Source organism: Heterodontus francisci, chromosome 32 (assembly GCF_036365525.1).
Source record: "Heterodontus francisci isolate sHetFra1 chromosome 32, sHetFra1.hap1, whole genome shotgun sequence".
NCBI lineage: Eukaryota > Metazoa > Chordata > Chondrichthyes > Heterodontiformes > Heterodontidae > Heterodontus > Heterodontus francisci.
The window spans coordinates 16,575,120-17,073,676 of record NC_090402.1 but is presented as its reverse complement, the minus strand read 5'-3'; the positions used below and the strand labels follow the sequence as shown (position 1 = coordinate 17,073,676).

General features: G+C 42.3%; 9 protein-coding genes across 16 annotated transcripts in view; 4 read left to right on the top strand and 5 right to left on the bottom strand.

The window, feature by feature from the left end:
* Positions 1 to 3,957, bottom strand: part of stom (stomatin) — a 60,044-nt gene extending 56,087 nt beyond the window's left edge. The window contains exon 1 of the mRNA XM_068012347.1: positions 3,805 to 3,957. Within this exon, the coding sequence (XP_067868448.1) occupies positions 3,805 to 3,931 (127 nt within the window). The 5' untranslated portion in view covers positions 3,932 to 3,957. The remainder of the gene's footprint in view (positions 1 to 3,804) is intronic.
* A 10,698-nt stretch (positions 3,958 to 14,655) lies between these two features.
* LOC137347669 (torsin-2A-like) lies at positions 14,656 to 34,401 on the top strand. 2 transcript variants are annotated; one of them, XM_068012345.1, is made up of 5 exons: positions 14,656 to 14,874; positions 21,550 to 21,815; positions 25,357 to 25,532; positions 27,648 to 27,775; positions 31,200 to 34,401. In XM_068012345.1, the coding sequence occupies exons 1-5, from the start codon at positions 14,724 to 14,726 to the stop codon at positions 31,442 to 31,444; spliced, it is 966 nt and encodes a 321-aa protein (XP_067868446.1). In that variant the 5' UTR covers positions 14,656 to 14,723; the 3' UTR covers positions 31,445 to 34,401. The 2 variants fall into 2 exon arrangements, with proteins under 2 accessions (XP_067868446.1, XP_067868447.1); XM_068012346.1 differs by lacking the exon at positions 14,656 to 14,874 and adding an exon at positions 23,219 to 23,287 and having other exon boundaries at positions 21,727 to 21,815.
* Positions 34,402 to 35,725: 1,324 nt separating this feature from the next.
* LOC137347668 (tetratricopeptide repeat protein 16-like) lies at positions 35,726 to 84,538 on the bottom strand. Its single transcript, XM_068012343.1, has 14 exons — positions 84,445 to 84,538; positions 82,597 to 82,737; positions 80,899 to 81,080; positions 75,477 to 75,567; positions 67,449 to 67,592; positions 66,184 to 66,284; positions 62,224 to 62,353; positions 57,497 to 57,711; positions 53,899 to 54,146; positions 47,419 to 47,560; positions 44,149 to 44,314; positions 43,244 to 43,386; positions 37,533 to 37,674; positions 35,726 to 36,304 (listed from the first exon to the last, which is right to left on the bottom strand). Exons 2-14 carry the CDS (start codon positions 82,672 to 82,674, stop codon positions 36,128 to 36,130), a joined length of 1,959 nt encoding a protein of 652 aa, XP_067868444.1. The 5' UTR covers positions 82,675 to 82,737; positions 84,445 to 84,538; the 3' UTR covers positions 35,726 to 36,127.
* Positions 83,674 to 116,709, top strand: LOC137347462 (carboxypeptidase M-like). The gene is made up of 11 exons (XM_068011906.1): positions 83,674 to 83,751; positions 84,409 to 84,603; positions 86,273 to 86,442; positions 86,919 to 87,028; positions 87,466 to 87,563; positions 93,508 to 93,680; positions 94,851 to 95,035; positions 104,811 to 104,966; positions 107,791 to 107,943; positions 114,424 to 114,572; positions 116,602 to 116,709. The coding sequence occupies exons 1-11, from the start codon at positions 83,674 to 83,676 to the stop codon at positions 116,707 to 116,709; spliced, it is 1,575 nt and encodes a 524-aa protein (XP_067868007.1).
* Positions 116,710 to 119,412: 2,703 nt separating this feature from the next.
* Positions 119,413 to 153,916, bottom strand: spaca9 (sperm acrosome associated 9). Its single transcript, XM_068011865.1, has 5 exons — positions 153,779 to 153,916; positions 146,707 to 146,852; positions 144,630 to 144,832; positions 127,506 to 127,658; positions 119,413 to 119,800 (listed from the first exon to the last, which is right to left on the bottom strand). The coding sequence occupies exons 2-5, from the start codon at positions 146,848 to 146,850 to the stop codon at positions 119,767 to 119,769; spliced, it is 534 nt and encodes a 177-aa protein (XP_067867966.1). The 5' UTR covers positions 146,851 to 146,852; positions 153,779 to 153,916; the 3' UTR covers positions 119,413 to 119,766.
* Positions 153,917 to 170,218: 16,302 nt separating this feature from the next.
* Positions 170,219 to 318,607, top strand: ak8 (adenylate kinase 8). Of its 4 annotated transcripts, XM_068011862.1 has the most exons (14): positions 170,659 to 170,741; positions 176,537 to 176,663; positions 178,123 to 178,207; positions 181,013 to 181,062; positions 193,300 to 193,413; positions 196,292 to 196,360; positions 226,456 to 226,537; positions 237,725 to 237,796; positions 240,449 to 240,649; positions 242,337 to 242,468; positions 246,668 to 246,757; positions 262,649 to 262,790; positions 297,760 to 297,840; positions 317,451 to 318,606. In XM_068011862.1, the coding sequence occupies exons 3-14, from the start codon at positions 178,126 to 178,128 to the stop codon at positions 317,695 to 317,697; spliced, it is 1,362 nt and encodes a 453-aa protein (XP_067867963.1). In that variant the 5' UTR covers positions 170,659 to 170,741; positions 176,537 to 176,663; positions 178,123 to 178,125; the 3' UTR covers positions 317,698 to 318,606. The 4 variants fall into 4 exon arrangements, with proteins under 4 accessions (XP_067867964.1, XP_067867965.1, XP_067867962.1 ...); XM_068011861.1 differs by lacking the exon at positions 176,537 to 176,663 and having other exon boundaries at positions 170,227 to 170,741; XM_068011863.1 differs by lacking the exons at positions 176,537 to 176,663; positions 240,449 to 240,649 and having other exon boundaries at positions 170,219 to 170,741; positions 317,451 to 318,607.
* Positions 318,608 to 337,488: 18,881 nt separating this feature from the next.
* On the bottom strand, positions 337,489 to 357,346 carry gtf3c4 (general transcription factor IIIC, polypeptide 4). 2 transcript variants are annotated; one of them, XM_068012342.1, is made up of 5 exons: positions 357,048 to 357,346; positions 353,275 to 355,089; positions 343,342 to 343,472; positions 341,255 to 341,343; positions 337,489 to 338,722 (listed from the first exon to the last, which is right to left on the bottom strand). In XM_068012342.1, exons 1-5 carry the CDS (start codon positions 357,324 to 357,326, stop codon positions 338,658 to 338,660), a joined length of 2,379 nt encoding a protein of 792 aa, XP_067868443.1. In that variant the 5' UTR covers positions 357,327 to 357,346; the 3' UTR covers positions 337,489 to 338,657. The 2 variants fall into 2 exon arrangements, 1 of the variants encoding a protein (XP_067868443.1); XR_010968988.1 differs by lacking the exons at positions 337,489 to 338,722; positions 341,255 to 341,343 and adding an exon at positions 350,843 to 351,101 and having other exon boundaries at positions 343,391 to 343,472.
* Positions 357,347 to 357,426: 80 nt separating this feature from the next.
* On the top strand, positions 357,427 to 469,476 carry ddx31 (DEAD (Asp-Glu-Ala-Asp) box polypeptide 31). Of its 3 annotated transcripts, XM_068012338.1 has the most exons (21): positions 357,427 to 357,885; positions 365,999 to 366,264; positions 367,063 to 367,138; positions 367,685 to 367,728; positions 371,271 to 371,341; positions 372,363 to 372,427; positions 379,653 to 379,697; positions 380,244 to 380,285; positions 384,475 to 384,539; positions 386,923 to 387,042; positions 388,141 to 388,247; positions 389,671 to 389,903; positions 390,264 to 390,440; positions 392,087 to 392,146; positions 398,042 to 398,092; positions 403,695 to 403,834; positions 413,330 to 413,407; positions 413,495 to 413,573; positions 427,181 to 427,295; positions 437,722 to 437,905; positions 467,769 to 469,476. In XM_068012338.1, the coding sequence occupies exons 1-21, from the start codon at positions 357,763 to 357,765 to the stop codon at positions 467,917 to 467,919; spliced, it is 2,292 nt and encodes a 763-aa protein (XP_067868439.1). In that variant the 5' UTR covers positions 357,427 to 357,762; the 3' UTR covers positions 467,920 to 469,476. The 3 variants fall into 3 exon arrangements, with proteins under 3 accessions (XP_067868439.1, XP_067868441.1, XP_067868442.1); XM_068012340.1 differs by lacking the exon at positions 413,330 to 413,407; XM_068012341.1 differs by lacking the exon at positions 467,769 to 469,476 and having other exon boundaries at positions 436,759 to 437,808.
* Positions 469,477 to 476,282: 6,806 nt separating this feature from the next.
* On the bottom strand, positions 476,283 to 486,515 carry LOC137347424 (barH-like 1 homeobox protein). The gene is made up of 3 exons (XM_068011860.1): positions 486,056 to 486,515; positions 481,506 to 481,725; positions 476,283 to 476,574 (listed from the first exon to the last, which is right to left on the bottom strand). Exons 1-3 carry the CDS (start codon positions 486,513 to 486,515, stop codon positions 476,283 to 476,285), a joined length of 972 nt encoding a protein of 323 aa, XP_067867961.1.
* Between the last annotated feature and the right edge of the window lie 12,042 nt (positions 486,516 to 498,557).

The following is a 498,557-nucleotide window of genomic DNA, read 5'->3' as shown; positions in this document are numbered from 1 at the left end:
CTCTCTCTCTCTCTTCCCCCCCTCCCACTCCTCTCTCTCTCTCCTTCCCCCTCCCACTCCTCTCTCTCTCTCTTTCCCCCCTCCCACTCCTCTCTCTCTCTCTTCCCCCCTCACCACTCCTCTCTCTCTCTTCCCCCTCTCCACTCCTCTCTCTCTCTCTTCCCCCCCTCCCTCTCCTCTCTCTCTCTCTCTTCCCCCCCTCCCACTCCTCTCTCTCTCTCTTCCCCCCTCCCACTCTCTCTCTCTCTCTTCCCCCCTCCCACTCCTCTCTCTCTCTTCCCCCCCTCCCACTCTCTCTCTCTCTCTTCCCCCCCTCCCACTCCTCTCTCTCTCTCTTCCCCCCCTCCACTCCTCTCTCTGCTTCTCCCCCCTCCCACTCCTCTCTCTCTCTCTTCCCCCCCTCCCACTCCTCTCTCTCTCTCTTCCCCCCCTCCCACTCCTCTCTCCTCTCTTCCCCCCCTCCCACTCCTCTCTCTCTCTTCCCCCCCTCCCACCTCCTCTCTCTCTCTCTTCCCCCCCTCCCACTCCTCTCTCTCTCTTCCCCCTCCACTCACTCTCTCTCTCTTCCCCCCCTCCCCCTCTCTCTCTCTCTCTCACTTCCCCCCCTCCCACTCCTCTCTCTTCTCTCTTCCCCCCCTCCCACTCCTCTCTCTCTCTCTTCCCCCCTCACTCTCTCTCTCACTCCTCTCTCTCTCCTTCCCCCCCTCCCACTCCTCTCTCTCTCGTCCCCCCCTCCCACTCTTCTCTCTCTCCTTCCCCCCCTCCCACTCCTCTCTCTCTCATCCCCCCCTCCCACTCCTCTCTCTCTCTTCCCCCCTCCCACTCCTCTCTCTCTCTCTCCCCCCTCCCACCTCTCCCGCCTCCCTCTCTCTCTCGTCCCCCCTCCCACTCCTCTCTCTCTCTCTTCCCCACCCACTCCTCTCTCTCTCCCCCCTCCCACTCTCTCTCTCCCTCTCCCCCCCCACTCCTCTCTCTCTCCCCCCTCCCACTCCTCTCTCTCTCTCATCCCCCCCCACCCACTCCTCACTCTCTCTTCCCCCCCCACTCTCTCTACTCAACTCTCCATCTCTCTCTCCAACCCCCCCTCCACTCCTCACACTCTCTCTCCCCCCCCTCCCACTCCTCTCTCTCTCCCCCCACACCACTCCCTCTCTCCCACCCACACTCTTTCACACCCCCCCCCTCCCACTCACACTCTCTCACTCTTCCCACCCCCTCCCACTCACACTCTCACACTCTCTCCCCCTCCCACTCCTCTCTCTCTCTCTTCCCCCCCTCCCACTCCTCTCTCCTCACTTCCCCCCCCCCACTCCTCTCTCTCACTCTTCCCCCCCACCCACACCTCTCTCCTCTCTCTCCCCCCCTCCCACTCCTCTCTCTCTCTCTCCCCCCTCCCACTCCTCTCTCTCTCTCTCCCCTCCCCACCCCTCCTCTCTCACTCTTCCCCCCTCCCACTCCTCTCTCTCATCACTCTTCCCCCCCCCCACCCTCCTCTCTCTCTCTCTCTTACCCCCCCCTCTCCACTCACTCTCTCTCTCTTCCCCCCCCACCCCTCTCTCTCTCTTCCCCCCCTCCACTCCTCTCTCTCTCTTCCCCCCCTCCCACTCCTCTCTCTCTCTCTTCCCCCCTCCCACTCCTCTCTCTCTCTCTTCCCCCCCTCCCACTCCTCTCTCTCTCACTTCCCCCCTCCCACTCCTCTCTCTCTCTCTTCCCCCCCTCCACTCCTCTCTCTCTCTCTTCCCCCCTCCCCACTCCTCTCTCTCTCTCTTCCCCCCCTCCCACTACCTCTCTCTCTCTCTTCCCCCCCTCCCACTCCTCTCTCTCTCTCTTCCCCCCCTCCCACTCCTCTCTCTCTCTCTTCCCCCCCACCCACTCCTCTCTCACTCTCTTCCCCCCTCCCCACTCCTCTCTCACTCTTCCCCCCCTCCCACTCCTCTCTCTCTCTCTTCCCCCCCTCCACTCCTCTCATCCTCTCATCCCCCCTCCACTCCTCTCTCTCTCTCCCCCCTCCCACTCCTCTCTCTCTCTCTTCCCCCCCTCCCACTCCTCTCTCTCTCACTTCCCCCCCTCCCACTCCTCTCTCCTTCTCTTCCCCCCCATCCCACTTCACTCTCTCTCTCTCTTCCCCCCCTCCCACTCCTCTCTCTCTCTCTTCCCCCCCTCCCACTCTCTCTCTCTCTCTTCCCCCCCCTCCCACTCCTCTCTCTCTCTCTTCCCCCCCCTCCCACTCCTCTCTCTCACTCTCCCCCCTCATCCCTCTTCTCTCCCCCCTCCACTCCTCTCTCTCTCTCTTCCCCCCCTCCCACTCCTCTCTCTCTCTCTTCCCCCCTCCCACTCCTCTCTCTCTCTCTTCCCCCCCCTCCACTCCTCTCTCTCTCTCTTCCCCCCCTCCCACTCCTCTCTCTCTCTCTTCCCCCCCTCCCACTCCTCTCTCTCTCTCTTCCCCCCCTCCCACTCCTCTCTCTCTCTCTTCCTCCCCCCCTCCACTCCTTCTCTCTCTCTCTTCCCCCCCTCCCACTCCTCTCTCCTCTCTTCCCCCCCCTCCTCTCCCACTCCTCTCTCTCTCTCCCCCCCTCCCACTCTCTCTCTCTCTTCCCCCTCCCCTCCTCTCTCTCTCTCTCCCCCCTCCACTCCCCTTCTCTCTTCCCCCCTCCCACTCCTCTCTCTCTCTTCCCCCCTCCCACTCCTCTCTCTCTCTTCCCCCCCTCCCACTCCTCTCTCTCTCTTCCCCCCCTCCCCACTCCTCTCTCTCTCTTCCCCCCCTCCCACTCCTCTCTCTCTCTTCCCCCCCTCCCACTCCTCTCTCTCTCTTCCCCCCCTCACTCCTCTCTCTCTCTTCCCCCCCTCCCACTCCTCTCTCTCTCTTCCCCCCCTCCCACTCTCTCTCTCTCTTCCCCCCCTCCCACTCCTCTCTCTCTCTTCCCCCCCCTCCCACTCTCTCTCTCTTCTCTCTTCCCCCCTCCCACTCCTCTCTCTCTCTTCCCCCCCTCCCACTCCTCTCTCTCTCTTCCCCCCCTCCCACTCCTCTCTCTCTCTTCCCCCCCTCCCACTCCTCTCTCTCTCTTCCCCCCCTCCCACTCCTCTCTCTCTCTTCCCCCCTCCCACTCCTCTCTCTCTCTTCCCCCCCCCTCCCTCTCCTCTCTCTCTCTTCCCCCCTCCCACTCCTCTCTCTCTTTCCCCCCCTCCCACTCCTCTCTCTCTTCCCCCCCCTCCACTCCTCTCTCTCTTCCCCCCCCCTCCTCTCTCTTCCCCCCCCCTCCCCCTCCTCTCTCTTCCCCCCCCCCTCCCCCTCCTCTCTCTTCCCCCCCCCTCCCCCTCCCTCTCTCTCTCCCCCCCCCCCTCCCCTCCTCTCTCTTCCCCCCCCCTCCCCCTCCTCTCTCTTCCCCCCCCCCTCCCCCTCCTCTCTCTTCCCCCCCCCCCCTCCCCCTCCCTCCTCTCTCCTCCCCCCCTCCCCCTCCTCTCTCTTCCCCCCCCCCTCCCCCTCCTCTCTCTTCCCCCCCCCCCCTCCCCCTCCCTCTCTCTTCCCCCCCCCCTCCCCCTCCTCTCTCTTCCCCCCCCCTCCCCCTCCTCTCTCTTCCCCACCCCCCTCCCCTCCTCTCTCTTCCCCCCCCCCCTCCCCCTCCTCTCTCTCTCTGTCTTCCCCCCTCCCACTCCTCTCTCTCTAGCGCTGTTCAGTATTCATGGCAAGACAGACTCCAAGAAAAGCCGCACCGTTAATCCAGAACCCGCCGTCTCCGCGAACAACAAGAATACAAACACATCAATGCAGCCCCGGCTGCACACAAGTTACAATCTCTCTGTAACCTTTATCATCGATGCGCCGAACTTTGAGCTGATTCACCGTATCCGCATCCATTGCCGCTGGATGATTCTGTTCGAGCTGAATACCAAAGACCGACTCCCTTTCGCCTGCTTTCTCCACAACTAACATTTACAGTCCAGCCCCGGAGCTTGGCCTCACGTCACAGTTTGTCCCTCCCCTCCTGGGCTGGCCTCATCCTGTCCCATTTATGAACACGGATTAAAGGGACTTTAGACACAGTGGCTCAATGCATCATCATTGTGTCATCTCCCATTTTATTTTGCTATATTCTGCAATCAGTTGATATTAATTACATTATCATTGTTCCTAAATATGTGTTTAATGACTAATAAAATTAATCTGGGGTTGAGTTCTCCCCACCCACACCCCTCCAAATTGGCTTGAAGTTGTTTTCCCTCCTCTGCCAAGACATTGTTTTTGGGGACTGCACCAAGGCTGAACAAAACCGACTTGATCCGCCGGTCGGTATTTTCCTCCTGGTTAAAGAACAGCAAATGTTGGGCGTAGACAGCAGATCAGGGAGAAAGTTAGGTTGACATTTCAGATGATGGGGCGCTGTATTAGAACAAGATGATCCCCCCCCGAGTTTGGATAGACATTGACTATACAGTCCCAGGTCTTACATTTTACTTCGTTTTGACTGTAGTTGTTCTCTTTATTAATAGTCCAGTGAATTTAAGGGAGTAATCCAGTCTTTGATGTAGAAATTTAAAAAACTGCAAATGGTGGACAAACCTGACAAACCACAAAATGCTACAATTACACAGCAGGTCAACCAGCATCCAGTAAAACAAAAGCCAGGTTAATACCGTGCGTTTGTAACCTTCTGAAGAAGGGGGTGCACCTGAAACATTGAATGCAGCCTTTGGTTTCTGTTGATGCTCATGAAAAAGAACTCAAGCCAATCATTGCATATATAGATTATAATATCATAAAACCTCTGAATTTAAATTACTGTTTGGGGATTTACTGCTCCCATATGTAACAAAAAATCACATTAAACTTTGTCAGTGATTAGTAATTGCTTTGCTATCTACTTTTCTGTTAATAGTACAAGTTCTGCCACCTATTCCTATATCCCACATAGGTCGCTTTCTTAAAATCAGTAATATTATTTGTTGCACATCACATTTGCATCAATAATTTCTTCTTTAAATGTTGCAGAGCCTCGAGATAACAAAGGGACTGCAAAAACAAGAATATCAACTTAATAAACATATACAGTATTTCTAACAATTGCTTTGTGCAAATCATGGTATTCATTATCAGTTTTGAATAACCTATTCATCAAGGGGACAGAGGTACTGTGCATCTCCTCCAGCACTTCTTGGTACCCTGGCATTCATTTATGGAACCAGATTATTGTATAGCCCAGAAAACACTGTTGGCAATGTTAGCAGGTACTATCCATTGTTTTAGTAGAGGCACTTATGAAAGAAAGATTTATATTTATATAACACATTTCACAACCTCAGGACATTCAAAGTTTTTTTACAGCCAATTAAGTATTTTTGAAGTGTAGTCACCGTTGGAATGTAGGAAACACGGCAGCCAATTGCGCACAGCAAGCTCCCACAAACAGCAACATGATAATGAGCAGCTAATCTCTTATTTCAGTGCTGTTGGTTGAGGGATAAATATTGGCCAGGAAATCAGGGAGAATTCCCCTGCTCTTCTTTGAAGTCATGCCATGGGATCTTTTACGTCCATTGAGGGGGCAGACAGGGTTTAATGTTTCATTGGACAGATAGCACCTCCAACAATGCAGCACTCCCTCAGCACTGCACTGGAGTGCCAGCCTAGATTTTGTGCTCAAGTCTAATCTGTTTATTTTGAATGGATTAATGCTGTGTTAAAATAGAAGAGGAAAGCCAGACAAATATGTGAAGCTTTCATCTACTAATGTCACCAACAGTACTTCTAGTCTTATTTAAAGTGAGGGTTTGTGAATTGACATCGTTGTAGTTGGGTGTAGATTGTTATTTTAAAAGCTGCTTTACAGCTCTGCTGGGAAAACTCCATCTAGTTCAATTCCCCTCTATACAGCTGTGATTGGGCCGGAATTCACCACATCGATCGACAAAATATGTTGTGAGATAGGGATATCAAAAGATCCGCTGCATTGTTGGCAGAAAAGAGGAAATCTAGTGGCGAATGTGACTCTGCTAGACTGTCTACAGAAAAATCTCCTCCCTCCAATCCAAGAGAGAATTTCCTGCGATTAGATTGCCCCATATTTCAGAACTAGAGAGATCCTTTTTGAGGGATTTACAGCACCAAGAGATAATCTCTCCATCCTCCCCCATCAAGAGGTGTATGGTTGCTCCAGAAAGGGAGAAGGCTGATAAATCTGAAAGCATACAACAATAATGGCAAACAGCCAACAAGGGGGGAGACTAGGCTGCCTAAGGAACTGCTGCTGCACACGAAGAGGAAGATGTGAAGGGGCAACATTGATTTTCTAACCAAGCCCAAGAATGATGCTCCTCTCCCATGTATTTCCATTCAATAATAGGACATGGTTGAACTGGCCTGTAGTGAACAAAAATATTTAGGGAATGCTACAATTTTAGCTTAATTGCAAAGTAATTTCTGCTTCATAGCGGCACTGAGATTGCAGTATAAATTTGGGATATGTGGCCAATCTGACTCAGGAGAGAGGTGCTGTGAGACACCCCAGAAGGGACAGAATTTCATCCATTTGGGTTTTAGCACTGCACTACCAGGTTTTTAAAATATTCAAGTGACCTCCTGGTTTAAAAATCTATTTGGAGTTGGTTTAAACGTTTAGACAGTGTGGAAGCTCTAAACATTATAAGCACAATATTGTCTAGCTGGAACAAATAATTTAGATACGAGTCTCAGACTAGTGGTTGCAGTATAATTGCAGCAATACAGGACAATACTTGGGAGGTCCTCAAGATGTATCATTTGAGTATTAAGGAGTTAAAACAGCAGGACCAGATGAACTGTTTCTGTGCTCGAAATCCTATATGATTCCACGTAACTGATATGAGTGCTGTGTTGCCTAGACTCAAATAATAATTGATAGTTATATAACATCCTTAATGTAGCAAAATGCCCAAAGGGTGGGTCAGACCCAGGCAGAACTGGGATAGTGGTTAGAGGAGGTGACTGAAGGCACTGTTTAAAAGGTAGAGTTTCCTTTTTGAATGTGGAGAGAGACATAGCAATGGGGAAGGGGTTTAGGGAGTGGGGGGGGGGGGGTTTCACCTTTTGGAGACAAGATGATTTAAGAATGTGGGTGGAGAAGGAGGTAGGGTTGTAGGAGATAGTAGAGGCCATGGATGGATTTGAGGTTAAGGATCAGCATTTGAAATCGATGTGCTGAGGAATGAAGAGTCAATTGAGGTTGGCAAGGATACAAGAATTAGATGAGTGGGACTTTGTGTGGGATAGGATACAGATGGCAAAGTGCTGGATGAGGCGTTTATATAGGGTGGAGCTCAGCAGGTCAGTGGGAATGGCATTGAGGAAGCCATGGCTGGAAGTGATAAAGACATAGCTGGGAGTATCGGCAGCAGTGGTGCTGTGGGTTAGGGATAGAGGCAGGCAATGTTTCGGAGATGGAAGTAGTCAATCTGTGTAATCTTGATGATGGATTGTATTGGTGATTTGAAGCTAAATAGGGATGAGCAGACCCCCAAGGTTGTGCCGTGTCGAGTTGAGTTCGATACAGAGTTTCTGGCAAGGGTCAGACAGATAGTTTTGTTCTTATCAATGTTGAGCTTCCACAAGTTCTGGCTCATTCACAGCTTGATGTCAGGCAGGCAGTCATACTGCATGAGGTTAGCCATGGAATCAAGAAAGATCGTAGAGAGGTAATCTTTGGTATATCTGTGTAAGCTGACCCACCATGCTTATGGATAATGTTGCTAAGGGGTAATGTATAGATGACCAAGAATAGAGCCTTGGCAAACACTGACAATAGCCATGCAGGCAGGGAAGGAGAAGTTATTGTAGGAGATGTATTAGCTACACTGGGATAAGTAAGGCTGAACCATAACAGGCCAAAGCCACAGAGGACAGGCAATGTGATCAACAGTGTGAAAAACTGCAGGATGAAAAGGAGGGATAATGATTCACAGTCACACGGAATGTGATGTTTGATTTTGACCAGGATGTCCTCAAGTGCCATGGATAGGATAAGAGCCAAACTGAACTGGTTCAAACAATGCATGGTTGGAGATGTCGGCACAGAGCAGGATGATGACGACACATTCTAGAAACCGAGAGAGGAAACGAAGGTTGGAGATGGAGCGGGACTTGGAGAGAATAGTGGGGCCAAGTGTGTGCTTTTTAACAGATATAGGATGAATAAAGCAGTAGTTTTACATGAAATAACATAAAAAGCACTATAGTCCACCTTCACTTCAATGCAAAGGTCTCTAGACAGGAGACAAACAAGCATTTATATAGCACCTTTAAAATGGAAAAATGGCCCTAACTGCTTCACAGAGGCAAAAAAAATACACTCAAATACATTGTGTATATATAGCTAGAGTCAAATTGGATCAATTGAATAAAAGACTTTTTAACCGTTTACTATTTCCATCTAGTGACCATAGCTGATAACTGCAACAAATAATCCAGGCATGTAGAATATTTTATGTACAGAGCAGGTTGTTAATGGTTACTCTCAGCGGTTTACGTGACTTAAAAATAATCTGTCAGTACTGTCTATTTTTTTCTGTAAACCACCTGCTGCCCAAGTGTCCTGTTTATCTGATTGCAAAATCTTACTAATTTCTGACTGTTGCAATTGACATGATCACTGGAGTCACTCTGTTCCCTCTCACCAAATCCATGCTGGCAAATCTGCCTGAAATCAATGAAAATTAAGTTAGGAAATACATATGACATGTGTTATCTGAGTAGATTGACTGCTAGGTGAAGCCAAATAATCCCTTTGTGTCATGGCTGCCATTTTCACTTGTGCCTATTTGCATTCAGGAGTTATACGGTTGGTACAATTTGATGATTTATTTTGTATACACCACCAATCCCCAGCATGCATCATCTATTTCTTTTGTAATTAGTTTGCTGAATATTTAACTGTCCAATTGAGAGAGTCCAGAACTAGGGGACATAGTCTCACTATAAGGGACCAGCCATTTTTTTGTATTCATTCATGGGATGTGGGCATCACTGGCAAGGCCAGCATTTATTTCCCATCCCTAATTGCCCTTGAGAAGGTGGTGGTGAGCTGCCCTCTTGAACCACTGCAGTCCATGTGAGATAGACACACCCACAGCACTGTTAGGAAGGGAGTTCCAGGATTTTGACCCAGCGACAGTGAAGGAACAGCAATATAGTTCCAAGTCAGGATGGTGTGTGGCTTGGAGGGGAACATGCAGGTGGTGGTGTTCCCATGCATCTGCTGCCCTTGTCCTTCTAGATGGTAGAGGTCATAGGTTTGGAAGGTGTTGTCGAAGGAGCCTTGGTGTGTTGCTGCAGTGCATCTTGTAGACGGTACACACTGCTGCCACTGTGCGTCAGTGGTGGAGGGAGTGAATGTTGGTGGTGGATGGGGTGGCAATCAAGCAGACTGCTTTCTCCTGAATGGTGTCAACCTTCTTGAGTGTTGTTGGAGTTGCACCCATCCAGGTAAGTGGAGAGTATTCCATCACATTCCTGACTTATGCCTTGTCGATGGTGGACAAATATTGAGGAGTCAGGAGGTGAGTTACTCGCCGCAGAATTCCCAGCCTCTGACCTGCTCTTGTAGCCACAGTATTTATATGGCTGATCCAGTTCAGTTTAGGTCAATGGTAACCCCCAGGATGTTGATACTCGGGGATTCAGCAATGGTAATGCCGTTGAATGTCAAGGGGAGATGGTTAGATTTTTTCTTGTTTGAGATAGTCATTGCCTGGCACTTGTGTTGCGCAATGTTACTTGCCACTTATCAGCCCAAGCCTGGATATTGTGCAGATCTTGCTGTATATGGACACGGACTGCTTCAGTATCTGAGGAGTTGCGATTGGTGCAGAACATTATGCAATCATCAGCGAACATCCCCACTTCTGACCTTATGATGGAGAGTAGGTCATTGATGAAGCAGCTGAAGATGGTTGAGCCTAGGACACTACCCTGAGGAACTCCTGCAGTGATGTTCTGGGACTGAGATGATTGACCTCCAGCAACCAAAACCATCTTCCTTTGTGCTCGGTATAACTCCAACCAGTGGAGAGTTTTCCCCCTGATTCCCACTGGCTCCAGTTTTGCTAGGGCTCCTTGATGCCATACTCAGTCAAATGCTACCTTGATATCAAGGGCAGCCACTCTCACCTCACCTCACCTCACCTCTGGAGTTCAGCTCTTTTGTCTATGCGTGGACAAGGGCTGTAATGAGGTCAGGAGCTGACTGGCCATGGCAGAACCCAAACGGAGCGTCAGTGAGCATATTATTGGTGAGCAAGTGCTGCTTGATAGCACTGTTGTCGACCCCTTCCATCACTTTGCTGATGATCGAGTGTGGACTGATAGGACAGTATTTGACCGGATTGGATTTGTCCTGCTTTTTGTGTACAGGACACACTTGGGCAATTTTCCACATTGCCGGGTAGATGCCAGTGTTGTAGCTGTACTGGAACAGCTTAGCTTGAGGCTATAATAAAAACAAGAAATGCTGGAAATACTCAGCAGGTCTGGCAGCATCTGTGGAAACACCTTTTATTTCAGACTTCCAGCGTCCGCAGTATTTTACTTTTATTTTAGCTAGGGGCTAGTTCTGGAGCACAAGTCTTCAGTACTATTGCTGGAATATTGTCAGGGCCCATAGCCTTTGCAGTATCCAGTGCCTTCAGCCGTTTCTTGATATTATGTGGAGTGAATCGGATTGGCTGAAGACCGGCATCTGTGATGCTGGGGACCTCAGGAGGAGGCCAAGATGGATCATCCACCCAGCACTTCTGGCTGAAGATGGATGCAAATGCTTCAGCCTTGTCTTTTGCACTGAACTGCTGGACTCCCACATCGTTGAGGATGGGGATATCTGTGGAGCCTCTTCCTCCTGTTAGTTGTTTAATTGTCCACCGCCATTCACAACTGGATGTGGCAGGACTGCAGAGCTTCGATCTGATCCGTTGGTTGTGGGATCGCTTAGCCATGTCTATTGCATGCTGCTTTCGCTGTTTGGCATGCAGGTAGGACTGAGTCGAGGAGAAATTTCTTCACTCAGAGGGTTGTGAATCTTTGGAATTCTCTACCCCAGAGTGCTGTGGATGCTCAATCGTTGAGTATATTCAAGACTGAGATTGATAAATTTTAGGGATCAAGGAATTTGGGGGTAGGGCTTGAAAGTGGAGTTCAGAAGATCAGCCATGATCTTATTGAATGGTGGAGCAGGCTTGAGGGGCCGAATGGCCTACTATTATATCTTATGCTCTGCTACCACAAGAAAAGTTGCATAAATATTATTCAACAGACCAAATCAAGCTGGTTAAAATGACAGACGTACTTAAGGATATAGATCTGAGGAACAATTGAAGTCAGTGAAATAAACAACTGTCTTGTCTAGGTCAGAGGCTTATTATTCCATGTTAGACTATGATTCTGTACTGCTGGGAGCAGGGAATGTCATCCGTGGAAGATGTTTGAATAATGGATATATATAGATATTCTGGAGTTTTTCTTGATTATCTTTGGGCGTTTGAGAGAAAATATGCAGAAGTATCCTTCCATGTTTCCTGTTTATGCTACTTTGCAACATAAAAGCAGATATAATCCAGCTTTCAGCTCACTTGTACAATTAAAAAGGGTGGTCTGGCCAAGAGCAATCACACATACAGGGGCCTGAAAGATGACAGAGGATAATGGCCTTCATGTTAAACTGCAAGAACCTACTTCTAAATCAGTCTTAAACTCCTTACTGGGGTGATGTTTACTTAGACAGCTATAATCTCTTGGGATATTACTTGTTTGTCAAGCCAGAAAAACATATAACTGGAGCCAAAATAATTCCCTTCTTTGCCTATGCATCTTATTAAGGAAATGTAGTTTTCTATTTTCCTTTTCTCCATAGTTCCTGTTCGGGTTGTACACTATAGTGTAGCAACCACTTAAAACCAGGTTCATACTTAGCGCTGATAATTTCTCCACAAAATTGAATTGGAAAATTGTGCAAGGAGAACAAACAGGATGGTAATGAATCTAATGCAGCAGACCGATATCTGCTCATCTTGAATAAAAACAAAATACTGCAGATGCTGGAAATCTGAAACAAAACAAAAAGTGCTGGAAATACTGAGCAGTTCTGGCAGCATCTGTGAAGAGAGAAGCAAAGTTAAAGTTTCAGGTCTGTGACCTTCCATCAGAACTGGCAAAGGTTAGAAAAAAATTAGGTTTTAAGCAAGTGAAGGGGAGGGGAGTGGGGGAAGAGAACAAAGGGAAAGGTGTTTGATAGGGCAGAGGGAGACTAAATAACAAATCTTTCACCACACGCATTAACACACGCTTCGCCTTTGTCCCATCGTGCCATTCCACACCATTCACAAATTCAGTGTTAATCCATTAATTAAATCTCTATAAACAATACTGTAGTTATTGCTAAAATAAAAGCAAAATACTGCAGATGCTGGAATTCTGAAATAAAAACAGCAAGTGTTGGAAATACTCAGCAGGTCTGGCAGCATCTGTGGAAAGAGAAACAGAGTTAACATTTCCACGACAGATATGACTCTTCAGAGCTGAAACTTTAACACTTTTTCTCTCTCCACAGATGCAGCCAAACCTGCTGAGTATTTCCAGAACTTTCTTTTTTATTTCTGTGGTTATTGCTATTGGCACACTTCCAGATTTGAAATTATCAACTGGGTCTAACATTTTCAACGAAGTTAAAGATAACATAAGCATCCTTAGAGGTAGCAAGGAGAAAGAAATTTCAACGACCCCCCCTTCCATTTAAAACATTCCATCCAGAACAAAATTAATCCATCATCCACACAAAGAAAGTGATTGAACTGCAATTTCTCAGCACTTTTGCTTGAAGTTGGTATTATTTACTGATTTAAATAATCTCTGAGAGACGCCACCATTTTTCATAATGTGCTTTGGATCAATGAAATTGCTGGATTAGGTGAAGTTAGTACTTACTGAAATTAATTGTGTGCAACAACTAAACACAGGAACAGCTCAACTGCCTAATCAACACATGCTGCAGGCTACATACACTGTGAACCCCCAATCCCAACCATGCAATCTCCTGGGAGAGGAGAAAAAAAATAATTCAGGGAAACCCCCCCCAGAAAATTCCTCTCTGCCTCCATGCAAATCATACAATGATAGAACATAGAAGGAGATCCTTCAGCCCATCATGCTCTTTGGTAGAACTAGCCAATTAATCCCATTCCCCATTGTCCTGCTCTTTCCCCGTAGCCCTATAAATATTTTTCCTTTAAATATTTATCCAATTCTTTTGCTTCTAATTGAACCTGCTTCCATCCCCTTTCAGGCAGTGCATTCCAGATTACTCGGTGTGTAAAAAAAAATTCCTCATGTCACACCTGGTTCATTTACCAATCACATGAAATCAGTGGCCTCTGGTTACTGACCCTTCTGCCACTGGAAATGTTTTTGAATGTGATGATTTCTGTAATTATGTCCAATTGAAAAGATGAATTTATTATCTAAAAATTTAGTATTTTGTCTTCGTAGTAAATCACAATTGAAACCCTCATAATTTTGAACATCGCGATTAAATTTCCCCTTAACTTTTTCCAGCTTCTCTAGTCTCTCCCTATAATCATAGAATGTGACAGCACAGAAGGAGGCTATTCGTCCCATTGTGTCTATGCCAACTCTCTGTAAGAGCAACTCAGCTAGTCCCATCCCAAGCCTTTCCCCCTGAGCCCTGCACGTTTTCTCTTCAATTCCCTTTTGAAAGGCACCATTGAATCTGCCTGCACCAAACTCTCAGGCAGTGCATTCCAGATCCTAACCACACACTGTGTAAAAAAAAAATCCTCATGTCACCTTTGCTATTCCCCTAATATAACTATGGTTGTTCATCCCTGATATCATTCTGGTAAATCTCTGCTGCACCCTATCCAAGGCCTTGATTAACCTTCCTGCAGTGTGGTGCCCAGAAAAGGACATAATACACTAGTTGAGGTTTCGCCAGTTATTTATGAAGCTTTAGTGTAAACTTACTTGCTTTTGGATGTATTCCTGGATGTTTTATCACATGACCTCTACTCTCCAACTGTCCTGCCCAAACAGCCACTTCCCTCTATCTCCAATATTTTCATTACTAATAAACTAATGTTCAAAGAAAATTTTTAAAACGCACAACTTTTTAACGCCTCGTCATTTTTTCCAGGGTTGCTTTGAGCTTTGTCCAGGAGATTAATCGTTAATTGCTGGAGATCCAGGACAATCTTAGGGGAGGGGGCTGAAACCCTGTATTATTTATCATCAGGCTGAATCAAATCGATTTCAAAAGGTAATGGAAGCGACCAGGACTCTTTGATTGTAAATAACTTTTAAAACCAGCGGCAAACATTTTTATTGTCGTAATCTTGCAATTTTTTTTTCTAACAAAAATAATCTTTGCATTTCTTGAGGAGGACGTTGCACACGGATCCCAATCTTTGACCGAGGTCAAAATCCAGAGAACCTAGCGTAAATCGAAACGTTGTTGTTTCAATTACTCGGGATAACTCGACTATTCAATCGGTTGTGGGATTTATAAGGAGATACTGAGATGAATGGATGATCTCCACAAGCCCTGTACTAAGGTCAATGTAACACACGGAGTTGGAGGGAATTCTGTATCATTTTCACATTGTTACATTTCCTTTGTGACGTCACAGAAAAAGGTCATGCCCGGGAAGCGCATGCGTACCAGGCCGTGCGGAAGTGAGAAGATTGTAAAGCTATGGAGCTGTTGAAATGGGAGCCTCGGGTGTGGTTCCTTTGTTTTTCTTTTTTCCCCAGTTTTTTGTGCTGGGAGGTCGCTTTCCCTTTCCGATCTATGTACTGTCAGCTATCAGACTCTTGCGGTTGCGCCTTCCAGTCTAAGGTTGATAGTAAGTAATCTTTCAAGGTAAAAGGATTTGTGTCTAGGGAGACCGTTTCACCCAATGACAGATGTGAGACTTATTTTGTGGAATAAAATGTCTGTAAATACTTTTAGTTCTTTGACCTGCAACATAATCATAACTTTCCGTTCGTTTTATGCAGTTTTTCATTTTATTATTGCGACCAGTAACAATTTTTGGGGATGGATTTTGAAAACGGGTTGTAAAATTGTCAGATTGAGATTTTACACCTGTCTTTGGCAAATTCCAAGAATTACTCTGCTGCTCAAGAACAACGATTTTAGATGCCTACAGTAACTATATTTGAGGTTTTGTTTTTCCAGCAACTCCTTTACAGATTTCCTCCTCCAAACATCCAGGGAGAGGGGACCTATTTACATTTGATTCGAGCCATGCAGTCCTGAGCTGAACTTCAGACCCTACATCCTATCTATTATCATCACTGCATATTTAAACCTACACAACATTGCCCATTTCCACTAATACCTCAACCCTGCTGCTCTGAAAGCCTTACTCATTCTTTTGTTACCTCTCGTTGCTTTTTCCGCAATGTCCTCCAGGGACCCGGGTTCGATTCTGGGTACTGCCTGTGTGGAGTTTGCAAGTTCTCCCTGTGTCTGTGTGGGTTTTTGCCGGGTGCTCCGGTTTCCTCCCACATCCAAAGACTTGCAGGTGATAGGTAAATTTGCTGTTGTAAATTGCCCCTAGTGTAGGGAGGTGATAGGGAATGTGGGATTACTGTAGGGTTAGTATAAATGGGTGGCTGTTGGTCGGCACAGACTCGGTGGGCCGAAGGGCCTGTTTCAGTGCTGTATCTCTAAATAAAAAAAATAAGAGGCCATTCGGTCCATGATGCCAATGCTGGCTCTTTAAAAGAGCAGTCGTGCTTAGTCCCACAACCCTGCTTTTTGTTTGTAACCCTGCTAGTTCCTCATCCTTAAGTATCTGTTCAATTCCCTTTTAAGATTATATATGTCCAACTCTCTTTTTAAAATTATTTATGGAATCAGCTTCTGCCACATTTTCAAGTCCAGCATTCCAGATCCTTGCCAACGCTCTGAGCAAAACAATTTCTCTTCATCTCTGCTCAAAATCACTTGCCAATGATTTTAAATCTATGACATCTGGTTATTGACCTACTTGCTAGAGGGAATAGTTTTTCTCTACCTACTTTATAAAAGCCTTTGTTGTCTTGAAAGCATCTCGATTAAGTCACGCCATAACCCTCTTTTGTTCCGAGGAGAACACTCCTAACCTTTCCAATCTCTCCTCATAACTGAAGTGTCTCATCCCTGGTAACATTCTGGTAAACCTCCTTTGTACCCGTTCGAAGGACTTTTGACCTTTCCAGAATTGTCCACAATACTCCAGCTGAGGTCTAACCAGTGATTTATAAAGTTCTAGCATGATCTCAGCTTTTATATATTTTTTTTATAAACCCAAGTAACTCATACGCTTTTTTTAACCACCATAAACTTGCTCAGCCACCTTTAAGGATGTGTGTATATGGAGAGTGGGGAGCCTGTGGAATTCACTACCATAGAAAGCAGTTGAGGCCAAAACATTGTATGTTTTCAAGAAGGAGTTAGAGATGGCTCTTGAGGCGAAAGGGATCAAAGGATATGGGGCGAAAGCAGGAACAGGTTACTCAGTTGGATGATCATAATGAATGACGGAGCAGGCTCGAAGGACTGAATGGCCTACTCCTGCTCCTATTTTTCTCTGTTTCTATGACACAAAGGGGTCTCTGCTGATCTACACTTTTCAAAAGCGTGCCATTTATAGTACACTATCTTTCCATGTTAGTCGTCCCAAAGTGCATCACTTCACACTTCTTCGCTTTAAACTCCATCTGCCATACTTCTGCCCATTTCACCATGCTGTCTGTCACGCTGAAGCCTAAAACTACCCTCATCATTCTCTACTGCTTTGGCAAGATTCATATTATCTGCAGACTTTATAATGCTGATCCCTACACTTGTGCCTAGGTCGAATATAAAAATGGAAAAGAGTAATGGACCACAACTAACTGTTGGGGCACACCACTGCAAACCACTTCCCAGGCTGAAAAAATCCATCCACCACCACCACCATCCTGTACTTCTTGTCATTGAGCCAATTTTGTATCCATATTGTTACTTTCTCCTTAATTTTATGAGCTTTCATCTTAATAAGCCTCTTGTGTGAGAGGTCAAATGCCTTCTGAAAGTTTGTATATTCAATATCTACTGCAGTAGCTTCTTCAACCTTTCCTGCAACCCCACCAAAGAATTCGATCAAGTTAGACACGTTTTGCCTTTGACAAATCCATGCTGGCTTTTCTCAATTAACCCATGCCCAAATGAAAGTTTATTTTATCCCTGATCATATTTTTCAATAACTTTCCCACCACTGATATTAGGCTGACTAGCCTGCAGTTTCCTGGCTTATCCCTCTGCCCTTTAGTGGTACAACATTAACAATTCTCCTGTCCTCCGGCACTACTCCTGTATCCAACTGAATATTGACCTTGGTGACAATGAAGGAATGACAATATATGTCCATCTCAGAATGGTCTGCAACTTGAAGAGGAGCTTAGAGGTGATTGTTTCCAAACTATTGTTTCTGTTGTCCTTTTCAATGGTAGCAGTCAGAGGGTAGGAAGGTGCTTTTGAAGTAACCATGGTGAGTTGCTCTAGTGCTTCCTGTAGATCATATATACTGTCCCCACAGTGCAGCAGTGGTGAAGGCATAGATCAAGGGGTTGGAGTACCAATCAAGCCAACTGGATGATGTCCAGTTTTTGGAATGCTGTTGTGGTTGCATCTATGCAAGCAAGTGGTGAATATTGCACCATGTTCTTGACTTAAGCCGTAGATGATGGATTGGCTTTAAGGGGTCAGAATGATGTGGCTGGTCCAGTTAAGCTGTTTGTCAATGCCTACCCCCAAGACATCAATGGTGAGGAGCTCAGTAATGCTAGTGCCATTTAAGGTCAGGAAGAGTCGACTCGACTTGCCGTCGTTTAAAATAGTTATTGTTTTGCAGATAAAATTTGCCCCTTCTCAGCCCAAGCCTGGATGTTGTCCAGGGTCTGCTGTAAATTGGCATGGGCTACTTCATTGTCGGAGGAGTTGCAAATGGAGCTAAACAGTTCGGAATTGTCAGCAAACATCTTCTGATGAAGGACCGATCATGGATGAATTGTACTGAAAACACTTTCCTGAGGAACTTCTTTGGCAGTGTCTTAGAGCTGCGATGACTGGCATTGGATGAGCACAACTTTGTCAGGCATGAATCCAGCTACTGGGAGGTTTTCCCTTTAACTCCAATTATCCTCAGGGTACCTATGGTTTACTGATGACTTAATGGTCAAAAACTGTCTTGACGTCGAGGGTTTCCACTCTCAACTCTCTTCTAGCTTTCAGCCCTTGCATCTTTGTCTGGATCAAGGCTGTGATGAATTCTGGAGAACTCAAACTCAGTCAGCGATTGGTGAGTAGGTGTTCTTTGATGGCAGTATTGATGACTATTTCCACCACTTTACTGATGATTGAGAGAAGGTTGGTGGAGTGGTAATTGGCCGAGTTAATTTTATGGCATCCTGTTTATGTGGGTGATGGAAGGAGTCCAAATAGTATTGTCCACTTAACAATTCTGGCTGAGGACACTTGAAAACAGGCTTATTTCTTGGATTTCACCATGGTCAAGGATGGGGATATTCACAGAGCTTCTTCCTCCTGTTAGTTTCTTGGTTGGCACACAATTCTTGACTGGATATTGCAGAGCTACCGAGCTTTGATCTGATTGATTGGTGTGGCTTATCTTTGTCTTTAGCCTGATGCTTTCAATATTTAGCTTGCTGGTACCCCTGCCTGTGTAGTAGTTTCTCTACCTTGATACATCATTCTAAGATATGTCTGGTGCTATTTTGCATGCACTTTACACCAAGGTTGATCTCTTGGCTTGATGACCAAGGAGTGAGGAATATGCTGGATAATAATGACACATTAAGGTAGTGGAATATAATTCTGCTGCTGATGGGCCATTATGCCTCATGGATGCCTTATTTCGGGCTGCTAGACCTGCCCTTAGTCTGTTTCATTTATCACCGTGTAGGACCATAATATGTGATTGAGGGTATCCTCACTGGAGATGAGACTTTGCCTTTTCAAGGAGGACAATCACTCCTATCCATGTTATCCTGATAGATGTATCTGTGACAGGTTGCTGAGGAAGAGGTCAAGTAGGTTTCTTCCTCAAGTTGATTCCCTCACTACCTGATGCAAACTCAATCTGGCAGCTATCTACTTTAGCACTCAGCCATCTCGGTTAGTGGTAATAGTATTGAGCCAGTCTTGGTGGTGGGCATTCATTGCCCTTACTTCTATCTGAGCATTATAAATTATGTTCAACATGGAGTTGTATTGATTCATCAGTTGAGGGCGGATAGTAGGTATTGATCAATGGGAGATTACTGACCTTGTTTATCCGATGAGGCCCGTGTCTGCCAAACCAGTTCCTTTCCCACTGTAGCTGGACAATTTTTAAATGTTAGACTCTAGATGGCCACAGGTAAAGCCAATCTACCCTCAGCTGATCGTTACATGGCATACTTTCAGCTTTGTGTCAACTGTGGCACTCACACCTCTGAGTCAGAAGGTTGCAGGTTCAAGTCCCACTCCAGAGACTTGAGCACAAAAATATAGGTTGATACTATAGTAGAGTGCTGCACTGTCGAATTGCTGTCTTTTGGATGAAACGTTAAACCGAGGCCCCGTCTGCTCTCTAAGGTAAAAGATCCCATGGCACTGTTTAAAGAAAAGCAGGGAGGTTGTTCCTGGTGTCCTGGTCAATACTTATCCCTCAATTCACATCAGAAAAACAGATTATCTGGTCATTATCAAATTGCTGTTTATGGAGCTTGCTGTGTGCAAATTGGTAACCACATTTCCTACATTACAACAGTGACTGCGCTTCATAAGTATTTCATAGGCTGCAAACTGCTTTGTAACGTCCTGAGGTCATGAAAGATGTTATGTAAATGCAAATCTGTCTTTTTAGGTCACTGCGCAGTGATTAGGAGCAAGAATCCTGCCACCACACCCCACCCCCAATCCCAAAGGCACTGAAGCTGATTGCTGAGAAATTCTTTGTCACTGGTTTGAATTAAACCAAGGACATTCCAAACCTGAGCCACTTGTGGAGCTGATCCCCTTACTTATAATAGTCCTGCACCTGTAAATTACACATTTTATAAATTCTGAACCTGTGATGCTTGTGTTTTTAGCAATTGTGATATCATATAGACACTCTTCCCTGTGTCCTTTGATATCTTTAACATTTAAATTGTATCTGGATGCCTCTGAGCAGAGCTCAGTGCAAGTGTGTGTAACTGTACACGTGCAGAACTCTGCTTGCCCAACCAGGGAATGGGATGCAGCCAGCAGTATAACTCAGAACTGCTGTAAAGCAGATATCCATCTCAAACAGTGTACCTGCAACATAACTGCACCATTAACAGTATTAATCCTCATTGTAACAGACCCTGAAAATCTCAACATACCACAGATAATCTTCATGTATGTAAAAAATGGGAAAAAAACACCTTTTAATATGTTATATACAAAATAGTGACTAGTCATAAGATGAATTAGATGTGTGTTTTGGGGGTTTTTTTGGTTTGGAATCTTGTATGCTCACCCATGACTCATCTGGTTGAACATAAACTGGTCCCAAAGCATTCAGGGACTGCATGAATTGTAAATTCACTCTTAATCCTGTGCTATTCTCATTACTTTAATACAAGAATCTATTAATGGTGACCTTTGTGATGGAACCTGTGGTTGCAAAGCTTGTTTTTTCTAGACCCTGAGAGGGAAATTAGAATTGAAACAGAAACTAGAACTGAAACAGAAGCTGGAAAAACAACTTCAGGTTTCCGGGGAAGCTGACACTGGTTAGAACCAGATAAAAGAAAACAGAGTCCTCTGCTGATCCGGCAGGAGTCGAGCATCAGCAAGCAGAAGAAAGTGAAGACTGAAGCCAGGAGCTGTTTCTGTTACTTAAAGTAGCCGACTAACCACACCCGGCTATGCAGTGCACAGGTCATCACTGAAGGACTCGGATAAAGGGAAGACTGGTAAATCCACGCTATCAAGACTGTCACGAGCAGAGCTGAGGAGGTTCTGGAGAAGTGCGTCTTTTGGTGAAGACTATACCTGTGGGGTTTGGATTTTGAGAGTGAACTGCTGTCAGAAGAAGGAAAGTGGCTAAATCCTTGAAGAAAGGAGCTGAAAATCTACCTGAGGAATGCCAGAGTTGTGAAGAATTGTGTTGGTAATTGTTACCATATATGTCAGGTGGACTGCCCAGTGAAACTGTAAAACCCATCTCTGTTGTATCTGATAGCTAAGGTGTAATTTGTAATATATGTTTATGTAGAGACACCGTAATCTATCTGTTGCTTCATGTTGATTTTGGTTGGAGTGTTAAAAGTAAAATTTATAAAAGTGAAACCTTGTCCGTTTGGTTTGGTTTCCTAAATTGGAGTCAGTTAGTGGATTTGATTCTTTTTGTTTGTTGGTGGTCTGCAAGGGGATCCTAACACGTTGACTAGAAAAATACAAAACATGAGTCAGTGAACTGATGATTTAATATTCCATTTGTACTCTACCCCTCTAGATCTGGAACTGGATCTGTGCCGCCATGTGTATGGACAGCATGTGGCCAAAGAAGTGATCGTCAATGCCATTAAACAGTTTACAGAAAACGGCTCTCCAGTGAAGCCCCTTGTATTATCGTTCCATGGATGGTCAGGGACTGGGAAAAGCTACGTTACCTCATTGTTAATCAGAAACATGTACCGGGATGGGATGAAAAGCTCTTATGTGCACCAGTTTGTACCTACCTTGCACTTTCCCCATGCTGGCCAAATCGAGACATACAAGGTAAGGGGTTTCTTTTGTGAGAGGGAGAAACAATCCCTTTACCTTCAACTGATCATCTTTTTAGTAAGAAAACCTTCAGCTACTATTTCATAACTTGGGTAGATTGTTAGATTTTAAGGCTTTTAACTTGTGGAACTCTTTTGATTTAAAACAAAAAGTTTTGCAGTTTGGTCTTTTTAAAAAAAAAAAAGTTAGCTATTCATTGATCTGCAAGTGGAAAATCCAAGTGAATGTACACACACGCAGTAGAGCCAGCACAGGGCTTGCGATTTTCAGAGGATTGATACAGTTTAATGGTGATATTGTGTTGCAGGTACACTGTTTGAAAGTGATAAATGCTTTCAAGCAATTTTGAGTTCCACTGCTGGCTCCACTCCATGCTCTGGCCAGACAAGCAGAGCTCTGCTCATGTGCAGTTACACACATGCACAGAACTGAATTCAGAGGCATCCAAATGCAAGATAAATTTTAATGATACCAAGGGACGGCTGGGCTAGTCTGTGGTCTGGCTGCATCAGGGCGTAAGGCAGAAGCTGTTTGAGACTACCTGTTTGAGGTGGTCTTTCCTGGCTTGCTAAAATGCAGTGTGCTGTCATTTTGGCAACGCCTCTCCCCTATGAATTGCAAACTACGTTGCATCGAAGCAAAAGCTGCTGCATGCCTGGGCCACTGGAGAAAAGATCTGTCACTGCTGACTACACTTTTCCCTTATTGACTTGTTACTGTGGCAGAATGTGTACTTAAAGGAATTTAGAAAATATTTTTATACATAATACTGTCTATATAAATAACTGAGACTCCATTTACATGTTACACCCATTATTGGACTGCAGTAAGGAGTGTAAAAGTAAATGAAGCCTCCAGCAAAGCTCCACTCCATGTTAGCCAGAGTTCAACACTAGTGAGTTCCCATGTGCTCTGTCATTTCCAGACAGCCACATATTCCCATTATGCACAATAACATCACATTTAAAAATCATTGTTTGCTCCCTTTCCAACTTTGACTTTCCAGCTTGACTCTGGTCAAGGCGTTGCCCTGAGGAATGAACCCGCGAACCCTTTGGGGCCTTGTTCTTGGCAGACAGAAAGAACATGTACACACGTTGCGCCTGCTTCAGCTAAACAAAATAAATGACAGCCATTCGCTTGTTCATTGCTCAGGGCAATCAGAGTCCAGCTGCCTGGTTTAAATTTCAAACAAAGCTTGGCAGTTAACTGTCAGTCACCATAAACTGGTGCATTCTCCATGACAATGCCCCTACCAATCAGAGTCCACTAGCCAACCAATCAGCACTGTCTTCTCCTACAGTATAAATTTGTTGCTTTCCCTTCCATTGGTATTCTTGAGAATTGTCCTCATGAGTGTAAGACGAAAAGCTTTGACAAAATGTCTCTGTTTTCAGCAACACTGAAGTATTACTCTTGCCCACCCATTTCAAATAATTGGCCCATCACTAAGAGAGCACATGCAGGTAAGAATGACCTTCTCCAGAGCTCCTCAAATTCTTTGAGACCATCCATTCAGCTGCCTCTGCCACTTCTCTCCCTTACCTTAGCTCACAGGGCCAAACTTCCTCTAAGGATCCCCCCTGCCTTAGCCCTGAACTCACATCTTTCTCTGGTTTCTCTCATCACTCCTCATGCCCTTTCCAAGCTTGTCTTGTCTATGAGACCCACGTTCTGCTCCCTCAGCCCTATTACCACTAAACTGCTGACCACCAAAGTTCTGTTCCTGGGCCCCATGTTAGCTCATGATGTTAACGATTCTCTATTCTCTGGTTCCCCCTCCCATCAAGTCTACTGTCATCGCTCGTTTCCTAAAAAAAAATCATTGCAAACTACCTCCAACCTCCCGTTCCTCTCCAAAGTCCATGAATGTGGTGTTGCGTCCCAAATCTGCACTCATCTTTCCCGCAACTCCATGCTTGAATCCCTCCAATCAGGTTTCCACCCCAACAAAATACCAAAACAGCTCTTACCAAAGTTACGATGACATCCGATGTGACTGTGACCATGGTAAAGGATCCCTCCCCATCCTTCTCAACCTGCCTGCAGCATTTGACACGGTTGACCACACCATCCTCCTCTGACACCTCTGTCATCCAGCTGGGTGGGACTGTACTTGCCTGGTTCTGTTCTTATCTATCTAATCATTGCCAGAGAATCACCTGCAATAACTCACTTCCTGCTCCTGCACCTTACTTCTGGTGTCCCCTAAGCATTTATCCTTGACCCCCTCCTAATTCTCATGCACACAATGTCTCTTGGCGACATTATCCGAAAACACATCAGCTTCCACATGTAGGCTGATGACACCCATCTCTACCTCATCACCACCTCTTTTTAAATCCCTCCACTGTCTCTAAATTGTTAGACTGGATGTCGGACATCCAGTACTGGATGAGCAGAAATTTTCTCCGACTAATTATTGGGAAGAGCAAAGCCATTGTCTTCAGTGCACGCCACAAACTCCAAACCCCAGCTGCTAATTCTATTCCTTTCCCTGGCGACTGTCTGAGGCTGAATCAGACTGTTTGCAACCTCAGTGTCACATTTGACTCCGAGATTCCAACCACATATCCGTGCCGTCACTAAGACCATCGACTTACACCTCTGTAACGCTGCCTGACTCCTCTGCTGCTGAAACCCTCATCCATTCCTTTGTTACCTCTAGACTTGACTATTTCAATGCACTCCTGGCCGACCTCCCATCTTCCATCCTCTGTAAACTTAAGCTCATCTAAAAATCTGCTGCCAGTATCTTAACTCACACCAAGTACCATTCACACCTCACCCCCATGATCGCTAACCTACGTTGGCTTCCAGTTGAGGAATGCCTCAATTTTAAAATTCTCATCTTTGCTTTCAGATCCCTCCATGCCTCACTCCTCCCTATCTCTCTAAACTCTTCCAGTCCGCAGCCCTCCAAGATATCCGCTTCTTCAATTCTAGCCTCTTGAACATTCCTGATTATAATCACTGCAACATTGGCTTTCAGCTACTTAGGCCCTAAGCTCTGGAATTCCCTCGCTAAACCTCTCCACCTCTCTTCTTCTCTTTCCGCTTCTAAGACACTCCTTAAAACTAACCTGTTTGACCAAGATTTTGGCCATCTGCCTTAATGTCTCCTTAGGTGGCTGAGTGCCAAATTTTGTTTGATAACGCTCCTGTGAAATGCCTTGGAACATTTTACTTTGTTAAAGGCACTATATAAATGTAAGTTGTTGTTGTTGTTGAATTGGATTTCATTTTGAGCAGCACGGGGTGTCGCCTTCAACATGCTGCCGATCACAAACTCCAGTGGTTTTGAATGTTGACGTCTTTTTTAGATGGCTCAACTCGGTTGCTATCATTTGAATGTCAACCTTGAATGTATGTAACTTTGTCCTTGTAAAGTTCAGTAATTAAGTCTCTTAATTGACTATTCAACCCTTCCTGTACATGAAGGTATTTTATGTTTCTGTTGCAATGTAAGTGAAACACAGGTGTGACAGCTTGGTGTTACACCTGCAATTTCTTTATATCGTTCTTGTCTTTTCAGCAACAATTGAGAAGTTGGATCAGTGGTAACCTGAGTGACTGCAGCAGATCAGTGTTCATATTTGATGAAATGGATAAAATGCACCCAGGCTTAATTGATGCTATCAAGCCCTTCTTAGGACAATCACACATTATGTATGGAACAAATTATCGAAAATCGATATTTATTTTTGTTAGGTAAGTGATGGGAGATTACTACGTATGCTGTCACTGGGCCTATGTTGAGAATATTCTAATGCACATACTCAGGCAACACATTAGTTCATGTTATGATGTTGGATTTGCAACTGGGAAGCAGAGTTCAGACTCTCACATTTGTACTGTAGCTTTGAGTTCAAGTTGTTGCTTTGTTGTCTGTTGGAGAGTCTGTATCTTGGCAGGTTCATCAAGGAATTGTTCATTCTCCTGATATAGTAGAAGTAAATGGTTGGAGGAAGGAAAAGTTCATTACTAGCCATACGCCTGAAATGTGTGGTTAGGAAATTCTTTCTGAGACTAGTTTCAAATTATGATTCATTTTAAAAATGCCCCTTTAATGCACGTTTATCAGTTTGTATGAGACTGGATGGAGCTCCTTCCCAGTGTGTCTGAATCCTCATCTCCAAAAATCACTATCGATGTTAATAAAAATTGTCGCCACATTTATCTTTAAAGTCACCAGACTTAAAGTGAGGCACAGTTTCAGATGTGAGTGCAATGTCCTTTGGTGACTAGAAGATCACTCACTGCCTGTGCTAACACCTAAATTGATGAGATTTCTTCCTGTCTGTCTTGGCTGATTTTTAAGCACAGAACCACCAGTTAAAATATGAATAGGATGTTTTCAAGTCAATCTTCATCTTCCCCTTCTGCTCCTTTTAATAGTTTTAACTTCCATCTGATTATTTTACTTACTTGTCCATCCTCACTAGAGAATGTTGCTATGTAACAAGTTCATTCAAGTAAGTCTACAGTACAGAAACAGGCCATTCAGCCCAACTGATCCATGCTGGCGTTTATGCTCCACACAAACCTCTTCCCACCCATCATCTAACCCATCTGCATATTCTTCAATCCCTTCTCCCTCCATGTGCTTATCTAGCTTCCCCTTAAATGCATGTATACTATTAGCCTCAACTACTCCTTGTGGTAGCGAGTTCCACACACTAAACAAACTTTGGGTAAAGAAGTTTCTTCAGAATTACTTTATTGGATTTATTAATCATTACCTTATATTCATCACCTCTAGTTTTGGACTCCCCCACAATGAATGATGATGAGTGGATAGAATTAGCGGGATTTCAAAAAATTACAGCAATGATTAAGAAATTAATGATTGCTATCCTATTTCAAACTTTAGTCTTCCATACATACTGAATGCATTTGGAAACTGCGGTGCAAGATATAAAAAATATTCCTTTAAAAGTTAAAGATGAGTTATGATCCTGGTTTCAGCCTAACTGATCCATGCTGGTGTTTATGCTCCACACAAACCTCTTCCCACCCACCATCATCAGGCATCATTTATACTAAAAGCATCATTGTACTAAAGAATGCTTTTATGATCTGTAGCAGATCTTCTTTAGCACTCTGAATGTTCAGTGTATGTTTAGTTCTTGGTCTCCAGTCTCTTGATACATTAGGGTCATATGATAACAACAACATATTTATATAGCGCCTTTAAAATAATAAAATGCCCTTGGGTGGTTTACAGAAGCATTATAAAACAAAATTTAACACCAAGCCCTCTTAACTTACTGAATACCTTCAAAAGCAGTACCAGGCTTCACTATTCCACATCCATATAACACAAGTATGGAGTTTGTATCAAATATTGTCTAAATAATATTACTTTGTCTTGTTTTGCCCTTTATAAATTATTTGTTTATTTTCAATTAACATAAGTGAATTAGATACAGATTTTTAAACGATTCTGCAAGTCATAGTGTCACCTGACTCTGATCTTGTATTAATATCACTAATTTTAGTGTAATGTCTTACTCCTGATTGTAATCCTCAATTGCTGTCCATTGTGAAAACTGTTTAGAGTACCGTAGATCAATAGAAAAGAAATTTTAAAATCTCTAGAAATACAGTAAAGATTGTTGAATAACTTTATGCAGAATCATGAAGAAACTGTTATGATGAGATGTGAATGTAGTATCTGGGGAAGTGTAACTTGACAGTCAACTAGCAACAAACTGCCAAGTGGTTTTACCATAAATAGCTCATAGCTATGTAGTATGTAGGTGTTGATAGCAAAGTTCACCCATCGCGCTGTCTCATATGTCCATGATTATGTCTCATAACCAGCAATGCCGGAGGTGATCAGATAAACCAGTTGGTGCTGGATTTTTGGAGGAATCGAAAGGACAGGGAGGATATTCAATTGGAAGATTTGGAGTCCAAAATATCCAGGGCAGTTTTCAATAACAAACACAGTAAGTCTTAATTATGTCCTAAGAAGGGTGTTCAAATAAGCAATCAGTATTGTTAATATATCTTCAGTTGGTAGTATATGTCCTCACTGAGCTCTATCATTATAGAACTAGGCCTGTAAAAGCAGTGTGCAAAGGGCTTGACACTGCAGTTACGATATTATAACAAAACCAATGAAAAGTAAGGTTGCTGGTGCAGTCATTATGCTCTGACAACATGTGTCTTGCCAGTGATCCCCAGAACGTTTCCATCTCTGCTTTCAGCAACCGAAGAATGCAAATTCGGAGATACCTGCCCTTGTCCCAGTGGTCTTTGGCCGCATAATGTTTTAAAGTCACCTAGATACACATGAGGAAAAGAAAACCTTTGTGACCTTGTGTTTATCGTGCACGCAATGTTTTTTTAGAATTTTTTTTTTTAGAACATTACAGCGCAGTACAGGCCCTTCGGCCCTCGATGTTGCGCCGACCTGTGAAACCATCTGACCTACACTATTCCATTTTCATCCATATGTCTATCCAATGACCACTTAAATGCCCTTAAAGTTGGCGAGTCTACTACTGTTGCAGGCAGGGCGTTCCACGCCCCTACTACTCTCTGAGTAAAGAAACTACCTCTGACATCTGTCCTATATCTATCACCCCTCAACTTAAAGCTATGTCCCCTCGTGTTTGCCATCACCATCTGAGGAAAAAGACTCTCACTATCCACCCTATCTAACCCTCTGATTTTCTTATATGTCTCTATTAAGTCACCTCTCCTCCTCCTCTCCAACGAAAACAACCTCAAGTCCCTCAGCCTTTCCTCGTAAGACCTTCCCTCCATACCAGGCAACATCCTAGTAAATCTCCTCTGCACCCTTTCCAAAGCTTCCACATCCTTCCTATAATGCGGTGACCAGAACTGCACGCAATACTCCAGGTGCGGCCTCACCAGAGTTTTGTACAGCTGCAGCATGACCTCGTGGCTCCGAAACTCGATCCCCCTACTAATAAAAGCTAACACACCATATGCCTGCTTAACAGCCCTATTAACAGTACCTGGACACCAAGATCTCTCTGCTCATCTACATTACCAAGAATCTTCCCATTAGCCCAGTACTCTGCATTGCTGTTACTCCTTCCAAAGTGAATCACCTCACACTTTTCCTCATTAAATTCCATTTGCCATCTCTCAGCCCAGCTCTGCAGCCTATCTATGTCCCTCTGTACCCTACAACATCCTTCGGCACTATCCACAACTCCACCGACCTTCGTGTCATCCGCAAATTTACTAACCCACCCTTCTACACCCTCATCCAGGTCATTTATAAAAATGACAAACAGCAGTGGCCCCAAAACAGATCCTTGCGGTACACCGCTAGTAACTAAACTCCAGGATGAACATTTGCCATCAACCACCACCCTCTGTCTTCTTTCAGCTAGCCAATTTCTGATCCAAAGCACGAAATCACCTTCAATCCCATACTTCCGTATTTTCTGCAATAGCCTACCGTGGGGAACCTTATCAAACGCCTTACTGAAATCCATACACACCACATCCACTGCTTTACCCTCATCCACCTGTTTGGTCACCTTCTCGAAAAACTCAATAAGGTTCATGAGGCACGACCTACCCTTCACAAAACCGTGCTGACTATCGCTAATGAACTTATTCTTTTCAAGATGATTATAAATCCTATCTCTTATAACCTTTTCCAACATTTTACCCACTTTTCCAGTTAAGAACATGACACAGTGCCATTGTTTTCATTGTAGAATTCCCATTCATATTTGTTGTGTGTTAGGTGATGGTCACAGTTACAGAACTCTCATGAAGTACGGTACGAATGTTGTTGCTTTCTGCTTGGACAGCATTGACGTTTCCTGGACTCTGTAACTATGGATGTAGACTAGTCCCTTCTCTAATGCACTTATAATTTATATCATCAGAATGGGTTTAATGCAAAGGAGACATGAAATGCAGATCATCACCATGGAGAAGCAGGGCTGCAAGTTGTGTCTGCGTAGATGGTGATGATGGTGGAGGGCATTTACTTCATACTGAAAGCGTTTCTTTAATGAGCCTCAAGATTTGTTTTTAATGCAAAAATATTTGACAACAGCAATGTGATAACCACCATTTTGTGAAATGAAATTATCTTTGCAGTATTTTTCAAACTTGTAATTAGGATCAGTATAACTGCATAGGTTCAAGTGCGAAATCCCACACTGATAGCTAAACAGGATCTGTATCACTTTGCAACACTGGCACTGCACAAGGATGTGTGCAGTAGGGTGGAAATGGAGGGTTTCATAATTGTTGAACTGAATGTGACCGACTGAATTTCAAGAACTCTGATACCTGGGCTTTCCAGTTTTTGATGAAACAAAATACCCAATTTAACCCCCACCTGATTGGAGAAGTAAACAGTTTGTCTTTATTCCAAAACACCTAAGCATGCTTACCACCTCCACAAGCTTTTGGAAATAACCATCAGGTGAAGTTTGTTCATGCAAAAAAAAAAATGTTGAGAAGGCTTTTTAAAAAAGCATATGGGTTTCTTGGATTTATTAACCGAGGCATAAAGTACAAAAGCAAGGAAGGTATGCTAAACATTTATAAACCACTGGCTTGACTTCAGCTGGAGTATTGTGTTCAATTCTGGGCACTACACTTTAGAAAGGATGTCAAAGCCTTGGAGAGGATGCAGAAGAGATTTACTAGAATATTAACAGGGATGAAGGTCTCAAGTTATGTGAAGAGTCTGGAGAAGCTGAGATTGTTATCCTTATAGCATAGAAGGTTAAGAGGAGATTTGATAGAGTAAATAAGGAGAAACTGTTTCCAGTGGCAGGAGGATTGGTAACCAGAAGACACAGATTTAAGGTGATTCTCAAAAGAACCAGAGGTGACTTGAGGACTTTTTTCTAACGCAGTGAGTTGTTGTGATCGGAATGCAGTGTCTGAAAGGGTAGTGGAAACAGATTCAATAGCAGCTTTCAAAAGGGAATCGGAAGGGAATGAATTTGCAGGACGGTGGGGAAGTGAGACTAATTGGATGGCTTTTACAAGACGTTGAAATGGGCCTGATGGGCCTGATAGCCTGCTGTTGTGCTGTTATTCCATGATTCCACTGCCATGTCCTATTTCTCTTACTGGACATACTGCTCATGTGAATAACTGATGCCACTGACCAACATTCTGTGAGAGACATTCAAAAACCTCAAGGTCACTAATTATTCCTACAAACTCCTGGTTATTTAAGATACTCGTGCAGCTACACTGCAGGGTGTTACTTTTTGTGGAAAGCACTGATATCGTGCAGATTCTGGTCAACCAAAAATTTGTTTCAAAAGATCCTACAATTGGCCAAATGGATTTTTTTTGTGATCTTGCAAGTCTTGTTTGCCCCACTTTAACCTGCGTTCCTCTGTTTGTTTACAGGTGGGTTCTGGAATTCCGACATTATAAATGAAGAGCTTGTTGATTATTTTGTACCGTTTTTGCCCTTAAAATTCAAGCATGTCAAGGAGTGTGTGAGAAGTGAGATGTTGTCCAGAGGCATAAAACCTCGAGATGATATAATCGCAGAAGTGGCCAATTCCATGAACTTTATCCCTGAGGATGCGAAATTATTTTCTCAAACAGGCTGTAAAACTGTGTCTGCGAAGTTGGACTTTTGCTTGTAACTTCAAGGGAATCTTGTTTAAATGTTAGTGTTAGAAAGTGCAATTGTATATCAGCAAGTACCATTGTCTCTTGGGGAGAATGGTGATCTGATTGGTATTGCTAGCTTAAGTAATTTGATGATATACAATTAGCTTTCAGATTAGTGTCCTGTTTTAGGGACAAATTATTGGACCAGAAGAAGAAAATAATTTAACTTGCTGGACTTTTTTTAAAAAAAGAGTATTTAATATATCCAATGTTTAATTATTTTAGGAAAGTGTTGAAAATCAGAATATTCTTATGTCATTAGGAGTCTGGGAATAACACAGGAGCCACTTTGAATCTGTTATGATATCTGTTCAAAAAGAGTTTATACAAACTTCTCGGAGGTGAAAGATGGATATCCACTTGTGTCCCCAGGATGTACTAATGTGTTATACAACCAATTGATTCATTTTAAAGTGCTGAGAGTTGTTATTCAGGCAAACATGGCAAACAGTTTGTGGGGGTACAGCCGTGTTTGCCTGCATACAAAAAATTGGCTGCACTTCACAAACAGCAAATGAATAGATGGCCAGATAAAAAGTTTTCTTCAAAAAAAAAATTGTAAATGCTGGAAACCTGAAACGAAAACAGAAAGTGCTGGAAACGAGCAGCATCTGTAGAAGCAACAGACGAGTTAATTTTGTGTGTAACCCTGACCAAATAATCTGTTTTTGATGATAAGTGAAAGGTGGGACGTTGGTCACAAGACCGCAAGTTATTGGCCTTTTATGTCCAATTGAGCAGGCAGAGGTGGACTCTGTTTAATGCCTCATCTAAATGAGATGGTTGAATGCAAAGGCCTATCCCTACTAGTTATTTTATAAAATCCCACAGATGGACACTTGACTTCCAAGCCCAGTTGCAAAATTGTGCCTTGGGGCTGCCTGTAATACAGTTACTTATGAAAATGCCAGGCAGGATCAAACCAGCTGGTCCATTAAGCCTGCCCCACATTCATGATGCCTGGAGCAGTCTTGTCATTTCTAAAGTTGCTGGAAATGAGATATTTTCTCATGGAGGATGGACTGGAGTGGTGGAAGGATTGTGTTTGATTTGGCATGTTTAAAAATTGAGAATTCAGCTGCCAAATTATTTGACACTGACCATATAAAAATCTACAGCCTGCAAAGAGACCACGTTTGAAATACATAAATTAAAGTGACCTCATTTTTTGTTGCCCAGGTCTGGGAGATAACATGTTTGAGCACTTCACTTGGTGTAAGGTGTAAATTTAATGAACAGTCTAATTTCTCTATTATCAGGGTTGATTTTTCAAATTTAACTTTGCACACCCACATGAACTCAAAGTGGATTCTGAACAGGAAAGATTTCTGTATTGTTAAACTGTTCAATAGAGAAAGTGGATACTTGTCAGTGGTTACAGTGGTTTCTAAGCTGTGCACAATCTGAAATTTGCACGCTGGCTGTGCAAACATCAGCTCCTTTAAGTTACAGTGCATGCGCAGCCACATCAAAACATTTAAGGGGCCCATGCACTTAAATGAATCGGCTGTGCTCAACAAAAAAAATTAGAGGGTTTGTTGCTTACAGGACAGTAAGGTTTTTAATTACCCAAATAGATTCTAACTACCATCTGAACCAGTGAGATGAAGTTACTTCCTTGAAATCATTCCCACGTACCATTTTTCAAAATATAGACTGAGGAGGGCAGTATTATTTTATTTCCTTTGACCAGTGTTGGATGTGATGACAGAGATTGGTTAAGGTACAAGGCACAATGACCTCCACCATATAATGATAAGATGGAATTATTGGGAATTAAATAACAACTTCCACCTTCTATGCACTTTTTATACAAGCAGAACTTCTCGGGTGCTTCAAAATGGGGATTGGACAATGTGCAGGAGTTAGGGAAGTGGTGGCACAGCTAGGTTTTGAGGCTATTTGAAGGTAGGAAGAGATGCAGCAAAGGGTTGAGCGTGCTAATCCACAATGCATCCTCCTATTCCAGGGCACTGAGCAGTAAGTTACCTTGAGATTTCTTTTCCCTCCAATAGGCCAGCCAAGATGGGGAAATTGCAACTACGAGTTTGCACCTGCTCACTCTGTGGCAGGAATCCCTCTGGTGCTTTGTCTTCAATCAATCTTAACACGCATCATCTGTGGTTTTTCCCACCAAAAAAGTCCCAGGCGTTAGTCCTCAGTCAGGTGGATTTTTCCACTTCCACAGCTACAAAACTCATCTTATCATCCAGTATTGGAACTCTACAGATCAGATTAGTATTGCAAATTATTTCAAAATGTTTGTTCTAAAAATGCAGTTCCATTGAAATTTTGCCCTTTAGATGTATTTATGTGCTGGTGAAACTACAGTCACCGTAATCTTTTGCTTTGGATACCTCTCGGTGCTCTGCTGAAGTCGGGCTGATGTGAAATCCTTCATCCATTCCTCTTTTGGCTTCTTATTGAAGTGAATCTGTCACCTTTCAGTATACAGGGCAGACAGAAATGAACTGCCTCTTTTCCAATCCAAGCCAGTCTGGCTGATCCTCCTTATAATGGTGAAGGAGCCACTCAGTGTTATTTTGTGGTTTGACCGGGGGGTAGTGGGTTGTGTAATAATCACATAGCAAACATTTCAAAGCTTGAGCTGGTTTGCATTTCAGAATCTTCCAAATTTCAAATTTGGATTTCTGCTTTTCTGTGAATTGATTTTTTCTTTGACACAAAACAATATAAACTTGAGCACAGTTTCTGACTGATGTATATTGTTTGTTTGCTGATTTCCATCACTTTTTTAATACTTTAATGCTCAAAGCTATTTTTGATTTTGACTGGGTGCATATCAAAAGGCGAAATCAGTAACAACTGAAGTATTTTCTGTCCTTGTAATATCAATTTTGAAACATATTACGAAGTAATTTGTAAATTGTGAACATGCTGCAGTTTTATAAAAATGTTTAAATGGGAATATGTCTTTTTTAAAAAAGAAAATTATGGCATGTGTTTGTACAGTTCCTTATCTCTTTGTAACTAGAAAAAGAATCTGGATTGGCATATATGGAATCACCAGTTCCTACTTCTGTTTGTGCTCATAGACATGAGGTGGAACGATGTGAAAACAACAGAAAAAGTCTGTCTGCCTTCTGAGGGTTGGTGCACGGGACTTCATAAATTGCCATCCTACTTCAACAATATTCTACATTAGAGAGGAGAGAGAAGCATTACTGAAAATAAGTATTACTAAAACAGCTGGGTGGGAAATTGTGAGAACTGGTGGTTTTATCAGAGTTGGAATTTTTTTGGGCGATAAGAATATGGCAAAATCTATAGAGCCTGAAATTTCGCATTTTAAGGCTATTCAGAATATTAATGACTTGTCGATGATCTGAAGCGCGTGTAAGATTTAGCCACTAACCTGGCCTGTTTCTTTTAAGGCCATGATTAATTTATTTTCATGGGATGTGGGCATCACTGGCAATGCCAGCATTTGTTGCCCATTCATAATTGCCCTTGTGAAGGTGGTGGTGAGGTAACTTCTTTAACTGCTGCAGTCCTTTGTGTAGCGGTTTTGTACAATTGAGTGTCTTGCTGGGCCATTTCAGGGGGCAGTTAAGATTCAGCCACATTGCTGTGGGTCTGGAGTCACATGTAGGCCAGACCAGGTAAGGACGGCAGATTTCCTTCCCTAAAGGACATTAATGAACCAGATGGGTTTTTACGATAATCGATGGTGGTTTCACGGTCACCATTCTTGAGACTAGCTCTCAATTCCAGATTTGTATTAATTAATCGAATTTATTAATTGTATTTAAATTCCACCAGCTGCTGGTGGTGGGATTTGAACCCATGTCCCCAGAGTATTAGCCTGGGTATCTAGATTAATAGTCCAGTGACTTTACCACTACCCTACCATCTCCCATTAATAGGAGCATTTAGGTAATTGTAGCTACTTGTAAAACAACTGAGGTTTAGGCTCCAGGTCAATGGCTCTCATTTTAAAAATTGTTTCATCGCTAACTGTGATGGCTGCTATGTGCCAGATGTGTCCCAGCTGCAAAACCTGTGTTAAGAATACACTAAATTTACAATGTTTACAATCCAACAGCTCTTTTTTCCCCTCAATTACCAGAGAGAGCGGTTTATTAGTTATCTGCATCCTCTATGGTGTTGGTGCACCAAGTTAATTGGGTATCGTATTTTAAGGTCAGATGGGAGGGGCACTGGAAGAATCTGAAGTATTAAAAAAGACAGTTGTGAAAGTTAAGCAGCAACAACAACAACAATTTGCATTTCTATAGCTCCTTTAATAAAAATAAGTTAGGAAATATACAATTATTTATCCAGCTCACACTGCACACCAGCCTGACAATGGAGATGCATTTAAACAGCTCTAGGTTTCACTGAATTATATTTGTGGATGATATTTGCGGATGTTTTTAAATGATATGAGTGCATATAAATCCTGGTCGGTAAAAACATCTCTCATTCAAGCAACTGTAATGGTGCTTTTTTAATACAATAGACTATATAAGCATTTCATCACAATTCTAATTCTGTGCACATTTAGTACCAGCACAATTGAGGTTTAAATATCTATTTGATCTGTAGTTATTAGCAAATGTTAATGTACTGTTTGTTAAATGGTTTAATGGAATTGACTGACAGAAGAAGCAGTGAAAGGTAACTTGCATTTCTCAAGTCCCACCTGTAAAAAGAGAGTTAAACTTTTTCCAGTTGTGCGGCTTGCTTAATGATGCAGCTTCTGAACAGTGGGAAGCATTATCTGAAGGCTTTAAAATCATTCTAATCCTTGGTCTGTCAACGAGCAGGGGTTTCCTATTGTGAAGAGACTTTTTGATTTCTAGAGTTATCTGCATCAATGTAGAAAAATGCATCATCTGTTAGGCATAGTTACAGGTCACAGCGAATGCACATTAAACAACAAGCTCGACTAGTGGAAAAAACCTGTTCTGAAACAACTTGACCTTCATTCAAAAAAGGAAGTGCTCCTGTAAGTCTAACCATAAACACGTTTTCTAAGGGGTAGGTGCCTCTCCATGAGCTCTCAAGCCAGCCTGAAGTCATCGTTCCCAATATTGGTTTCAATGGAGCTGTTTCTAGGAACTCCCCATTGGGGGGATATCACTGAGCAAAACTGCAGGAAGAATCAGGCCTAATCCAGAAGATCACGTGCAGGTAGATATTGATAGACAAGCTACCAACTGTGGAGATTATCACAGCCAACACTGGTCCTGTTCTCCTGCCATCCATGCTCTTTTCAGAGAGGGGTTCAGTGGATGGTGATCAAGAGGAGATACCATGACTAATTTTTCCCATCTGTAACCCAGCAGAAGACCCAATTATACCTTGGCTGAGATGTTGTAGCTCAGGCTAGACCAGGAATTGAACCAGGTACCTTGCAATATGTGTGGCTTAAAATCATAGACTGATACAGCCCATCAAGTCTACAACAGCTCTTTCAAAGAGCAATCCCACTCCACCATTATTTTCCGATGTCCCTGCAATTTTTTCTTCTTAGAGTATTTATCTAATTCCCTTTTGAAGTTTACAATTGAATCTGTATCCACCATCCTATGTGCATTCCAAATCCTAACCACTTGTTGCATAAAGAAGTTTTTCCTCCTATTGCCTCTGGTCTGATTATCTTAAATCTGTGCTGTCTGGTTATCAACCCTTCAGCCATTGGCAACAGTATCTCTTTAATAGCTCAGCCTATACGTTTCATGATTTTAAACACCTTTATCAAATCTCCTTTTAGCCTTTTCTACTCTACGAAAACACTCCCAGCTTCTCCAGTCTTTCCACATAACTGTAATCCCTCATCCCTGCAACCATTATAGCAAATCTCTTCAGGATCCTCTCCAAAGCCTTCACATCCTTCTGAAAGTCTGGTGCTCAGAATTGTACACAATACTCCAGCTGTTCTACACTTGCATTGTTCTCACTCATGAGGCCACAGAGGGAAGTATGAATAGCACTATAAAGGATAATGACTTTTTTTTTGGCCAATTGGCAGCTATTTCCACAATTGCTAAGACTGGTTCTCTCTTAAATAGTGACTGTTCAAATTGTCCTTACCATTTTCTTTCTTGCTATAATTTCTTTATACAGGTCTGTTTCCTTTATACAAGGTGCGAAATCACTTTCTGCTTTATGCGCATCTTTCTTTGTGTCAGAGATCTCTCTGGTTGGATGCTTTGGTTGCATTGGAAGGGCCTGTCTGCAAGGAACACAGAGTAAAGTGCCAAAGCTCAAATTAATTTTTAAATTTTTTTTATTTAGAGATACAGCACTGAAACAGGCCCTTCGGCCCACCGAGTCTGTTTACTTCCTCATTTCTGACTTAAGAAGAAATTAGGTCAGCATATTTTAAACAATACCCTGTCAGAACTTGCTGTTAATTTGCCTTTTTTTTGCTTTTACCTGTTTGTTGGAAATAGGATTTAAAATTCACGAATTACAGAAAAAAACAAGTTTAAAAACAAAAGTTCAAATTTCAGTCAATTCTAAATGAGAGAAGTAAAATTAAAATAGTGCTTAAAAAGTGTTTTTCTTCATTATGATGTAATGGCCATTGTGCATTAAATTTTAAAAGTATCCTAATTTGCATACAAGGAATGAGGAAAATATATAGTCCATCACACCAAATATTTTTGAAGACTTTACAAATGCTTGACTGGGGTGGGGGCTACTTAATTTTTAATCCTCTGACAGAAGGTAATCACAGTTGAATTTTCAGAAAGCTTTATTTTTCTATAAAGTTTGTCTAATCCCCAAAGTTACCTGCTCACAAACTACAGAATATCAACTTGGCATTACAGCATATAACTTCTTCAGAACTAGCACAGCTACTTAACTAACTTTGAGAATGACCTAAGATAGCTATTAAAAACAAATTATTGATTATAGCACTTGCTTTTTAAGTGCCGTTCCTATTGTTATGTAAGCAAAGAAAGAACCCATTCTTCACCTGAAATATCCTACAAACAGCAAATACATGTTTACAAGAGCAAAATTATGTGGATGCTGGAAATCTAAATTAAAAACAGAAAATGCTGGAAATACTCAGATCAGTCAGCATCGGTGCAGAGAGAAACAGAGATGTACAGAGGTAGGGAAAGGGAGCAGGGGGAAAAAGAAGAAATGGGAAGGCCTGTGATGTGGGAGGTCACGAGAGATTAAATGACAAAAGGAATGGTGGGGCAAATAAAGAAACGAAATATGGGTCTTGAGGTGGTTAACTGGGAATAGCAGAATCATTATCCACAGTTGCTCTCCAAAACAAATTGGGGCAGGGGTTACGGTCTGAAATTGTTGAATTCAATGTTGAGTTAGGAAGGCTATAAAGTCCCTAATGAAAAGATGAGGTGCTGTTCTTTGAGCTTACATTGAGTTTTACTAGAACAGTGTCGGAGTCTGAGGACAGGGAGGTCACAATGGGAGTGGGGCGGAGAATTAAAATGACAGGCGAGCAGAAGGTGAACTGAGTGGAGATGTTCCACAAAGCGGTCACCCAGTCTGCATTTGCTGTCTCCAATGTAGAAGAGACAGCTTCGTAAGGTTGAATGATTGTTTGATTTTTTATTTGTGGGACCATTTGAGAGAGGAATGTTGGTCAGGACATTGGACGAACTCCCTGTGTATGATGTAATGGGATCACCAAAATTGACAGTTAAGACCTAATTTTTAAAGTATCATCTAAAGGACAGTATCTTTAATAATACAACACTCCTTCAAATCTGCATTGAGGTGTCCACTTAGATTGAGCTCAAACCCTGATATGGAGCTTGACCCACATCTTGTAACCCAGAGGTATGAGAAATATTAAATTTTCCTGTTACGCTTTCAAGGGATGTGGCCATCATTGACAGATCAACATTTGTTACCCATCCCTACTTGCCCTTGAATGGAGTGCTTGCTAGGTCATTACAGAGGGCAGTTAAGATTCAACCACATTGCTGTGGGTCTGGAGTCACATGTAGGCCAGACCAGGTAAGGACAGCAGATTTCCTTCCCGAAAGGACATCAGTGAACGAGATGGGTTTTTTTTGACAATCATGCCACCATTGCTGAGAATAGCTTTCAATTCCAGATTTTTATTAGTTACATTTAAATTCCCCCACTGCTGTGGTGGGATTTGACCCATGTCTGCAGAGCATTAGCCTGTACAAGTGGATTACTAGCCTCGTGACATTACCACTATGCCATCATTTACCCTTAAACAAGGTAGCATACCTTCAGAAGCCTTTAATAGTTTTGCTGGGAGTTCAATACCCAGAGGAATAAAAGAAATTCTTTGTATTTCCAATGCTCCCTAAACCTTGAGAAGTTTGTACTCATTTAGTTCTATAATGGGACATGATGCAATAAAGAAGCAGTGATAATGTGGACCACTATCTTACAAATGTGGTCCATGTAGTTAACATAAATTGAAAAGAAAGACATGCATTCATTCACACACCACCCTTCACATCGGCAACGTGGCCCAAGGTGCATCACAGACTGATTACTATTGAAATGTAGTCACAGTTGTTACATAAGCAAATGTGGCAGCCAATTTGTGCACAACCTGGTTCCAGAAACAGCACATGAGATAAATGACTGATTTATTAGTTTATGGTGGTGGTATTGAGGAATAAATATTGGCCAGGACACCTCAACAGCTCTTGTTCAAACAGTGTCGTGAGATGTTTTTGTCCACCTGAACAGACAGCTGGGCCTCAGTTTAGTGCCTCATCTCAAAATCAGCATCCCTGACAGTGCAGCACTCCACCGAATTATCAGTCTAAATCATGTGCTCAAGTCTTTTGTGAAACTTGAACCCACAGCCTTCTGACTTGGGCAATAGTGCAGACACTGAGCCAAGCCAATGGAATCGAACATAACATTTTAAACAAATTTTCCTGAAATGCCAAAGGGCAAGACGGATTCTCCAATGGCCTTATATATGTTACAATTGTCCTGTGAAAAAGAATGAAACAGACACTGTTCTGTGGACTTGCATCACTGTTACTATTTATTACTGACTCTGTTCTATGTAAATAATTATAGTTGCTGCTTTGTCTGGCAGAAGTTGAAGACCCTGTTATCAGGTGCTCACACTGACCTTCACTATTAGCATCTGGACATAAGTGCCTTTGGATTGGTGGGGACAAGTAGAGAACCCACTGGCAAGTTAGGTCTGGCCCCATGATTTAGGAAAGAAGTATTTTATTAATATGAGAAGTCAATGCAAGATTATCCTTATGTATAGTCTCTTCAGAATGATGATATTGTACCTTTCATATGAAATGAAGAATTTTTATTTCTCTTTTTTAAAAAAAGGGGCAAACATCTGTTGGATTTGTGAAGCCTTAGCTCCATAATAGTGTTCATGAAAATATTAAGTCACTGCAGGCTTAAAATTTGCAGTTGGTTAATTAGACATTGTAACATGTGTGTACGTTCTGTACAAAACATTGTTATACCCAATAAAGTTAACCAGTACATGGGAGTAATGTTTCAAATCTTAGCTGTTCAAATTTATATTGAATACTTTGTAGGAGTGGCTTCAGTGTCAATGCACATGGCTGGAGCTGAAAATGTATACTTGTTTTAAGTTCAAACTTTGTGTAAAGTTAAACTCGATAGACGTATTTCATCTGTGTTTTATTATTCTGTAAAGCTGGGTGACTGGTATGGTGGGAAGGGGTTACAAATTGCAATGAGAGATCTGACATTGGTCACTACACCCAAAGTAAAACATGTAAACCTGTAATATCAGAATCTGGTGACTTCAGGGTGACTGTACACTCTATACTGAATTCGGGGACACAGACCAATACTCAACCACACTATTCAAGGCTGCGGAGCATGCTCTGAGCTGGTTGCAGGGATAGCCACAAGGCCCAGCTCCAGCCGCCACTCATTAATCTGGTTACCAGTGGCCCCCACTATGTGGACATTTTGGCTCCAGGGCCACTTTCTCTTCAACCAATTTCCACAGGAAAACTGCACACTATTTGGGGACTATCCAGGGATTTGCTGCGGAGGGGGGAATGGTTGGAGGGTGGAGGCGGAGCATGCACATTGTGGCCATAGTGTGCAATCTCTTCATAAGTTAAAGTCCCTCAGTTAGTCCACCTCCTACTGGGTGAAAACAGGAGATTGACATCCCCTCCCACCAATCAGAACCCGCCCTGCCGCACAGCCTCACTCACTTTATTGACTGACCGCAGGGCAGCTCGGGGTCACATGACTCCTGATTTGAGCCCAAATGTTGTTAATAGTTAGGGTATTCATTTGGGGACGAGTTTCGTGAACCGTGGACATTGTTCGCTTGGGGACACAGTATCTCATCCCGGGACTGTGCCCCGGAAATGGGGAAATATAACCACCCTTGTCTAGAAAGAGTTAGGGTAACCATGTGATGAGTACCCACTAGGAAGTCATGGAGCAGGAAGGGTCCAATTTGATACACTTGGTGCTATCAACCCCAATAGAAACAGGAATTGCCAGTGCAATCATTTCAGCTCAGTTTGATGTAAGTATCGAAAAGGCTAAGAAACACAATACATTGAACAATGAATGGAACACTGTCTTCAAGTGACTGGCAGAATCTAATATCTGCATGTAAGGAAAGGGAAGGGAAGAGTGATGCCTTGTTAATTTTCCAAATCCCTTATCAGGCAGGAGAGTAATATCAGTTGTTTGCAGTTTGCCAAAAGGAAATTAGAACATGAGAGGAATTCTCTGAATTTTTCAAACCAGCATTCTTAGTCTCATCATGAAGACCTTATCCTGCAGGAAACCTTGCTAGAGAGCAACAGCCTGTACACTTACTATCCATGAAATATAATTATTAAAGCATCTCTGGGCAGTGTAATGGCTATGGTCTTGAATTAGCAACCCAGAGGTTATGAGTTCAAAATCCCATCACAAGAAGTTAAAGCTGATAATCTGTGGGATAGCACAAGAAAATGACTGTGAAAACTGCTGGATTGTTGTTAAAAACCCAACTGGTTCACTAGGCCTTCAGAGATGGGAACCTGATCTCTACATGTGAGTCCACTCCCATATTTTGTGCATGACTCTGAATGCTCCCAGGGAAGTAAATACCACTCCAAGAACAAATTAATAAAAAAAAATCTTCACACATCACAGAATCACAGAATTGTTACAGCATAGAAGGAGGCCATTCAGCCCATCGTGTCTGCGCCAGTTCTCCGATGGAGCAATTTACCTAGTGCCACTCCCTGACCTTCTCCCCGTAGCCCTGCACATTCTTCCTTTTCAGATAACAATCCAATTCCCTCGAATTCCTCGAATGAAGCTTCCCCCACCACACACTCGGGCAGTGCTTGATTAGGGATCACATTACTTCACAGGCTGACACTAAGCTCTTAATAAAGATCTATACAAATGATCAATTTCAATCAACTACAAAGATTTATAAAAGATGTCATTTGACATTGCTCCCATCGCATGGCCTAACTGAGCTGACAGTCGGGAATAAGTGACTAACATCAATGAAAAGTCTTTCATTGAGAACCGTGTACCAAGGTAAATCAAGTAGTGACTAGGTGACACCAAGCTTGGATTTCAAAAGCCTAAAGATTATAGGGTAAATGGGAGATTGAGAGAGATGAGGAGTTCCATAATTTTGAGATACGAAGATTGATCTTGAGTAGGAAATACTGTAATAATTCTAACACAATGGTGAAGCAGGGAAGAGACTCAAAGAACAGTGTATTTCGAACTTTAGAATAACTTCAATCTACTTGTAACCATGATGGAACCCAGTGTTGTACCTTTGTTGAAGCATTTTCATGGCACAAGGTGCACGGGCAAGGAGACTCGCGTTTAACTTTGCTCTTGCAGATTCTACAATTTTACTGGTCAAAATCTCATCTCTGGATTTTCCAGGGAAGAGGTGCGTTAGAAGTGGAATAATCTAAACAGAAGAGAATATAGAGACAAATTAACCCATTTAGTACCATGAATTTGTATGGGTAGATTCAAACAAAGGGACCAGGATTTAACTTTATATATCTGCCTTACTGCAGTCAATGCAATTTTCTAATGTGAATGAAGAACACATTTAACATACTCAGTTCAAGAAGGAATTTACTATAATTATTTTAAATATCCAGAATCAGAATTGTGATCTGTCCAGTTTTGAATATTAAAGAATCTCCATATTACATTTTTTAAAAATCCCCAGGCAAGACGTCACTCCCTATGAACCAAAACATGACCCTATGTATCTAATACCTTATTGCTCAAAAGTGTTTTTTTCTGGACAGTTATCTAAAAGCAGCCTTACCTCTGTGAGAGGGTGGAATTGATTTATGATCTGGTGTGATATATAGCTGCTACTTCGAAGGGAGTGCTTGACATAGGTACAAGAGTAGGCCATTCAGCCCAATGTGCCTGCTTCATCATTGGTTTGATATGGCAGCTTTGTCTTTTTAAATTATATTTCCTCCCATCCTTTAATAGCATTATTTCCCAAATAAATATCAAACCCCCCTTAAAATACCTCAGGTGCAAAACTCCTTGGAATATCCTGAGGTCACGAAAGGCTCTATATAAATGAAAGTCTTTCTTTTTACCAGCTAAGTCAAACTACTGAATTATGTGGTTCCTAAAATTGTAATTTCATCACAATCAGCTAATGCTACTATGCTGTATCAGATTTGACCTGAATTATTACCTGTTTATTTCTTATATCCAACAACAATGACATGACTGCATCTTCCTGGGAACCAGTCACATGCTGCAGAATCGCTCGTGTTTTAGCCCTGTGCAGGTAGTACTGGGACACATGTGGATTGCTGTCAATGGCACTGGTAAATTGCTTTTCAGCCTGCTGATAGTTTCTGGTTCCAAAAGAAAATGAAGGGAAATTTAATCAGTTTAAAACAAAATGCCTTATCCGGGCGTCTTTAATCGTGTTCCAATATGCAAAGAAACGTTAATCAACACGAGAAATGGGGAAATGGAACATTGTTTTGCCTTCACACAGTGGCAGCGAGCAACATCCAATTTTAAACAATGCTATGTTCTTTTTGCAGTTTCTCAATGATGTGAATCCTAACTGTTGCATCAGTGTGACATTCATGATTTTCTATTGTGAGTAAGATCACTGAATTAATACCAATTCACAGCACAATTTGAAGCAGTTCATATTGTAATTCTGCAGACAGGACTGCAACTCTTAAGAAGTCCTATTACTGTTATTCCCTATAGCTAAACTTCCACATATTTAAAAAAAAGATAAGCCCTAACAATTTACTCAAACCTATCTGGTATTTTGCTACCATCAAATGCTGATTCCTTCTGGTGAAATTTGTAGTACATGGATATTTTTTACTCCAGCTCCAGGTGTGTCCAGGAAGGTTTCCTGACTCAATATGTAGATAGGCCGACTAGAGGAGAGGCTATGTTGGGTTTGGTGCTTGGCAATGAACCAGGCCAGGTGGCAGATCTATCGGTGGGAGAGCATTTCGGTGATAGTGATCACAACTCCCTGACCTTTACTATAGTCATGGAGAGGGACAGGAGCAGATGGGATGGGAAAATATTTAATTGGGGGAGGGGGAATTACAATGCTATTAGGCAGGAACTGGGGAGCATAAATTGGAAACAGATGTTCTCAGGGAAATGCACGACAGAAATGTGGAGGTTGTTGAGGGAGCACCTGCTGCGACTGCTGGATAGGTTTGTCCCGATGAGGCAGGGAAGGGATGGTAGGGTGAAGGAACCTTGGATGACAAGAGATGTGGAACAGCTAGTCAAGAGGAAGAAGGAAGCTTACTTAAGGTTGAGGAAGCAAGGATCAGACAGGCTCTAGAGGGTCACAAGGTAGCCAGGAAGGAACTGAAGAATGGACTTAGGAGAGCTAGAAGGGGACATGAAAAAGTCTTGGCAGGTAGGATTAAGGAAAATCGCAAGGCGTTCTACACTTATGTGAGGAACAAGAGGATGGCCAGAGTGAGGGTAGGGCCGATCAGGGATAGTGGAGGGAACTTGTGCCTGGAGTTGGAGGAGGTAGGGGAGGTCCTAAATGAATACTTTGCTTCAGTATTCACTAGTGAGAGGGACCTGGTCGTTTGTGAGGACAGCGTGGAACAGGCTGATATGCTCGAACAGGTTGAGGTTAAGAGGGAGGATGTGCTGGAAATTTTGAATGGTATGAGGACAGATAAGTCCCCGGGGCCAGACGGGATATACCCAAGCATATTACGGGAAGCGAGGGAAGAGATTGCTGTGCCTTTGGCGATGATCTTTGCGTCTTCACTGTCCACTGGAGTAGTACCGGATGATTGGAGGGTGGCAAATGTTGTTCCCTTGTTCAAGAAAGGGAATAGGGATAACCCTGGGAATTATAGATCAGTCAGTCTTACGTCGGTAGTGGGCAAATTATTGGAGAGGATTCTGAGAGACAGGATTTATGATTATTTGGAAAAGCATGGTTTGATTAGAAACAGTCAGCATGGCTTTGTAAGGGGCAGGTCATGCCTCACAAGCCTTATTGAATTCTTTGAAGATGTGACAAAACACATTGATGAAGGAAGAGCAGTAGATATGGTGTATATGGATTTTAGCAAGGCGTTTGATAAGGTTCCCCATGGTAGGCTCATTCAGAAAGTAAGGAGGCATGGGATACAGGGGAAGTTGGCTGTCTGGTAGCAGATGGAAAGTTTTCAGCATGGAGCTCGGTGACCAGTGGTGTTCCACAAGGATCTGTTCTGGGACCTCTGCTCTTTGTGATTTTTATAAATGACTTGGATGAGGAAGTGGAAGGCTGGGTTAGCAAGTTTGCCGATGACATGAAGGTTGCTGGAGTTGTGGATAGTGTGGAAGGCTGTTGTAGGTTGCAACGGGACATTGACAGGATGCAGAGCTGGGCTGAGAAGTGGCAGATGGAGTTCAACCTGGAAAAGTGTGAAGTGATTCATTTTGGAAGGTCGAATTTGAATGCAGAATACAGACTTAAAGACAGGATTCTTGGTAGTGTGGAGGAACAGAGGGATCTTGGGGTCCATGTCCATAGATTGCTCAAAGTTGCCATCCAAGTTGATAGGGTTGTTAAGAAGGCGTATGGTGTGTTGGCTTTCATTAACAGGGGGATTGAGTTTAAGAGCCGCGAGGTTATGCTGCAGCTCTATAAGGCCCTGGTTCAACCACACTTGGAATATTGTGTTCAGTTCTGGTCGCCTCATTATAGGAAGGATGTGGAAGCTTTAGAGAGGGTGCAGAGGAGATTTACCAGGATGCTGCCTGGACTGGAGGGCATGTCCTATGAAGAAAGATTGAGGGAGCTAGGGCTTTTCTCATTGGAGCGAAGAAGGATGAGAGGTGACTTGATAGAGGGGTACAAGATGATGAGAAGCATAGATAGAGTGGATAGCCAGAGACTTTTTCCCAGGGTGGAAAGGGCTATCACCAGGGGGCATAATTTTAAGGTGATTGGAGGAAGGTTTAGGGGAGATGTCAGAGGTAGGTTCTTTACACAGAGAGTGGTGGGTGCGTGGAATGCGCTGCCAGCGGTGGTAGTAGAAGCAGATACATTAGGGGAATTTAAGCGACTCTTGGATAGGTACATGGATGATAGTAGAATGAAGGGTAGGTAGTTAGTTTGATCTTAGAGTAGGTTAAAGGTTTGGCTCAACATCGTGGGCCGAAGGGCCTGTACTGTGCTGTACTGTTCTATGTTGTTCTATCCATGCAAAAACGGACTCTGAAATTTGGTACTAATATGCTAATCTCACTGGGTAAGGCAAAAAAAAACAATAAGCTTGTAAAAGAGACCAATTGTATTCCTGAGGTAACGTATGACTGATGGATTTACATTGCAAGTAGCTTGAGATTGCACCTTGCTGTCACTAACTACAAAGTGGAAAACATTTCATCTTGCAGCCTGATCATTACATGCACAGAAGGGACATTCATCATATTAGTGAAGGGAAAATATCGTTACCTGTTCTCATGTTCCATAAGTCCTTTCTCATTGTTTATCGCAGCGATACGGATCTGTATCCGCCAGTCCTCAGGATCCAGCTCCTGAGCTTGCTCATAGTCTAATAATGCAAAGTCCAGGTTACACTGCTTGAGGAAACAATCTGAATGAAAAGTAAACCAGACATTTTGTCAAGAAAAATAGCTCAACGTAATTAAATGACATTCACATTGATATCTATAGGTATATAACTATAAGTATTCTACTTCCTGTTCAAGGTTAAATATGAAAAGTATGTATTTACCATATTATTTTTTATTTATTTACATATATTTCCATTCATCTGGCAGTGCAATACATTTTGATTAATTTTATAGTTAATGGGAAGAAAACATTGAATCTCCTCCCAATTTATGGTACAATCAGTGGAGACCTCAGTAACATATTTCCAAAGAGAGGTGCTGGGTGATGTAATTTTGCCATTCATGGTTACGAGAGACTTAGGACTAGCAGTTACCATGGACCAATAACAGATGTGATTTATCAGTCACACTGTTTCACTGGCTCAGTTACCATGGAAATGGTTGCATGGTTATCAGAGCCCCATGAGCAGCAGTTACCATGGACAAATTATCGGAGACGCTTCAATTGTTTTTGTTCCCACAAACCAATCACAGCTCTCAAAACATTGCCATTCTTCAAAAACATCACTTACAAAAGTCATTTTTGTCCATTCAGATTGCTAGAGGGCGACATTGAACACTTGAAATTGTCATTTTTTTACCCTTTCAGGGGTTGTTAGCATTTTTGGCAAGGCCAGCATTTGTTGCCCATCCCTAATTGTCCTCGAGAAGGTGGTAGTGAGCCGCCTTCTTGAACCGCTGCAGTCCATTTGATGTAGATACACCCACAGTGATGTTAGGAAGGGGGTTCCTGGTTTTTACCCAGCGACAGTGAAGGAACGGCAAAATAGTTCCAAGTCAGGATGGTGTGTGACTTGAAGGGGAACTTGCAGGTGATGGTGTTCCCATGCATCAGCTGCCCTGATCCTTCTAGGTAGTAGAGGTTGCGGGTTTGGAAGGTGCTGTCAAAGGAGCCTTGATAAGTAGCTGCCGTCCAGCTTGTAGATGGTACACACTGCTGCCACTATGTGCCATTGGTGGAGGGAGTGAATGTTGAAGGTGGTGGATGGGGTGATCAAGTGGGCTGCTTTGTCCTGAATGGTGTTGAGCTTCTTGAGTGTTGTTGGAGCTACACACATCCAGGCAAGTGGAGAGTATTCCATCGCACTCTTGACTTGTGCCTTGTAGCTGGTGGACAGTCTTTGGGGAGTCAGGAGGTGAGTTACCCGCTGTAGAATTCCTAGCCTCTGAACTGCACTTGTAGCCATGGTATTGATATGGCTGTTCCAGTTAAATTTCTGGTCAATCGTAACCCCCAGGATATTGATAGTTTTAGAATTATAGAATTTTGCAGCACAGGATGAGGCTATTCAGCTTATCACATTTGTGCTAGACATTGAAGGAACAGTCCACTTAATTACGTTGCCCCATAGCCTTTTCAATTTCTCTTCTTCAAATAGCCAAACAAGTTTGTCCTGCTTATCTTGGAAAAACCCTTCATAATTTTGAACACCTCCATCTGATCTCTCCAAACCTTGTCCATGCTAATGAAAAGAACCCCAGCTGCCTCATAATTAAAGATTCTCATCCCCAGTTACCAACTTAGTGAATCTCCTGCTGTACTTTCTCCAAGGATTTGATATTCTTCATACAGAAAGGCAACCAAAACTATAGCGTAGCCAGTGATTTGTATAGAATTATTACCTTTTTGCTTTTGTAATCTACATGCCTATTTATAAAACATAGGATCCCATATGCTTTTGTTTAGTTTTACCAATGTGTCCTTCCACTTTTAAAGAACTGTTATCTGAACCCTTAAGTCTCCTCTGCTACTTTTAATGTTTTACCATTTAGTGTATATTTATTTTCTCTCCTTATTCCTCCTTCCAAAATGTAACAGCTCACATTTCTCTGCATTAAATGTAATCTAATATCTATCTCCCCAATCTACTATCTTGTCACCTTCCTCCTGGTCCACTTCAGAGGGTGAAAGACATGAGATAGCTAGGGGACAGGAGCAAAAGATGATCATGGAGGGGAAGGAGGGAGAAATTGCAGAGAAACTATCTCAGAGTGTAGGCAAGTAAATTCTCACCTCGTGGGGAGGGTCCTATAATTAATATGGGTGGGGTATTGGGAGCTCCACCAATCTCACTAAGTGTGTGGGAGGGTTCTAGGAACATGTTAAACTCATTTGTGGGTAGGTGGACTGGCAGGTAAGGGTCTGGTAGACAATAATTTAGTTAATGGAGAGGGCCGGAGCTGGGGCTCAATGTTATGACAAGAAGTTAAAGGGTGACATGCACAAATAGGGCAAGAATAAGGCTAGGCTTTTATAGGAAAGACTATCTTCTATTTTTGTTTCCAAGTAGCAAGTTAATAAATCTCTTTACAGTATGAAAGAACATGCTCTCTGTATAAAACATGTATCACATACACATTATTATTATGTGAAACTGCTAAAAGTATATCTGTGAGAACAATTTAAATCTGTAATCTAAGCTTGGGATACAGATGCTTAGAATTCACTCATGCTTCACATTTACATTTGTATCATCCAGATCTCTTGGTTGGATTTGCTGTTATCCTCAGGACTCCATTATTTTGTGTTTAATCACTGCCTTGAAATCATGATATGCTGTCTGAGCAAATACACATGAAATCTCCAAACATATTCTAAAAATGCAAGGCTACAGAAATTCAATATATTGGTAGTTACTTGGGTCAAATGTAAAGAATTGTTATGAGTATCATGAACATGGCCTGGTGGACTTTTAATTGATGAAAGGAAATTCAACAAATACTTAGTGCCCTAGAAACATAGAAAGTAGGAGCAGGAGTAGGCCATTCGGCCCTTTGAGCCTGCTCCGCTATTCATTATGATCATGGCTGATCATCCAAGTCAGTAGCCTGTTCCCGCTTTCGCCCCATACCCTTTGATCCCTTTGGACCCAAGAGCTATATCTAACTCCTTCTTGAAAACATACAATGTTTTGGCCTCAACTGCTTTCTGTGGTAGCGAATTCCATACGCTCACCACTCCCTGGGTGAATAGATTTCTCCTCATCTCAGTCCTGAAAGGTTTACCCCGTATCCTTAGACTATGACCCCTGGTTCTGGACTCCCCCACCATCGGGAACATCTTTCCTGCATCTACCCTGTCAAGTCCTGTTAGAATTTTATAGGTTTCTATGAGATCCCCCCTCACTCTTCTGAACTCCAGCAAATATAATCCTAACCGACTCAATCTCTCCTCATACGTCAGTCCCACCATCCCAGTAATCAGTCTGGTAAACTTTCACTGCACTCCCTCTATAACAAGAACATCCTTCCTCAGATAAGGAGACCAAAACTGCACACAATATTCCAAGTGTGGCCTCACCAAGGCCCTGTATAACTGCAGCAAGACATCCTTGCTCCTGTACTCGAATCCTCTCGCTATGAAGGCCAACATACCATTTGCCTTTTTTACCGCCTGTTGCACCTGCATGCTTACCTTCAGTGACTGGTGTACAAGAACACCCAGGTCTCGCTGCATATTCCCCTCTCTCAGTTTATAGCTGTTCAGATAATAATCTGCCTTCCTGTTTTTGCTACCAAAGGGGATAACCTCACATTTATCCACATTATACTGCATCTGCCATGCATTAGCCCACTCACTCAACTTGTCCAAATCACCCTGAAGCCGCTCTGCATCCTCCTCACAACTCACCCTCCACCCAGTTTTGTGTCATCTGCAAATTTGGAGAGATTACATTTAGTTCCCTCATCCAAATCATTAATGTATATTGCGAATAGCTGGGGTCCTAGCACCGATCCCTGTGGTACCCCACTAGTCACTGCCTGCCATTCGGAAAAAGACCCATTTATCCCTACTCTTTGTTTCCTGTCCGCCAACCAGTTTTCTATCCATCGCAATACACTACCCCCAATCCCATGCGCTTTAATTTTACATGCTAATCTCTTATGTGGGATTTTGTTGAAAGCCTTCTGAAAGCCCAAATAAACCACATTCACTGGCTCCCCGTCATCAACTCTACTAGTTACATCCTCGAAGAATTCGAGTAGATTTGTCAAGCATGATTTCCCTTTCGTAAATCCATGCTGACTCTGCCCGATTCTACCACTGTTGGCTAAGTGCTCTGCTATAAAATCTTTGATAATGGACTCTAGAATTTTCCCCACTACCGACGTCAGGCTGACTGGTCTATAATTCCCTGTTTTCTCTCTATCTCCCCTGTTCATTGTAGGTCCTCTATTACTTAGAGAGTAATTGTGTGATAGGACGAGGAAGCAGTACCACAGGACATGCGCGATGCCAATATCATCACCCTCTATAAGAACAAAGGTGACCGCGGTGACTGCAACAACTACCGTGGAATCTCCCTGCTCAGCATAGTGGGGAAAGTCTTTGCTCGAGTCGCTTTAAACAGGCTCCAGAAGCTGGCCGAGCGTGTCTACCCTCAGGCACAGTGGGGCTTTCGAGCAGAGAGATCGACCATTGACATGCTGTTCTCCCTTCGTCAGCTACAGGAGAAATGCCGTGAACAACAGATGCCCCTCTATGTTGCTTTCATTAATCTCACAAAAGCCTTTGACCTCGTCAGCAGACATGGTCTCTTCAAACTACTAGAAAAGATTGGATGTCCACCAAAGCTACTAAATATCATCACCTCATTCCATGACAATATGAAAGGCACAATTCAGCATAGCGGTGCCTCATCAGACTCCTTTCCTATCCTGAGTGGCGTGAAACAGGGTTGTGTTTTCGCACCCACACTGTTTGGGATCGTCTTCTCCCTGCTGCTCTCACATACGTTCAAGTCTTCAGAAGAAGGAATTTTCCTCCACACAAGATCAGGTTTCAGGTTGTTCAACCTTGCCCGTCGAAGAGTGAAGACCAAAGTATGGAAAATCCTCATCAGGGAACTCCTCTTTGCTGACAATGCTGCATTAACATCTCACACTGAAGAGTGTCTGCAGAGTCTCATCGACAGGTTTGCGGCTGCCTGCAACGAATTTTACCTAACCATCAGCCTCAAGAAAACGAACATCATGGGACAGGATGTCAGAAATGCTCCATCCATCAATATCGGCGACCACGCTCTGTAAGTGGTTCAAGAGTTCACCTACCTAGGCTCAACTATCACCAGTAACCTGTCTCTCAATGCAGAAATCAACAAGCGCATGGGAAAGGCTTCCACTGCTATGTCCAGACTGGCCAAGAGAGTGTGGGAAAATGGTGTACTGACACAGAACACAAAAGTCCGAGTGTATCAAGCCTGTGTCTTCAGTACCTTGTTCTACGGCAGCGAGGCCTGGACAACGTATGTCAGCCAAGAGCGACGTCTCAATTCATTCCATCTTCGCTGCCTCCGGAGAATCCTTGACATCAGGTGGCAGGACCGTATCTCCATCACAGAAGTCCTCGAGGCGGCCAACATCCCCAGCTTATACACCCTACTGAGCCAGTGGCACTTGAGATGGCTTGGCCATGTGAGCCGCATGGAAGATGGCAGGATCCCCAAGGACACATTGTACAGCGAGCTCGACACTGGTATCAGACCCACCGGCCGTCCATGTCTCCGCTTTAAAGACGTTTGCAAACGTGACATGAAGTCCTGTGACATTGATCACAAGTCGTGGGAGTCAGTTGCCAGTGATCGCCAGAGCTGGCGGGCAGCCATAAAGACGGGGCTAAAGTTTGGCGAGTCAAAGAGACTTAGCAGTTGGCATGAAAAAAGACGGAAGCGCAAGAGGAGAGCCAACTGTGTAACAGCCCTGACAACCAATTTTATCTGCAGCACCTGTGGAAGAGTCTGTCACTCTAGAATTGGCCTTTATAGCCACTCCAGGCGCTGCTCCACAAACCACTGACCACCTCCAGGCGCTTACCCATTGTCTCTCGCGACAAGGAGGCCAAAGAAGAAGAAGAAGAATTGTGTGATAGTCAATATATTTTATTTAAATTTTTGTGTATGCTAGTTATATTGTAGATGTTGTTGCATTTTCACAAATCAAACCATACTAGCTAAATTGTTTACATCTGTGTCGTAGCAGCCTTTCAAATGAAGCCAACTGACGTTCTCTGTCTTCAGAAGATGCTAAAATAGTTGAAAGCGACAAACTGACATTTTGACAGAAGTGTTGTTTGGTTTCTGTTATTTCCAGAAACTGCTAGAATCACAAACAGGAATAGCAAGCTCCTTACAATAGGATGACAAACAAGAGTTTGCTTTGTCACCTAACTCTGTTTCTTGATTGGAAGGTCTGGTATATTCTGAAGCAGTTAATGGAAGCTCTGCAAACATAGATCCCTGTGAACCATACTCTCCCTTAGCACAAGTGTCATCTGGAATGCAACAGAAATAATCCTTACCCCCTCGATTAATGTACAATCCCTTTTGCTGCTTCTCTCCCCTAATGCTCAGGTTCAAGAGAAGAATTGCCTCCTCGATAAACCCTTTGTGGTAGCAGTGCACTGCAAAGTCATTGTACGTCAGAAGGAGTTGCTTCTGAGTCTCCAGGTAGGCGTCACTCTGCTCTGCATTGCTTATTATGTCCAAGGCGAAGAGGTAGTCATCAATGGCAGCATTAAAATTCTTCAGTCTTCTATACAGGGTCCCCCTGATGATTGAAAGTGGAATAAAATTAAGAACAGTGCAGTGCCAGGATGGAATTTAAGACAAATAATAATCTAGAACCAGACTGTTGATTTAGTATGGGCATGTGAGATGAAATCTTACTCTCAATGTTCTAAGTATAAAGAGTTTGAGTTATAGTCCAGTTCCCAATTGATATCAGCACAAAACTTACCATAAATCTGCACTCCAATAATTTCCACTAAGTTGGGGTGATCCAAAGGGTAGATACCATGTGAAATTGCTGTGAGGTTAGTGGAGTAGGGACTGGTGTACTAAAGCTTGGATTGCAACCAAGAACTGGTGAAAATTGTGACTAAGGCCATCAAGCATCACCACTAGGCAGCCCAAGTTACAACACTGCTAGAAACAAGATAAAGAGACGCAGACGGATACAGAGAATTAAGGATATTGACTTCTGAATTGTAATTTTTACATGCAATACTTGAAAAAGTATTAGGGAGGCGGTGGCGTAGTGGTATTGTCACTGGACTAGTAACCAAGAAACGCAGTGTATTGCATCTGGGGACATGGGTTCGAATCCCACCACAGCAGAAGGTGAATTTGAATTCAATTAATTCAATTCAATTAATAAAAATCTGGAATGATGACCATGAAACCATTGTCAATTGCTGTAAAAACCCATCTGGTTCACTCATGCCCTTTAGGGAAGGAAACCTGGTCTGGCCTACATGTGACTCCAGACCCACAGCAATATGGTTGACTCTTAAATGCCCTCCGAAATGGCCTAGCAAGCCACTCAGTTGTACAAAACTGCTATAAAGCCGATAAGGAATGAAACCAGATGGACCACCCAGCATCGACCTAGGCATTGGAAACGACAATAGCAAACCCAGCCCTGTCAACCCCGCAAAGTCCTCCTTACTAACATCTGGGGGCTTGTGCCAAAATTGGGAGAGCTGTCCCACAGACTAGTCAAGCAACAGCCTGACATGGTCATACTCATGGAATCATACCTTACAGACAATGTTCCAGACACTGCCATTACCATCCCCGGGTATGTCCTGTCCCACCGGAAGGACAGACCCACCAGAGGTGGCAGCACAGTGGTATACAGTCGGGAGGAGTTACCCTGGGAGTCCTCAACATCGACTCCAGACCCCATGACGACTCATGGCATCAGGCCAAACACGGGCAAGGAAACCTCTTGCTGATTACCACCTACCGCCCTCCCTCAGCTGATGAATCAGTCCTTCTCCATGTTGAACACCACTTGGAGGAAGCACTGAGGGGGCAAGGGCGCAAAATGTACTCTGGGTGGGGGATTTCAATGTCCATGAGTGGCTCAGTAGTACCACTACTGACCGAGCTGGCCGTGTCCTAAAGGACATAGTTGCTAGACTGGGACTGCAGCAGGTAGTGAAGGAATGAACAAGAGGGAAAAACCTACTTGACCTCATCCTCATTACAGCCTTGGTCCTAGAACAGTTTGGCTGGGGGCGTGGCAAGTTCTGGAGCACAAGTCTTCAGTACTATTGTTGGAATATTGTCAGGGCCCATAGCCTTAGCAGTATCCAGTGTCTTCAGCCATTTCCTGATATCAGGTGGAGTGAATCGGATTGGCTGAAGACTGGCATCTGTGATGCTGGTGACCTCAGGAGGAGGCCGAGAAGGGTCATCGACTCAGCACTTCCGGCTGAAGATGGATGCAAATGCTTCAGCCTTGTCTTTAGCACTGATGTGCTGGGCTCCCCCATTGTTGAGGATGGGAATGTTTGTGGAGCCACCTCCTCCTGTCAGTTGTTTAATTGTCCACCACCATTCATAACGAGATGTGGCAGGACTGCAGAGCTTAGATCTGATCCGTTGGTTGTGAGATTCTTAGCCCTTTCTATTGTATGCTGCTTCTACTGTTTGGCATGCAAGTAGTCCTGTGTTGTAGCTTCACCAGACTGACATCTTATTTTTAGGTATGCCTGGTGCTGCACCTGGCATGCTCTCCTGCACTCTTCATTGAACCAGAATTGGTCTCCTGGCTTGATGATAACAGTAGAGTGGGGATATACAGGGCCATGAGGTTACAGATTGTGGTTGAATACAATTATGCTGCTGCTGATGGTCCACAGCGTCTCATGGATGCCCAGTTTTGAGTTGCTAGATCTGTTCGAAATCTATCCCATTTAGCACAATGGTAGTGCCACACAACATGATGGTGAGTATCCTCAATGTGAAGACGGGACTTCGTCTCCACAAGGACTGTGCAGTGGTCACTCCTACCAATACTGTCTTGGACAGATGCATCTACGACAGGTAGATTGATGGGGATGAGGTCAAGTAGGTTGTACCCTCTTATTGGTTCCCTTACCACATGCCACAGACCCAGTCTAACAGCGATGTCCTTTAGGACTCGGCCAGCTCAGTCAGTAGTGGTACTACCAAGTCACTGTTGGTGATGGACATTGAAGTCCCACACCAGAGTACATTATGTGCCCTTGCTACCCTCAGTGCTTCTGCCAACTGGTGTTCAACATGGAGAAGCACTGATTCATCAGCCCGAGGCCGGGGGGTGGTGGGGTGCTGTGCGGCAGGTGGTAATCAGTTGGAGGTTTCCTTGCCTATGTTTGACCTGATGCCATGAGATGGCATGGGGTCCGGAATCAACATTGAGGACTCCCAGGGCAACTCCCTCCCGACTATATAACACTGTTCCACCACCTCTGGTGGGTCTGTCCTGTCGGTGGGACAGGACATAGCCAGGGGTGGTGATTGTGTGTCTGGGACATTGTCTGCAAAGAATGATTCCATGAGTATGACTATGTCAGGCTGTTGCTTGACTAGTCTGTGGGACAGCTCTCCCAATTTTGGCACAAGCCCCCAGATGTTAGTAAGGAGGACTTTGCAGGGTCGACAGGGCTGGGTTTACCATTGTCGTTTCCAGTGCCTCGGTCGATGCTGGGTGGTCCATCTGGTTTCATTCCTTTTCTTAGACTTTGTAGCGGTTTGATACAACTGAGTGGCTTGCTAGGCCATTTTGGAGTCTACCACATTGCTGTGGGTCTGGAGTCACATGTGGGCCAGACCAGGTAAGGATGGCAGATTTTCTTCTCTCAAGGACATCCAGACAAGTAATCAATGAAATATGAGGAAATATATCAATACATACTTTATGTTTGTCATGGCAAATTACAATAGATTAAATAATAAACATTCCTATTCAAGCCATTGCAACACATTTACTCTTCTAAATTTGCTATTCTGTCTTATTGATCTATTATGATGGATGTATAATTTATAGTCTGAACTTATTCTAACACATGATTGAACAGATAAACTCAGTGCTTTAACTAATTCCCTGTTTACTATTGTTGGTTGTACCTGAAGACATAATAGTCTACTTCATTGGGATTATTGTCTATAGCGTCATTTATGCTGTCCAGTGCACCATTCATGTTGCCAATCAAAGCCTTATTTACTGCTCGTGCCTTTGCCTCTTCAGCTCTGTCCGCCAGTGTAGCCATTAGTGATAATGCCTCCTGATTGAATGGATCCAAAGCCAGGGCACTACTGACATCTTGATAACAATTAGCTATCTGTCGACGGGAGAAAAAAAATCACATCACATAAATGACACAATAAACACAATCCAATACTAGTGAGTACATCAATTTCTATATTCAGGCTGGATACATGGGGTTACATTAAAACAGGAGTAAGCTATTCAGCCCCTTGAGCTTGTTCCCCCTTTCAATGTGATCTGGATCTTAACTTCATCCATCCACCATTGCTAGCAAAAATTTATTGATCTCAGATTTAAAATGATTAGTTGACCTAGCATCTACTTTTTTGTGGGAGAGAGATCATCACTCCTACCACCCTTTGTGTGAAGAAGTGGTTTCTAACCTGTGGGATACACAGGTGGAAACATGATAATTTTAAGGACAAGGCTATGCAATTAAAGAATGAATCCCATACATCTGCCTTCTCATCAAATCACAATCGCCTGATTCTCTAATGCTACAGAATTTTAGAAACCAGCAAGTCATTAGGATTATCCCACAAGCAAACAAGTAATTGTGCTCCATGGTGGTTACTACGATCTTACAAATGTGATACACCGCTTTTCCTACTTGATTTTCTGTCAGTACCAGAAAATTCTAAATAATTTAATCTTTATTGTTGTTAACACTAAAGTTGATACATCTTAAATATTACAACGGAAGATATCCAATCATCTGCTGGTGTCTCTGCTTCTCTTTTAAGGCAAAGATAATAAATCTTTCTGCTTTCTCCACTGTGATCATTCTGTGTTATGTAGTACCTGTAGCTCAGAAGACAAACAAGTGACCTGCTGATAGGCTTCCACCATTGTCACCCTGTCCCAGCTGCTGAAAAACACTCAAGAGGCAACCTTTCTCTAATTAACTCCATCTTATTTGGAGGTCATCCTGAACCCTTCTCAGCAATGCAACTGTGGCCAACTCAAGGAAGTGGGAGTAAATTTGCAACCTTCTCCCCACGGCCATGTTGGAATAAAGCACACGTTGATGCTGCAGACCTGACCATCTCCTTCTATTCCATGATTTAGGACAGCTGGTCAGAGGCTTTGAGGAGGTGCTTCTTGCAGCAGCCCCATCTGAATTTTCTGCAGACGGCAGATATCCTGCTGCTGGGGCTGAAAGCGGGAGGCGACCCTCTAAGAGCTGCCGGCCCAATCAGAGGGCTAGTAGTGACCAGAGCTGAGGTTGCGGTTGCAGGGAGAGAGCTGGGCACCCTTGGAGACAGGTAAGTTGGGTTGGGGGTAGAGGGTGGTGGGGCGGAGGGGTAGTGGCCATTGTCACCGGGCGGACCCTCCGTGGGCCATGATTTCACTGGGCAGTCTTCCCATGTGGTGGTGGACCCTCCCGATGCTAATGCCCACAAATGTGTGAAATGGTCCTTAATTGGCCACTTAAGTGGCTCAATTGGTCTTGCGAGGGGGCGTCCGAGCCAGCAACTTTCCTGCTGGTGGCAAAATTGAATGGCGGCAGTAAGACATAGTGCAACCACCACCCCTCAACCCACTAATATGGTTTCCTGAGCCAATTTGCCAGCCTTCCTGCGTCCCAGCTGTCCCCAAAGGGCCCAGAAAATTCCAGCCCCCATTTCAGCATCATCATGAATCGGGGTAAAACAATAACTAGAGGGTACAGATTTAAGGTGACTGGCAAAAGAAACAGAGGTGATACAAGGAAAACTTCTTAGCGCAATGAGTGGTTAGAATTTGGAATGCATTGCCTGATGGGTTGGTGGATTCAGATTCAATAGTAACTTTCAAAAGGGAATTGGAGAAATACTTGACGGAGAAAAACATTGCAGGATATGGAAAAGAGTAGGGAGTGGAACTAACTGAATTGCTCAGCACAGACATGATGGGCCAAATGGCCTCCTTCTGTGCTGTACTATTCAATGATTTCATATAACTCAATTTTAACTCTTTTTCAAAGCTACACACTTTTTTTGGTCATAGACTCATGGAGTCATAGGGCTGGATTTTATGGGTCCCCTCTGAGGCAGGGCTGGAGGAGGGGCGCATGGAAAATTGCAATGGGTGGGGTGGGTGGGGGGGCAGGCCCTGTCGCCTAGTGATCTTATCAGGGGCACGATAGGCCAATGACGGCCTTCCAGCCCAGAGGCCAATAGAGCCATTTAGTGGCTTATTAATGGCCAATTAAGGGCCTCTTCCAGCCGCTGCCGGGATCTTACCAACAGCAGAGCGGGAAGGGGCTCTGCCATGTGGGGAGGGCACCTTGTAAAATGAGATGTCCTCCCTGCAGGCTTGGGGGGTGGTCCCTCCTCCATCCCCACTGTAATATATGAGCACCCCCTCACCCACCCCGCCTCACTGGAGCCTTCTGGACTGGCCCCTGCGACCCTGCCTCACCTACCTCTGGTCTGGGGATCCAGCGCTGCGCCTGGGCCTCTGCAATACCGGCAGTGGCTACCGCTCCCAATGGTGCTGCCGATACTGCCGAGCTGCCAGCCCTCTGATTGGTGACAGCTCTTGGAGGCGCGATCCTTGTCTTTAAAGGCACGGGGATCCTGGCTCGTGAAACATTGATAGAAAAATACTGGAGGATCGCTCCGGGGGTGGCAGGGAAAAGCAGAGGCGAGGTTTCCCCTGCCTTTTTGTTTTGGTGCCGGCCCCCCCCCACTCCCCCCACCCCCCTGCCTCCTACACAAATTCCAGCTCATAGAGTCATTATGGCACAGAAAGAGGCCATTCAGCCCATCAATTCCATGCTGGCTCTCTGTAGAGCAATCCAGTCAGTCCCATTTCCCTGCTCTGTCCCCATAACCCTGCAAGTTTACTTCCTCAAGTGCCCATCCAATTTCCACCACCCTTGTGGGTAGCGAGTTCCAGGTCATTACCACTCACTGCATAAAAAAGTTTTTCCTCACATGCCCCCTGCATCTCTTGCCCAAAACCTTAAAACCTCTAGTCCTTGTACTATCAGCTAATGAGAACAGCTTGTCTTTGTCTACCTTATCTAAACCTGTCATAATCTTATACACTTCTATCAAATCCCCCCTCAATCTCCTTTGCTCCAAGGAGAACAACCTCAGCTTCTCCAACCTAACCTTGTAACTAAAATCCTTGATCCCTGGAACTATTCTGGTAAATCTCCTCTGCACCCTCTCAAGGACCCTCACATCTTTCCTAAAGTGTGGTGACCAGAACGGGACGCAATACTCTAGTTGTGGCCTAATCACAGTGTTATAAAGTTTCAGCATAACTTCCCTGCTTTTGTACTCAATACCTTGATTTGTGAAGCCCAAGATCCCATCTGCTATGCTAACTACCCTCCCAATATGTCCTGCCACCTTCAAGGATCTGTGCACATAAACCCCCAAGGTCCCTCTGTCCCTACACCCTCTTTAGAACTGTGCCAATAAGTCTACATGGCTTCTCCCTATACCTTCTGCCACATGCATCAGCACACACTTCTCTGTATTAAATTCCATCTGGCACTTGTCGGCCCACTCTGCTAGCCAATCCATGTCCTGTTGCTGTTGATTGGTATCAACTTCACTGTTTGCCACACCTGCAAGTTCAGTATCACCAGCAAATTTTGAAATTTTACTCTGTATTCCAATATCCAAGTCGTTTATATAGATCAAAAAATCACTGGAACTTGCACTGACCCTTGGGAAACACCAGTGTCTACCATTCTCCAATCCGAAAAATAACCATTTACCACGACTTGCTGTTTTCTGTCCTTAAGTCAATTTTTTTATCCAAGCTGACACTGACCCTCCTATTCCATGAGACTCAATTTTGTTAATCAACCTTTTATGTGGTACTTTGTCAAACGCACTTTCTTATTTTCCATGTCGACAACATCAATTGCATTCCCTTCATCAACCTTTTCTGTTACTTCATCAAAAAATTCAATTAGGTTAGTCAAGCATGATCTGCCTTTTACAAATCAGTGCTGGCTATTCTTAATTAACTCAAACCTCTCCAAGTGTCTGTTGATTTTTCCCCCTGATTATTGTTTCTAAAACCTTACCCACCATTTATGTTAAACTGACTGACCTGTAGTTACTAGGAATGTCCTTACACCCTTTCTTGAATAAGGGTGTCACATTTGCCACTTTCCAATCCTCTGGGACCTGCCCTATATCTAGGGACAATCGGAAGCTTATGGCAAGCCCTTTGCTATCTCCACTCTCACTTTGCTTAGTGAGCTGGGATGCAAGTCATCTGGACCAGAAGACTTATCCACTCTAAGCAAAGCCAGCCTTCCAGTAGATCCTGCCTATCAATTTTCACCCCATCCGTTATCTCCTAGGACTGCCAACTGGAAGGTGTGGTAGGATCCCAGAGTGGCAGTATCAGCCCTTCTTTTAATTTGCTCATTGTGCATTGAACATGTTTGGGTGAAGAAATGGAAAGAACACAAACAAAATCTAAATAGGTTTGTAAGCACAAATGTTTGTTTACTATAATGGTTCAGGTTCAGATCTTTAATGCAAAGCTGCTTTGTATGTAATAAACAGAATAAACCCCTGCAACTTCGACTAATAACATAAAACAGTAAAAAGTTGTACAGCACACTTACTTGTAAAAAGTAGTCATGCAGTCTTGCCCTAAGGACGTAGAGTTCTGGATTGGACTTCACAATCTCAAGTTGATTGTCGACCAATTGGAGAGAATCTTCAAGTCTTCCCAATGCAACCAGGACTGCAACACTGGCAAACAAAGGACATAAATTTTTACTTTGCTCAATGTGGCACAGTGGCGCAGTGGTTAGCACCGCAGCCTCACAGCTCCAGGGACCCGGGTTTGATTCTGGGTACTGCCTGTGCGGAGTTTGCAAGTTCTCCCTGTGACCGCGTGGGTTTTCGCCCGGTGCTCTGGTTTCCTCCCACAGCCAAAGACTTGCAGGTTGATAGGTAAATTGGCCATTATAAATTCCCCCTAGTGTAGGTAGGGAATATGGGATTACTGCAGGGTTAGTATAAATGGGTGGTTGTTGGTCGGCACAGACTTGGTGGGCCGAAGGGCCTGTTTCAGTGCTGTATCTCTAAATAAATAACATTTATGTGCATGTGTTTACAATGGGTGAGGACAGGACATGGCATACTTGTATTATCCCAACAGGCAACTATCTTGCTAACTATCACTGATGTCTGGACTCACACTTGAGCAGTATCCACTTCTGTGAGATGCCAGTGCCCATGAAACTGTACCTTGGCTTGAGTCAGTGCCTGAGGAAGGGTAAGGGGAATAAGGAAGAAGGAAAAAAAACAAATAATAGTGCAGAGTTGGCATACCTCCAACTCAAAAAAAAGTTATAACATTGTGTGTATTGATCTGTATCTTAACATGTTGTATATGCTTTCATATAAAAATAGAAATTTATCCCTCTACTCAAAGCAAAAAAATAGAGGGATCGTTTGATGCGCAGGTCAATTTTCCCTAAGGTTTCCCTCCTAGCAAAGAACTATTGGACCCAGCAATTGCACCACTCTAGTGCATTACTCTAAACTATTGTTGTTAGCTGTTGCTCCTCTCCTTCTGTACAGTGGTATTTCAGTGAATACTACCCCGCCTAATTCCCATCCAGACTGCCACTCATTTCAAATTGAAGACCACCCTGCAGGATAGATTTTGGGAGAGGAGATTTAAAATCACCAGTAGGAGTCACGCTTGCAACTGGAGTAAGAATTCCCATATAAATAGTACAGTTATGGTGGATCAGAGCAAAAGAAGATAGGAATGTCCTGAGAAAGAACGGAGTGCATGTACATCTGTGGATACTGTCCAACATAAAATTGGGAGGCGAGGTGGGAGAAGCTTTACAACAATATGAGGATCAATGTTTTTATGGGTAGAATTTATTTTGGGGGGACGAATGGCTATGGAGGTTGTATATATGTGGGTCTCCACTATTTAATTAATTGAAGTCCAGAGAATGGACATAGCCAAATGGTTTCTTACCTGAAATGCTGTGAAGTATCTGAAATGTTTCAACTTAAGTGTACATCTGTTATGTACCTTCCCCATTCTCACCTAAATCTATTATTGTGAAATTTAGACACAAAAAAGCATATTAAACTCCATTTATATTACGAAGCTGCTTTCAGTGTTATGTCTAATTCACCCTGTGAGACATATTGGAATCTGTTCTATTTAATGTTAGGGGAATCTTTATTTCACATTATCATCAGCAGTGGACTGCCTAAGGTAGATTCGGGCTCAATTCGCCAAACCACTCCATCTTGTGATTCTCTCTTCAATTCTCCACTCCATCTCCTATACTTCACATGGTCCAGAAGCATCCTTCTAATCCTCCCTGACATTTTCCTTCTATCCATCTTTCTAACACCTCTTTCGATATCCCACCCTCTCTAATCACATGCCCAGTATAAATCATTTGCCTTTTCCTGATAACTTCAATCAAACTATGTTTCTCTTGTATCATTGCCAACACCTCCTCATTACTTTTCTCAACTATCCATTTGCTTCTTCCATATGTCTCCAAACCCATATCTCAAAGCTCTCTAAGAGCCTGACCTCCTCTGTCCTCAGCATCCATCTTCATAAACAGCACTGTAAACTGAAAAGTAACGGAACAGGTTTATGAAGGTAGTGTGGTTGATGCTGTGTACATGGACTTTCAAAAGGCATTTGATAAAGTACCACATAATAGACTTGTTAGAAAAATTTGAAACCCATGGGATTAAAGAGGCAGTGACAGCATCTATACAAAATTGGTTAAAGGCAACAAACCACAGAGTAGTAGTCAACAGATGTTTTTCAGACTGGAGGGTGTAGATTAGGCACTAAAATATGTAAGAACGTGCTACAAAATGTTAATAAACTCTTTATTCTCACTGTGCCCAGCAGTTGTCGTTGTTTGGGAAGTTATTCACTAAGGCTCTTAGTGTGAATTGTCAGCCCGCCTGGGGGATGTGTTGTTGCAGGCATGTCAGCCAGACTCATCTGATTGTGCTGGGTAACCACTCCATACACAGAAATGTATTCAGCAGCTTCTGGCCAGTTCAATTCAATTTCAGTTATTACAAGAGTTAGTGAAGTGCCAGGTCTTTTATTATTTTGTTGACCAAGGAATTGAAAATTAATCTAGTCAAATGTGCTGTGTTAATTTTTTCCATTATTTAATTATTACTCTTGATAAAGCTGGGGCAGGATTTTTAGGTCCCGATGGGGTTGGGAATGGCGGTGGCAGGTGCTAAAAATAGCGTCGCTGGCCTGCTTCCCGTAAATGTTCCTGCCGGCAGCAGTTTTCCTCATGACGAGGTAAGGCGGGATCCGGCCACTTGCCCAATTTGGGAATGAGGCCAATTAATATTTATTATTTATTTAGAGATACAGCACTGAAACAGGCCCTTCGGCCCACCGGGTCTGTGCCGACCATCAACCACCCATTGATACTAATCCTACATTAATCCCATTACCCTCTCACATCCCCACAATTCTCCTACCACCTACCTGTACTAGGATCAATTTATAATGGCCAATTTACCTATCAACCTGCAAGTCTTTGGCTGTGGGAGGAAAACGGAGCACCCGGCGAAAACCCACGCGGTCACAGGGAGAACTTGCAAACTCCGCACGGGCAGTACCCAGAATCGAACCCGGGCCGCTGGAGCTATGAGGCTGCGGTGCTATCCACTGCGCCCCTGTGCCGCCCCATGTTGTTAAGAAGCTCATTATCAGTTCATTGAGGGCCAGATTGGGATTTTGGTGGGCTGCACAGGTTGCACACTGGATCAGAGATAGACCAGGTGCATGGAGACGGCAACATCATAAAAGGGAGCATGGCTGAGAGGGGCACTCAACCATTGGCACTCAGGTGCCATCGGGTGCTTACAGGGGACAGTGGTCTGTACACGTTCGGGCAGTGCAGGGGGTCATGATCCTCCTGGCATCAAGGGGGCATAAGAGGAGGGGGTTAGGGTTCCAGAGATTATTGTGAGTCCAGCAGAACACAGGAAAGGCAGCAGCTGGTAATGGGAGCACGATTTTCAGATATTGGACATCCTCAGCAGCAGAGGCAGAGCCCCAGGCATGAGGAGGGCAGAGGAGAGGGACGAGGGGCAGGAAGGCAATGGAGGCCATACCCTCAGCATAGGATCTACTGTCGAAGATGGAGCTACCTGGACATGTCAGAGGACCAGTGCCACAGGAGACTGCGGCTATCCAAGCAAGATTTGTGCTCTCATTGTGGAAGACCTCACACCTTGCACCATATTTCTCTACATGCTTAACTGTTCTACTGAACATATGAAACAGTATTTTTCTCAATACAATGATGTGCCATGACATACTTCATATTTAGCAACAGTTAACTGTATTTAAAACTGTGACAAAACAATTCACTATGTTAGGCTTATGCTAATAAAGACATTAAGGTGGTCAGTTTTTTGTGTCATGTCCATACGACTATGGAAGTATTATCATTTTGTCTTAGATTTTGGCATACTGCCAGCTTGCAATGAAGCATAGACACCTTGAATATGATTACTGGAGCAGAATGCAGATGATGAATCACCTTCGCATGCGGTAATGATGATTTTCAGGCATCATCTCTGAAGCTTGTGCAAAAACCTCTAAAGCATCCACATACAATTTCATTTCGAATAGACACTGACCCTGCAGAAAAAAAATACTATTAGAACTAGGTAATGCTGACAGAACAAAACTCCAATAGTGAACCTCATACAATAAAATGGACAGAAAGTCCTAAATTTAGTTTCATATTTAATTCTTACAATCAATGATGGTACAGTTCACATGTCTACGTCCGACTGTTATGCTGGTCATAATAACATATGCAAGGTAAAGTGAATAGGTTCATAAGCTATGTAATATCATTCCATCAGCCATGTAAATGTTGATTTTATTATGTCTTAAAGACTGAGATCATTTATTTAATGATATTATTCATAATTTGACAACAGAGGGATTTGACACAGCTCCTAGGTCAGTAAACTATGTTGAATAAAATTTATTAAAAATTAGATTAGTATCGACATTGCAGAAACAGGCCATTCGGAGCAATTGGTCTACACCGGTGTTTATGAGTTTCCTCCCACCCTACTTCATCTAACCCTATCAGCATATCCTTCTATTCCTTTCTCCTTCATGGACTTATCTAGCTTCCCCTTAAATGCATCTACGCTATTTGCCTCAACCACTCAATGCGGCAGCGAGTTCCAAATTCTAACTGCTCTCTGAGCAATGATGTTTCTCCTGAAATAAAAACAAGAAATGCTGGAAATACTCAGCAGGTCTGGCAGCATCTGTGGAGAGAGAAGCAGAGTTTCAGGTCAGTGACCCTTCATCAGAACTGGCAAATATTAGAAATGTGAAAGGTTATAAGTAAGTAAAGCGGGGGTGGGGCAAGAGATAACAAAGGAGAAGGTGTAGATCGGACAAGGTCACAGAATAGCTGACCAGAAGGTCATGGAGCAAAGGCAAACAATATGTTAATGGTGTGTTGAAAGACAAAGCATTAGTACAGATAGGGTGTTAACGGACTGAAAACTGAACAGCCGCAAGTACAAACACATGAAAAAAAGCAGTGGGTAAGCAAACTGAACAAACTAAGATAAAATAAAATAAACACAAAAAACCCCATAAATAAATATATAAAAAAGAAAAAAATAACTAAATTATTTCAGATTTCCAGCGTCTGCAGTATTTTGCTTTTATTTTGATGTTTCTCCTGAGTTCTTTATTAGAATTTGTACTGATAGGATTAAAAAAATTGAATGAGCATGCAAATGAAATAAGACATAAGATAGATATACTCACTTGGATGTATAAGGTGTTCGCTATCTGTGACAAGAGGTCATGATCTGAGGGATCCAAAGTGCTGGCCATTCTGTAGTTGACGAGGGAAGATTGGAAATCTCCAATCAAGAGATATGCCTCAGCCCTTCTCAAATAAAACTCTTTCTGCAATGAGCAAGGGGTTTTAAAAATTAGATTCCAAACTACAAGCAGTAAGTAGCATTCCGTAGACTTAAGACAAATATTTTTCAGTTACTCCTTTAAGTGGTAAATATTTTTATTAAAAATTCACAATAAAACCCACATGTGTTGGTACATCCAATTGAATTGGTCAAAAAATAGGGCAAATGCAGACAAACATACCTGTGGAGAAATATCACTCGTCTATTTTACTCTGTGTAAGTCGTATTATCACAATGAAATTTGCATTGCAATATTTGTTGGTCTCCATTGGAAGATTCTGTATCTTCCCTTATTATAGGACAATTCCAGAAAAAGTGGATCTGGATTATATACTTGTTAATCCAGTTATGCCAAAACAGTGCACGACTGGTTCATACAGGTGTTGGAAAGAGCTGTACATGACCTAATTCTGTAAGTGTTTGTTTATCATTGCCATTCTCTTCAAGGTTGATTCCAGCCATAGTTTGAACAGCAGAGTAATAGGCCTTGGCCAGTATGGGCCTTGCACCTTCTCAACACTTCTAGGAGCTTTGTGGTCAACTTCGTTTTACTGGATTTATAACATTTTTACAACTAATCGTAGAGGGAGAACACAAGCCAGTGAAATTAGTTAATGCAGCTAATGCAGACATTATTGATCGAATTGCCTCCTTCTGTGCTGTAAATCTCTAAGCAGATGTATCTTGGTGCTTCAATGTGCTGTGCCACTATACCTAATGTTATTAGTCAAATCTCTAAAATATTATTGTTTTGGCAGTCTTGTGGATTTTCATACATTATGACAAAGAATGAGAGAGAAGTGTGAAATAAGAATAGGCCAACTATTGCACCAAAACCAAACCTTTGTACAGACTGGGCTGAATTTTGTTGAGCTCCCGATGTCGGGCCCTGTGGCGGGAGCGGGGTGGGGTGCAGGAACGGAAGATTTCAGAGGCAGCGGTCCACCACGAAGCCCAACGCCGGGATTGCCGGGCCCGATTTTCCCAGTGGCGGCGAAGCTCCGTGGTGGCCCCCCCACACTGCTCGGCGACGGGACCCAACTTTACCAATGCAAACATCCTCTCTACATACATTATTATACATCCTGGTCCAATTCAACCATCAGTTTACAATCTTCAGCTGGACATGCGGCACTCACATGTCTTCACGTCCGCGTCCCAGAAAGCCCGGCACCACCCAGGCCAAAGTCCTCGGAGCCTGTGAAGATCGGTAAGTACTGTCCTACTTTCCTGTTCTTTGCGAAGCCGAGTTAATTCACCTGATAGGGGTCTGAACTCTGCATCCATGAATGGCTGGGTGGGAGTAAGGGGCTGATCCTGCTTTCAGGCAACGGTTTGGGGGAGGGGCGGAAACAATGGAAGTGGATGAGCCCTTTATGTGTGGTGGAGGACACAAATGTAAAATGGTATCAGCTCCTGTTGCCGGTGCTTCAATGCAGGCAACATGGAATGATATTATGGTGATCAGGCTGGCTCACTGTTATATAAAGCTAAGACGGGCAATGTCATGCCATACCATACAACTCATACCAAAACACAGCTGAAGCATGAATTTACTCTCTGCCCAGATAGGTGCCATTGACCTTGTGAAGGAACTGAGTTGAGCTCGAGCATAGAGATGGGAATGGTTCACCCAGTCTTTCTGGATCCTCATGCCGTGATGAGACATATCCGCCAAGGCAGAGCCAAGAGGCAGGCGAAGCCCATGTGGAAGTTCCCAGACATGAGCAGCAGCAGTCACCAAGGTACAGAATAGCCCAGAGACGCCAGCTGGTCTATAGGACGCGGATGACTCACCTGCAGATGTTGGAGCGCCAGTGTCAGAGATGACTGCGGATGTCCAGAGAGGTGGTGACACATCTCTGCACACTGCTGAATAATGACGTGCAACCACTGGGCATGGGTGGACACCCTATGCCTGTGGCCCTCAAAGTGACAGTGGCATAAAACTTTTATACCTCCGCATCATTCCAGGGATCCACCGGCGACTTGTGTGGGGTTTCGCAATCAGCAGTACACCACTGTATCAGGGAGGTCACCAATGACTTGTACAGGAGGACTGGTGACTATGTGCACTTCAGGATGGACCCTGAGAGTCAGGCCGAGAGGGTCATTGGATTTGGGGCCATTGTGGGATTCCCACAGGTGCAAGGGGTTATCGACTGCACGTGTGGTCATCAAGGTTCCAACAGACCAACCAGCCATATACCTCATTAGAAAGGGTTCTACTCGCTCATCATGCAGCTAGTATGCAACTGCAGGAAGAGCTTTCTGCAAGTGTCTGCCCACTTCCCAGGCAGCTGCCATGACTCTTTCATCCTATGCCAGTCCCAGGTGCCACTGCTGTTCACTGCACTGGCTCAGATTCAGGGGTAGATTCTTGGAGACAAGAGCTACCGCTTGCCAACACCGGTGAGGAACCCCAGCAACAATGCTGAAGAGCGCTACAACGCCTGCTATGGCTCCACCCGAACTACCACCAAGCAGACCATCGGCATTCTGAAGATGCGCTTCTGCTGCCTTGATAGATCAGGTGAAGCCCTACATTACGCACCAGACAGGGTTGGGCGCATTGTTGCTGTATGCTACCTTCTGCACAACATTGCAGTAAAGAGGGGGCAGGCCTTACAGGATGATGAGGGATGGGAAAAGGAGCCATCCATGAACGATGAGGACACAGAGGGCATCCAGCATGGCTGCGCATGGGAGCATGGACAGCATTGATGGAGGGTGTACATGGTGAGTGGAGAACAAGGGATGCAAGACAGCACCTGATCATTGAGCGTTTCCACAATACCATCATACTTCTTCCGTCTGCATCTTCTGCATCCGTGACATCTGTCTCTCCACCATTACCAGCAGCAGCTAACTGAGCCATTGCCCATGTGACTGCATCCGTGCAGTGGCACATTATGCATATTGGCATGGCAATGATGTTATTCCTCACATTGGCAGTACTGTTAGGCCAATGATGTAATGGGAGAACACATAATTAGTACATGGTGGCATGAGTTATTCACACAGGAAAGGCTACACTTGTCAGAAAAGGACATTTACTGATATTGCATATGACATAGCTGTCTCACCTGTGAATACCCATATGCGTCTTTTTAAAATGTTTGTGCGTGCTCCTTTGCGATGTGACCTCTGCACCAGCAGCTTGACTGGAAGCAGGCTGCTGATCAAGATGCCCTTTGGCCTGGGATGACTTTGGCGGTCATCCTCTGCGTGCCTGAGGCCTGGAGGGCCCCGAATGCCTGAGGGCCTCCAGCATCTGTGCAGGGCTGTCCTCAAGCATTGTGGCTGCTGGAGATGGACTCACCAGCGGAGGGGCTGAGGATCCGTTGTCCACATTGGAATCACCCTGAAGGGGAACCCCAGACGTGGGGTGCACCCTTCCCTCCTCCCTCTCAAGGCTCGTAGGAATCTCGCTGCTCTCCAGAGAAGGACCAGGAGCAGAAACACTCTCCAGGCTCCTGGTCCCTCTCTTGCCCTGCCACTGCTGCGTTGAGCTTAAGGCCGAGGCGAGGGTTTGCAGGTTTGCGTGTATCGGTGGGTCGCCAACCTCTCCATGGATGAAGCCGTGCGCTCACATGCCTGGGACATGGCAGCCATCATGGCCTGGATGGACTCCACCACTGTCCGCTCATGACTGCGCCTGGCCTTTGGCATCTCCGCCAGTTGTTGCCTTACCTTTCCCTGCAGCTCCAGCATGCCCTGTGCTGCTGACACCAGAGGCTTGTCATCAGCCTGGGGCTCAGCATAGGCCTGGCCACCCACAGTCCTGCGACTGTCAGAGGCCTCGGCTGTCTCAGCCTCAGCCAGCTGTTCTGGTGTGTGTGTGTGTGGTGCTCTCACCAGCTTGCGACCCAGAATCTAATACTGGTCGATTACCCATCGAGGTGAGTGTATCTGCGCTGGTGGAAGGTGCAGGAATGTCATGGGACGGTGCATCCTCTGAGGTTGTTTCTTCCTCAGAGGTGATCGATGTTTCCAGGGCCTCCAAGGAGTGTTGCCCTGCAAGATACAATGTGAAGAACCGACATTTAGGTTTTATGGTATAAATATCGCAATGATGACAACATAGTATATGCATATGAAAGGCAATTAGGAATCATTATGAATCATCAGGAATCACTCTGTTCACCTGGGACCTCAGGCTCCACGCCCGAAACAGCACGTGTTCCCTGGCTCCCGGCTAGCTCCAGCGCCTCTTCTTCAGCTTGCGCGCAGGCCTGGGACCAACCCACCGGTCCTGGACGGCTCCCGTGGGCCCTCTTTGCCTGGAAGAGCAAGGATACAGATATTGAACATTGCCAAACATCAACATCACGGTTGTAAGAACATGGGCGCTTCAACAACAGTTGGGAGATGCTTTGTCTGGTATACAGACTCACCCTGTCATGGGTGTGACATGCTCTGAGGTACAAACGAAGGTGACTTGATGCACATATGCAGCCAGTCATGTGGCATCAATCTTCCCCGACCTCCCTGTCTTTGACATGGCAGTGGCACCCATGTGGACAACCATGTAGGGACACTCAGGTCAAACCACACAGTTCTGCAATGTGTGCCACTTAACTTTGTCAAGCGCGTGAGATCATTGACCCTCTTCCTGCACTGGTCCCAGTCTCGTAGGATGACCCCACAACAGCTGACCTCCTCTGCGATCTCCATTCAGGCTTGCTTGGTCAGGCGGGAGGACCTCTTCTTGCCAACGCTGAAAAGGACCTCCCACTGTTTGCTTGCAGCATGGAGGAGAATGAGTAGGACGACATTGCTAAACCGTGGGGGGGTCATCCTTCCTCGGATGTCCGCCAGGGGTTCCAAGTAAAGGCCTGCTACCCGACCCGAACCTTACGGGACCCGACGACATACGTCGTGTTCGGGTCGGGTAGGGTCGCTCTTCTGGGTCTGGCAGTCGGGTTCGGGTCGGTCGGGCCGGGTCCAGATCGGACACACACTGTATTAACGTTTGCTCTGCTGGGAGGAAAAGGGAAGTTGAGTTTAGGAAGTGTCAAAATTTGAAAAGCCTGCCTGAGCTGGGAGTCCGGGATGTCAAGGAGGGAAACTCTGAGTCTGCGTAATGAGTGAGTGAGCATCTCTATGACATCATCACGCGCATGCTGCAGCTTCCTTCCAAAAGTGGTAAGTACAGTGAGTGCACTATGGTCGGGTTGGGCCCGGGTCTCATGTGGTTCTGTCGGGTTCAGGTCGGGTTTTTTTTTCCTGACCTGAGCAGGTCTTTAATTCCAAGGGGTGCTGCTTGAAGGCTGGTGCAGTGTTGCAGACACACCTAGCCTTTCTGCTCCTGCACGACAGCAGCAATGAAGAAGAGCTTACATGCAGGACTGGCTGCCTTTTAAAGATGGTGCCAGCTGACGGCAGGAGATTAAAATTCAGCCCACTATGTGTAATCTACTAAACCATAGACACTACCCCAACTATTTAATCTCTTGAGGGAAAATTATGGCTAAATAATTGCTGAACAGAAAAGGTAATAAAGCAAAGTTTCAGAATGTTCATCCATCTTTATTTCCACCATTAAACCCTGGGTTACTGCCCTCCATGAACAACATTTTGCCCGCTCCTTCTCCCTGCCTTCCTTTAACCTTTGACCCCAATCCCAGCAGAGAACCATTGTGCCATATGGAGTGTTTGATCCTTTGAGTCTATTCCCTTCAATATTAACCTTTTTTTAATTCTTCATGGGATGTGGGCATCGCTGGCAGGGCCAGCATTTGTTGCCCATCCCTAATTGCCCTTGATAACCGAATGGCTTATTTGGCCATTTCAGTTGCAAGTTAAGAGTCAACCACATTGCTGTGGGTCTGGAGTCACATGTAGGCCAGACCAGGTAAGGACGGCAGATTTCTTTCGGAGTGTCTCCTGACAATGCAGATCATGTGCAGACCGATTGCCGACATCATCAGTGTGTCCGAACATTTTTCAGTTTGCCAGTATGGGTGTGCACATGCGCGCGTCAACGTCACCGTGTAATGACGTCTGACGTAGGGCTGCATTTTAAGGAGCCCTCGACGTCGGGATCTGTGGTGAGGGGGGGCCTGAAGATGGCCTTGGATGAGGCCCGCCATGGACCTCGACGCTGGCAGAGCCTGGCCCGATCCTCCTGACGGTGGCGAGGCACTGTGGCACCTCCCCACCGCTGGGCGACGGGACCACAATTTGAATAATTAAATCAATTTAAATAATTAATTTAAATAAACTTACATCACCTCCTGATGTCCCATTGCGGTCTTCGGCCTGGCAGCCAGCACTCCCACACCTTCGGATCCCCATCTGGGGAAATGAGGCACAAGACTGGTGGGGAGGGGGGAGAAGGTAAGTTTATCAGTCTGGGGGGAGGGTGGTGGGGGGAATGGGGTCAAATTAATGTCATGGGTGTAGGGGATGGTGGGAAGGAAAGGTCAGATGGTAAAGGTATGTGTTCTTTGGGGGGGGGAAGGGAAAATAATTAAGTTAATTGTTATTTGGGGGTGGGAGAGGGGAAAGATAAATGTTTTTACTTAGTTCAATTTATTCTATCTTTAAATATCTAAATAAGCCGTTAGGGCTAACAGCCCTTTAAAAATGGCATCAGTGCCTGTGCACAGGCAGCTGACACCATTGCCGAGGATGGACAGCCCGCCCCCTCCACGTAATCGGGGAGGTGGGGGAGCGGCCTGCCCCGGCTATTTAAATGAGCCACCGCGCTTGGAATTTAGCGAGTGGCCCGCCCATTTTTGAGGTCAGTGGCGAGACATCCATAGTGACATCCAAGTGTTGCTTTACCCCTCAAGGGCCACGATCGCCATGTCCATCCCCTCCAACTGCTCCCTCCCGCAATTGGCGCCTCAATCACTGCTTCTCTTCCCCTCCTGCCATTCTGTCCCGCGCCCGCTTGCTTAAGACTGCACCCGACTCTTCGCCACTCCATCCTGCCGCTCACTTTCCACTTCGCTGCAGCTTCTCCAGGCGGCAAGGCGGGGAGCAAGTGGCGGGAGGGAATGGTGAGCAGACGGGCGGGGAGAGAATGGCGGTATGGAGCGGCGGGAGGGAGCGTCAAGAAGGCGGGCAGGGAAGAAGCAGAGAAGGGAAGCGGCGATCGCAGGAAAGAGTGGGGTACTGGTTTGGGGGGGTTGTGGGGGGAGTGCGGTGGAGACAGTGATCCCGGCCATTGAAGGGTGAGGGGATTTGGGTTCAATTTGTTTTTTTGTGTCAAATTGAACAGTGCCATCTTTATTACTGGCAGCTTCCTAAGACATTGCAGACAGTGACATTTCAGTGGATGAGGCTGCATTTGCACATGTGCCAATACTGCGCCACCTAGTGGTTGTGTTGTCAGCAAACGCAGCCAATTTCTTTCCCTAAAGAACATTAATGAACCAGATGGGTTTTTACGACAATCAATGATAGATTCATGGCACCATTACTGAGACTAGCTTTCAATTGCAGATTTTTATTTACTAATTGAATTTATTAATTAACTGAATTGAAATTCCACCAGCTGCCATAGTAGGATTTGTACCCATATCCCCAGGGCATTAACCTGGGTCTCTGGATTACAATCACATCCCCAATCAGATACTATCAGATTCTATTCCTCTTTTAAGCAACCAAGAAATACAGTCTCAACTGCTTTGTCTGGGAGTTTGTTCCTTATTTTCACTACTCCTTAGCCGACAAAAAAATGTTTCTTCTAATCTCTGGTTTCAATTGAAGTCTGTTAAATTTAAACCTTATTTATCTGGTTCGTTTTCATGAGTTGTTTCAAACAGCCACTTAGATCAACATCATCTTTGCTTCTGAGCATATTTAAGACCTGCATCATGCTCTCATACTCATAGGCCCTCAAAAATATTCTTACCATCTGAGGATTAAGAGTGATAGCTTTACTAAACAAAACCACAGCTTCCTCCAATAGCCCCAGGGTAAGTAGCTTATTTCCTTTCTCATAGCTGTAAAAACAAGATACATGTTGAATGGATGTCCAAGATACAGGATCTTATCTATTCAGCATAACCATCGATTTCTTGCCATTTGCAAATAATAAAACCTTCCATTTACAAAGTGCCTTTCACACCCTCAGAATATCCAACCAAGTCCTTTGAAGGGTAGTGACTGTTGTTAAATAACCAAATTTGTGTACAGAAAGATCTCACAAACAGTAAAGGAGATGAATAATTAATCTGTTTTTGGTAATGTTAGTTGATGCTTCCATGACCCAGGAAAAAACAGTTCTTTCAAATAGTGCCATGAAATCATTTAAATCCACCTGGTCAGGCAGAGAGAGCTTTTATTAAATATCTAAAAGAGAAGCACCTCCAACAATGCAGCATTGCTTCAGTACTGCAATGAATGTGCTCAAGTTCAGGTATGTGCTCAAGTTCAGAATGGAAGACTCAAAGACAAGAGTGCTACCACTGAGACAAGCTTTAGACTTTTAAAATATTTTAATGATATGCATTGGTCACATCAGCAGTTTTAGATCTGACATTATTCTTCATAGTTTGCCTGTACATGATCAGCGCTGTCTCAGTGTCACTTGAATTAGAATACTGGACTGGTGTATTACACATTCCTTTGTTAGTTGTATATCAGTTGTGTTCAATTACATGTGGGTGGAGGGCATTCATTAGGGTTTCACTTGAGCATATATAAAGAGACACTTACTGAAACTTAGTATGTCTGAGTTAGGAGGTATATGCTTGTAATGTTTCACTCTGTAAATAAATGCTAGACTAAGTAAAGATTGGCTGCAGTACTATCCTTCACCAACTGGCTTTCTGGAAAATAATATGGTAGCAAAAGGATGGTTGCCTAAAGGTGAAGGTGGGAAAAAACATTTTCAGACAGAGACTACAATCCTAGTAATCATTGTGATAGATGGCAGAAAGCAAGTGTAAATTATTAGCGTATGATTAGGTTCCAATGTTCTCAGAATCTGAACCATATGACCAGTGGAAGAACGAAATGGGTATGTGGATATGGGTTACGTCCCTACTAAAGAGGAAACAAGTTATGGCCTTGGCGTTGTTGCATCCTACAAGAAGTAAAATCAGAAATAAAGTATTTTGTGAACTACGTGCCCGTCAGTAGGATACTGATGAAGATTTGGATCTGCTATGAGAGTTCCTGGATGAATTAAATGCCTATGAGGCATGGTCAGACTTTGATAGATTTCGGAAAACAGATGGTTATTCAACGGAAGAATATATCATGGACTTTAACAGACTATATAAAAGATTGAGGAAATTCAATTTAGAGATCCCTGGTTTAGTGCTAGCATTTAATTGCTGGATTATGCTAAAGTGTCACATATGTATAGGCTTGTTGTTCTAACTGGTGTTCGGTTCCCGGAGAGAGACTCCCTGTTGGATCAGATGTCTGTTGCCTTGAAAAAATTCTTGGGAAAACTGTCATTTCCTGCAGCCTTGGTGGAACAAATGGGATATTCCACGGTGACACAAAGAATTGAGGACTCAATAATTTCTGGATGTCAAAATGGTCCAGATACTGGATGCAGGCGTCAGTACCATGGAAGAGTTATAGACAGGCGGAATAGAGATGAAAGCCCCTTTAGCAGATCTGGATATTACAGCAGAAGACAGAATTGTAACAGCAATAATAGGTGAATGAATCCCAGGAATGCCCAAGGAACACTTAATAGGTGCTTCAGGTGTGGCTCAAAGCTTCATTATGTGATGAATTGCCCAAAGCAGCGAGGCAGGGCCCGCGAAATGATACTTGACACAGAGTTTCTGAGGTATCAGATAAGGGGCAGCCAATCTTGTCACATACATGGATTTGTACTGAAAAAGTCCTTGCAAATGCAGCTTATAAGGCTAAAGCGAGGCTAGCTGGTCGGGGTTTTGAAGAACGACTGAGCTATACAAATGTTAGATTGGACTCTCCCACAGTTGGAAAAGTAATCTTGAAAATCTTTTTAGCTCTTTTGGTCACGTATTCATGGGAGTGTAGATCAATCGACATAAAAATTGCATTTCTGCAGGGCAATACTTTTCAGAGAGAAGTGTTTCTGCCCAACAAGGCAGCAGACGCAGAGGAAAACTATGGAAACTAAACAAATGCATCTATGATGCTTCCAGGGTGTGGTATTTTTCAGTGAGCTCTGGTTTACTGAAAATATTTTGTGTTCACGAAAAGCAGATCTCGCAATGTTTTATTAGCATTGTAAAGGGAAACTTTTAGGCGTCTTCATGATGCACATTGATGATTTCTTATGGGGTGGTGTCACGGACCTGTAATGATTTTTCTCCTTGGATTAAAAACAATGTGTGTGCCTTTAAGACTCTGTTAAAACAATGCACCTTTAAGGGAGAGAAAGTTCTGGAGACACAGTGTGCCACAGCTGCATTTTTGTTACCCTGGGCAAAAGCAGGAGAGAGAGAGGTTGCATGGTAATGTTTCCCCTTGGCTGTGTGTAGAACTGGCAGAAACTGGCTGAAACCAGTTAGGTTTTTTGAGAGACTTTCCAGCGAAGCGTACTGAAGAGAAAAAAGCTGTCTATTTCCTCTCAGCAAAAATTCTACAAGGAGCTAAAAGCCAAGTTAATTCCACAAGTAAAGAAGAAAAGCCTTCTTTTTCAAGAAACTGTTTGTATTGCTGTGCTCATCATTCAAAGAACTGTTTAATGTTTGCTGCAGCCAAAGAATTGAATGCCTGTCTACTGAAGAACTATTTTCATCAAATCCACGTGAAGACTTTGAGTGACCTTTGATGGAAACCTCATCCATCAGGAACATAACCTACAAAAACTTACTTATTTTATTTATTCTTAAGAGACAGATAATTTAATTTAATAATTTAAAAACTCCACTTTTAAAACCAGTTAACTGTTAGTTTTTGAGTATATGTGTGTGAATGCGGGAGTTAAGTTAAAATAAGAAGCTATAAGGTCTTTAGATATAGGTTTATCTTAATAGTGTTTAAGATTTAGTTTTTTTTATTAAATAGTTAATTTGTTGTTGTCTAAAGATACTTGGTTTGTCTGTTTCATTCTAGGGTTACTAGAGTGTTTAATGTGGCTGTTTTCCGAATGGGTGTGAAAGCTTAATAATATGCTGCGACCTGTGCAGTGATGGGACTGAATTGACAGTGCGTATCTCCCGCCGTGGTTGTAACAGTGGTACCGCGGAATTTGAGAAATGTGTTATTAACAAGATTAGAGTAGAATTTAAAATTGGGAGTCAGGCTTCTGAAGCTTTTAAATATATTGGTTTAGATATTAAGCAGAGTAAGTCTGGAATAACTTTAAAACAACAATCCTCTTTTGAAAGTGTTACTCCCATCCCAGTTAACTGCGCTAGGTTCTTGCAGAAAGATGATGTTATATCTAAAGAAGAGACAGAGCAATTGTGAAGCTTCATTAGTCAGTTGAACTTGTTGAGCGCTCAGAATAGACCAGATGCTAGTTTTGATTTGTTAGAGTTAAGCACTACAATGAAACACCCAAAAGTCGAGAATGTTTTAAGGGCAAATAAAACATTGAAAAAAATTAAATTTGGGGAAATGTATACTTAAGTTCTCATCCTTAGGTGACCCAAAGAACATGTAATTTTTAGTGATGTTTCACATGCTGATCTTACTGATGGGTATTCAAGTGCAGCTGGTTTCATAATATTTCTGATAAGTGAAAATAGGAAATATTTCCTTTAGCTTGGGAAGCTAAGAAAATAAAAAGGGTTGTTAAAAGTACTTTAGCTGCTGAAACATTGGCTCTTGTGGAGGCAGTGGATATGGGATTCTATTTGTCATATCTTAAGTGAGATTCTATATAAAGGGCGTACTGAAGATAGCATACCCATTGAATGTTATGTAGATAATTGTTCATTGTGGGATAATGTACACTACACAAAAAGTGTGAGTGAGAAAAGATTACGATTGACCTTGCTGGCTTGAAACAAATTGAAATCTCTAAAACTAAATGGGTTGATACAAGTCTGATTGTTTTACAAAAAGAAATGCTTGTATGAAGAAATTGTTAAGAGTCCTACAAGAGGGGTTTGTATAGAATATGGAAGCTTTTCTGATTTGCTTTGAAAGATTGTTTGTGCATATTAACTCTGTTTTATTTGAAGAGGAAGGAGGGAATCTGTTAATTGCATGTCAATTGTGTTTAATTATATGCAGGTGGAGGGCATTAATTAGGGTTTCACTTGAGCACATATAAAGAGACACCAACTGAAACTATGGTGTGGTTGAGTTAAGATGTGCAATGTTTCACTCTGTAAATAAGTGTCAGACTGAGTAAAGATTGGCTCCAATACTATCCTTCACCAACTGACTTTCTGGAATATAACATCCTTTACATCCAATCCTCTCCTTATACTGTCAGTTCCACTCACTGGAAATTGTTCCCATATTTTGTATGGCATCATGACCATAGAATGGAGGATTCAGCTTTGATCCTGCCATCCACTTCCTGATCTCAGCTATACTCTGATGTTGCCAAATGCCTCCACATGGAGTGGGAAATACCAGAGAAAAGAGGAGAGGGAGATTTAGGAAGGTATATTGGGGATGTAAAGCTCATTAAGGAAGGCATCTCATCACTCCATCAAAGGCCCTGAATTTTATTCAATCACGTACTAAGGAAATGAATGTGGATGCCAAAGAAATGAAAAAAAAAACAAGTCTGTTGGGCTTGAGCTATATCTAATTTGAGTTCTTCTAGGAGGGATTTCAGGACAACATGAACATTGATTTGCTGTAATTTGGAGAACTGGCATTGAGGGAGATCCTGTGTATAATGTATCTGTGTGCAAAAGGTAGGTGTGATGCTAGGTGATGAGTCTTGAGTTCACTGTGGTCTCTAGGAACTAGCTTTTGATTGCCTTTGGTGGTTGGAAAGGAATTTCCCAGAATATTTCCCTCCTGAATTGGCCTAGTGTTTTTATCTAAGGTTTTTATTTGCCTCTCCCAAGAGATTACATGGCTGTTGATGGGTGAGGAGTGTTTGGCATCACAATGTTCAGCTACAACATGACTGAACAGGACAGGCTCAATTGACCAGCTGGTCTTTTACTGTCTATCAATTTTGTAAGTTTGAATGATCACTTGAACATGTTAGCTTTTTATAAAAGTCATAAATGGAGCCCTTCCTTCTAAAATGACAACTGTCTCTAAGTTGTGAGTGACATAAATGTGAATTTCCTCTAAGCAGTCCAGCAATTTGCTTTCACTGAACTATTATATCACTAAGCAGAGAAGTGTAAAAACAAACCATGGTCTTCATTAGGGATGACCATGCCTTCCACTGTACTCACTGTTCTTTAGCCTGATCATTTATTATGACCGAAATGACATAATTTTTCTCAACTATGTCATCCAGATGAAAAATACCACTGGATCCAAAGAGATTTTGTCGTGCTTTCTCTGTTGCTGCTTCCAGTTGTTCCTCAGATAAAGCTGTGGGGAACACACCAGTTTCTAACATGGAGTCATCAATCTGTGGAATGAGAATATTTCACTGTCAAGAGACTTGGGCCAGCCTGGTTAAATAGAACATTGAAAGGGTATGATTGTACCAGTCTTTGGTTATTGAAACAATTGATGTGGCATTTGCTCAAACAATGAGTGAAGGGCTCTCCAAGAGCTACCTATTATGTAGAATGCTGCTAAGACACACAGACCAGGGAAATCTCAGGATTGATTACTAATCTCAACCAAGATGGTAATCACAGAATTCTTAATGGACTATTAGAATTGGCTTCAGTGCCCATGGGCTAGGAAAAGGAAAGATAAAATCAGATGGGCTTTCTGTTCCTCATCACTTTCTAGTGAATGTGCTGGAAAATGTGTCTGTGAAGAAGTTGAGACACATTCACAATCAGTTGTGATGTTGCCAAAAGGTAAATAGCTTGTCAGAACTCATTGTCCAGACTCACATGAAAATGGCAACTTAGCAACATAACAGAAGGCTGTTGGCACCTACAGAACATTACCCAATTGCCAATTATGGGTGTTGCTTCCTTCAGGAGAGATGTAAAAATGAAATGAGCGGTATGCCTGGGCTGCTGTTAAGTGCCTTCTTGCAGTTATTTCAGGAATTGGTGAAAGCAAGTTATCTACTGCTTCTGACCAACAGATGGTGCACACCACTGGTAGAAATTCAGTGGATGCATAGCTTTACAAATACAATCATATTACGAAACCTCAACTCCATTTACCTGTCTTTAACCCATATCCCTTGATACCCTTAAATAATAAAAAGCTAGTGATCTTAATCTTAAGTTTCAATTGATCCCCAGAATCCACAGCCTTTTGGGGCAGAGAGTTTTAGATTGCCATTACCCTTTGTGTGAATAGGTGTTTCTTGATTTCATTCCTAAATGGCCTAGCTCTAATTTTAAGATTATACCCTCTTGTCCTGGATTACCCCACCAGTGGAAACAGTCTCTTTATCTACCTTATTGAATCCATTTATCATTTGAAAGAGCTCAATTAGCTCACCCCTCAACCTTCCAAACTCAAGGGAAAATAAACCAAGTTTAAGCAACCTTCCCGAATAATTTAACCCTTTAAGCCCTGGTATCATTCGACTGAATCTGCAATGTACCCCCTCTGATGAGTGATGGCTAAGATCTGAGGAATTAAGTGTGATGCTGACAGCATTGTGGGCTATATGAAAAACGTTCAATATGTTATAGATTAGTTGCTGGGCTAATTAGACCTATTTGTAGATCTATTATAATCAAATAACTGTAAACAAAATCTCAGGTATATACAACGCTCACAATAATTTCTGTCTTGATTAGAAGCAGTGATGAACCAAGTATAATTTAAAAGTTGTCATTTAACAAATTTCAGGCAGCTGCAAGTCACACATCATGTCAGTGATTCAAACTTTAAGAGGTGACCATCTTGTAGAGCCAATCACTGCTGTACTATTTGGTTCATGTCCTTTTACATAGATTGTTGGGTACAATTTAATTTGCTAAACAGTTAGAAGCTATTTTTCTTACCTTATTCAAGATCTGGGACTGATTTTCTTCCTTCTGTTTTGGCTCCTCAGCTTGTTCCATTGTTGTATTAGTCTCCATTAGATGTTCTGTAACTTGCACTTTGTTAGAAAGGAGTTGTACAGGAATCAGCTACTGCCTAACCTGTAATAAAAACTCAGCTACTGAAGAACTGTTGTTTAAAAAGAAAAGTTCCAGAAAGTGCTTCCTGATTTCAATCCAAAATGGCCTAAGTTCAATTTTAAGATTATATCCTCTCGTTCTGGATTCCCCCACCAGAGGAAAAAGCCTCCCAGTGGTGGAACTGGTAGCTCCGTGGGTTGGGATCTACTCAAAGGGCACTGTCCGCTCTGATCCAGAGGTCCACATTGCTATTCTCTACTTGGTGCAGTTAATTACAAGATTTCATTAATTTGTCTGTAATATTGACCATTTAAATTCAGCATTAGTTAGAAGTTTATACTTTAAAAAAATTACATTGTCAAATTTCATTTTCAAAATTAAAACTTCTGTACTTCTAACTTACAGTAGTAAGACAGATAGCGGAAATACATGAAAACACTTAACATGTTTAAAAGGTTGTGATGGTTTATAAATACAATGAAATTAGTCATTTAATCACAATATTTTCTCCAGTCCCAATATATGTAACAGGAATTGTTATTATGGTTGCTGCATAAACAAAACTTTTTAAAATTTCTTTTTCTATCTGTTGAACATTTTGCCACTGTGGTTGGTATTGGGGCCAAAGAGGAGTGGGAGTGGAACCCACAGCTACTAAGACTGGTCCATCAAACCAGGTTCCTTGAAGATTGATATCGCCATTTCTCCCCAAGTCAACATCATGGTAAATTCATTCACTGCAAGTTTGAAATCTGAGAAAAATCTAACTTGTTTTGAAGATGCATTCAATACATTTTCTGATTATATAAACTGAGTGCAGTATATGCTGGTATACTTTAATCAATCTATACCTCATTTTATTAAAGAACAAACTCTTTTTAGTAATTCATTGATGCAAACATTTATTGCCCATCCCTAATTGCCCCTTGAGAAGCTGGTAGTGAGCCACCTTTTTGAATGCAACTGAGTGACTTGCTAAAACAGTTAAAAGTCAACTACATTGCTGTGGATCTGGAGCCACAAATAGATCAGACTGTAAGAATGGCAGATTTCCTTCCCTGAATTACACTAGTAAATGGGTTTTCATGATAATCTGGTCCTTTCATGATCATCATTACTGATACTAGCTTTATGTAATTAAATTTAAATTCCTCACATCTCCATATTGTAAATCCAAGCCTCTGGATTACTAGTCCCGTAATATAACCAAGCTATTGCACCCCACAACATTACAAAATCTCAGAACATCCCAAAGTGCTTTACAGCCAATGAAGAAATTTTGAGATGTAGTCACTTTTTTAATGTTGGAAATACAGCAGCCAATTTGTGTAACGCAAAGTCCCACAAACAGCAATACGATAATGACCAGATAATCTGTTTTAGTGATGTTGGTTGCAGGACTGGTCAGGACCCCCGTGGGAGAACCCCCTACTCTTCTTCAAATGATGTCATGGAACCTTTTACACACACCTGAGAGGACAAACAGGTTTCAGTTTAATGTCTCATCTGAAAGACAGAACCTTTGACCAATGCAGTTCTGAGCTCTGCACTAAAGTGTCAGCCTAGATAGTTGTGCTGGGGTCTTTGGAGTCGAAACTTGATCCTACAACTTTCTGACTCAGAGACCATAGCTACTCACTGAGCCACAGCGAGTGTATCATAGATGAATCAAACTATTTTTGTTTTCAATAGATGGAGGGCGGGATAAATCAACAGACTGAATGTTACTTTGGATCACTTGTCTCCCGCATGACTTTGAAGCTCCGGCTGTTGCGAGTTGCAGTTACATTGTTGCAGTTGTTGTGGTTACATTGTGTCCACTCGCTCCGGCGTCTTGTTGCTATAGGTAACCAGGATCCGGGGAGGCCAATAGAAGCCTGTGCAGAGGTAAACATTGATCCTTAAAAATGCTGCAAACATTAAGCAGGTCAAGGCAGCATCTGCGGCGCCAATTGTCCACCTGGGGTTCGCTCCACAGATGCTGCCTTCACCTCCTGAGACTTTCCAGCATTTATTTTTTGTATTTGGTTCAGATTTCCATTATTTGTTGTATTTTGCCTTGAATTGTTCACAATGTTGACTCTATTTGCTACTGTGGCCACAAGTTGTTTTGAAATTGCAATTATATTCGTAGCAAATCAATCAACATTTTAGATGATAACGAATGTTAAAACTAACAAAAGAGCAGAATGCTTTATAGCGGTTTTGCTGCGGTATTTCACACGATATGTTAAATGGTTTGTTGTTTGACCTGGAAACAAACATTAATCACCTTTTGCAGCATAAATAAACTCTGCGATTGATCACAGTCGCTCGTTTTCTAGTCTGGAAATGGTCCGAATCCGATTGGTCCGCTTGACCACAAAGGCGTCACCTTCCCTTCCCTAATTGGTGAGGAACGTTATCAATCATAAAGTGATCCCGCCCATCCGGTCTGCTACAAACACAAAGCTGTGATTGGTTAGATTGACCACCCACTTGGCCAATCGTTAAACAGGCTTGGCATCATTGTGACGCAGTATGATCGCCCAATGGGCTGCTGAACTGGACAGATATTGTCAATTGGCAGACGAGCGCGCAAGTTTGAAAATCTTTAGCATGTGTATGATGTTGACCAGTATGGGATGTACCTGAAGTCCACAAATTGGGCATGTCATTGCCTTTGGATTAAAATAAAGTATATTTTTAATAGCATCTCACTTGAAAAAATAGACATAACTTAATTCTGCAATAGACCTTCCAGTTCCCAAAATTCTCCCACAAACCAAGACTCCCATCCCAACACTACCATACGGCACCACCCCTCTGATCCTGATACCTCCTTTCTAGTGACCTCAAACACCAGCACAAACCTTCTCATTTCTGCCCACAAGTCAGGAGTGTAATGGAATACTCTCCACTTGCCTGGATGGGTGCAGCTCCAACAACATTCAAGAAGCTCAATGCCATTCAGGACAAAGCAGCCCGCTTGATTGGCATCCCATCCACAAACATTCACTCCCTCCACCACCTACGCACAGTGACAGCAGTGTGTACCATCTACGAGATGCACTGCAGCAACACACCAATGCTGCTTAGACAGCACCGTCCAAACCCACAACCTCTACCACCTAGGACATGGGCAGCAGTTGCATGGGTACACCAGTACCTGCAAGTGCCCCTCCAGGCCACACACCATCCCGACTTGAAACTATATTGCCGTTTGGTGTACCTACCCCAATGGACTGCAGCCGTTCAAGAAGGTGGCTTACTACCACCTCCTCAAGGCCAATTAGGGATCGGCAATAAATGCTTTCCTAGACTGCGATGCCCACATCCCACGAATGAGTAAAAAAAATCTCCCAGATTTTTGCCTCCCGTCAAATGTCTCCATACTTCATGATATCTATTTCCAAACCCTAGGACCACTTTCCCAACGCTACTCAACCCACAAGGCCCCAACAGTTTTATTGGGGAGATATAGGCCTTTGTTCTTATCCAGACTAATAGATAAGAGGTTCCACTAATGCTAATATTCCCTTCTTTTTTTCTTTTTCCTGGTATATTCTGCTTTAAGTGTGATGGTCAGAGATGGCCTTTTGTGAAGAATCTTCCCATCAGGGACATTGTGAGGTTCTGCTTTAGTGACATCATGAATGTGGTCAATGTACTGCGGATTATTACAGGTTTAGAGTGTCACAATGCTCTCCACACACAAGCTGAGAAACCTGAAGCTTTGCTGAAGAGGTAGAGGATAATGTTTATTTTAAATAAATATATATATATATATATGCATACATACAAATATATCAATGTCTAGAAAGATTTTAATGAGGGTAAGATTCTGCGCCGAATATTTGTAGCCAGACAGCTGCTGACCATTTTTAAAGCATAAAACATAGGAACAAAGAAGAACTATGTGACATCAATATGAGCACAACTATTTATTTCCATTGTTGATGGGGATAATGTGGCAATTCAGATGCATACAGTTCCCATTTAAATTACAGACAGCAGGAGTCCTAGAACTTTCAAAAAGTATTTTAGAAAGATGCAAAAGAAACATGAAGTGGGAAAATAATTTTGAAGCAGAAACTTTTTCCTTGTATCTTACAGGCTGGTTTTCCTTCTGGCCCCGCATTTATGACAGCCAGACCAGGAGCATACTGGATGTACACAGTGTGTTTTGTTTTATTTATGCTCCACCAATATTCTTATGCTAGTTTGGACTTTAAGTACCATCACACGTCTTCTCTGGAGTCTTTCCTTCATGATGTGCAAACAAATTATTCAACTATTACCCATGTTTACAGCATTGGACAGTCAGTGGAAGGTGGAGTATTAATAAACATAGCAAGATGTATAGTTTTTCTTTAAATATATACAATATTGAATTGTGAGATTCTGATTTGAAAAAGTAATCTTAGTGACTAATAGGTGGGTTCACACTGGAAATCTTCCACTTGCCATGTTATCACATTGGACAATTGATAAGTGGAAAATGGGTTTCCAATACTTTATTTACAGTAGCAAGTCAGTGATGAATGATGCATTCAATAGCTCCAGATTCTTACTATAAGTAAAATATACAGTCACCAGTCATATTATACTCAATTTAAAGGGTAAAATGTAATTTGGGATTCAAATTATAGTTATTAATCACTCAAGCTTTACTCTTGCAGTTCACAATGTCATTTAAAGTCCTCTGATCAGAGCACTGCTATATAATCACTCCTCTGTTACTTGTCTGTATAACTTACTGCACATTAGGACGGGATCTTTGGGTTATTGCAATTGGAGAAAGCCCGATGGAACATCGCATTGGCATTCCTGAGGTTAAATACATTGGAAATATCCATGGAAATGAGGTAAACTATAACTCATAATGAACGGGAGGGTATGTTTACTGATGATTGTTGAACCATGGGGTTAGACTAAGAATAAGATGCTATTGTGACTGACAGTAATATCCTTATCTCAAAATAATAAGTCATGCTTGACATTTCTTGCTTTAAATAGAAGCAAAGTTATTCTGTACAGCAGCTAATCTGTCCAAACAACAGAAATTTGCTGAATGTTATCACTTTTTTATGGTGGGACTCCTTGGGGTCAATGTTCATTGTCTTCACCTGGTGTTAACAGGATGATAAGGGTCTCAAAATTGGCTTGCTGGCAATACAACTCTTGTTAACACTGGTGATGCAGCCATTTTGAAAGGGACCTACCACCAGGTGTCCAATATGGAAATCGAGGTCCCATGACATAAATAGAACATTGATTATCATTTTATCATTTTACATCGGAACTGTCTCACTTACCAGTTCTATGTACGGTGCTATCAAAGAGGTCTAGCCAAAGGTAAGCATTGAATCATTTTTGTGGAGGAGCAGAGCCTACAAAAATAATCAAGGCAGCTGCCGTCCCAGGACCCCCAACCTCCATAATTGTAACAACAGCGTACCTCCGCCCCCACCATCAATCCTGCAACTTACCTTGCTATTAGCTGCCCATCCCAATCATAAGGCTAAAATCCATCAAGTTGCATCAAGATGCCTGTTTGGAGCTCTGTAGCTCACCTGCCAAATTTAAATGGTGCAGGAGCCTCAAAATCACCAGGGATTCTTTGCTCACCTGCTAGAACGGGCAGCTGACCAGCGCATTCTGCCAGTCCATCGCCTAAAAGACAAGATCAAGCTCCTTTTTGGTTAAAACTAAGTTATGTTTTCTCTTCCATCTTCTTCCTCACTGTCACATGATAAAATGCTACACACTATTCACACTCAGAGACATACATCTTATGTAATAGGTGACAATAAATAGGCTTATAGTACTGACCACGTTATCAAGTATTAGTTGACCTGACATAAAGTATTTTGTTACTGTCAAGGCCAATTGAATGAAATCTGACTTCCAGAAAACTAACTTAGAGTCATAGCACAGAAACAGGCCTTTCGGCCCATCATGTCTGTGCCGGCCATCAAGCACCTAACTATTCTAATCCCATTTTCCAGCACTTGGCCCGTAGCCTTATATGCTATGGCGTTTCAAGTGCTCATCTAAATACTTCTTAAATGTTGTGAGGGTTCCTGCCTCTACCACCTCTTCAGGCAGGGCGTTCCAGATTCCAACCACCCTCTGAGTGAAATTTTTTTCCTCAAATCCCCTCTAAACCTCCTGCCCCTTACCTTAAATCTATGCCTTCTGGTTATTGACCCCTCCGCTAAGGGAAAAAGTTTCTTCCTATCAATGTCCCTCATAATTTTGTATACCTCAATCATGTCCTCCCTCAGCCTTCTCTACTCTAAGGAAAACACCCTAGCCTTTTCAGTCTCTCTTCATAGCTGAAATGCTCCAGCCCAGGCAACATCCTGGTCAATCTCCTCTGCATCCTCTCCAGTGCAATCACATCCCTCCTATAGTGTGGTGACCAGAACTGTACACAGTACTCCAGCTGTGGCCTAGCTAGCGTTTTTACAGCTCCATCATAACCTCCCTGCTCTTACATTCTATGCTTCAGCTAATAGAGGCAAGTATCCCATATGCCTTCCTAACCACCTTATCTACCTGCGCTGCTGCTTTCAGTGAGCTATGGACAAGTACACCAAGGTCCCTCTGACCCCTCTGTACTTCCTAGGGTCCTACCATCCATTGTATATTCCCTTGCCTTGTTAGTCCTCTGAAAATACATCACCTCACACTTCTCAGGATTAAATTCCATTTGTCACAGCTCTGCCCATCTTACCAGCCCATCTATATCTTCCTGTAATCTAAGGCTTTCCTCCTCACTATTTATGACACCACCAATTTTCATGTCATCTGCGAACTTACTGATCATACCTCCTATATTCACGTCTAAATCATTAATGTACACTGCAAAGAGCAAGGGTCCCAGCACCAATTCCTGCGGTACACCACTGGTCACAGGCTTCCCCTCGCAAAAACAACCCTCGACCATCACCCTCTGCCTCCTGCCACTTAGCCAATTTTGGATCCAATTTGCCAAATTGCCCTGGATCCCATGGGCTCTTACCTTCTTAACCAATCTCCCATGCGGGACCTTATCAAAAGCCTTACTGAAGTCCATGTAGACTAATCCAACTGCTTTACCCTCATCTACACATCTCGTCACCACCTCGAAAAATTCAATCAAATTAGTTAGACACGATCTCCCCCTGACAAAGCCATGCTGACTATCCCTGATTAATTCCTACCTCTCCAAGTGGAGATTAATCCTGTCCCTCAGAATTTTTTCCAATAGTTTCCCTACCACTGATGTTAGACTCACTGGCATGTAATTACCTGGTTAATCCCTGCTACCCTTCTTGAATAATGGTACCACATTCGCTGTCCTTCAATCCTCTGGTACCTCTCCTGTGGCCAGAGAGGATTTGAAAATTTGTGTCAGAGCCCCTGCAATCTCCTCCCTTGCCTCACATAACAGCCTGGGATACATCTCATCTGGGCCTGGGGATTTATCTACTTTTAAGCCCGCTAAAACAACTAATACTTCCTCCCTTTCAATGCTAATATGTTCAAGTATATCACAGTCCCCCTACCTGATCTTTGCACCTACATCGTCCTTCTCCATCGTGAACACAGATGAAAAGTAATCATTTAAAACCTCACCTATGTCCTCCGGCTCCACACACAGATTGCCACTTTGGTCCCTAATGGGCCCTTCTCTTTCCCCGGTTATCCTCTTGCCCTTAATATACTTATAAAATGTCTTAGGATTTTCCTTTATCTTGCCCGCCAGTGTTTTTTCATGTCCCCTCTTTGCTCTCCTAATTACTTTTTTAAGTAACCCCCTACACTTTCTAGACTCCTCTCATGCCTCCGTTGTTTTCAGCACTCTGAATCTGCTATAAGCCTCCTTTTTTTTCCTGATCCAATCCTCTATATCCCTTGACATCCAGGGTTCCCTGGACTTGTTGGTCCTACCCTTCACCTTAATGGGTACATGTTGACTCTGAACTCTCACTATTTCCTCTTTGAATGCCTCCCACTGGTTTGATATAGACTTTCCTACAAGTAGCTGCTCCCAGTCCACTTTGGCCAGATCCTGTTTTATCATATTGAAATCAGCCTTCCCCCAATTCAATACTTTTATTTCCGGTCCATCTTTGTCCTTTTCCGTAACTACCTTAAATCCTACAGTTATGGTCACTATCCCCGAAATGCTCCCCCACTGACACTTCTACCACTCATCCGGCCTCATTCCCTAGGATTAGGTCCAGTACTGCCCCTTCTCTTGTAGGATTTTCTACGTGTTGGCTCAAAAAGCTCTCCTGTATGCATTTTAAGAATTCTGCCCCCTTTAAACCTTTTGCACTAACACTATCCCCCAATTGATATTGGGGAAGATTAGATTAGATTAGATTAGAGATACAGCACTGAAACAGGCCCTTCGGCCCACCGAGTTTGTGCCGAACATCAACCACCCATTTATACTAATCCTACACTAATCCCATATTCCTACCAAACATCCCCACCTGTCCCGATATTTCCCTACCACCTACCTATACTAGTGACAATTTATAATGGCCAATTTACCTATCAACCTGCAAGTCTTTTGGCTTGTGGGAGGAAACCGGAGCACCCGGAGAAAACCCACGCAGACACAGGGAGAACTTGCAAACTCCACACAGGCAGTACCTGGAATCGAACCCGGGTCCCTGGAGCTGTGAGGCTGCGGTGCTAACCACTGCGCCACTGTGCCGCCCGTGAAATTGGAAGTTGAAATCCCCTACTATTATTACCTATTATTTTTGCACCTCTCTGGGATTTGCCTACATATCTGCTCCTCTATCTCTCTCTGACTGTTTGGAGGTCTGTAGTACACTCCCAGCCAAGTGATTGCCCCCTTTTTGTTTTTAAGTTCTGACCATGTGGCCTCATTTGAGGAACCTTCTAAGATATCATCCCTCCTTACTGCAGTAATTGACTCCTTGATCAACAGTGCAATGCCACCTCCTCTTTTATCCCCCTCCCCTGTTTTGCCTGTAGATTCTATACCCTGGAATATTGAGCTGCCAGTCCTGCCCCTCCCTCAACCATGTTTCTGTGATAGTAATAATATCATAATCCCATGTGCTAATCATCGCCCTCAATTCATCTGCCTTACTAGTAAGACTCCTTGCATTAAAATAGATGCAATCCAGCCTTGCATTTTTCACTTGTGCCTTAACAGGTCTATATTTGCTCTGCCTTCCAGACTGACTCATTTTCTCTTCTATATTTGACTGTGCATCACCCCGTACTGTAACTCCACTCTGTATCCCATCCCCCTGCCAAATTAGTTTAAACCACCAACCCTCCGCTCCCCCCAACAGCACTAGCAAACCTCCCAGCAAGGATGCTGGTCCCATTCTGGTTCAGGTGCAATCCGTCCAACTTGTACAGGTCCCACCTTTGCCAGAAACAGACCCAAGAAACTAAAGCCCTCCCTCCTGCACCATCTCCTCAGCCATGCATTCATCTGCTCTATCCTCCTATTCCTATACTCACTAGCACGTGGCACCGGGAGTATTCCAGAGAATACAAACTTACAACTTACACGTAGAATTGACTATCTTTCTCCAATTTCATTGCACCGCCCTGGCTTTTATATTCTCCTTTGGCTTCTTGGGTTATTTTATGAGGACAGTTTGCATGAAGTTGACTTGCATTCTCCTGAGACTGAGGGTTGATTTAATTGAGGTGTTTAACATGATAATTGGATTCAATATTGTAGATGCAGAGGAAATATTTCATCCTGTGAAGAATCCAGAACAAGGAGGCACAATGAGATCATGTCCAATCTGTGCCTCAACTCCATTTACCCATCTTTACTCCATAACATTCGATACCAATACCTAACAAAAAATCCATCAGTTCCAATCTTGAAAATTCCAATTGACCCAACATCCACAGCTTTTTTGGGGAGAGAGTTCTCGATTTCCAGTACACTCTGAGTGGAAAAAGTGCATCCTGATTTCACTTCTTTAACTGGCATAGCTCTAACATTAAGAATATGCTACTTTATTCTGGATTTACCCCATCAGTGGAAATAATTTCACTCTATCCACCCTATTGAAATCCCTTATCATTTTCGATCACCCCTGTACCTTCTAAACTCAAGGAAAAATAAACCATGTTTACACAACCTATCCTCACAATGTAACCCTTTTGACTCCGGTATCATTCTGTTTCGTGTTATGACACAGCAAATCTCATTCAAGCTCTGTAAATTTCACAGATTTTGCATTGATTTTGAAAAATCAGATCAGAAACATCAAAAACCCTACTGATCCCTCGATTGCAGATTATCTTTACACTTGGGCATGCAGCCAAGTTATACTTTTGCACATTCTATCTCCCGTAAAATGTGGCAAATTCACTGTGAGAACAACTTACAATGAAGAATGTAAAAAATGTATTTCAACTTTTTTGTTTGCGATGGGGAAAACTGAGGAGATGAGTTTTGGCAGTCACCTTACTTTAATCAATGAAATGAGCAAGTTGCCTACATTGATGTAAAAACAGAAAGTGCTGGGAATACACAGCAGGTCTGGCAGCATCTGTGGAGAGAGAAATAGAGTTAACCTTGTCACCTTGAAAAGTCACAGAGCTGAAACGTTAACTCTGTTTCTCTCTCCACAGATGCTGCCAGACCTGCTGTGTATTCCCAGCACTTTCTGCTTTTATTTCAGATTTCCAGTATCCGCAGTTTCTTGCTTTTATTGCCTACAATGAAACTATGTGCCATTCTGGAAAGCTTGAATGGAGGAGAACAGTTGGCTTTTCTAGTGCTTAATGCTGTGATTTGTGCAGCCTGTTGGCAGGGAGCTTCTGCTCCATTTAATCGATTTCCTGGTTACAAGTTATGGACAAGACAAGAACATCACCAAACTGATTGGGAGCATGAGAATTCACATTCTACCCTCGATGAATCCCGACGGGTTTGAAAAATCGATTGTTGGAAGGTGCACAGGGACCCATGGACGGTAAAGCTTTATTTTTAGTTCCAGGATGTATGTTTCTTCATCTTGTTTTTTTCTTCCCCTCTTGTGACTATATGGCATAGATTTTCAGATTGGAGTCCTCTTTGGTATCAGACCATATGTCAATGTGTTTTTTTTCTGCATTTTTGATTCAGTAGCACGTAATTTACTCCATACTAATTAAAAAGGTTCTCTGCAATGATATTATGGTTTTCTTTTGAACGACTGATAGTGTATTTTGGAAGTGTCAATATCTTTAGGTACCACCCCTCAGCCCCACACAGAGAAATATTTGAATCCCATTGCGCTATGGTTAAGTGGACATGCCCATAACTAAATAAAATAGTTAAAGCATCATGTGACAGAGTGATAGAGGTATGTGCATAGAATATAACATTTAGTTTTACAATCAGACCTTTCAAATTCATGTTCCGCTGCTTTGTATGTCTAGGGATCTATTGGATCTTTCTCCCTCATCAGCCAATGCCATTGCTTTTTATATGATTAAAATGTTTGCCTCCACTTCCAAATCCAGGTTGACAGAGATAAATAATAAATATCAGATTTGCATTGTTTTTGATTCTTTATTATGGAAAGTCCACTTTTCACCTGTACATCATCACTGGATGGTGCTAACAGATTAATTGGCACTCTTGAAGCACTGTTTAGCTGTGCAAAGTCCTTATGTGCTTCTCCAATGAATGAACTGAACTGCCAGTAAGAAAAGAGCTCTGCACTTAAAAACAAAAGGCCTGATGCACTGCTGAACTGAGTGTGCAATGCACAGTAACCAGCTGGTGTTACATGCAACAATGTATGCTCTGCTCTGAGTCACGAGTGAGCTTCTCTGCAGTGTAAAATGTTAGTAAGAGATGAGGTGGTCAGTGTCCACACGGTAAAAGATGGAGTTACTATAACAGATAGGATAAGTGAATAAATATTAACATCATGAATTGATGACTCATTAATTAGTTGATTTTTACTTTGCAAAAAAATTATGCTTTCTCTTGGATTAACCAGGTCTGCCTGTAGAAACAGTTCAGTTTTCCTTTAGGAAACATTCTTCTAAAAGACTCTTGTTAGCATAAGAATTGATACATATTTTATAAAATCCTGCTGACCACCATTGGGAAGCATTGCTACAACCTCCCTGTACTTTATATATATTTACAGATATAACAGTAATATGATGGATTTAAACAGAAATTTTCCTGATCCTTTTGGAAAAAGAATTTCACCTCTCGAGCCAGAAACCGAGGCAGTGATACAGTGGATTCACAGTGTGCCATTTGTGTTGTCTGCTAGTCTTCATGGAGGAGCCATAGTGGCTGCTTATCCATATGATAATAACAACCAAGGTGAGGTTTTCATGTTAGGACTTTAAACAGTATGAGTTGGATTAAAATCAGTCTCTATCCCCCAATGCATACATTGGTCTCAGATTCATGACTTGATTTTCATTTAGGGCCTTGATTAATGGCGTTTTTACTCTGAAGTCCTGATGGCTTGGGGGAAAACATTGAGATTGATTGATGTGTTGGATATGCCTGATCTCAATGAACACGACCAAACTTTGTGTTTGATCACTGTTATGAAGCTTGTAAATTTCTACTTGACTACAAGTTTTAATTTCCTACTTTTTTAAATGATGAATGATGCCCATGATAACTTTGTTTGAATTGGTGAGATGCCATGTGAGATGTTATGTCCCTCATACGACATTGACAGGGCTTGACTGTTTCAAATGCTGATTTAAACAGTTAAATTTGGACACTTTCCCCTAGTGGGAGAATCTAGAGCCGTCACTGTTTAAAAATAAGGGGTCGCCCATTTAAGATAGAGATGAGGAGAAATGTTTTTCTCTCAGAGGGTCGTGAGTCTTTGGAATTCTCTTCCTCAAAAGGCGGCGGAAGCAGAGTCTTTGAATATGTTTAAGGCAGAGGTGGATAGATTCTTGATAAGCAAAGGGGGTGAAAGGTTGTTGGGGGTAGATGGAAATGTGGAGTAACCAGTTCAGCCGTGAACTTATTGAATGGCGGAGCAGGCTCGAGCGGCCGAGTGGCCTACTCCTGCTCCTAATTCGTATGTTCTTATATATACTCTGCTGATGAGTGTACTACATAGACCAAGGATTTTCAGTTACCAGCAGCAATTCAGTTGAGGATGTTCTCAAAGGTGAAAAAAACAATGATTAAAGTCACCAGGGAGTTTTTTTCAGAAAGCAACTGACAAGATTTATCTCATTCCAGTCGCATGTATTACTTGCAACTGCTACGGTGATGCATTTTGATGCGATTTCCATCATCGCATCATATATTCGCAAACAATTGAGCAAAAGGCAAACACTTAATCCTGAAAATAATACCCTTTAATATGCTTGACACAGTTTTAACATGCCAAAGAAGAGCAGAACTTAAGAAAGCTTCACATGGGTATCTAAAAACATATTTAATGAGCAGAAATAAGGGCCTGGTCTAGATGTTTGAAATGAAAGAGGAACTTGCATTTATACAGCACTTTTCACATCTCAAAGTGCTTCACAGCAGATGAAATATTTCTGGTGGAGTCACTGTTGTACTGTAGGCAAATACAGCAGCCAATTTATGCACAGCAAGGTCCCACAAAGATTAATCTGTTTTGGCGCTGTCAGTTAAGGGTTAATGTTGGCCAATCTACCAGGAGAACTACCTTTCTTCAAATAGTACTGGTGGGATCCTTTACACCCACCTGGGAGGGTTGACAGGCCTCGATCTGTTCAGCATCCCATCTGAAAGACAGCAGGCTCGATTTTAATTCTGTGAAAGTAGATGGGTTTTGAATGGAGTAAAATCAGACCAATCTTTGACAATGTTATACGTCTTTAATACTGCACTGATTTGGCAGTCTAAATCCTGCACTGAAGGCTCTGAATTGGAGCTTGAACCCATGGGGCTGGATTTTATAAGCTCGCTGCCGAGATCTGTGACGAGCTTCAAAAGTGGCGGTCCACGTTGCGGAGCCACTGCGATATTAAAGGCAGCGGCTCATTTAAATGGCTGGGGCAGACCACCCACCCCCCCCACCCCCCGATGACGTGCATGGGGCAGGCGCCATTTTTAAAGAGCTGCGAGCCCTTCCATTTCAGTTAAACTTTTAATGATATAGTTAATGAAAATTGATTCAACAAAATGAAATAAATTTTTTTAGCCCCTCTCTCGCCCCCCCCCAATAACCATACTATTCATCCCTTGCCCTCTCCCACCCCGCCAAAATATATACCTTGTGCACCTGACCTCCCCCCCCACCCAACAGTTCGTAAACTATGCATTTTAACCCTTCCCACCATCCCCCACCACCAATTGGAGGGTTTGACCCCGCTCCCCCCACCCCCTGCACTGAGATACTCACCTGCTCCCCCCTCCCCAACAGTGTCCCGCATCAGATCTCCAGATGGGTATCCAAAGGCGCGTGAATGCCGGCCATCGGCACCAATATGGCACCGGAACGCACAGCAGGAGCGAGTAAGTACTTAATTCATTGATTTAAATAAATTAACATATTCAAATTTGCTTTGCCGCTGGTAATATCGGGCCAGGTCTTCCCGGCAATGAGGCCTGTGGCAGGCCTCTGCCAGAGGCATTTTTTGGTCTCCCCCCCCCCACCCCCCGCCATGACCCCGGATGTCGGGGGGTTGTAAAATCCAGCCCAAGGGTGTTACCACTGAGCCAAGATCAACACTGAAAGAATACTCCATCTATAGCTTCTAAAAAAGCATCATCTCAGTAAAATGATTTCATTCAATGTAAGTGGCTGCAAGATAAATACTGACAAAAAATGTAATTAATTTCTTTATTTTTATGGCATTTTTTAGGGTACAGAGTGAAGCAGACTCTATTTTAATATATAAATCATAGCGGTTTACAGCACAGAAGGAGGTCGCTATATTTATGCTGACTCTTTGCTAATGCCACTACTTAATACTTTCCACATAGCACCCTCTGCTTCAAATATTTATCCAATTAGACCTTAAAAGATGCTAAGGTCTCAACTAGTCCTCGTGGCAACACATTCCTGATCAATGGCAGCTAAAACACAAAGAAAGGGATCCTGGTGAACCAATACATGTGACATTGTTTAAGATCCATCAAATATATGATGTTTCCACCCTTGGTGGGAGCAGGAAGGCTTCAAATAACTGCAGATCTCTAAAGCCCATGAGTACGAAAATCACCTCTTCTGTTGTAACCAGATTAAATGACTCAATCATTGAGTCAGAACGAGCCATTCGGCCCATCATGCCTGTGCTGGCTCTCTGAAAAAGCTACCATTAGCTTTTGTAGAATCGATCATTAAGTAGTTGGTAGAACATCAGCCTAATTAGAAATCTTGGAGTTTAACTGATTGTGTTCAAAATATTCCACTTCATTTTGTTGATTTTGAACAAAAAAGTTGCAAGTAACGACAAAGAACTACCAAAGACAAGCAATGACTTCAAGAGGAAGTTGGATGGCTACCTGAGCGAAATAGAATTGCAGGGCTAAGGGGATCGAGCTGGGGAGTGGGACTGACTGCAGAGCTCTGTGAAGAGACGGCTTTGCCTCAATGGGCTGAATAGCCTTCTTCTATGCCATAAATGCCTCTATGACAAGCTACATCATTGCATCAACAGGTATTTTTTGAAGGCTGCATGCCTTCGATAGTAAAGGCAAAAGTTTTAGGGAAATTTCCACATTTTGGTTTAACCTTTTTGCATCAAATACCAGCTGGAAAAAGTAATTTACGCCCCCTTCAGTGGATGTAGTTACGAATTCAAAAAAACGGAATTGTTGCTGGAGCAACATAAGTCTTTAGGTACATGTTCTTACTTTTTAGTGATGAATACTAGACAAGATATTGTAGCCAAAGCCCCAAAAATCTGACCAGATATGTGATTAACCTTTTCATTTTGGACACAGGCAGAAACTGCTGGTTGGAAATCAGCCACCTGGTATGCACTCTTCCCCCTATTCACAATATATTAGTCATTGCCATGCATTGCCTACAAGCTGTTCCAGTACAGCTACAACACTGACATCTACCCAACAATATGGAAAATTGCTCAGGTATGTCCTGTCCGCAAAAAGCAGGACAAATCCAATCCAACCAATTACTGTCCCATTAGTCAACTCTCAATCATCCGCAAAATAATGGAAGGTATCATTGACAGTGCTATCAAGCGGCACTTATTCAGCAATAACCTACTCACCGATGATCAGTCTGGGTTCTGCCAGGGGCACTCGGCTCCAGACTGCATTACAGCCTTGTTCCAAGGACAGAAGAGCTGAATCCCAGAGGTGAGGTGAGAGTTACTGTCCTGGATATCAAGGCAGTGTTTGACCGAGTGTGGCATCAAGGAGCGCTGACAAAATTGACGTCAATGGGAATCAGGGGAAAAACTTGCCACTGGTTGGAGTCATACCTAGCACAAAGGAAAATGGTTATGGTTGATGGAGGTCAATCATCTCAGCTCCAGGACATCGCTGCAGGAGTTCCTCAGGGTAGTGTCCTAAGCCCAACTATCTTCAGCTGCTTCATCAATGACCTTTCTTCCATCATAAGGTCAGAAGTGGGGATGTTTGTTAATGATTGCAGAGTGTTCAGTACCATTCGCAACTCTTCAGATATCGAAGCAGTCTGTCCCTGCATGCAGCAAGACCTGTACAACATTCAGGCTTGGGCTGATAAGTGGCAAGTAACATTCACTCCACGTAAATGCCAAGCAATGACCATTTCCAGCAAGAGAGAATCCAACCATATGCCTTGACGTTCAATGGCATTACCATCACTGAATCCCCCACCATCAACATCCTGGCGGTTACAATTGACCGGAAACATAACTGGAACAGCCTTATAAATTCTGTGGCTACAAGAGCAAGTCAGAGGCTGGGGATGCTGCAGCAAGTAACTCACCTCTTGATTCTGTAAAGCCTATCCACCATCTACAGGGCACAAGTCAGGAGTGTGATGGAATACTCTCCACTTGCCTGGATGAGTGCAGCTCCAACAGCTCTCAAGAAGCTCAACACCATCCAGGATGAAGCAGCCTGCTTGATTGGCAACCCATCCACCACCTTAAACATGCAATCCCTCTACCACTGCTGCACAGTGGCAGCAGTGTGTACCATCTACAAGATGCACTGTAGCAACTCACCAAGGCTACATCGACAGCACCTTCCAAACCCGCGATGTCGACCAACTAGAAGGACAAGGGCAGTAGAAACATGGGAACACCACCACCTGAAAGTTTTCCTCCAAGACACACACCATCCTGATTTGGAATGATGATGCTGTTCCTTCACTGACACTGGGTCAAAAATCTGGAACTTCCTTCATAACAGCACTGTGGACGGCAGTGGTTCATGAAGGCTCTCTCTAGTATTCCAGGTGTGGTCTCACCAAAGCCCTATATAATTGCAGCAAGACTTCCTTACTCTTATACTCCAAAGCCCTTGCAATCAAGGCTAACATCAATTTGCCTTCCTAATTGCTTGCTATATCGGCATTTTAACTTTCTGTGATTCATTTACAAGGACAACCAAATCCTCGGAATAACAGCATTTATTAGTCTCTCGTTTTTTTTAAACTGCTTTTCCATTCTTGCCACCAAAATGGATAATTTTACACTTTCCCACATTATACCCCATCTGTCACCTTTTTGTCCAATCAATTAACTGTTCTATATCCCTTTGCAGCCTCTTTTGCTTCCTGTTCTGATGTCTGGCTAACTGACCTATCGTTCCCCGTTTTCTCTCTCCTGCCTTTCCTGAACAGCGGGTTTACATTTGCTACCTTCCAATCCCATGGGGACTGCTCTAAGATTGAGGAAATTCTGGAAGATCAAAACCAAAGCATCCACTCTCTGCAACCACCTCTTTTAAAACTCTAGAATGTAGGCCATCTGGTCCAGGGGATTTGTCAGCTTTTAGTCCCATTAATTTCACCAGTACTTTTTATTTACTCATAATTAATTACTTTAAGTTCCTCACCCTCCTTAGGCCTTGGTTCCCGACTATTTCTGGTATGTTCTTTGTGTCTTCCACAGCGAAGACAGATACAAAATATTTGTTTACCATCTTTGCCATTTCTTTATTTCCGATTATAACTTCTGTCCCTGCTTCGAAGGGACCTACATTTACTTTTGCTACTTTCTTCCTTTTTACATACTGGTAAGAGCTCTTGCAATCTGTTTTTCTATTTCTTGTTAGTTTACTCATTCTATTTTCTTCCTCTTAATCAATTTCTTGGTCATTTTTAAAACCAGGCTTAGTTTTTATGGCAAAATTTTAAGTCTCTTTTAATCTTATACAATCCTCAACTTTTCTAGTTAGCCATGGTTGTACCACTTTTCCAATGGAGTTTTTGTTCCTCAAGGGAATGTGTGTTTCATTCTGTGCAAGTTTCTGGAAGCCAAGGACTATAATGGGCTGGTATCACCACCAGCTTCTCAAGGGCAATTAGGATGGGCAACAAATACTGGCTATGCCACAATGCTTGCATCCCTTGAACAGATATATAAAAAAGTAGGTTTAAGCCCAATACGATGCTGTAAGTTGTGGATAAGACAATAAGAGTAGCATCGAAATATCACTACTCCATTGCTGCATACAAGGCTGGTCCACAAGCTGACTTGAAGAGTTTGAATGATAAAGCAAAATAAAACAACTCTTGCACCTGAGGTGCGTTAATCATGAGCAGTTCTGAGAACTATGGGGATGGTACGGGTACTGTGGGTAAGGGAAAATATTTAAACACTAGCCCACAGCCCAGGGTCCTTTGACAAAGCTGAAGACTTTAACATGAGCATTTGAGAAGGAGCCTGTCAGTTTGTCTGATGTTGAAGCCATGCATATCTTGGCAGAGAGCTGGTCGCAGACGGCGATGACTCACCACGGGAGACCTAGCAGAATGGCAGCAGAAGAAGCCAGAAATAACAACCTTCTGTACTCTGAAGGAAAATCTGACAGTGCCAAGAGATGATTGTAACGGTTTGTGGATGAGCTGATCGGCAGTCTGAATGAAAGGCTTGAACGTGTGTCAATTCTGAACAGTTTGGATAATTTTGAATTTCTGTTTGGAAGGCATCACACATGCTGCTTCACATCTAAGCCTAGACCCTTGTGATCCACACAGCAGAATGGTCCAAAATTAATGCCATGTTTGTTCGTAGCAGACATTCTATTGATCCCAATATAGCTGGCGTTGCACGACATGGAGCTGGCAGTCTCTGAAATTCCTATTATAGGTGGCAAAGTGTGTTGAAAAAATATATTCTTATGTTAACAATGTAGTAAGAGACAAGTGAAAACAAGCAGCAGCGCTGACTGTTAACACTGCAGTGGCACTACACAAGAGAGAAATGCTAGCCACAAGAGGAGGCCGAGGGGAAATTTAATTGAGGTGCATAAAATTATGAGGGGCCTAGATAGAGTGGATAGGAAGGCCCTATCTCCATTTAGCATAGATTTAAAGTAATTGTTCAGATTAGAGGGGAGTTGAGGAGTAATCTTTTCACCCAGGTGGAGGTCTGCCTGAAAGGGTGGTAGAGGCAGAAACTCCCTGCATTTAAAAAAAACACTTGGATATGCACTTGAGGTGCTGTAAACTACAAGGCTACAGACCAAGAGCTGGAAGGTGGGATTAGGCTGGATAGCTCTTTGTTTGGCTAGCATGGACATAATGGACCAAATGGCCTCCTTCTGTGCCATAAATCTATGTTTCCATGTAAGATGACTAAAAACAAGCATGCAGAAGGTTTGTCCAGGCATGAATAGGTACTGGTTTGTGCATAACTTTGGGACTTGCAGACCTTGGTAATAGATGTTCAAATTTCTTCATCAATGGCATCCCTAAATTAGAATAGAATCATAGAATGACACGGTGTAGAGGATACCAGTCGGCTCATCGTGCCTGCGTCACCTCTTTAGTAGCATTATCCAATTAATCCAACCCCCCTGTCCTTCCCCCACAACCCTGTTAATTTTTCCCTTCAGGTATTTATCCAATTCTCTTTCGAAAGTTATTATAAAATTTGCTCCCCACCCCCCCCCCACCCCGCAGTAACGTTGTTAATGTTATTTCCTTTACAAATTTAAAACATTTATTCTCCCTTTTGACATGAAGATTGCCACCCCTCATTGGTCTCCTCATGATGCCTGTAACAAAGGTGGAGATTTTGTCCCATGAGAAGTAGATTCAGACGTGCCATGCCATTACTCATGGGAACGCTCAATCTCAAACTTGGCTGTGGCAGTTAGCTGCTAATCCGCCCTGGGCCTTTTAAGGTACTGCTCTAAATAGACAAATCTAGGTAATAAGGTAACTTATAAATTGCTTAGATCAATTAGAGGCTGTAGCTGCTTATAAATTTTAGGTCAATGACTGGAGTATAGGAATAGGAGTAGGTCATTCAGCCCCTCAGGCCTGCTCCACCATTCACTTAGACTCTGATCTTCACTTCAACTCCATTTACCCACCTTAGCTCTATATCTTAAACTGCAACAACTCCTCAATCAGCTGCATCTGAGTCCCAGATCCCTACCACATGTGATCCAATGCAAGTGCACACTGACCACATCTCTAAAGTGTAAATATATTTCTTTAAGCTATAATCCCCCTAAATTGGTTCCTAACCACAGCATGAAGAAAGAGAAAATGAACATGCACTTGACTTCCCATCTAGATGAACTAACAGTCAACCCAGTGTAGCATAAGCAGTTACATCAGCCACTTACTGACCAAACATTTCTTATATACCATATGTCTAGATGGGAAGGTCATAGGTTTAAGCTCCACTCCAGTGCTCATAATCCAGACTTGACCAGTGCGATACAGAGGGGGTGCTGTACTGTTGCAGGCATTTTTTTGGATGAAGTACTAAACTTAGGCCCCACCTGCCATCTCAGGTGGACGTAAAAGATCCCAAGGAAGGACAGGCAGTTCTCTTGGGGATCTGGCCAACATTTATTCCTTAGCCAACACAACTAAAACAGATTATCTGATCACTTATCTCATTATTTGTGGGACATTGCTGTGCACAAGTTGGCTGCTGCATCAAGCTAACTTACAACAGTGAATGTGTTTCAAAAGTACTTCATTGGCTGCGAAGCATTCTGGATTATCCTGAGTACATGAAAGGCACTATAAAAATGCAAGTTCTTCCTTTCTTGTTATGTGAGCCTACAGTGGAATGTTGGCAAGCTTCTTAATTCTTGTGAGAGAATGGCATCTGAATCTGATTTGATCTTCAGCCGTTGTTCACAAACTCGCATTTTCCATTGGCTTCGCTGAATGGGGTTTGGGAGCTGGAACCTCAGCAGATTTTACCTAGCTGTCATAATGCAGCAACTTTAGGTTAGGGTGGAGAAGCTGGGTTTGTTCGCCTTGGAGCAAAGGAGATTGAGGGGAGATCTGATAAAGGTGTACAAAATGATGACAGCTTTAGGCAAGGTAGACAAAGAAAAACTATTCCCATTAGCTGATGGTACAAGGACTAGGGGGCACAGATTGAAGGACTTGGGCAAGAGATACAGGGGGAATGTGAGGAAGAACTTTTTTCAGAGCAAGTGATAATGACCTGGAACTCACTGCCTACGAGGGTGGTGGAAGCAGAGACGATGAATGATTTCAAAAAGAAATTGGATGAGCACTCTTGAGGGAAATAAACTTGCAGAGCTACGGGGATAGAGTGGGGGAAATGGGACTGACTGGATTGCTCTAGAGAGAGCCAGCATGGAGTTGATGGGCCGAATGGCCCCCTTCTGTTGCCATTACGGGTCGATGAATTCAATTCTTGACTATAATGCTCCAACTGCTGCCTGATTGAAATGAGCTTACTAATCGAAAACTAGACCTGACATATTCCTAATCTATTTGTATTGGTATCACACTGGTTGATGCTATTATCAGTGATGCCATTGGGTGAGCTCAAGTAATTTATAATTATTTTTGACTGTCCTGTGAATTTATGTATTTCAGATGAGTTTCTGCATATGATGCCCTTTTGTCAAAATAGGATCAGTTTCCATTCTGAAGAATTTCTGTGCAAAGTTTTATTTCTGCCAAACAAAAGTTCTGAAGTGCATATTATTGAACAATCACTTTTGTTGTCCTTCACAGGTAGCAGCAACTACAGTCGGAGTCCCGATGATGATGTGTTTAAATACTTGGCAAAAATATATTCCTTTAACCATAAAACCATGTACAAAGGGAATTTATGTAAGATGAAATTCCTGAATGGTGTGACGAACGGAGCTAAATGGTACAGCATTGCAGGCAAGCCACTAATATAGGGGACTGGCTCATATCACAGATTATGGAACACTCCTGTTCCCTCTTTGGACCTTTCTGACTATCTTCAGTCTTCACATTTGAAGTTTCACAGTTAATGTTGTTAAAATGGCATAAAATACTCACACCACACAATGTTAATGTTAGCTAATCTCATGGTGCTCAAGAGCATAGGGATTATAATCAACAAAACCCACAACACAAGATGCAGAATCTCGTGTGTTTATTTTATTCTGAGTTTTCTTTATCTTTTATATATTTTCCCTATTTTTTATACTGATTTGTTCTCCTCTCCCTGGTTTTGCACCAACCAGACACCATTGACTATTTCCAAGCCAAGCAGAGTGGACATATAACTACCTATCAAGCTTCTAACTGTACTGCTGAAAGCTGGTTGCTGAGAGGTTCTGCAAGGTGACTTATCTACTGTTTTACATACTTTTTTTTCCTGCCCTCAGAGAGAATACTTGGCCAAGATCTGAACTCACGATGTGAGTGGCTGTGATGTTAACCAGTATTCTTCCACTCAGCATTTGATACCAGCCCATTATAGTCCTTGGCTTCCAGAAACTTGCACAGAATGAAACACACATTCCCTTGAGGAACAAAAACTCCATTGGAAAAGTGGTACAACCATGGCTAACTAGAAAAGTTGAGGATTGTATAAGATTAAAAGAGACTTAAAATGTTACCCAAAAAACTAAGCCTGGTTTTAAAAATGACCAAGAAATTGATTAAGAGGAAGAAAATAGAATGAGTAAACTAACAAGAAATAGAAAAACAGATTGCAAGAGCTCTTACCAGTATGTAAAAAGGAAGAAAGTAGCAAAAGTAAATGTAGGTCCCTTCGAAGCAGGGACAGAAGTTATAATCGGAAATAAAGAAATGGCAAAGATGGTAAACAAATATTTGGTATCTGTCTTCGCTGTGGAAGACACAAAGAACATACCAGAAATAGTCGGGAACCAAGGCCTAAGGAGGGTGAGGAACTTAAAGTAATTAATTATGAGTAAATAAAAAGTACTGGTGAAATTAATGGGACTAAAAGCTGACAAATCCCCTGGACCAGATGGCCTACATTCTAGAGTTTTAAAAGAGGTGGTTGCAGAGAGTAGATGCTTTGGTTTTGATCTTCCAGAATTCCCTCAATCTGAGAGCAGTCCGCATGGGATTGGAAGGTAGCAAATGTAAACCCGCTGTTCAGGAAAGGCAGGAGAGAGAAAATGGAGAACTATAGGTCAGTTAGCCAGACATCAGAACAGGAAGCAAAAGAGGCTGCAAAGGGATATAGAACAGTTAATTGATTGGACAAAAAGGTGACAGATGGGGTATAATGTGGGAAAGTGTAAAATTATCCATTTTGGTGGCAAGAATGGAAAAGCAGTTTAAAAAAAATGAGAGACTAATAAATGCTGGTATTCCGTGGATTTGGATGTCCTTGTAAATGAATCACAGAAAGTTAAAATGCAGATATAGCAAGCAATTAGGAAGGCAAATTGATGTTAGCCTTTATTGCAAGGGATCTGGAGTATAAGAGTAAGGAAGTCTTACTGCAATTATATAGGGCTTTGGTGAGACCACACCTGGAATACTGTGTACAGTTTAGGTCTCCTTACTTCAGAAGGATACAATTGCTTTAGATGGGGTGCAACAGAGGTTCACCAGATTGATTCCTGGGATGAGAGGACTGTGCTATGAGGAGAGATTGAATAGAATGGGCCTATGTTCTCCGGAAGTTAGAACAATGAGAGGTGATCTCATTTGAAACATATAAAATTCTTAAGCGGGTTTGACAGAGTTGAGACTGTGAGGCTGTTTCCCCCTGGCTGGGGAGTCTAGATCTAGGGGTCATTGTCGCAGAACAAGGCATCAACCATTTACAACTGAGATGAGGAGAAACTTCTTCACTCAGATCATTGTGAATTTTAGGAATTCTATGTCCCAGAAAGCGGTGGATGCTCAGTTAGTGAGTATATGCAAGTCTAATATCGATAGATTTTTGGGCACGAAGAGAATCAAAGGGCTATGGGGATAGGGCAGGAAAGTGGAATCGATGTAGATGTTCAGCAGTGATGTCATTGAATGGCAGAGCAGGCTTGAGGGGCTGTATGGTCTTCCCCTGCTCTTAGTTCTTTTGTTCTTACAGCTAAACAATTTAGAAGTTTCGTGCTATCAAGTTAGTGTTTGAAACTTGTACAAGGATTATAAATGAATTGATAATTCAGGTTTCACTGAATAACAATGATGGGGTGATATGAAGTAAAGTGGGAGGAGGCTTGCATGGAGCATAAATGGGCTCAATGGCCTGTTACTGTGCTGTAATTCCTGTGATGTAATACTATGTAGTTGCAGGAACATTTTCTCTGCTAAAACCTTCCCAAGCCGACAACTCAGGATTCTTACACAAGCCCAAAATAATGTAGAAAATGGAAGTACGGGTACAGTGAAAAGGTGGAAAGTGTAAGGTAATATCTCTATATTGTATATCTGTACTAAATGTAACCTGGGAGTGGTTGATGCTGACAGTCAGTCTAAAGTGAGAAAATGAAGATCCTTCACTTCAATGGGCATAACAAAAATACAAAAAATCCCAAAACATCACTCGAAGCTCAATATCTCTTGATGTTTTAATATTATCAGTTGCTCTGTAGCTATCACGTCTTATATCACTCTTGCACAGCTGAATCAGATATGACTATGTGTGCAGAACATATGTGGAAAGCCTGTGCAAAGCAATTTGCATATGATATTTCGCACATGTCTTGGCTTCAGATACATCTGTCTGACAGTTTTCAATATCTCTCACTAGGTGGTATGCAAGACTACAATTATGTGTGGGGCCAGTGCTACGATCTGACGTTAGAGCTGTCTTGTTGCAAGTACCCAATCGCAGCACAACTGTCACATTTCTGGGAACAGAACAAAGTTTCACTCATCCTCTTTATCAAGCAAGTCCATTTAGGTACATATATATACATTGCTATGCATCTTAGAACTTGTATGGGCAGTTTCCTGAATATGGCCTTTCGCTAGTGTCCCCCGTTGGAAAATTCTCATGATTTTTCATCCACGGTGGGAGAAAACCTGTGGCTAACATGCCCACAATCGGGAATGCACTGCCCTCATATGGCGGGGGTGGGGGGGGTGATATTGTACATGGCCGGGGATGGAAGCAACTACATCTTGCATTAATTATAGTGCTTTTATCATAGTAAGATTTCCCAAGGCACTTCACATAAGGACATATTAGGATAGTTGACTTGGCCAAAGAGGTAAGTTTTAAGGAGCATCTCACTGGATGAGAGAAAGGTAAAGAGGCAGAGAGGTTTAGGGAGGGAATTCCAGAGCTTAAGGCCAAGGCAGCTGAAGGCACAGCCATCAATCCTGGAATAATTAAAATTGAGGATGCACAAGAGGCCAAAATTGGAGGATTGCAGGTGGTTTTGAATTGGGCAGATAGTATCACATCGGTCATTCATTATATACCCCACCTGATAATGTTTCATTAGCTTCAAAAGCACTGAATATCAGCGTGTCGTATAACATTTGGAAAATGCAATTCAGTCTGTTTTGCGGTCCTGCCCAAGTCCAATTTCACCCCATGGTCTCCCACTATTGGTGCAGTATTCAGCAAATAAAATGGACTCACCACAGAAGGAAAATCAGTAATGGGCTTGCGAGTGACCCTGCCTGAGTTTCTGATGTGTGCAGGCAATACTTTGTACGCAGGTGGTGATGACAAAAATCTACCTCAATACCTCTGATTCCAATTCGGAGCAACCAGCACTAACGTGGAATTTGATGCATCAAATGTAAATTAACACTGTTCTGCGTTAAGAGTTATTGACCAGCCAATATTTTGCATTTTGGCAGTTGCACTTAGAGTAAGACCAACACAGTAGAACGAATAAGACCTTCTTATTAACAGGGCAGAGAACAGCACAAAATCTTCCAGTAGAGGCGACTATCTTTCCATCTGCTTTAACTCCAACCTCTATTGGCTCCAGTAGTGAAAGACGTAGCCACCGGTTTCCAGTTTCCTTAACTTTTTGTATTACTGGAAATTGGTGTTACATATGAATTTAGGACAGTTGAACTGAGAGCTCTGTAATGCAGACCTATTAAAGGGCACTGCCACCTGATGAAGTTTGTTGCAGTAAGCTCATAAAGATCTTACAATAATCCACCTTAATGTTTTAATTATATTGTCATGCCGGCCCCCCACCTGCCAAGCTTGAGGCACACATTAATTTCACCACATGGACATTAAACTTCAGATTGTTGCTGGGAAGAAAAGAGGGCCTATTACAAGGAATTGCCAGGCCCCTAGCCGGAAAGACATTTTTGCATACTAGAAGACAGTGTGGGATCAGAGGAACCAGTCCCTGCTCCAAATACACAGGACGGACGTGGTCAGACCAGTTTAGTCACATGACTAACTGGCTGTTGCAGTGTTTTGAACTGAGAGTTTAGATTGGAGAAACAGTGTTTGAAGACAGAAAGGTCCTGGCTTCTGGATTGAGAACATCTCTCTCCTGTCTGCTCCCATCTCTTTCTCACCAGTTTTGGAATCCACTGAAGACACATGAACCCCAAGAGAGAAAAGTCTCCTACAGTGAACAAGGTTTAAGAAGAATACTGGGCCCCAACGAAAAGCAAGAATTACGTACAGGCAAGAACAACCTACAAAAGGACTCTACAGTGAGCTCAAAGCACAGTAACAAGAAACTCTTCAGATATTGCCTCAAACCTCTCCACTTTATTTTTCTTCTGCTCTTTTCTGTCCCTATCTGCATGTGTGTATCACGTATGCATGCTAGTGTGGGCGCGTCGTGTATCCGTAAGCAATAACCGAATTAGAGTTTAAGTTTAATAAATTTCACTTTTCTTCTTTAAACCTAAGAAAGCCTGTTTGTGCTCATTACTTTGCCTTATAATTGGAAAGCGGTGAACAAGGATTCACCAAGGGGGAGCTGAAAACTAAAATTTTAGTTTAAAATTAAACCCGGTTACAGTAAGACCTGGTGAAGGCTGAAAGGGACCCCTGGGCACCTTTCTCACCTGATCTTAACAATATACACAAAGTGGTTTCAGGGGTTGGTCGATGGTTTCTACCAATATGGGATCTTTTATAATTTTTCTTTGTCAGAAAATAAAGACTTGCATTTATGTAGCACCTTTCATGACCACTGGATGTCGCAAAGTGCTTTACAGCCAATGAAGTACCAAGTCAGGACCAAATGGTTTTGTTTATATTTTGTTAAAGTTTCATTTTTTATAGATTGTTAATTCTAGTGGTCAAATTGTTTTTAACCAGGTTAATTCCAACAAATGCGTGTTTGGAAATTCGGGTTGTTAATATCAAATTCCCTTCTTGCCTATTTTAGTAGAGACATTAGCCCTGTTTTTGATAGATTAATGCCTTTGTTAAAATTGTAGAGAGAGAATTTTTTTATGAGTAAAAGCATAACATCACCAACTGTAATTTATAATCTCCATTGTTGGATATTATAATGCTTTTACATAGATTTTTATTTGTTATTTTCAAAGCATTTTTAGTAACAAATACAATGGGTGGATTTTAACTTGGTGATGTGCTGAGAGAGGTCGGGGAGTTAGGGAGTCCGCTAGTGCATGGGGAACCCAGAAGTAAATGGAGGGTGTCTGTCAGTGCCTTTTTAAACCAGCCACTGCTTAGAGTCATAGAGTAATTTAAGGCACAGAAGGAGGCCATTTGGCCCATCAAGTCCATGCCAGCTCTCCACTGAACTATGCTTCCAGTCCTTCTCAAGCCTACTCCAGCATGTCACTCCTCACACCAATTTTCCTTGTCGGTACATCCATCCTTCTCTGTCTATGAATTCCTCACATTTCCATCTGTCGATCCACCACTGACACTCACCCTTCATTCTTATGTAATGTCATGCCTCTCCCTCATAGCCACCCTCAACAAGTGTTGTCCATCCACTCATTCAACACATGCCATTACTCTCACTAATAGCTCCTCCTTTCCTCCCTTGCAGAAGAAGAGAGTACAAAATATGAGGGAGAGGCAGAAAACCGGAGGTCGCCCTCCAACCATTTCGCAACTGACAGCTGCAGAGGAGGAGTTGCAGTGGAGTCTCAGTATGCCTGGCTGTTGGAGATGGGGAGATGGAGCCTCTTAGCTCCCTGGTAACAGAATTAAGTATCACACAGCCACATGTCTTGCAATACTCACTCTTGTTGTCTTAATGACAGCAGTGAGTGAAATATGACCATGTGTATAATGATCACTTAAACATTCTTCCCTTGACAGTTCTAATTCATGTCTTTAATCTCCAACAGGGTCTTCAAATGTCCCACAGGATGTGATCCAGGAAGAAAACAAAGACTCCTCAGAGGAGGTCACTCCCTCTCAGGGTACACCATCGTAGGACTTGTGCAGAACACGCATCAGCTCAGATAATCACACTTCAGTGAGACCGATAAGGCAGATAATTGGGTTTTTACCTGATAATTCATACATCACAAGTGAACAAGAACAAATGATGGAGGCCGGGACAGCAGTGGAGCATCCACGTTGGAGGCTGCTCGGCTGGACATAGATTCTGAGCCTCGTGGTCCATCAATGAAGAGAATACTTCTGGAGCAGCAGCAAAGAATGTGCGATGTACTGGCAGGCGTTCCAGCTGCATTGTGCACACTTGCAAAGAGATTTAAGGAGTCCATCTTTGAGCATGAGTGGCATGACGTTGCAGGTCTTTGCGATGATGTCTTCGTCCATGAAAAGATTGGCCATTTGCATGGAGCAATAAATGCGCCAATCAAGCACATGCAGGCCTTCACCAATGGCTTGCATTCTATGAAAGCCACTTTAAATAGGATGAATGACACCTAGTTTTGGCCGTTCATTACCCACTGAGCAGCAACAAAGTGTTTCCCAGCTCATGGGGAACGAATGTGGACTGGTGAAACGTTAGCTTGCATTAGTGAGGGCATCCTGGACAGCAGTGAGAGCTGCTGCTGGTTCATTGGTTGCATCATGTTCCACTTCCTCCTCCTCCTCCTTGGAATCATCTGAAGGGACTCTGTGCTCTGCACAATATTCCTCCTGTAGGTCCAAACCTTGCTGCTGCACAATGTTGTGGAGACCCTGGCTGCTGCCTACTGAAGGATGCCCCCAGATCTGTCCCGGTACCTGAGGCGCATCTTCAGCATGCCGATGGCTTGCTCAGTGAAAACTCTGCTTATCATATGGCATTCATTGTATCGCTTCTGGGCCTCATTGTTTGAGTTCCTTATGGGTGTCATCTGCCATGTTTTAAATGGATATCTTTTGTCTATGAGCAGCCTGTAAGTCTGCTTTGAGGTGTGAAGAGATCAGAGAGAGTGGATGCTGCAGGATAAAAGCATTATGGCAACTGCCCGGAAATCTTTCACACACCTGCATAAAGATCTTTTTGAGGTTGCACACCAGCAGCACATTGACATAGTGGAAGCTCTTGTGGTTGATGAATACTCCCGGATGATCTAGGCGTGCCTTAATTGCCACATGCGTGCAGCCAATGACACCCTGCACCTATGGGAAGCCAGCCAGAGCCGCAAACCCAAGGGCCCACTCATTCTGACTGGTGTCATCACAGACAGAGTTGACATAATTGCTGGCCCTGGTAAACAAGTAATCAGTTGCCTGTCTTATGCATTTGTCAATCACCGACTGCGAGATCCTGAAAATGTCTCTGATATAACTCTGGAAGCATCCAGAGGGAATGAAGCTGAGGGTGGTATTGACTTTGACAGCCCAAAGTGTGGCCACCTGGTCCACTGGTTCCAGCAGGATGGAAATATCTGCCACCCTGAGCCTCCTGAGACACCTGTTGAGGAAGCTGATCCTCTGCCTGTAGACCCTGTGTACTAGATATAGCCTCCTGTGATCTTTGCTGATCTCCTCTCTCCTGTGAAGCTACAGGTCTGTGAATAGCAGACTGCTGGTGCTGCTCCTGCTGCTGGTGTTGGTCATCTTGGCCCTCCTCTGAGGTCCAAAGTAACACTGCATAAGTGGCACCTATTCTGATCTGACAGGTCAGAGCTCCAAAGTACAGATCAGACATTCAAATTTCCAAAGTGTAGATTACAGCTCCTAAGTTGTAAAAGCAACCCCTCAGCACAACTACTGTGAACAGAGCCTTTCTCACACGCAGCTGTCAAGTGTCAGTATTTATTGACATATTGCCCTGTCATGTCTTCAGCCCCTTCAATTACCACTGTGTTCTCACCTTGCTTTCACTGGCGAATTCCAGAAAGGCTGGAATACCTGTGAATCCACAGTTAACTTGCAAAATCCATGTTAATATCGCTGTAAATGAGTGATTAACATATTAAAATTGACAAGCCATCTCTCCTGAGGGAATTGTGTGCACGCAGCTTAACTTGTTGGGGTTAAATGCGGAAGTCAGCAGGTTGGAGCCGCCTTCCTGATGCGCTCACATTTTCCATGCCTTAACCCCCATTATCTGTATCCAAACCCACACACTCATCCATGTTAAAGCTCGCCCCACTTTTCCACTCACAACATGATCAACTTTTCAGAAATGTGGAAGCTGTGGTTTAGAAAATGAGTCTGAATGTTGAGACCTCTCTCTGTATGTTTAGCTCAGGGGTCTGCAACCTGCGGCTCTGGAGCCACAAGTGACTCTTTGCTTCTCATTTGCAGCTCCCAACCTTTTCCAGTTGGATCACATGAACATTAAAAAGGCCTAAAAATTTAAGTCAAGGAAAGTAAGAGGCGTGTTTTTATTGTGGGGATAAAAGGCTAATCATTATGCTGTACTTGACAGTTTCAAATGATTATTTTAATGAAAAACATCACGGTGCTCGAAATAAACCTGTTGGAGTGGTATTGCTACACCATGGTTTTAGATAATGCCTTTGGTTCGAGGAACAGGTTTTAGGGTTGTGACCATTATTGTTTCTAATATAGCCGAGTTGATAAATTATTCTGAATGTGCTATTAGAGGCTTTTTTAAATCACAAGAATCAACAGCCAGAGGAATTATCTTAATACTATGCATCTTAAATTATAGCTTGTTTTAAAGATCGCTTTGCTGACAAACTTACAGTAAAAAAAGTCAAAAAAGGCGATAATTCAGAGTTCGGTTTATTTTTATTTTAATTTTTTTCCCATTGATATATAAATGCAACAAATGTATTTTATTTATTTTACATACAAATTATGCATTCTACCCGAGACACTTGGCAATTTGCCAAGCATTTGGTTTAGAAATGCCAAAATTTCGTCTTGCAGCTCCCAATGGTTTTTATTTTCGGCAAATTTTTTGAAAAAGGCTCTTCAGGTAAAAAAAAAGTCCCCTGGCTTAGCTGTTTGACTTGCGGTTTACAGAACAATTGACTAGATTGGAGCAATTTATAAACAGTAATTCACTTCATCTTTCCCTTCCAGGATTAAAGGGCAGAGTTCTGGATGAAAAGGGAAATCCTATTTCCAAAGCAATTGTACACATTTTTGGCAGGACTAATCTTGTCCCATTCCAAACCAATTATCTGGGAGAATACTACAGGCTTCTAATACCTGGGGAGTATGTACTTAAGGTAAGGCAGGAGGGGAGGTGTTGGTGTTAGATTTCCGACATATTGACTATGAATGGGCTGGGAAACTACATATATTTCAAAATTTGTCACTGCCTTGATTCTGTAAAATCACAGCTTTCTTAAATGTGTTTTGTTTGTGGCTGTGAATGTGGGTATCTATAATTGTCAAGATGGAGGAGGACTGAGATGCTGAGAATAGATGGATTCATCAAACACCTGAAGGTACAGCCATTCTCATTCTTCAAATGAAACTCTCCTCTACATATCCTGCATAAGTACCAGTCTGCATGTTCCTTTCGGAAATGCTGAGCTGTTTCCTTCCTATGATCAGGAAAGACGTGTGGTTGGGGAAAAGAAGAACCCTCCTGACATTTTTGGAGCTTTCTTTTGTTTGGTTTTGCTGATGAGAGGTGAACCACTGATATAATAGCAGGAAGACATTTAAAATTTTAAGCATTAGGAGCCAATAATAATGAGTAAGTAAAGACACTCAAAAACTAGAGAGAAATCCATCTAAATTCACAGCTAAAAAACTGAAGCAAAAAAGGGAGGAGAGTGAGAAATAGGGCATATGTACATAGGGCACCAGAATGCAAATGAGGACTACAAGACGTTACTCAGTTGAGTACTGTGGCATTTTTCTGCATTATTCTCCCAATACATCAATTATATAACACTCTCAAGTTTAATATAAGCCTCCTTACTTCATATAGTAATTCAATGGATTACTCCACAGACCATGTGGTCATGTTCGTTACCACATAAAAGTTTTGAGTGACTTACTTGCAGTAAGTCAGATAATCTTGATGATCAAAGCATCTCTGCTAGAAAGGACAAAGATATAGGGCTGGATTTTGTTGAGCTCCCGATGTTGGGCTCCGTGGCATGACAACATTTGTTAAATAATCCACAGTGTGCTAAGAATTACGCTGACAACCAATTTAAGATTGTAAGTAGGGCTCGCAGTGTGGTGCATTTGTGCGTACTGGAAGCTCCATATATTAATACACAGGCCCTGTTCTTTGCAGACAGAAAGAATATGTACAAACATTGCACCTGTTTCAGCTGAACAAGGTAAGTGACAGCCATTCACTGGTTCATTCCTCAGGGCAATGCCTTGACCAATCAGATTCAAGCGGCCTGATTTAAATTTCAAACAAAGCTTGGCAGTTAACTGTCAGTCACTGTAACTGATGCATTCTCCATGGCAACGCCTCTACCAATCAGAGTTCACTTGCCAACCAATCAGCACTCTCTTCTCATGCAGTATAAGTTATTGTTTTCCCTTACTTAGGGCGGCACAGTGGCGCAGTGGTTAGCACCGCAGCCTCACAGCTCCAGGGACCCGGGTTCGATTCCGGGTACTGCCTGTGTGGAGTTTGCAAGTTCTCCCTGTGTCTGCGTGGGTTTTCTCCTGGTGCTCCGGTTTCCTCCCACAAGCCAAAAGACTTGCAGGTTAATAGGTAAATTGGCCATTATAAATTGTCACTAGTATAGGTAGGTGGTAGGGAAATATAGGGACAGGTGGGGATATTTGGTAGGAATATGGGATTAGTGTAGGATTAGTATAAATGGGTGTTTGATGTTCGGCACAGACTCGGTGGGCCGAAGGGCCTGTTTCAGTGCTGTATCTCTAATCTAATCTAATCTACTTTGGTTATTCTTCCCGATGAGTGCAAGTTGAACAGCTTTGACGACATGCCTTTATTTTCAGCAATACTTTTCTCTTCATCGATATCAAACCACTGACTGTTTTATGCTGTAGCCAGACGAGAAAAGTTCTCTTTTCCAGTGCTAACATTCCTAACTTGGATGATCACAAAAAATGGAGGGGCTTTAGAATCGTTAATTTAGTTTGCCATTCAAATTTAGCAAGACTTTCTATTCTTAGATAGCTGTAGTTCGTGAGCTCACACATTGAGATTGGCAACCACAGAATTAGCTCTATTAAGACTGATGAAACTACCTTACTGAACAATCTTGTTTTAGTAATTCACAGTGAGTTATTGTAATTCCTATCTTCCTACAGGTTGAAGCAGATGGATTTAATCCTTTCCACAAGACAGTGGACGTGTTTGACACTGTAAACCTCTATTCTGCTGCAGTTTATGACTTTGTTCTTCAGAGATCAAAGTGAAGCACTTGAAAATAGGACAAACTTTGATCTAGTATGGAACATGGATTTGTATTAGGACTGACTGATTTTAAAAGCTCCAATGCTCCATAAATGCTGAAATTAGAACTGGGGTACAGCAATAAGAAAGGAGCAGGGAAAAGAATTAGGAACAGTACACTAAGCCTAGCAAATCTCACTTAGTATAAATGTAGGCAGCATATCTCCCCACAGAAATACACCTATTTGTGTAAACAAGCATGTGGAAAATTGTATGATCATATAGGTAAATGTAAAAATGTTTTGTGGATCTGGCTTCTCATTAACTTGGAACGGAATGAAAATTCCAATAAAAAGATGTTCAGAAAATGTTTTTAAATTACTCACCTTTTTAATATCACAAAACTTTAAGAAGTCAGATGCTTGAATCGTTTTGCTTAATTAACCAGTACTTTGTAATCTATGGCATCGTAGCCACTCATGACTCCACCTTTATCATAGTTATCACCGAATAAACTACCAACGATTTCTTGTGTAAGGCACACTGATCCTTACTTTTTCTTTAATATTTGGGATCAGCTAACTCATCTATAGATTTTGAGAACATCCTAACTCATTTCTGGGCTAGAACTCTAGAATAGTTTGGTCTCCGAAGTGAGCTGAGGAAACAAAAAAAAACTCCATTAAAATATCACTAGATTCATATGACAGAATGATCCTTACCAAGCTACATGTGACTACTGTTAATTTTGGGAATTCCCAAGGTATCATCGGAACATTAGGAATGGGAATAGGCCATTCAGCCCCTCCAGCCTGCTCTGCCATTCAGTTAGATTATGGCTGCGCTATACCTCAACTTCATTTACTGACCTTTGCTCCCTATCCCTTAGGTGGAATAGTAGCATAGTGGTTATGTTACTAGACTCAGAGTCCAGGCCTAATAATATAGTGTCGTGAGTTCAGATCCCACTGTAGCAGTTGGGAAATTTAATTTCAGTTTATTAAATAAATCTGGAATAAAATATTAGCATTAGTAGCTAGCTTTGACCCTACTAATCACTATCAATAATGGTGATCGTGAAGCTACTGGATTGCCGTAAAAACCTATTAGGTTCACTAATGTTCTTTAGGGAAGGAAATCTGCTGTCCTTACCCTGTCTGGCTTACATGTGACTCCAGACCCACAGCAACGTGGTTGACTCTTATCTGCCTTCTGAAATGAGCTACAAAGCTGCTCAGTTAGTATGCAAGAAGGTGGATCACCACCATCTTCTCAAGGGCAGAAAGGGGTGGGCAATAAATGCCAGCCTTGCCAGTGACACCCACATCCTTAGAATGAAAATAAAACCCTTATCTCACTGAAATCTATCTATGTCAATCTTGAAAAATCTCATTGTTCTTGCATCCACAGCCTTTTGGGGAGGGAGTTCCAAATTTCTACCACCCTTTGTGCATAAAAGTGCTTCCCGATTTCACTTCTGAATGGCCTAGCTCTAATTTTAAGATTGTGTCCTGTTGTTGATTCCTCCGTTAGAGATTTTTCGTATTTTATCCCATAAAATCCTTAAGCCTAAATCAGATCACCCCTTAATGTCCTACACTCAGGGGAATACAAGGCAAGTTTATACAACCTGTCCTCACAATTTAACCCTCTAAGCCCCGGTATCATTCAGTTGCCTAGTAGTATCCTGAACCAAGAGAAGAGCTGCATTTCACTCTCCCAAACCATTCCCATGAATAGGAACATCAACATTTCAATGAAAAAGTACCCATCTCTGTCTAACAGGACTGTTCTGAGCAACAAATTTCAGAGATGATTTGAAGAAGAAAATCAAAATCTACAATTCAAAAATGAGGGACCTGGTACAGTAGTGATGAGAGCCAAGGGGAGTGCTAAAAAGTTGTAACTACAAAAACAGAATACTAGATTAGAAAATCCAGATGCAAGTTCTTTAAGTAGGGTTACCAACTGTATCAAAACAATGGACGAATTCCCCAATCATTGGAAGAATTAACTGCAGGAGCCTAACGTGGCACCTCAAACAATTTTATGGACATGTCAGATATGTTGCACTTCCAATAGTGTACAAACAATACAAAGTTATTCAATGGACCACAGTCTCCCATGTGTGAGTGGGAGAGACAAGAGACAGCTGAATATGCCAATTAGTGGAAGCAGTAGAGCCAACAGTGGCATCCATCTAAAGGAAATTCTCCATGTAAATTCTGCTTAAATAAAACATTTGAGCCCTAGCCCCCAAACACAGAATCAGAGCACTCCCTGAGCTCCAGCTTGCATCTGGACTATTCCTTTGATTCTTAATTTTTTTGGGTCAATTTTTGCTCTCTGCCTGCTGACATTTCAGGAATAATGCAACAGAATTGTGTGTGAAGGAGCATTTAAATTAAGATTGGAGTATTAATTTGGCAGCACAAAACTTCACCTGCAGAGCAAGTAGAATTTTAGCTTTATAGGGTGAAGGTTAAAAAAAACACTTCAAATTGCCAGAATATCATGTTGTCTCGGATGTTTTTTTAGAATACTCATTGTTGAACAGGAATGTTCTGTCAACAGCAATGGATATGGAATTCACAAAAGAATTGTGCACAAAAATGGTTGAGAATTTGTGGATAGGGCATTCAGAGAGAAAAGTGCTGTGTGATATTAGTAACAAACATGTTAATGCCTCCATATGAAATTGCTTGTCCACTATTTAAAAAAAGACACAAACTCTTTACGAGTTACCAGTTTTGTCAAAATTGTGGTCATTGACAATTTATACCAAAGTGTTAACTAATACGCTTGTTACAAATCATGTATCACAATTTCAAGATGTAAGTTATTCAAATACAGACTATGCTCTACCGATTCATATTTTAGTAAGTTTGTTCTATGTCAGATATTATAGCAATATCAATTTACAAAATGAGACATACACTGTTGCCTTTTACATGTTTATTAGGGTCGCCAAACAAACTAGTTAATGTCAGAGTACTAAATTCCTGCAACACTTTCCTTGAAATGACAGTGGAAGAGATGGTGACACTCAGATTTCTGGGAATGGAAATTGGACACGCCCATCATTTAGAAAAAGCGGCTTTTTGCATTTCACATCTGCAACAGAGTGAAGGAGCTTTAGGTTAAGATATTGTACAGGTTCTGCTATACATCTAACACTGTCCACAGGATGAATACTTAATTAATGTATGCATATGGAGGACTGTATTGATATATTTTATGAATATATCCAAATCTCTTTCTGGGAAAAGAATTAAAGGTGCTAAACCCAAGCGAGAAGACAGAATTTATATTAATATGTTGACTCACGCTTTCTTTGATGCTCTGACATCCTTTTGCCAGCTATTATTTACTGTGCTTGATGCCACTGAGTACTGCGTTGAACTCATCCTCCATTGAGATTACCTTGGGATTTATGTCATGGAGGATGAGTTCTACACAGGAAATACCAGACCTCATAGATGTTTGTGATTTTCAGTAAGAAATTTCTTTTGTCAGCCCAGGATGCCTAAATATAAAGTGTTCTGCTCAAAGGACTTGTACATATTAGATAAAAATAATGAAATGAATGCTAATTTCATCTCTTGGGTGCAGTTTCCTTTAAAGTTTTCTACTTAAAACTTAAGTTGGTTTGGCTGTACCTGAAAGGAACATATATTCCTGCAGGAATGAGCAGCATCAGAGAAAAGATCTCAATACAAAAGGAAGAAAAGAAATGAATATAATGAAAGTACTGATTTCCCCAAATTGGTTGAGCTTCTCTTTTGCACAAAAGCAAAATACTGTGGATGCTGGAAGCCTAAAATATAAACAGAAAATGCTGGAAATATTCAGCAGGTTTGGCAGCGCCTGTGGAGAGAGAAAGAGTTAACGTTTCAGGTCACAGACCCTTCATCAGAACTCTGATGGAAGATCGTCAACCTGAAACGATAACTCTATTTTTCTCTCCACAGATGCTGCCTGACCTGCTGAGATTTTCCAGAGTTTTCTGAGTCTCTCTTTAGACCTGAATAACTACCTGGAAAAATAGTCCCCATAAATTCTTTTTCAGTGCAGCAGCTTTTTCGGGAGCAGCGTGTGAGCGAGTGAGCAGCTGGGAAAGTCAGTTTGAAAGTAAATTTAATTTCCTTTTGTTTTTCGGCGGAGGCCAGGGGGCTGCTGGGTAAGTAAAACACTATATATTTGGGCGGTTTCTGAACCCGAGACACCACACTTGTAGTGTCTCCCACCCGCCCTCCTCCTCTAACCAAAAAAAAAAGGACTCGGTGGGGTGTTTATAAGGTGAGGCTTTTTCGATTTCTCTGGTTTATTGTGATTGGTAAAAACTTTTCGTTCCTTTTTCATTTAACTAAGTTTAAACTTAAGATTAAAAATGGCAGGAGATCTCAGACCCGTATCATGCTCCTCTTGCTCAATGTGGGAGCTCAGGGACATGGCTGATGACCCTGACTCCTTCACGTGCAGGAAGTGTGTCCAGCTGCAGCTCTTGTTAGACCGCATGACGGCTCTCGAGCTGCGGATGGACTCACTTTGGAGCATGCGCGATGCTGAGGAGGTCGTGGATAGCACGTTTAGTGAATTGGTCACACCGCAGATTAGGATTGCTGAGGGAGAAAGGGAATGGGTGACCAAAAGGCAGAGAAAGAGCAGGAAGGCAGCGCAGGAGTCCCCTGCGGTCATCTCCCTCCAAAACAAGTATACCGTTTTGGATACTGTTGAGGGAGATGGCTCACCAGGGGAAGGCAGCAGTAGCCAGGTCCATGGCACCGTGGCTGGCTCTGCTGCTCAGAAGGGCGGGAAAAAGAGTGGAAGGGCTATAGTCGTAGGGGATTCGATTGTAAGGGGAGTAGATAGGCGGTTCTGTGGTCGAAAACGAGGCTCCCGAATGGTATGTTGCCTCCCAGGTGCACGGGTCAGGGACGTCTCAGATCGGCTGCAGAACATTCTAAAGGGGGAGGGTGAACAGCCAGTTGTCATTGTGCACATAGGCACTAATGATATAGGTAAAAAGCGGGATGAGGTCCTACAAGCAGAGTTTAGGGAGTTAGGAGCCAAGTTAAAAAGTAGGACCTCAGAGGTAGTAATCTCAGGATTACTACCAGTGCCACGTGATAGTCAGAGTAAAAATGAAAGAATAGTCAGGATGAATGCGTGGCTTGAGAGATGGTGCAGGAAGGAGGGGTTCAGATTTTTGGGACATTGGGACCGGTTCTGGGGGAGGTGGGACTATTACAAATTGGACGGTCTACACCTGGGCCGGACTGGAACCAATGTCCTTGGAGGTGCTTTTGCTAACGCTGTTGGGGAGGGTTTAAACTAATGTGGCAGGGGGATGGGAACCAATTGAGGTCAGTTGACAGTGAGGAGGTAGTAACAAAAGCCTGTAAGAAACTAGATAATGAAGTCAGTGTGACTAAGGGGAAGAGCAGGCAGGGAGCAGATGATGAATATAAAGGGACTGGTGGTCTGAGGTGCATTTGTTTTAATGCAAGAAGTGTAGTTGGTAAGGCAGATGAACTTAGGGCTTGGATTAGTACCTGGGAGTATGATGTTATTGCTATTACTGAGACTTGGTTGAGGGAAGGGCATGATTGGCAACTAAATATCCCAGGATATCGATGCTTCAGGCGGGATAGAGAGGGAGGTAAAAGGGGTGGAGGAGTTGCATTACTGGTCAAAGAGGATATCACAGCTGTGCTGAAGGAGGGCACTATGGAGGACTCGAGCAGTGAGGCAATATGGACAGAACTCAGAAATAGGAAGGGTGCGGTAACAATGTTGGGGCTGTACTACAGGCCTCCCAACAGCGAGCGTGAGATAGAGGTACAAATATGTAAACAGATTATGGAAAGATGTAGGAGCAACAGGGCGGTGGTGATAGGAGATTTTAATTTTCCCAACATTGACTGGGATTCGCTTAATGTTAGAGGTCCAGATGGAGCAGAATTTGTAAGGAGCATCCAGGAGGGTTTTCTAGAGCAGTATGTAAATAGTCCAACTCGGGAAGGGGCCATACTGGACCTGGTGTTGGGGAATGAGCCCGGCCAGGTTGTTGAAGTTTCAGTAGGGGACTACTTTGGGAATAGTGATCACAATTCCGTAAGCTTTAAAATACTCATGGACAAAGACGAGAGTGGTCCTAAAGGAAGAGTGCTAAATTGGGGGAAGGCCAACTATACCAAAATTCGGCAGGAGCTGGGAAATGTAGATAGGGAGCAGCTGTTTGAAGGTAAATCCACATGTGATATGTGGGAGGCTTTTAAAGAGAGGTTGATTAGCGTGCAGGAGAGACATGTTCCTGTGAAAATGAGGGATAGAAATGGCAAGATTAGGGAACCATGGATGACAGGTGAAATTGTGAAACTAGCTAAGAGGAAAAAGGAAGCATACATAAGGTCTAGGCGGCTGATGAAAGACGAAGCTTTGAAAGAATATCGGGAATGTAGGACCAATCTGAAACGAGGAATTAAGAGGGCTAAAAGGGGTCATGAAATATCTTTAGCAAACAGGGTTAAGGAAAATCCCAAAGCCTTTTATTCATATATAAGGAGAAAGAGGGTATCTAGAGAAAGGATTGGCCCACTAAAGGACAAAGGAGGAATGTTATGCTTGGACTCAGAGAAAATGGGTGAGATTCTAAACGAGTACTTTGCATCGGTATTCACCGAGGAGAGGGACATGACGGATGTTGAGGTTAGGAACAGGTGTTTGATTACTCTAGGTCAAGTCGGCATAAGGAGGGAGGAAGTGTTGGGTATTCTAAAGGGCATTAAGGTGGACAAGTCCCCAGGTCCGGATGGGATCTATCCCAGGTTACTGAGGGAAGCGAGAGAGGAAATAGCTGGGGCCTTAACAGATATCTTTGCAGCATCCTTAAACACGGGTGAGGTCCCGGAGGACTGGAAAATTGCTAATGTTGTCCCCTTGTTTAAGAAGGGTAGCAGGGATAATCCAGGTAATTATAGACCGGTGAGCCTGACGTCAGTGGTAGGGAAGCTGCTGGAGAAGATACTGAGGGATAGGATCTATTCCCATTTGGAAGAAAATGGGCTCATCAGTGATAGGCAACATGGTTTTGTGCAGGGAAGGTCATGTCTTACCAACTTAATAGAATTCTTTGAGGAAGTGACAAAGTTGATTGATGACGGAAGGGCTGTCGATGTCATATACATGGACTTCAGTAAGGCGTTTGATAAGGTTCCCCATGGCAGGCTGATGGAGAAAGTGAAGGCGCTTGGGGTCCAAGGTGTACTAGCTAGATGGATAAAGAACTGGCTGGGCAACAGGAGACAGAGAGTAGCAGTAGAAGGGAGTTTCTCAAAATGGAGACGTGTGACCAGTGGTGTTCCACAGGGATCCGTGCTGGGACCACTGTTGTTTGTGATATACATTAATGATTTGGAGGAAAGTATAGGTGGACTGATTAGCAAATTTGCAGACGACACTAAGATTGGTGGAGTAGCAGATAGTGAAGAGGACTGTCAGAGAATACAGCAGAATATAGATAGATTGGAGAGTTGGGCAGAGAAATGGCAGATGGAGTTCAATCAGGGCAAATGCGAGGTGATGCATTTTGGAAGATCCAATTCAAGAGTGAACTATACAGTAAATGGAAAAGTCCTGGGGAAAATTGATGTCCAGAGAGATTTGGGTGTTCAGGTCCACTGTTCCCTGAAGGTGGCAACGCAGGTAAATAGAGTGGTCAAGAAGACATACGGCATGCTTTCCTTCATCGGACGGGGCATTGAGTACAAGAGTTGGCAGGTCATGTTACAGTTGTATAGGACTTTGGTTCGGCCACATTTGGAATACTGCGTACAGTTCTGGTCGCCACATTATCAAAAGGATGTGGATGCTTTGGAGAGGGTGCAGAGGAGGTTCACCAGGATGTTGCCTGGTATGGAGGGCGCTAGCTATGAAGAGAGGTTGAGTAGATTAGGATTATTTTCATTAGAAAGACGGAGGTTGAGGGGGGACCTGATTGAGGTGTACAAAATCATGAGAGGTATAGACAGGGTGGATAGCAAGAAGCTTTTTCCCAGAGTGGGGGTTTCAATTACTAGAGGACACGAGTTCAAAGTGAAAGGGGAAAAGTTTAGGGGGGATATGCGTGGAAAGTTCTTTACGCAGAGGGTGGTGGGCACCTGGAACGCATTGCCAGCGGAGGTGGTAGATGCGGGCACGATGGAGTCTTTTAAGATGTATCTAGACAGATACATGAATGGGCAGGAAGAAAAGAGATACAGAAGCTGAGAAAATAGGCGACATGTTTAGAGAGAGGCTCTGGATCGGCGCAGGCTTGGAGGGCCGAAGGGCCTGTTCCTGTGCTGTAATTATCTTTGTTCTTTGTTCTTTGTTCTGTTGTTGGGCCTCCCATTTGATATAATATTGATTTCAAATTTGATCAGGTTGATAGACTCTTTAATTTACTGTTTCACTGTGAAACCTGCCTTACACTGTTAGACAAGCTCACTTCTGTTCTAAAATTTAAGAATATATGATCTTTCTTCAAGTTATTGAAGTGCCAAGGTTGTGGTTGTGCACTCTATTCAGTTTTTAATCAACTAATTCTATTACACACAATCAGATTCAGGCAAACTGCCAATGAGAGCATCAAGTCATGTTGCTCCCAAAATGAATAAGATTTTTCCTCCAATAAATTGGAAGGGCTTGTACAAAAGCTCCATTTGGCATTATTTTTAAAATATTAACGTCATACATCTTGTATCACAAAACACATGATTTTGGAATAAACCAGCCACTGAATATAGCTACTATTCAGACAGACCTTCATTTAGAATCAATGAGGAAAGATCTTGTGTGACGGATATGGAGGATGAAGGATGTGATTGGCTTCTACTATTCAAAGATGAGCTACCATTGGCATCGAGCAGGTAGAGACTCACAATAATGCACAATGATCTATCTTAGTTAAGGATATCTGCCCACGCCAATGCGAGGTGAGTCATCCACTTTTTGCTGCATATATAAGAACATCTATACTCATTGCTTACAAAGTATGATAGAGAGGTAGACCCAGATATCTCCCCTTTTTATTGATCTGAAAGATCATCTATATTTTAGAATCACAGCTATCGCCACCCCCAGCACCTAAAAATGCTATAATATTCCACAGTAATTTATGTTGTTTTAATCATTGCAATTGTGCATGCCTAATATATGGACATAAATGAAACATTTACAAGCCAGAAATGCCAAGTGGATGATCCATCTCGGCCTCCAACTGAGGTCCCCAACATCACGGATGTCTGTCTTCAGTCAATTTGATTAATTCCATGTGATATCAAGAAATCTTGTTTCAATTTACTAATAAATTAATTGAAATTAATGCAGACTACCTTCAAGGAGAGAGGCCTTTGGTCTCACTCCATCATAGTTGTACCTTGGCTAATCAAGTACTATCATCATTTTGCTCATATTTTGGACCACTAAGTTGAACTGAAATAATTAAATACAGTTTGAAGAAAGGGAAATGTGTTTAGTTGTTTCTATCAGATTGAAATTGAGGAAAAACCAAAAAAATTTTAAGTGCAAAAGTTGGTATCATTAGCAAATCTCTAAACAATAGTTTTCATCCCTAATTTTCTTCCTATCTTTCCTGAAAGTGAGGGATCTGCTGAACAGTGTTGGCAGCCTTCTAGTGCCTCACACTCAAATGGCCAGGCATGAACTCAGAAAGTGAGTGTTCGTAGGATATTAAAACATAGGGGCCAGCACAGCAGAACTCAATCCTGACCTCATCCAATGTTTACGGATTGCCCTTTCCATCAGGGCTCACTGAATAGCAAGCAGAAGCAGGGACACTGGCTAATAGCTCTTCTACTAAACCTGGTGCGGCTGACGACAATTGTAATAGCCCATCATCAGTATTCTGCTTGAGCTAACTTAGCAGAGGTCAAGGATCTCCTTGGTCTGTAGAGCTCAGCATCAATGCAGCACTACATCTGGCCACTAAGGCACTCTGATGGAACTGGGGGCAGCTGTGGCTCAGTGGGAGCACTCTTGCTCCTGAATCAGGAACGTTTTGGGTTCAAGTCTCACTCGAGGAACTTGAGCACAAAATCTAGGCAGACACACCACTGTAGTATTGCGGAGGTGCTACCTTTCAGATGAGACCTGAGTCTGCCCACTTGGGTTGATCATAAAAGATCCCTGGTGTCCTGGCTAATATTAATCCCTCAGCCAACATCACAAAAAGAAAAACTGGTCATTATCACATGTGCTATGTGTAAACTGGCAGACACATTTCCTACATTACAACAGTGACTACACTGCAAAAGTACTTCATTGGCTGTAACAGACTTTGGGAAATCCTAAGGACGTGAAAGGTGCTATATAAATGCAAGTTTTTTTTCTATTTTAGGTAGTGACAAAAAAAGAGAAACATAAGATTACAAAGAACCTCTTTTGAAAAAAAAAAATTGGAAAATATGTTCTGCAGAAATCCAGTAACAACTCATTCAGTTTATTTCTGATGAACTGTTTTTCTCCAGGTTGGAAGGGTGTAACTAATTAATAGCAGCTACTGAAGGCAATCGAAACAACATGCCAGCTCTAACGATGGTGCTGAGTGGGAAGTTTGTGTATTGCAAGGGCTCAGAGACCATTGGTTTTACCAGGTGGTACCCATGGTGGTTTGGACATTAACAATTTACTTTTCTGTTTGGTGGATATTTTCCATTTCATGGATTTGATTTCACAATCCTCCCTCTGCATTGGAACAGTTTGTGCGCTGCTGTCTTTGTTCTCTGGTGGTTTCTCCTTCTTGCACTGAGCATACCTGTTATTTCTTGCAGCTTCATACTGGGCTGCTTCGATGACGCCAATACCATCCCTTAACAAATCTAGAGCGACTGGCAAGATGCTGATCACAGCACCATAGTGGTGCTTTGATTCATCACAGCTCAGGTGGTTCACTTCATCATGAGGATATCTGCATCAAAATAAGATAGCACTAAAACGCACCACACAATACGTTTACTGCAGCAGAGTTAGCCATGAGATTTCAATTACAATCTTTTCTCCAAATTAGAAGCTGTGACTCCTGGAAGCTATGCAAAGGAACTAAAAGCAGAATTAGGCACAAAGTTCCCTCAAAAATTGTTGCTCTTCTTTCACAGGATGTGAGAATAGTATGGTTCTTACATGGGTATCAAACAGATTATGGGTGGGAAATGGGATCCAGGCCAATATTTAACTAATTGGTTACAGCTTCTAATTTTTCTCTATTTAATTAAGGAGTTAGTCAGATGTGGAATTACTACTGACACCCAGAACCAATACCCTATGTCACAAGTAAAGTGTAAACCACAGTAACCATTCTTCTAACCATATTGTATTCATGTAAACCCACAAGTTCTGCATGTCCATGATTTTCATATTTCTTCCATTGTTATGAAGACAACAGTCCATTGAAATTAATTGGATCGAGAGGCTTTGTTTCAGTTCTGCAATAACCCCCAAAAATTCTGTTGATAGAGGTGTTGAACAAAGTGATTTTTAGGTGACAGTATAGAACCTAAATTCACATAGGAGAAGTTGTTCGTGACCAGACGCTAAAGTAATTAGATATATAATAAGTAATGGAAAAGGCAACCAAAGCTGACTATTAATGTCACATTAAAGATGTTCTGCTAAACATCATTCAGTTGTAAGGTGATCATCTCATCCTTGCGTGATGCATGGGCTACTGGCATTTGACACACATACAAATAAAAAGTCAAATAACCATCTTTTCTGTGAACCAGTGCTATGGCTTGATGGTTGCACACTATTTCAAGAGACTCCTTGGCTGTTATTATTTATAATATATACTGTTTCAATTTTTATGTGGGTGTTTTATTCTGTTTTTAGTTGGATTTCCTGTCTATCGTGGTTGTCAATACAGACAGCAACTGTCAGTGTGCTCTATGCCCTTAATGTGCAATGATGCTCACACAAGAGGATTAACGATTGTGATGCTATTACTGCAAGTTCATTGAGAAGCAATCTGCCTTTAATAACTGGAGATTAAATGTCCACTGTTTTTGTAAGAGATTTGAAAATAAGGTCTGTTCACATTCTTTGTGATACAGCTTGGAAAATTATGCATCTGGTTGGTTGGGGAGTTGAGGGTTGGGGGTGGTGGTGGGGAGAGACCAGGGACTGAAAGTACATCACAGTAACAGATCCATCAAATTTTCCAAATAGATAAGTCAATGCAAATATTTTCAAAGGTTTTGAAGCTGGATTGCTTTATCTCTCTAATCAGCTCTCACAGCCACATAACTGGCCTCACATTTCACGTGACTTGGAAAAGCACAACTAATTGGCAAAATGCAATAAGCTTACAGAGATATACTGTACATCATTGAAGATTATTAGGGAACACTTCAATTGCAAAAGTATGAAGTCATATATCACGCCTGCCACCTGGCACTGTTTAGAACTTCACATTTTGAATTGAAGGAGCAAGATACATCTCACGTAAGTATTTATTTCATGCGTGTTTGTTTAATGGGGCAAGATATTCAAGTTGGTATTGGCAATCAGGATGCACATAAAGCTTGGGTGTTATTTCACAGATGTGAGTTATTCATTTACACTTTTCACTGATGTCGCCTTGTTTAATTATGCCTAACTCAGGCATCAGTTCACCCAAAAAATAAACTAATTATCTGCAAGGGGGTTCCAAAGAGTGTAGCCCTGATTTTAACTGGAGTGGGAATTGAGCAGATGCCCACTCCCCTCCCAACACTGGCAGCATGAGGCCTGGGCAATTTGAAATTCTGAGATTTATATACATGCTGCCAGTCAGCTGCCAACCTGAAATGGGCAGGAAGTGGCAGCTTAGCAGGAGCACAATTTGGGGTGACAGGAGGTTGCTGGCTGGCACTAAAGCGAAAGTTGCGGGCAAACAAGTTAAGTTGCGTGGAGGGGTTTTCTGAAGAGTCTTGCAGGAGGGAAGAGGGAAGTTGGGGGTATACAAGACAGAGGGGGCTTAGACATTCATGTTGGGCCTGGGGGAGTGTTCCTGCTTCTCCTGGCCTCACAAAGAAGGTAAAACAACAGTGGGCCACTTCCCACTGGCAGAAAAGGTCACAGTAACTTCCTCACTCAGGTCAGAACTAAAAGGGCAGTTGGAGCTTTATCAGTGGAGCTAGGTGTGAATATTTAATGAAAGACCTGGCTGACTGCAGGAATAGGTAAACCTAGAATAGGTAAACGAACTCAGAGGATAGATACTGAGAGCAGGATTTGGACCCCGCACCAGGGTCAAAAGGGGATCAGAAGGTCGCACTGTGATTTTCCCCAAATTGGCCAATTGGTGGTCAGAGGGTGGGCTCGCCATCCAATTAAGAATGATGGGTGGGCTCTCCATGCTGGAGGGCCATTAGGAACTTGGAAGGAGCAATGGGATGCCTTTGCAGTTAAGTGAGGGAGAGGGCACCCCCAAGATGAAGGCTCCTTCTCTCCAACATTTTAAAATGTAGCCAGGCCACCATTGTGGAGGGGGAAGCCCTCCAGCTGAAGCCAGGCAGGTGTGGAGAGGGCCTCAAAGCCTGCATGGAGCACTGCAACCACCAACCCCCACCCCCCCCCCCCCCCACCACCCTACCCCAGTCTGCCATGGGAGGCTGCCTCCCTGTTTCCTGCCACCTCCAGGGACCTGGTGGCTGACTGAAAATTCCAGCTGGTGGTGCAAATTTTCGTCCTCGCCCACCTCGGTGCCAAACCCCCCTCCTCCGCCACCCTCCCCACCCTGCACTACTGGAGGCTAAAACTCCTCCCCTGTGATTCCCCAAGATTGATTTAATTTCACTATTAAGAGGAGAATTAGTTAAATCCGGAATGTACTAGCTGTGAAGTAGGAGGTTTTTATGCATTCATGTTGGTCTTCAAAATGTAATTTGTCAAGAGGAAAACTAATGAGGTAGTAGTGACTGAAAGCATCCAGAAGGTGCGTGGAAGAACTGGTTGGTTGCTAAAGAAAAAACAGAAAATGCTGGAAGTACTCAGCATCTGTGGAGAGAGAAACGGAGTTAACAGGCTGGATTTTCACTTTGGGGCAGGAAACAGGAGTCAGGACTGTTTCCAGGACCCGAACCCCACTGTGGGGGGGGAGGGGAAACAGTCACTGACCTGGGATTTTTCACGGAGGCGCAGCGTTAATTGGCATGGAGACAGATTCCTTGTCCAATTAAGTGTGGCAAGTGAGCTCTCAAAGCTAGAGGGCCAATCGCAGGCCTTCCAGCTTGAGAGGAGCAGCAGGCTGGAATAAAGGGCAAGTAACTGAGGGGATGCTTCAATTTGAAAATGCCCTCTCACCAACCTTTTTAATAATTCAAATAAAAACAGAAAAAGCAGCCAGGCACCACTGTAGGGGGTGGGGTGAAGGGGGTTGGTGGGGGAAATCCCTCTGCGGGTGACCTTTGGCTGCACCTGTGCCCAGGCAGGCAGGGAGGGCCTGTAGGCCTACCTGGAGCGCTGGATCTCTGGCCTACTGCTGCGTGCCCGTCTTTAGGCAGTTAAACTGCCCCCCATTGCATCAGGAAACTGGAGGCCGACTGGAAAATCTTAATGAGCCTAATCGACTGCACACCTCGACAAAAATTGCTAGCACCAGGGACGGGGTCAGGAAACCGGTACCCTGGACAGGGCTGGTATTTTCAGGCCCCATCCACCTCCATTCCCAACCGCGGCCGATCCTGAAACTTCTGCCCAACATTTCAGACCAATGAAACTCTGTATTTGCCTGAACTGCTGAGTATTTAGGCATTTTTTAGATTAGATTAGAGATACAGCACTGAAACAGGCCCTTCGGCCCACCGAGTCTGTGCCGACCATCAACCACCCATTTATACTAATCCTACACTAATCCCATATTCCTACCAAACATCCCCACCTGCCCCTGTATTTCCCTACCACCTACCTATACTAGTGATAATTTATAATGGCCAATTTACCTACCAACCTGCAAGTCTTTGGCTTGTGGGAGGAAACCGGAGCACCCGGAGAAAACCCACGCAGACACAGGGAGAACTTGCAAACTCCACACAGGCAGTACCCGGAATCGAACCCGGGTCCCTGGAGCTGTGAGGCTGCGGTGCTAACCACTGCGCCACTGTGCCGCCCACAGTGTTTCTATTTTTATTTCAGTTTTCCAGCATCTGTAGTATTTTGCTTTTGGGTTGGATCCTTACCGGGACTGGTGGTGCACTGCAGAAGGAAGAGATTTCTCAAGAGAATCTCTCTCTGATCATTTCTTGCCTTATGGCTCTGGCAACACTGCCTTTTTTTTATATTCGTTCATGGAATGTGGGCATCGCTGGCTAGGCCAGCATTTATTGCCCATCCCTAATTGCCCTTGAAAAGGTCCTTGATCTTCCTCATTATCCTTTACTTTCTAGATCCCTTCTTCATCTTCACAATATAAGCAGCATACAGCAAACAATGACAAATCTAGAGACTTGCTCGGGGTTCTATTGTAGCATTCCCCCAGAGCAGTCCAAACCTTTGTTTAAGGACACCTATGGTTTGCTCAATGAGAGCTCTTGTTCTTGTGTGACTATCATTGTATTGGCACTCTGTGCCTATGCCCAGGTTCCTGACAGAAATAATGAGCCAGCTGAAGAGAAGGCATCCCCAGTCTTCAAGGATGTAGTCTGACACCCATTGATGTGGGTGGAAGACAGGGTTGATTGAGGACTGGCACGATATGAACGCATCCTGACCACGATCAGAAAACTGGGCACGACTTGCATTATCTGCTGCCAGTGTTCACATACCAGCAGCATGGTCAGGGAATGGAAACCCTTCCTGTTGTGAAACACAGCTTGTTCTCGAAAGGGAGAATGCAGAGCAACATGTGTGCAGTCAATGGGATTTTGCACCTGTGGAAATCAGCTCTGAGAGTGCTCTCCTCCTAATTGGCAGCCTCTGTGTGGAACATGATGTATTACTGTCTCCTTACAAAGAAGATACCCTTCACCCGCCTGATGGCTGTATGTCCTGGTGCTTGCCTCCAATTCCTACTGCAACAGGTAACATAGGTCAGTGACTGTGGAATCTCCTCATACACTCACTGTGGGGGTGGCGATCGCTACCGGGGGGGCTCTCCATGGGCCACGGATTGCCCCCATTGAAGGGACCTCCACTTGAGCTCGCTAGGAGGCTGCTAGGTCTCATTTGGCGATATCCCCACTTGGCGGAGGGCCCCTCTGACATTAGCTAAATGCCAGTGAATTTGGGAGGCACCCAGAAAACAGGGATGTTTAGGCACCCTTTTTTATGCTGAAATCTGTTTCACTTGTATTTGTTTCATTGACATTATAATATGGAACAATAATGTGGGAGACAACTAGCCACAGTGCACATGATATGCAGATTTCCAGCTCAATTTTCTTTACACACTATGCATGTTAAAATGACTTGACAGAATCACGTTAAGGGTGGGCAGTCAGTAAATCAACAGAATATACCACAAAATAGTGGAGATTTAATTGTTGAAGTGATAGAGAATAAGGCCAGGGAAAGAATTTGAGGAGGGAAGGTATCTTACTGTGTGAGTTTTGTGGCCCCGAATGTATTCCTTGTCTCCAAACTAGCTGGTATCTACAGGGATTTTGGCTGGCCAAAGAAATGGAATATAGAGGATTTGGGTTGAATTAGAAACAGTGTTTATGGTTAGATCTCGAACAGTAGTCTTCTGTACACTCTGCATTTTTAAACCCCTGCAGGATATGCTAGTACATGGTTTTCAATTGCAGAAGCCAATTTTGGCTAGAGAAAAAAAATCACCATCTCTGTTTTCTATTGTTTCCTCACTGTGTTGGATAATGTAGATGGATCGTTATGATGTAGGTGGATCCTGCAGGAGTTCTGGGAATAATTTGTGTTGGAGTGCATTTGAACTCCCAAGTATTTAATCTGCTTTCACAAACGGAAAAATTTCAGTTCTGTGAATATAGGAATAGTCATCACCCCAAAAAGCCATGTATTTCCATGGGATCCTATTTCGTTGTGTCCAGTTCTTTCTGTCCCAGACGCTTAAGAACAGATTTTGGGAAGTATGTGTATCTTTTCATGCGGATTATTATGGAAAAATTCCATTAATAGCTTTTTGTTTTGATCTGTCTACATGGATGACAGTTTAAGGACTGCTACCCTGACTGATGACTCCTGCAGGCAAAAAAACATGAAGAGGCTCACTGTGCCAGAAGGAGCATACCAGATTACACATCTGGACTTCTCAAGATGCAGTCCAATTATTTTGATAGATCTGGAAACAAACAGTAGGAACAAACGGGTCTTTTTCCGAATGGCAGGCAGTGACTAGTGGGGTACCGCAGGGATCGATGCTAGGATCCCAGATATTCACAATATATATATATTTTTTTATTCATTCAGGGATGTGGGTGTCGCTGGCTAGGCCAGCATTTATTGCCCATCCCCAATTGCCCTTGAGAAGGTGGTGGTGAGCTGCCTTCTTGAAGTGCTGCAGTCCCTTTGGGATAGGTACACCCACAGTGCTGTTAGGAAGGATGTTCCAGGATTTTGACCCAGCGACAGTGAAGGAACGGTGATATAGTTCCAAGTCAGGATGGTGTGTGACTTGGAGGGGAACTTGCAGGTGGTGATGTTCCCATGTATTTGCTGCCCTTGTCCTTCTAATTCGTAGAGGTCACAGGTTTGGAAGGTGCTGTCGAAAGAACCTTGGTGCATTGCTGCAGTGCATCTTGTAGATGGTACACACTGCTGCCACTGTGCGTCGGTGGTGGAGAGTGAATGTTTATAGATGGGGTGCCAATCAAGCAGGCTGCTTTGCCCTGGATGGTGTCAAGCTTCTTGAGTGTTGTTGGAGCTGCACCCATCCAGGCAAGTGGAGAGTATTCCATCACACTCCTGACTTGTGCCTTGTAGATGGTGGACAGGCTTTGGGGAGTCAGGAGGTGAGTTACTCACCTCAGGATTCCCAGCCTCTGACCTGCTTTTGTAGCCACGGTACTTATGTGGCTATTCCAGTTCAGTTTCTGGTCAATGGTGACCCCTAGGATGTTGATAGTGGGGGATTCAGCAATGGTAATGCCATTGAATGTCAAGGGGAGATGGTTAGATTCTCTCTTGTTGGAGATGGTCATTGCCTGGCACTTGTGTGGCGCGAATGTTACTTGCCACATCAGCCCAAGCCTGGATATTGTCCAGATCTTGCTGCATTTCTACACGGACTGCTTCAGTATCTGAGGAGTCACTAATGGTGTTGAACGTTGTGCAATCATCAGCGAACATCCCCACTTCTGACCTTATGATTGAAGGTAGGTCATTGATGAAGCAGCTGAAGATGGTTGGGCCTAGGACACTACCCTGAGGAACTCCTGCAGTGATGTCCTGGAGCTCAGATGATTGACCTCCAACAACCGGCGGCACAGTGGCGCAGTGGTTAGCACCGCAGCCTCACAGCTCCAGTGACCCGGGTTCGATTCCGGGTACTGCCTGTGTGGAGTTTGCAAGTTCTCCCTGTGTCTGCGTGGGTTTTCTCCGGGTGCTCCGGTTTCCTCCCACAAAGCCAAAAGACTTGCAGGTTGATAGGTAAATTGGCCATTATAAATTGTCACTAGTATAGGTAGGTGGTAGGGAAATATAGGGACAGGTGGGGATGTTTGGTAGGAATATGGGATTAGTGTAGGATTAGTATAAATGGGTGGTTGATGTTCGGCACAGACTCGGTGGGCCGAAGGGCCTGTTTCAGTGCTGTATCTCTAATCTAAAAAAAACCACAACCATCTTCCTTTGCGCTTGGTATGACTCCAGCCAGCGGAGGGTTTCCCCCTGATTCCCATTGACCTCAGTTTTGCTAGCGCTCCTTGATGCCATACTCGGTCAAATGATTTAGATGAGGGAACTAAATATAATATCTCCAAATTTGCAGATGACACAAAACTGGGTGGGAGGGTGAGTTGTGAGAAGGATGCACAGAAGCTTCAGGGTGATTTGGACAAGTTGAGTGAGTGGGTAAATGCATGGCAGATGAAACATAATGTGGATAAATGGGAGGTTATCCACATTGGTAGCAAAAACAGGAAGGCAGATTATTATCTGAATGGCTATAAACTGAGAGAGGGGAATATGCAGCGAGACCAGGGTGTTCATGTACACAAGTCACTGAAGTAAAGCATGTGGACGGTAAAAAAGGCAAATGGTATGTTGGCCTTCATAGCGAGAAGATTCGAGTACAGGAGCACAGATGTCTTGCTGCAATTATACAGGGCCTTGGTGAGGCCACACCTGGAAAATTGTGTGCGTTTTGGTCTCCTTATCTGAGGACGGATGTTCTTGCTATAGAGGGAGTGCAGCGAAGGTTTACCAGACTGATTCCTGGGATGGCAGGACTGACGTATGAGGAAAGATTGAGTCGGCTAGGATTATATTCGCTGGAGTTCAGAAGAGTGAGGGGAATCTCATAGAAACCTATAAAATTCTAACAGGACTTGACAGAGTAGATGCAGGAAGGATGTTCCCAATGGTGGGGGAGTCCAGAACCAAGGCTCATAGTCTAAGGATACGGGGTAAACCTTTCAGGACTGAGATGAGGAGAAATTTCTTCACCCAGAGAGTGGTGAGCCTGTGGAACTCCACAGAAAACAGTTGAAGCCAAAACATTGTATGTTTTCAAGAAGGAGTTAGATATAGCACTTGGGGCGAAAGGGATCAAAGGATATGGGGGGAAAGAAGGAACAGGTTACTGAGTTCGATGATCAGCCATGATCATAATTAATGGCGGAGCAGGCTCGAAGGGCCGAATGGCCTACTCCTGCTCCTATTTTCTATGTTTCTATGTTTCTGTGAAGAATACATTGAAGGAAAAGCATTGTCCTATGATGTGGGTTGTAATATATTACGATGTAGCATGGTTAGTTGGTTATTGGGCCTGAGGAAGATTTAGTCCTTGGAGAACTACTGGTAGCAACTGCAGTGCCAATCAAACATATTTTGGCTGCAAGTCTAGTGCCATTTTTTCCCCATCCTTCAGTGAATCAAAATAATTGTATTTCTAGATGCTATTGCTTTGAACCTTACATTTTATGCCTTGCCTGGAAGTGTATAATTTTACATGGACAATCTCATATGATATTGCAAACTGAGAGTAAAGACTAAGAGTGGCTTTCAGATGAAGTAGTATCAAAGGGTGCTGGGTAATTGGACCAAGTTAGACAGATTAATTCAGTCCCCATTTTAACTTTGTACATTCTGTCCTTGTTTTTAGATATTATTGTCCATTATCTGTCAATATATCTTTCTATTAATATATTAAAAATTATGCATCTTCCGGCACTGCAGTCCATTTTTTCCATTGTAAATTCCTATGTTCATATTTATAATGGAAGTATATATATATATATATATATATAACCCTTAGTGGTCCATCTTTCATATCGGGACTTGGGGTGAAGCATTGGGACTATAATGAAGAATTCTTTGCCTCCTTGCACAGAAAATTGGAAGGTAGTCTGGATAGATTGGTGGAATCTAATCAACAAGGAAAAAATATTTTCCCAAACTGTACATGATTTGTCCCCTATAAGCACATCATGCTTTTCTTATATGGATGAAAAATTAATGAAAGTTACAGAATTAAGGGCAAACTGGGCAAGTTAAGGATAGTAACAGATTAATAGAAAGGCTTATAATGCTGCAAAGAATAGTAGTAAGCCTGAGGATTGGGAGTGTTTTAAAAACCAGCAATGGGTGACCAAAATGTTGATAAATAGGGAACAAAATATGAGAGTAAACTAACCAGGAATATAAAAACAGATTGTAAGAGCTTTTGCAAGTATGTCAAAAAGGAATAGTTAAAATAATTGTCAGTCCCTTACGGGCAGAGACAAGAGAAATTATCATGGAGAATGAGAAAATGGCAGAGATGTTGAACAAATATTTTGTGTCTGTCTTCATAGTAGAAGACACAAATTACATACCAGAAATAGAGGGTAACCTAGTGGCTAATAAGAGTGAGGAACTCAAGGTAATTAATATCAGGAGAGAAAAAATATTGGAGAAACTTAAGGGACTAAAATCCGACAAATCCCAGGCCCTGATGGGCTATATCTAGGGTTCTAAAAGGTCATTGCAGAGATAGTGGACACACTGGATTTGATTTTCCAAAATTCCCTAGATTCTAGAATGGTCCCAGCAGATTGGAAGTTATCAAATATGACAATGCTATTCAAGAAAGGAGGGAGACAGAAAACAGGGGACTACAGGCCAGTTAGCCTGACATCAATCATTGGGAAAATGCTGGAACCTATTATTAAGAAAGTCTTAACAATGCAGTTAGATAATCAAAGTATGACCAGACAAAGTCAACATGATTTTACGAAAGGGAAATTGTGTTTGACATATTTATTAGAGTTTTTTGAGGATGTAACTCGTAGAGTAGTCAAAGGGGAACCGGTATACTTGGATTTCCAAAAGGCATTCAATAAGGTGCCACACAAAAGGTTAATACACAAGGACACTTAGAGTTGGGAGTAATATATTAGCATGGATAGAGGATTGGTTAACAGACAGAAAGCAAAGAGTAGGGATAAATGGAGCATTTTCAAGCTGGAAGGCTGTGTCTGGAGGAATGCCGCAAGGATCAGTGCTGGAGCCTCAGCTATTTACTGAATCTATATTACTGAATTAGACAAAAAGATTGAGAGTAATGTACCTCCGTTTGCTGACAATACAAAGTTAGGTGGGAATGTAAGCTGTGAGGACACAAAGAGGCTGCAAAGAGATATAGGGCTGAATTTTATGTTGCCGCCGCTGATTACGGAGGCGGCAGTAAAAGATGGCGGCCCGCACGTGCGGGTTTTACTCCGCAGAACCGACGTGATCTTATATGCGGCGGCTCATTTACATGGCCAGGGTGGACTGCACCACCCCCCCCCCCCCCCACCCCACCCCCACGATGATGTGGAGGGGGCGAGCGATCCATTTCTGGCAACGGCGTCCAGCGCCACTGTGCCATTTTTAAAGGGCTTCCAGCTCTGAAGTTTAATTTAAACGTTTAAAGGGAAAGTGTAATTGAAATGATTTAAAAATATTACATACATGTTTCCAGTCCCTCTCCCACCCCCAACATTAACAATACACTCATTTCTTGCCTTACCCCCACCCCCCCCCCGCCAAAATACTTACCTTGTGTACCTGACCTAACCCCCAAAAAGTTCACAAACCTTTAACATTACCCCTTCTCACCATCCTCACCGGCAATCAGAATAGTTTGATCCCGATCCCCCCTCCCACACTGAGATACCTACCTCCTCCCTCCTCTTCACAGGTGTTGAGCCTTGTTTCCCCGGACGAGGATTCGAAGGCGCGGCAGTACCAGCCGCTGGGATGAAGATAGTGGTGGTACTTCAGGAGGTGACAGGAACATCATTAACTCATGTAAGTTAATGAATTTGAATATTTAAATTACGGTCCTGTCGCTGAGCGACGGGGTGCCGCCATGGGGCCTCTCCACTGCCAGCACGATAGGGATGGGCCCTGCCGATGTCAAGGTCCATGGCAAGCCTCATCCAGGGCAATCTTCATGCCCCCTTTGCCATGGATCCCGACGTCGAGGCCTCTATAAAATCCAGCCCATAGGCAGGTTAAGTGAATGGGCAACAAGGTGGCAGATGGAGTATAATGCAGGGAAGTGTGAGGTTATTCACTTGGGTAGTAAGGACAGAAAAACAGATTTTTAAAAAAATGGCGCGTAACTTCGAAATGTTGATGTACAGGGAGACTTGGCTGTACATGTACAAGGAGCACAGCAGGTTAGCATGGAGGTTCAGCAAGCAATTGGGAAGGCAAATAGCATGTTGGTCTTTATTGCAAAGGGATTGGAATACAAGAGTAAGGAAGTCTTGCTACAATTGCACAGGGTTTTGGTGAGACCACATCTGGAATACTGTGTGCAGTTTTGGTCTCCATATTTAAGGAAGGATATACTTGCATTGGGGGCAGTACAGTGAAGATTCATTAGATAGTTTCCTGGGATGAGATGGCTGATTAGAGGTTGAGTAAATTGGGCCTATACTCTGTTGAGTTTAGAAGAATGAGGGGTGATCTCATTGAAACATACAAGATTATGAAGGGGCTTGACAGGATAAACACCGAGAAGTTATTCTGCTGGCTGGAGAACCTAGAACACGGGGACACAGTCTCAGGATAAGGGGTCAATCATTCAGGACAGAGATGAGGAGAAACCTCTTCAGTCAAAGGGTTGTGAATCTTTGGAATTCTTTACCCCAGAGGGTTTTGGATGCTTGAGTATATTTTAGGCTGAGATAGACAAATATTTGGTCTCTCAGGGAAACAAGGGATATGGGGAGTGGGCAGGAAATTGAAATGGAGGTAGAAGATCAGCCATGATCATACTGAATGGCGGAGCAGGCAGGAGGGGCTGTATGATCTACTCCCACTCTAATTTTTTATGTTTCTTATTCTGCCAACACACCTCCATAAAAGATGGATGAGTCATTCATCTCATTGCTGTTTGTGGGATCAGCTGTGTGCATAATGACTACTTATTTGCCTACATTAACAGTCATGGCACTTCAACGTTGTTCATATGTGAAATGCTTTGAAATGTTTGTAAAGGCATAATTAAGTGCCAATATAAATGCAAATCGTTCTTTTCTCTTTAGCAAATGGTGTCAGGCAACATTTTGTACTTTCCCTGAGCTTTTTCACAGCTACGCTGGATGATGCTGTAAGGGATTTGAACAAAGGCTTTTACATATATTTTCAGGCAGCTGGCAGGATTTTCAACACAGGCTGAACTAAGGTGCATTTGCGAACTTTTATTTGCCAAAAACTGCACTATATTTATGCCCTCTGAAATTAATCTGCAGCATATTATCAATTGCTTTGCTTGGTTGACCTTTCATTATAAGAACATAAGAATATAAGAAATAGGAGCAGGAGCAGGCCATTCAGCCCCTCAAACCTGCCCCGCCATTCAATAAGATCATGGTTGATCTGTCCCAGTCCTCAACTTCTCTTTCTTATGGGTTGAACATCCCCTTAAAAATAATGAAAATGATGTATAGAGTGCTTCCCATCAATTTTATAACAAACCCAAGATTGCGATCGGGCAACAAAGTTAAATGCTGTGGATAGTTTTACATACCTAGGTAGTGAGGCACAGTTGGATCAGGAAATCAGCTGCCACATCGCCAAGATCAATGACTGAAGGCTGTGTTTAAAACTAATGGAAGTTTGAAGCTCAGAAGAAAAGTCAAAGTTTTGGGTGCACAATACAAATGTGCTCACTATGTTTTCAAATGGTTGCAAAACCTTAATTCGTCACCATCAGTGTGTGAAACAGCAAGAAACATCAAAAGCATTTACAATCTCTCATGAAAATTAAATGGCATGAAAAGACAGTGATAAACACCAGGGTGCAGGAATGTGCCAACATGATTGGCATCAAAGCCATGGCTACACAAGTGAAATTCTGGTGGCCTGGAGGTGTATTCTGCATGCAAGATCAATGGTATCTGAAAGTCATATTCTATAGCATGTGATGGCAGTAAAGAGACAGTAGAGAGTCAGAAGAAACTTTTCAAAGTTAGCTTGAGGCAAACATCTAAGGTGTGTAATGCTCATCCTGGGAAAATTTAGCTGAACATTACATAGTCTAGAAATTTGTTGTGAAGCGTGACACCACAAACTTTGAAGCAAGCAAAGTGTTAACAGCAGAAAGAAAGAATTCCTGCAGAAAAGTCAGCCGGCATAAGTTGGCAAATGGATAACAATGAAAATTCAATAGATGTGGCTGTCAATGTAGCTAACACCTTCGTCTATGAATCACTTCCACAAAAACTGTAGACTATGACTCTTTCCAAGGCTTCGGTCTCATCAGTTTGAAGTAATATATTTATAGACCAGAGTGAATGGTAACATCACTTGTAAGAGTTGTGAAGACAGGATGTCATTTCCACATCTCATGATCTATAATATAATAAATCATCACATTGCAGTCCCTGTCACACTTCAGGTGCCACATATTCTATATGCAAACTTTTGTGCTACTCTTTGATCTGATTGACTCATAATTCAATTTTGTAAAAAAAAAAATCAACGATAAGCTGTGAGCAAGATGTACTAAAAAAGAGCAGACTCTGAAACAATGAAGTCACTCCTATATTTTTCCAAAATCCTTTCGGCTGCCAATAAATAGGAATTCAATAATCATTTGCCTGCCAATTTTCTTTTTCACAGTCAAATAGCCAGAACACAAAATAAGGTTTACTATATAATAAGAACATTAAAAATGATGTACTTCCCAATACATGATTTAAGCTTAGCTATAAAATCGTCATGCCTTTCAGTACCTTCATGAACATTTCTCTCTTGCAGGACTCAGCTTCTCTCAAAAGCTTTGGCTTTCACTTGATGTTCATTCCAGAACTATAACTCCATTAGCTGAAAGGAATTATCAACTTGTTCCTGCATATTCCAGGATGCAGTAGTTGGATCTTGTTCAGCATGTAAAATTTTCCAGTTATGCATCAGTATGATTCCCTTAGTGCAGTAACTAGAAACGTGCCTATCCTCAAGCTTTAACGGTATATATATGTTTGCTTTACCAAGTGATTTGGAAATTAGCTTAAGCTTTGGAATAGCTGAATGTGGAGGATTTCAGTAGCTCGTGGGCCGAGGTAGGGTGGAGGCAGGCATTGTTATGGAGGTGGAAGTAGACAGACAGGAGGGCAGTGAATTCAAGGGAGAGATGAGAAGGGGAAGTGAAATGGAGATTGAAATCACCAAAAATGAGGAATCACTCAGTGCAGAGGCTGATGGAGAAAAGGGAAATATCTTGGGGGAGAAAAATGAGTGACAGACTTAGAATGTGGTAGAGAGGACTTTAAACAAAATAGTGGGGTGGGGTTCATGTGAGGGGAGATTTGGAAAGTTAAAGAGAAAGGACAAGGCAATAGTGCAGGGTAGTGATATGGGTAATGGTAACCAGAGTGTGACAGGAAGGGATGGAACGTACAACCATAAGAGTGTGCCAGCAAATATGGTCAGAGTAGGGAAAAATGACTTTAACCTAATAGAGGAGGAGGAGGGTTCGGGTGAAGGGAAATTTAGAAATCCAAAGATAAAAGTTGAGGCAATAGAAAAGTATATTGATATGGGTAAAGACAAGCCAAGTGGGACAGGAAGGGACAGAGAGTTTAATGGTAATAGTGCATCAGGGAGTAAAAGGCCCTTGCATGGAAAAGTAGTAAAGAAGTAAAATTGAAGTCACTCTATCTGAATGTGTGGATCCACTGGCAGAGTCCAAGAGAGGAGCAGTGGATAGTGTGAATGGAACAGGAAGAAGGTTACCAAGGTTAGCACCAGTGAGTACGTTAGGAGGAAAGGTCAGTGAAGGAGGCAGATGGAGTAGTTGGATTTGCTGCTCATGAGGACACAGCAAGGAGTGCCTCAAAGGACCCTTCAGAGAATGCCAAGAAAGGCACATTGTGTAGCTCTGGGCTCATTCTATGAGGATTCAAGATTAGGGCAATGGTAGAAGAGTAGAAAGGCAAAGGAATAACGATAGGTTGGGGTAGGGATTAGAAGGGCAATTAGGCAAGAGGGGAGAAATGAAACGTGGTACAACTGGGTGACAGGAAGTGCAGGAGACAGTAGTGAAGCCTAAGAAGGACCAAGAGAGAAAATAGGGGATGGAAGTATTGAACCTGGGTCCAGAACAGCAGCCAAAATGTATATGCAAAGTATGTTTTTATTGGACATGAATAAGCTATTACCAAGATTTTGACACTTGAAGGGTTCTCTGGTCTAATTCCACTCACCAAGTCTCCTTCCACAGCACCTTCCAAGCCCGTGACCTCTACCACCTAGAAGGACAAGGGCAGCAGATGCCTGGGAACACCACCATCTGCAAGTTCTCTTCCAAGCCATACACCTGACTGGGAACTATATCACTGTTCCTTCACTGTCGCTGGGTCAAAATCCTGGAATTCTCTTCCTAACAGCACTGTTGGTATATCTACCCTACATGGACTGCAGCGGTTCAAGAAGGATCCACCACCTTCTCAAGGGCAACTAGGGATGGGCAATAAATGCTGGCTTAGCCAGCGATGCCCACATCTTATGACAAGAATTTTTAAAAATTCTTAAGTTTAAAATATGCCAAAGGTTTTGACTAGTACCTAAGTTCTATGTAAGAATCTGTCAGATAAACCCAGCTATGAGGCTGCTAAACTGTCAGCTGTGTCTCAGTGGTAGCATTCTTGCCTCTGAGTCAGAATGTTGTGGGTTCAAGCCCTGCTCAAGAGACTTGTGCATGAAAGCTGGATTAATATTCCAGTGTAGTACTGTGTGAGTGCTGTATTATTGGAGGTGCTGTCTTTCAGATGTTAAACTGAGGAGCTACTTGTCCTTTTAGGTGGATGCAAAAGATCCCATGGCATTATTTCAAATAACGGTAGGGGAGTTCTCCTTATGTCCTGTCCTATATTTATCCCTCAACCAACATCACTAAAACAGATTAGCTGGTCATTGTTACATTGCTATTTCTAGGAGGTTGCAGTGTGCAAATTGTCTGCTGTATTTCCTACATTACAACAGTGACTTCACTTCAAAAGTACTTAATTGGTTGTAAAGTGCTTTGGGACATCCTGAGTTTGTGAAAGGCACTATATAAATACAAGTTTTTTCTTTCTTTACTGATCTGAGGTAAGTGAATTGCAGTAAATGAGTTCTGGGATATAACTTGTGACCTTTATTCAGTAAAACATTTAATTGCTTGAGCTACTGGATCAGACCAAGACAAGTCTTGCTTTAGCAAAATTGTGTATCATTGTGAAGTTAGATTGGCCACATTGATGCAGACCCTATACATAGACTTTTATAGTAATTTTATAAGGCTTACTTGGCTCGGATCTTGGACATGTCATTGTTGCAGCTGAGAAGGAGTTTGCACTTCTCCAGTCTATCATCAGGTGTGCATGCTTTGGGATTTATATCCTGTAATTGACTACAGAACTCACTGAGATCTTTGCAAAGATCCAGGAACATGATCAAGATTCGCCTGTCGGTTGAATTGTTACAGTAATGGTCCAGGTAATTTTGAACCTGCATGGAGAAAAATTAAAATAAAGATCTAAATTAATTTAATGGTATCAGTTAGCGACGATAAAAGGTGGTAGGGTTTTGCCATTAGTCACGACTTGTCTCCACATCATTCCTGGAATTCAGAAAATATTAATTGAATAACTGAGATGAGCGCTTTTTGCAATGAAACTTCCGATTTAAAAGTGTTATTTCTACTTCCCCTTCAACGTTTCTGTGTCACAGACTGTCTGCAGCTCAGATGGCAGGCATATAGCTTTATTCTAGGCTTCCCGCCTGCTCCTAAGCCTCCACCAATATTTTAAAACCTGCTGGCTTGAGATACACAAGAGTAGCCTATGATGATTTTTTAAAATGCCTTCCAGAGATTGAAAGTACCTGGTGTCATTGATGGCAGTAGAGTTGAACTGAGGGGATTGCAGGTGTAAACCATGTCCACTGTACTGCAATGGTTTTCATAATATAAAGTTACCGATTAAATAATATAAAAAGTACTGTGTATTTAATAATTATTCATCATGGAAAGACTGCACATTTCCAGAAAATCCATAATTTTTAAGCTTGTGTCATTTTCCAGTCTAAAAGAAATAGTTGACATTTGCTAAATTTTGATCTCATCGGAGATTGGGAGGGGTCGGGTGAAACAGCTAAAAGTGTAACATTCCCAGATCAGCATAAGTCTGGTCCAAAAAAGGAGGATGATTTCCTCTGGCCATTTTGTGCTAGTGATACCAGAAGTACTATGTTTACTATTTCTAGCCATACCATAAAAGTGATCTAAAATAACAGATCTCACTGCTATGCTAAAACAGTGATCAAAGGAGTCCTTCTGCCATGATGTTGCTCATATGAAGCAACCAGAATAAATCCAAAGTGCTTTAAATGCTAGACGACTACATCCCTACTGCAGAAGTGTGCATGGTCCTATTTCCCATATCAGCCATTGCTTTGGCCACAATGAGTGAGACTGCCAATAATATATTGGATTAGAGGCACAGTTTTATTCTGTGGGTCACTTCAAAAACAACCTTTGTTACTTGCAGAGACAGGGCAATTTTATCTAATCATTCCAGACAATGTCACCTACACATGAAAAAGTAGTGTGCCACCCTAATCACCAATGATATCATTATGATAAATTGTTCAAAGTCTTTCTTCACCACAAAATGCAGTAATTAACAAATTATTGCGATAAAATAGATATTGGGAAAAGTTGGGAGATTTTAACCATTATTTTACATTGAGAATTGAATGCTCACTTAATAAACGTGATAGTGATGGGTTAATGAGATTTTTTGGATTTTTTTGTACATTCATAGATATTTAACACCACAAAATCAACTTATATGCAATTTCTCCAATAATTCATGGCTTTCTTCTGTGCAATATGATTCTATACTCAGAAATCACATTAAATAATCATGTTAAATAATCTAGAAATTTACAAATCTGGATCATATTTCTTCAACCATCTCTTTCAGTTCTTCCAGTCCCTCCTGAAATCATCCATGTCATTCTTCTCTGAACCCTTCAAGGTTCCAAGGAGGGTTCAGAAATTAAACATGATATTCCAAATCCGGACCTACCAATGAGTTACCAGAGTTAAAATGAAATGACTTTACAGCGATGAAATAAATTTATTGAGTGACTGATCTTCACGACATCTGATAAGCCATATCGGGACTTTAATTGTAGATATATAAAGTAAGTGGAAGTACTTTCATGTTTATATGTAGATTAGATGTCGATCTGGATGGATTTTAATTGATTTTCAATAGAAGCAAACAATAGTCAGAAAATAGCCCTGTTTAGTACAGTTCTGATTTACATTGAATCCTCCTTTATGAATAGCTACTATACAATAAACACATAGTTACCTGTGAAAGTGTAGACACAGGTTTGGTCTTGTCATGGGCATTCTCACGCGTGTGATCCAGAGCTGCAATAAATGTGAATTGCTGCTGTTTGAAGAGTAAATAGCGTTGTTCCAGTTCTCTTAGAATAGCCTTCAGTTCATTCATGCCTTCATAGGAAGTAGATTAAAGGTATTAATTTAGTTCTGCTAGAAAGCCATGAGACAACTCATCCACAACAAACTTTTACAGTTCTGACCCTGTAACAAGTGTAACACTAAACCTAAAGGATCTAATACCAACACAAAATTTGAAACTTGAAAGCTGCAACAGTTTGGTCAGAAATCTCCCAACTTTGCTCTTAGCACAGAACATGTTAGTTGGAGCAGAAGTTACTGGCTGCTAAATGACACTACTAATCTTTATTAATTTATTCCTCCTGGCCATATTTAATTCAATGGATATGGTGGCCCTGTGACATGGTTCATAGGAATTACAGGATGTGGAATGCATCAGTTGAGGTTAACTACTGCCCCATTGCAATATAAACATGAGAGTGCTGTAAGACAATACATTTACTGTAGCAATACATCATATGATTGATTTCAGCTAAAAAATTTACATACCTTGATATTTAAAGATGTAGGCCTCAGAGATGTAATATTTGTAATTCTATTTAACCAGCAGTTACCAAAAGCTTTCACAACGCAAGAATCTTTAGGAAGACAGGAACAGAAGTAGGCCATTCAGCCCCTCCAGCTTGCTGTACCATTCATTTAGATTATGGCTGATCTGTACCTCAACTCCATTTACCCACCTTAACTTGATACCCTTACCTAACAAAAATCTATTGATTTCAGTTTTGAAATCTCCAGTCGTCCCAGTATCCACAGCCCTTTGGCGCAGAGGTTTCTACCATCCTTTGTGTGAAAATGTGCTTCCTCATGTATTTGTCCCCTCCTTAATGATTCCTCCATCAGAAGAAATAGTTTCTTTGTATCTACTGGATTGAATCCTTTTATCATTTTAAATATGTCAATCAGATCACCCCTAAATTTTTTTAAATTCAAGGGAATACATGCCAAGTTAATGCAACCGGTCCTCACAATTTAACTCTTTAAGCCCCATTATCATTCTGGTGAATCTATACTGTACTCCTTTCAAGGCCAATACACCCTTCCTGAGGTGCAGTGCCCAAAATTGAACTGAGTACTCCATGTGAGATCTGATCAAGGCTCTGTACAACTGAAGCACAAGTTCCTCTCATTTGAGATCCAGCCCTCTTGAGCTAAAGGCCAACATTCCATTAGGTTTTTTGATTGTTTTTTGCACCTGTCTACCTAGTTAAATGCTTTGGCTACTTCAATTTATCTTTCTTAGGTCCAAAGTGGATGACATAGAAACAGGAATAGGTCATTCACCCTCTACAACCTGTTCCATCATTCAATTAGATAATGGCTGATCTGTATCTTAATTCCACTTGCCTGCCTGAGCTCCATAACCCTTAACACTCTCGCCTAGCACAAATCTATCAATCCCTGTTTTTAAATTTTCAATTAACAAATAGATTAGAGAGGGAGTTCCAGATTTCCACTAAACTTTGTGTAAAGAAATCCTTCCTAACTCTAATGTTAAAGTTATTCCCCTTTTTATTCTGGACTTCCCTACCAGGGAAAATAATTGCTTCTCTCTTTCTACCCTTTCTTGCATTCTTTCATGGGATGTGGACATCACTGGCAAGGCCAGCATTTGCCGCCCATCCCTAATTGCTCGAGACAACTGAGTGGCTTGCTATTTTAGAGGGCTGTTAAATGTCAAACATAGTGGTGTGGGTCTGGAGTCACATGTAGGCCAGATGAGGTAAGAATGGTAGATTTCCTTCCCTAAACCAGACAGATTTTTACAACAATTGATGATAGTTGCATCCACCATTAAGACTAGCATTCAATTCCACCAGCCACCATTGTGAGATTTTAACCCTTGCCCCCAAGGGCATTAGCCTGTCCTCTGGATTATTAGCCCAGTGACATTACCACTGTGCCACTGTCTCTCCTGAGCTATCAGTTCCTTTAATTATCTTAAACACCTAAATTACATTACCACTTAATCTTCTATACTTGAGGGAATGCAAGCCTAGTCTTTGCACCTGTCCTCAGCACAGAAAAGACATCCCAAATAGCTTCATTAGCTCAGATAATTTTCATTAATAGCTCAGACTGTATAAGCACTTTAAAAAAATCTTTTATGTTTTGCCACCACTTGTGAGTCACAGTTGTCATTTGTAAATTCTGTGCTTGGGTTGTCATGGTTTACTTTGGGTATCACAGTTTCATGGGAGGAAGTTGAAAACTGTAACTCTCATGAGGCATTTCTTTCCATTTCTAGTTCACATATAGCAGAAGACAATGAATTCTGTTGAAGTCAATAACTCGCTTGTGGGTTTAATATGGGTCACTGATCAGCATTTGCTAGTTTCTGGAATCATAGAACTTTATGGCACAGAGGAGGCCATTTGGCCTGTCATGTCTGTGCTTGCCGAAGAGGAGCTACCAGTCCAATCCCATTTGAAGCTCTTGGTCTGTTGCCTTGTAGGTTACGACATTTCAAGTGCTCAGCTAAATCCTTTTTTAATGCGATGAGGGTTTCTGCCTGAACCATCCTTTCAGGCAGTGAGCTCTAGACCTGCAACTGGATGAAAAAAATTTCTCCTCAGCTCCCCTCTAATCTTTTATCAAATACTTTAAGTCTATTCCCCTAATAATTTTATGCACTTCAATTAAATCTCCCCTCAAATTCCTATGTTCTGAAGAAAACAACCCCAACCTATCCAAACCTTTCTCATAGTTAAAAACGTCCAGTCCTGGCAACATCTTCGTAAGTCTCCTCTGTACCCTCTCTAGTGTGATCACATCCTTCCTATAATGTGGTTTCCAGAATGGTACGCAGTACTGTAGCTCTAGCTGAGTGTTTTATACAGTTCTAGCATAACCTTCATGCTCTTATCCACCATGATATCATGGTGCTCATGCCATCATGGTGTGGGGCAGTCTTGATGGACCAGCTGGTCTTTTCCTGCCCTTCAATTACATATGCTTGTATCTTCATATGTTCTCCTGCACCCAAGGTGAAAGTTATCTCCAGAGTTTCTTTACGGGAGCGGGAAACTGCCAACACACAGGCCCATGTGAAATTTCAAATTCAAGCCCCAGAATCCAGACAGATTGGCTGGCTTGCACAGGAGAAACTTCTTGTAGGTATCTCCAATATTAAAGAACCAAATTTTAGGGTAAGTTTAGCAAGATGTGTACATTGCCTGAGGGAAGAATAAAAATGGCAGCTGATGGAAAATTCAGTTGTGTGATACTTGCTCATTAGAATGGCTGTTCTTAAAAAATTTGAAGGGTTTGATTGCTGATCACTTTTCCTTACTGGCACTTTTTGCCACTCTTCAATTAATTCACACCTAATCAACTGAATATTTGTTTGGTAACTTAACAGATAAGTGGCTCTTGGAGCCAATTATGACTTTTTGACCTAAATGCGATGAGCTCATGGGCCTCTTGTAACTAAGATTGAGACCATCTGATCAACTGCCTCTGCTGCTTGCCTCGCTTCCCCTGGCCCACAGGACCTAACTTCCTCTAAGGTTCCCCCATGTCCTTTCCTTGCATTTGCATCTTTCTCTAATTTCTTTCTATCCCATCATGCCCTCTCTGAGCTCATCTTGTTGACAAGACCCACCTCTTGCTCTCTAGACCCAATTCCTACCAAAGTCCTGACTGCCCAACCTCCCTTCCTGGCTCTTATGTTAGCTGACATTATTAATGATTATCTCTCCTTAGGTACTGTCCCCCTCCCCCTCTCTTTCAAATCTGCCATCAGCAACCTTCTCCAGAAAAAAAAACAACCCTTGAGCTGGCCATCCTTACAAACTACCATCTCAAATCTACATTTCCTCTCCATGGTCATTGAACGTGTTGTTGCCTCCTAAATCTGTGCCCATCTTTTTTGGAACTCCTTCAGGTTGTCATTGTACCGAATGGCTCTTACCAAAGTCACAGATGACATCCTATGTGACTGTGACAAAGGTAAACTATCCCACCTCCTCCTCAACCTGTCTGCAGCCAATGGCAACAACACATTCAATGACTTTGGAGAAGAAATGTAGAATTGAAATGGCACGGTTGTTTGCAAGGATGGATGGCTCAAAGGTTTTTTTTTACTAGAGAGGGTTGATGATGGCAGATTTGAAGGAGAGGGGGACAGTACCTAAGTGACACGGTTGACCACAAAATTCTACTCCAATACCTCTCCATCGTCCGGCTGGGTGGGACTCCTTGCCTGGTTTCATTTGTAAATATATTGTCATAGCCAGAGAATCACCTGCAACGGCTTCTCTTCTCACGCTGCACCGTTACCTCTGGTGTCCCCCAAGGATCTATCTTGGTCCCTCCTTTTTCTCATCTACATGCAGCCCCATCATCCAAAATCATGGCGTCTGTTTCTACATGTACGCTGACAATGCTTAACTCTATTTCTCCTCCACCTCTCCTGACCCCTTCTCTGCCTCTAAATTGTCTGACTGCTTTTCTGACATCCAGTATTGGATGAGCAGAAATTTTCTCCAGCCTTTGTCTTTGCTCCCTGTCACAAACCCGATTCCTTCTCCACTGACTCCATCCCTCTTCCTGGCAACACCAAGGCTGAAACATACTGTTTGCAGCCTTGGTGATATATTTAACCCTGAAATGAACTTCCTACCACACATGTGCACCATCACTAAGACTGTATATTTCCAGCATTGCCCAATTTCAACCTGGCCTCAGCTTTCTGCTGCTGAAAACCTCATCCATGTTCTGATGAAAGGTCACAGACCTGAAACATTAACTCTGCTTCTCTCTCCACAGATGCTGCCAAACCTGCTGAGTATTTCCAGCACTTTCTGTTTTTATTTCAGATTTCCAGCATCTGCAGTATTTTGCTTTCATCCATGCTTTTGTTAGCTCTGGTTATTCCAATGCAGTCCTGCCTGGTCTCCCACATTCTACCCACCACAAACTTGATGTCATTCATAACTCTGCTGCCCGTGTCCCAACTTGCACCAAATCCAGTTCAGCCATCGCCCTGTGCCTACTGATCTACATTTGTTCCTGGTCAAGCAATGTCTTGATCTTACAATTCTCATCCTTGTTTTTAAATCTCTTCATGGCCTTACCCCTCCCTATCTGTGTAATCTCCTTTAGCCTCAAAACCCCTCCAGATCCCTGCACTCCCCAAATTCTGGCCTATTGAACATTCCGATTTTAATCACTCCACCATGCTTTTAGTTGCCAGGACCCAAAGCTCTAGAATTCCTTTCCTGTTTCTCTGGCTCTCTTCTTCACTTTTGTCCTATAAGATACTTCTTAAAATCTATCTTATGAGGCTCAGTATCAAATTTTGATCCCTAATGCTTCTGTGAAGTGCCCTGGGACGTTTCATTACATTAAAGGTGCTCGAGAAATGCAAGCTGTTATTGTTGAACGTGTGAGGGTTTGAAGATACTTGTGAGGTCACACTTTGTAGTGTAAGTCTTTAGAAAGGTGTAATGAGACAGTTGTTTGTTACATGAGATACTTTTGAGTATCAGGATAAGATCCAGAAATATGAGGTTACACAAATATGTGATATTTTACATTAAAATATGCTAAAAATGAATCCCAGTTGATTATATGACTTTTGCTCAGCAGTGAATTCTCTTTATGTATTCGGTGAATATCCAAGAGAACAGTTTACAAGGCATCTTCAAATTATATTAAAGTGAAAATTTATGCTAATACAACCCATTGTGCTGCTTGAATGGTATTTTAGTCATGTCATGGTCAGCCGCAAACCTAAGAGGAAGATGGGGTGAAACTCAGGCACTGACTTTGCATAGTGCTCTTAGTGCCTCACTGTAATGTTCTGTGTATTGCATATAACACAAAAGTCCGAGTGTATCAAGCCTGTGTCCTCAGTACCTTGCTCTACGGCAGCGAGGCCTGGACAACGCATATGAGCCAAGAGCAACGTCTCAATTCATTCCATCTTTGCTGCCTTTGGAGAATCCTTGGCATCAGGTGGCAGGACCGTATTTCCAACGCAGAAGTCCTCGAGGCGGCCAACATCCCCAGCATATACACCCTACTGAGCCAACGGCACTTGAGATGGCTTGGCCATGTGAGCCGCATGGAAGATGGCAGGATCCCCAAGGACACATTGTACAGCGAGCTCATCGCTGGTATCAGACTCACCGGCCGTCCATGTCTCCGCTTTAAAGACGTCTGCAAATGCGACATGAAGTCCTGTGACATTGACCACAAGTCGTGGGAGTCAGTTGCCAGTGATCGCCAGAGCTGGTGGACAGCCATAAAGGCGGGGCTAAAGTGTGGCGAGTCCAAGAGACTTAGCTGTTGGCAGGAAAAAAGACAGAAGCGCAAGGAGAGAGCCAACTGTGTAACAGCTCGGACAACCAATTTTATCTGCAGCGCCTGTGGAAGAGTCTGTCACTCTAGAATTGGCCACTCCAGGCGCTGCTCCACAAACCACTGACCACCTCCAGGCAGTTACCCATTGTCTCTCGAGACAAGGAGGCCAAAGAAGAAGATTGCATATGGAACAATCTTATAAATAGCATAAAGGTTATATTGACATTTCGTATTACAGTTCCGCATTCAGCATTTGTAAACGTATGTTATTGTTGCACTTGTCCTATTTATTGCGTGATTACGTGATGGAGCAAAGTTGAAGATTGAGGGGAAAAAACGCGCAACAACAAAAATAACAAACTAACAATTTCACAATTTGCTCTCAGACCGTTTACATCGAGCATGACATTAATTCACGTTTCCCAGGTTAATCTTCGTTTTGGGTTTAAACATGGAACATAAACCCTCTAAATAAACGAACACGATTAAACGTCAGTAAAATAACATTGATGGAATATACTAATGTTCTGAATATATTGACCTAAAGATTGGTTACTAATGCAATGAAGATTTGCAATGCAATGTATAGAGTACATTTCACCTTGATATTGCATCATTAATAGTGAAACAATTGTTAGGTGGTAACCTACCTGAAACTTTGAAATATGGATCCCGGGTTATTCCCAAATCCTATTTCAGTCCGTTGCCTTTTTATGTGTTTCCGGGTGGAGTATTTCCTCCCAACTTGGTTACTTTGTTACATTAACTGGATGCAATTTCAGCTGGCACTGTACTGCACACAGTCACCATTGTTTACCTTCATTACCTAGCAACACGTAACTCATATTAACCATCTCACTCACGTAAAGAAATTTATATACCCATATTAACCAATGTGTCTCCCAAAGTGTAAATACTATGATGCATTGGTCTGTATGAATATTGAGTGTTGACATAATTTTACTGATTTTATTATTATGGTTCTCTTAGTTACAGGTCTTTCTTTTATGCTTTTCATTCTTTCCGTTCCCTCTGCAAAGATGGTCCTTTGTTATCTTTGTTTATATTGGCTTGGATTTTGCTGCGGAATGACGGCTAAACTACCAGCATTCACCCTCCTCACTGCACTGACACCGACAGTAACATCGGGAGCTCCAACATGCGACGAATAACGCAGAACTTCAGAAGTTGCTGTCAGCGACTGACTGCACGCTCCTCCATAGGGTGCGCCAAAGAGATTTCCACAAAGTACAATCTCCCTTGCAATCATTGACGAGAATTTCCACTCTAATTTTGTTAGTCTCGCTGGAAAAACCCTGGACAAATTTGCACCTTGCTGAATGAGATGTGAATGGGTTTTTAAGCCACGTACTAACTTTTATTATTACTGCCAAACACCCTGGTTGGCCCTGAAAAGCTAATTTTCATATTTATAGAATGTCAAATTTGTCCAGAATGATTAAAAGTTCCACTTGGTTTAAAAACATTTTTCTTATTTGTAGAAGTCTGTTTATCTTTATTTTACCTTCTATCTTAATAGTCATACATTTATTTCACTATCTGAAAATTTAAATTAAGAGTGAAGAATTTTAAGCACTTTTAACTGCTTTGCCATATGTGAATTTTTTTTTAATTCATTTTGTGGGGTGTGGACATTGCTGGCTAGGCCAACATTTATTGCCCATTCTAATTGCCCTTGAACTGAGTGGCTTGTTTAGGTCATTTGAGAAGGCATTTTAAGAGGCAACCCTGTGGGTTTGGAATCACATGTAGATAATAGATTTCCTTCCCTAAAGGACATTAGTGAACCAGATGGGTTTTTACAAAAAAAAAAACAATGGTTTCATTAAACTAGCTTTTTAATTCCTAGATTAACTGAATTCAAATTTCACCATCTGCTGTGGTGGGATTTGAATCCATAGCCCCAGAACACTAGCCTGGTCTAGAGAGCGTTATTGCTACACCACTGCCTCCCCAGCTTGATTGGCTGTCTGATATTACTACTGTTGCATGCCAAGCCATCCCTTTAGTTTGGCCCCAGATGAAAACTGCCATAAGGAAAAGGGAAATTCCCACACAGAGATCATTAGATCTTTGAGGTCAGTGCCACTGATCACAAAATCCAAGCCATAGTCGTTTAAAAATTTGATCTTGAAGTATGGGTGACACTGGCAAGGCCACATTTATTGCCCAACCCTATTTACCGTGGAAAGGGGATTGTCTTCCTAAACCATCACCGTCCTGTGGTGATGATGCTCTCATGTTGGTCTAAGGTAGGGAGTTCCACAATTTTGACCCAGGGATAAAAGAATACTGCGGATGCTGGAAATCTGAAACAGAAACAGAAAATGCTGGAAATATTCAACAGGTCAGGCAGCATCTGTGGAGAGAGAAACGGAATTAACGTTTCAGGTCTGTGTGATCTTTCATGCTGACCTGAAATGTCAACTCTGTTTTTCTCTCCACAGATGCTGCCTGACCTGCTGAGGATAAAAGAACAGTGGTCTATGTTCGCATCAGAATGGTGTGTGACTTAGAGAGGAATTTGAAGGTAACATTGTTCCCATGATCATCCTGCTCTTGCCCTACATGGTAGAGTTTGAGAGGCTGTGGGTTGAGCGCTGTTTTTTTTATTGCCCATTCTATCATTGAATTAATTCATTTTAATTGTGCTGCTTTTGCTTGATATATAAAATCCTTGTCACCTATTGTTCAACACCCCCAAACTCCCACTCCAATTTCCTCTCTGAGATGCCCTCCCTTCCATTAGCCTCTGCACCAGTGACTCTTTGTCCTTTCAATCTGCACATCAAATTCCCTAACTCCCTCTGTTCCGACTTCATTGTACTTTTGGCTACCAATCTCACCATATAAATTTCCTTATCTACCTCGCTTTGGCCACTCCTTTGACCTGATGGCCTCTCTGTACTCAAAGTCAGATCTCTAACAAGGGTATTTCTGATTACTTTATCAATGCTGTTAATTGTATATTAATTGTATGTAATTGTGTTGTCAGCGACCACAATATGATTGATTTTTACATCCAGTTTGAAAGAGAGGAGTGGGCCTAAGACTAGTAACTTAAACTTAAATAAAGGCAACTATGTGGGCATGAAAGCTGAGCTAGCTGAAGTGAAGTGGCTAGGAGATAAATCAATAGAGAAGCAGTGGCAGACATTTAAGGGGATATTTCAGAATACTCAGAATAAGTATATTCCTACTATAAAGAAAAATTCTCAGGGAGGACCCACCATCCGTGGTTAACTAAAGAATTAAGGAAAGCATCAAACTTAAGGAAAAAACATATAATTGCACAAACATGAATGGCAGGTCAGATGATTGGTCAGAATATAAAGAGCAGCAGAGAATGACTAAAAGGTTAATCAGGAGAAAGAAATTAGTGTATGAGAGGAAGCTAGCTAGAAATGTAAAAACGGATATCAAGAGTTTCTACAGGTATTTAAAAAGGAAAAGAGTAAGTAAAGTGATGTTGGTCCTCTAGAGAGTGAGAATGGGGAGTTAATAGTAGATAATAAGGAAATGGCGGAAGCAATGAACAAATATTTTGCTTCTGTCTTCACTATAGAGGATACAAAAAACATTCCAGTAATAGCTGTAAATCAGGAGGTGGAAGGAAGAGAGGAACTTGGTGAAATTACAATCACCAGGGAAACAGTACTGAGCGAACTGATGGAGCTGCGGGCTGACAAGTCCCCAGGTCCTGATGGGCTTCATCCTAGGGTCTTAAAAGTGGTAGCTAATGAGGTAGTAGATGCGTTGGTATTAATTTTTCAAAATTTGCTGGATTCTGGAAAGGTTCCATCAGACTGGAAAGTAGCAAATATAACCCCTCTATTCAAGAAAGGGGGTGGGGGTGTGGGAGGAGGTAGAGACAGAAAACAGGTAACTATCGGCCAGTTAGCTTGATGCCTGTTGTGGGGAAGCTGTTAGAATCGATCATTAAGGAGGCTATAGCTGGGTACTTAGAAAAACTCAAGATAATTGGGAATAGTCAGCATAGTTTAGTGAAAGGGAGGTAATATTTAACCAATTTATTGGAGTTCTTTGAAGGAGTAACATGTGCTGTGGATAAAGGGGAGCCCGTTGACATACTGTACTTGGATTTCCAGAAGGCATTTGACAAGGTGCCAGATAAAAGGTTATTGCGCAAAGTAGGAGCTCATGGTGTAGTGGGTAACATATTAGCATGGATAGAAGATTAGCTGGCTGGCAGAAAACAGAGTATGCATAAACGGGTCCTTTTCTGATTGGCAGGATGTGACGAGTGGAGTCTCGCAGGGGTCTCTGCTGTGGCCTCAACTTTTTACAATTTATATCAATGACTTAAATGAGGGGAGTGATGGCATGGTAGCTAAATTTGCAGATGACCCAAAGATAGGTAGGAAAGTATGTTGTGAAGAGGACATAAGGAGGTTGCAGACCGATATAGACAGGTTGAGTGAGTGGGCAAAAATCTGGAGATGGAGTATAACGTGGGAAAATGTGAAGTTATTCACTTTGGCAGGAAGAACATAAAAGCAGAGTATTACTTAAATGGAGAACGACTGCAGAATTCCGTTGTGCAGAGGGATCTAGGTGTTCTAGTGCATGAGTCACAAAAAGTTAGTATACAGGTATAGCAAGCTATTCGAATGCTATCCTTTATTACAAAGGAATTGAAAATAAAAGTAAGGATGTGATGCTTCAGTTATACAGGGCATTGGTGAGACCACATCTCGAATACTGTGTGCAGTTTTGGTCTCCTTATTTAAGGAAGGATGTAAATGCATTGGAGGCAGTTCAGAGGAGGTTTACTAGATTGATACCTGGAATGAGCGGGTTGTCTTATAAGGAAAGGTTGGACAGACTGGGTTTGTTTTCACTGGAGTTTAGAAGAGTGAGGGGAGACTTGATTGAAGTATATAAGATCCTGAATGGTCTTGACAAGGTGAATGTGGAAAGGATGTTTTTTCTTGTGGGTGAGTCCAGAACTAGCAGGCACTGTTTTAAAATTAGAGGTCATCCTTTTAGGACAGAGATGAGGAGAAATTTTCTCTCTCAGAGGGTTGTGCGATTTTGGAACACTCTGCCTCAGAAGGTGGTGAAGGTGGGGTCATTGAATATTTTTAGCGTGGAGGTAGATAGATTCTTGTCAGGCAAGGGAATCAAAGGTTATTGGGGGTAGATGGGAGTGTGGACTTCGAGACACAAACAGATCAGCCATGATCATATTGAATGGCGGAGCAGGCTCGAGGGGCTGAATGACCTACTTCTGCTCCTAATTTGTATATTTGTATGTTCGTATGTATGCAGTTGGTGGGCATTAACTGAAGATTCCCTTGTGCTGCTATAAATAGGAACAAACTGGAACTGTGGTTGTTGGGTTAGGAGGTGCATGTTTGTAATGTGTATCTCTGTAAATAGATGCTTATAAAAGTGTGTAAAGATTGCTTCCAATTCCATCCTTCACCACCTGACTTTCTGGAATGTCCTGCTCCTCCCTCTCATCAGCCACCACATACTCAGAACTCATTGGACTTTTTTGTCACCAAGATCATTTGTGTAGCTGCCTCATCTTCCTCCCACCTCCCCTGCTGCCTGCCCGCTCACTCTAGTCCAGAATTCTTGTATTTTCTGCAATCCCTCACCTTGCCCTCTCCAAGCTTTTCTTGTTCATGTAACTCTCTCCCCACTTAAATTCTGACCTTGATTTCACTTCCTAAACCCTAGTTTTCTCTGCACAGGAATCATCCTGCTCCCCTTAAAATTCAACATCATCATCTTACTCCTCAAAAAAATCTACCCCTGGCCTATCCATCCGCTCCAACTGTCGACACTCTCCAATCTTCCTTCCTAAGGTGCTCATCTTTCTGAAAACTCCTTGCTCAAATCCCTCCAGTCTAGCTTCTGACCATATAGCCAAACAATACATCACAAACCCATGAACTCATGAGAATAAATAATTTATTAATGCTATCCTGCTCCCAATTTAAAATCGTTTATAGTATAACAGTTAAAAAAACATAAAAATGGACTTCTAAAGGTATGTAAAAAGGAAACATTTGGCTAAGACAAATGTGGGTCCATTACAGGCAGAGTCAGGAGAATTTATAATGGGGAATAGAGAAATGGCTGAGAAGCTAATGATTACTTTGTGTCTGTCTTCACTGAGGAAGATACAAGAAATCTCCTAGAATTAGAGATCCAAGGGACTAGGGAGAATGAGGATTTGAAGGAAATTAGTATTAGCAAGAAGGTTGCATTGGAGAAATTAATGGGGCTGAAGGTTGATAAGTCCCCAGGACCTGTTAATCTACATCCCAGAGTGTTGAAAGAGGTAGCTATGGAGATAATGGATGCACTGGTGATCATCTTATAAAATACTCCAGATTCTTGAACGGTTTCTGCAGATTGGAAGGTAGCAAATGTCACCTCACTATTTGAGAAAGGGGGGAGAGAGAAAATGGAACTACAGATCTGTTACCCTTACATCAGCAGTAGGGAAAATTCTAGAATCTATTCTAAAGGATGTGATAAATGGACACTTGGATAATAATGATCTGATTGGGCATAGTCAACATGGATTTATGAATGGGAAATCATGTTTGACGAACCTGTTGGAATTTTTTTGAGGATATTACTAACAGAATTGATAAAGGGGAGTCGGTGGATGTAGTATACTTGGATTTTCAGAAGGCTTTTGATAAAGTCCCCCACAGGAGGTTGGTTAGAAAAATGAAAGCACATGGGATAGGAAGTAATATATTGACATGGATTAAGGATTGGTTAACAGGCAGAAAACAGAGAGTAGGAATAAACGGGTCATTCTCGCGCTGGCATGCTGTGACTAGTGGGGTACTGCAAGGATCAGTACTTGGGCACCAGCTGTTCACAATATATATCAATGATTTGGATTTGGGGGACTAAATGTAATATTTCCAAGTTCGCAGATGACACAAAACTAGGTGGGAATGTATGTTGTGAAGAAGATGCAAAGTGGTTTCAAGGAGATTTGGATAGACTTAGTGAATGGGCAAGAATATGATGGAATATAATGTGAAAAAATATGAGGTTATCCATTTTGGTAGGAGGAATAGATGTGCAGAGTATTTCTTAAATGGTAAGAGATTAGAAAGTGTAGATGTACAAAGGGACCTGGTTGTCCTTGTCAATAAGTCATTGAAAGCTAACATGCAGTTGCAGCAAGCAATTAAGAAGGCTAATGGTATGTTAGCCTTTATCGCAAGAGGATTTGTGTACAGGAGTAGTGAAGTCTTGCTTCAATTGTATAGAACCTTGGTTAAACTGCACCTGGAGTACTGAGTACAGTTTTGGTCCCCTTACCTTAGGAAGGATATTATTGCCATAGAGGGAGTGCAACGAAGGTTCACCAGACTTGTTCCCAGGATGGTGGGACTGTCCTATGGAGAGAGATTGGGGAAACTGGACCTGTATGTTCTACTGTTTCGAAGAATGAGAGGTGATCTCATTGAAACCTGCAAAATACTTAAAGGGGTAGATGCAGCTAAGATGTTTCCCATGGTTGGGAAGTCTAGAACCAGGGGACGCAATTTCAAAATAAGGGGGAAGCCACTTAGGATAGAGATGAGGAGAAATTTCTTTACTCAGAGGGTTGTGAATCTTTGGAATTCTCTAACCCAGAGGGCTGTGGAAGCTCAGTCATTGAGTATGTTTAAAGCAGAGATTAACAGATTTCTAAATATTAATTACATAAAGGGATATGGGGATAGTGTGGGTAAAAGGTATTGAAGTGGGTGATCAGCCATGATCATATTGAATGGTGGGGCAGGCTCGATGGGCTGAATGGTCTACTTCTGTTCCTATGTTCCTATAATGGATGGTTAGAAGAAACAAGACTATTTAAGTCTTGGACTCTTGATGAAATCATAAACTCTGAACACACAGGTTGAATTTTTATTAAAAAGACTTTTCATTTGTATACTGTCTTGCCACATCTCTCAGAAATGCTCTGAGGCACTTCACATACAATAACATGGTTTGAAGTGCAGCCAATGTGTTAAATAGCCTAACATCACTTGAACCCTGAGAAACTGTTTACAATGGTGTTCAGAACGACAACAAAGTGGAATGGGATCAAGTTCAGAAAAGGGAAGATGAATGGACATATCAAACTATTTCACACAGAAGGTTTTGAATGTTTGGAATGAGCACCTTGGAGAAGCTAGTGAAGTTGACAACATCAATAATTTTAAAAAGGAATTGGACAGCTGTTTGGAGAGACAATCAATTGAGGGGTGTAAGTAGAGCTTTTTGTATTCTGTGCTAGAACTCTGGGGCCAGGCAGATAGACCAAAGTGGTCTTTTCAGCTCCTGTACATGTCTGTATACTGTAGCAATGATCTATTTGCTAACTCTCAAAAATTACCAGGTTCACATTTTAAGCATGTTGGTGTATACACATGCTACAACTAATAGCATTAGGAATATCAATGGAATGCAAATAAGGTTGGTTCTATAAAGTGGTGGGGAGTGGAGTGGGTTCTATAAAGGGGGAAAGGGGTGGGATGGTATCTATAAAGGGGTGGGAGGTGAGGTGGGTTCTGTAAAGGCGGTGGGGATGAGTTCTATAAAGGGGTGGGGGTAGGGGGGTTCTATAAATGAGGGTGGGTTCTGGCTATTGTACCTCAGGAAGGATTATATTGGCTTTGGGAGAGGGTAGAGTGCAAATACATCAGAATGATGTTGGAGCTTAAAGGAATAATTATGGACACATTGCAGAAACTTAGGTCGAGATTTTACTGGCCATGGGGCAGCGGGCTGGGAGACGGGTGGACTGGTAAAATGCTGGGGAACCATGCCAGGACTACTCCCCATGCAGTCACGTCACTGGAGAAATTTCCTGGTGGCGTGAATGGCAGCGACTTGGCTGCCCACTGACTGGAGATGGGCAACTAATTTGAATAATTAAAGGCCCAATTAAGGGCTATTTTCCTGGGCCGCTGACATTTTTCCAGTGGCAGAGTGGTCCGCATGCCATGTGAGGAGGCAGCCACCTGCAAGGAGGGGCTTCCATGGGGTGCCATTGCAGGCAAACCCAAAGAGGGGACTGACAGTGGCAAAGGCCGCTTCTGTAGCCCTGATGCTGCCACTGGAAGGGCTCCCCCCACCATCGCCGGGACCTGCCTGCTTGGCTCCAGCAAAGAAAACAATTCTCTGCCACCCCAGCAAGTGTGCCTCAAAATGGAGGCGCCCTTGTGTTTTCCTTGCTGCCACAGCAGCAGCCACCTCTCTCGATGGCACTGCTGAGGCTGCAGAGCTGCCAGTCCTCTAATTGGGCTGGCAGCATGGAAGGCCTGCTCGCCTTCCTTAATTAGCCTTTACCGCTTGCCGACTCTTGATTGCCTTGTCCTGGCAATATCATGGGCAAAGTCTGGCCTCCCGCCTGAGCATGCTGGTTACCCGAAAACTCCCTGACATCGGGACATCCCTCGATTCTGGGAAGTTTCCGTCCTTAGTTTGTATCCCCTTGAGTTTAGAAAATTATTGGGCGATCTTATCAAGGTGTTTAAAATGACAGAGTGGATATCAAAAAACTATTTCCTCTGGTGGGGGAATCCAGAACAAGGGGGCACTATCTTAAAATTAGAGCTAGCCCTTTCAGAATGAAATTAGAAAGCACTCACTTCTTCAAAAGGCTATGGATACTGGGTCAATTGAAATTTTCAAGACTGAGATTGATAGATTTTTGTTAGCTAAGGGTATCAAGGGAAATGGATCAAAGGTGGATAAATGGAGTTGCGGTACAGATCAGCCATGATTTAGTTGAATGGTGAAACAATGTCAAGAGCTGAATGGCTCTCTCTTGGTCCTATGTGTTAATTATAACTTTCTCATTTTCTTCCCTCACATTTCATAATACTGTGCATTAACTATCAATGAAACATATTATAAAGCAAGGATGTCATTCCTACACAAAGTAACAAATTGCACTGCAAACCATTCTAATCTCTCATTCTTAATCCCCTCTAGATGTGGCAGAGGAAGAGATTGTCCCATTATATCATAAAACGCAATGCATTATTCTGATGCTAAAGCTCAGTGGTGTGTCTCTTTAAGACTACAAGATAGAGTCATAGAATCATAGAATAATACAGCAACGAAGGAGGCCATTTGGCCCATCATGCCTGTGCCGACTCTTTGAAAGAGCTGTCCAGTTAATTGCACACCCCTGCCCTTACCCCATAAACCTGCAAATGTTTCCCCTATAGTTGTGCTCTACACTTTGGAACCCAATGCTCATTTCAATTTGGAATCAGACATGCTTTTATCAAAAAAGCATGATTGCTAAAATAAATTAGGAACTAAAAACATTCTGCCTCTTGTGGCAATATTTTCTGTGGCTTGGGAAGCTTCTCTGTAGAATGCAAATGGATACGCTTCTTTCTTCTTCATAAATCTTTAGTAGACACACAAATTGCATATAGAAAAGTGTGATGCCCATTTTTGAAATGCATTAGATTAACTGTTTTTCATATATACTAATGTGTTGCTTGCGGCTTTGCTCAAATAAATGTCAGGAGCATTGTACCATGAGGCAGCAGTATGTTTTACTGCTGTCTCTGTCTCTTGCTCACTCACACACATTCTATTCATAAACCAAAATGTTTCTTTGCTGTATTAAATTTTTGAGCATGTGTGCCTGTAAGATTCCAAAAATACCCCATAATATATTTTTACAGTCAATTAATATTCTGCAAAAATATTTAATAAAATCTATTTTCTAACTTCCTTTGGTGCCACTATTTTCAATATATAATCAGATAAATATTCTTTCTGTGCAACACCTAATTGTGCTACATCTTCTTTGTACAAAGTTGCATTTATTCATGATTATATTATTCCCACAACTTCTTAGTGTTAGCAAGCTGAAGTGCACCATCTTGTGGGGGCCCATGACATTTTCACTGTGAATTTGCTTTGTTGTGCAGTTGCACAATGACATATTTCTTGAGCCTCTTCTGCTGGTATTAAATGAGATCTGCTAATCTGTGACTAACTCAATATACTCGGCTTTGCCCCATATCCCTTAGTACCTTTGGTTAACAAAAATCTATGAATCTCAGATTTAAAATTGTCATGGACGTTTAGTTTTTTTTATCCGGGTAATATGTGGTTTGCCTTTAAGGCTTGCAAAGGATCAGTATTGCTTTAAGAACCAGCAAGCCTCAGGAGTTATAGGAAGGTGCATTTTCGTTGCCTTGGATACAGCTATTTGGAGACTGCGATTCAAAGGGTGCATTCTTGTTACCATGGATATAGCCACTGGGATTGAGTATCAAGCGATATATTTGTTGCAATTCAATTTTGAACTGGCTTTTTAGTTGAAGACAGTTTGTTCTAACAGAGACACACAGACAGACAGCTGTGGTGTTTAGCACTTGAGAAAAAGCTCTCTACAATTTAAACTGAAGGAAGGGAATTTTAGCCTGTTTAATTGTTATCTCTCAAAATTCAAAAAAAAAGTTGAGCCATTTAAACCGAAGGAAGGGAAGTTAGACAGTGACAATCTTTTATCCCTCAAAAACTCTAAAGTCAGATTGATTCTATTGAAAGTGTTCACAAGTTGTTAATTGTTGAAATCCATCGCGGAAGAAGGAAGCATCACCTACTGCTGAAGTTAGATGACGGACTGTTCTACTGTGGAAGAACCTTTTTTCCATATCGGACGTCTATGAGGACCTCAAGCAACATTGGAGTGTAAATTTGCAAGGACTCTAATTTTTTCTATTTTAAATGTTGTTTATATCTTCATAGTGTTTAAGAATTTAGTTTTTTTAATTAAACAGTTAATTTGTTGATTTAAAGACACCTGGTTTGGTTAGCCTCATTCGGGGTGTTAATAGATGGTACAATTTGACTGGATCTTTCTTTAATTGGAAAGTTTAAATGACATGTTAGGCGATCTGTAGAGCGACAGGATTGAACTAACAGTGCGTTTCTCACACCACAATCAGAATCATATATTTTGATTGGGTGCTTCGACTGGAGCGGTCGGTCGTAACAAAATTAACAAGTGACCTAGCATCAATTGCCGTTTGTGGAAGAGTTCCAAACTTCTATCACCCATGTAAAAGTGTTTCCTAATTTCACTTCTGAAAGGTCTGCATCTAAGCTTTAAACTAAGCCCCCTAGTCCTAGACTCCCAACTAGTGGAAACAGTTTCTCTCTATCTACTGTCTCTGTTCCCATTGTATCTCGAAAACTAAGATCAAATCACCACTTAACCTTCTAAATTCCAGGGAATACAACCCTAGTTTGTGTAACCTGTCCTTGTAATTTACCCTTGGAATCCAGTATCATGCGTTCCTTTCAAGGCCAATACATTCTAACTAAGGTCGGCACAGTGGCGCAGTGGTTAGCACCGCAGCCTCACAGCTCCGGGGACCCGGGTTCGATTCTGGGTGCTGCCTGTGCGGAGTTTGCAAGTTCTTCCTGTGACTGCGTGGGTTTTCGCTGCGTGCTCTGGTTTCCTCCCACAGCCAAAGACTTGCAGGTGATAGGTAAATTGGCCATTGTAAATTGCCCCTAGTGTAGGTAGGTGATAGGGAATATGGGATTACTGTAGGGTTAGTATAAATGGGTGGTTGTTGGTCGGCACAGACTCGGTGGGCCGAAGGGCCTGTTTCTGTGCTGTATCTCTAAAAAAAAAAGGTGTGGTGCCCAGAAGTGAACACAGTACTCCAGGTGTCATCTAAACAGGGCTTTGTTTAGCTGTGTAGAATAACTTCCACCCCCTTGTATTCTAGACCTTTAGATGGAAAGGTCAGCATTCCATTAGCCTATTTGATTATCTTCTGTAATGGTTCATGACATTTTACTAATCTATATACATGGACCCCGAAGTCTCTTTGGGCCTCCAATGTTTCTAGCTGTTCACCATTTAGAAAGTACTCTGATCTATCCTTTTTAGGTCCAAAGTGGACAACCTCACATTTCCCTACATTGAAATCCATTTGCCACATTTTTTTACCCATTCACTTTATCTATTAATATCTCTTTGTAATTTTATGCTTCCATCTACACTCCTTACAGCAGAGATGTCATTCACCCTGGTACCAGGTAGGCAACTTACCATGTGGGAGTCTCAGTCTTGCTTACAAAGGATGACATTTGTCCCCCTAATTAATGAATCCCAATGAAGTTGTTGGCTAGGGAACGGAGTTTATAGTGGGAACCAAAGCTATTTTATTAGAGGAAATTTCTCCTCATTTAGCACTGGATGCCAGACAAGCAGTATGACAATTTAGAGAGGAAATGAGAGACATGGTGGTGAGATAGAGCTGGGTGTTGTCAGCATACATGTATAAACTGATGCTGTGTTCTTGACTGGATTGATAAGGATGGCACCAGGTGAGTGCAGTCCCAGCCAGTTGGACAATGGTGGAGAGGCATTGGATGAAGATGGTGTAGTCAACCATGCCAAAAGCTGCAGACAGGTTGAGGAGAATGAGGAGGGATAGTTTGCCATTGTAACAGTTCCATAGGATGTCATTTGTGACTTTGACCAGAGTGATTTTGGTACTGTGGTGGGGCAGAAACCTGATTGAAGGGATTCGAACATGGAGTTATGGGAAAGATTGGCACACACATGAGAGGTGACAGCACATTCAATGACTTTGAAGAGGAAATGGAGATTTGAAATTGGATGGTAGTTTGTAAGGATGGAGGGTTCAAGGGTTTTTTTGAGGAGAGGTGTGATGATGGCAAATTTGAAGGAGAGGAGAACAGTATCTGAGGAGAGTTAACAATATTAGGTAACATGGGCGCCAGGAAGGGAAGTTGAGTGGTCCGCAGTTTTGTGGGAATAGGATCGATGGAGCAGAAGATGTGTCTCATTGACGAGATGAGCTCAGAGAGGGCATGAGGGGAGATTGGAAAGAAATTAGAGAAAGATGCAAGTTCAGGGCTAGGGCACGAAGGAATCTTAAAGGAAGTTTAGGTTGGTGGGCTAGGGGAGGGGAGGGACGCGCCAGAGGCAGCTGAAAGGTTGGTCTCAAGCATAGTGACAAAGAAATCCATGAGCTTCTCGCACTTGTTTTTGGAGATGAGGGTGGAAGAGACAGGGAAGAGGACTTATCTTTGCATTCCAGGATGATCCTGGAATATTTTGGCAGATGAGAACAGGACCTAATAGTACTTTATGTGGTCCAGCCAGATTTGGCGGTTAATGGCTAAACCAGTTGTCCTCCACGTCCATTCAAGTCTGCGTCCCTTGACTTAAGGGAGTGGAGATGAGGGCTGTACCAGGGGATTGACCAGGATGAGGGAGATTAATGGTTTTAATGGGGACAAGGGCATCAAAGGTAAAAGTGAGGGTGTGGTTGAGCAGATCGCTAGCTGCAGAAATGTTGTGCTGAACAGAGGGCCAAAGGCTAGATAGTGGGATTTTGAAAGTGCAGTTATAAGTGAATTGGGAGAGAGTTTATTTCCAGGGGCAGACACAGAAGGAAATAGGGTTGAGAGGAGGAAGTGGGGATGTGGGTGGAGTATGATACAAGGAAGTGATCAGGGATGGCAATATCTGTGATTGACACAATGGGAGTAGCGAGTCCACGAGAGATGGCAAGGTCAAGGGAATATGGGTAGGGGAGTTTATATGGAGGGAGAGATTAAGGGAGGATAGGAGGACTGTGAATTTAGAGGAGGGAGAGCGTGATGAAATTAGATGGAGGTTGAAAACACTGAGGATGAAAAGTTATTCAATGCAGAGGCTGAAGGAGGAAAGCAGTGAAGACATTTAAGAGTGGTGCAGTGGTTAGCACTGGAGCCTCACAGCTCCAATGACCTGGGTTTAGTTCTGGGTACTGCCTGTGTGGAGTTTGCAAGTTCTCCCTGTGACCATGTGGGTTTCCTCTGGGTGCTCTGGTTTGCTCCCACAGCCAAAGACTTGCAGGTTTATAGGTAAATTGGCCATTGTAAATTGACCCTAGCATAGGTAGGTGGTAGGAGAATTGAGGGAAGGTGGGGATGTGGTAGGGGATATGGGATTAATGTAGGATTAGTATAAATGGGTGGTTGATGGTCAGTACAGACGGTGGGCCGAAGGGCCTGTTTCAGTGCTGTATTTCTCTATGGCTCTATCTTGGTGAGGTGGTACTTGGTTAGGTGTAGAAAATGGGGATTTTAAATGAGAAGAGTAGAACAAGGTGAGATGTGGAAAGCAGGAGAAGGTGCAGAGGAGTAGGGTGACAGCCCAAGGTGTGATTTGGTGATGAGCTACACTGCAACCATGATGGTCTGAACAGGGGAGATGTTGGAAGGTATAGTGAGGCTTCATTTGGGTTTGTGAATCTTCAGAATTCTCTATCCCAGAGGGTAGATGCTCCATTGTTGAATATATTTAAAGCTGGGATAGACAGACTTTTTGTCTCTGGGAATCAAGGGATATGGGGAGAGCCAGGAAAGTGAAATTGAAGCCCAAGATCAGCCATGATCATATTGAATGGTGGAGCAGGCTCGATAAGCTATATGGTCTTATGAGGGTGTCTCTACCCCCTCAGCCAGGTTTCCATCAAGACCATAATGTTTATGCAATCACCCACAATAAGCTCATGGACTGCAAAGGCCTCATTCATATGTGAATGAATATTCTGGAGAGAGACAAGGAGAGAGGCAGTGCTAGCTGATCCGTTGGCAGCATCCACAGGATCAGCCTTGAGGGGTGAGTGGGACGAGTAGGATGCAGGAAAGATTAGCCACTAGCTGGTGCGCTGGGTGGGAAGGTTGGCGAGAGAGTAAGATGGGGCACTTGGGGTTGCTGCTCATAAAAAGGCCAGGATGAATGCTTTGATAGGCCTGTCACACAGAGGGAAGCTGTAGGCTTATCTAAGGAGGAATCAAGCCTGGGACAGTGGCCAGAATCTTGACTGGTTGTTTCAAACAGGGAGTTGTAGGAAAGATTGGCACAGGATTGGGAGGCATGGCTCCCTACAAAAAAAAAACTAGAGGTAGCCATTCTGTCACAAATATGCACTTTTATTGAGAATGTGAAAATAGAAAAATCCAAATTTGCGCTCCTGTCCCACACTGATGCCTATTACTGTCTTCTCACTGAAATGTTTAACTCCTAGGACATCAAGCTAGTGTTGGTGGGATGATTGTTCCCCATGCTGCTACTCCAAATCCACCAAAAATAACACAGGAAACAATCTCCGGTTCAGTAAGAAGATAATTGTAGCGAGCATCACTGGAAATAAAGCCTCCTCCAAGCTTCATACTGTGGCCCCAGCCACCCTGGTGCTTACTGCCTCCAGGTTTGACTGTTTCAAATGCGATCATCTTTGCCCATTTACCAGCTGTGAACTTTACAACTGCTGACTGCCCTTATCTTCCACCATTCCCAGGCTTGCTGGCCATTTTGCTGGTGGCAAAATGATTGTTTTTAAGTTCTTATAGTACAAATATATTTGCTGCATTAAAATTACTTAGAAGAGCAGCCAGTGGAGATACTGTTAGGGGAATGGGTGATGTAAGCAAAGAGGGACGTGCTGAGGATGGCAAAGGGCAACAGTGAGAGGGAGAGAGGAACTGTGAGGCATGTGAGAACAACTGTGAGGAGAGGATGAGGGAAATGGTGAGTGTGGCAAGGGGCAACAATGAGGGGAGGTACACAATAAGAGAAAGCAATGGAGGAAGGGGACAATCTAGGGAAAAGAAAGTTGAAGCAGTAGCGTGAGATCAGGAGGTGCAAGCCCAAAGTGTGGGTGGGGGAGAAAAGGCGAAAGATTGAAAAACATGAACAATTAAATCATTTTTGCTCCAGAATTTGGCTCCAACACAATTAAGTGAGTCCACTCCAGAAGGGTTTCTGGCTCACTGTGGGCCTCTTAAATAACTTCTACTTGATCTCAAAACATTTAAAGTCCCAATTCTGTTCGCTTAAGTTATTTTATTTGATCCTGCCCCTTTCGTGAAAGAAGACTCTGCTGCTGTTGAAGCTATCTCCCAGAAGTTGGATGCGTTGACTGGGGATCTCATTCTCCAAGGTTGGCACAAAATGGTTATTAGGAGGTGGGACATTGACAGGAAATTGGACGTTGGAGAGAGCAGTTAGCAATTTACTCCTGTTTAATATTTTTAAAAGCGCATAAAACATTTTTTTTGCATTATCTCTTTGGAAGGAACTCTACAGGTCAGCTGGAGGACTCCAGACACAACAACTCGGTATCCATGGCAACGGTTTGCGCACCGCGTAAGAGGCTCAATCAGAAACTCTAACATAAATCACTAAATAAATTGGTCGTGATTACTTTTTAATCTCTGGTTTGGCTGTCGATGTAAACTCTTTGTCGACGTCCGACTGATGGGTTTGGGGCTCCGTTGCCTTGGTAACGCGGCCTTCAACTGCCACCGGCGTTTGTGCCAAGAAGAAAAGTTGACTTCATTAGCGGTGGAAGTGGGCGGCCTTTATCGCTTCAGGAGCCCTTAACTGAAAGGTCTCGTCTCCAGGTGCAATTTAAAAAAAACATTATTTTTAATCTAAAAGAAATGGACGCAACACAGAAGCCGTTGCGGATATCCCCAGAGCTCGGAGTGTACGCGGAGAAACATGGAGTATTTCAGACTGTGCAGGTAAACAGCGCCAATGTTTGACATCTATTATCACGATTAATGTCATGATAGATCTTATTTTTTTTTGCCTGAAGTTAAAATTTTCAGCTTGTTCAGTTATTGCGGGTAAATGGTCGTTGCAGCGGATACCAAGAAGCATCAACATCAAGACACACTCCTTTCTAGTTTAATCCGTCAACCTATTTTGACTTAAACCGCTTCTGAAAATAAAGATAGCTTCATGTCTTGGAATGGATTGGTGATCTGTGCCACTCTTGTTGATCACCAGTCTCATTCGTTTTTGCCTATGTTGGCAGTGCTGGAAAGTTTCAGGTAGGATCAATATCCGTCAAAATGTCAAAAAATACTGGGCGTTGGGCTGGGGTGGTTGGGGGGGTGGGGAAGAAAAAAGAAAAAATATTTCCTGCTGGTTGCTTCTGAACTAAAGCCAGGAATTTACAAACAAGCCCATCTAGTGACAACAGCGTTATCAATAGCAGTTTCTAACCCTGACCATCAACCTCCAGTCCTCACCATTAACTCTCAACCCTAACCGTTAACTCCCAGTCCTAACCCTGACCATTAAATTCTGATCTGAACCATAATCATTAACTCCTGATCCTAATCATTAACTCTCGATCCTCACCGCAGCCATTAATTCCCAATCCATATTGTCAATAGTATGATACAGGGTTGGATGCAATGTCAATTGACAATGGGCGCAAAATTCTGATCCATAGCGCCACTGGAGATGGTACTATGGAAGCGTAGCATCCTCCTGGAAGTGTACTGCCAGTTGCTTCTGGCACGGTCCATACACCACACCATGTTGAGAAGGGCGCTCGCGTCGGCGGCCCTATCTGCGCTGGATGCAGGTGATTTCATGCTATCTCGATGTCACGCAGCTCAAGTGGCTGATCTGATGCCCATTTTCCAAATTTGGACCACACTGGTCCATTGGACGAATTCACTTGTAAGTCACCGAAGATCAAGCACAGCTGCAGGACAGGCCCAGCACGAGTGTTACTTAAAGTACTAGGGACTGAACTTGCAAGTAAGGTAATTTTGAATAACTTCTGCTATTGTAAAGTCTCTGGAAGTACCATGGAATCTTTTTCGGAGGTGTTGTGGTGAGTTCCTGGTTTTCGCAGAGTTTTGCTGCATTCTCACAGGGAGGGCAGAGGATTTGGTGATCTGTCCATACAAAGGCTGCAACAAGTATGTGGGTCTGCAGCACGATGGAGTTGGAGTAGAAGCCTCAGAGAGCGGAAGCTCTGCGCAATGCCCTCTGCAACTTGGAGCCAGACTTTTTCATGCTCTTTGACAGTGACAGGAGGCTGTCTGGCAGGCCAGCCAATGCATGCAGCATCTTGGTGTGCATGCCCATCAGTGTTATCTTGAGTGCTGCCACATAGAGATCCTCATCTGAGTTGCCTGTAACAGAACTCGCCTGCGACTCGCTCTCTGGTGAGCTGGCAAACAAACCATCCTTTACCCCTGGCCTGGCTGCGGCCCACTCATGCCCAGTGATTCGCCACATGCTGATCCCTACTCCATGCGAGACTGCAGTGTCACTATCTGAGCTGGTGGCTACAAGTGTCAGATCAAGTGACGGTGGCTCTTCATCAGTGTTGTGTCGTTGCACTCTCACTGGCTCCCATGGTTGGGCAGGAAGCAGTTGATGGGTGTCTGAAATCAGAAAATCAGAAGGGGAAGGTTGGGGTGAGGGAAGGGGGAGGGGTGGAAAACACCATCTACAGTTTGCTCATCATGCCAGATAACAGGATGAGGGTGAGCTGGGCACTGAGAAGGGGCATAAGGAAGGCATAGGGAGAGCCATCTCTGTAGGGGGAGATGCAGGTGTCCTTGTCCCCTCCGGTTCTGCTCTACTTCCTTCTATTTTGTGTCACGGTCTGCAAGAAACAGTCTTTGGGTGATGTTCCTTCCATAGCTGAATAGCTGGAAGTAATATGGAGGCATTGAGAATTATTCCCATTATTCATTAACGACTTGGATGATGGCATAGTAAGCCATACATCCAAATTTGCTGATGATACAAAGTTAGGCGGCATTGAAGACAGTCTAGATGATAGCATAAAATTGCAAGGAGATATTGACAGACTAGGTGAGTGGGCAAAACTGTGGCAAATGGATTTCAATTATGGGCAAGTGTGAGGTTATCCATTTTTTACCAAAAAAGGATAGAGCAGGGTACTTTCTAAATGGGAAGAGGTTAAGTACAGTGGATGTCCAAAGAGACTTGGGGGTTCTGGTGCATAGATCTTTAAAAAGCCACGAGCAAGTGCAGAAAATAATCAAAAAGGCTAATGGAATGCTAGCCTTTATATCTAGAGGATTGGACTATAAAGACACAGAGGTTATGCTGCAGCTGTACAAAACCCTGGTTAGACCCCTCTTGGAGTACTGTGAGCAGTTCTGGGCACCACACCTTAGGAAGGATATATTGGCCTTGGAGGGAGTGCAATGTAGGTTTACAAGAATGATACCTGAACTACAGGGACAAAAACAAGAAATGCTGGAATCACTCAGCAGGTCTGGCAGCATCTGTGGAAAGAGAAGCAGAGTTAACGTTTCGGGTCAGTGACCCTTCTTCGGAACTGACAAATATTAGAAAAGTCACAGATTATAAACAAGTGAGGTGGGGGTGGGGCAAGAGATAACCAAGGAGAAGGTGCAGATTGGACCAGGCCACATAGCTGACCAAAAGGTCACGGAGCAAAGGCAAACAATATGTTAATGGTGTGTTGAAAGACAAAGCATTAGTACAGTTTAGGTGTGAATACACTGAATATTGAACAGCAGCAAGTGCAAACCTGAAGAAAAACAACCTGAAAAAACAGTGGGTAAGCAAACTGAACAAACTAAGATGAAATGAAATAAATGCAAAAAAAGATTGTAAAAAATGTAAAAAGGAATGTAAAAAAAAAGGAAGAAAAAATAACTAAAAATGAAAGTAAAATGGGGGGCTGTCATGTTCTGAAATTATTGAACTCAATGTTCAGTCCGGCAGGCTGTAGTGTGCCTAATCGGTAGATGAGATGCTGTTCCTCGAGCTTGCGTTGATGTTCACTGGAACACTGCAGCAATCCCAGGACAGAGATGTGAGCATGAGAGCAGGGGGGAGTGTTGAAATGGCAAGCAACCGGAAGCTCAGGGTCCTGCTTGCGGACTGAGCGGAGATGTTCCGCAAAGCGGTCACCCAGTCTGCGCTCGGTCTCCCCAATGTAGAGGAGACCACACTGTGAGCAGCGAATACAGTATACTACATTGAAAGAAGTACAAGTAAATCACTGCTTCACCTGAAAGGAGTGTTTGGGGCCTGGGATAGTGAGGAGAGAGGAGGTAAATGGGCAGGTATTACACCTCCTGCGATTGCAGGGGAAGGTGCCCTGGGACGGGGACGAGGTGGTGGGGGTAATGGAGGAGTGGACCAGGGTGTCGCGGACGGAACGATCCCTTCGGAATGCTGACGGGAGGGGAAGATGCGACTGGTAGTGGCATCACGCTGGAGGTGGCGAAAATGGCGGAGGATGATCCTTTGGATATGGAGGCTGGTGGGATGAAAAGTGAGGACAAGGGGAACCCTGTCACGGTTCTGGGAGGGAGGGGAAGGGGTGAGGGTAGAAGTGCGGGGAATGGGTCGGACATGGTTGAGGGCCCTGTCAACCACAGTGGGGGGAAATCCTCGGTTGAGAAAAAAGGAGGTCATATCAGAAGCACCGTCATGGAAGGTAGCATCATCAGAGCAGATGCGTCGGAGACGGAGAAACTGGGAGAATGGAATGGAGTCCTTACAGGAGGTAGGGTGTGAAGAAGTGTAGTCGAGGTAGCTGTGGGAGTCAGTGGGCTTATAATGGATATTGGTAGACAACCTATCCCCAGAGATGGAGACAGAGAAGTCGAGGAAGGGAAGTGTCAGAGATGGACCATGTAAAGGTGAGAGAAGGGTGGAAATTGGAAGCAAAGTTGATAAAGTTTTCTAGTTCGGGGCGGGAGCAGGAAACGGCACCGATACAGTCATCAATATACCGGAAAAAGAGTTGGGGGAGGGGGCCTGAGTAGGACTGGAACAAAGAATGCTCGACATATCCCACAAAAAGACAGGCATAACTAGGACCCATGCGGGTACCCATAGCGACACCTTTTACACCCTGAACTACAGGGGTTAAGTTACAAGGAGAGATTACACAAATTAGGCCTGTTTTCACAAGAATTTAGAAGGTTAAGGGGTGATCTGATCGAAGTCTTCAAGATATTAACAGGAAAAGACAGTCTAGATAAAGATAAACTATTTCCACTGGTTGGAGATTCTAAAACTAGAGGGCATAGTTTAAAAATTAGGGCCAGACCGTTCAGGAGAGATGTTAGGAAGCACTTCTTCGTGCAAAGTGTGGTAGAGGTTTGGAACTCTTTCCCACAAACAGCAGTTGAAGCTAGAACAGTTGTTAATTTTAAATCTAAGATAGATTTTTGTTCAGCAAAGATATTAAGGGATATGGGCCAAAGGCAGGTATGTGGAGTTAGGCTGCGGATCAGCCATGATCTCATTGAATGGCGGGACAGGCTCGAGGGGCTGAATGGCCTACTGCTGTTCCTATGTTCCTATGGGTGTGAGGCTGGCTACTTGGGTAGGTGTATGAGGGTGAGGTGGAGTATCCGGATGTTAGGTGTGAGTTCTGAGTGCCGGGAACTGGTGCTGGATGAGCGATGTGAATGTGGTGCATGGAGCAGCATGAGCAGTTGTTGGAGTGGTGGGTAGAAGATTTCATGTGAAGGTACATTCACTGACCTTGGCCATCCATGTGAGATCATTAGACTTCTTGTGGCATTGCTGCCAGCTCCTCAGGGCTAGTCTCTGGGAATTGACCTCCTTGGCTACCTGCTCCCAAACCCTTCTGCGGGTGGTCCCTTGAAGGCCTCCTGGCCCCAAACGGAACTATGACGTCTTTCTTCCTGTCCACCTCCAGCACTACATCTATGGCCCTGGAATCATCTCTCTGTCCTGGTGTTCCATTTTCCTTGTTTACAATTGCAGCAATAGTATTCACTCTCCTGTAATTCAGTGCAGCTTCCCTTTAAGAGAGACAGACTGCCTTTAAGAACTGAAGGCTGGCTGCACCACATTCTGCTTGGCTCCCTACTGAGTGCAGAGGCAGCCAGCAATGCAGCAGGTGCTTGGTCCTATGGTACAATCAGGTAATTCGGGTACCAGCATGAAATATATGTACTGCCTATCTCCGCCTGAATGAGTGTGGGCAGGTCGCGAATTCCCACGCCCAAAATACGGCAAGGACCAATTATTAGCCCATTGTGACATGATCAGTGATGCAGATTGGCTACATTGTCAACGGTCACTCTGTTTAAAAACTGTTGGAAACATTGCCGATCCATTTAAAGATGTGAAGCTGTAATTCAATTTTTCATGGTTTGAACCATCAAAACCAGACTTGCTGTAACCCTGAGGGGAAACTTGAGTAACCTGTTCTTCTTAAGTCCCAGACAGATATCCAGTAGCAGAAATATTTTCATGTTTTGTCGATTGATTTTCTGCAATGAAATTGCCCTGTTTTGTATTTTTGAATAGTATGAAAAATACACAATGCATGGAAATGTTCTGCAAAAATATGATTTAGGGTTTGGATATTTCCAATGAAACATGCTATTCTTGAATAAAGGCACATAACACAACTGTTTTTGCTGAAGTTACAATTCAACTAATTGACCATGCTTATGTTCAGAAAAAAATATGGAATGGGAAACGGCCTTTGAGCCTGTCAAATCTGTTTTTTCCATAGACCATTTTGTGGTGGAAACGACATTGACCCAGGATTGTATGATATTTAGGTAGACTAAGTATAGCTGATCATGTGACAGTAATTTGATGTCGTACGAACCAAGTAATTTTGGAAATTGGACTAAAAGGTGGGACCATTTTGGGTTATGTAAGTATTTTTATTGTACAACAAAATATTAAATGTTTTAGTTCTAAAGATTGAACTGGACAGGTACATTTATTGTATCCTGAAACTGAAAAGTTACATGTGATTGTTAAAACAACAGTATGAAGATGTTGGATGGAGGGAAGAAATCGTTTATAATTGGGATAGTTATGGACTGTGGAAAGATTTAAATTGATGCTCTGAATAGTCGTATTATCCTAACTTTCATTTGTTATGATTAAGAGGGCAGCTACAGTTGTTAGAGATAAACTATTTCCACTGGTTGGAGAGTTTAGGACTCAGGGGCATAGTCTTAAAAATCAGAGCAAGACCTTTCAGGAGTGAAGTTAGGAAATGCAAAGGGTGGTAGAATAACTCTGTTCTGCAAACAACAGTTGATATTAAATCAATTGTTAATTTTGAATCCGAGATTGATAGATTTTTGTTAATCAAAGATATTAAGGGATATGGGGCAAAGGCGTGTATTTAGAGGTAGATCACAGATCAGCCATGATCTCAGTGAATAGTGGAACAGGCTTGTTGGACTAAATGGTCTACTCTTGTTCCTATGCTCCTATGATTGAAGATTTATATATCCAGTTTTTCCCTTCTGTCATTTAGGTCCAGGCATGTGCAATATCATTCCCAGTCTGGAAGCAGGTGGGAAGATTCTCATAATGTTTAAGAAAGTCAAAAAGAGTATTATATGTTGCTTTCATATCTGTGGGGAAGGGTCTTTACTCCGCTTACCAGCTCCCCCAACAGTTCAAGTTCAAGGATGAAATCACTATTGGAAATCATAGGTTTGAATCCATATCTTAGTGCTCTTAGTATTCTAATGTGTTGTACTGCCCAGCTGCCACCATTATAAATACAATATAGACTGCTAGGCTCATTGTAAAATTAGACTTGAAAAGTTTTGTTTATTTGAATTGTAGATTAAAAATATTCTATATTTGCATGTTTTAAGGCATTTAATGATCAACAAACATTTTTGTTCACAAGTATCTCACAGAAATCTTTTTATTTACTAGGGTCAGATTTGGTTGAGTTCATAATCATATGAAGCAGCTAATAAGGTTTATGCATTTGTAATAATTGTAGGCTGACAGGAGAGTAGTTGAGGCCAAGAAGGTAGACTGATTTAAGGAATGACTAGATGCTGTTATAGGAAGAATGTGGAGTTGGCCTTCAGGGAAGGAAGAGATCAAATGGGCTAAAGGGCCCTCTTCATCTGAGTCTATCTTGTGATCTTAGGTTCAGCTAGTTATGTCTTCAGCCCTATTTATTGCAAAAATGACTTATTTTCAATCTTTTTCAGTCTGGCATTGTACTTGTGCCTAATTCCTGCATACAATACATATGTATACACAAAGCTAATAGTCCATGAGGGTTATCAGCAGGAAATGTAACCTCTTTACTTATTTCCTTGTGTCCTTCAGAGAATGTTACAGTGTCTGCTAGTGGATAAACCAACGGATCCCATTCAGTATATGATAGATCATCTTAAAAATGAAAACGATGAAGGTGAGGGCACATTTTCATGTCAGTGGAAATATGAGTGCTTTGCTAAGTTGTTTTTCTGGCTGTTCAAAATTTTAGCACAGGTCTAATTGTGTAGTAAAAGCTGCAAGCTTTAGAGAGTCTGATCAAAGAGAAAACTAAAATTGCCAGTGTATCATTGCTTGGCATTGTGGATTGGATTAACAAAAGTTAGACCTCCTGGCTCAAGATGTCTGGAGAAAAGCAGCTTTGTTGAGGAGAAAATAGGCGCTGGGAAAAAAAAATCAATTCTTTTATAAATTATAATGTCACACTTGACAAGACTGTACTTTGCTCTACAATCTAGTGGCTGCAATGATTTATATCCTATTGTAAAGACATCCTGTTCCAGTCTCCATTAATTTATTCTTTTATAAAAAAACATTTATGAAAAGTTGTTGCACTTTTATCTTTTTATGTAATTTTCAATGGTGTAATCAGAATTTGTTATGTCAGATTGTGCGATATCAAGAACCCTAGTTGGTGCCTTTTAGTTCTATAAGACATGGGGATCCTCAAAATGACAGTGCATTATTTGAGGGACTTACAGACTTAACATAATCATTGAAACTTTTGAAAGTTTGGTTACAACTGCAATTATTTACTTTTTTATATTTGCTTCACGTTGTGTTTCAGTGTCTTTATTTTAAAACCGATGGGTGTACTACTTGCGTACCTGCACAAGGGTAGAACAGCTGTGTACAAAATTGGTGTCTGTCTGAGAAACGTGCTTGCAGTCTTGTCAGTTAGAAATCTACAAGGGAAGTAATCCAATTATAGAATGATTTTGTTTCCTTTTATTGAAAAATATGACCTAGGGCAAGTATAGCTTTTTTTATATGGAATGAACAATTACAGTAGCCCAAGGCAGTGTTCCCTCCGCCCCCCAAACAAGAGTTTGACCTTGTGTTAATAATAGAATAATTCTGCTTTTCACTGATCCCTTAACTGGAGAATCTTGAGTGTAAAGGCTTGAATCACCTGAGGATTTATTCCTACGGATGAGATTAGACAATCCTCAAAAGAGTCATGTCTGCCAAAGAAAAATTTGCTTTGAAGTAGTTTGAAAGAAATTTGCTGATGATGGCGCTAGAGCTTGTTTTGTGCTGATTGTATTGAGTTTAAATAATTCATTGTTTTCTGTATTTACTTTGAACAGAAAGGAACATATTTACATATTGGATTTAGTTGTATTATTCCTGTGGCACCCATGTTGGACGTGCGTTAAAATAAATTTCAAGATTTTACAGAACCTTTAAAAATTCTATGCATTGCTCTTATGATTCTTTGTTGCTGGTGTTGCATACAGAGAATTTTACTATGGATGAATGCTGTCATTGTTAAGTGCTCACCCATAAAACATTGTAATTGACTTTTTAAAAAAGGTTACATATATGTCCAAGCAACTTTGACAATGGAATTTGGGCAGAAGCCCTGTTCCAAATGGAGCTAAAATCTGTGAATTTGGCAAATTACTGGGCTGGATCCAACAGATTTTTAGACTTGTTGCAACCTTCAACAGTTTTCCACTGTTCTAATCAGCCCAAATTAAAAATCAGTTAGCACAAATCACCAATTAGTCTTGCATCCATTTTTACTGTATTTTATTAATAAGTACAGTTTCTTCCTCCCCCCCCCCCAATATATTTTAATTCAACATTATTCAACAAAAATGTATTTTGATTCAACCTTATTTTAGCTTTTAAAATGAATTGGTACCAGGACTAATTTTCATTCGGTAAATGATTCCCATGGAATTCTTGCTGCTGTTACCTATTTTTAAAAAATTGTTGGAGAGAAAAAAATTTGAGATTCTGGATACCAAAGAATAGACATGAAGAAATGAAATTTAAAATCTGAAAAACAGTAGGCCAGGTAGTGATTAATGCAATACTATAGGGGAAAGCTTAATGAAATATGTTAACATCTACCAACGAGCTATGAATCAGCTTCTAACTGCATTGTGGAAGAGCGTGATGGATGCTTTTGACAGATGTTAGGACACCAAATAAACTGTGTTTAAAAGAACTGCCACAAATATAGTTGTAAATATGTCACAAATGGGTACCAGCAGAAGGTGAGAGGCAGTGGTTACCAAAAAAATCCAGCTTACGTAATGTTGATTGTGCTGTTAAGTAATTAGATTTTTTAAAAGGCTCCTGCAGGGTTGGGCTGTTCTATTTAATTTCAGGCATGTTAGATGCTTGTAACTCAAACAATAAACTATGGTACCTGCCATAAAAGCAAACTTTAAAGAAGTGACCACTTAATATCCAATCTCAGCATTAAATATGTAATTCAGAAGTGAATCTGTATTTAGGGAATGCTAAAAACCCACATCAAACTGCACTTACACTACAGCTGTAGAATTGGTCTCATTTTGGATCGACATTAAGAATTTAGACTGTTAATCCAGAGTCTGGTGCAACGTGATACCGGAGTGAAATGGAGTTAGACTCTCTCTCTCTCTGGAGTTACAGCACAACATTAGCATCAGTGAAAATTAAAACCGCTTTGTATCAATGCTGCAGTTGTACTTTGAGTACAGACATAGACTGGTCTCATTGTATGACACAAAATAAATGCCATTATGTTATTTTAGTTAAAATCAAATATAGAACAACAAATAGGAACTAGTACATTTATTTAAATTTTAAAAGCTGCATGATTCACCCTAGTTTGGCATAATTTTGCACAAAACAAGCATTGGCAAGGAATTGCAATACTTGATTTTTTAAAATTAAAAATAATTTTACCTGAATATAATATTTTCTTCCAAATGTTTTATAGTTCCCCGGATTTTTCTACTGGGTCCACCTGCTTCAGGGAAGCTTACTATTGTAAGTGCATTCAAGATTAAAACTATTTATTACAGAGAAAAATCTTGTCACTAAGGGTGAATAAAGTTTTTTTTTATCATTAACTTCCAGAGGAACAATGTTAGCTAATAATATGTCTGTGTTTCCTGATATTTCTGTATACCTATTGCTATATCAGAATTATAGTTTCTCAATCTAAAAGGATTTGTTAATTTTCATTACTTAGAGTGAAAGTGCTTATTTGATATATGTTCTTATGAAATTTATTGATCTAAAATTTGTTATCTTTATCGACATTTGCATTGTGTCAGTATTGAAAGATTATTTAAATAATAACTTTAATTAATGCGCACAAGCTTCCTCAATGGCATATTTCCTTTAATGTTATTTATTTGATCTTTTTCACCAACTGCAAAAAGTATTATTTTTTACTAATTTAGTGCTGCTTCGTGACATTTTAGAAGATTTTGTAATTTCTACACAATAACCCTTTTAGGGCTGAGAATGCAATCCAAATTTTTTTTTTATTCATTCATGGGATGTGGGTGTCACTGGCCATCCCTAATTGCCCTTGAGAAGGTGGTGGTGAGCTGCCTTCTTGAACCGCTGCAGTCCATCTGGGGTAGGTACATCCACAGTGCTGTTAGGAAGGGAGTTCCAGGATTTTGACCCAGCGGCAGTGAAGGAACGGCGATATAGTTCCAAGTCAGGATGGTGCGTGACTTGGAGGGGAATTTTCAGGTGGTGCTATTCCCACGCACCTGCTGCCCTTGTCTTTCTAGTTGGTAGAGGTCACGGGTTTGGAAGGTGCTGTCTAAGGAGCCTTGGTGCACTGCTGCAGTGCATCTTGTAGATGGTACACACTGCTGCCACTGTGCGTTGGTGGTGGAAGGAGTGAATGTTTGTAGATGGGGTGCCAATCAAGCGGGTTGCTTTGTCCTGGATGGTGTCGAGCTTCTTGAGTGTTGTTGGAGCTGCACCCATCCAGGCAAGTGGAGAGTATTCCATCACACTCCTGACTTGTGCCTTGTAGATGGTGGACAGGCTTTGGGGAGTCAGGAGGTGAGTTACTCGCTGCAGGATTCCTAGCTTCTGACATGCTCTTGTAGCCACGGTATTTATATGGCTACTCCAGTTCAGTTTCTGGTCAATGGTAGCCCCTAGGATGTTTATAGTGGGGGAATTCAGCGATGGTAATGCCATTGAATGTCAAGGGGAGATGGTTAGATTCTCTCTTGTTGGAGATGGTCATTACCTGGCACGTGTGGCGCGAATGTTACTTGCCACTTATCAGCCCAAGCCTGGATATTGTCCAAGTCTTGCTGCATTTCTACACAGACTGCTTCACTATTTGAGGAGTCACGAATGGTGCTGAACATTGTGCAATCATCAGTGAACATCCCCACTTCTGACCTGATGATTGAAGGGAGGTCATTGATGAAGCAGCTGAAGATGGTTGGGCCTAGGACGCTACCCTGAGGAACTCCTGCAATGATGTCCTGGAGTTCAGATGATTGACCTCCAACAACCACAACCATCTTCCTTTGCGCTAGTTATGACTCCAACCAGCAGAGGGCTTTCCCCCTGATTCTCATTGACCTCAGTTTTGCTAGGGCTCCCTGATGTCATACTTGGTCAAATGCTGCTTTGATGTCAAGGGCAGTCACTCTCACCTCATCTCACCTCTTGAGTTCAGCTCTTTTGTCCATGTTTGAACCAAGGCTGTAGTGAGGTCAGGAGCTGAGTGGCCCTGGCGGAACCCAGACTGAGCGTCACTGAGCAGGTTATTGCTAAGCAAGTGCTGCTCGGTGGCACTGTTGATGACACCGTCCATCACTTTACTGATGATTGAGAGTCGGCTGATGGGGCGGTAATTGGCCGGGTTGGACAGGACATACCTGGGCAATTTTCCACATTGCCGGGTAGATGCCAGTGTTGTAGCTGTGCTGGAACAGCTTGGCTAGGGGCGCGGCAAGTTCTGGAGCACTGGTCTTCAGGACTATTGCTGGAATATTGTCAGGGCCCGTAGCCTTTGCAGTATCCAGTGCCTTCAGTCGTTTCTTGATATCACGCGGAGTGAATTGAATTGGCTGAAGTCTGGCATCTGTGATGCTGGGGACTTCAGGAGGAGGCCGAGATGGATCATCAACTCGGCACTTCTGGCTGAAGATTGTTACAAATGCTTCAGCCTTATTTTTCATTTTGCTTTTCCTCATTTGAAGTTTGCCTTCATCGTTAACTTTGTCAGTGTAGCCTTACTGGTTTCAAGAGGTAAGATGAATTAATTGCAGCTTAAGAACATTGTCAGGATTCAATATGTTACAAACTGCAAAAATGGTTGCAACATTCTGTAATAAGTCTGCATGATGATGTGAAATTTAAATAGCTGCATAATGGTCTTAAAAATTAGAATGTAGAATGTTGCAGCTGAAATCTAAATGGCGTGAAGACTGCTTCTGGCACAAGTAAGGAGTAAATGAAGTATTTCGTACAGTAGGGACTTTTTCATTGCCCTTCATATAAACTGTTACTCTGTCCTCCTCCCAACCCCAGTCAAATTTTATTTGCGCATTTTTCTTTGGAGAGTCTCTGTGGACCTTTTGCCTGTTGGTAAGGGCTGAACTTGTTGGGCCTAATGGCATTTTGATATTCTTAAAAGTTCTGTTGGTCATTGTTCACTATACCAGATGTTTGCTCATTCTATAAAGTTAAGAATCTTGTATGCACATATTGGGCTGAATTTAGTGTGGCCATTTGGAGCAGGAATGGTGGGAAAGGGGGATGCAGAGGCCATTGTCAGTCTACAGTGCTATGCGCTCTGCAAGGGGAGTCAGGTTCTCGAGTGCTCTGCAGTGTGGGGGGGCTTGGGTTTGGGTGACTGTATAGGGTGACCAAACTGTTGGGTGAAATGTTTGGTTGTCCTTACTGCTGGATGAGAGGGTGGGTACTGACAGCCATCAGAGATTCTGCCAGGAGAGGTAGCAAAAGCTCAGTTGCCAAGGCAGGGTCAGCTCTGCATCGACAGCGCCCTGTAAGCCCACTGGTCACCTGGCATGGGTCTCATACACCCTGTCTTTGTGAATCCCCATGGCTTAATTCTGTGCCTCCGATGGAGGGAGGGCTGAGCAAGCAAGAGATCATCTCATACTTACCTGCTTCCAGACATCCTGATGGCCACTCAGAAGAAAAAAAACAACAAAGATTCACCTCAATGCATGCAGTCTGTCACTTCCTTTCTATTTATGTTCCATGCCTAGCACCCAGCTGAAACACGCGCACTGCCATGGGAGATTATATTCAAATGAGGACTGTATGCATTGAGGTGAATCTTTGTTGTTTTTTTTCTCTGAGTGGCCATCAGGATGGCTGGAAGTGGGTAAGTATGTCTACATTCGCATTCCACAAAGGGGGAAGGATGAAGTCAGCAACTCACAATTAATGCTTTTTTTTTATTCATTCATGGGATGTGGGTGTCGCTGGCTAAGCCAGCGTTTATTGCCCATCCCTAATTGCCCTTGAGACGGTGGTGGTGAGCTGTCTTCTTGAACCACTGCAATCCATGTGGTGTAGGTACACCCACAGTGCTGTTAAGAAGGGAGTTCCAGGATTTTGACCCAGTGACAGTGAAGTGACAGAATAATCACTTTTACACAATAAAGCTTAATTGCTTGAACAAAAGAACTTTACATGATGCCATACATGTTAAATTTCAAACACTTGTGAACCCCCAAGTATCTCTTGGTGGTTTTCTTTATATGTTTACAAGCGCTTCTACAAAGTGTGAACGCATTGGTAGCAGCTGGGCTGGTGGCAGGCTGCCGATCAGGCTGCCCCTTGGCCTGTGATGACTCCGGCGGCCGTCCTATGACTGCCTGCGGCCTAGAGGGCCCTCGCTGCCTGAGGGTTTCCTGCACTGGTGCAGGACTCTCCTCAGGCGTCACGGCTGCTGGAGCTGGGCTCACTGGCAGAGGAGCTGAGGAGCCAGGGTCCACATATGGAGTGCCTTGAAGGGAGCCCCTAGCTGTGGAAGTAGGCCTCTCCTCCTCCCTTTCAAGGCTCACTTGAACCTCCCTGCTCACCAGAGAAGGATGAGGAGCTGGTGAAGACTCCAGGCGCCTTGTCCTTCTCTCACCTTGCCACTGCTGTATCGAGCTCATTGCCAAGGCAGTGGTGTGCAGGTCTGCTTGCATTTGTGGGATCTAGCACTCCATGAGGTTCGCCAACCTCATGCGCTCACGTGTCTGAGACGTGGCAGCACTCATGGCATGGATTGACTCCTACATCCTACATCCGCTAATGGCTGCACATTGCCTCTGGAATCTCCACCATATGTTGCCTTACCTTTCTCTGCAACTCCAGCATGCCCTGTGCTGTTGACACCAGAGGCTCGTCATGAGCCTGGGGCTCAGCATGGGCCTGGCCACCCACAGTCTTCTGACTGTCAGGGACCTTGGCTGTCTCAGCCTCAGCCAGTTGCTTGGGCAAGTATGCGGTCGTCTCATCAGCTTGTGACCCTGATTCTACAGCCAAGCAGAAACCCACCAAGGTCAAAGAATCTATGCTGGTGGAAGGTGCTGGAGAATCATGGGACAGTGCTTCCTCTGACTGTGATTCCTTGTCAGTGGTTGATGGCTGTCCCCCTTCTGGTTGAGTCTCCTGTGGATGCCAACCTGCATAAGAGAAAAGAAACATGTGGGTTAGGCTGTGCAGATCTCATTATGCCAACAATATGTGATGTGGGTCTCCAGAAGTGAACTGTATGTTGATGGAAGCCAATCTCTTGATTGGAGACTCTGGTCTCTCCATCTGATATGGAATGGCCGCCCTGGATCCCTGCCAGTTCTAATGTCTCTTCCTCTGCTGTGGAGAGAGGCTGAAGATCTGGGATGCCCCCGCCAGTCTGGGCTTTCTCCCTCCTCTTATGGGCCCTTTTGTCCTGAAAGCGGAAAGAGGGAGATAGTCATACTTAGCAGAGAGATCAACATGACGGGCTGACACGAGCAGAACTCTCATCCCTTACTGGAGTATCACGCATAGCTCACATTTATGTCCGTTCTGAGGGAAGTTAACAGGGGTAAGCTGTGAAAGAAGGTGGCCTGTGGCTAAGGTGCACCTAACCCCCTCTGCCGTGGCTGTTGTAGTGCCTTCTCCCCATGTCCCACTTCCTCCTGCGCAGCCACTTGCAGTCACTTAAAAAAGAGAGAAGTGTGAAGCAAAAATCTTGGCAGAACAAAGGAGGTCATCGACCCTCTTGCGGCACTTTACCCATGATCGGTGGGGGGTGGGAGGCTGCTGACCTCCTCAGCAAGTTCCATCTAGGCATGCTTGGGCAAGTAGGAGGACCTCTTCTTGTCATCGCTGGGGAAGAGGTCCTCACGCCTTTGCCTTGCAGCCTGGAGGAGTATCTGGAGGGAGGCATTGCTAAACCATGGGGCCACTTTATGTCTTGCCTGTGCCATCCTGCGGGGTCTGCCGCATGGTGGGTGGGGGTCCAGAGTCACTGCAACATGGGTCTCAGTTGTGAAGAGGTAGCAGCAAACAAGGAAGCAATGCAAGCAGGGCTAGCCGGCCTTTAGATATGATGCCAGCACCTGTTCCAGAGTCATCTGACACCGTATTCGGCGTCTTGCATCCTGCCCACATAGTTGGCTGGGCCCTGCACCTCTAGTATGCAAAATGGCCATCCGCCGCGTGATTGCGGTGGGCCGGCCGCCCACGTGACTAGTGGGAACGGCACCCACTTCTGGATCTGCTGCAGGGACCCGTGACAGGCTCACTAAATTCAACTGATTGGTTGCTGCCCTGGGATCAGAGCTGCCTCAAATGAAGGAAGATGTTAGAAGACAATTTCACACATCCTTACTTCACTCCTCTAATGCTTTCTCTACTTTTTTTTCTCGTGTTCTCCTGGTGTCCTCTCCTTATTCCTCCTTACCCAACAAATTCTAATTAGGCCTCAGCTGCAGTTTCCAAATTTCCCTCTCTATGATGTTGCAGGCCTCTTTCTATCCTACACGGGCTCGCTGTTTCCCATTGTTTCAGCTTGGGCATCCACTGATGTGCCAATTGAGGCATATAATCACTGGTATCACTAGTATTGTCACAGAGGCCATCTAAACTGTTCTATTATCCCCTTCCAGTGTTTTCTTTACCAACCTTCTCTGCTGAGCTTATTATCTCCAACCTCCTTCCTATTCCCCTCCTAGCTTCTCCTTTCTCCAATGTCACCTGTAGTCTCCTCCCACCTCTTCTGTCTTCTTGGCCAAGGAGCATAAGAACACAAGTAATAGGAGCAGAAGTTGACTTTATGGCCCATCGAGCCTGCTCCGCCATTTAATACGATCATGGCTGATCTTGGGCTTCAATTCCACTTTCCCGCCCACTTGCCATATCCCTTGATTCCCTGCGAGACCAAAAATCTATCTATCCCAGCCTTAAATGTATTCAATGATGAAGCATCCACAACCCTCTGGGGTAGAGAATTCCAAAGATTCACAATCCTTTTGACTGTAGTAATTTCTTCTCATCTCAGTCCTGAATGACCCCTTATCCTGAGCCTGTGTCCCTGTGTTCTAAATTCCCTGACCAGTGGGAACAATCTCTCAGCTTCGACCCTATCAAGCCCTTTCAGTAACTTGTATGTCTCAAATTAGATCGCCTTTCATTCTAATAAAATCCAGAGAATATAGGCCCAATTTATTCAGCCTCATCATAGGACAACGCCTTCAATTTAGTAAATCTTCGCTGCACTGTCTCCAGTGCAAGTATATCCTTTCTTAAATGTGGAGACCAAAACTGCACTCAGTATTCCGGGTGAGGTCTCACCAAAGCCCTGTACAATTTTAGTAAGACTTTATTCCTGTACTCCAATCCCCTTGCAATAAAGGCCAACATGCCATTTGCCTTCCTAATAGCCTGCTGCACCTTCATGTTAACTTTGTGCGTTCCTTGTACGAGTACCCCCAAGCCTCTCTGAACACCAACACTTACTAGTTTCACATCTTTTAAAAATATTCTGCTTTTCTATTTTTACAACCAAAGTGAACAACTTCACACTTCCCTACATTATACTCCATTTGCCATCTTGGTGCCCACTCACTTGACCTGTCTATATCTCTTTGTAGCCTCTCTACATCCTCCCCACAGCTTACCTTTCCTTGAGCTTTGTATCATCTCTTCATCCAAGTCATTAATACAGAGTGTAAATAGCTGAGGCATGTTGACGTTATCAGCATTAGGGATTTTGTTTGTCAATGGTTGCCTGCCTGAGGTTTCATTCTGCTGTCTTCTCCTGTCCCTAACTGCTGTGGTGGTGATGTAGCTGTCTTCCCCAAATCCCACCTTGGCTTTTATTCCACCTATATATCTGGCCCTGTTCTGCATATGATAACCCTGGCCAATCCCACCCTAAGAATCCTGTACCACTTTCGTTTCCCCTGCCCACTCCACCCCCCCCCCCCCCCCCTCCTCCGAAGCAGGTTCTTTTGCCACTTAATTCCACCTGATCAGTTCCATCTCTGCACTGAACTCTAGATTCTTGGTGATTTCAACCACCTTTAAAGTCACCTTTCCCAACTGCCACAGAATTTCTTGCCTTGCTCACATCTCTCATCATCCTCCACATTGATTCCCTACCCACACGCATGATCACCCCTCAACCTTGTGATTAGGTGGATCTCAAGACTTTTGGGATGCTCATTTATGATGGAGCATTCTCAGAATGGTTTCTTATTTCCCTTTGCATACACTTTCCCATGACAACCCAATGCTGTTCCACTTCCTCGCCTTAGAAAAAAATAAGCCAAGCCTCCCTTATCAGCACACTCTCAAACTTCTTTCTAGGCTCTTCAATTATCAAGCTATTGATGCCTTGGCTGATCTTCTGCATAACTGCCTCACCACCTTCAATGACCGCATCCTCATTAGATCTTGACCAGACTTGCATACACATTTTCCCCTTGGTACAATTGTGACTTCAAGTCCACAGGTTGTAAATTTGAACAAGTCTGGAGTGTGACCTAAAATAAAAGCAAAATACTGCGGATGCTGGAAATCTGAAATAAAAACAAGAAATGCTGGAACCACTCAGCAGGTCTGGCAGCATCTGTGGAAAGAGAAGCAGAGTTAACGTTTCGGGTCAGTGACCCTTCTTCGGAACTGTAGGGTCACTGACCCGAAACGTTAACTCTGCTTCTCTTTCCATAGATGCTGCCAGACCAGCTGAGTGGTTCCAGCATTTCTTGTTTTTATTCTGGAGTGTGACCTGTCTGGCAGTTCATCATCAGACTAATTAGTGTACAGATATGTGGTAGATGCAGTTCTGTGCAGAGGAATATGAAGTAGTACATTTTGGAAAAAAGAACAGTGAAAGGTAGTATTTTATTTTCTCTCTTTGGCCTCCTTGTCTCGGGAGACAATGGGTAAGCGCCTGGAGGTGGTCAGTGGTTTGTGGAGCAGCGCCTGGAGTGGCTATAAAGGCCAATACTAGAGTGACAGACTCTTCCACAGGTGCTGCAGGTAAAATTGGTTGTCAGGGCTGTTTCGCAGTTGGCTCTCCCCTTGCGCTTCTGTCTTTTTTCATGCCAACTGCTAAATCTCTTTGACTCGCCACACTTTAGCCCTGCCTTTATGGCTGCCCGCCAGCTCTGGCGATCGCTGGCAACTGACTCCCATGACTTGTGATCAATGTCACAGGACTTCATGTCGCGTTTGCAGACGTCTTTAAAGCGGAGACATGGACGGCCGGTGGGTCTGATACCAGTGGCGGGCTCGCTGTACAATGTGTCCTTGGGGATCCTGCCATCTTCCATGCGGCTTACATGGCCAAGCCATCTCAAGCGTCGCTGACTCAGTAGGGTGTATAAGCTGGGGATGTTGGCCACCTCGAGGACCTCTGTGTTGGAGATACGGTCCTGCCACCTCATGCCAAGGATTCTCAGGAGGCAGCGAAGATGGAATGAATTGACACGTTGCTCTTGGCTGACATACGTTGTCCAGGCTTCGCTGCCGTAGAGCAAGGTACTGAGGACACAGGCTTGATACACGTGGACTTTTGTGTTCCGTGTCAGTGCGCCATTTTCCCACACTCTCTTGGCCAGTCTGGACATAGCAGTGGAAGGCTTTCCCATGCGCTTGTTGGTTTCTGCATCGAGAGACAGGTTACTGGTGATAGTTGAGCCTAGGTAGGTGAACCCTTGAACTACTTCCAGAGCGTGGTCGCCAATATTGATGGATGGAGCATTTCTGACATCCTGTCCCATGATGTTCGTTTTCTTGAGGCTGATGGTTAGGCCAAATTCGTTGCAGGCAGTCGCAAACCTGTCGATGAGATTCTGCAGACACTCTTCAGTGTGAGATGTTAATGCAGCATTGTCAGCAAAGAGGAGTTCCCTGATGAGGACCTTCCGTACTTTGGTCTTGGCTCTTAGACGGGCAAGGTTGAACAACCTGCCACCTGATCTTGCGTGGAGGAAAATTCCTTCTTCTGAAGACTTGAACGCATGTGAGAGCAGCAGGGAGAAGAAAATCCCAAACAGTCCTGTTTCACGCCACTCAGGATAGGAAAGGGGTCTGATGAGGCGCCGCTATGCTGAATTGTATTTTAATAATAAGATTCTTAACAGAATGGTGGAACAGAGATATCAAAGGAGGCAGGTATAGAACCATAGAAAAGTTACGACACAGAAATAAGCCATTCAGCTGTCTGTATTGGCTGAAAAAACTAGCCACCCTTTCTAATCCCACCATCCAGCACCTGGCCCATAGCCTTGCAGGTTACAGCACTTCAGGCACAGGTCCAGGTACCTTTTAAATGAGTTGAGAGTTTCTGCCTCCACCACTGATGCGGGCAGTGAATTGCAGACACTCACCACCGTCTGGGTGAAAACGTTTTTTCTATCGAAGGTATAAGATTCTTTAAATGCAGGAATGCAGAAAGAAAGGGCCATAATAAGGCAAATAAGTTTCTGAGTTTCTCTGAGTTGGCTATAAAAGCGGGACATTTGTATAAGACATTGGTTAGATCACAGTTGGTGTAGTTCTGGGCGCCACTATATAAAGGGCATTAGAACCATTCGAAGGGTACTAGGATGGTTTGTTTAAATTATATAATTGAAAGATTACAGTTATAAAGAGAGGCTTGAAAAAATGGGTATTTTTCACTGGAATGGAGAAGTTTAAAGGGGCTCCAATAAAATTTTTAATATTATGAATGTTTTTGACCAGATAAGCAGTGAAAGATTGTTTTCAATGGCTGCCACATTGGCTAAAAGTGGGCAAATGCTGAAGAACACCATTAGAAAAATGAAGGAGGTTATTAGAAGACAATTACACACATTCAAATGTGGAATGCTCTACCATAGTTAGCTATTAAGGTAATTGGGTAAAAATTGGTTTTGACCCATTTTTGGGCCTAAAATAGGGATCAATGCTGACCTGAAATTAGTCTTCAGGCCTCATTTTAATTATATAAGAAAGCTGCTGGCACGTGTTGTGCTTCCAGAAGTCAGAAGCGAAATTTGGGACTGCTGGCTTGCTGTAACCCTGAGGCAAGTCCTGGAAGGAGATGGGAAGAAGAACTGTGGCCCTCAGGCGTGCTGTTGATCTTGGAGGAGCACTCTTGCTCCTCCCAGCTCCATAGGAAATAAGTTTAAACAAAAATTGCTTTTTGGCGGTGAAAACTCTTTACGTCACAGTAATCCCACCAAAACCTGAGCAGACCATGCCCAACATCTGATCTGCTGTGATCAGCCCTACTAATGTTGCTGAGGGGGTCCTCAAACAGGTGCTAGACCTCTCATTAACATATGCAAGTGTCCTAATGGCTGTTTAAGGAGGCCACCCGAGACATCTGAGATTTGTTTGAGGCTAAGTATGGTGCCAGGCATATTTCAAGTACCTTGAGGTGCACAGCAGAGCCCTGCAATATTTCTCATTTTTGTCCCCATTTTCTGCCTGGAAAGCAGGCGCAACAAGGACCAATTTCTACCCCAGAATTCATAACTACATTTTAAAGTTAAACTACCAGACCCGCAAAACATTTATAGTGAAATTATCATCTTTATTGCAAAAATACTTTTTCAAATCCCATCCCATGTCATTCCATTCTTCCTATACCATCCCTCTCGTGCCATAACATTCCCATTCCTTTCATCCTTCTCATTCCAATGCATCCCCAATCCCACCCCTTCTTCCTATGCCATTTCCATTCCATTCCTCCCATGCCATCACATCACACCCTCCCCCCCCCCCCCCCCCATTCCATACCTCCCATGCATTCCCCCTGCATGCCACCCCCATTCTTTTGGGCTTCCCTTATCTTCTGATGTTCTTTTTCTCCACTAAAGCCCCCCATCTAGCTGCCGCTACCAGCCATTGGCAGCCTCACATCTGTCATGTGCTCCAGTGCCTCCGCATATGCCAGACTCTGCCACCAAGTCAACCCACCAACCAATCAGAACAGTGCGGAGAGACAAAAACTTTGTATTATTATTATTATTATGGATTGGACAACTAACTGAAGGAAAGCGGGAGATGATTAAATAAATTGGGTTAGAGTTGAAGAACTAATGCTAGTTTAAAAGGCTGCATTCTGTCTCATAATAAGATTCTATCGTTCCTGTTACTTCCAGTGTCATGTGGGAAAGTTTGCAACTCAATGGTCCAGAGTTTCTAGGCTTGATTTTTTTCCGTTTCTTAGAAACATGTACTAGATCAGTCATCTTTCACTCCTTGATATTTACCCTGCCATTAAGTATCACTATTGATACTTTTACTAGAGGTGCTCCATCTACATTCTCATTCTGCAGAAGCCCAATTGCCCAAATTTTCTTCCTGTTATGAATATAACAAAATTCAAAAGTCTTTTGTCTGCTTTCATTCATAATTTGCTTTTTGATTTCTATTTTTTATATCAATCTGCTTCTGCATTTATAGTCAATCTTTTATATTTTTGTGATGTTGAAGAATCCATTCAGAAATAGGGAATATGAAAATTTTCTTTCTATCTCAATAGAGGGATTAAACGCAAAAACAATGGGAATCGGAATTCACTGTTTCTTATTCATCCAAAGACCATATTTATATATATATATACTATAGATGTTTCCATCAGTGATGCTTTGATGTTGCCCCAATTCTTTTAAAATATCTGTACAGTACAGTATGGTATCATCAATTCTTAAAGCTCTAAAGTTTTAACCTTAAGCTGCTGACTGGCATTATTCCCGGGTGTGAGATTTTGCATTTTACTTTTACTAGGCCAAGTTGCTTTGTGACCAGATCAATGCGCACCTTCTCACTTTGGATGATATGCTAGCAGATGGAAAATCTGAGTTTGCTAACAAATTCCAAAGATTAAACACTGCAAATAAGGTACAGTAACAGATCTTAAACTAAGTTTTGTGATATGTTGCCTGCAAACATGTATGTGGTCTGTTCTGTGGAGTCAAATAGCAGATATTAGAAGTTGATAATCACAACAGAAAAGCTGCCTGCATCATTTGCACTTGCACGTGCTGGAATAGATTCATACAAAGGGAATCTTCAAGATTAAATGACTAATAAGATATATCTTCTCTGCAATTTTTTTGTTTTTTTTCCTAAGGGTGACATAAAGCATATGGTTTTATTAGTACTAGCAACCCTCTGAAGTTCCATCTATGGCTGCTCTTAATGTCAGAAAAGGGTGACTATTTGACCTGTGAGATTGCCACAATTGAGCAGGATCATATCCTTAATTGATATGCCCATAGAAGTACTTGTTCTGGTTGGCAGTTATGTGCAAATTCTGGCTGATATCCCTCAACTCTTTCCTTATCCCAGGAATGCTGATACCAATTGTAGTGCTTCAATGACAGACCAAGTTGATCACTGCATGTGCCATCAAATGATGTTCTCTTGGCCAAACTGAATTGTTCCTCTCGCAGTTTATGAATATATTCTGACTTTGACATCCTTGCTGTTTTTGTCTTACATTGTATTGGATGAATCGTAGTTCAATTGAGAGAGTTTGATCTTATCTAATTTTTTGAAATAAATACTGCCCATTTAAATTAATTTTAAGTAATTCTGTTGTGTGGAAGTGAATGAAAATAAGTGGAGTTACTCAGTGCTAATTAGAGGAATAAAACTCTGCTCAAGGGAGATAACAGTGCTGGAAAAATTATTGTAGCACAGCTCCTTAAAGAGCAGCAGGGGCATTAATTATATTCTTAGTACACTAGCTCTTGACTTGAAAAATTGTAATTGTGAGTCAGGCTGTAATGATACCCTTCTCCGGGCTTTAAAGTTTTGGGTGGCCAATGCTTTTCTAACATTAATTTTGATCATAAAGAGAAATGGTCAGTTCAGTACAGGAATTAGATCAGTTGATTTAGAAAATCCTGTCACGAATAATGATTTGAAATAAGAGAATGATTTAAATGTTGATAATTTACGATTGCTTCAAAGTTGCTTACTACAAGTAGAACTTGCATTATGTTGCATAGAAAAAAAGTCCCAAGGGGCTTGCTTCATAGAGGCACAAACAACAAAATTATAAATGTTAATCTACAGGGTGGTTAAGTTCTACTGCTTGTCGCATTCACGCATGATGAAATTATTGGCTTGATGGACATTCCTGTGGTGAACGATCTAATTCTTCAGATTTGAAGTTAACTATTTTGTGATTCAGGTTTCTTTAGTGTAGTACAGTTTTCATTTGTTCAAATGAAATGTGCATAACATTAACTATGGTACTGTACTTTTGTGAAGGTGATCCTCAGCATTGTCCCATTCATGATTCTCTTACTATGACAATGGACATAGGATGAATCCTCTTTATAGAAATGGTACGCGTAGGTTTGGGAAGGTTGCAGGAGAAGAGCAGGTTCTGTAAGAAATAGGCTTTAGATTTTCCCCAGGCATATTTACCTCTCAGTGGTTGTGTATTATATATGCTATAGATTTTTCGCACATCTCTCTCAGTAGAAAGGGTGCAATGGGTAGTGTTGCTGATTGTACTAAAAGTGCCATCAATCTCACTGTATAAAAGACAAATGATTTTTTGCAGTGGGACCAATAAACTTTGTTCTTCCCTGTTACTCAATTGAAAGCTAACATTCTAAAGATAAAATTAGTATTTATCTGGCTCCCTGAAATTCTTAAAATTGTTAATCAACTTTTTTTCCATGGTCAGTGTTGCATGTAGTGAAAATAAAAGTCAGCTTTCCAAGGCAATAATTTCAATTATTTTAAGATTATGAATGCTCTTTGTTGAAATTCGACTTACTTTTTACATGACTGAATACATTAGCAATTTCTCTTTGTTTCAGTCCTAAAGGAGCTGTACTATTATATTAACATCAACAATGTAGTGACACTTACATTTAGGAAACAAAATTATTTCCTACCTAAAATGGAGAAAAAAAACAATTGAACAGAAGTTATAACTCAAGCAACAATATAGTTTTTATGCTGCATATGGTCGAATAATTTTCATGAAATATTTACATTTCATGGAAATGCCATTAGAATTGAGAACAAATAACACCGCCGAGGGTGCGAGGGAGGGACATTTAAGATAATGATCCAGGAACCAATCTATGCATCAGTTTATTTTTGCAATTAAAATGACTTCTGTTCTATTGTTTATCATTTGAATTTAACTTTTTTAGCTAATGCGTTGTATAAATAGGATACGCAATGAAGACCTGAGGATATAATATTATATCCCACTTCTAGGGCTGACCATCACTCTGGTTAGTTTTTTCATTCACTGCATATAAATTATATCTTGCAGATATTATTTGTGTATCCTCTGTGTTCTGAAAGTTACAATATTGTAACTCCAGATGGTAGACGTGAATTTTAACCACTTCGGACGTTCTTACTAATTTTTTCCTCCAGATTTTCTAAAAACCCTAAAACAACTTTAAAAGATTGCTTGGTATAGCAGGACTACACAAAATGAGTTTGTAGCTTCCATAACCTCTGTCAATGTGACACTTCAAAGGAATGAAGCAGACACTGGCTGTGGCAGTAAGCAGCATGATCCACCACAAACAGGCAGTGAGTCCATACTCCCACTGCGCTGGACCATGGCTCTTGAGCCAAACCCCCCCGGGACTCAGTAACTGTCAAAAAAAAGTGCCTGCCGATTCTCTTCACTTTTCTCCTTCAGCCTAATCATGTAGGGGCTTTGGAATTCCTTTTGAACTTCACTCTGAATATTCACCCTCTCATCTCTTTGCAATTCTCTTTTACTTTGCAGGAAATTCCCAATACACTATGGGCAAAGCTGATCCTAGAACGGCTGTCAAAAACGGACTGCATCAAACGGGTAGGAATCGCTCCTGCAGGAATAGTCAAAGAGCAATTACACAGCATGCACACATACTTGGCATTCAGCGATGGAATGAGTGGGGGATTTGTTCAGGCAGTGGCTGATTGCTCTGTCGAACAGCAGTGGGGGAGTTTGAAAGTTTATTAAGAGGATAAAGTGCAGGATGAGTGTGTGCATATGCTAATCTGATAGTTGAGCGTTGATCAAAGACTAAACACAGAATCCAACTGATTGCCTGGAGCAGTATTCAGGGCTGGGATGGGCTATGTCGCCCAGTAACCAGACAACATAGTCGAATAGAAACCCGTACAGCCAGTTTCTGTTTGGTGACTAAGCCAGTTGCAGCACAATTTTTATTTAGCATGAATCTTTACTTGTTATAATATACACTGCAACACTAAAATATGCAACCAAACATGCATTCTAACAGTTATGCAAACAATCACATAACAACTTTTCAGTTATTTTAAACTATTTTCTTAGCTTCAGCTTGCTATTTTACTGAAAGTCTAAAACAGGACAGTAGTTGAATTGGCCAAAATAAGTAGGTATCTCCCACTTCAGGATTCTATTCTCATAAATTCAAGTTAACTACATAATGACCATGGAATGTTTTATTGCTGCGTCCGTTTTACAACTAGTGTCGAAGCATCCAATGTAGTGGGTGGTGTGTACGCGCACATTCCTTGTCGGAAATATGCTATATTGGTAAAGGTTCCTGTATAGGCATTTAGGACCCAGACCTGAAACAGGTGTTAGGCCCTTTAACTATGTAAATAGGAGGCCTACCACTTGTTTATGGACCCCTTTACAAAATCTTTTAGCACTGATCATGCCATGTCAGTATTCTCAGGCACTTGACAGTCAAACCAAAGGTCCTTAATTGGTCTGCTGAAGGTGGCCTCCTGAAGGGAAAGCCTCAACTGATTTAGCTTACCTTCTAATGGAGCTAGGAGGAGCAAGAATATTCCTCCTGGCTGCACATTAAATTTGTGGATCGGTAGCAACATTATACTTCACATTTAGCTCCTGTATGCTAGATAGAATTTACAGTAGAGAAACTGGGCATTTGGCCCATCAGGTCTCTGCCAGTGTATGCTCCACACAAACCTCCTGCCACTTTCCTTCATCTCCCCCTATTTGTATTCCTTTCTCCTTCATGTACTTATCTAGCTTCTCCTTAAATACATCAATGCTATTCACCTCAACCTCTCCATGTGGAAGCAGGTCCTACATTCTAACCACTCTGAAAGGCAGTTTATTGCTGAAAAAAGAGACATGCTGTCAAAGCTTTTCATCTTGCACCCATCAGGACAGACACAAGAATGTCAAATTTCAAAGGGAGCAACAATTATACTGCATGAGAAAAGGAGTGCTGATTGGTTGGCAAGTCGACTCTGGTGGAGGTGTTGCCATTCAGAATGCACCGGAGAACTATTGTCTCCCACGCTTTGTTTAATTCAAAAAAGACACAACGCCCGCCATGCTCAATTTTGCCTGCAGAGGACAGGTCCCACTTAGGACAGCACTTACTGAACAATCCTGAGTGTGCTAAGAATTACATTAACAACCAATTTAAGATTATCAGTCGGGCTCGCAATGTGGTTCACTTACGTTTGCTGGAAGCTAAATATATTCATACACGAGGATCTGCCCTCTGCAGGCAAAAGGAACATGTCCAGGCATTGCACCTTTTTTAAATTAAACAAAGCGTGGAGAACATAAAAACAGGAAGTGCTGGAAATACTCAGCAGGTCTGGAAGCATCTGTGTAGAGGGAAACAGAGTTAACTTTTTAGGTCTGTGACCCTTCATCAGAACTCGCAAAAATTTGAAATCTAACAGTCTTTGAGCAAGTGAAAAGGTGGGGGGGAGAAGAGCAAGAAGGAAGGACTGTGAAAGGACAGAGGGGGGAGAGATTAAATGACAGATGTAATGGAACAGAATGCAAATGGAAAGTGTGATGTAAACCCCACCTGCCAAGAATGAGGCATATTAATTTTGTCATATGGAACATTAATTTTAAACTCTTACGGGCTGGAAACTTTGCATTCTAAGAGACAGTTGCTTGGAGAAGACAATGGCACTGCTCCCTAATTCAATTAACCAAATGGATTTTGATCACAAGACATTGACTGTGTGAAAGTCAGCATTCCAGCCCCCTACTGAGGATGTCTACTAAGATTGAAAGAATCCATAAAACTCGCCGGGCAGGTTGTTTCAGGAAAAAAAGCTAGTCACATGACTGGCCTGCTGGCCCAGGTTTGGTTTGAATTGTGTTCACAGAGCAGTTTGAAGTCAGACTGCAATTTGAAGACAAAGGAGAAAGAAGGTCTCTCCCCGCTCTCTCTCTCATGAAAAGAAGAAACTGCAACTGGATTTCAAGAAGACAGAAAACCATCGAAACAAGTTTGAAAGAGTGTACTAGGCCCCAACGAGATGGCTAGATGGAACTGCAATCAAAGACTTTACATCAAACTCAAAAGACAATAAATGAACTCCAGCTATTGCTTCAAACCTTTCCCTTTGATTCTTTCTCCTTTTCTGTCTCTATCTGCATGTGTGTTCATCGCGTATGCATGGCGCGTGGCGTATGTTTTAACCGAATTAGAGTTTTAAGGTTAATAAACCTACACCTTTCTTGTTTAAATCTAAGAAAATGTGTATGGTTGATTTCTTTGTTTACTGCTCTCTGATTGTAATGGCAAGGATTCACTGAGGGAAAGCTAAAAACACGGTGTTTTAAAAATTAAACCATGTTATGGTCGAAACAGGAAAAGGCTAAGAGGGAACCCCTAGACCCCTTTCTCACCTGGTCGTACAAGAGCGAAAGACAAAGCACGAGTCCAGAGAGAGTGTTAATGGCAGAATAATGAACCGCTCTGTACGAAAGCAAAAACATGAAAAATGCGTTTAAGACTAGCACGTGGTTAATAAATAAATAATTTTAAAAAGAGGGAAGTGTATATATATATATATATATGGCAATAATGGGGCTCAAGGTCTGAAATTATTGAACTCCATATTGAGTTCTGAAGGCTGTATAGTGCCTAATTGGAAGATGAGGTGCTGTTCCTCGAGCTTGCGTTGGTGTTCACTGGAACACTGCAGCAGGCTGAGGACAGAAATGTGAGCATGGGAACAAGGTGGTGAATTAAAAGGGCAAGCAACCGGAAGCTCAGGATCATGTTTGCAAACCGAACGGAGGTGTTTTGCAAAGCGGTCAGCCGATCTGTGTTTGGTCTCCCCAATGTAGAGGAGACCACACTGTGAGCAGCGAATACAGTATACTAAATTGAAAGAAGTACAAGTAAATCACTACTTTATCTGGAAGGAGTGTTTGGGGCCTTGGATGGTGAGGAGAGAGGAGGTAAAAGGGCAGGTATTACATCTCCTGTGATTGCATGGGAAGTAGCCGTGGGAAAGGGAAGAGGTATCGGGGGTGATTGAGGAGTGGACCAGGGTGTTGCGGAGGGAATGGTCCCTTCGGAATGCTGACTGGGGAGGGGAGGGGAAGATGTGTTTGGTGATGGCATCACGCTGGAGGTAGGGGAAATGATGGAGGATGATCCTTTGGATGTGGAGGCTGCTGGGGTGGAAAGTGAGGACAAGGGGAACCCTGTCGGTTCTGGGAGGGAGGGGAAGGGGTCAGAGCAGAAGTGCGGGAAATGGGTTGGACACGGTCGAGAGCCCTGTCAACCAGTGTGGGGGAATCTTTGGTTGAGGAACAAGGAAGGCATATCAGAGGCACTGTTGTGGAAGGTTGCATCATCAGAACAGATGCTTCGGAGACGGTGAAACTGGGAGAATGGAATGGAATCCTTACAGGAGGCAGGGTGTGAGAAAATGATGTCGAGGTAGCCTTGGGCATCAGTGGGCTTATAATAAATACAAGTGGACAGTCCATCCCCAGAGATGGAGACAGAGAAGTCGAGGAAGGGAAGGGAATTGTCGGAGATGTACCATGTGCAGGTGAGAGAAGGGTGGAAATTGGAAGCAAAGTTGATGAAGTTTTCCAGTCAGGGTAAGAGCAGGAAGTGGCACTGATATAATCATCATTGTACCAGAAAAAGAGTTGGGGAAGTGGGGCCTGAGTAGGACTGGAACAAGGAATGTTTGACATAACCCACAAAAAGACAGGCATAGCTAGGACCCATGCAGGTACCCATAGCAACACCTTTTATTTTTGGAGAAAGTGATTGAAAAGTAAAATAGTGAATAGTAATAGTAATGAGTGAAATAGTGAAAAGATTAATGGGACTCAAAATAAAAAAGTAAACAGGATCAAATAATTTATTTTTATTTATTTAGAGATACAGCACTGAAACAGGCCCTTCGGCCCACCGAGTCTGTGCCGACCATCAACCACCCATTTATACTAATCCTATATTCTTACCACATCCCCTTACCACCTACCTATACTAGGGACAATTTATAATGGCCAATTTACCTATCAACCTGCAAGTCTTTGGCTGTGGGAGGAAACCGGTGCACCCAGCGAAAACCCACACAGTCACAGGGAGAACTTGCAAACAGGCAGTACCCAGAACTGAACCCGGGTCGCTGGAGCTGTGAGGCTGCGGTGCTAACCACTGCGCCACTGTGCCTATCCAATGTCTCATCCAGTATCCAAGAATACTGGAGGATGCTGGAGAGGAGATGGTAGAGTCATTAAACCACAATTTTGCAAAAGTCTTTGGAAATGGGAATTGTGCCAAAGTATTGGAAAGTGGCAAATGTTACTGTTCAAATTGAAGGCAGTTAGTCTTACCTTAGTTGTGAGTAAACTTCGAATTCTGGATTGTCTGATGATGATGGCCTCCCATTTTTCCACTGACATTGCAATGGCAATTAGAAAATCTGGGCTCTAATGTCTATGATATGGCATGAAATGTAGTGAACACTTAGAAAGCTCTGGATTGATTGGAGCAATCAGCATGGATTTGTAAAAGGAAAGTTGTACTTCACTTTTTTAATTAATTTTTTTGAGGAAACCAGAATGCACAGCCTTGGTCATCACGTTTTTATTTTCGGAGGGTATTTGATAAGATGTCACATAGAGATGTGAAAATTAAAACGCATGGTATTAAAGGGAAGGATCACGAGATGGCTCTGAGACAGAATTCAAAGAGTAGGATTAAATGGATCTGAGTACTATTGTGCTAGGTTCTTTTTGTTTTCCATTCATATAAATGATTTGGACATATGGACGTGGAATAATATCAACATTTGGTGTTGATACCAAATTAGGAGACATGGCAAACTATGAGAAGGATACAAGGAGGACATAGACAAGTTAGTGAAATGGGCAGAGGTTGGCATTGGTGGAATATTGAGAGGTGTAAGAGAAATTGAAGTGGTGCATTTTGTCAAACGAAGTGTGCAGACATTTATATCTTTAAAGGTGGGAGCAGGTTTAAATGGCAATGAGATATTGGAGTCCTGATGAAAGGCCACAGACCTGAAATGTTAATTCTGCTTCTCTCTCCACAGATGCTGCCTGACCTGCTGAGTATTTCCAGCATTTTCTGTTGTTATTTTGGATTTCATATATTAGGACACTGAGTATAAAAGCAAAGAAGTGATATTTTGTATAAGATATTGGTTAAGTCAACAAAGTAATTGCTTAATCTAGGAACCCCATTTAAAAAAAATTTGTTAATGGAATGTGGGCGTCGCTGGCTAGGCCAGCATTTTATTGCCCATCCCTAATTGCCCTTGAGAAGGTGTTGGTGAGCCACCTTCTTGAACCGCTGCAGTCCATGTGGGGTAGATACACCCACAGTGCTGTTAGGAAGGGAGTTCCAGAATTTTGACCCAGCGACAGTGAAGGAACGGCAATGTGGTTCCAAGTCAGGATGGTGTGTGGCTTGGAGGGGTGCTTGCAGGTGGTGGTGTTCCCATGCATCTGCTGCCCTTGTTCTTCTAGGTGGTAGAGGTCGTGGTTCTAAGGAGCCTTGGTGAGTTGCTGCAATGCATTTTGTAGATGGTACACACTGCTGCCACTGTGCATCGGTGGTTGAGGGAGTGAATGTTTGTGGATGGGGTGCCAATCAAGTGGGCTGCTTTGTCCTGGATGGTGTCAAGCTTCTTGAGTGTTGTTGGAGCTCACCCATCCAGGCAAGTGGAGAGTATTCCATCACACTCCTGACTTGTGCCCCCGATTCCCATTGACTCAAGTTTTGCTAGGGCTCCTTGATGCCATACTCGGTCAAATGCTACCTTGATGTCAAGGGCAGTAACTCTCACCTCACCTCTTGAGTTCAGCTCCTTTGTCCATGTTTGAACCAAGGCTATAATGAGGTCAGGAGCTTAGTGGCCCTGAGCAGGTTATTGCTAATCAAGTGCCGCTTGCTAGCACTGTCAACGACACCTTCCATCACTTTGCTGATGATCGGGAGTAGACTGATGGGCGGTAATTGGCCTGATTGGATTTGTTCTGCTTTTTGTGTACGAGACATACCTGGGCAATCTTCCACATTGCCGGGTAGATGCCAGTGTTGTAGCTGTACTGGAACAGCTTGGCTAGGGGCGTGGCAAGTTCTGGAGCACAGGTCTTCAGTACTATTGCCGGAATGTTGTCAGGATATCTTGGTTAGTGAAAAGGATTAGCAAAGCTTTACTAGAATTTTATGTCAGGATTGAGAAGGTACAGTTACGAACAAAGACTTCAAGCATTGCAATTTCCATTGGAATAGAGAATGGGAGGATTGTATTTTTGACAATGGAGTTTTATAGCTCTTACTGCATCAATTGCTCAAATTCAATTTTAGGTTTAATTTTACTTTATCAAGAATATGCATGTGTAAGTATTCAGTTAATATAAACAAATTTAGTAAGAATACACAGGATTGCTTTAGTAAATTCGATTAATTTAACATTTGATGATTGGAGCATTTTTGCATTAACAAATATTATGAGTTTTTTCTCCTTTAACTCCATGAGTTTTGTCACTTTTTTCTGCTGAATATAAGCCCTTAAGCACAGTGGCGCAGTGGTTAGCACCGCAGCCTCACAGCTCCAGCGACCCAAGTTCAATTCTGGGTACTGCCTGTGTGGAGTTTGCAAGTTCTCCCTGTGTCTGCGTGGGTTTCCTCCGGGTGCTCCAGTTTCCTCCCACAGCCAAAAGACTTGCAGGTTGATAGGTAAATTGGCCATTATAAATTGCCCCGAGTATAGGTAGGTGGTAGGGGAATATAGGGACAGGTGAGGATGTGGTAGGAATATGGGATTAGTGTAGGATTAGTATAAATGGGTGGTTAATGGTCAGCACAGACTCGGTGGGCTGAAGGGCCTGTTTCAGTGCTGTATCTCTAAATCTAAATCTAAATATTGTAAAAAGACACTTTCCCAATAGAACAAAATTTAAGTAAGCTACAAGCAATACTCAGTATCTTGTTTACTGCTAACCCTAACAATGGTGTAAATGTATAATTCTGGCAAGGAATTATAATGATTTATGTAACCCAAGATGGATTAATGTGAGAATTCCAGCCACTCACTTATAAATGTAAGCACTCCTAGGATTAAACATCATGCTCCAGGACAGCACTTAATTTTTCTAAGAATGCATTTTCTGTGTGTAGTAGAAATTGAGCATTTCTTGTCTGTGACATTCTTTTGGGTAAAAACTGGGTTGAGTCATTTTTCAGTACATAACTACTTTACAGATGTAAACAAGTGGTCTAATGCCTGTTTTAAGTCCCATCACAGAAATTGGGTAACAATGATTGAATAAGTCAGGAATTGGACTTGCCCTGCTCAGCATTCTGCTGTAGTAATGCTGCGGCCAAGTAGCAGTCACTAACTAAAGGTAAGTTTATGTACATAGTTTTTGAAAAATCTTCCTGTGAAGCTAAGAGTAGGAGTTTTAACCCTAACCCTGACATAATTTCTGCAGTCCTCTCCATTACCGTTGCCTGCTCCAAGCTCCCTCCCGGGACTTTGCTTCTGTGCAAATTCTTCTGTGTGCAAGCTGCCTGTGTATGCATGACAGGGCCCGGCAGCTCACGCAAAAATGTTAGCGAGGCCCAATTTTGGGTCAGCCTCCGGCTTCACAGTTGAAGAGCTTGCTGTTTACGCAGTGCTGATTCTGGTCCCGAAGAACAGGCCCAGATGAATTTCCAGTGTTCCAGACTGTAATGACTGAGCAATAAGCTCTTGAAGAGCTGAGAAGTGGAATGCAATAATCCAGACTCCAAGGAATGGAAGATACATGCCTAGAAAAGATTCCCCAAAGTGGGCTGAGTTTGTGAAGATTGCAAAAATTGAAGTTGATTCACTAGGTCACAAGGATTCATTGGAGCTTGGTGAGGATTGGATAATGAGTGAGTGGGAGCGTATGTCAGAGGAGTCTGGGATGCAGGGTTCTGCATTAGCTGAGTTGGGGAGAAATTCATAATTTAAATGATGGTGAGGATGAGGGTTTCAACAGTAGGTGTGGGGTAGGTAGTAGCAGACAATATTTTAGAGTTTGAGGAAGCTGGTCTTAGCATGGACCACATGCGCAAAAGAAAGTTCAGAGTTGAGGAGAATGCTAGAGACTAGTAGTTTTTGACAAAAGCCTAAAAGGATTATTTAGCTTTTCTGACGGAGCTGCAGGAAATGTTTGACTTACTCAGACAGGCAGTTGGATGGTATAACAATGACAAGCTGCAATGAATCCTCGAAAGGAGGATAGTTGAAGATAGACAACATAATGAAAGAGCATTTTTTTGCTTACATTGGGAGTCATTTATCAATTAGAGAACAAATGAGACTGTGAAGGGTGACTCAGTTAGAAATTTAGATGACAAGCGCACAATAGGAGTTGAAGATACTTTGTATCTCAGCAAACAAGGTCACGCTTTACAAATCATAGCCCTAGAGTCAGTAGCGATGGTAGAGGTCGACTTGAGTGTTATTGGTGAACATGTAGAACCTGATGCAGTGCTTGTATAATATCAGAAATTAGTAAGTGGATGAAGAGTAAGAAAGGATCGAAGGTGGAACCATTGGGCACACCAGAGGTGACCATCTAAGGACTGGAGGAGAAACCATGAGGAGATAGATTTGCTGCACTGGGATACATAGGATTGGAACCATGAGTGTGTATTTCACTGGAGGAGGTCTATATGGAGGATAATGGACTGTGACCTACAGTGTTGATGCCAATGGAGAGACTGAGGAGGGACATTGAGTTACTAGCACAATGGATGTCATTGAGGTATGTCTCAGTGCTAACTGATCAGTTATTGTATTGGAGGTGTTCAATAGGAAGTGATGATGACATATTTGGTGGGCAATGACATATTCAAAACCTGGCAGAAAAAGTCGGGTTAGACATAGGGTGATTTTGAGGATAAGGTGGTCAATGGAGGACTTTAAGTAGGGTTTGATGGCTAATAGCTTAAAAGGTATGGGAACATCTATATGAGAATGGAAAAAATTAGTGATGTTAATCTGTAAGAGGCCAAAAAGGGTTGTTAGCAGCTAGGTTGGAAGGGAATGAAGGTGGTGGCTTTCATTGAGGAAATTAGTGAGGAATATAGAGGATTAGCAGCAGTATGGGGCTGAGGTGGAAGGGGAGTGTTACAAGGAGTTAGACAGAGGCAACCAAACAGAATGCCTTGATTTTTTTTTCCAAGTCCACATCTAGAAATCTAGGTGAGGATGGAAGGAATGTGGAAAGAGGTTAGTGATGAAGAGGAAGTTTGCGATTGTCCTCGAGGATTGCCCTGAAATTCTAAAAGGATCTGACCCTTTAGAGGAAAAGGTATCACTGCTTCAGTGGACAGCCAGATTATTCATACAGCACATGCAGGCTAGTCTCCACTCCACAGATTTAAGACTGTGGAGGTGACTTTAATATTGGGATTTGGGGCAGGGGTCAACAATGGGGGTGGGATACCATATGGGATCTGATCGGGATCAGGTCATCAAAGGGTAAGGTACAGTAGAGTAAGATTGAACAGATTGATAGAGGTATTGACAGCAGTAAGGGCGTGGACCAAAACCAAGGGAAATGGGAATTGGAAAGAGTGCTTTGAATTAGTTTATTTCACCGGGCAGAAAGGGGGGATAGCGTGATTATCCGGAGGTAGGTTAAAAAGATGAAGACATTATAGCTTTGTAGATAATTTTGTAGATAGCAAGGCATCATGTGATAGCAAGGTCAAGACGTGATGATGGATTATAGCCAGGTATGAGAGTTTATTTTGAGGGTGAGGTTCAGGAAAGAAAGATTTGGAAGGAAACCGGGCAAGGTAACTTCAGGAAGGATGCGTGCAGATGACTGTAGTGTACAGGTGGCTGATTATTAAATCGTGCTTGCTGTGTACTGTGAGCATAATTTATCTGTTATAGTGATGCCACAAAAAGCTCAGTAGCTGTTATTAGGAATAAGTTGCTATGGTTACAGCTGGCACTTGTTGCTGAGTGGCAACGCATCTGTTTGAATTTTTTTTCCAACTTTTGGTGGCTTGTTAGAAAGTAGGTATGGCATGTTGTTACTTCATAAAAGTAGAATAAATTTAGTATCTCACACATGTAAGGTATTACCTAAGTATTATAGCTGCATAAGCCATATGGTTTCAATTCTAAAAGTATTTTTCGTTAGATATATTGGTATTGCACTGAAAATGCACAATTTTCTTTCTCTTGAAAGAAAACGCTGTGCCTTTCTAACATTTTCTGTTTTCATCTTGGGTTTTAAGCATTTGTGTTTATCTTTTTAAATTCATCTATTAGGTTTTTTAAAGTTTATTGTACCATGGGTTGAACAAAGGTAGTGGTAGACAGATTCTTGACGAACAAGGGAGTCAAAGGGTTTCGGGGGTAGGCGGGAAAGTGGAGTTGTGTCCACAAACAGATCAGCCATGATCTTATAGAATGGTGGAGCAGGCTCGAGGGGCCGAATAGCCTACTCCTAGTTTCTATGCTCCTATTAACAAAGCATGTAGATGGCCTTGTGCCTTTTTCATGATTTTTCTAAAAATCATTTGTTCTCCTCTTAAAAAGAGGGAAAACATAAAGAAAAAGTTCTGCTCCAGTGCATTGATGCAAATTAGTTTGTTTGATTAATATTTGAGTTGAAATATAATTAATATGGTAATATGGTAAAAAATCTGTGAATAAATTATTGGTTTGTTTATTGTAGTCTGAACAGTTGGTATCTATTTAGTTTAAATGGATTCCCAATACATTAAATGTTATCACACTGAAGCTATTGTATGATTATTGTATGCTGGCACTTTTTAAAAGAACTGCGTTCAAAATTCCAAATGTATCAAATACCTTGGAGCATTGGTAGTAGTTTGTATTGCTTGTTGTAAGATTCTATTGATATACGTAAGTATTTAAATTATACAATACTGAAGTTTATTTAATCATTATTCTACTTGTGTTGATCTTCTGTTCAATATAGGTGTCTTAAATTAATTCTTAGGATCTGTCCATTGATGACCTTGTTTGTCTTTCCTGAATTAGATTTTACTTTTCCTGTTGCCTTCAATGTTCCTGTGCTCTTGCATTTGGTTCAGTTCTGTTCTGTGCTTCTTTGATGTCCTCTGCTGGACTTTTAATTAGTAAGCAATTTATTTTGTAATTCCTTAATGTCCCTTAACGTTAACTCTTTCTCCACGGATGCTGCCAGACCAGCTGAGTATTTCCGACACTTTCTGTGCCTGTTTGAAAAATCTAGCATTAGACAAAGGATACAAATGATTTCTGGTCTGTTTTTTGTTTTTCCATTGCATCAACAGGTAGAGAGAAATAGTTCTGCATCTGCAGTATTTTGCTCTTATTTTAGTGCTAGATTTTTCAATATTGTTTACCTGTTTTTCTTCTTTTCTCCCCATGTTTTTTTTTAGACTGCCCTATTTCTCTTTTTACCTATTTTACAAAATTTAGGTGGTATTTCGAAAAATACAGGAAGAGTATGAGTAATGAAGCGTGACATCTCATAATCTATCTTGCAACAATGCAGCACTGCTTCAGTACTTTACTGAAGTATCAGCCTAGATTATATGTTCAAGCCCTGGAATGGAGCTTATACCTGTGACTTTCTGCCTCAGATATGTGCTATCACTGAGCCAAGTTAGTAGTTATGTAAACAATCATAAAGGTCAAATAAATGTACTTCATTCTGCTTTGACCCAATAGAAACTTGTAGTAGGTACCATTGGATTAAAAAAGCTACAGCCTGCACAAATACAAGGGGAAGGATTTTCGTGGCAAGATCGGGCAGGGAATGGACGTGTGCAGGCTGGAAAATTCCTGCTGCTGACCAACATGCCGAATCCCCGGCACGGTCCAGATCCCAGCCATTTTCCAGGAGGTCAGTTTGAGTCCGGAACAATTACCCACCTGCCATCGGTGGGTAGCCAATTGAGCCAATTAAGCGACCTATTAAGGCCCCTCTCCCGCACGGATTGGAAGTTTCCAGTCAGCAGGCGGGCCCCCTGCAGTGGCCAAAACCTAGCCAGAGAAAGGAGGTGGCCTCCTGATAGCAGACCAGGAGGCCAGCGCTCTGGATTGCTTTTAAAAATCCCCCCTCTGCCGATGATTTAAAAAAAATGGCCACAGCCTTTGTGGAAGGGGAATCCCTTCAGAGGGCGGGCTTAGGATGTAGCTGTGGCCAATTTTACTCCTGTGAAGCAGCTCATTTCACTGAGAGGACCCTTTCATCTTGAGGCGCTCTCTGTCTCTCTCTCTGTCTCTCTCTCTCTCGCTTTCCTGCAACAGCAGGCTGCAATTCTATCACTGCAGGATGGTCTCCTATTGGCCCTCCAGCATCTGGAACCTGCCCACCATACTTACTTTGGAAATTGTGTAAGGTGACGATTCCTGGCGCGGTCCAGGGTTGGGACCTGCATTTGATCCTGATGTCAGGGTCTTGACTCCAGAAAATGCAGCCCAAGGTATCCTGTAAATAATGGGCACAAATACTCTTGCAATAAAAGCAAAAAATACTCAGCAGGACAGGCAGCATCTAAGGAGAGAAAAACAGTTAGCATTTTGGGTTGATGAACTATCATTGCAAATATTCTAGTATTGTTGTCTGAACTGTATGTGTGTCTGCTAATTAGAGCAATGTTACTCATGCTATATGTGAGGCCTTGTCAGATAAATAATTGAAAATGCCACTAACAAACTGAAGTGCGAACATCATAGTTCTCCCAATATACTGTTAATTTAGATATATCACTGGTAATAACATTTTATAGGGTTAGTTTTATTAGTAAAATCTTATGACTACTCAGGTATGGGGATCAGAAGTGACATCTGTCACTGGAAGTAACGAAATTCAAATATATAAACCAATGATTATTTTTATAGAACTTAAAACATTGTAATGTAATTTAGGTTTTTTATAAAATATTAAATTAATTTGAAGCCTATGAATGTAAATGAATTGCATAAGTTATTTTTAAGAAAATCTTTTGAGAACCATGTATTACAATAAATAAAGCAACATTGCAACTCGTGGAGTTATTTCAAAATTGTACAAAATAATTTGGATTTGTGCCATCAGTGACTTTGAGACAACAGGGGAATTTTAACCTGGAGGAGCACATGGGTATGGGAGCAGGTGGGAGGGTTAAAAGCAACAAAAATGTGAACACGTCGGGAAGCTGACTTCAACCCCCTGACTCGAGAATGCTGGTCTGGTTGTACACAACCCCCTTGGGAGAGGCGGGTTGCCTATTGACATATGGTAATCACTCAATTGGAGTGATTTCAACACATTTTTAAATATAACATCACACCCATGGGTTTCCTGGGCTACCTGAAACTCACCAGTGAAAGCAAAGCGAGAACACAATGGCAACTGGGGAGGGCTGATTTAAAACTCATGAAAATACTGCAATAAATACACAGTACTCTCACTGCTTTTTTTATCTTCTAGCAGGAAAGGGTTTGCTCACAGTACCTTTACTGATTTTACTTACTACACTTTGGAGGTTTCCTGAATCACATCAGGATGGGCTATGCCTTGGCTGCCTTAGATTGGACCTTGAACGAGGAACAATACAAGCAACAGCCACCTGTTGTTCAGAGATCTGCTGCTGGACAACAGAGTGCTGCAGCTTTGGAGGTGGCACTACCCACAACACAAGGTGTTCAGGCAGAGGCTGAGTTTCCTTGATGTATTTGAACAGCAGTGCTTCAAGAGCCTCAGATTATCTTATCAGGTGGTGCAAAGGCTTCCGCTCCATCAGGTGTAGCAGCAGGCGTTCAACCACAAAAGGATACTTCTGCAGGTGTTTGCAAAATACTGTGGGAGCTGCCATAATGCTTTCATCCTGCAGTAGTCCAAGCTTTGTGATGTCTTTGGACCTGCAAGCACACTTAAGGGGTGGCTTCTAGAAGTCAAGGGATACCCACTTCAAACTTGGCTGCTGACACTTGTCAGAAATCCAACCAAAGAAGCCTGGTAGCTATACAATGAATGCCATATGACCACCAGATGTGCAAAACTGTTCCCACTCGTGAAAGGATCGAGAATGAAAGGGCACAGATTTAAAGCAATTGGTAAAAGAAGCAAAAGTGACGAGGAAAAACTTTTCACGCAGTGAGTGGTTAAGGTCTGGAATGCACTGCCTGTGAACGTGGTGGAGGCAGGTTCAATTGAAGCATTCAAAAGGGAATTAGACTGTTATACGAAAAGGAAGAATGTGCAGGGTTACAGGGAGAAGGCCCTTCTTCGGAGAAGAAGGGTCACTGACCCGAAACGTTAACTCTGCTTCTCTTTCCACAGGTGCTGCCAGACCTGCTGAGTGATTCCAGCATTTCTTGTTTTTGTTATGGCTTTACTAATGCAAGGTTCACTTAGGTTGCACAAATGGATTGGTGTCAGAAGGGCATGTAACAGCCTGTCTTCCCACCCTGCCCTCTCCTCCACCATACCCCACCCAGCCATGCCACTAAGACAAAGCAGTCCTGAAAACAACTACCCACCCCTAGTGCATCCCTCCATTGGTCCTTCTCAATTCATGTTTTCCCATTCATCATTCAAGCAAATTAAAATGTGACTTGCCACCTAGCAACCAAGACTGGGCAAGAAGGGAAAGTGATGCAAAATAATAAAATTTATGTGATTCTCCTGAAGAACAGTAACCCCACAATATAGCATTTTCTCAAACAACCATGTGCATACCCTTGTGCAACTACAAAGCATTACTCTTTTTCCTACCTCTCCTACATAGTGCAACCCCTGGGATTTCAGCAGAGGTAGAGGCAGGCTGCTCAGATTCCTGCTGACTGCTGAGATGCTCTTGGCTGATGTCTTCTGGGTTTTGGAGCCCGTGATGCTTCCACCAAAGACTGCTCTGCCTGCATCTGTGCAGAGGTAGACCCAGGTAGATCTCGGAACACGAGGCAGCATGTTGGGTACTGACTGCAGGTAGATCAACAGGTGAGAAGTGGAAGTACTTTGAATGGAGCTTCCATATCACCTTTCACCATCATCCCTCTCATGGTCCAGCTGCATTTCACTGCTGTCATTGTGCTGGAGAGTGCTTTGGTGCTGATCATTGCGGCACTATAAGGCCAAGGATAAGTTGTCGGTCATCCTATTTAAAGTGGCAGACATGTTGGCATCCGTAGTGTGCACAGCCATAGTCAGGACGTGCATGGACTCATTTGATTGCTGCATTTGATGTTCCACAGAGTTGATCACTCTGACAATTCCCTGTGACATCAACCCACTCATGTTTGATGCAAACTCCTCCATTCTCTCTGCCTTCATCGTCAGTGTGCTTAAAAAGCCTTTCTGTACATCACACATTCTCTGCTAATCCTCAATGATTATCCTTTCCATTGACAGTCCCGTGTGCAGCATCTGTATCCAGCTGAGCAGAGCTTGAAGAGGGCTGTGCCCCTCCAATGTGGACTCACTACTGCTGTCCCTGCCACTACCATCTGCTCTTGCTCACTTGTGAAGTGTGAGTAACCAGGTGAAAACCCAACTATCTGTTGTACTGGTCCCACCACCATGGTGCGGATATCTGAGTTGATGCATGGTATGCCTGTGATGGTGCACCCTCAGAACAGATAGCTTCTCTGAGGATTTGTCATCTGCGAGGTTTGTGGCCTCTGTTGTACGCGTAAAGGCCCTGCTGGAGAGAAGAGATATGAATCAGTATTGGTAATCTAAGAATCTTGCAACCTATCATGAAGTTGATCATACATATCTAGCTATTGATTTCAAGTCAACATGACTGAGTTTTGTATCTTATGTGAGCCACCGATATTTAATTGTATTACCAGGTAGCTTGGAGGTCCAAATCTCTGATAGCCAGGGATACCAAAATGCCACTAATCTCCAGCACTTCCTCCTCTGCAGTTTTTAGCTTTGAGATCTGTGGAGGACCACCTCTGGTTCTCTCCCTTGTATTCTGGTGCTCTCTTCTGCAATGGGGGAAAGAACACACCCATGAGTGACTGTAATGACATTTGTTCACCCAGTGGATGAGTGGGAGTATCAGGGAGAGGCATGAAATTGCATAAGGATCAGGGTGAGGGCAGTGGTGGATGAATAGCTGGCATAGAAAGAGAAGGATGGGTGTGCTTGCAGGGTAAGTAGATGTGAAGAGTAATCTGCTAAAATAGGCTTGATGAGGCAGAGTGAGGGTGTTGGGTGATGCGCACAGCAGGCTGTAGATGAATGCTCAACTGTACTCCCCTTTCCTAACCTGGTTAGGTCATTAGCACACTTCCTGCACTGAATCTAGGGACATGGCAGCATTGCTCCTGCTGCTGACCTCCAGGGCCACCTCTAGCCATGCCTTCTTTGTGGCACAACAGTTTCTTCCTCCTTTTGCTCCTGGGGAACAGTATCTCACTCCTGCTTCTTAGTGACCCAAGCAGTTTGTTAAATTGAGGCACAGCCCTTGACCGTCCTGAATCCATCATAAAACTTCTTCCTCACTTTTTACAACTCTTAACGCCTCCAAACTCCATCTTTGAATTAGCCCTTTAAATACTGGAATTGATATTGCGTCATGCAGGTCCTCATCAAGCTCACTGCACTAAAATTCCACAGATGGACTTGTTGAAATTACTTCTGGGTTTGCCGCATGTTAGCGGACCCTCCTTGCTCTCAACGTGCCTCTCAGTTAATATCAGAGCTAACATTTCAGCACTCAACACAATGAAAACCACTGTCGTATGTTGTTGCTTTAACTATAGCCACTAATAATTCCACAATCTTTAAAAAGATTTAAAGATCTTTAAAAAATGGGGATTTCTAATGGTTATAACTTTTAGACAGATTTTAACATTATTAAAAATAATCGCACTGTACTTTTTAAGTGTCAGTTTAGCACAGGGGTAGTACTGTCATTTCTTGAGTGTGAAAATTCTGAGTTCAACCTCTGTTGCAGGACTTCAGCATATAATCTGTCTGACACTTCACTGCAACACGAGGGAATGCTGCCGTGATTTGAATGAAGTTAAACCTGAGATCCCTTTGGCCTATTCAGGCAGATGTAAAAGATCCTGTTCAAAAAAAGGAGCTCTCGCAGTAACCTAGCCAGCATTTATCCCTGGACCAACACTTATCCATGACCAATACAAGCAAAAATAGACCAACTGGTGTTTGTGAGACCTTGCAATTTGCTTGCAAAGCACCAGTTCAAAAGTAATTCATTGGCTATGAAGCTACTTAGAACATCCTGAGGCTGAAAGGACCAGATAAATGCAAAATCTTTCTTTAGATTTTGATTTTGCATCTTTAATTATGCCATTTCACTTCCTTTGTCCTAAGTAGTTTTAAATATTCAGAATATAGTTCTGATATTTAAATACTTTGCATTTTGTAGCATTAGCTATAATAATCAGTGTACAAAATGCTCTGAGGCTCTTCAAATTTCAAAATAACTCGACTATTTGTTTCAATTCCAACCTGAAAGAATGCCATTGGGTTGTTGTAAACAGCTGGACGTTGTTAAAAGCGCCCGTATTTATAATGCTAACCAAATATTTTTATGAGTTTTGAAAAATGAGAGGGGATCTCATTGAAACACATAAAATTCTTAAGGGGCTTGATAGGGTAGATGCTGGGACCATATTTATGGTTAGCATTATAAGTAGGGGCGCTTTTAACAATGCTGCCCTGGCTGGGGAGTCTAGAACTAGGAGTCGGCCATTTAGGACTGAGATGAAGAGAAAATTCTTCACTCAGAAGGCTGTGGACCTTTGGAATTCTGTACCCCAAAGGGCTGTGGATGCTCAGTTGTTGAGTATATTCAAGACAGGGATTGATACACTTTTGGATACTAAGGGAATTATGGGATATGGAGATAGTACAGGAAGGTGGAGTTGAAGTAGAAGATCAGCCATGATCGTATTGAATGGCGGAGCAGACTCGAAGGGCTGAATGGCTCACTCCTGCTCCTACTTATGTTACGATTTTAATCTTTTTGAAGATGAAAAGCTGCTGAAATTTTTACTTCCCCACCCCCCCCCCCCCCCCACCCCATCCACCTCCACTCCCCACCCCTGCAAAAGAGAAAGTGAGCTTAAGAACTTAAGAAATAAGAGCAGGAGTATTCTATATGACCCTTAAGCCTGCTGTGCCATACGATAAGATTATGGCTGATCTTCTACCTCAGTTCCATTTTCCCACCCTATATCCCTAGCTTTAGTTTTTTTTTAATTAGCTGCAGTGAGCTTTGTTTATTTTTAATAAAATAAGATGGAACAATAGCTCAAATGTAAATGTAATCTGTTTTCTGTAATGCTCGAGGGAGAGTTTTATATTGGAAAGTTACCAACAGCATTTGATAACATTTTCCTAGGCATAATAAGACTCAATTTTTTTATGCATAAAGTCACAGTCCAATTCAGGACAGACTGTTACAGATAATAACACCTTTAGACCAACCAACACAGTTTTTTTGCAATCAGTATTCATAATGTCAATTTAACAATCACAGATCCAGCTGTCACTGACAGTACCAAAGATCACATTAATATTTTAATATAATGTTCACTTTTAAAATGTTAAAGTAATTACAGGTAATGGTAGAAAAGGATAAGATACTGTTGGTTCAGCAGTCACAAATGAGAAAATGTGATTAATGATCAGTTGAAAATGAACAAAATGTACTGTCAAATGATAATCAATTGCCGAGAAATTGGTATGGTGTTGAAAACTACCGTGAAGTGGGTAGTGCTCCAGCAATGCAGGCCCAAAGATGAAAGCCTGAAATTTACTGGAAATTGGACTTCGGCCCTCATTTGAAGACGGCAATCAGAGTCCCAACGTAGCTCAGTGAAAGCATAATACTGCAGATGCTGGAAATCTGAAATAAAAATAAAAAATGTTGAAAATACTCAGTAGGTCAGGCAGCATCTATGGAGAGAGAAACAGTTAATGTTGCAGGTTAATGACCTTTCATGAGAACTGGAAAAAGTTAGAGATGTAGCAGGTTTTAAGCAAGTACAGAGGCAGGGAAAGGTGCATGACTCTTAAAAAGGGGGTCTCACTTCCCTTTAAGGTCCTGACTGCGTACTGAGTATCAATTGCACGAAACAGACTTTGGATATCATTTCCACTTTATGTGGAACACCTTTATTAACTCACCAAGCAATAGTATACTTACAACACCAGTTGCTTAGTAGACCTGTGTACAGGAGCTCATTTCCGGTGGTCAGGTCTGCTGAACGATTTCTCCCACATAACTTCCTGTGACTAACCAAGTCACACATTCTGGCTGTAGCAACAATATCCTTGTGAGCTGTGGCTTTATTACCCCTTTCTGACCCTGGCCCCTTGACATATAAGGTAATGTTTTGAATTGGGTCATCTGATTGGGTTTCAGTGCCTTATCAATCCCACCCTGGGTAGGCAAGACCACCTGCATGTGGTCATATCCTGCTCTCAGCAGGGGGGGGTCTTAGGTGCATACCACCCATGGATGTGATGTTTGCCTCTTGACGAGGCAAGAAGGAAACCACACATATTTCAAAAGGCCGTTGTCCATGAGAGTGGTTGCACACAGGCTGTTTGATGTTCTCACAGCCCAGGCTACCACATCAGTGGCATACCCTGACCTGTTTCTGTGTGTTTATGTGCGGGTCTTTGTTCAGTTACACTCTTTTATTTTTTAAAAAGGCCAATATGAACCCCAGCGATGATGTCTTTAGTCAGAATTCTTCTCCCTTTGTCCCGACGTCCTCCGTCTCCATATGCTTACCATCTGGCGTGTCTCACATGCTGGTCCGCACCACACCTGGTTACATTTTATATGAACAGAAAGGCAAGAGATAGTAACAATGCCTCACAGCATTAAAAAAAATACAAGAGATATCTAAATGCCTTACAAAGGGCAAGAGACAGAAAGAGCAAAAGGGAAGGTCTGTGATAGGGTGGAAAGTAGGCGAGCTCGCCAGTCGGGGCTCTGGAAAATTCGACTGGTTCCAATGTGGAGCTGACCTGCAGATGAGTCCATGAATAGGGGTGAATGGGAGAGAAGTGGGCCCAGGCCAGCAGCAGCTCACAATGTTGCTGTGAAGCCAGGAGGAGCACCCTGCCCCTTCCAGATCCACAGTAAGGTAAGTTTTAACTGTCCTTCGGCAGCCTCCGGCATTCCCTTTAAGCACCGCAGGTTAGGCCACTGTGGAACCGGAAAAACTGAGCAGACCGCCTACCTGACTGCAATAAGTAAAATTTTGATTCAACTACTTATACAAAGATCTCAATTACTGTTGAGACTTCAATATTTATCGAATGAAATTACCCCCAGAAGCATTGCAAACTATGTAAAACAACCCTCAAACAAGAATCTGCAAGATATTGACTTACAGCACTTCATTTGAGAATGGTGTAAAATAACTGCATATTTCTGTGTTATGGAAGCAAAAGCAGAAGCTTATTTAAATGAATTCCTGATTTCAAAGGAATTATATGGTTTTGCTTTTCCCCAGTGTTATTAAGCTATATCAACATTTTGTTGCCTTTATAAGCTATTTATTTTGTCCCGTAAGGTTTTGAAACCTTATTCGGCTTTCTTTCACTTTGTAGTGCTGCAAAGCATGAGAATTTTTCTAACTTCAGCCTCAAGGTATTAAACAGAATGTGTTGATTTGTTAAAGAAGTCCTTTCTTCATATCATTATCTCTACCTCTGCCTCAGCCCATCTGCTGCTGAAATCCTCATCCAAACTCTACAATTCCAATACTGTCCTGGTTGGCCCACCCACCTTCCATCCTCCATGAACTTGAATGCATCCAAAACCCTACAGCCTGTATGCAAACCTGGACCAAGACCAGTTCTCCCATTGCCCTTGTGCTCACTGACCTACACTGCCTCCTGGTCCAGCAACATCTCAAATTTAAAATTCTATCCTTTTGGGTTCAAATCCCTCCATGGCCTCACCTCTCCCTATCTCTGTAACTGGCTCAGGCCCTAGGAACCACACTGTATTCCTTCAATTCTGGCCTCTTCTGCACCCCCGATTTCCTTCGTTCCACCATTAGCGGCTGTGCCTTCAGCTATTTAGATCCCAAACACTGGAATTCTCTCCCTCAACCTTTCCCTCTTCCTTTAAGACGCCCATTAAAACTTACCTCTTTGACCAAGCTTTTGGTCACCTCTCCTAATATCTCCTTATGTGGCTTGGTGTTGAATTTTGTCTGATAATGCTTCTGTGAAGCCCCTTGGGAGGTTTTACTACCTTAAGGGTGCTTATATAAATGTAATTTGTTATTGTTGAAAACCTTCATCATCTGCATTGTTCGTTTACCAGACTTTTCGCTGTTAGATTTTATTCAAAGAATGAGAATGAAGAAATGTTTTATTTTCTGTACGTTTCTACATTCTTTGTGTAGAATAGATTTCTCCATATGAGCATCGTAGATTTTTAAAAAATACGTTTTTGAAAGATGCAGAATAAGCTTCTAATAATGTGAAGGTTAAAAATGGATAGTGTGCACCTGGTACTTGCTGTTAAGGGCAAGAAGCGTTTAGAAGAATTTAACCTTCAGTGGGATAAGTAGGCATGTGAGTATATGTTACCAATCTAACTCAGCTAAAGTTTCATATATAAATTACTTAAAGCGTTGGAAAAAGCTAACCCTAAGTACTCAGAAAATATTTGAACAGGAAGTAACTGAGCATGGCATATGATTGCAATGTATAATAATGTCCACAATCACATCCAAGAAAATGTCAATATTTGGTTGCTTTCTCATATAGCTTTGATTTTTGTGAATCTAATTGTTCATGGCAAGTGAGTATCTGTTTCTTAACTCTGGCCTTTATGCCTATGCTGCTGACAGAATAGGCAAATAACCTACTCCCAGACAACCACAAGTGTTCCTATGTAACCGACTTAACTCTGCCTTCTGATCTTTATTTTCCTGGCAGGAAAATTAACTGCCTCTACTTGATATGACCTGGCTGGTGCAACTCAGATTGGAAATTGAGCAGAGTGGGAATTGGACCAATAATCATCTCACTCTGTGACATGAAAATTAGGGTTCTAATGCACTGTAACTCAGTCCTGAATGAATTAAATTATTGCTACCATGAATTTATATATTTTTCCTAGTCGTTTCCAATTTTATACCCCTTCACTGTGGTCTTCTAACTTTATATATCACTATTGTGTATGTAAACATGTGACTGACATGATTTTTGGTTTTATTTTTGCTCTTGAGCACATCCTAAATAAATATGTAGTTTTACGAACAGTAATATAGAGCTGGCCACAGGCGCTGACCATGTGTAATTGGCTTGTAATTTTAATTCCTTTCTAATAGGGTCTGTCTGCTTTGCTTTTTGTGCCCAGTATGCAATTAACCCCTAATAACTAAATTTGCGTTTGTGCAGTCAGATGTAAAATCCAGCAAGGATGAATTTCAGTACATTATTGTCTAATGCTGAGCTAGGTCAAGTCTGTGTGTTTTATGCTCGTCCATTTGACTCCCAGGATAGCTCTTTTCCCTGTGACATCTGCTCAGTTGTCTGTCCCTCCTCAGTTCCTTTGCACGTGCAGATGTTCTGTCCATAGATCAGTGCCGTGCTTAAGGAGCTCAGAGTACATAGGCTTTTGATGTCTGATAAAAAGAACCAACTCGCTGGAGGTAAGAAGAGGATGATCTGAATGTCAATTAACCTTGGCTAAACAAGCTGGAGATCCTCTGTGATACATTGTTCAGTTTAATATCAAATACAGTTGGCAATCATCGCACAGCTATAAACCCTGCACTTGTGCATAAAGGTTTCTTCCCTTTTACTTTATCTGGAATGCATGGTAGCGAAATCTGATGACAAAGAAAAAATATATATTTTTGTTTTACTGACTTCAATGAAGTGACTGTAAAATGACTCACCACAGAGACATTTGGGCCGGAATTTTATGCCACCCCAACGAGCCGGATGGTGGCGGGGGTGGGGGGTGGGTGGTGCTGTAAAATGGAGCGGGAGGCTCCAGGCGGTCTTCCCGACCCGCTCCCGCCTCTGCCCCACTTTATGTGGGGGGGGCGAAAAATGGGCCGCCCGCTCCAAGCCAATCAAGGCCCTTAAGAGCCTTCGCCCACCTCCACGCGGGATTTTACGCATGGCAAGCGGGCGTCCTGGAACCGGGACAAGCTGCCCAGGATAAGCTGGCGGCCTCTCTGCGCCCCAGGGATGGGCCTTGACAATTGAGCAGAGGTTGCCCAATTATGAGGGTCGCCCCTGCTTCCCCAACCGCCCCCAAGATCCAAGACGTTCCCCCCTTCCCTCCAAACGACCCCCCCCCCCCCTTGCCCCACTGGAGCCCGACCGATTACCCCCAGCGAGGCAACCCAAACTTAACTGGACTCCTGGCTCCATGTCCTCGGCTGGGCTGCAGTCCCAGCAGTGGCCACCGCTCCCGGTAGCGCTGCTGGGACTAAGAGCTGCCGGCCCGCTGATTGGCCAGCAGCGCAATGAGGCAGGACTTCTTCCCACAAGCGGGTGGAAGTTCTGCCTTGGAACTATTAAAGCCTGGGGACCCGTAAAGTGCAGGACGGATCTCCCGGCTAGGCAGAAGTGGGTTCGCCATCAACTTTTACATCGGTAGCCAGCTCCCATCCACCCAACGTAAAATCCAGTCCTTGGTTTGACATATTGGGTGCTATTTTAACCATGACTGCCTGGCACGAATGGAGTGGGTGGTTAAAACTGCTGGAGAGTACTTACTGCCAGCCACCATTTTAACTGCACAGTTTTTTTAATCAGTCGACCGAGGTGTCTGCCACAGCCAGGGAACTCATGAATACTTGCAGATCTGGTCCTATGATGTAATTAGGACCCCAATGCCATTTTAACACAAAATCACAGGATTAGCCTGCCCAGTGCCAACCCACCTAGTGGGTTTGGCTTCTCAGATCCACTGATGTAATATTTAAAAGGGCACTCGTTATTAATTGGGTCGATGGATCTGTGTGCCATTGTGCTGTTTGGATTGCAGGAAAGAATTCAGGTTTGCAGCCTCCTTTAACAGGACCTTCTGCCTGCTGTACCCAGGACCCACACTGTCCCAGTGGCTCTCAAAGTCACATCAGCCCTTCACTTACTTCCCACTTGCACATTCCAGTCTTCTGCAGGGTACAGCTCTCTAGCATATAGCAGTCTACAGTACACAGTTGAATTAAGCATGTCATCAATGCCCTGTTTGCCAAGACTAATCAGGATATGATCGTATTCATTGACCTCAACAGTGAACAAGAGAGATCTAGATGATTTGCAGCAGTGACTGGTTTCCTTTATGTTCAGGGAGTCATTGACTACCTACATTTGACATCAGGGAACCAGGAGACCAGCCAGCAGCATTCATGAATAGGAAGATCTACCACTTCATTATATCAGCTATTCTCTGATCACAGAAACAGAGTTATGCACATTTATGCAAGGTATCCAGGCATTTGTCATGATACTTTTATCTTGTGACACTCAACCATATCCCCAATATTTTCCTTCACCACTGTGACAGGATGATTGCTGGCAGACAAGGGATATCCACTGTACACTTGGCTTATGACACCCTCTACAACACCATGATGCCTGAGCAATGCAGGCATAATCAATATTGTGGGACCACCAGGATCATTATTGAGCACACCGCAGAAGTTCAGGTGTCTGGACAGGCTGCCTGGGGACTTCCTACGAATTTCTCCATGAAGAGTCTCCCACATTATAGTGGTGCACTGCATACTGCACAACCTTGCCATCAGAGTGCCTGCATTTGGACCAGGCAGAGCAACAGCAGCAGTCCTCATTGGGCGAAGAAGATCAGGGTGAAAGTGAGGAAGCAACAGAAGAAAGAGGACTATCTCAACACCTTGCAGCAAGAGATATGTGTGATGAGTTAATTGCTCTGACTCTGATGACCTGTGAAAACCTATACAAACTCCCTCTGCATTAACAGTCCTTGTTTCATCCTTCACCACTCTCTTTACTCCTGCATTAAAAAACATTGAAACTTTTCAGTCAACTTCTATATCAATGAGATAGTGACAATGCAGACTCAGAAGCTGCTATTAAACCACACTGCAGACCAAACTGCCAATTTAATTCCCAATGCAGTAATTGCCTTCAGTTCATTTCTTGCCTGTATTAAGGCTGATGACTTCAAATCCTGTTATAAAGACCCGGCTGCAGTGTCAGTGGAGGCGGCTGCAGAGTGCTGATCCCATGCGAGATGACACTACACAGGCTGGAAACAAAGTCCTCTATACTTTCGGCCATGGTGATTAAACTCGTTGACAGACATTACAATACCTGGTATAACTGCTTGTGAGAGGCCATCTGATCTGTTCTCATGGCAATATCCCTGAAATCTTCATCTCTATATCTCTATCCTGCTCAGCAAAGCTCTCTCCTTTGCTGTCCCTACTACCAGGACCTGCTCACTCCTGCTGGGTGTTTCCTTATGTGCAGACCCCTGTGCTCATTATCTAACCCCACAGAGTGCTAATGCCTCTGCTGGTGCTTGGGAGGGATAGAGCACTTGAGGATGTATCCTTTGGAAAATTGTCCTCCTCTGAGGAGTCTTCTGCAGGATGCCCTTGCTGTTGAGATGGACCTAGAAGAAAGAGAAAAGGGTCAAGTTAGAATGGCGCTGGAAAGCTGGACCTTAACAGGTTAATGCCTTGGGAATACAGCTTGAAGTTGTGAAGCTGGCTGAATATTTGCGGAGGTGACTGAAGAGTTACAAGTAATAGGCAAACACCTTGTTCAGAAAGCTGCTGGCTACTACCTCCCCACTGCTCATAACTTTGTGTGGGCCATTAATCCAAAGGACTTCCTGTTCCATGTGGGTGAGGACTAAGGTGTTGGGTGCCACTTCCCCAGACTTGCTTCTCTCCCTAGAATTATGTGATATTTTGTTTTGCAGAAAGAGAATGTGAGTTTTTAAGTTGAATATGTTTAGGTTAACCATCTTATTTCTGCCTTTCTCCTCCAACAGCTCATTTTGAAAGTGAGAGCAGGACAGGATTCTCATTGGCTAAAAACCAGCTTTAAGGACCTATGGCAGCCCACTTCTTTGTTTTGATACATAAGAGCACTGTGTATATACATCCACAGTTCTCAAATGGACAATATGAATAGATATATTACTACATACACAGTACTTAAAATAATCTAATGAAAGGGGCTGAAAGAATGAAAGCACAAAGGAATGGAAAGAAAAATGAACATTCTTGTATAAGGTTAGGTATGTAGTTATAGTAAGAACAGATAATTTCCAAAACTATTTTGTTTAATTTGTAAATCATTTAATTGTTATAGTATTGTATTTATGCACATAGGTAGTTACCTAACTTTTCTGTTTGGGGGATCCCCTGAAAATATTCACAGATTGTCAGAGAGCACCTGTCCTAACTTCCAAAGCAATGTCAGTTATCCAAAGGAAAACGGGCTGTAATTGCAGTAAAGGTGTTTTATTTGTCTCTAGCAACAGGAGCATCATACAAGTAAATCAATAAATACAGGAACTGATGCCATCTAGAAGTCTTATGACCCAGGAGCTCCTACGGTTCTGAATTTCAAAACCTATCCTGTATGTAAGATTGTAATTACTCCACACTTTTTTTTAACCTGCTTTACTTCATGATAGACCTGCTACTACTGTATTATGACCGGAACATTTTCCAAAACAATTTTAAAGCTCCTCCTGGAAAATTTAAGGGGCTGAAATTTGTAGTCCCGCTGCTGAGATCGGCAGCAGGTGAAAACAATGGTGGTCCGCCTGTGTGGGCCGCATGTCCCGGAGCCGCCACGATATTAAGCGTGACAGCTCATTTAAATAGCCGGGGTGGACTGTTAATTGTGTGATTATATGCAGATGAAGGGAGTTAATTGGGGTTCTAGTTGAGTACTTAAAACCAGACATTCACTAGAACTGGGAGCGGGTTTTGTGTGAGGAGCTACATGTTTGTAATCCTTTTACTCTGCACAATAAATGTGAAACTGAGCAAATATAAGCTTCGTCATTATCCTTCCATAACAAGCTTTCGGGAGTTGAACATGGTTTTTTTCACTCAGTTTCACATTTATTGTGCAGAGTAAAATGGACCCCCCCCACCCCCCACCACATGGAGGGGCGGACTGTCCGTCCCCGGCAATGGAGTCAGCTGCCTGTGCGCAGGCACTGACGCCATTTTTAAAGGGCTTTGAGTCCTAACTTTCAATGTACATATTTAAAGAAAGATTTAATGAAAAAAATTAAATGAATTTATTCTGCCCCTCTCCCATACTCCCCAAATAACCATAAAATTAATTACTTGCCCTCTCCCCCCCCAATACTTCCCTTGCCCCCCTGACCTTTCCCCCGCAAAGTACATAAACTTTACACTATTACCCTTCCCACAATCCCCTACACCAATGATATGACTTTGACCTCATTCCCCCCCAACCCCCGCACTGATCAGCTTACCTGCTGCCCCCTCCCCAACCAATGTTCCGCCTTGGTTCCCCGGATGGAGATCCGAAGGTGTGGGAGTGCCGGCCACCGGCACTAATATCGCACCAGGACAGACGGCAAGAATGTAAAGGCAATTAAATCAGTTATTTAAATTTATTTACATATGTTAATGGCAGTCCCGTCGCTGAGTGGCAGGGGGCCCGCCACGAGGCCTCACCACCGCCAGCACTATTGGGCAGGCCCCTCATCAGGGTCACTGACTTGAAACATTAACTCTGCTTCTCTCTCCACAGATGCTGCCAGACCCGCTATTTCCAGAATTTCTTGTTTTAATTTCAGGTTTCCAGCATCTGCAGTATTTTGCTTTTATCAAAAAAAATGAACACTATACGATGTGATTTACAGAATTTCCAAATTCAGTCAGAGTTAGAATTTTGTTTTCTAAAATTGGACAGTTAAATGTGTAAGATAATTTTAAAATGCAAATTTCAAAGAAGGATATACAGGACTATGTGCAGGTAAGATCACACAATCCCATGGCATCAATAGATTAACACTGATAAATCCCCTCATTTTTTCACATCCATACAATACAGTAATATTTTATTTAGAAATCTACAAAGAACTTAAAAAGTAAAGGGCATTGGAGAAATAAGTCAATAAGAAATAAGTGACACAACTGCGGATGAGGGTTTCAGTGCCAGAGGGGTATAGCTGTGCATGGAGGCAGATAATGTTGCAGAGGTGGAAATACGAGTTGTTGTTAATGGATGGGATGTGGGCTTTAAAGCTCAGTTCTGGATCGAACAGGATGCCAAGATTTTGCAATATTTGGTTCAACCTGAGAATGGCTGAGGTGGGTAGTGCGGGGGGCAGGTAGCAAGCATGGGCAAGAATCTGTGGCAACAGAGTGGAGATTATGATTAGGCATTGAAACCAATAGCTTTACCCTTCATGATACTCAGTTGAGTCAAAGTTTATATTCAACCATGATTTGATATTGGACAGCCAGTCTAACAGCATGGAGCGATCAAGGGAGGTGGTGGAGAGGTAAGACTAGGTGTCGTTGGCAAATATTTTGGATATGACTCTCTCTAGATGAGGAAGGGGAGAAGGCCAAGGACTTTAGAGGTACCGTGCAGTGCTGGGAAGAAAAGCCATTATTGGAGATGTTTTGGCTGCATTTGGACAAATAGGAATGGAATCATGCAAGGGAGAGGAGATGGAGAAAGGTGGCACGGTCGAGATTAAACATTGCCGAGAGGGCAAGGTGGGAAACCACACCACAGACATGGTTTGTGACTCTGGTTGGAGCAATCTCAGTGCTCTGAGAAGTGCAGAACAGAAAAAAAAGGATTCAATCAGGAACTTTCAGAGAGTTATGCACAGAGTTGGGAGGTAATGACACACTCAAGGACCTTACAGAGAAATCATAGATGGCATGATAGTGGGAGAAAATAGATAAATGGAGGGTAGATTCTTAAGATATAGATTTATATCATAGCTTTAGATGAGATACCTACTGATTTACTTGCCCCACCAAATGCATGGTGATTATCAAGTGAGGCTGAAGATCAGAAAAAATTTTAGAGGAGGAATGAAAATGTGGAATTGACTCTCAACAAAAAAAGAGTGAATGCTATTCTAATTTAGCTCCTTCAGAAGCCATTGAGTAAGTGTCGGTTATAACAAGGATAGGCACAAATGCTTGAAAACCTTCTGAAATGATACAGTTCATGTGATCCTGGAAGAGTCAATGAGTCACCTGTACAGTATAAGTAGAATAAAAGTTGTGGCTAATGGAGTTGTATAACTATTCTTGGATTTGCTTGATTACCCTTGAGATGGAAGAGATTTCACAGAGCTTATTTTCCTAGATATTTACACATAGCCACATAGATGGTTAGTGTGTAACCTGGAAATACTCTGCAGAAGTTGAGGTTAAAAATATACTGCTATTACGGGTAAGGTTTTAACTCACTCAAAACTTATACTTAAAATCGGGCCCTGCATATCTGGAGCACTTGATGCTGATTCTAAGTGTAAAGAGTGGCAAAATTACTGATTTTTCAAGACTGAAGCAAATCTTGTGCTCTTAACAAAGCTATATGATGTATTTAATATCATTTTATGTAGTAAATTCTAATACCGCATACTTTTCCCTCATCTCTCTATTTATAACCAACTGCATCTCTGTTGTTTGTTTTCTCAGGGCTGGGTCCTAGTGGGCTTCCCCAGAACACGAGAACAGTCACTTGCATTACAGGAAATAGGAATTGCACCAGAACATGTTGGTGAGTTTTCATGGATAATAATATTAGCTAAAAGCAAAGATCCTAGAAATTGATCCTAGTATTAGAACAACACAGTAGTCAGGTCATTGCACGAAGACAAAATGGTTTAATTCCACACTTTTCCAAATTATTGATGTAAGAACTCTCCCCCCGCCAAAAGTTAATTTTACACTTTTTCTCTACCTATGTAGCTAACCACAGAGAATGTTGAGAAACAATATTAACCTTGCTATTGGGGGAAAAAAATTCCTTGTGTGTGAGCTTTTTTGAGTTAAGCAATATTATTGTAAACATATCTTTCCACAAACAGTAACAGTCATTTTGGTCTGATTAAAGAAGCTATTTACTTAAGAATGAAAGCTACTGTTTTCTCCATGTGTATATCTATGTTAAGGAACTTAGTTACAAAAAAGTGAATAAAATAAAATTGAATAAGAAAGCTAATCCATAGTGTGGGGGTGGAAACTCAGTTGAATTCTAGGACAAAAAAATTTAAAATTTCTTTTGAGAAAGAAGACTTCCAGTATCCAAAGAATAACATATCAATTTATATGCATTCACTCATACAAAAATGTTCTACTTCAAGATGAGAAAATTCTTTTGTTGCTGGTACCAGACCAGTGAGAAGTTAAGAATTGGTGGTACTTCAATTTGCATTAAACCAATATTTGCATTACCTCTTGGCACGCCATGTTTGGTCTTGCTACAGGCAATGTGTTCAATGCAAATGTGCATTCCCAATTGTTTTCTTATTGTACCCAGTTTTGATGAGTTCCCCTCCAAGTTGCACACCATCCTGATGTGGAACTATATCGCTGTTCCTTCATTGTTGCTGTGTCAAAATCCTGGAACTCTTTCCCTAACAGCACTGTGGGTGTATGTACACCACATAAACTGCAGTGGTTCAAGAAGGCAGCTCATCACCATCTTCTCAAGGGTAATTAGAGATGGGTGATAAAGGTTGGCCTTTCCACCGACGCCCACATCTCATGGACAAATATATTAAAAAAACTAGTCAGTGGTAAAAATGAAGTGAGTTAGTTCAGGCCAATCTCTTTATTGACAGTAGGGGGGGGGGGGGAAACTTTTATCTTTTTGGGGCATTTCGTGTTCCTTAAGGTGCTGGAGAATGGAATGTTTATTTTCTTTGTATTCAACAAGTGTCAAGCTCACATGTAGTACAACTTGAGTTTTTGATACACTGCATTGGATATTAGCTTCAAAGAATCCCTTATTACATGAGTGCAACACTACCATTTCCCACCTTATGGCTTGTCTGATTATGACCAACCAATTACTGCCAGTTTTGTGGAACTTGTGATTATTGGGAATTGGCTTGACAATACTCAAACTGATTTCATTTAGGACTCTTAACAGCTGTCAGAGACTTCCATCCCATCTGTCTGGAGCTGGATTTTAAACCAGGCCAGTGTTAATACCCAAAGCATCATCTAGGCCACTGGAAAGTGAGTTTATTTGAGCCTTTGAAGCTCCTTCAGTGGAAAGCTATCGCCGCAATTTTTTGTTGGGCGTGAGGTTCCCACCCACCGGCTGAAAAGTTGGTGGCAAAGCCCGACTCCGCCCCGACTGGGGAGCCAGGCCAGGATTTATACGCTCCCTAGGCCCTTAATTGGCCTTGGACAGGACTTCCACCTCCTTGAGCCGAATGGAGCTGCCGGCCAATCAGTGTCCCAGCAGTGCCACTGGGAGACAGACTCGCAGACAGGTAAGTTTTTAGGGCCTCACCGGGGTCAATCAGCTGGGCCCCGGCTAGGCACGGGGGTTCGGTTAGGGAGCGGGGGGAGTGTTGTGCGTTGGGGGCGTTTGGGGCTTTGGGGCAGCCCTCCATGGCGCACAGGGTACCTGATCAGGAGGGCCCCCCACCCCAGCCCGCAAGAAGGCGGCCTGGTTTTATCAGGCGGGGTTCTTGAGGCTTTTGCTGTCTGGCTGCCGAGGGTAAAATACCCGCAGCGGCAGGAGGAGGCCATTAAGTGGCCAATTAAGGGCCTTGATTGGCCTGGGGCGGGCAGGCCGTTTCTCGCCGCCGCTACCCCATGTAAAATTGGAGCAGGAGGGGGTCAGGAACGGCCTGCCACTCAATTTTACACTATCCCCTGCCTCCCACTCAATTTTACGCTACCCCCTGCCTCCCACTCAATTTTACGCTACCCCCTGCCTCCCACTCAATTTTAGCCCCCCGCCCCACCAGCCTGCTCATTTGGGGGACGTAAAACTCCGGCCTTTATGCTTTAGTTACATGAAAGCATTGTACCCACTTAGTTATTGGGTGAGTTTGTTTGACACTAGCCCTGAATGTATCAAAATATAAAAGAATTTCTATATAGAGATAGAGGAATAAGAATGACAAAAGCTGAAAATTTACAGGATGTAAATAGGAACATAGAGATCAGAATAGGGCATTTAGTCTCTTGAGCCTGTTCTGCTATTCAAGGCAATCTTTGACCTAACTCCCTATATTCCTTCATTCCTTTGGTTAACAGAAATCTATCAATCATAGATTTAAACTGAACAATTGTCCTAGCATCAGTTGCTGTTTGGGGAAGAGAGTTTGTATCTTCTACCAGCTTTTTCGTACTGAAGTGTTTCCTACCTTCACTCCTGAAAGGCCAGGTTCTAATTTTTAGGCTATGCGCCCTAGTCCTAGACTCCCCAACCGTCAGAAATAGTTTCTCTCTATCTACCATGGCTGCTCCCTCAATATTTTGAAAACTTTGATAAAATAATCCTTTGACTTTCTAAATTGCAAGGAATATAACAGTTTGTGTAATCTCTCCTTGTACTTAAACCCTTGGAGTCTAGGTATCATTCTATTAAATATTCTCTGCACTCCCTCCACAGCCAATATATCCTTTCTAAGGTGTGATGCTCAGAACTGCTCTAATCAGATGTGGTCCAACCAGGACTTTGTTTAACCTCTTGTATTTTAGTCCTCTAGATATAAAGGCCAGCATTTTATTAGCCTTTGAGATTATTTTCTCTCCCTGCCCATGGCATTTTAATGATCTATGTCAATGGCCCCCCAAGTCTCCTTTGGACCACCACTGTCCCTGACCCTAGATTTACACCATTTAGAAAGTATTCAGTTCTATCCTTTTTAGGTCCAAAATGGATGACCTCATACTTGCCTATATTGAAACCATTTGCTACGTGAAATACATGAAAAAATTAATGATCTCCAGGAAGTCTAAGCAAGATCAGGGAACACTAAAGTTATAAATATTACATTGTAAACTTGAATCAGATTGATTCCCTGCATGCTTACCTGTAAGACCAAACCTTTTTTTTTAAAAAAAGGTGAAGATATATAGTTTCTTTGTTCTCAGTGTATTTGCACTTGCATGTTCAGAAAAATGTACAAAAAACTGGAAAATATAGTGACGTACAGGTAAAGTGTGGTGGCATGACCTCAATCAGTTCACAGTTCAAACTCCAGATTGAACAGATTTCATACTGGATCATATGTATCGGATAACAATTATAAAATTTATTATATTTCAATTAGAGCAAAAATTAATCTGACATATAAAACCATAATAAAAAGAATATTTCTTCTGTTCTTAAGCAAAATGTCTTTATTCGGCTTGGTTTAATTTTTTTAACCCAGTAATAATGCAAGTTCTCCTAGTTTGGAAGAACATGTTAATTCCTTGCCTCCCTTGTCAGAAGAATTTATATCTACAGCACTTCTTAGGAAACTTGTTAAAGTGATGTTTCATTAATTGCCTAAGAACAAAATCTGAACATTAGCTTGTAAGGTGTAATTATTGGGAATGCTTGTCAGAAGAAATAAAAAATAGACGTATCAGGAAAGTTATGCAGTGGAAACCAAGCTTAAAAAGAAAAATAATCTGGTTATTCTATAGTTGCCAGTGGATGGTGGTCTTGCAAATCCCTAACTAGTTCAATGCACTGAATTTTTCATTTTAGGTAACTATTTCAGGTAATCTTCAGAGTTTGAAAATTTCAAGGGATTTAATAAACATCTTTGAAACCTCTGTTATTGAATGAAAACTTTCAAAGGAACACAAAGCTTTGTCCCAGACCTAATAAACAGAATAATAGATGATGGCAACTTGCAGTATCGATATTTTTTTTCCACTCATGAATATAAAAAAGAGAGGGAATTTCTGTAGAGTGGATCTATCACAGATAGAAGAAAAGACTCAATTATGTACTTGGCAAAGGTAATTTTACAAAATCCCATTCCTGTGGAAAATCATGGGAATGTGGGCACACATTCCAAAATTCCTGATATGTTCTCATGCTGGGTGAGACTGCATTTCTTTTAGGTTATGCATTTATTTTGCAGCTATTGTCTATCAGAAAAACATTTTGATATAGCCAGGGGAAAATAAATTTTCAAATGTTGTGTCATAGCATTACTATTTTATCTGTGTGTTACACACTACCTATACTTCACTCATTATTCTTAATATAAAATAGCAAACATAATGTTTTAAGACTATGTACCATAGACCATTCTCAAAAGGTGTCTAGGGACCATAAAAAGGGTGGCCCTACCATCTTACAGCCCACCAAAACATTAATGGGAAACATGTGAAGCCAAAACCAATGTCCAGCAGAGCCCTTGGCTCGGTGCACCCAGACCTCAGATTCCCTGCTGAGTGTGGCTCTCAGCCCTGTCAACAACTATTAACATTCAAATACACTGAAGCATGTTGGATATCATTAACCTACCTGGTACCATACAATTTGTAAAGTAGAAAGCATTCTATAATGTACAGCAACCTGAGAAAATATTTAGTCAAGAAATTTGGAAATATTACAAATAGCTGTGTGTAGTTTAAAGGCAGTAATTCAGTGTTCGGCTTCTGTCGACTTTCTTCTGAATAAGACTGGTCACCTCTCTGCTCAAATCAGTGATAATATAACTCGTTTCTGCGATGAATTGAAACTAATTGATTTGCTACATGATTTTGGTTAAAGTACATAGGATTTTTAAAGGGCAAAATAGCTACCATAAACCTATCTGGGTTCAGTTTACTGATAAAGAATGTCAACTGTGAGGGAGGACTTTGTCTTCATTTGATATTCATTTTTTTATAGCTGCTAACTTGGCCAGTTTGTGCAAGTTGATTTAACTCAAAGTTTTATTTTTGATCCAATTTATGCCTTGTTTATTCAGAAAGTATTACTGATAAATTCCACTGTTTATGTAGGATTTACTTTTCATTCGTCACTCAAACTTAGATGAGCACATTGAGGACTGTTGTCATTGCTCCTTCTCTTTGCTCCACCTCAGCCATGAACTCTTCCTTTTCAGGTGCACTACAACAGTAATTCTGCATATATAGTAATGCTATGAGCATGATGACATTGCTCTCACCCCTTCTCTCTACACGTATGGTTGAAACAAACCTTTGCAAATATTGTTTACTCAGACTTTTTAAGAAAAATTGAGCTACACATAGTGGGTCGATGCCTCCCTGCAGATTCTTCTCCCGGCTGCAAGGCAAAGGCAGGAGGTCCTCTTCCCAGGGATGGTAAGAAGAGACCCTCCTGTCTGACCAAGCAACCCTGGACTAAGATCACAGAAGAGGTAAGCAACTGTGGGGTCATTGCCCCAGACGTAGGTCCAGTGCAGGAAGAGAGTCCACAGCTTCCTTCGGTCTGCCGAGGTGAGTGCCCTTTTGGGGTTTGCATGTGGGTATGCGACAGGCAGTGCGACATGGGGAGGGAGGCAACAAAAAGGCACTGCCAAACGGGGTTAGGCATCACCATATCCTTGCAAATACATGGTTGCGTCTCAGCCACAAGCCACCTTCTTTCAAATCTCATCCCCAGTACCTCCCCTGTCAGCACATGTGGAGAGGAGCCAGGTAGGTAACCCCAGCAGGGGACGAGGGGCTGCCAGTAGCAGAACTGTTATCTCGCTCTTCCTGTGACGTCTTAGTATCTCTCTCTCTTTCCACGTGCAGGGCAAGTGGGCCCATAACAGGAGGGAGACCTCGTTGACTGGCAGAGGAGTTGTTGACATATGGCCTCTCTCGATGGCTGAGGAAGAGGCATTCAGGTTAGCAGGCACCGAGGGCAGCCGCTCAGTAGCAGATGGAGAGACTGAAGTTTTGGTACAAGAGAGTGAGGATTGTCTTCAGTTGACATCCGACACACTTCTGCAGATGCACATCATGCACGGCTGGCATGACGAGATCTGCAATGCATAACCCGTACAAGTTTGTGTTCTCTCACACAGATTGGCTTCCACAGGAGACTCAACCAGAAGGGGGCCAGATGTCGACCTCTGAGGAGGAGGAGCACTCAGAGGATGCACTGTCCCATGACTGTCCTGCACCTTCCACCAGCGCAGAACATCTTCAGCTAGAAGTGCCAGTGAATGATCCATCTCGGCCTCCTCCTGAGGTCCCTAGCATCACAGATGCCAGTCTTCAGCCAATTCAGTCCTTGTGATATCAAGAAATGTCTGAAGGCACTGGATACTGCAAAGGCTATGGGTCCTGACAACATCCCAGCTGTAGTACTGAAGACTTGTGCTGCAGAATTAGCTGCGCCCCAGACCAAGCTGTTCCAGTACAGCTACAACACTGGCATGTACCTGACAATGTGGAAACTTGCCCAGGTATGTCCTGTCCACAAAAAGCAGGACAAGTCCAATCCAGCCAATTACCGCCCCATCAGTCTACACTCGATCATCAGCAAACTGAGGAAAGGTGTAGTTGACGGTGCTATCAAGTGCCACTTAAACAGTAACAACCTACTCACTGATACTCAGTTTCGGTTCCTCCGGGGCCATTTGGCTCATGAGCTCAATGCAGCCTTGGTTCAAACATGGATGAAAGAGCTGAACTTGAGGTGAGGTGAGAGTCATTGCCCTTGATATCAAGGCAGAATTTGACTGATTGTGGCATCAAGGAGCCCTAGCCAAACTGGTCATAGGAATCAGGGGGAAAACTTCACACTGGTTGGAGTCATACCTAGCACAAGGACAATGGTTAGAGTTGTTGGAGGCCAATCATCTCTGCACCAGGATATCACTGCAGGAATTCTTCAGAGTAATGTCCTAGGCCCAACCATCTTCAGCTGCTTCATCAATGACCCCCCTTCCATCTTAAGGTCAGAAGTGGGGATGTAAGCTGATAATTGTACAGTGCTCAGTACCACTCGCAACTCCTCAGATACTGAAGCAGTCTGTGTCCATATGCAGCAAGACCTGGACAACATTCAACCTTGAGCTGATAAGTGGCAAATAACATTTGCGCCATGCAAGTGCCAGGCAATGACCATCTCCAACAAGAGAGAATCTAACCATCTCCCATTGACATTCAACAGCATTATGATCGCTGAATCCCCCACTATCAACATCCTGGGGGTTACCATTGACCAGAAACTGAACTGGACCAGCCACATAAATACTATGGCTACAAGAGCAAGTCAGTGGCTGGGAATTCTGCAGCGAGTAATCCACCTTCTGACTCCCCAAAACCTGTCCACCATCTACAAGGCACAAATTAGGAGTGTGGTGGAATAATCTTCACTTGCCTGGATGAGTGCAGCTCCAACAACACTCAAGAAACTCGACACCATCCAGAACAAAGCAGTCCCGCTTCATTGGTACCCCATCCACCACCTTAAACTTTTACTCCCTTCTTCACTGATGCACAGTGGCAGCAGTGTGTACCATCTACAAGATGCACTGAAGTAACTTTCCACACTTCCTTCAACAGCACCTTCCAAACCTGGGACCTCTTCCACCTAGTAGGACTAGGGCAGCAGAATTGTGGGAACACCACCATCTGCAAGATCCCCTCCAAGCCATGCACCATCCTGATTTGGAAATATATTGCTGTTCCTTCATTATCGCTGGATCAAAATCCTGGAACTCGCTCCCTAACAGCACTGTGGATATACCCACACCAAACGGACTGCAAGGGTTCAAGAAGGCAGCTCACCCCAACTTCTCAACGGCAATTAGGGATGGGCAATAAATGCTGACCTTGCCAACTATGCCCACATCCCATGAAACTAATAAAAAAAAGAAAGATACTTTCACCTCGGTGGGTTTCTGTGCAGTGGTAGATTCAAGGTCACAAGCTGGTGAGAGCACTGCACACCCGCTTGAGCAGCTGGCTGAGGTTGAGACAACTGAGGCCACTGATCATTGGAGGACTGTAATGGCCAGTTCCACGATGAGCCCCAGGTTCATGACAAGCCTCTGGTGTCAACAGCACATGCTGGAGTCACAGAGAGGGTAAGGCAACATCTGGCGGAGATACCAGATGCCATGTGGAGTCCTGAACAGATGATGGAGGAGTCTATGCCATGAGTGCTGCCATGCCTTAGGCATGTGAGAGCATGGCTTCCTCCATTGAAAGGTTGGCGACTCTCATGGAGAGCCAGATCCCACAGATGCACGCAGACCTGCATGCCATCGCCTTGGCAATGAGCTTGAGGCAGAAGTGGCAAGGCGAGAGAAAGAAAGGTGCCTGGAGTCTTCTCCAGCTCCTTGTCCTTCTCTGGTGAGCAGGGAGATTCAAGTGAGCATTGAAAGGGGGGAGGAGAGTCTGATCTCTACAGTTGGGGGCTCTACTAAGAGTGCTCTGAGAGTGGACAGTGGTTCTGCAGCCCTCCGCCAGTGAGCCCAGATCCTGCAGCTGTGAAGCCTGAGGAGAGTCTTGCACCAGTGCAGGAAACCCTCAGGCAGCCAGGGGACGGCCGCCGAAGTCATCACCTGCCAAGGGGCAGCCTGATCAGCAGTCTGCCTCCAGCCCGGTTGCTGGCGCTGGGTTCCCACCTCATAGAAACGCCTGCAAACGTATAAAGAAAAGCACATGGACGCACACAGGTGTTTGAAATTTGACGTGCTGCATCATATAAAGTTCTTTTGTCAAGCAATTAACCTTCATTGTGTAAAAGTGATTATTCAATCATGCCTTAATAGTGAGCTGCTGACTTCACCCTTCCCCCTGAGTGGAATGCCAATTTAAGCACACCCCTCATTAAATATGATCGATCCCCCATGGGCACTAGCGCATGTTTCAGCTGGGCACTAGGCACAGAACACAAATGGAAAGGAGGCGACAGTATACATGCATTGAGGTCAGTCTTTATTGGTTTCTCTGTGAGTGGACATCATGGCTGGAAGCGAGTATTTGAGATTGTTTATTGCCTCCTTGGCCTGTCGCTCAATGTGTCTGGTCTCCAAATTTAGGGCTTCAACATCCAGTGCAGCTTGCTCCCTCCACCGCGTCCTCCTCATCGGTGGAGGAGTGTCACTCAGGTATCGCTCTCTGCGGTGCTATATTGTGCAGAGCACAGCAGACCACCACAATACGTGACACTTTCTCTGAGGCATACTGCAGGGCTCCACCGGATCGATACAGGCACTGGAATCTCATCATCAGCAGCCTAATGGCCTGCTCGATGGTCGCTCAGGTGGAGCCGTGACAACTGTTGTACCACTCCACCGCTGCAGTGCAAGGGTTTCTCACAGATGTGAATAGCCAAGTCTTCTGGTCAGCCCTGGTCTCCATCCCTGAAGGCAAGCAGGGGGCCTGAAAAGCTGTGGCACCTGGGACTGTTGAAGTATGTAGGCGTCTTGGCTGCTTCCTGGGAAGCGGGCACATACCTGCAGGAAACAATTTTGATGGTCACAGACCAGTTGAATGTTGATGGAATGAAAGCTTTTCCTGTTGATGAAGATGGCTGACTGGTCCGTTGGAGCCTTGAATACCATATGCATGCAGTATATCACACCTTGCGCCTGGGGAAATCCAGCGATGGCCCCCAATCCAATGACCGTCTCTGCCTGACTGTCAAGGTCAGTCCGGTCGTGCACATAGTCGCCAGCCCTCTTGAACAGGGCATTGGTAACTTCCCTGATGCAGCAGTAGGCTGCTGCCTGGGAGATGCTACACATGTCCCTGCTGGATCCTTGGAATGATCCAGACATGTAAAAGTTTAGTGCCACTGTGATCTTCAGGGCTTAGGGTGACCCCAAAATCCCATAGGTCACAACTCATCCTACAGCAGGACGCATAAATCAGTGATGGCCTCCCTGGAGAGGTGTAGCCTTTGCTGACAATGCCGTTCGGACATTTGAGGTAGCTGATTCGAGTCTGGTACACTGTTTGACACAGGTGTGCCCTTCTTGACATGGCCAGCTGCTGTCACTCTCATTGTGGATCTTTACGGGCAGGCGCAGCTGTCTCTTGGCCCTCTTTCTGTTGGAGGTGCTGCCTCACGCCACGGGAGGTCTGAAAAAAAGGGTGTATGAGACCCCTGCAAAGCAACTAGTGGGCTTACAGAGCACTCTTGATGCAAAGGTGACCTTGCTCTGGCAACTGAGGTTTTGCTACTTCTCCTGGCAGAATCCCTGATGTCCCTTAGTGCCCACCCTTGCTGATGGCCAACCCTTTCATCCAGCAGTGTTGGTAAACAGACATCACACCCAACAGTTTGTTCACCTGATATAACCACCTGAGACCCCAACCCACCTTGCAGAGCGCACAGCACTACAGTCCGAAAATGGCCTCCGTAACCCCCTCTCCCCTTATGCAGTGCTAGTCATGGCTGCCTCCCCATCGCAGCACTGAAGCCTCGCCTCAGTGCTTTCAGCTTTCAACGGTCGTGAACCCGAAGGCAGGTGAGTGCTGCCCTCCGACCCCTTAATCACAAGCCCCCCCATTAACTTGTGACGAATGAGATGCTAATATATTGAAATTAAGTGTTCTACAATTTAAAATACATTTCCGTCACGTCAGGGCGTCAATTCCACCTTGGTGCTTTCCCGCCACGGACTGCGTTACGACGCCAGATTTCTGGGGGGACGCTTCCGAAGCGATTTCTCGTCTCCCCCACGCCACCATTTCTGCTTCAAATGGCCGCACAAAATTCTGCCATCCATGCCAGAAGTGTGTTGCACATTATACTGGTAAAAGCTCCGGTACAACCTTCACCTGAAACAGACATTTTGCATGTGAAAATAGAGGGCCTACACCTGTCTTATGACTCCTTCCCGAAATTAGCCCCGATACTCAAATTTAAAGACGCCAGGTGCCTTTGCCACCAGCTCAGAAGGTGGTGTGAGTGTTGCTGTGGCTAAAAGTGAGCACAATTTGGTTTCTGCTCAATTAATGATCCCATTGTAACTATACAATTGTACATTAACTGCATCTTTTCTATCCATAGTCATACTTGATGCCCCTGATACTGTACTAATTGAGAGAAATCTGGGGAAAAGGATTGACATGAACACAGGAGGTGAGATATATTATTTATAAATTAACTCTTTATCAAAGGTACACCTTATATTAATCTGTAGCCAGTTCCATTTTTCTCTGGCCCTCTCTCTGACATTCTGTACTTTTTTTTACACTGCAGTATCTTAACGATTGAAACTAATTTTTTACAAGGAGAAGCAAGTTGTTTCATTATGCTTCTGATGTATTACGGTTAATAGGGTGTCCAGGGCCATTTTTGTAGAAATATACAACTATGCAATTCAACATGGTGTCTTCCCAAGACTAGCGATTGCAGTTAGAAAGACATTTTACAGACACTAGTTAAATACAAGAAGTCACTTTTTGTTAATCTTGCCTGCATGTTATAGGAAAAAAAGCTAGTCTATTTGGTATCCCTAATGATGGATTCGACTCATTTGTTTGTGCCCTGGGAGGGAAGAGACATAAAAATATTGAAGGCTTGACAGAAGAAAGATAAAAGAAAGGACACGCATTTATATAGCGCCTTCCACATCTTCTAGATGTCCCAAAGAAACTTCACAGCCAATGAAGTACTTTAGAAGTGGACCTGCTGTTGTAATATGGCAGCCAATTTTCACACAGCAAGATCCAACAAACAGAAATGTGATAAATGATCAGATAATTTTTGATGGTGTTGGTTGAGGAATAAGTACTCGATATGGGCTATTTTATGCGTGTAATCTTGGTTCAATGTTTCATCCAAAAGACGGCACCTGCCTCAGTACTGCCCTGTGGTATCAAACTAGATCATGTGCTTAAATCTTTGGAATGGGGCTTAAACCTATAACCTTCTGGTTCAGAAGTGAGAACACTATTACTGAGTCAAGGCTGATACTTGCAGGAGGTCATCAGGTTGTTAAAGAAAGAAAAGAGAAATTTAATAATCTGAAAGAAGCTTACAAATTCACTGGGGAAATCTGCATTTTGCTTCAGTTCATTCCATCATACCAATTATTTTACAATTGGATCACTCTGATTCCTTTGGTATATGTACCAAAACAGGTGTAACCATTGGTTCATTAGCTGTTTACTTAACTTTCATCCCTGTAATTTATTTATCATTATAAAAATCACAATGGACATTGTCTAAAATATGGAGCCTAGTTTCCTTTTGTTTAGGGATGTTTTATATATATATAAAGATATATATATATATGTATATATATCATTGTTTAAGAAAACCCACCCTCTACCACTCTGTCCTCTCTATCAATTGTGCCATCACTAACCTCCCCTTTCTCTCCAATATCCTCTCAGCTCACACTGATCTTTCCCTTTGAACCCCTTCAGCCCAGTTTCTGTTCTGCCTATAGTACTAGTCAAGTCAGTAATACATCCTTTATGATGCTTTATCTATCCATCCCCTTCTTCAGTTCAATGCAGATGACTCCTGCAACTTAATTCACTGTCTCTCCTCTTGGTCTAGCAATGAGTCACCACTCTTGTTCAGTTGCAGTTCTATCTGTCCTAACTTGGATAGTACATCACTTGCAATGATTTCTGTTTCCACTCCTGCAATTTCACCTTGGAAATACCTCAAAGTTCCAGCCTTTTATCTCCTATTCTTATCTACATGTTGTCCCGCAACATCACTGATAGGCAAGGATTGATCTTCCTTTTTTAAAAATGAGCATGTTATCCATAGTCTACACATTTATTTATTAGAACTATATTCCATTTATTATGTTTCACCATTTATTATGCTTCACCATTTTCTTAATCTTCTTTATGCAATTCTTTGAGAGTTTTTCAATATTGAAGTTATAAAAGGTGACATTTGCATCGTAACATATTAAAGAGTATTTGACATTATTCAGATTAAAATTAAGTTAAAAGTACTTTCCAAAAACTATTTTTGAAACTTGGACTATAAATCCACAGTTCTGGATATCATTGTAACATTTTAATCACTGTTTTCCTTAGGTAATAGGATAAAATATTGCTTTGCAACGATCTTTTAAGTATTTTTATAGTGCTTTTCCTATTATTCATTCATTTCAAATACTCTTGCATACTTACTGTCCTTCCCATTATCAGCTGGCCTAAGTGTATGTTCTTTATCACTCAGTTATTCAAGTTATAGCTTGAAAATTATCAAAGTGTTGATTATTACGGCGGCACAGTGGCGCAGTGGTTAGCACCGCAGCCTCACAGCTCCAGCGACCCGGGTTCGTTTCCGGGTACTGCCTGTGTGGAGTTTGCAAGTTCTCCCTGTGTCTGCGTGGGTTTTCTCCGGGTGCTCCGGTTTCCTCCCACAAGCCAAAAGACTTGCAGGTTGGTAGGTAAATTGGCCATTATAAATTGCCCCTAGTATAGGTAGGTGGTAGGGAAATATAGGGACAGGTGGGGATGTGGTAGGAATATGGGATTAATGTAGGATTAGTATAAACGGGTGGTTGATGGTCGGCACAGACTCGGTGGGCCGAAGGGCCTGTTTCAGTGCTGTATCTCTAAACTAAACTAAACTAAGAAAGGCTACTGATGCATCTTGATCAGCCCATATGTATGTGTAACCAATGAAGTGGGTTTTATATTCTTAATTTTGCTTTTTTGAACAAAGACTATTGTTCCTTTAAACAGAGTAGTTGATATTTCATATCACACTTTACCAGTGCATTCTTCAAAATTTACCTTTGCCTGTATACTTTAGAAATATATCATATAACCTTCAACTGGCCAACATCCAATAAGGTACAGAACCGCCTAGTGAAACCTAATGGGATAACGGAGGAAGAAACTGCAAAAAGATTATTGGAATATCGCAGAGTTAGTCATGGGATACTGAATAGCTACAGTAAAAAATACCATATCATTAATGCTGATCAGCCCAGTGTTGATGTCTTCTCACAGGGTAAGTAATATTCTATCAACTATCCTTTGTAGGAAAAGCTAGGAAGGTATCATCAGTATTGCTGAGAGCTTCTGTTTGGCAACAAGTGAATTCATGAGTGAAACTGTGAGTTGCACGCCCTTTTAGTTCTGGGAATTGGTTTTAAATCCAACCCAGACTAATGAGATGGGACTTTCCGATATATGCTTTATGAAAGGTTCCTAATTTAAAATAAGCTGGGGTAGTCTGTATATTCTATATAAAATCCCTAGGAGGCACAATTTTACAACCAGCCATGCATCGCCAATGATCATGAGAATGGTCAGATTATTTGTTCTAGACATCCACCATTTACTACAACGGTGCATGAGTTGGCCCATATTTCCAACATAATTGAAATTATAGTAAGTGATAAATGTTTACAGAAAGATGGGGACATTTAGTCCCTTTCTCCCCCGTCCCACGACAGTGCAACAGGTTGAAACTCACTGGATTACATGATGCGGTGGGAGAAAGTGGGGGTGGGGAGGAGGGGGTTGCAGAGAGGAGAATTAGACAACTCTGGAGCCGCACTTTGGTGATGCAGTGTACTGTTACATCACTCCATTCAATAAACACATCATTGTTAAGTTGGACAAAGTACGTAAATAAGGTAATAGTGGTGAGAGTAGGCCCAAAAATGAAAACTAAATGTATATATATTTATATCTGCAAATTCTCCATTTTGATGACTTTTACTCACCTACTCAAATATTAATAAGAAGGAAAACAAAAGAAAACTGTCAGCACCGACACAGTCTGTAAAGATCATGAACCTTGTTTCTTTGTGGGTGTCTTTCAACTGTCTTATTGTTTGCAGCCATCATATTACTGCAGTGCCGAGCTTTATATTCTCATTCACAAATAGAGAAATCCTGCTGAACAAAAACATAAAAATTTGATGTTGCATTCCATTGATTTCTGTCTTGTTTTTCAGCATAAATTATTTTAGTAATTTGCAACAATAAGTGGAAGAATAGGAACATGTAATCTTTGTAAACTCATTGTCTATGCAGGGTATTTTTACATGTATTGCATTATCAAACCAGAATATGTGAATTTTGCCATGTGCTGTGATTAGTTTAACTGACTGTGCCCTTGGGTTTTAAAAAATAACTGTGTTCTGGATTGTCTCTTACATGAAAGACCAGAAAACACAAATGATAAACAGCAAATCTATTTGATTTTTAATAAGATTTTAAGCAGAATTTTGCAGAAATAACTTTAAATTTGAGTTTTTAAAAAAATCTGTGCAATGATCTACTTTAATTTTACAGTGTAGTTATTTTTCTTTCAGAAAAACTAGGCTTACACAAGTGTCTGTTGATATGTATACATAATTGTTTGTATTTTGTACAATTAAAATTAATTGAAAAATGTATTAAAAATTAAAAATCCGCTTGAATCTGATTTCTTTAAAGCTTGGGGTAGACTGTTCATGTACTGCAAGCTTTATACACTTTTGCAACTATGAAAGAAAATCAGCAGGGAATCATTACATCTAATTACTCTAGAGTTAATTAATACAAATAGGGCGGGGGGGGGGGGGGAGGAATCCCCTACAAACGGGGCTTAACAGCATTCATACTGCATGAGCTTGCTTCTCTCTAAGTATTATTAGTGTTCAGGGTCTCCACTGATTTTCTTTTAACATTTTCATTCTACACAGCTTTGAGCCATGTCCAAAGCAGACATCGATCCAATGCCCCCTACACACCAAGAATCATTCTCCTTGGTCCCCCTGGCAGTGGCAGGAGCCTGCAGGCAGCACTGATTGCTGAAAAATACAGGATTGTTAACGGTGAGCACTAACTCAGTCGGACTTTTTGTCTTTATTGAACTCCTGTCTTTGGCTTGTACATTCTGCTGTATAACAGCAGTACATTTGAAATTGTACAATCTGGCAGTAAATACATGGTAAGTCCATGGCCTATTATGACCTGTTTCTATTACAGCATTGCCTCCGGAGGCACCAAAACATAAAACACAAAAATGTGGCTGCTAGGTCAGTGCTTCCACATTTGATTTTCAGTGACTTATCATAAATATACCTTTTATATTTCTGTCTACTGGAATGTAGGCTGAACTTTTCAGCAAAGAATCAGGCTTGCACAGTTTTATGCAATGTTGCCAGGTTTTAGCTCAATCAATGCTATTAATGATAAATTATAAAGGAAAAGTACAAATGTTGGAAATACAAGAGCAACAATGTCATGGGAACATCATCATCTGCAAGTTTTCCTTCATGTTGCACACCATCCTGACTTGAACATATATCACTGTTCCTTTGTTGTCACAGGGTCAGTATTGTGCAATTTCCTACATGCTACTGTAGAAGCACCATCACCGCAAGAACTGCAGCTGTTCAAGGAGAAGCACCATCTCACCACCTTCTCAGGGTAACTTGGATGGCCATTTATTACGGCCTTGCCAATGTTATCCACATCCCAAGAACAAATTAAAATAAGTAGAGCTAGTCAAATCGGTATCTGTAAAGAGAAAGGATAGGTTATGATGTTTTAGCTGTGTTCATCAGAACTGAAGCAGGGTACACAACCAAAATGGCATAACTTATCTGTTTATAGATGCTGGCAGACCTGCTTCCTCTTGACAGGATTTTCCGTTTTTACTGTCAATGATTCCTCCTTAACCATCTCAAACTGTAATCAGCATATTTTGGTGGTTTCATTGTTTTTTTTTCCTGAGGGTGTGTCTTCCTCCTCCAAGAGGGCTGATGGCCAATTCCTCAGATACCTCCGAGTGGTGTCAAGGTCACCTTTTGGTTGAATTATCATGTTACTTAATATAACATGCTTAACATGCCCAGCATCAATCTCAATATCAGTTTGAAAAACAGAATGAGGATCCACTGTGCTGGTTTTGATAGATGTTAAAGATCCCATGACACTGTTTCAAGAATAGAAAGAAACTCATGAGGAGGCTGACGGCGAGTTTCAGTTTTCACGAGGTTAACAGCGGAGTGGTACAGAAATAGGCTGTTTGGCCCAACCTATCTATGCCGGCATTTATGCTCCATTCAAACCTCCTCCCATCTTTCCTTATCTAAATCTATCAGCATAACCTTTTATTCCCTTCTTCATATGTTACTAGCCTCCCTTTAAATGCATCTATACTATTCACTTCAACCACTCCCAGTGGTAGCAAGTTCCACATTCTCACCACTCTTTGGCTAAAGACGTTTCTTCTGAATTCCCTATTGGATTTCTTGGTGACTATCTTATATTGATGGCCTCGAGTTTTGCTCTCCCCCACAAGTGGAAATATTCTCTCTGTATCCATTCTATCAAAACATTTCATAATTTTAAAGGCCTCTATTAGGTCATCCCAAGCCGTTTTTCAAGAGAATGTATACCCTTGCATTTCAGCGGCTAGATTTTTAGCCCTGACTGGGTGTGGGAATGGAGGTGGGCAGGCACGGAATTTTGTGCCGCCAGCCAGCATGCCAGTTCCCTGGCTGCATCTTGCCCCAGGATCTTTTTCACGGAGTGGGGGATGGGGGGGTAGCAGGGCTACCCGTCTGCAAGCAGCAAGTAGCCAATTGACCCACTTTGAGGCCTGTTAATGGAGGCCAACTGGATAATTCCAGTCAGCCTTCAGGTCCCTGCAGGCGGCAGGGGATAGTACAGCTGCCTGCAGGCGTCCTTCCAGCGGCGGTCCTGGGGGCCAGCGCTCGAGGCAGGCTTGGAGGCCCCCCTGCCTGCCTGGGTTCAGGAGCAGCCACAGGTTCCCTCCACCCCATGGTGGCGGCCCGTCTGCAACGGCCATTTTTTATTTTAAACTTGAAAATGTTGGAGAGAGGACACCTCCATTTTGGGGCGCCCTCTCTCTCTCCTGCAAGAGTATCCTGCTGCTGCTTCGAAGCTGGAGGGCCTCTTATTGGCCCTCCAGCTTTGAGAGACCACCTGCTGTTCTTAATTGGATGGTGAGCCTGCTTTCAGGCTACCTATTGGCCAAATCAGAGAAAATCACAACTGAGTGACTGTTTCCCACAGTGCGAACTTCTGATTTCCATTTGAGCCTGACCGCAAGGTTTTTTTTTCCAAAATATACTTTATTCATAAAAATCTGTAAAAAATACATTACAAAACAGTTCAAAACAGCACCAAGTTGACATTCCAAAAAGTGCAAAGGATATCAGTTTTCTTCAATACAGGAGTGAGTTGCCTCACAACCCTTCCATTCCATTTTATCTGCCATGTACTTTTGGGCCTCCTTATCTCGAGAGACAATGGATACGCGCCTGGAGGTGGTCAGTGGTTTGTGAAGCAGCGCCTGGAGTGGCTATAAAGGCCAATTCTGGAGTGACAGGCTCTTCCACAGGTGCTGCAGAGAAATTTGTTTGTTGGGGCTGTTGCACAGTTGGCTCTCCCCTTGCGCCTCTGTCTTTTTTCCTGCCAACTACTAAGTCTCTTCGACTCGCCACAATTTAGCCCTGTCTTTATGGCTGCCCGCCAGCTCTGGCGAATGCTGGCAACTGACTCCCACGACTTGTGATCAATGTCACAGGATTTCATGTCGCGTTTGCAGACGTCTTTATAACGGAGACATGGACGGCCGGTGGGTCTGATACCAGTGGCGAGCTCGCTGTACAATGTGTCTTTGGGGATCCTGCCATCTTCCATGCGGCTCACATGGCCAAGCCATCTCAAGCGCCGCTGACTCAGTAGTGTGTATAAGCTGGGGATGTTGGCCGCTTCAAGGACTTCTGTGTTGGAGATATAGTCCTGCCACCTGATGCCAAGTATTCTCCGAAGGCAGCGAAGATGGAATGAATTGAGACGTCGCTCTTGGCTGGCATACGTTGTCCAGGCCTCGCTGCCGTAGAGCAAGGTACTGAGGACACAGGCCTGATACACTCGGACTTTTGTGTTCCGTGTCAGTGCGCCATTTTCCCACACTCTCTTGGCCAGTCTGAACATAGCAGTGGAAGCCTTACCCATGCGCTTGTTGATTTCTGCATCTAGAGACAGATTACTGGTGATAGTTGAGCCTAGGTAGGTGAACTCTTGAACCACTTCCAGAGCGTGGTCGCCATGTACATTTTACAGCAAACCCATATTTGGTGTATATCGCCCAAGGGGTTTGCCATGAGTCCAGCCTCTCAGTTCACTTTGGTGGGAGGACCTTACACAGCCTGACAGCGAGGTCCTGAAGCCTGCAGGAAAATCCTGCCTGGGTATCATCCTTGCAAATCTTCTCTGCGCCCTCTCCTGTACCTCTATATCCTTTTTATAATATGGCAACCAGAACTGCACGCACTACTCTTAAGTGTTGTCTAACCAAGCTTTGATACAGGTTTAGAACAACTTCCCTACTTTTCAATTCTATCCCTCTAAAAACAAACCCTAGAGCTTGGTTTGCCTTTTTTATGGCCATGCTAAGCTGTGGCAAAACTTTTATTGATTGATGAATTAATATTCCGAGATCCCTTTGTTCCTCTATCCCACCTAGACTCACACCTTCCAAGTAATAAGTGACCCCCCTATTCTTCCTACCAAAATGTACCACCTCACATTTATCTGTGTTGAGCTTCATTTGCCAATTATTTGTCCATTCTGCAAGTTTATTAATGTCGTCCTGTAATTTCTTGCAGTCCTCCTCAGTATTGACTATCCCCCCGCCCCCCCAATTAGGTGTCATCTGCAAATTTAGAAATTGTGTTATTGATTCCAAAGTCCAAATCATTAATGTAAACTGCAGCTGGTAACAACCAAGCAGAACAGCTGCTTGCCAGTGATTGCACATAATTTTATTGTTCTTCACAGCTGCGGTGAATGATCTGTGAACACTTGAGTTTTTCAGAATTTTTTTTATGAATGTGTGGCATGTTATATCCAAGTAAATACATATACCTTCAGGCATACTGTAACACTGCTCCGAAGGAGTGATGGAGAATTATAGAGTGCTGTAGTTTTACTCGTTGATGGGGGAAATGACTTCTTTGAATGACACTGGTGAGATGAGTACTTGTTTTTTCAGTTTCCTGTGGACAGCTACTGAAGGAGCCTGTCGCTGCTGAGACAAGATTCGGTGAAACCATTAAACCCTATGTTGAAAGTAGGCAGCCAGGTAAGGTTCCTGACCCCCCTACTGATCGTGTTCTGATATTGAACAAAGGGCAAGATTCAGACACCACCAGAGCTTTTCTCCCTCGTTATTAACAGGGAGTTCAGGAGACATTGAACAACTGAATATATCAGAGTGAGATCCATAGGGACATCCTCTGCACTTCTCTCTAGCCCTTGCTTAGAGCATGTTTGTACTAGCTGAAGGCAGAGAAGGGTTATTGAATAATTTACTAACTGATTAATAGACTCACTTGGGTATAATTAGGACAGGCATAGGCAGCAGCTACAGTAACCAGTACAGTGCTTAAGGGAGCTGGAGGCTGCTTTAGCTTCGCCTGAAAGAAAGTTTCTGGGGCGCTGCTGTTTGAAGATGAGTCAGGAGGAGAGCAGAGCCCCTGCTCTTTTGAAGTGGAAATAGGACAGTTTGAATCTGTCAAGTTTAATTTTTCAGAGGTGCATTGGACCCTGTGGTGCAACATACTTGCCTTTTTTTTTGTCAAAAAAGTTTTTTTTATGTTATTTTCCAAAAGTAAAGTTTATTCTTTAAATATATGAAACAAAGTATTTTTTTAAATCATCAGTAGCTAACAGTGTAAAATTACATTAATATGTGTTTTTAAATCCCATCTGTTATCCTTTATCACCCCTTGCTGATAGCTATCCTCTTCCAGAATGGCTTATGGGGTGGTCTACAAGCTAACTTTTAAGTTCAGATATTCAAGTGGGAGGAGATAAGCAGCTTTCATTATACAGTCTTTATAATAAACCATTTTAACCATGCTAGAATGCAACATTTTTAAAACATAAAATCAGATTTTTAACTTCTTAAAATTTAATTTAATAATTGAAATTAATTTCACCACCTGAATTTAGTTTCACCACTTGAATTGTATTCATATATTTTCATCATAGAATAATATATACATCTTTGGTGCCAAATATCAAGTAGTCAAATAAAATTTGTTGTTGAGCCTGAACCTTTAAAAATAGATTATTATATTACACAGAGTATTAGTGTTTCCAATATCCTTGGTTTATAGAGGCGATGACTAGTTGTGCCCAAATACATTGCAAGTCAAATGTCCATATCCAGTTGATTAAATAAATTCCCCTGGTGTAACCTCAAAAGCAGTGACCTGCATTACTAAAATAAATACTGTTAATTCTCAATTAGTAGATTAAAGAACTATTAACCCAACAATGCCCAATGTGTCAATTTATACAGTTTATCTGTTAATTAGTATTCATTGCTCTGATGTTCTTGGAGACAGCTGTGATTTTTTTATGTTCTGTATTTGCGCTTGTCATGGAGAAAATTATCTAACGGGGGGAATGGAACATAAAAATTCATTTTCATAGGATTTTACAGACTGGTTTTGATAATACTATCAACTCCATTTACCAACACTGAAAGACACCAAGCACATCCAAAAATCAAAATATCAGACAGTCAATAGGTCTTTTGACTGACTTGCTAAATATACGTTCTGTTGTATTACTATCAAGCCCTATAATTCCTCATGAGTTTGCTAAGTGTGCTGAATTTGAGGCACGTGCATCCTGAGAATTCTTGCTCTCTGGAAACTTGGTTGAGACAGACCCAATTTGTTTTAATTTAGGACTTTCAACTCCAATCAGCGAGGTAAGACTTCCATTCAATCAGTGTGGTTGACTTTTACCTCTGGGATGGGAACATGGCCTAGTGAGTGGCTGGGAGCGACAGCAGGGAGGCTCAGACAACTTTAACATCATGCCTTATTAGCATGATGCTTCCCGACTTGCCAACCAAAAAGGCTGGGAAGTGAATGCCCAGCTGTTAAAATTGGGTGGTTCAGATTCCATGACCGGACTCCTTCAGATATGGTCCCTGGCACAAGGTTAAGTGGATTGGTGGGAGCTCAACAGGGGAACGATGGTTGGAGGGAGGTAGCTTGGGACAGAGGAGGCCCAAGGTTTCCTTATGGGGCTTAAAGGAGCTTCTGTTTTCCATCTTTCCTTTTTTCCCTGCCATCGTTGACTTCCGTTGATCTTCACCCTATACCATATTTTTACTTTTTTTTATTTGTTCTCAGGGTGTGGGCTTTCTGGTAAAGTGGAATTTATTGTCCATCCCTTGAACAACTGAGTCGCTCGCCCATTCACTTCAGAAAGCATTAAGAGCCAAACCAGTGGTGTGGACTAGTCTTTTGTAGGCCAGACCAGGTAGAGGTGGAATGTTCACTTCCCTGAAGGACATTTGCAAGCCAGATGCGTTTTTATGACAATACAACAGTTATCATGGTCACTTTTTTGGTACCAGCTTACAAATGACCAGATTTATTGCATTGAATTTAATAACTTATTATGGTGAGATATAAATCTTGTGACTTTTCAGTTGCTAGTACAGTACCATAACCAATACACTACCAGACCCTAACTGTGGTGCCAATACAAGAGGTTAGACATCTTGATTTGAGATGCCTTAGGTCTTAGAGAACACCGACAGAATGATGTAACCTAGGTCACGATATACGGTCGCCAGAGAAAAATTTACAGTGCTCATCCCAGTCATAACCAATGAATACAACTATTCCTGATACTTGCATATCTGTCTAATGTCAAATAAGGGCACAAGTGATCAGTCCCAACATATAAATCAATCAGATTTGAGCCCATATTTGCAGCACAGTTGTCCACAAAGACCATTTTAAGTTGTCCAAAAGACGGTTGTTATGGTCAAATTTCAGTATATTTATATTGGAATCCTATATTGGAAGAGATAATACTGTGAAAGTCAACTTTTTTGATTTGCTTTTTTTATCTGAGTTGTTGGGGTGGTGGTGGAGGGAGACAAACAGAAATAAATACAACCAGATTACTGAAAGGTAAACTATGAAGGGGGAAGGATCTTAAGGAGGAAAGTAATAACGATATTAAAGCTTAAAATACTTTCCTAAACCACAAAAATATTTATATCCCATTCAAATGCTAACATTCCTTTTTCTTGATTGGCCAAGGAGTTGTCATAGTTTTAATCCAAGGTCAAGGTGTCAGAAATACAGGAACCAACTTTGAGTAATGTATATATACATTTTTACTTAAATTTCATTTTTAAATAAGATTAACATTAATCAACTGATTTTTCTTTGTTTTACCTTAAAACTGAAAAGAACATACCAGGTGTGCTTTTTTCAAATTTCCTCTCTCAATCTAACATATGTTAATCCCTTTCATTTGCACTCAATGTGATTTAGCTGTATAATTAAGACCAGTAATCAATATGATGCAAACTACTGTGTCATCACCAGTCAATGGGGCAGATCTTGACTTGGTGTGATAGTGTAAAATGGAGGTTAGCGAGTCAGCAGCTCATTTTACTGATTTACTGAAATCATCTTCTAATTGCTATAGACTTCAATGGAAATAAAAATTGTGAGAGATGTATAACAGGCTACCGACTCATTATCACCCGTTTTACACTATTGCAGCAAGTCAAGATCTACCCCGATGATTTAATTTCCATTTAGTATTTTTTTATATAAAAGTCACAGATTGTGTAACCCTGTGTCCATTTAAATTCTCTGGGGGAAAGGTTTATTCGCTTAGCACCACTTCAAGCAGCGCTGCACAGAGTTACGTTGATTTCCCCAGGGGCAGACAGCATCACGGGCCACTACCGGCATGACACGCATGGGTTTCTTCATTGATATAATTGCCGAACGCCACATGGGTTGCGCAGGTAGCAGCCCGCAGCACTGTCTGCTCTGGAGAATTGTCGTCGTCTGCGTAGGGCCGCTTGAAGTGATGCTACAGAAACTAATTTTTCCTCCAATTTGTGCAGTCAGCTCACGACCACATAACGAGTGTACACTAGACATTCATGAGGCAGCCAATTTTATTGTGTTTTATATATATATATATTCATATTACATATATGTAATATGAAGTATGCAAGTCCAATGTGTGCAGTAGGAACAGCACATAACGTTGACTGATTTATAAAAAGAATTGAGATATGTTAAACGATAATGACAAACAGAAAGTTGATCCACTTGAACAAATTGATGTGTACCAAGGATTAAATTTAAGTAAGCATATGCGGCAAAAATACTGTAATGTTCATAAACTTTATTGTGGTAACTTAATTGGAGTAAGCATTAAAACAGAACTTGAAGATAGTGAGATAGAAAATAAGCAATGTTCCTAATTTGGTGTACTCTAAGCACCAAAACCCAGGAACTTGCCATGTTTGGCATGCTAAATCTGGTGACAGTAAACAAGAAATAATGGTGTAATACTTGGCAAAGGAGTGCCACCTGCCAAATTCCAGACTTTTGAAACTGAAATTGGTCCCATCATTGCTCCTAAACTGATGGATGGGAATTTAGCAGTCGTAATAGTACTGCATAATATGGTTAGGTTAGCAAACCCAGTTATAACCATGATCACATTCTTATTTCTCCCTCTCTCTTTCCATACTCACATCCTTTTCTGTCTTTCATCTGATGAAATACTGCAGTTATCTAATTGAATTTGTGCTAGTATATAATAATGCTACTGCAGTTTCTTACCCATTTCCATGACTGTTTATATAATGACAACCCCAAAACACAAATTATACTCACACGCGGGGGTCGGCAACGTATCCATACATGGACACCAGTGTCCGTGGTTAAACATTTTGAGGTCCGTGACTGGTAATTTCAAGGATGAGAAATTTCTCATTGGCTTCTTCTTTCCGATCAGTCCGGCTTTAAAAATAAATCGCAGCCGTCAGTTTCACAGCTGACAAGTTCTTAGAGCAGAGACGGTGCTTCTGAACTTTGGACGAGTTCGTGGTTTCCAGCAGATTCCAATTGTTTTTTAAAAGCTGCCAGAAAACCACGAACTTGTCCAAAGTTCGGAAGCACTGCCTCTGCTCTAAGCATCTGTCAGCTGTGAAACTGGTGGCTGTGATTTTTTTTAAAAAAACGGACCAATCACAAAGCTGCTCTCCCGAGAGTTCCCGCTCTCTGCAACTGTCAGAGAGAGAGAGAGGGGTTTGGGCAGAGAGAGAGAGATGAGGGTGGACAGAGAGAGGAGAGAGGGGGAGAGAGCGAGGTGGACAGAGAGCGAGGTGGACAGAGAGCGAGGACAGAGAGACAGAGGGGGTACAGAGAGGGAGGAACAGAGAGAGAGAGAAAGGGGGACAGAGAGAGAGAGAAAGGGGGACAGAGAGAGAGAGAGGGGGGGACAGAGAGAGAGAGAAGGGGACAGAGAGAGGGGGCGACAGAGAGAGAGAGGGGGGTACAGAGAGAGAGTGGGGGACAGAGAGAGAGAGAGAGGGGAGGAGAGAGAGAGAGGGAAGACGGGGGGAACGACACAGAGAGGGCCGAGCACAGAGATGGGGGGAGAGAGACAGAGACAGACAATGAGGGAGAGAGAGCGATCAAGATCACTCCTGACAGATGGACATCTATCCGGAATACTCTGCATCACTACAGGTGTGCGGGCAAACATTGTCTACTTGTGCAAGCAAGAAAATGCCAGTTATCTCATTAAATAAGTGTCCAACATCGTGACAAGAAAGTAAGTCAATAAATTAGTCTTTTCTTTTAAAGCATCTAGACAAAAATGCACATTTGTTGTTTTGATTCATAGTAAGATAAATTTTTAATGACTTTATTGTTTTGAAATTGTCTCACCGGCCCCCTATGTGAGACAAAAATTGTAATGTGACAAACCACGCCCCCCCCCACGCAAAAAGGTTGGACACCCCTGCTTCAAGCCTTTAACCTTGTGCTTTAAAATAACCTAGCAGCTAGGTTATATTAAAGTACAAGTTTAAAGGCTTGTGTTATGTGAACTCATTTTAAAATGGCAAAAGTCACTTCGGGAATGTCTCGATTTCTACGCTCTGGCACACATTACTGTCACCTGGGACACAAGCTCAGTGACATGTTGAAAGTTGCTGGACTTTTACTTCTATATTAATGTTACAATTCTGCTGCTATCCATTTGGAATCACATTGTTCCATAACTTGTATTGAGGAGAAAACAGGCAAAAAATCCAGGGAATCTCCAGAAGTCAGCACTGTAAGTTCCTCATGAATACAACGGTATGGTTTAATGGGGCTGAGTGATATTGGAAAAAAAGGATGCTGCTGACCCGTATACAATAGTTAGTGAATACAATGTAACAATTAGATTTAATAAACCTTAATCTATGATGAACTGTCTACAATTCTTTAACAAAATCTATACTGCATTTGAAGTTTTTAAAACTGTCAGGAAAGACATCATTAAAATTTATTATGTTTCAATGACCATGTTCGAAACAATCATTAACTGATTTTTTTGCTGCAAATTAGTTTAAAGGACAAGTTTTACAAGTATGTCAAAGATCAGTAACTGCAATGTGCATCATTTACTATACAGATACCTCTGTGGCCAATGTCATTTGAAAGTTGTTTGTATCATATAATTACATTACATTAAAAGGACACCTTTGTGAACAGGCAATAGATTTGGCTTGGACATAAATTAGTTAGTCTGGAGTACAATCTTACAGATAGAGACTAAACATTTTGTAACTGAATAAATATGCAGTAACAACCACTCAACTTTTTGCAGCAGAGCTTTTTGTTAATAATTATCTTGTCAGAGCTGAATTGGAATCGACAGTGATAGACTGACATATAGACATGTGAATTTAAGAGAATCGCTTTATTGGAGGAACTAAAGGGCGCTCTTTATCTGTAATTGTGTTTATCTAATTTTGTAACTAGCTTTGGTGAGCAAGTGACATTTTGTCCATGAGAGATTCTGTTGTTTCTGTAATTTAGAATCTAGGACCTAGTTTAACAGCCTGTCAAGATGAATGAACTAGTCTTAGCTACCTCAGCTTTTCTGTTTTTCATGACTCTTCTGAAGTACTATTTGCTTCATCCTATAAAATTCTCCTGATTTGGAGATCACTGCTCTTTTGTTGGCTGCCCCATCTTCAGACACATATTACAAGCAGGTGGAGAAGTTGCACAAACAGAGATCATCACGGATTAAATTGTCTTGTGACAACAGCAGTGTGAGAAATGATCCGTCTTCCTCTTGCTGATTTTTCTACTGCTTCACCTCAATAACTATAATAACAATCCTCTCTTTGAGTTGCATGCTTTATTGGATGAATTTGCACTCCTGACACAGTGTGAATCCACAGAGGTCATCCGATAAGGTGCATCTACCACCCCATGACCTGGTGTAGCTAGCTTGATTCTGTCAACAAAAGAAATTCGCATTGGCATTGCACACTATTTTGCTTGCTAGCTAGCTAATACAGTTGTGCTACTCTCCATTGATGTTTGTATGCTTAGTTACTTTATTTACAGGGAGAAATGTGTTTTAAATTGGGCTGTGTTTGATGGCATTAAATTGGCTATATACTTTATATACAGATTAATTGCCGCCATGTGTCAATAATTTTGTCAAATGTCCGTGGTGCCACATATTGGTGCCTAGCCCTGCTCACACATTAATGGGTGAGGTAATGTATTGGCTCTGTTACTGGGTTAATAATCCAGAGAAATTTGATTTCAAATACCTCCATGCTGGTTTGAGAATTTTGATTCAGCTTTAAGTTAAAAAAAATCTGGAGTAAAAAGCTGGTACAGTAAACGTGACCATGAAGCTGTCGGATTGTCATAAAAACCCATAATGTCCTTTAGGAAATCAAACTTGCCATCCTTACCCAGTCTGGCCTATAAGTGGCTGCAGTCCCATACCATATACCATAATATGAAAGTAACATCGTTCCACACAAGTGGCAGGCAATGGCCATCTCCAACAAGAGAGAACATTGACCAGAAACTGAACTGGAGTATCCATATAAATACTGTGGCTACAAGAGCAGGTCAGAGGCTAGGAATCCTGCGGTGAGTAACTCACCTCCTGACTCCCCAAAGCCTGTCCACCATCTAAAAGGCATAAGTCAGGAGTGTGATGGAATACTCTCCACTTGCCTGGATGGGTGAGCTCCAACAACACTCAAAAAGCTCGACACCATCCAGAACAATGCAGCATGCTTGATTGGCACCCCATCCACAAACATTTACTCCCTCCACCACCGACGCACAGTGGCAACAGTATGTACCTGCACTGCAGCAACGCACCAAGGCTCCTTAGACAGCACTTTCCAAACCCGCAACCTCTACCACCACAAGGACAAGGGCAGCAGTTGCATGGGAACACCACCACCTGCAAGATTCTCTCAAGCCACACACCATCCTGACTTAGAACTATATCGCCGTTCCTTCATTTTCGCTGGGTCAAAATCCTGGAACTCCCTTCCTAACAGCACTGTGGGCGTACCTACCCCATATGGACTGCAGCGGTTCAAGAAGGCAGCTCACCAGCACCTTCTCGAGGGCAATTAGGGATGGGCAATAAATGCTGGCCTAGCCAGCGACGCCACATCCCATGAACGAATTAAAAAATACCAATGTGATTGACTCTTATCTGCCCTTTAAAGTGGCCAAGCAAACCGCTTAGTTGTATCAAATAGCAAGACAGAAAAACAGGAATCAAACTAGACAGACCACTTAGTTGCTATCTAGGCATTGAAACATATGATAAGGACACACCTAAAAAAGCTGATCCTGCAAAGTCCTCCCATCTAACATCTAGAGACTGATGCCAAAGTTGGGAAAGTTGTCCCACATTTTGGTCAAGCAATAGCGTACATAGTCATACTCACAGAATCATACCTATTAGCCACCATTTAGATTCCTGCACCACTATCCCTGGATATGTCCTGTCACACTGGCAAAACAGATCCAGCAGAGGCTGGGGCACAGTAGTATACATTCAGGGGGCAGGGAATGGGCCGGGTAATCCTAACTTGGGCAATGAATCAACATGCTGATTACCAGCTACTATCCTCCCTTAGCTGATGAGTCAGTGCTGCTCCACGTCGAACGCCACTTGAAGGAAGCACTGAGGGTAGTAGTGGCACAGAATATGAGCTAGGTGGGGGAATGTCCATCACTAAGAGTGGCTCCCCACTGGTCGAGCTGATCAGGTCCTGAAGGACATTGCTGCGAGACCAATCTTGTGGAAAATGGTGAGGGATAACCTACTTGACCTTATCCTCTACCAATGTACCTGTCATAGATGTATCTGTTCCTGACAACATTGGTAGACGTGACCACAGCACAGAACTAAGTCCTAATGGAGACCAAGTCCCGTCTTTACACCTAGGAAACCCTTTGTTGTGTTGTGTGCCATTGTTGAGGATGGCTGAGTGCAACACATGAGTGCTAAAGGCAAGGCTAAAGCATTTGAAACCATCTTTAGCCAGAAATGTCAAGTGGATGAAATAAAAACAAGAAATACTGGAAATACTCAGCAGATCTGGTAGCATCTGTGGAGAGAGAAGCAGAGTTAACGTTTCAGGTCAGTGACCCTTCAGAACTCGCAAATATTAGAAATGTAAAAGGTTATAAGCAAGTAAAGCGGGGTTGGGGCAAGAGATAACACAGGAGAAGGTGTAAATAGGGCAAGGTCACAGAATAGCTGACCAGAAGGCCATGGAGCAAAGGCAAACAATATGTTAATGGTGTGCTGAAAGACAAAGCATTAGTACAGATAGGGTGTTAATGGACTAAAAATTGAACAGCCGCAAGTACAAACATGAAAAAAAAAGTGGGTAAGCAAACCGAACAAACTAAGATGAAATAAAATAAAATTAACAGAAAAAATGTATTAAAAAAAGGAAAAAGAAAATAATAACTAAAGATAAAAGTAAAATGGGGGGCCCGTCATTCTCTGAAATTATTGAACTCAATGTTCAGTCCGACAGGCTTATTCGGTAATTGAGATGCTGTTCCTCGAGCTTGCGTTGATGTTCACTGGAACACTGCAGCAATCCCAAGCAGTGTCAAGTGGATGAACTTTCTCAGCCACCTCCAGAGGGCCCCACCATTACAGATGCCAGTCTTCAGCCAATTTGATTTACTCCATGTGACATCAAGTAACAGCTGAGTGCACTGGACAATGTTGAAGCTGTAGTGCTGAAGATGTGCTCCAGAACTAGCCGCACCCCTAGTTAAGCTGTTCCAGTACGCAACAATGTGGAAAGTTGCCCAGGTGTGTCTTGTCCACAAAAAGCAGGGTAAATCCAACCTAGCTAATTACGGCCTATCAGCCTACTCTATCAGCATAGGAGTCACCAACAGTGGTATCAAGCAGCACTTACAAATAACCTCCTCAGTTTGAGCACCCCAGGAAAATTCACCTCTAGACCTCATTATAGCCTTCGTGCAAGCATGGACACAAGAGTTGAAATCTGGGGGTAAGGTGAGCATCCCTTCCCTTGACATTAAGGCAGCATTCGACTGAGTGTGGCACCAAAGAACCCCAATAAAAATGGGTATCAGAGAAAACTCTACAATGACTATAGCCATACTTGGCACAAAGGAAGATGGTTGTAGTTGTTGTAGGCCAATTGTTTCATCTCTAAGACATTGCTATAGGAGTTCATTAGAGCAGCACCCTAGGTACAATTACATATAGCTTCTTCATCAAAGACCTTCCCTGCATCATAAGGTCAGAAGAGGGGCTGTTCGCTGATGATTGCACAGTGCTCAGCTCCATTCACAATTCCTCAGATAATGAAGCAGTCCATACCCATAGCTGGAAAAGATACAGTGACAAGTAACATTTGCCACACAGAAGTGCCAGGCAATGGCTATCACCAACAAGGGACAGCTTAATCAACTTTCTTTGACATTCAGGGCTGGATTTTTGGTTTGGGGTCTGAATCCCAACTTTGGGATCAAATGCAGGTCCCAACACCGCACTGTATCGGAAATAGTCACCTGACACGATTTTTGCAGGATTGGTCAATTGATAGCTCGAGGGTGTGCTTGCATTCCAACTAAGGACAACAGGTGGGCTCCCAGGGTTGAAGGACCAGTGGGAGGCCCTGCAGCACTGAGAGAGTTGCAGCCTGCCGATGCAAGTAAGGGAAATGGAGGGCGTCTCAAGATGGAGAGTGGCTTGTGGCTGCACTTGTGGCTGTTTGTAAATCTGCTGCCGGTGGTGTTAAAAAAGTGATATGGAGCGCTGGAACCCCGGTCTGCCGCTGGGTAGCCACCTCCTTTCACTGGTAGTGGTTCGGTCACTGCCTGCCGACCAGAAAAGTCTGTGGGCGAGAGGGGTCTTAATAGGCCCCTCAATTGTCTTAACTGGCCACTCTCACACGGCAATTTTTCTGCCCTCCCACCTTTGGTCCCACGCTCAGTTGGCTTCGAAAATTCAGCCTTCAGTGGCATTACCATTACTGAGTTCCCCACCATCAACATCCTGGGAGTCACCATTGACCAGAAACTCAATTGGCCTAGACATATAAATGGTGTGGCTACTATAGTAGGTTAGGTATTCTGTGGGGAGTACCTGACCTCCTGACTCCCAAAAGCCTTTCCACCACCTACAAGGCACAAGTCAGGAGCATGAAGGAATACTCTCCGCTTGGTTAAATGGATGCAGCTGTAACAACACTTGAGAAGCTCAACACCGTTGAAGTCAAAGCAGTCTGCTGATTGTCACTTTATCCGAAAACATCCACCCGTTCCACCACCGGCACAGTGTGGTCGCAGTGTGTGCTGCCGACATGATGCTTTGTTTTTCAGCAAAGTAGCTACAGTGCACTATGCAGGACGTGCAGTGATAAATATTCCTTCCAAACAGTGCCATATTTAAATGTCTCAGTTTAAAACCAAGCCTTCCTATCTCCATCCAAAATTTTGGCTAAGGACCTCTGACTATTCATCAGTAACGAAAGGTTTCAATTCCTGCCCCACTATGTGGAAAATTATGTGCAAAGGAGTTAAATGACACACATCACTGTGGTTGCTTTAAGATTCTGTGACATACGTGAAATGACTGCATGGGATGTCTGAGACAACAGTGATAGAGGTTTAAATGCATCAGAGGAAGGCTCAAATAGCACTTAATTTAGTGAAATAATATTGAGAAAACTGTTAAAATTATTGTTGATTGGATTGTTGATTGCTGATAATCCTATTTCCTGACCAAATTTGATTCTGTGTACTCTCTGGTGTGCGTGCTCTGTTTTGTTCTCTCTCTTTCAGTCCCACTCTGTTTCCTTTTTCAATTCAATGACTTCTCCCTAGTAAGACAGCGTCCTGACAAATACAGTATAAACTACTCAAAATGATATCTCTCTTTTGTTCAGTATAATGGTGAATAAAGCATACGAATCACAGCATTTCACTTACACATATGAAGAAAATGTATCTTTCCAGTTAATCCATTTTGCATCTAAAATCTAACTTACTCATTTGAGGCATAATGGAACAGATTCTTTTCCAACTTTCTACTGGGGATGGGGGTTAACAAACTCCTTAAATATTCTATTTTTAATAACTTTCTTTGCTGTAACTACGAATTTGTAATTAAATTGTTGTTAAAAGCATTTGCCAGTAGATGGCAGGCAGTACCAAATATCCTTAGTTAAGCATTTGTTGATGGTAAGCCCATTCGGTTGACTCTTTTTAGCACAAATGAGCACAGTTTCCCCTTGAGTCTTTGTGAAATTAGCACAGGAGGATCACATTGCATGGCATTCCAATGTATGTATGGAACACTGCTTACCTAGCCTCCAATTGCTGGTGAGCACTGATGGTATAGTCTGGACTTTTTAAAAATTAAAATGCAAGTGGTAGTACAGTGAGAAGCCAGAATTTGTTTTAACCTTTAAATTTGCTTAATTTGGCAGCCTTTGCACCAGCTGCTTTTAAACCTGGGCCAATGTCAGCTTGGCTCCGTTTTAGCACTCTTGTTATGGATTCAATCCTCCCTCCAGGATTTGAGCACATAATCTTGGCTGACACTTCAGTGTAGTACTGAAGAAGTGTTTCGTTGTTGGGACTGTCTTTCGGCTGAGATGTTAAATTGAAGATTAGTCTGCCTGTTCAGGTGGACATAAAAGATACCATGACAGAGGAGTACTTTCGATGGCCTGGCCAACATTTATTCCTGAGCCAACACCACTAACACACAAATTAACTAGTCATTTATCCCATTGTTTTTTGTAGGACATTACTGCACACAAATTAGCTGCTTCGTCTGCCCAAAAATCAACAATGACTACACTTTGAAAACAAATCTTTGTGAAGCATGTTGGGTCATCTTAATATTGTGAAAGGCCAGAAATAGTACCAGTTCTCAAAAATGCAAGTTTTATCGTAATGCATTCTAAAGTCAGAATTTAGTGGAGCCGGCAGGGCTCCCGGTGCTTGGCCAGAAAAGTGGTGGGAACCCTGCCTCGGTTTCTCGGAGCCCCCGGCTCTATTTAACATGCCAAACCAACCAACAGCCCGGCACCGGGAATCCCATCCCTTTAAAGACAGGGATCCCACCTCCAAAAGCTGCTGGCCAATCAGAGGGCCGGCAGCTCAATAATATCAGCAGCACCACCACTCCCAATGGCCACTGATGGTACTAGAAGAGGCTTTGGAACCAGGCCTAGCACTGGAGACCCGGATCTAAGGTAAGTGAAGCGGGGTCACCAGGGCCAGTCTGGCAGGCCCCGACGATGGAGGGAGGGTGGGTGGGCGTTGAGTGCAGGGAGAGGGTGGTTCAAGGAGGTTGGTGGTTTTCCACTGGTGGCCCTCTGTGGGCCACAGGTTGTCAACAGAGGAGCCCTCCTTCCCCACCTTCCCCCACATCATGCAAGGAGATCGCCTCATTTTATTGGGCAACCTACCCACGTGGCAGAGTGCTCCCCACTCTCCCCCGCCCCGCCCCCGCCACTGGTGTGATTCCAGTGGTGGCCGGAAGATGCTTTTAAGTGGCTGATAATGGGCCTCAAATGGCCTCTGGGTGGGAAGGCCCTAAGACAACCTCTTTTTGAATTTACTGTTTGTGCATTGCCCATTTATTTGTTGGTTTTTATGCCCTTTGTGCAGAACTTGGAGACCAATTCTGTTCAATGTGGAATGAGTGACCAACTCTGTGAACATGACAGTAGCACTCATCTTGTTGGAGCCTTTCATGATGGGCACATACTGCTGCCATGGAGGCTCAGGTGACTGCCATCGGTTCTGGGGGCCAGCATTGACTATGTTCTCACACTGAACCATAGAAGTGCTGAGGCAGAGCTCCAGGAAAATGGTGTTAGTTCCATGGAAGAGGTATCTGTTGTCCTCTCTCAGATGCACAATGCCCTTTTAAGTGCCACATATAGCCAATTGGAGCAGACCGCTCCTGCCCACACTAAGATGCTGCAATCTGTAGCTGGGCCCACAAGGCCCACAGCTGCTTGACGTTGTTTACTATGGAAGCTGTAGCCACTGGAGATACACTTTGTAGGAGCACTAAGAGAAGTAAAAGATTACACAAATCAGGCACTAAGGAGTTGCACAAAGGTGATTTTTATTTATTACTGTTAAATATTCTACAGAGAATTGAGTTGTTGAATTATATTTAGTTTTGGATTTACTGTTGCTGTTGATATTTGTAGTGAAGCGAGGAGAAGACCCATAAAGCTGGACTGAAGGAAGGCAATCAGATGGTGATAATTAAGGATGATAGTGATAAGGTTTGCAGGAATGTTGGTGTATTGGGGATGGAAGGAAGGGTTCAAGTGAAGCACACTTGGATGAATTGCTCTCTAAGAACTCTGGTAACTAGGAGCACTGGTGGCAGGTGCTGCTCATCTCTTCCTTCTGCTTATGTGGTTCTTCATCCACCTGCACTTGCTGCTCAGGAGGTGATAAGGGCTGGTTCTTTTGTTATTGGGAAATTATATAGCATGCAACACACAACCCAAAATCTGGATGCAGTGCCAATGGAGGTGTCTGATCTAATACGATGGGGACCATACTCCTGCTACAAATGATCATGTGCACACCATGAGCCATATTGGCCCCTTAAGCGCACCTTTTACACCTGTAAAAGATCCAGTTTCTAGGCCCTTGGTTAAACAAATGTTTCATTAGTTTAAATAACTGAGTGAGTTAAAACATTAGGTTATATATGACACATAGTATAATTCATCTTATGGGTAATTATATCACAACAAACTGAGCTTGAATAAATGTGATCATATAGATTGATCATAAACTTGAAAGAAAAAGTTCACTTGGACACAGATTTGCTCTCTGTTAAGTTCCTGTTGAAAAACTGATAGGCTGCAGAAATGGAATTGAACTACAAAAGCCTGTAAGGATAAATAATAAAAGAGAAAGCAATAATCTCGAGGACAGAGTTAGCACCTGACTAATCATGAACCTCTTGAGATTCCATTCATTCAGATTCTTTTACCTTTTAGTCTCAAAGGCTATAATAAATTCCTCATATTGTGAATGATAAGTAAATGGTGAACGCTAAAGATTGCATCATTATGAAAGTGTGAATTGCAAAAAAGAGTTGCACAAAGGAAATACATACATGTAATGCAACAGGAGAAACTAAAAAAGCTAAAGAAACCATTTACACAGTAATTGCATGGGCAGTATGACTTAGCAATGGGAGGAAATTAGAAGGTTGTACTATACTGAAAAATACTCCTCATGATATGAATCTTTAGCCCTAAATAGAGTGTTTATTACCAGTTCTAAATGAGAACATTGTGTGAATGCAGAAATATAAACTGGCTAGGAAGAACATACAATTCATTTGTACATGGCAACCATCAACTGAATATTGAGTGTGGAATTGGCATCAGACAGGGAAAAGTTTTTTGATTCAGTTACCTACTTTGTTAAATATGACGTGCCATCTAGGGAAGAGGCAAAAACATAGAGGTAGGATGGAAAAATTCGCAAAATTATTGTTTTTGTCTCATGGAAATTCAGGAATAAAACCATGGCAACCTTACATAATAACCATGAAATTCTGTTTATTTTGGATATAGTTCCAGATGTTATGGTCTTGAAGTGCATGTCTCAACGTCTAAGTAAACTGGACTGTTCCACTCAGGGCTGGGTGATGCATGGTTTCCCTCAAGATGTTGGACAGGCTGAAATGCTAAAAGATGCAGGATTCATACCAAATAGGTACGTATAAGATTTTAAACCTTTGCGTAAATAATATTGTAACCCGCACATTGTAACCAGGGTTAAATGATTCTGACTTTAATATATTACATGATATAACTAGAATCTAGTTACATTCCCCACTATGTGATCTATATAGAATCACTGTTAAGTAATAGATTGGCGTGGATTTTGCGGTTTGCGGTGAAGAAATGGCGAACGCAACGATCATTATACTTTTACACTGTGATTTCCAGAAATTAGAGGGCTGAAACAGCAAAGTGCCCTCTACAGGGAATGTGGGACCCTGTGTGAACAGGGCAAGCGATGTGTCTCCTCAACCAATCAGATTGAAGAATCCTTACTGAGACATGTAGGGCTGAATTTTACCGGCCCCTCGATGCCGCAGGTCATGACGGGGGGACCAGTAAAATGCTGCAGGGAGAGGCCTGCCTCGACACGCGACGTTGAGAAGGGCCCACCGCATATTACTGGCGGCGGCAGGACCTCTGTGCGGCCACCACCTGGCGGCGGGCCCTTCATCAGCATATGTAAATGAACATGTAAAATATTTAAATTAACTTACCTACAGGCAGCGGCCATCCCACTCCAATATTACGGCCACCGTTCGTGCTCTGTATGGAGTTCCAGGTGATAACCTGTTGGGGAGGGGGGAGGAATAACATTTACAGTGCGAGTGGGATGGAGGAGTGGGGAAATCAATTTTTATTGGATGTGGGGATGGTGGGAAGGGATTGAAGGGCAAAAGATTGGAGGTTGGGGGGGTGAAGTTTGGGTATTGGAACAACCAATTGATGGTCATTTCATTGCCTGAAATGACCACTGTGGGGGTTGGGGAAGGGCCTCCATCACTTATCTTTCAATGTATTAAAAATCTTTTATTTTATACCCTTTAAAAATTAAACTTATTTGTGCGGGCTTAAAGCCCTTTAAAAATGGTGCCGGCGCCTGCACGGTGGTGCTGGAGGCCATTGCTGTGGACGTGGAGGCTGCCCCCTCTATTTAAATGAGCCCCCGCACGTAATATCACAGATGTCCGGGATGGCGCATCCACACGGGATGCATGCCATTCTTAGAGTGTGCCGCCGCATAAAATTTAGTCTGCAGAGTCTAAACCAGGAAGTGTCAGTTAGAATATTTAATTCAATGTAAAATCATGTACAGGAAGCAAATAGGTATAGGGAAAGAAAGACGGGATTAAAAGTGGGATAACAGAGACAAAAAGAAAAAGTAAAAAAAAATTTTATATCTCCAACAATAATTAAAATCTGCAGGAATAAGACTCCTGCTTGTAAAAGTAAATTTTCAGTACCAGAGACGTTGCACGGCAGTAATGGACATCCCACTAAAAAAAATTACTTAAATTTGAATGGAAAAGCTTTTTCTGGTATGTTTAGTGGGTGTCTAATGGGTAACAGCCACAACTTCACTATGTTGCATGTGTATGAATAACTATGTCTCTTGGTGAGGTACCAGTGTAGCGAAGCTTCTGTAGGAGCAGGGCAACTCAGACAGCAACTTACTGATTTCCACATTTAACTGTGCATGTGCAGATTGGAAGTTGCTGTCCAATTTACTCCTTAATAATTGTGAACACTGATAATTTCACCATTAGTTCTACTGCAAAATCCAGGCCTTTCTTCACAAATATTTGATCAAATGTATCAGCCATGGCTCAGTTGGTAGCACTCTTGCCTCTGAATCACAACATAATGGGTTCAAGTCTCACTCTAGAGCTTGAGCACAAAAATCAAGGCTGACACTCCACTGCAATACTGAGGGAGTGCTGCACTGTCAGAGGTGCTGTCTTTCGGATGAGACATTGAACTGAGACCCCATCTGCCTGTTTGGGTAGTTGTAAAAAATCCTATGGCACTATTTTGAATAAGAGCAGGGGAGTTTCCCTAGTGTCCTGGCCAATATTTACTTCTCAACCAACATCACAAGAACAGATCATCTGATCCCTATCACTTTGCTGTTTGTGGAAGTTTTCTATGTGCAAATTGGCTGCTGCGTTTCCTACATTCCAACAGTGACTAAACTTCAGAAGTATTTTATTGGCTGTAAAGGCATTGAGGTGTCCAGTGGTTGTGAAAATTCCTATATAAATGCAAGTCTTTCTTTCTTTCTTTCTTTCACTAAAATACATTATGACATTACACATAAAGAGGTAGATTTTCCGCACTTCACCACCAAGGCTTAAGAGATTGGTGGGGCAGAGGCTTTAAAATGATGCAGTTAGTTTTAAGAAAACCTTTAGTAGCTGGTGCCCACTGTTGCAATTAGGGCTTCTACCCTGCCAAACTGTTATGCCCTGATGCTGAAGAGGAAAATCTACCCCCACATGACCATATACCATCATCACATCATAGATGTCCACAGTGCACAGTAGGCATTCTTCGAGTTCTTAGATAATTTGGAGTGGACTGTCAAGATACTGCCAAACTTGAGAAATGTGGTCCATTTACATTGGTTAGTCTTGAGTCTTTTTTTTTCAAATGGTATCCTCTATTAGCTTCTCTGTATTGAGGATAATGCTTCTACCATAAGGGATTTTGCCTCGTGATATCTGGAAGAATGGTCTTTCTGTGGGGTAAGTGGTAAATAAGAAAATATGCAGAGAAGTGGATTGAAAGGAAAAGAAATGAGGGAGAGAGGGATAGAAAGGAGACAAAGCAAACCAGAAGCAGAGGGATTAAAGCTTTAAAAAAAAAGTTGGGAAGCTGCTCCCCATGATGGCGTGTCACCAAATAGTACAGCATCAGTTTATATTCAAAGGTTTTTTTCCCCCTCTTTCTCTCTCCCTTTCATTCCCTTTCTCCTTTTTCTTTTTCTTGCTCTCTTTGTCTCATTCTTACTTTGTATACACACAAAGCATGATGGGGATTAGCCTAGCTGATTGGTAAAGCCATATGCAAATCTGAGAAGCTTTCTGATTCCAGATGCTTACTTGGAAATTCCAAGATAGTAACTTCAGTACTGGTACTAAGATTCATTTGGCTGGTATTGAATTTTAAAGTTTTGGATGTGTTCCAACAGCATTTAGGACAAAGGAAGGATGTTATTGAATTTTCCAGTGTTGGGCACTTTCGAATCATCCAGATCGGAGAAGCTTTTTGATCTGCATGTGCTTCCAGATCAGTCTCCGTATTGGCTTGATGTGCTGGTCCCCATTTAATGAATGGACCTGTACCACTTTGGGTACTGACTCTCTGAAAAAGCTGCCTCCCTGTTGGAGCATGGTTTGACATCGACTATCAACATTGACTATCAACAGGCTGTTCAACCACAGAGGGAAATGGAGCTAAGTCTGATCCTGTCCATACCTGCTGTCCGCAACTGAGGGGTTACAGTGGATAATAGTGAGAAGCAGGAATCCTAATAATTTCACCCTCCCTAAGCCAGAGACTCTGACGCCAATTGTAGTGGCCCTTCTGCTGCCTTGGCTGAGATCAGATAACTCAGCACTGCCCAGGGAGCAAACCTATTTTGTATAGCTCAGCTACTCATTGAATAAACTCCAACAGGTAAAATGTATTCATTTTTTCTAAAATAATTTAGGCCAGAGAGACTATGTACAGATATCATCAATTTCTCTAAACAAGCGACTCTTAATGAGGCTAGTAATAAGAAAGGGAGCGACACCTGAAATTTAATCTAATTTCCTTGCACAGGGCTGAATTATATTTTCTGTGTTGCCTTATGCCATAATTATCATAAATGCTCGTATTTGCAATGAAGTAAGGCTAAAATGACAATTAAAGTGGTCAATGCATTGCTGATAGGTAGAATGCTGACTAGTGAAACTGGAAAATCTATAACTATCATTTCACTGGTCAACTTGGTCTAAATCTGAGTATTGTCCAGGAAAATTCAGCAGTAGACTTTTGACTGCTTGAACACAGGTCAGTGTTTTGTGTTTGCACAGACTTCAGTATTCTCCAGTGCTGATCCCCACATGGATTACTGAGAACACACAGCAGATTAATAGAAGGTTCAATGGGAAAATGGAGTTGAAATCTCCAGCACAATCTTGGGGCCAGCAAGGTTAATAACCACATTATCAGCTACTCAGTCTTTACCCATTTCAAGTGGTAGATGTTGCTCTGCATGCTACAGCCCTATCGTACTCCTCATTAATTGTACTAATACAGCTGTACCTGTCCTCTATCCTTGCCATTTACAAAAAGTTTGTTGGGCATGCGGTGGAATATTCATCGCTCTTTAGCTCTGTGTGCAGAGAAAGCATTTTCATAAGGTGTGATTTTAGAGGATTATAGTGCTGCTTCCACAGTGAAATAGAAAACTGAATAAGCCAGGAACTTGGTTGTGAAATTGTGTCTATTAGGGGTAGGGGAGTCTGGAATTTCAAATAAGTATTTCATGTAAATTCACAAGGTTTTCCATGTGTTTTCCAGTATATTCACCCTACAAATATCACTGACATTGTCCAAAGCAACATTTAATCAAATATGCAATTTTACCTGGGCTTGTTTTTTGGCTTCCTCTTTTGGGGTTGAAGCTCCAATGAGCTTTTTATTTCAACACATTTGAGTGCGTTATTTTAATGAAGTTATTTAAAGAGGAAAATGAGATTTAAAGCGCCTTTTATAGGAGATAAATGTGAGGTAAATTTTCACTCCAAAAGTTCCGTAAGAGGAAACTAGCAGGGTACTAGCTTGGGTGTCAGCTAGGTGCAGTTGCTAGCACTCTTGCTGTGTCAGAAGATTGTGAGTTCAAGTACATTATTTAGGCTATGTAGTATTGAGTGAGTGCCATATTTTCAAAGGTGCCATTTTTCTGATACGTTAAACTGAAGCCCTGCCTGCCTGCTCAGGTGGATGTACAAGATCCTATAGTACAAACCAAGAAAAAGCAGGTGTTCTTCCTGTGCCTTAACCAATATTCTTCCCTCCAACCAACACCTCCAAAAACAGGTAATCTAATCATTCATTCATTCTGTTTGTGCCACACTTGGCGATATAAAAGCTGTGATTGTAATTCAAAAGTAGTCCATTCGTTGCAAGGTATATTGGGATATCCTGAGGATGTGATGATGAAAATTCTTTCTTTACCAATACAAACAGGCCAACAACAGCATTTGGTAACACATTCTGAGAATAGCACTTACAGTCTTACACGGTCAAGCTACTGCTACAAATTCCACAATGCCTCCTTGTTACAGCTAAAATTAACTTTCCAATTATAAAGCAACATTAATTATGAATATCCAGAAGTCTGTAGTCTTGTAATTATTTATTTATCTATTATGCAAAGATAGAATTGATTTAAATAAATAATTACTTCAAAGTCATCAACAAGATTTAGAACTTGTGTTATATTACTATGGTATTCACAATGAACTTGTTGCAGCAGTAACTGTGATTCATTTAAGTCTTGAATCTATGGCCTCAATATTTCTGGAGAGGGTTTAGGTGAGGCTGAAAAATCCAGCAAGGTCAGGGACGTGGAGGCCCTGACAAGCTTAGTGGCAAAGCCTAATTTGCATCCTGTAGGTCCACCTCCCACCCAGCGGCCAACCAAATGGACAGCCTAGCTGGTGGGCAGGAGAGTTAGGGACATGAAATCCACTGTCTGGGAGCCTGGGGGGAGGAGGGCTGTGATCAGCAGAGCTGTGAAGCACCAGTTAATTTTAAGTCAGGCTCCTGATTGCACTGTGAGAGCTCAATTTTAAATATGTCAATAAGCACCCTGCCTCTCCATGGCAAGACACTCCAATTACAGCAGTGTGTGCAGTGTTTTGGGATTGGGTTACATGGATTCCATATTTTTACCATCAAGGCCTCTGTGACTGTTTTTATAAAAAAAGCTTCATGTATTTTATCCATTTCAATGTTGATAATCTCACCCTACCAATTGTGTTCATAGACTTCATTTTGTTACCAAGTTACATGCAATTTCATAATTCTGATTTACAAAATCCTTTTATTGGCTTTGAGTAGTGAGATTTTGTTTCAGACACTGCAATCCTTTCCAACTTTTTTTAGGTTTTATTTTACAAAACGAAGTAGTTTTATGAAGTTAGTTGTATATCCTTTACTAGAAAAAAACTTCAAGAAAAAATTCATGTGAAATATAGATATAGCCATGTGTTTGAACATCCAATTTCAAGTAATTTGTTCTTGGCAGTATTCAGGCATGCTCACAGCAAGCACACTAAAGCCTGGCTCAGGTATAAAATTTAAAACCCGACCCAGGCCCTATCCAACACAACACAAATATCGTTCATCCGTTCCGGCAGCAGGCTATTCCTGCAGATGGAGTTGTGGGGAATCATGGGTAATCCTGATCCCGTGACTTCCCGGAAGCAGTGTCCAGCCCGACCCGACCCGAGCCCGAATGCTGGACTCGGAATATAGACATAACCCTACCCGAACCCAACACATGTAGTCGGGTCTCGTCGGGTTCGGGTCGGGTAGCCAGGCTTTAAAGCACACTGTGGAAGTGGATCACAGCCTCAGCTGATCACACTGGCACTGGTGGTGGCTGTGAAAGTCAATGGAGAAGACTATGCTATGCTCCACTCTGATGAAAGGAACATGGTATTGAGCAGATATATGGAGCTGTGAGGGGAGAGAAAAGAAGTCAAATCTGTGGGGTTGCAAGGAATATAAATAACAACGCAGATGAGAAACTTAAAGCAGTATTTTTTTATGTACAGAATGTCAATGACAGCAGTTGAAATATCCTTACACTGTATCACATATAATTAGTAAACGTAATCAAAACTCTTGTGCAAGGCATGAATTTCCTGTTTTTGAATCCTGTCATTTTAGGGTTCATTGCAAGATCCCGTTATACATACACCATGATATTTGATGGTTTATTGAATAATAAACCAAATGGTCACGATTGATTGATTACTCTAAATCATGGTTGTCCAACCTTTTCGCATGGGGGACATATTATAATTTTTGTCTTACATAGGGGGCTGGTGAGACAATTTTAGAAAGATAAAGGCTTTAAAAAGCTATCTTACTATTAATCAAAACAACAACAAATGTGAATTTTTGTGAAGAAGCTTTAAATGAGTAGATTAATCTATTGACTTACTTTCTCATCACTATGTTGGACACTGATTTAGTGAGATGCCTGGCATTTTTTTGCTTGCACAAGTAGTCAGTGTTTGCCCACACACTTCTTGTAATGATGTGAAGTATTCCAGATAGATGTCCATCTGTCAGGTGTGATCTTGATCACACTCTCTCTCTCTTTCTCTCTCTCTCTGACTCAGTCTCTCCCTGTGTTCCCCCTCTCTGTGTCATCTTCGCTCTCTGTCCCCCCTCTCTCTCTCTGTTCCCTCCCTCTCTCTCTGTCCCCCCTCTCTCTCTCTCTGTTCCCTCCTCTCTCTAACTCTGTTCCCTCCTCTCTCTCGTGTTCCCCCTCTCTTTCTCTCTTCCTCCCTTTCTCTCTGTTCCCTCCTCTCTTTCTCTCGTGTTCCCCCCCTCTCTCTTTCTCTCTCTTTCCCCCCTCTCTCTCTGTTCCCTCCTCTCTCTCTTGTGTTCCCCCCTCTCTCTGTTCCCCCCTCTCTCTGTTCCCCCCTCTCTCTGTTCCCCCCTCTCTCTGTTCCCTCCTCTCTCTGTTCCCTCCTCTCTCTGTTCCCTCCTCTCTCTCTCTGTTCCCCCTCTCTATTTTTCTTTCCCCCCTCTCTCTCTATTTCTCTTTCTCTGTTCCCCCCCTCTCTGTCTCTCTCCCTCTTTGTCCCCCCCCCCCTCACTTCACCACCCCGCTCTCTCTCTTTCCCTCCCCCCTCACTGTCTGACAGTTGCAGGGAGTAGAAGTGCCCAGCACAGCAGCTTTGTGATTGGTCAGTTTCACAGCTGACAGATGCTGTCATTGGGAACAGCGGTTTCTGAACTTCGGACAGATTTGGTCTTTCTGGCGGCCTTTTTTAAAAATGTCGGAACACCCCAAAACTGTCCGAAGTTGGGAAACTGCTGTTACCACTCTCATGCAGCACCTGTCAGCTATGAAACTGACAGCACAGTGTTTTAAAAAGCCAGTCTGAAAGAAGAAGACAAGGGGAAATTTCTCATCTCTGAAATACATCTGTGGGCCTGATGGAAACTTTTGGCGGGCCGGATCCTGGCCTGCGGGCTGTATGTTGGACAATCCTCTTCTAAATGGAGTGTCTTGTGTAGGCTTAACTCACTAGTGGCTTTTTCCCCATTGTCCACCTTGTTCATATTACACATTTACAGCTTCTGCGAGTCTATTTTGTATTTAAAGTTTGAGACAGTACAGTTGATTTCTGCATGGGAGCATGAAGTTATCTTCAGTGACAGTGATTTGTTCTACTGTTGTGTGAATGTCACTGTTGATTATAGCAACAATCTTCAAGAAATTGTGTTTTACAGCAAAGATTAAATAATTGCAACTGAGAGGAAATCTTAGTGTAACAGAGATCATTTTACATGGATGTGATTGTTGGTACGAGGGCTTTTGTCTTTTTCTGACTCAAACTAAATGGAGATTGCAAGGTTATAAGCAGAAATGGACAATCTTGCTGTCAATCATTTAAAAATCCTTGACCTTTTATTTCTCCACTTGCTTCCACAAGATTTGCTGTACATGCCTTAAATAAAAGTTCAAAATGTTTTTAGAATTGCATCATTCACAATCCTATTAGAAATTATTTTAGAAAATTGACCCCAAATGTGGCTGCCAAATAACAGACTTCTCACATTTTTCAAATTTACAGATTATTCTGAAGGTGTCCTTTCTTCACTTCAAACGGCAAATCCTGATTTTTATCAATTGAGTGTTAGCTCCATTTTGAAATATTTTTTCCAGTTTTGATTTCTGCCACCCACCTGCAGATCTGCTGCCACCTCCCTCAGGACTACTGATCTGCTGCTGGATTTGTTGGCAGTTTGTCCTGGTTTTCTCACAGGGATTGCCATGTCAGTGATCAAAGCCCTTCCATGGTGGTGCAAGACGTTTAGCAAAATGTGGAAATCTCCAACTTTGTGGCACAATGGGCTCACTTTCTGCTACATCCTCCACCAATTCATACCCAGTTTCATGTCAGGCAGAAGTTATCAACATTTTATTGTTGTTTTCTAATTGAATGACCTGTCCAGCCAATTTTGCTGCTTAACAGCATACGTGTGAAAATGCATGTGTGAAGAAACATTAAATTGTACTGCAAAATACAGATCACTAGCAACATCAGATTATTGCAAAATTTATCTCAACTGTTATATAGAATTACATAGCCTGTTTCTGTACTGTAAATTTTATTATGCCAACAGGTCTGTGCTGGTGTTAATGCTCCACACAAGCCTTCTCCCACCCCTTCAACTAACTCTATCAGTACAACCTTCTATTCTTTTCTCCCTCTCGTGTTTATCTAGCTTCTTCTTAAATGCCTCTATGCTTTTCCCCTCAACTAGAGATCCACATTCTAACCACTCTCTGGTAAAGAAGTTCCTCCTGAATTCCCTATTAGATTTATTGGACTCTCCACAAGTGGAAACATTTTCTCCTCATCTTCCCTATCAAATTCTTTCATGATGTTAAAGACCTCTATCCGGTCACCCCTCAGTCTTCTCCCTTCTAGAGAAAAATTGTGAACAGTGCCAAAATGAATTTTTTTTTCTAACTCAACTTGAAGCAGACAATGGCAAATTGTACTCAGTCTGTATGTGAATGTTAGGAAATCAAATTGGGAATACTGATGCAATACAAGGCATTGATTAAGAATAGTCAGGATGAATGCGTGGCTTGAGAGATGGTGCAGGAGGGAGGGGTTCAGATTTTTGGGACATTGGGACCGGTTCTGGGGGAGGTGGGACTATTACAAATTGGACGGTCTACACCTGGACCGGACTGGAACCAATGTCCTTGGGGGTGCTTTTGCTAACGCTGTTGGGGAGGGTTTAAACTAATGTGGCATGAGGATGGGAACAAATGTGGAGGTCAGTGGACAGGAAGGAGGTAGTAACTAAAGCCTGTAAGGAACTAGATAATGAAGTCAGCGTGACTAAGGGGAAGAGTAGGCAGGGAGCAGATGATGAACGCAAAGGGACTGGTGGTCTGAGGTGCATTTGTTTTAATGCAAGAAGTGTAGTAGGTAAGGCAGATGAACTTAGGGCTTGGATTAGTACCTGGGAGTATGATGTTATTGCTATTACTGAGACTTGGTTGAGGGAAGGGCACGATTGGCAACTAAATATCCCAGGATATCGATGCTTCAGGCGGGATAGAGAGGGAGGTAAAAGGGGTGGAGGAGTTGCATTACTGGTCAAAGAGGATATCATAGCTGTGCTGAAGGAGGGCACTATGGAGGACTCGAGCAGTGAGGCAATATGGGCAGAACTCAGAAATAGGAAGGGTGCAGTAACAATGTTGGGGCTGTACAACAGCGAGCGTGAGATAGAAGTACAAATATGTAAACAGATTATGGAAAGATGTAGGAGCAACAGGGTGGTGGTGATAGGAGATTTTAATTTTCCCAACATTGACTGGGATTCACTTAGTGTTAGAGGTCTAGATGGAGCAGAATTTGTAAGGAGCATTCAGGAGGGTTTTCTAGAGCAGTATGTAAATAGTCCAACTCGGGAAGGGGCCATACTGGACCTGGTGTTAGGGAATGAGCCCGGCCAGCTGGTTGAAGTTTCATTAGGGGACTACTTTGGGAATAATGATCACAATTCCATAAGTTTTAGAATACTCATGGACAAAGACGAGAGTGGTCCTAAAGGAAGAATGCTAAATTGGGAGAAGGCCAACTATACCAAAATTCGGCAGGAGCTGGGGAATGTAGATTGGGAGCAGCTTTTTGAAGATAAATCCACATTTGATATGTGGGAGGCTTTTAAAGAGTGGTTGATTAGCGTGCAGGAGAGACATGTTCCTGTGAAAATGAGGGATAGAAATGGCAAGATTAAGGAACCATGGATGACAGGTGAAATTGTGAAACTAGCTAAGAGGAAAAAGGAAGCATACATAATGTCTAGGAGGCTGAAGAAAGACGAAGCTTTGAAAGAATATCGGGAATGTAGGACCAATCTGAAACGAGGAATTAAGAGGGCTAAAAGGGGTCATGAAATATCTTTAGCAAACAGGGTTAAGGAAAATCCCAAAGCCTTTTATTCATATATAAGGAGCAAGAGGGTAACTAGAGAAAGGATTGGCCCACTCAAGGACAAAGGAGGAAAATTATGCGTGGAGTCAGAGAAAATGGGTGAGATTCTAAACGAGTACTTTGCATCGGTATTCACCGAGGAGAGGGACATGACGGATGTTGAGGTTAGGGATAGATGTTTGATTACTCTAGGTCAAGTCGGCATAAGGAGGGAGGAAATGTTGGGTATTCTAAAAGGCATTAAGGTGGACAAGTCCCCAGGTCCGGATGGGATCTATCCCAGGTTACTGAGGGAAGCGAGAGAGGAAATAGCTGGGGCCTTAACAGATATCTTTGCAGCATTCTTAAACACGGGTGAGGTCCCGGAGGACTGGAGAATTGCTAATGTTGTCCTCTTGTTTAAGAAGGGTAGCAGGGATAATCCAGGTAATTATAGACCGGTGAGCCTGACGTCAGTGGTAGGGAAGCTGCTGGAGAAGATATGGTTTTGTGCAGGGAAGGTCATGTCTTAATAGAATTCTTTGAGGAAGTGACAAAGTTGATTGATGAGGGAAGGGCTGTAGATGTCATATACTTGGACTTCAGTAAGGCGTTTGATAAGGTTCCCCATGGTAGGTTGATGGAGAAAGTGAAGTCGCATGGGGTCCAGGGTGTACTAGCTAGATGGATAAAGAACTGGCTGGGCAACAGGAGACAGAGAGTAGCAGTGGAAGGGAGTTTCTCAAAATGGAGACGTGTGACCAGTGGTGTTCCACAGGGATCCGTGCTGGGACCACTGTTGTTTGTGATATACATAAATGATTTGGAGGAAAGTATAGGTGGTCTGATTAGCAAGTTTGCAGACGACACTAAGATTGGTGGAGTAGCAGATAGTGAAGGGGACTGTCAGAGAATACAGCAGAATATAGATAGACTGGAGAGTTGGGCAGAGAAATGGCAGATGGAGTTCAATCCGGGCAAATGCGAGGTGATGCATTTTGGAAGATCCAATTCAAGAGTGAACTATACAATAAATGGAAAAGTCCTGGGGAAAATTGATGTACAGAGAGATTTGGGTGTTCAGGTCCATTGTTCTCTGAAGGTGGCAACGCTTGTCAATAGAGTGGTCAAGAAGGCATACGGCATGCTTTCCTTCATCGGATGGGGTATTGAGTACAAGAGTTGGCAGGTCATGTTACAGTTGTATAAGACTTTGGTTCGGCCTTATTTGGAATACTGCGTGCAGTTCTGGTCGCCACATTACCAAAAGGATGTAGATGCTTTTGAGAGGGTGCAGAGGAGGTTCACCAGGATGTTTCCTGGTATGGAGGGCGCTAGCTATGAAGAGAGGTTGAGTAGATTAGGATTATTTTCATTAGAAAGACGGAGGTTGAGGGGGGACCTGATTGAGGTGTACATAATCATGAGAGGTATAGACAGGGTGGAAAGCAAGAAGCTTTTTCCCAGAGTGGGGGATTCAATTACTAGGGGTCACGAGTTCAAAGTGAGAGGGGAAATGTTTAGGGGGGATATGCGTGGAAAGTTCTTTACGTTGAGGGTGGTGGGTGCCTGGAACGCGTTGCCAGCGAAGGTGGTAGACGCGGGCACGATAGCGTCTTTTAAGATGTATCTAGACAGATACATGAATGGGCAGGAAGCAAAGAGATACAGACCCTTAGAAAATAGGCGACAAGTTTAGATAGAGGATCTGGATCGGCGCAGGCTTGGAGGGCCGAAGGGCCTGTTCCTGTGCTGTAATTTTCTTTGTTCTTTGTTCTAAACCGTGAGGCATTTTGTTTTGTTGCACATGGAATATAATCCCTAAAACACATGTAAAAATACCAGAATCACATTTAATTAAATCTGATTTTGACTTGTTAGCTTGGGTCCTGATGATTATTATGGAGACATGTCAGTGTCGGAAGTTTGTAACTATGTGAATGAATCTGGATGCTCTAAGTAACTTCTGGGAATGGGTAGTGTTCGTAAGTACAGGTTGCCAGAAAAGTCAAAGTGGATGGTAATTGTGCATTTGGTTGTAAAGTGTGGACCAAAACATTCAAAGTTGTGGGAGTACACACTTCTGGAACATGAGAAGAATTTTGGAATTGAAAATAACCTTTATGAAAACTTAATGCGTCCCTGAGCTAAATATAAAAGATCTGGCACATTTAAAGTTATGCTTTTTTAAAAGTCCCACACTGTACCGCAGAATTAATAATCAAACATTATGTGTGTTTAGTGCATATTCTTCAGACAGACGCCCTTCTCTGTTGTAGCCTTGGGATGTAGTCCCTGTCTTCTAATAACAATAATTAGCCTTGTAAGACTAATGGAAGGAGCCTTGTCTAATTGCCCCATTTGAGGGCCCAATTATGCTAATAACATTGTGGGTTAAGCTGATGATAGCATTCATTTGCATAACATTAAGTTAATTGAGCTGGAAGTAACACTGGATACTGTTAATGATATTGGGATACAGTTTCTGAATGGATAATGATGACCCAAGATGAGGGATTCACCTGACATTTTCATTAATTAACAGCTATCTGATTACCTGAAGTAGCACAATGCACAGTGGAAGACTGCATAACAGGCCGTTTAGAAATGAAGTCATTGCATAGGAGCTCCTTTTAAAGGGAAAACATTTTCTTTGCCTGAGGATTTAAAATGTAATATCAAAAGTGCACAGAATTATAATAAAAGCAAAATACTGCAGATGCTGGAAATCTGAAATAAAAACAAAAAATGCTGGAAATACTCAGCAGGTCTGGCAGCACATGTGGAGAGAGAAGCAGAGTTAATGTTTCAGGTCATTGACCTTTCATCAGCACAGAATTATGTTGTGCTCCAGGCTTGTGATCAAGTTTTGATATTTCAATACTCATCTTTGGCCTCCTTGTCTTGAGAGACAATGGGTAAGCGCCTGGAGGTGGTCAGTGGTTTGTGAAGCAGCACCTGGAGTGGCTATTAAGCCCAATTCTAGAGTGACAGACTCTTCCACAGGCGCTGCAGATAAAATTGGTTGTCGGGGCTGTTACACAGTTGGCTCTCTCCTTGCGCTTCTGTCTTTTTTCCTGCCAACTGCTAAGTCTGTTCGACTCGCCATGCTTTAGCCCCGCCTTTATGGTTGCCCGTCAGCTCTGGCGATCGCTGGCAACTGACTCCCATGATTTGTGATCAATGTCACAGGACTTCATGTCACGTTTGCAGATGTCTTTAAAGCGGAGACAAGGATGGCCGGTGGGTCTGATACCAGTGACGAGCTCGCTGTACAATGTGTCCTTGGGGAGCCTGCCATCTTCCATGCGGCTCACATGGCCAAGCCATCTCAGGCGCCGCTGGCTCAGTAGGGTGTATATGCTGGGGATGTTGGCCACCTCGAGGACTTCTGTGTTGGAGATACGGTCCTGCCACCTGCTGCCAAGGATTCTCTGGAGGCAGCGAAGATGGAATGAATTGAGACGTCGCTCTTGGCTGATGTACATTGTCCAGGCCTTGCTGCCGTAGAGCAAGGTACTGAGGACACAGGCTTGATACACTTGGACTTTTGTGTTCCGTGTCAGTGCGCCATTTTCCCACACTCTCTTGGCCAGTCTGGACATAGCAGTGGAACCTTTCCCATGCGCTTGTTGAATTCTGCATCGAGAGACAGGTTACTGGTGATAGTTGAGCCCAGGTAGGTGAACTCTTGAACCACTTCCAGAGTGTGGTCGCTGATATTTATGGATGGGGCATTTCTGACGTCAAAGAACAAAGAACAGTACAGCACAGGAACAGGCCATTCGGCCCTCCAAGCCTGCGGCGATCTTGATGCCTGCCTAAACTAAAACCTTCTGCACTTCCAGGGTCCATATCCCTCTATTCCCATCCTATTCATGTATTTGTCAAGATGCCTCTTAAACGTCTCTATGGTACCTGCTTCCACCACCTCCCCCGGCAACAAGTTCCAGGCACTCACCACCCTCTGTGTAAAGAACTTGCCTCGCACATCCCCTCTAAACTTTGCCCCTCTCACCTTAAACCTATGCCCCCTAGTAACTGACTCTTCCACCTTGGGAAAAAGCTTCTGACTATCCACTCTGTCCATGCCGATTATAACTTTGTAAATCTCTATCATGTCGCCCCTCCACCTCCGTCGTTCCAGTGAAAACAATCCGAGTTTATCCATGTCTGTCTCATGATGTTCGTTTTCTTGAGGCTGATGGTTAGGCCAAATTCGGTGCAGGTAGCTGCAATCCTGTCGATGAGTCTCTGCAGACACTCTTCAGTGTGAAATGTTAATGCAGCATCGTCAGCAAAGAGGAGTTCCATGATGAGGACTTTCCGTACTTTGGTCTTCGCTCTTAGACTGGCAAGGTTGAACAACCTGCCACCTGATCTTCTGTGGAGGAAAATTCCTTCTCCTGAAGACTTGAACGCATGTGAGAGCAGCAGGGAGAAGAAGATCCCAAACAGTGTAGGTGCGAGAACACAGCCCTGTTTCACGCCACTCAGGATATGAAAGGGGTCTGATAAGGCGTCGCTATGCTGAATTGTGCCTTTCATATTGTCATGGAATGAGGTGATGATACTTAGTAGCTTTGGTGGGCATCCAATCTTTTCTAATAGTCTGAAGAGACCACGTCTGCTGACAAGGTCAAAGGCTTTGGTGAGATTAATGAAAGCAACGTAGAGGGGCATCTGTTGTTCATGGCATTTCTCCTGTAGCTGGCGAAGTGAGAACAGCATGTCAATGGTGGATCTCTCTGCTCAAAAGCCACACTGTGCCTCAGGGTAGACACGCTCAGCCAGCTTCTGGAGCCTGTTTAAAGCAACTCGAGCGAAGACTTTCCCCACTGTGCTGAGCAGGGAGATTCCACAGTAGTTGTTGCAGTCACCGCGGTCACCCTTGTTCTTCTCGAGGGTGATGATATTGGCATCGCGCTTGTCCTGTGGTACTGCACCCTCGTCCCAGCACAGGCAAAGCAGTTCGTACAGTGCTGAAAGTATAGTAGGCTTAGCACTCTATTTCAGGGGTCATGCCGTCCTTCCCAGCGGCTTTTCCGCTGGCTAGAGAATCAATGGCATCACTGAGTTCCGATTTTGTTGGCTGTACTTCCAGCTCATCCATGACTGGCAGAGACTGGGCTGCATTGAGGGCAGTCTCAGTGACAACATTTTCCCTGGAGTACAGTTCTAGGTAGTGTTCCACCCAGCGGTCCATTTGCTTGCGTTGGTCAGTAATTGTGTCCCCTGATTTAGATTTGAGGGGGGCAATCTTCTTGATAGTTGGCCCAAAAGCTCTCTTAATGCCATCATACATTCCTCTGATATTTCCGGTGTCAGAGGCCAGCTGAATATGACTGCATAGGTGTTGCCAGTAGTCATTTGCACAGTGCCTGGCTGTTCTTTGTGCAGCGCTTCTGGCTGCTTTAAGTGCTACGGATGTTAACTCGCTGGGGGCTTTCTTGTTCAGCAGTGTAATGCGCTTAGCGGCTATGACAGGTTCCAGCTCTTCAATGTGAGATTGAAACCAGTCTGCATTCCGCTTCACACGTTTGCCATAGGTGGTCATTGCTGAGTCATAGATGGCGTCTCTGATGTGGGCCCACTTGGTCTCTGCATCCCCTGTGGGAGTGTTTTGAAGGGCTTTTTCAAGTGAATTTAGAACCTTAGGTAACAGCTGTGGATGAGAAATTCTGCTAGTGTTGATGCGCGGGCGGCCCTTCTGCTTGGAGTGATGCAGCTGCTTTGGTTTGAGGCTAACCTTGCTGCACACCAGGGAGCGGTCGGTGTTGCAGTCTGCACTGTGGAAGCTGCGTGTGATTTGAACGCTGTTTAAAGAGGCTCGCCTTGTGACGATGAGGTCCAGCTGGTGCCAAACGACGTGATCTTGGGTGCCTCCAAGAAACCTGGTGACAGGGTTTAGTGTGAAAGAATGAGTTGGTGACGTAGAGGTTATGATAGGTACACAACTCAAGCAGTCTCTGTCCATTCTCATTCATCCTACCAATGCCATAGCGCCCAAGGCAGGAGGGCCATGAGTCATGGTCGGCCCCAACCCTGGCATTAAAGTCCCCCAGCAGGAACAGGTGTTCGGTGTTGTGGATGCTACTAATGATATTATGGAGTTCCTCGTAGAACTGGTCTTTAGCTTCAGGTGGGGAGCAGAATGTTGGAGCATAGATGCTGAGTAGGTGTACTAGATCAGAGGCGGTGAACAGTCGGATGGACAGTATGCGTTCCGAGCCATTTGAGGGTGGCTCTGTCATGCTGAGCAAAGAGTTTCTGATGGCAAAGCCCACTCCATGCTGTCTTGGTTCCTCAGGATCCCTACCCTGCCAGAAGAAGGTGTAGTCTTGCTCTCTTAGAGATCGGCTCGCAGGGAGGCGTGTCTCCTGAAGTGCTGCAATGTCCACATTGAGTCTACTGAGCTCATTGTTAATGATGGCGGTCTTCCGAGAATCGTTGATTTGTGTAAGGTCTTCCGACAGGCCAGGACACATAGTTCTGACGTTCCAGCTTGCAAAACGAAGGGCTGGTACCTTCTTTCAATACTAGTGAAATGATATTTTAGTTAGTTGGTAATCTAAAATAAAAGTACTGGACCAGTATCTTGATGGAGGGATTGTTATTTCTCTGTACTGAACTCTGTGACAAAGAAGTATTCAAAAATAACTTGTTTTTTTAGCTAATATATATTTACAGATCTGACTAAGACAGTTTACAGTCTTTCCACACTGTTTCACAAATTGACAACTTGTACATGTGTAATTGTTGAGTCCCCTAAGGATCCATTCTTGACACCCATGTTTTACTTGTCCAAATGTTGCTTCCACACACATAAGGTCAGCTTCTAAGTGCACACTGATGACATTCAGCTCTACCCTGCCACCATTTCTCAACTCTTCTGCAGTGCCTATGCTATCAGATTTCTTGTCTGACATCCAGTCTTGGATGAGCTGTAATTTCCTCCAGGTAAACATTGGGAGGACTGAAGGCATTCTCTTTAGCCCCTGGTACAAACGTTGTAAGCTTACCACCAACTCCATCCCCCTCCCTGATACTGCATCAGACTGAATCAAACTGTTTGCAACCATGGTTCAACCCTGAGCTTAATTTCTGAACCCATGTTGTTTACATCACAAAGTTGACAACAACAGCAATTGCTTCCATTTACATAGCACCTTTAACATAGAAAAATGGCCCAAGGCACTTTACAGAGGTACAATAAGATAAAAATTAATGCTGAGCCAAACAAGGAGATTTTAGAAGGCTTAGTCAAAGAGGTGGCTTTAAAGGAGAGCCTTAAAAAGTAGAGGGAGCTGGAGTTGGAAAAATTGAGAATTCAGGGGTGTGAAGTTGTAGAGCCAGAGGGGTGAGGCCATGAAAGGATTTAAATATGAAGATGAGGATTTAAATTGGACACTTTTGGGGGACCAGGAGCAATGGAGGTCAACAAGGAGCATAGAAACATAGAAAATAGGAGCAGGAGTAGGCCATTTGGCCCTTCGGGCCTGCTCCACCATTCAAAAAAAGATCATGGCTGATCGTCTAATTCAGTACCCTGTTCCTGCTTTCTCCCCCATATCCTTTGATCCCTTTGGCATTAAGAAATATATCTATTTCCTTCTTGAATATATTTAATGACTTGGCCTCCACAGCCTTCTGCGGTAGAGAATTCCACAGGTTCACCACCCTCTGAGTGAAGAAATTTCTCCTCATCTCAGTTATAAATGGCATACCCCGTATCCTGAGACTGTGATCCCTGGTTCTGGACTCCCCAGCCATCGGGAACATCCTCCATGCATCTAGCCTGTCTAGTCCTTTTAGAATTTTATAGGTTTCTATGAGATCCCCTCTCATTCTTCTAAACTCTAGTGAATATAGGCCTAGTCGACCCAATCTCTCCTCATATGTCAATCCTACCATCCCAGGAATCAGCTTAGTAAATCTTTTTTGCAGTCCCTCCAAGGCAAGAACATTCTTCCTAAGATAAGGAGATCAAAACTGCACACAATACTCCAGATGTGGTCTCACCAAGGCCCTGTATAACTGCAGTAAGACACCCTTGCTCCTGTACTGTGCAGGTATGAACAAGCGTTAAGGTCAAGTCTGGAGGTGACAAAGACATGGATGAAGACTTCAGTTGCAGATATGTTGAGGCAGGAGTGGAGACAGATGATGCTGGAGGCAAAAGTGAACAATCTTTATAACGGACAGGTTATGGTATCAGAGATGCTCAGTTCAGTGTTTGTGGCAGAGGCCGAAGATATAGCTTCATTCTTCCCAGTGTTTAACTGGAAGAAAATGCAGTTCATCTACAACTGGGTATTGGATAAGCAGTCTGACAGCTATAGCGGCAGGGATTGAGAGTTGGTGGAGAGGTAAAGCTGTTTGTTGTCATTATACAGGTGGAAGTTGAAGCTATATCTGTGGACGATGTTGCCAAGTGGCAGCATGTAAATGAGGAGAGGACCAAGGAAACATTGTTGTGGAGATAATGGTGTGGGGAAGGAAGAGAAGGTATTGCTGGAAATGCTTTGGCTATGATTGGATAGGTAGGAGTACAACCAAGCAAAGGCAATCCCACTGAGTTAGATAAAGGAGGAAAGTCCACCTACTTGCACCTTTGTTATATTGCCTGCATCTGTCCCTACCTAAATCTGTTTGCCACTGAAACTCTTATTTATCCATGCCTTAGTCACTTCCCGACTCAAATAGGGTAAATGGTGCTTGACTAACTTGATTGAGCTTTTTGATGAGGTAACAGACAGAGTGGATGAGGACAATGCAGTTGAAGCATATATGGACGTTCAGAAGGCGTTTGATAAAGTACTACATATTAGGCTTGTTAGCAAAATTGAAGTCCAAAGGATAGAAGGAGCAGTAACAGCTTGAATACAAAATTGGCTAAGGGATAGAAAACAGAGACTTGTGATTCATGGCTGTTTTTCAGACTGGAGTGAAGGATATAGTGGAGTGTCTCAAGGTTCAGTACTAGGACCTCTGTTGTTTTTCATCCATATTAATGACTTGGACTTGGGGGTACAGGGCACAATTTCAAATTTGCAGATGACATGAAACTTGAAAGTGTTGTAAACAGTGTGGAAGGTAATAATAGACTTCAAGAGGACATAGGCTGGTGAAATGGGCAGACACATGGCGGATGCAATTCAAAGCAGAAAAGAGATGATACGTTTTGGTAGGAAGAATGAGCAGAGAGAATAAATGCTAAATGGTACACTTTTAAAGGGGGTCCAAGAAGAGAGAGAGAGACCTGAGGGTATTTGTGCACAAATCTTTGAAGGTGGCAGGACAGGTTAATAAAGCATATGGCTTTATAAATAGAGCCATATAGTACAAAAGCCTGGAAATTATGCTAAATCTATATAAAACACTAATTTGGCTCCAGCCGGAGTATTGGCCCAGATTTTGCAGCAGTAATAACGCCGAAACTGTCAATGTTCACCATTATTATTCCCCGAAACTGACAGCGTCTTTTGGAGTCTGCACATGCACAGTTATATGCAGAAATCCAGAAGCTGCTGTCAATGATTCTACACTTCCCCATAGCTGTACTGTTGAAGTACCACCAGACTGCAATCAAGTAGACATCACTGAACTGATGAAAATTTGCCCTTTTACACTACTAGTCTCAGTGTAAAAACCATTGAAAAAGTTACACCTTGTTGAATGAGATGTAATTGAGTTTCTAATGTCGTACTAAGTTCATAATTACTGATGAACAGCCTCACTGTCCCTGAAAAATTTTATTTTAATTGTTGGAATGTCACATTTCTTCATGATGATGAAAAAGAATCACATTTTAAAAATAAATATTTTTTAAAAGTTTATGATATGTCTGCTTCTATCTTAATCACATGTATATCCCAATCATTTATTTCGCTCTCTGTAAAATTTTAATCAAAGTGCATTTTACTTCCTGGTTTGCAATTTGACTAGCTGCTTACCCTGCTTGATGACATCACTGTCGCTGGACACCTGGACATTTCCTTGACTTGCTGCTAGATTCAAATTGGCGTCGGGAAAGGGGAAATCCTCACCACAGAGTTCGCTAGATTTTTCTGGGCAGCTATCTTGGAGATCAGCGGTGAGCTCCGTCAGTTTGTCACTGACCACAAAATCCAGGCCATTGTGTCCAGTTCTGATCATCACACTTTAGGTAGCATTTGAAGGCTTTGGAGAAGGTACAGAAGAAATTTACTAAAATAATTCCAGGATGAGGGATTCTAATTACATGGATAGACTGGAGAAGCTGAGGTTGTTCTCCTTAGAGCAGAGAAGGCTAAGAGGAGATTTGATAGAGGTGTTTAAAATCATGAAGAGTTTAGATAGAGAAACTGTTTCCTATGGCTGAATGGTCAATAATGAGAGGACACAGATTTTCGGTGATTGGCAAGATGAGGAAAATCTTTTTTTACACAACGAGCGATTAGGATTTGGAATGCACTGCCTGATAAGATGGTAGATACAGATTCAATAGTAAGCTTCAAAAAGGAATTGAATAAATACATGAAGGAGAAAAAATTGCAGGGTTATGGGGAAAGAACAGGTGAGTGGGACTAACTGGATTACTCTTCAAAAGAGCTAACAGAGATGCAATGGGCTGAATGGCCTCCTTCTGTGCTGTACTATTCTATGATTCTATTGCAATGCCACTATTGTAGATATCAGTACCCAGCCAATTTTGTTTGCGTCAGATGAAAATAAGGGGGATGAAATTTAGCATCAGTAATAGTGCAAAACACACCTGCTCTTTCTAGCTTCACGGGAATGAAACTATTAAAAGGTTTTCTCACCTTTTTTGAGTGGCCTCCAGCCTTTCCTTTAAAGAGCGCTGATGAGGCCACAGAAAATCTGGAACAATTGGGTGGAGCGAGCGCAGCAAAATCTCCACCTAGTTGCTGACCAGTTTTGATTGGGGTCCTACAACCAGCATTAGAACTGCAGTTCATGAATGTGCCTGTTTAGACAAAAAAATATAATGGCAGAATTATTAAATTAGTTTTGTATCCCTTTTCACAAAAGAAGAGAGCATAAAATACTAGTGATAGAAGGGAAATTAGAAGTGATCAAAGGGAAGAACTTCTTGGATTCAATATAAGTAAAAAAAGTAATGGAAAATAAATCATGGGATTTAGGATAGATATATCTCCCACCCAGGGTATTAAAAGAAGTAGGTGAGGAAAATGCAGAAGCATTAGTCATAATCCTTTAAAGCTCTCTTGATTTGGGAATTGTGCTGTTAAATTGGAAATTTGGTATTGTAACTCCATTATTTATGATGGATAGGAGAGAGAAAGCAGGTAACTATAGGTCTGTCAGTTTAATGTCAGTTGCGAGGAATGTGTCATTGAGCAAATATGAGCTGATCAGGGAGAGCCAGCATAGCTTTGTTAGAGGTAAGTCATGTCTGATGAATCTAGTTGAATTTTTTAAGGAGGTCACTAAGGTAGATAAGGGAGTGTCTAGGGCTGTTAGCTATATGGATTTCCAGAAGGTATTAGATAAGGTTCCATACAAAAGATTATTAGCAAAAATGCGAGAGCATGAAATTGGAAGTAATGCTTTGATTTGGGTGGAAATTGTTTAGGCAATAGGAGTCAGAGTGGGGATAAAGGGTATGCACTCTGATTAATGACATGTGGCCAGAAGTATTTCCCATAGATTGTTCTGGGGCCTCAACTTTTTTGTCATATTTATTAATGACTTGGAAGAAGCAGTGGAGAATGTATGTCATCCAGCTGAGATCAGGCACAGGAGGTTACAATCCAAAATCTATCCACCTAGTGTTGATTTCACTTCCCAAAAAATGGGTGCAGCAAAGTTGAATTTCTTCCTCCATTATCATGAACCAAAACTAAACATGTTTACTCATGCCAGGAGGGAACATACCAGGTTTCTCTCTCAAATGAACTACTTTTGAAATGCAGTGACTGTTGTGTAGGCAAATGTGGAAGTTATTTTGTGGACAGCAAGATCCCACAAACAGCAGTGTGATCAATGATCAGTATGTCTTTTTTTTATGCTTTTAATTGGGTGGGGGTGGGGGGTGGGAGAGTGTTGGCAAGACCTCCCTGGTCTTCTTTGTAAAATGTTGTGGGATCTTTAACACCCATCAGAACCATTGGAACAGTTAATATGGGTCCTTGCTTTAACATCTCATCCAAAGGACAATGTATTGCACCCTCTGCACTGCATTAGAACAGCAGCATAAATTATGTGCTCAAGTCTTGGACCTACTGCCTTTGAGACAAGATAACTGCAAACATAACCAGTGCTGGCAAATGCAAGGTGTACATTGGAAATGACAGAAGATTTTGCCCAGTGTATTTTGGTAGGAAATGTGCATAATTTATCAGTTAAATTAAAATAACTTTCCTGAAAGAAAACTCTAGTCTGTCTTAATAAATAGATCATTCTTGCATTGATAATTAGAGACCTCTTTTGAGTAATTTGTTTAGTTTAGTTATACAGCACTGAAACAGGCCCTTCGGCCCACCGAGTCTGAGCCGACCATCAGCCACCCATTTATACTAATCCCATATTCCTACCACATCCCCACCTGTCCCTATATTTCCCTACCACCTACCTATACTAGGGACAATTTATAATGGCCAATTTACCTACCAACCTGCAAGTCTTTTGGCTTGTGGGAGGAAACCGGAGCACCCGGAGAAAACCCATGCAGACACAGGGAGAACTTGCAAACTCCACACAGGCAGTACCCAGAATTGAACCCGGGTCGCTGGAGCTGTAAGGCTGCGGTGCTAACCACTGCGCCACTGTGCCGCTCCATGTGTAATCCTCAAGACTTTACTGACAAGAGTTAGATAGTAGAAATGACATGGGTATGCTTGCCAGCAAAATAGTACCAGAAACAGAATCTGAAATTTAAAGATCAAATCCACCAGACAATTTATAGTCCTGCAATGAATGATTGAAATCAAGACCAGTACATTTTACTGAATTTTCAACATTTGTAGCAAAACAATCCAAGAGCAACTCCAAGCTTTGAGCAGGGTATTTCCAGACATAACCTTAAATTTAGAAGGACTTCCGAGTTGAAATTTCTTAAAGATTTGAGATTTTTCTTTCACTTCTAAAATATATGTTTGGTTATTCCATTTGAAGATGTTTGGTATTTTCTTCCTTGTTCCCACTTATGTTGGCTGCCTTCAGTTACCTTACCATATCTGAGGTCAATACTGGAGCATTCTTTCACTTACTGTAAAGTTGATCCTACAGAAATTTTGAATAGTTATTTCCATTTCCAAACATCATGCCATCTAAGTTAGAGGTAAACTTTAAATGCATTAACTGCAAAACTGACATCCCCCATTAACCGGATTTGCTCAGTCACCATAGACTGTGTTGCAAAATGTCTGGAATAGTGATAGATTTGCTGCACTGACTTTGTATGCCCCACATCAAGTATTAAACTAATTAGTTTGCTTCACGTGAATGCACCAAAGTGGTGTACATGTATACTATATAATGCCTTGTTAAGCTTAAGGCTTCACTAAATACAACATTCTTAAAAAGAATTTCCCAGAAGCAGTGTCTCCAGAGGAAACCCTAGGCTTTGGGTAAAATCAATAAAACCAACTGTCATTGAGTTGTAGTTTACTATTTTACTGATGGGTGTGGCCAAGAAAATCCAAGTATAAACATACATTTTCAAAACTGGGCAAATAATAATTGTTTATATTTGTTTTTTCTTGTTTTGTGAAGTTCATTTTAAACTGTTATGCACTATGGCTGTTGAATAGGTACAAAACAGGCAATGCTATATTTGTGGAGTGACTTTTTTTATTCTTTCATGGGATGTGGGTGTCCCTGGCAAGGCCAGCATTTGTTGCTCATCCCTAATTGTTCTTGAACTGAGTGACTTGCTAGGCCATTTCAGAGGGTAGTAAAGAGTCAACCACATTGCCGTGGGTCTGGAGTCACACGTAGGCCAGACCAGGTAAGGACGGCAGATTTCTTTCCCTCAAGGGGATTTTAGTGAACTAGATGGGTTTTTACGACAATTGATAGTTTCATGGCACCATTACTGAGACTAGCTGTCAATTCCAGATTGAATTTATTGATTAATTGAATTTAAATTCCGCCAGCTGCCGTGGCCGGATTTGAGTCCATGCCCCAGGGCATTTGCATGGGCCTCTGGATTACTAGTCCCATGACATTACCGCTAGGCCACTATCTCCCCTAATGTTGATGTCATTCACCAGAGTACTCTTAATTGTTGTAAGCTGTTGACCTTCAGAAAATTTTGTTGCTTTGTTGTTGTGTAGCATATTTTTGAGGTTGTTAACATCTGTGAAATCCAACACATAAGTAATTAAGTCTGTTCTCCATTGATAGATTAGGAATTCCACCTAGAACAGGGGGTGTACAAGGAATTGTTTTGCAAGAGCAGACTGTGTTAAAAGTTTTAATCATACTCATCATGTATTACACCATTTTGTACATCTAGCATTACTTTTAAAATGGGGTAGATTTTCATCTTTATCTTTTGTAAAATCCATCAGTTTTCCTTTCATGAATTCAAATTGAAGGAAAATCAGGAAGATTCTGTTAGGATGGTACAATCCACCCTGTCAGATTTTTCTTTTTGGTTATTCCCAAAGCAGGAAAGGTGAAAGTCTACATCAGTATTTTTCCTTTAAGTTTATTTGAAAGACTTAGTGAGCTAAGAAGTGTTCTTTTGTTTCAGATATTTCTCTCGTCCTAAGTTACATTGTGCAGTGTGAGAAACTTGTTGGTGATTTATTTTTTCAGTGTTTCATGATTTGAACCAGTCTGTCAGTTAATTGCATTAACCAGGTTAGCCGTAGATGCCGCAGTGTGTTCATTCCTCTGTTACTCCCATAATTATCTGCCTGTTGTCGCTCTTCCATTCAGATCTTGTGCACAGTCCCGTAATCTTTGCTTTCATTTTATTAATTATTCTATTATTATTATTTTATTAATTATAATTTATCACCTTCTAAGGACACAGATTTGAAGTGATTTTTAAAAGAACCAGAAGTGACATGAGCAAACATTTTTTACACAGCGAGTTGTGATTTTCTTTTCATTCAATCGTCGGATGTGGGCATTGCTGGCAAGACCAGCATTTATTATCCATCCTTAGTTGCCTTTGAGAAGGTGGAGATGTGCCGCCACCTTGAACGACTGCAGTCCTTTTGTCTGAGTGGCTTACTAGGCCACCAGAGGGCGGTTAAGAGTCAGCCACATTGCTGTGGGTCAGGAGTCACATAGGCTAGAACAGGTAAGCACAGCTGATTCCTTCCCCAGAGGACATCAGTGAATCAGATGGGTTTTTACGATAATCCAGTAGTTTTATGGTCACCATTACTGATGCTAGTTTTTTTTATTCCAGATTTATTTAATTTACTGAATTTAATTTCCCCAGCTGCCGAGGTGGGATTTGACCGAGTCCAGTAACATGGCCAGTATGCTACTGGACTCAATCTGGATGGTATCTGGAATATACTGCCTGAAAGGATGGTGGAAACAGATTCAGTAGTAACATTTAAAAGAGAATTAGATAAAATTTGAAGGGAAAAAATTTGCTGGGCTACGGGGAAAGAGCAGGACAATGGGATTAATTAGATCGCTCTACCAAAGAGCCAGCACAGGCAGGATAGACCAAATGGCCTCTTTCTGTGCTGTATATTCTATGATTCTATGACATCTCTTCAGCCATACAGCACACAGACCCTATCTAGATTAGATTAGATTAGAGATACAGCACTGAAACAGGCCCTTCGGCCCACCGAGTCTGTGCCGAACATCAACCACCCATTTATACTAATCCTACACTAATCCCATATTCCTACCAAACATCCCCACCTGTCCCTATATTTCCCTACCATCTACCTATACTAGTGACAATTTATAATGGCCAATTTACCTATCAACCTGCAAGTCTTTTGGCTTGTGGGAGGAAACCGGAGCACCCGGAGAAAACCCACGCAGACACAGGGAGAACTTGCAAACTCCACACAGGCAGTACCCGGAATCGAACCCGGGTCCCTGGAGCTGTGAGGCTGCGGTGCTAACCACTGCGCCACTGTGCCGCCCTATTGCAAAATTACATTGTAACATGCCTCGTTAATGCACACAGACCTCATAACAGCATTGGATGTGCTGTACTCTTAGGCAATAACTAAAATACTTCCTGCCAATATGCTCCATAAGCATCAGCTTTTGCTCCTCCTCTTTTCTTCAGGTTCCATCTCTTACGCAGAAATGTTGTCTGGACATTAGCCTGGTGTAAGCATGACTCGTACCAGATGATACATTTCTCCTCCTAAAAGTGAGTTCCATAGTTTCTAAGGGGTGGGCAATCACTTCCTTGCAGGTGAAGATGAAAATCTACCTATGTTTCTCACGTGCCTATTTGAATACAGTAATTTAAAATTGCAAAGAACGTTCAGTAATTAAAAAGGGAAGTAGCTGCCTTCGAGTGCTTAACTTCAAAAGTGTTTAATTCGCTGTAAAGCAATTTGGGACATCCTGAGGTCGTTAAAGGCGCTTTGTAAAAGTAAGTTTTCTTTTAAAACTGAGGTTAGTATTGTAAAGAAAGGCAGGAATAAACCATCGGCCTTAAGGATGGTCACAATCAACGTACCCTCTAATTTTTTTTGGAGTGCCCGGGAGATTTGTTTAAGTGCGCAGGCCCTTTAAATTTTTTTGCGCAGCCATGCACAGACAGCAACTTAAAGGTGCTGACTTGTGTGCGGCCTGAGCAGGAACTTACAGTTTTCTGCGCGGTTATACGGCCATGTGGCCACACAGCTCAGAGGGGACATTGGTCACAATGGTTAGGTTAAAGGCATGCACTATAAAGGCATGCACTATAAATACTGCTATTTCCTGTTCATGCTTTCAGTCTGTCAAACAGAAATGTGACTGTAAACATGAACTGACAGTAACTAGATTTTACTTTATTATGATGTGGTTTTCCTGAGAAAAGCCTTGTTGAACCATTTTCCAATAAAGCCACTAAACAGCAAGTCAAGCACTGTCTGGTATAAATGTTATTACAATTGTCAGATACTTTGATTTTGCTGTCTTCCAATAGAGATCTGAACATCTAACGTGGAAATATGATTGTAAATATTGATAGGTGGAAATTTACAAAACTGTAAATAAATGCTCATACCCATTTACAAAACTGAGATCTATTGGACAGAATGAGGACTTAATTAAAATGAGAAGTAACAATAAGAGAAACAGTAACTACTTGAATCTATTGAATCTGGTTGGTGTGACTCAAGACTGTTTGTTAATCCCATCAGTGGATAGAGTGATAATCTTCTGAGCATCTCTGCCAATCACTGTCCAGACTATTATGTCTGATCCTGTCGCACATTTCTGTGCAGAGTAAAATCTGTCTTTCATATTTGTCGACCTTCACTTACCCCACTACAATTTTGTAAAGTGCAAAATGATTGTCAATTTTAGAAAATGTTAAATAACTTACCTGGGAGGCACTAATCTTTAGTACTATTTCATTTAAAAAGCTGTGCCTGGATTGATAGATATTGCTTATTTAAAACTTTCACCTTGCGAAGTTTCTCAAGAGCTAGTAGCCTTCATTCCTTTTGAAAATATTCACAAGAATGGGAAGATTAAAACAATATAATTGCACACAAAATAGTAACAAAGCAATTATCATAAGCTGATATATTAAAAAGTGCTCAGCTAAATCTTTGTGCCCTTCAGTTGCATTAGTCTAGGACAATTGCCCTGATGTATGGACTACTGTTTGCCAATTTGATTAAACCTTAAACAATTACTGTACATCAGTCCTAAGGATGAGTCCTGAGACTTGCTTCATTGCACTTTTTTTGATTGAGAATAAAACATTCAGTATGTTGAGGATTGTTCATTAAACCAGTCCTTTGATAATATTTCAAATCAATCAAAAATAATGCAGAGAAATGTACGATTGGATTTCTGAGTCTTGCAGGGAGATAGCATGCTGATCATATTTTGGAATTCGTTCAGTCAACCTTTGATATTGGTAACTAAATGGACACATGGGGCATTGGAATCTATGAGGTCCAGAAGATGTCAGCCATAAACCATAACCTGCTTAATGATAATCATACACAGGAGGGTGTCGAACTGATGTAAAATATTGAACAATTCTCTGGATCTTTTGGAGAGTTTTCTTAGTGGAGTGAAGGACCCCCACTATCCTTCCTTCGTTTAATGCGCACTAATGACGATTGTATAGTGGAGGCTGCTAAAGATGGACCAGATTTCAAATTTTAGGATGATTAGTCTGTTTAAACATCTCTGTTCCTATGAATCTAAACATTTTTAAGAAGTGAAGTTTAATATTGTTCTCTCTCTTCATAAAAGAATTCTGTAGTTCTTCTTGAGCAATAGAGACAATGTTCCTCAGTATTTGAATTAACCACTATGTGAAAACATGCTGAGATATGTTATACAGCATGATTTGAAAAGCAATAATGTGCTTGTGGACTGTAATTAAATAAATACTGTATGTTGTATACTGGACAACGTACTGCTTCCCTTCAACTACAGGCAGTGTTGGGAAATCAATGGAGCAGCATTTTAAGTACAAGTACTAATTGGGTTGTTGATGTGTGCTCCCCTGTGATATGCCTAGAAACCACTGCCTTTTATCACTGCAATGTGCAAACAGTATAAAGTTACCAAAATAATGATGAGAGCGCCCTTCAGAATGGTTATGCCTTTAACTCACTGATTTCCACAGTGACACATGCTGTGACTGTTGTTAAAAATGGCAGATAATTCCTACTACAGGTTCCATTTGCTTCTATTCCTAATCTATAATTTTGAGCCATGACTACAATAAATGAATGTATAATCTACACGCATGCCTCAGTATAACATCTAAATTTACTAATATTTGTTTGAAAACCAAAATAATTGTTAATTAGATGGATCATATCAACCTGATTTGTTTTAGAAAATTCCACTGGAACAAAAATAAATTTAAGCTCAAATAAACAAAGTAACCATGTCATTGTCATGTTGATGTTGAACAATCCTCTTCTGGTGTAAATCCTTTTCCTAGTTACCAATATGTGGAGTTTCACAAGCTTACATGCCATAGATTTGGTAGCTTAAGAGCAAAAACTGATAAATGGGGAAAGGGAGATCTGTTGGGATCTAAAAAAGCTTTATGTTGATGCTATTAAGGGAAATAGAAAATATCCTTGGTAGTTTAAGAAGAAGCTCACTTTCAAGGTAAGGACTGAAAATAGGAAGTAGATTATTACCTCTAAGTGTTTAAGTATTACATTAAAGGGTCTCAACATGGAGCCTCCACTTCATTGTTAAAATAATGGGATTGATAAACTGGGGTGGTGTCAGCCTACAAAGTCCCCTAAGAGTGTTTTGTCTTGAGAACGACTGACCAGAGTGGAATTAGTCCTTTTAGAGATACATTGTTTGTGGGTTCGCCCGTCCCCCAACTCTCACTACATTTTTGCCAAGCATTATTTGCTGCGTCCCACTGCTTGAAGCAAAATTAAGATTGCTGCTTCAGTAGAAAAAATATATTGCAGGAACAAACATCACCACCACGGCATTACCCTTTCCTATCCCGAGTGGTGTGAAACAGGGCTGTGTTCTCGCACCTACACTGTTTGGGATCTTCTTCTCCCTGCTGCTCTCACATGCGTTCAAGTCTTCAGGAGAAGGAATTTTCCTCCACACAAGATCAGGTTGTTCAACCTTGCCCATCTAAGAGCGAAGACCAAAGTACAGAAAGTCCTCATCAGGGCACTCCTCTTTGCTGACGATGCTGCATTAACATCTCACACTGAAGAGTGTCTGCAGAGACTCATCGACAGGATTGCGGCTGTCTGCACCGAATTTGGCCTAACCATCAGCCTCAAGAAAACGAACACCATGGGACAGGACGTCAGAAATGCTCCATCCATCAATATCGGCGACCACGCTCTGGAAGTGGTTCAAGAGTTCACCTACCTAGGCTCAACTATCACCTGTAACCTGTCTCTTGATGCAGAAATCAACAAGTGCATGGGAAAGGCTTCCACTGCTACGTCCAGACTGGCCAAGAGAGTGTGGGAAAATGGCGCACTGACACGGAACACAAAAGTCTGAGTGTATCAAGCCTGTGTCCTCAGTACCTTGCTCTACGGCAGCGAGGCCTGGACAACGTATGTCAGCCAAGAGCGACGTCTCAATTCATTCCATCTTCGCTGCCTGTGGAGAATCCTTAGCATCAGGTGACAGGACCGTATCTCCAACACAGAAGTCCTCGAGGCAACCAACATCCCCAGCATATACACCCTACTGAGCCAGCGGCGCCTGAGATGGCTTGGCCATGTGTGCCGCATGGAAGATGGCAGGATCCCCAAGGACACATTGTACAGCGAGCTCGTCACTGATACCAGACCCACCGGCCCGTCCATGTCTCCGCTTTAGAGACGTCTGCAAACACGACATGAAGTCCTGTGACATTGATCACAAATCTTGGGAGTCAGTTGCCAGTGATCGCCAGAGTTGGCGGGCAGCCATAAAGGCGGGGCTAAAGTGTGGCGAGTCGAAGAGGCTTAGCAGTTGGCAGGAAAAAAGACAGAAGCGCAAGGAGAGAGCCAACTGTATAACCGCCCCGACAACCAATTTTATCTGCAGCACCTGTGGAAGAGTCTGTCACTCTAGAATTGGTCTTTATAGCCATTCCAGGTGCTGCTTCACAATCCACTGACCACCTCCAGGCGTTTACCCATTGTCTCTCGAGACAAGGAGGCCGAAGAAGGTACTATTAACAAAGACTGGTTTAAGCTCAAGTATAGAAGTGCCTTTTGCCATGGAGACTATTCCTGAATATTTCAATTAACTACTGCGTAAAATCGACATGTTAAATGATCAATATGTGGTGTACAGCAAAATTATAAACATGAGCTATTATGGACTACAATGAAGGACTGTGTGTTGTATACTTGACAATCTGGAAACCAAGACTGGTGACACCTTCTAAAGCGGATCTGGCTATGTAAATTTAGAAGTGATGGAGCAGCTATGTTATTCATTTTACCTGGCTGTTGTCAGAGATTCATAATAATGTCTGTGGCTGATGCTTGAATCCTTCATCCACATGTGTGCAGTGAATCTTGTCAGCTCTCAGCCACAATCCTAAGGGGAGTGTAGAAATGGAATGTCTCATCACAGAAGAAAAATAGCATTAAATAAATTTTGCCCCACAGCAAGTGTGCCTCATGTCAGTGGAGGAAGGAGCTGTGGGTCAGTCCAGACAGATGGGATGAAAGTTTCTTCCCTCTCTGGTAAGCGTTAAGGGTCCTTACTGAAATGAATTTTGGCATGCAATCAATTCCCAGTGGATGCAAGTCTATAACGTAAAACTGTCCAAATTTAAGTTCTAATTGGGTAATCTCAGTCAAAGAGGCCGTAAGGGTAGGTAGTGTGGGAATGGGAAATGTTGTCTTCTTGAAGGTTGGAGTTGCTTTTCTGAGTTAAGAGCTAAATCATGTTTTCTGGAGCTAGAGTGCTCTACACTGCATCTAACTTCATGAACCAGACCTGGAAATGACTGATATTGTCACTGGATGCAAAGAGGACAAGTTCTATTTTCTGCTTATAGTCACTCTCTACTTGATAAGTATACTGAAGAAAGTAAAATTGGAGGAGACTACCATGCATTTCCCAGCTGAAAGAGGAGGTGAGTAGGCATGATGGGAGAAGAAATTAAAGGAAAATGAGCTCCAAAGTTGATCTAAAGAGATAAGTGGGTTACTCTTTCAGCCTTCTACGCACACAGCCAAAATCTGATTCAATTCCGGATGGTTTTAACTACACAAAAGCTTGGCTTAGCTTCTACATGTTACAGGATCAACAAGAAAGTAAACAATGGAAGTCTTTGAGAACGATGAAATATGCATGGCTATCTGTGACAGGCAGATAAAGTAAAGCAATTAGGCACGTAATCCAAGTGGTAGGCAGCAGCAGCCCCAAGCTCTCTATTAGTTAATGTAGTTTGTACCTCCTCATCCCATCAAATCAGCTAACACTTCCACTAATTGGTTCATGAATTATACAGCTCCCATTATAATTTAATCACCAATAAACATTTTGGGCCGGTGTAGAGTGTATCTCTCATTAATTCGTTAATTTAAGCAGATGGAAGGGTGATCAGATGAACGGGTGGCATACATTGCCTGAGGCAGAAAAAAAGTGGACAAATAAAATATAAAATAAAGCGAGGGGAAACCTTTCAGGATTTCAGTTGTCAGAAACCCAATCTTCAAGCTGACAGCCGCCTTCCTCCCTGACACTGAAATTGAGTGACAGATTCATATCAGCGCTTGTCAACTGCCTAAACATCAGGCTGGTTGGTAAACAGAGCACAATGTAAATTAATTCTCATCTTACAACCCTTTCTCTGTTCCATGAATATTTCAGCACAGGCAGCATAAATATTAATACTAATAGCTTTGCTCAGTAGTTATTATTTCTGTTTTATGACAAATATTCATAAAATATTCAGGACCTTTTAGAACATTTACACAGTTGAATGTGAGATTGCCAGCTTCCAGGGAAGTTTGAACATATTGGGGTGCTCTTGATGTTTTTTTCTAAATTAATTTATAATGTATAGTTAAAAATGTAATCCATTTTGAGCAGTGATTCACCAAAATATACTTTGGGGTTATCGCTAGATTCTCTCAACAGGTCGCCTTTTTTTTCTTTTCTTTTCTTTTTAATTGGATTCATGAGTTTTATATCTGATGTTGTAATTTGCTTGAAGTACTTGCTAATTTAGCAGTTAATGGCAGCCAAATACAGTGTCTCTTCTGCCCCAGGAGAGATTTTATTCACAACTGGGGTAGATTTGTCACAATCAATTATGACTTAAACAAGAAATAGCCAGCGGGGGCTGCGCTGGAGGAACTCGATCTTGGAGACAGGGTTAGTACAGCTGGTATCTGAGCATTACTTGATGCACCAATTGCTTGAAAGGAGCAACCAAATAATACCAAATGTGATATATTTGGGGTTTTCCAAAATGGCTATAGGGTATATGAGTTATTACAGTTCCAGTTACAGCACTTTTTTGTATATTGTGAACATGATTAAAAATTATATATGTGGTTTGTTTCATACTTTTGTCCCTGTAAAGAAATTATATTCAGGTTGTTTTTACTTTCGAGACTTTATGCCTTGGACACTGGTGTTTACAATTAGATAACGATACGGTTATTGTTCACTAATACAGTCTGGCAAGAATACAATGCCATTCTTTATTTATTATACTCAGTATATTTTGAGTAGATCACCCAGGAAGTGTGGTAGGGTGCCGGACTTTGAGGCAGTTTTGAAGTGGACATACGTGATTTTACCCTTCCTGCTGTACACAAGAGCTCCATCAAGTGATGGTCCTTCTTTCTTATTATCATTGGCTGCCTTGTACCTACCTTAAACATTTCAGCTTGATACTTTTTTAGAACATTCTCCTAAAATATTTGAAGTTTTCCATTCTCTGTAGAAAGTTAGTTTACAGTACTGACATTCACACCTTCCTTCAGCTGCCTGACCCTCGACTACAGCATTGCCTAATGGAAATTTCAAGAAAAGAGTGCAATTAAGGATTTTAGTGGGTATCGTCCTTCTTTTCAGTTGATACAGAGAAAACATACAAGGATGCATGCCTATTTGTAATTAGAGATTACTCTGAGATACCTCTACAATGCAATAGATTGTTGGCTTGCTCTGACCACCGTGTAGTTTGACTGCTTTTATTCTGGTTCTGATTTATAAACCTTCCACAAACCCAGACTACTTATCTTCTGTGTCTGATTTGCTGCTTTTTCATAGGGTGTTTTTTCTGGATGTTCCTGATGATGCTGTCATTGAGCGTCTAACAATGAGGGTGACTGATCCAATTACAGGTGAAAGGTCAGTGTTTCTCTTTTCCAAACAATCAATTGTGTAAGCCATTTTACACCACAGACCCATGTTGTACATTTTTATCTTATAACCGAAGAAATAAAAGATGGATAAAAACTTTTGATGTTTTACCAGCTTCATGGATTTTACCTTAGCTGGCTTAAGCTTCACTGATTTTAATTCCTATCAGTATTTCAGGATATAATGTAAATTTATTATAACAATTAACTTTGAAGTCCCTACCTCCCTGGTTCCCAAATCTACATTCTCTTGTTCCCAATCTACAAACCAGTGAAAATAATCTTTCATTGTTTACACTCTCTAGCATCTTCAAAATGTTGAAACTTGTATGAGATCCAATCTTAACATTCTCTTCTCCAATGAATACAACCCTAATTTTTCAAGTATCTTGCCATAACTAAATCCTCTCATTTCCAGTATTAACCTCATGAATAAATGCATTCCTTTTTGTTGACTCCAATATCCTTTTCATAATGGGTGTCCAAAACAACACAGAGTATTCCAACTAAAGGCCGGCTCAGGTCTGCAAAATAAAACCCGATCCTCACAGTAGAAGACACAAATTACATACCAGAAATAGAGGGTAACCTAGGGGGTAATAAGAGTGAGGAAATTAAGGTAATTATTATCAGCAGAGCAAATGTACTGGAGAAACGACAAATCCCCAGGATCAGATGGCCTACATCCTAGGGTCCTAAAAGAGATAGTTGCAGAGATAGTGAATGTGCTGGCAATGATTTTCCAAATTTCCCGAGATTCTGGAACAATCCCAGCAGCTTGGAAGTTATCAAATGAGTTAGATATAGTTCTTAGGGCTAAAGGGATCAAGGGATACGGGAGAAAGCGGGAACAGGATACTGAGTTTGGATGATCGGTCATGATCGTATTGAATGATGATACAGGCTTGAAGGGCCAAATGGCCTACTCTTCCTATTTTCTATGTTTCTATGTATCAACGCTATTCAAGAAAGGAGGGAGATAGAAATCAGGGAAATACAGGCCAATTAGCCTGACGTGAGTCGTCTGGGAAGTGCTGGAAACAATTATTAAGGAAGTCTTAAGGAACACAAAAAGTTAGCGTGCAGGTACAGCAAACAATTAGGAAAGCAAATGGCATGTTGGCCTTTATTGCAAGGGGATTGGAGTATAAGAATAAAGAAGTCTTGCTACAGTTGTACGGGGCTTTGGTGGGACCACACCTGGAATACTGGGCTGGATTTTATTCCTGGCAGCTGGCGAAAAGAAACGGTGGCCCGCACATGCAGGCCGCGCGCTGCCACACCGCTGCAATCTTGAGCACAGCAGCTCATTTAAATATGCAGGGCAGCTGTTCCCCCCGCCCCCCCCCCCCCCCGCCTCCCCAATCACATGGTGTGGGTAGCCTTGGCAAAGCCATGAACAGCGTCAGCTGTCACTGTGCAGGCGCTGATGCCATTTTTAAAGGGCTGCTAGCCCTGCTCAGAGAATGCAGTGTTGCCCCCCCCCCCCCCCCACCACTACACTAAAAATAAATGTTTGGCCTGTTTCCCGCCCCCCACCCCCACCCCCCCCCCACCAATACACTGAAATTGCAGATTTGACCTCTTCTTCCCCACCAACTGCACAAAGTGCAGAGTTGACTCCTCTCCCCCTACCCAACTGCACAAAGTGCAGAGGTCACCCCTTTCCCCCCACCCACTACACTAAAAATGCTCTGATCCCCCCTAACCCACCTCAGTGGCGCCAGTTTTCCCTGGACGGGTAAGTGAAGGCACATGAGTGCCACCCGACGCACTGCAAATCCGGATCCGACAGTAAGATCGTGGGGAATTGCATTTAAATGTATGTGTAAAGTTAATTTTAATATTAAAAGTCAGGTTCCGTTACCGAGTGGTGGGGAGGCCGCCACAGAGCCTCGCCACCGCCGGAAGATCGGGCCCGGCATCGGGCTCCGTGGTGGCCACTGCCGCTGCGACCTGCTGGCACCTCCCGCCATGGAGCCAGATGTCAGGAGCTCAACAAAAGTCAGCCCACTGTGTGCAGTTTTGGTCTCCATATTTAAGGAAGAATATACTTGCATTGGAAGCAGTACAGCGAAGGTTCACTAATTGGCCCCTGGGATGAGAGAGTTGTCCTATGGTGAGAGATTGAGTAAATTGGGTCTATATTCTCTGGCGTTTAGAAGAATGAGAGGTGATCTCATTGAAACATACAAGATTCTGAAGGGGCTTGACAGGGTAGATACTGAGATTGTTTCCCCTGACTGGGGAATCTAGAACAAGGGGGCACAGTTTCAAGATAAGAGCCTGATCATTCAGGACTGAGATGAGGAGAAATTACTTCACTCAAAGGTTATGAATCTTTGGAATTTTCTACTCAAGAGGGTTATGGATGCTCCATCATTAAATATATTTAAGGCTGAGATAGACAGATGTTTGGTCCCTCAGTGAATCAAGGAATATGGGGAGTGAGCGGGAAAGTGAAGTTGAAGCCCAAGATCAGCTATGATCGTGTTGAATGGCAGAGCAGGTCGACGGGCCAAATGGTGTACTCCTGCTCCTATTTCTTAGGTTCTTATCGATTTCAACCTTGTCATTGCTATCACTGAAATGCTGTCTGTGCATTTGTTCACTAATACCCTGCTCTCTGGCCTTCAGAGCTCTAACATATATGAACTCAAACTCATCAAATTGCATCCTGCCCTGCATTTAGTACTGCTTGCTCTTTACCCTTATCCTCACTCATGCCAATTGGCTTCCTGTCCTTTAGTGCCCTGAACTCAAAATCCTTCTCCTTAGATACAATTCTGTTCAAAGCTTGCTGCGGCATTCCTCTACAATCTCCACGTCTTGTGCCATATCCATACCTTTTGATCCTCCAGCTCTGGTCACCATGTACATCCCAGTCTCCCTTTACTCCACCAACAAACAGCCTTCAGCCTTCTGTCTGCAGCCCCCTCACTAACCTTTATACCTTATTACTTCTTCCTCTTCTTTCAAATGTCTCTTTATATCCTTAACTTTTTTACCATGTTTATGGTTGCTTTCCCTAGCTCTCTTGCTGCTTGATAATCAGTTTCTCCTCCGTGAAGCACCCTGACACATTTGCGATGTTAAAGATATATTTATAAATATATATTGTTGTTGAAGTAAGCATTTGAATCATTATAATGTCTCAGCATATTCACATTATGTTTTGTTCAAAGTGATCTGTGCCCTTAGCATCATCAAAATATCTGAATATTTAAAATCGACAGCAACAGACAGTCCATTTCCCATCATTGTGTTTAGTGAGAAATAAAAATTTTAAAAAGCAGTAAACTAAAAAATAGCTAAAGATACAACTTAAAAAGTCAGCAAAACCAGATTGCGAAGGCAGAAATATGACATCACAATTGCTTACAAAACCAGAGGACATACATTTTACATTCTAATGCTGAAAGTCATTCTGGTAGTGCACCAGTATCCCCTTTTTTATTGGAGTGCGAGTTGGGGTGGGGTCTGGGCCAAGTGACAAGCTCATAGGAGTGCACTGGTGAGAGGCCTGGGCTATTTTAACCCCTGGGCCTCAACACCATATTTCAGAAACTGGTGGGAAGTATGAGATTGCTGGCAGACAGGAGCGAGATTTCATGTACCAGGAGGCCACAGCCAGAAACCTCAGGAAATGGTCCCCATTTGTAAGGCTACACTAAGGCAAGGCCTTGGGGAGGGGAGTTAGGAGGGGAAGCCCGGAGCATGCGAAGCCCATGGTTTCCTTGTGGGACCTGCAGAAGAACTCCCCTCCCTCCCCACAGGAAACTATTAACACTGTTTTGAAAAAAAAGCTGCCTTGCTTGCCCTCTCCTAGCCCTGGATCCATCTGCCGTTAGCTTTCCCCAGCGTGTTACGCAGGGCCCGGGATTAACATCATGTTTATTCCGTCATATAATGCCAACTTTTGAATTTTGATTTTTTCTTTTATTATAATGAAATATAGAAATTCTGTTCAGACTATCCAGACCTATATTCTTGTCCGTTTTTCACAAGAAGTAGAAAGAATGAGAATCAATGAGATGATGTGGATTAAAGGTCACAAATGTTAAATTGGCTCAAGGAAACTGATGATGCTAAGGGCACAAAACATAATGTGAATATGCTGAGACATTATAATGATTCAAATGCTTACTTCAACAACAATATATATTTATAAAATATCTTTAACATAGCAAATGTGTCATTCTCAAATGAATATCCTCTCGCCCTGCAACAAAATAAATGTTAAGTATCTGATCAGTTTCCTTGAGCCAATTTAACATTTGTGGACCTTTCCTCCACATCATCTCATTGATTTTTCTTCTTCTTTCTACTTCTTGTGAAAAATGGACCAGAATATAGGTCTGGATAGTATTATCGTAAGAGTTCTTCCATGTTAACTATCCAATATCCCTTTTTTTTTTACTGTACGTCGTTACATTTGTCCCCCTTTGCTTTCCCTTTGAAATCTTATTTCCTGATTTTGCACTTGAGCTGCAGATTTTGGCTCCGTTGCGCTGCTGATGGCAGCTGGGTTGTTTCCAGCCAATTCCGGCGTGGCCCAAACATCGCACCCTGACTGTAAGGGTGCTAGCACGGGCATGCCATGTGTGCACGTGCCAAAAGCATGCAGAGTGGGCAGATCGTGATGTTAAACAGCCTCTAATGTTGATTTGGCACCTGATCAGCCATTATTCTCTTACTCACTCCCAGCTCAAATTACATTCAGCTGCACAAGGGACCCCTGATTAGAGATTTTTTAAGGGCTAACCATGCAATCTTCAGGTGAGGTGCTTTGACTTTCCTGGTGTGGACTTAGTGGAAGGGGTTGAGTATTATTGGACGAGTTTTGAAAACTGGATTTACAAGGGAACGGTGCTGGATTTTGACAAGGAGATCAGAGAGGTTAGGAAGGCCTGTCAGGAGAAAGCCTCCCTCAGTTAAGGGGCAATAGTTGCATTCCTTCTTGGGCTGCAGTATAACTTGGAAATGGAGCACAGGCAGCAGAGAAGGAAATCTGTGTGCAGAGGGAGGAGGAGGAAGGCTCTCCATAGAGAGCCCTATCCACTAAGCATCTTCAGAGAACACTATCCCTCAGTCAAGAGCAGTGTGTGAGGCATCTGCATTTCACCAAGGAGGTGGTGGCTAAACTGTGCCACCTCCTACAACCTGACCTGCAGCGCACAGCAGGGAAAGGATGGTGCTGTCAGTGGCCATTCAAATCACCATTGCCCTAAACTTCTACACCAGTGGATCCTTCCATGCGAGAACAGGCAACATTAGCAAAATCTCACAGTTTGCTGTCCATCGCTGGATCAGGGAGGTGACAGAAGCCTTATACATTGTTGTCTTACTTACCAGAGAGAAACAGGAGTGAGCATGTGCCTTTGCCAGACTAGGGGGATTCTCAATGGTGTAGGGTGCAATCAACTGTACGCATGTGGCTCTGCGAGCCCTAAAGGTTAGCGGGGAGATGTACTCCAACTGGAAGGACTACCACTCCATTAACATCCAGTTGATGTGCAACCATACCCAGAAGATCCTGTTGGTGAATGCATGCTCTTCTGGCAGCAGACATCCTGCATTCATCCTGTTCCAGTCAGCCATGCCCAACATCTTTGGTCCACCATGAAGAACCAGAGGCTAGATGCTAGGTAACAAAGGAAACCTGCTCCACACCTGGCTCATGACTCCTCTCTGTCACCCAACCTCACATGAACAGTGCATCTACAGTGAGAGTCATGCAGCCACCAGGAACATCGTGGAGCAAAACATTGGCGTCCTGAAACAACATTTCTACTGCCTGAACCTGTCTGTAGGAGCCCTCTGAGCATGTCTCCAAATTTGTGGTGGTTTGCTTTGTCCTCCACAACCTTGCTATCATGAGAGCACAGCCCTTGCCAGCAGGCTTTTGGAGGCCACTTCAGGAGGAGGAAGATGAGGAAGAGTCATCCGGGATCCCTTTGCTCCAGACAGGCTGTCACAGGGCGCCTTCTCAGACTCCGGTTCCCTTGGGGTGACAGCCTCCCGTAAAATCATAGTACCCTCTTAGGGGGGCAGTGGGTAGGAGATATCCTTTGAATTTGCATTCACTGACTTTGACCACCCAAGTGAGGTCATTGAACTTTTTCCAGCACTGCAGCCAAGTCCTCGGGATCAGACTCTGGGAATTGACCTCCCTGACCACCTGCTTCCATTCCCTTCTCAGAATGTGCCTTGAGAACTTCCTAGCCCCCTGTAGAAACAAGGAGCTGAATTTTACTAGCCCTCTAGGAATGGGCTGGGTGGCGGGTGGGGGGAGGGTCTGTAAAATGGCGAGGGAAGGCGGGAGTGGAGTGCCCAATACCATGAGATTTTATCAGTGGCAGGCAGTTGGAGGACCGTCTTCCTGCCCAGAGTCCAACTGACGCTGTTAAGTGGCAAATTAAGGGCTACTTAAGGGTCTCTTCCCACCACTGCTGGCATTTTACCAGCAGCAGGGGGTGGCCCTCTGCCATGTGTGGAGACCAGCAGGTAAACACTGGCAGCCTGTTCATGGGCTCAGGGTTAAGGAGTGTCCTTCTGATCAGACACTCTGTGGCCACAGCGGAAAGGGCCACCCCCATGGAAACACCACCTTACCCTCACCAATGCCCCCCCCCCCCACACCCACACCCCACCTGGGCCTCCCTTGGTTCCAGGGCAGGGTCCATGATGCTGCTCCAGGCCGGGTGCAGTCCCAGCAGTGGCCACCACTCCCGCAGCTCTTGGAGGTGGGATCTCTGCCTTTAAAGTGATGGGAGCCCCAACGCCAGGCAGTTAATTGTTTGAAGGCCACAGAATTGGCTCGGGGGTCATGTAATCTGCCACAGCGGGGTTGCCCCTGGCTTTCTGGCCCACTGTTGGGGCCACTACCGCCCTGACAAAATTCAACCCATGATTTCTTTCTGTCTTTTGACCTCCATCAGTATGGCCTCCAACACCTCATCCAAAACTCTGGGAGCCCTTTCTCTGGCTTGTTGCTTCTTTTGCTGTCCTGTACCTTTCAGCAAAGCCTTCCTGAGGCTGTTCAAGCAGCTTCTGTAGTATGAGTGCAGCTCTCCTTTAAGTGGGGCATGATGCCTTTAAGAGCTCCAGGCTAGCTGTGCATTGTGCTAGCCATGCACGTACCTTGGCCCCCTATTGAGTATTCTGCCAACAGCAGACCATTTCATGCTGGGCTGCACGTTGCAATCAAGCAGATCAACAAGCCGTGCAAAGTTTGCATATGTCTGCCGCAAAAGGACCTGACCTGGGGTAATCGCTTATCACAATCCCCATGCCTGATATCAGGCCTAATCCAATTTTTCCCCATGATCTTTTATTAAGAGTAGATTTGTAAATTCTCCAATGAGTTTCTCTAAATTTACAAATATGCAATGCTCTGGCAGATGGAGAAGAATTCTCAATAACTTTAATCACAATTTCTGACGATGGACAATTGCTCCTAATTTAGAAATTCCAGGTGCAAAATTCAATCTTTATTCTCTGCACCTCTGGTCCATTTGGCCTCCTTTAAAGTACTTTTTGCCCAGATATTTTCAACCATGAGTAATAATTTAAAGTTAGGTCTCTGCTTATAAGCTTGCTTTTTTGCTTCCTCCAGTCTCTGTAATATTGTGATATTCTCCACAGTCTGCCCACACTTAACACATGAAGGGAAGCTTTTTGGGTAAACTACATCGGGCTACCTCAAACCACAGAAGCTTATTGCAACCTTCAGCACAGGAGGAATAACCGGGCTGGGGGAAAAATATGGCTCAAAGTCAGCTTGTGGATATGCAATTTTTGAAATCTCAGGGACTTGAGGGTTATGCGGAGCAGACCCAGAAGAGGAGTTGAGGTCTGGGACAGATCAGCCATGATCTTATTGAATGGCGGGGCAGGCTTGAGGGGCTGAATGGCCTGCTCCTGCTTCTATTTCTTATGTACTTATGCATGTAAATCCAAGTGATATGTCATAACCAACTTACAGAGGGCAGCAGATATATTAGAAGTCATTCCTTCTGACATAATTAATAAGGAAATATTACACAATGGCCTAGAAATTCAGACACACTTAAAAATGGGAATAATCTCTGCGCCTGAATGGATAGGTCTGAGGGGCATGTAATTATCATCAAACTGGTGAACTGTGGACATCCCAAGGTACTTCAGCGGAGAAGAGGATTTGAAGATCGGGTGGCTGCAATGCCAGCAGCGGCCCTCGGATAAGTCATTCAAGGCCATTGGTAGAGGGGACCGATTGGGATAAAGGCATCGGTGGCCAGGATTGGGAGGGAGGGTGGCGGTGATGATTGAAGCTTTGAAGCTGGCTGCCTCAGCACAATGCAATATTGGGATTGCAAACAGACATTAGGCCCCTTATTTGCATATGCAAAGGCTCTAATGGTGGGTAACGCACCTCCGCCTCATAATGAGTGTGCGCTTACTGCCTGCCATATTGGAGGCTGAGGAGGCCGTTTCATGCCTGAAACCAATAGGACAGGATATGAGTAGAGAAATTACCAATAAGATTTCTACATTTAGTGTTGTCTGTCTTGGACTGCTGTCAATTCCAGATTAATATTTGATGTATATGTGTCAAAAGATTTTGATATGTTGAGTCTAAACTTTCTTGCCTGCCCTTAATGTTTGTCAGATTGGCACACCCTGTTTCTGCACACTGTGAGCTTCAACTTCTTCCATTTCTCAGCCCCATTTTATGCATTGGTCCAATGTCTCAAATCTTGCTTAATGTGCACCTCAGACATCTCCTCCCCTCTGCCAGCCTGCCACCTTCTTTTCCTTGCCTTCTATCTGTCCAGATTAGTGCAATTAGCCTGCTGTCTGGGTACTGCTACGTTCTCTGCCTTTATCACTGTGCTGCTGCTTCCACTCAACGTTGTTGAGACAGGAGATATCTTGGGATCCTCCATGCTCGTGAAGGATCCTGCATGTGAGATTGAAAAAGTATGGTAGCTGTGATGAGGGATGTTGAGGAGAATAAGACTTGAGGAAGTAGGGAGGGACAGAAGCAGGAGATGGGTTTAATACTGTTTTTGGGTAGGTGGGGAGGGACAATGGAGATAAAGAGGGTTTGCAAATGGAAGGGAGAGAAGATTTCACAGACAGGTAGGGAAGGATCTCAAGAGTGAAAAGGGAAAAAGAAATAATCTGCCCTAATGAAATCGTATTGTTCTTAAAATTGGGGAAACACCTCAATTACTTTTTAGCAGAAGATTTGGAAAAAGAATTCAGAGGGTTATCAGATAGACAGGAGAAAAGCAGCCTATCAAGACAAGTAGACCAACTCCAGTAGATTAGCAGCATAACCATTGGGCTAGAGAGGTTAATTGCTTACATTGAGTCTACTTATTGTTTAGTGAATACAGAGATAAAACAGTTTTGTCATCGTGCAGTTTGTAACTGGATCTACTTCCTGTGCTGTGACTCTTTTGCACTCATTGATGCATGTCGTATATCAAACAGTGGTTTTCCTCCTTTTTGTGGGAAGGCTTATTTTGGGGCAGATGAGGAACAGCAACTACAAACCCCTTTAATAGCCGATAAAGATACTCCCGGCCATCTCAAGAGCCTCAATCAGCTGCTTCACTTGCAAAGGCTCCTCTTCACACAATAGATCCATCCATTAAAAAAAAGTACAAATATAACATTGAACACTTTCTAATAGGGATTTATTAGTAAACATTGGGTGTGTGTTTGTTTACCACAGCCCTTCCGTTTTACTCGCTTCTTCTATGGTGGTGTTGCAGATGCAAGTCTGCCAATCATAGTCCTCTTTCTAAGTGAACACCCACTGACAGGAAACTGGGAGAGGTGTGTGTAGGCATATGTGGTGTCCCCAGAATATGGTGCTGGGTAAGAGATAGCCCTTGATTCCCTCGACCTGGACCCAGGATGGTCCCACTATAGGCTGAAAACTCTCCACAAATACAGTGGTAGCTTGGCCCAGGTTATGGAGAGATGGTATTTTAAAACCAAATAAGCACATACATACCAAATTAGACTTCAGTCAAGAGCATGTGTGAAGTATTATTAGTAAAGCCATCAGATACTTTAATTTTGAAATCTGTATACTATGAAAAGGAGCCAAACCACTCACTTAGCTTCTTTCCAGCAACCTCAGGGCCTGAAAGCAAGTAAATTGGCAATTTGTCTCCTGTTGCTCTGCGCTCCTTTAAACAGGTCGGCCTTTTAAGGTCCGAGGCGCACCCAAAATTTTTGTCACCTGGGTCTTTTCTTCAATTGTGCGCCACCATGTACATTGAAAATCTGATCTCTCTATTCTAATGAGTGCCCCCAGGAATTCCAGCCACTGCTGTACACACACTGCTCCTGAGCATTGCCTGCCCAGGAAAATTGGCCCTTTATATCTGTGCTCTAGACCCTGGAACAGTGCCACTGGAGGTCAGCTAATATTTTTAAATTTTAACCATCAGCAAACAGAAAACCTTTTTTAAAAAGCAAGAATACAGTAAACTTTCACCCCTCACTAGATCTTAGAACTGTATATTGTCAATGTGAAGCATTGATGGTTTTTCTAGACGTTCATTTGTTCTAGGACTCTTACCTGTTATAAGGGCAACGTTTGTGTTTTGGAGACTCAAATAGACATCAGAAATATTGTAGGCAGTTATGTGGAATGCACTTGTTTTGAAGACTGCAATCTTTTTGTAGATTATTTTATCCTAGTGCTGCTCAGTGCCATATTATGGGGTAGAATTTCTGTGGAGTTCTACCAATCCCACCATAATTTCAGCGGAAATGCTGCGGAAACCGCTGTTCCCACCATTTCTCCAGATTTCTGCCGAAGGTATAGCAAGCAATGGAGAAAACCACAGCAGAAATTACTGGCGTGTGTGTATATATATATATATATATATATATATATATATATATATGCTACACATATGAATTTGATGCACAAAACTGGCTCATGGTAACCATGACAGAAGATGACTTGGAAAGACAGTACTGATGAAGTGAAATGTTCACTTCATGAACTTTTAATTTTGTTTAGTGTCTAGTTTTCATCAGGAAAATAACTCTCTGTGTTGAATGGCAGCTTTATTCACAGACCATCAAAAAACAGAGAGAGCGAAACGCTAACTGATTCCTTTGCGTAATTTGTAAATTAAACTGCCAGTCAAACTATGCCATCTTCTAGATTGAAGTCAGATACTGAACAAAATGGAAAAATACACCAGCTGCATTCTTTTAGTATATGTCACTGTTACAGCTTCAGTTATGACCTCAGTTGAGACCATTAAATTTAAAACAAGAGATAAGAACTCCCCAGATCAATTAAAGAATTACACGACTCTATTTCACATTTTAAGACTTTTACTATAACAACTAAGCTAAAAATCAATGTTAACTTAACAGTACTTGGTAGGTTGCTAATACCCTAAATTACGAAGTAAGGTATTTCCCATTAACTTATTAAAACACTCGAAAACCCTACACCACATTTATACATTACAGTGTTCTCATCAAATTGGTGTCTTTGCAGTTAAAAGTCCCAAACTCTTCCCAATTGCAATGGGATGGATCTCCCAGTCCCTAACAAAAACCAATGTCCTGTTTGCTCACTACTTCTGAGCACATTTGACTAGTCTTCCCATTAATAAGGCTATCTCTGGTGACCCTATTGATCTTTTCTCCTCCACAAACCTCAACTTTCGAACCAGGTTCAAATCTTAGCAGTCTTTTGCTGTATCAGTGCTGTGAGAGCAGTTGTTTTCTCTCTGTCTTCTTAGCCTGCCCCTACTAATCTTCGTATCTTCCTTTCTTCCTTACAGCCTGTCAAACTTGGGAAAACCTGTTGAATTTATCCAGAATCAAAAGTCAATAGTCGGTTTCCTTTTACTCAGAGTCCATAAATCTGGCCACATCAAAACCACCTGGGCCTTCCTTTGTTTGAATTTGCATTTTGAGAGCTCCTGGCTCCTTGTTTACGATCTGGGAGTCTGGGAGAGTGAAACCCATTGTCCTTTCAGGTGTTAAAATCTTGCACTCTGCTTTTAAAAGGATCTTTGATCTGGGTTCCTTGTTGTCATGGCAACCAAGATGCCTACGTTGTTTCCGGGCAAACTTGGTGTGAGGTCACATGTCTCATCCAAATCCTTTTTACACTGCATGATAAATCACAGTTTTTAAAACATCATCGTACAAGTCCAACGTTCATTACAGTCAACTTGAAATACTTTTGCAGCTGTAAAATTTCAATGCAGATTCTTGGGTGGAAGGGGACTGAGGGATAGGGGGAAAGGGTTCATAGGTAACAAACGCCAGCAAGTGAAGTGCATCTTCCTGGTGGGTTAATGTACATTACGGTTGGAGCATTAGTATAAAGCAGTTCCCCCTTGACATAAATTTTAAACTTGTATAGTGTAAATCTGCATCTGAGGCCCAACCTGATTTCTGAACAAACTGAAGAGTTACAAACTATTTACAGTGCAGAAACAGGCCATTCAGTCCAATAGATCTATGCAGGTGTTTATGTTCCACACAAGCCTCCTCCCACCCTCTTAAACCCCATCAATATATCCTACTATTCCTTTCTCCCTCATGTTCTTATCCAGCAAACTGATATGCTTGAAACCTTGATGTACACTTCTGAGCAAAGCTCCACGCTAGTAGTGCAAATTCATAAAATCTGCCATTCTAAGCGTACTATGGTGGTAATTTTCCCACTTGGGGTTCCCAGGCTTACCTGCTGATAGTGTATATCAGAAATTCTGGAGTGCACTGTCCATGATCCTCAATGGGAGTACACACTCAGAAAATTACTCCCTATGTGCTAACAACATAGGCTGGAGGGTGGTGGTGGTGGAGGATGGGGGACAGAGAAATTCATTCGCGTAGCTAGTGCCGCAACGCAGACTTATGTTGACATTGATTTCAGTGAAGAATGCTGTGCAGGTAGCAGCCACGTAACTATCTGCCCCCGGGAAGCAACCTAAGTCTGTGTAGCCCTGCTACATGAACGAGTTTCTCCCCCAGGTTGAAAAGTGTATTGGAGGGGGAAACTTGATGAAAATTGATAGTCTTAATTTTACTGCATGTTTCTTCCCCCCCCACCATCCGCCATCCCTCCCACCTCCTCCCACCTCCCAAACATACAGACAAACCTCAGCACTCTCGGCCCAACCCCACCTTTCACTCTAGTCCTCTCAGAATCTCAGATGCCCCCACCCCACACTCACTAGTCCTTCCCATCCTGGAAAGCTCCCCCTCCCCCACCCCACATTTCTAGATCCAATGAACTGCTCCCAATAGTCACACACCCCAGCGCTCCTTCCCAAATTCCAGCCCCCTATTGGCTGCTGCCAAACCTCACCATCCACCTTCCATTGTTCCTAGTCTTAGGGACCCCTTTTGTGGTGTGGACCCTAACCCCATCCAAAGTTCTTAGACTGTGTAATCACCCCTCAATGTCCCCTCCCCCAATCCTCATTTCAGTGCTCCGTCATTCAGCAACCTTGCTTTCCCAAAGCTCTTACCCTACTACCCCCATCCCAGTGATCGTACACCCAAGACCAGTGCCATTTCGCTGCAATCCTTTCCATCAGTTTCACACTTGCAACATACCACCCCTAGCATTCATACTCCTACCAGATCTCAGAAAGTGAGAGTCTTCCCCACACTTTTCCATGCCCCTCACACACAATATCAGTAAATAAATATCCCCTGTAATTATGCTGTTTCTACTTTCCGAGAAGCTGTTAACTTCGATCCTACTTTGTCTACTTAAGCTTCAGAATTTGTAAATCATTTTGCCATTAGATCTGTCCTGTAGCATTACTGGTATTCTGGGAAAGAGCATAAACTAGAGGGCAAAACATATTCTCCACGTGGCTGGTCATGCAGGATGACTCCTGTATGCTTCTAAATTACATTAAAGGGAAGTACCACAGCTCACGGGTGTAGTAGTATTCCATGAATAACAGGCAATACAACACATAATACTAAATAATTTATTACATAAGAAAAGAATTCCTCCTTGCTTCAGGGACATAATAAAATTGGGCATTCTATTCTTAATTTATGTTGCCTTGCAGACAGGACACACATACTGCTTCAAAAAGGTCTAGACAATAAGTTAATAAAGTGTTGCAGTCCGTAACAATAGAAACTGTTAAAGCCTCAACACACTGTGTCATCCTGCATGCTTTATTGCGGTGTTTGTGTCACTATTAGAACAAACTGGAACAGCACAGGCTGATTCCAGTAGCGATGACTAATCAAGATGTCTCCTGTAGCATCAAAGACAATCACATTCGCTTGGTAATTGATGCTCAAGAATTGTGTCATGTATTCTTTAATGATGCAAGTTATTAGCAAACAAGCAAACAAATCTAAAGTACAATGTTTTTAAAAAGGGAAATGTTTCTACTGAGTTGTGAGACAATTGAAGATTTAAAGGAACCAGCAGAAGCCATAACAGTGTCTTTCAGTCACTCCTATTTTATGGTTTATGGTTGATGGTAAGAGGTACTGATTCTACTCCTCTCGAAATAAACCCCAGTGCTTTGTTTGCTTTTTTGTATGGCTTTATTAACCGGCATCGCTACTTTTAATGGACCAGATTTTGCCATCAGCGGCGAAGAAAGTGTGCTCGCCACTGATTTCGAAGAAAGTTGTGCTGAGAAATCTCCTGTAGCCCTCTGTAGCGAGAAGTTTAACTCTCACATCGTGCAATTAATTGTAGCATTCTTCTGTGGGGATTCCCAGTGTCAAGCTGCAGTGATGTTATCAAGCTGTCCAAGCAGCCAGTCACATTAAAGAATTCTCACAGACAGCCAACCAGGAAATGAAAAGCACTAAAAATCAAAACACCTGTTAAAAATGTTAGAATAAGGGTTGGGACATACACAAGGGGTGAGTGGTAGAAGTTAAAATATCATGAAAAATCTTTAATTTTTTCAAAAATTCTTTACTAGGTTTTTAAAACTAGATTATTTAATTAATTATAATGGAGGCATTTAACATTCCACAAATATAAAATAATTTTTTCAAGACTAGATCAGTTGTTCAGCAGTAGTTACCACTCGGATCACTATTAAAAAGTTACATCTGACTGAACTTCTTATGGGGTTTCTAACAGCGAAATGAGAGCAGAAAAGGGAAAGTTCTCACTAAATCAACTGATTTCAGTGATCGCTGGGGTGGGGGAGGGGTCCACAGCGCAGCCTGTGGCAGAGCAGTGAATGACAGACTGCAGCTTCATTAATCTGCACTTGTGCTAAATCCTGAAGTTCAGTCATATTCAGACAGAGAAAGCTGACTGCTCGTCATCAGAAAACCCGACAAAATAATTGTGTATTTGTATCCCGGATCTCTGTGTTTCTTTACTCCAATTAGACACTTATTTTCCAAGGAGTATATGGGCTCCTTATTCATCCGACCAAAATGTGTGACCTCACACTTATCTATATTGATGTTCATTTGCCAATTACATGCCCATTCTGCAAGTTTCTCCCTCACTCTACCTCTTGTCTCCTTTAAGACGCTCCTTAAAGCCCACCTCTTTCACCAAGCTTTTGGCCATTTGTCCTAATATCTCTTTATGTAGCTTGGTATCAGATTTTGTCTCATAACGCTTCTGTGAAGCACTTTGGAATGTTTTACTATGTTAGACACTAAATGATGCAAATTGTTATTTATTAATGTCTTCCTCTATTTTATTACAGTCCTCCTCTATATTAAGTATATCTCCCAATTTGGTAGCATCCACAAATTTTGAAATTGTACTTCCTATTCCCGAGTCCAAATTGTTTATGTAAATGATGAACAACAGTGGGCCCAGCACCAATCCTTGTGGTACTCCATTTTTCACCATTTGCCAGTCTGAGTAACTACCTTTAACTTCTACCTTCTGTTTTGTATCCAGCTTGCTATCCATTCTACTACTTGTCCCCGACTCCACATCTTCTGACCTTAATCAAAAGTCTACTGTGTGGTACCTTATTGAAGGCATTGTGGAAATCTGAATATGCTATGTCTGCTACATTATTCTTATTTACCTTTTCTGATACTTCCTCAAAGCATTCAATAAGTTTGGTCAAGCATGATCTTCCCTTTTGGAATCTGTGCTGCTATTATATTTTCAATTTCTAAGTGTTTTTCTGTGACATCTTTGAGTAAGGATTCAATTTTTTGTATTTGTTCATGGGATATGAGCATTATTGGCAAGGCCAGCAATTGTTGCCCTTCCCTAATTTCCTTCGAGAAGGTGGTGGTAAGCCGCTTCTAGAACTGCTGAGGTCAATATGGTGTACGCATACCCACAGTGCTCTTAGGAAGGGAGTTCCATGATTTTGATCCAGCGATAGTGAAGGAGTAGAAATATAGTTCCAAGTCAGTTTGGTGAGTGGCTTGGAGTGGAAATTGCACGTGATGTTGTTTCCATGCACCTGCTGCCCTTCTAGGTGGTAGAGGTTATGGGTTTGGAAAGTCCTGTCCAAGGAGACTTGGCGAGTTGCTGCAGTACATCTTGTAGATGGTAGTGATGGAGGGGTGAATGTTTAAGGTGGCGGATGGCAGGCTGCTCAAAGTATACTGCTTTGTCCTGGATTTTGTCAAGCTTCTTGAGTGTTGAAGCTGCACTCATCCAGGCAAGTGGAGAGTATTCCACCACACTCCTGACTTGTGCCTTGTAGATGGTGGATAGGCTTTGAGAATCCTACCACCAACATTAAGCTACATGGTCTATAGTTCCCAAGATTTTGTTGTTCATCTGCAGCTGAATTTTTTCCATTGCAGTTTAAATAATCGCTGTGTTTAGGAATATTAATGTTCCTATAAAGTATTTGGATTACAATGGAGAAAGTTTGGTTCAAACACATTATATATAAAACAGGTGCAGAATAAAGTGAGTACATTTCTCATTTATTTTCTTTCGCTGATCCAAATCTCTGGTTGTGGGCTGCATTTGGACACCCATTCAATTGCCCAATGTTGTAAATGACTCCCATCATTTGTATCACAGTAGAATATTTCTCTATATGAATGTTCAGCAGGCTCCAGATGAGTGCAATGCTAGCTACAGCCGGTGGCTGCCTCGACTTTTCTAAATTGCGTATCAAAGTTTTCAAACAAATCCGATTGTATTTTCAAATTGGATAAATGTCTAATGCAAGTTTATTTCAAAGGCATCAATTAATGTAGCCATTCTAGTCTCAATATGTACTGATTATGTGCTGTGTGTGACATCCATTACTGCTTTTCTTTTAGATTTGATTTGTCTTTATGTTTAATCGAGGCAACTCCAATTACCTTGTGATGAATTATTTACAGTAGTACTATTTTTTGTCAAATATAATTAACAAAACAATAATCTACATTAACTAATCATTCATTAACTATTTATTACAGCACAGCTTAGCATGGTGCTCAAGACTTTATGATATTTATTACGTGATATATTTAATTAGTCATTGCGAGTATTATCTCAATTTAAATCATTGTCATGTGATTGAGCATAAATATTTGCTATAGATCTGGTTATTATCTCTAATGTGTTATGCATAATTTTAATAGAACCCTGTGAAAGGTTACAGCACAGAAAGAGGTCATTCAGCCCATCATGACTGCGCTGGCTGAAAAAACTAACCGCCCAATCTAATCCCACCTTCCAGTATCTGGTCCATAGCCTTGCAGGTTACAGCACTTCAGCTGCAGGTCCAGGAACCTCTTAAATAAGTTGAAGGTTTCTTCCTCCACCACCGATCCGGCCAGTGAATTCCAGACACCCACCACACTCTGGATGAAAAAGTTTTTCCTCATGTCCCCTCTAATCCTTCTACCTTAAATCTGTGCCTCCGGTAATTGACCTCTCTGCTAGGGAAAACAGGACCTTCCTGTCTACTAGCCTCCTTATAATTTTGTACACCTCAATTAAGTCACCCCTCAGCCTCCTCTGTTCTAAGGAAAACAACCCTAGCCTATCCAATCCTTCCTCATAGCTGCAATTTTCAAGCCCTGGCAACATTCTTGCAAATCTCCTCTGGACTCTCTCCAGAGCAATTATGTCCTTCCTGTAATGTGGTGACCAGAACTGTACGCAATACTCCAGCTGTGGCCTAACCAGCATTTTATACAGTTCCAGCATTACATCCCTGCTTTTGTATTCTATACCTCAGCCAATAAAGGAAAGCGTTCCATATGCCTTCTTCACCACTTTATCAACCTGTCCTGCCACCTATGGACATGCAATCCAAGGTCTCTCACTTCCTCTACCCCTCTCAATATCCTCCCATTTATTGTGTATTTCTTTGCTTTGTTTGTCCTCCCCTGTGCATTATCTCACACTTCTCCGGATTGAATTCCATTTGCCACTTTTCCACCCACTCGACCAAACCATTGATATCATTCTGGAGTCTACAGCTATCCTCTTCACTATCAACTACATGACCAATTTTTGTGTCATCTGAAAATTTCCCAATCATGCCAACCACATTTACGTCCAAATCATTAATATGTACCACAAACAGCAAGGGACCCAACACTGATCCCTGTGGAAAGCCACTGGAAACCGCCTTCCATTCGCAAAAACATTACCCTTTGTTTCCTGTCACTGAGCTAATTTTGGATTCAACTCGCCACATTCCCCTGTATCCCATGAGCTTTTACTTTTCTGACCAATCTTCCGTGTGGGACCTTGTCAAATGCCTTACTAAAGTCCATGTAGACAACATCCACTGCACTATCCTCAGCAGTCCTCCTTGTCACTTCCTCAAAAAATTCAATTAAGTTAGTAAGATACGACCTTCTCTTCAGGAGAATCCAGGCTGATTATCTCTGATTAATCCGTGCCTTTCTAAGTGACAGTTTATCCTGTCTCTCAGAATTGGTTCTAATAATTTGTCCACCACCGAGGTCAGACTGACCGGCCTTTAATTATTTGGTCTATCCCTCGCACCCTTTTTAAACAATGGTACAACGTTTGCAGACCTCCAATCCTCTGGTACCTTGCCTGCATCTAGTGAGGATTTGAAGATGATCCTCGGAGCATCCGCTATTTCCTCCCTGGCTTCCTTTAACAGCCTGGGTTACAATCCATCCGATCTCAAAGTTGTTTTGAATATTCCCTGACAATGTTGTCAGATTTATCCCATTGGTGCCCCTGTGTTATGGTAGCATTCAATATTTTCAGCACTTTTTTCCTAATAATTTATTAACTTGTGCACTTATATAAAAATATTAAATTTCCCCTTGCGTCTTGTCTGTGAAATACACAAAAAAATTACATTTTCAAGATATCCTCAATAAATTTTTAAATTAGGATGAATTAATTATAAAGGTGATATGTTTTCAAATTTTTGCAAATGGTTTTCCAAAACCATTCAATCCTAAGAATATAGATTTATTGTTAAATTGAAAACCATTTTGGGCTCTTCTACTAAATTCTGTTTGGAACCAGATTTAAAAACAAAAATTCATAACAATCTTGGCTGTCAGAAATTTAAAATCCTAATAACACTGTGAAGGCTTGATTTAGCCAGGTAATGAAGGTAAAAAGAGAGTTCTAACTCCCCATTATATTCAATTTTGTAATGCAATTATTATTCTGCTTTCTAGATATCACTCCATATACAAACCAGCACCATCCATTGAGGTTTTCAGTCGCTGCAAAGTAAATCCCAAGGATTCAGAGGAAAATGTGCAAAAAGCACTTGAAGTGTATCATGCCAATGTTAGGGACTTGGAGCAATTCTACAACCCTGTCATTCATGTCAGTGCAGACCAGGATCCTTACACGGTGTTTGAATACATTGAGAGCTGTGTTGTCAAACCGCTGTCAAAACACACAAATGTCTTCATTTGAGTGATATTGTAGTTAAGGCACTTCCTGTGATGTCTTTCCTACAGTTTGTATTCTGCATATTTAAGTCCTATAGTCACTTATGTAACAATAAAGTTAATTTCAGACTTTCCCCAAAATACACATTTGGTTTCCATTGTTCTATCAGATCTTGCCATGCAACATATCCAGACAAATCTGGGCTAACCATTGGAAATTACATTACAGAGGGATGTTCATGTTTATGCAAACCTCTATAGCTTGGTGGGAAAAACAGCTATTACATGTTCTTGATCTAACCTATGATTGCAGTGATCTTCTAATCATTCTTTGGTGTAGGTAAGTCTGAGTATTGAACCTGACAGGATGAACCTTTGAGAAAATATTCTTTCTTGGTGCAAGTTGCAATCACCACCTCTGATCTTGATGTACTACTCTGGCTCTGTGAGGTCATTAGATTTTTATCTGTCCATACAATCATACGTACATATGAATTAGGAGCAGGAGTAGGCCACTTGGCCCCTCGAACCTGCTCTGCCATTCAATAAGTTCATGGCGGAACTGGTTACTCCACATTACCACTTACCCCCGATAACCTTTCACCCCCTCGCTTATAAAGAATCTATCTACGCCTGCCTCAAACATATTCAAAGACTCTGCTTCCACCGCCTTTTGAGGAAAAGAGTTCCAAAGACTCACGACCCTCTGAGAGAAAACAATTCTATCATCTCTGTCTTAAATGGGTGACCCCTTATTTTTAAACAGTGACCCCTAGTTTTAGATTCTCCCACAAGGGGAAACATCCTTTCCACATCCACCCTGTCAAGACCCCTCAGGATCTTATATGTTTCGATCCATTATTAATATTCTATAATATTTGACTTGCAAGCATATTACTTCTGTTGCTGGATACAAATAAAGATGTTTTCTAGAACGGTAATGCTCTGCTTCCAGACCTGCATTCTGTTAAAACACTTCCAAATCCATATACATAAACAGACAGCTCTTTATTGGATGGGCAATAAAGGTAGTACATTAGTAAACAAGGCACAGTCAAGGCTGATCCTATCCCAGAAAATTTGGGGTTTTGACATAAGATCAAACAGCCTCCAGCTGATGGATGGTACTAAAGATAAATAAAATTGCCAGTGAATGCTTGCTTCAGTTGCTATTACTTTACTTGCTTACACATTTTGCACAGTCTACATGTGAAAATGATATGCACTATTGTTAAAAGATCAGGGAAGAGACCAGTTGTGCATTGGCACACGATTACTAACTCACTTGAGTAATACATGGTGACAACTAGCCAATGACAGACATGCAAGATAGTAATAAAAACAAGAAATGCTGGAACCACTCAGCAGGTCTGGCAGCATCTGTGAAAAGAGAAGCAGAGTTAACATTTCGGGTCAGTGACCCTTCTTCCGAAGCAGAAGTGCCTAACAGCACTCTGGGTGTACCAACACCACATGGACTGCAGTGGTTCAAGAATGTAGCTCACCACCACCTTCTCAAGGGCAATTAGGGATGGGCAATAAATGCTGGCTTTGCCAGCAATGCTCACATCCCAAGAATGAATAATAAAGTTATGGGGCTGAATTTTCAATTGCAGGAGGGGGCGAGCAGGGTGCAGGAACACATTGAAAATTACATTCCCGGAGAGCATCAATGGATCCCGATGTCTCTGAAACACAATGCAATTTTCAAAGGGAGGGCAGGAGGGGGAGTACTGGGAACCCGCTCACCTCTGATATATGCCCCATAAATCTCCTTAAGGAGCTTGTTAATGGGCTGGGGAGGGCCAGGAGGCGATTTTCAAATCGGAAATCGCCAAAGCCTAACATTCTGGTGCATATTAGTGCATAGCTGTCAGGTTCAATGAGGGGAGCTGCATAGTTCTTTTAAACCGAATGTTTTTTTGCCACCAATGCAAGATTGGGTGGAGTACCAATTGACTGAGCATTTGGCCAGTTTTCTGAGCGCTGAGGCTTCTGGCGCTCTGAGTTCTTGCCTCTTCACTTGTGCAAGGCAGCAGCAGGCCCCATCATGACTGCCGTCAGCCTTTGAGGCTCCTACTCCAACAGGTATCTCCCATCTCCCCACAGAGCTCAGCACCACTAGTTGGGCGCTGAATTCGCCTCCGGCTCAATTAGGGCAATAAGATTTGAAGGTAGCATCACGTGAGCAACGCAGGAGCAGCGTGGGGCTGGAACCCAACTTGAAAATCAAGTCCATAGTGTCTATCACATAGAATAATGCTTGCAACTTATGGTGAGAAGACTCAAGTCTCTCTTTGCATATTCAAGGGCTCTTTACTGTTGACAGATGTTTTATCGGATTGAAATCTTTTTTCTGTGTAACATCCTGGACAGACCCAACTACTTGCAGTCTTCATTTCCAGCGTTTGTGCTGTTATAGTTCAGGTTTTCTTCAGGTACTTTTAATTTGTGCTGAACACATACATCAGCTTCCAAAGACAAGTATGCATTTCCTATACACTGAAACGTAACCACTGAATATACTGGGATAAAAACAGAAAATGCTGGAAATACTCAGCAGGTCAGGCAGCATCTGTGGAAAGAGAGAGTTAACATTTCTAGCTGATAATCTTTCATCAGAACTGGAAAAAAACTTTTTCTGTTTTTGTTCAGATAACCAGCATCTGCAGTGTTTTGCTCTTGCGTTATGATACTTGGAGTTTGGTGAACAATGAATGCTTTTACTATTGAAATAGAATGGGATACCTGGCATGAAATACCCTGATTGATGGTAAATGCACTGATAGAGCGTTGTCTCTGTTCATGCTTACTCAGATAAGATTAAATAGAAACAAAACTAGAAGAGTAGGTTTTGATAAATTACAGTGTTTTACTTGTATTTATTCCTGTTTTAAAAAAAAGAGTTCCAAAACATAGGAGTTCTCTCTAGTGATTTGGATCATGTCTCTGTGATGACAAGTTTTATATGGGACCGAACTGTCATGCCACACCCAAACATCTCCCATATAGCAGAACAAAGTAGGATAACACTGAAGCAACACAAGCAGATATCACATTTATTTCCAGATTCAGATAGCTTCTGGCTGCAGGATTATCAATCAAAACTAAGCACAGACACAATTGGAGAACACCATGTTAATAAACAATGACACATTGTGCCTATGATTTTCAGAAAATGTTAATGCCAACGTAATATCTGCCTGCCTTTGTTGTACAAACTCAGTGCCTTTACATCTGATCAACTACCAGATCAAACTATCTGGCCTGTTCTCTTGAAGACAGCATGCCTCTGTTCTCAGCTGGTGGCCTCAAGATAAGTAAGCAGCCAGTTCAGAAAAATCATTTGCCTATTCCCTATATGTGTATCAATTAGGAATAAAGGAGGAAACATTTACCAGTTTTGTCATTTATACCCAAATGGTTCTTTGATCTGTCACCGCATACCTTAGAGAAATACATTCTCCCAGCATTGATTTATCATAGGCATAGATTCATGGAATCATACTATGCTAATATACTCATCCCAACATTAATGCAGCATATTTTACCCATTATGATTCACCAACCTGGAAGCCAAGATCAATGTGGGATCAAAGTTTGGGAGAAAAAGCTTCAGAATTGTGAGGAGTAACAGAATGCTTCTGTGAAAGGCTGAGAGCAGTAATGAGAAAATCCTTTTGAGAAAGATCAAGACAATACTTGTATAAATGAAACATTTGTTTATGATGGATCACTGAATCAAGTCATTCCATTCAATTTTAAACATCTTGAGGGGTCGACTGAATTTACTGCCCCATTCCTCCTTGCAATCCACCTGTCAGCATTTTGTTGGGGCTTTGAGATGGGTGTCTCAAGTGCCCAACTATTTCACAGATGTGCCTGCATATATCTGGGTTTGTTTGGCAGCTGTATTTTTGGGGGAATATTTCATTTTGAATCCAGTAAATGGCTCATCGCCTATTCTAATGTCAGCTGTGGCTCAGTTGGTAGCACTCTAGCGCCTGAATGAGAAGATTGTGGGTTCAAGTTCCCTCTCCAGGACTTGAACACAAAAATCAAAGCTGACGTTCCAGTGTAGTACTGAGGGAGTGCTGCACTGTCAGAGGTGCTGTCTTTCAGATGAGACATTAAACCGAGACCCCATCTGCTTTCTCAGGTAGACATAAAAATCCCACCACACTTTCAAAGAAGTGCAGGGGAGCTATCCCCAGTGTCCTTGACAACATCGCAAAAACAGATTATCTGGCCATTATCACATTGCTGTTTATGGAACCTTGTGTGCAAATTGACTGCCATATTTCCTACATCACAACAGCAACTACACTTCAAAAGTACCTCATTGGCTGTAAAGCACTTTGGGATATCCTCTGGTTACTATATAAATGCAAGTCCTTTTAGTTAGGAGATACGGGGGGAGGAGAGTGGTGGAGAGGGTGAATTTTGACCTTGTTTTCAGGTTGATAATGCTCTGAAATTCGAGCTACTTAATTTACCGCCCCATTCCTCCTTTTTTTAAAAAAAAATTCCTCCTTGTAATCCGCCTGTCAGTATTTTGTTGGGGGCCTTCACATGGGTGTCTCAGGTGCCCAGCTATTTCACATGGGTGTTTACATATATCTGGGTGAATTCAAGAGATTGGCAGCCGTGGGACTCGAACCTGGAATCGTGTGTGTTCACTGGCTGCAGAACCTTACAGTTGTGTAATTTTATCGTCTGTTATTGGTATTTGCTTTCATTAGTTACACTAAGGTACTTAGGCAACAATGCAGCATAAGGTAGAAGGTATCAAAGAACAGAAAATAAATGACACATATTTGTTATTTAAATATATGCTGCTTTTATCGATGGAGCTGCTTCTTTCACTGACACTGCTGTGCCAGCTGATGATAAAATACATTTAGTAAATATACCAATTATGCAATATGCTATTCCCTTAATGACAGCACATTTGTAGTAAACCTGCTTTATGCAGTGTCTCCATTTTTCCTCCACTTTGGTGAGTACACAGATGAATGCAAACAAGAAACTGTGCTCTCTGTGACTGCTCCTTTCCATGTTGTACATGCAGACTCGGGTCAGTCCGTGACCCTCTGGGATCTACTGGGAACAAGTGTTGAGAACAAGCGCTGAGCCGTGGGGCAGCAGAACATGTTAATACTCTTGTTTAACGATCCCTCAGAAATGGAGAACATCAGAGATTTCTCTTCGTTATAACTATGTACCAAGTCAGCCTAATTACTGCTCTGGGTATTAAAAGGCAGACAATCTATGGCAAATGCTTAATTTACAAAGCAGTAGTGATTTCCTCTGCACAGAAGTGTAATAAATGATGGATAAAATACCAGGATATTTTTAGGCTGTTACAAATGCCATTTTATGATACAAATACATGTTTGAAAATTAAAACTAAATCGGAAATTAAAGAACAATAAACAACTGAACAAAGATACATTTAAGATGGATCTCAAGAGGCAAACACCACCTGCCTTCATCAAACAGGGTTGTTGTGTGCTTGAGCAACGACTTCTCCCTAAGAGGATTACACAATCTGCTTGGTCCATAAAACGGAAAATACAATAAATCCAATTTTCTATAGAAAACAATCCTAAACCTGCATATCTGCTCTATTTACTTTTAATGTCTGAAGTACATTCTCCGTAGGTGAGACATTGTACATGGCCCAGCAACGCATGGAAGCTTGTTAGGGGAGGGCACTGAAGGGCAGATTTCTAAGATATGAATGATTCATTTTTTCTATTTTAACAATGCACAGTGGTGCAGTGGTTAGCACTGCAGCCTCACAGCTCCAGGGACCCGGGTTCAATTCTGGGTACTGCCTGTGCGGAGTTTGCAAGTTCTCCCTGTGACCGCGTGGGTTTTCGCCGGGTGCTCCGGTTTCCTCCCACCGCCAAAGACTTGCAGGTGATAGGTAAATTGGCCATTGTAAATTGCCCCTAGTGTAGGTAGCTGGTAGGAAATACGGGATTACTGTAGGGTTAGTATAAATGGGTGGTTCTCGGTCGGCACAGACTCGGTGGGCCGAAGGGCCTGTTTCAGTGCTGTATCTCTAAATAAATAAAATAAAATAAAATTTGTTGTTGAAATTCAACAGGAGAAATTCCTGTGTAGACACAGCAGCTAGTTCAAAATAATCACATACACAGGGAAGTTCTCCAAGACATTTACAATATCAATGTTTATAGCAGATCTGAAAGTACAATTAATAAAAAAATTGTTTCTGTGCCAATATTATTCTTGCTGCTACTTAAAAGTGTGGTCACTGTAGAATTACAGTAAAACTTTCCTGTCCACAACCACCTTTGATGATGCAGTATTACAGTTTTGCTAATTTACTTGTAATTTGTGGTACAGCACATCTTTGAGAAAAGAAACGTTTGAACAAGTACTATATACTAAATATACTAGCCTTGGAAGGAGTGCTGTAATGATTCAGTAGGATGATGGGATTTTCCTATGAAGAAAGATTGAGAAGACTGGGACTATAGTCCCTGGAATTTAGCAGAATGATAGGTGATCTCACTGAAACATAACAAAATTCTTAAGGGGCTTGATAGATAGATGCTGGGAGGATTTTTGCCCAGCTAGAGAGTCTAGAGCTGGAGGACACAGTCTCAGAATAAGGGGTTGGCCATTTACAATTGAGATGAGGAGACATTTCTTCACTCAAAGAGTTGTGAATTTTTGAAATTCAGTACTCCAAAGGGCTGTGGATGCTCAGACAGAGATCGATAGATTTTTGGGAGATAGATTATAGGCGGAGCCTATAAATCCAACCCGAGGATCGAGGCCCAGTCGCTTACCTTCTGGGAGAGGAGTGCAGTTGGAGCTCTTCCAAAGCGCCAGAGTTTTGAAAAAAAAAAGCCAACAGTGATGCAGAGGAGAGCTGCAAGGTGATTGGTTGGTGAGTAGCAGCTGTTAGTGTATTTAAATATCTTTTAAAAAAAGGGAAAGTTTTGTTGAAAAAAGAACCTCTGGTGATAAGGTGAGTTACTGCTAAAGTGTTTTTTTTAAGGACTTTAGATTGGAGTGGGTAGAACAAGGCCCTAGTGTAATTAGTATTTTTAAATTAAGGGGGTAACTAATTAACCTAAGGGTAAGTCATGGCAGGAGAGCTCAGCCCCGTGATATGCTCCTCCTGCTCTATGTGGGAAATCAGGGATGCTTCCAGTGTCCCTGACCACCATGTGTGCAGGAAGTGTATCCGGCTGCAGCTACTGACTACCCGCATTATGGAGCTGGAGCTGCGGGTGGATTCACTGTGGAGCATCTGTGATGCTGAGGACGTCGTGGATAGCATGTTTAGTGAGGTGGTCACACCGCAGGTAATGGCTGCACAGGCAGAAAAGAGATGGGTGACCACCAGACGGAGTAGTAGGCGCAGGCAATAGTGCAGAGTCCCCTGTGGCCATCCCCCTCTCAAACAGATATACCGCTTTGGATACTGTTGGGGGGGATGTCTTCCCAGGGGAAAGCAGCAACAGCCAAGTTTGTGGCACCACGGAGGGCTCTGCTGCACAGCAGGGGAGGATAAGGGTTGGAAGAGCTATAGTGATAGGGGATTCTATCGTAAGGGGTGCAGATAGGCGTTTCTGTGGCCGCAAACGAGACTCCAGGATGGTATGTTGCCTCCCTGGTGCTAGGGTCAAGGATGTCTCGGAGCGGCTGCAGGACATTCTGAAAGGGGAGGGTGAACAGCCAGAGGTCGTGGTCCATATTGGTACGAACGACATAGGCAGGAAGAGAGATGAGGTCCTGCAAAGTGAATATAGGGAGTTAGGCAGAAGGTTAAAAAGCAGGATCTCTAGGGTTGTAATCTCAGGATTACTCCCTGTGCCACGTGCTGGTGAGGGTAGGAATAGAGGGATCAGGCAAATAAATGCGTGGCTGAAGAGCTGTAGGCGGGAGGGCTTCAGCTACTTGGATCAATGGGATCTCTTCTGGTGCAGAGGTGACCTGTACAAGAAGGATGGGTTGCATCTGAACTGGAAGGGGACCAATATCCTTGCGGGGAGGTTTGCTAGTACTACTCGGGAGGGTTTAAACTAGTCTTGCAGGGGGGTGGGACCCAAAGTAGTAATCTCTCCGATGAGATAGTTGAGGCAAATGGAGAGGTTAAAAGTCCAGTAGGCAGGCCAGGTAGGGGCAGGACAGGGAATGTGGAAGGTCTGGTAGGCTAAATTGCATTTACTTTAATGAAAGAAGCCTTACAGGTAAGGCAGATGAACTCAGAGCATGGGATTGTGATATTATAGCTATTACGGAAACGTGGTTGAGGGATGGGCGGGACTGGCAGCTCAATGTTCCGGGGTACCGATGCTTCCGGCGTGACAGAGGTGGAGATAAGAGAGGAGGGGGAGTTGCACGATTGATTAGGGAGGACATCACGGCAGTACTATAGAGAGGATATCCCGGGGGAAACCTCCAGCAAGGCCATATGGGGAGAACTTAGAAATAAGAAAGGGTTGATCACTTTGATGGGATTATACTATAGGCCCCCCAATAGTCAGAGGGAATTGGAGGAGCATATATTTAGGGAAATCACAGATAGGTATAGGAATTATAGGTTTGTAATAGTAGATGATTTTAACTTCCCTAATATTGACTGGGACTGCCTTAGTGCCAAGGGATCAGATGGGGAAGAATTTGTTAAGTGTATCCAGGATAGTTTTCTGAAGAGGTATGTGGATGGCCCTACTAGAGAAGGGGCTACACTCGACCTCTTCATAGGAAATGAGGCTGGGCAGGTGGTTGATGTGTCAGTGGGGAAGCACTTTGGAACCAGTGACCATAACTCTATTAGCTTCGAGATAGTTATGGAAAAGGATTGGTCCTCAGGTTGAAGTCCTAAATTGGGGGAAGGCTAATTTCGATGGCATCAAACAGGAACTCTCAAAAGTTGATTGGGAGAGGCTGTTTACAGGTAAAGGGACGTCTGACAAGTGGGAGGCTTTTAAAAGTGAGATAGGAAGAGTTCAGGGTTGGCATGTTCCTGTTAGATGGAAGGGCAAGGCTGGCAAGTTTAGGGAACCTTGGTTGACGAGGGACATTGAGGGTCTGGTCAGAACAAAGAAGGAGGCATATGTCAGGTATAGGCAGCTGGGATCAAGCGAGTCCCTCGAGGAGTATAGGGGATGTAGGACTACTCTTAAGAAGGAAACTAGGAGGGCGAAAAGGGACCATGAGATTTTCCTGGCAGATAAGATAAAGGAGAATCCTAAAAGATTCTATAAGTATATGAAGAGTAAAAGGGTAGCTAGGGAGAGAGTAGGTCCCCTTAAGGATCAGTGTGGTAATCGATGTGTGGAGCCATGAGAAATGGGCGAGGTCTTAAATGAATACTTCTCGTCTGTGGAGAAGGTCATGGAAGCTGGTGAGTTCAAGGGAGGGAACACCGATATCCTGGAGCATATCAACATCACAAAGGAGAAGGTGTTGGAGGTTGTGAAGCGCATTAAGGTGGATAAATCTGCAGGGCCTGACCAGGTGTATCCTAGGATGCTATGGGAAGCAAGGGAGGACATTGCTCGGGCCCTGGCAGAGATTTTTGTATCATCATTAGCCATGGGTGAGGTACCGGAAGACTGGAGGATAGCTAATATTGTGTCTTTATTTAAGAAGGGCAGCAGGGATAAGCCAGGGAACTACCGGCCACTGAGCCTTACATCAGTGGTGGGAAAGTTATTGGAAGGGATTCTGAGAGACAGGATTTATATGCATTTGGAAAGGCAAGGTCTGATTAGGGATAGTCAGCATGGCTTTGTGTGTGGGAAATCATGTCTCATGAATTTGATTGAGTTTTTCAAGGAGGTGACCAAGAGGATTGACGAGGGCAGGGCGATGGACGTTGTCTACATGGACTTTAGCAAGGCCTTTGACATGTTCCCGCATGGTAGGCTGGTCCAGAAATTTCAAACACTTGGGATCCAAGGTGAGCTAGCCAATTGGATACAAAATTGGCTTAGTGATAGGAGGCAGAGGGTGGTAATGGAGGGTTGTTTTTCAGATTGGAGGCCGGTGACCAGTGGTGTGCCCCAGGCATCGGTGCTGGGCCCTCTATTGTTTCTCATATATATTAATGACTTGGATGTAAATGTAGGGGGCATGATTAGTAAGTTTGCAGATGACACCAAAATTGGTGGTATAGTGGACAGTGAAGAAGGTTGTCTAAGGTTACAACAGGATATAGATCAACTGGGAAAGTGGGTAAGGGATTGGTAAATGGAATTTAACACAGACAAGTGTGAAGTGATGCATTTTAGGAAGTTAAACCAGAGCAGGACATACAGTGAATGGCAGGGCGCTGGGGAGTGTTGTTGAGCAGAAAGACCTTGGGGTGCAAGTACATAGTTCCCTGAAAGTGGCAACACAGGTAGACAGGGTGGTGAAGAAGGCATATGGCATGCTTGCCTTCATCGGCCAAGGCACTGAGTACAAGAATTGGGATGTCATGTTGTACGTAACGTTGGTTAGGCCACACTTGGAGTACTGTGTGCAGTTCTGGTTGCCGCATTACAGGAAAGATGTGATTAAGCTAGAGAGGGTGCAGAAAAGATTCACAAGGATGTTGCCTGGTTTGGAGGGCTTGAGTTATAAAGAGAGGTTGGATAGACTGGGTCTGTTTTCCCTGGAGCAAAGGAGGCTGAGAGGGGACATGATAGAGGTATATAAAATTATGAGAGGCATAGATAGGGTAGACAGCCAGAGTCTGTTTCCCATGGTAGGGGTGACTAAAAACTAGAGGGCATAGATTTAAGATGAGAGGGAGGAGGTTTAAAGGGGATCAAAGGGGTAAATTTTTCACACAAGGAATAGTGGGTATCTGGAATGAGCTGCCTGAGGAGGTGGTGGAGGCAGGAACAGTAGCGACATTTAAGAGGCATCTGGACAGGTACTTGAATGAGCAAGGCATAGAGGGATATGGAATTAATGCAGGCAGGTGGGATTAGTATAGTTAGGCATTATGGTCGGCATGGATGCGATGGGCCGAAGGGCCTGTTTCTATGCTGTACGACTCTTTGACTCTAAAAGGCAGTGGAAGCAGAGTCTGTTAATATTTTTAAGGCAGAGGTAGATAGATTCTTGATAAGCAAGGGGGTGAAATGTTATTGGGGGTAGGCAGGAATGTGGAGTTGAGGTTATAATCAGATCAGCCATGATCTTATTGAATGGTGGAGCAGGATCGAGGGGCCAAGTGACCTACTCCTACTCCTAATTCGTATGTTTATATGATCGTAAGTCAAAAAGTGCCTTTTTCCTGCAATTCCATAATTCTTTGTCTTCTCTCTTTCTACATGCTCCTTGCACATTTTCTCTTATTGTCTCTGCATCTGTCTTCACTCTGCTGTTGCTTGCAAAAATAATTAGTACACAAAGTAGGCTGAAATGCTTCCTACTGCAAACCCTCTAGTGCCACATTGCCCAGTCCGAGCTTGTACTTCTCACACCTATATGATGAAGTCTTTGCCCAAATCCATGATTCAATCACACCCACAATGGAATGACGTATTGTTCTCTTCCCCACTCAACACAGCCTCATTCACCTTCTCTGAGCAGGATCTTGCCCCACCTAATAGGTTCCCGTTCTCTCAACCCTGTTCATTTGGATCTCCCTTTCCCTCTCAACAGAATCTATTCATACTCCCTCACTAGGCTGTCTTTCCACCACCCAAACAAATTCTCAGGCAGAATGAATTGGAGCAGGGTTAGAGTCAGATGGGTAGAGTCATCTATATTTATGAGGAGGTGCATATGAAACTCACCATGCTAATATTAGTGGAGGTTATGCCGAGCTGCTTCTACTGAAGTAATGCATGACAGGGGTGTGGGGTGCAAACCTCCATTGTCAAATTAGCTTCAGATTCTTCTGCTTCTAATTCCTTTACATTATGGGAACATCACAGGTATCAGGATAAAGTAATTGTGAGCCTCAAGCCCAGTTTTAATCTTCCACTTGGTTTTTCAGGAACCAACCTCATTGCCTTCATACTTGATTCTCATCCTATGCCTAGTGTTTGCCGTGGCCCCAATGCTAACTGACAGACAGACATGGTAACACTAAGCAATGTAAGAAATATAAGTAAGAAGTATGCAATACTCTCCTTTCTCTGGTCCTTCCTCCCACAACAGGATCTTTCTCTCCTGCCCTATCCCCACCCTCAAACCATCTCAAATGGTGCCTCTCTTTCTCCTCCTACCTCCCCACCCCCCACACATTTTTGATATTCCTCCTCATCCCAGCTCCCACACTTTCAATAAAAGCAAAATACTGCGGATGCTGGAAATCTGAATTAAAAACAAGAAATGCTGGAAATACTCAGCAGGTCTGGCAGTATCTGTGGAGCGAGAAGCAGAGTTAACGTTTCAGCTCAGTGACGCTTCTTCAGAACTGGCAAATATTAGAAATGTAAAAGGTTATAAGCAAGTAAAGCGGGGTTGGGGCAAGAGATAACAAAGGAGAAGGTGTAGATAGGACAAGGTCACAGAATAGCTGACCAGAAGGTCATGGAGCAAAGGCAAACAATATGTTAATGGTGTATTGTGAGACGAAGCATTAGTACAGATAGGGTGTTAATGGACTGAAAATTGAACAGCTGTAAGTACAAACATGAAAAAAACAGGGGGTAAGCAAACTGAACAAACTAAGATGAAATAAAATAAAATAAGCATAAAAAAATATAAAAATAAAAGTAATTTTAAAAAAAGGAAAAGAAAAAAATAACTAAAAATAATAGCCTGTCATGCTGTGAAATTATTGAACTCAATGTTCAGTCCGGCGGGCTGTAGTGTGCCTAATCGGTAAATGAGATGCTGTTCCTCGAGCTTGTGTTGATGTTCACTGGAACACTGCAGCAAGCCCAGGAGAGAGATGGACTCCTCCATTACCCCCACCATCTCGTCCCCTTCCCACGGCACCTTCCCCTGTAATCGCAGGAGGTGTAATACCTGCCCATTTACCTCCTCTCTCCTCACTATCCCAGGCCCCAAACACTCCTTTCAGGTGAAGCAGCGATTTACTTGTACTTCTTTCAATTTAGTATACTGTATTCACTGCTCACAATGTGGTCTCCTCTACATTTTTATTTTATTTATTTTTATTTAGAGATACAGCACTGAAACAGCCCCTTCGGCCCACCGAGTCTGTGCCGACCATCAACTATCCATTTATACTAATCCTACACTAATCTCATATTCCTACCACATCCCCACCTTCCCTATATTCCCCTACCACCTACCTACACTAGGGGCAATTTATAATGGCCAATTTACCTATCAACCTGCAAGTCTTTGGCTGTGGGAGGAAACCGGAGCACCCGGCGAAAACCCTCGCAGATTAAGTTTGTTTACACAGGGCCAAGTGGCGCTATGTAGACGACATCAATTCCCTGGGTGTAGACAGCGCCACAAACTGCCACTTGAGTGGCCCATGTGGGTTTCTTCCAAGATATCAATAAGGAACACCGTGCAGGCTAAACAGGTGGTAGTCAGCCGCACTGTCTGCCCTTGGGGCATAGTCTATGTGCAATTGAACTTATCCCCTTAACTTAACATTGGTGAGACCAAATGCAGACTGGGTGACCGCTTTGCGGAACACTTCCGCTCAGTCCGCAAGCAGGACCCCGAGCTTCTGGTTGCTTGCCCCCCGCTGTCATGCTCACATCTATATGCTGGGCTTGCTGCAGTGTTCCAGTGAACATCAACGCAAGCTCGAGGAACAGCATCTCATTTACCGATTAGGCACACTACAGCCTGCCGGACTGAACATTGAGTTTAATAATTTCAGAGCATGATGGGCTTTTATTTTTAGTTATTTTTTTCTTTTTTCTTTTTTTTCTTTTACTTTTATTTTTATATATATATATTCTGTGTTTATTTTATTTTATTTCATCTTAGTTTGTTCAGTTTGATTACCCATTGTTTTTTTTCATGTTTGTACTTGTGGCTGTTCAATTTTTAGTCTGTTAACACCCTATCTGTACTAATGCTTTGTCTTTCAACACACCATTAACATATTGTTTGCCTTTGCTCCATGACCTTCTGGTCAGCTATTCTGTGACCTTGTCCTATCTACACCTTCTCCTTTGTTATCTCTTGCCCCACCCCCGCTTTACTTGCTTATAACCTTTGACGTTTCTAATATTTGCCAGTTCTGAAGAAGGGTCACTGACCTGAAACGTTAACTCTGCTTCTCTCTCCACAGATGCTGCCAGACCTGCTGCATATTTCCAGCATTTCTTGTTTTTATCCCACACTTTTTTTAATTTCCAAAATATACTTTATTCGTAAAAATCTGTAAAAAAAACTACATTACAAAACAGTTCCAAACAGCACCTAGTCAAACAATACAAAGAGTGGAAAGGAGATCAGTTTCCTTCAATACAAGAGTGAGTTGCCTCACAACCCTTCCATTTCATTTTTAATGCCATGGACATTTTACAGCAAACAAATATTTTCCCGATACAGTTCAAGGGATTTTCCATGGATCCAGCCCCTCAGTTCAACTTGGTGGGGGGACCTTACACAGTGGTCTTTCCTCATTGAGGCTTTGCTGCGGCTGCCCCAAGCTTTAGTGCATCCCTCAGCACGTAGTCCTGGACCTTGGAATGTGCCAGTCTGAAACATTCGGTTGTGGACAACTCTTTGCGCTGGAAGACCAGCAAGTTTCGGGCAGACCAAAGGACGTCTTTCACCAAATTGATAGTCCTCCAGCAGCAGTTGATGTTTATCTCGGTGTGCATCCCTGGGAACAGCCCGTAGAGCACAGACTCCTGTGTTACAGAACTGCTTGGGATGAACCGCGACAAAAACCACTGCATCTCTTTCCACACCTGCTTTGCAAAGACACATCCCAGAAGGAGGTGGGCAACCGTCTCTTCCCCACCACAGCCACCTTGAGGGCATTGTGCGGAGGGGGTGAGACTTCGGGTGTGCATGAAGGATCTGACGGGGAGGGCCCGTCTCACCACCAGCCAAGACGTACGTCTCACCACCAGCCAAGCTACGTCTTGGTGCTTGTTTGAAAGTTCTGGTGATGAGGCATTCCGCCAAATGACTTTGACGGTCTGCTCGGGGAACCATCCGACAGGATCCACCGTCTCCTTTTCCCGTAGGGCCTTGAGGACATTCCGTGCAGACCGCTGCCTGATGGACCGGTGGTCAAAGGTGTTTTCCCGCAGAAACTGCTCCACGAAGGATAGGTGGTACTGCACGGCCCAACTGCATGGAGCGTTCCGCGGCAATGTGCCCAGGCCCATCCTTCGCAACACCGGGGACAGATAGAACCTCAGCACGTAGTGACACTTGGAGTTTGCGTACTGGAGGTCTACACACAGCTTGATGCAGCCGCATACGAAGGTGATCAGGATGAGGGCCACGTTGGGTACATTTTTCCCGCCCTTGTCCAGAGATTTGAACATCGTGTCCCTCCGGACCTGGTCCATTTTAGATCCCCAGATCAAGCGGAAAATGGCTCGGGTGACTGCCACAGTGCAGGAGTGGGGTATGGGCCAGACCTGCGCCACGTAGAGCAACAACGTGAGCGCCTCGCTCCTCCCAGGTTTTGGTGCACGCCCCGGCCCTTCCAAACCATATCCCCAGCACCTTCAGGTAATCTGACCTGACGGTGAAGGGGACAAAGGATCGGTCAGCCCAGTTCCCAAAGAACATGGCCTCGCTCTTGCCGTGGTTAACTTTGGCTCCCGAGGCCAGTTCGAACTGGTCGCAGACGCTCATCAGTCTGCGCACGGACAGCAGATCCGAGCAGAAGACGGCGACGTCATCCATGTACAGGGAGGTTTTAACCTGAGTGCCTCCGCTGCCAGGGATTGTCACCCCTCTTATGCTCGCATCCTTCCTAATAGACTCAGCAAAGGGTTCAATACAGCAAACAAACAAGACCGGAAGAGAGGACAGCCCTGTCTGACTCCAGATTTGATCTGGAAACTTTCCGATTCCCACCCGTTGATTGAGACTGCGCTACTGATGTTTGTGTAGAGCAGTTGGATCCAATTGCAGATTCCCTCCCCAAACCCCATTTTGGAAAGCACGTCCATCATGTAGGTGTGCGATATCCTGTCAAAAGCCTTCTCCTGGTCCAGGCTGATGAGGCAGGTGTCCACCCTCCTGTCCCGTACGTAGGCGATCGTATCCCTGAGTAGCGCGAGACTATCAGAGATCTTCCTGCCGGGTACAGTACAGGTGTGATTGGGGTGAATCACCAACTCCAGAGCAGATTTGACTTGACTGGCTATGACTTTGGACAGAATCTTGTAGTCAACATTAAGCAGTGAAATGGGCCGCCAATTTCTGATTTCTGCCCTCTCCCCCTTCAGACACAGGGAGAACTTGCAAACTCCACACAGGCAGTACCCGGAATTGAACCCGGGTCACTGGAGCTGTGAGGCTGCGGTGCTAGCCACTGTGCCGCCCCCCCGGGTCCTCCTCTCTTTTCTCCCACCCCCCCCCCCCCGGGTCCTCCTCTCTTTTCTCCCCTCCCCTATATGAATACTTTCAATATGGACTCTTCCCCTCCCCCTCAACAAAGTGACTTCTTGCCCTCTTGGCTGGATTGGAGATGGGGGGAGGTCAGTACACTTTTTATTCACAGTATCTCAGAGTTACATCTAAAACTTAGCATGATATCGTTGATGTAAGTCAGACCTTTTGTTTATACTGGAAGCATTGCTTATTGGGATCCAGTGACCCACTATCTTGGAGCCAGGTTGTCACCTGAGCTTAAGCCCAGCCTGAAACCTCCAATCAGGGCTCCCAGCCCAGCGTACCTGATCCCAATTCTGTACTAACATACTAACAGTATTTCTTGAGCCACGCTCCTTCTTGCTTTAAAAAATTATAAAATACATTCCCCATACGCAGCACACAGATCTCTCCTGTTTTTCCTCCATGTCCTTATAAAGACACAATGCTGAAATCCCTTGTAAGGGTTTCCTCTACCATATGAAATAGAAATCAAAGTTTGAGCAACCTGCAGCAAGAAGCTCAGATCCACTACTGATTTTTTTTTAGATGAAAATAAAACGAGACTCCAGAAATGCTTCAAGAAAAATTTAATAAATTTCAGAATTCAGCACGAACGGCCATTGAAAAAAAACGTTTGAATGTGTTTTTCTCGGCATGTTGCTAGCTAATTCTGACCCCCTCCAACTTTAAGTAAAACTTATTTTGTCCCATTTACTAAGAAATAGGCCACTTGGACAGGGTTATGATCCATACTAGTTCGAGCAAAAACTGGATTTAAACCAAATAAAATGTGATTCTAGAACGGTTTCAAAAATAAAGTCAGCAGATTCCATGCACTGAAAAAACCCCTCCAATAGGAATCAAAACATTACTTTGGTTATTTTATTTATAAATATAAAAAAAGCATCAATGATGCCTCTATGAGAAGCCCAGATCAAACCTGGGCATTTTCCAATCAAGCTGTCAACTTATTTGTCCCTAACTGCATGATTGATTGTATCATTTACACTGGCCAATCAAAAGGATCAAACATTAAGACAGCATTAAGATCCAGAGAAGCTTTTAAAGTATAGATTTGGTTAAAGTCTTCTTCTATGATCATACCACAACTTATGACAGCCGGCTGCAATAGTTTTCTGAGTGAAAATGTTTTAAACATTGTATAACCATTAGAATAGTTTTGGCACTTTATAACAGTATGTTTTAACCATATGGCATACTGCATTTACCTTGCACATGTGGTTTACTGCTGTGAATCCACTTACGAAAATCACCATGTCACTGATGGAAGACTGTATAGCTCTTTTCCTTCCCAGTATCAAGAATGGTACACAGTTAAAGCATGGTACAAGTGTAGACAAAAGCACAACAGGGACTATTTACTACATGGTTAAAGATAAGGAACGTTAATTTATTTGCCTCTCCTGCCAGATAAAATTATGTTGCTGAATTAGCATTTCAGGCTAATTCTGGCCCCTGTTCTAGGCTTTTATTCCTGTCTGGATTAGAGTCTTACAATCATTGGAGCATTCTCCAATCTGATCCAGATGACCACTGTTCATGTGTGAACTTTGATAATGAGTATCAGCTAGCTGTCCACTCAAAAGTGGCACGGCACTAACTCCACTCCGTATCTACACACTCTCGCTTCCACCCTGGATCACTTAATCATGGTCAGCAGAGAAAATTGTAACTGACATTCCTCTCAAGGATAACTTTACTTTCTTTACTACTGCCCTGGCTGGAATCAGCACGGATTGGGAAATCAAGCCTGGGACTTTGAGTCTGTATCTTTCGACGTTAAGCTTTGATTTATAAAACGAGCAAACAGGAGACACCACAGTTTATAAAAAGGGTTTTTTTAAAAAAATCTCCTAAACTGCCTAATTTAGGAGTTAAGTAAAATTTGCTTTGAAACATCTCTGGAAAACCAGTAAAATAGTACAAAAGGTTAACATAATTGTGCCAAAAATTAGTGGTTGAAAATTTTCCTTAGAAGACTAATTAATAATAGCATTCATTGTAGTTTATGTACATGAACCGTCAAATCATTGTGACCATGACACGGAAGGGAAAGTACAAATAAAGGGCAGGATAGAGGAAATCTCTCGAGTATCAATAACTAGTGGCTGAGAATCCAAATCTTTAGCAGCAAAGCAGCCTCACACCCTCTGTCGTTTCAAAAAAAAACTGAAAAGCAAAATGGCATTACCTGGAAAGCATGATGCAAGCCTTTATCATAGCCTACCACAAGACAGAGTAATATTAGGGTTAACTCCAACTTTTCAATATTATTTTATCACTGTGCTCAGCAGGATGTACATGGGGAGGACCTGGGATGATAAATTGCTCTTTGTAAAAAGTTGAGGGAGAACTAATCCCAGGTCAGAACCACCAAAGCAAAACACCCACAGAAGTGGCATGGCCAACCCCAGCTTTTTGGTGAAACTATGAGGTATCAAAGATTTTTCACCCAGGTCCAAGACTCCAGAACACCCAAGAAGAACTGGCAATCAGGAGATCTCCTGTTGCTAAAATTCGCAATGTTTCATCAGATTGATTGGCTATCATCCCAATCAACTCCTTCCAGGTCCTGAAACCAGACCAATTTAGCCTAGACAAAAAGAAAGCATTTGTGCAAGATTGCAATGGATCATTAAAGAGGTTCCTCTACCATTGCGAATGCCATTGATTGTTTTTGAGAATCTCTCATGTCATCAAATGCATGTGGCTCCACACAATCTTAGGCTAAAGTGGAGACATCAAGAATGGGTCTCCTCTTTCTACTACTTTGATCTGAAAACAGTTGAGTTAAATTCAATCTTGTATTTTTTTAAACAATATTTATATAGGGTAATACAATAAGTTCATAGGCTTTAAAACAAAATTTAGCACACAACAGTATTCTTTGACTGGGTTGTGCACATGCTGTAGATAGATGGTTCCCATCAACTATAGGATCCAGTCCAAAAAACAGTTGCTCTTCAAAAACAAAACCTTCCAGTTTTTGGTTGACCTACTAAAGGTACCACTGCTTATTACAGATAGGCAGCATTTAGTGTTGGCCAACATCAGAGCAGTAAGAACAAAAGGCAGAATCTGTAAATGGTTCCTACAGACGTCTGAAAAGGGTTAAGAAAAATAAATTTGACAAATATAATACTCATGAATCCTTTGTCCTTCCAAAAAGGAAGGCTAAGTGAATAGCATTTTACTGTTTGATATAAGTGCCATTAAGTTTTTCTTCATGGAGGTAATCTGAAAATTGTGCAATTTATGAGCTTCAGCTATACTTAAAAAAAAAAGAAACAGGATACCCAAGACACTTTCATTTATATTTCACAAGATAATACATTTTATCCAAACGGTAACAGATTTATTGAGAAAACAATTTTTATTGTACAAAAAAGTAGTTTATCATGTCTTAAGTTGCGTTCACAAATGTACGCAATAGTTGCAGTCGTTAAACAAAAATTTTAAAATGTGAAAACATACATTAAATGAAAGACAAGAGAAAGTCTAACGGACTGTCCCAAGCTAGTAACCAACCAGCCGCTTAATGACTGGTACTGATCCTCTGAAGGCCAATAGTGTGGTATAGTATTTCACTTTTCCCAGCCTAACTTAAATACAGGGGCACTTTACACTGTGGTTGCTACTTGTCCAACTCTAATACAATCCCCCTGCACCCCTATCCTGGATTATAGTTCCTTTATAGGCCTGATATTTGTGCCATTCATTCACCAACGGTCAGGCGAGACATATACTGGAAAAGGACTTCTAAATACCCTAGCCGCCTTGGATATACCACAATTTCCAACACATATCACACATTACTCAAATCTTCTAATGGCGAAGTAATATTAAAAAGCTTCCTTTTCGTATTGTTCCCATAGACAACCTAGACTCTAGTGTAACTGATTTTGTGGATGCAAAAGTAGCCAAGTGTTCTTCAGAAAATTGTGACATAGATTAACTTTCAGACAGTTATTTCAGTTCATTTTGTGAAAACTTGACCTGGACAGACAAGAATTTCCACCGTTTCAAATCTGACTCTACTTCGAACAGATACTTTCCTCATTATTCTTGCGCTTGCTATGTTCAACTGTGCTAGAAATATTTCCATTATCTACTTCATTCTCTTTGTCTCAGACTGATGCAATAATTTACATTCATTTCCTACTCCTGAAGAATAAGGAAAGTGGATGAGAAAGATGAACATACTGTCCTCTCTCCAATGCCCTTGAAATTCATAACATGATGTTGGTGGAAAGGTGCTTAAGAACCTTCCAATTTTTCTTTTAGTGTCCCATAGAATACAAAGCTGCATTTGTGAATGTCTCCAGATAGGAGACAATGCCACTATCAAATAAACACAATACTCTCCCAAGAGCAAATATCTTAAGCATCATCTTCCCAATGCTAAACTTAAGATACAGATGTGAGCCCTGATCCAATTCCTTCGTCCGATGGCTTGAATGCTTATCAGAAGAGAGGAGAGTCACAGTATGTACAAGGACTCTGCAGCAGGCGCTTTATCCAGTCTGGGTCTAGAACATGAGAAAAACATTTTCAACAGTAGGTCAATTAAAGCAAAGAATCATACCACCAAATAAATATGTTAGAGAGAAATCAAAAAGCTTTTGGTTTTGAAAAATTGGTTTTGCAAGACTGGTGGTTATTGAATCTTTTAGTTTAGTTACCTGAATCTACCACAATCAGACCATTTCCCATTAAGGTGGCACAATCGACAAAATTCAGTAGCGTACTATATGAACCATGTGTATAGGACGTCACATGTATCAGTTCAGATCTTAAGAAAAAATTGATGTAAAAGATATCATGCAGCAGGGATGCACAAATGTTGTGCATCACTGGTTTACTTATACAATGCACTGCACCAATATTCTTCAGTTTGCTTTTTTAAAATAAATAATGTGGAAAGTGGTTGAATCTCATCTGTCAGGCAAATTCAGGATGGCCGTTCAGTTTATTTGCAACTCAAGCTCATAATTCATCACTTGTCTGTTTCATTAGAAATCATCAGTAAAGATAAACTATTCTGTAGGCCCTCCATATTAAGCATACAGACTTGTGTGACCTAAACTTGATAGCACTACCAACAAATGTTATCGTTGAGACTAAATCAGACTGCAGGAGCTGCATGCAATAGCAGTGGCTTCTTCATACATTAAAAAAATACAAATCAAAAATTGACCTGGTTAAGTGTGGTTACCCACATCAATTTTCACATTTCCAGGCCTCAGCGGACTAGAAATTTTGGCTATAGGCCAGTTTTTAATGATGTGGTTCCCAACTCCAAGGTTAATAGCCAGACCTCCAAAGTTAATGCCCAAACCCAAAGAAGTAAAAAATCTCATTAATTTACTTTCTAAACTTGACAGTAAGCAGTTTAATAGACCAAGCAATGTCAGTGCTCAGTATCAAGTTGTATTTCTATAAAACACAAAGTGCATATGGTCATCTTAAAACCGAAGATTTTTCAGCTGAAGCATTAGGGGCAAAATTTGTCTTGATTTTCTTTTTAAACACTTCTTGTAAAAGAACTAAACTAAAACAAGATGCAAAGCGATTGAGTTTTTTTTTAAAACTCCAGACTTTCAAAGGTTCAGTGAAGTTGAAGTTAAAAATTTATAAGACTTCCCCCCTCTTTCCCTGTTCTCTATCAAGTCACGTAACATTCCCCAACTACCAGGAATGTTGATTGCAATGTTGTGAATGATATTACAAGTTCAAAGGCACCAAAGAACTACACTGTTGACATGCAACATTTTTTCTCTATATCCCTGCAGTAAAAAGAACATCTTGCATCTTGCCATGTGGGAAACGGCAGAGGTCAAGTTACATCCTATTTACCAGCTGAAGTGTCAGCTTGGCTCAATTGGTCACAATCTCATTTCTGATTGTGCTCACAAGCCCGATATTCTAGTGCAGTGCTGAGGGAGTGCTGCACTGTCACAGGTGCTGTCCTTCAGATTAGCTACTGAAGTGAGGCCCTAGCTGCCTGTTCCAGTGGATGGTAGACATCCCTTGTCAATATTTGAAGTTCTCCTTACTTTGGCCAACATTCTGTCAAATCAAGGCAGACACCTCAGTGCAGTACCGAAGGGGTGCTGCACTGTCAGAAAAGTCCATCTTTTGGATGGGACGTTAAACCGAGGCCCTGTATGCCCTCTGAGGTGCACTTAAAAGGTCCCATGGTACTACATCAAAGAAGAGCAGGAAAGTTCTTCTCCGGTGTCCTGGATCATATTTTATTCCTCAATCAATATTAAAAATAGATTTTCACGTTGCAGTTTGTGGGAGCTTGTTGTACATAAACTGGCTGCCACTTTTCCTACGTTATAACAGTGATTGCACTTCAAAAGTACTTCACTGGCTGTAAAAGGCTTTGGGACGTCCTGAGGTTGCAAAAGGCACTATATAAATGCAAGTCCTTTCCCCCCCTTTTTAACCAAAACCATCAAAAGAAAATTAATAGTCACTCAGTTCATTAACTGTTTGTAGGACCTGCAGGCAAATCAGTTGTCAAGTAACTGTCTAACCATCACTGCATTTCAGAGTAATTCATTGTATATTTTGGAATGTGATGAAAGCTGCTAAATTAATATACACTCTTTCTTTCAGGGCATTGTTTGTTAGTTAACCAGAGAGCTGTACTGCCAGGCTGCACAAAAGTTCTTAACTTCACTTCCTCTATTTTCCTGCAACAAAAACAAGTTTGGTTTGGAATCGGCCATTTATATGAACAATTGTTTTCCTTGATGAAAAAAGGAAAATGAAGTTAATATTGATAGCCACTTTATAGCCAAAGATGTGAAGAACATCACTGCTGTTAATGAACAGTGTCCAACGTTAGAGATGTCAGCACTGCAGAAAGCACACACATGCATGAAAGTGCACCAACCCTCCTCCATCTTTCATCGCATTTAGAACATGCACACTGTCAAATGGGGCTAGCACCCAGCAACAGAACATTCAAGCTCACTTACCTACATTTATGCAAAACTTTAAAATGAGTTGCTTTGAAGGTTTTGAAACTTTCTTTACAAATAGCTCACCTGAGGGTAACTGCTGTCGAGCTATGCTGTCTTGTAGCAGACATCTGCGATAGGTCAGACTCTGGCAAGCATGGTACGTCAAAACACATCTGTAAAGTGAAATAGATTATCAAGACTATACTTTACTAATGGACCATTTACATAATTATACCTTCAGCTCCATCCCTTAACTCTGTTCCACCTGTTCAGAGAACAGGCAGAGGCCTTGGTTTAACGTCTCATCTGAAAAACAGGACCTCCAACAGTGTAGCATTTCCTCAGTGTGGCACTAAACGCCATCCTAGATTGTGTTCAAGGCTCTGGAATGGGACCTCTTACATGGATATCTGCAGCAGCACCACCATTCAAGATGTTCAACCCACGTTAAACAGTCCACTTGATGGGAGCCCCAACCACTGGACTCAATACTCATTTTCCTCCACCACAGTGGCTGCATTATATACTATCCACAGGACTGTAGCAACTCACCAAGATTGCTTCAATAGCACCTCCTAGTCCTCAAAGCTGGGCCCTCTTCAAGTAATGCCATCCTGACTTGGACATTTCACCATTCCTTCATTGTCACTGGGTCAAAATCTTAGAATTCCCGATACAATCTACTGCGGGAATACCATCTGCATAAGTGTTGCAGCTCAGAGAGATAGGCCACCACTACCTTCCCAAGCCAACTACAGGTCAATTAACAGAGGCTTGTCCAAGAACAATTTTAAAAAAAAATTCCAACTTACAGTGCAAAAGTAAAAAAAAAACTTGACCGGAATACTGTTGGGTTTGCTATAGAGATACAGTCAAATCCTGAGAAGTGTTTTAGCTAGATTGCTAAGAAATTGCAGATATCGAGCTAGGTTTCTGTAAAATGATCAAAAAGATTGTAATCCATTCCATATTATCATTCTTATTTTATGTTTGGTCTAGGATCATTTAAGTGTTCTGACTGGACCAGAAAATCTAGGTTAGGCTATAAATGGAAACATTATTTTCTACACTTTAATAGTATATTCATAGTGGGAAAAGGGAGAATTAAACATTTTCTTCTTCGCATCCAGGGCAGGAGAAACAAAAATCAAGCAATCTCCACCCTATACAAGTAGTCCAACCAACAAATAGGCTCAGCCTAGTGGTCCTCAAAAAGTTGTTCTTAGCACTGTTGCCTCATTGATGGATATATCCTAAATCAGATCAAGACCAATCAGTATCAATAACTGAAAAATGAGAACACAGATTTAGACTTTATATAGGGCCCCAGAGGTTCCAAGATACACACCTACGTGGCCCATGAAGGCACAAGTTTGCACATCCTTGCTATGACGTCTCCATGTTGAGAAATGGTGGACTATACCAAGAATGGCAGCACAATGGTTATATTCTGGGACGAGTAATCCACAGGCTTGGATTAATGACCTGGAGACATGTGTTCAAATCCCAACATGGCAGCTGGGAAACTTAAATTCAATTAATTAAATAAATCAAGAATAAAAAGCTGTTCTCAGTAATGGTGGCCATGCAACTACTGGATTGTTGTAAAAACCATCTGGTTCACTAATGTCCTTTAGGGAAGGAAATCTGCTGTCCTGATCTATGTGACTCCAAACCGACAACAATGTGAATGACTCCAATGTCCCCTAGCAAGCCACTCAGCTGGCAAGAAGCAATTAGGAATGGATAATAAATGCTGGCCCTGCCAACGATGCCCAAATCCAGTGAATGTCTAAAGAAAGTAGTGAACTATAGAAACCAACAAACACAGGTATGTACATTTTGTGCTATAATTCTGTTTCAAATGTGTATTTAATTTATACCAGTCTGTGCCAATACTCATGTATGAAAGAAAAGCTCAAGTGCCAATTGTCATAGCCAAAAACTGCAATTAAAAAAAAAGGAGGGTAAGAAGTATAATTTTGAAGCGTTCTCAAAGGCTTCAGAATGAAGTTCTTATCACAAAACAAAGCTACAATTCTGACAAAGTTTTGCAATGCCATCATGGACTTTACACAAAATGCATGCATAACATATGCACAAGATACACAAGTCACTGGTTTACCCTTATAAGATACATCCCGTGCCTCAGGGCTGCTGATCGTGCTTACCTGTGCCAAATATGCCCATTGGGGCAGACAGCCTTACGTCGATCCGTAAATGGCAGAACCTCTTTACAGAGAGAACAGTGCTCGGGAAATGTCTGTTTGGTCAATTTCTTCAAATTGTGAGAAATTAGAACCTGTATCCAAAAAGATGATAGAGATGAAGCAATCGTCACATCTACATCAAAAATATAATTTAATTTTTCAGATTCTGTCACATTACATCAACCAGCTCTAGTAAAGGAATCCCTTTATCAGTACCAGTGAGAACAAATTGTCATTATTTTTTTAATATAGATGCTGGCTAAGAATTTCAACTTTGACACCAGCGATCTGGGTGCAAATCGCACACAAGTTTTAAAAAGCGTTTTTTACGCTCAGGTTTTCGCTCAAACTCATTTGCATATCGTCAAATGCAAAAATCTACCTCAAGCAGCACAATTGGGCAGCATTTTAGAACACATTCCTGGGTATATTTAAGAGTGATAACCCTGGTGCTGTTTTACTTATACAATTGAAAATAGTCAAAAATGGGTTTATCATAAAAAAGAGACTTTAATCAGTGTGTCTAGTCCACCACCAGTGAATAACCTGATTTTAAATAAATGAAAATGACTTCAAAAAAATACAGAATCATTTACTGGTCGTACTGGTGTTTCTTAATAATTAAAAAAACATTATTTTTCTGCCAAAATACCTTCATTTTAAGAGCCTCCTCAAAGGCCTGCAAACGGTGCCATTACTGGAAATTCACCTTGGTGATTAATTCAATTTGGGGGCATGGCTATCCTCTCGTGCTTTTTAAAAAAAAACTAGCATAAAAGATCACAAGAACTCAATTTGAGCTGGATGTAAACAGGGCTTGAAATTCCTCGATATTTTACGCTGGTCTGTGCTGATTTCGGGCGAAATGTGCTGAAAAAGCCAGTGCAACCTAACAGAAACTCCAGACTGCTGTGTTTAAGAAATGGAAACATCATAAATTACAAAAGCTTGAGTTTTAGCATTTTATAATGGAATTGGCTTTTAAGGATCTGAAAAACTACCTCTCTTCTATATAGGATCATATTACAGTGGTCATGGGAAATAGATACTTTATAAATAGAAGCAACAATAATGATCAACTTGGTTATATTAGATGTGCCATATAACCCAATATAACTAATATCACATCTTTCTAGTATTGTTAAAGCCATGTATCATGTCATATTTGGCCAAAAAGAATAAAATGCTCACCACTGGCTAACATTAATAGATTAGTAATGGAGATGTAATGGAGATTGAAGTATATAACTGAAGTTATTACTCCTGTACAATTCCAGTTATTCACAACTCACTTCAAAAATAAAACATCAGAGGGTCAAAACATACAGCAGCACCATAAACACACGTGAAGAAAATGGGGACTTGAGACAAAAACCTAAGAAATTCTGTATGTAAACAGGAATACATCCAAGCAGATTTCAAATCAAGGTTAATCTCTGTGCTGTAAACTCAGAAGTCTGAGATGCAAAATGGAACCATCATAGCTCTACAGGAGCAGGATCCCAGTGCAAGTCAAGGCACATTGTCAGGGAATAGTAGGGAGGATGCATCTAACCCATGGTGTATCTGGCTGGGAATACCTGACTCTAGCACCAGAAGCTAAAAAAGTAGAGGATATCAGGTTTTGGAATTTATATTTTCCCTCTTAAAAAGGATTTAACAATGAGTTTTAAGTGACGTGCTTGAAAACGAGATGAATTTGTACAGATTTAAAAAGCCAAAGGTTGCAGCCAATAGTTTGTGGAATGTAATGACTCAGTCTACTTGAAACAGACAATCAAAGTCATGCCAGGATCATCCTTATTCATTGGGAATAACAGGAAATGACTCGAGACTCCCAGCAACAGGGGGAGGTAGCAGGTTTTATGGACACATCTAGTGGCAAATCATAAATGGGGAAGAGGTCAAAGGGACACAAAGAATAGAAGAGAGATACATGGGCAATCGAGTTTGAACAGGAGACAGTGAGGTGCAAACGCCTGTGAGCTTGAAGCGGAGATAAAGGAGACCAGATTTTGCAATTAAAAGTTGTCTGTAAAAAGGTATTGCCAAAAACAGGCCAGAATTCCCATGAAAAAGATAGGATACTCCCCCCACCCCCATTTTTTTTTTAAAGAGGGCAAAGGAATGTGAGGTTTATTTACAACTGTCACTCTGTTTGTGTCTTTTCTGTCTGTAAAATAAAGCATATTAACTAACATCAAGCAACGTCACAGTTCTTTTAATACATTCATGGGATGTGGGTGTCGCTGGCCAGGCCAGTATTTATTGCCCATCCCTAATTGCCCTTGAGAAGATGGTGGTGAGCTGCCTTCTTGAACCGCTGCAGTCCATGTGGGGTAGTTACACCAACTGTTAGGAAGGGAGTTCCAGCATTTTGACCCAGCGACAGTGAAGGAATGGCAATATAGTTCCAAGTCAGGATGGTTTGAGGCTTGGAGGTGAACTTGCAGGTGGTGGTGTTCCCATGCATCTGCTGCCCTTGTCCTTCTAGGTGGCAGAAGTCGTGGGTTTGGAAGATGCTGTCTAAGGAGCCTTGGTACGTTGTTTTCCAGTACACTTTAAAAGAGTGTAGAAGCCCAATTGAGGGCATGTGTGAAAGGGGCAGTATCCAGTTTGGACTGCAAAGGGTTCCTACAGTTACACCACAAGGTACATTGTATAATTGTATTGTAATAATATATTATTTAGGAAATACTGTCATGCTCGGATTGCTTATGGAAACAATCAGTGTTGCTGTACCTCAGAAAATATCCAAGACTCAAAACTTGCAGCAATGTTTGACAGGGAGGGAGAAATAAAATGGGGGAATAATCAATCCCAGCTTAGACTTTTCATACCATCATCAGCCAAAAAGCATACACCAAAACTGATTGACTTCAATACCACAAGCTGACCATTTAAATATACAAATTTATGGCTTGACTAACTTGACATTTCTCACACTGTTTATAATCATGACTTTGAATACACAATATATTTTGTTTGGCAAGTTGTGGATCTTCTATGGCATTGCTCACAAGTGAATCAATAATACTGTTTTGTAAGGACAAGGAGCATTATAGGAAGTAACGGCCAACTAACTGCTAAGGTGAGGCTGTCACTGAGCATAAAAATAATCTAACTGCCATTAAGTAAACATTGTTGTATTTCATACACCTGTAAAATTACCAGGCATCAGACATAGTGGCAACGATATCTCTATTGCTGGAGAATGCATTTGCACATCCTAAGTAATTGCCATTGTTTCTTTCGTGCCTCAATACTAAGATGATGCAAACATCTGCATTAGACAGTGTGTGACCTCTGAAGAAAATCAAGAGGGAGAAACTTAAAACATTCACCATCACTAGAGAAAAGGTACTAGGAAAACTAGTGGGACTAAAGGCTGACAAGTCCCCTGATGGGTCTTAAAAGAAGTGGCTGCAGAGATAGTGGATGCAATGGTCGTAATCTTCCAAAATTCCCGAGATTCTGAAAAAGTCCCAGCTAATTGGAAAACCACAAATGTAACACCTCTATTCAACAAAGGTGGGGGGGGGGGGGGGGGGCGGGGAGAAAGCGGTGGTGCTAACAGAAAGCATAAAAATATAGGCCAGTTAGCTTAATATTTGTAATTGGGAAAATGCTAGAATCCATTATTAAGAAAGTGATAGCAGGACATTTAGAATATCATAATGCAATCAGACAGAGTCAACATGGTTTATGAAACGGAAATAGTGTTTGACAAATTTATTAGAGTTACATACGAACTAGAAGCAGGAGTAGGCTTTTCAGCCCCTCAAGCCTGCTCCACCATTCTATAAGATCATGGCTGATCTGTTTGTGGAAACAACTCCACTTTCCTGCCTACCCGCTATACCCTTTAACTCCCTTGTCCTTCAAGAATTTGTCGATCTCTGCCTTAAAAACATTCAATGACCCTGCCTCCACCACACTTGGGGGAACAGAGTTCCACAGACTCCCAACCATCAAGAGAAAACATTTTGCATCTCGGTCTTAAATGGGAGATCCCTTATTTTTAAACTGTGCCCCCTTATTTTAGTCTCTCCCATAAGGGGAAACACCCTTTCAACATCCACCCTGTCAAGTCTCCTCAGAATCTTATATGTTTTAATAAGATCAGCTCTCATTCTTCTAAACTCTAATGAATAAAGATCTAACCTGTCCAACCTTTCCTCATAAGATAATCCTCTCATCTCAGGAATCAGTCAAGTGAACCTTCTCTGAACTGCTTCCAATGGAATTATATCCTTTCTTAAGTAAAGAGAGCAAAACGGTATACAATACTCTAGATGTGGTCTCACCAATGCCCTGTACAACTGTAGCAAAACATCTCAACTTTTACATTCCATTCCTCTTGTAATAAACGACAACATTGTATTTGCCTTCTTAATCAGTTGTTGTACCTGCATACTAACTTTTTGTGTTTCATGTACTAGGACACCCAGATCCCTCTGCATCGCAGTTCTGCAATCGCTCTCATTTAAATAATATGTTGCTTTTCTATTTTTCTCGCCAAAGTGGACAAGTTCACACTTTCCCACATTATACTCCATCTGCCAAATCTTTGCTGACTCACTTAACCTATCTATATTCCTTTGCAGACTCATGTCGTCTTCACAACTTACTCCCTATCTTTGTGCCATCAGCAAATTTAGCAACCATACATTCTGTCCCTTCATTGATATAGACTGTAAATAGTTGAGGCCCCAGCACTGATGCCTGTGGCACTCCGCTAGTTACAGCTTGCCAACCTGAAAACGACCCATTTATGCCAACTGTCCGTTTCCGGTTAGCTAACCAATCCTCTATCCATGCAAATATGTTATCCCCAATATCATGGGCTCTTATGGTGTTTAGTAACCTTTGGTGTGGCACCTTGTCAAATGCCTTTGAGGATGTAACAAGCAGGGTGGATAAAGGGGAACCAGTAGATGTGGTGTATTTGGATTTCCAAAAGGCATTCGATGGGTGCCACATAAAAGGTTACTAAACGAGATAACAGCTCATGATGTTGGGGTAATATAGAGTCATACAGTTATAAAGCACAGAAACAGGCCCTTCAGTCTATCGCGTCTGTGGTGGCTATCAAGCACCTAACTATTCTAATCCCATTTTCCAGCACTTGGCCCGTAGCCTTGTATGCTATGGCGTTTCAAGTGCTCATCTAAACACTTCTTAAATGTTGTGAGGAATATATGCTAACATATTAGCATTGTTAGAGGATTGGCTAACTAACAGGAAACAGAGTTGGGATAAGTGGGGCATTTTCAAGTTGGGAAACTGTAACTAGCGGACAGTCACAGAGATCAGTGCTGGGGTCTCAACTATTTATGATCTATATTAATGATGAAGGCACTGAGTGTATTGTAGCCAAATTTGAGGACATTACAAAGATAGGTATGAAAGCAAGTTGTGAAGAGGACACAAAGTGTCTGCAAAGAGATATAGATAGGTTAAGTGAGTGGGCAAAAATTTGACAGATGGAGAAAATGCGGGAAAATGTGAGGTTGTCCACTTTGGCAGGAAGAATAGGAAAGCAGATTATTTACATGGCAAGTGATTACAGAATGCTGTGGTACAGAGGGATCTGGATGTTCTTGTACATGAATGGCAAAAAGTTAGTATGTAGACACAGTAAGTAATTAGGAAGGCAGATGGAATGTTGGCACTTATTGCAAGGGGGATGGAGCATAAAAGTAGGAAAGTCTTGCTACAACTATACAGGGCATTGGTGAGACTGCGTATTGAGTACTGTGTATAGTTTTGGTCTCCTTACTTAAGGAGGGATATACTTGCATTGGAAGCAGTTCACAGAAGGTTCACTAGGCTGATTCGTGGGAGGTTGAGCAGGTTGGGCTTATACTGATTGGAGTTTAGAAGAATGAGAGGTGATCTTATTGAAACACACGATTCTGAGGGGGTTTGACAGGGGAGATGCTTAGAGGATGTTTGCCCTCGTGGGGGCATCTAGAACTAGGGGACAGTTTCAAAATAAGGGGACTCCCTTTTAAGGCAAAGGTAAGGAGGAATTTGTTCTCGCAGAGGTCATTAATCTTTGGAATTCTCTTCCCCAGAGAGCAGTGGAGGCTGGGTCATTGAATATATTCAAGGCTCAGTTAGACAGATCTACAAGGGAGTCAAGGGTTATGGGGGGGGTTGGGGGTGGCAGGCAGGAAAGTGGAGTTAAGGGTACAATCAGATCAGCCATGATTTTACTGAATGGCGGAGCAGGTTCGAGGGGCTGAATAGACTAACTCCTGCTCCTATTTCTTATGTAAGTGCGACAGACAAGAAGTGTGTACATGTACAAACTTGCACATAGGGAAGTTTTACAAACAATTAACACCTAGGAGTCTTAGTAGGCTAAAACTGACACTAAACGGTTTAGTCAATGCAGAGCAGCAATCGACAAAGTCAACAGAATATTGAACTACATACTGCAAACTATGTCAGATGAGGTAGCGATCAAACTTTATAGTGCTCTGGTCAGTTGCAACTTGAATGTTGCTTTGGCTTCTTGGAAACAAACATTAAGACAGTGCAGAGAAGAGTTAAGAGGTTGATTTCTAGTGCAAGAAATTTAATTTAAGGAAAGGTTGAAAAATTTGGCATTTTCAGTCTATATAAGGAAGCATTTGAAAGCTTTATAGGAAAGTTAAGGGCATAGAAAAAGTAACTCAAATATCACTTTAAATCATGAGTGGAACAGGAGGATACAGGTTCAAAATAATAAAAGGTAGATTTAGGACTGATATCAGGAAGTTCTCCTTACTCAAAGAGTGATAAACATATGAATGGACATCCAGATAGAGCAGTGGAAGCAAAAACTCTGGAATCAATAAAGAAACAATAAAATGCTGCAACAGAAACAGTATTGTTAGGGTCTTTCAGAAATGGATAAATTAAAATGGGCTAAATACTCACCTTTAATTACCTTATATATAGATGGGGAACATCAGCATATTAATAACAACAGGGGCCAAGACATAACCTTCATATATATTGGCCCCGATTTTGCAGTCAGCGTCAACTGAACTATTTGTGGCGCTTACAACTGTCTAGACTTAGTGAACTTTTGCGTGGCAACTCATTGGGAGTATAATACAGTGCTGTGCCCCAGGGGATCTGGGACCTTTATAAATAGGACCAAGCAACAGTGTTTCTTAAACTAATCAGATTGAAGTATCCTAACTGAGACACGCAGAGTCTAAACCAGGATGTGCAAGTGAAAACATTTAATTCAATGTACAGAAAGCAAAATAGAGGGGGAAAGAAAGATGGGATTGAGAGAGATAGAAATAGTAAAAAAAAAATTAAAATCTCCAATGATAATATCTCCAACGTTAATTAAAATCTGAAGGAATGAGACTCCACACTTTTAAAAGTAAATTTTCAGTACGAGAGGGGTTATTCGCTATTAATTAAAGACTTATCACGCTATTAAAAATACACTTACACTTGAATGGACAAGCCCTAACTTTTTCCGGTGTCTTTAGTCTACTGGGCAAGCAGTACAACTTCACATCCTTCATGTATTTTAATGCTGGGTCAGCTTGTGGAGGAGCAGGGCAAATCAAACAGCAATTTCATGATTTCTGCGTTTAACTGCGCATCCGAGGACACTGGAAGTTGCTGTCCGATTCACCCTGTAATAACTGAGTGCTGACAGTCTCACTGTTATTCTTACTGCAAAATCCGGATCATATCCTCTCATTCTGGAGATAAAGTTTTAACAGGTTTATTTAGGGTTAAATTTGATACTCAAATGTGTACTCAAATGATTCACAAAATTTCTAGAATTTCATTGTGCATACAAGGAGCAATTCTCTCTACAGCTAATCAAATGCAGAAGACATTTCTGCAATATCTAGAACAATGTTTAATCTCTCTTTTCCTGATTCACACAACTGAAGACCATTTTTCATTGTATTTCACAATTAAAAATTATTTCATTTTGTAGGGTAGAGTAAATGGCCCATTTTCTAAAACTGGCAAGCTTTCTTGTACATTTAGCTTTCAAACGTCAGAGGGGCAGAGGCTGATGGTTCCATTTTAAATGTCATATCTACATAAACTCGAGGCATGGGTTTTACATGAAAAATCATGTTCAACGTAGAAACTCAGGATTACACAAAAAAGGACGTCTCTACTCCCAATACAATTTTTCCCGGTGTCACATTGCTGGGATTTGTAGCAATCTCATTGAAAGCATAACACACAAGTTCTAAAAACCAGCAAGAAATTTGTCATAGCGGAGGAGACATCGTGCTGATTTAAATAAGCCACTGCAGTTTGGTTTTAATGAAATGTTTCTTCTCAAATTTATGTTTAACATCTGCCACCCAACAATACCACTTGCCTCTACACATCCTTTTTTAGCTACAAGGATGGTGATAGCTCATCTTCTGTCACAGATGATCCTGCTCCCTAATTTTCTACCTTCCCATTGAGGCTTTGCTTCTTGTAAGGCACTATGCCTAGGGGCCAACAAATATGTTTGTATTACAGAAGGAAACTTCAAATAAATCCTGGGCTTCTAGTTACAAGTATCCTTCACTGATGAAATTGCTGGACTGACAGAGGTGCCTCTTACACACAGCTGACATTAGTAATAATTATGAGGGGAGGAAACTGTTCAAGGATTAGCACACGAACAAATGTGATCCAAGATAAATTAAGCAATTATAATTGTTTTTCCTTTATTGTTATTAATGACATTATTTACAGTACTCCCTACACTAAGAAAACAGTGGTCTGCATTGTACTTACATTGCACGGTAGTTCATCCACTATGCAGTACTCTTTTCACTTGTCACTGTTAAATTTGATTTGCCTTCTTAAATGGAGTGTTTAGTTTTTGCAAGGGACTGCACACAAGTGACTGGGTCAGGAACTAAAAAAACCTATTTCAACACTGTAGCCATCTCCAGCACTATGAATAAGCATATGTATTAAGGTCCAGAGCTTATATAGGACCATTTTCAAATGGATAGTTTGGTCAATTTTGTCTCAGTCACCATACTTGCTGACGAGTTGGGATTCTAACAGGAGGACTTCAATACCTGAATAGGCTTTTTCTCATGCCCTGCTTCTCATCTTTAATTTTGTTCTCAGGGTGTCAGCGATGCTGGTGAGGCCACATTTATTATCCATCGCTAGTTGCACTCATAAGGTGGTGGCAAACCTTCTTGTTTCTATTGAACTCAAAAGTCACAATTTACCATAGTGAGATATGAACCCTAAACCTCTGGGCTGCTAACCTACTACCACAACTACTACACTATCATGTTGCCTTACGTTGGCATTGTTGGCTCTATCGCAAGTAATTGCATTCAAGTTTAAGATTTTATGCTGAGGCGGGGGAGCAGAGAAGAAAACAAAAAAAACTTTTTTTTTCTTTTTCTCACAGAAGCCTTATTTCCATAAGTTAATTTAGAAGGTTGGAAATAAATGACTGAAAAAAAAAACAGGCAGGGTGCTTTGAATAACTGCCAGTACAGGGAGATCATTTGAAAATAATTTTGACCAGATGTTCAATGTTACCTCAAACTCCAAAATAAACAATGTACAGTCAGTCCTCTGAGCTTTCCAATGAAAAAGATACTGGTGGAAGATTAAAAAGGTACTTTTATACTGCATGACATAGCTATTATATGTCTATTTGCACAGATATCTTGGTGACGTTCAGCAGCCCTAGTGATCCTTCCCTGTTGGGGAAAAATCTAGCCTCTCCATTCTTCCCAGTTGGCGTGCTAAGTGGGGAATCATAGGTGGCAGAGTTTCAACTGATAGTGATCACCACAAACTGCTTAACCACATAACTTTTCATGAACAGGGGGAATTGGGGAAGAGAATTAAACAAAATCAAGTTACTCAAATGAGACCTACCTTGGCTGTCCTATCATCGTAGCTGGGGTCAGAGGTCAAGAAGTCACAAATGCCTCTGGTTGGGACACTGGTGTTCTCAGTAATCCAGGTGTGAAGATACACTTCACCCAGAACTCGTTTCATGTGTTCACGTGTCAGGTGGAGCTCTACTACTTCAATGTTAGTCTGAATTGCATTCAATTTCCTTGAAATCCTCTCTCGAATCTGGTCTTCAGTACTGCCTTCTTTCTGTTCCACGGTCAAATCCTCTGCTTGACTCTCAACTCCTCTAGTTGGTTGATTACCTTTTGCACTCGTTGCTGCCTCATCTGACTGTCGACTATCTTTGCTTAACAATGCAGAGTTGTCACAAAGCAGAATCTTTGACTCACGATGACATGGTCTCCAAAGTGCTTCAGAGGGTGCCTTCTGTAGGGTCTGAAATAAAATCTTTAAGAGAAAGAGTCTTAACCTCCATAAGTAATTAGATGGATTTGTCTGGAGCTTATGGTCTAGAGCTTCATCGAGTTCTGGAGGAATACGTTTTTCTGTCAACACCCGCCAGCGTACAAGGTCAAGTAAGTCCACCTGTTTGAATAAATTGTGGATGGAAGATTCTAAAACCTTAGAAGCTGCTTCTTCTGGAGTTTTTAACGTGATAAACTGAACCTGGTATGTGCGGCTGGCTGGATGGAGGCCATTATTTATACCTTCTGCTGTCACAAGAGCTAGGTATGCATTATTAGGGCTGAGACATATCCCATGAAGCCTCACTGTGCCAATTGACTCTGGCAATTTGATTAAGATGTGATCAAACTTCACTGCTACATCTGTGAAGACAGGAGTCAGCTTTCGGATGGTTCCATCAACAGAGCAGGTGTAGAAACTCCCAGTTTGTTTGTTGGCCGTTAGAGACACAATGGGAAGAGTGTGGAGGCCTGTCACATGAGAATTGTGAACATTCAGTCCAGCTTTAGATATCAAAAGCAGGCACCAGAAAACATACGTTCCTCTGGCTGCCACGACCAAGCTGCAGCTGCACTTCTGATAGGGGTGGTAGAGAGATATACATTTAATATTGTGCACAGGTAACTGATCCATCTCTTGCCAAAGAACCACTGGTTGCCTGAGAGTGAAGTATCCTTTCACTGCTTTCAAGTTGACTGGCAGAATCTTAACAGGTCCTTTGGAACTGCCAACAATCAACCCACTCATTTTGCGACTACCATGTTCATATTCCCACCAGGCCAGAACACTTGGGTCATTAATACCTGACTCAATGGTACTGCATGCAATGATAGAATCTTTGCCATGAAATGGGATCTGAAATTGCCATATAACAACATCACCATTTTCAAGTAGGACAGCCAACAGTACAGTGCCCACGTCTTCACACTCATTGTTGGCTTTTACACGTTGGGTGTTGCAGATACTGGACCATTCCATTCTAACAGGAGTCTGCATATAATGTCTCCTTTGAAATTCAGAAAAATTCTTCAACTCCCCACCCAGATCGGCATCCAAGTGTCCATATTTGTTCTCGTACAGCATCTCACCATACACCTCTGTAATATCTAAAGCTGGCGTCCACTGCAACCTGTTCACATTCACCTGGATGGACAGTCTATTGTCCAGTGTCAAAGATGCCAATAGACACCTTCCATTGAGGTCACAACCTAAGGGAGACCAGCTGGTAAATTTAAATCCTCGCAATGGCGATAGAGCACCCCCTTCAGGATTAAAGACCCTGTCCATCATTAGGGAATGACTTAGCGTTGGATCTCTTTTGCTCAGGAATTTGTCCTTGCAGTCACTTACTTCTGCCTGCGAGCCAACCTTAAAATACATAAGGTATAAAAATTAGCATTTTCTTTCAGCATGAAAATTGAAATTAAAATAGAATTGTGAGAATAAACATAACTTATGGGTATACTGTTATAGCCAAACCTTAATATGAAATAATTAGGAGTTGTAAAATACCAGAGTTATTTTAAACCATAGATTCATTTCAAGTCTCCAATTCCTTTTGGGACTTATTCATCGAAGTATTGAAATATGGATTTTTTTTCTCTTATGTAAAAACAATCTAGGTAAATTGCAGCTAGAAAATGATAATATTGTGAGTACAACAACGTTCATCCCAAAAAGAACATTTCAGACAGTCTACAAAGGGAAGAGGATAATGCCAAACAGGAGACTTGAAAGATTAAAGGTGTGACAGAAAGGGTTAGAAAACAGTTGAAAAAGAGTTAGGCTCTTAGACTTCTGAAAAAGGTAGAACAGTAGCAAGATGAAGTAGCTTTGGAAGGAAATTCCAAAGAGCAGGGACCTAGAGTCTAAAAGATAATAGCTTTTGATGGTGGAGCAAACAGTAATCCTATGTCAGAGAGTGTGGGCTAGGACATATAGCCGGAGGAGTGAAGTGAACCCAATGTACTATGTGGCAGAAATCTAGTGAAGCTTATCTAGGATGGGAATGCTAGAGGAGCTAGTTTTAGGTCTCTATCCACCAGGAAATCCAGTCCGGAGTCTGCCCCTTATATTTCACCACCCACCCCAGCAAGATGGATCTGGTCCCACTCAACATCTCCCACCAACCAAGAGGGGAATCATGAGTAAAACTTTACATCCTGCATGAATGCACATTACAGTTCCAATGTATAAGCATCATCCCAACTACATGAACAGCCTCAGCTCTACATTCCTTGGTTAGCAAAAATCTATGAACTTCAGATTCAAAAGATTTTAAGTGATTAATTGAGTTGATATCTACTACTTTTTGTGGGAGAGTTCCACACTTCTACAATCTGTTGCCTGAAGTGTTTCCTAACTTCTCCCTTGAATAACCTGGTTCTACTTTAAGGCCCTTTGTCTTAGACACAGACATTTTCTGCTACCCCTTGCAATATCCTAAAACTTCAATCAAATCACCCTTTAACCTTTTATATTTCAAAGAATACAAACCTAGTCTATGTAACTTCACCTCATTAACGCTTGGAGCACTGGTAACATTCTGGTGAAATTACACTCCTTCCAAGGCCAATATCTCCTTTCTAAGATGCAGTGCCCACTTTAGTATGTGAAATCTTAAGATAAGCAGCTGTTTGAATTCTTACAAAATCGGGACCAGCTTTCCCTCCAAGTAATCATTAAATCCATCATAATGGAAAAACAAGGGTGATAGGATTCATTCACATTGCTTTTGAAATCTGATTATGTTCACAGATACCCCCAAAGAAAAGAATGATCATAAAAAGCAGAGAACATCTTTCTTGTCTGCACCAGTATCAAACTCAGCAAATCAGGTACAATGGATTGAAAGTAAAATGTCACTGGACTGCCCAATAACCTCTGACAAACAGTAACATCAGTTTTGCCAGTATACTGGGAACTGTGCCATAAAAGTACTCAAACTTATAGAGCAGTCTGTAAGCCCACAATTCTCCAAAACATAACAAAACTAAATTCAAATCAAAAACAAGCCCCGAGGTAAATTGTTAGAATTGACACCCAGACCATCCAATCTCCTGAATTTCCGTTTTAATTATCCCAAAAGAACTTAACTGTCATTTTAAATCTAGTTGCTATCCAATTCCGACCTAAAGTGCAACACAAGTTTACTGAGCTGGAAAATTGTGATTTTTTAAAAAATTGCTTCTCAAGAGCTTTTTTTTTTAAAAAAAAGGCTTAATCAAGTGGTGCATCCGACTGGAGAAAGAGTAACTTGTCTCTCTAGGAATTCAAAGAGATTGTGAAGTGTTGCTGGCTGGCTTGCTTGCGTACGAGGCTTTTACCTTGAGAGAGCAGCTCTGGCTGGGTGCGGGGACCGAGGTCCTGTGGATCACCATGTCCAGCCCGTTGTTATGAATGTCGCAGATCTGCTCCAAGACATAGATGTTTTTGCCAGTGGTGATGGAGAGCCGGTTGTCCTCAGACCAGCCGAGCGGCTCGGGGCCGCTGACCGGGTACTGAAGCTTGACACTGGGCTCCCGTTTGCTTGTCAGCACCGCCCCGCCACCGGTTGGGCTGCCGCCGTTCTTTCTCTTACAAGAGGCCGCAGATACCGCCGCCATCTTACACAAACCCACCTCTGTTCCCGGACGTGACGTTGAAACATCGCGACCGACTGCAACGAAAGGACCCCTGACTCTTCACTTAGTAACCGGTCTGCCCGACTATCTTGCCTGATATTGCTAACCATTTAGAAACTTAGATAATTCGGCTTGAAAGACGGACTAACAAAATTTGCGAGGAAGCACACTTCCTGAAAATAACTGTTCCCTTTGTCTATCTTTTTGTTAGAACGCGATTTATTACTTTATACTTAACGTGGTTTGTTCGTGAAATAAACCATCTTTGTAATTATTAGAAGTAAAGAAACTCTCGGTTTCTAGATGACCATATGTTGATCTGATGGTGAGATCCGGCTTCCACATGTGCAGCCCCTGGAGAAATTAAAGCTCCTGGAGTCTACCCACCTTTAATTTGAAGGTGTTTTAAATATAACTAATGTTAGACATGGCTGATGACGGTTTAATGTTAAATATTACCAACAACCCCAAAACACCCGTTTTCAATAAAGGAAAGAAAAAGATTTATCAGCGCAAGGCTTTGAGAAAAACGGGAAGTTGGGTAAGGTGTATTTCATTCGAATTGTGCCCTGTATTTACTGAGCAGTGTTTTGTCAGTATTATGAATTAATATTGCTGTAAGTAAGTGGTAAAGTTGGCTGATGTGACCTACAGAGCAGCTAATTTGTAGTGAAGAGTTTTTTTTTATAAAGTGAGTTTGTGATATGCAAGGGATGGTGATTGATTTGTATGTTTGGTTTTGGTGTCAGAGAGCAATGTGATGGCATTTTATCCTTTCACCACATTTACAGATGAAGATCAGCCCATCCACCCAGTACAACCCAAAACTCCAGTTATTGCTACGTCTAGTTGTTTCTTAACTGATTTTACGGTTTTTGCTTCTGCCACCCCGTTTGGAAGTTCGTTACAATTGTTGATCACTTGCTGCATGACAAAGAACTTTCTGATATAATTCCTGAAGTTTACCTTTTTACTAGTTTGAACTATGCCCCATTGTTCTACTTGCATAATTTAACATAGTAATCTTTTCCATATTATTTATTAGCATATATATTTCTGTACGATCATCCCAAAGGCAATTAGGGATGGGCAATAAATGGTGGCCTGGCCAGCGACGCCCACATCCCATGAATGAATTTTAAAAACGTCTCCTTTTTCTAGGCTTAAAAAGCTCAAACCCCTCCAGTTCAGACCCCTGACATGAGGGACCAGCCTGGTCATTGTTCTCCGCACTGCCTCCAGTGCATAAATGTCTCCTTTGCATCTCGGCTACCAGGCTGGGACACATTACTTGGTGTGGTGCGAACTGAGCACTGTACGTCCTCTGACTTTTAGCTACTGAGCTAAAGCATTAGAATACATGTTTTGTAGGAAATAAAAACAGTAAGTGCTGGAACTACATCTGTTCTGATGAAAGGTCACAGACCTGAAACGTTAACTCTGCTTCTCTCTCCACAGATGCAGCCTGACCTGCTGACTATTTCTAGCACTTTCTGTTTTTATTTCAGATTTCCAGCGTCTACAGTATTTTGCTTTTATTTGCATGTTTCATAGGCATTGTCAATTGCTGCTGTGCATTGTCTGGACTTGTTGGTGTTGACTAAGACTCCTCAGTTTATTTCAACATCATCATTTATTGTTTCACCACCATTCATGAAGTATGCTTGTGTTCAATTTTCCTTATTTCATCCACCATTGTCTGGAACACTTATTCTGTAGTATCAGGGCTGTGTTTTTTTCACTGCCCCCCTGGGTATGGTATCATCTGCAAATATAGCAGTTTGCATTGAGTTTCAGAACCCTAGACACTGATGTACATTAGAAACTGTGGTGGAAGAAATTGCATTTATATACTACCTTACATGACGTCAGGGCATCCCAAAATGATTCGCAACCAATGAAATATTTTGGAAGTGCAGTTACTGTTGTAATGTAGGGCAACACGGCAACCAATTTGTGCATGGGAAGGTTCCACAAACAGTAATAGGTAAATCACTGAATAATCTATTTTAATGATAAAAGCAAAATACTGCAGATGCTGGAAATCTGAAATAAAAACAGAAAATGCTGGAAGTACTCCACAGGTCTGGCAGCATCTGTGGAGTGAGAAGCAGAGTTAACGTTTCAGGTCTATGACCTTTCATTGAGTTCGCTTGAGTTCTGATGAATGAAGGAAAACTTAAAATGCCATTTTCCTTAAATAAATTGCCTCTATCTGTAAACCTTTTCTATTAACAAGTCTGGTTTTCTCTGTAATCTCACCTCTTTCTACGATTGGGAATGATCTGTCTGTATTAAAAGTCTTGAGTCAGTAATTCTGTCATTGTTTGTAATTGCAGTGAACCACTCCTCTTGCCAATTAGTCTGCGGTGTTACTTGGTTAGCACGGACCACTCAGATGCCACAGAAGCAAATAATGCAGCCTTTTTGTAGCTTTCTACATTTAAATTATCGGAAGACAGAAAGAGAGCAGGGTGAATGCTGAGAGACAAAGATTTTATTTTATATTTGTCCTTGAGCAGTGCCACCCACATACTGTCAGCTAGCTATTTTACTTCAGTTTTTTTAAATCGTCACTGTTATGCTTTGCTCTTCATTTCTTTCCTTCAACTCCCTTGTTGACAGTCCTGTCTGCTGTAACACATCTATCCACCACTACATGGGAACAAGTTCATGTTTGTCAAAAAATAAGAGAAACAACTTCTTCATTTATGTAAGATGTCAGTAGGGGAAAGTTTAGGGGACAGTGATCATACTGCCATAAGCTTCAGGTTAGCTATGGCAAAGGACAAGGAGCAATCCAGAGTAAAAAGAATTAATTGGGGGAGGGCCAATTTCATCGGGATGAGAACTGATCAGATCCAGGAAAATTGGAATCAAAGATTTGCAGGCAAAACCATATTGGAACGATGGGCTGCCTTTAAAGGGGAGATAGATTGGGTACAGTCAAGGTACATTCCCACAAAAGGGAAAGGTAACGCGAGCGAAGCCAGAGCTCCCTGGATGATGAAAGAGATAGAGAGTAAGATGAAGTAGAAAAAGATGTCAGGTTGGTAATGCAAGTGAGAACCAGGCTGAATACAGAAAGTTCAGAGGGGAAGTGAATAAAGAAATGTGAAGCAAAGAGAAAACATGATAAGAGACTGTCAGCTACCATATAAGGAAATTCAGAAGCCTTCTATAAATAGCAAAAGGTGGTAAAAGGAGGAGTGGGACCAAAAAGGGGATTTACACATGGAGGCAGGGGCGTGGCTGAGGTACCAAGTGAGTACTTTGCATTTGTCTTGACCAAGGAGGAAGATGCTGCCAAAGTCGCAGTGAAAGAGGAGAGAGTTGAGAATGGGCTAAAAATTGATAGAGGAGGGATTAGGCAGGCTGGTTGTACTTATAGTTGATAAGTCACCAGGACCACATCAGTTGCATCCTAGGATATTGAGGGAAGTAAAAGTGGAAATTGCGGAGGCACCAGCTTCCAATCCTCCTTAGATACAAGGGGTGGTGCCATAGGACCGAGATTTGCAGATGTTATGCTCTTGTTCAAACAAAAGGATGTAAGGATAAGTGTAGCAACTACAGGCGAGTTTGACCTCGGTGGTAGGAAAGCTTTTAGAAATGATAATCTGGGACAAAATTAACAATGACTTGGACAAATGTGGATTAAGTAAGGAAAGCCAGCATGGATTTGTTACAAGCAAATCATGTTTAACTGATTTGATTTGAGTTTTTAATGAGGTAACAGAGAAAGTTGAAGAGGGTAATGCGATTGAAGTGATGTACGTGGATTTCCAAAAAGCTTTTGATGAAGTGCCACATAACTTTGTCAGCAAAGTTGAAGCCTGTGAAATAAAAGGGACAGTGTCAGCATGGATACGAAGTTGGCTGAGTGACAGGAAACTGAGTAGTGGTGAACCGTTGTTTTTTGGACTGGAGGAAGGTAAACAGTGGGATTCCCCAGGTGTCAATATTAGGACCACTGTTTTTCTTGATCTACATTAATAACCTAGACTTGGCTGTGCAGGGCACAATTTCATTTGCAAATTCTGGCACAAAACGTGGAAGTATTGTGAACTGTGAGGAGGATAATGATTGATTTCAAAAGGGCATAGGGTGGTGGAATGGGCAGACACTTGGTAGATGAAGTTTAATGCAGAGAAGTGTGAAGTGATACATTTTGTTAAGAAATATGTGGAGAGGCAATATAAGCTAAAGAGTACAATTCTAAAGGGGATAGAGGAGCAGAGGGACCTGGGGGCATACGTGCACAAATTGTTGAAGGTGGCAGGGCAAGTTGAGAAAGCAGTTAATGAGGCATATGGGACCCTGGGCTTTATAAATGGAGGCATGGAATACAAAAGCAAGGAAGTTATGGTGAACCTTTATAAAACACTGGTTTGGCCTCATCTGGAGTATTGTGTCCAATTTTGGGCACCCCACTTTAGGAAGGATGTAAAGGCATTAGAGAAAGTGCAGAAAAGATTTATGAGAATGGTTCCAGGGATGAAGAACTTCAGTTATCTGGATAGATTGGAGAAGTTGGGGCTGCTCTCCTTGGAGAAGAAAAGGTTGCGAGGAGATTTGATGAAAGTTTTCATAATAGTGAGGATTCTAGACAGAGTTGATAGAGATAAACTGTTCCTATTCGCAGAAGGGTCAAGAACCAGAACATGACAAAGGCGCCAAAGGCGACATGAGGAAAAACATTTTTACGCAGCGAGTGGTCAGGATCTGGAATGCACTGCCTCAGTGTGTGGTGGAGGCAGGTTCAATCATGGCCTCCTGTGCTGTAGCCATTCTAAGATTCTATGAATGAAATTGGAAAAATGGGACACTGAAGGACAGGCTTAACATTTTACATGTCTGGGAGATCTGACCTGATGATATTTGCAACATTGTCACTCATGGGTATGCATTTCAGTCAGCTAAGCAGAGCATCTATAGAAACCATAGAAAAGTTACAGCACAGAATGTTAATCCATTGATTATATGCAGGTGAAGGGTATTAATTGGGGTTTTAGTTGAACACTTATAAGCAAACACTCACTGAGACTGGTGGAGGTTTTGAGTGAGGAGCTACATGTTTGTAATCCTTTTATTCTACACAATAAATGTGGAACTGAATAAATATAAGCTCCAGCATTATCCTTCCATAACAAGCTTTCTGGAATTTAACACAAAGAGGCCATTCAGTCCATCATGTCTGCACCAGCTGAAAAAACGAGCCACCCAATCTAATCCCGCCTTCCAGCACCTGGTCCATAGCATTGCAGGTTACAGCACTTCAGGTGCAGGTCCAGGCACCTTTTAAAAGAATTGGGGGTTTCTGCCTCCACCACTGATCCGGGCAGTGAATTCCAGGCACCCACCAGCCTCTGGATCTTTCCGCATGTCCCCTCTAATCCTTCTTACATCTGTGCCCCCTGGTAATTGACTTCTCCACTAGGGGAAACAGGTCCTTCCTGTCTATTCTATCTTTTGTACCATTTTGTGCAACACAAAACATAAATCACTGATTTGGTAGGTATAGTGTTTTTGGAGAAGAGTGTGGAGTGGAATCTCTTACTTAGCTTTTGAGAAGTTGGATGTGGTCATGCAGCGGTTGTGGTACTGAACCTAGATGCTTAGAGTTAAAATCTCACCATGGCAAATTGTGAAATTGAATTCAATAAATCTGGTTATTGTAGGCTACCACCAGAAACCATGGCCATGTAAGTTGCCAGATTATCATTAAAAACCCAGTATGTTCATCAAAGTCCTTTAGGGAAGTGAAGCTGACACCCCTATCCAGTCTAACCTGTACGTGACTTGAGTCCATAAAAGTTGTTAGCTTTTTAATGCCCTCTGAAGTGTCCTAACCCACCACCACTTTCTTGGAGCAACAGGGAATGGGAATCAATGTGTGAACCACCTTCTTAGGGCAGCTAGGATGGGTATCAAATGCAGCTTTGACATCGTCACTCATATCTCCAACATAAATAATTTTTAGAAACACACATAGAACATAAGAACTAGGAACAGGAGTAGGCAATTCAGCTCCTCGAGCCTGCTCCACCATTCAATATGATCATGGCTGATCTCATCGCAGCCTCAACTCCACTTACCTGCCCGTTCTCCATAACCTTTCAACACATTACTAATTAAAAATTTGTCTATCTCCTCAAATTTACTCAATGTCCTGGTATCCACCGCACTCTGGGGTAGTGTATTCCACAGACTCTCACCCCTTTGAGAGAAGTATTTTCTCCTCATCTGTGTTTTAAATCTGCTACCCCTTATCCTAAAACTATGACCTCTCACTCTAGATTGCCCCACAAGAGGAAACATCCTCTCTACGTTTACTTTGTCAATCCCCTTAATCATCTTGTATGCCTCAATTAGATCTCCTCTCATTCTTCTAAACTCTAGAGATTAAAGGCCTAAACTGCTCAATCTCTCTTCATAAGACAAACCTCTCATCTCTGGAATCAATCTCGAGAACCTCCTCTGAACTGCCTCCAATGCAATTACATCCCTCCTCAAGTAAGGGGACCAAAACTGTACGCAATACTCTAAGTGCGGTCTCACCAACGCCATGTACAGTTGCAGCAACACTCCCCTACTTTTATACTATTCCTTTAGCAATAAATGCCAAAATTCCATTTGCCTTCCTTATTATCTGCTGTACCTGCATGCAATTCATGCACGAGGACACCCAGATCCCTCTGCACCGAAGCACTCTGAAGTTTCTCTCCATTTAGATAATAATTTGCCTTTCTATTCTTCCAACCAAAATGGGTAACCTCACACTTATCCACGTTAAACTCCATCTGCCAAATTTTGGCCTATTCACCTAACCTATCCATAGCCATTTGTAAATTTCTTATTTCTTTATTGCAACTTACTATCCCACTTATTTTAGTGTCATCTGCAAATTTGGCTATAGTACCTTATATCCCTGCATCCAAGTTGTTAATATAGATTATAAATAGTTGGGGCCCGAGGACTTAACCCTGTGGCACCCCACTAGTTACATCTTGCCAACCAGAAAAAGACCTATTTATCCCGACTCTGTTTTCTGTTGGTTAGCCAATCCTCTATCCAAGCTAATAAATTGCCCCTAACCCCATGTGATCTTACCTTGTGTATTAACCTTTTGTGCGGCACCTTATCAAATGCCTTCCGGAAGTCTAGATATACCACATCTACAGGATCCCCATTATCCTCTTTGCTTGTTACACCTTCGAAGAACTCTAGCAAATTAGTCAAACACGATTTACCCTTCATAAAACCATGCTGACTCTGATGGATTGCATTTTGACTTTCTAAATGTCCTGTTATTACTTCCTTAATAATGGATTCTAACAATTTCCCAACGACAGATGTTAAAATAACTGGTCTATAGTTTCCTACTTGCTGCCTCCCTCCCTTTTTGAATAGCATTTTTCCAATCCACTGGAACCTTTCCCGCATCCAGGGAATTTTGGAATATTATAACCAATGGATCCACTATCTCTGCTGCCACTTCCTTTAAGACCCTAGGATGTAGGCCATCAGGCCTGGGGACTTAACTGCCTTCAATCCCAATAGTTTTCTCAGTACTTTTTCCAGTGATGATGATTGTTCTAAGTTCCTTCCTTTCAGTAACCTCTGCATTACCTGGTACTATTGGGATGGTACTAGTGTCCTCTGAAAACTGAGGCAAAATACTGAATTAGTGTCTCTGCCATTTTTGTGTTCCCCTCTATCAATTCCCCAGTCTCATCATCCAAGGGACCAACATTCATTTGCTACTCTCTTCCCTTTTATATACTTATAGAAGCTTTTGCTATCCGTTTTTATATTTTGCGTGAGTTTTCTTTCATAATTTACCTTTGCTCTTTTTATTACTTTTTTAGTAGTCCTTTGTTGATATTTAAAAGTTTCCCAATCTTCCAGCCTGTCACTGGCCTTTGCAACATGATATGCCTTAGTTTTTGTCTTTGTCTTTTCCTCCTCTTACAATCTTTCTTTCTCTCTGGAATATATTTTAGTTGGGAGGAATTGAATATCTCCTTAAACATCTGCCACTGCTCATCAACTGTCCTACCTTATAGTCTTCCTGTCCAGTCCACTTGGGCCAAATCTGTCCTTGTGCCTATGTAATTACCTTTGTTTAACTCCAGAACGCTAGTGTGGGATTCCAGTTTCTCGCCCTCAAACTGAATTTGAAATTCTAGCATGCTATCATCACTCTTCCCTAGAGGATCCTTAACTATGATATCATTATTTAATTCCACCTCATTACACAATACCAAATACACAATACACTTGATTGAGAACAGTATGAAAGTGGATGATAGTTTGGGAAAAGATAGTTTTTTTTTAATAGTCTTGAGACAGCATTGAGTTTCAGTCGTATTGTATTAATCAGATGCAACCCAAAGCTGCCTCTGCGTTACCATGACAATGTATCACCTGAACCATTGAAGAGGTCTTGGTGCCACAAACCTTGAATTTTTAACTTCTAGTCATGTCATTGGTATATAAAGTAATAAATCAACACTACTAACCCAAAAAGATTCATGGCGTCTACGGAGTTGCAGGAGAGGGGTGGGGGGTGCTGGGCATCAGAAAATGCAAAATCTTTGCTTTGAGTACATTTTATCTCTAAGCTTTGACGTTTTCACTATTGTTTTCAGAAACAGACGCAGCCCAATGGAGGGAAACAGGAGAGCTCAAGAGGTGATGCTTCTTCTTTAAAGCGACCAAACCAAACCATGCCTGCTGCAAAAAGAAAATACAAGAATGCCGAGAAACAATCTCCGTGTGAACGGTTACCCAGCCTGGCTCCAAAGAGAAGGAAAGTCAAGGAGGATCCAGTGGAGAAAGAAGAGAAAAATGGAGTGGCTCCTGTCAAAACCTCCTCTTTATTTAGAAACAACCCTGAGATCCCAGAGATACATAGGTAGGAGCTGAGCATAAAATAGGCATTTCTTTATGAAGTGTATATTCTGTGCATTTTTCCCCAAAATAACAGCCACTCATCCTCACTTACCTTTTCTAAGCTGGAAAATGGGACAAAACATACCAAGGCACCACTCCACAATTTCCCAGTAATATTACTTCTTGATTTGTTCCTGAAATGTGTAGCTGATGCTAGGGGGAAGGGGAACTATGTGAGAAAAAGTTTGTGCTTGGTTGTAATTCTTGATATGGTTGAATAGTCTGTCACTGGAACAGCTGTCGTTCATATAGCCCACATAATGAAAGGTACTGGAAGTCTACAGGCACCCATGGCACCATACCCCAATATGAGTAAGCATTCCACAAGAAAAGTGAAGAACTTATTTTGTTATTTGTCTAGTTTTCATCCCGTCCCTTTATGGTGTTTCCTGACCCTGTGAACTCTCCCTGTCAGAGAAGCTGATACAGTGAATAAGAAAGAAATGTGTAATTGTGTGAGAGAGAATTGAAATGAAAAGATAATGGAAAACGTGTATAGCAAAACAAGAAAAAAAAAGTGTTTAAAAGGTGATCTGAAATTCAAAAGAAATTATCACTTTTTCCTTGTGTATACAGTTCCACAACATAATTTTAAAATAATTATCAGTCAATCTGAAGGCATATATAGTAATAAAGTAACTTGGATTTATAATTTAAAGACATCAACTAGGGCATCATTTGCCTTTCAACATTAGTGTGTGAATATTTTTATCTTTATAAGTTTTCTAATTTTCTCATTTGTTCTGATTTTTATTTTCAGACAGGCAGTAAAAACATTGAAGGAAAAGATTTTTACAGCTAACTCTTTCAGTGAACTCAATCTCCATCCACACCTGGTCAGTAAACGGTTCATCTGCTGTTAACATTGAACCGTGATGTTCGGAGAAGTAATGGCCTAAAGTTGCACTGTTTGTTATCTGTATGTTAGCTGTTATGGGTACTTAATGATTTCGTACAAGACTTCTACTGATGACTGTAATTCTGATCTTGAAGTTCAATTTTTAGTTTAATAGTTTTATAGCAGGAAATGGTAGGGAGCGAAATATAACCTGGAATGGGCAGGTAACCTAAATACCAGTCTCATCCTAGATCAGATTAGGTATATTTGATGTGGAAAGTAAGTAACTGGTCTGTTAACATAACTGGCCTCTGGACTGATTTTTAAAATGTTTTTTTATTTCTTCTGTCTTATTGAAGAGCAGCATGGGTACCACCACTTTACAAGAGCTACTGTGTTTGAAGACTTGTATTTACTGATGAAACATAATTAGTTCGTGTGGTGTTTGAGGACTAAGGGATAGACGATCATTTTAATCTAGATTCACTGTGCAAAATCCATCATCGCCTTTGGTCAAAGACTCTCTTTCTGCCTTATTATTCAGGTCTCTACACTCAACAATGTCCTGAAGTTCTCTAATATGACCAGGTAGGGCCCTTGATTTCTTTGTATTACACAAGACATTTTTTTAACCATGATTATCATTTTAAAGATTTTACTGCCATGGAGATTCTTACCTATGCTCAATTAATATAACCCATGGACTCCATGTGCATGTGTCAATTCAACGAAATCAGCTTTTGTGTTTGTTTCTGGAAGCTCATCTAAAACGATCTTGTGGTTTTTCTTTATCAAAATCTAGTGATAGCCTAAGGATAGCATATTGGTATTGGATAAACTTGTGTACATTGAGACATAGATTTACACTTTCAATGCAAGAGGTTTTGGTTTAATGTAAAGCATTATAGCTATAATTTAAAGCTTTCAATAATGAATCCAACATTTATTGTCCATTAGTGAATCATAGCATGATACAACACAGAAGGAGGCCATCTGGCCCATCATACCTGTGCTGGCTCTTTGGTACAGCTACCGAATTAGTCCCATTTCCCCTGCTCTTTCCCCATAGCTCAAATTTATTTCCCTTCAAGTATTTATCCAAATCCTTTTTGAAATCTGCTTTCACCTCCCTTTCAGGCATTGCATTCCAGATCACAACAACTCACTGGGTAAAAAAGAATTTCCTCATGTCACCTCTGGTTCTTTTGCCATTCACCTTAAACCTGTGTCCTCTGGTTACCAACCCTTCTGCCACTGGAAGCATTCCCCTTATTTACTCTATTAAAAGCCATTGCCTCCATTAACTACATCTAATTTTTATTAAAGTCAGTATATAATTACTAATAAATTGTGTATCTGGTTGATTCAGGTGGTAGCACATTCATCTGTTGTTCAGAAGGTTGTGGGTTTGAACATCTCGTGAAGACCCAAGGTCACATTCTAGCCTAGCAGAGAGAATGATGTATAAATTTTTTTTATTTGTTTGGGGGATGTGGGTGTTGCTGGCTAGGCCAGCATTTATTGTTCATCCCTAATTGCCCTCGAGAAGGTGGTGGTGGTGAGCTGCCTTCTTGAACCGCTACCGTCCTTGGGGTGTTGGTACACCAACAGTGCTATTAGGAAGGGATTTGTGCCTTGTAGATGGTGGACAGGCACTGGGGAGTCAAGTGGTGAGTTACTCGCCACAGACTTCCCAGCCTCTGACCTGCTCTTGTAGCCACAGCATTCATGTGGCTGGTCCAGTTCAGTTTCTGGTCAATGGTGACCTCCCCCAGGATGTTGATAGTGTAAGATTCAGCAGTGGTAATGCTATTGAACGTCAAGGGGAGATGGTTAGATTCTCTCTTGTTTGAGATGGTCATTGCCTGGCACTTGTGTGGTGGGAATGTTACTTGCCACTTATCAGCTCAAGCCTAGGTTTTGTCCATGTCTTGCTGAATATGGACACTGGCTGCTTCAGTATCTGAGGAGTCACGAATGGTGCTGAACATTGTGCAATCATCAGCGAACATCCCCACATCTGACCTTATGATTGAAGGAAGGTCATTGATGAAGCAGCTGAAGATGGTTGGGCCTAGGACACTACCCTGAGGAACTCCTGCAGTGATGTCCTGGAGCTGAGGTGATTGACCTCCAACAACCACAACCATCTTCCTTTGTGCTAGGTATAACTCCAACCAGTGGAAAGTTTTCCCCCTAATTCCCATTGACTCCAGTTTTGTTAGGGCTCCTTGATGTCATGCGCATAACCAGAGGTGTTGTCCTTTAGATGAAACATTAAACCAAAGTTACATCATCTACCCATTTAAATGCCTGTAGCTCCTTTATCATGACTTGAAGAATAGGTTGGTCTGGAGATTGTCATCAGCAGCAAACCAAGGGCACTAACTACTGACCTGAAAGTCTCACTGAGAGATCTAGCAATTTCATTGGCGAGAACCTTAAGTCACTTACCGTGCAGCTGATTGCAGCGTTCTTTAATGGAGTGGAAATGCAGTAATGTCATAAAGCTGTCCATTGCTGTCCACCATCTACAAGGCACAAGTCAGGAGTGTGATGGAATACTCTCCACTTGCCTGGATGAGTGCAGCTGCAATAATATTCAAGGAGCTCGACATCATCCAGGACAAAGCAGCCCACTTGATTGGCACCCCATCCACCACCTTCAGCATTCACTCCCTCCACCACCGGCACACAGTGACAGCAGTGTGTACCATCTACAAAATGCACTACAGCAACTCGTGATGGCAGCTTCAACAGCACCTTCCAAACCCACGACCGCTACCCACCTAGAAGGACAAGTCCAGTAAATGCAAGGGAACACCACCACCTGCAAGCTCCCCTCAAAGCCTCACACCACCCTGACTTCAACTATATCATCATTACTTCACTGTCGCTGGGTCAAAATCCTGGAACTCCCTTCCTAACAGCACTGTTGGTGTACCAACACCCCAAGGACTGCAGTGGTTCAAGAAGGCAGCTCACCACCACTTTCTCAAGGGCATTTGGGGATGAGCAATAAATGCTGGTCTCTCCAATGGTACTAATATCCCAAAGAAGATTTTTTTTTAAAAAAGCAGCTGATCACATTAAAGAATTTCTCAGAGAGTCACCAGGAAATGAAGATCACTTTTTGAAAATTTTACATAGAGCAAAATAAATATTGTGACATGCATATCGGGTGAAGGTAGAAGTTGAAATATTCTGAGAAACCTTTTTCTTCAAAAAAACTTTAGTTAAAAAAAATCTTGTAATTAATCATAATGGAGACATTTAAAAATACTCTAAAAATCTAAAATCATTTTTTAAGGTCAGATCTGTTGTTCAGCAGTAGTTATTGCTTACCTTACTGTTAACTACTCAGTTACACCCCATTGAGAAAGTAACTTTTTATCGGGTTTCTAACAGTGATGTGAGAAAAGGGGAGGTTCTCACTGCATCAACTGATTTCAGCGATTGCGGGCTCTGGTGTTGGGAGGGGGGCAGGGCGCAGCTTGGGGCACAGCACAACCTGTGGTGGAGCAGTGAGTGACACCGCAACTTCAGGATTTCCGCTTTAAGCAGCCCATGTGCTAATTCCTGAAGTTGTGGTCAGTTTCAGAGGAATAATGACAGCGAACGCTGACAGGTTGCTGTCAACCCCACCCACGACAAAATCTGGACTGTAGTTTTCTTGGTATCCTGGCCAGTATTCCTCCCTCAACCAACATCACCAGAAACAGTTATTCATCTCATTGCATTTTGTGAGGCATTGTTAATTCTAAATGACATTTACAGTCACTATTCTCCAAAAAGTAACTCATTGGGTGAAGCACTTTGAGATGTTTTGCTGACATAATAAGGTGTTGTATAAATGCAAATATTTATTTTTACTATAATAGACAGAAAATTCTGATAATGCACAGTAGGTCTGTCAGCTTCAAAAACATTTTCTGTTTCCAGTTCAGATTTTCAGCATTGCCAATATTTTCCTTCTCATCTGTTTCTATATGTGGAAATGCATTGCTCAGCCATCTGTAAATCCACAATTAATAACCATCGACATTAAACTGAAGAATGGTACTTATTTTCCTAGGTTGATTTTTAAAATAACAATTCTTCATAATTAGCTTGTTTTCTTTTCCATGAAGCATTCAGAAGCAAGCAATTCCAGTGTTGCTTGATGGGAAGGATGCTCTGGTACAATCACAGACTGGTTCAGGTACTTGGTGCAATTTTTTGTTTAACTATTTTATGTATACAAAAGATAGCTATAACAGCTGAAATAAAATAAGTCAGTAACACTTAGACAAGAGGAAGATGGCCTCTGTAAAGAATGAAAGGGCTATAGAAATCCTGTAAAAGAGCTGAGGATTATTCCTTCACTGGCTGTCACTGCTATGACACTGAGATTTGATTAGCATGTAGTAATATTTTTATGTTTCACTTGTCAAAACTAACACTGAATTCATAAGTTTATTAAAATTTCCTATAAAATTACACTTATTTAGTATGCATATCATTCATTGAATACCATGATGTTTTGTTGGTAGAATAAAAATGACGGTGTTGTAAGCAGCAAGCATGCTGAATGTCATCTATAGAGCATTTGTTTAAATATAATGTAGGACTCTTGACAGTCAAAAGTGGAAAGGACCAGCATAACGTTGCAGGCAATTCTTATTGTGTATCCACTCATGATTGAACATGGGGTCTCTAAAATGTGGATGCACATTTCTCTATAAATAACAATTGGAGAATTTTGAGCAATTAACATGGCACTGCATGATTATGGAAACCCCCCCCCCCCCATTATTAGTGGGATGAAGGCCCCAACATATGTCAACTGGCATCACCATAGAGTCTTTTCAGTGAGCTTTTGCACTAGTTCAACAGATTAGCGTGTGTCTTTGTTTCTGGGGGCAGTTCTGAATCAACCAACTATTATATAACTGTACAAGTTGAATACTTAGTGCTGAGGGGTACTGGTAAATCATAGAAGATTAACAAAAAAGTCAAGAAACAACTCTAGTATGATGCCCCTCCTATGTCCCTCTGATTTTATTTTCTTTAATTGAAAAAAACTGATAAATGTTGCCTTTCAAAGGATGAATGAGCTGCTTCAATTCATGTAGAAAATCTAATGCCATCAACATGGGTTTGGTTAATTAGTGTGTAACAGCAGCTGATTATTGCAAAGGGGGTAGAGGATTGTCCAATCTCATTTTTTTGTTTATATGCAGGCAAAACATTAGCATATGGTGTCCCTCTGGTGCAGTCCTTGCAGTCTGTTCAAACTAAAATCCAGGTAAGTTATTTGTGCCTGATCAGTAAATATTTGAGTGCTAATTGTTGCACAACATTTTCAGTTTTATGTAAGAGGTGTGATAGGGCTCTAATTGGTTACAGAATGCATTGTATCTACTAAAATTCAAAGAAAATATTGGAAGTAAAACCTATGAAGAACAGGCAAAATACTGCTGATGTTGGAAATCTGAAATATAAACAGGAAATGCTGGAAATATTCAGGTCAGGCAGCATCTGTGGAGATAGAAACTGTAACATTTCAAGTCTGTGACCCTTTGCCAGAACAGGAAAATGTTACAGGTTTAGCAGGTTTTAAGCAAGTAGAGGTGTGGTGTGGGGAAAGGGCAAGGGGAGGAAAGACCAAAAGGGAAGGTCTAGTGGAGTGGAGGGCAGGAGTGATTAAATGACAAAAGGGATGATGGGGCAAGGCAAAAGGGGATGATAATAGGACAAGTAAAGAAACAAAAGATGGATCTAGAGGAGCTTTAAATGGCAACAGCAGAGCCATTACCAGCGCCTGCTGTCCGAAAAAATGGGAGCAGTGGTATTGATCTGAAGTTGTTGAACTCTGAGTTTGGAAGCTTGTACAGTGACTAATCGAAAGATGAGCTGACGTTCCTCATCTGATTATTATAAAACAGAAAGGCAGATTGTTATCTGAATGGTGATAGATTGGGAAGGGGGGAGGTGCAACAAGACCTGGGTGTCCTTGTACACCAGTCGCTGAAAGCAAGCATTCCGGTGCAGCAAGCGATTAGGAAGGTGAATGATATGTTGGCCTTCATTGCAAGAGGATTTGAGTACAGGAGCAAGGATGTCTTACTGCAGTTATACAGGGCCTTGGTGAGACCACATCTGGAGTATCGTGTGCAGTTTTGGTCTCCTTATCTGATGAAGGATGTTCTTGCCATGGAGGGAGAGCAAAGAATATTTACTAGGCTGATTCTTAGGATGGCAGGATTGACATATGATGAGAGATGGGTCAGCTAGGTCTATATTCACTAGAGTTTAGAAGAATGAGAGGGGATCTCAAGAACAAAAGAACAAAGAACAGTACAGCACAGGAACAGGCCATTTGGCCCTCCAAGCCTGCGCCGATCTTGATGCCTGCTTAAACTAACACCTTCTGCATTTCCGGGGCCCATATCCCTCTAGTCCCTTCCTATTCATGTATTTGTCAAGATGTCTCTTAAACGTCGCTATCGTATCTGCTTCCACCACCTCCCCTGGCAGCAAGTTCCAGGCACTCACCACCCTCTGTGTAAAAAATCTGCCTCGCACATCCCCTCTAAACTTTGCCCCTCGCACCTTAAACCTATGTCCCCTAGTAACTGACTCTTCCACCCTAGGAAAAAGCTTCTGACTATCCACTCTGTCCATGCCGCTCATAACTGTGTAAACCTCTATCATGTCGCCCCTCCACCTCCGTCGTTCCAGTGAAAACAATCCGAGTTTTTCCAACCTCTCCTCATAGCTAATGCCCTCCAGACCAGGCAACATCCTGGTAAACCTCCTCTGTACCCTCTCCAAAGCCTCCACGTCCTTCTGGTAGTGTGGCGACCAGAATTGCACGCAATATTCTAAGTGTGGCCTAACTAAGGTTCTGTACAGCTGCAACATGACTTGCCAATTTTTATACTCTGTGCCCCGACCGATGAAGGCAAGCATGCCGTATGCCTTCTTGACTACCTTATCCACCTGTGTTGTCACTTTCAGTGACCTGTGGACCTGTATGCCCAGATCTCTCTGCCTGTCAATACTCCTAAGGGTTTTGCCATTTACTGTATACCTCCCACCTGCATTAGACCTTCCAAAATGCATTACCTCACATTTGTCCGGATTAAACTCCATCTGCCATTTCTCCGCCCAAGTCTCCAACTGATCTCTATCCTGCTGTATCCTCTGACAATCCTCATCATTATCCGCAACTCCACCAACCTTTGTGTCGTCCGCAAACTTACTAATCAGACCAGCTACATTTTCCTCCAAATCATTTATATATACTACAAACAGCAAAGGTCCCAGCACTGATCCCTGCGGAACACCACTAGTCACATCCCTCCATTCAGAAAAACACCCATCCACTGTTATCCTCTGTCGTCTGTGACTGAGCCAGTTCTGTATCCATCTTGCCAGCTCACCTCTGATCCCGTGTGACTTCACCTTTTGCACCAGTCTGCCATGCGGGACCTTGTCATAGAAACCTATAAAATTCTAAGAGGACTAGACAGGCTAGATGCAGGGAGGATGTTCCCGATGACTGGGGAGTCCAGAACTAGGGGTCACAGTTTCAGGATACGGGGTATGCTATTTAGAACCGAGATGAGGAGAAATTTCTTGACTCAGAGGGTGGTGAACCTGTGGAATTCTCTACCGCAGACAGCTGTGGAGGCCAAATCATTAAATATATTCAAGAAGGAGATAGATATATTTCTTAATGCCAAAGGAATCAAGGGATATGGGGAAAAAGCGGGGTACTGAATTAGACGATCAGCCATGATCTTTTTTGAATGGCGGAGCAGGCCCGAAGGGCTGAATGGCCTACTCCTGCTCCTATTTTCTATGATTTCTATGTTTCCTCAAGCTTTATTGGAACAATATAGGAGGTCAAGGCCAGAGTGGGAGTAGAGTGGAGAATTAAAATGGCAAGTGACTAAAAGCTCAGTGTCATGCTTGCTAGCCAGTTAGCTTAACATCTGTCTTGGGGAAAATGCTAGAAGCTATTATTAAAGACATTCTAACAGGGCACTTAGTAAAATGCAAAGTAATCAGGCTGAAGCAACATGGTTTTTTTGAAAGGGAAATCAGGTTTAACCAATTTATTGGAGTTCTTTGAAGTGCTGTGGATAAAGGGGAACTGGTGGATGTACTGTACTTAGATTTGCAGAAGGCATTTGATAAGATGCCACATCAAAGGTTATTGCGGGAAATAAAAGCTCATGGTGTAGGGGGTAACATTGGCATGGATAGAAGATTGGCTAGCTAACAGCAAACAGAGAGTGGGCATAATTGGGTAATTTTCTGCTTGGCAAGATGTAACAAGTGGTGTGCCACAGGGATCAGTGCTGGGGCCTCAACTTTTTACAATTTATATAAATGACTTGGATGAAGGGACTGAAGGTATGGTTGCTAAATTTGCTGATGACACATAGATAGCTAGAAAAGTAAGTTGTTAAGAGGACGTAAGGAGGCTACAAAGGGGTATAGATAGTTTAAGTGAGTGGGCAAATTGAGTATAATATGGGAAAATGGGAAATTGTCCATTTTGGCAGGAAGAATAAAAAAGAAGCATATTGTCTAAATGGTGAGAGATGCAGAGGGATCTGGGTGTCCTAGTGCATGCATCGCAAAAGTTAGTATGCAGGTATAGCAAGTAATTAGGAGAGCTAAAAGAATGTTATTGTTAATGTGAGGGGAATTAAATACAAAAGTAGAGGTGTTATGCTTCATTTATACAGGGCATTGGAGAGACCACATCTGGAGTACTGTGTACAGTATTGGGCTCCTTATTTAAGGAAGGATGTAAATACATTGGAAGCAGTTCAGAGGTTTGCTAGACTAATGCCTGGAATGGATGGGTTGTCTTATGAGGAAAGGTTGGACAGGCTAGGCTTGTATCTGTTGAAGTTTAGGAGAGTAAGAGGCAATTTGATTGAAACATATAAAATCCTGAGGGGTTTTGACAGGGTGGAAAGGATGTTTCCTTTGTGGGAGAATCTAGAACTAGGGGTCATTATTTACAAATACGCGGTCGCTCATTTAAGACAGAGATGAGGAAAAATAATTTCCCTCAGAGGGTCGTGAGTCTTCGGAATTCTCTTCTTCAAAAGGCAGTGGAAGCAGAGTAAATATTTTTAATGGCGAGGTAGATAGATTCTTGATAAGCAAGGGGGTGAAAGGTTATTGGGGGTAGACGAGAATGTGGAGTCGAGGTTACAATCAGATCAGCCATGAACTTATTGAACGGCGGAGCAGGCTCGAAGGGTCGAGTGGGCTACTCCTGCTCCTAATTCATATGACTAAACGGAGCTGTTCAGCAAAGCAATCACCCAATATGTGTTTGGTATCCCCAATGTAGAGGATACTGCATCATGAGCAGCGAATTGAAAGAGGTACAATTAAGTTGCTGTTTCAGTGAAGGAATGTTTAGGGTCCTGGATGGTGGGAAGGAAGGAAGTAAAAGGGCAGGTGTTGCATCTCCTGTGCTTGCATGGAAAGGTTCTGTGTGGATGGGAAGTGGGTGATGGGAGAGTGGACCAGGATGTCACAGAGGGAACGGTCCTTCGGAATGCTGAAAGGGGAAGATGTATTTGGTGATGGCATCTCACTGGAGGTGATCGAAATGCGTGAGGATGATCTGCTGAATGTGGAAGTTAACGGGATGGAAAGTGAGGACAAGGGGAACCCTATCATGGTTCTGGGAGGGAAGGGAAGGGGTGAGAGCAAAAGTGCAGGAAATGGGACAGACAGAGCCTGAAGCCCTGTGTACCACAATGGAGGAAAATCCTTGGTTGAAGTAAAAGGATGACATATCGGAAATGATTGTATGGATGTTGGCATTGTTGGAACAGATGCAAAGAAGACTGAGAAACCGAGAGAATAAAATTGAGTCCCTACTGGAAGCAGGGTGGGAGTCAGTGAGATAGTTAATATTCTGGGTACTGCCTGCGCGGAGTTTGCAAGTTCTCCCTGTGGCCGCATGGGTTTTTGCCGGGTGCTCCAGTTTCCTCCCACAGCCAAAGACTTGCAGGTTGATAGGTAAATTGGCCATTGTAAATTGCCCCTAGTGTAGGTAGGTGGTAGGAGAATGGTAGGGAATATGGGATTACTGTAGGGTTAGTATAAATGGGTGGTTGTTGGTCAGCACAGACTCGGTGGGCCGAAGGGCCTGTTGCAGCGCTGTATCTCTATGACCATAACTGTTGTGTGACAGCCTATCTCCAGAAATGGAGATCGAAGTCGAAGAAGGGAAGATTCGGTGATGGTGCATGTGAAGGCAGGGAAGGGGTGGAAATTGCTGACATTTTCCAGTTTGGCCAAAAGCAGGAAGTGGCACCGATTTATCGTCTTCAATTTACAGGAAAAAGAACTGAGGGAGGGGACTTGAGTAGGACTGGAGCAAAGAATGTTCCACATATCCTAAAAAGTAGGCATAGCTAGGACCCATATGGGTTCCTGTGTATATGAAGAATAGTAGGGCTACCAACACTTGATTGCCTCTGTTGGTGTGGTTTATTTTATGGGTTGACAATGGCCCAAGCACGTAAGTGAAAGAAATTAATCAAGTTCTGCAGTTTTTATAGTTGAACTTGAGATTGAACAAACAGGCAATTAATATTAAGCAAGCCCCCGTACAACAATTGAATTCAGCTAAAGCTCAAAATTACACCCTTCTGTAGGCTGCAGTAATATAACTGACCTGGCTCCAAAGTACAAGCTTAGAATTCTTCTTTCTCAAAGGTTGTAATTTAAACTGGAATCTGCTCCATATGTCTACTGTGTTATTTAATGAAGCAGTTTCACAAGTGGGCTAGTGGGTGAGGCAGCAAATGCTGACAACAGCTTGAGAGCTGATGCTACAAGTAGAATTGTTGGAACAATAAAATAGGAAAAATATTAACTGAACTGTACTATTTCTGCTTTTCAGCTTATATTTTGTTCCTTCTCACTCTCATTTGCTACCTACATCTAAAATCAAAGGGCTACTCATTAATTAAACTGGTTTACTACATTTTGAAACATGGAGCTTTTTGTTGCATTGTTGATTTGGTCTTTCATGAATTGTGAGATCCTCCACTGGACCCAACATTCATCTCGTGCACATTTGTTTTGACAAACTGCACATATTTTTCATATGAAGTTTGTCAGTAGGATTCCCACCCTCCAGGAACTGGTGAACTGCAGCAGAGCTCCCACCTGGTACTCACTGCCCACTGAAGATATACTAATGAGGCAAGGTCTTGAATGGTGTGAGCCTGTGCGTGCAGAAATCTGGAGGCAGAGCAGCCACTCTGCCAACATTTTGCCCATTTAGGGCATTATTTGAAAATCGCCCTGCTGATTCTGTGATGACAAATAAACAATCTATCTTAAAAATGTGTCTGTGTGACAGTGTCATTGATACGATAGTGAATCTGTCTTGATGTGATTGGTCCACATTAACTTCAGGACACCACTGACCATTAGATTCAGCTAAATCCCCAGAACGCCTGTGGCAGCCATTTTTAAAATTAGTTTTAATGTATTTCACTTTCTCTTCCCAGCGACTATGTCCTGATATGCTCCACCTCTATTATTGTCAACAAAAACCTCCCTCCTCTTTTCTTCCCAGCGACTATGTCCTGATATGCTCCACCTCTATTATTGTCAACAAAAACCTCCCTCCTCTTTTCTTCTCCTCTGAGTTTTAGGCTGAGACAGTTGATCCTCTGTATCCATCGTGATCTCTGTGCTCTGGCTGCTCCCATCCTGACCTCCCTCTAATCTGACATCAATCCAACCTGGTGTCTTCCCATGTGTTTGACCCAAAGTGACATGTGCTGGATCAGCCAAACTATAGCTATCGCTTCCCAGGCCCCCAGACTGAAAATTTCCTCTCCAGCCCCACTCCCCAGCACTCAGCATGTACCTACATAAAATGCTTGGAAGAAAATGCATGTTTTTCCCAAAGTTTTCCTCTGTAAAATTAAACTATAATTAATTTCAAGCTGCAGTATCAATTTGATTTGGCCACTGCCTTAGAGAATAGAGCTGATACAGTGCGTGATGATGAAACACAATTGATGGGTGGAACTGAACTGGTTGTACACCAAGGTTGGAAGACAGTTAGCTGTACGTTAAAAGGATGATCTAATTTACTATTGCAATGAAGCTTCTATTCAAAGCCATTAGGTAATATGGACTAAACCTTTCTAATGTCTAAATTTGGTAGACTTATTTTGATCCGTACCATCAATAGTTAGCAAATCTCAGTCTTCCTTACACACTTTTTACCAGGGTTGTGTGTTGCTTTGTTTTCCCTCCTCCATCTTGGGGCAGGCAGATGAAATTGAAGATGCTACAAAGCAATGTGGACTGACTTTTTAAGAAGGAGCACCTTCTGTACATGGAATTAACTAATGTTTTGTTTGTGGAAAAGAAAATTATCCACCACCAGAAAATACTACTTGTGGGAAATTACGATACTTGGTCCCTTAAATATTCTCTCTCTCATTTCTGTTTCATAGCGTGGTGATGGACCATATGCAGTGATCATCATTCCAACCAGAGAGGTACGCTATTTGCAACAAAAAAAATGTGAAAGTTATAGTTTGTATTTAAATTTACTTGCGAATGAATACTTTTTAAATTTTAGTTATTCTCGCTCTGCATCAAGCACTACTAGATCAGGTATAACATGTACCAACTGTATTGTAAAGTTGGCTTTACACTAACCAGCAGTAAGCTTGAACTCTAACCTCAGAACAGCACTCTAATGCACTAGTGTTAGCTGTTCCACCTCTTGCATCTGCCTGAGTGAGATTGCCAATTAATGCCAAATACTGGGCAGTTTTGAGCTGTGAGCCTGCACCCACCAGGCACTGACTTCACAGCCAGCAGAAAGAGGAGTTGTTTGTGGCCTGCCGTGTCATCCCATCTCAGAAGGATGGTGTGTTAACTTGAGAGCAACTAATGCTGTAACTGGGTAAAATGTTGAAAATTCTTTGATATCCAACACTCATTAAGAATAAACATGCATATGTTAAAGAAAAGTAGGATGCAATTTGCATATTCAGTGAAATTAAACATTAATATTTTGTTTACTATCTCCTTGTCAGCTGGCCCTGCAAAGCTTTGATACCATTCAGAAATTGATCAAGGTAGGAGAATCTCATCAGGAATGAGAACTAATATATGCATATTCCTTTCAAGATTGACTTCGTTGGAAATTTTCTTCAAAAGATGACATTCCATGACCTGGCCATGTGGCAACTAACATTTTAAAAAGTGCTAAGATGAGGGGGGACTGAGAAAAGGCAGTCATCTGTCATTCGGGTGTATGTTGTAGGTTGTTTTCCTCTACCTATCTACATACTAAGCCCAACTCCACTGAATTGTTTTTAAAGTTTTATTAGAGACTGTAAGCTGACTGCATTTGAATTTAGCCACATCTGTGAAGTATCATTAGCTGGTGGTATAGGTGAATCATCCTACAAAAGTATATAATAGGTGAAGAAAATCTGTCCTTGTGCATCTTTGTATTACTTTTCTTCTACAACTATCATGTTATGATTTATGTTCATTTATCTGCTTGATTGGCTATGTATTTATAGATGTAATAAGGTTGTTCTCAGTGCCCATGGAAAATCATTATGGAAGCAGTAATCATGGTGCCATCCTTTGTGGCTGTTTCTATAATAATTACAATGAGAACAAACATGCAAAGAGATATATAATTTAATACTGTCTTTGACCCTGGATCTCTACTAGTTATTGTCTGACATCAATGTGACATTCAGAACAATTGCATGTCCCCCGATGGCTTATTAGATAAGCATACTACCCAATGTGGTACTTCGCCAAACAGACCAGCAAAGTTTCAAGTTCGATCCATGGGCTATTAGGCTTGGCTGCTTTCAACCAGGACAGTAATTAGGGCATTATTAGAATCATAGAAAGTTACAGCCGTGAAGGAGGCCATTCAGGCCATTTATGCCTGTGCTGACTCTTAAAGAACAGTCATGCTTAGTCCCTCAACCCTGCTTTTTGTTTGTAACCCTGTAAGTTCCTCATCCTCAAATACCTGTCCAACTCCCTTTTAAAATTATTTATGGATTCAGCTTCCACCATCTTGTCAGGTAGAATGTTCCAGATCCTAACAACTCTCGAGCGGAAAAAAAAATTCTCATTTCCCTCTAGATCTTTAGCCAATGATTTTGAATATATGACCTCTAGTTATTGACCCACTTGCCGGAGGGAATAATTTTTCTCTATCTACTCTTCAAAACCTCTCAGCATCTTGAAAACCTCTATTAGGTCACCTCTTAACCTTCTCTGTTCCAAGGAGAACAGTCCTAACTTTTCCAACTTCTCATAACTGAAGCCTGTCATCCTTGGTAGCATTCTGGTAAATCTCCTCTCTAGCTTTTCTAAGGACTTTCGACCTTTCCTGAAGTGTGGTGCCCAGAATTGTCCACAATACTCCAGCTGAGGCCTAACCAGTGATTTATAAATTTCTAGCATGATCTCTTTCTTTCATATTCTATTCTTTTATTTATAAACCCAAGAAACCCATGTGCTTTTTTAACCACCTTATCAATTTGCTGTGCACCTTTTAAGGATGTGCGAATGTGGACACCAAGGTCTTTCTGCTCATCTACACATTCCAGTTTGTGCATCCCTTCACACTTCTCTGCATTGTACTCCATCTGCCATGCTTCTGCCCATTTCACCATCCTGTCTATGTCATCCTGAAACTTATAACTATCTTTATCACTCTCTACTACTTTGTCAAGTTTCGTTTCATCTGCCAACTTTATAATACTGCTCCCAAAATTGACCCTTGAAGAACACCACTGCAAACCAGCTCCCAGGCTGAAAAGCATCCATCCACCACCATTCTTTGCTTCCCGTCACTGAGCCAATTTTGTATCCATACTGTCAGTTTCCCCTTAATTCCATGAGCTTCCATCTTTATAAACCTCCAATGTGGCACTTTGCCAAATGCCTTCTGAAAGTCCATATATACAGCATCGACTGCACTATCTTGATCAATCTTCACTGCACCTCATCAAAGAATTCAGTAGAGTTAGTCAGACATGATTTGCCTTTAAAAAATCCATGCTGGCTCTTCTTTCCAAATTATATTATTTTTTTTCCCAATAATGGTTTCCAATAACTTCCCTACCACTGATGTTAAACTTACTGGCCTGTAGTTTCTTGGTTTACCCCTCTTCCCCCTTTTTTGAATAGTGGTATAACAATAATAACTCTTCCATCCTCCAGCACTATTCCTGTATTCAATGAGAGTTGAAAGATTGTGACTAGTGCCTTTGCTATTTCTATCTTTGCTTCTTTCAGCAACCTAGGATGCATTCCATCTGGACCAGGGTTTACCAACCATCAGTGATGTTAATCTTTTTAGTATGTCTTCTCTATTACTATCCTTTCCATAACTTCCCTTTCCTCTTAGTGTAACATTCACATCATCTACTTCCTTTGTGAAGACAGGTTCCAAGTACTCATTTAATACTTTAGCCATGTCCTCTGCCTCAATATAAAGATTTCACATTGGGTCCTTAATAGGCACAACCTTTTCCCTAGCCCACTGTTTACACTTTGTAAAATGTTTTGGGTTCAATTTAATGTTGCCTGCTAATCTTTTCTCCTAAACCTGTTTGCCTCCTATATTAACGTTTTCAATTCCCCCTTGTATTTTCCATAATCCTCCTGGTTATTAACTGAATCTTTCTCCTGACATTTGTCACAAGCCTCCCTTTTCTGGTTTTAACTTTTATTTCCTTTATCATACAGGGTTCATTAGCTTTGGATGTTCAACTTTTTCTGTTCAATGGAATGTGCCTTGTTTGTACCCGAACTATGTCTTCCCTGAATGCACTCCATTGTTCCACTACTGCTTTACCATGCAGTTACCTTTTCCAATTGACCTGTGTTAGGTCCCTTCTTACATCACCAAATTTAGCTCTTCCCCAGCTGAGCATTTTTACCTTTGACATTTTCTGGTCTCTTTCCATAATTACTTTTAAGTTGAATTATGTTGTGGTCACTGTTAGCTAGATGACCTCCACATCCTACTTAATTTCCCAGAACCAGGTCCAACATTGCTTGCTTCCTTGTTGGACTGGAGACATATTGATCAACAAATTTCTCCTGTATACATATCAAAATTCCTTCCCTTCCCTACTTTAAGCTCTCCATTTTTCTATATTAAGGTAATTAAAGTTATTCTAATATTGCTGCTCTTTTTTAACGCACCTTTGAAATTTGTTGACAAATTTGCTTATCTATTTCTTTCTCCCTGTTGAGAGTATTTTTTTTAATAGAATTCCAAATATACAACAACTCTCCTGTGTTCCTTAATTCAAGCCAAATAGGTTCAGTCCTAAAACCATCTCGTATATCCTTTCTATTTAGAACTGTAAGATAATCCTTAATTAATACTGCTGCACTCCTCCTCTTTTTGTTGCTGTGTCATTCCTGAATACTGGTAACTATTAAGAACCCATTCCTGGCATTGCTTGAGCCATATCTCTATTAATGCAACCACGTCATAATCCCATGTAGCAATTTGTGCCTGCAACTTACTAACCTTATCTCTGTCTCCTGATCTAGTTTCTTCCTTCTGCTACTTTCTGGTTTTCCTCCCCCGCTAATTCACTTCAGTACTCTCCACCTTGGGCTAAGCAGGCGAAAAAAAAAGGTCAGGCAGGGTTCCTGCTCATTATTTCCCAACACCCTGAAATGGAAAGTTTCAATGTGTTGACATCAACTGAAATGCCTGATGACACCTTAACACTCACTGTCTAGGTTCACTGTGAAAAATGGACATTTGTGAATGGCCTCAGGAGTGTGTGGAACCCTGTCCTAGCAAGAATCATTGCACTCAAGAGGAGGAGATAATTGTTGGGGTGGGGAGAGGTAACACGATTTAGAAACTTACAACCATTGAAGTTTAGAGCACGGGAGGCTATTCTGCCCATCATATCTGTTACAGCTCTTTGCTAAAGCAATCCAAAACTAATCTGCCCCAAGTTTTCCCATTAGCTCTGTAACTTCCTCTGCTTCAAATTTTGATCAAGCTTTCCCTTAAAGAATCTACACTGTATGTCCTATATGGGTTTAATGGTCTTTCCTTAATTCGGCATGTGTTAGTATAACTGTGGCTAAACCAGTGTCTGTACAAATTTATCATAACTTCTTTACTATTGTACTCTAAGCCACTATTATTAAAACCAGAGCCAGTGGAGTGGACAAAAGCATATTGTACATTTCATGCTCTTATTTGGCTTCTTGTATGAGCAGTTACATTAATTTCTTTTTACTTAACAGCCATTTACATGGATTGTACCAGGAGTGCTGATGGGAGGAGAGAAACGAAAATCCGAGAAAGCCAGGTATGCCCAGTTTGATCAGCAAAGTGAAAACAGCAAACAAAACAAACATGAACGTGTTGAGTAAAGCACAGTTTTTGATCCTATTTCACAGGTGTTGATGGAAAAATTAGTGTGACTAATTGACTAGCTCTTTCAAAGAGCCAGGACAGGCACAATGGGCCAGATGGCCTCCTTTTTCGCTTTATGATTCTAAGTAACTAGTGTGTCTCAACTCATTAGTTAACTATTTTCACAGTTTGCTCATGTCCTTGATTAGCAGTTATGAGAAATATATATCAGAAGTAGAGAAATTTGTAGAATTAAAGACACAGCTACAATAGTATTTGGAGTAAATGCACTAGAGCCACTCAGCTCCTGACCTCATTACAGCCTTGGTTCAAATATGGACAAAAGAGGTGAGGTGATAGTGACTGCCCTTGACATCAAGGCAGCATTTGACCGAGTGTAACTTCAAGGAGCCCTAGCAAAACTGGAGTTAATGGGAATCGGGGAAAATTCTCCGCGAGCTGGAGTCATACCTAGTACAAAGGGAGATGGTTGTGGTTGTTGGAGGTCAATCATCTCTCAGCTACAGGACATGACTGCATTAGTTCCTCAGGGTAGTGTCCTAGGCCCAACCATTTTCAGCTGCTTCTTTCAATCATAAGGTCAGAAGTTGGGATGTTCGCTGATGATTACACAATGTTCAGCACCATTCGTGACTCCTCAGGTACTGAAGCATCCAGTGTAGAAATGCAGCAAGACTTGGACAATATTCAGGCTTGGGCTGATAAGTGGCAAGTAACATTCGCGCCACACAAGTGCCAGGCAATGACCATCTCCAACAAGAGAGAATCTAACTTTGACATTCAATTATGATTGCTGAATCCCCCACTATCAACATCCTGGGAGTTACCATTGACCAGAAACTGAACTGGAGTAGCCATATAAATACCGTGGCTACAAGAGCAGGTCAGAGACTGGGAATCCTGCGGCGAGTGACTCATCTCCTGACCCCCAAAGCCTGTCCACCATCTACAAGGCACAAGTCAGGAGTGTGATGGAATACTCTCCACTTGCCTGGATGGGTGCAGCCCTAACGACACTCAAGAAGCTCGACACCATCCAGGACAAAGCAGCCCGCTTGTTTGGCACCCCATTCACAAACATTCACTCCCTCCACCACCGACGCACAGTGGCAGCAGTGTGTACCATCTACAAGATGCACTGTAGCAATGCACCAAGGCTCCTTAGACAGCACCTTCCAAACCCGCGACCTCTACCACCAAGGAGGACAAGGGCCGCAGATGCATTGGAACACCACCACCTGCAAGTTCCTCTCCAAGCCACACTCTATCCTGACTTGGAACTATTTCACCATTCCTTCACTGTCGCTGGGTCAAAATCTTGGAACTCCCTTCCTAACAGCACTGTTGGTGTACCAACATCCCAGTGACTGCAGCGGTTCAAGAAGGCAGCTCACCACCACCTTCACAAGGGCAATTAGGGATGGGCAATAAATGCTGGCCTAGCCAGTGACACCCACATCCCATGAATGAATTAAAAAAAAACTAGATCTCACTCCCTGTTTATAATGCTTTGTCATAGCCCTGCCATGGGACTACTGGTACAGAGTTGACAACTTTTTTCTGTTGAGACTCATTTCTTACTGTTATTATACAATAAATAAACAAAATTGTTGACTTTGTGAGGTGTGCTGTAATGAGACTAGAGCATCAAAAGCTGCAACCTTAAAGTACTTTTTGGCATTTTGGAGATACGTATTCCATATAGAAAATTACTCCTTTATTGAAGTAAATGGCTTCTTTATGGAACGAGTTAAACATGGAAGAGTACAGTATTACAATTTGTATATATTAAAGTGTACATGTAATCATGGAACATGAAATTGTTGCACATTGCTGTGTCAGAATATTGTTGCAGTTTTATTTGTAGTGGGTGTACTGTCAGCTGGACTCACTTCTTGGAGTCAAAAAATTGAGTTCAAGTCCAGTTCCTAGACTTGAGCATGACACTTCAGTGCAGTACTGAAGGACTGCAACGTTGCTAAAAGTGCAATCCTTCAGATGAGATGTTAAACCCTGACTCTGCCAGTTCCAGTGATCCAGATGGATATTAAAGATCCTATAGCACTATTTGAAGAAAATCAAATAATTCTACCCGCATCCTCCTCAACATTTCTCCCTCAACAGCACTCAAAAAAGATTAACGTTATTTTCATTTTTATTTGTATGATTTTTGCCATACACAAAATAGTTGGTAGTTTTACCTATATAAGAGTCACTGCAGTTCAAAATAATTCACTGTGTGTCCAGTGCCTAGTGAAGTTTCTGAGGCTATATAAATGCAGACTTCTCATTTAAGATGTGTGTTTTTGTTTCAGGTTACGTAAAGGTATAAATATTCTTATATCAACTCCAGGGCGATTAGTGGACCACATAAAAAACACACAGAATATTTGTTTTTCCCGCGTACAATGGCTTGTTATTGATGAAGCTGACAGGTAAATGAGCATGTGCACGTACATATAGTTACTGTTAACCATGGCTCAATGGGTAACACTGTCATCTCTGAGTAATAGGTTGTGGATTCAAGTCTCAGTCCGGAGACTTGAGTACAAAAATCTAGACTGATGTTCCAGTGCAGTACTACCAGAGGTGCCATCTTTCAGATGAGACGTAAAATCAATTCCTCATCTGCTCTCTCAGGTAGATTTAAAAGATTCTGTGGCACTTTCAGAGAAAAGCAGGGGAATAATCCCTGATGTCCTTGGCAATATTTATCCCTCAATGAACATAATTAAAAACAGATTATCTGGTCATATCACTGCTGTTTTGGATGAGCTTGGCTGCTGCAGTTCTTACATTACAACAGTGACTGCACTTCAAAAGTACTTTATTAGCTGTAAAGTGCTTTGGGGCATCCTGAGGTCATGAAAGGGGCAAGTGTTTTTTTTCAATAAAAGTAGGCAAGATTTTTCTAACTTGTGCTTGAGTGAGGGTTGCGTTCCTGTATTAAACTAAAATTGGGTTTCAAATTCTCTCTCATCACCATTATTCACAATTCCTCATCTGAAATTGCTGTTAAGAGACCTGATGTCACTTCTGTGCTAGTAATACCTGCCACAAGGCGATTTATCAAGTTGTGTGTATAGGCTGGAAAACAGCATCTGAATCCCTTTCTTTCTGCTAACTATAACGTTCAGAGATTGCAGGAATAACCTTCCTGCTAATGCTTGCCATAGCAGAACTGTGCAGCTATAATTAAAGTTTTTATTATACTTTTGCAGGAATGTTTTGCAACCACTAGATGTCTTTATTGTACTTTACAGTTCATCACCACAACAACTTGGGGAAAAAAACATGTTTGTGGTGTGGGATGGAGTAACTTAATTGCGTTAATTGAACTGAGGCAGGTTACAAACTAAAGTTCACTCATGATGCTTTGAATTTCTAGGTCTGTCTTGCACTCTTAACTAATGTGAGTGTTCAGGAGTACCATTGGACTCCATCTAACATCAAATCATTTAATGTCTTTGTGAGACCACAAAAAAAAATTATGAAGGCTGGTATTTGTGACGTGTTTTTCTCTCTCTGAATAGATTGCTGGACCTGGGTTTTGAGAAGGATATCACTGTGATATTGAATGCTCTAAATGCAGCACATGAGAAAAGGCAAAACGTTCTCCTCTCTGCCACCCTAACAAATGGTGAGCCTTCAACGTCAGGATCCGTGGCGGGAAGGGGGCAGGGGAGGGTGCCTGAAGATGGCCCCAGATGAGGCCCACCATGGACCTCGATGCCAGCAGGGCCTGGACCGATCCTCCCGGCGGCGGGGAGGCACCCTGGCAGCCTCCCCACTGCTGGGTGATGGGACCACGATTTGAATAATCAATTAAATTAATTAATTTAAATATACTTTCGCCGCCTCTTGATGGCCCGCCGTGATCTTGGGCCCAGTGGCTGGCACTCCCACGCCTTCAGATCCCCATCTGGGGAAACGAGGTGCAACACTGGTGGGGAGGGTGGGATGGGGTCACATTAACATCATGGGTGTAGGGGATGGTGGGAAGGGTTGTAGTTTAAAGTTTGTGGGGGACCTTCTGGTGGTAAAGGTATGTGTTTGGGGGGGTGGGGGAGGACAAATAATTAATGTTATTATTGGAGGAATGGGAGAGGGGCAAAAGAAATGTATTTATTTAATTTAATTCAATCGATCTTCAAATATTTAAATAAACTGGTAGGGCTAACAACCCTTTAAAAATGGCATCAGCGTCTGTGCACAGGCAGTTGATGCCATTGCTGGGAACGGACAGCCCGCCCCCTCCACATGATCGGGGATGGGGTGGGGGGGGGGCGCCCTAGATATTTAAATGAGCCACTGCTTGATATTCGCAGGGGCTCTTTGGCGTGCGGCCTGCATGGGCGGACAGCCATTTTTGAAGTTCGCCTCCGTTATAAAATCCTGCCCAGTGTTTCTGTTCTGCTTTGTACAGCCATTAAAATACCAGCCTCTGCTGCTAACTTTAGTCCCAGGATTGTTGGGTGAGAATCCTAGAAATCCCTATCTAACAGCATTAAATGAGCACCTTCAATGCATGGACTGCAACAGTTCATGAAGAAGGCCCATCGCTACTGCCTTCTCAATGGCAAATACTGACCTTGCTAGCAACACCCATATCCCCAGAATGAATAAAAATAACTTTAAAGTCTTTGGGACTAATCAAATGGACTGCAGAGTCTTTTCCCCCCTTGTACTTTCCTATGTATTGCCATTATGAAACACACCAACCGTAATGTACAATGAAATCCATTAAAATGCATCTGACTCTGCACAGTGCCTTTAGTTTTAAAAGTTTTATGTTAAACCAAAATTAATCAATAGAAAAATAAATTGAAGGCCAAGCTGAATGGAGGTTATTGGAGTACAATTCTGCTGTGGCAGTTGTTTTTAGGACCATTTTTTTCAGGCACTGCAACACCCCAGATCGTTCTTTCGCCTTCTGGTACTCCAACAATAATATTTGGCAGCATTAATGAAATTGGGCACATCACAGATTAGCTAAGACAAGGATAACAATAGTGTATATTTTCTTTTGAATTATTTCTAAATGTGCTTTGTTTCTCCCTCAGGAGTGAATCGATTAGCTGGAATCAGTTTAAAAGAGCCAGTCAATATATATATCACAGAAACTAACCAGTCCAAGCCTGCATTTGTAACAAAAGAAATGAAGACTGAGCAAAAGAATATCAAGCAAAATTCTGAATGCTATTCAATTCCAGAACAACTTCAACAGTTTATGGTGATGGTTCCCAGCAAACTGCGACTGGTTACGCTTTCAGCATTCATACTCCAAAAATACAAAGTAAGAAATGACTCTGAAATATGGTAATGCAGTAGTTATGCTACTGGACTAATAATTCAGAGGCTTGGACTAATGATTTAGAGTTCAGATTCCACCATGACCAGTGGAGAATTTAATATCAGCTGGAGGGTGGGCATTAAAAATAGAAATCTTGTCTTACATTTCATTCATTTTGTCTAGTTTAACACAGACTAAACTAATACTCAATTCCGAGGCTGTTCCTCCTAGGTACAAAAGATGATTCTGTTGTTGCATGCCCTTGTGCAGCTTTTCTACTCTTAAAATTTGTGAACTATTAATGGGAACTACTTTTACTTCAGACCCTGCCACATGTTTGATCATTCTTTCTATTCTTTACAGTTTGAAAAGAAACAGAAAATGATCATATTTTTCTCCAGTTGTGAGTCTGTGGAATTTCATTACGACCTTTTCACAAATGTCCTTACTCCATATTCCAACAGCAAGGAGCTAAAACAGTTACTTTTCTCAGCTTGTAAGATGCTGTTTCTGCGTTTGCATGGGAACATGAAACAAGAGGTGAGTGTGCTTTTATTTGTGTTGAGGCTTTAAGGAACTGACACCTGACATTAAGAAATTAGTTTCCTTTTGCCTCCTTTGATTTCCTCACCATCCAGCACCACTCAGTAACCCTGGCAATTTCCACACCCTCTGCCTGTGCTACTCTTGAAACAGCTGCTAAGAGGTGTGCAGGAGTGCCGTGGTTGATTTTCTGCTATTTATCACCCAGACTGCATGGGTGAGATCAGAAATTCTCTGTGTGGGGAACTGCAGGGAAGAAGCACCATGGTATGTGCATCAGCAGGTCATCAGACAGCCATTGGATCTCACTTAAATGGTTGCCGAAACTTCCCAGTTGATGAGATGCACTGATTTGTGGCTAGGCTGTTAGTGGGAATATCATGGTGTATTGCAGAGCTCTATCTCTAGCAGGTGAAGAAAATAATTGAGGAAGGAAGGGGATCTGGAACCATCCTATCCCATAAAACAAAAAGTTTTATTTTTAAGTTGCCATTATTGCTGCAGCCTGTGTAAGAAGCTTATAGTATGGCTTTAAACTGTGTGGCATTCAGCACTTTTTAGATGTGACTGGAGACATTTCTATTTCAGCTGTGCTCTGAGGACCAAAGTTTTTGGCAGCATTTAAAGCATTATCATTTGGAAAAACTCAAATGGTTGCTTATGAATGTGCCTGCCCATGGACAATTATATTTTTAAAAAATATGTTCCCAGGTAATCTGCATTTAAAATCCTGAGATTTCTAGCCAGGGAACGCAAGTTAAAATCCTAGCCATTGACTGTTAGTGTGTCAAATAATCAATATAAGGGAGGAAGGGAAACTGGCTGGAAAATGTTCCATACCTGCATTACTGGAACAAAGCTACCCGACATCTGTTATTGAGGAAGATAGGGTGTATATGGAGAAAGGAGAAAACAGTTTTTCTTTTAAGGATAAAACACCTGCTCTGACAGTTTTGATGTCCATTGTAGCTATTGCAGTTCATGAGTCAGAGCAGGCTGCGTATGTAGGCCGAACACACCCTGACCAGCTGTTATCTAGCAAAACAAAGATTAAGTGGATGGGTGTCAGGGGAGGAATTTTAATGTTTATTACCCTGAGTATAATTAGTGCATTATGTCTTCAAATTAGAGCTTCAATGGAGCTAAATAGCATACCCCATATGGTACTGCTAAGCGGATGCACTGCTGCATTTCAGATACAGTGAGATTCCTCTTACTGTCATTATTTGTTGTCACTTGCTGCTGACTGATACTTATTTCTAAGCTGCCCAATCATTTCAATCTGTCCCCACTACCAGAAAATATCTGTTATTTCCGTGTATTGGCCTTTTTCTTTTTCTAGACCATTTTCATGCTTGTTAAAAATCCATGTTTATCATTTTCTTATTCCAGTAATCCGATAGAGGTGTTCCCAATGTTATTGAAATGGGGATGCGATTCATGCTGTCTCAACTTGCCTGGTGATTTGGTTTGTGATAGTGATTTTATTTGAGTGGTTCATTTGTATTATTTTATTGGTAAAACCGCAATGAGTCTTAAGCTACTGTCCTTGTTCGAACTGAACGTTGGGGATGAGTCTAGGAATGCACTGTACACTATTACACACTCTAATCGTGGTACTAGTATCTGCTTTTATTTTGCAGGCACGGAAGCAAGTCTTTCTGGAGTTTTCACAATCAAAAATTGGTGTCCTTCTTTGTACAGTAAGTACACATTTGAAAGAGGAGTCTCAGACAAGGGAACATAGCCTTAAAATAAGAGCCAAGCTATTCAGGAGGGAAGCTAGGAAATATTTCTTTCTGCAGAGGGTGATAATTCAGATAGTGTGGAATTCTCATCCTCAAAAAACAATGGATGATAGCTTAATTAATCATTTAAAATCTGAGATTGATAGATTTTTACCAGCCAAGGGTATTTAGAGATATGGTGCCAAGATGGGTTAATGGAGTTCAGATACAGACCAGCATGATTTCATTGAATGGTGGAACATGCTTGGGCGGCTGAGTGGCCTACTCTTGTTCCTATGAGTCTTAAGATAAAAGAATGGAGAAACTTTAGATTATTTTTGACTTGGAAAGTGAAAATCTTTCTTCTAATGGCCCGTACAAAACAACTTTCTTCATCTTTCAGTGAATCTGCATGGTTTTCTCTGAGTATTTGTCCAGTCATTGTTGTTTTTCTCAATTTTTCTCTTGTTTTCTTTTTTGCCCCTCTGCACTTCTGGCTTCCCAGACATATTCTGTTCTCCTGACATATTTGTTCGCTGAATAACATCATTAACCTTTTTGAGTTCCGAAAGCTTAATCACAGCTCTCAAAATAACGAGTGCCAACCTTTGATTACATAATTAAGAAAACAAACTGAAGACAGTTTGGATGATGCATTGGGTATGGATACACAAAACAAAAATTGTCTATAATCTAGCACCAAAATTGGCAATGCACGCTCATAAGGATGTTCAGTGGAGAAAGTTTTGCACACAGATGGATAAATTGGCTGGGACAGCTTAACAAGGATAGAAAAAGAAGGAAGCTGCAAATGTGAAATAAAAAAAGACTGGAAAAAGAGCAGATCCATCTTCGTCTAAATAGAGAAAAGGTAGATTCATGTTTCCAGGTGTAGGCCCTTCATCAAAACTTTTTTTTAAATCAGAAATTGACCAACTGCTTCAGAAGCCAGATTTATTTTCAGGAACGATTATGAAGATAACGGAAGTTAACTGAACTTAAATTTTATGCAAATTCAACTAATGATTTCTGTTTTGGCTGTAGAATTGTTGGTTGCAGTTTGGAACCGTTAGTGGTAAACAGTCACTTAAAGGTTTAAGAAATGTCTAAGTATATATTTATAATTGCACATTCAGTCATTTCTGTAATTAAGGGGTGATATATTAGTGCAAAACTTGAGAACTGCCATCAATATTTACTATAGGGCGGCACAGTGGCGCAGTGGTTAGCACCGCAGCCTCACAGCTCCAGCGACCCAGGTTCGGTTCTGGGTACTGCCTGTGCGGGGTTTGCAAGTTCTCCCTGTGGGTTTCCGTCGGGTGCTCCGGTTTCCTCCCACAGCCAAAGACTTGCAGGTTGATAGGTAAATTGGTCATTGTAAATTGTCCCTCGTGTAGGTAGGTGGTAGGAAAATGGCGGGGAGGTGGTAGGGAATATGGGGTTAATGTAGGATTAGTATAAATGGGTGGTTGTTGGTTGGCACAGACTCGGTGGGCTGAAGGGCCTGTTTCAGTGCTGTATCTCTAAATAAATAAAAATAAAAATTTTGGGCGGCACAGTGGCGCAGTGGTTAGCACTGCAGCCTCACAGCTCCAGTGACCCGGGTTCGATTCTGGGTACTGCCTGTGTGGAGTTTGCAAGTTCTCCCTGTGACCACGTGGGTTTTCGCCGGGTGCTCCGGTTTCCTCCCACAGCCAAAGACTTGCAGGTGATAGGTAAATTGGCCATTGTAAATTGCCCCTAGTGTAGGTAGGTGGTAGGAAATATGGGATTACTGTAGGGTTAGTATAAATGGGTGGCTGATGGTCGGCACAGACTCGGTGGGCCGAAGGGCCTGTTTCAGTGCTGTATCTCGAAATAAATATATGAGACTTAAATATTAAAAAACTAAACAATAGAGAATAAGGACTGACTAAGTAAAGGTAGTGCAGTTTCTAGGTAACAAAACAGTGGTGGTAAAATACTTGAAAGTTGCAGTGCTAGTATATTCACGATCTGGTAATATATTTATTCTGGTGTAACAGTATGCTGTGCTGAAGCCCTTCTTCTGTGATTTGGCCACACTGGCAGCCATGGAGCAAGCCAGGGGGAAATTGTCACCTCCACAGCTTGGGCAGTGAACTGGCAGAGTGGATCACCCACCCATTATAGAACTATCCCAGTTTACCAGCCAAACGGTGAAAGTAGTATTTATCATTGTTGGGTGATGACTATTGCATTGATGCTTGTTACAGGTTGATGCCAGTTGCTAGAAATCATGAGGACTGTTTTATCATGGGTGATAATGTCTTTAGTAAACCACAATAAAAACAGATATCCTGATTGCTAGTTATTATAGAACTAAAATATCCCAAAACACTGCAAAATCACTTTATTAGTTCAGCAGCTCTTTCCAATGTTTGAGGAGAATATAATAAAGTAGCCAAAATTCTTTGAAACTAAGTTACCAAAAATATAAAAAAATAAGCAAATCTTGGGTATTTAAAAAAAAATTTCTTGATTTTGTTTTTTAATGCATGGATACAAAATCTCGTTTCCTCACCATTCTTCTCTCCCACCGCTCCCCGCCCCCCCCCCCCCCCCCCCCCCCCCCAACAACCCCTTCCACAGCTCTCTCCATGCTGTTATCACCAGGCCATGTGCCACCTGCAGCCAGGTGTTCCCAGACGTCCTTAAACCTACATGAACTGTACTCTTCATCTGCTTGCTGGAAGACACATGATGGCAACCTGGTGACTTTCCCTTAAGGGAAGGTTGCAGGCCTTTGCTTGGCATCTCCTGACACAGCATGGCTGACATTATAACTCAGTGTAATACCAGGGTTTTATTTGTAGGTGTCATCTCCTTAGCTCTACACTGTCCTGCTTTGTAAATTTAAGACTATCTGCACTACCTGCATTTGCTTCTGTTCTTCCTTTCTGCTTGTTTTGAACTAACTGCATTCCTATCATAAAGAGACAGGTGTGTCTTGTCCATTTAGAGCTCGAAATGACCAAGCTGCTGCTGTCAGGTATTAAACTGAGCCTTGTGTTGGATTGTTTTGGCTCTCCTTGCTGCTGCTCAGACTGCAGAAGGTGGCATTCTGCACTCCAAAGGTGGCAGATGCTGATCTCTAAACGTGTGAATCTTGACTATTTCCACCCACCGAAAAAGTGTAAATTACAGCTATCGGGAGTAATTAGCGCTGATAAACCCTTCGAGCTCATCCTGTTTGTAATGACGCACTCCTGAACTGCTCTTTCAAGGCAAGCTGTCACCAAAGAAACAATATTGAGCAAAGACCAGTGGGTTTTACTATGTAGGCTTTGACTTTGTCTTTCACGCTTAATCTGATTAATACATTTCAAGTTTCAGCACAAGATTTTTTTTATGTTGTGTAATTTTTCAGGTACTAGTAAAAAGATTTTAAGTCTGTAAATATTTGAGAATGTACAGCTTAAATGGAAGAGGTATGCAGATCTGTCTCTGTAAAACATTCTATGATGCATTATCATCCCTGCGCTAAGATTCCATGTAAAACACATGAACAGGAAAGTTATTTTTCCAAGAGATTCTAAAACTTGCAAAAATGTACACAACCTTGAATAACGTCCTTTTTAAGCCATTATTGACCTGTGGATTTCCATATGTATTTATAGGCTTTTTTCAAAATGGCATCAGAAATATTACACAAGATAATATCTCTCAATTTTTAATGGTGCAAATATATTGCCTTAACCAGATTAAATAAATGAAAGCTAAAACAAAGCCGTGTTAAAATGGGTGTGTTTGTGCATCCATTTGCACACTGTAGAGTGCTGCAAAAGTGTTGACATTTGACCTTGAGCTACAAAAGTACTGAAGAGGGTTAAAATACCTGAAGCAGAAAACTGAGAGCTTGTATGTTTGGTCAGTTCTACAACCTGAAAATTTGTACTGTTTTATATCCTTGGAATTAGATGTTTATTTAAACCAGGGACCCATATATTGTAATTGTGTGCCATGGCACGTCAGAATGTGGGTGCATGCCCACAATTCCCCATGTGGTGCATTCTGAGCTGGGCCGTACAAGCAAAGACATTAAATTATAACCACTGAATAACATTGTGACCAGAACAGATGACCCAAGTAAACTTTCAGCATGAGCTTAATCCAGCTTGGTGCATGTCACCTCGATTAACCCCTGACAGCACTCAGTGCTGATTCCTGCCAGACTGTCCCTTTCTATCCAACATAGCAATCAGTAAATAATACTAAATTTAAAAATGCTGAAAACCATACCTTCCACTGCCTAAGCCAGTCTCTTCTGTCCCCTCTTAGTTCTGACAATATAGCAGGTCCACACTGAGAAACCCATCAACACACTGATCTTCTCCTGTAATAGTTCAGCTCACACCCAATTCACTTTGGTCTCTTGAGCATGTCCTCGCAATTTCAAAAGCATAGATCCTACCCCCCTTGCCGGTACTTTTGCAGCCTACAGATGGACCATTACTAATGCTGCCTGGTGGAGTGAAGAGTGTTGCATGTTGAGCCATCCTTCAGTTTGGCCTTTTTCTCTAGGACAATGCAGTATAGTTCTTCAAAGTGCATTATTTGTTTACTGAACCAAATGCTTATTTAAACCTATTGATTGGTCCTAATTGCTGATGCAGTTCGCAAAGAAAACCTCTTTTGATCTTATTTTGTATATGTGTTCGCTTGGTGATGGTGTTAGGTGTTACGGTAAGAAAGAGATGAAGGTAATATTTTCCAGTCCCCTCTTTTTTTGTCTCCCTCCCGCCACCCCCCCCCCCCCCCCGCCCAAACCCATCCATTACTAACAGCCCTGTCAGTGACCTTGATCCCATAGGCACTATTATCTCTTGAACTGTATACATTTCTTTCACCCTTTGCACTCTGTCCTAGTCACCTGTTCAAGCAAAATTGTTGGAATAATACCACAAAGTTGATTTTAGGACTGTGCTGTGGGTGCAAGTCCACAAAGAACTGGAATAAAATTAACTTCACTGCTATGAGGGAAAGGACCTTTTTCTGGGAAGGATTTAGTTTTTGGTCCCACGTGACAAGTTGATGTTTTGCACTGCATACGTGAACCACAAATGCAAATTTAATGGAGCCGGCAGCAGTTAAATTTCAATCAGCTACAGCACATTTACAAATAACATTTAATGATGCCTTAATTGTTTGTTTAAACCTCTATGCAGATTCCCCATTTTTGTATGTTTTTTTTGATGGAAATTTTCCCAGCTTGAGGTTAAAAAGCTTCAGTTCATTTTGGATTTATTCCTAGAAATGCAGTGTTGATTTGCTTCAGTCAAGCCTGCTTACAGTAAAATGTTACACACATTTTTAATTACATATAATATTGTCTCTGTAATTGTTCATTTGGACCCTGTTCTTTTTGGTAATGGTACAGTTTTAGAAAAGGTCATTCATATGATTTGTGTGCACCTTGGACTGAAGAACTAACCTAAGATGCCAGTTTCCTCTGGTTTCAAGCAGTTGTAGGCGCTTCTGACAGCTTTAACTCCCTCTTATTCCTTCACTGATAGCATGGTACAATCTGTCGCCCGGACGACGGGGGCCACTACCCTGCTGCTGACTTTCTGCAAAAGGCAATAATGACTTTTGGCAGGATGGTGGGATGACAGTGGCAAAATGGTGGCCCCTCCTAGTGAATCGTTAGGTTCCCTATCTCCATTAGCTTGCTCACTTTGCAAGCTTCTGCACCAAATAAATGAGTCATTTGAATCCAACTGACAAGCTGGCACCGACTGCCCTGCGGTCCATCTGTACTTTCAGGCATCATGTAGCCCACCAAGTGGCATGCTGGGGTCTTGTCTCAGCACCATGTAATCTTCTATTCTGTCTGTCTTTTTCCTCTGAAAGGACGTAGCAGCACGTGGGCTGGACCTGCCAGAAGTCACATGGATTGTTCAGGTAAGAGTCAGTTCTTAAGCAGCAAACAGCCTTCCTTCTTAAAGTACATAAATTGATTAATAAGTATTGTGTATTTTTTTTATGATCTTTGATTTTTCTCTATCAATTTTTTTTCTAAGTTAAAGGGCCTGTGGTATTTTACTTGTTAAAGTAACATCACTAACAGATATTTTTGTAAAGAGGTTCTTTCCAAACAAAATCTATCTAGATTTTTTTTTTCTCTATTCTAACTAACTGATTTCAAAATTTGAAGAAATGATTTGGGGTGGGGTGAGGTGAGGGAGGAGAGTGGGGGACGGGGTGTGAACACTGGCCTTTATGTTTTATCATCCCACTCTCTATTCAAAGGCCTTTGCCAGTGGTGCTTTGCAAACAGCTTCAGCCAGTGTCAGCTTGGCTCCCCCTTTTAATCTGCTGACAACCTGGAGCAATATTGAGGGAGTGCTGCATTGTCATTGGTGGTGTCTTTCGGATGTTATGCTGTCTGCTCCAGTGATCCAAGTGAGTGTTCCATTGACCATTTCTGAGGGCAGGCAGGGAAAGGTAGAGAAATCCTGACCTCTGCTTCATGCCTTCCTGTAATGGCATAGCTGAAATTGACACATTTTCAAATCATAAATATGAAGCCGCATTGTGTTGTGGAACCGGAAGATGATCAAACTATTTCTGATCATGCAAGAAGACAAGAGTTAGCTGGATAACTAGGGTCCAGTTATTCTAATGGCGGTACTGGGCAAACCTTTTAGGCCCCAGTATTTACTCAGGGCCATGATGAAAGCAGCAGAGGGGTGGGGAGTGGTGGAAGGGGAAAGCTGGAAGTAAGGGTTTCCCACAGGTTCTGCAGAAATTAACTGCTGGTCATCTTATACATTTTTTCAACAGGTTCCAGCCCAACAGCCATCCCGATGGCTTGCTGGGTGGGAAAGCCGCCAATGAGTGATGTTTGATAAGTCTGGAGTGGGGTGGGTTGGACATCAGAGGGTTGGGGTGCGGCTGGATGGCGGTCAGGTTTGAGAATTTTACCATTTTTACCTTTCTACCCACCCACCTGAAGCCCACCTGTTCTTGGGGGTTAGAATTCTGCTTATAAAATATATAGCTCAAAGTAAAAGTGGTGACCATTTAAACATGCATAGACTAATCAAGGGTAGTAGTCACACAGATTGTTAAAGGGAAGTGGCGTTTGACCTGGTTAATGGTTTTTATTAAATATATAATCAACTGAATACTTAAAATAAATGCCTTAGATGCATATGGATTTTAGAAGAAAAAAAGAAAGACCTGGATTTATGTAGTGCCTTTCACAGCCACTGGACGTCTCAAAGTGCTTTACGGCCAATGAAGTACTTTCTGAAGTGTAGTCACTGTTGTAATGCAAGAAACACGACATCCTGTATGCGCACAGCAAACTCCCACTAACAGCAATGTGATAATGACCAGATAATCTGTTTTTTTTTATTTCGATTGAAGGATAAATATTGACCAGGAGACCAGGGATAACACCCAGTTCTTCTTCAAAATAGTGCCACGGCATCTTTTACATCCATCTGGGCAGATGGAGCCTCAGTTTAATGTCTCATCTGAAAGATGGCATCTTCAACAGTGCAGCACTCCCTCAATACTGCACTGGAGTGTTTGTTAGCCTTGATTTTTGTGCTCGAGCCCTGGAGTGTAAAGCCTGGCTTGGGTATAAAATTGAAACCTGGCCCGAGCCTTTTAATTTATTTTCGCACCCGACCCAACCCGACACGAATCTCCTTCATCTGTTCCGGCAGCAGGCTATTCCTGCAGCTGCAGTTGTGGGAAATTATGGGTAAGTCTGATCCTGTGACTTCCGGGAACCAGTGTCCAGCCCGACATGACCCGAGCCCAAATGCTGGACTCGGAATATCAACCTGGCCAACCCGAACCTGACACGTAGTCAAGTTCAGGTCGGGTAGCCAGGCTTTACTGATTCGGAGGCGAGAGTGCTACCAACTGAGTCACGGCTGGCACATGATAAGTGGCTTGTTATAAAAATTCAGGTGTATTAAGAAAATTTAGCAACATGAATAAGACATTCTTTCTTGACAGAAAACCAAGGGTTTGGATTAATGGGTGTTGCTGGGAGTGGAGAAGGGTTGGAAGCTGTGTACTCCAAGAGTCACTGTTCGATTCACTTTTGTTCTATATATAGGAAATACCAGTTCAAAATTTGCTGACATCGCAAAAGTTGGGGCTTGGGCAAACAGTGAGGATGATTGTAAGAGACTTGAAGGAAGCATACAGGTTTGCATACATGTTTGTGGAATAGACAGACATGTGGCAGATGCATTTTAATGTGGAGAAGTGTGAGATAGTATATCTTGGAAGGAAAAACCTTTCAGGAGGTACTGGTTGTATGCACTAAATGGAAGAATGCTGAAGAGCAAGAATGAACAGAGAGACCTCGAGGCTCAGATACACAATACTCTGCAAGTGCATGTAGATAAAGCCAAAAAAAGACAAATAGCATTTTGGGGTTAAGTAGAGGCATAGAATACAAGAGTAAAGAGGTAAACATAAATTTGTACAAAGCACCATTTAGGCCAGAGTTTGAGTACTGTGCGCAGTTTTGGATGCCCTGATACAGAAAGGAAAATAAAGCCATAGAGACAGTAGAAAGTAAATTCACCAAGGTGAGGAAAGTTTTGAGGAGGGGCTTGAGATGCTACGACTCTTTCCCCTGGAGCAGGAAAGGATAAGAGGACATTTAGTGCTGAGAGTAAAGAAAGATGTTAGGAGAAATTTCTTTGCCCGTAGGGTTGTTGGAATATGGAATGATTTGCAACCAATAGTAATTGAGGTAGAGATCATTCTGTCTTGTAACAGCAAAGTGGGTAACTATTTGAAGCAGAGGAGGTACGGGATATGAGCAGAGTGCAGGGATTTGGGATTAGTTTTAGATTGCTCTAGCTTAAAAAAAACTGTCGCTGACACAAAGGATTGAATGGCCTCCTCCTGTGCTGTAAGCTTCTGCACTTTGCAACATAGTAATGGTGAAAAACCATTTGTGCTGTCTTATGGGGAGTTTAGATTTGTTTGGGTTGACTGAATTTAAACACAACAAAAACTTGAATTTATAATTAACTTAATTTGTTTAATGTCTCTTAAAAAAAGTGATAGTGATATTTCACTACATCCTCTGAGGTACTACCTTTTCAAATTAGGTGTTAAACTGAGGCTGTGCCTTCCCAATGAGCTCAATGGTGAGGATTCTACAGCACTAAATGTCATAGTGGGAGCGGTAATGAACTCCAGAATTGTATTTCCCAAGAAACTAGTACCTTCCCCTTCCCTGCCATCTAAGTGAGATTGTATTATATTCTACATGCTGGTTAAATATTTTCCAAGAACTGAACAATGAAATTGGGCTGTAATTGCAATCCAGGGGACTAACTAGAATATTCCTTGCAGGGAACCCTGTGGGTGGAGGCATAGGAACTTTACACACTCAGGAGCACTGTCCGTTGAAGGTGACCTTTAGGGAGTAATTATTTGCTTTCACAAATAAGCACTTATAACTACAACAGCTTGACAACTTGGCCAGGATGTCGAAACCTGTCCGAGGTGTAAGATGCGTGGGCTATTTTGAGTCTGTTTCACTGGCTTCAGCCACAGTTTAACTGTGACATTGCTGTCTCCTGTTTCCATGGAGATGACTGGCAATCCTGCAACCTTGGCATGTGTGTGCATATTTTTTTACTTCAGTGACAAACATGTTTTTATTTAATGGTCATATTAGTAACTTTGCAAATCTTGAACACATTTTAACTTCATATTGAAATCCTTCTGTGTCTTTCTTAATCATAGACTACTCAAAACTATATTGTACTTACAATTCAACAGCAGGATTTAATTATAGTTTTAACCTGGGGCCAATGTTCCCTCTAACTTTTCTTTGTTGTGTGCAGCATGTTTATTGGGCTGCATGATACATTCAAGATAGAAAACTAATTTCATTTTTTAGGGAAAAAAAAGACCATTCTTATATTCTTCATTGACCTTTTGGAGTTGCTGGCATTCCTGGTACTGTCAGTTGAAACACTTGTCAATGTCAGATTGCAGTGGATCAAGCCATTGACCTCTCTGATGTCACTTGTGAGAGATGACAGAATATGGATGTTGGACTCCCCCATGCTACACAGGCTACCTTCAAATATAGTTTGTATAGAAATAAGTGACCTTGAAATACAGTGCTGATGTTCCAGCGACCTTGGTTGAAAACCGGGCCCACTAGGGGCTGAGTGTCATACAACTAAAGAGAGGAACTTAGCATGTTACGCCTCTATCCAGCTGACTCCTCATCAACCCTCATCATTGCCACCTTTTCGTCAACAATGCTTAATGCCTTACTATCTCCTAACTCAACTTCATTGTGATTTCCTGTAGTCCAGTATCTGCTTCCTATAGGAATAATGATGGTTGCTGCTCAAGTGGGTGTTGATTTTCAGCTTATCTAGTTAACCACTAGATTCTCGTTTAACTAAAGGAACCAGATGTATGTTGAGGCCTAAGCATAGTTACCTATTTGAGTATAATATTGTAATTACAGGCAGCATTAGAAGCGTGGATATGTTATGTTTATGTGGGTTGGGAATTGGATGTATACTTGAAAAGGAAAAAATTGCAGGACTATGGGGGGAAAAGCAGGATTGTGGGACTAATTGGATAGCTCTTTCAAAGGGCCTGCATAGACATAATGGACTGAATGGCCTCCTGTGCTGTATCAATGTGCAAATCATAAAATAGATGATAAATAAATTGGTAGTTCTGCATGCCTCTCAATTCTCCAAGTGCCAACACCTTCAGACTTTACTGCATTGCCTGCTCTGGTGTCAGTTTCTTCATGTAATAGAGTTCATCTTTTCCTCTCTGGGACATAACTAATCTTTGTGTCTCCTTTTTTTAAGATTTGCTGCATCAGTTGAAATTTTCAAGACTGAGCAGAAAGGATTTTTGTTATGTTGAGGGATGTGAAGCAAAGATGAGTAAATGGACTTGATCTAATTGAATGGCAGAACAGGCTTGACGTCCTGAATAGCCTATTCTTGATCTTATCTCCTTTTCACCAATTATCTGCTCACATTGCTCCAGAACACCACTTTCAGAATATATAGGGCATGGTAATTAAAACAATCTCTTCTCAATTCTAGAGCCATTACACACACAAAATTGCTGCTCTGCAGATATATTAATGAACTTTTCGACTCTTCCACCAGGTACATGGACTCATTAGGTGCTTGAGGAGCATTGTTGCAATTGGCACTGAGTTTTTCCATTTCTGTAGAGCGTCCATATTTCAGAAATCACTGGGGGATTGTAACTGCCTGCAGGAACCTGCTGGTTTCAGTTAGATTCCTGCTGGTGGCAGAATGAGGCCATGCTGTTTAATCACTGGGCCTCATTAACATGGCAGCAGCCAACTTTCCACCTGGAACGGGTGGGAAGCAGCTGCAGGCCCGTGGAAATTTCTCCCATTATTCAGAAAAAGAGGAAACTTTAACCTCACTTAGCAGCTTTGTTTGAGGGAATGGAATGCATATATTAAAAATCAGTTACTCTTTATTTCCATTTTTTTCAGTATAATGCTCCGACCTCTCCTGCAGAATATGTCCACAGGGCGGGACGGACAGCCCGGATTGGGTCCTGTGGAAACAGTCTCCTTTTCCTCACTCCCTCCGAAGCAGAATATGCAAATGTCCTTGTGTCTCACCATATCAGGTCAGTCATATCAACCGGGAAAGAACAAAGACCTTGTTCTTTGTTCATGAGTTGCTGATCCTTGTTCATAAGTCACTGAAAACTAACATGCAAGTGCAGCAAACAATTAGGAAGGCAAGTAGTATGTTGGCCTTTATTGCAAGAGGATTTGAGTACAGGAGTAAAGAAGTCTTTCTGCAGTTGTACAGAGCCTTGGTAACATTGCACCTGGAGTATTGTGTACAGTTTTGGTCTCCTTGCCTAAGGAAGGATATACCTGCCATTGAGGGAGTGCAACAAAGGTTCACCAGACTGATCGTTGGGAAGATGGGAGTGTCCTATGAGGAGAGATTGAGGAGACTGGGCCTGTGTTCTCTAGAGTTTAGAAGAATGAGCAGTGATCTCATTGAAGCATACAAAATTCTTACAGGGCTCGACAAGGCTGATGCAGGAAGGATGTTTCCCCTGGCTGGGGTGGGGGGTGGTCTAGAACAAGGGGACACAATCTCAGAATAAGAGTGAGGCCATTTAGGACTGAGAGGAGAAGGAATTTCTTCACTCAGAGGGTGGTTAATCTGTGGAATTCTCTACCCTAGAGGGCTGTGGAGGCTCAGTCATTGAGTATGTTCAAGACCAAGGTCAATGGGTTTCTAGATCTTATAGATATCAAGGGATAGGAGGAGAATGTGGGAAAATGGCGTTGAGGTAGAAGATCAGCCATGATCTAATTGAATGGCGGAGCAGGCTCAAGGGGCCGAATGGCCTACTCCTGCTCCAATTTCCTATGTTCCTAAGACATTTTTTCTGAAGTTATGGTAAAGTTTTATTCAATTTTCAATTATTTAAAGTTATGTTATTGGCGGGAAAAAGCTTTTTCTGCAACTGTTACTTTAGCATTGCAAAGTTGTACTTGTTAACTTGTCGGCAGTCTTGTGGTTAGGACCCAAGAATACTCCGATTCTGGTGTATCATCACAGAGTAGTGTATGATTTAATTTAAAAATTATATAGAATTATAAAATTCCATATATAGAAATTTGATAGAGGTATTCAAACTCCTGAGTCTGGACAGAGTAAATAGAGAAAAACTGTTCCCATTGGTGGAAGGATCAAGAACAGAGGGCACAGATTTAAGGTAATCGGCAAAAGAAGCATTGGGGACATGAGGAAAAACTTTTTCCACGCAGTGAGTGATTGGGATGGGGAATGCACTGCCTCAAAGTGTGGTGGAGGCAGGTTCAATCGAGGCATTCAAGAGCAAATTGGATTGTTATCTGAAAAGGAAGAACATGCAGGTCTACTGGGAGAAGGCAGGGGAATGGCACTAGGTAAATTGGTCCTTTTGGAGAGCCAGCGCAGAAATGGTGGGCTGAATGGCCTCCTGTGTTGTAACATTTCTGTGATTCTGTGAGAACAGTTCAATCGCAATTGAAATCAACTATCCATTTCTATTGAAACCCACCTTAATAGTTCAACACTAGAAGTTCTTGTAATCCTAAAATAATAGTTGAAATGAAGTAGTATCCCCTTTAAATGTAATAAATAATGTCACATTTTTGGATATTGTCTTAAAGCTATGGAAGAAGTCTCAAGACGGCCTGTTTTTTGCTGAATTTGTGTTTTGGTTAATTTTCAAAAAGATGGCTGTATTGGGAAATAGTTTCACTTTCACTTTGACACTACTGTCCATGCCAAGTGCTGACTTTATGCACAACCAAATCTTGAGTAAGGTTTCTCTAACCTTGTTCCAACAAACCACATGCTGTTCCTTGCCAACATCATACACAGAATGTTATAAAATAGTACACAGCATTTGATTAGTTGTTGAAAGAAAATATTAAGAATAATAGAACAGAAATTGAAACCTCTCCAATTTGCTAACAGCAATGAGCTCAAGTCATACAGCATTTTAGAACTGAAATGCATCAAGGCTGCATTTATACTACAATTATAATGCTGGTTGTGTAAATGCAGCCTGACTTCAGTGTCTGGGTCTCGCCTGATACTGGAGCAAATTGGAATGTGAGTGTCTTGCTCCATTTTTCAAAGGGAGTCGGTTTGGATTTTCACACCCTATTTACCCAACAACAACAATAGCAAAAGCAAGCATTTGTATAGCGCATTGAAAGTAAAATAAGGTCCCAAAGGCATAATTGGACAGTAATGGATGGAAAACTAGTAAGGAGATATTATGTCGGGGGTGGGGGGGTGGGGGGGGTGGTGGGGAGGTGAACAAAAGCTTGGTCATGTAGGTGGGTTTTAAGGCGGCCTTCTAGAAGCAGAGGGAGGGTTTAGGGAAGGAATTCCAGATCGTGGTTTGCTGGCATGGCCACCACCAATCCGATAATGGAGTGAATGTTGTGGGGGTGGGGGGTGCGGGCAGGCTGGTCGCACAAATAGCTAGAGATAGAGGAGCTAAGAGTTTGGGGAAATAACAGAATGTAGTTATAGGGACAAAGGAGGTTAGAGATCAGGAGGGGTGAGACTATGAAGGGATGTAAACACAAGGATGAGAATTTTAAACTGGAGGTGTTAGGAGATGGGAACTGATGTAGGTCAACAGATTAGGGGTCAGAGATGAGCAGGGCTTGGTGCCAGATAGGATACGGGCAGCAGAGCTTTGGATAACCTGAAGATTATAAGATTGGAAGTCATTTAGGAGATCATTGGAATAGTCGAATCTGGAGGTGACAGCATGGATGAGAATTTCATCAGCAGTTGGGCTGAGGCAGGCGACGTTACAAGCTTGGCCTTTGGCAATCTTTGTGATGGACAATATATGGGGTTGGAAGCGCAGCTCGGGGTGGAAATAAGATGCCGAGATTGCAAACAGTGTGCTTTAGCTTGAGACAATGGCTGGGGAGGGGATGGAATCGGTGGCGACGATATGGAGTTGATGGAGGAATCAAAAGACAATAGCTTCAGTCTTCCCAAAGTTTAACTGGAAGAACTTGTAGTTGATTGGACAACCAGTCTGACAATGCAGAGGCCGTGGAGTGGTCAAGCTGGATACCATCAGCTTGCATGTGGAAACTGACTCCACAGCTGATAACAACATGCATTTATATAGCAAGGATAAGGAAGTGGAGGAGACCAAGGACAGATTCTTGGGCGACTCTGGAAATAATAGTCTGGGGGCAGGAAGAAAAACCATTGCTGGAGATGTTCTGGCTTCAACCAGGTATGCGTGCAACCAGGTGAGTCCAATTCCAATAAGCCAGACAATGGAAGAAAGGCAGCGGAGGACAATAGTGTGGTTAACCATGTCAAAGGCTGCAGCGAGGTAGAGGAGAAGAGGGAGGGATAATGCATCATAGCCACAATTATTTGTGACTTTCGGTCAGGCCGTTTCAGTGCTGTGGCAAATTTGGAAACTTGATTAAAGAGTTTCAAACATGGATTTGCAAAAAAGATGGACATGGATTTGGGAAGCAACAACGTGTTCAGGAACTTTAGGAGGGAAAAGGAGGTTGGAAATGGGGCAGTAGTTTGCAAGGATGGGGGTCGAGGGCAGGTTAGCTCTAATACTGCCCCTATTCAATTGTCCATTATTCCTTAAATAGTAAACTTTCATGCTTTTTTTTCCTGCCCCTGGACTCCATTGAGCTGCATATTTGCACAGTGTCAAGCTGTTTTATTTTGAAAGACATACTTAGAACTAGAGAGATTCCATCTGCAGGAATGGGTTTGATTGGGCGGCACAGTGGAGCAGTGGTTAGCACCGCAGCCTCACAGCTCCAGCGACCCAGGTTCGGTTCTGGGTACTGCCTGTGCAGAGTTTGCAAGTTCTCCCTGTGACCGCGTGGGTTTCCGCCGGGTGCTCCGGTTTCCTCCCACAGCCAAAGACTTGCAGGTTGATAGGTAAATTGGCCATTGTAAATTGCCCCTAGTGTAGGTAGGTGGTAGGAGAATGGTGAGGATGTGGTAGGGAATATGGGATTAATGTAGGATTAGTTTAAATGGGTGGTTGTTGGTTGGCACAGACTCGGTGGGCCGAACGGCCTGTTTCAGTGCTGCATCTCTAAATAAATAAAATAATACGCAACAATACTACTAGTTTTACTATACTCAGACTAGCAATAGAACGAGTCCATCGTAGCACAGCTTCAGTAAATTTGTGTCAGATGTGTACTTTGGCGATTGACAAAATCATCCCCGGCCAAGGGCACTGAGCAAGCGCTTTTATTGAAAGGTTGACCAATGCTCGACAGTCACTTAGTTATGTGACTTTGTAAACCCGTTTATTGAGGAGTCCTACATTAGTATTGGTCAGTCTCTTGACCTAAGCTGTTGTATTGCAAAGATCCTGCAAACCCCTTAAAAACACTCTGTTACTGTCCTCTGTACTAAACAAAAAATAACTACATACTGGGTTTTTGGCCCAAATCTTAAATTAAATTGTCAGAGCTGTCTCCATAATGCTCTGTTTATAATACCGGACAGCAATTTATTTTGACGGCGTGTGTTGCACCATGCTGCATACTGCCTTTATGGATCATTGGTGCAATTCATCAGCTCTCACTGTCCGCTCATTCATTCTCTGAGTCAGGTGTGTATGGTTCTCAGCACTGTTCGCAAGCTCAGCTGTCATGGGCTTGCTGCCTAGCTTGTCTATTTATGCAATGTAGTCTACAGTGCTTCAGCTTTCTTTGTAACTTTTATTAAAACAAAGTTCATATCAGAGATTAATCTTACTTCTTTAATGGGCAATGCCAAAAAACAAATTATTTAATCTATTTTACTTTGGAAAGAGGGATTTTAAGTTTTTCTATGTGTTGAAAATTCATATTTCAACTTGTACAAGGTTGCTATAAATGTCTTTTGATAAAAGACCAAGTTGTGGACTGGTCCAGTATCTTGATCTAATTGGTCTTTCACTGTTTTTTCAAGCCAAAGATTCCTGCTTTTAAAGTATTTTTCTCTATTAACCCTCTTGGTCTCACCAATGGCCAAGTAACCTGCTCCCATAACACCATGTGGGACACTGAAACGGGTGTCTATGACATATGTTAACACCCAGGGTGCCTCTGCCTCCTTATGGGAATACTCCTTGTTTCTGTTCAGTGTCTCCTTGTGGTGATACTGCTGAGACAAGTGGCTTACTGTGGGTACGAACACGTCCTATCACTTTTATCGCATGCAGCTGTAATTCACAAAGTTTTCTATTCTATGTGCTAGCAGGTAACAAATGTTTTTAATATAGGCTTCCATCTTCCACAAGTCAAGAGTCACAAATTGAAACTTTATGACATCTCTTATGACATTGATCTTGAAACATTTTTTTAATGTGTTTTTTTTCATAAAGAACATACAAAAATATTTAATTACACGCAGACATAAATATGGAATAAATGTCTATCAGCAAATCGCACTTACTTTATCATTGCAAGGTTTTACATGTTTACAGTGTCTGTCATGACTCAGTTGGTAGCCTCTGAGTCAGAATATTGTGGGTTCAAGTCCCACTCCAGGACTTGAACACAAAATCAAGGCTGACACTCCAGTGTAATACTGAGGGAGTGATGCACTGTTGGAGATGCTGTCTTTTGGATGAGACCTTAAAGCAAGGCCCCATCTGCTCCCTCGGGTGGACGTAAATGATCCCATGGCACTATTTCAAAGAAGAGTAGGGAAATTATCCCCAGCTTCCTGGCCAATATTTATCCCTCAGTTAACAATGGTCATTGTCACATTGCTGTTTGTGGGAGCTTGCTGTGTGCAAATTGGCTGTCGTGCTTCCTGCATGACAACAGTGACTACACTTCAAAAGTACTTCATTGGCTTTAAAATGCTTTGGGGTGCCCTGTGGTTGTGAAAGATGCTATGTAAATGCAAGTCTTTCTTTGTGTGTAGCTGTTGTCCTTTGTCTCTGGTGTTCAATGTTGGATAATATCTGCTGCATATTGATAAAAGTGACGGCAGGCGCGTATCCATTGTCTCTCGAGATAAGGAGGCCCAAAAGAAAGAAGAATTGATAAAAATACCCAAGTCACCTTTTCTGTAAAAATATTCCTAAAAGTTTACCATTAATTATCTCAGCACTCAGCTACTATCAGTGGAGTTTATCTGGCTGGCCTAAAATTTTATGGAATCAGTATCTTGCCAGGCTGCTTAGAAATGTTGTTTCCCAGTTTAATTGCTGTGTAGCTGCAGCTTAGGTGCAGAATTCCAATAGATTCTTTCAATTATTTAATGGGGGAAAAAAAACAAATCCTATTGTTTGTGGCACAGAAATTGAAAGCTGCTACACAGTGAAATAGAATTTCTGTGATTCAAGTACATGATTTCAAATCTGACCAGTGGGCACAATTACTTGGTATTTACAGGGCAAGTGTTCCATTTGTTTGGACTTAACTTTCTTGCAATTTGCTTACACAGAACTGTTTAAATTCATTTACAGCCTGACTGGAGAGAAGCAAAGAGAAAGCTACAAAAACATTGTAGTGTTGGTGTCAATAATTTGGGGGAAACAGGGGGAAGGCTGCTTCTTTAATATTGTGCGTACCTTGATGTTAGTTTAATTTTAGAGATACAGCACTGAAACAGGCCCTTCGGCCCACCGAGTCTGTGCCGACCATCAACCACCCATTTATACTAATCCTACACTAATCCCATATGCCTACCACATCCCCACCTGTCCCTATATTTCCCTACCACCTACCTATACTAGGGGCAATTTATAATGGCCAATTAACCTATCAACCTGCAAGTCTTTGGCATGTGGGAGGAAACCGGAGCACCCAGAGGAAACCCAGGTAGACACAGGGAGAACTTGCAAACTCCACACAGGCAGTACCCAGAATTGAACCCGGGTCGCTGGAGCTGTGAGGCTGCGGTGCTATCCACTGCGCCACTGTGCCACCCATGTTAATAGCAGAAGTTTGTGAGAATGATTATTAGAGCAACAGCCTAAAATACTGTCTGTAATTGGAATGCTACAAAAACCTAAAAAGTTATTTACAAGCTGTAAATATCAGTGAAGATTTTGTAAGCAGGATTTTTATTTGTTTTCACTTTTGCAAAAAGATTGTCTGTTCCAGTTTCTCTTCAGTTAGCAAATATGAGTGTAAAGATCAATGAACCTCCAGCTTGGAGCGACAGATGTGCGTGGGTGGTTGTTCATGGGCTTGTGTAAAAGTGAGCCAGTGTGTGCTTAAATAAGTAAATAATGTCAGAGTGTAGGATAGCTGCTGTGAATGTTTCCTTTTAATTTGAAAAATCTAGGTAAAGAGTAAAGCCAATAACGTAGACCATCACCAGCGGAGCATAGAGCAGAAGAGAAATCAAGAAGTAGGGATTAGTGGATATGCACTTGATTTACATACCCCTTGTAGGAGGATGGAAAGGATATCTTGAGGAGATAAGGAGTTGCAGGGTTTTCAGGTCCTTGGAAAGGGTGTATTAAATGAAGCAGTGACCTGGAGTTGGTTGTACCTGAAATTTTGTTTATATTCATTTACACAGAAGAATTATATTCATTTCCTGTTCAGATGAGAGTTTTTTTGCAGTAAAACATGTAAATCAGCAGAGCCTGTAACTGAATAATCTGGACTCCTGCCTTGCTTTCATATTACCTCCAATCAGGAAGAAGGATGAGCAGGTCAAAAGAATAGACCACCTGCTATCCAGCTACTGTCAGTGCCATTGGCTTTTTGCCTCGGGCTGCACTTATTGCTGGTCCGGATGGCCTATGACCATTTTTAATTATCGATTCTAATCAAAATTACAATTAAAATCTTTTTGCACAGCAATTGAGAAACTGCACATTATTCTATGTTTTTTTCCCCCCTAATGTTGGAAGGAATTTTAATTTTGTGATCATGCTAGATCTGAGTTTCCAATGTATTGAGTATAAATTTGAAGACTCTGGTAGTATAGTCTTGTATTGCACTGTGTCTTCACCCCCCTCCCCCCCCCCCCCCCCCCCCACCCCTTTTTTGCTGCATCACGTACATCATGCTCTGCTTGTGAACTGCTCACAGAAGCTCCACAGCCAGCCTTGCAATTTCTCAGCTCTATGATTGCTCATTCACTGATTCATTAAGACAAGTGTGGCTTCTGCCTGGCACGGGCACTTGGATGATGGCTTCCTGCTGTGATTCAGTTCAAATATCTTGGAGGTTGGTGCCTGGCAGGTTGCCAGGAGAGAATGGCATGGAATCATCAGTGCTATCACTATTATCCCCTTCCCCCACCATTTTAATCCATGATGTTTTCATTAACTTTTCATAATAATTGTCGTTCAGTACATTTCACTTCAATGTACCTCTGACACATACATAGATAAAGAGGAAATGTGGATTTAAAATGGCCTGATACAGGACTGACTTTGAATAACTTAAAGTTGAAGGCGAAAAAGGGCAATCTGCAAACTAAAAATAAAGAAAACTATCAACAGCAAGCAGAGAAAAAGAAACACTGACCAAATGGGAAATAAGGACATGAGGGTAAAAAAGAATATGAGGGGTGGTGTGGGGGATGGTGGTTAACAGAATAGCAACAGAGGCTACATTTATTACCTTTGCCTTGTTGCCATTCCAGAGAGCATTTAGGGTCATTGTGGAACTGGAGTCACGTAAAGGCCCATCCAGGTCGGGATTGGAAGACTCCCTTCCTAAAAGGCATTTGTGAACCAATCCAACACCTTGCCAGTCCACAAATTGACAGATTTGTTGAGTCCAATTTGTAATTTGCCTTAATGGTATTTGTACGGTTATGACTTCTGAGTTGCTAGTTTATTACTATAACCACAGGGCTACCATATCCAGGTTTACAAAAAGAGCTTGAAACTCTAGTCTAAGGAGTCCCACATTTGTGAATGGGTGCCCCAAATTTCAATAAAGTACTGGAAATTGGAGCCGGGCCCTAAATTCCTGGAACATTTTTTTTGAGAAGAGCAATTCTAATCATAACATTAGCCTACAATGTCTAGCGTAGGTCACAATGCAAAAGTAACTGTAACATAGACTGTACAAGCAGTAAAATCAGCCGTGGAAGATATATTCACTTAGAATTTGTGGCTAAAAGTTTTGAATTTTGTATGAAAACAATAGTGAGTTTAGTTTTAGTATCTATCCTGTTATTTAAGTATTCACATATTGGATTTTGGAGAGTGAAGACGATAAGGCTTTGAGCACAAGGGTGCAAGTTTCTGCTGTTCATGTCAAAGTAATGGATTCTTGTGGCACTTTCAAAGAGGGTCAGGACAAAGATTAAACTTTATTGCAATGGGGGAAGTGAGGAGGGAATTGGGGAAGTTGGATCATCTGGTCCATTCTTGCCTCCTTTCTCGACTGAGGAGTGGTCCAGGTTAACATAGAGGGGAGAAGATAAATAAGAAATGGGAGGCAATACAGAAAGGTGTAAAATTTCCATTTGGAATGTAGGATACATTCACAAAAATGATCTTCGTAACCTTACTAGTGGCATTGATGCCTAGCAGTGTTATTGTTCAGTAACTTTTTTAAAAAAAAAGATTGATTCCATATTGTTCCTTTTGCGGATGGTATGATAATAGGACAAAACCAACCTGGTCTGATGATCAAGCAAACCCATGTTCCCCTTCTTCCTCAACCCCGCACGCACACACCTCCAGGTAAATTAAATCTGTCTTAGCAGTACTGCATTACCATTTACTGTTTGTGGAAAAGATAAATGACATTTATTTTTCCTGTTTCTTCAGTGTCTCTGAAATAAAAATGGAGAGCATACTTGCAACACTTTTTGTGGAGCACTTTAAAAGAAAACAATCTGGACACAAGGTTTGTGATTTTTGTTTCCCTTTATATTACATCATTGTATTCCGATACCAGTATGTGTTACTCATGCGAAAATTTCCTGGATAGGTAAAGGCAGTTACCACCTTATCAGACCTTCATCCTCATCTCAGACTTTATCCTGGACAACAGTGGTGGAGGGTATTTTCCAGAGTTTATAATCAGTGGGTTTTCAATCACCACATGAAACACTAATGAACTGCTTGTTTTTATTACCACAGGCAACTGTTTTTTAAAAAATATCATTTGAGTTTGGTCCAGGAGCTCGCAACTTGGAAAATTAATATGTCAGAGGGAAAATCAAGGATTTCCCTCCCCAAGTGCACCAATTAGTCTAGTTCACCTGATTAATTGTACATACAAGGGGCAGAGTTGCAGGCAGTGGCATTGAGTGAGCGAAAGTCCCAGTGCCGTGAGAAGCATAAAACAAAGCTTTAAAACTCAGATTCTGTGACTAATCTTTTGAGCAGGTACAAAATTATGAAGTGCAGCCTCAGCATCTTTCATGTTTCTTTTATAACTGTGGCTTAGTTGGTACCACCCTTTCCTCTGACTCAGAAGGCACTGGCCAGGCCAGCATTTATTGCTCATCCCTAATTGCCCGTGCAAAGGTGGTGGTGAGCTGCCTTCTTGAACTGCTGCTGTCCATATGGGGTAGGTACACCCACAGTGTTATTAGGAAGGGAGTTCCAAGATTTTGACCCAGCAACAATGAAGGAACAGTGATATAGCTCCAAGTCAGGATGGTGTGTGGCTTGGAGGGGAATTTGCAGGTGGTGGTGTTCTCACACATCTGCTGCCCTTGTCCTTCTAGTTGGTAGAGGTCGCGGGTTTGGAAGGTGCTGCTTGAGTAGCCTTGGTGCATTGCTGCAATGCATCTTGTAGATAGTACACACTGCTGCCACTGTGCATCGGTGGTGGAGGGAGTGAATGTTTGTAGATGGTGTGCCAATCAAGCGGGTTGCTTTGTTCTGGATGGTGTTGAATTTCTTGAGTGTTGTTGGTGCAGCACCCATCAAGGCAAGTGGAGAGTATTCCATCTCACCCCTGACTTGTGCCTTGTAGATGGTGGACAGGCTTTGGGGAGTCAAGAGGTGAGTTACTCGCTGCAGGATTCCTAGCCTCTGACCCGCTCTTGTGGCCACAATATTTATTTGTGTTTCAGATGAGACATTAAAAGCCTGCCCTTCAGGTGGACGTAAGAGATCCCATGGCACTATTTTAAAGAAGAGCAGGACAGTTATCTCTGGTGACCTAGACTTGCAGGTTGATAGGTAAATTGGCCATTACAAATTGCCCCTAGTATAGGTAGGTGGTAGGGAAATATAGGGACAGGTGGGGATGTGGTAGGAATATGGGATTAGTGTAGGATTAGTATAAATGGGTGGTTGATGGTCGGCACAGACTTGGTGGGCCGAAGGGCCTGTTTCAGTGCTGTATCTCTAAACTAAACTAAACTAAATTAAACCTGGCCAATATTTATCCCTCAACCAACATCAGTGAAAAAGCAAATTACTGGTCATTATCACATTGCTGTTTGTGGGACCTTACTGCCGTGTCTCCTACATTTCAACAGTGACAACACTTCAAAAGTGCTCCATTGGCTGCAGTGCACTTTGGGATGTCCTGAAGTTGTGAAAGGCAGTATGTAAATGCAAGTCTTTTTTTTTATAGACTGGAAGGGCTGACTTAATCTTTGCTAATTCTTGTGGTGAAGTCAAGACCTTGAGTAGGTTGCATGGCCCTGTGGGATCAATGGTAATATACGAATGGAGTAAGTCGGCCTCAACCAGTCCATTGGTTGACCGTTTATTGCAGCTAACCAGCAGAGAATGTGCCTTGTGACCAGGGGATGAGTGAGCTTTTTACTCATTATTTTGTAGTCTATAAAAGGGCTCATCCTAGGTCTCTGAACTCTGAAGAAGATCCCTTTAAAAGGAAAAAAATGATTGGCCCATTTTTACTCATCTGATGAAGACTGTCTTAGAAAGTCTGGACATGGACCTTTCTGGAAATCTGTGCCAGCCCAGCAGTCTACAAGAAATTAGAGAAGTTTTGATAGATACCCTAGTGAAGTTGTGACTTAGCTGTTGAGGGAAGTCAACTAACTTCTTAGAAGCCATTCTCCCACACATCCTTGCAACTCTGATGAGTCACAATGTTTTGATGCTGTAGTACCAAGGTTAGGGAATAGATCTGTCTTCATTCTAGATAATGGCATATACTCAATGGGAGATTGAGCAGCAAGTCCATCTCAATAATACTCAGTGCCTGTCTCTGCTTCTCACATATCTGTTAATGTGGTTTTCTTGGTTTAGAAAATCCACTGCTTTTGTAAACTGTAGTTCTCTTGGCTCTGGTTCAGCACTTTATCTTTGCAAACAGTTATATGTGCATTATATGTGAATCGAGCCACATAACAGTTGAAGTTTCTGACTAAAAGGTTCTTTACATTACTTAATATGAGAAGAGTTGTTGATTACACTGCATGGTTTTGGATTGTGGTGTTTCCTCCCCCTTTCAATCCCCACCATGAAGAAAAGTGTTACCTGACAACAAGTTTATTCTATATCAAAGTTGTAGAGTTAGCACGGTGAAAGGGAAGCTTAAATATCCAAAAGGTGTGGCCCACTGACTGGCTGACTTGCACTCTGCCATGTTGCTGGAAGCATAACTACCTCCATGAAGATGCTGGGAGGACACTGTAGTTACATAGCGTCTACAACACAGAAAAATGCCATTCGACCTAACTGGTCTTTGCAGGAATTTATGTTCCACATGAGCTTCCTCCCACCCCTCTTCATCTAACCCTATCAGCATAATCTATTCCTTTCTCCATCTTTTAATCTATTTTTATTAATTCACGGGATCTGGACATCACTGACAATGCCAGAATTCATTGCCCATCTCTAATTCCCTTAGAGTTGCAGTCCGTATAGTGAAGGTACTCCCACAATACTGTAAGGTAGAATGCTCCAGGAGTTTGACCCAGCAATGATGAAGGTATGGTGATATAATGCCCAAGTCAGGATGCTTTTTTATCTTGGGGAGGAACTTGGAGATGGTGGTGTTCCCAAGTGCCTACTGTCCTTGCTCTTCTAGGTAGTAGAGGTCATGGGTTTGGGAAATGCTGTTGATGAAGCCTTGGCAAGTTGCTGCAGTACATCGTGTAGATGGTGCACACTGCAATCATTCTGAACCAGTGGTGGAGGGAGAGATTTTTTTGTTAAGGTGGTGGATGGGGTGCTATCAAATGGGCTATTTTGTCCTGAATGTCGAGCTTGTTGAGTTTTATTGAGCTGCAGTCATCCAGGCAAGTGGAGAGTATTCCATCACACTTATGCCTTGGAGATGGTAAAAAGGCTTTGGGGAATCAATAGGTGAACCACGTGCGTGAGAATACCCGATCTCTGACCTGCTTTTCTTGTCACAGTATTTATGTGATTGATCCAATTAAAGTTTCCAGTCAAAGGTGATATCCAGGATGCTGTTGATGGGGGATTCCACAATGGTAATGCCGTTGAATTTCAAGGGAAGGTGGTTAGACTGTCTTGTTGGAGATGGTCAATGCTCAACACTTACATAGCAAGTAACATTTGCACTAAGTAACAGCCAAAGCCTGGATGTTGTCCAGGTCTTGCTGCATGCAGGCATGGACTGTTTCATTATCAGAGGAATTGCGAGTGGAACTGAACAATCCTCAGCAAACATCCTCACTTCTGACCTCCAAGTGCTTATCTAGCTTCCCCTTAAATGCTTCTATGCAATTTGTCTTAACTACTCCTCCCGGTAATGAGTTCCATATTCTTACCAATCTTCAGATAAATGAATTTACCCTGAATTCTCTATTGGATTTATTGATGACTATCATATATTTATGGCCCCTAGGTTTGGTCTCCTCACAAGCGGAAACGTCGTCCTACGTCTAGTTGTCCAGTAGCTAGTAGTGGATAAACTTCAGACAGGTGGCGTTTTGAAAACAGAACAGCTCTGACTAATCTCTGCCTTCGCCAAACATCGCTGCCTAATCTAATAGCTAAAATAAGACCTGCAGGTCAATATAGCAGTGCTAAGCCCTACCTTGAATCCCGGGAAGATAAGCACTTCCCCTGTGAGATACCACTGTGTAAGAGTTAAACATGGTGTGTCAAGGACAAACAAATGAATAAAAGTGATAGATTGCTTGGCTGTAGGTAACCTGAAAATCTTCAGTACTTAACTTTAGTCATATTCTTTGAATGAAGGTAATACTGCACATCTTGGTGCACTGCCCTGCTAGAATAGGATAGAAGTTAGTGTTCCAACACCAAACATAAGCTTTAACGTAGGAGAATGTAGGCACTTTTGAATGTTAAATGCACTTTTTTTTTGTGTACACAGCATACTCCATTAGCCTACAAAATGGTGGGTGGGCAGGCAGGCTGGTATGTAGCTTCTGCTAAAGCCGCTTTGTGATGCACTAGATGAGTGCTTCCTGAGCTGACTGCTGCTCTATTTCCAATCCTGTCTATATGGAAGTACTTGTCCTCTTCCCAGTCCTCCCACATATAGAATAGCTGTGACTAGAAACTCAGTGTACAATGATCTGTGAACACAAATCCACTTTTTCCTACTCCTTTGGCATTATTTATCTTTTCAAAAACATCACTACTGTCGCCAGGATGAAGAAAGAAACAGACTGAGCATACAGGCATGCTCGGCGGGGATCTCTTTGGCTGACATCACTTGATTACGTTCGCTTCATTGTTTCCCACAACAAATGGCTTGCCTTCAGGACTCTACAGAGGGGCAATTAAAAGGCGATTATTTTAAAAACCAATTTGTAGGGAAATCGTAGTAATACCAGGAACACATCTAGGGATAAGTACTTCACGTGCTTGCCCTTGGAGTTGCGTTTTCCAGTAAGAAGATCCAACTCCGTTCATATAATTGTGCTTGTGTTTACTTATTACTTCTGCCATTCTTTCCTTGTCATCTGGGATGTGTCTTTCTTAATAAACTGCAGGCGGCGGCCGTCCCACTCCGATATTACAGCCGCCGTTCGTGCTCCGCGTGCTTTCAGAACTCCGTATGGAGTTCCGGGCAAGAACCTGGTGGGGAGGGGGGAGTAATAAAATTTTCAGGACGGGAGGGGTGAAGGAGCAGGGAAATCAATTTTAAGTGAGTGGTGGGAAGGGGTTGAAGGGCAAATGTAAAGAGGTTGGAGGGAAATTGCAGGTTGATAAAGTTTCATTTTGTACCAATGTCCCTTTAAAAAACACATTGGAGTGGATGGGAAAGGGCCTCCATTATATCTGTAATTTTTATGCAATAATTCTACGTAATTTACCTTTAAAAATTTAAATTTCTCCTAAGGGCTTAGAGCCCTTTAAAAATGGCATTGACGCCTGCACAGTGGTGCCGGACGCTGTTGCCTGGGACGCAGCGGCCGCCCCCTCTACATTATCGGAGGCAGCCGCTCCACCCCTACTATTTAAATGAGCCCACATGCGTAATGTTGCAGGGGCTCCAGCAGCTGCCGGGCTGAATTTAAAGGGTTCTGCCGCGGAGCGTGGCGCCCGGATAAAATTCAGCCCCTTATGTGTACTGATATGCATGCCATTTTGGACACACTGCCTTCTAAAAGGTATTGACGCATTGAAAAAGAGCAATAGGGATGATTCTAGAACTAGGGTCTCTTAAGTTATGAAGAAAAACTCTTAGCACTCAATTTATTTTAATTGGAGAAAAGAAGTTTGATGAGACTGACATGCACCATGTCTTCAAAATGCTGAGGAGCATTGGTAATGTAAATGCAACCAGGCCCATCAATTTGGATGGTGAGTAAAGAGCTGGAGGACACGTATTCAAAATTTAAGAAGCTTCAACAGGAGCTTAGAGGATTCTCTTCTCCCTCAGCCTTGTGGAGTAGTGGACATGTGGAGCAGCCTCCTAACAAAAGCAGTTGGTTGCATTGTGATTAATGTGCATTTTGGAGGGGAAATAACAGAAAAGGCTGGAAGAGTGTGTAATTGAATGCAGGATTGAAAGTTATAGGGATAAGAAAAAGAGATGATCAAATATTTCATGCACAGTTATATTCCTGCACTGCTGGACTGGTTCTAGAAAGTAACACCACAGTTAAATAATGTTGTGAACTTAGTATCATTCTAGAGATTTCACGCACGTAAGCGTACTTTTGAGGTCAGGCAAAAACGATTGCAGAATTTCTGCGCAGGAGATTTAAATTCGAAGTTCACCAGTTGTGCACTCCCAGTGGGGAACCTGACTTGGAGGCTATACAGGTCGGAGATGGGGTCACATCACTTTTTCGTGCCTATTTTACAAACCTTTGTGCACTCCCAGTCTTGCTTAGTCAATTAATTTGCTCTTAAATCTATTACGCCAAGTCCATGATGGGACAATTTATCCCTGGGCTATAAAAGGAGCACCTATTGGACCTAATGGTCATTCCTGACCCCATGCTTTCTTGGGTTCTTCACAATGCATTTACTCTATCGGTGATGAAGGCTACTTGATGCATAAGTGAATTATATAAGTGGAATAAAAATGCAACAATAGATCTGATTGGATCATCTGAGTCAAAAAGTTAATTAACTAGCTCCAAAAGCTTTGGGTGTTACTGAGTTGCACTTGTAGGTTTCTTCTGCTAACAGCATGCTGTATTGTCCTTCTGATCAAATATTGTGTTAATTGAAAAGGAAAATTCTTGGTTTCAAAATAATTTAAAAATTCTTTTAAAAAGAAATCCATAATAGAAGGTAATTTTTGTGTTTTGGTAAATTCACATGAATTAACGTGGATTGACTAGCCTCGTTTGTTCTACTGTAATGTCCTATATACTTCTGAGTAATCCACTGTAACATTCTGGTCCTTCCATTCAATAGCAAAAATTCATTTAAAACACCAAAACTTGATCTTTACTTAGAAAGTCAAAAAAGTTGTCGTTTATAATATATTCCTAAAATGTATTGAATTACTGCTCATACTCTCTACATTGCAATATTGAGACCTGTATTACTTTGATTGCTCAAGTTTTTCTGAGAAATTAAGCTTCAGACTTTAATTCGTGGGCTGCTGTCACTTGTCTCTCCAGCATTTAATATGCACTGCTGGAGTTCAGTATCTAGAGCAGCTGGGCTGGGCCTGCTACATTAAGCAGGTATCAACTGATTCACTTTGTAATTGAATGTTGTATTGATTGATGAAATGACAAATTGAGCATTTGGATATATTAAGCCATCAAAATGGTACTACTTCCTGGTTAAGCATGTACTCAGCATCTTGCATTATAATGAGCAACATCCTACTACTGAAAGTAAGGCTACATTTCAGTAGCTGGTGTGTTATGGAAATGGTATCTGCATTTTTCTGCAGCAAAGAGCACTCGTGAATGTTTAAATCAAATGAATTTATTTCATCGTTATTTAGTTTTTAATGGATTATAATTAATTGCAATGGCATTATCTTACCAGAAACGCTTTTGAAAGAACTGTAGAAAAATAATTGTGCAAGGCAAAAGATTCAGATAACAGAATAAACCGAACAACCTTACGATCTCACAAGCAACCAACTACTTTGCAAAAAATAATCTGAAACATCTTTTTTTTTGTTTTTCAATACTTGCTGGGGACATGGTGGTGTCTGCAGTTCCATGGGATGATTGTGTGTGGAAATAAATAGATCAGGTGGGTTACTTCTGTGCATTATAGGAACACTGGGACAATTTTTCAACCTTATTATTATTATCTGTCTAGTTTTGTTGTTACTAGACCTGATACAACATAGTCTGATGTGACTACTACAGTTGTACTAATGTGTAATCTTTTAAAATGCCTATAATCTGCATTAATTGGGTAACCTTGCTCAGGTAGCATGGTGATACCTAGTGTGACAGAAGTATCAAACTAGTATAGTAGGGGGTGTTTTTCAGAGTTTGAATGAGGCGAACTTCTAACTGTGCAATATGCATCTGGGTATGCATACTGCTATCACTGAGTATAAACAGGGAAAATTTCATCTCTAAATACTTCACTTTTTACCAAGAAAATAACAGTTATGATAAATCCTGTAAGGACAAGTATTTTTAAACTATTTAAATTACTCTCACTGGACCCTAACTTGGACCCGAGGCCTGTGAGATCTGGTGGTGCATTTAAACTGGAAGTATGGTTTGCCTCCTTGCACCGTGTTCTAATTGGGCAATGAAAGGTTCTGTGGACACATATTTAAAGATATACACAATGCCGTGTTTACTGGCCTCATGGTATAGGTTGTTTACTTTCATAGGAAGTTTACTTTAAACTTTACAGCACCTTTTCACTGTTAGAGAAAGCAGTCAAAATCCAACTTTATGCTGATTGCACATCAAGGTGAGGCTGAAATGGTGTGATGTCACATTCCCCAGACACAAAAGAAAGCAAATTGCCACATTAGAACTGTGCAACTGAAATGATGATGTGTTACTTGTGTAACCTGCATCACATCTAAGAGCACAATATGTAGAGTATAACAGCCCTATTAGTGCTGTATTAAATTTTCCAGTCAGTGTTACAGGGACTGGAGTAGGGCGTTACTTCTTTCAATACTATTGTGTGTTTGAACTAAATAATGAAAGTTCAAAACTAAAAGAGGACTTCTTTTTCAAGGATCAAAGTTGTTGAAATAGTGAGCATGGACAAGATGTTGTTCATTGTGTTGATTTGCTAATGTTGCCGTCACAATGACTGCTAAGCTGCTGGCTTGTGGCTGTGATCTTCCCCATAAATTCACTTCCAATCACTATTGCACTGTTCGGGGAAAGACAAGGCACTTTCCCTTGAAGTGTGTGAAGTAAATTGGAGGAGCATTTTACTTGTGGCATTCTCACATTCTTCACAGTAAAAAGAATTAAACCGGACGGACCACCCGGCATCGACCGAGGCACGAGAAACGACGGAGGCAAACCCAGTGCTGTCGACCCTGCAAAGTCCTCCTTACTAACGTGGGGGCCTGTGCCAAGGTTGGGAGAGCTGTCCCACAGACTAGTCAACAGCCTGACATAGTTATACTCACGGAATCATACCTTACAGACAATGTCCCAGAGATTGCCATCATGCCACCGGCAGGACAGACCCAGCAGAGGTGGCCGCTTACTGGTATACATTCGGGAGGGAGTTGCCCTGGGAATCCTCAAATTCGACTCCGGGCCCCATGAAGTCTCATGACATCAGGTCAAACATGGGCAAGGAAACCTCCTGCTGATTACCACCTACCGCCCTCCCTCAGCTGATGACTCAGTATTCCGCCATGTTGAACACCACTTGGAGGAAGCACTGAGGGTGGCAAGGGCACAAAATGTACTCTGGGTGGGGGACTTCAATGTCCATCACCAAGAGTGGCTCGGTAGCACCACTACCGATAGAGCTGCCGAGTCCTAAAGGACATAGCTGCTAGACTGGGTATGCGGCAGGTTGTGAGGGAACCAACACGAGGGAGAAACATATTTGACCTCGTCCTCACCAGTCTGCCTGCTGCAGATGCATCTGTCCATGACTGTATTGGTAGGAGTGACCACCGCACAGTCCTTGTGGAGACGAAGTCCCACCTTCACATTGAAGATACTCTCCATTGAGTTGTGTGGCACCGTGCTAAATGGGATAGATTTCGAACAGATCTAGCAATGCAAAACTGGGCATCCATGAGGTGCTGTGGGCCATCAGCAGCAGCAGAATTGTACTCAACCACAATCTGTAACCTCATGGCCCGGCATATCCCACACTCTACCATTACCATCAAGCCAGGAGACCAACCCGGGTTCAATGAAGAGTGCAGGAGGGCATGCCAGCAGCAGCACCAGGTGAGGTGTCAACCTGATGAAGCTACAACACAGGACTATCTGCGTGCCAAACTGCGTAAGCAGCATGCGATAGAGCTAAGCGATCCCATAACCAATGGATCAGATCTAAGCTCTGTACTCCTGCCTCATCCAGCCGTGAATGGTGGTGGACAATTAAACAACTAACTGGAGGAGGTAGCTCCACAAATATCCCCATCCTCAATGATGGGGGAGCCCAGCACATCAGTGCAAAAGATAAGGCTGAAGTATTTTCAACAATCTTCAGCCAGAAGTGCCGAGTTGATGATCCATCTCGGCCTCCTCCTGAAGTCCCCAGCATCACGAATGCCAGACTTCAGCCAATTCAATTCACTCCGCGTGATATCCAGAAACGACTGAAGGTACTGGATACTGCAAAAGCTATGGGCCCTGACGATATTCCGGCAATAGTACTGAAGACCTGTGCTCCAGAACTTGCTGCGCCCCTAGCCAAGCTGTTCCAGTACAGCTACAACAATGGCATCTACCATGCAATGTGGAAAATTGCCCTGGTATGTCCTGTACACAAAAAGCAGGACAAGTCCAACCCGGTCAATTACCGCCCCATCAGCCTACTCTCAATCATCAGTAAAGTGATGGAAGGTGTCATCAATAGTGCCATCAAGTGGCACTTGCTTCGCAATAACCTGCTCAGTGACGCTCAGTTTGGGTTCCGCCAGGGCCACTCAGCTCCTGACCTCATTACAGCCTTGGTTCAAACATGGACAAAAGATCTGAACTCAAGAGGTGAGGTGAGAGTGACTGCCCTTGACATCAAGGCAGCATTTGACCGAGTATGACATCAAGGAGCCCTAACAAAACTGAGGTCAATGGGAATCAGGGGGAAAACCCTCCACTGGCTGGAGTCATAACTAGCGCAAAGGAAGATGGTTGTGGTTGTTGGAGGTCAATCATCTGAGCTCCAGGACATCACTGCAGGAGTTCCTCAGGGTAGTGTCCTAGGCCCAACCATCTTCAGCTGCTTCATCAATGACCTTCCTTCAATCACAAGGTCAGAAGTGGGGATGTTCGCTGATGATTGCACAGTGTTCAGCACCATTCGTGACTCCTCAGATACTGAAGCAGTCCATGTAGAAATGCAGCAAGACCTGGACAATATCCAGGCTTGGGCTGAAAAGTGGCAAGTAACATTTGTGCCACACAAGTGCCAGGCAATGACCATCTCCAACAAGAGAGAATCTAACCATCTCCCCTTGAAATTCAAAAGCATTACCATTGCTGAATCCCCCACTATCAACATCCTAGGGGCTACCATTGACCAGAAACTGAACTGAAGTAGCCATATAAATACCGTGGCTACAAGAGCAGGTCATAGACTAGGAATCCTGAGGCGAGTAACTCCCCTCCTGACCCCCAAAGCCTGTCCACCATCTACAAGGCACAAGTCAGGAGTGTGATGGAATACTCTCCACTTGCCTGGATGGGTGCAGCTCCAACAACACTCGAGAAGCTCAGCACCATCCAGTACAAAGCAGCCCGCTTGATTGGCACCCCATCTACAAACATTCACTCCCTCCACCATCGACACACAGTGACAGCAGTGTGTACCATCTACAAGATGCACTGCAGCAATGCACCAAGGCTCCTTTGACAGCACCTTCCAAACCCACGACCTCTACCAACTAGAAGGACAAGAGCAGCAGACCCCCTGTAAGTTCCCCTCCAAGTCACACACCATTCTGACTTGGAACTATATCACTGTTCCTTCACTGTCGCTGGGTCAAAATCCTGGAACTCACTTCCCTCACAGCACTGTGGGCGTACTTACCTCACATGGACTGCAGCAGTTCAAGAAGGCAGCTCACCACCACCAGGGCAATTAGGGATGGGCAATAAATGCTGGCCTAGCCAGCAACACCCACATCCCATGAATGAATTTTAATAAAATGTCACCTGCCATTCCACTTGGGGTCTGGGCACTCACTTGGTCAAAAACAGAAGAGAAGAATATTATCAAGGAGTTGGAGAATTAGCAGATAAATTAAAAATGTAATTGCAATCTTTTTTTTTTGCCATTTTGTCTCCAGGGTGCTGATTGTTGCAGAGTTTATGGTTCCACAGGTAGTCCTCTGTGTCGTTTTCATGCCTTGCTCTAGAATTTGGACCAAAACGGGTTTCACTGCCAAGCTTTTTTCTAATCTTACCCAACATTCACATTCCAGCAGCTCTCACTTGATCAGGAGCAGGCCAATGTTTTGTTTGCTCCTCTCCACTGCTGGTGCATTGATGAATTCTTAACAGTCTTGCTATTGCCTTGGGTGAAATCAGCTAACAGTGCAGAATTGGGATCAGAGCTGGGACCTTCTGGTCTGCGGGACTTAATACTATTGGCTTAGTACTACACTAGGTGGCGCCTATATCCACAGAGCTATCAGGAGCTGGTGCCCATCTTGTACCTTCAATTTTACTGCAACATGGCAAGATTGATCACTTACCATGTCATTATGATTATTTTTAAATATTTTAGGTCCAAGATGAAAAGATTCGTTTTGTACGAGAATTCCTGAAATAAAGACTTGTAGGGGGAGGAGAAAGTACATGCATATTAAATTTGTTCTCTTAAATTACAGCATTGATAGGATCTTTGAAATATAATTGGCTGATTTTTATCATCTATTATAACTAGGTAATTATAGATGTTTTGTAAGTCATGACGTATATGTGATTGATCAAAATACTGTGTAGCAGCTCATGCTAAAGGTGATTGTGTTTTCTTCAGACTCATTAAAATTGTAAGAGTCATTGTTGCTGCCCAATCTTATACTGTGTGTGAAGGGCTTAAATCCCACTCTATATCCCAGACAAATATCACTTGCAAGTCTCTGATTAGACCCAATTTCTGCTGGAATCCACAGAAAACTCTTACCTCTTGATGGAGGCCATCTTCAATATAAAAGTGGTTATTAGAAATTTAAAACCTTTGCACCAGTCATCCCCCCTGATCGATTCAAAGGCATGTCACACATTCTATACAATATCCAACTCCGGGATCAGCAGCCGATGCTGTGTTTGCTCAGCGCTCAGAAGGATTTTCACTCTTATTTGGTACTGGCTGCTGAGTTCAATCTCATGCCAGCAACTGTTACACTTTCTCATTAATTTTAAACAGTAAAAAGGAAAGAAAAAACATATCTTCCATTATTAAAAATTTTATTTCTTTAATAACATGATGCTAGGTCCTCAGGGAAAGGTCAATCATCCTTTAAAAAGTAATTTGACATTCATATTAAAAGCGAGAAACTGCAAGAGACACTGGATGGGAGCTGTTGGCAGTCCACAAATAACACCAAGCTGTCTTATTCAATGTGATCTTTAGCTACATTATATTATTTCTTTTCAGTAATATTGAAGGGATTAACCTCCGTGCCCCTTTGTGATTATTCTGTCATTTTCTTGTTATTGAATCTGTTATAAACCCATCCATTATTTCGCACTGAAACACTCATTGTTTAGTTAACCCTTTGAGAACTGCAGTGCTGTTTGTCAATCAGAATGAAAGTCTAGCACTAATTGTGATTTTTAAATTTTTTTTGAAGTGCTCAGAGAATACTGACTAAAGAAACATTGTTCGATTTGGTGCATGTCTCTACATTTACTTTAGGAATGAGTGCTTATAATTGCTGCAGATGTTGCATGTTGGGTAACCCAGTTGTAGTCTGCAAGTTTCAAAAATAAATGAACTTAAATAGTTAATGAGTGCTTTTTTCACATATAGACACAGTTGGATGGTGTTATCCTGCAGGAAGTAAGGGAATCAGCAACAACCTTGCAAAAAGAGTATGAGAACTATGTCCATTCAACCAAAGAAACCCTCCTGCAAGCCAAGAAAGGTCAGTTGTCATCTACTGCTCTTTGGTTATGAAATCATTGGTGGTTTTTCATTAGCAAATGCAAATTAGAGCTGGTTATAACTGGAGAGTGTTGATTAGTTCATCATTAATGAAGAAGCTAGCACTTCATACACGAAAAAGATAAGGAGTTTGATATCCACAGTCTTCTAAACTAAGAAACTGAAGAAGGGATAAAAGATATAGCAATAAATCCACCTCGGTACCATCTGACTAATTGATAATTCAGATTAAACAAGTCAAGGCTCTGGAGCAGAACTGAATTATCCTATACCAGTTATTGTTTGCCTATGTCTTGAAAAATCTTTTTGCCTGTTCTACCGGTACTGTACAAGCTATTTGATTTGTTGCTATCACAAAGAGTACAGAGCATACTACTCAACTGACAGTATTCATTGTCATAACCAAAGTATCTCATAATATCTACACTCATCTTGTTGAATTATGAGTTGAATATTAATCTTTCGTCACATACTGATCAAAATTAGGAGATCATGTTATTAATCAATCTATGACTTTGTCACACTCGCATTTACAGGTCGTCTTCTTCTTTGGCCTCCTTGTCTCGAGAGACAATGGGTAAGCACCTAGAGGTGGTCAGTGGTTTGTGAAGCAGCGCCTGGAATGGCTATAAAGGCCAATTCTAGAGTGACAGACTCTTACACAGGTGCTGCAGATAAAATTGGGTGTCGGGGCAGTTACACAGTTGGCTCTCTCCTTGCACTTCTGTCTTTTTTCCTGCCAACTGCTAAGTCTCTTAGACTCCACTCTTTAGCCCCGCCTTTATGGCTGTCCATCAGCTCTGGCGATCACTGACAACTGACTCCCACGACTTGTGGTCAGTGTCACAGCACTTCATGTTGTGTTTGCAGATGTCTTTAAAGCAGAGACATGGACGGCCGGTGGGTCTGATACCAGTGACGAACTCCCTGTACAATGTGTCCTTGGGGATCCTGCCATCTTTCATGCGGCTCACATGGCCAAGCCATCTCAAGTGCCACTGGCTCAGTAGGGTGTATATGCTGGGGGTGTTGGCCGCCTCGAGGACTTCTGCGTTGGAGATACGGTCCTGCCACCTGATGCCAAGGATTCTTCGGAGGCAACGAAGATGGAATGAGTTGAGACGTTGCTCTTGGCTGACATACGTTGTCCAGGCCTCGCTGCCGTAGAGCAAGGTACTGAGGACACAGGCTTGATACACTCGCACTTTTGTGTTCCGTGTCAGTGCACCATTTTCCCACACCCTCTTGGCCAGTCTGGACATAGCAGCGGATGCCTTTCCCATGCGCTTGTTGATTTCTGCATCGAGAGACAGGTTACTGGTAATAGTTGAGCCTAGGTAGGTGAACTCTTGAACCACTTCCAGAGCGTGTTCGCCGATATTGATGGATGGAGCATTTCTGACGTCCTGTCCCATGATGTCCGTTTTCTTGAGACTGATGATTAGGCCAAATTCGTTGCAGGCAGCCGCAATCCTGTTGATGAGTCTCTGCAGACACTCTTCTGTGTGGGATGTTACTGCAACATCGTCAGCAAAGAGGAGTTCCCTGATGAGGACTTTCCGTACTTTGGTCTTCGCTCTTAGATGGGCAAGGTTGAACAACCTGCCATCTGATCTTGTGTGGAGGAAAATTCCTTCTTAAGACTTGAACGCATGTGAGAGCAGCAGTGAGAAGAAGATCCCAAACAGTGTAGGTGCAAGAACATAGCCCTGTTTCACGCCACTCAGGATAGGAAAGGGATCTGATGAGGCACCGCTATGCTGAATTGTGCCTTTCATATTGACATGGAATGAGGTGATGATACTTAGTAGCTTTGGTGGACATCCGATCTTTTCTAGTAGTCTGAAGAGACCACGTCTGCTGACGAGGTCAAAAGCTTTGGTGAGATCTACGAAAGCAACGTAGAGGGGCATCTGTTGTTCGTGGCATTTTTCCTATAGCTGGCGAAGGGAGAACAGCATGTCAATGGTGGATCTCTCTGCTCGAAAGCCGCACTGTGCCTCAGGGTAGACACGCTCAGCCAGCTTCTGGAGTCTGTTTAAAACGACTCGAGTGAAGACTTTCCCCACTATGCTGAACAGGGAGATTCCACAGTAGTTGTTACAGTCACCGCAGTCACCCTTGTTCTTATAGAGGGTGATGATATTGGCATCGCGCATGTCTTGTGGTACTGCTCCCTCATCCTAGCACAGGCAAAGCAGTTCATGGAGTGCTGAGGGTATAGCAGGCTTGGCGCTCTTGATTATTTCAGGGGTAATGCTGTCCTTTCCAGTGGCTTTTCCACTAGCTAGAGAATCAATGGCATCATTGAGTTCCAATTTTGTTGACTGTTGGTCCAGCTCATTCATGACTGGCCGAGACTGGGCTGCATTGAGGGTGGTATCAGTGACAACATTTTCCCTGGAGTACAGTTCTAGGTAGTGTTCCACCCAGCTGTCCATTTGCTTGTTGGTCAGTGATCGTTTCCCCTGATTTAGATTTGACCTTACAAGTAAAGCAAAGAAATTTACCTCAATTTCTAATGCATGATGACTATAGAAAATGATGGTGCCAAATTTTTTGAACTAGTTTTGTTTCAATTTACTGTCCCAACCAGAGGGATACATGACTCTGTCCAGCATAGAGGATTTCAATGCAGAATCTCCTAAATTGAAACTGGCAAATCTCTTCTGAAATAAATCATATTTACTCTTAATTTTGAATGCATGCCATACATAAGTTCCTGCAGTTATAACGCTGAAGAAATTCCTGATGGTTATGAGGTTGTGAAAATGGAGAAAATAAAACCAGAAAGAAGGCATAGAAAGTTTATTGATACTTAAGTTGCCCAACAGTCCCATTAACAGGATGTTGTACCACTTGATACTGTGTGTATTAAGACTAAAGTGCCATTTTAAAAATATGTATAAATATGGAATGCTGCAGTTATATTTTTGATAAGTTGCGCATACTGTTGTGTTTCATTTGCACTTGTTACTAAACAATACACTTAAATGCACAGAAAAGCCTGATACCAAGGAAGAACTGTTCTGGTTCTTTTTAAATGCATTTACATTGTTTGTCCACATAACTATCAGAGCAATTCTCACCCGACATCCACAGAAAGCAGTTAGATCCCAATCAGTAGTGGTAACCCTGGCTGATTTGTGTTTTTTTTTTTTTCTTTCTCTCTCCTTCCCTCCCCCTGGCCCCCAATCGTCCAGGATACTGAGGCTAAGTCCAGAATTCCTTCTGGCTTGGCTTTGCTCAGCTGCACAGAACCATTTCCACGTAAATCATTTACTGCAAAGTGAAGAAATGTTGAATTCAAAGTAAATTTGATGTGTCCTCTGCCTGTGTGTAAAATCTGACTGGGAAAGTGCTTCATTTCTCATTCTGGCCATCCCTTGTCTTAACGAGTGCATGTGCACAATAAAAAAAAAAGTGAATGAATTATTTAAGTCTTTAGAAGACATTGCAGGTTTAACTGAGATGGTATTGATCTGAAATAAGCGCACTTTTCCTTGTAAATAGAGCTTTAAAATATTCCCTAGGTCCTGTCAGCCACAAATCCATAAGAAGACACATTTTATTACTGTTCATAAACACTGACGTGCCACTGCTCTCGCTCAATTCTACTTAAACTTTGTGCAAACAGGTTTTCAGTTGAAGTTCTCCACAGCAGAAAATGTTTCAATAGCTGTTCATTACCTCTGTATTTTTTTCAATTGTATTTTCTCAATCTACTATTTAGGCTTGATTTTAAATATTCTATTTCAGCATCAATTTATAGTTCTAGCCCCATTGGATCACTGCTTCAAACAGAAATATAATTTCCTTTTTGAAGGATACTGGACTCCCGTTTGCTATGCCTCAGTACTCTGGCCGACCGTACCCATCTTATACATTGGAATTGATTTTCCCATTTTATGTGCAGTGAGTGTTTCCGTTCAGCATATTCACAGCTCAGCTGTAATATGGACTGGTTAGAATCTCTTCCATTCAGAAGGAGCCCATTGTCGTCCACTTTACACCCCTTTCCTACACCAGTTTTCCCACGCAACCCTCAACTGTGTTTTGTACAGAAGATATTTGTGCTCATCAAGTGAGGAATGACCTTTCTGGGCAGTGGAACATTTTAACACCTAGTCTCAGGTAATAAGTACTTGTACATCCAGTACAGCACAATTTAGAGCCACAGAAGACATATTTTTCTATTCTAGCCCAACATTAGTATAAGCTCCAGCTTCAGGACATCACTCTTGCTGCACTAGTATGAATTTTCCACTTCACATACAAGCATCCAGGTGGCCTGTCTATGTAAGATTATTGAATTGTAGAGAGATTTGTGCCCCTTCCTCCATCCCCTTCAGATATTGACCTATACATATAGAATTTTTACAGAATCCAGGAAAGAAGACTTGGATCCCATCAGCTTAGTAGTAGTTCAAGCCCAGAGGTGAAAGGACTTTGAGACTAAATTGGATAGCCCCTGAAAACAGGCATGGGGATTGCGATGTGGGATTAACCCACACCCATTTGATGTAATGCACTCCATCTTCATATGTCCTGCTCATTTAGATGATTTCTGCGTGCAGCCGTGCTAACTAGACTGTTGATTGGTTGCACACATTAGTGGGGGCCTAAAATCAGTACTTGCTAGCATTACTTAAAGTTAGCCTGCATCTCTTAAAGGGGAAATGCATTGTGGCTGGAGCAGGTGCAAGGAGTCCAATGCGAGCTGAATCTGACCCGAGAAAGACAGAAGAATGGCTAAACAAGGGAGAGATCGGGCACTCAGGTTTTCCAATACTGCACTGGAGATTTTGGTGGAGGAGATGAAAACTAGGAGAGCCATCCTGTATCTGCAGGGGGCCAGGAGGCCCTCCAGACACAATGAAAAGGCAGTGGGAGCAGATACCTGCAGAAGTCAATGCCAGTAGTCTAGTCCCGAGGACCTGAATGCAGTGCTGCAACAAGTTTAATGATCTCATGTGAGTAGTCAAGGTCAGTGAATGCATCTTTAAATGGCATATCCTACCAACTGCACCACTAGACCCAGCCACTGCTCAAATCACCAAATTCCCATCACTCACCTACCAGTAATCTCCACCAATCAGGACTCATGCATGCGCTTCACCTCACTCTCACAGACTTAATGCTGTTGCAAGCCTCACACCCACATCTCATAGCTTTCACATACTGTCATCTATTCAACCATGACAACTACATCACTCAAACTTATTGCACAACCCTCACTGACACAATTTCCTCTCTTGCAGAAGGTGGAAAACAGCCAGTGGGAAAGAACCTGAGGGTTAGAGGCATGCCTGCAGGCCCTACCCCACCGTGGAGGAAACACTGCTAGCCATTATCAAAAGTGCCATTGCTTTGGCAAGCAGCAGGGCCGAAACCATTGAACATGACAACATCCTCATATCTAATCCTACTTCTCACATCCCACTTATTCCTCATTCCACAATCTCTTCTGAAACAAGCTGCACGTGGTGTAAACATGCACTTCTTACTTTCCCCCCTCCTCCCTTCACCACACCTTACTCTTACATATCTGAAAAGAAAAAAAAGTACAAGAAGTGCAGTCTGACCAGGCAATGGAGGAAGATCAAGAGTGTGATGATGAAGACACACCATCACTTGATTTCACATTTACAGCCACCAGCTCAGATACTGATGCTGCGTGTATCTTAGAGGATAGATTAGAGGTGAGATCTGCACATAGTAAGACATCGAGCATGTGGGCTGCAGCCAGGGCGGGAAGCAAGGGCAGGACATGCCAGCTTGCCGGAGGGTGAGTTTGCACATGAGTTCTCTTTCAGAGGACTCCGATGTGGACTTTGATGGGGCAGACTACAGAAGAAGGCTGATGGGTATACATAACAAAATGCTTGGTGCATTCGAAACATGCCAGAAAGCCTGCATTCAGTGCCATGGAGCATAGAGGAGACCGGCACCAACTTTCCAGAGAGTCCATCCTTTCCAGCATGGAAATAGCGGCTAATTCCATCAACACCCAACCATAATGCAGCATCTAATGGCCAATGTAGCAACTTCCATTGCAGTACCAGCAGCTTCCTCCAACAGTCTGAGTGCTGCATTGGAAGCTCAGAGTGAAGTCACACAAGGTCAGTTTGCTGCGATGCAAGCTCAGACTGCTCTTGTCCAAGCTCAGACCTCTGCCATCATTGCTGCAGATACCAGTGTTCAAGGGACTTGCAGAGTGGCACAGCAGTCCAGCAATCTGACCTCCGAATTACTGAGGCGCTACCTCGCGGAAGGTGCAGTGGCCCCCATGGAGCACGAGGCTGCTGTCCTCTCTCAGGGTTACAACATTCGTCCTGTCAACCCTGCCACTCCCCTTGCTGAGATGTGCAGTCTACGCTTTCTAGGTGCTGTTCGAGGTCATCCTCCCAAGGCCATCTGCAGTCTCCTCCACTAAAAGTCAGCAGCCTTCCACCGGCCCTGGTGCAGCCACTGGGTTAGCACTGCATCTTCTTTTTTTTCTTTTGGGCCTCCTTATCTCGAGAGACAATGGATACGCGCCTGGAGGTGGTCAGTGGTTTGTGAAGCAGCGCCTGGAGTGGCATAGGAGCATAAGAAAAAGCAAAGGCACATGGAAGACAGGCATTTAGGAATGCACAAGGGTGATTAGTTTATGTTGATGTGCAATGTGGCATGATTTCATTGATAAATTTGGTTTGAAATCTTTATTTTGTGGTGACTTTTATTTTTGCATTGTGGCCAAGATGATGATGATGGCCAGTGGCAGAGGGAAGGTAAGGAGTGTGGGACTTTGGTGAATGGGGAATTAGGGTTGTGGTTACAGGTATCTCACTCAAATTAGTTCTTCACATATAGCCTGGGCAGAAAGGGGCTGTCTGGTTCCTGTCTCCTTTCCTCTTACACTTCTTCCTCCTTCTGCTCCTCCTCCTCCTGCTCCTCTCATGCTCCTGCTTCTGAGCTTCTCGCCTGATTGCTGGTGGCAAGGGCTTTCCACCCTTGATGGTAAGGCTGTGCAGCATGCAGCATACCATCATGAATCTTGAGACCCACTCAGCCAAGTGCTGAAGGGCTCTTCCAGAGCGGTCAAGGCAGCAGAATTGTTTCAGCGCACCAGTGGTCTGCTCTGTCACATTTCTTGTCGCATGGCTTTCATTGTACGCATGCTGTGCACTAGAGTCATGAGCCATGTTGTCAGCGGATGAGCACTTGGTCACCCACTAACCACCCTTTGGTTTGCTGTAGAACCAACACAGTGAAGGTTGCCAGGATACTGGGCATTGACCTGCTTGTTGGGCTGCCTATGGTCACACAGTAGCTGGACATTGAGGGAGTGGAATCCCGTTCAGTGCTCAGAGGTTAGCATTGTGGTTACAGTGGTTGGCAGATTTCAATGAGGACATTTCGCATCGTTTCTCCTGAGGTTCAGGTAGGAGAATTGACCTTTGAATACCCTGGGTAGGCATGGTCGCCTTCTCAGAGTCCCCCCCTCCCCCCCCCACATGTGTGAGCAACTAGTTTGTGCAGAAGCCTTGACGTCAGCAAAAAGTGCTTCAGCACCTGCCATACCGCTCCTTGTAGATTTTTGAAACCTAAAACAACGATGGAAAGCACCAAAAACATGTGTAATTGTAGCAACAGCCAGAAGACATCAACCAGCAACTAACTTGTACATAGTTGATCCTTTTAAATAGCGCTGATGGGGAATCCTTTCCGTTGCTTAACAGCTCTGTGAGCTTATGAGAGTGCGTCGGCTGGACCATTGAGCTGGAAAATGGCGGGGATACTGTTGATCAGGGTTGCATGCTGATTGAAGTCATGATCTGCCCACTCTACATGCTCTGGCAGGCAATCACTGTGTGTGTGTGCACGGTGGACGCCATTTTGGAACTCTAAGGTACTTCTAGTGCCTGAAAAAAGAATGGGGACCATCAAGCCCAATTTCTCACACTTTGTTCTTACCCATTGGTAGTACATTTATTTTGAGTCACTCATTTTTTTAACAAAATGACTTGGCAACATTTGATGATCCCTTGCATATAGTTTCTTATATTAATCTAAAATTTATGGAGATTCAGCCTTGTGAAAGCCATGCACTGAATACTGTGAGTGGAGTTCAGCACTACAAAGGGTTAAAATACATGCATTGTTGAGTGCCGAGTGACTCGATTGTGAATTCTTCCCATTGGTCCTTTACTGTAGGTGATGCCAAAAGGAAACAGTTGAAGATGGAAGTAACTTGCTCATTATTTTCTGTTGCAAAGAAACATCCTGCCTGCTTTTTATTTTCTTTGTGTTTTTCTGGCTTTTAACTCCCAATTTCCTTGCTCAGGAAGTTCTCTTGTCGAATTACACACCAATCTAACTAATAACTAGTTCATCTCCTTTGGCGTTGCACACAGAGTCAAGACCAAGTAAAAGGTTCAGGTAAAGCAGGATTAAAGACCATGGGATATCTGGATTAGGGCGTGCAGACAGAATTCAGTCCTTCAGTCCCTATTTTAAAGTCATATATTCTTCTTGTATTGCCAATAATAAATTCCATATCCACATTTATAATTCGCACTTATTTGTATAATACACCCTCCTGCCAGTAGGGGTCCTGCAGATTTTAAATGTATTGGCCTGGATTTTGCAGTCAGTGGTGAACAAACCCCACCAGCAGTTCGTTACACTTATCCACAGACTTTCTATGGGGTTTTGCACTGGAACTTGCTGCGTTTTGACAGCCATTTTGACACAGCGCCCTCTACAGGGGATCTGGGACCTGTGTGAAGAGAGTAAGCAACTGTGTATCTCCTTAACAAATCCGATTGAAGAATTCTTAATGAGGCTTGCAAAGTCTGAACCAGGAAGTGTCAGTTAGAATAGTTAATGTCAAATCATCAACAGAAATCAAAATAAAGAGAGGGAAAGAAAATGGGATTGAGAGGTAAAGACAAAGAAAAAGTTTTTTTAAAAACTTTGTCTAAATCTTCAGCATTAATTAAAATCTGAAGGAATGAGGCTCCACCCTTGTAAAAGTTAATTTTCAATGGTAGGGAGGTTATTTTGCAGTAATTAAGACTTATCACACCATTACAAATTTACTTACACTGGAATGGACAAGCCCTAACTTTTTCTGACAAGTTTGGTATGTTGTGTGTATCATGCAAGTACTGCAACTCCCCGCCATTCCATGTGTTTCAATGCTGAGTCACTCAGTGAGATACCAGTATAGCTCAGCTTCTGCAGGAACAGGGTAACTTGTTCAACTGAGCATGTGCAGTCACCAGAAGTCACTGTCCAATTTGCATCTTTAATGGTGAGAACTGATGGCCTTACTGTTATCTTTACTGCAAAATGTGGTCCATGATGGTTGTCTTGTAAATGAGAGTGGAGGGACTGCCCCTGTAATCTTCATTTCGTTCCAATGTCACATAAGTATTTGTTTTAAATTAATTTAGATGCACACTGCAGTCCATGCTTGAAGCAAGCAGCAAATAAGAATCTTCTCCTCCTACAAAAAAGTGCAAGTTTACGTTCCACTCTTCGAATAATCTAATGCATTCGTAAATTTGGTGTTGCTGATGTAACTGCGTCAAATTATATTACTAATGATTAACCTGGTTTGATGTTACTAATTTCATTTCAGCACACCACGTTACTAATAAGGCATTAAGTTTGATATTCATGACACCTCGGTAGCAGACCACGTTACTACAGACTCACTAAACTTAGTGTCTGTAGTACTGTAGCAGGCCACAACTTAGTCTATTTTTCCACTTTGTGAAGGAGGTGCTTCAAAAATTCTTAAGTATAAACTTGCTTCGTAGTTTTCACACACTACAATTTAGAATATAATTTTAGACCCCTTGTAACTACTGTTTTCAACTGTGCAACACTTATTAAATTAGCACAACTTTTTTCTAGCCCAAACAGAGGTGTAGAATAGCTTAGAGATACAGCACTGAAACAGGCCCTTCGGCCCACCGAGTCTGTGCCGACCATCAACCACCCATTTATACTAATCCTACACTAATCCCATATTCCTACCACATCCCCACCTGTCCCTATATATTTCCCTACCACCTACCTATACTAGGGGCAATTTATAATGGCCAATTTACCTACCAACCTGCAAGTCTTTTGGCTTGTGGGAGGAAACCGGAGCACCCGGAGAAAACCCACGCAGACACAGGGAGAACTTGCAAACTCCACACAGGCAGTACCCAGAATTGAACTCGGGTCGCTGGAGCTGTGAGGCTGCGGTGCTAACCACTGCGCCACTGTGCCGCCCTAAATAGTAACAGCAAATCCTTCCAGGCTCTCTTAAAAGACACAAAAATTTCATATGTATTTCCATATTTTCATGTATAATTGCTACCACAATGTGGTTGATGCCTGATCACATTTTAAAACTTTTTCAGCGTTGCAGTCATTCATTCGAGCATATGCCACGTATCCAGCAAACCTAAAGCAGATCTTCCATGTGAAGACCCTTCACCTTGGACACACTGCCAAGAGCTTTGGGCTAAGAGATGCCCCGCAGAACCTGAGTAGCACAATAATGGCCAATCAACAGAAGAAAAATTTTAAACCGAGGGTAAAAAGGTGAGGGCTTTGACTCTGCATCTTTCTTTGTTATGTAACTAATTAAAAGATCAAAGTAGCTTGTGTATATATGTCGATAGATAATATGTGTGTGTTTGTGTGTGTATGTTCTGCATTTTTGGGTTTTCTCGTTACCTACTAGGGCCAGAGCTTACTATATGACTGCAAATACAGCAGCTGATTGTGTCATTACTAACCTCAATTTCATTGCTACACACAAAAATGAAGCAGATCTCCCAACCAAAGTATGATTTGTTGCATGGTTATTAGGTCTTTCAGTTTTGTATAATCTAGTTTTACATTATCTGCAGCATTCAAATGTGATTTGTGTTTACCCTTTTTGTGAAGACTAATTTGAACATGTAGTGAAACCTTAGATTAGGAGCCCGTTTGTGTTCCATATACTGTATTGCAACATTACATGCTTCAGGATCAAAGGAGTGAAATTTCTTGGGGTTTCTCCCACTCTGCTGCTGTAACTTCGACAGAAACCTCCGTTACATGCATAAATGGGGTTTCTGCTGAACTACCACCAGGAGAAATCCTGAGGAAATTCTCCGCCAAGTTGTTGTTACTGGTGACTAAACAGAGTGCACAGAGGCTACCCTCCTTTGCCTAGGTCTACATTTAGAGTGGGTCGCTATTGCTAACCAGGGGCTAGTTAAAGGGTTTGATAGCATCTTCTATGTTACGTCCTGCTCTGTAAGAGTGTGTTATGGTACTTGTGAGCGTGATCTTCTTGTATAGGGATTCAGAATGCTTGATACTTTTCCAGTCTTGGTCAGAATGAGTGTGCTCCAGGTCACATATACACCATAGATGCTTTATGCACAAGTTTAAGCCAGGCATAGTGATGGATCTACCGGCTGTTCCAGTAACACTGTGCTTGTCTGCATGCAGTTGGGATATTTGTTCTCTCTGGAATAAGTCCTACAGATCCATTATGGATTTGTTTTATAATTTGTTTCTGCTGTTCAGTAGTAGATGTAAATTGTATATCAGTTGGGAGTTAATTGTATTCAGGTGGAGGGCATTAATTGGGGACTCGCCTGTGCTCACCTAAGTGAGAGCAGGCTGAAAGAGTGGTTGTTGATTGGAGGTGCACGATATGCAATGTGTGTCTTTGTAAATAAGAGCTTGTGAATATAGAAAGATTAGACTACACTCAACAGCCTTCTGGACTCTATATTGCGTTCAATAATTGCAGACCGTGAGCCCCATTATTTTTATTTATTTTTTATTTTACTTTATTATTTTTAGCCATGTGCTGGTCTTAAACATGTTTTTGCTTTTGGACAGAGCTGTTCATTATTCGGCTCTTAGCACTCTGGACAAATGCTTTGTCTTTTACCACATCATTTGTCTTTTATTCTATGACATCTCTGTCATTTAATCTCTCCTGCCCTCCATCCTTTCAAAGACCTTCCCTTTTGTCCTTTTTCCTCCCCTCCTCCCTTTCGCTTGCTCAAAGACTGTTACATTTCTAACCTTTGCCAGTTCTGATGAAAAGTCACAGACCTGAAACGTTAACTCTGTTTCTCTCATCACATATGCTGCCAGACCTGCTGAGTATTTCCAACACTTCCTGTTCTCATTTCTATCCTTCACTGCCTGACTATCTGAGTTCTAACAGTAGACACTGAACCAAATATATGTGGTGTTGCCTTAATTTTCCAAAAGAACGAACCCATAATTCTGAAGTGTCAAGAACCGGGTAGCACAGTGGGTTGGAATATTGTTCTTTCACCTCTGGGTTATTTGGGTTCAAGTTTAGTCTAGATGTACATGATCAAAATTGTCTTTCTGTCAGCTATCAGAAACCTTGTTCTTACTGTGCATGGCTCCACAGTGAAAAACTGTCCACATTTTGGCACAGGCTAGTATTACATTGACATTTGCTCAGACAAGCCACAAGGGCACACTTTGTACTGGAGCAATAGGGGGTGTTTCACTGTGGCTAGGGTTAAAGTATAGAGTGGATAGAGTTTTATTTTGCATCTGTCCACATTATTGGTGATGCCCTGTACCCAAAATAGAAGTGTTTAATTTCCTTATCACTGGCATTCCTCACCTTGAATGACAAAAATCAGCAAGTGACACATTCACAAGTCACAACAGCAATTGTATTCAGGTGTACTCATGGGTACACTATTCTATTTATTATCCCTTTTGCAATGTTTATATGGAAAAAGGATGGAAATAATATTTGTAAATTTTTTCAACTGGGTTTTTTGCAATTGATAATACGAACTCTGGTGATTCCCATGACGATGACCTTCTCCCGACTCTCTCCATGCTCAAAGTCACAAGGCTGCTGGTTTCCAAAGATAGACCTGCACCTGCTGCAAACCAAAAACTCAAAAACCTCATATTTGGAGTGAATAAATTAGAGTGCAACAGGATCAACCTGGAAGACATAGGAGCTGCCACTTTTAATTGACAAAAAAAACTGCACTGATAGACCGTATAGTGCAAGCTAAAACTAAAATCCAAATTCATTAGAGAACATGAATTTATATAATAGCAAGATACAGCAGATAAACATCAGCACAGTTTTTAAACATACAGAAATACTTTACACCAATTCCTGAAATCAGAAGTATAGCCCATTTCGCACTCTCAGCATGTGCCAAAGTGCTTCACAGCCAATGAACTACATTTGCATGTAGTACTGTTATGTTAGCAATCTGTGCACAAAAATGTCCCACAAACAGCAAATGACAAATGGCCAGTTAATCTGTTTCGATGGTCTTGATTGAAGGATAAATATTGGTTGGAAACTAAGACCTTTTCTTCAGATAGTGCCAGGGGACCTTTTGCTTCCAACAATGCAGCTCCTCTCTCAGTATTGCAATGAAATGTCTTCCCAGATTATATGCTGAAATCTTTGAGAGGGGTTTGAACTCTCAACCTTCCGACTGAGATGAGAGTGCTATTCCTAGCTAAGCTCATACAAAGTAACAGAGTTTCAAAAATTCCTAAATTTTTTTTGCTGAGTATTTTACCCAAATCTTGAGTGAATGTAATGTAGAGTTTTGCCTCACTGCCATGCTGTGAAAATACAATTGAGTTAAGTGAATTCAAGAACTTTAGGAGAGCTAGCAACAAAAATATCTCTCCAAGGAGCATATCACACCTCAGATCAAAGAAGATCTTTCATACTGGGCAAGGACTTCTGAAGAAAGCCCAAGCTATTTCTGAACAGGCTGGTGTTGAATACTAATTATTTCTATCACCTGAGGAGGGATGAGAAGAGAAAATCACCTTCTTCTCTGCCTGATAATCTGTTTACTGGCTCAAGCCTGAAACCAAGCCAACTGGAAACTTTGACAGCCATTACAGCCTGTTCAGCAGTTACGACAATCACAGACAATTGGCTGCTGTCTGTTGTTAGCCATTATTGTGTATTGGATTTACCCACAAGGCCATCAATCATAACTCCATTTTAAAATCCAGTGCATTGGCCTCTCTAAATTCATATCGAGAAGGTATAATGTAAAAATATTTTACAACACTAATTGGTCTTCCACAATGTTGCACAAGGAGTCAAGACCAAGTTTAGTCTTCAGACAAAGCAGAGTTGAAAGGCTAAAATAAAAGCAAAATACTGCGGATGCTGAAAATCTGAAATAAAAACAAGAAATGCTGGAACCACTCAGCAGGTCTGGCAGCATCTGTGGAAAGAGTTGAAAGGCGGTGCATAATTGGACCAAAGCGCACAGTCCACACTTTAAAGTCATACAATCTATCCTTATTTTTTCTTAATACTTACATTTTTATATTAGTTGATTCTATCCTTATTTGGTAAGCTGAGAAGTAAAGTTGGTTGGAGCATAGAAATTTCTTTCCAATACAGGCTGTGAAGCTCAGAGGTGCCAATTTAGTCGCTACAGCAATGTCATTGTTGGGAGGATGTAATTACAGCACAGCATCTTTACATGGGCAGTTTCCATTACAACTGTCCAGATGGGACTCTATGATGGAAATAAGTTAACAAAACTGACAAAAACGTGACAACAGGAAGTAAGGATTTGTGGACAAGAATTGGACACAATGTGTGATTTTTAGTATATTTTGGATAGATTTCCTGAAACTGTGATGTATTAACATTTTGAGCTTAGAGAAGTGTTCACCATCTAAAAGCTAGATAAATACCACATTGACGAATATTTTTTCTTTTTTTGTTGCTGTGTTTTATGTTTTGCTTCTTTAACTTCTGTCTCATTTTCATGCTGTTTGGGTTCTAGGCAACATTGAGTATGGGAGGAGGAGGGAAGAACAGAGGGGTATATGTTAAATTCTCCACAGGTTAAGTGCATTTGTACACCAATGTGAATGTTAATTTCTTTGTTTTCATTGTTATTAGAATGTTTTATGATTTTTATAAATCAATATCCAAGCATTTAGCATTTTCTATGGTAGAGCAAATGTGTGAGAAAGGGAAATCTTAATCTTGTCTCTATGTATTAAAAACAAGGCTGCTTGGAAATGCAAGGGCAGAGAATGAAAACACCCAGGTCTTGGAATGGGATAAGCACTTACTCTATTATTTTTTTAAAAAGTGCTTGTACCACAAAGGCAAAGGCTGAAAAGATTATAAGCTGGGTAAACACCTAAAAATGTGGCCTCAGTTAAATGTGTAAGCTATGTATTCAGACTTGCATATTAGGTAAGCACTGGCCAAGATTATATAATAGTATAAGAGTGGAACCAGGTTCCTTTTAACTGCAGAATGCTCTCTGATATCAGAGAATAACACAAATCTTGGCCTGACCAGCTCCCACCCTCCAGACCCTCCGAGCAGCTGCATTGCTCTTGACCCTTGAGAAATGGAAACCTGTCAATCTATTAACACCTGCCATCTCCAAACCTTTAACTTGTGCCCACTTAGGAGATGCCAAAGTTAGTGAATTTCTTGGTCACTATCGCAACAAAGTGTTGGTAGAAGAACTCAGCTTATGATTTGGCCTAAGCAGTTACTATATTATAGCAATGAGGCAAAGGCTGAAAGAAAAGCAGCTAGGTAAATGTCCTCAGCTAAACATGCAATCTATGTATTGCGTATCTACGTAATATGTAAGCACATGTGAAGGTTGTATTATAGTGTAAGAATAGAACCTGGTCCCCTTTTAAGGAAGCGTGGTCTCAAGGGTCAGGAGACGTACAAGATTCTGAAAGGGCTTGATAGTGTAGAAGCTGACAGATTGTTCCCACTGGTCAGGGAATCTAGAACACGGGACACAATCTCAGGATAAGGGGTCAATCATTCAGGACTGAGATGAGGAGAAATTACTTCACTCAAAGGGTTGTGAATCTTTGGAATGCCCTACCCCAGACAGTTGTCGATGCTCCATCATTGAATGCATTTAAGGCTGGGATAGATAGATTTGTAGTCTTGCAGGGAATCAAGGGATATGGGGAGCAGGCAGGAAACTGGAATTGAAACCCAAAGATCAGCAATGATCATATTGAATGGTGGAGCAGGCTTGATGGGCCATATGGTCTACTTCTGCTCCTATTTCTTGTGTTCTTGTGAGCAATGTGGCCACGTGGAGGGCCTGGAGGGTGGGAACTCAAGGATTTGTGCTGTTTTCTGAAATAAGAATGTGTTCTCGGAAGTAGTCTGAGCCTGGGAACCAGTTTGTATTATTTGCAAAAGCAAAATGCTGCGGATGCTGGAAGCCTGAAATAAAAACAGAAAATACTGGCAATACTCAGCTGGTCTGGCAGCATCTATAGAGAGAGAAACACAGTTGTTCTGACAAAAGGCCATCACCCTGAAATGTTAACTATTATTTTCACGTCATTTAATATCCAGGTCTTGAGTACAAAAATCTAGGCTGACACCCCAGTGAAATACTGAGGGAGTGCTGCATTGTCAGAGGTACCATCTTTCAGATGAGATATTAAACTGAGGCCCCATCTGCCCTCTCAGGTTGATGTAAAAGATCCCATAGCATTATTTCGGAGAAGAGTTAGGGGAGTTATCCCCAGTGTCCTGGCCAATATTTATCCCTCAATCAACAACAAAAAACAGATTATCTGGTCATTATCACATTGCTATTTGTGGGAGCTTGCTGTGCGTGAATTAGCTGCCGTGTTTCCAACATCACAACAGTGACTACACTTCAGAAGTACTTCATTGGTTGTAAAGCGCTTTGCGACATTTGGTGGTCATGAAGGGCACTATATAAATGCAAGTCTGTCTTTTTCTCTCAATGGGAGACCAAATTGGTCACTGTAATAAAGTTGGTTATTATAAAAACCACTCACGGAATTATTGTCGCCAGACTACCAGCTCATTGTTATGATGGTAACTACTAAGAAATCCACGAACAGATGTACATCGCAGTTGATACTAATAGCTGTTCAAAATGTGGTGCACTGTTTAATGATCTAAGCTAATCAGTCTTCCATGGAATTGTGCAGAGTGAAGGCCAAGTATAGTCTTTAGTCGTTAGTGGGCATACTTTGACTAAGGGGCACAGATGTAATTCAGTCCCCAATTTAAAGTCATACATTCTGTTCTTGAGTTTATATAATATTTAAATTAATATGGAAATTTAGCAACAGTTATGGTAATTTGGGAAGCAGAAAAGTAGAGTGGACAGAGTACTAAGTTTCTGTGTTACTGGTAGGAAGGTGCAATTACAGTGTGACATGTTTACACGGCAGTCTCCATTTTTTTTATTCATTTGTGGGATGTGGGCGTCGCTGGCTAGGCCAGCATTTATTGCCCATCCCTAATTGCCCTTGAACTGAATGGCTTGCTAGGCCATTTCAGAGGGCATTTAAGAGTCAGCCACATTTCTATGGGTCTGGAGTCACATGTAGACAAGACCAGGTAAGGACAGAAGATTTCCTTCCCTTAAGGACATTAGTGAGCCAGATGGGTTTTTACAACAATCGTTTCATGGTCACCAGTAGACTAGTTTTAATTCCAGATTTAAACTTCACCATCTGCCATGCTGGGATTCAAACCCATGTTTCCAGAGCCTGGATTACCAGTCCAGTGACATTACCACTGCGCCACTACCTCCCCCACATGATCTCGCACTATTGTTGTGATGTCTTCTTAGCCATTGCTCTTTTCTAGTTTACAAACTTTTGAGTGGGAGGGCCCCTTTGCAAATAGTGATGCATTTCCAAGGAATGTTATAAATTATTAAAAAAAACTTTCAGTTCTATCATTGAAGAAAACACTTTTTTATGTAAGAGACATTGAGTGATGGTGTGTGCTATGCCCTGCCCCCGGGGGAAGAAATCAGGGAGAGTGGGAAGCGTCTGATATCACTGGTGGGGGGTTGCTGGGGGTGTCTGAGATTGCGGAGGTTGGAAATTACCGGGGGCTGTGGTTGCGGGGAATGGGGGACCATGGTCAGAGTGGGTGATCCTGGGCAGGGGTGAAGGGCGAGACCGTAGAGTGTGTCAGAGATTGTGGGGAGATCCGGGGAGTGAAAGATCGCATGGATCCAGTGCTTCTCTCTTCCTTTTACCTGCCGGGATTCCTGCACCCCAGGAAAGCTGGCCTCCATGGGTTAAACGTAAAAATACGATTAAAAAGGAAGCGCACAGCCTTCTAAAGATTTTACTGACCAATCGTCCTATTGGTGGCCCACCTCCAACTTGCCGCCATTAAAACCGGACGGGTTAGAGACGCGTTTAATTTGAAAACTTAAATTATTTTACCACCCATCCGCCCATCATTAAGAAGTTACAATTTAGGGGAAAAATAGCAAAACATTGGAAGTTGGGTGAATTTGATTTTGTCTGTCAATAGAAAAAGAATAGTTCCATTTCCTTACTGTGGCACTATACCTTTACACTGTACAAACTTTGGAAACACTTCAATACTGCAACAAATAACTTCATCCATGTTTTCTAAATTGAACTATTAGTATCATCTGTAATAGCAGGCAATTTTAATATATCAAATTTTCTACCTGCTTTGGTCATATTTTACAATGAGGGAGAATAAAAATTTTTATCTTTTAAAAATATTTCTCCACTTCCAGATAAAATTCTTCATGTTTGTTTATCTGCACATTATAATTGGATGGTGCAATACAGAAATAAGAGCTTTTAAAAAGCTGAGTAGGGGGAGCAGTGTTAGCAGAAACTCAAAACCATTATGTACAAAGAGTAGTCCCAATTGTTCCTCTATCGTGCTCGTTAAAAGGAGTCATGTTAATTAAAAGAGTCTATATTTAAAAGGTCTGTTTATAAAAGGTCTGTTTACCGATGATAACTTCCTTTTATTATTCTCTGTAATGCCTGTAATAATGTGTCAGATCACAGCTTGTGCTGCAACTAATAGAATAGACAATGATTTATATTTGACCCCATTCAAAACACTCACTTGTCTCCCTCTGTGTGTCAGGGGATTGCTTGGGGGGGAACTGGTGCAGTAAACAGCTGTTACCTAGTACAATAAGCAAAAAGAGGTTTGTGTAAACTGAGCACCTGTTAGTTAAGGATGCTCCTGTCAGCTGGCAAGTTGGGCCTCTTTTGAGTGAAACCTAACATTGTCATTTGGTACTGTTGGGTTCCCTGGTGAAGAAGACACACCAGGGTCATCCTACTTTTGTTAAACAGACTAAGTTTGAGTTATAATTTATTCTTTTCCTGTATTGCTTAATTGTTGCTTGGAAGTAGACAGATGTAACTGTCTGTTTAAGCCCACTGTCCACTAATTGGAAGGTTGACTTTTTAAGATTTCTTCTACCCTTTTACACTTTTTTAAATGTAATTTTTGGTGTCATCCTTAACATTTCACAGGGCTCCATTACAAGCCTAGTGTGTAAATTAGGTTGTTCTAATGATTTAGCAGCCTGTGCAGGTTTGATCTATTGATTTATGCTTGTCCTCTTATAAGTTTTAAATGAATTAGTAATCCTCATCTTGGAAAATTATCCAAGTCAGTGTGGGAATTGATGATTTGTTTTCGTAGTTTTTTTTCCCCCATCTGTCCTGTAGGTGCTGACTTGCTGTGGTTACAGAGTTATGGGTGACAGGAGCCCTCCAGTATCAGACTCACCTGATCTTTCTTTTATGTGGAAGGAATTCTTTGTTCCTCTGATTGCGGTTTCTTGTTGCATTCCCTCCACCCCCTGCCCCCACCCCTCCCTACCCCTTCGTTTCACCGTTGCTGGCCATTCCTTCAGTCACCTGGATTCACTCTGGAATTCCTTCCCTCGATTCATCTGTGTCTCCACCTCCCTCCTGCTTTGATATTCCTTCAAATGCACGTCTTTGACCAAGCTTTTGTTCACCCATGCAAATCTCTCTTCTGAAAAGTACCTTTTGACTTTTCTTTACATTAAAAATTACTATATGAATGCCAGCTGTTTTTTTTTTGTTGTTAAGCCAATGAAAAGAAATGGGATTTCAGGGGATAAAAGTTACCTGAAGAAGGAATTTACTCTAAACCCAGGGGAATTGTCTTTGGAATTGAAGAGAATTGACAGAGAGACTAAACTCCTGAAGGCTGGGCAGATAGATATTGGGTGTGATGTAAAAGGAACCAGTTGGACAATAGATGGCTTGCAATTTTCTTTTTTTTTAATTCTTTTGAATTTCTTCTATTTCTCTGCCTTCTTGTGAAAATGGTGAAGAAATAACAGAGGATAGATAAAAGAAATGCAATAGATGTGCTTTGTGTTGATTTTCAAAAGTTATTTGACAAAGAACCACATGAGAGGCTTACAGCAAAGATGGAATTATGGGGAATGCGGCCATATCAAAAAGCTGGCACAAACATGATGAGCCGAATGGCCTCCTGTGTCATATCCTTCTATGCATAGATGAATGTTGGGGGACGGAAAGAAAAGGACAAAAGGAAGTTTCTCAGACTGGAGAGATGTGGCGAATTCTGCAAGGGTCTGTGTTGGGCACAGTGCTATTTGCTATAGACATAAATAAACAGGACTTGAGAATTGAAGGAGCAGTATGGAAATTGGCTGATGTAAATTTTGGGAGGATATGGCAAATTATGAGAACTACTGCAGAAGACCACAGCCGAACAAGATAGACTGATAGGTGCCAGATGCAGTTCAATGTAGATAAATGTGAAATAATGCATTTTGAAGTAAGAATATGGGAAGGAAGTACATCTTAAATGGTAAGATTTTAAATGGAATAATAGAGTAGAGAGACTTGGCTGTGCAGGTACACAGGTTATTAAAGGTGGCAGTGAAGTATACGAGGCCATGAAATAGGCTCTCCATATCCTTTGCTTTTAATCCAGAGGCGCAATATAAAAGCCAAGGGGTAATGTTGAACTTGCACAAGACCTGTTTTGGATACTGTACTGTGGGGATGATGTAAAAGAATTGAAAAAACATAGAGTATGTTCACTTGGATATTACCAGAAATAAGAGCAAGTTATGAAGAGAGACTTGAGAATTTAGGGCTCTTCACTGAAGCTGAGAAAGTTGTCGGGACTAGAGGGTTCTGATCAGGTAAATAGTGATCGTTTCCATTGTTCAATGAGAGTAAAAGGAAGTTAGTTAAGATATCAAAAAAGAATTAAAGGATGGTGAGAATGCGGAATTTTCTGCCGCAAATTGTTGCTGAAGCAATGTCCATTAGTACTTTAAAAGGGAATTACCCATTGCTTAATTAGAATATAAATGAGAATATGAACCGAGCAGGAGACTTAGATTAAAGTAGTTACTTTATGTGGAGAAAATCACTAGTGCAGACTTGATGGGGCTGAATCACATCTTTCTGTTCTATAACTTCTGTAAAACGATATGTGACCTACCCAATGCATTTTGTGAACGAGCTGCTAGACTCCCTTCTTCTTTTCCTTCTATCCTTGTCAGAATGTTTCTGTCCTTCACTTTGTCACAATACCATATAACATTGTAAATAACTGACACTAGGGGGTGGATTCAGTGCAGGAATATAATCTTAGAGTCAGGTGACAGGTCGTCTTGAGATGTACTCTGATGTTATAACATTCTTGATTAAATATCTACTTAATGGTCTTTGTTACACTTAATGTTGAACTACCTAATAACATTAGCAATGTAGTGACTGTCACCCAGTATTAAGGCAGCAAGCAGAGTTTAAAATTCCAGCATTGTATGGCCCTCAAGTGTCCCGAACTCAGTTTGAGGTGTGAGGAAAACCACACCTGCCAAGAATAAGGCATATTAATTTCGTCATATGGAACATGAATTTAAACACTTGCTGGACTGAAAACAAGACAGCACCTGCATTCTAAAAGGACAGTGGCTGGAAACATATGCATTTAAAAAGACAGTTGCCTGGAGAAGACAATGTAACTGCTCCCTGAATCAGTTAACCAAATGAATTTTGATCAAAAGACATTGAAGGTGTGAAAGTCAGCATTCTAGCCCCCTACTGAGGATGTCTATTAAGATTGAAAGAATCTGCAAAACCTCACCGAACAGATTGTTTCCAAAAAAAAAGGAGCTAGTCACATGACTGGCCTGCTGGCCTAGGTCTGGTTTGAATTGTGCCACACAGGAAAAAAAAAAGACTCTCTTCAAGTTCAGTTGCAGAGCATCTCTCCCTGTCTCCCTCTCTCTCTCCCTCTCACACAAAGACAGGGACCCATGGAAGAAACCAAGCCTCAAGACAGAAAACCATGGAAATAAGTTTGTAAGTGTGCACTGGGCCCCAATGAAATGGCAAGATTTAACTGCAATCAAAGACTTTACATCAAACTCAAAAGACAATAAATGAACTCCAGCTATTGCTTCAAACCTTTCCCCTTGATTCTTTCTCCTTTTCTGTCTCTGTCTGCGTGTGTGTTTCTTGCGTATGCATGCTAGCGTGGTCACATTACATATTCATAGTAGTAGGTTTTAACTGAGTTAGAGTTTTAAGATTAACAAACTTACACCTTTCATGTTTAAATCTAAGAAAACCTGTCTGGTTGATTTCTTTGTCAGTGGAATTGGAGAGCAGTGAGCAAGGATTCACTGAGGGGAAGCTAAAAACACAGTATTGTAAAAAATGAAACCCTGTTACAGCCAAACCAGGAAAGGCTGCGAGGGGAACCCCTAGACCCTTTCTCATCTGGTCATAACAGAAATTTGGGGACTCGTCCGAGATTGGACCCACAAACAAATGAGAAATTGGATGTGGGAAGTCAAATTGATCCCATCAAAAAGAGAAAAGATTTCAAAACGGGTTTTCTTGTGCTAGTGTGTGCGCAGTGGTTAGCACCGCAGCCTCACAGCTCCAGGGACCCGGGTTCGATTCTGGGTACTGCCTGTGTGGAGTTTGCAAGTTCTCCCTGTGTCTGCGTGGGTTTTTGCCAGGTGCTCCGGTTTCCTCCCACATCCAAAGACTTGCAGGTGATAGGTAAATTGGCCGTTGTAAATTGCCCCTAGTGTAGGGAGGTGATAGGGAATATGGGATTACTGTAGGGTTAGTATAAATGGGTGGTTGTTGGTCGGCACAGACTCGGTGGGCCAAAGGGCCTGTTTCAGTGCTGTATCTCTAAATAAAATAAATTTTAAAAATACGAACATGTCTGTGACTGAAGCCAGTAACTTCTCAAGCCAGGGTGAAGTAACTGGGATAAGTTAGAAGCACTGTCTATGGAGGAGCTGAGAAATATGGCTGACCAGTGTGAGATCACTGTCCATGCCAAGGCTAGAAAGTCTGAACTCCTAAGACTAGTGGCCAACCATTTTTCCCTCGAATCTGAGGAAGCAGAAACAGGGTTAGAAATAGACTCCGACAGGGTATTGCTAGCAAAGGTACAATTGGAACAGAGGAAACCTGAATTTGAAGAGAGAGAAAGAGAAATTACCTTCCAGAAGGAATGTGAGGAAAGGGAACTGAGGTGACTTGAGTTAACTAGGGGGCGACAGAGTAACCCCAGTGAAAGCATAGCCAATATGGAGGATTGTAATTCAGGGCTGGGTACTGAATTGTTCAAATTTACCCAACTGATCCCAAAATTCAATGAGGGAGATGTGGAAGCATTTTTTGTATCTTTTGAAAAACCTACAAGGCAGTTAAAGTGGCCAGCTGAGGCTTGGACTCTCCTGCTACAAAGCAAGTTAACAGGAAAAGCCCATGAGGTTTATTCCCTGTTGCTAGATGAGGTCAATAGAGTGGTCAAGAAGGCATACGGCATGCTTTCCTTCATCAGACGGGGTATTGAGTACAAGAGTTGGCAGGTCATGTTACAGTTGTATAAGACTTTGGTTCGGCCACATTTGGAATACTGCGTGCAGTTCTGGTCGCCACATTACCAAAAGGATGTAGATGCTTTGGAGAGGGTGCAGAGGAGGTTCACCAGGATGTTGCCTGGTATGGAGGGCGCTAGCTATGAAGAGAGGTTGAGTAGATTAGGATAATTTTCATTAGAAAGACGGAGGTTGAGGGGGGACCTGATTGAGGTGTACAAAATCATGAGAGGTATAGACAGGGTGGATAGCAAGAAGCTTTTTCCCAGAGTGGGGGATTCAATTACTAGGGGTCACGAGTTCAAAGTGAAAGGGGAAAAGTTTAGGGGGGATATGCGTGGAAAGTTCTTTACGCAGAGGGTGGTGGGTGCCTGGAACGCGTTGCCAGTGGAGGTGGTAGACGCGGGCACGATAGCGTCTTTTAAGATGTATCTAGACAGATACATGAATGGGCAGGAAGTAAAGAGATACAGACCCTTAGAAAATAGGCGACAGGTATAGATAGAGGATCTGGATCGGCGCAGGCTTGGAGGGCCGAAGGGCCTGTTCCTGTGCTGTAATTTTCTTTGTTCTTTGTTCTTTTCATCAAATTATGAACTGACAAAAAATGCTATCCTCGGGGCATATGAGCTTGTACCGGAAGTCTAGCACCAGAAATTTAGAACCCTCAAAAAGCAAGCTGATCAAACTTACTTGGAGGTTGAGAGAAGTAAGCATTGTGACTCGTGGTTGAGGGCTCTTAAAGTGCTGCCCAGCTGTGAAAACCTCAGAGGTAATTCTGCTAGAGGAATTTCAAAACTCTCTCCCACTCTCCATAACAACGCATGCAGAGGAACAGAACGTTCATTGAGCCAGGCAAGCTGCAGTTCTGGCTGATGAGTTTGCTTTAATATACATGTTGGTTCCCCCGGGAATTGTAATAAAGAGCTGACTGCTGGAAACTATGGGGAAAGCCTGTAGGGTTAATCAGGGAATACTCGCTCAGTGAAGGAGAAGGGACCCTGATGGAAAGCACAGCAGAACAAGCTGTGGCTTTAACTACAGCAATAGTAAGACCCAGAAAGCATATTGCTGTGAGTACAAGAAAATTTACTATGATTCCTGAAGGTTATCAGGATTTTGTGTCTAAAGGGAGAATAACCCCATACCCCTCGAGTGGGGCAACCAAGTCCAGAGTAATTCTCAGGGTCACAGGGGCCACTCGATCCCTTTTACTGGGAAAAGGCCTGACTTTTCCCCCAGAGAGTGCTGAATGGTGTAAATGGTATTGGAGGGCAGCGTACGCCTGTACCTTTACACTGGGTGCACTTGGAGTGCCACCTAGTTTCGGGACCGGTGACTATAGGGATTGTCCCTAGTTTGCCTGTGGACGGGGTTAACCTGCTCCTAAGTAATGATCTGGCTGGGGTGAAGGTGGTAGCTTCCCCAGTAGTGAAAGAGACACCGCAGGAGGTCAGAGAGAGAGGGCAGTGGCAGGAGACAGTCCCCTGCAGTCTCCCTGAATATGTAGTGAATCGGGCCATGATCAAATCAGCTCCCCCAGAGGAGACTGAATTGGCACTGCAGGCAGATGACCATGAGGTCAGTCTGTCTGAGACCTTCTTTGGAAAGTTAGCAGACTCGGAATGGATTAAATTAATCTTCCCTTGCTGAGGCTCAGCAAGCCGATCCAGTACTGAGAGAGTTAGCACAGGCTGTCCAGTCTGAAATTAAAGCAGAGGGAGTCCCTGACTGCTACTATTTAAAAAATGAGGTACTGATGAGGAAGTGGAGTTCTCCTCATAGACCTGAGGGCAAGGAGTGGACAGTGATTCACCAGTTAGTGGTGCCACAGATGTATGGGAGATAAATACTAAGAATAGCCCATGAGTTTACAGTGGCTGTACATGTCGGTATATGAAAAACCAAAGCCTACATAAGACAGCAGTTTCACTGGCCAAAACTCCACAAAGATGTGGTGTAGTACTGTAGGAGTTGAGGGGAAACCCCAACCTACAATGAAATCTGCGCCCCTAATTCCTGTATCGGCTTTTGAGAAATCATCCAGCAGAGGGCTGGTGAATTGTAAGGGACCCCTGCCGCGAACAAAACGGGACAGAAAGGCACAGGGCTGGCAAAAAGTTAGAGAGGAAAGGGGAAAAAGGGATAAAGAGGGCAGGTAAAAGGAAGTCCAGGAGGAATCCCAAATGAAAACCCCTACTGTCCAGTCAGCCAACCCTGAAATGTTTGAGAAATTAGACCCCACATGCTCCTATGTAAATGCAGAAAGCAGAAGCACCACACCAGAGTTGCTAACAGCATTTACAGAAACCCGCAGAGACAAGGAAAGTCCTCAAGAGGGCAGAAAAACCATGAGGCTGATGCCTTACCTAGTTGAAGTGCCCCAGGGGAGTGTCGTAGAGTCTGGGCGAATACCTGAAAGCAGGAGTGTCCGAGAGGACAAAGGGAAGATTAGCAAAGAATCGTCCCCACAGTCAGGAGAAAAGGGAACCAACCAACCCCTAAGGTGAAAAGCCCTTGGATGACTCATCAAAGCACTGAAAGGGAGTTCAGAGTGGATCCACCCACTGCCGACTCTCATCAGCAGAACTCCGCACCGGGGCTAATTAAATCTAACCCTCCCCCTGTAGACCTCAACAGAAACAAAGACATCCTAGGCAGTCATGGAAATGTGCAAACTGAAAATCTTCCCCAAAAATCACATGTTTATTGGGATGCCAAAAAGGGCAGTTTAAAGCAGCACTGCTACAAAGGAAACATCGGTTGTAACAGTTTTTAAGATTTCTGAATGAATGAGAGAGGTGCAAGTGTGTTTTCCTGTACTTTCTCTCCTTTCTATTTTTATAATGAAATGCTCTTTTAAAATTGCATTTCATTCCACTGGATGTGGAGGTGTGAGGAAAACCATACCTGACAAGAATAAGGTACATTAATTTTGTCATATGGAACATTAATTTTAGACTCTTACTGGACTGAAAACATGGCTGCACCTGCATTCTAAAAGGACAGTGGCTGGAAACATTTGCATTCTAAAAGACAGTTGTGTGGAGAAGACAATGAAACTGCTCCCTGATTCAATTAACCAAGTGGATTTTGATCAAAAGACATAGAAGGTGTGAAAGTCAACATTCTAGCCCCTACTGAGGATGTCTAATTGAATGAATCCACAAAACCTCACCGGGGAGGTTGTTCCAAAAAAGGAACTAGTCACATGACTGGCCTGCTGGCCCAGGTCTGGTTTGAATTGTGCCACACGGAAAAAAACAGACTGCAACTGAACGTGAAGAGACAGCATCTCTCTCTCTCTCACACGAAAAGAAGAAACTCAGCTGGATTTCAAGAAGACAGCATCTCCCTGTCTGTCTCTCTCTCCCTCACACAAAGACAGCGACCCACAGAAGAAACCAGCCTCAAGACAGCAAACCATCAAAACAAGTTCGAAAGAGTGCACTGGGCCCCAACGAAATGGCAAGATTTAACTTCAATCAAAGACTTTACATCGAACTCAAAAGACAGTAAATGAACTATTGCTTCCCATTGATTCTTTCTCCTTTTCTGTCTCTATCTGCGTGTGTGTTTCTTGCGTATGCATGCTAGCGTGGTCACATCACGTATTTGTAGTAATAGGTTTTAACTGAGAGTTTTAAGATTAATAAACTTACACCTTTCTTGTTTAAATCCAAGAAAACTTGTCTGGTTGATTTCTTTGCCATTACAATTGGAGAGCAGTGAGCAAGGATTCACTGAGAGGAAGCTAAAAAAAAAACCTGGTGTTTTAAAAATTAAACCCTGTTACAGCCAAACCAGGAAAAGGCTGAGAGGGAACCCCTAGACCCCTTTCTCACCTGGTCGTAACGGGCATTTCACTCATTCGTAGAGCAAAGTTGCCTCAATTGAATTGCACCTCCTGCTGCCTGAATATAGAATGGGTCTTAAGTGAATTGTAGAGAAGTAGATGGTGCAGATTATATAAGCTTGAGAAGAACTTGCGGTGAGTGACCTGCAAGACACAGAAATCAGTGATCAAAAATAGATAGTGAGAACAAAACAAATGTGGCTTAGAGTGGTTGCTCACAGTGTAAGTGACTAACTGGCTCCCAGTCGGCTGATCAAATTGTATTTAGCTTCTCATGCTACTGTCTGTTTGTGAATGGTGCACCCTCTGTTGCAGAGATCCCTGAGGGGTTATTCTATAATCCTTACAACAGAAACAGTGGGAAATCTTTCCCTCGTGTAAGTGCCATTCTTTGTGCTTTGACTGTTGGCATCAGTTTAGGGGCAGAGATTTATTGACTTTGTATCAATACAACTTACTTCGTCTTCTGTAAATACAGAGATAAACTTCTAGTATCTGCTGTGTGAAATCTCTTTTGCTAAGAAATTTGGATGTTATGTACAGCTATAGGATTGTGCCTATGGCCAGCTTAATACAAGCCCTCAGTATCTGTGGTGCACACTATAAGTAGAGTTCCTTTTCACTGAGCAAGAAATTAAACCAACTGCAATTACCAGCAGCTGCTAACCAATTTAAAATTATTAGCGTTCTACCTTACATTGTCTAATATGTCATTCCTTTATATCTCATGTTTTATTTTAGGCAAAGTGTTTTTTTTTTGTTTTTAAATTGCGGTTCACATCAAATTCACCATAACTGCACCGCTAGAGTCCAAATCTGAATCAGCGATGGATTTTGTTTTGACTGCATTGGATAAGTTGTGGCAGATCTTGCCTCAACCGTTTGACGAAGGAGTGCCCAACACCACAACGTAAGCCACTGGGGAAACATGCCTCTCATCTGTCCATCATAAAACAGTATTGATGACAGTCATGGCAGACACTGCAGCTCAAACTATCCAGTTATCCTATAATCTCATTTGAACATGAAAGCGTGGCAGAGTGAGGCAGCAGTTGTATTTTGCTTTGGTAATAGCCGACTACTTTTTATTTTATAAGCATGAGGGGTCCACACAGTGAGAAAATTCTGCGCTCCCATCGGTTGTACATTTTTCTCAGATTAAGGCACTGTATATGTTGTTCCCAAATGGGAAAATAGTGTGTCTCAAGTTACAAAGTCATATTAATACTCTATTAAGCAGGAATTAACATTTTCAGCTATTTTGCAGATTTTAGCATTTTGTCCTTGGAAATTGGATATGGAAAATCTTTTTTAAACATAGGGTGTGCAGTATTCATATTTAGCCCTTTGATGTCACTCGTGCATATATTTTATAGATTGTGCTAGTAACATTTAGTGGTGGTAAAAGAATGATATGTGCCCTAGAAAGTTGTTTGACTGTTTTGATTCCTGATTCATTCAGGGTAACACCTGACTCATTGTTGAATAAAGAAGTGATCTTTAGATAATTCTCATTATGAACACTGACGTTAGTTTTGTATTCTATTCTTACGTGGATTTGGGATCCATTAAGTATTTCTTTGAGCTGGGATCTGGAAAGACTGTCAGAATTTTTTTTAAATCAAGAGATCTAGACAAAGACCCAAGACTCATAGACAGGACACCATCAGAGCAAGAAAGAATGAGAGAGAAAATGAGATTAATCAATAATTGAATGCAACATGAAAAGGTTAGGTTTTAAAAGCCTGTAGACTGTGGGAGGGAAGTGAGACTGAGGAAGATAAGGACTTAGAGTTTTTTGCAACAATGTGTTAAGTGACACTGCGATTGAAATTCTGCTGTGCCATATTTGTAACATGTCGGTTAAAGGATCTATAATAGCAAACAGAAGAATTTCACACAAACACGTAACCAAGCCATTGAAGCCTACTGTAAGAAGTAGTCTGACACTACCTTTCCACCTGCTCAAATCAATAAATTGCCTGTATTTACATATTATGTTACTGATAAAGTTTAAATTAAGTACCATGAAAGTAAATAAACAATTAAAAGCAAATTATCACTATCGGTTGATTGCGATGATGGAAACAAATGGTTTAAATGCAGTTTCACCGATCTTATAAGGTGACATCACCATGATTTCCTAATTGTCTTTTAACTCATTTACAGCCATCCACTAATGTGTCTGTAACGCTGAGGAGAAAACACTGACAGGGACCAGACTTCCCTAGCGAAACCACTGGGGATAAGAGTCTCGACTCTGCTGCTTGACCCATACCGGCAGATGGCCATCAGGAATCAAATACCCATGTGCTGGGAGATAGGGAGAGGATTTAGCAGAGTGATTATTCAGAGATGAATAGAGTGATTAGCTGATAAAGAGCATGTGAGACAGGGTTGGGGGCTTTGATCCTCAATAATAATGCACTGACTGTTGTTAGTGCAGTGGGATGCTCTGTGACAAGGGACAGCAGTGTATCACAGGATTACACAGTTTGCTATTGGCTTTAACCCTTTGAGGACTAGTAAGTATTTCTGTTCTGAACAAAAATTCAAACCAGATTCATGTGGGATATTCTGTTGTGCTTGGTGTCTTGTTATTACTCTCTCAAGTGTGGTTTTGGCAAAAGGATTTTGCAAGCAAAGAATCCATTAGGGAGCGAGCTCATCAACCATGCAATGAAACATTGTTTTCATGAAATGTCAATGAATCCTCTCCCATAAGTGACTGTTGTAGGCTTTTCTGATAAGTGAAAGAACAATTTGAATGTGTTATTATATTGTGTGAATCTGTTATGGGGCAATGTCAGCTATTGGTATTAATTTGGTTGGCTAGCACTTTCCATGGTGTTTTGAATTATAAAGATATGTGGTACTGTCATTTGCTTCCCAGTTGTGTTTGTCCATCTATCTTGAACTGCTGTGGGGTGTGGAATGATGGTTCAATGAATTGGTCCTTTGCAGAATGGACAATCACAGGCCATTCACATATCAAATTACTGATCTTGCCCGTGATTTTGGAAAGACAGCTGGAGCATTTCAAGATGAGGAGGGGAGGAGTGGAATCGGGGAACAAGCTGTCTGGGTGGACATGAGTACTTCCTAGTGTCTGGTTGCAGTATAGCATTGTTAGGAGTAAAGTACACTGCCTATGTGCCTGCTCAGCAAGGGTCCACCAAAAATAGCGTGAGGAAAATACAACATAACTTAAAATGGAAGTGTCTGTACACAAAATGATTTACAACCATGGAGTGCGACCAGTAAGATACTTTATTGACACATAGGGCTGGATTTTGTTCCCAGACTGACGTCGGTCGGGTTCCCTGGTAGGGTGGGGGGGAGGGGGCGCGGTGGGGCGGAAAATCAGGCTGGCAGCGACCGCCACGGAACCCAACACCGGGGAAGCTCCGTGGTGGCCTCTCCACCACTCTGCGACGGGACCCAAGTTAGCATATTTAAATTACACATTTGCATGAATTAAAATCTAAACCACAGCAATCTTCTCTTCAGTTCCCAATCCTCAGCGCAACTTGCGGCACTCACGCACCTTCACTTTCCCATCTAGGGAAAGCTGGCGCCACCGATGTGGGGAAGGGGTGAACTCTGCACTCTGGGTGGTGGGGGGAGGGGGTGAACTCTGCACTCTGGGAGGTGGGGGTGAATTCTGCACTCTGGGTGGTGGGGGGAGGGGGTGAACTCTGCACTCTGGGTGGTGGGGGGAAGGGGTGAACTCTACACTCTGATTATGCATTATGGTGTACTGTTTGCAGGGCTGGCAGCCTTTTAAAAATGGCGCCAGCACCTGCTCCTTCAACAGTTGGTACCGTGAACAGTGTCGCCGAGGCCGTCCCTGCCTCGTGAGTGGGGGCTGGCCACCATGAATATATGTAAAATGGCTGCCCACTGCATAATTGCAGCTGCGCCGGTCCATTGGGGGTAACGGCCGCCATGTTCTGCGCCTGCTGGCGGGAATACAAAATCCAGCTCATCGTTGTAATGTCACAGTTACCAGCAACATCTCTTTGTATTTTGACATTCAAAAATCATTTGAAGTGTTGACCTGGTTGCACAAATGCCTCCAGACCTCAATTAGTTGATTAATTGGATTCCATTTTGAGCCAGTCGGGGGGGAATTGTTTTTCAATATGGTTCCCACTTTCAGAACAGAGTTGGAACCACACATCTGAAAGTGGGGGTGGTGGGGAGATAAGGTAAGTACAATGATTATAGTTATCTTATTTAAGAAAATAAGTTATGTGTATCTCAGTAGCTTGCCTGCATTTACTGACCTATTTCAGAACTCTAAAGTCCACACAGGAGGATTTCTAGCATGATAGTGCCATAAAGTAATATATGATTTTTATTATTTCTGCTTGATTCCCTGTACTACTCCCTGTAAGACTTTTGTATGAGAAATCAGATTATAATTCAGGCTGTGTTCTATTTACTTACTGCACTCCTCTTTCCTCCCACTGTTAGATCATAGTAAATGTGGACAGTCTAAGTCCACATTGGCTCATATTACATGCTGAGACATCTATTTGGTGTACTTTAAAATGAAACTGGAGTTGAATTTTTAGGAAACTGTGTGATGGGACAATAGATTTTAACACTTCCACTGACCAAATGCAGTGGAAAATGTCCATGTGCCATGTACCCTATCGTGATGACACTGTCTCTGAGTTAACCTTTAGTTTACCAACCATTAATACAATGGACCCTATGCCACTGACATGAACTGTCATTTACCATTGTAAAGTTCAACCAGAATAGAGGTTTTGCTGGAGCAGGAACCTACTGAATGACAAGCTACAGTGGGTCTTGAGAGAGCTGTGTTAGGATTTCATAGTCATTATAATTTTGCTAAATTTCTTGCTGAGCTGATTTTGTTCCTGTGTACTTCACTCACAGAAGGTCAGTTTTGATTGCAAAACAATTACTTAAGTGCAAACTGAAAGTTGAGTTCATGCTGTTCCTGAGCTATTTTGTTCAAACCTAGGTAGTACTTTGTGCTGCTGAAAGAACAGTTAGAGGGCATAAGAAATTTGGGAACAGGAGAAGCTGTTGGGCCTGCCAAGCCTTTCCTTTCTGGTAGATTATCCTCATCCTACCTTCTCACAGATCCTTAAAGCTTTTCTTTTGCTCCCTTCCCTTACCCAACTTCACATTTGCAGTAGCCTTGAAGGCAGAAAGCGAAATTCTTAAAGCTTCTAATTAATGTTAAGGTAGTGGGCAGGTTTATGTTGAAGACCAGTGGCTTTTTCTGGAGTGTGTATACCACCGTTCTTAAATGAACCATCAGTAGAATTGCCCGAGGTTGCCTTTCATTCACTGTTTAAATGTGTCTCCTGGGAGGTCCAGTAATGGTTGGAGTTGATTGCCCATGGTGAACAGTTTAACTATGTGAAGCTGTATTGGAGAAGGAGAAAACATAAGTTACAAACTATGTTAATCATTATCTTCATGCACTGAGAGATTTTTCCCCTCAAGAGACTGTTTTGTTTCACTTTAGGTCAGGGAGCATGTTATAATTCCAAGCTGTCTGGAATGTTTGTACAGTTAGAATTTCATCTCTAATATCCTTTTATTATAATACCAGCCAATTCAATACTGAGACTGGTGGAGTGATGGGAAGAATCTTCTTCCTTCCACTAATTAGTGATAATTAAAGGTCATCTTGCTCTGTCCTGTTGTGTGTCTGATGCAAAAAAAAATACTGGTCAACATGTTGATGTATGACTGTTTAATTGAACTAATGGGTGCTCAGTTAGTCCCTCTATGGCTTGTCTAGCACTGAGTAGCATTGAAGTGGAGAGCTGCCATTCACACTTACCACATTCCTGATATACTTCCGGCTGTTGTGCCTGATGAAGCCTGGAGAATCATGATTCCCATTGCTTTTTAGATTTTAACAGGAAACCTGATGGCAGTTCATGAGCGCCTCAAAATTGTGGAGGTGACTCAAATTCAGAGTCGTTTATCATAGAGTACCATTAACTGCACTGAAACTCTCTGCGTAATACAGAACTCAAATAAGGCATATAACTTGTTACCCATTTAAAGATTCTCTCCTCTCCCCTGCCCCCTTTGCTTGGCTGTAGTGTGGTGCTAATGGCCTGGTTATTGGAGAAATCCATGGCCTAATTACAGGTGTGTGTATGAATTTGTTGAGGCCTGTCTGTGCTCTTCACCATCTCAGCCAGCAATTACTGACCAGAACCTTTTCTAATAAAGTGATCAAACATCCAATCATTTGCCAACCTGTCACCTGGGCCATTTATCATTATACAAGAGGAACAACACACAGGCCTGTAATTGAACTCTCACTGAAACCACATCAAGATACACATCAAATGTATTTTCATATGTGATGAAAATATGTGATATACATAAATGATTTGGAGGAAAGTATAGGTGGTCTGATTAGCAAGTTTGCAGACGACACTAAGATTGGTGGAGTAGCAGATACTGAAGGGGACTGTCAGAGAATACAGCAGAATATAGATAGACTGGAGAGTTGGGCAGAGGAATGGCAGATGGAGTTCAATCAGGGCAAATGCGAGGTGATGCATTTTGGAAGATCCAATTCAAGAGTGAACTATACAGTAAATGGAAAAGTCCTGGGGAAAATTGATGTACAGAGAGATTTGGGTGTTCAGGTCCATTGTTCCCTGAAGTGGCAACGCAGGTCAATAGAGTGGTCAAGAAGGCATACGACATGCTTTCCTTCATCGGACGGGGTATTGAGTACAAGAGTTGGCAGGTCATGTTACAGTTGTATAGGACTTTGGTTCGGCCACATTTGGAATACTGCGTGCAGTTCTGGTCGCCAGATTACCAAAAGGATGTGGATGCTTTGGAGAGGGTGCAGAGGAGGTTCACCAGGATGTTGCCTGGTATGGAGGGCGCTAGCTATGAAGAGAGGTTGAGTAGATTAGGATTATTTTCATTAGAAAGACGGAGGTTGAGGGGGGACCTGATTGAGGTGTACAAAATCATGAGAGGCATAGACAGGGTGGATAGCAAGAAGCTTTTTCCCAGAGTGGGGGATTCAATTACAAGGGGACACGAGTTCAAAGTGAAAGGGGAAAAGTTTAGGGGGGATATGCGTGGAAAGTTCTTTACGCAGAGGGTGGTGGGTGCATGGAACGCATTACCAGCGGAGGTGGTAGACGCGGGCACGATAGCGTCTTTTAAAATGTATCTAGACAGATACATGAATGGGCAGGAAGCAAAGAGAATACAGACCCTTAGAAAATAGGCAACAGGTTTAGATAGAGGATTTGGATCGGCGTAGGCTTGGAGGGCCGAAGGGCCTGTTCCTGTGCTGTAATTTTCTTTGTTCTTTCTCTTTGTTCATATATTGTTTCAAAATGAAAGCGTACACAAGATGCATTTGAGGTGCTGCTGTTCTGTACATTTCCATCACTCCTGCATGAGAAACTGGATGAAAGTTGCATTTTCAGGTTTTCTGCGTAGATTATTTGCATAAAAATTTTAAAAAGAGTAGATATTATATGAGGTAGACCACCTGAATCCAATTAAATAGACAGTGGTACTCATCCCAGGGCTACCTGTAGCTGTTAGCATTGACTGGGCCAGAATGTCCTCAGTTCCTGGTCAGGCTGCTTCTATCTCACATTGCATGAAGAGTGAGCACACATCCTGTCCACTGATCATGAGAGACTGTTGACAGTGGTATTTCTAAGATACAAATTCGAGGAAAAGAAAATTTCTGTGACTGAGGTGTGCAGGTGTCAGGTGTCAATCAATGAATGCATGGACTCAGCAAGAGTAGGGATGTGAAAAGACCCTGATCAGGAACTCTAAATGTTTAGAGTCTTGTGTAAGTTTTAAGAAGTAATAAAGCTGGCTAGCAATTTTACTTGCTGTTTAAAAATGCAATATGGAACCCTGTGGGAGACAATCATTCTGAATAGAGGATGTGTTAGTTATGGGGGCATATTCTCTGGCTTCTTAAACTGGATGTATGTCCCTGTAGGATACTTAACCACATTTTACAAATGTTTCAATATTTCAGTAACACCCAGGTTGCATGTCTCCTAATATTGTTCTTTGAAACACAACTCAGAATTCAGCACTAAAGGAATCCCATTTCTTTGAATTTAAAAACAAAAAGGTTTTTTTCCTCCAGTGACTCCCTGTGATGGGTCAAAGAGCTAAGTCCTTCCTACGTCATCCTTTCTCTGTTGCTGATCAGGGTAACTATTGATTAATTACTAGCCTCTTTTATTTGTCAGCTCAGTAACCAGAATGTTTAAGGGGGCGTGGGGTCCTTGCTGTGTGACAAAGTGATCCTGCACAATTACAGCTGAATTGCTTCAGTGAGCATTCTACCTCAGGTATAGAAAAGGCAAGTCAACTTTGTGAACCTCATCAGTTTAAAAAGTATACCAGTTAAATCAGATATTGAAATAGCATTAAGAAATATATGCAAGGGCAGCACAGGCTTTTTAAAATGTGTTCTGAAGCAGTAATTTACATTTGTTGCACTCTGAATTTGGTGAATGCCACATAACATGTTGAACTAAATAGGCTTATGCTGCTTGGATCACAAACGGCCCCTCCGAAGAAACACAAGGCATTTATTTTTTTTAAATCTAATACATAATATGTAACATTTCACACATAACTACTTTCCTACAATAAATTAAAAAGCAACGGGTACTGTATGAGGCAAATGATTCACAGGAGAGGTCCCTTACACTGCATGTAACCCATGGTCATCTGCATACCAGAGAATCATCACTAAATAGAAAATAAACATTTTTCTTTGAAAGCTTCAAATTGGAGTGTCTATTCAATTCCATTAGATAAATATCTAATGCGACAACGGGACTGGAGCTCTGATTACATTTGTGACATTGATATATATATCTACATTACAACAATTTTATGACTTAAATTATTTGCTGCTGTATTTTTGCTTCAGATGTAGAATTTGTGTATATAATGGTTGTCTAAAATTGGGATGGCTTGAATTTATGCAACTGTAGAGAGATCTGGACATGATGAGAATCTCCATGTAATCCTGATCATAAATAAAAAACAAAGTGTTGGAAATACTCTGCAGGTCTGGCAGCATCTGTGGAGAGAGAAACAGAGTTAATGGCCGGAATTCTACGGCTCCCAAACAAGCGGGCTAGTGACGGGGGGGGCGGGGGGGAGGCAGGGAGCATAAAATTTACTAGATGATGGGGGGGGGGGGGGCGTTCCTGAACCCCTCCCGCCCCCGCTACAATTTTATATGTGGTGGCGGCAGCGTGAAATGGCCTGCCTGCCCCAAGCCAATCAAACCTCTTAAGTGACCAATTAACTGGCACTTAAGGGCCTCCTCCCACCATCGCAGGTATTTTACCCTCGGCGGCCAGATGGCAAAGGCCTCAAGAACCCCGCCTGGTAAAACCAGACGGCCTTCTTGTGGGCTGGGGGTGGGGGGGCCTCCTAATCGGGCACCCTGTACCCCACAGAGGGCTGCCCCTGAAGCCCCAACTGCCCCCAACGCACAACGCTCCCCCCACCCCCCCCCCCCCCAAACTGTCGCCGACCTTATCTTGCTGGGGCCCAGCCAATTGTCCCCAGCGAGTCCCTAAAAACTTACCTGTCTTCCTGGGCCATCCTTCACCTCACTTGTGATGGCTGGGTGTAGTCCCAGCAGTGGCCACCGCTCCCAGTGGCGCTACTGGGACTAAGCTGCCAGCCCACTGATTGGCTGGCAGCTCCATTAGGCGGGACTTCCTCCCTCAAGGAAGTAAAAGTCCCGCCCAAGACCAATTAAGGGCCTGGGGAGCGAAAAATCCCAGCCTGGCTCCCCAGGCTCAGCAGAGGCGGCCTCGCCACTGACATTTCGGCTGGTGGGCAGGGCCTCCCGCCCAACGAGAAATTCCGGCCAATGTTTCGAGTCGGGTATAACTTCTTCAGAACCTAGGGAATGTTGACATGTGATGGGTTTTCTGTCGTTTAAAGAGGGGAGGGGGAGGAAGAACAAAAGGGAAGGTCTGTAATAGGGTAGAGGGTGGAAGAAATTAAATGACAAAGATGTCAGGGAACAAAAGGCAAAGGGAGTCCTAATAGTTGTAGTAAAAGACAAAGCATTTATCCAGTGAGCATGTTAATGGTAGAATAATGAATAGCTCTATCCAAAAACAAAAACATGAAAAACAAGTTTAAGACTGGCACATGGTTTTTAAAAAAAAAACATCAAAATGGGGGTCATGGTCTGATATTGTTGAACTTAGTGTTGAGTCTAAAAGGCTGTGAAGTGCCTAATAGGAAGATGAGGTGCTGTTCCTCGAGCTTGCATTGAACTTCACTGGAATGCTGCAGCAGGCCGAGGACAGAAATGTGGGCATGAGAGCAAGGTGGTGAATTAAAATGGCAAGCAACCAGAAGCTCAGGGTCATGCTTACAGACTGAACGGAGGTGTTCAGCAAAGCAGTCACCCAGTCTACGTTTGGTCTCCCCAATGTAGAGGAGCACATTGTGAGCAACAAGATACAGTATACTAAATTGAAAGAAGTGCAAATAAATCACTGCTTCACCTGGAATGAGGGTTTGAGACCTTGGATGGTGAGGACCGAGGAGGCAGCTCCTGCGATTTTATGGGAAGGGGATGAGGTGTTGGGGTGATGGAGGAGGACCAGGGTGTTATGGAGGAAATGGTCCTTTTAGAATGCTAACAGGGGAGGAGAAGGTGTGTTTGGTGGTGGCATCAAGCTGGATGTGGTGGAAATGAAGGAGGATGATCCTTCAGATGTGGAGGCTGGTGGGATGGAAAGTGAGGATAAAGGGAACCTTTTCGCGGTTCTGGGAGGGAGGGGAAGGGATGAGACCAGAGTGCAGGAAATGGGTCAGACAGAGTTGAGGGCCCTGTCAACCACAGTGGAGGGGGGAATCCTCTGTTGAAGACAAAGGAAGACATATCAGAAGTGCTGTTGTGGAAGGTTGCATCATCAGAACAGATGCAATGAAACTGGAAGAATGGAATGGAGTCCTTATAGGAGGCAGCATGTGAGGAAGTGTAGTCAGGGTAGCTATGGGAGTCGGTGGACTTATAATGAATATTAATAGACAGTCTAGCCCCAGAAATTGAGAGAGAAAAGTTGAGGTAGGGAAGTGTTGGAGATGGACCATGTGAATGTAAGAGAAGGGTGGAAATTCGAAGCAAAGTTGATTAACTTTTCCAGTTCTGGGTGAGAGCAGGAAACGGCACCGATACAGTCATCAATATACTGGAAAAAGAGTTGGGGGAGGGGGCCTGAGTAGGTCTGGAACAAGGAATGTTTGACATACCATCAGACTGGAGGATGGTGGACAGTGGTGTTCCCCAAGGGTCAGTGCTGGGACCACTTTTTTTGCTGTATATAAATGATTTGGGATCTTGGAATACAGAGTAGAATCTCAAAATTTGCCGATGACACCAAACTTGAAGGTGTGACAAACAGGATATGAGGCTGCCTGCAACAGGACATAGATAGGCTAGCAGAATGGGCAAACAGGTGGCAGATGAAATTGAATACTGGCAAGTTTGAGGTGATGCATTTGGCAGAAGTAATAGGAAGAGGCAATATATACTTAATGGCACAGTTCTGAAGCATGTGCAGGAACAGAGGGACTTTGGGGTGCATGTGCATCGGTCTTTGAAGGTGGTGGGATATATTGAGAGGGTGGTTGGTAAAGCATATGGAATCTTGGGCTTCATGAATAGAAGTATTGCGTACAAAAGCAGGAAGTTATGCTGAACCTTTATAAAGCTCTGGTTAGGCCCCAACTGAAGTATTGCATCCATTGCTGGTCACCACACTTTAGGAAGGATGTGAGAGTCCTTGAGAGGGTGCAGAGGAGATTTACCAGAATTGTTCCAGGGTTGGGGGGTTTTAGTTACAATGTTAGGTTGGAAAATCTGGATTTGTTCTCCTTTAGAATAAAGGAGATTGGGGGGAGATTTAATAGAGATGTGCAAGATTATGACAGGTTTAGATAAATTAGACAAGGAAAAGCTGTTCTCATTAACTAATGGTACAAGGGCTAGCGGACACAGATTGAAGGTTTTGGGCCAGAGATGCAGGGGAAATATGGGGAAGAATTTTTTTATGCAGCTTGTGGTAATGACCTGGAATTCACTACCCATAAGGGTGGTGGAAGCACAATCAAAGACTTCAAAAGGAAATTGGATGGCCATTTAAAGGAAATAAACTTGCAGGAGATTGAGTGGGGGAGTGAGACTTACTGAATAGCTCCATGAAGAACTGGCATGGACTCGATGGGCTGAATGGCCTCCTGTGCCGTAAATGACAATGACTGTACCCCACAAAAAGACAAGCATAGTTAGGACCCACGCGGGTACCCATAGCAACACCTTTTATTTGGAAGAAGTGAGTGGCGTGGAAGGAGAAGTTGTTCAATGTGAGAACAAGTTCAGCCAGGCAGAGAAGGGAAGGTGGTGGTGGATGGGGACTGGTTGGGCATCTGTTCAAGGGAGAAGCAGAGAGCCCTCAGACTATCCTAATGGGGGTTGGAGATGTAAACGGAATGGATGTCTATAATGAAGAAGAGCCGGTTAGGGTAAGGAAACTGGAAATTGTTGAAGTGACATAGGGTGTCAGAGTCACAGATATAGGTGGGAAAAGACTGGGCATGGGGAGAAAAGTATTCAAGGTAGGAAAAATAAGATCAATGAGGCAGGAACAGGCTGAAACAATAGGTCTAGCAGGACAGTCTTGTTTAGTATGTTAGTGTCTAAACTCACACATGATACTTGTACTAAACAATTGCTCCTTTCAATTTTTATCTTCCTTTCTTCCTTCCTCAGGTCTGGCTTGGGTGGACATCTATTTGCTAAGAGTGAAGTAGCCTCACTGCTGCAGTCTGAATATTCAAATGGATTTGGAGCAAATTTTTATAAGGTAAAGAAGCAGCGAAAGCCTTTAAAAAGCCGCAGATCGCAATCCGAAAACATCTGAAGTGAGCTACAAACAGCTGGGGACACCGTCAAATGTGATGCTATTAACCCAGGTCAAGGGATGTCAAAATGAAGCGAACACCACTGAGCTGGGTCCAGCAAATTCCAGAATCATCACTGTCTTGAATCTCAGTACTGAACTGAAGGGCAGAGCTAACTGACTGTCAGTGTTTGTTGGAATTGTGCTTGTTTTTGGGAGATTGAAAAAATTGCTTGTAACTTATATTTGTGCAGAGGTGAAGAAAGTGGACTTGAATTAAAATGGATTTGAATTAATTCACAGAAGATGCTTTGTAGCCCTTGGATTAAGGGCATCCTGCAGTCCCCTCCCAAATCAGAACAAGCCCATGTCTCAAAGATGTAAGGTTAGTATTCTAACACAGTATGATGTGCAGGCATGCATCTGAGGGGAAAAAAAGACCTTCATCCCATCTATCTGCATAGGATACCAAAGCTACGAGGAGCAGTGTTCTATGTCCCTACAAGCAGACAAGGAAAATTGGTGTGCAGGAAAGTGGATCAAAATCACGGTTGTAATTTTTTAAGTACTGCATCTAAAGCAAAGAATAACAAAATTTACTGTGTCCACTTAATAATAGATAGCTGGCTAATGCAGGATGGTAACAAGCTAAAACCATCCAATCCTTTTACTGAATAATCAGGTAGCAAAGTCTTGGGAACATTGAATCTGATGTATGATTTGCGCAATCTTGATTTCTTGCATGTTCCAGAGCTCTCACTTTGTAGGTCACTGCCCTGTAGTGCGAGGGCTTGCAATAGACATCAGATGGTGACTTATACCCTAGATTTGCACTGTATTAGTTCCCTATTTTTCAGCTCAGCCTACAATATGTTTCACCTACATCTTAATACTTCCCAAGCAGTCTGAAGACCCCTTTGACAATACCTATAATCCAGCCTAAAGACGTGCCATAACCTAGAATACTGTCAATCACTTTACCTAATTGTCGTCTGAATTTAAGAATAGAATGTGATCAAATCAGTGCCTTTTGTGAAATTTTTAAATGGGCTGAAAGAAGGTTGTATGAAATGATGGGACTGACTTTTATAAAAATTCAAGGTGTTTTTTTTATATGCAATAAACATTATGAATTTTAAAATGTGAATTTCATGGAATTTATATATCAAAAGCCTTTCATTTTAATTCAATGTCATATCTTGACAGTTTTATTAAAACTAAAATATCTTTAATTGAAGCAAGTATTACCAGCGACTGAGACAGTATAAAAAAGAAATAATTGAATTAATTTCAGTTGTTGTCCAGTTTTAAACCTTGGATTTTCAAAGATCTGTTCTTTTATTACATTTAATGGTGATTTAAGTTTTTCTTGAAAGGTTTTCAAACTCATCCGTGCTGCATGGCTGGGCTGGCATGTTCTGTCATTTCTAGATTGTATGCATTATACATTTTTGAAGGCTATTACATTAATTTTGCAACTCATTAAAACAAAAAAATAATTTTCAGGTTTTAATTATAGGTTAGTTGTAAACCTCATCCACTGGAGTGTTTTGTTTTTATTCTTTGAGAGGGGGTTTTGATGGGTTATAAATTTATTTTTTTTAAACTTTGTTGTGCCCTTGTTTGATTTCATTATTAAGCAATGAGATTATAAGAAACCTCTCATCATCCCCTGGGTTTAAGTCAATCCTTGCCGAATCCTCTCGTTTTGTTGTGCTGCTTTTTTGTTCTACGAGTCTCAGAGAGACTCTGTCCGTCACTTCATTAACCCTGAGTCGGCTAGAATGCTGTCCAAGGCCGGGGGGATTTGCCAGACCCTTTCACATGCTAACAAGCACAGATAAACAGCGGATTTTCTCCAAATAAATATATTTTAAAAAAAACTTCTTGATTTAATCAGCTGCTGTGCACTTAGCCATAACTCCTACCCATTCTGGCAACTTTTTTTCTCATAGCCCTCAGAGAGTTGCAGCAGTCTTTCTGCACCGATGTAAACACACCAGTATATTTTATTTTATTTCTGTTCAGAGAATACATTAAGTGCTGCAGGCAGCTCAGATCTTGAACATTGGAAAGGGGGCATTTTCATTTTGAATTGTAGATGATTGAATGTGATTCTGATGTTTCAAAAGATATGAAAGGGCCAAACTAAACTGCCCTCGTTTCTCGAATCTATTTTATTGTATTTTCTTTCAAGCCATGTCTGTTTCCATTCCCTAATTATTCCATTTGAGACCAGTGTTATTCATCAGTACATCAAAGCCGCCATCAGTTTACTCAAATTGACACTGAGATGTGACTTTGTTGAGAGGAATTAGTTACAGAATTTAAAATAACGAGCAGGTACATTTTGTTCCATTGTTTAATTCTGTCAGGGATGGGGTCTGGAAAGCATGAAACAACAGAAATATGACAAAATTAAGAATAAGTTGGTGCTTTTTCATAAGTTTGAATCTACTGAACCCCTTTTATACATAGGATAAGACTGAATATACTAAAGTGTGTGACATAAAGGATAACAGACGGACTGAAATTGGTTACAAGGGAGTGAGGAGTTGAGATATTGTCCTAAAACACAAAAGCAAAGCTGGAGCGGGTTCTCAGTACCATCTCAACTCTTAGCTCTGTCCTTGAATTGTGTTCTAGCCTGTGTTATTTCCAATTAATGTACAGGTGACATACATGGGGGGGGGGGGGGGGGGGGGTTGCTGGTATTCCCACCCCTTGTATTTTTCTGTTGTTAATGGTGAGTGTTATTGGCTGGCTGCAATTGCCAGGATAAAGTTGTGCGACCTGAATCAAGCATACTAGATGTGAACTGCTGTGATACTGGGTTGCATTTATTTGCACGTTCCTGGGAAAGAGCATACCTGCCCCACAGAGCAACAGAGAGCTGGTGGGGTGTTGCAGCACAAGAACTTGAGCCAGGTTGGGGTGGGAGGATGGCGGAGGGAGTCAAACCACCAGAACAACTCAACCATTCACCAGAGCTGGAATACCTGCCATCCTCCAGAACACAGGCGGATATTTATTTTTCTTTGCTTTATTTTTGTTATTATTGAGCTTTCCAATTTGAGGTACTCCACTGCTTCCCTGTGCCAGCTCCTTACACTCTGAATAACTAGATATGATGTGTGACTTTGTGTTGCCTAGTTGAAATGGGGGTGGGAGGGGGTTTAATTTACAAAATCATTAGAGTTTAGTGAATGGTAAAATGTGTGGTTGGTTATTTACTGGGAAAGTAATGATGTTTTACCGGGCTTGTGATGGCACTTCTGACTCCAGAAAGAATCCGTCTTATTGGTGCAGTCTTTCATCAGATTGAGTAACTTATTTTGTACACTATGTAAAAATGCGCATCAACTTTGAGGATTAATCTATGTCTTTAGTACTCAGAAATTGACACTACTCCACAGTGTGGGACTGACATTTCAGCCAAGGACAAGCGACAGTGGAGTGTGACCGGTCCGATGACTGATGGCAGCGCAATATTGTTCCATGGTTTAAAAAAATCATACTTAAAACTAGCAGTGGAAGTTAGGAGGGAAAAAGTCACTCTTTAAATATCACATTAGTGTAGGAGCAGAACATCTTGATATCAGCTGTATTCTGCCTGTGCTCCGCTATTTAAATTGCAATTATCTGTCCTAACTTAGACCCCTTCATTTTCTTTAGAGTCGGCAGTAGCCCATCCGATTGAGTGGTAAATTTCTAGTCTGAGCTGTATTCGATGCTGGCACGTTCGGATTAGTGGCTGTTTACTGTTCTATAGACTCTACCTTTTAATGATGTTTATATAATTTCATTGTTCATTATAGGTGATCAAACCACCTAACTAGAAAATGCTAATTACAGCAGAGCCTTTTTTTTAAATGTGCTTTTAAAATACGCTGGTTAATTTTAATGTTCGGTGTTTTTTATGCTCATTAAAGAGTCATTCTGATCACATCATCCTTAGTTTCGATTCTAGAGCCAGGAAGAGGTTGTTTTTCATATTCTATCTTAATGAGGTAAATAATTCCTTTCAATCAAGAATTTCCAGATTGAGAGTAAAGTGACAATTTTGAACATTCCACTTTATGCCCATTTTTGTAAAGCTCCCATTTAAATTAAAAATCTAAGACCTGAAATCATGCAGCGGGTTATTTGTGGACCAATGTTAACCGTGTTTGTCTGAAATTCCGAAACATCATAAACAGGCAAAGATAGCGGAAAGAGAAATTTCGAACGGGGAGATTTCAGGGCTCGGGTATAATTCAAGTCACGGTGTTGCAAACTGAATATCATCCAGTGTCTTCACTTTGTGGCCACACACACACACAATCAGGTTACAGGAGCTGCCTCTCTTGTAAAGGGCATGAGGCAGGTACATCTCCCAGACTATAAATTGGTATCATGATGGCAGCTTTTCAACTCCAGAGTGACAGCCGAACGGATTTATTTCCACATGAACTATGCTTAAAAGTCTGAAGGTTTCTAAATCAAAGCAGTCTGAATTTATACCTGTTGGTATAAATGGGACTGTTGACAGCTGACAGATTTGGGAAATGAACACGTTTCTTTCACATGATATCTACAACTATATCCTAACCAACTGAGGTCAGAACTAAATGCAGGAAGTACAACAGTTATTGTACGAACTGCCCTTTAATAAACTTGGTACAGTCGCCAGCTAATCGAGTGTGTAAGAAGACACCAATGAATATTTGTACATATATATGTAATGAAATACAACACTGTTGACAAGCTATGTGTTATGTTCCGTCAGTTCAATGAGAGCTTTGTAGCATTCAATTGTACAGATGAATACTGCCGGGTTTGTTTTTGTAAACTTACTTCTGACTCTCTCATCAAGTATATTACATCTTCGAATTCTCCGGGAATGCAGTACTTCAGGCGCAGAGTTTTGTACCCTGAACCCTCTTAACCTGACAGCGAAAAGCCTTTGGCGATGGAGTGGTAATTATAGTTTATGTTTCTAAACGTTCGATCTGCAAGTCAAACTCATCCACCGCAATAAGCAGATTCTCACAAGCTTGTTCTTACGTGATGTCCCTGGTTTCCCTACTTACAGACAGCGTTCGAGTATTATATAAAGACTCAAATAACCCCGACGTTTTGCCATGATTGCAAATATTGGGAAGAAAAAACTTACCTTTGGTAAAACTCTGAATTTCCAAACATATCCTTAAATTTATCATTAAAGAAAGGGGAATTATTTTGCTGTTTAGTGGGTGTTTATATCACAGATTTGATGGCGAAACAGGTTCGTCAAGCGGCTTGGATTATTGTTTAACAATGAAATTCCATTTCATTTTTCCAATTATTTCATTTTTAACATTTATATTTGCATATGTTCATTTTTATGAATCATTTTGCGTCTAAATTCAATAACGATTACATATAATGCCATGGTTATAATGATAAATTGTGATTTTAAAACATTGAACAGCAACTTTAGAACGAATTTTGTGATGCAAAATATATCTACACAAGTACACTTATTCATGCCCATCAGGTTGCACGAAGCATTGTTTACTCCTTATAACATTGTGTCGATTGAAATTATTTACACCAAAAAAATTAAAAGGTAATACCACCCGGACCCATCTGATAAACTCATCTTGCAGCAAATATGGCCCCTGGTCCTCACAAATGCCCCAGCGTAACCCGTAAAGCAGAGGAAACCTTAAGAAATGTAACCCCTATAGCAAGGACAATATTCCTGCTTCTCTCAAAGTTTTATCTAAAAGTTTTATATAAAATACCCAAAACCCTGTTACTTGTATCTGGCCCAAACCTCATGATCATCACTTAAAATGTTCTCCAAACCCTTTAAGTTAACTCATAAATATCTGAAAATTATGAAGCCTCACGAACATTAAAATAAAAACCAAGGTATTCATTTGAATCTAATACGGGGTTCCCAGCGCTAAGTTGACTGGTTAATTGTTGTCACTCGATTTCCAGCATCTGCAGTATTTTGCTTTTACTTTACTGGTTCAATTTGATTCAAGGTGACAGTGGGTTCCTTTCCCCCGCCCAAGCGGGCCATAGTGACATTAAATGTGATTACGGGATAGCTGTACCTTTACGTCCAAAGCACCTTAGGCAGCTCCCTCACCTTTCCCACAATGAGTTAGAAGTGGGGCACATCTCCGCACAGGGAAGAGAAATGGAAAGTCTGCATTTACAGAGCAGCATAGCATAGACTTCGCAGTCGAACATCTGCTCGCCCCGTAACTTGCTGGTCTTCCAGCGCAAAGAGTTGTCCACCACCGAATGTTGCAGACTGGCACATTCCAAGGTCCAGGACTACGTGCTGAGGGACGCACTAAAGCTTGGGGCAGCCGCAGCAAAGGCTCTATGGGGAAAGAACACAGTGTAAGGTCCCCCCACCAAGCTGAACTGAGGGGCTGGATCCATGGGAAACCCCTCGAACTGTATCGTTAATATTTTCATTTGCTGTAAATGTAAAACTGTAATTGGCATGACAATAGTGAAATGGAAGGGTTGTGAAGAAACTCATGATAGTATTGAAGGAAACTGATCTCCCTTGCAATGTTTGTATTTTTTGGTGCTGTCTGAAACTGTTTGGCAATGTAATTTTTACAGATTTTTATGAATAAAGTATATTTTGGAAAAAGAAATCTGCTCGCCCCGTCTTCATTGAGGGACCAAATAGTGAGGAACAGGGGGGGAAAACAGGGAGTCAAATGTAGAGTTGGCCTGTTAAAGGGATCACATCCGGGCCCATAAGAAGTGATCGAGCTCTGCCCCCGTCAAGATGAATATCATTGGATGCTTTATTCTACAAAAGTTGTCTTTAGAACCCCGATGGTTAGCAGTTTCCGTGTTCCTAGAATTGAAAATATACATCTGAGTTTTGCCAGTACACTTTTTTTAATAAATAAGAGCGAATCCCTTTATTGGCCGATATATAATTTAAAAAAGGATGGAACTGTGTTAGACATTCTTCCATAATTAGTAGTTCAATATTTTACAAATGACAGTGTAAACAGAAACAGAGACTTAAACGGAAACAGCCACTCATTCTGGGAAAGCCTGCAAGAAATGTCTTGACATGTTGAAATTCTCCATTGACAATCTATCGGTATAAAAATAATAAATGTTTGAAAACTCTTAAAGCTGCATATTAGCCGTTAAAACTCGGATCCTTGTTCTTTCCTTGTTGCTGCGTTCAGTTCCTATAGAGTAGAGTACTGATGTGTGACCGAGACGTTGCTGGTAGCTACAGGAATTCACATTTAAACGCACTGTTCTAAAGGACAGTCATTCCATTTAAACAGCAATCACACTTTTCTTTGTAACGATTATTGTTGAATAGCCAGGTTGCAAAACGTGCGGTAGAAACTGACGATGTACTTGATGCTGTAAATATTTTAAGATCTATAATTGAAAGGGGTGGGGACGTGTTCACTTAACAGAAATTTCAAGCTGAAGGTATTCAAGACAATGTAATAAAGTACGGGTGTAGATCGAAAATGGATAGATTGGGCTTTAGAATTTTTCAAACGCAGTGCTGACTTGTTGAGGTTTGGTAAGTGGAACCCAACAGTTACTAGATTTTGTTTTGTGTACAATGTCATTTTTTGTTTCGGCTTTGTTTGTTTCTGCTAGGAGCTGAGGGCGCCGGGGAATGCGAGACCCCGCTGTCCATCTGTCAGTTTCCCGGAGCCGGGGTGCCGCTCCCAGGCTGCCGCGCTAACAGCTGCCAGTCCCAACTCCCGCTGCTGCTTCAGTTTTCAATAAAGAATCAAATTTGTGATACAGGGGGAAGTTATTTCATTTTGGGGGACGAGGAAATAGTGATCTCTCCCGTCTTCAATCTACACCCAGCTAAAGTCAAAACACAGGAAACTGTACCAAAAATGTGCAGCGTTAAAAAATCAAGCTCGATGCGCTCACAGGGTATTTACAATATAATTACAGAAAACTCGCCGATCGTTGTAACTTATTTTAAAATAAATAAATTATACAATTTGTGTTCAAGAACAAAAAGTATTTTTTTAAATAGTGCAACATTACCGTGGACTAATTACTATTTTCACAACATGAAGTTGATTTCCGTTTTGTAAAAAACTATAAATATTTTTAAAAGAAAAATAATAAACCATAGATGCCAAAGGATGAATTGAAACAATTTTAAATTAAAATTATGTTTGTATCACAGTTAAAAACCTCTCAATTTTTACACAAAAAAGTTTGAAAATAAAAGGCATAAATAGAGAATCTTCTTTAAAAATGGCTTCACTTTTTTTTAAATAGTGGAGCATTTTTTTTTGTGTGTATTGGTTTTGTTGTTTTGTGGGTTTCCCACTGAAGTCCAAGCCGAGGGGCCGGGGGGCGGGTTGGGGGCCGGTTCACCGTGACTGTGGCGGCCGAGGAAGAACACCTGCGAGGCCGGGGAGAGGCGGCGGCTGCTCGGCCCCAGCTGCCAGTCCGTGGATGAGCACCCGCGGGACGATGGGTCGCTGGATGACGGGGTGAGGAGCGGCAGGACCCCGGTACATGTACATGGCAGTCGGTTCCAAGTTGGAAACGACATTGGGATGATAGAAGTAAGGTGATGGGAACATGCGCTGCAGAGCTGAGTAGTTACCAGCCTCTGCTAAAAGTTCCAGTCCCACCGCCGTCTGTCTTTTCCACTTCGTTCTGTTGGGGAAAGGGAAAAGAATTAATTTCCCGGCTGCAGTTAAATCTGGATTAAAATGTGTTTAATTTTAATGCTTAAAATGCCATTGCACACAACATATAACGAGTTTATTCTCTCATTTCTTGGTTTTCCGCATTAATGATGTGCTTTGATCGATCTCAGTTAAATAAAACCAACCAGGTTGTATCGCAACTCGGCTCACTGACTGAAATAAAGTGGACCCAGTTCCGAGCAGTGAATGCAAGCCGAAACATGATTTGCCTGGGCATCCTTTCATTGAAAGCGGATTTAGGAGTGGGATCCTGTGTGTTTGTGTTCTAGCCATCTAAATTCGCATGTAATTATTATAGATATATGTGAATCTAAATAATAACTGGATGTTGAGTCCAGGATTGCACTGTCAGGTCGGCGGCGATATCGTTTGCCGAGAGTCTGTAAACTACTTATTGTTTTAACCATAAACTCTGACAATATTAAGTGAGATCTCAGCTAATTCCTGCAAACTTCAAACTTCGGAGTGAGAAGCAGACTGACTTCACTGGAACTGGGAAAGGGAGACGGAAAGATCATTAACTATCTGCCAAAGCTTGTATAAAGGAATGGGAGGTTAGGAACTATTTACCTTTTTGAAAGGTAACAATTTCTCTGCCCAGTCTCCAATTTTTAAATCGTTCTTAAATTCCTTTCATTGTTCTTAATTTCGCGTTGGGTCATTTTATATTCAGACTTGGAATTTCTGAAGTTTCATTTACCGCAGGATGATAAAGAAAAGGGAGGAGGGGACGGAATAAAAGCAATGAAAAATAGTTGGGGCAGTGCCCTGTTTCTTCCTGAGTTTGGACTATTTGTCCCACAGCGGATTATATCATCTGAACACAAAATATTTATTACATTGATTTGGACACCGCTGCACTCCCCGAATACTTTCAACAAGTAATGGTGAATGTTCCCTCTCTCTGAACTTCCTGCCATTGCTGGAAGATCCCAGAGCCGCAAATCTGCCGCATTTCAGCCGCCCCTGGCGCAGTGTTGCCGTCCCTCCGTTTAAACTATCTCACCGCCACTTCAATACCTCTGTCACTTCCTCTCATGTGTTCATAACTCACATCGCGGCAACCAAGATGTAACTTATTCGTCAAGTAACTGGTTTTAAAAACCAAGCTGCTTTTTTTGGGAGTGAGGGGGGTGGGGGGCGCGGGGAAGGGAGAGCAAACACAAATTCTCCAACACTTTGACAGCCAGTTTACGGAAAACGGGAGTGTGTTTTGTGGATAAAATAATGTCTTTGACTCCCATTAATGAATTTATGAGCTGTCAGAATCTGCACTAATGGGGATTTGTCAATCAGCCTCATTTTTAAAGGCGGGCTGGCTCTCGGAGGAACCCAAACCTGTCACCAATCAATCGATCGATTATCTTTTAATTATGTTCCACCCCTCGCCGTCCACAGTTCAAGGATGTCTTAATGGACTGAGATTGAACGTGTCAGGCCACAGATCGCACAGGCAGTCACTGGCCTCCGGCAATTCTGTTACTGAGTGGAAAGCGCTAGGAGGTAAGTAGCGGCAGAAGTTACACTACTCCGTCTTTATCAGCTCCAAGTGAAGGTAAGGGCCGAACCTCCCTCTCTATTTCGCCCTGTCAGTGGTCGATTATTACTGGAGGCCGGGATTCTGAACTAGTCGTTTTCCATGGCTAGTATAGAGTTGGGTCTAAATGGCTGCAATTACCGAATGAATCCTTATAGAAGGATGAAGTACGGGGTATGTGGCAGGAGGCAGCTCCGAAAGTTGCCCTCAATATCCCACCCGGATGAATTGCGGGACCATTGAGAATCTTGCTACTGATTAATACTAATGACCCCCTTGCCTCCTCTAACTGGAACACATTTCCGGGGAGGGGATGGTTAGCATGTGAATGATTTTATCAGAACCATTAAAAATCAGCACCATTTTTCAGTTGCGGATTTTGCTCTATAATATTCTAATGTCCTGTGTAGAATTGTTGTTGCAGTTTCTTGCAGACCATCTGATATCACTCGGTAAAGAGCTATACATCCACACGAAAGGGAGATAAATGAGGTTTTAAAAGCAAGTCATGTAACAGTTGATCTGAGCAATGATATAACTGGCACCCGACCAGCAATTGTATGTGGCGAATGTACATTCAAATTGACATTTAGAGTCCAATAACCTGTTCTCCTCTGCTGGGGGAGGGAAGGGTGTGCGATCACATAAAGGATGTTGACAGGATTTACCCCCCTCTATATAGCGGTTTTAACATGGTCGCTTGAATTGATCGCTTTTACACCCGCTACCGAGAACAAGAAAATATCTACAGATGACAAGAACATCAAAGCGCATTCTCAAACTGTGAATTAGTAAAGTTCTTAACCACTAATATAACGCACAAGAGTCTTAAGGTATTTGTCTGGGCGTGAATATACCGTGTTATGTAGAGTATATATAAATACAAAGTAGTGTCACTATCCTGTACCATCATAAATAACACAGAAACTACATAGGCTCTGTTTCAAGTGTGGCCCTTATCCCTTCCTTTAGCAGATTTTTCAATCCTAGTTAGTTTGACAGCTTTATGTAACTGTTCGCCCCAGGGTGCCTGGAGATGATTCCTTCCCTTTGTGGTGCTGTTGCTCTACCTTATGAGTAGACAGTTTTCATCATCTCCTCTTTTGGACCCAGTTTGGAGAGTAGTTTGAGTGATATTTAAGGGTAATTTCAGCTCGTAGTGTGGAGTACACTTCCTCTGGCTGACTCTATTGTACGGTCTCCTTTGGGACTGAACCAAACTGATTTCTTAAAGGAGGTGCTTAATAAATCCAGGCACTAAGTGTTTTACAGCCAACCTCGGCGACAAATTCGATGAGATAGCTGATGCTTAAATATAGATTCTCAATCTAGGTGTGTGCGCCTTGTGTTACTAACCTTAAATAGTCAATAGTGGGGGGTGGTCTCCATGACAGGTGGCTGCCTAATCCAAAAGCTACCTCGTGTGATTAAAAAGCCCCTGGTTCTAATTATTTTCTGAATTGTGTAGATGTTAACAGGCCGACAAGAAATTGGATATTGCAAGGTGCTGTACCTACATTAAGATCTCACTTCCCACTCACCGATCATTCATCTAACCACAAGGAAGATGAGTCATTCTAATTTTCGATTCGAGTGCAACTAGGCGTTAATCGGATAGAACGAATAGAATTAGATGATGCAGAAACCGACTGAATAAGACAGGAAATATACACGATAAATGTTGGACCTCAAATCCCACGAAATGTTACCGTATAAATGGGTGGTTGATGGTCGGCACAGACTCGGTGGGCCGAAGGGCCTGTTTCAGTGCTGTATCTCTAATCAAATCTGGACTAGTTGTGGATAAGCAATAATTTTGGAGAGGAGATTTCACCCAATGGTCATTCAGCCAGATGTTGATGTCATTTGTCTCTTCTGTTTCAACAGGATTGGCTCTTTTTTGGGTGATTGATATTGAAATGGTTCAATCTTCCTGGGCTCCTCTCTCGGAACCGGTTTCAGAGATACTTTGGCCAGGGGGCTGTTCGTAGTTTAAGATTCAATGGAATGGCAAGGGTTGTGAGGCAACCCTTTCTGTATCAAGGAAACTGATTTCTTTTGCACTTTCTGGAATGTCAAATTGGAACTGTTTTTGTATTTTTTAGATTTTTATGAATAAAGTATATTTTTTGGAAATAAATTAAGTGCAATATAGTAATTTTATCCAGATTACTCATTTAAATGTATTTTGGCATGTTTCTCCCCAGTGTGTGTTTTATTACACGCTACCCCTTGGGGCATTTACAGAATAGTGCACATCTGCAATAGGTTTCAACAGCGATTGTTTGTGTGCCGCATTCTGTCAAGATTCTAGTTATTTAAATTGTTATACTTTCTACCTCGCTTTACCTTGGGACTTTAAATAATTTTGACCTTATCATTCGTTTGATAGTTAAACAATAGCTTAACGTTCGTTTGATATTAAAAAGCTCCCAGTTATGCATAGAGAAAATCCAATTTGCCCAGACCATGACTGTTGATCAGATTTTATACTTTTCTAATCTCAGTTCCTGATGAGATCTGATCACTGAGCGGTCCCATCCAGTGTTTGATTTTGAATTGATTTCCGTTATTGGGATTATTTTTGTTGTATGTTTTGTTTTCTTAGGCCCCTGCTAACATTTAAAAAGTGGATTGTTCGAGTTGCTGTTTGCGTCACATTAGGTTTTAGCAGCTATTTTGACTCCGTTTACTTCTCCATGCCAAATAAACAAACTCCTGAACCACGGTCAGGATCTCAAGAAGAAGTGCACCCTGTGATATAATTGGTGATGTTATAGAAGCCTGAGACCTCATTGATCACCCCCACCGCCCCGTCACTTCATTATTTCGGTAACAGAACACAACAGTATGCAGACAAACTAAACTACCACTAAACTAACCCCCAATTGCTGAGGGGCTAGTTGGATTTATAGCTCTCTCTTATTGGAGCCGCTATGATTCATATTCGATTGGGCAAGTTTACAAACTAACTACGTTAGACAGACGCAAATATAGTCCTGACTCGTTCTTCCATTCTTTATAATCCAGTTATGAGTTTGTGAGGATTCAATTCTCATACTGAGGTAACTTATTTCTGTGATCCGTGTGTTTGCTCCCAGAACTGTGGAAATGTTATGGGAGAGATGATGGTTTACACATTTCACTTCCGACTAATATGGGTTGATTTTCACACCTCAATCCCTGGGCCAGATGTGGAAATGGGACTATTTAAATATCTGAGTTAGAGGCCTTCTGGTATTGTCCTGGAGTCGAGTTTTGTTTATATTAACCCTCTATTGTGTTTAATTTGATTCATATTTCTTTGTTGCATTACTTGGCTGTAGTTCTATTTGCCTCACCTCCTGTTCTGGTACCAAGTTTTGACCTGGGTGTCTGTCAGGTTCAGGGAGGCCGCCAGTTCCATTCTATCCTGCACACTCAGGTACTTCTGCCTCTCGAAGCTCCTCTCCAGCTGGGCAAGTTGGTGGTCAGTGAACGCCGTGCGGGCTTTGCGAGGTTTCTTCAAGCGGACAGGCGGGCTCTCCCGACTACTCGAGATCTCTCTCTCCGCCTCTTTGACTGCCCATGAATAGGAGAGAAAAATACAAGTACAGTTACAAAGCACACTTGCAATCCTGACCCAGATCCTTATCCACTGCTAGTAATGCGGAATACCGAGCGTTGTAAAGATATTATTCAAGGAGAATGAAATTTCTAACAAGTTCCCACTATGTAATCTGGAAACTTGGATAGGTCCTCTGGGAGTTTGTTCAGGTACGCGCTTTTTGAAGATACACAATGCACACAGTCCGCCTTCATGTTGTGAACCCATCATGATTATCACGAATACTAATAAATATTGTTTAAAAGCCTGTTTCCTTAAAGACTGTTCGCATATTCTTGACTATTTTGCATTCAATGTAAAGTACCGGGTGCTCGGTTTGGTTCTGGAAATACAGCAGGGAATTTGGTCAACATTTAAAGATTTTTTACAAGATGGGGAACTGTTTTGTTTTCCCCTCTCCTCCCAAATCCAAATCCAAAAGATGCTGATTTTCTTTTAACCCCCAGTCCGCATCTGAATTACTGGACATACAACCGGTCAGCGCTCTGTTCCTCTCTCTCTCTCTCTCTCAGTGTATCTCAGTCTATCTGAGTTTGTACCGCTTTATGGCAATTTTCGCTCTCATTATGAAGTGATACATTAAAGAACTGTTTGAGTTAAAAGTTCGCAAGCAGCCGCTCAGACACTGCAGTGATGCGTTCCAGTTAAAAGCTGGTTTCATGCTGTGCTTGCAGTTATAAAATAAGGGCAGATACAGTACAGTAGTTCTTTGTTTGCATTTACCGAATGGGTTTGTTGCAGAGTAGAAAAGAGACAGGATACGCGGATCTAATTCCTCTGGCCGGGAAGAAAATAATCCGTTTAATTGAGCCACCAGGGAACCTACCTCGAGCTGTCAGAAGCAGCAACTCGCCCCGATCATCGAACTATTCTTTTTAAAAATCTAATCACAGGATGATTTTGCAAATTACACCAATTCCTTGCAGTCGGCTGCATCAATTAGGTGCAGGAAACTGGCATATCCGAGACAAAACGGCACGATTTAACTCGTGTTTTACAAATTAAACCCGCCCCCTTTGGAAGCGGACAAAGCCGATTAGGGCAAAAATCCTTCGAAATAAAACGGATGATTGGATTATTCCGCAAATTAAAGTGAAACCTTAACAGGGAGGAATAGTGACCACTGTAGTTCGATGTCTCGTGTACAAACTCGGCGCTGTTCTGCAAAATATTCTACTTAAAAACCAACTCTACTTTCCAACCAATCTTTGTCGCTATTGTATCTGTGCCTTCATCTCCCGGAGTAACATCAGTTCATTTAAATTTGATCCTGTAAAACAGGCACCGGTACGAAATAATGTAATAACTTGCGCTAACTCCTCTCCACACCAAGACAGTCTTAACATGAGTAATGTTGTAGGCGCTCCGGACAAAACGCGGCCTCACAAACCTACCTCAAACTCTGCTTTTATTGAGGATTCACAGAACGAACCCTGTTTCACGGTGTACACGGGGGCCACCAGAGAGGCGAAACCATTGAGAAAGCCCTTTCCCTTCGCCGCAGTGACTATAATACTCATTCAATCTATTCTCAATCGCCTTAAAGTGTGTGGAAGCGGCTCCCACAATTATACACATCCGAAATCACCTCGGCTCCCAATACAGGTTTAAAGAGAGCAGCCCCTCTCTCAAACATACTGGATTTCAGCAAATGAACTGCTCGTTATAGGAGTCTGAATTTCGAGATAAATCCAATTCTATTTATTACATTGATGTTATATTTTGGTTTAGCGACTACGAGTCTGGAGAGAAAAGAATGCATTGCCTAATTAGAAATAATAGACTCATTGTCTGTGGACATGCAAATGCGTTTAGAACCCAATATTTAATATTTTCTGATCTGTGTAATTAATTTACTTAAATTCATCTCAGAGTTGTAGCCTTTCATTGCATCAACTTTAAAAAAGAGCGTTTATGTAACTTTACAGTTCAACACTGATCCAGGTGCAGTACACGGAAGTGTGGGGTTTATAACAATCGCTATGGCTGCACGTGAAAAAAGAGAAATTACATAACGAACTGCATGGTGAACCGACACTGAAAACGCTCCTACAATGTCCCGAGTAAAAAGACACCAAAAAACCCATTTAAGGGGCTCCGAAATACTAAGACCATTAACAGACTTCGCAACCTTTTGAAACACTTCACTCATAGACAGAACGAGGAAACAAACATAAAAATACTTTTGAAACTCAATGGAAGATTTCAAGGGTCCGTCTAAACAAATATGTTTAGAATATTCCCGAGTCAAAGTGTTTAATTTTCGAACTCGCGTATTGTAAAAAGAAAAACGACAATGAACTTAAATCAGTTTTAGATTGCAAACAGCCTGACCTTAACGGTCGATATTGATTGTTACAAAACCGGCTTATGTTTGAAAATCGGATAGCCATTAACTAAATCTGCAAATACAAAATGAACACGAGTTTCTTGGGAATCTCTGAATTTTATTCCATTAGATGTAAAGTTTAGCGTGATGTTTGTTGTCTCTGAGAAATATGAAGCCAGTCAGAGTTCCGTTTCTATGGTTTTAAATGAGCCCCGGCCCGCTATAAGTTATTGGTCAATTGTGTTTCCCTTGCTTTATGTTAAGTTGCACTAACTTTTTGACAGGTTATCTTTTCAAAATGACATTGATTTATTCCTGTCCCTTTAGCTGAATACTGCTGACTCTCTTTAAAGGCTTAGTGCATCTGCTCGCACAGCACCACTGAGCCTTGTCCTTTTTTAAAAATAAGTTTACTATCTAAACTTTTATAATTTCCCCTCCATAATCCCCCTGCCCTTCCCCATACAAAGACATTTTTACTTCATGGTGACTAGTAAATTCTGAATTATTCTACAAATGATAAATGTGTTGAAGTTGAGCCGAGGTTCTGTACACCCTGAAATGTTTCACATCTCCATGATCCTAGTTTGTTTACAGTATCATTTCCGATTATATTCCCATTTATTGAGACTTTTCGGTTATTACCGGTGATCAAAGCTTCTCGCCTTCAACCGAAAAGATTCCAATATGGGAGGTATTGGTTTCCAAGCAAGTCAATATCCGCGATCTTAACCAGCAAAAGAGCTTTTTAAAAAAAAACACTATGTTGAATGAGTTCTACATAACTTTTACCAGCTCTGTCTTTCTTCAGTCTGAATAATATCAGAATAATATCGCCTTCGGTGAAATCCAGTTTTCAACTTTTTTGACACATGTTCCCTAACTGACATTTGATATAATCCAAATGAACTCTGAAAATTGGCCACATTATAATAACTACAATTCAGCACAAGACTGATGTCAAGCGCCACTGTCTGTGCTTTTGAAAGGCCTTGTTTGAAATGTGCAACGAGATGAACACTCACAGCTCCGACTATCTATTAAAAATCTATCATTTTACACAATCCAGACAGACGGCGCGTTGCTTTGATTATAAAATTCACGGCCTAACGAACTAGATTATATTTAAACATTGTTTCGTAAAGGTAACAATTTATATTTTGTGATGACGATCTGTCAATAAATTTTAAAAAAACTTGGAGAAAAATATTATCTGGGAGATGCCACCTTTATTCCCACAGAAAATGCACCGTGCATTATCAAAGGTGCAGTCCTGCACTATTGGGCCTCTTCATCTCATTATTAGAGCAGAGTTTGAAAAGACCCAGTCAACTAATTTCTTGCATTGTTGTATTTTTATGATAAATATATTTCTAACCCACTGCGATCTTTTGTCAAGTGCGGCGGGTTTAAACTCTATTACTATCAACTCCTTCCCGACAGTCCCCATTCTCGGTCAGTGTGTGTAAAGTGATAATCGGTGAAGTGACTCTGAATTGTTGAGTTTGACCCGAAAGTGAAATGTCAGTGTTAGAGAGGAGGCAGGAGCCTCTCTTCTCAAAGATACCAAACTGGATACTGCCGCAGTTTGAGAGACGGTGTCTCAGTAGTACCTTTGTTCCAAAAGCGACTGAATTAATTCAAGTGCTACCGTGGTATTTACTAAATTCCTGTATTTAGTACAGAACAACACCTCCCAGCGAGAGAGGGACAAACCTCCAAATTTATCCAAATACAATCTGCTACAACCGTCCAACATACGTTAGATTTAGAATTTGAAGGAACAATGGTTACATTGAGAAGTTCGCTATACTGTGGCTTTTTAAGATCGGTTCTGTCGAAATGAGGATTTTCAGATGTCCAGTGTAATGATTTTGATAATCGCTGGAGCCACCTCCTTCCCCCAGAACTTCTATTATTTGTCATTTTCTTAGGTTGACCTAGTTCCCTCTTACCTTTGTATTCTGTGTCTGAGGGTGAGTTCTCCCTTTTATCCAGTTTGTCTCTGAATTCTTCTCCGTGTTTGTGCGAAGGTTCCTGGGCAGCCTGACCACTGCTGGAATACGGGGCACAGGCCGCCAAAGGTTTGCAGTCGCCCAGAATGTCTCTGATAAGAAAGGAGGAAGTAGCAGTCCTGGCCTGGGGAGCGGCACAGAGTTGCCCCGGCTGCGATTGCGACTCGATTCCGCCAGCCGCCCCCGGCAGCTGCGGCGCCGCATCGCCGCACTCCAGCCCAGGCGAAGAGGGCGAGCTCTGCTCGCTGCCCACATCTGACACTGGGCTCAGGCCGGCTTTCATCTCCTGGGGAGACCTGCAGTCGCTCATCAACGAATCTCCTTTGGGCAAGCCGGGGCTGACTGGCCTGTGAGATAAAATCGAGTCAATCCCAAAGCTGGAGCCGTTGGACCCTTCCATATCTGATACTTTATATGGTCATTTGGAACCGGGATACAAACTTGACTGAACTTGAAGGTGAAATCCTTGAACTTCCAAATAATGATCCGGAACAATTAAACCCTTGACTAAAATTTCCAGGAGAAAGTTGGTATAAATCTGGAGCTCTGTGCAACTTGAAACTTTTGTGTTGATCTCGTTCAGAGAGCGATTGGGAGTGAAAACAAATTTCAGCACTTTGGACAGGGCAAATCCGTCCCTCGCGGCGGTCCTGATTCCTACCTCCCCAAGATACTTTTGGACTAAAATGAACTTCTGTCACTTTGCAAGGGATTTTTTTCTTCCTCTTTTTTTAATGTCTCTAGCACGTGTCTGAGGAAAAGCCGCTCTGATTGGGGCTTCTCCCTGACATCACGGTGACTGGAAACCCGACCCTCTCAGCTTAATCAAAGGAATGAGGAATGATTGACGCCCAGAACCTGTAACCCCCGCAGTTTGTTTAAATTAAAGTAATTATGTTTTTTTTTGGGGGGGGGGGGGGGGAGGTTGCAGAGAGGCTTTGCCTCGAAAATCTACGACCGGTTTGCGAAAAGTAGCGAGTCTAAGTAAGCTGCAGATTGCGAGATGCAACTATTGTATAGACAAGTGTCCATGCATTGAGAATTCGGTCTCTTAAAATGATCTTTTACTGTGTACGGAGTAAAACTGGTCAAACACTAACTGGTTGGTCAGGATTCACAGGTGAAAATAGTGAATAATCTGATGTTAAATGCCGATTTCTCCCAGTATTTTGGTACTTTAAGAGGTTGGATACCTTTAAGAGTTTAAACCAATTTTTACATTATTCCCAATCTGTTCCACATTGACCACAAAATGTTCCTCAACTTTAATTTATCCGAACAACCTCTACAACAACAGACGAAACTGACGGGAATGATCGCGGACACCAAGATGTTCAACTCGAAGAGAAAACATTTACACTGTATCCGAAAACCTTTGGAATTTTAATATCCATCTCTTCCGGGATCACTTAATTGGCATTATAAACATTTAAAAGTGTTAAAATTAAACAGGAGGTAAAATACGAGAAGCTACATGACATAACATGATTGCTAAATTTCACGCATTTCAAAATGAACTGTTTCATAATGTTAAATTATTCACGATAATAAACACCCTGTGCAACGTACAAAGTGTTGCATTTGGCGAAGGAGAGATAGCGAGGGTAGGATTGTGTCCAATTAAAATCTGTTGGAGACAGCAAGCGCATCTGATCCGGTTTAATAAGCGAGAGTGAAACGGGATCTCAGGCGGCGCTGCCTGTTCCTGTGGTCCTGGCTCCGGGATCAGTGGCGACAGCAGCTCATTCAGTCAGTGCTGGTTACAATCACAAACACACCGGGAGAATCGCTCAGGTACAGCGGATCTTAAATGTCAATATTCACGTTTTGCTTGGCCGTATCACCTGTTTTGCACTTGATTGTTTTACTCCCATCAATTTTCACTAATTACAGACACAATCATTTCTTTCGTTCTCAAACACTACAGGAACGGAATCACAATGGGGGGAGTGGGGGGAGTGGGGTGGTCCAATGGTCCAAGTTTTAAAATCCCTGAACATGTCAGCTTTGATTCCCGAGACTGTTACTTCTTTTAAAACTTATTCCTTCCTTTCTGTTTCTTACTCTCTCCGGCTTTGTAGAGCCTTCTCTCCGTTTCTCTCGATGGATATGTGCCTGCCTGACTCTCTCAGCGTTTTAAGTCTGTGTTTCTATCTGTCTGTAAGTGTTTCCTTTCTCATTCTATATCTGTGCATGTCGCTGTCTTTTAAAAAGTCTGTCCCTGCTTCTGTTTTTCCTCTCCTGCTCCCCTCTCTCTCTCTTACCCGTCTAATCTCTTTTTTTCCTCTCCTGTCCCCATCCAGGACAGTTTGTGTTTCTATTTCTTCCCATCAAATGACGGTAATTCTCGTTCACACATTCACCCAGGAGAGCGAGCTGGTACCTGGCACATTCACCCAGGAGAGCGAGCTGGTACCTGGCACATTCACCCAGGAGAGCGAGCTGGTACCTGGCACATTCACCCAGGAGAGCGAGCTGGTACCTGGCACATTCACCCAGGAGAGTGAGCTTGCATTACTCGTACCCAAGGGGACACAATGGGTAGCTGCTCCTCCATGGATTGGAGGCTGGGACAGTGCGCTTTAAGAGATGCAGTTGTTTCTGTGCACGTTCCTGGTTGATCAGTTGGCACATTTAGAGCGCAAGGAGTGGGTGGGTCGGCACGGGTCGCATTTATAGTAGAGAAACATTATGGCACTGAACGGGGCCAGACCGCAGTCAGTGAACCAGAAGCAACGCTCTCCACCCTTCAGTTTAAATCTGCAAACTAAACTGGTTTCAATGATGCTGGCACTCCGTGCATCTGCGATTGTCAGCTCGCAAATAGCCGGTTGTTCAATCCCTTTGCTAATGCATTCAGTGGCGAAGTATTGTGGAAATGTTCTGCTAACATGTATATCCACCAGTATGCAGATAAATCTAAAATCTATGTGATTATCTTATATTTTGCTTATTTCTCCTATTTTACACAATTGTAGATTCTGTACATAGGTGCCAATACTGTACGTGTGTACACATTTTTGGGTCTATATGTTTGTGTGTATGTATGCAATATATATACATCTATAAGGTGTATATTTGTGTTTGGATAATGGATATTTATATCTGCAAATTACCAAAAAATCTTCTATCTCTCTCCTCTCAATCTCTGTCATTAGTCAGCGGACTAACTGGGTTCAGCATAATTGCAGTCATCCAGTTGTAGGACATTTTGCACCTCCGCATCTACCTCGTGTATACTGGGTGTGACTGTAAATAATTGACATGAACCCACTGGGCGGTCCCCAGTAAAGACGCCGCAGCTGTCAAAAGTTTGAAGGTTAGAATAGAGGCCATCGCTCTGGGTCGCTGCTCCCAGTGACTTAGGAAAAGTATTATTACTTGTTTCACTCCTCTGCTAAGCTAATCCGTGAGCAGTGAGTTGGAAAACCTCAACAGGACCACTTCACCCCAGCTTTTCATTTCTAAATGTTGATAACCTGTTGGCAGAAACGAAATACTTTGCCATATATCCAGTTATCATTATGGACCAAACGTACCTGTTTAACCCAGTCAACTCCGCTCACCCCAAATGTTAAGAATTGGCTTTTAAATAAAATGCCTTTTAATCAGAACATTTCTCATTCCGCATAAACCGTTTGCTGTTTACCCGAGCTTTAGTTTTTCTACATATAAAATGCTGAGGGCATGTACACGCATTAATGCTTGTAACATCACGAATGAGGAAAGGACAGGGTTTATTTTTCAGCATGCTGGTGGCTATCTATTCCTTTTGAATGGCGACCTGATGCCTCAAATCGACAAATTGTTGGGAGGAGCCGAGAGCCTCACTCTCCTCGGGAACCCAAACAAACCCGAACCATATCTGTCCAAGATGTGGCCAAGCTGTTCAAACAGTCACTTGTCAGGACTCGGGCTGGAGTCAAGCATCTCGTTGCTGAAGTTGTTAACACCTTTGTTTAAATCAGGATAGGGAAGGGTAGGGGGCGATCCAGAGGGGAAATGAGGGAAACAAATGTATGCAGCGCGTTATGATCTGGAATGCACTGACTTAAAAGGTAGTGGAAGCACTTTCAATAGTAACTTTCCAAAGCGAATTGGATATATATTTGAAAAGGAGATTTTTTGCAGTGCTGTGGGGAAAGAGAATAATTGGGTAGCTCTTTTTCAAAGAGCCAGCATTGGCACGATAGGCCGAATGGCCTCATTCAGTGTTGCATGTTTCTATGATTTCGTGACACCACGGGGGCGAATCTTCAGCTCATTGGAGTTTGAAAACCGAACGAATTTTTAAAATTTGCGTCTCCTGGTAGTGTCTTCTAACCCAATCTTCTTTTGGGCCTCCTTATCTCGAGAGACAATGGATACGCGCCTGGAGGTGGTCAGTGATTATGGAGTGACCTCTCCATGGCGCATGCCTGGGCAAATTTATGGAGGTTGAGAGTTGCCCAGTCGTCAAAACCCCCCTCTCGGCCTTTCTGGTGGGGTCCAAAGGAGTGCAGGACACGACGTTTGGCACCAGTATGGCTGCAGGAACTGCCGGAAACATGCCAAAGGTGACACATGACCGCCTACGGGGTTCCGCTCCGGATTTTCTGTTAGGGTTTACTCCCTTAGCCTTGGTCTCTCCCGAGACGCCCACAAGGCAGTGGGGTTGTTGGGGCCCCTACACAGGTGTAGGATGGTGCCGGTGGGAGGAGGGGATGCAAGGGGGAGGGGTAGAGGGAGGGGGTGGGGGGGGGTGCAGGGGGTGAAGATGGTGCGAGGGGGGGGGCGGGCTGGGACGGGGTTGTGAGGGGGTGAGCTGAGAGGGTGGAGCAGGGAAGGGGACGGGGGTGGGGGGGGGGTGGAAGGGGGGTAAAGGGGGGTGGAGGGGGGGTGGAATCTGGTGCAGGTAATAAGCCATTTCCTCAGTGCCCACCATCGACGTCCGGAAAGCTCATCCACGTCCTTCGGGAGGTGAAGCATCATTTGGCAGACTTAGAGGTGATTACATTTGCTAAGGGTTTTTTTTTTGCAGTGGTTTAAATAAAGGTTAAAAGCGCTGCTGATGTACCTGGACCAGGCTGTTGAGCAGGTACCCCCGCCTGAGAGCGGAGTGTTTCCACCTCCAACAGGAAGGACAAGGTATCTCACCCTGTTGGAGGAAAACTTCCAGACCGTTTATCAGCGACCTGGATTGTACTGATTTCCGGGGTGAAGGAGGCTCCCCCGCCAAAACCAGAGGCTGATTGGTTGCATAATAAGAATTTAAAAGAACAAAGAAAATTACAGCACAGGAACAGGCCCTTCGGCCCTCCAAGCCTGCGCCGATCCAGATCCTCTATCTAAACATGACGCCTATTTTCTAAGGGTCTGTATCTCTTTACTTCCTGCCCATTCATGTATCTGTCTAGATACATCTTAAAAGACGCTATCGTGCCCGCGTCTACCACCTCCGCTGGCAACGCGTTCCGGGCACCCACCACCCTCTGCGTAAAGAACTTTCCACGCATATCCCCCCTAAACTTTTCCCCTCTCACTTTGAACTCGTGACCCCTAGTAATTGAATCCCCCACTCTGGGAAAAAGCTTCTTGCTATCCACCCTGTCTATACCTCTCATGATTTTGTACACCAATTTGAACCGGGTTATTCCTGTTTGAAAGTCCTGTCAGAAGGTAGCTCATTTCATAAGGTAATTTAATGAAGGTTGAAGACAATTTTTTTTCAGGGGTTGCTAGTCCCTAAACGTAAAACGTCTATAGACGTTGGATAAACATGCCACATATCTTTTGAGTTGCAGGGTAAGAAAGCATTTTGTAGCTAATATATTCCCAATATGTTAATTAATTCATGAGTAAGTTATTCCTATACAGCAAAATGACAATTTGCAATTCGAATTCTAGAGACTGATGGCAATGAGGCCACATGACTCTCCTATCGCATAATTTGCGTAGTGATAACAGTCATGACAAGTGAGAAAAGGAGCAAGACAGGAACAGCCTCAAAAACGATCCTCCCCATTCAGCCCAAAATCCATTAAAGGAAAAGAAAACCGAGTAGAGGGAGATGTGTAGGAACTGCTACATTTTACTGTCAGGGCATTTCACCGCTTGTGTTCCGAAACTTTGTTGTAATGGAGCAGTTACAAAGACAGCCCGTTGATAGCATTTTAGAGGGGCCCAGGTATAGATGGAAGTTAGACTTTATAAAATGTGGTTTGAGGGGAGGCGGGAAGGGGACCTGTTGAACGGCGTAAAACAAATGTTAAGAATTAAGATTCCCTCCTTTCTAAAGGTTGAACGTTTTAACTGGAGAGAAAGAAAGACTTGCATTGATACAGCGCCTTCCTCATTCTCCAGATGTCTCAAAGTGCTTTACAGCCAATGAAGTACTTTTCAAGTGTAGTCACTGTTGTAATGTAGAAAGCGTGGCAGTCAATTTTCACACAGTAAGCTCCAACAAAACAGCAATTGGGAAAATGACCAGATAGTCTGTTTTAGTGATATAATAAAAGCAAAATATGGCAGATGCCAGAAATCTGAAATAATTATCTAAAATTATCTGTTTTTGTGATGTTGATTGAGGGATAAATATTGGCCAGGACACTGGGGAGAACTCCCCTGCTCTTCTTCGAAACAGTGCCTTGGGATCTTTTTACGTTCACCTGAGAGGGCACCTCCAAAAGTGTAACTACCTCAGTACTAGTGTCAGCATTGATTTTTGTGCTTAAGTTCTGGAGGGAGTCTTGAACCCACAACCATTGGACTCAGCAGGAAGACTGCTACCAACTGGGCCACAGCTGGTTCACCTGGAGCATGTGCCTCCCTTTAGGGCTGGTTTGAGATGTTTAACCTGAGTGAAAGGTATCTAAAGATTCCAAGGTGGCAGATCTAATATCAATCACAGACACATTGGAAAATATCTGGAGGGGACATGTGGAGAACTTTTTCACTCTGTTGTCAGGATCTGGAACGCTCTACCTGAAAAGGTGGTGGAGGCTGATTCCATAAATAATTTTAAAAGGGGGTTGGACAGGTACTTAGGGATGAAGAGCTTACAGGGTTCTGGAACAAAGTGGGGATGTGGAACTAAGCATGACTGTCCTTTCCGAGAGCCAGCAGAGGCACAATGGGTTGAATGGCCTCTTTTTGTGCTGTAGGTTCCTACAATCCTTTCTACAGCCCAACAGGCTGTTCAAACTTAAAGTAAATGGAGCAGACAGCAACAGCTTTCTTTTTCTTTTTTACAACAATGTACAAGGCCTCAAAGGCATTGGTCCAGAGCTTGAATCAATCCACTTGGCCACTGAGTGAAAAGCAAAGGAACATGCACCAGTCAGTAGGTGAACCAAAGAAACAGACAGCAACCTTGAGGCAGAGAAAGAACATCACAGGTTCAAGGCAAAGGAATAAGGAGAAACTGCCACAACAGGCAGAGGCTGTGTGAAAACCTGAGAAAAGGGTAGGCAGCATCAGAATGCTCTTGAACTGATGAGGAAAGGCATATCAACAGTGTTCAGTAAATCGTAGAATCCTAGAATGTCATAGCACAGAGGAAGGTGATTTGGCCCATTGTGGCTGTATTGGCTTTTTGAAAGAGCAATCCAATTAATCCCAACCTCTCACTCTTTCTCCACAGCCTAATTGATCTAGTTCTTCGATCTGTTGGGATTAATGTCACTAACTCCAATCTGATACCAAGTTTCAAAGCAAACGACTACATAGGTAGCTTCATAAGGGTTTAAATTATGAGCAAACAACTGTAAGAGGGGCAAAGAAGTTTGAGCTGAATGACTTTGATTATCATTTAATAGTAAGGGGCTTGAACATCTATTATTTATTAAGATTATTGAGTGAACCACAATATTTCATTTTGAAATGCAATGAAAATTCCCATGTCATACTTTCTCAATGGGAAATGCATTACAACAAATTTAAGATTTACCTGTAGTATCTGCAATACTTATAGGTCATGCTGAGGTTGGTACTAACCATGTTAAATGCCTTTATTTAACACTGTTTTATTGGGGCTGGATGGTGCAGGCTTTGACCTAATGATAAATCTTGCTGAGAGATGCTTGTGCTGAACCTTTGCCTTCCTTGTATGAAGGAGATTCTTAAGAAACTAGATCCAACCAGGTGAAGGTCAACATTATTGAACTCTGGGCCCACTACCAAAATGGGAAGGCAAAGCCTAACCAAATGATCTCATCTGTTGATGCAGTAAGTGCTTCTGTAAAGTTGTTTGCTGCCCTGAGTGTAAACTAGTTCAAAATTTCATAGACTACATTGATGCATCAGACAAGGGCATCTTTGCTGTGCTTAGCCAGTTGAGTGACCATTGGAAGGAATACCTAGCTGTTCACCTGATTTGAAAGCTACTGCATTTAAAAAAATGTTTAAGCATCATTTGAGATTGCAGAAGTTACAACATGTCTGCTGCGACAGAACTTTGTCCTGAAAAAGTACAACATGGCAATCCAATGTTGGGAATGCCAATATACTAAATGAATACAGCCTCGATCTTCACAAACCACACCAGTGATAATCATAAGCAGTGGCTGGAGTTTTTATCAAGGGCCCAGGAGGATCACTCCCACCTGAAATAATTCAAAGATCCTTGGGGTGTTTCCTGAGTGGCTTCCAGCAGTCCATTGAAGGGCCATTGGTTGGGCTGCTGAGTGTCTGGTCCAAATAGATGGAGTGTATGCAGTGCATGCTCTGCTCATTTGTACCTGAAAATTACAATCCTGGCCCTTTGGTAGGACCCTGATTTTCATATTTAAGCAGCTTCCTGCCTGTTTCAGCAAGCGGGTTGGTTATCCATTCACAGGCTCAACTGATAATTGCATCAGGCAGGCCTTTAGCTCCAATGGGGTGACTGAGGTGGTCCCTCCACCCCCCCAATTTTCAATTGTCAACCAGGCAAGAAATGGGCAGCCAGCAGTTGGAAGCAGTGCAGAAAAGGGCTACAGGCCTGATTCCCTCCTATCAGCAGACTGAGTTATGAAAAAGGTTAGACAATCTTGCACTTTTCAGCTTCGAAAGGAAAATGAGAGAGGACAAATGAAATACTAACTAAATAAAAGAATTTAAAGTAGAGTTAAACCATGGATGTAAGACTGTTGATGGGGGACAGGGATGGCAGAGGGGTGAACAGGTGTAAGGCAAGCTCAGAACCGATTTTTAAGAAGCACTCCTTCACATTGAGTGATTAATACCTAAAATGTTTTTCTGGATAGAGTACAGGAAGCAGAACCTCTGGAGTCAGTCAAGTCAGACATCTAAAAATTGTTTCAAATAGATCTCTACTCAAATGTATAAAAACAGAACTGGAAGTTATACATAAAGCTAAGACTGATGATCCGTCTTATTTAGTTTGGGTATTAAGGCCATTATAGACCCTCAGGGTGTCATTATGAATGAGCACCTCAGGACCAGTAATGACCATAATGCCCACTGAAATGATAATGTTGCTATATTAGTTTAGCTGGAATGGTATCAGGACAGTTATCAGGACTGATGCAGCCAAGCTAGTTATATCAGCTCGTGAGAACTTCTTGAAGCATTTCTGTCGTATTTTACAATTTAACCTGCAGGCACCAGGGAAGTACAACAATGTATGGCACCCTGCTGTAATCATTCCATGATTTGTAATAGATCATGTCAATAAACCTTACCACTTCTAGGTGATCATAACTTCTTGAGGTTTCATAACATGTTTAATTATTAGTTATTTAGTAATTGAGAAGGTAAGTGTTTTTATACAATTAATACTGGTAAGTATTTTTTCAATGTTGGCCAATTACCCGCTTTCAAGTAGTTCCTTTTTAAAATCTAAAACATGCTGTTGACATAAACTCCAGCAGATGTCAATTTTAGTTGAAGAAAATATCAAGCAGATCCTCAATGGTAGGGTCAGCATTGATCTCTTTGAAAAGCACTTTACTGCACAATTGTTAATGGATATGTGGGGCTCACCTTTTTTTTTTATCTTTGTGTGGCAAAATCTTGCAGATTACATTCTTTTGTATAAAAGGAAAGCAGTTCCACTTGATGTAAAATGTATTAATCACAACATGGGTTAATGCTGAATAGTAGATATTCTTAATGTTGTTGATGTCATTAGTTCACACAAGTTCAACTTTTATGTGAATGAAACAAAAATCCTTTGACACAGAATTTTATAAAAGTGTATCAGCTAAATAAAGTGTAACACACCAAGGGGTAATTATTTTCTTGCCAGTAGCATTACATTCTCCTTTAAAATGATCTCCCTATACAGAACATAGTTTCCCAGCTGTCTGAATCTTCTAGTTGCTGTAGTGGGCTCCCTACCAAGGATGTTTCCATTTAAATTATAAAAATAGGAAAAAGAGGAGGCTATTTAGCCCCTTGAGTCTGTTCCAGCATTCAATAAAATCATGGCTGAACTGTGATCTAACTCTAGATACCCACCTTTGCCCATATCTCTTAATACCATTTGGTTAACAACAATCTCAGATTTAAAATTAACAACTGATCTAGTATTAACTGCCATTTGCAGAAGAGAATTCCAAACCTCTACCATCCTATCTGGGTGCTACTGTTGAATATATACTGTTGGAAATATTTCAGTTTATAAACAGATATAATAGGATTTTAAAATACTTGGGTTTATTCAAAGAATGTAATTTAGTTTCAGATTAATATTCCAAAGACCTGGACTAAAAATCCCGAGAATGTGAGTTCACATCCCACCATGAAAATTTGAACTCAATTTAAAAAAAATCTGGAATAAAAAGCTAGTTTCAATAAAAGTGATCAGAAAACTGCTGGATTGTGTAAAAACCCAACTGTTCACCAATGTCTTTTAGTGAAGGAAACTTGCTATCCTTAACTGGTGTAAGATTTGATCAGGTGTAACAGATTACCTAAAAAGAGTTGAGGAGTCACAGTGAGTTAGTTTAAAAGTTTAAAGCAATTTATTGAGAAGTGACAGTTGAAGTACAACACATAATCAGAATAGATATAGTAGATATATGACCCGTGACAGGTGAGAAGATTTAACGGTCCCAGATCAGACAACGGAATGGTCTAGCCTTTTTTCCCTTTTGTGTTTCTCCCATTTATATACCTCAGTTTTGGGGACTGGTGGGTATCTCATGCCAATCACTCATTCAATTACAAAATTGTCCAATTGCCAGAGGACAGGTAACCAAAAACCCCTCCTATTCCAGTCCCAGCCCATGTAGTCACCATTCTGCTTGCGTCTTTCTAGGATATCTTGTTAACCTTACTCAGACAGTTTGTTTAATGTGGGGCATGAGATCCCATCCTATCAGCTTCTTACACAAAGGCCTGTGCCTAGAGTTATGTCCTTGGCATAGCTAACAGGCCTATACTGTCCTGTCTGTGTCAGCTCTGGCAGGCTGCTATAGAATCTTTCTTAAAAAGGGAGAAAGAGAGTGAGCTATTTCTAAAATATTCATTTCTTAAGATTTTTATAAGGTCATTAGACAGCCATTCATTTGCACTGGTTTGGCCTGTATGTGTTTTCAGTCCAACACCAATGTGGTTGACTCTTAACTGCCCTCAGAAATGGCCTAGAAAGCTACTATATGGCTCTGAAGAACAAGAAGAAACAAAATGGCTACGAAGAGCAAGAAGGAAAAAAAAACATATGGACCACTTAGCTGTGACCTGTGCATCAAATCAGAGCATGATGCAGATACAGTCAGCCCAGTTGACCCTGCAAAGAATTCCTCACTTACATCAAGGGACAGATGCCAAAGTTGGGAGAGCTGTCTCAGACTAGTCAAACAACTGCCTAACACGGTCAAACTCACAGAAGCATATCTATCTAATGTTACAGATTCCTCCATCACCATCCATGGATATGCCCAGTCCCATTGGCACGACAGCCAACCAGAGACAGTGGCACAGTGATATACTGCGGGAGTGGTCCTGGGAGTCCTCAACATTGACTGTGGACCCCATGAAGTGTCATGGCTTCAGGTCAAATAAGGGTAAGGAAACCTCCTTCTGATTACCACCCACACCTCTCCCTCAGCCACTGTTGAACACCACTTGGAGGAAGCATTGAGGGTAGCAAGAATGTACTCTGGGTGCATCTTGGGACATTTTACTATGTTAAAAGCACTATATAAATGCAAGTTGTTGTTGGGGAACTGCAATGCGCATCACAGAGTGGCAGAGTAGCTTGATAGTGGTTTGACAGAGGTGGCCAAACACAGAAGGGCCTAACTGCTAGACTGGCCTTGCAGACACTGGTGAGATAACTGACACGACAGAAAAACCTGCTTGACCTTGTCCTCCTCATTGCAGGTGCATCTGTCCATGACATAAGTGGTAGAAATGACCACTGCACAGTCTTTGTGAAGACCAAGTCTCGGCTTCACACTGAGGACATCCTCCATTGTGGCATGTGGCACTGTGCTTAGTGGGATAGTTTAAGGGG

Excerpts from the sequence above, each read along its gene's own strand:
- LOC137347669 (XM_068012345.1), top strand. The coding sequence starts at position 14,724 with ATGGAGCTGTTGAAATGGGAGCCTCGGGTGTGGTTCCTTTGTTTTTCT. Across the intron at positions 14,875-21,549 it reads CTTCCAGTCTAAGGTTGATA|ATCTGGAACTGGATCTGTGC; the intron begins GTAAGTAATCTT and ends CTACCCCTCTAG. Across the intron at positions 27,776-31,199 it reads AGTTTTCAATAACAAACACA|GTGGGTTCTGGAATTCCGAC; the intron begins GTAAGTCTTAAT and ends GTTTGTTTACAG.
- LOC137347668 (XM_068012343.1), bottom strand. The coding sequence starts at position 82,674 with ATGGAGACTAATACAACAATGGAACAAGCTGAGGAGCCAAAACAGAAG. Across the intron at positions 54,147-57,496 it reads GTAGACTATTATGTCTTCAG|GGGGACCCTGTATAGAAGAC; the intron begins GTACAACCAACA and ends TTCAATCATCAG. Across the intron at positions 37,675-43,243 it reads ATGAAAATGCTTCAACAAAG|ACAGGCCCTTCCAATGCAAC; the intron begins GTACAACACTGG and ends TGTTCCTTGCAG.
- LOC137347462 (XM_068011906.1), top strand. The coding sequence starts at position 83,674 with ATGCAACTGAGTGACTTGCTAAAACAGTTAAAAGTCAACTACATTGCT. Across the intron at positions 87,564-93,507 it reads GAAATATCCATGGAAATGAG|CCTGTTGGCAGGGAGCTTCT; the intron begins GTAAACTATAAC and ends TGATTTGTGCAG. Across the intron at positions 95,036-104,810 it reads ATATGATAATAACAACCAAG|GTAGCAGCAACTACAGTCGG; the intron begins GTGAGGTTTTCA and ends TGTCCTTCACAG.
- spaca9 (XM_068011865.1), bottom strand. The coding sequence starts at position 146,850 with ATGAATGAACTGAAGGCTATTCTAAGAGAACTGGAACAACGCTATTTA. Across the intron at positions 127,659-144,629 it reads ATGTCCAAGATCCGAGCCAA|ATATCCTCATGATGAAGTGA; the intron begins GTAAGCCTTATA and ends ATTTTGATGCAG. Across the intron at positions 119,801-127,505 it reads GAAGCTGCAAGAAATAACAG|ATGTGAAATGCAAAAAGCCG; the intron begins GTATGCTCAGTG and ends ACTCTGTTGCAG.
- ak8 (XM_068011861.1), top strand. The coding sequence starts at position 170,658 with ATGGACGCAACACAGAAGCCGTTGCGGATATCCCCAGAGCTCGGAGTG. Across the intron at positions 170,742-178,122 it reads GAGTATTTCAGACTGTGCAG|AGAATGTTACAGTGTCTGCT; the intron begins GTAAACAGCGCC and ends TGTGTCCTTCAG. Across the intron at positions 193,414-196,291 it reads GATTAAACACTGCAAATAAG|GAAATTCCCAATACACTATG; the intron begins GTACAGTAACAG and ends TTTACTTTGCAG.
- gtf3c4 (XM_068012342.1), bottom strand. The coding sequence starts at position 357,326 with ATGGCGGCGGTATCTGCGGCCTCTTGTAAGAGAAAGAACGGCGGCAGC. Across the intron at positions 343,473-353,274 it reads ACGATGATAGGACAGCCAAG|GTTCTAATTTCTCACAATTT; the intron begins GTAGGTCTCATT and ends TTTTGGATACAG. Across the intron at positions 341,344-343,341 it reads AATGGGCATATTTGGCACAG|ATGTGTTTTGACGTACCATG; the intron begins GTAAGCACGATC and ends TTCACTTTACAG.
- ddx31 (XM_068012338.1), top strand. The coding sequence starts at position 357,763 with ATGTTAGACATGGCTGATGACGGTTTAATGTTAAATATTACCAACAAC. Across the intron at positions 384,540-386,922 it reads CGAAAATCCGAGAAAGCCAG|GTTACGTAAAGGTATAAATA; the intron begins GTATGCCCAGTT and ends TTTTTGTTTCAG. Across the intron at positions 403,835-413,329 it reads CTTGTGTCTCACCATATCAG|GACAAAACCAACCTGGTCTG; the intron begins GTCAGTCATATC and ends GTATGATAATAG.
- LOC137347424 (XM_068011860.1), bottom strand. The coding sequence starts at position 486,515 with ATGGAAGGGTCCAACGGCTCCAGCTTTGGGATTGACTCGATTTTATCT. Across the intron at positions 481,726-486,055 it reads CTCAGACACAGAATACAAAG|TCAAAGAGGCGGAGAGAGAG; the intron begins GTAAGAGGGAAC and ends ATTCATGGGCAG. Across the intron at positions 476,575-481,505 it reads ACTTGGTACCAGAACAGGAG|AACGAAGTGGAAAAGACAGA; the intron begins GTGAGGCAAATA and ends TTTCCCCAACAG.